At 50.8% G+C, this 551256-nt stretch overlaps 7 protein-coding genes, 3 long non-coding RNA genes and 1 pseudogene across 36 annotated transcripts; 8 read left to right on the forward strand and 3 right to left on the reverse strand.

The window, feature by feature from the left end:
• The first annotated feature begins 54174 nt into the window (after nt 1-54174).
• On the forward strand, nt 54175-88602 carry CDHR4 (cadherin related family member 4). Of its 6 annotated transcripts, XR_012669315.1 has the most exons (21): nt 54175-54274; nt 54663-54683; nt 58962-59164; nt 60327-60492; nt 60903-60991; nt 61403-61498; nt 61883-61986; nt 68745-68881; nt 69260-69443; nt 69851-70001; nt 70450-70546; nt 71760-71978; nt 72533-72672; nt 74052-74202; nt 74683-74897; nt 75514-75653; nt 75853-75894; nt 79061-79094; nt 80584-81806; nt 83723-83963; nt 87976-88602. XR_012669315.1 is itself a non-coding variant. In XM_048856526.2 (20 exons), the coding sequence occupies exons 1-20, from the start codon at nt 54220-54222 to the stop codon at nt 80637-80639; spliced, it is 2388 nt and encodes a 795-aa protein (XP_048712483.2). In that variant the 5' UTR covers nt 54175-54219; the 3' UTR covers nt 80640-80767. The 6 variants fall into 6 exon arrangements, 5 of the variants coding, with proteins under 5 accessions (XP_048712483.2, XP_048712482.2, XP_048712484.2 ...); XM_048856526.2 differs by lacking the exons at nt 83723-83963; nt 87976-88602 and adding an exon at nt 78473-78560 and having other exon boundaries at nt 80584-80767; XM_048856525.2 differs by lacking the exons at nt 83723-83963; nt 87976-88602 and having other exon boundaries at nt 80584-81966.
• Nucleotides 88603-103444: 14842 nt separating this feature from the next.
• LOC142072882 (uncharacterized) lies at nt 103445-105023 on the reverse strand. Its single transcript, XR_012669483.1, has 3 exons — nt 104767-105023; nt 104550-104636; nt 103445-104092 (listed from the first exon to the last, which is right to left on the reverse strand). It is a non-coding gene; the product is annotated as an uncharacterized LOC142072882 (long non-coding RNA).
• Nucleotides 105024-108331: 3308 nt separating this feature from the next.
• Nucleotides 108332-110173, forward strand: LOC142072883 (uncharacterized). The gene is made up of 3 exons (XR_012669484.1): nt 108332-108400; nt 109352-109660; nt 109769-110173. It is a non-coding gene; the product is annotated as an uncharacterized LOC142072883 (long non-coding RNA).
• Nucleotides 110174-116126: 5953 nt separating this feature from the next.
• On the forward strand, nt 116127-240386 carry IP6K1 (inositol hexakisphosphate kinase 1). Of its 10 annotated transcripts, XM_048856552.2 has the most exons (9): nt 116127-116425; nt 140893-141377; nt 168650-168866; nt 177058-177268; nt 177955-178139; nt 178702-178877; nt 179898-180793; nt 234636-235028; nt 237940-240386. In XM_048856552.2, the coding sequence occupies exons 2-7, from the start codon at nt 141237-141239 to the stop codon at nt 180405-180407; spliced, it is 1440 nt and encodes a 479-aa protein (XP_048712509.2). In that variant the 5' UTR covers nt 116127-116425; nt 140893-141236; the 3' UTR covers nt 180408-180793; nt 234636-235028; nt 237940-240386. The 10 variants fall into 10 exon arrangements, with proteins under 10 accessions (XP_048712509.2, XP_048712513.2, XP_048712507.2 ...); XM_048856556.2 differs by lacking the exon at nt 140893-141377 and adding an exon at nt 130187-130435 and having other exon boundaries at nt 234636-240386; XM_048856550.2 differs by having other exon boundaries at nt 234636-240386.
• LOC125639468 (ferritin heavy chain pseudogene) lies at nt 150796-151273 on the forward strand (annotated as a pseudogene).
• Nucleotides 240387-243002: 2616 nt separating the features above from the next.
• GMPPB (GDP-mannose pyrophosphorylase B) lies at nt 243003-253660 on the forward strand. Of its 2 annotated transcripts, XM_048856578.2 has the most exons (9): nt 243091-243310; nt 243388-243468; nt 243683-243731; nt 243992-244134; nt 245711-245869; nt 246300-246378; nt 246676-246803; nt 252294-252476; nt 253148-253660. In XM_048856578.2, exons 1-9 carry the CDS (start codon nt 243182-243184, stop codon nt 253277-253279), a joined length of 1083 nt encoding a protein of 360 aa, XP_048712535.1. In that variant the 5' UTR covers nt 243091-243181; the 3' UTR covers nt 253280-253660. The 2 variants fall into 2 exon arrangements, with proteins under 2 accessions (XP_048712534.2, XP_048712535.1); XM_048856577.2 differs by lacking the exon at nt 243683-243731 and having other exon boundaries at nt 243003-243310.
• A 218-nt stretch (nt 253661-253878) lies between these two features.
• On the reverse strand, nt 253879-414438 carry RNF123 (ring finger protein 123). Of its 8 annotated transcripts, none has more exons than XM_048856501.2 (39): nt 414247-414438; nt 403609-403726; nt 401854-401938; nt 393035-393114; nt 391969-392066; nt 390403-390457; nt 389974-390059; nt 387905-387991; nt 385729-385796; nt 378449-378574; nt 377492-377606; nt 356736-356840; nt 355871-355996; nt 354268-354360; nt 343960-344033; nt 343323-343440; nt 340477-340576; nt 340060-340121; nt 338970-339041; nt 337530-337650; nt 335761-335862; nt 332552-332658; nt 331972-332164; nt 330766-330911; nt 329848-329931; nt 328894-329001; nt 326626-326803; nt 324256-324330; nt 323449-323536; nt 322982-323069; nt 322688-322772; nt 319106-319245; nt 318725-318913; nt 314856-314931; nt 310283-310367; nt 263745-263887; nt 255991-256100; nt 255269-255354; nt 253879-254873 (listed from the first exon to the last, which is right to left on the reverse strand). In XM_048856501.2, exons 2-39 carry the CDS (start codon nt 403688-403690, stop codon nt 254774-254776), a joined length of 3936 nt encoding a protein of 1311 aa, XP_048712458.1. In that variant the 5' UTR covers nt 403691-403726; nt 414247-414438; the 3' UTR covers nt 253879-254773. The 8 variants fall into 8 exon arrangements, with proteins under 8 accessions (XP_048712458.1, XP_048712459.1, XP_048712460.1 ...); XM_048856502.2 differs by lacking the exon at nt 414247-414438 and adding an exon at nt 413404-413505 and having other exon boundaries at nt 330766-330908; XM_048856503.2 differs by lacking the exon at nt 414247-414438 and adding an exon at nt 413404-413505 and having other exon boundaries at nt 255991-256085.
• On the forward strand, nt 280225-282461 carry AMIGO3 (adhesion molecule with Ig like domain 3). The gene is given in 3 exon segments (XM_075130135.1): nt 280225-280637; nt 280639-281415; nt 282007-282461. Coding segments are annotated over 3 exon segments (1524 nt in total). The 3' UTR covers nt 282341-282461.
• A 22246-nt stretch (nt 414439-436684) lies between the features above and the next one.
• On the reverse strand, nt 436685-438619 carry LOC125639526 (putative protein BRICK1). Its single transcript, XM_048856844.2, has 3 exons — nt 438404-438619; nt 438006-438088; nt 436685-437393 (listed from the first exon to the last, which is right to left on the reverse strand). The coding sequence occupies exons 1-3, from the start codon at nt 438519-438521 to the stop codon at nt 437367-437369; spliced, it is 228 nt and encodes a 75-aa protein (XP_048712801.1). The 5' UTR covers nt 438522-438619; the 3' UTR covers nt 436685-437366.
• Nucleotides 438620-438956: 337 nt separating this feature from the next.
• Nucleotides 438957-502907, forward strand: RHOA (ras homolog family member A). 5 transcript variants are annotated; one of them, XM_048856839.2, is made up of 6 exons: nt 438985-439119; nt 446107-446183; nt 480751-480908; nt 490389-490509; nt 499842-499972; nt 501629-502907. In XM_048856839.2, the coding sequence occupies exons 3-6, from the start codon at nt 480753-480755 to the stop codon at nt 501800-501802; spliced, it is 582 nt and encodes a 193-aa protein (XP_048712796.1). In that variant the 5' UTR covers nt 438985-439119; nt 446107-446183; nt 480751-480752; the 3' UTR covers nt 501803-502907. The 5 variants fall into 5 exon arrangements, with proteins under 5 accessions (XP_048712797.1, XP_048712796.1, XP_048712800.1 ...); XM_048856840.2 differs by lacking the exon at nt 446107-446183 and having other exon boundaries at nt 438957-439119; XM_075130653.1 differs by lacking the exons at nt 438985-439119; nt 446107-446183 and adding an exon at nt 465582-465677.
• A 17775-nt stretch (nt 502908-520682) lies between these two features.
• On the forward strand, nt 520683-525754 carry LOC142072758 (uncharacterized). The gene is made up of 2 exons (XR_012669317.1): nt 520683-521086; nt 523826-525754. It is a non-coding gene; the product is annotated as an uncharacterized LOC142072758 (long non-coding RNA).
• The last annotated feature ends 25502 nt before the right edge of the window (nt 525755-551256 follow it).

Consider the following 551256-nt stretch of genomic DNA (forward strand, 5'->3'; position numbering starts at 1 on the left):
ACCTGAAGCAGTGTGTTTGGTTTGAATCGTGTCAGAGATTCCCCTTGGGATAACAAGTCTGATACATATCAATTTCTTTGTTAAATTGACGCACTCATATAAGCTTGCAGCATCCAGCAGACATAACTGGACACAGCATAAGGAGGTTCCTAGGGTTGTGTCTGGGACCGGAGATATTGTCTAGTGTCATTCGGTTGCACAATCCAAGGCGCAGCTCACATGCCAGAGGCTGTGTGTGAACAGCCCAGGAGTGGGGGTTCTCACAGCAGAGCAGGGTAAGGCTGGCTCCCAGAGTCAAGGATTGGAGTGGCCTAGCAGATCACCGGTCCAGATAACACCAGAGGGGAACATCATAGTGGCGCAGCGAGCAGGGTTACTCCAAGTGAAGTTTACATTTTAAGCACTGATATTTGTGATTTTAAATGAGTCTTAAGTGCAGTGGTTAAGAACAGTCAGGAGGAGGTCACAGTTTTGTTATTTTCTGTTTGCTTATTTCAAGAAAGTGAAGTATGAACAGAAAAACAGGAAAATGAGTTAAATCACTGAAGCAATTGCGAAGTTGGAGCTTTTTAGGCTACAGTCTGCAGAGAAGAAGAGGGAGCACCAGAGATTATTGCAACTGAGAGAACTGGGAATAAAAGAAAAAGAAAAAGAGGCAGACAGAGAAGAGGCTGCACACAGAAGGGCCATGGAAGAAAAAGAGAGAGAGAGAGAGAAGAAAAAGAGAGAGAGCGAAAACACCAACTGGACCTGCTAGAGAAGCAGAACCAGAACCCCCGACCCCAATGACTCCCATCACTCCAAAAATCCACAAATGGGAACACTTATGTCCTGCATACAGTGAAGAGGAAGAAATTGCTGAATATCTGACTATCTGACTATCTGACTTCGAAAGGCTGTGTGTAATACATGCAATCCCTGATGATAAGAGAGTTCCTACCCTGATTGCGAAATTAACTGGTAAAGCTCAAAATGTATCCAATGGAATACCGATTGGAGATGCTTTAGATTATTGTAGATTTAAAGATACTATTTTGCAAAGTTTTCAGATTACTCCTGAAACATACAGAGATAAATTTAGGAATCTTAAGAGGGATATTGGGATGAGTAATGGGGGATATGTAAACAAAATGAAAGATTTTTTAGGAAAATGGGTGAGCGGTAAAGAGATGGCAAGTTTTGAGGCAATGCTGGATCTTGTTGCCTAAGAGCATTTCCTAAGCATGTGTAAGGCTGATGTAAAGCAGTGTCTATGGGACAAAGATGTAAAGTCTGTGGATGAGATGGCTGTTTTAGCTGATGCCTTTGAACAGACTCAGGCGTCTACTGAGAGCAGGCCACAGAAGAGGGGTTTAAAACTGGTGAGAAGGGAGGATCCCATTTTGCCCCTGAGAAGAGAGAAGGGGGTTGGGAGCCTAGACATTCTCTTACCCAAAAAACATCGCTCTACTGGTAACTCCTATCCCAAATCTCCTGTAAAAGCAGAAGAGCCCAAAAAGTGCTATCAATATAATTCCACTGATCACTTGAGGAATAAATGTCCTGTGCTAGGAGGAAGCAGGCAACCAATAGCTCATGTTAGTTCTGCTGTCCTCAACACAGAAACCCCCCAAGCAATTGAAACCTATTGTATTGGTTTTGTGCGATTAGCCTTTGCAGAACCAGATATGGAGCATGTTAAGGCTGTCCAGATTGATGGCAGGGAGTACTTAGGGCAGAGGGATACAGGGGCCCAGATCTCTCTGGGTAAGCAGAGTGGGGTCCCAAAGGCCAGTATGCTACCTGGCCAAATGCCAGAGATTGTGGGGGTTGGCAAAAGCAGATTCCTCCTACCACTAGCTAAAATCCATGTGGTTTGGGGAGGTTTGGAAAGTGTTTTGACTGTGGGGTAAGAACACCTCCTAGTCAACCTGCTCCTTGGTAATGATTTTTTCCATGTAGCTCAGGTTAAAGTATTTGCCTGCAGCAGGAGGGAGCTTTATGCTAGGACCCCAAAGGTAACGTCTCAGGAACTGCTGAGAAAATGGGAAAGAGTCTCCTTGATTCTTCTGCAGCAGGGGAAAGCCACATGCTTCCAGGTGGGAGAGTGGTTAAGACCAACACCTGCATTGCAGCTGGGGTCAACACCACATCAGGAAGGGAGGGGGGTGTAATGCCTGCCAGGGAGAGAACTGTCCAGGGTCTTAGCTGCCAGCAGTTCACAGCTGAACCAGACGCAAAACTGGCTCTAGGTAGCATAGAGAAATGTATCCCAGAGGGGAGCCCAGGGAAGGGGCAGAGGAAACAGGGTGCTTCCAGAAACCATTGACGTGGGTGAAAATTCCTGTGACACTGTAACACAGGGAAGCAGTGCGCTTCCAAGTATGGGAGGGGCTGAGACTAGCTCCTTTTCAGCAGAAGGCAACATGCCCTCAGCCATAGGGGCAGGAGAGGTGTTGTGAGTGATTAAGGAAACTGTCCCGGTTGTTAGCTGGCAGAGTTTTGCAGATGAACAAGAGACAAAACGCTTCCCAGGGAGCACAGAGAAATGTGTCTTAGGAGGGGCCTGTGATGAAGTAGGGATTTTCTCTTGTTATGTTGTATGTGACCCTAGGTGAGTCTTACTGTTTTGCATGAATGCTATGTGTGCCTCAGTTTTCCTGTATATAGCACCAATGTCTAGGTGGTGAGAATAAGGGGGTGTGACTTTTGAAGAGGCTGCTCCAGCTGCCTGCACTGATGCTATAGCCACCCCTTCGTAACCTGAGACCCAGGAGGGGGAGGTGACCAGATGACTCTTGACCCAGGTAGCGAGACAAAGGCCAGAGGAGGAGCAACAGGGAGGACAGGTGCCAGGCAGCTGGAAGCGAGTCAGTTTTGGCTGGCTTGGGGCACAGGTGGAGGAACAGAGCCCTGGCTCTGGGCTCCCCTCCGCCCACTATGGACTTAGCTGAAAGTCACTGATTTCTGTGCTAACAAGCTCTGTTCTACTCTGTGTTCTGTGATGGGGCAAGTCTGGATGGCTATAGAAAAGTAGTGGGAGATAGATATATTAGCTCCAGGCTTAACAAATCCCTGGTACCAGGATAAGTGAAATGGCAGCTGCTCCAGGTCAATTAAGACACCTGGGGCCAATTAAAAACTTTCCAGAAGTCAGGGAGAATGCTAGGTTGATTGGGACACCTGAAGCCAATCAGGAGCTGGCTGAAACTAGTTAAAAGCCTCCCAGTCAGTCAGGTGGGTGTGCATGTCAGGAGCTGTGGAAGGAAGTTGTGCTGTTGGAGAGGCTGAGTAGTACACACCATATCAGGCACAAGGAAGGAGACCCTGAGGTAAGGGTGAAGTGGAGCTTGAGGAAGTGAGGGCTGCTGTGGGGGAAGTAGCCCAGGGAATTGTACATGTCATGTTTCTAAAAGGTCAGCTACCATAGCTGATACTATTAGGGTCCCTGGGCTGGAGCCTGGAGTAGAGGGTGGGCCTGGGCTCCCCCTCCCTTTGCTCCCTGATTAATCACTGAGACTGGGAGACAACAGAGACTGTGCAAGGAAGGATAACTTCTCCTCACCTCCCTTGCTGGCTTATGATGAAAATGGCTCAGTAGACTGTGACCCTTGTCTCTAGAGAAAGAAGGGTTACGTGGAGGGTCACAGTGAGCCTCTGAGGCTAGCAAAATCCTCCAGGAAATGCAGGACCCACAAAGGCAAGGACAGAGCTTTGTCACAACTGGTGTTAGCAGTGGTATTTCATTCAAAGCACGGCGGAAGAAAGAGGTTTTTAAAAAAAAAGTGCACTGGGGTTTTGGATTTTTGTTTTTGTTTTTGTTTGCTTGCTTTGTACCACAATGGAGGAGGTGGTAAGACCTCTGGTACAAGCCACGGCAGCCCAGCAGGAGGCTACCCAGGTTCAGGTAATGGAACAACAGGAGCCTATGTGGCTACAGCAGGAAACCAACCAACACTTGATGAGCCAGGCGACCCAAGATCGTGCCCTCTTGAGAGAGGTGGTGGACCAGCTGAAGATCCTCACCATCCAGGCCTGGGGGTCCGACGGGACGCGAACCCTGAGGGCCACTGTTTGTCTGCCACAGATGACATCAGGAGATGACGTAGAGGCATATCTCCTCTCATTCAAAAGGACTGTTCAGCGTGAGGCACGGCCCCAGGAGCAGTGGGCCAGCATTCTCGTCCCTTTTTTGTGTGGAGAGGCCCAGAAGGCCTACTTTGACTTGCCTGCCACGGATGCCACTGACTATACCCGTCTGAAGGCAGAGATCCTAGCATGATCAGGGGTAACGGCAGCGGTAAGGGCCCAGAGGTTCCATGAGTGGAAATACCAGGAGAACAAACCCCCGAGGTCCCAGCTATGCGACCTCATACACCTCGCGCGGAAGTGGTTACAGCCCGAGGTGTGCAGGCCGGAGGAGATTTTTGGAAGCCCTGGTCACAGACCATTACATGCAGGGACTGCCGCCAGATCTCCGCAAATGGGTAGGCCAGAACGATCCATCCACGTACGACAAGATGATCACACTGGTAGAAAGATGGATGATAGCCATGGATCTGGTAGGGCCCCTAGAGAAGACAGCTCGGGGACACCAACATGTGCTTGTTGTATTGGAGTATGCAACCCGGTACCCAGAAGCTGTTCCTCTACACAACACAGCTTCCAAGACAATAGCTAAGGAGCTAATACAGATCTTTGCCCAGGTTGGGCTACCCAAGAAGATATTGACTGATCAAGGGACACCTTTTGTGTCCAAGCTGATGAAAGATCTCTGTTCATTGCTCCATGTACAATGAACAGAGATCTCCATTGCTCTCATTCCTCCATATACAGAGGCCCTACGGACCTTTGTATATCACCCGCAAACAGATGGCCTTGTGGAAAGGTTCAATAGGACCCTCAAGGCCATGATCAGAAAAGTGGTGAGCCGGGATGAGAAAGATTGGGATACCCTATTGCCTTACCTCATGTTCGCTATCCGGGAGGTTCCGCAAGCCTCCACGGGTTTCTCTCCATTCGAACTAATATATGGGCGCCACCCTCGGGGCATATTGGATATAGCCAGAGAAGCCTGGGAAGAGGAGCCAAATCCCGGAAGGAACATAGTTGAACATGTACTGCAGATGAGAGATCAGATAGCCTGAGTTACGCCCATTGTACAGGAACACTTGGAGAGAGCACAGGAGATCCAACGAACCCATTATAACCATCAAGCGAAGCTTCGACGGTTCCAACCAGGGGGTCGGGTGATGGTACTGGTGCCCACAGCAGAAAGTAAACTGTTGGCCCAGTGGCAGGGACCCTACTAGGTAATCGAAGCCGTGGGAGAGGTGAATTATAAGGTGCGACAGCCAGGCCACTGGAAATCGGAGCAAATTTACCACATCAATCTTCTAAAACCTTCACACGATTGAGAGGCATGCTTAGTAATGCAGGAGACCCTTCCCCAGGAGGATAACTTACACGAGCAAGTGAGGATATCATCCGACTTGACACCGATCCAAAAGATCAAGGCAGCCGACATGATTAATCGCAACCAAGATGTGTTCTCTACAAAACCGGGTGGACGACTGAGACCTATCACCATATCCGCATAATCCCCGGAGCCAAGGTAACATTGACACCCTACTGAAACCCAGCAGCCAAAAGAGAAGAAATCAAGGCCGAAGTAAAGAAAATTTTAGAATTAGGGGTTATTGAAGAATCTTACAGTCAGTGGTCCAGTCCAATTGTTCCAGTGCCTAAACCTGATGGTACCATGAGATTCTGTAATGACTTTCACTGACTGAATGAAATATGCCAGTTTGATGCATACCCCATACCATGCATTGACGAACTGGTTGACCAACTGGGTAGTGCCTGATTCTACTACAGATCTACTACACTGGATCTGACAAAAGGGTACTGGCAGATTCCTCTGACCAAAGAAGCTAAAGAAAAGACAGCATTCTCCACCCCGGATGGGCTGTTCCAGTACACCGTCCTCCCTTTTGAGCTACATGGGGCCCCAGCCACATTCCAGCGCCTCATGGATAAGCTGCTGCGCCCCCATACTAGTTATGCAGCTGCATACCTAGATGATGTCATCATCCATACGCAAGACTGGGGAACCCACTTGGAAAAAGTTGAGGCAGTAGTGCGCACCTTAAGGCGGGCTGGCCTCACTGCTAATCCCGCTAAATGAGCCATAGGGCTAGCAGAGGCTAGGTACCTGGGATATATTGTGGAATGGGGCATAGTGAAGCCCCAAACGAATAAGCTAGAGGCAATTCAAAACTGTCCCCAGCCAACCCGAAAGAAGCAGGTCCATGCGTTCCTAGGCGTGGTAGGCTACTACAGACGTTTTATTCCCCACTTTGCCACTAGGGCAAGTCCCCTAATGGACCTGGTGAAGGCCCAAGGTCCAGACATGGTAAAGTGGACCGATGCAGCAGAGGGGGCATTTACAGACCTTCAGACGGCCCTCTGTAATGACCCTGTACTCATAGCCCCGGACTTTAACAGGGAATTTATTTTACAAACAGGTGCTTCCGAGGTGGGGTTGGGGGCAGTTCTGTCGCAAATGGTGGGAGAAGAGAAACACCTGATCCTCTACCTAAGCAGAGAGCTTCTCCCAAGAGAACAGAAATATGCAGTAGTTGAGAGAGAATGCCTTGCTGTCAAATGGGCTATGGAGACACTGTGTTATTACCTCTTAGGCCAGCGATTTACTCTTGTGACGGACCATGCATATGGATACGGCACAGGGCTGGATGCCACCATGGCAACGCTGACGGTCTGTCACGAGCCTGGCATCCCAAGTTGCCGAACTCTATGGTGTTGAGCAGAGGGGGGGGATATGTGAAATCCTCCAGGAAACGCAGGACCCACGGAGGCAAGGACAGAGCTTTGTCACAGTTCCTGTCGACTAATAAACCTTCTGTTTTACCGGCTGGCTGAGAGTCATGTTTGACTGCGGAGTTGGGGTGCAGGACCCTCTGGCTTCCCCAGGAGCCCCGCCCAGGTGGACTCGCTGCTGGAAGCGCACAGTGTGGAAGGGGATGCTGAATGCTCCGAGGTCAGACCTAGGAAGGTTGAAGCTATGCAAGCTTCTTGCCCTGGAGACAGACAGTATGCTCAGAGAGAGGAGGCATGCTCCCCCGGAGTCCTGACTGGCTTTGTATGGAGTAGTTCCAGAGCCTTATCCTGGTGACTCTGTGACAGGGGCCCAGAGGAGGAAACCATGGAAGGAATAGTTGGGGTACAGGAATGTCTCCTCACTAGTCACTTGGGGCAGGATGCCCAGGACACTTGGAGGATGGCTGGGTCAGCATCTGTACACCCAGCCACTCAGGCTGTGACCCAGGTTTTGAGAAGGAACTGTGTAACTGACCTCCTGGAGGGGAGCAGTCACACAGCTGACTTCTCAGGGACAGAGAAAGGGGCAGCAGAGGATACCCCAATCCAGGTCCCAATTTTTCAGGATGCTATTTCTGATACGTTTTTGGAACGTAACTGTGTCTCTTTAAATCAAGATGCAGTTCCAATGCCTGTGATAACAGAGGAGATGGGAGCAGGAAATTGCCAGGTGGTACTTTGTCAGAATACAAATGACCCAACTACCAGAGAAAGGGGTGTTTTCCCCCAGGCTGTTGAAACAGAGAGAAGGGTTATGGGAAAGCTGCTGGGAAAAGGTGAATCTGATCAAAGGGTAAACACACCTAGCCCAGATCACAGCCCTCTAGGGGGCAGGGAAGGACTCAGTGCTGGGAGGGGAAAACACAGGGTAACCCCAAAAGGGGAGCTGGATTTTCTGCATATGTACAGTCCCGAGGTTGGGAGACCACTCCCCAAAGGGCAAGCCAATGTGAAGTATCCCTCTGAACACTTATCTTGCCAGACCCTGAGGCACCAACATTCCAGAAACATGATTAAATTAAGAGCCCACACAGACAGGAACACTGGAGGGAAGGAAAAGCCAGTGACTGATTACATGAGAGAGAGTCAAAGGACTCCATGGGTAATGAACAAACTAACCTCAAACTAGAATATCTGAACAGAGGGTGTGGTATCATAAAGATACTTGTAAATGCACATCTGAGACAAAACATTTAGTTCTCATGTTAAGTTTTGGGATAAGAATTTTGACACGGATGTTAAACCTTGTGATAATGCTACTTTTCAATTAATTCCTGTAAACAGGTTTAAAGCTTATAACAGCAGAGAAACCCTAAAAAACCTAGTTTTCTATGTGTGAATGGGGAAACTGAGGCACACTGCTTCATGGGCTTAATGGCTGGATGCCAAGAGAACTATAACACAAACTGCCTTTGAGCTAGTCCGGGGTGGGCAAACTTTTTGGCTTGAGGGCCACATTGGGGAGTAGAAATTGTATGACGGGCCATGAATGCTCACAAAATTGAGGTTGGGGTGTGGGAGGGGGTGAGAGCTCTGGTTGGGGGTGCGGGCTCTGTGGTGGGGCTGGGGATGAGACGTTTGGGGTGCAGGAGGCTGCTTCAGACTGGGATCAAGGGGTTTGGAAAGCTGGAGGGGGGATCAGGGCTGGGGCACAGGCTTGGGGAGCGGCTCAAGGGTGCAGGCTCCGAGCAGAGCTTACCTCAAAGTGGAGCACCCATGGGGAAAAATTGCACCCACCAGCAGCTCCCCGTCCCTCCCACCCCACCCCAGCTTACCTGCACCCCCGCTCCGCCTCCACCTCCTCCCCTGATTGTGCCGCTGTGTCCTGCTTCTCCCCACTCACTTCCAGCGCTTGTGTTGCAAAACAGCTGTTTCGCGTGGCAAGCCTGGGAGAGAGGGGGAGGAGGGGGAACACGGCGTGCTTGGGGGAGGAGGCAGGCCGGGGCGGGGATTTGGGGAGGGGTCCAAGAGGGGCAGGGTGGGGCAGAGTTAGGGCGGGGACTTTGGGGCGGGGGGGGCGAGCACCCACCGGCTCAGAAAAAAGTTGGCGCCAGTGCCCGGAAGCAGCGGCATGTCCCTTCTCCAGTTCCTGCATGTGGGGCAGCCCCTGACCTTTGGAACAGGGCCATGTGGCTGCTTCTGAGAACCGCGTGGTGCAGCTCCCAACCTGGTGCCCCAGCTGGAGCTTGCGGGCTGCCTTAAAATGGCTCGCTGGCTGGATCCAGCCTGCAGGCCGTAGTTTGCCCACCCCTGAGCTACTCAGTGACTAATCCTCTTGCAGTAAACTAAGGGGGGAGGTGTGATGCTCTGTACTTCAGGGGAACTCCCAGCACCCCCATGTTCATCCTTGTAAAATGATGGTGTGGTATCCACTGCAAAGGTTGTCATGTGGGTGTCTTTGAAATGCACATGATGCACTGAACATTGTTGTTATAGTGATGTTATAGTAATTGTTGTTGCAGTAATGTTATAGGTTATAATTTCATGTATATAGTTATGAGGCTGAAAATGTATCCTCATGGCTTAAAATAAGCCCAGGCAAAAACTCTGTAAGAGCAGAGGGGCAGTTCACACCTCATCAAGGCATGTATGGGACAAACCCAGCCCAGCCTCACAGGAACAAAGGACGCTGGCCTAGGCAGCAACAAAGGATCTGTTAGACTCTCGATTGAGTCACCCCCCTTCCTTTGGTCAGTTTGGGACTGCAATGAGATAATGCTCACCTGACTCTAAAGGGGGGGGGAAGGGGGCAAAGCCAAGAGGGAAGAAAGAACATGATAAAAGGGAGAGTTGTTTGCTATGCTCTTCTTCTCTCTTCTACCTACTCCTACAGATACCACACCAAGCAACTGAAGTACTGATTGTCACGGAGTGTGGGGGAGTCCAGGGCCTGCACCCCTCTTCCTGGGATTCACCGTGACTCTCAGCCAGCCAGTAAAAAGGAAGATTTATTGGACAATAGGAACACAGTCTAAAACAGAGCTTGTGGGTACAACCAGGACCCCTCAGTCAAGTCCTTCTGGGGGGCAGGGAGTTTAGACCCCAGCCTTGGGGTTCCCTGCATTCCACCACCCAGCCCAAAACTGAAACCAACCCCCCACCCCAGCAGGCTCTCTCCTGCAGCCTTTGTCCAGTTTCCTGGGCAGAGGTGTTACCTCCCTCCTCCCCCTTCTGGCTCAGGTTACAGGCTCTCAGGTATCCCATCCCTAGTGAAACTCCCCTGCCACATTCCCAGGTCAACACTCCCCACTCCCTGCTGCATCACATCTCTCCCCTCTTCGAGACTGAACTGAACGGGATCACTCTGACCAGTGACCTGGGGAAGTTCAGGGCCCCCTCTCCGGGACAATGCTTCCGCTATCATGTTGGCACTTCCCTTCACATGGACCACGTCCATGTCATAGTCCTGCAGGAGCAGGCTCCACCTCAGGAGTTTGGCGTTGGCTCCTTTCATCTGGTGTTGCCAGGTCAGGGGAGAGTGGTTGGTGTACAAAGTGAAGTGTCGCCCAAAGAGATACGGCTCTAGTTTCTTAAGGGCCCACACCATGGCCAGGCATTCCTTCTCGATGGCTACGTAGTTCTGGTCCCGGGGTAGCAACTTCTTGCTCAGGTACACGATGGGGGTGTCTCTCCCCCTTTGAATCATCCTGCATTATCACTGCCCACAGTCCCGTGTCTGAGGCATCGGTGAATACCATGAATGGCTTTTCAAAGTCTGGGTTTGCCAGAACTGGGCCACTGACCAGAGCCTCCTTCAGCACCCGGAAAGCCTCCTGACACTCCTCGGTCCAGACCACATTGTCCGGCTTCCCCTTCTTGCATAGCCCAGTGATGGGGGTGACTATGGCGCTAAAGCGCTGCACAAACCTTCAATAGTATCCTGCCAACCCAATAAAGGCTTGGACCTGCTTTTTGGTGTTGGGAGCGGGCCAGTCTCTGATCACCTCCACCTTAGCTGGTTCCGGCTTTAGGCAGGCGCTCCCCACCCGATGGCCCAGGTAAGATACTTCAGCCATCCCCACCTTGCACTTCTCAGCTTTTATGGACAGCCCAGCCTCCTGGAGTCGGTCCAGCACTTGTCTAACCTGGGACACGTGGTCCTCCCAGCTCTGGCTAAAGACACAGATGTCATCAATATACGCCATGGCAAAACTCTCCATCCCCCTCAGTAGCTGATCCACCAGGCGCTGGAAGGTGGCCGGCGCTCCCTTGAGGACGAAAGGCAGGGTCAGGAACTCATAGAGCCCCAGAGGGGTGATAAAGGCCGATTTCAGTCTGGCATCTGCATCCAGCGGCACTTGCCAGTAGTCCTTTGTAAGATCCATGGTGATAAAGTATCGAGTTCCTCCCAATTTGTCTAGGAGCTCATCAGGCCTGGGCATGGGGTAGGCATCAGATACAGTGATGGCACTGAGCTTCCGATAATCCACACAGAACCGGATCGACCCATCCTTTTTGGGGACCAGCACCACCGGCGAGGCCCAAGAGCTGGCAGATGGCTGGATCACCCCCAAAGCCAGCATGTCCCTGACCTCTTTTTCCAGGTCCTGAGCAGTTTTCCCTGTGACTTGGAAGGGGGAGCATCTTATCGGTGGGTGCGATCCTGTCTGCACCCGGTGGATAGTCAGATTAGTGAGTCCAGGCTGGTTGAAAGACAGCTGTCGGTACAGATGCAGCACCCCTTTGATCTCAGTTTGCTGGGCAGTGGTTAGCTGATCCGAGAGGGGAATTATTTCCAGGGGGGAACCAGCTCTGGTCCCAGGGAATAGATCTACTAAAGGGTCATCTCCCTGCTCCTCCCAGTGTCCACACAGAGCCAACACCACATTCTCCCTGGCATAATATGGCTTCATCATATTCACATGGTACTCCAGACAGTGGTGTGTCCGGTTCGACAGCTCCACCACATAGTTTACCTCATTTAGCTGCTTGACAACCTTGAAAGGGCCTTCCCAGGTGGCTTGTAGTTTGTTTTTTCTCACGGGGATGAGAACCATCTCCTGATCCCCAGTGGTGTAGGCGTGGGCCCGCACTGTGAGGTCATTCCAGACCTTCTGCTTCTTCTGGGCTCTGGCCAGATTCTCCCTGGCCAGGCCCATGAGTTCAGCAAGTCTCTCTCAGAAGATTAGGACATACTCCACCACTGACTCTCCATCGGGAGTGGCCTTCCCCGCCCATTCGTCTCTCATCAGGTCCAGGGGGCCCCTTACCCTCCTGTCATATAACCCTCCTGGGGTACCTCCCTGTACGCGAACAGGAGATGAGGTAAGTACTTTTCCCAATCCTGCGGGTGCTGGTTCATAAAGGTTTTCAGCATCATCTTTAGCGTCCCATTGAACCTCTCCACCAGTCCATTGGACTGGGGGTGATAAGCTGAGGCCCAGTTGTGCTGGACCCGAAATTTCTCCCACAAGTACCAGAGCAGGGCCGACATGAAGTTGGACCCCTGGCATGTCAAGACTTCCTTGGGGAACCGCACTCAGCTGAAAATGGTCAGCAGCGCATCTGCCATGGTGTCTGCTTCAATGGAAGCACTGCCTCGGGGTAGTGGGTGACGAAATCTACCACCACCAAAATGTATTTCTTCCCCGACCGGGTCGTCTTGCTGAGAGGCCCCACTATGTCCATGGCCACCTTCTGGAAAGGTTTCTCTATGATGGGCAAAGGTTTCAAAGCCTCTTTCCCCTTGTCCCGGCCTTCCCCACCCTCTGACAGGGGTTGCAGGATCGGCAATACTGCCGGACCGTGGTAAAGACCCCAGGCCAGTAAAAGTTCTGCAGCAGCCTCTCTCTGGTGCACCGGATTCCCAGCTGCCCTGAGAGGGGGATGTCATGGGCCAGGTACAGCAGCTTGTGGCGATACTTGTCGGGGATCACCAGCTGCCTCCTGATCCCACAGGACTCCACTTCCCTTGGGGGAGCCCAATCTTGGTACAGGAACCCCTTCTCCCACAGGAACCTCTCCTGGCAACTTCTCCTCATGGTCCGTACCACACTGAGGTTGGCCAGGTCCCTGAGCTTCCATAAAGAGGGATCTTTCTGCAACTTGGCCTGGAACTCAGCGGCTGGGGAAGGGATGGGGACCGGTTCCCTCTCGCTGGCTGGGTCTGAGGCCACAGCCTCTCTGAGCCATGCCCCTCGGCGCTCCCTCCCCACCAGGGTAGGGTCCTGCGCCTCCGGTGTGGCACCCTCCCTGTGGTCGGGGCGCAATGCCCCTCGCCAGCTCTGGCTACGGGTAACAACCAGGGTGTTCTGGGGGTTGCTTGGCCAGTCCTCTAGGTCCCCCCCATCAAAACCTCAGTGGGCAAATGGTGGTGCACCCCCACATCCTTGGGGCCGTCCTTGGCCCCCCATTTCAGGTGTACCCTTGCCACGGGCACCTTGAATGGGGTCCTGCCCACCCCTGTCAGAGTTAGGTAGGTTTTGGGCACCACCCAATCTGGGGCCACCACCTCAGGCCGGGCCAACGTCACCTCCGTGCCCATATCCCAGTATCTATTGACCTTCCTCCCATCCACCTCCAGGGGAACAAGGCACTCTCTCCGGAGGGACAGCCCTATGCCCACCCTGTAAACTGAGAACCCTGAGTCCAGAGCATCCAGCCCTCCGGAGGAGCTGGCCTGGGGTACTCTTCCCTCCTGAGCATGTGGTAAGCTGGCAGCCCCCCTTGCCTGGGCCATCTGCATCTCATCCAACTGGGTCCTTACCCAATTAATCCTGGGTAGGTTGGGTCATAGAATCATAGAATATCAGGAGGTCATCTAGTCCAACCCCTTGCTCAAAAGCAGGACCCTCAGGGTCTGCTCAGTCTGTCCCTGAGCCTGGGGCACTAGGTCCGTACGTGGCCTCTCTGGCCACAGTGATAGCAGCTCATGTCACATTGGTCCCCTCGAGCGGGTCAGATGGTCCTGACGCCAGGTGTTCCCCTTGGGAGGGGGTTCTCCATATTTCCCCACTGGGAGGTCCCATGGTGACTCTCTCTCTGCATCATGGGGGGTCTGTTCTTTTGGGACTCCTCTCTGCCGCCCCCTGACCGACTGTTCACAAACTCGTCGGCCAGCTGCCCTGCATGCTGTGGGTTCTCTAGCTTTTTGTCCACCAACCATAGCCTCAGGTCAGAAGGGCACTGTTCATACAGTTGCTCCAGTACGATTAGGTCAAGCAGGTCCTCTTTAGCTTGGGCCCCAGCTGTCCACTTGCGGGCACATCCCTGCATTCGGTTGACCAGTTGTAGGTATGTGACCTCAGGCTTTTTACGCTGACTCCGGAACCTTTTCCGGTACATCTCGGGGGTCAGCCCAAACTCACGGAGCAGGGCCTTTCTGAACAGTTCGTAGTCCCCTGCCTCCGCCTCTTTCAGTTGGCTGTACACCTCCACGGCTTTGGGGTCCAGTAAGGGGGTGACAAACTGGAGCTTGTCTGCAGGGTCAATGCTGTGCATCTCACAGGCATTCTCAAAGGCTGTCAGGAATCTATCTATGTCCTCCCCCTCCTTACGCTGGGCCAGGAAGCACTTATCAAAGCTCCTCGCAGTCTTGGGTCCCCCCTCACTCACCGCAGCTGGGGCCCCACTGCTCCTCAGCCTGGCCAGCTCCAGCTCATGCTGATGTTGCCTCTCCTTCTCGTCCCGCTCATGCTGAGTTTGCTTTTCATGATCCTCCAGCTCCCTCATTTTCATCTCCCTCTCCCATTCCAGCCACCTCCACTCCAGGGATGGGGAGCTTCGCCGGGAGAATCCCCTGCTGGCTGCCGGGGTCAGAGTGCCCTCGGTATTCGCTGGGCTTCCCCTAACCCCTCCCATAGGCATAGGTAGGAAGAGTCTCAGGATGTCCTCAGCAGCAGTCTGACCCCTCCCAGCCCGGTCAGGCCCCAGGGCCCACTCTGCGTCCACCGGGCGGCTTCCCTCTGGGACAGGGATCGGGTCATCCAAGCAATCCTTCTCCTCCAACTGGGCAATCAGCTGTTCCTTGGTGGACCTCCCAATGTGCACCCCCTCTGCCTGCACAGCTCCACCAGGTCACTCTTAAGGCATTTAGCATACATCTCCCTGCTGGCCACTCACAGGACTGTGCAGCTTTCCACGGTTTCCAGGAAGAACCCCTAGGGTGCCAGTCCTTCTTGAGGTCACCACCTCTTTGCCAGCGTCGAGCTGCAGACTCCTCCGCCCCTGGGACCACTCGCTGCAATCCCCCAGGGGACCCTGTTACTGCAAAAGTCCTTCTTTCTGGTCACACACTCCCAGGGGTTAACTGCCCCCTGAAACCATCTCTCTCTGAATCTTCAGCACACCTGGTCCCCGTCAATCCCCCTTCATTTTACTGCTCCCCAGTCACTTACTTCAGGAAGCGCCGTCCACGGGGTGCAGTACATCCCACTGCTACCACCAGTTGTCACAGAGTGTGGGGGAGTCCAGGGCCTGCACCCCTCTTCCTGGGATTCACCATGACTCTCAGCCAGCCAGTAAAACAGAAGGTTTATTGGACAATAGGAACACAGTCTAAACCAGAGCTTGTGGGTACAACCAGGACCCCTCAGTCAAGTCCTACTGGGGGGCAGGGAGCTTAGACCCCAGCCTTGGGGTTCCCTGCATTCCACCACCCAGCCAAAACTGAAACCAACCCCCCCCAGCAGGCTCTCTCCTGCAGCCTTTGTCCAGTTTCCCGGAGAGAGGTGTTACCTCCCTCCTCCCCCTTCTGGCTCAGGTTACAGGCTCTCAGGTATCCCATCCGCAGTGAAACTCCCCTGCCACACTCCCCCCTCCCTGCTGCATCACACTGATCAAAGGGGAGAGCCTGTCTGAAGAGCAACAGCCACCCTGTGGTGAGAAGCATCTAAGTTTATAAGGGAATTGAAAGTGTTAAGATCAGCTTAGAATGCATTTTGGTTTTATTTCATTTGACCAAATCTGACTTGTTATGCTTTGACTTATAATCACTTAAAACTTATCTTTGCAGTTAACAAATCTGTTTGTTTATTCTACCTAGGAGGGTGGTGAAGCACTGGAATGGGTTACCTAGGGATGTGGTGCAATCTCCATCCTTAGAGGTTTTTAAGGCCCGGCTTTACAAAGCCCTGGCTGGGATGATTTAGTTGGGGATTGGTCCTGCTTTGAGCAGGGAGTTGGACTAGATGACCTCCTAAGGTCTCTCCCACAGAACTGCAGAATCACAGAAGATTAGGGGTGGAAAAGACCTCAGGAGGTCATCTAGTCCAACCCCCTGCCCAAAGCAGGATCAACACCAACTAAATCATCCCAGCCATTCCAGGAAGGATTCAGAAGGCATGTCCCATGTGGGGGGGGCAGAGGGAGGGGGGCAGAGGCCAGCTCCCATGCGGAGTCAGAGGGCAGGTCTCATTGGGGGGTCAGAGGGAAGGGGTTAGAAGGCTTGTCCCATGGGGGGGGTCAGAGGGCAGGTCCCATGAGGGGTCAGAGGTAAGGGGTCAAAAGGCAGGTCCCATGGGGGTTCAGAGAGAAGGGGTCAGAGGCCAGGTCCTATGGGGGGGTCAGAGGGAAGGGGTCAGAGGCAAGGTCCCATTGGGAGGGTGTCACAGAGTGTGGTGGAGTCAGGGCCCTACACCCCCTACTTCCTCCAGTTCACCGTGACTCTCAGCCAGCCTGTAAAACAGAAGGTTTAGTAGACAACAGGAACACAGGAATATCTCCCCAGCCAGCTCCAAAACTGACACCCCTTCCTGCTGCCTCATCAAGCCACACCCCCGGCCCCTCCTGCAGCCTTTGTCCAGTTTCTTCAGCAGAAGGTGTCAACTGGCCCCAATTCCTCCTGGGCTCAGGTTACGAAGGGCAGCCACCATTGTTTACTTGCCTACCGTCAAGCATCATCCCTCAGTGAAGTCACACCCTTATTTCCCGTCACCATCTAGTATTGGTGTTAGCAGAAGACAGTAAACTAGTAAAACTCCCATGCAACATACCAGGTTAATACTCCCTACTCCGTCACAACTCTCCCCGCTTCGAGACTGAACTGAGCGGGGTCACTCTAACCAGTGACCTGGGGAAGTTCAGGCCCCCCTCTCCAGGACAACGCATCAGCTATCACATTGGCACTCCCCTTCACACGGGCCACCTCCATATCGTAATCCTGGAGGAGCAGGCTCCTCCTCAGGAGCGTGGCATTGGCTCCTTTCATCTGATGTAGCCAGGTCAGGGGAGAGGGTCAGTGTACAGAGTGAAATGTTGTCCAAATAGATATGGCTCTCATTTCTTAGGGGCCAATACCATAGCCACGCATTCCTTCTCTATGGCCACGTAGTTTTGCTCCCGAGGTAACAACTTCTTGCTCAAGTACACAATGGGATGTCTCTCCCCCTTTTCATCAACCTGCATTAACACCGCACCCAGCCCCGTGTGTAGGCGTCAGTGAACACCATAAAGAGCTTGTCAAAGTCTGGTTTTACCAGAACTGGGCCACTGACCAGAGCCTTCTTCAGCGTACAGAGAGCCTTCTGGCACTGCTTGGTCCAGACCACCTTGTCTGGCTTTCCCTTCTTGAATAGCTCAGTGATGGGGGCGGCTATGGAACTAATGTGAGGCACAAATCTTCGATAATACCCCGTCATCCCAATAAAGGCCTGGACCTGCTTTTTGGTTTGTGGAGCGGGCCAGTCTCTGATCGCCTCCACCTTGGCTGGTTCTGGCTTCAGGCAGCCACTCTCCACCCAGTGGCCCAGGTAAGATACTTCGGCCATCCTCACCTTGAACTTCTCAGCTTTTATGGTCAGCACAGCCTTCTGGAGTTGGTCCAGCACTTGTTTAACCTGGCACACATGGTCCTTCCAGGTCTGGCTAACGACACAGATGTCATCAATGTATGCCACGGCAAAACTCTCCAACCCCCTCAGTAGCTGATCTACCAGGTTCTGGAAGGTAGCAGACACGCCCTTGAGACCGAAAGGCAGAGCCAGGAACTCATAGAGCCCCAGCAGGGTGATAAAGGCAGGTTTCAGCCTGTCAGCTGCATCCAGTGGCACTTGCCCTTTGTAAGATCCATAGTGGTAAGGTAACGAGCGCCTCCTAGCTTGTCTAGGAGGTCGTCAGGCCTGGGCATGGGGTAGCCCTCAGACACGGTGATGGCATTAAGCTTCCAGTAATCCACACAGAACCGGATCGACCCGTCCTTTTGTGGACCAACACCACAGGAGAGGCTCAAGGGCTGGAAGATAGCTGGATCATGCCCAAAGCCAGCATGTAACTGATCTCTCTTTCCAGGTCCTGAGCAGTTTTCCCTGTGACTCGAAATGGGGAGCATCTTATAGGAGGATGCAATCCTGTCTGCACCCAGTGGACAATCAGATTAGTGAGTCCAGGCTAGTTGGAACACAGCTGTTGGTTCAAATGCAGCACCCCTCTGATCTCAGCTTGCTGGGCAGGTGTTGATCAGAGAGAGGAATTGTTTCCAGGGAGGAATCAGCTCCTGTCTCAGGGAATAGATCTACTTAAGGGTCATCTCCCTGCTCCTCCCAATGCCTACACATGGCCAACACCACATTCCCCCTCTCATAATATGGCTTCATCATATTAACATGGTACATCAGACGGTGGTGTGCCCGGTTAGACAGTTCCACCACATAGTTTACCTCATTTAGTTGCTTGACAACCTTGAAAGGGCCTTCAAGTTAAAGAAGTATGGGCTAGATGAATGGACTATAAGGTGGATAGAAAGCTGGCTAGATCATCGGGCTCAACGGGTAGTAATCAATGGCTCCATGTCTAGGGTGTCAAGCAAAGTGCCCCAAGGGTCGGTCCTGGGGCCGATTTTGTTCAATATCTTCATTAGTGATCTGGAGGATGGTGTGGATTGCACCCTCAGCAAGTTTGCAGATGACACTAAATTTGGAGGAGTGGTTGATGCGTTGGAGGGTAGGGATAGGATACTGAGGGACCTAGACAAATTGGACGATTGGTCCAAAAGAAATCTGATGAGGTTCAACAAGGACAAGTGCAGAGTCGTGCACTTAGGATGGAAGAATCCCATGCACTGCTACAGATTAGGGCCCAAATGGCTAGGCAGCAGTTCTGCAGAAAAGGACCTAGGGGTTACAGTGGATGAGAAACTGAATGTGCGTCAACAGTGTGCTCTTGTTTCCAAGAAGGCTAATGGCATTTTGGGCTGTATAAGTAGGAGGATTGCCAGCAGATCGAGGGAACTGATGATTCCCCTCTATTTGGCACTGGTGAGGCCATACCTGGAGTACTGTGTCCAGTTTTGGGCCCCACACTACAAGAAGGATGTGGGAAAATTGGAAGGAGTCCAGAGGAGGGCAACAGAAATGATTAGGGGGCTGGAGCACATGATTTATGAGGAGAGGCTGAGGGAACTGGCATTATTTAGTCTGCAGAAGAGAAGAATGAGGGGGGATTTGATAGCTGCTTTCAACTATCTGAAAGGGGGTTCCAAAGAGGACGGATCTAGAACAGGGATCTCAAACTCAAATCACCACGAGGGCCACATGAGGCCTAGTACATTGGCCTGAGGGCAACATCACTGACACCTTTTCATACAAAGATACAAAAGCCAACCTCTGTGTCCCCGGCCCCACCCCCACTCCACCCCTTCCATGAGGCCCTGCCCCTGCCCCACCTCTTCCCACTCCTTCCCCACCCCCATTCCCACCCCTTCCCCAAAGTCCCCGTACCAACTCTACCCCCTTCTTACCCCTATTCCAGTTCCTTCCCCAAGTCCCCGCCCCAGCCCTGCCTCTTCTCTGCCTCCTCCCCTGAGTGCACTGTGTCCCTGCTCCTCCCCCCTCCCTCCTGGAAAGTCCGAAGCACCCCAAACAACTGTTTGGTGGCGGGAAGCACTGGGAGGTAGGTGGAAGAGTGGGGATGTGGCATGCTCAGGGCGACGGAGGCGGGAGGATGGAGGGTGAGGGGAGCTATGGTGGGCCACATGTTTGAGACCCCTGATCTAGACTGTTCTTGGTGGTACCAGATGACAGAACAAGGAGTAATGGTCTCAAGTTGCAGTGGGGGAGGTCTAGGTTGGATATTAGGAAAAAACTTTTCACTAGGAGGGTGGTGAAGCCCTGGAATGGGTACCTAGGGAGGTGATGGAATCTCCTTCCTTCGAGGTTTTTAAGGTCAGGCTTGACAAAGCCCTGGCTGGGATGATTTAGCTGGGGTTGGTCCTGCTTTAAGCTGGGGTTTGGACTAGATGACCTCCTGAGGTCCCTTCCAACCCTGAGATTCCATGATTCTATGATTCTCAGGCAGCTTGTAGTTCATTTTTTCTCATGGGGATAAGAACCATCACCGGGTTCCCAGTGGCGTAGGCAGGGGCCCGAGCCATGCAGACATACCAGACCTTCCGCTTCCTCTGGGCTCTGGCCAGATTCTATTTGGCCAAGACTATGAACTCAGCAAGTCTTTCTTGGAAGGTCAAGACATACTCCACCACTTGGACAGTCCAATGAGACTAGCCTTCCCCTTCCATTCATCTCTCATCAGGTCCAGGGGCCCCCTTATCCTTCTTCTGTATAACAGTTCAAAGGCAAAAACCTAGTAGACTCCTGGGGCACTTCCCTGTACGCGAACAGCAGGTGGGGTAAATACTTGTCCCAGTCCTGCGGGTGCTGGTTCATAAAGGTTTTCAGCATCATCTTTAGAGTTCCACTGAACCTCTCCCCCAGCCCACTGGACTGGGGGTGGTATGCAGAGGCCCAGAAGTGCCATAACCCATATTTCTCCCACAAGCACCAGAGCAGGGCTGACATGAAGTTGGATCCCTGGTCTGTCAAGATTTCCTTGGAGAACCCCACTCAGCTGAAAATGATCAGCAACGCATCTGCCACTGTGCCTGCTTCTATAGAAGACAAGGCCACTGCCTTGAGTTAACAGGTAGTGAAATCTACCACCACCATAATGTATTTCTTTCCCGATTGGGACGTCTTGCTGAGAGGCCTCACTATGTCCACAGCCACCTTCTGAAAAGGCTATGATGGGCAAAGCTCTCAAAGCCACTTTCCCCTTGTCCTGGGCCTTCCCCGCCCTTTGACAGGGGTCACAGGATTTGCAATACTGTTGGACAGTATTAAAGTCTCCAGGCCAGTAAGAGTTCTGTAGAAGTCTCTGCCTTGTACACCAGATTCCCTGGTGTCCTGAGGGAGGGGTGTCATGGGCCAGGTACAGTAGCTTGCGGCAATACTTCTGGGGGATCACCAGCTGCCTCTGGATTCCCCAGGACTCCATTTCTCCTGCGGGAGCCCATTGTTGGTACAGGAATCCCTTCTCCCACAGGAACCTCTCCTGGCAGCCTTTCCCCATGGTCTGTGCCACACTGAGGACAGGCAGATCCCTCAGCTCCTGCAAGTAGGGATCTTTCTGCAACTTGGCCTGGAATTCAGTGTCTGGGAAAGGGATGGGGGCCTACCCCTCTCACTGGCTGGGTCTGAAGCCGCAGCCCCTCTGAGCCTTGTCCTTGAGCACTCCCTCCCCACCAGGGTAGGGTCTTGCGCCTCCAGAATGGTACCCTCCCTGATGTCAGGGTGTAGTGCCCCTTGCTGACTCTGGCTACGGGTCATAACTAGGGCATTCTGGGGATTGCCTGGCCAATCCTCGAGGTCACCGCCCCTCAACTCCTCAGTGGACAAATGATGGTGCACCCCCACGTCCTTGGGGCCCTCCTTGGCCCCCCATTTCAGATGTACCCTTCCCATGGGCACCTTGAATGGGGTCCCACTCATGCCCATCAGGGTCAGGTAGGTATTGGGCACCACCTGATCTGGAGCCACCACCTCGGGCCAGGCCAGCATCACCTTAGCGCCCATGTCCCAGTATCCATTGACCTTCCTCCTATCCACCTCTAGGGAAACAAGGCATTCGCTCCACAGGGACAGCCTTGCGCCCACCCTGTAAACTGAGAACCTTGAGTCCAGAACATCAAGCCCCACAGAGGAGCTGGTCTGGGAAACTCCTCCCTTCTGAGCTGTTGGTAAGCTGCCAGCCCCTCCTGCCTGGAAGGCCTGCCCCTCCTCCAGCTGGGATCCTACCCAATTAATACTGTGAGGGTTTGATTTGCTCAGTCTGTACTTGAGCTTGGGGCACTGGGTCCGTATGTGGCGTCTCTGCCCACAGTAACAACAATTCACATTCCGTTTGTCTCCTCGAGACGGTCAGTTGGTCCTGGTGCTGGTTGTTCCCCTTGAAAGGGGGTTCTCCACATTCCCCCTTTGGGGGGTCCCAGGGTGACTCCCTCTCTGCACCATGGTGGGTTTATTCTTTTGGGACTCCTCTGTTCCACCCTCTGGCTGTCCACAAACTCGTCATCCAGTTGTCCTGCGCTCTGCAGGTCCTCTGGCTTTTTGTCCACCAACCATATCCTCAGGTCAGATGGGCAATGTTCATACAGGTGCTCCAGTACAACCAGTTTAACTAAGTCCTCCTTAGTGTGGGCCCCATATGCCCATTTGTGGACATATCCCTCCATTCAGAGGATCAGTTCCAGATATGTGTCCTCAGGGGTTTTACGCTGACTCCAGAACATTTTCTGGTATGCCTCAGGAGTCATCCCAAACTTGCATAACAGGGTCTTTTTGAACAGTTCTTAGTTCCCTGCCTCCACCCCTTCCATTCGGCTGTACATCCCTGTGGCTTTGGGGTCCAGTAAGAGGGTGAGAAACTGGAGCCTGTCTGCAGGGCCAACTCTTCTGCAGCCCGCAGGCCTTCTCAAAGGGCATCAGGAATTCATCCATGTCCTCCCCTTCCTTAAATTGGGACAGGATGCACTTATCAAAGTTCCATGTAGTCCTGGGTTTCCCCTCACTCACTGCAGCAGGGGGCTCTCTGCTCCTCAACTTTGCCAACTCCATGTTATGCTGCTGCTGTTTCTCCTGATCCTCCAACTCTTTCAGTTTTATCTCCCTCTCCCATTCCAGCCGCCTCAGCTCCAGCAATGGGGAGCTTGGCCGTGAGGATCCCCTGCTGCCCGTGGTGGTTACGGTGTCCCTGGGGTTTGCCTGGCTGGTTCTAGCCCCTCCCCTAGCCACAGGTAGAAGGAGCCTCGGCGTGCCCTCGGCAGCAGTCTGACCTTTCCCAGCCAGGACAGATACTGGTGCTGGTGCTGCATCTGCTGGGCTGCTTCCCTCAGGGACAGGGATCAGCTCCTCCGAGTGATCCTCCTCCTCCAGCTGGGCAATCTCAATAGGCTAGAGCTGTGTTTTGGTGGCCTTCCCTCTGTGAAGCCCCCTCTCCTTGCACAGCTCTACAAGGTCCCTCTTAAGGAGATGGTTACACATCTCCCCGCTGTTCCCAAGTTGTGGACTCACAGGCCTGTGTGCTGTTAGCTCCCCACGGTTTCCAGAAAGAACCCATACAGTGCTAGCCCTTCTCCATGTCACCACCTCTCTCCTAGGGTCAAGCCGCAGACTCCTCCACCCCTGGAACAACTCACCACAATCCCCGGGGGACCCCGTTACTGCAACAGTCCTTTTCACTGGTTCCACATTCCCAGAGGTTAAGTGTAGCTCCTCCGCCTCCTGAAACCTCTCCTCTCTGAGCTTTCAGCACACCTGGTTCTCATTAATCCCCTTTAGTTTTACTACTCCCCAGTCACTTACTGCAGAAAGCACCATCCACAGGGTGCAGTACATCCCACTCTGCCACCAGTTGTCATGGAGTGTGGGGGAGTTGGGGCCCTGCACCCCCCCCCCCCACTTCCTGCAATTCACCATGACTCGCAGGCAGCCAGTAAAACAGAAGGTTTATTGGACAACAGGAACACAGTCCTGTACAGAGCTTGTAGGTACAGAAAACAGGACCCCTCAGTCAGGTCCCTCTTGCAGGGTGGTGTGGAAGGGGATGCTGAATGCTCCGAGGTCAGACCCAGGAACATTGAAGCTATGTAAGCTTCTTGCCCTGGAGACAGTATGATCAGAGAGGAGGCATGCTCCCCCAGAGTCCTGACTGGCTTTGTAGGGAGTAGTTCCAGAGCATCATCCAAGTGACTCCGTGACACTCTCTCCCAGTCTCTGGCCCCCTGACCCCTGCTCCCTCTCAGCCCCTGGCCCCCCGGGCCTTACTCCTTCCCAGCCCCCAGCTTCCTCCCGGCCCCCCGGTCCCACTCCATTCTGACCCCGCCCCCTCAGAGTCCCTGACCCCTACTCCCTCCTGACCCTCGACCCCTCCCACTCCCCAACCCCCACTCCCTGCCAGCACATGCCATATGAACCCCAACCTCCATTCTCTCCCAGGCCCCAGCCCCCACTCCCTCCCAGCCCCTGGTGCCCAGACAGACACAGACGGATTGTCAGCCAGATACAGATGGATTGTCAGCCAGACACGGATGGACAGACAGACACAGATGGATGGACAGCCAACCGCAGACAGACAGACAGAAGGACAGCCACACCCAGACAGACACAGAGGTATGGACAGCCACGCCCAGCCAGGACACAGACAGACAGACAGCCGTGCCCAGCCAGGACATAGATGGATGGACATCCATGCCCAGACAGACACAAATGGACAGACAGCCACCCTGAGACAGACACAGACGGAAGGAGAGCCATGCCCATCCAGGATGCAGACAGACGGACAGATACCCCCAGCCAGACATAGATGGATGATACAACCATGCCAAGACAGCACAAATGGATGGACAGCCACACCCAGCCACACCCAGCCAGACACAGACGGACGGACAGCCACACCCAGGCTGGATGCAGATGGATGGATAGATACCCCCAGCGAGGCACAGATGGACAGACAGTCATGACCACACAGACACAGATGGACAGACAACCACCCCCGGCCAGGACATAGATCTACAGTCATGCCCTGCCAGTCACAGATGGATGGACAGCCATGCCCAGCCAGTACATAGATGGACAGACAGCCACCCCCAGCCAGGACACAGATGGATGGACAGCCATGCCCAGACAGACACAAATGGACAGACAGGCACAGATGGACGGACAGCCACTCCCAACCTGGAGACAGACGGACGGACAGCCATGCCCAGCCAGGATGCAGATGGATGTACAGCCACCCCTAGCCAATCAGATGAGCCCCAGGATCAAGTCCCGGCCCAGCTCTGCTGGTGGTACCTGAGGGACCCTGGTGCCTGCCCCTTTGCAGGTCTCCGAGATCCCCACAGACTCTGGAGCAGAACCCATGGCCACACCCCGATCTCTGGGACCTGCCTGATCACCAGGAGCCACCCAGCTGCTCCCCTGAGGGGCTCAGCCCAGCGTAGTGGCAATGCGACAGATTAGGAGTGCGCGTGACTTGGGCCATGGACTGTTCCTCCAGGTACACCCAAATAATGCACCCGACATCCCCAGCATGATGCTGCAGAGAAACCTTTGCTCGTTTTGGTATTCCAAAACAGCTGCTGTATTCGCACCTTGCACCAGCCTGGGCAGAGAGCTGGGGAGGGGCAGCTGGGAAAGGTGTTGAAGAAGGAGAAGAATCGAGAGGCTGAGCTAGCAGGTGAATCCGAGCCCAGGCAGGAGGGAAGTGACACAATAACAGAAGAAAAGGAGAGTCAAAGTAGGGCCCTGGGACGTGAGAAGGAGGAAAGAAGGAAAGGTAAAACAGGCCTGGATACATGAGCAGATGCCACCAGAGAAGGGAAAGAGAGAGTGAGGATCTAGGGACACTGAAAGGAAATTGAATTGGTGAAAAAGGGAACTGATGCTAAAGCTGCGTGAGAAGCAGACAGCTCCTGGCAGGGGAAACATCCCTGACCAGAGCAAGTGACTGTGAGGACATCCGTGGAAGGAACACAGGTCAAAGTGCAGGGGAGAATTTCTGTATTTCTGTTCTGGTTGTTCATGCCATCTTGAATACCTGACAACAACAACGAGGAATCCATCTCAGCTGCCTTTCTTCGCCCTCCTTAGGTGTAGTTTCCCGCCCTTTTTGCCAAAAGGCGGGAAACTGGGTAACCATGTGACATGCGATCTGCCCAGTAACAACAGGGAATATAAGGGCTAGCACGTCCGAGGGAGGGTGCTGCCCATCTGAGTGGCAGAGTGCTGTATTCAAGTGCGTAAGCCAGAGCACCGTGCCTTAGGGTTGTGGGAGGGTTTAACGCAAAGATGACCTGCTAGCTGCCACCCTCTCATGCTGATCTTACTTGCACCCATGATGCAGCGGGGAAGAAGGAATAAGAATCACCAGCATTAAGCAGAGTTACCACCTACCTGTTGCCTAAGATCCACTTCTCACCCTGCTGAGTATCCTGGTCGATTCTGGACCCGATCTGCATCATGAGGTCAGGAGGCCCCAGACAAGCTGCAGGAAATGGCAGAGACCTTTTAAGTCCTCCATACCCCTTACCTTGGACCCGTCTTAGGGAGAGAGTAAACCCTTTTGGTCATAGTCAGTATAGTTATAGTATCACCTTTACCTATTTATTTTGCTTACCCGTGTTGGGAGTCCTTTATAGCACATCCTATTTACTGACCTTGTTGAACTGTTGTTAGTCTAATAAACATACCGGAGTTTTACTCCTGAACTCCTGTTGCAGACTCCCAGGTCGTGCCCACTCTTGGCCCCGTACGGTCCCTGGGGGGATCCCTTCAGTGTGACAGCCCTTCTCAGGAGTCCACTCTCTCTCGGGGGTAAAGCCCCTCCGCCTCCTGGAACCACACCTCTCTGAGCCCTCGCACGCTTGTCTGTCCCCGTGGGCCCCCTCAGAGAGTCCACTCACTCTGGACCCCCGGGGCCTCCACTCCCAGAGGGAATAGTGCAATCCTGTTCTCTAGACCGGAGTGACTCTCAGCCAGCGTAAAACAGGAGGGTTTATTGAGTGTCTGAAGACAGCATAGGAAACTCTCAAGGCCCTCAGGCCTGGCCTCCCTCAGCACAGTACATCTAAGTCTCCCCTGCCTCCAGGTAGGCTCTGGCTGCTCTCTCCCTGCAGTCCAGAGACACTACGTTTCCAGCTGGGCTTCCGATATCACCAGCCCCAACAGCTCCTCCCCTGTCCTTTGTCTTCCGTCCAAGGTAAACAGATCGCTGGGGCACTCTCTCTTCTGTCCTTTGGTCTCCTCTGGCTAGAATCAGCTGGTCAGGTCACTGGGATCCTCTCGCCTCAGCCCTTTGTCCTCCCATTGACCAGAACCGGCTGACTGCCAAGCTGGGGTGGGCCTTTTAGTCTCCAGATCACCAGTTGTTAGGGTTCCCCATCTCCAGGCCATTGTCCGACTGTCCTGGCTGCTAGGTGAGGTCACACCTGGTCCTCTGCAACAACAACCCTCTCCCACCACCTTATTAAACATGCAGCACACAGGGAAACTGAGGCGCGCACACGCTATTCATGTAAAACGCTACAAAAATCCCCAATTTCGTCACAACTCCCTTGTTGGTTTTTATTTTGGGCAATCTTAAACCCCAATGATAGATGTGAGTAGGGAGATGAATCTCTCGACGGGTCTTCAGCCATCCTAAAACTGGTCAATAAAAGGTGCCCAATCGAAAAGGGAGGTGTCACGAGGTCACTGGGGCGATGCTCTGGAACTACTCCATATGAAGCCAGCCAGGACTCTTGGGGGAGCATGCCTCCTCTCTCTGAGCATACTGTCTCCAGGGCAAGAAGTTTACACAGCTTCGACTTTCCTGGGTCTGACCTCGGAGCATTCAGCATCCCCTTCCACACCGTGTGCTTCCCGCAGTGAGTCCACCCGGCTGGGGTTCCTGGGGAAGCACGCCAACTCCACAGTCAGATGTGACTTTCAGCCAGCCAGTAAAACAAAAAGTTTGTTAGTTGACAGGAACACAACATAGGACAGAACTTGTTAGCACAGAAAGCAGTGACTTTCAGCCAAGTTCATCTTGTGAGGAAGGGAGCCCAGAGCCAGGGCTCTGGTCCTCCCCCTGAGCCCCAAGCCAACTGAGACTGACTCTTGTCCAGCTGCCTGGACCCTGCCCTGCCCATCACCTGGTTGTATCCCCCTCCTAGGTCTCAGGTTACAAAAAGGGCGGCCATAGCATCTATGCAGGCAGCTGGAGCATCCCCTGCAAAAGTTGCACACACTTATTCCCACCACCTAGACATTGGTGCAATACACAGGGAAAGTGAGGCACACACAGCATTCATGCAAAACAGTAACACTCACATAGGCTTACATACAACATAACCCGGGAGAATCCCCACTAAGTCACAGGAAGGCCACAAGGTGAAGAAACCAGCTTGTGGCTAAGCTCGGTGCAAAGAGGAACAGCGAATCTATGGAGCATGGCAAGCCAAAGGGAGGCAAAGAACAGGACAGCGAGAGCAGAGCCAGACTGCCAGCCAAGATGGAGAAGTTGATTCTTCTTGCAGTGACCCAACCTATTGTAGATAATCTCTTCTGTGGCCGTTCATAACAATGCACTTGGTGCTAGCCGCACAGCGTCGCCAAGCTACCCAAGCCTTATGAGCTGGTCTCCCCAAGGTTATTATTACCACGAGTAGGTCTTTGGCAATGGTCTCTATTATTTATCCTCTGCCCCTCCTCCCAGTTAGCACAGCCTGGCCTAGCTGGATCCCTACACCTTGGCTGGACAATGGAGGCTAGCAGAGGCGTCAACTTCTGGTGTTAGAATATAGATATTCAGGCCTGTCTGCAAAGGCCTGTACTTTAAGAATTTAGGGGTATTCTTATCACTTGGCTAGTTCTAGAGGTATAAAAGAAAGAATCAAAATCACTGTCTGCTGGTGTAAGGGCCTTCTCTTACTGTGACAGTTTGAGGCCCTGTGCTTAGGCTAAGGCCTTTGGCTAAGCAGCAGAGGCAGCCATAAGCTAGGAAGCGAACAGTCACATCCTCACATTCCAAACTAGTCACATTGAAATAAGGTGCTATTGGGCTGTCAGGCACTATCAGGACAGGATTGTATTCCTATCACCTCCAGAGAAAGGGAAGTGCCTAGAAAATGTAAAAGGAAACTTAGTTTGATAGCATCCTGTTTGGCAAGAACTCACTTATCAATAGCTGGGATGTGAAATCTTCACTTCTGTATTGTTTTGTCATTATAGTTCCCACTTTGCTATTGTTTGTCTGTATAATCTCTGTCTGGTTCTGTGATTGTTTCTGTCTGCTGTATAATTAATTTTGCTGGGTGTAATCTAATTATTGTGGTGGGATATAATTGGTTAGCTAATCATGTTACAATATGTTAGGATTGGTTAGTTAAATTTCAGCAGAATGATTGGTTAAGGTATAGCTAAGAATATTACTATATAAATTAGGGGCAAACAGGAAGTAAATTGGGATTCGAAAATAAGGAAAAAGGAACTTGGATTTAAGCTTGCTGGAAGTTCACCCCAATAAACATCGAATTGTTTGCACCTTCGGACTTCGGGTATTGTTGCTCTCTGTTCATGCGAGAAGGACCAGGGAAGTGGGAGAGTGAAGGAATAAGCTCTCTAACATCTGGCGCTAGTGGGAGCTTGACCCCCACTGCCCCGGCCCCGCCCCAACTCCACTCCTGCCCCGCCCCGACTCCACCCCTGCCCCGCCCCCTCCTGTCCCTGCCCACTCCCATTCCAACCCCTTCCCCAAAGTGCCCGCCCCAGGTCTGCCCCCTCCCTGCCCGTATTGGACTCGTTCCCCAAATCCCTGCCCTGGCACTGCCTCTTCCCTGCCTCCTCCCCTGAGCGCTCCACATTCCGCTCCTCCCCCGTCCCTCCCAGAGCTTGTTACTCCATGAAATAGCTGTTTCACGGCACCAAGCGCTGGGAGGAGAAGCGGGGATGCAGCGTGCTCAGGGGAGGAGGCGGAGGCGGAGGTGAGGTGAGCTGGGGCGGGGTGGGGACCTTGGCTGCTGGTGGGTGCAGAGCACCCACCAATTTTTCCCCGTGGGTGCTCCAGCACCAGAGCACCCACGGAGTTGGCGCCTATGGAGCCCAGCTCATTCGAAATGACAAATGGCTTTGATCCTTTTCCTGGCAGCCCACATTACCCATAAGCGAATGGGGAGGCGGTGAGAGCTGTACAGACAGCCAAGAAAATCCTGCAGCAGGAAGAGCCATTCCTTGCTCTTTTGGGCTACAGATCAGCATTGATAACAGCTCCTGGCTGTTGTCCAGCACAAGGCAGCTCAGAGCTATTGTTTGGACTTCGCAAAGCCTAGCTCCCAAGTGGCAAGGCACGAAGAGGGGCCAAATCAGATAAAGGCACAAAGAGCTTACGGAGGCTTTTACAACAGACCTCGTTCAGCTCGAGAAGTGCCAGGGTTAGCGCCCAGGGGCTGCTTTTGGGTGAAGCAGGATGGAGAGAAACATGGGAGAACTCCAGAATTCATCGCCAAGCCCACCAGTGGAGAGTGCCTCAGGAATCATAACACACCTGACCCGGTGGGGGGGGAGGGGGCATCTCCATGACCCCACCAAGGAGACGCAGGGGCTATCTAGAGGCCAAACTATGTTTTCTCTCAATCAGTCGGGGCAAAGGAGAACTCAGGGAAGTGGGGAGGAATCACAAGTAAATCAGAATTAGTTGTTCTCCACTGACAGAGCCTGGGATCCTAATAATATTCCCGTTGCAGGTAACGATGGACATTTCTGAAAGTGCAGAATCTGGAATAGAAAACACAAGGCCATAGAACCCAGCCCCTCCATCCATTCCCTGTCCTGTGGCTCTATTCGCAGCCTCTGCCAGCCAAAGTGTGGAGGAAAAGTTCTTCAGCTGTTTAGCCACATCTGTCACATGGGCAGTGAGCCCCGGTAACTGGAGCCAGAGTGGGAGTTGGCTGGGTCAGGATACAGGGAGGTCAGAACTAGGAGTCAGATGCTGGGGTCATGCCAGGTCAGGTGGCAGGAAATCATGCCATGGGAGCAGGAAGCAGGAGGCCCGCAGTCCAGAGTGGGGCGGAGCCCAGTTGTTCAGACAGCTCCTTGAGCCTGCTGCTGGCTTAAGCAGGGTCAGTGGGTCTGGACACTGCTCTGGATGCTAGGGCTGGGCTTCCTGGGTCCCAGGAGAGCAGGTGTCAGCAGGCTGCCAGGGAGAGGCTGGAGAGGGCTGCTCCATAGGCTCAGCTTTGAGACTGGGGGTCGTGACAAGCTCAGGTGGGCGCCTTGTGCGATCTCTGCTCACTGGCTTGAGTTCCAGCTTGCTGCCTTGTGTTGGCTTCTCCCCCGCTCCTTGCTGCCTTGCGTTGGCTTCTCCCCCAGCTCCTTTCTGGCTGCCGGTCTTTGCTCTTGGCAGCAGCTCCGTTCTTGTCACTTCACCTTGTTGACCGGAACCGGCTGCCTGGTGTTTTACATGACAGCTCCCTTCCTCCTTCCAGCCTGCATCTGTTCCTCCATCTGGCAGCCTGTTTCCTGCCACTGCACTCACGCCTTACCCCCGCACGGGTCACTCATGAGGGGCTGTGAATGGCTTCTTGGATCCCACAGAGACTCGCTAGTTACTGTCCTCATGGAACTTCCTTCAGCCTCCCCTCTGCTTCCCTAACCCCTGCTGTGCCTCTTGCTGCCCCATCCTGGGCGAGCCCCCGCCCCCATTCCCTCTCTGACCTGGCCTCTCCCTGTCCGCTCTGTTCCTGGCACCCCCCAGCCATTGGGTCCCTAGCCACTAGCCATGTCCCTCCTTTTCTGGTGCTGGGTACTGCCCCACTGGGGACTGGCCTCTCCTCCAGTGCTGGGCAGCCTCCCTCTGGCTCCTCCAGCACTTTGCATCACTGACTGAGTGGCCAGCCAGCAGCTGGAGCTGCACCTGAGGCAGGGGGAGCTCCCCCGAAAGCTGTGCTGGGTTAAGCTCACCCTGGAGTCTGGGCAGTTCTCTGGGCCCTTCTCCCCAGTGCAGCTGGGTTGCGGACCCAGGGAGGAGCAGCTGCAGCCGGACAGGGCTGCTCACAGCTCACCCTCCACCCGGGCTGCAGTGAGTCCCTGCTGGGCACATGACAGCACCAGCTTAGCACAGTACCAGCAGGGACTCTGTGCCAGGCCTGGGGCAGCTGAGCTCTGAGCAGAGTCCAGGGAGGTGACCCCAGGCCCACGTGTGTTCCCCAGCCCCGCTGGAGCTGCTGGCCAGAAGCCTCCTGCAGCCTCCCTCAGCACATCAGGCTATGCCCAGCTCTGGTACTGACCCCTTCCAGCCCTGACCCCACCTCCTGACTCTCCGGTTTCGGCCTCTGGCCACCCCTGCACTCCGGCTACTGTTCTGGTTCTGGCCGGCCTCTGTTCTCAGTTCTGACCCTGGCCTGGCCCCTGAGCTCATCTCCAGGACCCCTGATCTCATCCCCTGATCTCATCTCATCTCCCTGCCCTCAGCCTGGTCCCAACTCCATCTGGCATTGCATGCTGCTCCAACCATTAGGCCTGTCTGCCAGGAGGTCTCACCAGGCACGCCTTTTCAAAAACTAATTCTCAATACCCTGCAGCTGCTCCCATTGTTCCTTCCACCCAAGAAGCCCCTCATCCCCAAGCCCTGGCTGTGTAACTGCTCCCTCCAAGCACTCAGCCATGGGCTCACCCCCGGCCTGAGCTGCAGGCTGCCTTTCTGGCTGGCCAGAGGCCAAGTTAGCCCCTCAGCCCTGGGCAGACCTGGTTTCTCACAACTCGGGCACTGTGCCTGCTTGTGTCCCGTTCTCCCCAATGTCCCCTCCCCTTTCCACCCCCCCCACACCCTCGCCCCCAGGCTTGGGCCATCCCTGGTGGGGTCTGCTGCGGTGGAATGGAATTTGTTTGTGATTCCTCTGTGTGCTGTGGTTTCCCCCTGCCCCATGCATGACGACAGGGGTCGGTCTGCACTTGGGGTGTGTCACCAGCCATCTGAGCCGAATCTGACCCAAATCACAGAAGAGCCAGCCAGCGGATGTGTGAGCTGAGCTGGAGCGCCAAGGGGAAAGGGGACAGGGAGAGCGCCAGGGAGAAGGGCTAAGAGAGGCACTGTCCATTGTGGCTTAGCTGGTCTGAACAGGCTGGATCCTGGCTTGAGCTCTGCCTCTCGGTGCTGAGCTAAGGACATTCGGACTCTGTGGCCAGGTGCCTTGTTTGGGACAGGCTGCCAGCAGGGCTGTAGTGCACCCTGGCAGTATTGCGCCTCCCATAGGAGTGATGGAGAGAGACAGGGAGCTGGTGCCAAAGACCTGGTGTTGGAGGCCACAAGCCTGTCCCGTGGAAGTGTGAGGCCCTGGGGCCTGGCTCACTGCAGGGGTCACCCCCAGGAGCCTGGTAACAGGCTGGGGCACTGACCAGGCCTTAAATTTACCTATATGCCATTCCTGGGGTGCCGCCAGGGGTCCCTTTCCCAGGGCCCAGTCTCAGGCCAGTCCCCGTTGGGCTCCTCTTCAGACCCGGACCTATAGTCCACAAACTCCTCTGCCAGCTGGCCAGCGCCCACAGCTCCCTAGGTTCTTGGCCACACGTGATGCTCCTGGAGCTGCTCTGACCCAGCCAGGTTATCCGAATCCTCTAGGACAATAAGCCCTGTGCCCGTACCCCCATGCAGAGAGATTCTCCCTTCGGCTTCCACACAGGCAGGGGCGGCCTGGGATCCAGCAATATTCAGGGCTCGGGGTCCCAGCTTCACCAATGTTTGGGGCCAGGTCTCTCTCCCGGCCCTGCCTGTCTCCCACACGTGCCTCCCCCGAGTGCCTCTAGCCCCCACTTGCTGCCCCTGTGCGCTTCCCCTGGTTCCCAGAGCTTCCCTGCTTCTCCCCTACAGCTCCGCACTGCCACCGCACTGCTGGCTCCCTAGTCCTAGTGCCTCCCATCCACTAGTGTTAGGGCAGGCTGACCCAGCCCCTGCCCTTCCACCTCGGACCCTTCCCTTTTCCAGCAGGACCCTCTACCAGCAGAGGCCCCCCCCGGCCCGCAGTCACCACTCCTGTCCCACACTGGGCAAGGGGCAGCCACATCCCCCACCCCCAGTGAGGCTACAGTGAGGGTCAGCAGCAGGGGAGGAGATGCACATGTGATGGCAGCCCCCCACCCAGCATCCACCACAGAGGGGGCTTCCTCGACATGAGAGGGGCCCTAGGAGCACATGCAGTGACTGTGGTGTGAGCTGAGTGTGCTGCCAGAGGAGAGAGCCCCTCCCCCGGAGCTTGTTGCTGCCATCCTTCTCTCTGGCCCCATCCCCGGAGCAGCCTGCCTGAACCCCAAACTCCTCATCCCCACCCTTGCCCCAGAGCGCTCACATTTTTACATTATTTTAAAAATATATATCTGCTTATGAGGCAGGTTTGGGGTATGTGTGATGTTATTTACATGAACTGTGATCGTATAGATCATTGTTGCAACCAAGGTCCTAAAGTGGCACCAAACCTTGTACAAAGTAGGTCAAGTAAGGTGTCCATGAAAAGGTTATGATTTGCTGGTTATGATTATGCTATCTGTATGCATGTATCATTTTTGTATTTAAAGTTATAAGTACTGGCTCTATACTGTCTGTATTTCAAACTTGTGCTATGCTTTGGGTGACACCCCAGACAATTTGGCATCAGCACTGCCTAGCCTGCTTGATGGGCCCATTAAGGACCATCAGCTATACAACTGACCCATTGAGAGAAGGCAGATACTCCTTATGATGCAGCAAGGCATGCAAGGGCATGCCTATGGCGAGAACTCTAAGGTTTTTCCATGCCATGTGCTGGGTAGCTTGTGTTTGCAACAAAGGAAGCACAAGCCACATGGCAAAAGGACTATAAAAGGCAGCGGCATCATCTCCATTTTGTCTTCAATCCTGCTTCTTACTTCTGGAGGGACCTTGCTGCAAACTGAAGTTCTAAACAAAGGACTGAATGACCCATCCAAGCTGTGGACGTACTCCAGAGACTTGATTTGAACGTGCAGTTTGTTCTATCACTGGTACAAGCCTGAACCAAGAACTTTGCCATTACTGTATGTAATTGATTACTTTGACCAATTTTAACTCTCATCTATATTTCTTTCTTTTTATAAATAAATGTTTAGATTTTAGATTCTAAAGGATTGGCAACAGTGTGATTTGTGGGTAAGATCTGATTTGTATATTGACCTGGGTCTGGGGCTTCATCCTTTGGGATCGGGAGAACCTTTTTTCTTGTACTGTGGTATTGGTTTTCATAACCATTCATCCCCATAAGAAGCGCTGCTGGTGGTGATACAAGGGAACTGGAGTATCTGAGGGAATTGCTTGTATGACTTCTGGTTAGCCAAAGGGATAAAACTGAAGTCCTCTCTGTTTGGCTGGTTTGGCGTGCCTTAATAGTAAAGGAACTCCAGCTTTGGGCTGTAACTGCCCTGCTCTAAGCAATTTGTCCTGAATTGATACTCTCAGTTGTGTCCTACCAGAGGCCGCTTCATTACAGGGGAGCAGGATATGGACCTGTTCTGGGCACCACCAAAAATTATACAAACCTGCCACGTCTGCACGCAGGTCACCACTGGGGCCTTTTCCTAGCAGTGGATCCTCTTTGAACGGTTCATAGTCCCCAGTCGGCACCCCGTCCGGCACCCCGTCCATCTGGCCATGCGGCTCTATGGGACGGAGCAAGAGGATGTGACAGCCAGTCCGGTCCACAGAGTCAAATCACAGGCCATCAGAGTTACTGAGGTCACATCTGTATTCCCCTCCCCGCCAACTGGGGCAGCAATTTGATATCTCAGTTCCCTGTGGAATGGGCATCCCGGGGCTTTCCCCCATGTGGCTCATGGTGGCTTATCTTGCCCCTGTGCTCCTCTGGCTCCAGTTCATGCTTTTGCTGCTTCTGGGGTTTTTCTGTTATTTCTTCTCATGATTTTGCTCCTTCTAACAATCAGCTCATGCCCTCTTGTGGTCCACTACATCCTTCACTCCTGGCTCCAACTCCCATCGCTTCAGCTCTATTGAAGGGGAGCCAGGCTGTGAGGGTGCCCGACAGAAGCCTCTGTTGCTCTTGGACCCTCCTGCCCCTTCAACCAATCATCGTTCTCCAGCCATGCAATCAGCTGCGCCTTGTTGAGTTCCCAGCTACTTAATCCTCTCTCCCTGCACAGGTCTGTGATGCCCTTCCTGGGAGATGGTTCTACCCCATTTCCTTTGACAACATGCTTTACTGCCACATGTCACTTATTGCAAAATGCTACTGGTGCGTTCATCATCCCACCCCTGCCATCACTTTTTACAGATCCCCAAGAGATCTTCCCTTGTTATGTTGTATGTGAGCCTTACTGTTTTGCATGAATGCTGTGTGTGCCTCAGTTTCCCTGTGTAATGCACCAATGTCAGGGTAGACGGAATAAGGGGGTGTGACTTTTGTGGGAGCTGATCCAGCTGCCTGCACAGATGCTATGGCCCCCCCCTTGGTAAACTGAGACCCAGGAGGGGGATGCAACCAGGTGACCCTTGGCCCGAGAAGCGAGACAAAGGCCGGAGGAGTAACAGGCAGGGCAGGGGCCAGGCAGCTGGAAGCGAGTCAGTCTCAGCTGGCTTGGGGTGCAGGAGGAGGGCCAGAGCCCTTGTTCTGGGCTACCCTCCCCCCAAGATGGACTTGGCTGAAAGTCACTGATTTCTGTGCTAATAAGTTCTGTTCTACTCTGTCTTCCTGTTGACTAAGAAACCTTCTGTTTTATCGGCTGGCTGAGAGTCACGTCTGACTATGGAGTTGGGGTGCAGGGCCCTCTGGCTTCCCCAGGAGCCCCACCCAGGCGGACTCGCTGCGGGAAGTGCCCAGTGTGGAAGGGGATGCTGAATACTCCGAGGTTAGACCCAGGAAGGTCAAAGCTGTGTAAGTTTCTTGCCCTGGAAACAGTATGCTCAGAGAGAGGAGGCATGCTCCCCCAGAGTCCTGGCTGGCTTTGTATGGAGTAGTTCCAGAGCATCGCCCTGGTGATTCCATGACACCTGGTGGCGAAGGTGGGATAAACAGCACCACATAGACAGAGCATCCTGCAGTAAGTGACTGTAAAATGAAGGGGGCGTGCTGAAGGCTCAGAGAGGCGCGGTTCCAGGAGACTGAGGAGCCTATGGCTTAACCCCGAGAGAGAGTGGACATCTGAGAAGGGCTGTTGCACTGAAGGGGTTCCTCCCAGTGATTGCGAGGAGCTGAGATCTCACTGGCAGGTGCTTTTGGATCCAGATGCCAGATTGAAATCTGCTTTTGTCACCCCTTTGGAGCTGTACAAGTCCCTGGTCCTCCCTTTCGGCCTGAAGGAGGTGCACATCACCTACCAGCGCCAGGTGGATCAGTTACTGAGGGAGATGGAGAATTTTACCCTAGTAGACATGGATGATATTTGTGCCATTAGGCAGACCTGGAAGGACCAGGTGTCCCAGGTGAAGAGGGGGTTGAGTCACCTCCAGGATGCGGGACTGACTGTAAAAGCTGGGAAGTGCAAGGTGGGGAGTGGCTGCCTAAAACCAGAGTTGGCCAAGGTGGGGGCAATCAGAGACTGGCCTGCTCTGCAGACTAAGAAACAGCCTTCAGGCATATATCGGGATGACGGAGGTACTACTGGAGGTTTGTGTCAGCTCCCATTCCTGAGCTATGCAAGAAGGGTAAGTCAGACAAGCTGGTCTGAACTGGGCAGTGCCAGAGGGCTCTCTGCACCCTGAAAGAGGATCTGATCAAGGGCCCAGTGCTGGGAAACGCAGACTTTGACAAGCTCTTAATGGTGTTCACCGATGCCCCAGACACAGGTTTGGACACGGTGCAGAGGCAGGCCAATGCAAAGGGGGAGAAACACCCCATCATGTACCTGAGCAGGAAGCTGCTGCCCTCGGAGCAGGGCTATGAAGCCATAAAGAAGGAATGCCTGGCTCTGGGATGGCTCTTAAAAGGCTGCAGCTGGATCTATTTGGGCAGTGCTTCACTGTGTACAAGGACCACTCACCCTGCCATGGTTACACCAGATGAGAGGGTCCAATGCCAAGCTCCTGAGGTGGAATCTGTCCTCCCAGGATTATGAGATGGAGGTGGTCCACATTAAGGTGAGTAAAAATGTTACAGCTGATGCTTTGTCCCGGAGAGTGGGGCCTGAACTTCCCCAGGTCACTCGCTAAAATGACCCTGCTCAGTTTGGTCTCAAAGAGGGGAGAAATGTGACCATGTGGGGATTTTCCCTTGTTATGTTTTATGTGAGCCTATGTGAGACTTACTGTTTTGCATGAATGCTGTATGTGCCTCAGTTTCCCTGTGTATTGCACCAACGTATAGGTGGTAGGAATAAGGGGGTGTGACTTTTCCGGGGCTGCTCCAGCTGCCTGCACTGATACTATAGCTGCTCCTTCATAATCTGAGACCCAGGAGGGGGATGTGACCAGGTGACTCTTGGCCCGGGAAGTGAGACAAAGGCCAGAGGATGAGCAATGAGCAGGGCAGGGGCCAGGCAGCTGGAAGCGAGTCAGTTTTGGATGGCATGGGGTGCAGGGGAAGGACCAGAGTCCTGGCTCTGGGCTCCCCTCCTCCCAAGATGGACGTGGCTGAAAGTCACTGATTTCTGTGCTAGCAAGCTCTGTTCTATGCTGTGTTCCTGTTGACTAATAAACCTTCTGTTTTACCAGCTGGCTGAGAGTCCCGTCTGAATTCGGAGTTGGTGTACGGGGCCCTCTGGTTTCCCCAGGACTCCGCCCGGGCGGACTCACTGTGGGAAGTGCACGGTGTGGAAGGGGATGCTGAATGCTCCGAGGTCAGACCCAGGAAGGTGGAAGCTGTGTAAGCTTCTTGGCTTACAGACAGAATGCTCAGAGAGAGGAGGCTCCCCCAGAGTCCTGACCTGGCTTTGTAGGGAGTAGTTCTTCTTCGAGTGATTGCTCATGTGCATTCCAATAGGTGTGTTCGTGCGCCGTGTGCTTGATCACCAGAAAGCTTTTCCCCTAGTGGTACCTGTCGGGTCGGCTGTGGAGATCCCTGGAATGGCGCCTTTATGGCGGTGTATTAGTCCCTGTCGACCCTCTGCCTGCTCAGTTCCTTCTTACTGCCCTGAGGGTCATTGGAACAGCTGTCTCTTGCATCTGCAAGTGTCTTACCTAGTGTTTCCCTTTGTTTGTGTAAATAGTTATTAGTCAGTTAGTTGTTAATAGTTGTAGGTTAGTTTAGTTTACTTCAGGGGGCTCTCCCCCCATTCTATTCTCCCCGGCGCCAAGGCATGCGAGAGGTGGCGAAACCTTTCCACAAGTGATTCGCACGCTGCCTGTCTCAAGTGCCTCAGGGAGGGCCATCAGACAGATAAGTGCCCAATTTGCAGAAGCTTCAGACACAGGACTAAGAGACTATCATTTGAAGCTCCTTCTGATAGAGTTGACCCTTCAGCCACAGCCAGAGCTGGCACCGGCATCCGCGGTGCGCAGCGCACCTGCCTCGGTGCGGGATGTCCCAGCACCAAGGAAGGACTCCGCCAGGGAGCACCTGCGCTGCTCCCCAGCCCGCAAGTCCCTGGTGCCACATAAGAAAAAGAAAATGGACAGGGGACGCTCCCCTGCCAAGAAACCGCGGGGGGACTCCAGTGGGGTGTGTCCTCCAGCAGGACACCCTCGATCTGGTCCTCAAGAACCGGCGCCGTTGACTCCAGCCCCAGGGGCTGAGCCATTGAGTCCATCGAGAACAGACTCCCCTACCTGGGACGATTTGGAGGAACGACCTCCCCTCCACTCCGGACCCCTATGAGGTGGCTTGAGACCTCATTGTCATGATGGTGCAGTACCCAGCCCTGCAGGTGCGGAGCCCTGCTTCGCAAGCTCAGGCACCGCAAGTAGCACCAGCAACGGCACTGACTGCGGTGTCGAGCCTGGCACCACAGGCGGCTCCTACATCCGTTGAGGCAACGATGGTGGAACCGATGGCGGCACTGCCGTTGATTCATCATTGGGGGAAGCCCATGATGTTGCGGCGCCATTCACTGTCTCCCCAGTACAGCTCGCCAGCACCATTGGGCTCCGCTCCCCCGTGGTCGGATACAGAATATTCGTCCGAGTCAGAGGCCGAGTCTTCTGTCTCCCAATGCAGCCACCACCGGTCCTGGTCCCAGCACCAATCCTAGCACAGTAGGCCAGCAGAACAACCGACACCAGCGATCACTTGGCCACCCCAGTGGCAGGGCCCAGTACAATGGCCCTTTTGGACCCCTTGGGCCTACCACAAGGCTCAGGGATCGAGGCCAGTATCGGTAATGTCGGCACCCCATGCCCCTCCATCAGTGACGTCGCTGGCACGCAATACCCCTTGGGCCCGTGAGGATCCCGAACGTGACAGGCCTGCTGAGCTGTCACAGGCAAGCGCAGCCCATGCTCCACCGACGTCAGTGACATTAAAGCTGCCTCCAGTTCGTGTGAGCTCCGAGGTACCTGATCCAACCTCCAGAGAACCGGAAGGGCAGGAAGACCCCATAGAATCATAGAATCATAGAATATCAGGGTTTGAAGAGACCTCAGAGGTCATCCAGTCCAACCCCCTGCTCAAAGCAGGACCAATCGCCAACTAAATCATCCCAGCCAGGCCTTTGTCAAGCCTGACCTTAAAAACTTCTAAGGAAGGAGATTCCACCACGTACCTAGGTAACACATTCCAGTGTTTCACCACCCTCCTAGTGAAAAAATTTTCTTAATATCCAACCTAAACCTCCCCCACTGCAACTTGAGACCATTACTCCTCGTTCTGTCATCTGTTACCACTGATAACAGTCTAGATCCATCCTCTTTGGAACCCCCTTTCAGATAGTTGAAAGCAGCTATCAAATCCCCCCTCATTCTTCTCTTCTGCAGACTAAACAATCCCAGTTCCCTCAGCCTCTCCTCATAAGTCATATGTTCCAGTCCCCTAATCATTTTTGTTGCCCTTCGCTGGACATTTTCGAATTTTTCCACATCCTTCTTGTAGTGTGGGGCCCAAAACTGGACACAGTACTCCAGATGAGGCCTCACCAATGTCGAATAGAGGGGAACGATCACGTCCCTTGATCTGCTCGCTATGCCCCTACTTATACAGCCCAAAATACCATTGGCCTTCTTGGCAACAACAGCACACTGTCGACTCATAACCAACTTCTCGTCCACTGTAACCCCTAGGTCCATTTCTGCAGAACTGCTGCCTAGCCATTTGGGCCCTAGTCTGTAGCGGTGCATGGGATTCTTCCATCCTAAGTGCAGGACTCTGCACTTGTCCTTGTTGAACCTCATCAGATTTCTTTTGGCCCAATCCTCTAATTTCTCTTGGTCACTCTGTATCCTATCCCTACCCTCCAGCATATCTACCTCTCCTCCCAGTTTAGTGTCATCTGCAAACTTGCTGAGGGTGCAATCCACACCATCCTCCAGATCATTAATGAAGATATTGAACAAAACCGGCCCGAGGACTGACCGTTGGGGCACTCTGCTTGATACCGGCTGCCAACTAGACATGGAGCCATTTGGGGGGGGAGGGACAGCTCAGTGGTTTGAGCATTGGGGGATTGGTCCTGCTTTGAACAGGGGGTTGGACTAGATGACCTCCTGAGGTCCCTTCCAACCCTGATATTCTATGATTCTATGACCACTACCCGCTGAGCCCAACAATCTAGCCAGCTTTCTATCCGCCTTATAGTCCGTTCATCCAGGCCATACTTCTTTAACTTACTGGCAAGAATACTGTGGGAGACCGTGTCAAAAACTTTGCTAAAGTCAAGGAATAACACGTTCACTGCTTTCCCCTCATCCACAGAGCCAGTTATCTCGTCATAGAAGGCAATTAGATTAGTCAGGCATGACTTGCCCTTGGTGAATCCTTGCTGACTGTTCCTGATCACTTTCCTCTCCTCTAAGTGCTTCAGAATTGATTCCTTGAGGACCTGCTCCATGATTTTTCCGGGGACTGAGGTGAGGCTGACTGGCCTGTAGTTCCCCGGATCCTCCTTCTTACCTTTTTTAAACATGGCACTACATTAGCCTTTTTCCAGTTGTCCGGGACCTCCCCCAATCGCCATGAGTTTTCAAAGATAATGGCCAATGGTTCTGCAATCCCATCCACCAACTCCTTTAGCACCCTCAGATGCAGCGCATCTGGCCCCATGGACTTGTGCTCTTACAGATTTTCTAAATAGTTCCAAACCACTTTTTTCTCCACAGAGGGCTAGTCACCTCCTCCCCATGCTGTGCTGCCCAGTGCAGCAGTCTGCGAGCTGACCTTGTTCGTGAAGACAGAGGCAAAAAAAGCATTGAGTACATTAGCTTTTTCCACATTCTCTGTCACTAGGTTGCCTCCCTCATTCAGTAAGGGGCCCACACTTTCCTTGACTTTCTTCTTGTTGCTAACATACCTGAAGAAACCCTTCTTGTTACTCTTAGCATCTCTTGCTAGCTGCAGCTCCAGGTGTGATTTGGCCTTCCTGATTTCACTCCTGCATGCCCGAGCAATATTTTTATACTCTTTCCTGGTCATTTGTCCAATCTTCCACTTCTTGTAAGCTTCTTTTTTGTGTTTAAGATCAGCAAGGATTTCACTGTTAAGCCAAGCTGGTCACCTGCCATATTTACTCTTCTTTCTACTCATCAGGATGGTTTGTCCCTGTAACCTCAATAAGGATTCTTTAAAATACAGCCAGCTCTCCTGGACTCCTTTCCCCTTCATGTTATTCTCCCAGGGGATCCTGCCCATCAGATCCCTGAGGTTGTCAAAGTCTGCTTTTCTGAAGTCCAGGGTTCGTATTCTGCTGCTCTCCTTTCTTCCTTTTGTCAGGATCCTGAACTCGACCATCCCATGGTCACTGCCTCCCAGGTTCCCATCCACTTTTGCTTCCCCTACTAATTCTTCCCGGTTTGTGAGCAGCAGGTCAAGAAGAGCTCTGCCCCTAGTTGGTTCCTCCAGCACTTGCACCAGGAAATTGTCCCCTACACTTTCCAAAAGCTTCCTGGATTGTCTGTGCACCGCTGTATTGCTCTCCCAGCAGATATCAGGGTGATTGAAGTCTCCCATGAGAACCAGGGCCTGTGATCTAGTAACTTCCGTTAGTTGCCGGAAGAAAGCCTCGTCCACCTCATCCCCCTGATCCGGTCGTCTACAGCAGACTCCCACCACGGCATCGCCCTTGTTGCTCACGCTTCTAAACTTAATCCAGAGACACTCAGGTTTTTCTGCAGTTTCATACTTAAGCTCTGAGCAGTCATACTGCTCTCTTACATACAATGCAACTCCCCCCCACCCCCCTTTTCTGCCCTGCCTGTCCTTCCTGAACAGTTTATATCCATCCATGGCAGTACTCCAGTCATGTGAGTTATCCCACCAAGTCTCTGTTATTCCAGTCACAACATAATTCCTTGACTGTGCCAGGACTTCCAGTTCTCCCTGCTTGTTTCCCAGGCTTCTTGCATTTGTGTATAGGCACTTGAGATAACTTGCTGTTTGTCCTGCTTTCTTAGTATGAGGCAGGAGCCCACCCCTTTCGTGTTCTCCTGCTCGAGCTTCCTCCCAGTATCCCACATCCCCACTTACCTGAGGGTTTTGGTCTCCTTCCCCGGTGAACCTAGTTTAAAGCCTTCCTCACTAGGTTAGCCAGCCTGCTTGCGAAGATGCTCTTCCCTCTCTTCGTTAGGTGGAGCCCGTCTCTGCCTAGCACTCCTCCTTCTTGGAACACCATCCCATGGTCAAAGAATCCAAAGCCTTCTCTCCGACATCACCTGCGTAGCCATTCGTTAACTTCCACGATTCGACGGTCTCTACCCAGGCCTTTTCCTTCCACGGGGAGGATGGACGAGAACACCACTTGCACCTCAAACTCCTTTATCCTTCTTCCCAGAGCCACATAGTCCACAGTGATCTGCTCAAGGTCATTCTTGGCAGTATCATTGGTGCCCACGTGGAGAAGCAGGAAGGGGTAGTGATCTGAGGGCTTGATGAGTCTCGGCAGTCTCTCTGTCACATCGTGAATCCTAGCTCCTGGCAAGCAGCAGACTTCTCGGTTTTCCTGGTCGGGGTGGCAGATAGATGACTCAGTCCCCCTGAGAAGAGAGTCCCCGACCACTACCGCTCACCTCCTTCTCTTGGGTGTGGTGGTCGTGGAACCCCCATTCCTAGGACAGTGCATCTCATGCCTTCGAATCGGCGGAGTCTCCTTCTGTTCCCATCCCTCAGATGTATCATCTAGTCCACTCTCCGCATTAGTACCTATGGAGAGAACATGAAAACGGTTGCTTACCTGTATCTGCACTGCTGGTACATGGACGCTCCCCTTTCTTCTTCTGGAGGTCACATGCTGCCAAATTTCTTCACCGTCCTCCTGTCCCCGCTGCGCAGCCTGCTCTGATTCTTCAGAACATTGTGCCCATAGAAGCATATCCTGACGTCTGTCCAGGAAATATTCAGTTTCTCTTATGCAACGCATAATGTTTCCCCAGACCTTGAACCTTCTCTTCCAATATGGAGACCAGCTTGCACTTTGTACAGACAAAGTCGCTTCTGTCCTGTGGAAGAAAGACAAACATGGCACATCCAGTGCAGATCACAACAGCTGAACGCTCACCATCCATATTACCTTCCTTCTACGAGCTTCCACAGGAGTTGTAGTAACTACTCAGAGAAGCTGGCAAGATGTAAGCCTCGGTGGGCTCTCCCCGGGCAAACTCCCAGGCAAACTCCCTCTGTTAGCCTCTCTGCTGTTCGCCGCTCAGCTTGGTTCGCAGCTGACTGGCTTTTTATAACAGTCAGGCCCACTCAAGCCTCACCTGGAACAAAGCACTCCCAATTCACACTTTTCAAACAAACAACCAATCAAGCACACGGTCAAACTGTCCCCACAACAGACACTCAGATACTCACCAACACAGCCTCCCTAATGCAGCCCTTAGCGTACCTCCTCTCAGACAGATCCCAGGCAAACTCTGGGAACCTCCTCCTCCTCCTCCTCCATCCTGGGAACCTCTTCCTCCTCCTCACTGGATGAGGCAGTGGCAGGCACCTCCACCACCCTACCACCTATGGACACCAAAGACTCCTGAGCCTGCTTAGGAGGGTGGCCATTAACCTTAACCTCCAGGCAGAGGAGGTTATGGAGGACTCGGATCTGGTGGTGGACATCTTCAGTTCCGAGGGTCCTTCTAGAGTGGCCTTGCCCCTCATAAGGACAATTCAGAACACCACGAAGGTGCTCTGGCAAACTCCAGCCTCTATACCGCCAACAGCTAAAGGGGTTGAGAGACGCTATTTTGTGCCACAAAAGGGCTATGAGCTTTCGTGAGCTACAGCTCACTTCATTGGTGCCACTAGTACTCCTTTTCTTTTTGCGAATACAGACTAACACGGCTGCTACTCTGAAAAGGGCTATGAGCACCTTTTTACCCACCCCCAGCCGGGGACTCTGGTGGTTGATGCGGCAAACCACAAGGAGCGCCAGGGATAGCCAGGTCCCGCACCTAAGTCATGGGATGCCAAGCAGCTGGATCTCTTCGGCCGTAAAGACTATTTGACTGGGGGGCTCCAGCTTCGAGTAGTGAATCAGCAGGCAGTGTTTAACTGCTACACCTTTAATTCCTGGAGATCATTGGCTAAGTTCCAGGAGATAATCCCGGCTGACTCTCGCAAGGAGTTTGGCGCGCTCCTTGAGGAGGGTAGAGTAGTGTCTAGGAATGCGCTCCTGACAGCACTGGACACGGTGGACTCTGCGGCTCGAACCATGGCCACCGCCATTGCAAGGAGGTGCAGTGCATGGCTCCAGGTTTTGGGGATTCCACCTGAGGTCCAGAACACCATACTGGACCTCCTCTTTGATTGCTAGGGCCTGTTCGCTCAAAATACGGACACACGCCTGCATAGCCTGAAGGACTCATGGGCGACTCTGAAGTCTCTGGGGCTACACATCCCAGCACCTCAGAGAAAGCCCTTTACGCCTCAGCCCCCATCTCACTTCTACCCTGGGCCTCCTAGGCAAGATCCATCAAGGAGAAAGGGCAGGAATAATAGGAGGCGTTCACCGCAATCCTCCTCAGACCAAGGCCAGGGTTCGGCTAAACAGCCCCCGGTCCCAAGCCAAACTTTTGAAGATGCGCCTGAGGACAGCGCACCAGTCGCCATCTTGGATTCTTCCTCCCCTTTGTGAATCGACTCTCCCTCTTCTACCATGTTTGATCTCAGATCACGTCAGCCCTCTGGGTCCTTAGCATGGTAGGGCAGGATATACTATCCAGTTCTGTTCCCTCCCGCCCTCCCACCCCCCTTCCCCATCTCTCTTCAGAGACCCCTCTCACAAGCAACTCATTTTGCAGAAGGTACAATCGCTCCTAGCTCTAGGGGTAATAGAGGAGGTTCCTCAGGAATTCAGGAGCAAGGGGTTCTAATCTCTCCATTTCCTCATCCCCAAGAACAAATGGGGGCTTCGGCCTATCCTGGACCTACGAGACTGCAACACATTAATAAAGAAGGTGAAGTTTCGCATGGTCTGTCTGGTCACCATCATTCCCTCCCTGGATCCGGGGGACTAGTACACTGCCCTCGACTTGAAGGACGTGTACTTCCACATTTCTATTATCCCAGCCCACAGACGCTTCCTCAGATTCGTAGTCAGTGGCCAACACTACCAGTTCAGGGTGCTCCCATTTGGCCTCTCAATGGCCCCCCGGGTGTTCACCCAGTGATGGCAGTCGTGGTGGCCTTCCTCCGCAAGCACCATGTGCAGGTATTCCCGTATCTGGACGACTGGCTCATCAAGGTCAAGTCCCAAGCATGGGAGGCAGAACACATATCCCTGGCCCTGGCTATGTTTCACAGGCTGGGTCTTATATTGAACAAGCCCAAGTCCACATTGACCCCTACACAAAGAATAGAGTTCATAGGCGCTCTCTTGGACTCTATGAAGGCAAGGGCGTTCCTTCCGGAACTGCGTTTCAAAGTGCTCACGGACATTATTGAGACCCTGCACTGCTTTCCCACAACCACAGCCAGAAATTGTATGAAGCTATTGGGGCACATGGCAGCCTGTACATACATGGTACAGCATGCCAGGCTGCGCCTTTGGCCCCTTCCAGGCATGGTTAGCACAAGTGCACAGACCGGGCAGGGACCCATTCAACTCAATAGTGACCCTCCCACCTCAGATTCTCAACTCTCTCCAACGAATGGCTGCAACCACAGATGGTTTGTGCGGAAGTACCCTTTACCAAACCCCAACCTACACTCTCCCTGGTCCCGGACGCCTCAGTGCTTGGATGGGGAGCACATCTGGGCAATATCAGAACCCAAGGCCTCTGGTCCCATACAGATCTATCTCTGCATATCAACGTAAGGGAGCTGAGGGCGGTTCGCCTGGCATGCCAAGCATTCCAGGCCTGTCTTCAGGGCATGTGCATATCAGTGCTCATGGACAATACTGCAGCGAAATAAGGGGAATTGGGGCTGATTGTGGCTCAGTTCCCCTTTGTCGAGACCAAATGGAGAAACGCTTCCACTTAGCCAGGTACGTGGCTCGAGTGGAGGGTTTATATAAACAAACAGGGTGGTGCTCACTCCTCTCCACTGTGTCGGGAAGCCCTCGTACTGTGAGACTTTTACATCACCCACTCTATACACCTGCAGGTGTCGCACCTTCCAGGGGCACAAAATGAGCTAGTCTACTGCCTCCGTCACTTGTTTCATGGTCACGAATGGTCCCTCAGACCGGACATCGCACTCTCAATTTTCCAGAGGTGGGGCTCTCCCCACATGGACCTGTTCACGATGCAGCGCAACAGGAAGTGCCATAGGTTCTGCTCCTTCCTGAACCACAGTCCAGGCTCCACCGTGGACACCTTTCACTTGTCATGGATGGGTCACCTGCTGTATGCATTTCCGCCATTCCCCCTCATACACAGAGTACTCCTCAAGACTCGTCGGGAAAGGGCTTCCTTGATCCTCATAGCGCCAGCATGGCCTCACCAGCACTGGTTCACCATGTTATTGAACCTCTCAGTGGACAGACCAGTAGCACTCCCTGTCTGTGCGACCCTAATCACACAAGACCATGGCTATCTGCAACACCCCAACCTGGAGTCCCTCCACTTCATGGCGTGGAAGCTACATGGCTGAACCCTCTTGAGCTTCAGTGCTTGGACTCAGTGAGGGAGGTCCTGTTAGGAAGTAGGAAACCCTCCACTTGAGCCACATACCTGGCTAAGTGGAAGCGTTTCTCCATTTGGTCTCAACAAAGGGGAACTGAGCCACAATCAGCCCCAATTCCCCTTATTTTGGACTATCTTTTATATCTCAAGCACCAAGGGTTAGAGATACCATCCCTGAAGGTACACCTTGCAGCCATTTCAGCCTTTCACTTGGGAACAGTGGGTGGGTCAGTTTTTGGTAACCCCATGGTGGGCAGGTTTCTTAAGGGTTTGGACAGACTTTATCCCCCTGTATGTCAGCCTGTTCCCCAGTGGGACCTCAACCTAGTCCTGTCCTCTCTCGTGGGGCCCCCTTTTGAGCCCATGGCTACCTGTCCTCTCTCCTACCTCTCCTGAAAGGTGGCCTTTCTGGTGGCTATAACCTCCACTAGAAGGGTATCTGAGCTCAGAGCACTGACCTCCGAACCTCCTTATATGGTATTTTATAAGGACAAGGTGCAGCTACGCCCTCACCCTGCATTTCTGCCTAAGGTTGTATCCCAGTTTCATGTGAACCAAAATATATTTTTACCTGTGTTCTTTCCTAAACCCCATGCCACTAACAGGGAGTGCATGTTCCATTCCTTGGACGTTAGACGTGTCTTGGCATTTTACAGTGAATGCACGAAGCCGTTTCGTAAATCACCACAGCTCTTTATTGCTATCGCAGAAAAAATGAGGGGGCTTCCAATCTCATCACAGCGCATTTCGTAATGGATCATGTCCTGCATCAGGACTTGCTATGACCTGGCTAAAGTTCCAGTCCCTCCGCTTATGGCGCACTCTACCAGAGTGCAGGCAGCGTCCGCAGCATTCCTGGCGCAGGTCCCTATCTAGGATATCTCCAAGGCAGCAATGTAGTCTTCAGTCCACACCTTCACTTCACACTATGTCATGACCCAGCAGGCGAGGGATGATGCTGTTTTTGGTAGGGCAGTCCTGCACTCAGCAATCAGGTGAACTCTGACCCCTCCCCCTCGGCAACTACTTGGAAGTCACCTATTGGAATGCACATGAGCAATCACTCGAAGATGAAAAAATGGTTACTTACCTTTCGTAACTGGTGTTCTTCGAGATGTGTTGCTCATGTCCATTCCAAATCCCATTTGCGTCCCTTCTGTCGGAGTGCTCCCGCAAGAAGGGACTGAGCAGGCAGTGGGTCGGCAGGGACCTATATACACCATCATAAAGGCACCACTCCAGGGGTCTCCACAGCCGACGCAACGGGTACCGTTAGGGGAAAAGCTTTCCGGCGATTGTGCACATGGTGCACGCACACACCTATTGGAATGGACATGAGCAACACATCTTGAAGAACAGTTATGAGAGGTAAGTAACTGTTTTTTCCAGATTTCAGAGTAACAGCCGTGTTAGTCTGTATTCGCAAAAAGAAAAGGAGGACTTGTGGCACCTTAGAGACTAACCAATTTATTTGAGCATGAGCTTTCGTGAGCTACAGCTCACTTCATCGGATGCATACCGTGGAAACTGCAGCAGACTTTATATACACACAGAGAATATGAAACAATACCTCCTCCCACCCCACTGTCCTGCTGGTAATAGCTTATCTAAAGTGATAATCAAGTTGGGCCATTTCCTGCACTTGATTATCATGCACATTGTGTAAAGAGTTGTCACTTTGGATGGGCTATCACTAGCAGGAGAGTGAATTTGTGTGGGGGGGTGGAGGGTGAGAAAACCTGGATTTGTGCTGGAAATGGCCCAACCTGATGATCACTTTAGATAAGCTATTACCAGCAGAACAGTGGGGTGGGAGGAGGTATTGTTTCATATTCTCTGTGTGTATATAAAGTCTGCTGCAGTTTCCACAGTATGCATCCGATGAAGTGAGCTGTAGCTCACAAAAGCTCATGCTCAAATAAATTGGTTAGTCTCTAAGGTGCCACAAGTACTCCTTTTCTTTTTGTTTTTTCCAGAGCATTGCATGTGTCACCATGACAGGGGGCTGAAGCTGGAGTCAGGGCTCTCAGCTGACATCTGATCAAGGAGTCAGACGGATGGGGAGACAGAACTTGCACAGTGGGGTTCACTACAGCTTGGCTGGGCTCTGGCTAACCAGATTAGACTGTGTTTTACCCTTCAGTTCTCTGTGCCAACTGAGGGCTGGCCTGTGCTGTGTGTCCAGTGACTAATAAAGCTGACTGTTTGGACAATACAGTACATCAATCCCTGCAGAGTGAACAAGTCTCCATCAGGGTCTGTCTCAGTGGGACTCGCTGACTGGAGCTCAGAGGATGAAGCAGAGGGGCTGCAGACCCAGAGGTCCGGTTGAAGGAGGCAGTGAAGCCGCATGGCTAACAAGGAGGAAGAGTGAGACCCCTAGGGAGTCTGACACGCTGAAGAGTTCCTCTCAGAGACTGTTCCAAAGCTGAGGACATAGTGCTGGTGTCACAGAGTCACTGGGCGATGGTCTGGAACTACTCCATACGAAGCCAGTCAGGACTCTGGGGGAGCATGCCTCCTCTGACGATACTGTCTCCAGAGCAAGAAGCTCACACAGCTTCGACCTTCCTGGCTCTGACCTCGGAGCATTCAGCATCCCCTTCCACACTGTGTGCTTCCTGAAGCGAGTCCGCCCAGGCAGGGCTCCTGGGGAAGCCAGAGGGCCCTGCACCCCAACTCCAAAGTCAGATGGGACTCTCAGCCAGCCGGTAAAACAGAAGGTTTATTAGTCTACAGGAATGCAGCACAGAACAGAGCTTGCTAGCACAAGCTGAGTTACTACAGAAAATTCTTTCCTGGATATCTGGCTGGTGAGTCTTGCCCATATGCTCAGGGTTTAGCTGATCGCCATATTTGGGGTTGGGAAGGAATTTTCCTCCAGGGCAGATTGGAAGAGGCCCTGGAGGTTTTTCGCCTTCCTCTGTAGCATGGGGCATGGGTCAATTGCTGGAGGATTCTCTGCTCCTTGAAGTCTTTAAACCACGATTTGAAGACTTCAATAGCTCAGACATAGGTGAGAGGTTTTTCGCAGGAGTGGGTGGGTGAAATTCTGTGGCCTGAGTTGTGCAGGAGGTCGGACTAGATGATCATAATGGTCCCTTCTGTCCTTAGTATCTATGAATCTAAAATCAGTGATTTTCAGCCAAATCCATCTTGGGAGGACCCTCCCCCTGTGCCCCAAGCCATCCAAAATTGACTTGCTTCCAGCTGCCTGGCCCCTGCCCTGCCCATTGCTCCTCCTCCGGCCTTTGTCTCGCTTCCTGGTCCAAGAGTCACCTGGTTGCATCCCTGTCATAAATATACAGCTAAGGGTAGCATAATATCCCTCCTTACCTGTAAAGGGTTAAGAAGCTCAGATAACCTGGTTGGCACCTGACCAAAAGGACCAATGGGGAAAGAAGATACTTTCAAATCTGGGAGGCGGGGGGGAGAAAGGCTTTTGTTTGGTGCTTTGTGGGTGTGTTCTCCCCAGAGACAAAGGGAGATACCAAGCAAGTAATCCAGCTCCCACTGAATATATATCTAATATTACAGAAATAATAAGTAATAACAAGGAAATTCATTAGAGTATCTTTTGTTTTAACTTGTGAATTGTCCCTGTGCTAAGGGGGAAGTTTATCCCTCTTTTTGTAACTTTAAAGTTTTGCCTGGAGGAGAAATCCTCTGTGTTTTGAATCTTTTTGTTACCCTGTAAAGTTATCTTCCATCCTGATTTTACAGAGGTTATTCTTTTATCTTTTTTTAAATAAATTCTTCTTTTAAGAACCTGATTGGTTTTTCATTGTTCTTAAGATCCAAGGGTGGGTCTGTGTTCACCTGTACCAACTGGTGAGGATATTATTCTCAAGGCTGTCCCAGGAAAGGGGGTGTAGGGCTTGGGGGAATATTTTGGGGGAATAGGACGCCAAGGGGTCCTTTCCCTGATTCTTTGTCTAAATCACTTGGTGGTGGCAACATACTGTTCAAGGACAAGGTGAAATTTGTGCCTTCGGAAAGTTTTTAACCTAAGCTGGTAAAAATAAGCTTAGGCGGTTTTGCATGCAGGTCCCCACATCTGTACCCCAGAGTTCAGAGTGGGGAAGGAACCCTGACAATCCCCATCCTGGATCTCAGGTTACAAAGGGGCAGCTGTAGCATTGGTGCAGGCAGCTGGAGCAGCCTCTGCAAAAGTCACACCCCCTTATTCCCACCACCTAGACATTGGTGCAATACACAGGGAAACTGAGACACACACAGCATTCATGCAAAACAGAAAGACTCACATTGGCTCACATACCACGTAACAAATGAAAATCCCCATGTCGTCACATCCCCACCTGATGCTGCCCCAGGCTTTTGTCTCCTTTGGTGGTGAGAGGCAGGGAAGTCCTTCTCCCTCTGGTGCAATGCTTGCTAAGTGTCAAGGTCTGGGCAATTGGATCTGCCCTTGTATTCTCAAAATTAGCACTGATATGGGACCTAAGACTGAGATAGTCAGGCGACACCCAGATCTAGGTCTTTCCATCTTCCCTGAGAGAAAACAGCCCCTTTCCACCCAGTAGGTAACAATGCCACATAGAGGGGAAACGGAGGAACAACTAGGACGCATAAAAATATTACAGAAAATTCCCACTTCATCACAACCATCTCCTGGCCCCAAGACTCTGGACTGAGGCCTTCCTGCTTCACCCCATCAGCTCTGCACAACGAGTGCAGCTGAGACAGATTCCTGGGAGAAACTTGTTCCCTCTGCCTGGACTAAGGCAGTCAAGCAGTACTGGCAGTGCTCCCAGGAAGCGGTTTCAAACAGAGGAGTGCTCTTAGTCCGGTGCAGAGTTCCTGGGCCATCCTTCAGCCAGCACCTAGACAGCAGGTTTCAGTATCATCCATGCTGGTCACGCCAGGGCAGCCCACCAGCCTCGTCTCGGGCTCTGCCTCTCTGATCCCTCAATCCCCAGAGAGACCAACCAGCCTCTTACAGAAGCCAGCTCTTTCTCCTCTCCTGGGCACAGCTCAGTCTGTTGTGGCCACAGGCGCCAACTTTTCCCTGCGCCGGTGGGTGCTCGACCCCTCCCCACCCCTGCCCCGCCCCCATCCCAACCCCTTCCCCAAAATCCCTGCCCCAATCCAACCCCCTCCCTGCCCCTATTGGATTCCTTTCCCAAATCCCGGCCCCAGCCCCGCGTCTTCTCCAAGCACACCGCGTTCTCCCTCCTCCCCCCTTCCTCCCAGCACTTGCCGCCATGAAAGAGCTGTTTCGCAGTGGGAAGTGCTGGGAGCTAGGGGGAGAAGTGGGGATACGGCACACTCGGGGCGGAGGCGGAGTGGAGGTGAGCTGGGGCGGGGAGGCGGGCAGCTGCCGGTGGGTGCAGAGTTGGCGCCTATGCTCGTGGCAGGGTCACGGGCCAGCCTGGCTCTGGAGCCCCACAGGGCCCTGCCTCGCCCCAGCTGGGCGTTTGCTGCAGCTTATGGGGAAGGAGCCAAAAAACCAAGCATGAGCTGAACTGATTCAAAGGCCTAGCCAGGGGCAGCTCCTTCTGGTCTGATGGGAGGGGACATGGTGCCTCAAGCCCGTTATATACCTCCCCCCATGCGCACTGGTGCAGCCTAGCTAGGGGAGTAGTGGGCCCCATAAGAGGGCTACTTGGGACGGGCAGTCCCACAAGGGAGGCTTGCTTGGGGGCAGGGGCTGGGCAGAGCTTTCCTAGGGCTCTGGGAGTCAAGGATCAGTGTGGGCCTGCCCCACGCCCAAGCTTCCCCATCAACCTGCCACTCAGCAGTCTCTGCAAGGAGTTGGATGGGCCTGGGGCACAGTCAGGGGAGGAGAAGAAGGGCCCCTCACCACAGGGCTCAACCTGTGCTCATGGGAGAAGAGTCCCTGTTGTGGGGGCACAGCCCCCAGGGCGTGGCTGAACTGGGCTAGTGCAGGTCCCTGGGGTGGGTGGTGCAGACTTCAGGGCTGGGGGAGGCCCCTGGGGCAGGAAAGCAGACCTCAGAGCTCAGCTGGGCTGGGGGAGCCCCTGGGGTGGAGGGCTCAGACCCCAGGGCTGGGCTGGGCTGGGCTGGGGGAGCCCCTGGAGCAGGGGAAGCAGACCCCAGGGTTCAGCTGGACTGGGGGAGCCCCTGGGGTGGGGGGCACAGACCACAGTGCTCGGCTGAGCGGGGGGAGGCCCCTGGGGCGGATGGTGCAGACACCAGGGCTCGGCTGGGCTGGGGGAGGCTCATGGGGTGGAAGGCACAGACCCCAGGTTGAGGGCGGGTGCCCTGGCTGGGGCTGTCTCTGTGTGAGTGGGAGGCATGTCCCTGAGCGCAGCTGGGGCCCGGGTGTATGAGTGCTGCACCTGGCGCTGCCCAGCATCCATAGCAACAGCCTGGCAACCTGCTCTGGCTTCCCAAACAAGAAGCAGAGCTGAGCTGAGCTGAGCTGCATCCAGTCTCGGCACTGCCCCTTGGGGAGTCATGGGGCCACGTGGGCACCAGTCCTTCCTGCTGCTCCTGGCCCTCTGTGCCACAGGTAGGCAGCTCGGTACCCAGTGATGGGCCACCCACCCAGTAACAGGGAGAATCCACCTGCCAGCCTCCCTTACCAGGGTGCTGAGGGAAGGCAGAGAGCATGGCTCTGCCCCAGGGAGCCAGCGCAGCCAAAACCCTGTGTCACTGGCAGCCCTCCCGCCCCAAGGAGCCAGCACCGCTTGAGCCCCATGGCAGCAGCAGTCCCCCACCCCAGGGAGCCAGCGCAGCCAATGTCCCATTGCATCGACAGGGTCTCCCCAGGGTGCAGTCAGTGTTGAGGAGGTGCCCACCCAGGGAGGTGTGCCAGGGGCTGGGAGCAGCTGCAAGTCTTGGCTGGCCAGTGATGGGCACGACCCATCCCAGATAACAGTGTCTCCTTCTGCTTCCAGGGGCCTTCGTCAGTGCCACAGGTAAGAACTGAGTGGCCAGGAACTGCCACCAGCAGCCCTAGTGCCCGGCTTGCCCAGGCATGTGCCCAGGTGTGTGTGCAGGGGGGTGTGTGCGTGCGCCCACCCAGGTGTGTGTGTGTGTCCCCGCGGGGGTGCCCATGTGCATGTATGCCAGGTTTACGCTCCCCCTCCCTTCTCCACCCACTCAGACAGTGCTCCCCCTCCATACCCTTGGACAGCGCTCCCACTCTCCCTCAGACTGCACTCCCCCTCCCCCACCCACCCCTGGACAGTGTTCCCCCTCTACCTCCGCCCCCTCGGACAGCACTCCCCTTCCATCTCCACCCCCAGAACAGTGCTCCCCCTCCACCCCATCGGACAGCGCGCCCCCTCTCCCTCCGTCTCCTCAGACAGTGCTCCCCCTCCTCCTCCATACCCTCGGACAGCGCTCCCCCCTCCCTCGGACTGCACTCCCCTCCCCCTCCCACCCCTGGACAGTGCTTCCTCTCTACCTCTATCCCCTGGGTCAGTGCTCCCCTTCCACCTCTGCCCCCTCAGACATCTGCCCCCTCAGGTGGCGCTCCTCCTCCACCTCCAATCCCTCAGCCTACACTCCCCCTCTTCCTCAGCTCTCTGGGACAGAGCTCCACCTCCCTGTTCACCCCCTCAGACAGAACTCCCCCACTCCCTCCATTCCCCTGTACAGTGCTCCACTTCCATGCCCCTCAGACAGTGCTCTGTCTTCCCTCCGCCAACCTCGGACAGCACTCCCTGTCTGTCACAGAGTCCACGGGTGATGCTCTGGAACTACTCCATATGAAGCCAGCCAGGACTCTGGGGGAGCCTCCTCTCTCTGAGCAAACTGTCTTCAGGGCAAGAAGTTTATCCAGCTTCCACCTTCCTGGGTCTGACCTCGGAGCATTCAGCATCCCCTTCCACACCGTGCGCTTCCCGCAGTGAGTCTGCCTAGGTGGGGCTCCTGGGGAAGCCAGAGGGCCCTGCTCCCCAACTCCGCAGTCAGATGTGACTCTTGGCCAGCTGGTAAAACGGAAGGTTTATTAGTCGACAGGCACACAGTGTAGAACAGAACCTGTTAGCACAGAAATCAGTGACTTTCAGCCAAATCCATCTTGGGCAGGAGGGGAGCCCAGAGACAGGGCTCTGATCCTCCCCCTGTGCCCCAAGCCATCCAAAACTGACTTGCTTCCAGCTGCCTGGCCCCTGCCCTGCCTGTTGCTCCTCCTCCGGCCTTTGTCTTGCTTCCCCGGCCAAGAGTCACCTGGTCGTATCCCCCTCCTGGGTCTCTGGTTGTGAAGGGGTGGCCATAGCATCCATGGCCAGGAGCATCCCCCGCAAAAAGTCACACACCCTTATTCCCACCACCTAAACATTGGTGCAATGCACAGGGAAACTGAGGCATACACAGCATTCATGCAAAACAGTAAGACTCACATATAACATAACAAGGGAGAATCTCCACTTCGTCACACCCTCTCCCTCCGCCACCTGGTCAGTGCTCCCCCTACCCTCCGCCCCCTCGGACAGCACTTCCCATCTCCCTCCACCCCCCTAGACAGCAATCTCTGTCCCTGCCTCTGGACAGCGCTCCTCTTTTCCCTTGGCCACCTCTGTAATGATGCTGCCCTTGATGGGACACAACTGAGAGTACCAATTCAGAACAAATTGTTTAGAGCAGGGCAGTTACAGCCCAAGGCTGGAGTTCTTTTGAATACCAAGGCAAACCAAACCAGCGAAACAGAGAACACTTTGGTTTTACCCCACTGGCTAACTATAAGTCATACAAGCAATTCCCTTAGACACCCCAGTTTCCCAGTATGACCACCAGTGCCACTCGTTATGGGGCTGAATGGTTATGAAAACCAATATCCCAGAAAAAGAAAAAAGGTTCTCCCGATCCCAAAGGACCAAGCCCCAGATCCAGGTCAAATGATAACTTAGATCTTACCCAAAATACACACTTATAGACAATACTTATTAACTAAACTAAAATTTATTAAAAAAGAAAAGAGAGAAAGTTGGTTGAAAGATCAATATACATACAGATTTGAGTTCAATTTCTTGAGGTCCAGATACATAGCAGAGATTGTGAGTTTATAGTTGCCAAATGTTCCTTTAGAAATAGTCCATAGGTTATAGTCCAATGTCCATATTCAGGGCGACTCCAGTTAGTGACTGGGGATCCCAATTCTTATGGCTTAGGGTTTCCCCTTCTTGAAACCCAAAGCAGATCTGAGATGAAGATGGATCATGTCCCAGGGTTTTTATACATTTCCAGCAGCCTTTTGGCCTGAGAAAACAATAGGCTTAACTTTCCTTCTCCCAAACATCATGGCGATTAGCATAGGGTAATTTATCCATTAAACAGTTCAGATACAGGTTACCACAACCTTCAAAGAGACATATAGACAATAATACTATTTCACTCAAGTGTCTTCCTAAATACTAATACTCCTTTTTTTTTTTAATCTTTGAATCAAAGCCATAGTAATAGACAAGACTTGTTTGCTAACACCACAAGACCTGAGCAAACAGTTACCCTTCTATCTCTAACAATGCAGGCTTGCATTTCAAAACTCTATTCATTTCCATATCTTCATAGAATCATAGAATATCAGGGTTTGAAGGGACCTCAGGAGGTCATCTAGTCCAACCCCCTGCTCAAAGCAGGACCAATCCCCAACTAAATCATCCCAGCCAAGGCTTTGTCAAGCCTGACCTTAAAAACCTCTAAGGAAGGAGATTCCACCACCACCTTAGGTAACGCATTCCATTGCTTCACCACCCTCCTAGTGAAAAAGGTTTTCCTAATATTCAACCTAAACCTCCCCCACTGCAACTTGAGACCATTACTCCTTGTTCTGTCATCTGCTACCACTGAGAACAGTCTAGATCCATCCTCTTTGGAACCCCCTTTCAGATAGTTGAAAGCAGCTATCAAATCCCCCCTCATTCTTCTCTTCTGCAGACTAAACAATCCCAGTTCCCTCAGCCTCTCCTCATAAGTCATATGTTCCAGACCCCTAATCATTTTTGTTGCCCTTCGCTGGACTCTTTCCAATTTATCCACATCCTTCTTGTAGTGTGGGGCCCAAAACTGGACACAGTACTCCAGAAGAGGCCTCACCAATGTCGAATAGAGGGGGACGATCACGTCCCTCGATCTGCTCGCTATGCCCCTACTTATACATCCCAAAATGCCATTGGCCTTCTTGGCAACAATGGCACACTGCTGACTCATATCCAGCTTCTCGTCCACTGTAACTCCTTGGTTCTTTTCTGCAGAACTGCTGCCAAGCCATTTGGGCCCTAGTCTGTAGCAGTGCATGGGATTCTTCCGTCCTAAGTGCAGGACTCTGCACTTGTCCTTGTTGAAACTCATCAGATTTCTTTTGGCCCAGTCCTCTAATTTGTCTAGGTCCCTCTGTATCCTATCCCTACCCTCCAGCTTATCTACCTCTCCTCCCAGTTTAGTGTCATCTGCAAACTTGCTGACTGAGCAATCCATGCCATCCTCCAGATCATTAATGAAGATATTGAACAAAACCGGCCCCAGGACTGACCCTTGGGGCACTCTGCTTGATACTGGCTGCCAACTAGACATGGAGCCATTGATCACTACCCATGATCCTAACAACTCTTTAAAGTTTGGCCATGGGTCATGTCAGTCTGTGAGTTAATTAACTCTTTCTGACTCTGTGTCACCTTTCAGTGAGATGTATTACACTCATAATGTCACACCCTCCGACTGCACTCCCCCACCCCCTCCAGCCCTGTGGACAGTGTTCCCCCTCCCCTTCTGTCCCCCTCAAACTGTACTCCCCCTCTCCCTCCCTCCCCCTGACAGTGTTCCCCCCTCCCTCCGTCTTCCTGGACAGCAATCCCCCTTCCTCCCCCTGGACAGCGCTCCCTCTCTCCCTCCCTCCACCTGGACAGTGCTCCCCCTCTCCCTCTGTCCCCCTGGACAGCACTCCCCATCTCCCTCCGCTCCCCTGGACAGTGCTTCCTCTCTTCCACCACCGCCCTGGACAGTGGTCCCCATCTCACTCCGTCCCCCTGGCCCCCCCACATCCCCATACAGTGCTATCCCCTCTTCTCACTTGTCATTAACTGTACAGCCCACACAGGTGTGGGGTGGCCTGACCCAGGCCTTGTGCGCGCAGGCACCCCTGGGCACAGGTGCAGCCACCCACACCCAGCTGTCCCTGATGATCTGGGGGTTTTGTGGATCCCCGCTGTGGCGGGGGCTGGGCGGGCTTATTCCGTGCCTCTCTGTGCCAGTGCTGTCCGGCCTGCCCACCACAGTGAGCGTGATGGAGAGTGCGGTACCGGGCACGATCATCGTGGAGTTCAACCTGACCTGCCAGAACGAGACCAGCATCCCCACCCCTGTCTTCACCCTGCAGAGCACCCCCCCGACCTACTTCTTTAACCAACCCATCGTTGCCCACCGTGCCAGCCCAACTCCCCACTACAGCGTGCAGGTACGTGCTGCAGCCCACACCCCCAGGAGGACAGATCTAGGCCCCAGCCGGCGGGGCATCCCAGCCTGGCAGTGCCCTGTGGGGCCGTGCTGGCAGGCGCAGACCCCAGACACCGTCAGCACTAAGCCAGGGCAAGGCTGGCCTGGAGGCCTGTGCTCAGTAGGGGCAGTGTCTGCAATGGGAACAAAGGGCCGATGCACCGTCACCCTGCCCCCAGGGGTGTGGGAGGGGTATGTGCGCCCCCTGAGGGCGGCACATGATGCTGGGCAGTGAAGACTCAGGCACCAGGGTACCAGGACAGCAGGCTAGCAGCAGAGCCGCAGGGAGCAGAGCCTGCACAGCGTCCACCATAGGCTCCCCATGGTGCCAAGGGGGCCCAGGGCTCTGCTCTTGGTGAGGAGCAGGCCCATTCCCTGCATGGCACCCAGGGGTGAGAGGAGGGCAAAGAGGGAGACACAAGGGGACTAGGAGGGGGCTGCGGGCTGGGTGTGAGGCTGGAGAGTCCGGAACAGGAGCCCTCGCTGCATGCGGGGTCAGGGCCGGGGAGGCATGGCCTCATTACATGCAGGGTCTAGGGCAGGGGCCCCTGTTACATGTGGGGGTGAGGGTCAGGGCCCCAATGCATGTGGGGTCAGGGCCCCATTACAAGCGGGATCGGGGGTGGGGTCCCATTACATGCAGGATTGGGCAGGTGGGGCCCTGTTACATGCGGGGGCAGGGCCCTGTTACATGTGGGGATGGGACCCCGTTACATGAGAGATTGGGGGGGCAGGGCCCCATTACAATGAGAGTCAGGGAGCAGGGGCCCCCTGACATGCGGGGTCAGGGGCAGGGGTCTGTTACATGCAGGATTCTGGGCAGGGCCCCGTTACATGCCGGATTGGGGGGCAGGGCCCCATTATATGCAGGGATGGGGGCAGGACCCCGTTACATGCGGGGGCAGGGCCCAGTTATATGAGGGATTGGGGGGGCAGGGCCCCGCAGAGTCAGGGGCAGAGCCCTGTTACATGCAGGGTTGGGGGCAGGGCCTCGTTCCATGTGGGATTGGGAGGAGGCGGAGCCTCATTCTATGCAGGGTAGGGAGCAGGGCCTGCTGCATGGGGAAGGCTGGCGTAGCCTGTGCTCAGTGTCAGAGCCTGCTGAGTGCTGGGGTTTCTGTTAGATCACGCTGAGCCCCAGTGCGGCGCTGGACGCTCGGCAAGTCAATCAGTACACGCTGACCCTGGAGGCTACCTGCCCAGGGGAGACGCCTGCCAAAGGCGAGCTCTTCGTCCAGGTCCACACAGTGGATGGGCCCCCCCAGTGCATGGCCAGGTTTGCTAGCCAAGGTAAGGCCCACCCTGCGCTCTCCCCTGCCCAGCCTCTGCGCTCTCCCCTGCCCAGGCCCTGCATTCTGCCCTGTCCAGCCCCAGAGCTCTGACCCAGCCAGGCCCAGTGCTCTGCCCTGCCCAGCCCCAGTGCTCTGCCCCACCCAGGCCCTGTGCTCTGCCCCACCCAGGCCCTGCACTCTTGCCTGCCCAGCGCTCTGTACCCAGTGCTGCCAGGGGAGTTGGGGATCCAGGCTGGGATGGGGAACCCTTCCAGGGCAGAGCGGGCACTTCTGGTGCTAACAGGACTCGCCTCCTGGCTCTTTCTGCTCTTGGCCAGTGGGACCCAGTGCAGAGCCAGGGGAGGTGGGTCCAGGGCTGGGGAGAGCAGCCTCTGAGCCCACTCCGCCTGACTCTGTGCTTTGCTGCAGTGGGGGAGCTGGTGCAAGTCTCAGAGGACGTGGCACCCCTGATGCCCATCTACACCGTGGTCTTGCAGCGGCCAGCTAGCGGGCTGAGGGTGAGCATGGAGCAGGGCCTGGCCTCCCATCCCCAGGCGGGTGCTATGGGATGACCCTGCACAGTCTAAGCCTAGGGGGCAGGGGTCTGACAGGGCCCAGTGGCGGGAGAGGGGCTGTGGTGGCGGGGGGCTCCGATGCGGTCCAGTGGCGCGGGAGGGGCTTTGAGGGCAGGGAAATCCACTGAGGCCCAGTGGCAGGAGAGGAGCTGTAGGGCAGGGGGATCCAACAGGGCCCAGTGGCGGGGGAGAAGCTGTGGAGGCAGGGGGGATATGATAGGGCCCAGTGGCAGCGGAGGGCTGTGAGGATGGGGAGGATCCAAGGGGCCCAGTGGTGGGGGAGGTGCTGTTCTGGACTGGGGGTCTCGGTAAGGGGGATCTGGTTCTCTGGCTCAGCCCCTCTCTCCATGGCAGTTCACCATCAAAGACAATGACACACCCCTCACCATCGACCGCGCCGGGCAGGTGCTGGCACCAGGATCAGGCTTCATCCCAGCCCATGCCGGCCAGGTGAGTGCTGGGGTCTGGCCCCGCTTGGGCATCCTCCAGCCCTGCCTTCCATGGGTAAGCCCGTCACCCCCAGGCCTGCTTCTGGGGCATGCCCTCCCCGAGAGCCCCCCATCCTCGGGTACTCCATCTACCCCCAGGCCCCTCCCAAAGCACCCCAACTCCTCTCCCTGGGCCATGGCTCCCTCCCCGCACCCCCATGGCTCTGGGGCTCCCCCTTCTCTCCAACCATCTGGAGAGAGCTGATCAGTGCCCATGGGGCTTCAGCGCCCCCAGCCCACAAACTCCCTCTCTGCCTTTACCCATGCGCCCACAACGCAGCACCAGAGCTGGCAGCATGGCCCAGGCCAGGGTCCTCCCAGCCTCACCCAGCACCTGTGTCTCCAGGTGTTCAGGCTGCAGATCCTGGTTACCGACAGGAGCGGGAGAAACTGCAGTGGGGCCGTGACAGTGACGGTGCTGCCCGTCCACCGCCCCCACATCAACTTCATGTAAGGGCACAGGGTGTGGGGCATGGAGGGGTGGGGCACAGGGGTGCTGGAGGCAGGGGTGTGGGGTAATGTTCCCAGGGTGTAGGGCATAGGGGGCAGAGGTATGGGGTGATGGGGGCAGGGGTGTGAGGTGCAGGTATTTGGGGCACAGGGGGCAGAGTTGTGGGGCTTGGGGACTTGGGGCACAAGGGTGCTGGGGGGCAGGGGTGTGGAGCGCAGGGGTGTGGGGTACAGGGTGATGTTTCCAGGGCATAGGGCACAGGGGGCAGAGTTGTGGATTGTGGGGATTTGGGGTGTGGTGGTGTCATGGAGTCACCGGGACGATGCTCTGGAACTACTCCATATGAAGCCAGTCAGGACTCTGGGGGAGCATGCCTCCTCTCTCTGAGCATACTGTTTCCAGGGCAAGAAGCTTACACAGCTTCCACCTTCCTGGATCTGACCTCGGAGCATTCAGCATCCCCTTCCACACTGTGCGCTTCCCGCGGTGAGTCCGCCTGGATGGAGTTCCTGGGGAAGCCAGAGGGCCCTGCACCCCAGCTCTGCAGTCAGATGTGACTCTCAGCCAGCTGGTAAAACAGAAGGTTTATTAGTCAACAGGAACACAGCATAAGACAGAATTCAGTGACTTTCAGCCAAGTCTATCTTGGGCGGGAGGGGAGCCCAGAGCCAGGGGTCTGGTCCTCCCACTGCGCCCCAAGCCAGCCAAGACTGACTTTCTTACAGCTGCCTGACCCCTGCCCTGCCCATTGCTCCTCCTCTGGCCTTTGTCTCGCTTCCCGGGCCAAGAGTCACCTGGTTGCATCCCCCTCCTGGGTCTCAGGTTACGAAGGGGCAGCCATAGCATCTGTGCAGGCAGCTGGAGCATCCCCTGCAAAAGTCACACATGCTTATTCCCACCACCTAGACATTAGTGCAATACACAGGGAAACTGAGGCACACACAGCATTCATGCAAAACAATAAGACTCACATAGGCTCACATACAACATAACAAGGGAAAATCCCCACTGTGTCAAATCTCTCTCCTCTTCGAGACCAAACTGAGCGGGGTCACTTTAGCCAGCAACCTGGAGAAGTTCAGGCCTCCCTCTCCGGGACAAAGCATCAGCTATAACATTCGGGGGGAGGGATAGCTCAGTGGTTTGAGCATTGGCCTGCTAAACCCAGGGTTGTGAGTTCAATCCTTGAGGGGGCCATTTAGGGATCTGGGGCAAAAATTGGGGATTGGTCCTGCTTTGAGCAGGGGGTTGGACTAGATGACCTCCTGAGGTCCCTTCCAACCCTGATATTCTATGATTCTATGATTTGTACTCCCCTTAACATGGACCACCTCCTTCTCATAATCCTGGGAGGACAGACTCCACCTCAGGAGCTTGGCATTGGACCCTCTCATCTGATGCAGCCACGGCAGGGGTAGTGGTCTGTGTACACAGTGAAGTGCCACCTAAATAGATTCGGCTGCAGCCTTTTAAGAGCCCACTTCATGGCCAGGCATTCCTTCTCTATGGCTGCATAGCCCTGCTCCCAGGGCAGCAGCTTCCTGCTCAGGTATAGATGTGGTGTTTCTCCCCATTTGCATTGGCCTGCCTCGGCACTGCGCCCAGCCCTGTGTCTGGGGCATCTGTGAACACCATTAAGAGCGTGTCAAAGTCTGGGTTTCCCAGCACTGGGCCCTTGACTAGATCCTACTTCAGCATGCAGAGAGCCCTCTAGCACTGCCCAGACCAGACCAGCTTGTCTGGCTTACCCTTCTTGCATAGCTCAGGGATGGGAGCTGACACAGAGCTAAAGTGGAGCACAAGCCTCTGGTAGTGCTCTGCCATCCCAATAAAGGCCTGGGTCTGTTTCTTAGTCTAGGGAGCAGGCCAGTCTTTGATAGCCCCCACATTGGCTGGCTCTGGCTTTAGGCAGCTGCTCTGTACCTTGTGGCCCAGGTACAACACCTCTGCCATCCCCACCTTGCACGTCCCAGCTTTTACAGTCAGCCTTGCATCCTGGAGGTGACTCAGCCCCATCTTCACCTGGGACACCTGGTCCTCTCAGGTCTGGCTAACAACATAAATATCATCAATGTACACTAGGGTAAAATTCTCCATCCCCGTCAGTAATTGATCCATCTGGCACTGGTAGGTGACTAGCGCCTCCTTGAGACCAAAAGGTAGATCCAGGGACTTGTACAGTCCCAGAGGGGGTGGTAAAAGCAGGTTTCAACTTGGCATCTGGATCCAAAGGCACCTGCCAGTAATAGCCTTTGGTGAGATCCCTGGTGATGGGGTACCGAGTCCCGCCCCAACTTGTCTAGGATCTCATCAGTCCTAGGAATGGGCAGGCACCAGACATGGTGATGTCATTGAGCTTCTGATAGGCCACACAGAATCGGATCGACCCATCTTTCCTAGGGACCAGCACCACGGGAGAGGCCCCTGTGGCTGGTGGATGGCTGGATCACCCCTAAAGCCAGCACGTCTCTGACCTTTCTCCCTCCAGGGCCTGTGCTGTGTTCCCCATTTCTCTGAATGGGAAACACCTGATGGGAGGGCTGGGTCCCATCTCCACTCAATGGACAGCTTGGTTAGTGAGCCCAGGCCTCTTGGAACACAGCTGTTGGTTGGAAAACAGCTGTTGGTACAAATGCACTGTCTCTTGCATCTCTGCCTGCTGGGCAGGGGTTAGCTGGTCAGAGAGGGGAATTGATTCCAGCAAGGGGCCAGCTCCTGTCTCAAGGAATAGACCCACTAGGGGATCTTCCCCCTTCTCCCACTGGCCACATATGGCCAGTAGAAGCTCTTCCTGTCACAGTACAGCTCCATTATACTGACCTGGTCCCCTCAGTGGCTGTGAGTCCAGTTGGGCAGTTCCACCACATCGTTCTCCTCATTCATCTGCTTGATGACCTTGAAGGGCCCGTCCCAGGCACCTTGCAGCTTATTCTCCTCTATGACAGGCAGATGTCTCAAGACTGCTGTACCCTTGTCCCAGGCCATTTGCACCTCTAAACAAGGCTGCCCTGATTGGCAGCTGTCCCGCCCTGGCTGTGGTTCCCCACACTCAAATGGGGTCAGAGCCAGTGTGAGCCACCTCCCCCCTGTGCAGTGGGGTGGGGACCATCTCTCTGTCCCACTCAACTCCAGGGCTCTGGTTACAGACAGGCAGGTAACCTGAGCTTAGCAGCTCCTTAGAGCTTTGCATTTTCACTGACTGCTTCAGTCTCAGCCGATTGTTTCCCTGGATTCAAATTCAAATCCTCGGCCGCAGGGCCTGGATCCTGTCCCAAATAGACACAGTCATTCTCCAAGAGGAGGTCACAGCTGATATCTTGGAGAACCCCTACTACCAGCCAGCCCGACCCCTCCTGTCTGTACAGGGATCTGGGTCACAGGCATGGTGAGGGACATGCACATGCTGCAGTGGGGGAGGTTTAGATTGGATATTAGGAAAAACTTTTTCACTAAGAGGGTGGTGAAACACTGGAATGCGTTACCTAGGGAGGTGGTAGAATCTCCTTCCTTAGAGGTTTTTAAGGTCAGGCTTGACAAAGCCCTGGCTGGGATGATTTAACTGGGAATTGGTCCTGCTTCGAGCAGGGGGTTGGACTAGATGACCTTCTGGGGTCCCTTCCAACCCTTATATTCTATGATTCTATGATTCTAGGGGCTTCATTCCTTGGACCTTCACCCAGGTCACACAGCCCCTCAGCATCTGGTGAGGCAGCACCACCTGGGGCCTGACAACAGTTCTCTCTGTCCCAGGATCTTGCCACTCCAGGAATGTCTCCCCATTGACCACCACCTTCCACTCCCACTGGGGGTCCGAGGGGCCTGAGCCCAGGAGAGGACACGCAGACATATGCTGCGGCCAGGGGTGAGAGCCAGTCTGCCACCCTGCCCACCAGACTAAACAGCTCTATGGCCTTGGGACCCAGGAAGGGGGCTAGACACCAGAGCTTTTCCGCAGGGCCAGCCTGGTTCCAATTGCCAGCCTTCCCAAAGGCAGCGAGACAGGCATCTACTTCTCCCCGCTCCTTAACCTGGGGCAGCAATTTAGTGTCGAGGTTCCCTGCAGAATTGGCACCCCGGGGTCTATCCCCACTCACCCCTGGACTGGTTCCTCTGCCTCTCAGCTCAACCATCACCACTTCATGCTGCCTCTGTCTCTCCTGCTGTTCTGCTTCATGCCTTCCCTGTCTCTAATGGTCCTCTGACTCCTTCAATCTCAACTCCAATTCCATCTGTCTCAGATCCACCAACAGGGAGCTGGTGGAGACCCCCTGCTGGTTGGGGACGGTGGCAGAGGTCTCAGCCCGCCTGCTCCCAGCCTCTCTCGCGGCCCCAGCTGGGTCAGGAGCCAATGTGGACCCTGGGGCTGCCTGGCTGCTCCCAGCCTCTCTCATGGCCTCAGCTGGGTCAGGAACCAGCTCCTTAGAGCAATCCTCCTCTTCCAAGTGAGTAATCAGCTGTGTCTTAGTGATCTTTCCAATATGCAGCCGTTTCTCTCTGCACAGCTCTACAATGTTCTTCATAAGGAGATGATTATAGGCCATCTCCACAGTGTTCCCAAATGGTCATGGATTCACAGGCCTATGCTCTTTCAGCTCCCCACAGTCCCTGGGAACAGCCCTTCTCAGGGGTCCACTCTCTGTCAGGATTAAGCCGTAGGCTCCTCCACCTCCTGGAACTGCACCTCTCGAAGCCTTCAGCATGCCCCCTTTGTTTTACTGCTCCCCAGTCACGTACTGCAGGATGCTCTGTCCACGAGGTGCAGTTTATCCCACCTCTGACACCAGTCATCACGGAATCACCAGGGAGATGCTCTGGAACTATTCCGTACAAAGCCAGCCAGGACTCTGGGGGAGCATGCCTCCTCTCTCTGAGCATACTGCCTCCAGCCAGCCAGACTGATTCGCTTCCAACTGCCTGACCCCTGCACTGCCCATTGCTCCTCCTCCAGCCTTTGTCTCGCTTCCTGGGCCAAGAGTCACCTGGTTGCATCCCCCTCCTGGGTCTCAGGTTACAAAGGGGCAGCCATAGCATCCATGGAGACATCTGGAGCAGCCCCTGCAAAAGTCACACACCCATATTCCCACAACCTAGACATTGGTGCAATACACAGGGAAACTGAGGCACACATAATATTCATGCAAAATAGTAACTCACATAGGCTCATATACAAAACAACAAAAGAAAATCCCCACTATGTCACAGGGGGTGTGGGTTACAGGGTGATGTGCACAGGGGCAGTGGTGTGGGGTGCAGGTATTTGGGGGACACGGTGATGTTCCCAAGGCATAGGGGGCAGAGTTGTAGGGCCTGGGGATTTGGGGCGCGGGAGTGTGGGGCACAGGGTGATGTGTGCAGGTGTTATGCTTATAAGAAGCACACAAGATCTTTTTCAGGGGAAAAGGCAATACACCGCATTTATTGAAGATACAACAATTAGCATATGCATTCAATCACACACACACACATTCTGTCCCGCAAGTCGACGTTATAGTTACCAGTCCACAGTCCGGATCAATCTAATGGCCCTAGGTTGATCATGGGTAGGGAGGAGCCGGGTTCTGCTGGTTGCGACATGATGCTCTGGGGAAGTCTTGGCAGGATGAACCCAAAGTTTCATGGCAAGGCACCCTGTATATATAGTGATTTTCCTTCATTGGGACCAATGAGTTTTGCACCGTCATGCTATAATCAATTGTTGTTTGACAAGTGCTTGTTTTCTTAAATTGTTTTTCTCATCCTTTATCTTGTTCTTTCATCAAGTCTCTCAGGGAGTTATCCCATGCTGGTTTTGATCACAGCTATCCTGTCCCCATTGATAGGTGCTTGTCTCATCTTTAGAGTCGTCAATCTGCCCTCCTCTGACATTTCAGTAGGGGTGTGTTGCATCCTTCTAGCACCCTTGCATCTGTTTTAGGATCCTCCCTAGAACGTCTGGTTCGGTGAGGGCCTTCACACTTATCTCTTAACACACACATTCCTCATTCACACACAAAACAGAATTGATTTACACAGAACATTTTGAACAGGAACATCAAATTGCAATGCAGAAGAAAAACAATCATGGCTACACTATTATCTTATTATTCTTTATCCTTCATTCTAAATTATACAAAATACAAACAATAAATCCTACTACTACACAGGGGACAGGGGTGAGGGGCACAGGAGCAGGAATTTGGGGCACAGGGGTGAGGGCACAGGATGATGTTCCCAGGGCTTAGGGTGCAGGGGGCAGAGTTGTAGGGCATGGGGATTTGGGGTGTGGGGTGTGTGCAGTGCAGGGTGATGTGCTTAGGGGCAGGGGTGTGGGGCAAAGGTATTTGGGGCACAGAGAGCAGGGATGTGTGGCACAGAGCTGCCACAGGCACAGGGAGATAGATGTTCCCAGGGCATAGGGGGAAGATTTGGGGGACCAGAGGGCAGGGGTGTGGGCTAATGTTCCCAGGATTAGGGCAGAGGGGGCAGCTTTGGGGCACAAGGGGGCAGGGGGCAGGGATGTGGGGTGCAGGGTAAAGTTCCCAGGCGCAGGGCTAGGCCTGGAGGGGCAGGCAGCAGAGGGCTGACGCAGGCAGTGCAGTGCAGCTGGGCAGCAGATCTGTCAGCCATGCCGGCGGGGCATCTCTTGGACAGCGCGTGGCAGCCCCGTCCTGCTGGGGGCCGTGAGGGGGACGAGGGTGCCTGGGGCAGGGGCTGAGTGGGTGCCTGATGGTGGCAAGGCTGGCGGTGGCTGGGCTGACCTCTGCCATGTGGTGGGCAGGGCAGCGTGGCGCAGTGTGGCCGTGCTGGAGAAGAGAGGCGCCATGCAGCTTGTCACGCAGGTCCAGGCCCAGGGGAACAACGTGCGCTACGAGATCATCGCCCCGGCTGCTCATGGGCTCTACACCATTGATACAGGTGAGCCACGCTGCTGCCCCAGGCCGGGCATATGGCCCCGGGGTTCCCTCATAGCATGGCAGGGCGGTGACTCATCTCTGAGATCCCCCAATATTGTGGCAGGGCCGTGGCTGGGGGGCATCTCTGGGATCCCCCAATACCACTGTGGCAAGGCCGTGGCCAGGGACATGTCTCTGCCCTACCACATAACGTGCCAGGAGCATGACCACAGACATGTCTCTGCCCCCCCGCCCCCTAACATGGTGGGGCCGTGACGCTGGCAAGTTTCCCTGAGAGCAGCCCTTCCCTTCAGTCCCTGTCCCTGCCTGGGGGTGCCGAGGGCTGCAGAGGCCCCAGCCTGGTGCTGGGCACATGGTGACACCCTCCTGTCCTCGGCAGTGACTGGCGAGCTCCGCAACACCTACGAACTGGACCTGCAGCGCTCCCCAGAAGTGGCGCACACCCAGCTTCTGGTGCGGGCCTATGACATGCTGCACCCCAGCGACAGCGACATCATCTGCCTCAACATCACTGTGCTCCCCACCAACACATTGGCACCCCACTGCTCCCCCGCTGTCTTGCTGTAAGGCTCTCTGCCCCCACCCCCCAGCACGGCTGGGAGCCAGATTTTGCCCCGGGCTCTGCCCCGGCTCTGGGAGGGCAGTGAGGCCTAGTGGGTGGGGGTTGCAGGGGCATGGAGCCAGGAATTCTGGGTTCTATCCCCAGCTGTGACACACTCTACTTTGCAATGTTGGCCAGGTCCCTGTAGCTCCCCTTGTGGAAGGGGCTGCTGCCCCTGGGGCAAGGTGAGATCCTAGCTGCAGGTGGCCCTGGCTGAAGTGTCATGCAGACGGACCCTGAGTGCTGGCCATAGTGTGGCAAGGCTGCAGAGGGCACGCTTGGCACAAGGGCAGGAGAGAGTCCCCCTCCCTTTGCCCAAGTCCTGTTGGCCCCTTCCCCCACTGGTTACCCCTGCCCTCCTTCTGCCAGGGCTCAAGTACCTGAGGACACCCCCATCGGCTGGACTCTCGCGATGCTGACATGCACGGACCCAGATGCCAGCAACAGCTCCCTGCGCTACCAGGTGGAGGGTGACCAGCACTCGCGCTACAGCTTCCGCATGCAGGGCCCACAGCTGCAGGTGAGCCCAGCGGGCAAGGGCAGGGCACACCCGACCAGTGCCAGCGCCTTCTGCAGCCAGCAGGGCACCATGGGGCACTGCTGGGGCCTGGTCTGTGGGATCCGGACTGCCCCACCTGGCAACCCGCAGGGAGCTCAGCTGTAAACTGCCTGGGCTCTATCCCCAGCTCTGGGAGGGGGATGGGGGCTAGTGGTTAGAACAGGGGGAGCGGGGCTGGGAGCCAGGCCTCCTGGACTCTGTCCCCAGCTCTGGAAGGGAAGTGCGGGCTAGTGGTTAGAGTGGGGAGGGAAGGGGCCTGGGAGCCAGGACTCGGGGTTCTCTCCCCAGCAGGGCTCATGTGCGGTTCAGGGGGAGGCATGGGGTGGCAAGGCTCAGTGGGCAGCCCTGGCTGTGGAGTTTCAGTGTCCAACCCCTGCAAATCCGAGCTGCCTGGGTTTGAATCCCGCAGGTCAACGAGACCCTGGACTACGACTCAGCTGCCAGTGCCCGCTTCCAGTACGTGGCCACCATCCTGGTGACGGACAACGGGCAGCCCCCCCTGAGCAGTGAGTGCCCCCGCTCTGCTGACCCCCGGCCTGGCCCAGGCCCCTCAGTCCAGTCGTACAGGCAGGGCAGGGGCAGTGGGTGCTGGGCAGCTCCAGGTATCTGAGGGCAGCACCAATCCCAGTGTAACCCTTAGCCAGAAAGTGCAGCCATAGGGGACACAACTTCCAGAATACAGTGGGGTCGCAAGGCCCCTCTTTACTGCCCACGGAGCTGTCAGCAAAAAACACCCTTTCCAGCCCACAAGAGCCCAGCCCGGGTGTGTGGGTGTGTGTGGGGGGGGTTGTTCCCCTCCATCCCCAGACAGCCCGGCCCCAGGGGATGGTCCCCCCACACCCCCAGACAGTCTGGCCTGGGGGGGACTGATCTACCCACCGACCCCAGACAGGCCAGCCCCTGGGGGCTGGTCCCCTCACATAGCCCGGCCCCCGGGAGCTGTTTCCTCCCCATCCCCAGATAGCCTGGCCCTGGAGGCTGGCCCTCTCTGTCACGGAGTCACTGGGCAATACTCTGGAACTACTCCCTGTGAAACCAGTCAGGACTCTGGGGGACCCTCTTCTCTCTGACCATACTGTCTCCGGGCCAAGAAGTTTACCCAGCTTTGACCTTCCTGGATCTGACCTCGGAGCATTCAGAATCCTCTTCCACCCCATGCTTTTCCCACAGCGAGTCTGCTCATGCAGAGCTCCTGGGGAAGCCAGACGGCCCTGCACCCCAACTCCGCAGTCAGACGTGACTCTCAGCCAGCATGCAGAACAGAAGGTTTATTAGTCGACAGGAACACAGTGTAGAACAGAACTTGTTAGCACAGAAATCAGTGACTTTCAGCCAAGTCCATCTTGGGGAGTCCTGGGCCTTCTCCTCCCCTTTGTCCTGCTTCCTGGGCAAAAGGTGTCACCTGGCGGCGCCCCCTTCCTGGGTCCCAGGTTACGAAGGGCACTGGTCATAGCATATATGCAGGCAGCTGGAGCAGCCTTACCTGCCCCACAGGTCTCTGCCAAAGTCACAGACCCCTATTCCCACCACCGAGGTATTGGTGCAGCACACAGGGAAACTGAGGCACACACAGTATTCATGCAAAACAGTAAAACTCACATAGGCTCAACAGTAAGACTCACACACAACAGAACAAGGGAAAATCCCCACTTCGTCACACCCTCCATCCCCAGACAACCCGGCCCCACGTAGTTGATCCCCCCGGCCTCTGTGATGCAGCCCATGTGCCTGTGCTGGTGACGGTGACTCCGAAGAACGAGCACTCACCTGCGTGCCCAGCCCGTGCCATGTTCAGTGTGCCAGAGGATGCTGCCTTCGGCGACACAGTGGGCCGGGTGAATGGCACGGACCTTGACTACCCCTTCGACAACATTGAGTATAGCATTGCTGGGGGCACCGGCGCCAGCCCGCCTGCCTTCTACATTGGCCCCCGGACCGGTAAGCCACCATGCCAGTCTGCATGGGCCTGTGCTAGCCTCTCCCACCTGTTCCTGAGCCTGTTCCCCAGCACCCGCCCCCATTACCCCTCCCCCACCCTGCCCCTTACTCCTCCAACCGCCCCCATTACCCCACCCCCACCCTGCCCCTTACTCCTCCAACCGCCCCCATTACCCCACCCCCACCCTGCCCTGCCCCTGTTACTCCTCCAACCGCCCCATTACTCCATCCCCGCCCTGACCCCATTACCCGACCCTGCCCTGCCCCCGTTGCCCCGCCCTGCCCTGCCCCCGTTGCCCCACCCCACCATGCCCTGCTCCCACCCCCATTACCCCACCCACCCGTTTTCCCTCCACCCGCCCCCGTTACTCCATCCCCACCCTGACCCCTTACCCCACAACCACACTTACCCCTCCACTGCTCCCCCACCCTGCCCTCCAGGCAGCCCCCTCCCCACCTGACCCTAGCCTGGACCCTGAGTCCCTCTCTTGAGGAGCCCAGGCTGTGGGTGTCTCCACAGGATGTTTCTGCATTGCTGCTCCTATGTCACGCAGGTGAAATTCACGTGCTCAGTCCCCTGGACTACGAGAGCAAGCAGGTCTATATCCTGACCGTGCAGCTGCGGGACATGGCCAATGATGCAGACCCACATCACCAGCACAGTGCACTGTGTGACATCACCATCCAAGTGCAGGTGATGCTCCGCTGCGCGCTTCCTGGCCAGCCCCGGGGCCGGTCCCACAATGCATGTGCACCAGGGGTCTGGTTAAGGTTACTCAGGCCACCTTAACTCTGGCGTTCCCTAATTCTGGAGCGCTTGCTCTGCCAGCTAAGCCTGTCCTCGGCCTCGCGGTTCGGTCTGTGCCATTCCAAGGATTCCAAGGAGAAAACAGATCAAATCCCGTGCAGGTATCTGCTAGGAGCCCTGGATGCCTGGGTTCAGCCCCTGGCCACAGGAGGGCAGCGTGCTCTTTATTAGCACAGGGGTGCTTTGCCTTTCCACAGTGCTCAGGTAGGTGGGGTGGGGGTGGTTCTGCGGAAGCCTCCCTGGTTATCCCTCGAATCAGCCCACTCTTCCCATGAGCCATGACAGCAGCCAGGCACCTAGAGCCCTGGCGTCCCCGGCCAACCCTGCCAAAGGCCCAGCCGGGAGCCCTCTGTAAGCCTATGCCTGGTGACTCGCCTGCCTCCTGAAGTGGAGGGATGAGGCTCTGCCATGTGGCTGTGATGGGAACCCCGGTGGGTGGAGAGGCCAGACCAGGCTGGTGATGAGGCTGCAGGAGGCTGTGGTGGTGCTGTGCAGGGATGGGCTCTTCACAGCTTCGGGGCCCAGCCCACCCAGTCTATTGGCAGCCAGCTCCCCAGCTCTGACCAGAGACAGAGAGCAGCATGGGGCCCCTCTGCCCCCCGCGGAGGCCTTGATAGAAGCTGGGGGGAAGGGAAGAAGCAGCCCATGGGCACTGTGCCATCCACAGCTCTTCGGTGGAACCAATAGAAACATGGGTTACAGGCTGCTACCGGCGTGGCCCTGCCCACACCCACTGGCAATGGGGCTGCCCCTGGGGTGCCACAGGGTGCTGCCCAGTGTGGCCCTGCCCGTGCCCACCTGCAATGGGGCTGCCCCTGGGGTGCCGCAGGGTACTGGCCAGTGCGGCCCTGCCTGTGCCCACCAGCAATGGGGCTCCCACCCCACCTCCCTCCTCTAGCACAGATCTGCCTGGCAGGAGTGAGAGGTGAATCCAAGCTGGTTGCGAGCACAGTATAGGGTTGTGACACACATGGTACTGCTCTGGCCCTGCCAGCAGAGGGCAGTGCCCTGGCTTAGCGTGCTATCTCTGTGTTTCTGGGATGTCATGCTGCCCTGGTGCCTAGGTCCTGTCCTGCGGCCTAGTTCGCAGGAAGGAGAGCTGGGAATGTGCCTGGCTCAGGGATGGCCCATTGCCCTGACCCGGGGCTGACCTGCCTAGCCTGGGGAACTCTGATCCCGCCCTGGGCCCCGAGTGCCACTGCAATGCCACCCACGCCACAGCCCTGGGGTGGCTGTTCCCAGCACAGGCCTCCGTGTGCCCCCAGGACACCAACGACCAGCCCCCGCGCTGCATGCCCCCCTTCCAGGAGTTCTTCATCTACTCCACCCGGGACCCCAGCCTGCCCCTCGCGCAGTTGCAGTGCTCCGACAAGGATGAGAGCACCATGCTGCCCCTGACCTACACCCTTGTGGGAGGTGAGTGGGTCACGTTTCCATGCCCCTGGCCTAGCACAGGTCGGGGGCATTTCTGTGCCCCTGGCCTAACCCTGGAGAGGGAGCGGGGCATCTCCATGCCTATGGCGTAGCCCTGAGAGGGGGAGCTGGGCATCTCTGTGCCCTTGCCCTACCTGTTGGGGGAGGGTGTCTCTATGCCTCTGGCCTAGCCCGGGGGGGGGGGGGGGGGGGGGGGGGGCTGGGGCATAACTGGGTGTTTCTGTGCCCCTACCTTACCTGTCGGGGGGGGAGGGAGGAGGCTGGGTTTGGGGCTCGTAGGGGCTCATGGCTCACTCGCACTCTGTGGGGACCTGGCAGGGCCTCGGAGGTAGTGTCTGCAGTGGAAATAAGGGGGCTCTGTGGTGGGGGCTCTCCGCACTCAGGGTGTGGGGCAGCATCCCCTCCCCACTGCTACCCCAATGGGCGGTGGAGCCCAGGCTCATCAAGGCCTTTCCTTGCCAGGCAACACCAATGGGCACTTCCGTCTGGCGGGCAGCACCCTGCTGCACTCTGCCTTCTCCGACCCACCCGACAGCATCCACGAGCCCCGTACCTTCGAGCTGCTGGTGGAGGTGACAGACAGCTTCAGTGCGCCACGCCACAGCACCACAGCCACGCTGGTTGTGCATGTGACACCCTGGGCCACTGCCACGCCCAGCACCACCACCATACACACGGTGAGCCAGGGAGCTCTGGGGTGCCCCCAACTCATCCCCTCCCATCAGCCTGCTCTGTTCTCCTGAGGTAGCCCTATGACCCAGGGTAACTCCCCCACCCCCTAGCCTGTTCCAGCCCCCCAATCTGGCTGCCCCATGGCTTCTGCTTCCCCCTGCCTCCCCCACCCGTCCATGTCCCCTCTGGAGGGCTGCTCCTATCCCCATTTGTTGTGGGCACGGCCCCCGGCGTTGGCAAGGGGACAGGGATGAGCCTGTGGTTGAGGTACCCGCTGGCAGACTGGGCTGACCTGAGCTTGTGCTGGGATGTGTGAGGGTGGGGGTGGGGGTAGTCTCCTTTCCTAGGCTCCAGTCTGTGTCCTGGAGTCACCCTAGAGCCTACACTGTGCCAGACTTTCCTGGGCCCCCCTTTTCTGGCAGGGTGTTGGGCACAGGGAGGTTATGCAGCCCTCCTGTGACATGGTGCCCCAAGCTGCGCTGGGGCCCAGTGCCCCATGTTGCAAGTGCATGGAGCTGCTTTGTCCCATGAAACTGCTGCCCACAGCCCGCAGAGCTCCCTGCCCACCATGCCCATACCCCAGCTTGCCAGGCCTCCCATCACTTTGCTCTCTGCTGCCAGACCCTGCGGAAGGGGCCGCTAGTCGTCACCCACACCGAGTGGTTCTGGGCACCCTCGCCTTGGTTTGTGGTGGTGCTGACTGTCTCTGTGGCGCTGCTGCTGGTGGCGCTGGCATGGCTGGCCTGGAAACTCCTGTGCAGGTGAGTGCTGACATGCAGGGTGGCGTGGGCAGGGCTGCCAGGCAGGACACACCCTGCCATGGCCAGGGTCCACCTGGTTAGGAGGGGCTTTCAGGGCTCTGCCAGGGGCAGCAGCCCACCTGCCCCCTGCTCCTGACCCGTAGGGCAACAGGGGCGCAGACCCCTGCCCTTCGCCACTCCCCTGTGCTCCTCATTGCAGGTCTGCTCCGGGCAAGTCAGCGCAGCCACTCCTACAGGACAGGTGAGAGCCTCTCCACGCATCCCTGGGCACCATTGGGGCATTGGCCCAGCCTGAGGAAGCGTAGGGGACCCAGCCCTAAAGCTGGGTGTTGGGGACCCCATTGGAGCCAGTCCTGGGCCAGGGCCCTTCCTGTTACCAGATTTGCCCGTTACTATGGGGTATGTTCATTTATTAGGGTTACTCTTCGGGGATGGGAGGTGTCTATAATTCTATCAATGTACTGCTTATGTCACTTGTATTTTCATAAGGAGCTCTACTTCTCCCTTCTGCAAGTCCCCTCTCAAGGGAACTATCCTTCAGGACCTAGGTTCCCCAGGACTGGGCTCCTCCAGCCCCAGAATCAGATGAACACACACACATATACATTAACAGAGCAAGTCTGAATGGACCAAGTCAATCAGCACCCTCAAGCTGACCCCTTTTATGGTCCTGGACTCAGTGGGCTGGGTCAAGCAGGATTTCCAAGCTGCCACCCTTATATGCCCCTGGACTCAATAGACTGGGCCAAGCAGCACTTCCAAGCCACAAGTACCGCACTGGAATAGAGTACACCTGAGCAGGCTGGGTCAAACAGCACTTCCAGGCTGCCACCCTCGTATGTCACAGGTTCAGCATGTCCTTATCCCCACTTTCACGTTACAATTGAAAAGTAGTAACCCACTTGATGAGCAAACCCCACAGTATTTTTGGGCGCTACAGGGATCTTTAGCTTAGGTAAGAGCGTTGCTGCAGAGTAAATGGGGGAGCCAAAAAAAACAAAAGAATAAAGTTCAGAGAGAGACAGAGGGAAGCAACCAGCTTAACCATAAAAGTTATTTATTGAATAATAGTGATAACTACACAAGGAGAGCCTAAACAAACACAACAGTTACATTATTAAAGATTACAAAAGTCAGGTATAGAAAACTATGCCTAATCAAACAAGTCAGGGTTAAAAAGTTATACCTGAGGTAGAAAAGAAAACAGAGAGAGAGAGAGCTGGGGTCTCACCACTCCATGAAGCTTGAACTGGTCGGGGTTCCCAGGTGATGGTGGTAGCTCAGGGTCCTGAGTGCTGGAGAGAGGCAGAGCCCCCAGCACAATCAGGCAGGAGAAGTAGTCCCAGTGGAACTCATACAGAGTTTGGATCCAGGCATCAGAACACGTACTTGAGTGTGAGTAGGGGTTTTTGTAGGGAACAGTGGTTCAAGGGAGAACACTAGATTTGTTTATGGGTATACTAATGCCTCAAGGGTTTTCTTTAGGCTAGACAATAGGAACTGATCATTCCTGGCTATGGGTGGTGTTCATTCAAGGGAGTTTACAATGCAATTTGGCAGCTTCAGTATTTTGGATGTCAATCAAGGATTCATTACTAGAATTGGTCTGATAACTGCTGAGCTGGGTGTGTGCAGGCGTGGGTTCATTAACATCTGAAGCAGGGATCCCCCGTGATGCAGTGCTCCCCTGCTTTTCTGGTCCCAGAGTTCAATGTGGTAATCTGTTCTTCATTCTGTATGCTAATGAAGATGTCTCCCTGTCCCATCTTTGATGCAGCTGAGGCTAGGGGAGTTGCCTTAATACTGTCACCCTTGTCAGGAGGGGTTTAGGTGTGTCTCCCACTGCCTTTTCATTACTCTCTGTTGGGCATGGCTACCCTGGAAACTGTCAAAATGCTGGTAATCCACCTCCATGAGCGGATTAGCTCTGAGCACTGGGAGCACGGCTCCCAGTGCTTTGAGCCTGTTTACACTAGCACTTTAAAGCGCTCTGACTTGCTGTGCTCAGGGGGGTGATTTTTCACACACACATGCTCCCCCCCGAGCCAGCAAGTTAGAGTGCTATAAAATGTAAGTGTAGCCAAGCCCTAAATCTTTCCTCCGATCGGTTTTGGTTCAAACAGAGGCTGGGGCGAGGGGGTGTCCTTCATGAGTCAGACAGGCTGGATACTGCGCCCTGGTTCCCCAAGAACACAGAGCTGATTGGTATCCTTCTGGGGGGGGAGGTCCGCTCCGTCTCCGGGGCTGGGCCACATTGACATGCTAAGCTGGGACTGCTGGTAGACAGCAGATCAATCTGGGAGGGGCTGCGCCTTTGCCATGGGTTGGCACTGACCCTGGACCCTTTGCCATGGTAGAGGTGCTGTGCTGCTGGAGACCTGAGATCTAGCTCTGGCCACATGTGGGCACTGAGTGCTAGGCTGCCCTGCTAGAGCAGAGGCTGGGACAACCCCATAATGAATGGCACCTGCCTCCCATAGGGCCCTGCAGCTCCTGGGGGGCTTGGCACCCTACCGCACCATGCTGTTTCCCTATGCCCCTCTCAGAATGACCAGCCGTGTGCACCACAGCCTGCCATGGTGCCTGTTGCCTGGCATGGGACCCAAGCCTCACCCGAGGAAGCTCCTTGTGCTCTGTATCCTGAAGGCACTGATGGCAGGGGCTGCCCCGCTGCCAGGCTGGGAGCTCCAGTGCCTAGCTACAGTGCCTTGGCATCCAGCAGAGGGTGCTCAGGCTGTGGGAGGGGCACATGCCAGCACAGGTGGTAGGTGCCTGGCTCTTTGGGGTCCATGCCCTGACTATCCTCTCACTCCCCTCAGGGCCTTGTCAGACCCACATGTGGCAAAGAACAACACAGCCCCGGGAGTGCTGGACAAGGAGACAGGCCGCGCCAGCATCCTCAGCTTGGTACAGACGCCTCATCCGAGCATGTGCCAGGCAGGAGCCCTGCCAAGGCTGTCCCCAGAGCACTGCACCCAGCCTGTGCACATGCCAGGCCCCCACTGCCACCTCGCCCCCTGAGCCTGGCACAGCCTGCAGTTGGCATGGTCCATGACAGCTCCCCCAAGAAGTTGGGCACCTTCCCCTGCTTGCCTGCCCTGCCCCCAGCGCCCGCTGCTGGCTCTGTCCCCGCAGTGCGCCTGCCCCGCCCCCCAGCATCCCCTGCTGGCTGTCCCCCCGAGTGTGCCTGACCCGCACCCCAGCAGCCCCTGCTGGTTCTGCTTTCCAGTGCACCTGCCCCGCTCCCCCAGCACCCCCTGCTGGCTGTGCCCCCCAGTGTGCCTGCCCCACTTTCACAGCACCCCCTGCTGGGGGAAGTCGGTGTTGCCTTATCCGTACAGCTCTGGCTCTCAGGTGGAGTTTGGGGCTCTGCACTGAACAGCCGCTCTCTGCTCTTCTCTCCACAGCAGGAGCAGTTTGATGGCCGTGCCCAGGACCCCAGTGAGTGCCAGGCCGGGGCCCTTTCCCCACCTCCTCCAAGCCAGTTCCGGCCCCCTACATTCTACCCTCTTCTTCCAGCCAATGCAGGCCCTCTGCCCTCCCCCATCTCCTCCCAGCCAGTGCCACTCCCTGCTCTCCCCAACCTCCTCCAAGACCGTGCCAAGCTCCTGCCCTCCCCCCACCTCCTGCCAGTCAGTGCCAGCCCCCTTCCCTCCTCTCCCCACACCTCCTCCCAGCCAGTGCAGGCCCCCTACCCTCCCGCCACCTCCTCCCAGCCAGTGCCAGCCCCCTGACCTCCCCTCGTCCTCCCAGCCAGTGCCAGGCCCCAGCCCTCCCCCACTGCCTACCAGCCAGTGCTGGCCCCCTGCATCTCCCCTTCTCCCAGACAGTGCAGTGCAAGCCCTCTGTCCTCCCCCACCTCCTGCCAGCCAGTGCCAGCCCCAGCCCTCCCCTACCTCCTGCCAGCCAGTCCTCCCCACACCACCTCCCAGCTAGTTCCAGCCCCCTGCATTCCACCCCCTCCTCCCAGCCAGTGCTGGCCCTCTCCCAGGCAGAGCAGGCCCCCTGCCCTCCCCCACCTCCTCCCAGCCAGTGCCAGCCCCCTGACCTCCCCTCGTCCTCCCAGCCAGTGCCAGGCCCCAGCCCTCCCCCACTGCCTACCAGCCAGTGCTGGCCCCCTGCATCTCCCCTTCTCCCAGACAGTGCAGTGCAAGCCCTCTGTCCTCCCCCACCTCCTGCCAGCCAGTGCCAGCCCCAGCCCTCCCCTACCTCCTGCCAGCCAGTCCTCCCCACACCACCTCCCAGCTAGTTCCAGCCCCCTGCATTCCACCCCCTCCTCCCAGCCAGTGCTGGCCCTCTCCCAGGCAGAGCAGGCCCCCTGCCCTCCCCCACTTCCTGCCAGTCAGTGCCAGCCCCCTTCCCTCCCAGCCAGTGCAGGCTCCCGGCCCTCCCCCACCTCCTCTCAGCCAGTGCCAGGCCCCCTGCCTTCCCCCCACCTCCTCCCAGCCAGTGCCGGCCCCCTGCCCTCCAACACCTCCTTCCTTGGAGTGCCAGCTCCCTGCCCTCCCCCACTAAGCAAGAGGGCATGGCTGGAACCAGGGCTTTGCAGGCGAGGCGCCACCCCATACCAGAGTCTTGCCCCCTCTTGGGCTGTCAGGGAACAGCTGTGCATGTGGGCAGGGGTGGGCAAAGGGCCCGTCACCCTCCTACTTTGGAGAACTTGAGCACATCTGGGGCACTAAGATAGTTGAGCCCTTGCCTGCCCCATGGCACCACAGGGGCGGCCATGCCACATCTGAGCGCGGGCCCTTGGGGCAGGGACAAAGTGCCACTCCCACTTGGCCCCTTTTGGTCGCTCATGTCCCCACCCACGTTACAGCCCTTCCAGCCCCACAGCCTGTGTGCAGAGCCTGGTGGCTGACCCTGGCGAGAGCCCAAGAGGGAGGTGGGCCCTGCCCAGGATGACGTGCACCGTGCTTTCTATCTCAAGTTACAGGTCAGGATTACCTCTTCAACAGCAGCACCGGAGCGCGCCGCTGGGTCTGAGCAGGCACCGCCCCCCCTTGGTCTGAGTGGACACAGCTTCCCCCGCCCACACACACACTTTCCCCCTGCACTGGGTCTGAACGGGCACTGCCCGCCCCCTCGAGTCCGCCCAGCACAGCCTCTGCAGACAGGCCATCTAGAATGGGCCAGGCTGTAACTTTCTACTCTGTGCACTAACCAAGGACCATCTGCATAGGGTCCCAGACACCCAATAAACCCTCCTGCTTCTACCGCGCTGTCTAAGTCACCACAGGGCCGGGGGTGCAGTGCTTCCTCTGGGAGTGCAGGTCTCCCTCAGTGCCCATCGCAGAACTACTTGCTGCAGGGAGCTCACAGAAACGGGGGTTAGAGGCTCCAAGGGTCAGACCCAGGTGGTGGTGAAGCTGCGTGTCTTACCCTAGGCAGCAAGAGCCTAAAGGGGCTGGCACACTGAGGGGTCCTGCCAGGACAACTCCAGAGCCAGGAGGCTAGGTCCCACCCAACAGAAGTGAAGTCATCCTGGGTAAAAGGGGCACCAAGTTAAGCGCAGGATTCGCTGCCATTCAGGCCCGGCTAGAGGAGAGCAGAGGGTATAAGGGGCCAGCCGTGACCTGTGTCGTTCACTACACCGAGTAGTGACTGGAAAACGGGAAGAGCCATGTGGGCACTGCCAACACAAAGGGCTGTGGCTCAGGCCAGAGGTGCGGAGAATGGCATGCAGGGGAGGAATCTGCTGAGGTGCCAGTTGGATTTTAGCTTTAAAATCTAACAAACAGGCTTCGCCAACTGGCTCACAATGCACGGGACAGCAGCGCCTGGCACAAACCAGCCCCTCTGCATCCCTGAGCAAACCAACAGCTACCAGCCACCCCAACTATCCTGAGCAAAATACTGACCCCGCCCAAACCTCCCTCTTGACTATCCAGTGCCAAATACTGTCCACCAGTCCCCCCGCATTGTCGTGAACCAAACACCAGCTGCTAACCCCCCCTCCTGACTGTCCTGAAAAAAACACCACCAGCCAATGTCACCTGACTGTTCTGAGCCAAACACTGACCACCGCCCCTCCCCCAACTTTTCACCTAAGATGCCTGCTGGAACTAAGAAGGACAGTACTGGGGAAAGGATTGGGCCAAGACAAGGAAGGAGTTTAGTCTGTGAAAGAAACTTTCTGGAACATCTCTGAGGGTGAGATTTACCTGTAAACAGTTTCGTAATGCATTAGGCTTAGACTTGCATGTTTTGTTTTATTTTGCTTGGTAACTTACTTTGTTCTGTCTGTTATTACTTTAAACCACTTAAATCCTACTTTTTGTACTTAATAAAATCACTTATCTTTATTAATTAACCCAGAGTAAGTGATTAATCCCTGCGGGAGCAAACAGCTTGTGCATCTCTCTCTATCAGTGTTATAGAGGGCGGACAATTTATGAATTTACCCTGTGTAAGCTATATACAGAGTAAGACTGATTAATTTGGGGTTTGGATCCCATTGGGAACTGGGTGTCTAGGTGCTGGAGATAGGTGACCTGCTGAGCAGTTTTTGGTTAAAGTCTGCAGTTTTGGGGGCGTGGACCAGACCTGGGTCTGTATTGCAGCATAGTAGTGTGTCTGGCTCAACAAGACAGGGTTCTGGAGTCCCAGGCTGGCAGGGAAAATGGGCTCAGAATTAATCTGAGCACATCAGGTGACAGTCCCAAGGGGGTCTCTGTGACTGAATCCGTCACACCATCCCCCCAACTCTCCTAAGCAAACCACCAGTGCCCCCCAACTGTCCTGAGCAAAATACCAGACACCAGCCCCCCTGCGCCTCCAGACTGTCCTGAACCAATCACCAGCCAACAGGACCCACCTCACAAACTGTCCTCAGCAAAACACCGACCTCCAGCACCCCCTCTTTCCTGAAAAAAAATACTGGCTGCCAGCCCATACAACTCTCCTGAGCAAAACACCAGCCCCCAACCCTCCCTCCCCAACTGTCCTGAGCAAAATACTGGCCACCAACACACACCCCCGACCCCAACTGTCATGAGCAAAATACCAGCCACCACCACCCACGACTGCCCTCAGAAAAACACTGGCCGTGACACCCCCCCTCCCCGACTGTCCAGCGCCAAACACCGTCTGCCAGCCTCCCCAATTGTCCTGAACCAAACACCAGCTGCCAGTGCCCCCCAACTTCCCTGAGCAAAACATTGGCCCCCAACCCTCCCCCTCAGAGTGTCCAGAGCAAAACACCATCCGCCAGCCCCCCCATACTGTCCTGAGGCAAACACCAGCCGCCAGCCCCTGCAACTGTCCTGAGCTAAGCACCAGCCACCACCACCCCTCTCCGACTATCCTGAGGAAAACACTGGCTGCCAACCCCTCCCCCCTCAGCCTGTCCTTGGCCAAACACCAGCTGCCAACCCCCACTTCCAACTGTTCTGAGCAAAACACTGGCTGCCAACCCCCACTTCATTGCCCTGAGCAAAACACCAGCCCGCACTGCCCCCCTGACTGTTCTGAGCCAAATGCCAACTGCCAGCCCCCGACTGTCAGTCAGCCCCCCCCAATTGTCCTGAAACAAACATCAGCTGCCAACCCCCCTTCCAGATTATTGTGAGGAAACCACTGGCAACCTACCTGCCCGCAACTGTCCTGAGGAAAACACCAGCCGCCAGCCCCCCAGCAGTACTGACCCAAATACCAGCTGCAAATCCCGCCCCCAATTGTCCTGAGCAAAATACCAGCAACCAACCCCCCCATCTGTCCTGAAGAAAACACCACCCTCCAATGCCCCCCAACTGTTCTGAGCCAAAGACTGACTGCCACCCCCCACCACTGTCCAGCCCCAAACACCATACTCCAGCCCCCCAATTGTCCTGAACCAAACACCGTCCGCCAGCCCCCACAACTGTCCTGAGCAAAATACCAGCCACCAACCTCCACTCCTGATTGTCCTGAGGAAACTACAAGCCACCAGTCCCCTCCCAACTGTCCTGAAGAAAACATCAGCCCCCAATACCCCCAACTGTTCTGAGCCAAACACCAAACGCCACTCTCCCGAGACTGTCCAGCCCCAAACACCATCCACCAGCCACCCTAATTATCCTGAACCTTAGGAAAAGGCCTGGGTAGAGACCGTCAAATCGTCAAAGTCAACGAATGGCTACGCAGGTGGTGTCGGAGAGAAGGCTTTGGATTCTTTGACCATGGGATGGTGTTCCAAGAAGGAGGAGTGCTGGGCAGAGACGGGCTCCATCTTACGAAGAGAGGGAAGAGCATCTTTGCCAGCAGGCTGGCTAACCTAGTGAGGAGGGCTTTAAACTAGGTTCACCGGGGGAAGGGGACCAAAGCCCTGAGGTAAGTGGGAAAGCGGGATACCGGGAGGAAGCACAGGCAGGAATGTCTGTGAGGGGAGGGCTCCTGCCTCATACTGGGAATGAGGGGCGATCAACAGGTTATCTCAAGTGCTTATATACGAATGCACAAAGCCTTGGAAACAAGCAGGGAGAACTGGAGGTCCTGGTGATGTCAAGGAATTATGACGTGATTGGAATAACAGAGACTTGGTGGGATAACTCACATGACCTGTCATGGATGGTCATAAACTGTTCAGGAAGGACAGGCAGGGCAGAAAAGGTGGGGGAGTAGCACTGTATGTAAGGGAGCAGTATGACTGCTCAGAGCTCCGGTACGAAACTGTAGAAAAACCTGAGTGTCTCTGGATTAAGTTTAGAAGTGTGTGCAACAAGAGTGATGTAGTGGTGGGAGTCTGCTATAGACCACCGGACCAGGGGGATGAGGTAGATGAGGCTTTCTTCCGGCAGCTCACGGAAGCTACTAGATCGCATGCCCTGATTCTCATGGGTGACTTTAATTTTCCTGATATCTGCTGGGAGAGCAATACAGCAGTGCATAGACAATCCAGGAAGTTTTTGGAAACAATAGGGGACAATTTCCTGGCGCAAGTGCTAGAGGAGCCAACTAGGGGGGGCGTTTTCTTGACCTGCTGCTCACAAATCGGGTAGAATTAGTGGGGGAAGCAAAAGTGGATGGGAATCTGGGAGGCAGTGACCATGAGTTGGTAGTTCAGGATCCTGACGCAGGGAAGAAAGGTAAGCAGCAGGATACGGACCCTGGACTTCAGAAAAGCAGACTTCGACTCCCTCAGGGAACGGATGGCCAGGATCCCCTGGGGGACTAACTTGAAGGGGAAAGGAGTCCAGGAGAGCTGGCTGTATTTCAAGGAATCCCTGTTGAGGTTACAGGGACAAACCATCCCGATGAGTCGAAACAATAGTAAATATGGCAGGCAACCAGCTTGGCTTAACGGTGAAATCCCAGTGGATCTTAAACATAAAAAAGAAGCTTACAAGAAGTGGAAGGTTGGACATATGACCAGGAAAAAGTATAAAACTATTGCTCGGGCATGTAGGAATGAAATCAGGAGTGCCAAATCGCACCTGGAGCTGCAGCTAGCAAGAGATGTCAAGAGTAACAGGAAGGGTTTCTTCAGGTATGTTGGCAATAAGAAGAAAGCCAAGGAAAGTGTGGGCCCCTTACTGAATGAGGGAAGCAACCTAGTGACAGAGGATGTGGAAAAAGCTAATGTACACAACGCTTTTTTTGCCTGTGTCTTCACTAACAAGCTCAACTCCCAGACTGCTGCGCTGGGCATCAGAGCATGGGGAGTTGATGGCCAGCCCTCTGTGGAGAAAGAGGTGGTTAGGGACTGTTTAGAAAAGCTGGACGTGCACAAGTCCATGGGGCCGGACGAGTTGCATCCGAGAGTGCTGAAGGAATTGGCGGCTGTGATTGCAGAGCCATTGCCCATTATCTTTGAAAACTCTTGGCGAACGGGGGAAGTCCCAGATGACTGGAAAAAGCCTAATGTAGTGCCAATCTTTAAAAAAAGGAAGAAGGAGGATCCTGGGAACTACAGGCCAGTCAGCTTCACCTCAGTCCCCGGAAAAATCGTGGAGCAGGTCCTCAAAGAATCAAACCTGAAGCACTTACATGAGAGGAAAGTGATAAGGAACAGTCAGCATGGATTCACCAAGGGAAGGTCATGCCTGACTAATCTAATCGCCTTTTATGATGAGATTACTGGTTCTGTGGATGAAGGGAAAGCAGTGGACGTGTTGTTCCTTGACTTTAGCAAAGCTTTTGACACGGTCTCCCACAGTATTCTTGTCAGCAAGTTAAGGAAGTATGGGCTGGATGAATGCACTATAAGGTGGATAGAAAGTTGGCTAGATTGTCGGGCTCAACGGGTAGTGATGAATGGCTCCATGTCTGGTTGGCAGCCGGTGTCAAGTGAGTGCCCCAGGGGTCGGTCCTGGGGCCGGTTTTGTTCAATAGCTTCATAAATGATCTGGAGGATGGTGTGGCTTGCACTCTTTAGCAAATTTGCGGATGATACTAAACTAGGAGGAGTGGTAGATACGCTGGAGGGCAGGGATAGGATACAGAAGGACCTAGACAAATTGGAGGATTGGACCAAAAGAAATCTGATGAGGTTCAATAAGGATAAGTGCAGGGTCCTGCACTTAGGACGGAAGAACACAATGCACCACTACAGACTAGGGACCGAATGGCTCGGCAGCAGTTCTGTGGAAAAGGACCTAGGGGTGACAGTGGACGAGAAGCTGGATCTGAGTCAGCAGTGTGCCCTTGTTGCCAAGAAGGCCAATGGCATTTTGGGATGTATAAGTAGGGGCATAGCGAGCAGACCGAGGGACTTGATCGTCCCCCTCTATTCGACATTGGTGAGGCCTCATCTGGAGTACTGTGTCCAGTTTTGGGCCCTACACTACAAGAAGGATGTGGATAAATTGGAGAGAGTCCAGCGAAGGGCAACAAAAATGATTAGGGGTCTGGAACACATGACTTATGAGGAGAGGTTGAGGGAGCTGGGATTGTTTAGTCTGGGGAAGAGAAGAATGAGGGGGGATTTGATACCTGCTTTCAACTACCTGAGAGGTGATTCCAGAGAAGATGGTTCTAGACTATTCTCAGTGGTAGAAGAGGAGAGGACAAGGAGTAATGGTCTCAAGTTGCAGTGGGGGAGGTTTAGGTTGGATATTAGGAAAAAAATTTTCACTAGGAGGGTGGTGAATCACTGGAATGCATTACCTAGGGAGGTGGTAGAATCTCCTTCCTTAGAGGTTTTTAAGGTCAGGCTTGACAAAGCCCTGGCTGGGATGATTTAATTGGGGATTGGTCCTGCTTCGAGCAGGGGGTTGGACTAGATGACCTCCTGAGGTCCCTTCCAACCCTGATATTCTATGATTCTATGCTGCTATGATTCAAACGGGAGGAATGGGATCTGATCGCTGCATGGGGAGAGGAAGCCGAGCTATCAGAACTCCGTTCCGGTTTTCGAAATGCCAAAACATTTGTCAAAATCTCCCAGGGCATGAAGGACAGAGGCCATAACAGGGCCCTGAAGGAGTGCCACGTGAAACTTAAAGAGCTGAGGCAAGCCTACCAGAAAAGCAGAGAGGCAAACGACCGCTCTGGGTCCGAGCACCAAACATGCTACTTCTATGATGAGCTGCATACCATTTTAGGGGTTCAGCCACCACTATCCCAGCCATGTTGTTTGACTCCTTCAATGGAGATGGAGGCAACATGGAAGCAGGTTTTGGGGGATGAGGAAGATGATGATGCTGAAGTTGTAGATAGCTCACAGCAAGCATGCGGAGAAACTGGTTTTCCCGACAGCCAGGAACTGTTTCTCACCCTGTACCTGCAGCTAGTACCCCCTGAACCCATCCAAGGTTGTCTCCCGGACCCGCCAGGTGGAGAAGGGACCTCTGGTGAGTGTGCCTTTTAAAATACTTCACATGGTTTAAAAGCAAGCATGTTTAATGATTAATTTGCCCTGGCATTTACGGCTCTCCTGGATTTACTCCCAAAGCCTTTGCAAAAGGTTTCTGGGGAGGGCAGCCTCATTCCGTCCCCCATGGTAGGACACTTTACCACTCCAAGTCAGTAGCACTGGCAGTGTATGTTTGCTGGCATTCAAACAACATCCGTTCTTTATCTCTCTGTGTTATCCTCAGGAGACTGATATCATTCATGGTCACCTGGTTGAAATCGGGTGCTTTTCTTAAGGGGACATTCAGAGGTGACCATTCCTGCTGGGCTGTTTGCCTGTGGCTGAACAGAAATGTTCCCCACTGTTAGCCACGGGGAGGGTGAGGGGCTAGCCATGTGGTGGCGGGAGGCAAAATGCGACCTTGGAACAAAAGCACATGTGCTGTGTATGTAATGTTAACAGCAAGGTTTACCGTGAAAGAGTGTACCCATTGTTCTATAAAATGTGTCTTTTTAAATACCACTGTCCCCCTTTTTTTTTCTCCACCAGCTGCATGTGTTTCAAGAATCACAGGATCTTCTCCTTCCCAGAGGCTAGGGAAGATTAGAAGGCGAAAAAAATGCACTCACGATGAAATGTTCTCTGAGCTCATGCTGTCCTCCCACACTGACAGAGCACAGACGAATGTGTGGAGGCAGACAATGTCAGAGTGCAGGAAAGCACAAAATGACTGGGAGGAGAGGTGGCGGGCTGAAGAGAGTAAGTGGCGGGCTGAAGAGAGGGCTGAGGTTGAAAGGTGGCAGCAGTGTGATGAGAAGAGGCAAGGATTCAATGCTGAGGCTGCTGGAGGATCAAACTAATGCGCTCCAGCTTATGGTTGAGCTGCAGGAAAGGCAGCAGGAGCACAGACCGCCGCTACAGCCCTGTGTAACCAACCGCCCTCCTCCCCAAGTTCCATAGCCTCCTCACCCAGATGCCCAAGAACGAGGTGGTGGGACCTCCGGCCACCCAGCAACTCCACCCCAGAGAATTGCCTAAGCAACAGAAGGCTGGCATTCAATAAGTTTTGAAGTTTTAAAGTGCTGTGTGTCCTTGTCCTTCCCTCCTCCACCACCCCTCCCGGTGCTTTTCTCTTCCACCACCCCTCCCAGGCTACCTTGGCAGTTAGCTCCCTATTTGTGTGATGAATTAATAAAGAATGTATGAATATGAAGCAACAATGACTTTATTACCTCTGCAAGTGGTGATCGAAGGGAGGCAGGGGCGGTGCTTAGCTTACAGGAAAGTAGAGTGAACCAAGGGGCGGGGGGGTTTCATCAAGGAGAAACAAACAGAACTTTCACACCATAGTCTGGGATGATTTAATTGGGGATTGGTCCTGCTTCAAGCAGGGGGTTGGACAAAGCTTCTCTGATGCGCACAGCGCCCTCCTTCTTCAAAGCTTCTCTGATGCGCACAGCGCCCTCCTGTGCTCGTCTAACCGCCCTGGTGTCGGGCTGCACATAACCAGCGGCCAGGCGATTTGCCTCAAACTCTCACCCCACCATAAACGTCTTCCCCTTACTCTCACAGATATTGTGGAGCGCACAGCAAGCAGTAATAACAGTGGGAATATTGGTTTCATAGAATCATAGAATCATAGAATATCAGGATTGGAAGGGACCCCAGAAGGTCATCTAGTCCAACCCCCTGCTCGAAGCAGGACCAATTCCCAGTTAAATCATCCCAGCCAGGGCTTTGTCAAGCCTGACCTTAAAAACCTCTAAGGAAGGAGATTCTACCACCTCCCTAGGTAACGCATTCCAGTGTTTCACCACCCTCTTAGTGAAAAAGTTTTTCCTAATATCCAATCTAAACCTCCCCCACTGCAACTTGAGACCATTACTCCTCGTTCTGTCATCTGCTACCATTGAGAACAGTCTAGAGCCATCCTCTTTGGAACCCCCTTTCAGGTAGTTGAAAGCAGCTATCAAGCCCCCCCTCATTCTTCTCTTCTGCAGACTAAACAATCCCAGTTCCCTCAGCCTCTCCTCATAAGTCATGTGTTCTAGACCCCTAATCATTTCTGTTGCCCTTCGCTGGACTCTCTCCAATTTATCCACATCCTTCTTGTAGTGTGGGGCCCAAAACTGGACACAGTACTCCAGATGAGGCCTCACCAATGTCGAATAGAGGGGAACGATCACGTCCCTCGATCTGCTCGCTATGCCCCTACTTATACATCCCAAAATGCCATTGGCCTTCTTGGCAACAAGGGCACACTGCTGACTCAGATCCAGCTTCTCGTCCACTGTCACCCCTAGGTCCTTTTCCGCAGAACTGCTGCCTAGCCATTCGGCCCCTAGTCTGTAGCGATGCATTGTGTTCTTCCGTCCTAAGTGCAGGACCCTGCACTTATCCTTATTGAACCTCATCAGATTTCTTTTGGCCCAATCCTCCAATTTGTCTAGGTCCTTCTGTATCCTATCCCTCCCCTCCAGCGTATCTACCACTCCTCCCAGTTTAGTATCATCCGCAAATTTGCTGAGAGTGCAATCTACACCATCCTCCAGATCATTTATGAAGCTATTGAACAAAACCGGCCCCAGGACCGACCCCTGGGGCACTCCACTTGACACCAGCTGCAAACTAGACATGGAGCCATTGATCACTACCCGTTGAGCCCGACAATCTAGCCAGCTTTCTACCCACCTTATAGTGCATTCATCCAGCCCATACTTCCTTAACTTGCTGACAAGAATACTGTGGGAGACCGTGTCAAAAGCTTTGCTAAAGTCAAGAAACAATACATCCACTGCTTTCCCTTCATCCACAGAACCAGTAATCTCATCATAAAAGGCGATTAGATTAGTCAGGCATGACCTTCCCTTGGTGAATCCATGCTGACTGTTCCTTATCACTTTCCTCTCATGTAAGTGCTTCAGGTTTGATTCTTTGAGGACCTGCTCCACGATTTTTCTGGGGACTGAGGTGAAGCTGACTGGCCTGTAGTTCCCAGGATCCTCCTTCTTCCTTTTTTTAAAGATTGGCACTACATTAGCCTTTTTCCAGTCATCTGGGACTTCCCCCGTTCGCCAAGAGTTTTCAAAGATAATGGGCAATGGCTCTGCAATCACAGCCGCCAATTCCTTCAGCACGAGGTCACAGCCTCGTGTGGCCTCATGCAGGTGAGTCATTGAATTGTAGCTCCCTAGCTGGACAATGGTTGTTGATGGGTTGTTCGCTCCCCCCCCCCCCCCCCCCGGCCTAGGTGTTGGTTACTTTCCTTGCTGTTGCCTCCGGGGAGCTAATATCTGGCTGATTCTCCAATTTACAGCATGTTTTAGTGACAGCCATACAATACAATTCTCATAACATCATATGCATTAATGATATACATAGATGGATAGAGAAATTACTTTTTGCAGAACTGTCGCTTAGCCAGTCGGTCTAACCCGTTCGCCACGAGTTTTCAAAGATAAAGGGCAATGGCTCTGCAATCACAGCCGCCAATTCCTTTAGCACTCTCGGATGCAACGGTTCCGGCCCCATGGACTTGTGCACGTCCAGCTTTTCTAAACAGTCCCTAACCACCTCTTTCTCCACAGAGGGCTGACCATCAACTCCCCATGCTCTGATGCCCAGCGCAGCAGTCTGGGAGTTGAGCTTGTTAGTGAAGACACAGGCAAAAAAAGCGTTGTGTACATTAGCTTTTTCCACATCCTCTGTCACTAGGTTGCTTCCCTCATTCAGTAAGGGGCCCACACTTTCCTTGGCTTTCTTCTTATTGCCAACATACCTGAAGAAACCCTTCCTGTTACTCTTGACATCTCTTGCTAGCTGCAGCTCCAGGTGCGATTTGGCACTCCTGATTTCATTCCTACATGCCCGAGCAATAGTTTTATACTTTTTCCTGGTCATATGTCCAACCTTCCACTTCTTGTAAGCTTCTTTTTTATGTTTAAGATCCACTAGGATTTCACCGTTAAGCCAAGCTGGTCGCCTGCCATATTTACTATTCTTTCGACTCATCGGGATGGTTTGTCCCTGTAACCTCAACAGGGATTCCTTGAAATACAGCCAGCTCTCCTGGACTCCTTTCCCCTTCATGTTAGTCCCCCAGGGGATCCTGGCCATCCGTTCCCTGAGGGAGTCGAAGTCTGCTTTCCTGAAGTCCAGGGTCCGTATCCTCCTGCTTACACTTTTCCCATCCACTTTTGCTTCCCCTACTAATTCTTCCCGGTTTGTGAGCAGCTGGTCAAGAAAAGCTCCCCCCCTCCCCCTCGTTGGCTCCTCTAGCACTTGCACCAGGAAATTGTCCCCCCTACGTTTTCCAAAAACTTCCTGGATTGTCTATGCACCGCTCTATTGCTGTCCCAGCAGATATCAGGAAAATTAAAGTCACCCATGTGAACCAGGGCGTGCGATCTAGTAGCTTCTGCGAGTTGCCGGAAGAAAGCTTCATCCACCTCATCCCCCTGGTCCGGTGGTCTATAGCAGACTCCCACCACTACATCACTCTTGTTGCTCACACTTCTAAACTTAAACCAGAGACACTCAGGTTTCTCTGCAGTTTCGTACCGGAGCTGTGAGCAGTCATACTGCTCCCTTACATACAGTGCACAAGGGGAGGGCCAGAGCCCGGGCTCTGGGCTCCCCTCCCCGCAAGATGGACTTGGCTGAAAGTCACTGATTTCTGTGGTAACAAGTTTCTGTCACCGTCCCCATCCAGCAGGGGGTCTCCACCAGCTCCCCGTCGGTGGCTCTGAGACAGAGGGAATTGGAGTTGAGATCGAAGGACTCAGAGGCCCATGAGAGGCAGGGACGGCATGAGGCAGAACAGCAGGAGAGACAGAAGCAGCATACAGTGAAGTTGGCTGAGCTGAGAGGAAGAAGGACCCGTCTAGGGGTGAGTGGGAGTGGACCTCAGGGTGCCAATTCCACAGAGAAACTCGACTCTAAATTGCTGCCCCAGCTTAAGGAGGGGGGAGATATAGATGACTGTTTCATGGCATTTGGGAAGGCTGGCAATTGGAACCAGGCTGGCCCTCTGGAATGGCTCCGGTGCCTAGTCACCTTCCTGGGTCCCAAGGCTGTTTAGCCAGATGGGCGAGTTGGCAGACTGGCTCTCACTCCTGGCCCCAACATATATGTCTGCGTGGACTGTGCTGGGCTCAGGCCCCTTGGACTCCCGTTAGTAGAGGATGGTGATGGGACATTCCTGGGGCGGGGAGATCCTGGGATAGAGAAAACTGTTGTCTGGCCCTGTATGGTGTGCCTCCTATTTACCCAAAATATCCCCCCAGACCCTTTACACCCCCTTTCCTGGAGAGGTCTGAGATTAAATAAGATGAGCACAGACCGAGAAAAAAAACCCAGTCAGACTCTTAAAAAACAGAACTTTATTAGAAGAACAAAAAAAGATAAGAGAACAACTCTGTAACATCAGAATGGAAGATAATCTTACAGGCAGTCAGATTCAAAACATAGAGAATCCCTCTAGGCAAAACCTTAAGTTACAAAAAGACACAAAACCAGGAATACACATTTCCTCCAGCACAGCGAATTTCACGAGCCAAAACAAAGAAAACCTAACACATTTTCCAGCTTGATTACTTACTAACTATACAGGAGTTGGAGGGCTTGCATCCTTGATCTATTTCCGGCAAAGGTATCACACAGACAGACAACAGCCTCCAGATTTGAAAGTATCTTGTCCCTTCATTGGTTATTTTGGGTCAGGTATCAACTTCTGAACCCTTTACAGGTAAAAGAACTTTGCCTCTGGCCAGGAGGCATTTTATAGCACTGTATACAGAAAAGTGGTTATATAAGTGGCGTCCCTTTATATTTATGACAGGGCCCAAGGGAGGCAGAAGGTCTGGTACGACCACTCAGCTTACGGCACCGGGGACAAGGTGAAGGTTCTTATCCAGGTGAGGAAGAATAAGCTGCAAGCTGCCTCGGACAGGCCCTTCAAGTTCATCAAGCAGCTGAAGGAGGAAAATGATGTGGTGGCACTGCCCAGCCGGGCTCACAGCCACCAAGGGGATCAGGTAAACATGATGGAGCTGGATTGTGAAAGGGAGAGGCTGGTACTGGCCATTGTGTGGCCAGTGGGAGAAGAGGGAAGATCCCTTGGTGAGTCTTTTCCCTGAGACAGGAGCCGGTCCCTTGCTGGATACGAGTGAGCAGTGTGCCCTTGTTACCAAGAAGGCTAACCACATATTGGGCTGCATTAGGAGGAGCAGTGCCAGCAGACCGAGGGAAGTGATTATTCCCCGCTATTAGGCACTGGTGAGGCCACATCTGGAGTATTGCGTCCAGTTTTGGACCCCCCCACTACAGAAAGGATGTGGACAAATTGGAGAGAGTCCAGCGGAGGGCAGCGAAAATGATTAGGGGGCTGGGGCACATGACTTATGAGGAGAGGCTGAGGGAACCGGACTTGTTTAGTCTGCAGAAGAGGGGAGTGAGAGGGGAGTTGATAGCAGCCTTCAAAAGAGGATGGATCATAGCTGTTCTTAGTGGTGGCAGATGACAGAACAAGGAGTAATGGTCTCAGGTTGCAGTGGGGGACGTCTAGGTTCGATATTAGGAAACACTATTTCACTAGGAGGGTTGTGAACCACTGGAATGGTTTACCGAGGAAGGTGGTGAAATCTCCATCCTTAGACATTTTTAAGGGCCCGCTTGACGAAGCCCGGGCTGGGATGATTTAGTTTGTGTTGGTCCTTCTTTGATCGGGGGTTGGACTAGATCACCTCCTGAGTTCTCTTCCAACCCTAATCGTCTATGATTCGTAACAACAGCTGCTTTGGAACCAGCCTGGCCTCGCTAACCTAGCTGTTCAGCAGGTGGAGACAGGAGTCCACCCTCCTGTAAGATGCTCCCAATTCTGGGTCACTGGGAAAACAGCCAAGGACCCGGTGGGAGAGGTCGGAGACATACTGACTTTAGGGGGTGATCCAGCCATCCACCAGCCCCGGGGGCCTGTCACTTGTGCTGGTCCACAGGAAAGATGGGTCGATCCGACTCTCAATGCCATCACCATGTCTGGCGCCTGCACATACCTACTCCTGATGAGAGCCTAGACAAGTGGGGGGGGACTCAGTACCCATGACCAAGGATGTCACCAAAGGCTACTGGTAGGTGCCTTTCGATCCAGATGCCAGGTTGAAACCTGCTTTTGTTACCTCTTTGGGGCTGTACAAGTCCTACCTTTCAGCCTTAAGGAAGTGTCGGTCACCTACCGGTGCCAGACGGATCAATTACTGATGGGGATGGAGAATTTTACCCTAGCGTACATTGATAATATTTGTGCCATCAGTCAGACCTGGGAGGACCATGTGTCCCAGGTGATTAGGGGGCTGAGTTACCTCCAGGATTCAGGGCCGACTGTAAAAGCTAGGAAGTGCAAGGTGGGGATGGCAGAGGTGTCGTACCTGAGCCACAAGGTAGAGAGCGGCTGCCTAAAGCCAGAGCCAGCCAATGTCGGGGCGACCAGGGATTGGCCTGCTCTCCAGACTACGAAACAGACCCAGGGCTTTATTGGGATGGCGGGGCACTACCAGAGGCTTGTGCCCCACTTTAGCTCTGTGTCAGCTCCCTAGAAGGGTAAGCCAGACAAGCTGGTCTGATCTGAGCAGTGCCAGAGGGCTCTCTGCACACTGAAGGAGGATCTGGTCAAGGGACCGGTGCTGGGAAACCCAGACTTTGACAAGTCCTTTATGGTGTTCACCGATGCCCCAGACACAGGACTGGGCACGGTGCCGAGGCAGGCCCATGCAAAGGGGGCGAAACACCACATCATGTACCTGAGCAGGAAGCTGCTGCCCTGGGAGCAGGGCTATGCAGCCATAGAGAAGGAATGCCTGGCCATGGAGTGGGCTCTTACAAGGCTGCAGCCGGATCTATTTGGGCAGCGCTTCACTGTGTGCACAGACTACTCGCCCTGCCATGGCTGCATCAGATGAGAGGGGCCAATGCCAAGCGCCTGAAGTGGAGTCTGTCATTAAAGGATTACGATATGGAGGTGGTCCATAATGGTTAAAGGGAGTGAAAATGTTTTGGCTGATGCTTTGTGCCGGAGAGGGAGACCTGAACTTCCCCAGGTCACTGGCTAAAGTGACCCCGCTCAGTTAGGTCTCGAAGAGGGGAAGAGGGGAGACATGTGATGGGATTTCCCCTTGTTATGTTGTATATGAGTCTTACTGTTTGACATGAATGCTGTGTGTGCCTAACTTTCCCTGTGTATTGCACCAATGTCTAGGTGGTGGGAATAAACGTGTGCAATTTTTGGAGATGCTCCAGCTTTCTGTATGGAAGTTATGGACACCCCTTTGTAAGTTGAGACCCAGGAGGGGGATGCGACGAGGATACTCTTGGCCTGGGAAGCGAGAGAAAGGCCAGAGGAGGAGCAACAGGTAGGGCAGGGGCCAGGCAGTTCGAAGCGAGTCTCGGCTGGCTTGGGGCTCAGGGGGAGAAGCTAAGAAGTTCTGTCCTGCGCTGCGTTCCTGTCGACTAATAAACCTTCTGTTTTTACCAGCTTGGCTGAGAGTCACGTCTGCCGGTGTGTCATGGAATCACCGGGGCAATGCTCTGGAACTACTCCGTCTGACGCCAGCCAAGACTCTGGGGGAGCATGCCTCCTCTCTCAGAGCATACTGTCTCCAGGCAAGAAGCTTAAACATCTTCACCTTCCCTGGGTCTGACCTTGGAGCATTCAGCATCCCCATCCACACCGTGCACTTCCCACAGTGAGTCTGCCCGGGTGGGGTTCCTGGGGAAGCCAGAGGGTCCTGCACCTCAACTCCGCAGTCAGGCATGACTCTCAGTCAGCCAATAAAACAGAAGGTTTATTAGTCGACAGTAACACAGCGTAGGGCAGAACTTGTTAGCACAGAAATCAGCGACTTTCAGCCAAGTCTATCTTTCAAGTCCTGGGCCAGACGCGCTGGACTAGCCCTCTTCCAGTCTCCTAATGCAGACTGCCAGCTTCCAACACCCCCCTGTTGCCCCTTCTCCGTCTCTTTGTCTTGCTTCCCAGGGAAAATGTGTCACCGGGTCACATAGGTGCAAACGGCTGGGTAGCCTCACCTGCCCTGAGGTCCTCAGTAAAAATCACACGCCCAACTCAGATGCAACATAACAAGATGAATAAAACCCCACTTTGTCACAGCTCTTCCTCCTCAGAGACCGGAACTGGGTGGGGCACTTTGGCCAGTGGCCTGCGTAAGTTCTGGCCCGCATTTCTGGGACAAAGCATCGGCTACAATCTCGGCACTCCCCTTAACGTGGACCACCTCCATGTCATAATCCTGAAGCTGGAGACCCCACCTCCGGAGCTTGGCAATGGCCCGTTTCATCTAGTGTAGCCACCTCAGGGGTGAACGGTTAGTGTACACGGTGAAGCGGCGCCCAAACAGATACGGCTGCAGATTTGTAAGGGACCACACCATGGCCAGATATTCCCTTTCTATTGCTGGATAAGTCTGCTCCGAGGGCAGCAGCTTCCTGTACAGATACATGATGGAGTGTCTCTCCCGCGTTCCATCAACCTGCATTAGCACGTGCACCCAGCGCTGTGTACGAGGCATCGGTGAACACCATAAAGGGCTTGTCAAAGTCTGGGTTTACCAGCATCGCACAGGCGCCAACTTTCATTTCGCAGTGCAAACATGGGAGGGAGGGGTGAGAAGCAAGGGAGCTACAATGCAATGAGTCACCTGCATGAGGCCCCACCAGAGGAATTGCTCAACCTTGCTTGGAGAGACATTCCATTTGTTCTACAAGCACATGGACTGAGAGTGTAAAACAGGGAGAATGGACACATACTGGGCCCTTCTCCTGCCCCCACCTCTTCTGCAAGCAACCAGGATACTGAGAAGAACACAAGACTCCAACACAGGAGTTTGGCCCAGGTTTAAGGAACAAATCTGTATATTAAGGACTGCAATATCCAGTAGGGTGAGAAAAACTGCTTAATCTAGTTGCTGCCCAGTCTAAAGGGTTTATTTTATTTTCGTAACCACTCTGACTTGTTATGCCTCGACTTAAAATCACTTTAGATCTAGCTTTATAGTTAATAAATTTGTTTATTCTACCTGAAGCAGTGCATTTGTAGCAGAGACTCCCCTTGGCATAACAAGCCTGGTACATATCAATTTCTTTGTTAACTTGATGAACTCATATAAGCTTGCAGTGTCCAGCGGCCATAACTGGACACTGCAAGACGAAAGTTCCCAGGGTTATGTCTGGGACCAGAGATATTGGCTAGTATCATTCAATTGCAACTAGCTTGGAGCAGCTTACATGCCAGAGGCTGTGTGTGAACAGCCCAGCGGTGGGGGGGGGGGGGTCTCACAGCAGAGCAGGGTAAGACTGGCTCCCAGAGTCAAAGAAACAGATAGCCGTGGGGGGAGCAGACGGACACACCGACAGGCAGAAACCACGGTTGGAGTGCATGGACCCACTGCTGTCTGAAGTGTCCCTTTATTATTCTGCTACAAAACAAAAACTAACAGGACACTGGGGCTTTCCTGGGAGGGTGGGGGAAGGACAGAGCCCCTGACCATTTCCAGGGACAGGACATCACAGACAACACTTTCAGATAAGGCACTGCTAAGCCCTGCCCCGCTCCCTGCAGCACAGGCTCTAGTACAGGGGTGGCTCACAATTTCAGCCTGTGCACGTCTGCGGAAGCACACTATGTAGAAGTCCAGTCTGTCATATCCACCATCAGGCGTAGGAGGGTTCCTGTCGGTCAGTGCACTGTTCAGTGGTGCGTTGAAAATATTCCTTAAGTCTGAGACCACGAAAGTAGGCTTCCTGATCACCGCAGAACTGTATCATGTTCGTGGGAGTGGTGGGGCAAAAAGAGATAGGACAGACTCTTCTGCCGAGCTAAGTGTGTGGTTGGATCGATTAATGATATTGTTAAGTGAGTTGAGGGAACCACTGTTGTAGCATGTAGGAGTTTAGATAGTTTACTGTCCTTTTTCCTCTGTAGAGAAGTGAATTGTGCGTTGTAAATGGCTTGTCTCGTTTTTGTAAAGTCCAGCCACGTGGAATTTTGTGTGCAAGGTTGGTTTTGTATGAGAGTTTCTAGTTTTGAGAGCTCATTCTTGATCTTCTGTTTGCTGTACAGGATGCTGATCAGATAGGTTCCTCAGTTTCTTTGAGAGTGTGTGGCACAGTCTCTCACCATAGTCAGTGTAGTAAGTCGATTGCAACGGATTTTTTACCTTCAGTCCATTTGGTATGATGTCCATCTGTTTGCACTTGGGGAGAAAGATGATGTCTGTCTGTATCTGTGCAATTTTTTTTGTTCAAGTTGATGGATTTCCACTCCATACGGCTAAATTTAGTGCCTTGCATGGTGACAAGTAGCAGCCGGGAGTCTATCAGACCCAATCCCCAGTCAGCGGGGGGGAGGGGAGGGGGGTGCGGGGGCGCCCCAATCAGAAACTGTGGAGTCTGGAGCTGGAGCTGAAAGTGAAGGAGCTGAAAGCGAAGGAGCTGGAACTGGAGGAGCAGAGACTGGTGGACAGAGGGCCTGCCAGGGGAGTAAATGAAGAAGGATCCAAGATGCCAGTTCTGCAGAGAATCTAGACACCAAATTGTCACCTCAGTTTAAGGAGGGGGGATATTAATGCCTACTTCACGTCCTTCACATCCTTCAAGGCTTGTGCTCTGATCCAGATTGACCCTGCAGACAGGCTCCGCTGTGTAACCGCCCCCTGCTGGGTTCCAAGGCCAAGGAGGGATTGAGCTAAATGGATGGTATTGAGATGGGGAACTATGACCTGTTCAAACAGGCTTTGCTACTGAAGTTTGAACTGATCCCCAAGGTGTACAGGAATCGATTCTGGGGTGTACGCAAGACCCCAAGTGTCACTTACAAGGAGGTCACCAACCTGCTGTGGGAATATCTCCGCAAGTGGGGGAAGGGTACAGGGGCCACTACCTCCGAGGACATGTGTAATCTGGTGGGATTGAAGCAGCTGTATGGCATCTGTTCTCCAGACCTTAAGATGTGGTTAGTGGACCCAAAGCACTGGGCACTAGCGGATGAGTTTGTGGACAGCAGATCGGGGGGGGGGGGGGCGCGAAGGAGACCGATATCGGGGACTCAGAAGGGTGGGTCACCCAGAGACCTCTCAAAGTTGCGACTCCAAGAAGCCCAACTCAGGGGTGCCCATGAGCCAGAGCGGGCCAACCCCCCCCCCCCCACTCGTGGGACCTGAAATGTAATTACTGTGGCCAAAAAAGACACAAAGTGGCGCAATGCCTGAAGATGAAGGAAATGCAGGCCAAGCAGAATCCTCAGAGTGTCAACTGGGTGAAAGCCCACCGAGAGGGGGCACCACCAGTCCAGGGGGCCGCAGTCAACATGGCAGAGTCAGGGAGAGGAGAACGCCAGCGCAGACGAGCAGGGGAAGGTGGGGCTCCAGTTCCAGAGCACCTGTACTCAATCCCCCGGGTGAGAATGAGACAGGCCTCATGGAAAAATCGCGAGCTCATCCCCATTGAGGTGGGCGGAAGGAGCGTCCAGGGGTTCTGGGACACAGGCAGAGAGGTGACACTGGCCAGGCCAGAGGTGGTAGACCCAGACCAGCGAGTGCCTGATGCATAGCTGACCCTGAGAGGTGTGTTCAGGCCCCTCGACAAGATTCCTGTAGCAAGGATGCATCTGAACTGGGGAGGGGGCCTAAGGAGGGCCCCCAAAGAGTTTGGGGTGCATGATAAGCTACCCCTGGAGGAACTAATGGGTATTGACTTGGGGGACTGGCCGGATGGCACTCAGAGCACCCTGATCCTTCCCCAGAGTCAGAGCCAGTGACTGAGCCAGCAGTGCGAAACCTCCCAATGTGGGGAGCAAAGCACCAAGGGTAGGGTTCAAAAGGGCTGGGCCTGAGCCTCTGTCCCAAGATGGGGAAACCAATGCATAGCCAGCCAGGGCTGTGGCCCCAAACCCAGCAGCGGAATTCCAGATTGAGCTGTAGGCGGATCCCTCCTTAAAGAAGCTGAGGGCCTTTGCTGGCCACAGTGGTGCCGGACCCCTGGGGAGGACAGCTGGGAGAGCTTCCTGTGAGAGAAGGGAATGGGCTGGTTTGGGGGCAGACTGAACCTTGTAAAGCCAGGAGTCAGTTTGTGATTCCCCAGTCTGGCCCATGATGTTCCCATTTTGAGGCATCAGGGCAGCCAGCACACCAGGCAGCGGCTGCTGCAGAACTTTGACTGGCCCGGGTCTTGGATGCTGTCCAACAGTATTGCAGGTCCTGTGACTCCTGCCAGAGGGTGGGGAAGGCCTGGGATAAGTGCAAAGCATCTCTGAGACATTTGCCCATCATACAGCCTTTTCATCATGGAAATAGTGGGGCCCCTCAGCAAGGCAATCCGCGCTGGGAAGAAATACATTCTGGTGGTGGTACCCCGATGCAGTGGCCAAGTCCTCTATCGAGGAAGGCACCGTGGCAGATGTACTGCTGACCATTTTCAGCAGAGTGGGGTTCCCCAAGGAGGTCCTTACAGACCAGCAGTCCAACTTCATGCCCAGACACAGGACTGGACAGGATGCCCCAGACACAGGACTGGGCACGGTGCCGAGGCAGGCCCATGCAAAGGGGGCGAAACACCACATCATGTACCTGAGCAGGAAGCTGCTGCCCTGGGAGCAGGGCTATGCAGCCATAGAGAAGGAATGCCTGGCCATGGAGTGGGCGCTTACAAGGCTGCAGCCGGATCTATTTGGGCAGCGCTTCACTGTGTGCACAGACTACTCGCCCTGCCATGGCTGCATCAGATGAGAGGGGCCAATGCCAAGCGCCTGAAGTGGAGTCTGTCATTAAAGGATTACGATATGGAGGTGGTCCATAGTGGTTAAAGGGAGTGAAAATGTTTTGGCTGATGCTTTGTGCCGGAAAGGGAGACCTGAACTTCCCCAGGTCACTGGCTAAAGTGACCCCGCTCAGTTAGGTCTCGAAGAGGGGAAGAGGGGAGACATGTGATGGGATTTCCCCTTGTTATGTTGTATATGAGTCTTACTGTTTGACATGAATGCTGTGTGTGCCTAACTTTCATCATGGAAATAGTGGGGCCCCTCAGCAAGGCAATCCGCGCTGGGAAGAAATACATTCTGGTGGTGGTACCCCGATGCAGTGGCCTAGTCCTCTATCGAGGAAGGCACCATGGCAGATGTACTGCTGACCATTTTCAGCAGAGTGGGGTTCCCCAAGGAGGTCCTTACAGACCAGCAGTCCAACTTCATGTCAGCCCTGCTCCAGTGCTTGTGGGAGAAGTGTGGGGGTCAGGCACACCTGGGCCTCTGCATATCACCCTCAGTCCAATGGGCTGATGGAGAGGTTCAATGGGACTCTAAAGATGATGCTGAAAACATTTATGGCCCAGCACCCGCAGGAGTGGGACAAGTATTTACCCTACGTGCTGTTCGCATACAGGGAAGTTCCCCAGGAATCCACAGGGTTTTCCCCATTCGAGTTGCTTTATGAGAGAAGAGTGAGGGGACCCTTGGACTTGATGAGGGACGACGGGGAAGGGAAGCCCTCTCCCCATGGAGAATCTGTGGTGGAATACGTACTGATTTTCCGGGAAAATCTCACTGAGCTTATGGGTTTGGACAGGAGAAACCAAGTCAGGGCCTAAGGGAAGCAGAAAAGCGGGGGCCCCTCCTGTGCCACTGGGGACCAGGTGATGCTTCTCATCCCCGTGAAGAAGAATAAGTTGCAAGCTGCCTGGGATAGGCCTCTCAAGGTCATCAGACAAGGAGGTGAACTATATGGTGAAACCTTTTTTAGCACCCTGAAGCCTGAGATTGAATCAAAAAATCTGAACACTGCTGCTGGATATACAGCCCAGATCCAGTTCAACGTTGTCACGACAGCTACATAGTCAGATATTCGTTTAGATCAGGGATGGGCAAACTTTTTGGCCCGAGGATCACATGTCGGTATGGAAATTGTATGGCGGGCCATTAATGCTCAGAAAATTGGGGGTTGGGGTGTGGGAGGGGGGGAAGGCTCCGGCTGGGGCTGCGGGCTCTGGGGTGGTGCCAGAAATGAAGCGTTCAGGGTGCAGGAGGGGGATGAGGGCTGGGGCAGGGAGTTGGTGCACTGGAGGAGGTTGGGGTGCAGTCTCCGGGTGGCGCTTACCTCAAGCATCTCTGGAAGCAGCAGCATGTGCCCTGTCCAGCACCGTCCCTACAGCTCCCATTGGCGGCGCTTGTGGTGGGGGCAGCATGTAGAGCCATCTTACATCTTAGTAAGAGCCAGAGAGGGGGAACCAGATCCTGCTGTTTCCGGGAGCCACACAGATCCATGGCACAGTACTTTCATTTGTCGTGTAACTGACATTTCACTAGCAGCTCTCTGTAGCGTGCAAGCAGGTGTGGTAGTAAATGCACCGCACAGAATTTGGATTGCCTGGGCTTGTGTTACATCTAATTTTTAATGTTCTGATTTTGATGCTGACCCAAAAGTTTGGCAGCCAGAGTCAATCCTGCATCTTGGCTGGGCCCAGACTAGAACTAGGTGACCCTTGCGGTCCCTCCCAACCCTATGGGGCTATGATCCTAGTAACGGGTCTGATTCAGGCTCTGTATAGGGTCAGCAGTGTTTTCTGATCCAGCCTCCAAACAGACCCAGCAATCCGTGTATGGGAAGCTGGACGTGGCCGATGATCAAATTCCTATGCTTATAGCCGTGTGCTGTGCGCTACATAATATTGTTGAAGGGACGGGTGAATGCTTCACTCAGGGCTGAACCGCAAAGGCTCAGCACCTGGAGGCTAACTTTGAACAGCCAGAGACCAGGGCTATTAGAAGGGCACAGCACGGGGCCTTAAGGATCAGGGATGCTTTGCGGCAGCAATTTGAAACTGAAACCTATACTCGAGATTGCAGTGCTTGTAATGCTAGGAGGTGATTGGTGCACATGATGCAAGAAGGGGACTTAACATAGCTGTATCTATGTTACTTTGCAGTGCTCTTTTGGCTTTCACTTAATAGAATAAAGATTGCTTTCAAACAAACACAATTCTTTTACTGAAAAAGACAACAACCGGAAGAGAGAGTCCAATGAAAAAAATCATCAGTCGGGAGCAGGATGGGGGAGAATGGAGGGTATGGAAGGTCTCAAGAGGAGGAGGGGGGTCTCAGCACGGCTACAGATTTGTGTATGTCCAGGGATCATATCCAAACTTGGGCAAGTGTTGAGTGTAGTGGGTATTGGGAGTCCACACTGCTGGACTTTGAGGAGGGAGGAGTGGAATGCTGCGGGTAGAGAGTGGATCCAGGAGGTTGATAAGAGTGTGTTGGCGATGTGTGTGTGTGTGTGTGTGTGGTGCTTTGGGAAAGAGTTTTCCGACAGCGGCTGCAGGGGAAGGTGGGCGTGGAGCTGCTCGGTTTGAAGAGCTAGTACCTCTGGAGCATGTCCGCTTGACGCTCCATAACTGTTAAGAGCCACTCCGTGGCTTCTTTCTGGTTTGCTGCGTTCTCCTTTCATTCCGTCTTCTCACTGTCCCACCACTCCTTCAATTCCTTTTTCTCAGCAGCGGAGTGGATGATAACCTCACGCATAAAGTCCTCCTTACTTCTTCACCGTTTTCGAATTCTTCGCAACCGCTCTGCCGCCGATAACAAAGAGGGAGGCTGGTCTCCCAAGGTCATCTGTGTGAAGTTTAAATACAACATTTTACAGAAGCAGTATTGTTTGCTACATAGACAGCACTCTTTCAGTGCTTTAAAACACAGCTGGTACTCACACAACTGTCAGTATCTGGTTGACCCCAGGCAAGCACACATAAGCCACAAGACTCCCAAAATGGTGAGTAGAAGCAGGGACAGGGTAAATCACTGTTTCGGGACCCTGCTGTACACTGGACACTTGGCTCTTGGGCACTTGGGGAGAGCCAGCACTGTAGGGTGGGCCTGATAATCATTCCTGTCTCCACACTTTCCACAGGAGGTGATCATTATGGGTGATATCTCGCTGCTGAGGGTGAGCAGGGAATCAAGGGACAGTGTTCTCTAAGCCTGCGGCTTCTGCCCTGGCCCTATGTGAATGGCGCGTGTGTACCTATGGTTCCCCACCCCCCGTGATGGCACAGTGGCACAGGAAAGTTACCGTTAATGAGGCAAGAAACAGAGCAGCTCTGCCGGGGAACATGTGGGAGCGGACTGCCCAGTATCTCCACGAGAATTTCCTGGAGATCTCTGAGAGAGATTCACATGAATTGAGGGAGTATATCAACAGCCTGTTCTGTATGATGAAAGCCTGCTTTCAGCAACCCTCCCGCCCCCAACGACTCGCTTCAGCAATTCTCAAAGTCAGATTCACTTACCGGGGCCTCCTCTCCTGTTTGTGCTTCGCCAGTATCCGACTGCTTTGACTGACTAGGCTCCTCCGGGGTAGAAAAGAGCTCCTGACTGCGTGCATGTCTGGCCTCCGAGTCATCCTCTGCCTCTGGTTCCCCCTCACCCTCTTCATCCAAGATTGCCTCCTCCTGGCTCGGTGCACTCTCGACTGGCAACCAAGCCAACGAAGTATCCACAGGGGACTTGGCAGGGGAGGTGGGGTCACCACCGTGTGTCTCGTCCAGCTCTCTGTAGAACCGGCAGCTGGTGGGCGTAACTCCAGAGAGGCAGTTTGCCTCCTGCGCCTTGTGGTAGGCATTCCGCAGCTCCTTCACGTTGAACTTGTGCTGCAGTGTGTCCTGGTCATGGCCATTTTCTATCATCAAAAATAAAAGGAGTTCTTGTTGCACCTTAGAGACTAACAAATTTATTTGAGCACAAGGTTTCGGGAGTTACAGCTCACTTCATCGGATGCATGCAGTGGAAAATACAGTGGAGAGATTTTATATCCACAGAGAACATGACAGTAAAGTAAAGAAAAACTATTTCCCCATGTTTATTTCCCCCTACTCACAATGTTCCTCACACGTTCTTGTCAGCTACTGGAAATGGCCAACCTGAATTATCACTACAAAAGGTTTTTTTCCCCCCACCCACCCTCCTGACGGTAATAGCTCCCCTTTCCTGATCACTCTTGTTACAGTGTGTATGGTAACAATCATTGTTTCATGTTCTCTGTGGATATAAAATCTCCCCACTCTATTTTCCACTACATGTATCCAATGAAGTGGGCTGTAGCTCACGAAAGCTTATGCTCAAATAAATTTGTTAGTCGCTAAGGTGCCACAAGTCCTCCTTTTCTTTTTGATGATAGAAAAGGGCCATGATCAGGACACATTGCAATACAAGATCAACGTGAAGGAGCTGCGGAATGCCTACCACAAGGCACAGGAGGCAAACTGCCTCTCTGGAGCTACGCCTACCAGCTGCCGTTGACCTTCTACTGCAATGTGTCCTGGACATGGTCCTTTTCTATTATGTGTCTAGAAATCTGTCCATAGGTATCATAATTCCGACAGCTGAAGCGCAGCTGTGACTGCACTGCCTCCTCTCCCCAAATACCGATGAGGTCCAGCAGCTCCGCATTGCTCCAAGTGGGGGGGATCGCCTGGTGCGTGGAGCAGGCATGGCCACCTGGAAAGATGCGCTGAGACCACTGCACGCATCACTGAGCACACAGGAAGGGGACTTTCAAATTTGCAAAGGAATGTACAGGGTGGGGCTGATGGTTGGTCACCTGAGGACAGGGCAGTAGAGTTCAAACGGATGGCCAGAGAGGTGAGAATAAGCATTGTGCGGCAGCCAATCCGGAAGCCAATCGCAGCGCTGTAATCACCACGCAGTGCTGTAGCCCCGGTGCAGAAAGCTCTAAGCCTCTCGTCGAGGTGTTTTTTTTAGAGTGCATGCAACAGCATGTAAACCTTGGGAGGTACAGTGCTCAAACCTGCTTTTCTGTGCACGAATTTGCCAGTGTAGACATATCCTTAGAGTTCCAAAGTGTATCTGCCTTCTCTCTTTGGGTCAGTTGTATAGCTGATGGTCCTTAATGGGCCATCAAGCAGACTAGGCAGTGCTAATGCCAAATTGTCTGGAGTGTCACCCAGAAGCACAGCACAAGTTTGAAGCACAGACAGTGTAGAACCAATACTTATAACTTTTAATACAAAAATTATACATGCATACAGATAGCATAATCATGTCCAGCAAATCATAACCTTTCCCTAGACAGATAATTGACCTCTTTTGTACAAGATTTGGTGCCACTACAGAATCTCAGTTGCAACAATGGTCTATATGGTCACAGTTCGTGTGAATAACATCACAGCCTCGTGTGGCCTCATGCAGGTGAGTCATTGAATTGTAGCTCCCTAGCTGGACAATGGTTGTTGATGGGTTGTTCGCCCCCCCCCCCCCCCCGCCTAGGTGTTGGTTACTTCCCTTGCTGTTGCCTCCGGGGAGCTAATATCTGGCTGATTCTCCAATTTACAGCATGTTTTAGTGACAGCCATACAATACAATTCTCATAACATCATATGCATTAATGATATACATAGATGGATAGAGAAATTACTTTTTGCAGAACTGTCGCTTAGCCAGTCGGTCTAACCCGTTCGCCACGAGTTTTCAAAGATAAAGGGCAATGGCTCTGCAATCACAGCCGCCAATTCCTTCAGCACTCTCGGATGCAACTCGTCCGGCCCCATGGACTTGTGCACGTCCAGCTTTTCTAAACAGTCCCTAACCACCTCTTTCTCCACAGAGGGCTGGCCATCAACTCCCCATGCTCTGATGCTCAGCGCAGCAGTCTGGGAGTTGAGCTTGTTAGTGAAGACACAGGCAAAAAAAGCGTTGTGTACATTAGCTTTTTCCACATCCTCTGTCACTAGGTTGCTTCCCTCATTCAGTAAGGGGCCCACACTTTCCTTGGCTTTCTTCTTATTGCCAACATACCTGAAGAAACCCTTCCTGTTACTCTTGACATCTCTTGCTAGCTGCAGCTCCAGGTGCGATTTGGCACTCCTGATTTCATTCCTACATGCCCGAGCAATAGTTTTATACTTTTTCCTGGTCATATGTCCAACCTTCCACTTCTTGTAAGCTTCTTTTTTATGTTTAAGATCCACTAGGATTTCACCGTTAAGCCAAGCTGGTCGCCTGCCATATTTACTATTCTTTCGACTCATCGGGATGGTTTGTCCCTGTAACCTCAACAGGGATTCCTTGAAATACAGCCAGCTCTCCTGGACTCCTTTCCCCTTCATGTTAGTCCCCCAGGGGATCCTGGCCATCCGTTCCCTGAGGGAGTCGAAGTCTGCTTTCCTGAAGTCCAGGGTCCGTATCCTCCTGCTTACACTTTTCCCATCCACTTTTGCTTCCCCTACTAATTCTTCCCGGTTTGTGAGCAGCTGGTCAAGAAAAGCTCCCCCCCTCCCCCTCGTTGGCTCCTCTAGCACTTGCACCAGGAAATTGTCCCCCCTACGTTTTCCAAAAACTTCCTGGATTGTCTATGCACCGCTCTATTGCTGTCCCAGCAGATATCAGGAAAATTAAAGTCACCCATGTGAACCAGGGCGTGCGATCTAGTAGCTTCTGCGAGTTGCCGGAAGAAAGCTTCATCCACCTCATCCCCCTGGTCCGGTGGTCTATAGCAGACTCCCACCACTACATCACTCTTGTTGCTCACACTTCTAAACTTAAACCAGAGACACTCAGGTTTCTCTGCAGTTTCGTACCGGAGCTGTGAGCAGTCATACTGCTCCCTTACATACAGTGCACAAGGGGAGGGCCAGAGCCCGGGCTCTGGGCTCCCCTCCCCGCAAGATGGACTTGGCTGAAAGTCACTGATTTCTGTGGTAACAAGTTTCTGTCACCGTCCCCATCCAGCAGGGGGTCTCCACCAGCTCCCCGTCGGTGGCTCTGAGACAGAGGGAATTGGAGTTGAGATCGAAGGACTCAGAGGCCCATGAGAGGCAGGGACGGCATGAGGCAGAGCAGCAGGAGAGACAGAAGCAGCATACAGTGAAGTTGGCTGAGCTGAGAGGAAGAAGGACCCGTCTAGGGGTGAGTGGGAGTGGACCTCAGGGTGCCAATTCCACAGAGAAACTCGACTCTAAATTGCTGCCCCAGCTTAAGGAGGGGGGAGATATAGATGACTGTTTCATGGCATTTGGGAAGGCTGGCAATTGGAACCAGGCTGGCCCTCTGGAATGGCTCCGGTGTCTAGTCACCTTCCTGGGTCCCAAGGCTGTTTAGCCAGATGGGCGAGTTGGCAGACTGGCTCTCACTCCTGGCCCCAACATATATGTCTGCGTGGACTGTGCTGGGCTCAGGCCCCTTGGACTCCCGTTAGTAGAGGATGGTGATGGGACATTCCTGGGGCGGTGAGATCCTGGGATAGAGAAAACTGCTGTCTGGCCCTGTATGGTGTGCCTCCTATTTACCCAAAATATCCCCCCAGACCCTTTACACCCCCTTTCCTGGAGAGGTCTGAGATTAAATAAGATGAGCACAGACCGAGAAAAAAAACCCAGTCAGACTCTTAAAAAACAGAACTTTATTAGAAGAACAAAAAAAGATAAGAGAACAACTCTGTAACATCAGAATGGAAGATAATCTTACAGGCAGTCAGATTCAAAACATAGAGAATCTCTCTAGGCAAAACCTTAAGTTACAAAAAGACACAAAACCAGGAATACACATTTCCTCCAGCACAGCGAATTTCACGAGCCAAAACAAAGAAAACCTAACACATTTTCCAGCTTGATTACTTACTAACTTTACAGGAGTTGGAGGGCTTGCATCCTTGATCTATTTCCGGCAAAGGTATCACACAGACAGACAACAGCCTCCAGATTTGAAAGTATCTTGTCCCTTCATTGGTTATTTTGGGTCAGGTATCAACTTCTGAACCCTTTACAGGTAAAAGAACTTTGCCTCTGGCCAGGAGGCATTTTATAGCACTGTATACAGAAAAGTGGTTATATAAGTGGCGTCCCTTTATATTTATGACAGGGCCCAAGGGAGGCAGAAGGTCTGGTACGACCACTCAGCTTACGGCACCGGGGACAAGGTGAAGGTTCTTATCCAGGTGAGGAAGAATAAGCTGCAAGCTGCCTCGGACAGGCCCTTCAAGTTCATCAAGCAGCTGAAGGAGGAAAATGATGTGGTGGCACTGCCCAGCCGGGCTCACAGCCACCAAGGGGATCAGGTAAACATGATGGAGCTGGATTGTGAAAGGGAGAGGCTGGTACTGGCCATTGTGTGGCCAGTGGGAGAAGAGGGAAGATCCCTTGGTGAGTCTTTTCCCTGAGACAGGAGCCGGTCCCTTGCTGGAATCAATTTCCCTCTCTGCCTGGTAGGATAGAAAGCTGGCTAGATTGTCAGGCTCAATGGGTACTGAGCAACGGCTCAGTGTCTAGTTGGCAGCAGGTCCCTTGCTGGATACGAGTGAGCAGTGTGCCCTTGTTACCAAGAAGGCTAACCACATATTGGGCTGCATTAGGAGGAGCAGTGCCAGCAGACCGAGGGAAGTGATTATTCCCCGCTATTAGGCACTGGTGAGGCCACATCTGGAGTATTGCGTCCAGTTTTGGACCCCCCCACTACAGAAAGGATGTGGACAAATTGGAGAGAGTCCAGCGGAGGGCAGCGAAAATGATTAGGGGGCTGGGGCACATGACTTATGAGGAGAGGCTGAGGGAACCGGACTTGTTTAGTCTGCAGAAGAGGGGAGTGAGAGGGGAGTTGATAGCAGCCTTCAAAAGAGGATGGATCATAGCTGTTCTTAGTGGTGGCAGATGACAGAACAAGGAGTAATGGTCTCAGGTTGCAGTGGGGGACGTCTAGGTTCGATATTAGGAAACACTATTTCACTAGGAGGGTTGTGAACCACTGGAATGGTTTACCGAGGAAGGTGGTGAAATCTCCATCCTTAGACATTTTTAAGGGCCCGCTTGACGAAGCCCGGGCTGGGATGATTTAGTTTGTGTTGGTCCTTCTTTGATCGGGGGTTGGACTAGATCACCTCCTGAGTTCTCTTCCAACCCTAATCGTCTATGATTCGTAACAACAGCTGCTTTGGAACCAGCCTGGCCTCGCTAACCTAGCTGTTCAGCAGGTGGAGACAGGAGTCCACCCTCCTGTAAGATGCTCCCAATTCTGGGTCACTGGGAAAACAGCCAAGGACCCGGTGGGAGAGGTCGGAGACATACTGACTTTAGGGGGTGATCCAGCCATCCACCAGCCCCGGGGGCCTGTCACTTGTGCCGGTCCACAGGAAAGATGGGTCGATCCGACTCTCAATGCCATCACCATGTCTGGCGCCTGCACATACCTACTCCTGATGAGAGCCTAGACAAGTGGGGGGGGACTCAGTACCCATGACCAAGGATGTCACCAAAGGCTACTGGTAGGTGCCTTTCGATCCAGATGCCAGGTTGAAACCTGCTTTTGTTACCTCTTTGGGGCTGTACAAGTCCTACCTTTCAGCCTTAAGGAAGTGTCGGTCACCTACCGGTGCCAGACGGATCAATTACTGATGGGGATGGAGAATTTTACCCTAGCGTACATTGATAATATTTGTGCCATCAGTCAGACCTGGGAGGACCATGTGTCCCAGGTGATTAGGGGGCTGAGTTACCTCCAGGATTCAGGGCCGACTGTAAAAGCTAGGAAGTGCAAGGTGGGGATGGCAGAGGTGTCGTACCTGAGCCACAAGGTAGAGAGCGGCTGCCTAAAGCCAGAGCCAGCCAATGTCGGGGCGACCAGGGATTGGCCTGCTCTCCAGACTACGAAACAGACCCAGGGCTTTATTGGGATGGCGGGGCACTACCAGAGGCTTGTGCCCCACTTTAGCTCTGTGTCAGCTCCCTAGAAGGGTAAGCCAGACAAGCTGGTCTGATCTGAGCAGTGCCAGAGGGCTCTCTGCACACTGAAGGAGGATCTGGTCAAGGGACCGGTGCTGGGAAACCCAGACTTTGACAAGTCCTTTATGGTGTTCACCGATGCCCCAGACACAGGACTGGGCACGGTGCCGAGGCAGGCCCATGCAAAGGGGGCGAAACACCACATCATGTACCTGAGCAGGAAGCTGCTGCCCTGGGAGCAGGGCTATGCAGCCATAGAGAAGGAATGCCTGGCCATGGAGTGGGCTCTTACAAGGCTGCAGCCGGATCTATTTGGGCAGCGCTTCACTGTGTGCACAGACTACTCGCCCTGCCATGGCTGCATCAGATGAGAGGGGCCAATGCCAAGCGCCTGAAGTGGAGTCTGTCATTAAAGGATTACGATATGGAGGTGGTCCATAATGGTTAAAGGGAGTGAAAATGTTTTGGCTGATGCTTTGTGCCGGAGAGGGAGACCTGAACTTCCCCAGGTCACTGGCTAAAGTGACCCCGCTCAGTTAGGTCTCGAAGAGGGGAAGAGGGGAGACATGTGATGGGATTTCCCCTTGTTATGTTGTATATGAGTCTTACTGTTTGACATGAATGCTGTGTGTGCCTAACTTTCCCTGTGTATTGCACCAATGTCTAGGTGGTGGGAATAAACGTGTGCAATTTTTGGAGATGCTCCAGCTTTCTGTATGGAAGTTATGGACACCCCTTTGTAAGTTGAGACCCAGGAGGGGGATGCGACGAGGATACTCTTGGCCTGGGAAGCGAGAGAAAGGCCAGAGGAGGAGCAACAGGTAGGGCAGGGGCCAGGCAGTTCGAAGCGAGTCTCGGCTGGCTTGGGGCTCAGGGGGAGAAGCTAAGAAGTTCTGTCCTGCGCTGCGTTCCTGTCGACTAATAAACCTTCTGTTTTTACCAGCTTGGCTGAGAGTCACGTCTGCCGGTGTGTCATGGAATCACCGGGGCAATGCTCTGGAACTACTCCGTCTGACGCCAGCCAAGACTCTGGGGGAGCATGCCTCCTCTCTCAGAGCATACTGTCTCCAGGCAAGAAGCTTAAACATCTTCACCTTCCCTGGGTCTGACCTTGGAGCATTCAGCATCCCCATCCACACCGTGCACTTCCCACAGTGAGTCTGCCCGGGTGGGGTTCCTGGGGAAGCCAGAGGGTCCTGCACCTCAACTCCGCAGTCAGGCATGACTCTCAGTCAGCCAATAAAACAGAAGGTTTATTAGTCGACAGTAACACAGCGTAGGGCAGAACTTGTTAGCACAGAAATCAGCGACTTTCAGCCAAGTCTATCTTTCAAGTCCTGGGCCAGACGCGCTGGACTAGCCCTCTTCCAGTCTCCTAATGCAGACTGCCAGCTTCCAACACCCCCCTGTTGCCCCTTCTCCGTCTCTTTGTCTTGCTTCCCAGGGAAAATGTGTCACCGGGTCACATAGGTGCAAACGGCTGGGTAGCCTCACCTGCCCTGAGGTCCTCAGTAAAAATCACACGCCCAACTCAGATGCAACATAACAAGATGAATAAAACCCCACTTTGTCACAGCTCTTCCTCCTCAGAGACCGGAACTGGGTGGGGCACTTTGGCCAGTGGCCTGCGTAAGTTCTGGCCCGCATTTCTGGGACAAAGCATCGGCTACAATCTCGGCACTCCCCTTAACGTGGACCACCTCCATGTCATAATCCTGAAGCTGGAGACCCCACCTCCGGAGCTTGGCAATGGCCCGTTTCATCTAGTGTAGCCACCTCAGGGGTGAACGGTTAGTGTACACGGTGAAGCGGCGCCCAAACAGATACGGCTGCAGATTTGTAAGGGACCACACCATGGCCAGATATTCCCTTTCTATTGCTGGATAAGTCTGCTCCGAGGGCAGCAGCTTCCTGTACAGATACATGATGGAGTGTCTCTCCCGCGTTCCATCAACCTGCATTAGCACGTGCACCCAGCGCTGTGTACGAGGCATCGGTGAACACCATAAAGGGCTTGTCAAAGTCTGGGTTTACCAGCATCGCACAGGCGCCAACTTTCATTTCGCAGTGCAAACATGGGAGGGAGGGGTGAGAAGCAAGGGAGCTACAATGCAATGAGTCACCTGCATGAGGCCCCACCAGAGGAATTGCTCAACCTTGCTTGGAGAGACATTCCATTTGTTCTACAAGCACATGGACTGAGAGTGTAAAACAGGGAGAATGGACACATACTGGGCCCTTCTCCTGCCCCCACCTCTTCTGCAAGCAACCAGGATACTGAGAAGAACACAAGACTCCAACACAGGAGTTTGGCCCAGGTTTAAGGAACAAATCTGTATATTAAGGACTGCAATATCCAGTAGGGTGAGAAAAACTGCTTAATCTAGTTGCTGCCCAGTCTAAAGGGTTTATTTTATTTTCATAACCACTCTGACTTGTTATGCCTCGACTTAAAATCACTTTAGATCTAGCTTTATAGTTAATAAATTTGTTTATTCTACCTGAAGCAGTGCATTTGTAGCAGAGACTCCCCTTGGCATAACAAGCCTGGTACATATCAATTTCTTTGTTAACTTGATGAACTCATATAAGCTTGCAGTGTCCAGCGGCCATAACTGGACACTGCAAGACGGAAGTTCCCAGGGTTGTGTCTGGGACCGGAGATATTGGCTAGTATCATTCAATTGCAACTAGCTTGGAGCAGCTTACATGCCAGAGGCTGTGTGTGAACAGCCCAGGAGTGTGTGTGTGTGGGGTCTCACAGCAGAGCAGGGTAAGACTGGCTCCCAGAGTCAAAGAAACAGATAGCCGTGGGGGGAGCAGACGGACACACCGACAGGCAGAAACCACAGTTGGAGTGCATGGACCACTGCTGTCTGAAGTGTCCCTTTATTATTCTGCTACAAAACAAAAACTAACAGGACACTGGGGCTTTCCTGGGAGGGTGGGGGAAGGACAGAGCCCCTGACCATTTCCAGGGACAGGACATCACAGACAACACTTTCAGATAAGGCACTGCTAAGCCCTGCCCCGCTCCCTGCAGCACAGGCTCTAGTACAGGGGTGGCTCACAATTTCAGCCTGTGCACGTCTGCGGAAGCACACTATGTAGAAGTCCAGTCTGTCATATCCACAATCAGGCGGAATCCACCCCGTAGGAGGGTTCCTGTCGGTCAGTGCACTGTTCAGTGGTGCGTTGAAAATATTCCTTAGTCTGAGACCATGAAAGTAGGCTTCCTGATCACCGCAGAACTGTATCATGTTCGTGGGAGTGGTGGGGCAGAAAGAGATAGGACAGACTCTTCTGCCGAGCTAAGTGTGTGGTTGGATAGATTAATGATATTGTTAAGTGAGTTGAGGGAACCACTGTTGTAGCATGTTCCCGTTCCTTAAACTGGGACAGGATGTGCTTATCAGAGTTCCATGTAGTCCTGGGTCCCCCCTCACTCACCGCAGCAGAGGGCTCTCTGCTCCTCAACTTTGCCAACTCCAGTGCATGCTGCCGCTGTTTCTCCTGATCCTCCAGCTCTTTCAGTTTTATCTCCCTCTCCCATTCCAGGTTCCTCAGCTCCAGTGATGGGGAGCTTGGCTGTGAGGATCCCCTGCTGGCTGTGGGGGTCACGGTGTCCCTGGGTTTCGCCTGGCTGCTTCTAGCCCCTCCCCCAGCCATAGGTAGGAGGGGCCTCGGAGTGCCCTTGGCAGCAGTCTGACCACCCCCAACTGGGACAGACACCGGTGCAGGCACTGCATCTACTGGGCTGCTTCCCTCAGGGACAGGGATCAGCTCCTCCAAGCGATCCTCCTCCTCCAGGTGGGCAATCAGCTGTGCTTTGGTGGCCTTCCCTCTGCGAAGCCCCCTCCCCTTGCACAGCTCTACAAGGTCCCTCTTAAGGAGATGGTTATACATTTCCCCACTGTTCCCAAATTGTTCTAGACTCAGGCTAGTGTGCTCTCAGCTCCCCCCCAGTTTCTGTGCCAGCCCTTCTCCAGGTCACCACTTCTCTCCCAAGGTCAAGCCGCAGACTCCCCCGCCCCTGAAACTGCTCACCACATTCCCCAAGGGGACCCCGTTACTGCAACAGTTCTTCTTTCTGGTCACACATTCCCATGGGTTAAGCGTAGCTCCTCCGCCTCCTGAAACCGCTCCTTTCTGAGCCTTCAGTACACCTGGTTCTCGTTAATCCCTCTTCCTTTTACTGCTCCCCAGTCACTTACTGCAGAAAGTGCCATCCACGGAGTGTAGTACATCCCACCGCTCCCACCAGTTGTCACCGCGTGTGGGGGAAATCAGGTTCTGGGCCTCCCCACTGACTCCCCAGCCAGCTCCAAACTGAAACTCCTTCCTGCTGCCTCACCCAGCCCCTCATCCAGCCTTTGTCCAGTTCCCAGGGAGAAAGTGGCCCCAACCCCCTCCTGGGCTCAGATTAGGAAGGGCAGCTGTCATCATTTACATGGTGACCGTCAAGTATCAGCCCTCAGTGAAGTCACACCCTTACTTCCCATCACCATCTAGTATTGGTGCAATACCCCAGGGAAACGGAGGCACGCCCCGCGTTAGCAGAAGACAGTAAACTAGTAAAACCCCCATGCAACATTACCAGGTTAATACTCCCTATGCCCTCACAGGGGGTCAGAGGAAGAGGTCAGAGGGTGGACCCAATGGGTGATCAGAGGGAAGGGGTCAGAGGCCAGGTCCCATTGGGAGGGTCAGAGGGAAGAAATCTGAGGGCAGGTGGGTCCCCTTGAGGGGGTCAGAGGGCGGGTTCCAGGGGGTGTACAGAGGCGTCATGGAAAGTAGTTTAGAGCTTGTTCCCCCCATACCGCGCCGTGATTGGATGGCTTCCGATTCTGTTGGCCAATGGTCGCGGTCTCCGTAGGACAGGCGCGTCACGTGTACCTAGCGTGTGTCCGGAACCCGCCGGCGGCTCAGCTAGCGGAGCGACCCTGGTTCAAGTGTTTGAAGGACAGCTCCGTTAGCTTGTCAACGTTCTGGCGGCGCACGGGCGGGCGGGCTCGTGCTGTGATTGGTGCATCTCTCGGGGAAGCGGGGACCTGGCCGGCGCGGTTACTATGACGGCAGGCGGTGGAGTCTCCGCCTTTCCGGGCGCCGCCATCTTGTTGTTGATTCGAACGGTCAGGAGCGGGCGAGGGGGCGCCAGGACCGAGCCGGAACCGGGGGTCCCAGCGCCGCGTCCCCCGGGCGGCAGGGAGAGCCTGTCCCGGTGAGTGAGGTCGCCCGAGGGCTCAACATACACATCTTTACTAATTTAGCAGATGCATATGCATAGCTCCGAGGCGCCGGGACGGGTGGGGGAGGGGCTAGCGGGCCGGGGGTGCGCGGGGCTGGGAACGGACCGGGGCCGAGAGGCACAGTGCGGTCTTGTCTCACCGCGGCGGCGGGTGGGGATGGTTTTGGGGGGGCTTTGTTACAATGTTTCCCCAGACGTTGAAAGGACGGTTCCTTTCGTTGTTAGCACTATTTGTTTATTCAGGAGGAGGCTCTACCGGGTTTACAATCCGTGCCATGTAAATGTCAGGGACAAAACAGCGATCGTTATAACAGCGAACTTCTGTTTAACGCGACATTCTACGGGACTCTGGCCATGGGATCTCTCTGTTTGACAGCGAGCATCGTAATAACGCTGTCCTGTCTAGTGACTTATATTACATTGAGTTGAATCTCTGGTACAGAGAGGGCATGTTGATCGAATGGCAATGTTAAAAAAAAAAAGACAGGTGTGCTCATTAAAGGAAGCTTTAATTCTAATAAAAGGTGCCAGCTTGACATCCTTGGAGATGTAATATGCTTGTTTGCCCATTGGGCTGGGGAATTGGACTGAGACCAACATTTGTGAACCACCAGATAGGAGTCAGGCTAGACCATGTGAGACATGGTTACTGACTTTTGCTCAGTTCTGACCTGGACTGGATTTGAACTAGTGATGGGATCTATAACCCTTGAGGGTCTTAATGCTCTAAGCCTGCTGCCCATGTTTCTCTCTGTAAATGTGCTGTGGTATATCTGTGGTACCTTCCCAATTACCCTGTGTCATGGCATGTTGCCACCTTAGCTGCTCCTCTTCCATCCAGAGTCACCTGGGTTTAACTCTTCCCAAAGCTGAATCCAAAATGGCAGTTTATTTACTAATACAGCACAGATTTCATGGATGGTATGATCTTGTGTATATTGCTCTGTCTTCATTTAACAGTTTTTGTTTGTTTTGGTTGTTTTTTTTAAGAGTGAGCAAGTTAGTTTATCTGAAGTTGGCTGACAGTTTGTCACAAGTTTGTCATAAAAACCCCATATGCCAATATGCTTAGAGCAGGTTCTGTTTATGAGCTGTGCATATGCATCTGCTAAATTAGTAAAGATGTGTATGTTGAGTAAATGGCTCTCAGTTAGGGAATCTGTATTGCAGTTAATATGGCAAAGAGCTAGGGCTCAGATTCCTCTCTTAAAAAAATCTTTCACATCTCAGTAGTGCTAAAATCAGTCTCTTTTACCCACTTGGCAGTTTCACTGTTAAGATGACTACGTAGTTAGGGTTGAGATAGATGTCCCTAGGAGTCTGCAGCTTTCTTATGTCTTCTTCCCTGTCCCTTAGAATTCTGTAAAATATTTCTTGAGTTGTGATAGCTCAGCTCAGAGATGAATCTTTTGTTTTCATTTCAGGGCTTTGAGTAATTAAAGGTGATGTGTTTTGGGAAAACTAAACACATGAACTGTCCATGGAGGCAACATTAGGCTGAGATTGAACTACATAAAACTCAGGGTCTCTCTTTGGTTTTTTGAGTATGCTAGGGAATGTATCTTCCCCCAAAAAGAAAAGGAGTACTTGAGGCACCTTAGAGACTAACCAATTTATTTGAGCATGAGCTTTCGTGAGCTACAGCTCACTTCATCATGTAGCTCACGAAAGCTCATGCTCAAATAAATTGGTTAGTCTCTAAGGTGCCACAAGTACTCCTTTTCTTTTTGTGAATACAGACTAACACGGCTGTTACTCTGAAACCTATCTTCCCCCAGTATCTTCAAATGATGGTTCATACTTTCCCCATGTCCTTCAATGCAGCTTTTTACTTAGATAAGCTTCAGGCAGTCTTACACTGCTTAGGTTTGCTTCACTGGCTTACAGTTTCCTGTTTACATCTTCTGGCTTCACTTCCCATTTAAAGGTGGTAGGAGTATTTGGGACAGTATGAAATATCACCCTCTGCTCCTTCTCTGGAATCCATCACATTCCAGCTGCTTGGGGTGGTAACCACATGAATTGAAGAGGACACTGCGTGGGGAAGGCTGAAGGCTACAAGGGCAGGGGGAGATCAGAGTTACTATTGGGAGTCTCTTCTGAACAGTGTGAGATGTACCTTTCCCAGTGAGGTCCTTGGCTTGCTGCTTGCAGCAGCCAGCTCTGGTTCTTCACAACTTTCCCATGTGACAGCCTCTCCTGTTAATGAACAGTCTGTGGTTGAGATGGAGTGGGGGAAGGAGATAACCACCTGACAGTGGGCCAAGAGCCACTCAGGTGTACCTCTCCCTTGAAGCAGCATTCATCCACCAGCAACAGGCATTTGCTCAGATTCCCTGTCGCGCAGCTCTTATTTTTAGGATTAGCAGTGTAATGACCTAGCGATGCATACACAAACATCTCTTCTGCCTTGCATTTGTGCATTACTATAGGGTTTCTCAGGATATGATTCTCCAACACTAGGGCACATGACAATACTTGGCAAATATTACTGTACTAAATTCTAGAATGTAAAATTGTTGTTCGTCTTTTGGCATTGTTTCTCCTGACAGATACTAAGAGTAAAATGACTTCCACCTTATTTTATATTGCACATTAAAACAATGTTAGAAGAATGGTAAGGTTACAAAATCAAGCATTCAGAAGTTGGGCAACACCAGCCAGACGCGACAGCAAAATGGCGGCCGTAGCCCTAGCGGGGGCCCGGTGACTGCTGCAGAGCCAGTCCCAGGCCAAACCTGAGACCCCTCACCCCCATTATTCTGGGATTTTGGAATCCACTGAAGAATATAAATTTGTGGAGACACTCATTCCACCCACCAGAATTTCTGCTCCCTCCAAACATACCCAGTACCCCATCCCGTCTAGCTGGAGAGCGCCATCAGATACTTCACCTGCCCTTCCTTCCTTTGTGAGACGTTCCTGCAGGCACAAAATTCCAGTCTATATAAGGACATCACCTGTGGCAATAGGAGGATGATTGTCATCAGGAAAATCGAAGGAGATATCTGGGCCCTGGAAGAGGAAGTTAAGGAGTTCCTCGCTTAGCTCGCTGGGAAACCACCACCTATTCAAGTCAACGAAATCACCGGCAGTTGCTGAAGGAGGACTAGCATATGGTGTAGCCAAGACATTTGGGTCAACGTTGAGTGTTGAATTTTGGGACTTGATATGTTGCTCTCATTGAAAGCAAGCTGCAACCTTCTCCATTTTCTGTTTAATTTGCAAATGTGCCAAGTTGTCAACATAACTGTTGGGCAAAATTTGAGCATTGTCCCTGGCTCTGGGGGTCTACTGCAGTGGTTCTCCACTTATTTATTATTGTGGGCCACATATGCAACCCACAATGTGTTACCTGGCCACGGGGGCCGGGTGGCAGGGCAGCGGCAGCCCTGAGCCCAGACCACCGCCTCCCATGGGGCCGGCTGGCTGTCCGGACCCCCCTCCCCTTCCCCTCACCCCATGTTGGCTGGCCTTTAGCACACAGCTGAGCTGGGTCACAGCTGTGTGCTAATTGGGCCGCATGTAGCCTGCAGCCCGCTGGTTGAGAACCGCTGGTCTACTGTGTAACAGCTCAGCAAAGCTGTACTCATTAGTTTATATAATGTGATGACTGGCATAAGGATGGACCCTTCATGTGTTCCCACATTCTCTGAAAAGGAGTCTTGCCTCAGAAAACCCCCCAAAACAACAGAGTAAATTGTAAGGGTCCTTGGCTAGTTCTCAGATGGGCGGCCTAGAGAAAGGGAGAGTGTGAGGAAAATACAGCAGAAATCTCTGTGGGAATCCTATCAAAAACTTCGATTTACAGTTGTCATGAAGAATAGGCTGTTGCTGTCTAGAAACAGAAGGAACCTAGTCCAAGGTATGGAAAAAGTGGCTCTGGCTCAAGTAGGGAGCAGACTGCTAACAGTGTTCTCACTGTCCTTGATGTGACTGAAGTGCGAAGCTGGAGGCTGGCCAGTGTCCCTTTTTAGGATTGCTACGACTGCTACCAGGGGTAAGGCTAAAAGCTGGAGATTGCTAGCCATGGCCGCTCCAAGCCCTGCTTTCTAGACCCCTTTCACAAGTAGTGCTTGTGCTGCTCTGTTGCTCAGATGGGGCAGAGAGACATTCTGCTCAGGACATTCAGAATTGTAAGTCACTGTTACCCCTCTGCCTCAGCAAATGAGAGCTTTGCTGCTGCTAAGCTGTGCGTGAGCTTCCTGACACTCCAGCTTGTCTGATTGCCAGCAAACTCCTCGAGGCTCTGCCAGTCTGAACCTTGCCTTTGCAGGCAACATTCAGTGAGCGCCAGCTCCCCAGAGACATCTCCTTGCAGTGTCCAGTTCCTCTCACTGGACAGTCACAGAAAGTAAGTTCACTGTCCCCAAAGAGACAGAGCACACCCCAGACCGTTCGTTTTGTTGAGGACTCACACTTGCCTTAATATAGCAGCGCTGGGATGATTTATAGTAAAACTAAGAATACCCTTATTAACCGAGAACAGAGATTTAAGTGACACTAAGCAAAAAAATAAAAAGAGGTCTACTTACAGACAGAACAAAACATGCTTTCTAGTGACTAAAACTTAATTCTAGCAAGTTATGTCTTTGCCTAAAATAGTTGCTCGCTTACAGCAAATTCAGGAGCTCCTCCCCTTCAGGCTAAGAGGATCCAACCTTCACAGGCTCTGAGGGTGCTGTTCCATATGTCTCCTAAGTGGTGGATAACTAGAATGTCTTGTTACCTCCCCTTATGTTTTCCAGAGTCCATTATCTTTGTCTCAAGAGCCAGGAAGACTTCCTGTGGGTTTCAGACTTGGAACCCTGGTGGTGTGTTTACTAAATTGATTCCTCTGTTGCTTGTTAACTTGGTTGCCTTGTTTATCTTGTATATAATGTACTTTCTTTGTCCTCTGCCTGTAATCCAGCTGGTCAGACAGCTAATCCACATTGCTTTGTCTAGGCCAGGCTGGGTTGCCTCCCGAGCACATTTTTAAGAACACTTTTTTAGCACACCCATATAACTCTTTACACACAACCTGTGCACACAACATGCAGGGATTTTTCAGGACCAGCATGTCACCAGTTTACATCTGATACCTTATGTGACATTTTAGAGACATTTTTATGACAACAGTTTGTTGGGGTAGTGAGCATGTCAGGCCTGAGATGAGTTACAGTATGGTGTGCCCTTTGCCAGTGGGCATTGAAGGCCTCCTGGGGGTCACAGGTAGCAACTCTTGTTTGTTTCTCAGCCTTCTGAGTGATGCTCTTTGGAAACTAATGCTTTTCTTGTGAGTGCAGGTCCTTTAGCTTAAGTGCTAGTTGTCAGTGCTTCCTGTGCAGACACTATCAGCTGTTACCTAGTTCTGGTCTACACTACAGACCTTGTCAGCATAACCACATTGTTTGGGGTGTGAAAAAGCCACCCCCCGATTGATGCAGCTATACTTACCTAATCACCTGTGTAGACAGCATTCTGTTGACGAGAGAGCTTCTCCCACCAACATAGCTTCTGCCTCTTGGAGGTGGATTAACTATGCCAATGGGAGAACTCTGTCAGCATAGAGCATCTTCATTTAAGCACTAGTGCAGTGTTTTAAGTGTAGACGTGCCCTCAGAGTGCACAGAGAGAATGAAGTTTTGGAGGACTAAGGTTAAATTGACTTGTTTCTATGGGCTTGTGTACACACACAATTGTACCGCTTTAACTCTACCAGTAGTTTACTAAATTTAACCAGTATAGTTAAAGTGCTACAACCTCTCTGTCCCTCTAGGTGTGGACGTGGTTCTATCAGTGCTTCTACTGGTATATCTAGTCTTGTAAGGAAAGGAGAATAGATTATACTAGGCTTTGTCTACACTACCAAGTTTTGTCGACAAAACTTATGTTGACACCCAAAAGTTGACAAAACAAAAATAGCCTAAGGGTGTTCACACTTGCTCCCTCTGTCAGCAGATCATGTCCACATTGTGGGCACCATCATCGACAGTGTGAGCAATGCACTGTGGGTATGTATCCCACAGTGTGGTGTTGTGGGAAGGCGGAGCTGATCGCTGTGCATCTTGGGAGGATTCCCTCTGAGTTCTCCCACAGCCTCCTCGGCTGCCTGGAGTGGCATCATGAGTAGCTCTGGGAGCGCTCCATGCTGAGGAATGTCAGAGTAGCACAGCAGTCTCTTCTTCCTGTGTCCCTGCGACAGCAATCTGTCTGCCACTGTGTTCCTAGTGCAGGGCAGAACCGGAGCATTCCAATGATTTGCTCTTTGTTCCCCAAACGGAACAGCACACTCAGTTGTCAGATACTTCCCGCAGCTTTGAAAGGGGAGGGATGCATGCCTGCAGGGCAGCGGAGATCAAAACACTGAGCAGAGCGATCAGGGCGGGCATTGTGGGATACTGGAGGAAGCCAGTTCTGTTGACAAAACAACCAGCGGTGTCTACACTGGCTCTTTGTCGACAGTAAAGGGAGGGGAAAAGAGAAAAGTCTCTCATAGGGGTGGAAGTTTTTTGTTGCCAAAACCGGGCATTTTTTCCAACAAAAGTCGCACTGCAGTGTGTACTCTCTCACTGTTTTGTCACCAAAAGGCAGGTTTTGGCAACAAAACTTGGTAGTGTAGATAAAGCCCTAGTGTAAGACACCTTTATACTAGCATAACTGCATCCACAGTAGGACTTGTAAGGGTGTAACTATTTGTTGAAATCCTACTCCTAAGTCCTAACCAATATGTTATACCAATACAAAGCCTGCATGTGGGCCAGGTAAGTGGTGTAAAGCAGTCTGCAAGGTCCCAGGCTGTTCCTACATGCCCAGTAGGATGTCACTACATTTGGCAGAGAATAGTGTGAGTGGTTGCATCCCAGCAGACTATCGCTGTGGAGTGTGGCTGTGAACTGGCCATGTGTAAACACAGGGGAAAGTATGGTCTTAAACCTTACCAATCCAATGGCCTGTTACGCAGCTAGAGCGCAAATGAAATAGATGTTCCTCTAGTTTAAAATATCCACTCCCTTCCCCACAAAACTGTTTTTTCAGGCCAACTTCCTGCCCCCTCCGGACTGTGTTGGCTTGGCTTTGCATTCTGGCAAGTATTCACTGAAAGAACTTGCATGGCTTACTGAAGATACCTGTTTTGCTTTACACAACATGAGCATTTGCACATGTAGATGTAGCGAACATTCAGCAATGAGAAAATTGTAGCTTCTCTTCTTAGTTAAATTACATGCTAAGAGGAGCTATCAGCCCAGTATATCCGTGTATATCGTGGGTTACTCTCCAAATCACCCCTCTTCCTTGGAGGAGGCTGCAGTGATATCCTAAAATGCAAAGATAAGTCCAGTCCCTCTTTATAGTTGTTGCTTAAATATAATCAAATAGGAGCGCACCATCTTGACAATGTGACCTAGTTGGAGATTCACTCGGGAAATGCAGTTCAGCACGAGGGTGCTTGAGAAATGCGATGCTTCCAGGGTTTGAAGAGTAATTCTGTTGTGTTTGAACAATTCTGGTTAGTGGGATGGTGGGTGAACCACTTCTAAATCACCCTACAATGCTAACTCTAGAACTAGGCAATAATTTGGGTATTTTTTTCTGTTTTGTGAGTTTAGCATGAGTGAAAGTTGCTGGCTTGACAGCCCTTCTGACTGAAGGTCTTTAGTCACAGATGAGATGAATCAAGCAGAGGGGCCAGGCAATGTTCCTCCACACTGCTCTACCAGTGTACCACAGTCTTCTTCCTCTAGGGTGAGAAGTAAATTCAAGCTCCAAGACCCATTTAGTCCTTGGCACCTTGATCCAGCTTACCAGTGGTTTTTGTGATTCGGGCACTTGTTTGCTAGAAACTGGCTGTCAGCACAGACTTGAGTGATAAATATTTCCATTTTTTCACTGTATGCATCCGATGAAGTGAGCTATAGCTCACAAAAGCTTATGCTCAAATAAATTTTAGTTTCTAAGGTGCCACAAGTACTCTTCTTTTTATAATAAATATTGTTACCACAAATTGTCTTAGATAGTAGTGGTGCTTCATAGACAAGTAGAAAAGAAATGAGTTTCTGCTCTGTGGCACTAGCAGCCACCACTATTTTGAAATACACTAGGTAATGACCAAAGAAGGCAGTAAGCACCAGGAGAGCTTCTATAGGATGGGGAGAGAGGCAGTGCAACATTCTCTGCAGAGAATGCTGCCCTGTGACTTTCATAACAGCTGACCTGTAGGGGATTTAATTGCTGATCTAAAGGTGAGAGCCATGCTCTTGCTTTTTCTCTTGCTGTCAGATGCTGAACTGCATTTTCTATGTTTCAGCCTCATCAGAGTGGACATCTGGGAAGTATCTATAACATGGGAGCTTCAGCTGAGATTGGAGTGCTGTTCATGGATGATATCAAAATAGTGATGGGTATTTCTGAAAAGTTTTAAAAATTAAGGCAAATAAGATCTGCATGGGGAACAAATATTTAATAATGGGCTCTGCAGACCAAGGTATATAACATGATCTAGTGGCTGAAAGTTGAAGCTAGACAAATTCAGATTGGAAATAAGGCCTAAATTTTTAGCAGTGAGGGTAATTATTCATTATACCAATTTACCAAGGCTTATGGTGGATCCTCCCCCATTGACAATTTTTAAATCAAGATTGGATCTTTTTCTAAAAGCTCTGCTCTAGGAATTTTTGTGGGGCAGTTTTCTGGCCTATTATATAGGAGGTCAGGGTTGATAATCACAGTGGTCCCTTCTGTTTGATTCTCAGCTCTTTGTTGTCTGTCTATTCATGGAAGTTCTGCGTACATGCTTGTAGCTCTGGTCTTCTCAGATTCGTACTGGAAGTGCTGCTACAGCAGTCTGCTGATGCCCAGTCTGTCAAAATGTTACCCTAAATGCAGTATTGTTTTAGTCAGACCCTCAAGGAGAAGGAACGTCTCTTGAAATCTGGCAGAGTGAGCTAATAACAAATGCACAGATCTTGCACAGATTCTGTTGGGTGGATGGGACCTGGCCGTGCTTCTACAGTCACCCGTATATAGTTTCTTGTTATTTACATTCACAAACACCAGAGTTGTTGCCTTTGCTTGCCTTGGCTCAAGTTCTGTACGTTTTGTTCATACACAGTATACTTAACTGGCATCTGTCCAAGGTGGATTGTTTTAAAAAATCTGATTTTAAATGCATTTTTAAATTGAGTTAAAAAACAAACAAACGCTAAACCTATTTAAAACTAAATTTGAAGTTGCCAACCTTTAAACAATTTAACAAAGAGGGATCAATGAACACTTGTAAAATTTAACTAATGATTTGAAAGCTGCTTTTTTCTGTACAGAATCAGATGGAAAACATCTTTAACTTTTGAGGTCAAGCTTTGTAAATATGGCACAATATCTGATGCACTGCATTAAGCATCTAGATCACTTTCAGTCTTTATAATAGAGATAATACTAGTGCTTTTTTCTAAATGTCAGTACTTTCAGTTTCTGTTCCATGGAAAAGCTTTTTCCTTAACTACTTTAGGTTTCAATTTAGCAGAAATCTCTAGTTTAGTTTTTGCAGTCTGTTCATCAGTCATCTAACCTTCTCAAGATTATAGCTGCTTCTAGTGGAGATTTCAGTGGGGGGAAAACTTTGGCAGTTTTATTCAATTAATAAAAAAAATTCAAACTTGTTTTGCATTTTTTTAAAGTTTAATTTCAATTTCCAAATGCACCTTGAGTCAAATCATGAGTAAAACATTAGTTATATATTAAACAGCATGATGAATGATATATTTTCTATAGCAGGTCAGACTCGTGGTCCCTCTAAGACCAGACAGTTTCTTCCTAAACCCTGCAAATTAAAAGTTAGTGTGTATTGTGGAGCATGAGGGTTTATATCCCTTCTGAGCTATTGCTGTCTTTGTTAATCCTTTCTAATGTAACTCTGGATTTTATCATCTATATAAATGCTCAATCCTTTAGAGTCTTCTTAAGTTCTTGGTCTCAATATCCTATGGCAATGAATTCTACAGGCTAATTGAGCTGTATGTGTAAAGTGTTTTGTTTTACCAGTTCTAAGTTTGCATTTAATGTTTTTCCGTTTCATTCTTCTATTATGAGGGAGGATAAGGGCCTGATATACCTTTTCTGTACCTTTTGTTATTTTATATGCTGCTTTCATGGCCCTCTTATTTGTCGTCTCTAAACTAGATAGCCTGTCTTTTCAATCTCTTGTCATTCAGAAGCCTTTCCAGTCACTAATTGTCCACCTCTGAACCTCTTCTATTTCTGCAATCCTTTTTTGTGATGTGGTAAGCAGAACTGCACACAGTATTCCAGGTGAGGGCCTTGATATTGTCTCTGTTGCTCTTTTAGTAAAAGAAGACTTGGAAGAAGGTGAGACTGGGCTGAGACATTGTGCCTATCACTTTTGGGCCACTAGTTGAATTTAAACTTTAGTTGATAGTCATGGAAAATCATTGCACATCTGTTCAGCTTCTGTGAACTGAGGGAGCAAGCAGTTTCTGTTCAGAGGGCTATATCACAGATGGCACTAAACTCTCAGCAGAGAAGCCAATGATAACCTTTCAAGTGTAGACAAGCCCTTAGAGAAGAGAACTCAAAAAAAAGTTTGTCCTTTCTTACTAGATGTTGTAATCTTCTATTTTCCATGCTGTTTAAACAGGAGGAGCATCTATTCCCCACCCTGAGACCTATCCATTCTGATCAGGATCTTGGCTTATGAGAGAGATGTCTGTCACTGTCCCGGGAAGCTTCACCTATGTTCCCCCTCCTGGGTCTAGCAAAGGCACCCACTGTAGGCTTCCGGCTCCTCAGCTGTCACCTCTCTTGTGGGGAGACCTTCTCTCACCCCCCCTTCTGGCTCTCCAGGCTGCACAGTTCCCTGTTACACTGCGAATTCCCCAGCAAGTCAGACTACCTAAGCAGGTCTGCTTTGCTTTCTCCTCAGAGACTATAAACAGTGTAGTTGCCCACAATTATGTTACCCCACAGCTCTTTCTAAACAAGCACATTTATTTTTAACATGAAAGCATTAGCAATAAACAAACCAACACACATGTCAATAATCACCCCCACATCTAACAAGGGCTCCAGTAGGTGAACAGTTCTTTAAACCTCAATAGAGGTTTTTCTGTGGTTACTAATTCATAACAGCTGTTAGCTCAGAACAATCACATCCATGAGTCTGAGTCCCTCCTTTTACAGTCTGTCTTTGATCTACAAAGACCTTGAATAGGTAATTAGCCAAACAGTGGTTCTCTCTGCAGGCTGTAGCTTTAAAAGGTTGGGTCTGCCTTCCTCTTGCCCTTCCTGGGAAACCCACTTATTTTGTTTCTTTCTAAAGTGCCTTCTTGTCTGGTACATTAAGATATAGTTTTTTGAAGCTCATAATACTTTCCAGCATTTGTTTACAATGTTTCTGTGTTCCCTGTAAGCTGCCTGCTTGGGTGCCTGTGCAGGAGAGATTCAAATGCTGCCCAGCTGATTAGAGAGCGTGCACAGTTGGCAGCATGTGTTCAGGTGCCCCTCCCCCCATGTTGCTCCATCCATCTGGCTGTGCAGAGCAGAGTAGGGGTGCTGATGTCAGGGTGTCTCCCCGCCCCGTACCCCATCTCTGCAGAGCAGGGCAGAGGGGACAGCGTGGCTCAGGAGGACTCTGAGCTGCTGAGATCTGAATGGTGAGTGACTGAGTGCCTTTCTTAAAGAGACAGTGCACTGTTTCTGAGATTTCACCAGCAGCCAGCTCACACAGTCTGTCTGTCACACACACTCTCTCTCTCTCTCTCTCCCCCATGTACCCCATCCCCACAGAGCAGGGGAGGGGAGGCAACAGGGCTCAGGACGGAGCAGAGGAGCTTTCCGTGAGTATCTTAGAGACCATGCACAGCTTTTCCCCATCAGCCAGCGCACGTGCACACAGTGTCTCTGTGACACACTCACCTCCCAACAGATACTAGTAGTATTGTTGTGGTTACTTCTTGGTACTTCCTGCAATACACATATATTCTCTGTAATTCTATTCTTTCAAAGTGTGTTATTTTAGTGTTTTGACTGGTCTATGCATGTCATAATTTTTATTTCTCTCTTACACTTAAATTGAATTCTTTGGGTAGTGAGTTCTAAAATGTCTAACCTGTCCTGGCTGGAGTAATTATCCCTATGGTAACTTTTTAAAAAATATATATTTAGGTTTTTGGTTTTTTGTGATGGTGCACATGCACACGTTACCTCGGTGCACATAACAAATTTTATTCCACACACGGACGGAAAAATTTAGAGGGAACATTGCCATGTGCCCCTCTGGCCGCCCCCAGGGAAGTTACATACAATCTAACAACAACATGTAAACTTTGCATTTATAATACATTGGATTCCATAGCTAGTTCAACTTAAATCAATAATTTGTCCCAAAGATATTGCAAGAAATGGCCATATCAGTTAGTCTATATTTATCCTATGGGAATGACAGAGAGAGAGGCTACAGCCTAAATGTTCTGGGTTACTGCAGGGTGCAGTGGGAGCTGAAGGAGTGCTATTTCAGAGAAGCATAGCTGTGTGGGGCCACTTAGATGGTTGAGTATACACTGAGTTGGAAAAAGTGCACTGGCATGGCAGGGTATACGTTGGGGCACTTGCTATCTAACTACAGTGGTGTGAGGAGTGTTGATAGAACTCTGGCTGGAGTATTAAAAGGGCTGTTCCCTTGGGAGGGTGAATAAACGGGCAAGAGTGTGAGACGCATGTGTAAGGGCCCCTGATGACCCCAGGGCTGAAGCCCTGTGTCATGGAGTCACCAGGGCGATGCTCTGGAACTACTCCATACGAAGCCAGTCACGACTTTGGGGGAAGCATGCCTCCTCTCTCTGAGCATACTGTCTCCAAAGCAAGCAACTTACACAGCTTCGACTTTACTGGTTCAGACCTCTGAGCATTCAGCATCCCGTTCCACACTGTGTGCTTCCCACAATGAGTCCGCCTGAATGGGGCGCCTGGGGAAGCCAGAGGGCCCTGCATCCCAACTCCGCAGTCAAACATGACTCTCAGCCAGTTGGTAAAACAGAAGGTTTATTAGTCAACAGGAACACAGCGTAGAACAGAACTTATTAGCACAGAAATCAGTGACTTTCAGCCAAGTCCATCTTGGGGGGAGGGGAGCCCAGAGCCAGGACTCTGGCTCGCCCGCTGCTCCCCAAGCCAGCTGAGACTGACTCGCTTCCAGCTGCCTGGCCCCTGCCCTGCCTGTTGCTCCTCCTCCGGCCTTTGTCTCACTTCCTGGGCCAAGAGTCACCTGGTCGCATCCCCCTCCTGGGTCTCGGGTTACGAAGGGGTGGCCATAGCATCTATGCAGGCAGCTGGAGCAGCCTCTGGAAAAGTCACACACACTTATTCCCACCACCTAGACATTGGTGCGATACACAGGGGAACTGAGGCACACACAGCATTCATGGAAAACAGTAAGTATCACATAAGGTCACATACAACATAACGGGGAAATCCCCACTTTGTGTCACCCTGTCAACAAGGAACACTTCCCCTCCTCCACCACCTCCTGTGCACATCTGTCTTTAGAGCCCAGACTGTTAGGCTGAAGCACTGCAGGCAGAAGATAGCAAATGAATGCAGTACTAGTGCCTGACTTGAAACTTGTATAGCTTATGGTTCAGTAAATACCAAACTTAATTGTTCTTCATTATGAAACATTTACTATCTTGCTCAGCTTGTAAAACTTTGAAGAGTCTCCTCTCTTGTGCTGTTACTCAGGCGAAACAGCTGCAGACTAAGGACCGTCGCTTTTGGGCCCACTGAGTCGTGGGATCGCATTATTATGGAAGTCTGGGATGACAAGCAGTGGCTGCAGAACTTTCGGATGAGGAAATCCACCTTCCTGGAACTGTGTGCTGAGCTCACTAGAGTCCTGTGGCACAAGGACACCCAAATGAGAGCTGCCCTCTTGGTGGAGAAGTGTGTGGTGATCGCAGTATGGAAGCTGGTGAATTCAGACTTCTACTGGTTGGTCGCAAATCAGTTTGGAGTTGGGAACTCGACTGTTGGGGCTGCATTAATGCAAGTGTGCAGGGCTGTGACTCTGGGAAACGTGCGTGAAATAGCGCATGACTTTTGTAGCGCATGTGCGTGAAATAGCACATGGAGGGGCAATAGATGGCATGCATATTCCAATTTTAGCATGGGACCACCTTGCGACGGAGTACATCAATAGAAAAGGGTATTTCTCCATGGTATTGCAAGAGCTTGTGGATCACTGCGGGCATTTCACTGACTTCAGTGTGGGGTGGTTGGAAAGGTTCATGACACATGTATCTTTAGGAACTCCAACCTGTACAGAAAGCTGCAAGCAGGGGCTTTCTTTCCAGACCAGAAGATTACCATGGGGGATGTTGAAATGTCCACAGTGATCCTGGGAGACCTGGCGTACCCTTTAATGCCACAGCTCATGAAGTCTTACATGGGCAACCTGGGTAGCAGTAAGCAGTTCAACAATAGGCTGAGTAGGTGCAGGATGACCAGGGAATGTGCATTTGACAGATTAAAGGTGTGCTGGTGATGCCTTTATTGCAGGTTAGACCTCCATGAGAATAATATTCCCATGGTCATAGCTGTATGTTTCACGTTGCACAATATTTGTGAAGGAAAGGGTGAAAATTTGCTCGGGGTTGACTGCTGAGGCAAAACGCCTGGCTGCTGCTTTTGAGCAGCCAGATACAAGGGCTAGTAGAGGGGCACAATGGGGGCAATTTGAATTAGAGGGGCTTTGATGGAGCACTTTGAAGATGAGAACCAGTAATGTATGTTGCTATGCTCTGGATTGCAATGCTTAATGAAATTGAGTTTTGTAAGGAAGCACTCGAGATTTTTGTGGCCTAGATTTAATGTAAGCAAGTGATTTAACTGCTTGTGTATCTGTTGCTGCTATCTGCTATCACAATTTGCAGGAAACAGAGTTCTTATAATTCAAAACACCTCACAGACACGCAATTTCTGGAGGGGAGAGGAAGTACCAGGGGAGGGCTGACTTTCAGAGCTGTGCGTAAGTCCAGCTATCATTTGAAAAGGTGTTCGGAGGTGGAGTGAACGGGACAGGAAGAAGTCCCACACAGCGGAAAGGAATTTGCGGGTGGAGTTTGGGGAGGGCATGGGAAAGAATTCTGAATGTGCTGAAGGAGAGGGTGGGCACGCATCTGCTCTGTCTGGAGGGTTATGAGGAACCGTTTGCGTCTCCATAACTTTAATCATCCTCTTGGTTGCATCCCTAGCGTAGGCCTGCCTTTCGATTTCCCTCCACTGCCTGCATTCCCTTTTTTCTGCATCTGAGCATTGCATCACCTCCTGGAACATGTCTTCCTTGCTCCATCTTGGGCGTTTTCTTATCCAGCAGAGATGCCCCGCCGGTGTGTAGGGAGTGCCTCTGAAGGCCACATCTGCAGAAGCACAAGGAAAATTATACAGAAGCATGATTGTTAAGTAGCATGGGGCACGGGTCACTTGCTGGAGGATTCTCTGCTCCTTGAAGTCTTTAAACTACTATTTGAGGACTTCAATAGCAGAGATATAGGTGTGAGGTTTTTTGCAGGAGTGCTGGGTGAAATTCTGCGGCCTGCGTTGTGCAGGAGGTCAGATTAGATGATCATAATGGTCCCTTCTGACCTAAATATCTATGAATCTAAGTACATGCACAACATTGAAACAGTACAGTAAAATACACGTCTAGTACCATATCAACCACTTTTTCACTGACCTGTGACAAGCACGCGTGCAGGCGAACACCCCAAGCATGGTGAGTTTACCCTGGGGTGGGGGGCATTGTATGTGGGGAGAAAAGCAATATGAAAGGGTCATGGAGCAGTCGACTAGGGACAGTGTTCTAAATTTTCCCACCCTTTTCCACAGGCGGGTGTCATTATACTAGATATCTAACTCCTGAGAGTAAGCAGGAGCAAGGGTGCATCTACTGCATACTTGCAGTTTCTTCCCTGATCTCTATGCTGCTCGCCTATGTGCCTCTTTGGTCCCTGCATAAGTGATTGCAGAATGGCACGGGAAACTTTGCTTCAATGGGGGAAGGAACAAAGCAGTTCTGTCAAGGAACTTTCCTCCAGGAAAGTTTCTTTGAGATCTCTTCGGAGGATTCCTGTGAAATCTTGGTGTGCATCAACACCCTGTTCCGCCATACTGCTTAGCTGCATGGGGAAATGTCCAGCACACAGAAAACCGGCCAACCTTGTACATTTCTATGCCTTCAACCCACCTCCGCACTTCACAAAGCAAAACCACTTACCCAGGGGTCTCCTCTTCTGCTTCTTTCTCACCAAAGTGTGACTGCTGAGACTGGTTAGACACCTCCGGAGTGGAGAACAGCTCCTGACTGGACACACCACTGGGCAACATTGCTGTGGGTTCCACATGGTCATCTGCCTCCCCCTCTTCGTCAATGACTTCGTTTTCTAGATTAGGTCTGCTTTCTGCTGGCTCCTGCCCTGCCGAAGTATCCACAGGGAGGTTGGGTCGCCGCTGAGGATAGTGACCAACTCCTTATAGAAATGGCAGGTCTTCAGCACAGCACCGGAGTGATGGTTTGTCTCCCTTGCATTCTGATATGCCTGCCTCAGCACCTCAATCTTTGCTCTGCACTGCAGTGTGTCCTGATCATAGTCTTTTTCACACAAGCTTTGCGAAATCGGCCCGTATCAATATTCCTATGACTGGAGTGCAGCTGGGACTGCACAGCTTCCTCTTCCCAAATACAGAGCAGATCCAACAGCTCTGCAGTGCTCCAAGCAGGAGAGTATTTGCCGTGTGGAGCTGCCATTGTCAGCTGGGAAGATGTGATGTGTGCTCTCTATGCCGAGCAAACAAAAAGTGAAATTTCACTGGGGCTTTAAAGGAGGAGGGGCCAATGGTTGCTTATCTGTCTGCAGGGCAGCGGAGTTGGAGCTGCTGACCAGAACAGTCAGGATCGGCATTGTGGGACACCTTCTGAAGGCCAGTTAAACCAATAAAATCAAGCATGGTGTCTACAGTGGCACTTTGGGGACAAAACTTTTGCGTAAAAAAAACCCCTGTGACTCTCGTCGAGGTTTTATTTTGTCACCGAAACTGAGGAGTTTTGTCGCCAAAAGTGGCATTGCAGAGTGTACACCTCCACTGTTTCGTCTCCAAAAGCTGCCTTTTGTGGAAAAAACTCTACAGTTTAGACAAGGACTTAGCCTCAGATTGTCACTGGGTTCCATGGATATGGATCGGGGAGTTCACACCTCCTTGTAGCTATTGGCTTCGGTAATCAGCACTTTATCATGGTGAAGGGAAATCACAGCCCTTCTGTCCCAGCCCACCCTCTCCTTAGAACTTGTCTACATGGGGAAGTAATCCTGGGATCAGGTAGTGGTGTGAATTTAAAGTGGTATAGTTACACTGGTATAACTGCCCATGTGGACATTCTTATCCAAATTCTGATAAGGCATTCTGACTGAGAGAACTCTTTTCCTACAAAGGAATGAGAGCAGCATGATAGTTGCATGTAGAGATACGAACTGCAACATTTCACAGCATTCTCTGTAGATTAATGGGGGAGGGTTTGGAAGTGGTGGTTTATGTCAAGGAAGTTCCGGCCCAGGAAGCTTTCAAACAGTCCTTCCTTTCCTCATGAATGTCATCACGTTGCCACCCTGTGATAGTAACTGGATGATGGGTAACACTTACAAGGCGCTACTTGCTAACCTTTGTCAGCCAGTGCTTATCAATAGGATGTTTCATACCAGCATAGGCATCTATGTTCTGTGTCCAGTGGCTTTTTTGACATCGAGGAAAGGACCTCCAGTACATTCTGCCTGGTTTCATTTAGAGTCATCTGTGTGTATGTGAACTTGTATGTCAGTTTGGCTGAGTGGTTCTCTAGGCCTTTTTGGAGATGTCACAGTCATATAGGAACTCTGTGTAGCCTAGCTCAGACCTTATCACTCTCCTACACAGTCCCTATGCTCCTCAAGTCCAGCAGGAGAGGGACTAAAGCTTACTGAGAGCAGAGGCAGGATCGAGGATGGCTAGATGGAGAGTGAAGAGAGGCGGTTGTGTGAGGGAGAAGGTGATGATTAAGGATACAATGAGGTCATGAGTTTCCAGGACCTCCGTGACTTTTTCTAGGGCAGGGCTGGAGCTGCTGTCAGCCCTGTGGCTGCCGGAGCAGCAGCTGCCGGAACAGTGGATCAGAAGCCAGCCCTGGTCCACCAGCCATTGGAGCTGCCCACATGGCTGGAGCAGCTACAAGCCCTGGCAGTGCTCTGTTTTTGTGTGTCACCCACCCACCCCCCTCCTGGGTGTTTTTAATAAAAGTCAGGAACAAGTCACAGGTTTCCGCCAATTTTTGTTTATTGCTTGTGACCTGTCCCTGACTTACAAAAAATATCTGTGACAGAATCTTCCTTAGTGATGTTTTAAATGCCCTCGCCTCCAAAGGGCTGAGCTGCTCATTCGCCAGCAGATTGTGGGGTTTTTGGTCACGTTTAACTCACTTGCCAGTGTAAGCTAAACTGGGAGCTGTCCAGTAGTCCATTTTTTCTTAAGTGTTTCTAATGTGCTCAATGCTTTACTCTGTGGGTGCTGATGGACTGTCTTGTGATATTGTGTGTGCACAGGCCTGAACTAGTGTAACTTCTTTTGTTTCATCAAAATGTATAGCTTTTGAGGTCACTCTTCATTGAGTGCATTGTAGTTTGGTTAGTAGGGATACTAGAATTGACCTTGGTAGGTAGGTGTCCACAAGCACACTTATAGTCATGTATGCACAGTCCTGTGGTGAGGGCAGCAACAGGAGCAAAATAATAAAAAATATTAGATTTTTCATTATCTTGAGTTAAAAAAATCACACTATCAATTTCTCATTTAGGCTATACTTAGGGTTACATTTAGTGTATTGCGCAGCAGAATTGAGCATTGTTCCAGATCCGTTACAAGTAATTACGGTGGCACAGGCTGTCTTGCTTAGCATAGGTTTATAAATAGGAGTTTCCGTTGCTCAAGATGATGCCCCTGTTCTTTCCATTTTTCGAAAGCAGTGTTCTCCAGCCTTTTTACACACATCACTTTTTGAATTTAAGTGTAACCCAGGATCTACCCCACCTGTTCCCCGAAGGCCCACCCTGCTCCATCTTCCCCTCTCTCTGTCGCTCGCTCTCCCTCACTCACTTTCCTTGAGCTAGGACGGAGTTGGGAGGGGGTACAGGCCCTGGGCTGGACCAGGGGGTTCGGAGTGTAGGAGGGGGCTCCGGGCTGAGCCTGGGGCAGGGGCTTGGGTGCAGGAGGGGGTAAGGGGTGCAAGCTCTGGGAGGGAGTTTGGGTGCAGGAGGGGGTAGGGGGTGTGGGCTCTGGGAGGGGACCCAGGGCTGGGGAAGGGGTTTGGAGTATAGGAGGGAGTATGGGGTGCTGGTTCCAGGAGGGGGCTCAGGGCTGGGGTGCAGGCTTCCGCTGGGTGGCACTTACCTCAGGCGGCTCCCGGCTGGCGCAGCGGGGCTAAGCCCCTGCCTGCCACAGCCCCACACCACTCCTGGAAGGAGCCAACACGCCCCTGCAGCCCCTGGGGCGGGGCATGTTGCTCTGCATGCTGCCTGTTTCTGCAGGCACCACCCCTGTAGCTCCCATTGGCTGTAGTTCCCCATTCCTTGACAATGGGAGCTGTGGGGGCAGTGCTTGTGGGCAGGAGCAGCACGCAGAGACCCCAGCCTCCCCTGGGGCTGTGCTGGCTGCTTTTGGGAGTAATCTGGAGCCAGCGCAGGCAGGGAGCCTTCCTGAGGCTGGAGATCACGATCGACTGGTAGAGTCTCCAGGATCAACCAGTCAATCACAATCGACCGGTTGGTGACCACTGTTCTAAAGAGACCTGTACGTGCACATGATTTCCCTTCAAAGAATCGTGTCTGCAAAACCTTTAGGACGTGTTTAGTTTCATAGAGTTTAAGGCCAGAAGGGATCATCAGATTATATAGCCTTATCTCCGTCACAGGCCATCTGTGGTGTCATGAATCATTAATCATAGATGCACTTCAGGGAAAAATAGTTCTTTCAGCAGAAAGACCGAGGAGTACTTGTGGCACCTTAGAGACTAACATTTATTTGAGCATAAGCTTTCGTGGGCTAAAACCCACTTCGCTGGATGCATGCAGTGGAAAATACAGTAGGAAGAGATCATAGAATCATAGAATATCAGGGTTGGAAGGGACCTTAGGAGGTCATCTAGTCCAACCCCCTGCTCAAAGCAGGACCAATCCCCAATTAAATCATCCCAGCCAGGGCTTTGTCAAGCCTGACCTTAAAGACTTCTAAGGAAGGAGATTCTACCACCTCCCTAGGTAACGCATTCCAGTGTTTCACCACCCTCCTAGTGAAAAAGTTTTTCCTAATATCCAACCTAAACCTCCCCCACTGCAACTTGAGACCATTACTCCTTGTCCTGTCCTCTTCTACCACTGAGAATAGTCTAGAACCATCCTTTCTGGAACCACCTCTCAGGTAGTTGAAAGCAGCTATCAAATCCCCCCTCATTCTTCTCTTCTGCAGACTAAACAATCCCAGTTCCCTCAGCCTCTCCTCATAACTCATGTGTTCCAGACCCCTTATCATTTTTGTTGCCCTTCACTGGACTCTCTCCAATTTACCCACATCCTTCTTGTAGTGTGGGGCCCAAAACTGGACACAGTACTCCAGATGAGGCCTCACCAATGTCGAATAGAGGGGGACGATCACGTTCCTCGATCTGCTGGCTATGCCCCTACTTATACATCCCAAAATGCCATTGGCCTTCTTGGCAATAAGGGCACACTGCTGACTCATATCCAGCTTCTCGTCCACTGTCACCCCTAGGTCCTTTCCGCAGAACTGCTGCCTAGCCATTCGGTCCCTAGTCTGTTGCGGTGCATTGGGTTCTTCCGTCCTAAGTGCAGGACCCTGCACTTATCCTTATTGAACCTCATCAGATTTCTTTTGGCCCAATCCGTCTAGGTCCCTCTGTATCTTATCCCTGCCCTCCAGCGTATCTACCACTCCTCCTTGTTTAGTATCATCCGCAAATTTGCTGAGAGTGCAATCCACCCCATCCTCCAGATCATTTATGAAGATATTGAACAAAACCGGCCCCAGGACCGACCTCTGGGGCACTCCACTTGACACCGGCTGCCAACTAGACATGGAGCCATTGATCACTACCCTTTGAGCCCGATATATACACACACACATGCACACCAAGAACATGAAAAAATGGGTGTTGCCATACCCACTATAACAAGAGTGATCAGTTAAGGTGAGCAATCAGCGGGGTGGGGGAGGGGGATGGGACATAGACAACTTTTGTAGTGATAATCAGGATGGCCCATTTCCAACAGTTGACAAGAACGTGTGAGTAGGGGGAAAAAATAAGCATGGGGAAATAGTTTTACTTTGTGTAATGACTCATCCACTACCAGTCTTTATTCAAGCCTAATTTAATGGTGTCCAGTTTGGAGGTTAATTCCAATTCAGCAGTTTCACGTTGGAGTCTGGTTTTGAAGTTTTTTTGTTGTAGTATTGCCACTTTTAGGCCTGTAATCGAGTGACCAGAGAGGTTGAAGTGTTCTCCGACTGGTTTTTGAATGTTATAATTCTTGACGTCTGATTTGTGTCCATTTATTCTTTTACATAGAAAACTGTCCGCTTTGGCCAATGTACATGGCAGAGGGGCATTGCTGGCACATGAAGACATATATCACATTGGTAGATGTGCAGGTGAACGAGCCTCTAATAGTGTGGCTGATGTGTTTAGGCCCTATGATGGTGTCCCCTGAATAGATAAGTGGACAGAGTTGGCAACGGGCTTTGTTGTAAGGATAGTTTCCTGGGTTAGTGGTTTTGTTGTGTGATGTGTGGTTGCTGGTGAGTATTTTGCTTCAGGTTGGGGGGCTGTCTGTAAGCAAGGACTGGTCTGTCTCCCAAGATCTGAGAGTGAGGGATTGTCCTTCAGGATAGGTTGTAGATCCCTGATGATGCGCTGGAGAGGTTTTAGTTGGGGCTGAAGGTGATGGCTAGTGGCATTCTGTTACTTTCTTTGTTGGGCCTGTCCTGTAGTAGGTGAATTCTGGGTACTCTTCTGGCTCTGTCAATCTGTTTCTTCACTTCAGCAGGTGGGTATTGTAGTTCTAAGAATGCTTGATAGAGATCTTGTAGGTGTTTGCCTCTATCTGAGGGGTTGGAGCAAATGTGGTTGTATCGAAGAGCTTGGCTGTAGACAATGGATCGTGTGGTGTGGTCCGGATGAAAGCTGGAGGCACGTAGGTAAGTATAGTGGTCAGTAGGTTTCCGGTATAGGGTGGTGTTTATGTGACCATCGCTTATTAGCACTGTAGTGTCCAGGAAGTGGATCTCTTGTGTGGACTGGTCCAGGCTGAGGTTGATGGTGGGATGGAAATTGTTGAAATTATGGTGGAATTCCTCAAGGGCTTCTTTTCCATGAGTCCAGATGATGTCGTCATCAATGTAGCGCAAGTAGAGTAGGGGCGTTAGGGGATGAGAGCTGAGGAAGTGTTGTTCTACGTCAGCCATAAAAATGTTGGTATACTGTGGGGTCATGCGGGTACCCATCGCAGTGCCGCTAACTTGAAGGTATACTTTGTCCCCAGTTGTGAAATAGTTATGGGTGAGGACAAAGTCACAAAGTTCAGCCACCAGGTTTGCCGTGACATTATCAGGGATACTGTTCCTGACGGCTTGTAGTCCATCTTTGTGTGGAATGTTGGTGTAGAGGGTTTCTACATCCATTGTGGCTAGGATGGTGTTTTCAGGAAGATCATCGATGGATTGTAGTTTCCTCAGGAAGTCAGTGGTGTCTCAAAGATAGCTAGGAGTGCTGGTAGCATGGGGCCTGAGGAGGGAGTCTACATAGCCAGACAATCCTGCTGTCAGGGTGCCAATGCCTGAGATGATGGGGCGCCCAGGATTTCCAGGTTTATGGATCTTGGGTAACAGAATACCCCTGGTCGGAGTTCTAGGGCTATGTCTGTGCAGATTTGTTCTTGTGCTTTTTCAGGGAGTTTCTTGAGCAGATGGTGTAGTTTCTTTTGGTAACCCTCAGTGGGATCATAGGGTAATGGCTTGTAGAATGTGATGTTAGAGAGCTGCTTAGCAGCCTCTCATTCATATTCCGACCTGTTCATGATGGTATAAAAAAATTCAGTTTTTTCAGAGTAGATGTAGTGACTCCTTATTATTGGATTTCAATTTTCAGTTTTCAGGTGTATACTTTGCCACAGTGGGCTGATCTATGACATTGTTGGTGTGTCAGGACATTGCGTAAAGAATAAGTGAGCCTTAGCCCTGGAGATATTTTGGTCAATGATAAATTCTTTGAGGAACTCCAAGAAGCAGTGGAATTTTAAGGGGAGATTGAACTGTTGGTGTCATGCTTATTCCTGAGCATTGTTACTAAAGTCTTCTGTAGCTAAAAGCATAGACAATATCAGAATTATCATTAGTTGATGTGGGCATGGTATAGTGGAGCCAAACGATAGGAAGGGAATAGAGAGCAGGAGACTTTTAAGGGGTGGTATAATATGTGAAAGCAAAGTTGATTGAAACTGCACTGCACTCCATCTTGCTCTGTTTAGTCCTTATCAGTTTTAAAAGACTGCTAGATTGATGGACCAGTGATAAAGTCCAGTAATTTGGAATCTGACACAGGGCTTTGGAGCTGTGCTCCGGCTCCGCTCCAGCTCCAGGCAAAAACCTGCAGTTCCGCTGCTCCGGGCTCCAGTTCCGGGCTCCTCTCCAAAGCCCTGATCTGACAGGACTAGAAATCACTGCATTCCAGCTGACAACTATATGTGGTGTGTAATGCATTCACTTCTAGCTCTGGGAGATGGAGATATGACAGTTCAAAATCTTGTGTGCAGTGTTAGAACCATGTCAGTCCCAGGATGTTAGAGGGACGAGGTGGGTGAGGTAATATCTTTTACTGGACCAACTTCTGTTGGTGAGACAGACAAGCTTTCAAGGTACACAGAGCTCTTCTTCAGGTCTGGGAATTGGGAAACATAGGCCTTGTCTACACTGGCAAGTTTCTGCGCAGTAAAGCAACTTTCTGCACTGTAACTCCTGAGGTGTATACACTGCCAAGCCACTTAGTGTGAAGAAACTGCACAGTTGTAGCACTCTAAAAATAACCCACCCCAACAAGAGGCGTACAGCTTTCTGCACCGGGGCTACAGCTCTGCGGTGCCAGTGTAGATACCGTGGCGATTACAGCACTGCAATTGGCCTCCAGGAGGTGTCCCACAATGCTTATTCTCACCTCTCTGATTATCGGTTTTGAACTGTACTGCCTTGCTTTCAGGTGACCAACCGTCATCCCCACCCTTCATGTTCCTTTGCAAATTTGAAAGTCCCCTTCCTGTTTGCTCGGTGATGTGTGCAGTGATCTCAGCACATCTTTCCAGGTGGCCATGCCTGCTCCACACACCAGCATTTGGGGAGAGGAGGCTGTGCAGTCCCAGATGCCCTCCAGCCATAGGAATTATGATACCTATGGACAGACTTCACAATGCATGATAGAAAGGGGCCATGACTGGGACACAATGCAGTATAGGAGCTGCGGAACACCTACCCAAGGTGTGGGAGGCAAACCGCCACTCCAGTGCTGCACCCACGAGCTGCTGGTTCTACGAAGAGCTGGACATGATACTCAGTGGCGACCCGACCTCCACTGCAAAGGCCCCTGTGGATACTTCGTTGGCTCGTGTGCCAGTCGAGAGTGGACTGAGCCAGGAGGAGGAAATCTTTAATGGGGAGGGGGATGCAGAGGCAGAGGATGACTCAGAGGCCAGGGATGCATGCAGCCAGGAGCTCTTCTCTACCCCGGAGGAGCCTAGTCAGTCACAGCAGTCGGATCTTGGCGAAGCACAAACAAGAAAGGAGGCCCCTGGTAAGTGAATCTGATTTTGGGAATTGCTGAAGCGAGTTGTTCTGGGCAGGAGGGTTGCAGAAAGCAGGCTTGTCTCCCACCACATGCCTAGTCTGAGCGGCAGAACAGGGTGTTGATAGATTCCCTCGCTTCATGTGAATTTCCCTCAGAGATCTCCAGGAAACTCTCATAGAGCTCCTGGGCAATCCGCTGCCGCAGGTTCCTTGGCAGAGCTGCTTTGTTTCTCGCCCAATTAACGATAATTTTCCCATGCCACTTTGCCATCACGGGGAGACTGTGTGTGTGTGTAAAACCATGGCTGCACACAACAAGCTGCATAGGGGCCAGGGTGGAAGCCGCAGGTTTGGAGAAGACCCTCCCTCGGTTCCCTGCTCACCCTCAGCAGCGAGATATCTTCCATAATGATTACACCTGTGGAAAGTGTGGGGACAGGAATGATTATCAGGTGCCCCCTACAGTGCTGGCTTGCCTGGGGTCAACCAGTTAGTGACAGGTGTGTAAGTACTGGCTGTGTTTTAAAGCACTGAATCAGAGTTGTCTGTGTTGCAAACAATAATGCTTCTGTAAAATGTTGCATTTAAACTTCACAGAGATGACCTTGAGAGCCCAGTCTCCCTCTTTGTTATCAGCGGCAGAAAGGCTGCGCAGAATTAGAAAGCGGCCAAGAACTTCCTCCGTGAGGTTATGATGCACTCCACTGCTGAGAAATAGGAATTGAAGGAGTGGTGGGAATGCGAGAAGACGAACTGAAAGGAGAACGTGGCACACCAGAAAGAAGCCACAGAGTGGCTCTTAAACGTTGTGGAGCGCCAAGTGGACATGCTCCAAAGTTCTGCAGCCACTGCTAGTCATCCCAGACGTGCATCATGATGTGATCCCACCATTCAGTGCTTGTTTCCTGAGCCCAAAAGCAGTGTTCCACTGTGGTCAGCACCTCCGTGAGTGCCACAAGCAATCTCGTGTTGTGGCTACTACGCGTGGCGAGATCAATGTTGCACTCTTGCCTTTGTAGTTTAAAGAATAATTCCACTGCCCCTCATGACGTGTTGGTCAGTGCAAGCAGCATTCTTGTCAACAGCTCAGGATCCATTCCTGCAGCCAGAAAGAGGTAGGGCAGGGCGCGCAGTAAACAAACGGTTGAAAGATGGTGCCAAATGCAGATGGAAGAACAGGGATTGCTGGGATGCGAAGCAATGCGTCATGGGGCATTGGGACAGGACTCAGGATGCCCTGCAATTCTTCCCCCTTTTCTCCCCTCCAACCTCGCACCCCGACCTTCCCACTAGTCTTAGCGGCAAAAGAGAAAGAGGTGCTCTGTGGGATAGCTGCCCAGAATGCACCGCTCCGAATACCACTGCAAGTGCTGCAGGTGTGAATACACTATTGCGCAGGCAGCTGTCAGTGTGAACACACAACAGTGGTTTCTCTTCTGCACTTTCTGAGTGGCATTGTAACTGCCGGCACACTAACTTTGCCAGTGTAGACATGACCTTAGAGTGTTACAGGTAAATACAAAGGTGAAAAAGATTGTTTAGCATTCAAGGTGAAGTGGCCCATTAACACCCCTCCAGCACAACTTTAACTACCCCCGCACCCTCCCATCCATTAAACTCTCGAACACTCCCACATCAGCATCAACTTCCTGGACACCAACAATGGAACTCGACAGAAAACTATATACAGAAACCCCACGGATCACCATACCTACTTTCATAGATCCAGTAACCACCCCAAACATACCAAGAAATCTCTTATCTACAGCCAGGAGCTCAGATTCTCCTCAAAGCATGTTCTCTGGTAAGGCTAGGATATACACCTTAAAATGCTCAAAACTGCCTTCACCAAAAAAGGACACTCCACAAGAGAAGTAGATCCTATCATGGAATGGGCCTCTGAGAGAACCTGTTTTAATATAGAAATAAAACTCCCTCTCAACGCACATGTTAGGGGGCTTATTCCTTCACCTGCTTACTTCCCTGGTCCTTCTCACATGAACAGAGAGCAATAATACCCGAAGTCCAAAGGTGCAAACAATTTGATGTTTATTGGGGTGAACTTCCAGCTAGCATGATTCCAGTTTCCTTCCTCAGTGTCCCCCTTCCCAGCTCTGACACTACAGAGCCTTACCTGTGTCCCTGTTCCCATTCACCCCCTTAGCAAAACATGATTCCAATTTCCCCACCCCCATTCACTGTTCCCATTCCCCCCCCCCCTTACTTCCTGATTGACTTCAGACTATATAATAAAACTTGAGTTCTGCTTAGCTATACCTTAACCAATCATTTTCCTGAAATTTAACTAACCAATCCTAACATATTGTAACATGATTATTTAACCAATTATATCCCACCACCTTAATTACTTTACACCCAGCAAAATTAATTATACAGCAGACAGAAACAATCACAGAACCAGACAGAGACCATGCAAATAAACAATAGCAAAGTGGGAACTATAATGACAAAACAATACAGAAGTGAGGATTTCACAACTACATCTATAAAGACATAAGGGTTTCCTAGCTGTCTATTGATAAGTGAGTTCTTACCGAACAGAAAACTATCAAACTAAACTTCCTTTACGTCCTCTAGGCTCTTCCCTTTCTCTGGAGGTGATGGATCAGATCACCTTTCTAACAGCCCCAGATTGCCTTATTGGAATGTGAAGATGTGACCATACACTTCCCAGGTTATGGCTGCCTCTGCTGTTTAGCCAAAGATCTTAGCCTAAGAACAGGGTCACTGTAAGAGAAAGCCCGTAAACAGGCAGACTGTGATTTTTATTCTTTCTTTTATACCTCTATAACTAGCTAAGTGATAAGAATACACCTAAATTCTTAGAGTATAGGCCTTTACAGACAGGCCTGAATATCTGTATCCTAACAGCACACCGCTAGTTGTCATCTACCACTCCACACTGAAACTCATATGGGGTGTCGTCAAATAATTACCACCCATATTCGGTGGGGGATCCCATCCTGAAAGAAATCTTTCCTGAACCCCCCTCTTCTGGCCTTCAAAACACACCCCCAACCTCTGTAAGCTCATCAGAAGCAAGCTCCACATAGACCAGGACACACCAACAAATAGCATCAGAACCTGCCAGAACAACAGATGCGAAACTTGTGGACATACCTCCACTGCTACAACGATCAGCACCCCCACAAGACACCTTTCAAAATCTGTGGGTCCTACACATGCCTATCACAACATGTGATGTACCTCATCCAGTGCACTAAATGCCCCAGTAGCAACTATACGGGAGAAACCAGACAATCATTACGCTCTCAAATGAATTCACATAGGAAAACAATAAAGGGCAAAAACACGCTGTCACCTGTGGATGAACACTTCATAAAGAGGTCACATACAGAATGATCAATCAGTCCTTATCCCCCAAAGGAAACCTGCACAACACTTTCAAAAGACGAGCCTGGGAGCTTAAATTCATAACTTTGCTAGACACTAAAAATCATGAACTGAATAGACGCACTGGATTTATGGCTTCATACAACAACCCACTAACATCCTGCCTCCCCAGCAACTTTTCTCCCTCTCCCTTCCTTTCCTCTTTGTGACTGGAGGGGTGTTAACTGGCCACTTCACCTGGAATGGTCCCTTTAAATGTGTTAACTACTTACGTTGAACAATCTGTTCCACCTTGTATTTAGCTGGGACACCTAAGTTTCTCAGATCTGAAGAAGAGCTCTGTGAAGCGTGAAAGCTTGTCTCTCTCCCCAACAGGAGTTGGTCCAATAAAAGATATTATCTGACCCATCTTTTCAGTTTAAAATCTTGTCACTCTGACTACGGTCTTGGTTCTCTCCCCAACCCCCATGATTCAATTGTGACATAATATGAAAATCTCTGTATCCTACTGTATTTGAAAGCAGCTTAAAAGGGTGGGTCTCAGATGGTATTCAGAGTGTCTACACTGCATTTTAACTCTAGGTTAAGGATTTTCTGACCCGTGCTCAAACCCAGTGCTCTGGCATCCACACTGCAGTGCACAGACCTGAGTCAAAGTAACCCTATCCTAGAATGCCTAGTGCCACCCCCGACACCGGTGTTGTTGTGAGAAGGGGGTCGCAGTGCAATGAAGTTTGAGAACGTCTGGTCTAGAACAAGACCTAGAAACCTATTTCAGGGCAGAGCAGTTAAAGCCAAATGCCACAAAGAGTGGTCTCAGCTTTCCATTTGAATAATACCCAGGCCAAGAAGACATTAAACATCAATTTCTGTGAGTCGCCATTAATGCACAATCATAATCCATGGTACCTGGGGATAACCCTGGACTGCATGCTCAGTTTCTGTCGCCACCTTGAACAAACCAAAAGGCAGACAAAGGCCAGGGTCAATATCGTACAGAAGCATGCAAGAGTGTCTTGTGGAAGGGACTCCCACACCCTCCAAATATCCATACTAGCTCTGGTCCATTCCACACTATGCCCCAGTTTGGAGCGGAAGTTCACACACCATTTTAATGGACACTGAAATTAACACCGCTCTTTGCATAGTTAACTGCATCCTCACACCAGTGCTATTTCCATGGCTATCAGTATTGGCTAACGTTGCATGAGCAACTATTCAACAAGATGCTGCAACAGTTAGGGGGTACATAAAGATCATGGCAAATACTACACTACCGCTCCGCCATGATCTAGAACACCCTCCTCGCCACTGACTAAAACCAAGAAAACCCTTCTGATCTCGTGCCACAGCCCTCCTTATGGAAGAGAAGGGTGTTTGCAGAAGAGGTCTGAAGCCTGGGCTGCTGCCAACATGCCAAACAAAAAAAATCTAATCGACCCAACTGTGCAAGTGCCAGACTTCTCCTCCCCACAGTGTGTGTGGACCGCTCAAAACCATATTCTCATCTGATATGGAAGATGTACATATTTACTCCATAGAGGGAAAGTGGGGGAATCATCAAACTGTGACTGTGGTGTGATGCAAACTATTGGATGCATCAGACGGTCACATGCTCATCAAAGCAGACTCCAACGAGAGACTGCTGAATTGGAATTAATTTGCAAAGTGGATACAATTAACTTAGGCTTGAATAGAGACTGGGAGTGGATGGGTCATTACACAAAGTAAAACTATTTTCCCATGTTTATCTTCTCCCCCCTCCCCCACCCCCTACTGTTCCTCAGACGGAACTGCTGGAAATGGCCCACCTTGATTATCACTACAAAAGGTCCGTCCCCCCCCCCCCCCCAACTCTCCTGCTGGTAATAGCTCACTTTAAGCGATCACTCTGGTTAGAGTGTGTATGGTAACACCCATTGTTTCATGTTCTCTGTGTATATAAATCTCCCCATTGTATTTTCCACTGAATGCATCCGATGAAGTGAGCTGTAGCTCACGAAAGCTTATGCTCGAATAAATTTGTTAGTCTCTAAGGTGCCACAAGTACTCCTTTTCTTTATGCTCATCTTGGAGGTGTCACAGGCATTCACATAGCTAATACGTCTGCTCTGGACTGGATAAAAGACCTTAAGATCCAACTGTAGTCATGCCATTGCTTTCACTGTTCCACTATCACCATATGGCAGAAAAACAAGAATTGTAAATGGGGAATCATCAGTCTGTTTCCAGTAGGGTCGTGCAGGGGTCAGTTTGTGACCATATACTATTTAACATTGTTGTCAGTGACCTGGAAGAAAACATAAAATCATCAGTAATAAGGTTGCAGCTGATACCCAAATTGGGAGAGTGGTAAATAATGAAGAGGATAGGTCACACATACAGAGTAGTTTGGATTACTTGGTAACCAGGGTGCAAGGAAGCAATATGCATTTTAATGTGGCTAAATGTAAATGTGTAAATCTCAGAACAAAGAATGTAGGCCTTACTTACAGAATGGGGGAGACTATCCTGGGAAGCAGTGACTCTGAAAAAGATTTGGGGGTGGTGGTGGATAATCAGCTGAACATGAATTCCCAGTGTGGTGCTGTGGCCAAAAGAGCTAATGCATTCCTTGAATGCATGCACAGGGGGATTTTGTATAGGAGTAGAGAGGGTGTTTTATTTGGCACTGGTGTACCGCTGCTGGAATGCTGTGGCCATTTCCACAAATCAAGAAGGATGTTGATAAATTCGAGATGGTTCAGAAAATAGGAGAATTATTAAAGGATTAGAAAACATGCCTGATAGTGTAATACTCAAGGAGTTCAAAGAGAAGATTAAAGGTTGACTTGATTATAGTCTATAAGTACCTACTAACCGTGGGCTTTTCAGTGTAGCAGAGAAGGGTCTAAAATGATCCAATGGCTGGAATTCAGACTGGAAATAAGGCCTGCATTTTTACAGTGAAGGTAACTAACCATTGGAACAGTTTACCAAGGGTCATGGTGGATTCTCCACCGCTGACAGTTTTTTTTAATCAAAATTGGATGTTTTCGTAGAAAACGCTTTTGGGGAAATTCTCTGGCCTGTGTTACACAGGAGGTCAGAATAGATGATCGTAGTGGTCTCTTCTGGCCTTCAAATCTATTAAAACCTATTAATCAAACAGCTGATGTATTGTTACATCTCTGCTTTCTGTATGGTTTCTTTCTGCTATCTTAATCACCAAGTTCAAATTTTAGTTTTTGCAAATCCTAGGAAAGCAATGTAGAACCTCCTTGGTGTTAGTATTTTCCATTAGAAATTTAACCATTTTTTGCAGGATGTTGAAATAGTAACTAGACAGACAGCAGGTCAGCTGTTGGAAGTTTGTTTGCTGTGTGAGCTGCAGACCTGCTATTTTTCTGAAAGCCTAAATGGAACACTAGTGTCTCTTGTCTGTAACAGCTCCCTGAATTACCGTGCTTTGGCATTACAGGGCTAGTAGACTTCTTAGTGATCATTATATTGTTAGTTGTGGTTGTAAACCAAAGTTACCAGTACCCTGTGTCTGAAACTTCCAAACTTGGGTGCATAAAGTTAAGAGCCTAAATCTGAATTTTTGATATTTAAATGAATTCCCACTGAAATCTCTTTGTACTCTGGATACTTTCATCTCTGAAAATCAGACTGCTAGGAAAGGTACCGCCACCTGGTATGCTCCTGTACCTTTCCTGGGTGCCATGGTCAGTAGAGCTGAGGGCTGAAGTGCACACTGCCTGTGCACCACACCGGGTGACATCTCCCACCTGATGTTGCTGGGATGGAGCAGAGAAAAGTGGAGTAGTTGTAGCCGCTAATAGCTAAGAGGGGAAAGGAACAGCAGCAGGAAGGGCTGGATTAACTTTATTTTTGTTGCCCCTGGTACCCTGTCCCACAGGAGCAGGAAAAGGTGTCACATGAGTGATGTGGTTTTGAGTGGGCTCTCAAATTCCTGGCACAATCTTGCCCTCTGAGATGAACTCTTGGGTCAATAATTTTTGTGGGTCAGAAGCCACACTGACCAGTGTTACAGTATTTGAAAGGTCCATGGAAACCCATCCGTCAGTCTGACTGTACAGCTCTGTAGAACCCTTGTCCTTACCTTGGCATCCATGAGAATGGGTGGTGAGAGGAACTTGGGAGTGGGAATGGAGGGTGTAAATTTTGTGATTATAGACACACATTCCCCCTGATCTTGCAAACTCTCATAATTTTCTGAAGAAAACATTTGATTTTGCAGATAACTTTTTGTCTTGGTTTGAAGCTAACGGTCCTTCTGTTTAAACTTTCTGGGGTCAAAGATTCAGGGGATGGAGGGGGAAACTGGTTAAAAGAACACTGTGCTGGATTTTCCAGTCTGTTGTGACCACTTTGATGCAAAGTGGCTAGACTCTGGCTGTAGCTGGCCTTTGGAGAATTCCTCCTCATTCAGGGGAGCTCTCCATTGTCTCCTGTGCCAGCCACTTCCACCCCTGTGTAGGCGGTTTGGCAGAGGGGTACTCCATATGTCAGTGGAAGATTGGGTGTCAAGTCTCCTAGAGATCCTATGTCAGTGGCTTAAGTTAGAGCCACTGCAGCCAAGGAACTGCTTTAACTTATGCTGATGCCAGGGGGCACAGGATGGTGGGGGGAGGGGTCTGCAGCTGGCTCCCTCATGCACAGTTGAGAATCTGGCCCATTGTATTTTCTATAGCTCCCCAGATTTCCGCCCCCCCTCCCCGCGTTGCCTATAAAAAAGCCTAAACGGAGGGCCTAGTCTACACTAGCAGCGCAACATCACTGTCACACATCTGGTGAAGATGTGCTATGCCGACGGGAGAGAGCTCTGCCTTCGGCATAATAAATCCACCTCCTCAAGAGGTGGTAGCTATGTCAGAGAAGGTCTCCTTCACGTAATCCCGTTGAAACTAATAGGACTCCTTGGAGCTGGGTGCTGCTCAATGTGAGCAAGGCTGGCAGACTGCGGCCCAAAGAACTTTGAGAATGCCCTTCCTGTGTCATGCAAAATGTTACTTGTTGGCTCAAGGAGAGAGAGTTTTATAAACCCGCATAGCGTGAGCTTGTGCTCGAACTGCTGATCCTGGAGGACAGTACGGCACGGTATTTTTTCTTGTATGTGCTGGGTGAAGGGAGGAGTGCAATCGATAGCGTGTAGTTTAGGACATAATTGTAATTTTCCACTTCAGCTGTCAGTAATATGGAAAATGCTGTGAAAATATTTCCTTGAGGAAATGGCACGTCCGTTAGTCAATAAAGGTGCAGGAATATAGGGCCAGCTGAGAGAGCTTTAAGTAAGGATAAGGGAGCAGACTAGTGTGGTACGTCTGTGAGCTACAGGAAAGGGAAGTAGAGTCCCCACCCTGGGCACCTTTTGCGGGCTGACAAAGTGGTATAGCAGTACAGGAGAGCCATGTGTGTGCAGGGTGACTCCAACACTCATAAAGGAAAACCACCCCAGACCCTTCTGACTTGCCTTTGATCAGTGTTCTGCTTGGTGTTCCTTGTACCTTACCCTGCCAGTAGTGTGGTGAAGTAATAGAGTAAATATGCATTTATCGCAGTGCCCAAAGGTCCCAGTTGGGATTGGGGCCCCATCGTGGCTGGGTACTGCACACACATAGCAAAGACTACCATGGTCCTGAGGGGCATATGGGGTACCCCTAACTCAGTGCTGTGGCTAAGAGGACCAATTTGATCCTTGGATCAGGGGAATGTTGAGTTGGAGTAGGGAGGTAGCGTTACCTCCGCATATAACATTAGCGAGACCGTTGATGGATACTGTGATGATTCTGGAGTCTGCACTTTGGAAGGGACATGGAAGGAAACTGGAATGGGTTCAGAACACATTCATAGAGTTGAAATCCAGAAGGCACCATCCACTCTAACCCTCTCTGTCGCATGCCATTACATTTCCCCCAGACACCTCTGCATTGAACCCAGTGATTTGTTTATCTAAAGCAGAGGTCCTCAAAGTGTGGGGTGCATGTGTAGGACTGTCCGGGAAGGGGGGTGGCAGGGCCTGGGCAAGCCCCCACAGGGGCACAGAGAGAGCATCACCCAGCCTCCCTTGTATCCTCTTGGCTCCCGTAGCAGCAGCAGCAGGAACAGCAGCAGCGCCATGTCTTCGTCTCCATCCCAGGTGCGCCAGAACTACAACCAGGACTGCGAAGCGGCCCTCAACCGCCAGATCAACCTGGAGCTCTACGCCTCCTACGTGTACCTCAGCGTGTCTATTTTGACCGGGATGATGTGGCTCTAAAGAACTTTGCCAAGTATTTCCTGCACCAGTCCCATGAGGAGCGTGAGCATGCTGAAAAACTCATGAAGCTGCAGAACCAGAGGGGCGGTCGCATCTTTTTGCAGGACATCAAGAAACCAGATCGTGATGATTGGGAGAATGGGTTGACAGCAATGGAGGGTGCCTTGCACCTGGAAAAGAATGTGAACCAGTCACTCCTTGATCTGCACAAGCTGGCAACTGACAAGAATGACCCTCATTTGTGTGACTAACCCTACCACTCCCCCACCCCGCGCCCACAGCTCTGCTCTGGTTCCTAGCTGCATCCCACGCCTGGCCTGTGTTCCCTATAAGCTGCACGCCTTTGTGGCCGCCCAGGAGAGAGTCTAATGCTGCCAGCTGATAGCAGAGCGCGCATAGGCAGCAGCTTGTGTTCAGGTGCCCCTCCCCCAATGTTGCTCCATCCTGCAGTTGTTCCCAGGAACCTCCTTTTGGCTGTGCAGAGTGGGGGGCGGGGGAGGTCCTGATATCAGGGTGTCCCCCTCTCCTCTGTCCCTATACCCAATCTTTGCAGAGCAAGGGACAGAGCCTGGCTCAGGACTCATGGTGAACAGTGAGTGAGTGCCTTTCTTAAGGAGACAGTGCACTGTTTCTGAGATTTCCCCAGCAGGCGTCTCTCCCCCTCCCAACCCCCAACACACACTTTCAAAGTGTGACATTTTAGTGTTTTGACGGGTCTATGCATTTCATAATTTTTATTTGTCTTTCACTTAAATTTAATTCTTTGAGTAGTGAGTTCTAAAATGCCTAATCTGTCCTGACTGGAGTAATTATCCCTATGGTAACTTTAAAAAAATATATATTGTATCTAGGTTTTTTGTTTCTACTGGTGGCGCACATTCGCACGTATCGCGGTGCACATAACAAAATTTATTCCACACATGGATGGAAAAAATTAGAGGGAACGTTGCGCCTGGCCCCGTCCCCAGCCTCAGCGTGGCTCCACACCCAGCCTTGTGACAGCCCCGGCCGCTGGTCGGGGCTCTGTTCCTGGCCTGGGGCAGAGGCTGGGGCCAAGGCCAGGAACAGAGCTGCACCTGGCTGCAGGCCCCTACCGCAGTCTGGCTGTGGCTCTGCCCCAGCCTCAGTCCCACTCCTGGCCCCAGACCCACCCCCAGCCTACCCCCCTTTACCCCTGTCCATTCCCCCTCCCCCAGCCTTCTTCCAGCCCCAGCTCCAGGAGGGTCGGAGGGGGGCTTGAACAGGGGTGAGGGGGGTGCAACCCTCAAAAGTTTGGGGAATGCTGATCTAAATCAAATCTTCCAGATGACAGCCCTAAGAAATTAGACATCTTCTGGAAAACCTGCCTTACCATGAGAATGAAGAAGGTCAAATTTCTCTTAGCCATCCAGAAGGGTTCTATGGATTGATGCGAAGGTTGGATATGTCCTGTGTGTACCTACATGGGGAAGAGGTTTCTGATGTTGGAGGGGTCTTTAACCTATTGGACAAAGGCAGAAAGATACAGTGGCAGGAAGTTGAAGACAAGTTGAGACTAGAAATAAGTTGCAGTTTTTTAATATTGAAAGGAATTATTACAACAACTTATCTGGGGATATGGTACTTTCTCCATCACTTGGAGTCTTAAAATCAAGAGTGAATGTTTACTATTAAGATACATTACAGTTCAACCAGAAGTTATGGACCTGAGGCATGCATTACTGGATGAGGGTTTATGGTGTTCTGGAGCTCAAAGCTCTATTGCTTCTGACCATAAAATCTGACAATCCCATCCAGTTCCTCCTGAAGTGTGTAGCGGCAGCATGAGGGGTGCATGACCGAGGACCAGTTGCTGTGGGAGGATGCTCCCTGTACCCAGCAAGGCCTGTCCCCCCAATGGCCTTCAACACCCCTTCCAAGGGCATTGGCATTAAAAGAAATACCAAAACAACACTAATGTTCTTATAAGGCGTGTTGAAGGGAACTTTAGCACCATGCTTCCTGGTTGGAGATTTGGGAGTGAAGCTCCTCCATTCTGGGATGGCATGAGCAGCATAAAACTGTTTGTAAGGTGCCTGCAATCTTAACTGCACCTTTAAGGCTTTTTGCGTGTCAATTAAACCTCTGAGTTCATTATTTGTAGCTTTGCCGAACTTTAAATTGACATTTTTCACACCTGGTCTCTGCCTCAAGGTGAAGAACGTTGGAAAGTTTGAGCAAAAACAGTGTAACAGTTTCAGAGAATAGGGTGGCCAGATAGCAAGGGTAAAAAATTGGTACCGGAGGGGAGATGGTAATAGGGTCCTATAGAAGACAAAGCCCTTAATATTGGTACAGTCCCAATAAAATCAGGGCATCTGGTCACGCTATTTGAGAATAAGGTTGGGGGAAAAATGGTAGTTTTCCCAGCGTGTTAACTTTTTCTAACCATTTCTTTGAAAAGTGTTTGCACGGTTTGAAGCTGGGAACTCAGCGTTTTGCACGGAGTCTTCCTGTTCTCAGGAGTTCTGTCGGAGCTCCTTATCATACAGAATGCATTTTACCATTGCTAGGTGTTAGTTGCCATAGACTTTGTAAAACAGGTCTGGATGACACTTAATCAGAGTATTTCCAATATAGGCATTTCTACTGAGCATGGACGAGGGCCCACCATGATAGCTGGGATTGGTCATCCAGTTCATACTGCAGAAGTGCCAGTTGTTTCTCTCAGTGCCTGTGTTCAAGGCAAGTATGGTTTACAGTAGACTATGTCTCCTGCTTTATGGCTGCAACTATAATTGTTATCCTTCAGATACAGTGAGGTCTTGGAAGGGGTTGAAACAGACTTAGAAGTAATGCAGATTTCAGAGATGCTTAGTCAGAGCTGGATCAGATTAAAGTTGGTAAATGCAATCTGTGGCATTGCCCTTGGTGTATTTTCTAGGAAATGAGGCTAAGTAATGACAGTACCTTAGAGGTGACTGACAAAGAGTGAGCTAGAATGCTAGCTACTTCGAATCAGCAGTTGCTCAAGGAGGGAATGATGGCACAACTAAAGCTACCCCATGAGTTACTCACAGTGTAAGTGACTTCTGCCATGTCCCTTGCCTAGTAAGATCACACAGAGAAAAGCATCTCCTGGTGTCCTTTCCATCCTGTCATAAGGGATGTCCAGTTTTACTGATGCCAGCTTTGTTGGCTTCTTTCAGAGAATACAAAACGGCAGAAATTTTCGCCTGAAGGGGAACAGGTAGGCCGAACTCATCAGAATTCTGCATTTGGGAAGTGAAACCCTGGTGGCTGGACTGTCAAATCCCCAGAGTCTGTCAGTCATAGGGGGACACTTCAAAACTATTACCCTCAAAGATCTGTAAGAACACTTGCTAGTGGGAGTGCTTATTATAAATCAGTGTTTATTTCTAGCCAGAGAAGGGGGGAGTTCCTTGTCTGAATATTTGGAAGAGGCAGAAAAAGTTGCTGAGGCCGGAGATGGAGTATGCACTTTTGTAATAACTAGTCAGTGAAAGTGCCAGTGCAAACCTCTGAAGTTTTTCAGGGTGCTAGAATCCCCAGCACGTCCTTTCATGGTACAGGGGGGACAGTTCAGTCTGTATGTTCCTGTTCTCCCAAGCAGCTTCTTTGTGACCATGGGACAGGGAATTGTGCTATGTTAGCTGCCAGCTGTCTTGACTCCCCTTTTCTAAGATTTTCTTCTCAGTCTGCTAGCTTGTTAGGAAACAGTACTTGGTTATCTGGAGAGAGAGTGAATTTAGTCTAACCTAGAATTCCTTTCTTTGCCTCCTTGTAACTGGCTATTTGGTTTGCTAGAGAAGAGGAGATGAACTGAATCGCACAAGGAGAGAAAGCTGCAGTTCTTGTGGTTCAGATTGTTAGTATTTCCAGACTGGGAAGTCATGCGTTGCTTGTTTGCCTGCCTGCCTCCCTCTTTCTCTCTCTGTGTTGCAGACTGCTCTTACTCACTGGATCAGATCATTTAATATGCTTTCTGAGGGCTTTAGATTTAACTAAAGGTGTGGGGTTTCTTTTTAACCTGATTTAGTTAATTCAGTGTCAAAGGCTGGGTGGACACTGGTTTTTGTTTAAACTAGGTTTATTTGGGTTTAACCGAAGTCCATTAGGAACAAGTTTAGGCTAGACCAAAATAAAGTGTCCACACAGCATCCCATTTATGAGGACAAAGCCTGTGATGCATGATCCATACCAGGTATTGTCTGTCTGAGCTCTCTCACTTCATTAGCAGTTGTTCATGAGTCCCCAGCTGCTCCATTCTGCTCCTCCCAGTATAGATCTGTCGTCTACAAAGTGTAAGGGTTTTCATGCTTACAATACAATACAGTCTTCTTGATTGTAGTTTTTGTTTGAATTTCTCAATCTTCTCCCGTCCTCCTTTTTAAGATGAAACATGCCCAAGAGCCAGGGAATTCCCATTTACCCCTTTGACTGCACTGAATTTCCCTGTCAAAGCAAAGCTCTGCAACTGACATTCCACTGATTTCATTGCCTTGTCACTTGCTTGCAGCACACAAGTATGATGAAGGGTTAAAGACTAAAGGCCTGGTTGGGTGTTATCTCTTCCCTATAGTCTTCTCCAACCCCAGCTTGTTATACCAATAAAATAAAAACCAGCAGGATCTTATTAAAGGGGAAAAGTAAAAATGCCACATTTATTGTGAATACAGAAAGAATCGTAGTTAGCAGTTACTTATATCTATAACATTCCATTCAGTTTCATATTTATTCACACATTCATTCATACACGCATGCAGGTTATGAAAGGTTGTTATCATAGTTACCAGCCTTAGAGTTGCTCATGCCAAGTCACTGCCCAGGTGGCTTGGACACGAAGAGGGAGCAGGGCCTTGTCAGATGCACATCTGACGCTCCTGGAAGTTGGTTTGCAGAATCAGACCCCAAAGTTCTCAGTTTCTAGAGTCCATTTTTATAGGAATTTATTCCTATGCTAGTCTATGGGAATTGCTTCATCATGCTGTTGCTGAATCAGTCAACAGATGGCATATTCCTGATGGCTCCGTGTTGTTCTTTGGTTCTCCCATCCTTGAGGCTGTTGGGTGGATTCCAGTCTGCCCTCCAGGGGTCCTCTGGTTGTTTCCACTTGATGCCTTCTTTGGCCGATGGACACGTGATTCTTAGACTGGCACCTCCCTGATCGATCAGTTATTATCCACACCAAGCATCCATCCACATACATCCTCTATTTCTATTTTAATCACAATTGTTAACAAAGTGAGATAAATACAACAAAAGGGTGGGGAGTCTGTGTGCTATTTCTGTTACAAAGTGTTGCTTTGAGAACAGCCTCTGTCTTAGAATGTACTAATACAATTCGCTTGCGAGTTTCACACAGAGAGGGAGAGAAACAGTACCAAAAACCAAGAGACCTCTTAATTAGTAATACCCTGGAATTTAAACTTTGGGGAATCAAACTCATTTGTGATTTTAATACAGAACTTCTTTAATATAATCCAAAGAGCTTTGGCTTAACAGTGCTTCCCTGCTTGTGTCTGTGTCATAAATATAAAGGGAAGGGTAACCACCTTTCTGTATACAGTGTTATAAAATCCCTCCTGGCCAGAGGCAAAATCCTTTCACCTGTAAAGAGTTAAGAAGCTAAGGTAACCCTGCTGGCACCTGACCCAAAATGGCCAATGAGGGGACAAGATTCTTTCAAATCTGGAGGGGGGGACAAAGGGTTTTCTCTGTGTGTTACCTTTGCCAGGAACAGATCAAGGATGCTAGGCTTCCAACTCCTGTGAAGTTAGTAAGTAATCTAGCTAGAAAATGCGTTAGATTTTCTTTTAGTTTTTGGCTTGTAAAATTCGCTGTGCTAGAGGGAATGTGTATTCCTGTTTTAGTCTCTTTTTTGTAACTTAAGGTTTTGCCTAGAGGGATTCTCTATGTTTTGAATCTGTTTCCCCTGTAAGGTATTTACCATCCTGATTTTACAGAGGTGATTCTTTTACCTTTTCTTTAAATAAAATTCTTCTCTTAAGGACCTGATTGTTGTTTCATTGTTCTTAAGATCCAAGGGTTTGGGGCCGTGTTCACCTGTACCAATTGTTGAGGATATTATTATATCAAGCCTTCCCCAGGAAAGAGGGTGTAAGGGTTGGGGGGATATTTTGGGGGAAGATGTCTCCAAATGGTCTCTTTCCCTGTTTTTTTTTAAATCGCTTGGTGGTGGCAGCATACTGTTCAAGGACAAGGCGAAGTTTGTACCTTGGGAAAGTTTTTATCCTAAGCTGGTAAGAATAAGCTTAGGGGTCTTTCATGCAGGTCCCCAAATCTGTACCCTAGAGTTCAGAGTGGGGAAGGAACCTTGACAGCTTGTCACTTGCAGATATCATTATTTTATGAGGGCCGTTGAGGTCATGTGGGCATGGAATTATCTGATTTCAGGGGAAGTCAGGCAATCTGGAGCTAATCTAAAACTCCAGTGTCCTAGCCAAAGCCCCACTCAATGTGACCACAAACCTGGGGATCTAATTTCCCTTGCATAAAATGGAGCAGACTGCAGCTACCTGTACTAAAGGGGAAGGTGGCTCTGGCCTGCGGTTTTATAATCTGCTGTGATGGAGTAGGGAGTATTAACCTGGTAATGTTGCATGGGAGTTTTCCTAGTTTAGTGTCTTCTGCTAGTTTAGTGCCTCTGTTTCCCTGGGGTATTGCACCAATACTAGATGGTGATGGGAGATAAGGGTGTGACTTCACTGAGGAATGATACTTGACGGCTGGCAGGGTAAACTTATAAATTGTCTGCCTTCTATAACACTGATAGAGAGATATGTACAGCTGTTTGCTCCCGCAGGAATTAATCACTTGCTCTGGGTTAATTTATAAGAAGAGTGATTTTATTAAATATAAAAAAGGATTTAAGTGATTCCAAGTAATAACAGACAGAACAAAGTAAGTTACCAAGCAAAATAAAACAAAACTCGGAAGTCGAAACCTAATACATTAAGAAACTGATTACAGATGAAATCTCACCCCCAGAGATGTTCCAATAAGCTTCTTTCACAGACTGGACTCCTTCCTAGTCTGGGTCCAGCAATCACTCACACCCCCGTAGTTACTGTCCTTTGTTCCAGTTTCTTTCAGACATCTCTTTGGGGTGGAGAAGTCATCTCTCAAGCTAGCTGAAGGCAAAACAGAGAGGCTTCCAGGGTCTTTTGTATTCTCCCTCTTGTGGGCTGAAACCCCTTTGTTCTTCTGTGCAAAGTCACAGTAACAAGATGGAGTTTGTAGCCACCAGGCAAGTCACATGTTCATGAATGATTCAGCTTTTTGCAGGCCGACGCCAGTGTTTACATGTTACAGTACAGACGTGTTTACACACGAATGCGCTTAACGCGCGGTAGCGCCATGCCTCCCAGTGCTACCTATTTAACACACATGACTTGTTAACACATGATACAGGAACTTGCTGTGTAGCGCTACAGATTTGGTCACTAACTCACTGACATAGAAATCAACAGGAAGTGTGGAGTGGAAACATGTTGTACGTCTTTGCTGCTGATGGGGGGGGGGGGGGGGGGAGAAGGGGCAGCAATGTTAAAATGTTAAAGGATAGTCCTTTGCTGCGGCAGTGCTTTAAGGATCCTCAAAGCAGCTGCCCTGGTGCCAGCGATTTAAAACGGCCCGGGGCTCCGGACGCTGCTACCGCAGCAGTGGTAAACCATCCCAATGAGTCGAAAGAATAGTAAATATGGCAGGCGACGAGCTTGGCTTAATGGTGAAATCCTAGCGGATCTGAAACATAAAAAAGAAGCTTACAAGAAGTGGAAGGTTGGACATATGACCAGGGAAGAGTATAAAAATATTGCTGGGCATGTAGGAATGATATCAGGAGGGCCAAATCGCACCTGGAGCTGCAGCTAGCAAGAGATGTCAAGAGTAACAAGAAGGGTTTCTTCAGGTATGTTGGCAACAAGAAGAAAGCCAAGGAAAGTGTGGGCCCCTTACTGAATGAGGGAAACAACCTAGTGACAGAGGATGTGGAAAAAGCTAATGTACTCAATGCTTTTTTTGCCTCTGTCTTCACTAACAAGGTCAGCTCCCAGACTGCTGCGCTGGGCATCACAAAATGGGGAAGAGATGGCCAACCCTCTGTGGAGATAGAGGTGGTTAGGGACTATTTAGAAAAGCTGGACGTGCACAAGTCCATGGGGCCGGACGAGTTGCATCCGAGAGTGCTGAAGGAATTGGCGGCTGTGATTGCAGAGCCATTGGCCATTATCTTTGAAAACTCGTGGCGAACGGGGGAAGTCCCGGATGACTGGAAAAAGGCTAATGTAGTGCCAATCTTTAAAAAAGGGAAGAAGGAGGATCCTGGGAACTACAGGCCAGTCACCCTCACCTCAGTCCCTGGAAAAATCATGGAGCAGGTCCTCAAAGAATCAATCCTGATGCACTTGCATGAGAGGAAAGTGATCAGGAACAGCCAGCATGGATTCACCAAGGGAAGGTCATGCCTGACTAATCTAATCGCCTTCTATGATGAGATTACTGGTTCTGTGGATGAAGGGAAAGCAGTGGATGTATTGTTTCTTGACTTTAGCAAAGCTTTTGACACGGTCTCCCACAGTATTCTTGTCAGCAAGTTAAGGAAGTATGGGCTGGATGAATGCACTATAAGGTGGGTAGAAAGCTGGCTAGATTGTCTGGCTCAACGGGTAGTTATCAATGGCTCCATGTCTAGTTGGCAGCCGGTATCAAGTGGAGTGCCCCAAGGGTCGGTCCTGGGGCCGGTTTTGTTCAATATCTTCATAAATGATCTGGAGGATGGTGTGGATTGCACTCTCAGCAAATTTGTGGATGATACTAAACTGGGAGGAGTGGTAGAATTGCTGGAGGGGAGGGATAGGATACAGAAGGACCTAGACAAATTGGAGGATTGGGCCAAAAGAAATCTGATGAGGTTCAATAAGGATAAGTGCAGGGTCCTGCACTTAGGACAGAAGAATCCAATGCACCACTACAGACTAGGGACCGAATGGCTAGGCAGCAGTTCTGCGGAAAAGGACCTAGGGGTGACAGTGGACGAGAAGCTGGATCTGAGTCAGCAGTGTGCCCTTGTTGCCAAGAAGGCCAATGGCATTTTGGGATGTATAAGTAGGGGCATAGCGAGCAGATCGAGGGACGTGATCGTCCCCCTCTATTCGACATTGGTGAGGCCTCATCTGGAGTACTGTGTCCAGTTTTGGGCCCCACACTACAAGAAGGATGTGGGTAAATTGGAGAGAGTCCAGCGAAGGGCAACAAAAATGATTAGGGGTCTGGAACACATGAGTTATGAGGAGAGGCTGAGGGAGCTGGGATTGTTTAGCCTGCAGAAGAGAAGAATGAGGGGGGATTTGATAGCTGCTTTCAACTACCTGAAAGGGGGTTCCAAAGAGGATGGCTCTAGACTGTTCTCAATGGTAGCAGATGACAGAACGAGGAGTAATGGTCTCAAGTTGCAATGGGGGAGGTTTAGATTGGATATTAGGAAAAACTTTTTCACTAAGAGGGTAGTGAAACACTGGAATGCGTTACCTAGGGAGGTGGTAGAATTTCCTTCCTTAGAGGTTTTTAAGGTCAGGCTTGACAAAGCCCTGGCTGGGATGATTTAACTGGGAATTGGTCCTGCTTCGAGTGGGGGGTTGGACTAGATGACCTTCAGGGGTCCCTTCCAACCCTGATATTCTATGATTCTTTAAATCAACACGGGAACCCCAGGCGGCGCAGACCAGGCAGCCTGGAAGGGCTGGTGGGGGGATGCTGAACCCTCGCCCTGCCTTTCTGCCTGAGGCCCCGCCCCTTCCGGGGGCCAGAGCTGCCCCCGCCCCGTACCAGTAAGTGTCCTGACTTATTTTCACCCCTGTGTAGTAGTAGTAGTAGTAGTAATGTTTTTATTAGATAACACATTTGAATTTATATTCTTGCAAAGCGCCATTAACAGATAGGCCTGTAGTATTTGGAACGCTGTGAATACGTATGTAATCCTAGATAATTATACGTGTGTGTGTGTGTATATATAGATATCTTAAGATGTTTCAGCATGGCCCTCTTAACCCGTGGTCCATTAACACGCGGTTGTGACGGCTTGACTCCCGACATCCGCTCGTAAACAGGTCTGTACTGTAGTTTGAACTTTCCCAGGAAAGCTCAGATGTGGATTGGCATCTCCCAAAGTCCATTGTCAGTTAAGTGTTTCTTGACTGGGCACTTACTGAGAATAGTCCTTTCTCAAGTAGCTGACCAAGTGCTTCACTGACGCTACTTAGAATCAAACACATTGAGATGCAAGTACATAGCCAATATTCATAACTTCAGATACAAAAACGATACACACATACAGCATAATCATAATCAGCAAACTACAACTTTTCCATAGACACCTCAGTTGACCTCCTCCACTTGACCATAGGACCAGGGCTTTGGAGCCGCTCCACTGCTCTGGAGCTGCTCTGTGCTCCAGCTCCGGGCTTCGCTCCAAAGCCCTGCATAGGACCCTGGTTGCAACAATGATCTATACGGTCACAGGTTATGTCAATAACATCACATAGGGTTTTTTAAATTAAATTTGAAATTGTAAACCTATACTGATGTTTATTTAAAATATAATTTAAATGAAATACAAAAAAAAATGAAGCAGTACATGATTACTGCAAAGTTTTAAGAGAGTCAGACCACTGAACTGGTGGAAGTCACTAGTTAAGCGCCTAGAATCTGAGTTTGTTGAAGTGCTAAACTAGCTTTTGACAGCAGTAGCGTCTTCTGCAGGTGTAGAGAGAGTATTTTCTTGATTATAGTTTATTCAGTTAGTTCAGTTCATTGGCTAGTTCATTCAAAGTTAAGAAACCAACTGGTAGTTGAAAAAGCAGGAAAGTTTTTCTTTTGCAATCCGTGAATAAAAGCTAGATGTGAGAGGATGATATCTACTAGTTCCAAAATCCTGAAGGATGGGCATGATGACCAGAAACTATCAGTTCAATTCACTAACTACAGATAATACTTCCTTTGTTTAATAAATCAGTTTTAAATGGAAAACATGTTTTGACAAACTTTTTTCTTATGTATCCAATACACTTAAATTTAATTTTTAAAATGTTGGTTTTGTGCATTTTTTATTGAATTTGAATTTCCATCCAGATAGAGCTTGACGCCAATCACAAGCAAGACATTTTTCAGAGTAACAGCCGTGTGAACATCTGATGATGCTACAGCTCACTTCATCGGATCCGTAACATCCGATGAAGTGATCTGTAGCTCACGAAAGCTTATGCTCAAATAAATTGGTTAGTCTCTAAGGTGCCACAAGCAAGACATTAATCATCTAGTAAAAAGTTAAGCTATATAATTGTTTAAATAAGTGTATAGATATAGTGTACCCTCCTGGTTAGCAAAAAGAAACACTAAATTTCATGTAAAGGCTATGATTAGTTGCAGATTGACATGTTTTAATGGGTACCAACCAATGAGAATCAATCTTTCTTTAGGAGAATAACTAAAAAGTACAAACGCAGAATATGATTAAGATTGATTATTTAAATTAAGGTTTTCTACTTGCTGATTTAAATCATGATTAAAAGCTGATTTAAATCAATCCATCCTGCTTCACAAATGTTTTTCGTTAAATTGATTTAATGTTCTGTTGCCTTTTGATAAGATTCTCATTCCTTGGTTTGACATATAGCAGGAACAAACACAGCAGCACCGAACAGCTGCCAAGGAACCTGCTTGAGTGAATAGATCCCTCTCCAATTCATTCTCAGCAATAGACTGACATTATGCATGTTGTGTTGTGCAGTACTACTGCAAGTACAGTGATTTTGATAAGAGGCTAGCTAAACAAGATTAATAAGAGCCAGGGTGAGTAATTCTTAAGCTTTCAAGTATCTAGAGTTTTGTAACTGGTTGAAGGAGCCATCTGTCAGTTTAGTGCCTGTGTAGTGTCCATGTGTAATAATAATCATTTACCATACATGCTTTCCATTAGACTACCTCAAAGGCAAGGGAGTGAGTAATTATGAATGTCAAATAAACTTTTTAAAAAAGGCTCTGCAAATAATTGCCATCAATAAAAAGGGTTCATTCAATCAGGTATATTATTCACTACAAATAATTTGTCCAGCTGTACTTGAAATGGGTTTTGAGTGCTGCAGCCATCACTTTATTTCTGAGAGCACAGCTGAGTAAATGCAGCAGTCTTTCTTAGCCCAGTTTTGTGGGTGACTTTTATGTCAGGTCATTGGGAATAAAACCTTTTGGTTTGTGATTAAGCCTTTGTGTTTTAGGATCATACTGAGGGTATGTCTACACTCGCAAATTTCTGCGCCACAAGCTATACCACTTTTATTAAAATACTAGAATTAAATCGCCCGTGTTAGACTTGCTGGAGTCCGGGGCTGAAGCCTGAGACCCATGACCCAGGGCCGAAGCATGAGGGCTTCAGCCCTGTGTGATGGGGTTCAGGTTACAGGCCTCCAATTTGGGGCTTTGTCCCCCACGCACACATACAGCTGGAGCAGTGGGGCTCGGGCTTTGGGCCCCCCACCTAGGATGGTGGGGCTCAGGCATCAGTCCCCACTCCACGGGTTGTGTAGTAATTTTTGTTGTCAGAAGGGGGTCATGGTACAATGAAGTTTGAGAACCCCTGCATTAGAAGAACAGAGCTGTTATATCCCCATCCTAGAGATACTTCGGGTCCTTTCAAATATGTGTGGCAACAGAGACATCTTGTGGCCAGTTGAGGAAGAACCTCATCTCTGTGTTTCCCATATGGGACCCAGGAGATGCATCCCAGAGCCTGAGGTCAGGATGTCCAACCTGTGGCCCTCAATGTACAGGGCTGCACCCTGTGAGGTTTACAGTGAAGGGTTTGGATCAGTTTTAGTCACTGTGGCGGGCATTGCCTCACCCCCCTCACCCCCCGCAGCACAAGTTACAACCCCTGTCTAGAGCAGCTTTGCTTTGAACCAAAATGCTGTGAGCAGCTGTTGTCCCTTCCCTGCTCCAGCTGTTTAGCAGCTCCCCTGCTGGCTTCCTGCTGCATTACAGGAGCAATGAAAGTACCTGTGGCTGTTCATCGTTACCTCCCTGCTGGGCTGTGGGAACCTCAGCAAGTGGGACAGGAGTTTGACTGACCGCACCTAAGACTGGGAAGTCTTCCTCACGGAGCCTAGGAGTGCGGGAAAATCAACAATCCATTACAACTTCCTGGTTCTCTGCCCTGCCCCAGGCTCATGTGCTAGTTGACTGTGGTCCCCAAGAGATCACTTGCCAGTTAGGGATAGCTGGAGGGCACCAGACACAGCCCCTCCCACTCTCAATATGCCCTTGTCCTGTCCCCACCCTAACAGTGCTACACTGAGGCAGAGGTCAGGGAGGCATAAGAGCTGAATGTGCTGGCTCTGCAGCCACTGGAGACTCCCTCCACCAGGCAGCTTCTGCTCTCTTTGTATGACCCAAGGGGCATTGAGCAAGTAGACTGGGCCAAAGGATCTGCTTCAAAGTATCAGTGTGGACCCATGGCCTCCTTGACATAAGTTTGACTCTCATGCTGATAGGGCTGGTGCCAAAAGCCCACCTCAGGCTCCTGGCATGTGTCTCACCCTACCATTGGCATACTTGTAAATCTTTTCTCCTTCAGCTGAGATTCCTCTGGAATCGCATGAACCCAAGACCTGGGTCACTAAAAACTTCAGATGGTATGACAGTCCCAACCAGGTTGAGAGAGCCGGCAGTGCTGAGGAAATCACGTCTGTCATTGAAAAGGTTGATTATATCCTGGCTAGACCTTCTTCAGGGAACATCTTTCCCTCTTCACATACCTGTGCTGTAGGGAGGCAAGGTGGAGGCTAACGTGCTCCATCCAGTGTGCTGGGGAAGAACTGCAGCCTGTGACTTGATTACAAGAAACCCACATCAGAGCTGTGACAGAACCAAAGTCCTACCTTGGAGGGGCGATGGAACTGTTTGTATGGTGGGGATGCTGAAAGCTGTTGAACCTTGTATATGATGATAGCCATGCATTTGGATGCTATTATGTCAATGCCCATTGCTTTGTCTGGTACAGAGGTGCTGACAGGACCTCACACTGCAGAATGCTGGGAATATAAACTTCTCCTAGGCACCATTGAGACTGCAGGAAGAGACCCCAAATAACTCCTGCCTCGTTCTGCTCTAATCTGTGGCTGACCTCCAGCGCACAGCACCATCTTGCCCCTCTGCTGGTCTCCTCCTTGTGAAAAGGCAGTGGATGGAAACATTAGAAAATTCTACTCCCCTTTTCTATGTGGTTCAAACCCTTGACCCACTTCCAAGAAACACCACAGGGGCTGTCTGCACTCCACAGTTATTGGCACCTGGGTCTGAGCACCCTGCTTAGCCTCATCCAGGTTGGAGCATCCCTACAGCACAGACCTACCCACTTTACTGTGCCTTTACTGTGTCTGTGCTTACCTGAGTGTCTCTGGGGGCATATCCCATACTTCTTTGTGCTGAGACACTCTAGGATTCTTTCCCAGTCCGTTGTGTCAGTTGCAGGAGAACTTGTCTGTCCTCTGGGGGGAAGTTGTGGGAAAGGTATTGCAGGGCTATCAGCATGTATAAGTAGGGGCAATGGTAGCAGATGACAATGGTCAATGGTAGCAGATGACAGAACGAGGAGTAATGGTCTCAAGTTGCAGTGGGGGAGGTTTAGATTGGATATTAGGAAAAACTTTTTCACTAAGAGGGTGGTGAAACACTGGAATGCGTTACCTAGGGAGGTGGTAGAATCTCCTTCCTTAGAGGTTTTTAAGGTCAGGCTTGACAAAGCCCTGGCTGGGATGATTTAACTGGGAATTGGTCCTGCTTCGAGCAGGGGGTTGGACTAGATGACCTTCTGGGGTCCCTTCCAACCCTGATATTCTATGATTCTATGTGAGTGAGGGGTTTTTTTGTTTGTTTTTTTTTGCCTGCATTCTCACCACAAAGGGGGTGGTTCCAGCCTGAGTTGAACTGGAGCCCAGGTTCTAACCTGGCTCACTAGCTAGGCCAGCTAGCCTGGGCATAAAGTACCTCCAAACCCACCTCCAAGGGTCTTAGCCCAACCCTCCCTCTGTCCATGCATAAGACCTGGGAAAGATTCCAACTTAACTGTGTAGTGAAGGCAGAGAATGGCAGGCAGGCCAGCCAATCTGCCCCATCAGCATTTCTCAGGCAAGAGTCCCTCTTTTCTTTATATGACTTCCTTAGTTCTGCAGCACCCATGGGCGTGCAAGACCCTTCACAAACAAATTAAAGGAGCAGGTCCCTGCCTCAAAAAGCTTCTGATCTCAGAGATTCCAGGGCTAGAAGGGACCACTGATCTAGTGCTGCGGTGGGCAAACTTTTTGGCCTGAGGGCCACATTGGGAAATAGAAATTGTATGGCGGGCCATGAATGCTCACAAAATTGGGGTTGAGGTGCGAGAGGGGGTGAGGGCTCTGGTTGGGGGTGCGGGCTCTGGGGTGGGGCTGGGGATGAGGAGTTTGGGGTGTAGGAGGGTGCTCTGGGCTGGGACCGAGGGGTTAGGAGGGGGATCAGGGCTGGGGTAGGGGCATGGGAAGGGATGCAGGTTCTGGCTGGGGATGCAGGCTCTGGGGTGGGGCTGGGGATGAGAGGTTTGGGGTGCAGGAGGGTTCTCTGTGCTGGGATCAAGGGGTTTGGAGAGCAGATGGGGGGTCAGGGCTGGAGCAGGGGGTTGGGGCATGGGGAGAGGCTCATGGGTCCAGGCACCGAGCGGCGCTTGCCTCAAGTGGCTCCTGGAAGCAGTGGCATGTCCCTTCTCTGGCTTCTAGGTGTGAAGTGGCCCCCGACCCTCGGAGTGGGGCCATGCCATGGCTTCCAGGAGCCGCGTGGTACGGCCCCTGACCCAGCACCCCAGCTGGAGCGCCGGAGTGGGGCTGAGCCGCGTGGTGCGGCTCCCAACCAGGCTCCCCAGCTGGAGCTTGTGGGCCAGTTCAAAATGGCTTGCGGGCCGCAGTTTGCCCACCCCTGATCTAGTGTGAGCCCTTGTATAGCACAGGCCAGAGAGCTGCCCCATAATAATTTCCACAACAGAACTTTTAGAGAAACAGCCCATCCTAAATTAAAAATTGTCAAGGATTGTTCCAGTGGTTAATTACTCTCACCATTATAAATTTACACCTTATTTCTGGTCTGAATTTGCCTAGCTTCAACTTCCAGCTAATGGAGCAGGGTCCACATGAATCCTAAGCACGCTCAAACTAAATGTTCATGAGCCAAGCCACTAAGGCGGGATCAGAAGCAGGATATGCTTTACTGGGGAGATCCTGCCATGCATAAGGGGCAGCATGAGAACGCAGGAGGCATGTAAGGGGATGCTGACTGCTGGGCGGTAGAGGCTGGGAATGCTGGCAAGCTGGGGTTAATGTTGCAGTCAGTTACTAGATCACTGAGGTACGGCAGCACTAAGTTAGGAAGGGCCATGGGCTTGTCTCTACTGTCCATTTTGTTGTGAGCAGAGGCATCTGGGACGTAGACTGAGGTGGTCAGAGTGACAAGCCAGCAAGGCAACTTGAGCAGCTGCGTTCAGAATGGACCCGAGGCAAGCAAGGTGTCATATTGGGGGCCAGTGAGGAGGGGCTGCAGTAGCCATGGTGTGAGACATTGAGGGCTGGGGTGAGAGTTTAGCTGTGTTGGCGAAGAAGAAAAGGCCAGTTTCAGAGATGCTGCTTTTTCTTATGCAGCGGGATTTGGACACAGCCTGAATATGTGGGTCAAGAGGGAAGGCCGAATCAGAGAGGTTACAGGGCTGAATGACTGTGGGGATGATAGTGTCCGCAGGAAGCTGAGAGGCTGGGGAGTGGGGCACACAAGCAGCTCAGCATTGGCCACCTGATCAGGTGAGGCAGGGTGAATGGGGGGCTGTGCTCGAAGCTGAAGCCAAGGAGCTTGAAGAAGATGATTAGTGGAGCTGGAGGTGCCAGTGGAGAGAGTGGATGGGGAGTGATGTAGGCAGGGATCGGGGCAGGAGGATGCGGCCAGAGGCTGTGTTTTGGGTGGTAGCGTGTGCCATCGGGAGGGCAGGCGCGGGAGGTTACAGCAGTCCTCACTGGAGACTAACTAGGATGGTAGCAGTTTATCAAAGATAAAGTTGGATCCCAGAAACTTGGTGGCAGAAATAGCAGGATTTGGATTCCTGAAGGAGTTTTCTGTGTATTTGTGCTACTCTTAGCGCTAGATATTTGCGGGGAGGGTTGGCAAAGGGGGGGTGTCTCCCTCATAATGTATGCTGCAATTGTGACATCACTTTATTAATGGCAAGATCCATTAGCACATGGAAATAACTTTCTAAGTGGAATCAAAATACTAGATTTCTTCCAGCCATCACTTGATAAACCCCTGTGGGAAAGTCCTGCTAGCCCTGAAGAGTCAGAGCATATGCTGGACGTGGGGGTGGGGTGGGGAGCTGGACATTTTTGATCCAAATACTAATAGTAGCGAGTGTGTGCATCCCCGTCCATGCGGGCAGGGCTACAGGTATGGTTGAAGGATCACCTTTGCTTCATTAGTAGAAAACTTGTTGGACTCTGTGGTAAAAGTTACTAGGGAGACAGGCCAAACAGTGAGGTGAGAACAGCTCTTTTCTCATAGGATTCTCCATTGTTTTGCAGATCAGAACAAGACTAATTCCTGGGATTTCTCAGCCGTGGCTGTCTGCCTCTCGTGAAGCTGCCCCCTCCCAGCCCATGCGGCTCTCCCCATGCCCCAAGCGTGCAACTGGTGCCGAACGCAATGTGTGTTTGTCAAACCATGGAAGTGGGCAAGTATGGCAAAAATGCCAGTCGAGCCGGAGAGCGAGGGGTCCTGTTGGAGCCTTTCATTCACCAGGTGGGCGGCCACAGCAGCATGATGCGCTACGATGACCACACTGTTTGCAAGCCCCTCATTTCCCGAGAACAGCGCTTCTATGAGTCCCTGCCCCCGGAAATGAAGGAGTTCACGCCTGAGTATAAAGGTGAGCCCCAGTGCTGCTGCACAATGTAGCTTCCCACTCTGTGGGGCTCCTGCAGCTGGGGGCAGGTTCTGTTTGTCATTCCCTTCACTTCTGCTGCTCTCCACTGATATGATGTGAACGGTGTGGTGGGTAGGGGTGTTCTCGGTCTATGTGTACAGGGCTGAGCATGTGGCTGATGATCAAGGAGATAATTTCAGTGCCATGCTTCATTCTGAGAAGAGTCCTGAATTAGCTCCTGACTGAGCCATGTTCAGTGTATGTGGATCGGCCGGAAAAGTCCTGTTTTGAACCCTGCCCAGATAGCCTCAGAAGGCTCGTCCTCTCACTCTTCACATCAAACAAGGAAGTTGTTAAACGGAGGTGATGGGTGCCTCTTTATACAGCTGCATGCCGAGTGTGCTGGGTTCCAGCTTTCGTTGCAGGGAAATGAATATGGAGGTATCACCAGGGTGAAGACCCTGCTTCCGGATGGCTAACAAAAGCAGAAGTGAAAGTGCTGCTTCCTCTGAGCTTCCCCTAAGCTCCCGGCAGCGCTCAACACTGTTCCCCACGGCACTCAGCACTGAGTGTAAATAGAACAGTGAAGTCGGTACCTTTGCTTTCTGGGCTTGACTGTATCAGCTCTTTTCAGTACTCTGGTTCTTATGGGGTTCATCTATGGGAACAGATGTGTGGAAAATATGAACAAACTGCCAAGGCAGATGTTCTGAATCTGGTCCTAAAAATGTGAATTCCTGGTTTTCCTGACCAACTTGCTGTTTGTGAATATTCAGGGGAATGGGGGCATTTGGTGGCAGCAAAGCATGTTGAGCCGTCACCCCCTCAAAGCCTGATCTGCTTTGCAGGTACCCTGCCTTCCTATAGACGTGAAACGACTCTGTCTTGGGCGGGCTGAGCTGCATCTGTGCCAGAGTAAGGCAGTTAGATACGCTCCCTGGAGGAAGGACCTTTTCCTCTTGGCTTTCCTCAGCATTACCATTACCGCAGTCTGGATGCGGGGACTAGGTCCAATTTACAGATTCACCAGGCACTCCATGTCCGAGTGCGCTGGTGTGTGATTCATGATAGTACGTTAACCCTTGATGGGTGTCTAGCTGGTCGTCCTAAAGAGCTAGTGAAATCTTTACCCCTCTTGTATGTGCCACATTTGTCACTGAAAAACCATTCACAGATGTGTCAGAGCGTGAAAACGTTCACTTGGAACTGAGTTTTCTACCCCTCCAAATGCAAACAGTCTTTAGGAGTCACCGGGCTGACCAGGAGCACCAATAACTTTTCAAAGTGACCAAAAGCTAAAACTAACTCTGGTTTAGAGTCTTCCATCTCCAGCAGGAAGTGATTTGTGGGGCCATTGGGATATGAGGAATTGCCCTTCCCTGTGGCCAGGCTTGGCAGAGTTAGATTTGCATGTATGTAATTTCAATGGAGGAGGATGTTTGTTTTTAAGCATTTTTAAAATTTGTATCAGTTTAAATTTTCCTAGTTGTGGGAAATTATAGGGGAGTCAGACATTTATTTAGTGACAGTAGACATTGAGGTTCAAAAGGTTAAAGTTTTATAACCATTCAGACACGCACTGTCAACATCAGATGTCAGACTATCCAAAGGAAATAGCCTTACATCAAACGCAAAGCTCTTAAGCAACTGTTTCTTACATTGCTGAGCTATAAATGTCTATGACTTTGGATGGAAATATATTTTCATTGGTTTGTGTGTTTAGGGGAAACGTAAAAACCATCTCCTTCCAGGCCTAGAGGTAGGTCACTACAGGTCACCTCTTCCAGCCTCAGGTGGAAGCTTGAGTCGAGACCTGTGGGGGAGGGAGGTTCACAGCAGGAAAAGCATCACCACTGGCACATGTCAGTACAGCTCACTCGAAGCTACTCCCTCAAGCCAAGGGGCAGGACTCCTGCCAGCTAAAACTCCTCATTTCCCTCACTGCCCACTTCTCCTCCCTCCACCCCCACTCTGGTCCTCTGCCTGGCCCAGGCTCTTTGGGGGGGCACATGCTCTGCATGGCACATGCAGACTTTGGCTTCTCTTGTCCCCTTCCTGCCTGCACACTAGGTTATCCACTTGTTACCATAACTCCATCAATTGACTGCTGCACGACAGGCTTCCTGTTCCTCATGCCCCTCAGGGGTGGGAGTCCAGAACCCCAGGCTGATATGCTCAAAAGCTGGGAGCTGCTGCCATAGTCTGCCCAGGTACCCCCAGAGAGTGTTAGTGTGCCAAGGGGAAGCAGGCAAACTTACAAACATGGGGCATACCCTGTTCAGGTGCTGCTTCTCACATAGTCATGCCTCCATGAGGAAATCTTCACCTGACATGCTGGACACTGGGCTGGCTTCTCTGTGATTGTGCACCTGGTAACGAGGCAGCCAGTTGACAAATGCAGACAGCTCCCAAAAATGTGTCCATTTCCCTCCCTTTTTATCAAATTTTGAAAAATTTCACCCAGCTCTGGAAACAGGGAGAGACAGCTCAAGATGTGAGTGCAAACTCTCCTAGCCAGCAGCGATTACTGTCCTGTTAGGACTTCTACACAGGCCCCAGCCAGAGTGCCGCTTGGCAGTCTGAAGAGGAGCCCTGAGTTGGAGCTATACTGTGACATTCCCACTTCTTGTTGCCATCTCTGCAGAGTGGAGTTACTGTTGGGGGATTCCAATTCTTAACTGGGTATTTCCGGAGTCTATAAGTTTCATGGTTTTCTCCATCTTGCACTAATACACTCTCTGGGACATGTGGGGAGATTAGGGGCATGTCCATGCAAATGATACTGTGCAGCAAATTGGGTTGTAATTCTGCCACGCTCCAGCCTGCTGCAGTGCCAAGTGGCTGCGCGGGCCCAGCCGCCACGGCACTAACATGCACTTTGCTGTCTCATGCACAGGCTGTCTCATGCACTTTGCTGTCTCATGCACAGGCTGAAGCAGCATTACAGTAGAGTTCCCTTGGGAACTTTTAATGCACAGCAGCAGGTTCACCCAGACAGTTAGTGTGCAGCACGCTGGAGCGCTCTAGATTTACACCCCAGCTTGCCGTGCAGACATTGCTCAGGTAGACGTGCCAAAGTGAGCAGCTCCTGACTTTCTAATGCCTGAGTTGGGGGCTTGGAGTCCAATGCCCCAGTGGGCACCGGGAGCTTGACTGCTCAAGCCACAACCCACCAGGGAGAACTTGTATACACAGTGGCTCTTAAGGAGACATCCTTAGCAATTGCTGTGGACAGTTGTTGCATCAACCCCAGCTCTAGCTGCAGGTCTGCACCCTTCCCTCAACACCCCCAAAGCACCCCTGGAGCACGGTGGCAGGGGACTGTGGTGGCCTGTGCATGGAGGCTGCCTCAGGTTCAGGAGTGCCATGACTCACAGTAAGATCACAGCTCCAGGAATGCCAGCTCAGTAATCGACTCGGTGTGCCCAGGTGCAGCCCAGCAGCGGCTCTCCCCACAAACCTTAGAAAGCGCCTCTGCCTTAATCATAGACTATAAGGGTTGGAAGAGACCTCAGGAGGTCATCTACTCCAACCCCCTGCTCAAAGCAGGACCGATCCCCACCTAAATCATCCCAGCCAGGGCTTTGTCAAGCCTGACCTTAAAAACTTCTAAGGAAGGAGATTCCACCACCTCCCTAGGTAATACATTCCAGTGTTTCACCATCCTCCTAGTGAAAAAGTTTTTCCTAATGTCCAACCTCAATCCCCCCCACTGCAACTTGAGACCATTACTCCTCGTTCTGTCATCTGGTACCACTGAGAACAGTCTAGAGCCATCCTCTTTGGAACCCCCTTTCAGGTAGTTGAAAGCAGCTATCAAATCCCCCCTCATTCTTCTCTTCCGTAGACTAAACATCCCCCGTTCCCTCAGCCTCTCCTCATGAGTCATGTGTTCCAGTCCCCTAATCATTCTTGTTGCCTTCTGCTGGACTCTTTCCAATTTTTCCACATCCTTCTTGTAGCGTGGGCCCCAAAACTGGACACAGTACTCCAGATGAGGCCTCACCAGTGTCGAATAGAGGGGAACGATCACGTCCCTCGATCTGCTGGCAATGCCCCTACTTATGCAGCCCAAAATGCCATTGGCCTTCTTGGCAACAAGGGCACACTGTTGACTCATATCCAGCTTCTCGTCCACTGTCACCCCTAGGTCCTTTTCTGCAGAACTGCTGCCGAGCCATTCGGTCCCTAGTCTATAGCGGTGCATTGGATTCTTCCGTCCTAAGTGCAGGACTCTGCACTTGTCCTTCTTGAACCTCATCAGATTTCTTTTGGCCCAATCCTCCAATTTGTCTAGGTCCCTCTGTATCCTATCCCTACCCTCCAGCATATCTACCTCTCCTCCCAGTTTAGTGTCATCTGCAAACTTGCTGAGTGTGCAATCCACCCCATCCTCCAGATCATTTATGAAGATATTGAACAAAACTGGCCCCAGGACCAACCCTTGGGGCACTCCACTTGATACCGGCTGCCAACTAGACATGGAGCCATTGATCGCTACCCGTTGAGCCCGACAATCTAGCCAGCTTTCTATCCACCTTATAGTCCATTCATCCAGCCCATACTTCTTTAACTTGCTGGCAAGAATACTGTGGGAGACAGTGTCAAAAACTTTGCTAAAGTCAAGGAACAACACGTCAACTGCTTTCCCTTCATCCACAGAACCAGTTATCTTGTCATAGAAGGCAATTAGAATTGCCCTTGGTGAATCCATGCTGACTGTTCCTGATCACTTTCATCTCCTCTAAGTGCTTCAGAATTGATACCTTGAGGACCTGCTCCATGATTTTTCCAGGGACTGAGGTGAGGCTGATTGGCCTGTAGTTCCCAGGATCTTCCTCCTTCCCTTTTTTTAAAGATGGGCACTACATTAGCCTTTTTCCAGTCATCTGGGACCGCCCCTGATCACCATGAGTTTTCAAAGATAATGGCCAATGGCTCTGCAATCACATCCGCCAACTCCTTTAGCACTCTCGGATGCAACGCATCCAGCCCCATGGACTTGTGCACGTCCAGCTTTTCTAAATACTCCCAAACCACTTCTTTCTCCACAGAGGGCTGGTCTCCTCCTCCCCATGCTGTGCTGCCCAGTGCAGTAGTCTGGGAGCTGACCTTGTTCGTGAAGACAGAGGCAAAAAAAGCATTGAGTACATTAGCTTTTTCCACATCCTCTGTCACTAGATTGTCTCCCTCATTCAGTAAGGGGCCCACACTATCCTTGACTTTCTTGTTGCTAACATACCTGAAGAAACCCTTCTTGTTACTCTTAACATCTCTTGCTAGCTGTAACTCCAGGTGTGATTTGGCCTTCCTGATTTCACTCCTGCATGCCCGAGAAATATTTTTATACTCATCCCTGGTCATTTGTCCAATCTTCCACTTCTTGTAAGCTTCTTAATCTACCAGAACTGGCACAGGGAGCCAGAATAGGCTTCGGAGGCCCCACAGCCAGTATCCAAATTAGCTGATTCGACTCCTGGGCAGCCCTTATGAGTCTCCAAAAAGCTGTGGAAACCCCAGTGAGCTCCATACTGGTGGGGGTGACCCCAGCAGCTCACAAGGCAGGTAGTTCTTGTGCCTGTTCCCTCCCTCTCGCTGCAGGATCTTAATGCCTCCCAGCCACTTCTGGCTGTACCCAGCCAACACCCAGGAGAGGTGGGGAGCTGTTACCCCCTGTACAGAGGGCCTGAGGCCCAGAGAAACAAAGGCCACCTCCAAACATTTTGGTCTAAGTTACTTACCCAGCATCACATAGAAAGTCAGTCAGGGCCTGCATTCAAACCCAGCTCACCTGGGTCCCAGGCTAATGCTTTAGCAATGTGACCAAACAGAAAGTAACTGTCACCTTAACTGAACTGGCCATTCCACATAACTCAACCACTGACCCAGCTACTAGATAGATAACACGGGAGTGGTGGTCTTATTTAGTCTGCAGAAGAGAAGAGTGAGGGGAGATTTGATAGCAGCCTTCAACTACCTGAAGGGGAATTCCAAAGAGAATGGAGCTAGGCTGTTCTCAGTGGTGGCAGATGACAGAACAAGGAGCAATGGTCTCAAGTTGCAGTGGGGGAGGTCGAGGTTGGATATTAGGAAACACTATTTCACTAGGAGGGTGATGAAGCACTGGAATGTGTTACCTAGGGAGGTGGTAGAATCTCCATCCTTAGAGGTTTTTGAGACCCGACTTGACAAAGCCCTGGCTGGGATGATTTAGTTAGTGTTGGTCCTGCTTCGAGCAGGGGGTTGGACTAGATGACCTCCTGAGGTCTCTTCCAACCCTAATCTTCTATGATTCTGTGATCAGGATTCTGGATTAGGGGCTCAATTCCTGACCTGTACAAGACGTGTGATCCAGTGGTTAGACAGGATAGACAAGCAATAGATTTAGCACATTCACTTCCAAAGGCAACGTGGATGAGACCTGGGTTCTTTCCCTAGCTCTACTGGAAGTGACCTGCAACCTCAGTTGTTGTATCTCTAAAATGAGGCAGTGGGGTAGGATAGCTGCCTGTTCCTACAGTAGGGTATGGGACCTCAGTAAAAAGGGCTGTCTGTGTAGGGCTCAGAAATATTATCAGCAGCCAGTGGAATAGGAATCTTGAACTCATGCGGGGTCCCAGAGCTGTCATGGCTTGCAGTTCCCTGATTGCATCTGTGCAGTATTGCTACAAGTTGGGTAGTGACTGTGTGTGTACAGCCGGACACAGTCTCATGGAGCACTGGAACAAGTCATTTCTGGAGCTGAAGACTAGCTCTCGCTGGGTGCAGACCAGGGATAGGAGTGTTGTGTGAATCTTTCCTCCTGTTCTCTCTCTCTCTCTCGGGACAAAAGCCCTATGTTTGATAGGGCTGTATCACAGCAACCTCTTGACCAAATGCCCCCACATTTGCATTATGAATTCTCCCGAGTCCTGAACTGCCGTGTCCATTTTCAGTCAATCTGATTTAAATAGGGTTGAAAACTGGGCTTTAAACAGAAACCCTGTTGTCACTATGGAGTTGCTAGCATAACTAGGATAATTCCCAGGACGGGTGTCTGGCATGTGCTTCCTCTGCTAGCTTCCTCATGCTGCTGAAGGGTAAAATGTCTGTTGTAACAATCCACCCCAATTTTGGACTGCAAAAACCAAGCCAGGAGACCAGAGATCCCAAGTAGAAATGCTTAATTCACTACCATGGATCCTTCTCTTGGTTCTCCAGTGATGGGCACATGGCTACTATTGCTTGCTGTCACAGATAGGCACTCATTTAATTTAGAAATACAAAAAAACTACATTAATGTTTTTTACTGAGTGAATTAGAAATCTGAATTGCTGATGACTTCTTCGAGCAAGAGCTCTGAGGAGTGCTGTTCGGAATGCCTAGGTGAATTTCCTACCTGTCCTCCTAGAAGAGGACCAGAAAAGCGCCTTCCTGAACTGGAGACATCACATAGATGCGTCCATAACTAGTTGGAGTGACCATCTGAGAGACGTTGCACCGAGTCTCCCTTGGGCCCCTCCAATGGCAGTGTCAGTTGAGGAGTCACTAGCATTTGGTTTAGACCACACCTTGAGCTGTGGCTTTCGAAGATGCAGAGAGGCAACACTGCCTCACCAAACAGACTGCTGGGTGCGGGGTGAACCTTGCCTGCATTAGCTGAAGCGCAAGCTGCTGACGTGGCAGGAGGATAAGAGATGAAACTTTCAGGCTTTCTGTAAATTGAGGATGATGTGTTGGTGGGCTTCCTGTGACTGCTGAGGCTGCCCTGCCTGTAGGCGTTCAGCCACCATTGCCATGCCCTCCTCTGCGGGGCTAGGAACCCCACAGTGATTGCTACGTGTTCATACATCAGTGCCAGTAGCTGGGTGTGGTAGTTTGTTTGAGGAATTTTCCCTTTGCAAGATCCTCGTGCAGGTTGCAGCATCTCGGATCCCTTCCTGTAGAACTGGTCCACGGTTCTAGGTTTGTACTGGTGCTGTCTGCTTTCCCTTCCCTGCTGACAGCTCTTACACTGCCAGTCACAGACATGCACAGCTACCCCTTGTGGGACTGCTTGGATTGAGATAAGCTATCTCTCTCTGGTAGGTGTGGTGTCTGTCTGCTTTGAGGGAGACAGTGATGGCTACATTAACTTGGTAGCATATCCCTACGTGGAGAGCGAGGCCTTGGAGCAGGATGACATGCCAGAGAGGGACCAGCCTCGGCGTAAGCATTCCCGCAGGAGCCTTCACAGATCCAGCAGTGTTGGTGAGCACAAGGAGGAGAGACCCAGCCTGGCCAATGACAACCCTGAGAGGTAAAAGGACGGGGGCTGGGAACAGTGCAGACTGCAAGCACACCACTTCGTCATCCCTCGGTCAGCTCTGGGGCTTCCTGGCAGAATAGCTTTCCTTTGCACTCCCCATGTCGTACAGTGACTGGCCCCAGGAAGTGATGCAGTGCAGAGCTTGCTGGAGTGTGGTCCCTGGCTCACTTGTCAGTGCGCACACCTGGCTGTCACACACTGCCCACTTCTAGGCAGCATCTCGTCCCAGTCACTGGCCTGGTCCTTCCCTCTCTGAGATATGCTCAGGCTGGAGCCACGAGGCCCCTGGGGACTAGCTGCCACTGTGGCACATTCTTGAAGGTCCCTGGGGCAAGCTCTTTGCCTGCTGGGGTGATCTAGAGGAAGGTTCCCCTTTCAGCAGCCTGTGCCCTCCACTGATCCTGCTCCTGCTTTGTGCAGATAGGCCCCCTCCAGCATGGAGGCTCTGTTGCAGGCTCGCCCTGGAAGAATTGCTGGCTTTCACTGAGACTAGAGACTGACATTGCTGGGTTGGAGGTCCGGGCGTATAACAGGAGAGGGGATGGGAGGTCTGGTGATGGGAGGTCTTGCCAGGAAAAGGTATTGGGTCTGGTGCTGTAGTCTAACTCCTGGCTGTGACAGATTAGCTATCTAGCCAAGGACTCCCTAGCATGCATGTGTTCTCTTCTTTGTGCCAGCAGCATCCAAGAGACAAAGAGCCCCAAGGTGGAGCTGCACATCCATTCCGATGTTCCGTTTCAGATGCTGGATGGGAACAGCGGCCTGAGCTCAGAAAAGATCAGCTACAACCCATGGAGTCTGCGCTGCCACAAGCAGCAGCTGAGCCGCATGCGATCGGAGTCCAAGGACCGAAAGCTCTACAGTATCCTCCAGAAAGCAGAGCCAGGGCAGCTGGCTGCGTCTGCCAGAACGTTGCCGGCAAAGGCTTCCCACCTCTGCAAGGAGTGACGGGCACCTCGCCCTTGGCTAATGCTCAGAGCACACATTCCCTTTGCCATCAACACAAGCAAAACCAGCTGGGCCAAAGACTGGGGCCCCTCTTCCATTACTCCTTCCATCTGTCCCTGCAGCAGTGTCTGTCCAGGCACCTGGGAGGATTGTCAGGTTTCTGCCAAGGACACTGGCAGTGCCTGCTGGCTAGGTGCCACCTGTATCACCAGGTCATGTCTCCCCTTCTGGTCCCTCTGACAGAGACTGGGCTCATATTTTCCTGCCTGGTACTACTGCCTTGTGGGCTCTCTCCTTTTCTCCCTACTGGGCTTGTCGTATTCCCCTCTTCTTGGCTGCTGTGTCCCTGACTCCCTTTTGTCCCCTTGTGCCCACTCCCCAGAGTGTGTTACCGCTCCAGGAGTCCCCAGAGAACTTTCTTGGTTCCTGGTGGTTGGCAGCTCTGAGAGATGAAATCTCCTTGACATGTTTCTTAGAGTTTCTTTTGCTGGAGAATGTGGTGCACCATTTCCGATTTCCCTGTGTGCTTGACCTGAAGATGGGGACCAGGCAGCATGGAGATGATGCTTCTGAAGAGAAGGCTGCTCGGCAGATGAAGAAGTGTGAACAGAGTACCTCAGCCACGCTGGGCGTGAGAGTCTGTGGAATGCAGGTACAATATCCCAGGGTTTGTCTGGGGTAGCCTGTGGCACAAAGACATCTTCCCCACTCCTCCTCGAACATCCCCAGCCACTAGGGCAAAGTACAGCAGGATAGTGCTTTCCGCTGGGCAGTGTACCTGTGACACTTCTTCCTTCCCAGCCCCTTGACAGCTTGCCACCAGTTGTGTGTTCCAAAGAGTGCATGCTGTTACACATCACTTCCCTCTCTGTTCCACTGGAATGAGGGAGTCTATAACTTCTCATGGGGTGGAATGGGCCATGGCCTGCTTTGCACAGTAACCAAATGTACTGAGTGTTCTAGAGAAGTGCTAAAATCCAGCAAGCCTAATTAGTAAGGAGCCTAGCAATTGATGCCTATTCCAGCCAGATCAGTGGTACCTGTGGCCTGGGGTCTTGTTTCAGTAGCATCTCACACACAGTCACAGGCCACTTGTGGCTTCCACTTGTGTGTGTGTGTGGGGGGGGGGGGGTTCCTTTCTTCCCTTCTGGGTATGCCCTGAAGCATAAGGAATGAGTGCCCTTGTACTCCTACTCTGGCTAGTGTGATGGGGAGATGCCCTGGTCCTTTTCTGGAATCTGATTCTGCAGCAGTGAGTGCCACGGGTTAGTCGTATGCCACGCTGAGGGGCAGACCCTTCTTAGCAATCCCTCCATTCCATGTGGCTCAGCTGCTGACACACTCAGCACTGATCCATCTGGTCATGTGTGAAGATTCTCCCCACCCCACTACTTTGGACACACTTTGCTGTGCTAACAGATGTGCTGCTCTCTGCTTCTGGAAAGGGAAACCCAGCCTGGGCAGCCTTCAGTATCCCAGGCAGTGTGAGAAGGGAAGTGCCAGCTTGCCTGTAAGGTTTCCAGGAGCACCAAAAGTATTACAGACCTGCCTGCTGCTGAGTCTCAGGAGGTTCCCTCAGTGTCACGCCATAGGGCAGTCCAGTCTTTCTATGTAACTGTGTGTCACTAGCACTTCCCATGCTTCCCACCTAACATGAGCTCTGGTATTCTAGGTCTATCAGCTGGACACAGGACATTACTTATGCAGAAATAAGTACTATGGCCGTGGTCTCTCCATCGAGGGGTTCCGTAATGCCCTCTACCAGTACCTCCACAATGGCCTAGAGTTGCGCAAGGACCTCTTTGAGCCCATACTCACCAAACTCCGGAGCCTGAAGGCTGTGCTGGAGAGGCAGGCATCCTACCGCTTCTACTCCAGCTCCCTCCTCATCATTTATGACGGGAAGGACAATAGGGCAGGCATGTTCATGGAGCGCAGGGCAGAGATGCGCCTAAAGCGAGTGGACACCTCTCTCCCAGAGAGCCTGCAGGATGACAGCAGCACAGAGCCCAGCCCCTCCGCCCTGCCCAAGGTGGATGTGCGCATGATTGACTTTGCACACAGCACGTTCAAAGGGTTTCGGGATGACCCCACTGTGCATGATGGACCTGACATGGGCTATGTATTCGGGCTGGAAAGCCTAATCAATATAATGGAACAGATGCGGGAGGAGAACCAGTAGGCCTGGGCTGTGCCCGTTCATTCCTACCCTGGTGGCAGGAGCAGGAAAAAGCAAGCAACTTTGGTATTCAGTGGTTCGTTTGCTCCCTTGTTTATAACTGTCCCCTAGGCTGGAAGAGCTGTGTGAGGAGTGTGAAGATCTCTGCCGTCCTGCTGCCCGTGTGGTTCTGATTCCACTGGCCTTACCTTCTGGAGGAGGCTCCCAGGGGCCCCACTGGATGATGGGCTTGCTGCTGTTGTGCATCGATCTCTTCATTGTGTATGCATTCTGGAAGGAGGACCTGGCCACAGGGAAGAGAGGAGTAAGCCAGCCCTTCAGGGTGGAGATGAGGGTTCCGACTGGAATTCCACTGCCTCTGCTTCCCAGAAGTCCCAGCAGAGCCTTTGGTTTGAACCTCTTCTGTCATTTGGAAAGGGCGTTCATTGAAATGAGCCAGAAATATCTATGGGGGCTGATGGGCGCAGCACACTCATGCTGTTTCCTATGGTACCAGCTGTTTGGTGCAGCTAGCCCTGCCCCAGGGGTGTGATTGATTTGATTGGGGTGTTACTTTATGATACGACATTTATCTTCTCCAGTTTGGGCATTGTGGCAAATCATCCCAAATGGGCAGGAATAAATGACCAAACAAAACCCATTGCAGAGCTGCAGCAATGGGTAAATCACCTTGCCCCAGTTGCTGTGGGGTCAGTCAGGGAGGCTTTGCTACCACCCCTCGCCACCATCTGCAGCTGGCAGAGAAACTTGTGCAGGGCTGTAAGGGCAGGCCAAGGATAAGAATGAGGTTCCTGTGCGATTGACCCTGCCTTGGTGCATTGATTCAATGAGAGTTCAGCTAACTGGCCGGCAGTAGTGTTGACAGCAAGTGAATTCACTCCCCAGCTCTTCCACTGGAGTATATCAAGCTAGTCCCAACCTCAATGTTTGTATAGCATAGGCACAGCAGCTGGGATGGGCGTGTCTTCTGAGCCACATCCAGACCTGGCACTGCAGCACAAGACTGTTGCTTCTTTGACTCCTCCCAGGGCAAGGCTGACCCCTTCCACACTCTGGAATAGTCCGTCATACTCCCTGGGGTGGGAAAAGGGAAATGGCTGAGGGGACGGGGTTTCAGCCTTAGCTTGGAAGGATCCTAGTGGAGTTAATGAGGAAGAAGAGTCTTAGCTGAACTGACGGAGGGCTTCAGGCTGTCCCCATCATGTTGTCTATTGAGCCCCATGCTGGAGTTGCTCATTCGCAGAAGTGCCCCTTCTGTGGGTGGAAGTAGCTGTCTGGCTGGCATGGTGACCCCCAGCTGGAAGCACTGCCATCACTACCTGGCCTACCCTCAGGGAGCTGATATCTGCTGGCTTGTGTTAGGGTTGGATACAGCTAAACATTACTTGGCTATGCTCTGGCCCTATTCTCCACTCCCACTAGTGGATTTCTGTGCTGGGGACTTGAATGACAGCAGGGAAAAGAGGTGCTCTGAGCTAAATGAAAGCATCAGGTAAATCAGCTACATGAAAGCCTGATCGAAGCTGTCCAGTCTCCAAGCTGAGGATGGACACTGTGCCTGTGGCTCAGGGTATTCTGTGTCAGAGGGATTCTCCACCTAGATGTCATTTCCATGGCCCTGAGACTAGCTCTTCTAACCCAAACTGTCATCTGCGGGTGAGGGGGCATTGCCATCTGCGGTTGCTGCAGAGAGTGCAGGATTTGGGGCCGTTGGGTCTCAATCCTGTTACTGCTAGTTGGGGGGAAGAGGGGAGCAGTGCTTGAGTTTGTGCTAAAGCTTAAGACTGCCCTGTCTCTTTACTACTCTTCTGAGCTTGGTTAAAGCCCATGTCCCCATCAGGCCTTGCAGATGGGGGCTGGACTCTTGGCCATGGCATTAGCATTTAAGTTACTCCTCCCTCCACGTCCATGAGCTCTTCCTCCCCAAGCAGCTGCTAATGGGATTTTCTCAGTGGCCAGGACACAGCAGTCAAAGGTGGGCTGCTGGAAGCAATACAGTTATTTCCATGGTTGAAGCAAAGAAGTCCAAGTTAGCTGGGCAGAAATGCATTGAGGTCCTTGTGCATCGTGTCCAATCAAATCCTAGTCAAATGGCCTGCCTTCTTCACTGGCCCTGCTATGGCAGGTAGCGCTAATGCGAGGCATTTCACACCAGGGAGGGGACTCGTCCACATATGGTTGCTTGGTCTTTCAGCATTCCCATTGTCCCCTATTCTGGGTATTGTTGAGGGAAGCGGAGATATGTGTTACAGTTCTCGTGTCTCCCATTGGATCCTGCACTGAAGTCCTAATGCTGAGTGTGGCACCTCAGCCATCCTGGTGAGGCTTGTACGTTGGCTTTGGTCCAGTACCAACCTGTATTACATCCTGGATCCAAGGTCACACCGACATAGCTGGACTGTACGGGAGATCTTGTCTGTACACCAGTCTCCTCAGTCATAGTGAGGTGTATACACAGATCACTAGCAACATGGTGCGTTCCCTGTTTGGCTTCTTGTGATTCCCCTTGCAAAGTATCTTTGGACCATCCCGACAAAATTTCCAGAACTTGTAAATAGCCTTGACTACGGAATTGTTCTGCTTGTTGGAGGGGTTTTTATTCTGTTTGTGCTTCATGAAAAACCTAAAGAAATGAAGGGTTTAGTTTTGCCATTGCTGCAGTGTTACATTTCTACACAGCATGATCACAACGCACAGCCTTGCTCAGCAGCAATAACCCTTCCCATCCAGCTGAGTGCAGTGACATGCAGGACATGGCGTTGGATGGGCTTCAGGCTGGGCCGGAGATGAATGCAAGTGCCTTGGACTTCTGGAGGCTTGAGTTGGTTATCTGGCTTAGAGCACAAATGGAATGGCTGTTTTCCTGCTAATCCCTCCTAGACACCAACACACTCCTTGTCACCCTTGCCACAGCCTCCTTAATACAGACATAACTGGAATTGAGGTACATAGGTAGAGCCAGTTGTGGGACACTCCCCCAGAGCATACATGATGGAAGTGAGGCACTTTCACGTCTGGCTGTCAATCCAGGGCAAGTTAGTAACTTGAAGGCAGCCCAATGGGCACGCTGTGTGGGCAGCCCTTGTATCTTGGCACTTCCTTGAACCCAGAGCAACATGGGGCAGTGGAAGTGACAATAGAAAGGCTTCAAGTAGGAGCTGGCCAGGTCAGCACATGAAGAAAGTCTTTTCCTCAGCTGCTCTTTGCAGTAAGATTTCTAGATGATTGCTCTGGACGAACATGGAGCCGTTGCTGGATTTTATCTCCCTCTTGCTCGTGGAGATACAGCATAGAGCTCAATGCTGGCTTTGCAAGCAGCTCTGGTTGATGTTTCCAAGGCAGTAAATATCTCCAAAAGTGAAACTTGCAGATCCATTGGCTCCTGGTAGCCTCACAGCTTGCCCTGCCTTGCAGAGAAGGGAATGAAGTCAACCCCAGGTGTCTGCTTCTGCCCAGGACTCATACAGGATGTTCTTGGCACCTTCTCTGTTATGTGGATGGGGTTTGTTGCTGGTTTGCAGAGATTGTTACTTTACTAGTTTGGGTGAAACAAAGTTACTGTTAGGAACTGTAGCCCCAAGCATGGCCAGGGTGAGAGCATTTGCTGTTAACACTGTAGCAAGTGTCCTTTCCCTTCTGGGACCAGGAACCAGGAGTCTCTAGATAGCCACTTCTTGAGCAATGTGCCAGCCCCTGGCTACTACCTCTGTCTAGGCAAATCCTCACATTAGATAATTATGTGGTTAGCAGAATCCTCGTAGAGCTGATCCTATTTAAAAATGGGTTCTGTATTTTTCATTGTGGAACTCCCCAGTCATTCCCCAAAGCCAAATGGTTCAGTATTTCATTGGTTTGACTTCAGAGAACAAACGAAAAGGTGCTTTTCTCCCATGCCCTGGGAAGCAGTGTTGTAACTGGTTAACCTACCACAAAGAGGTAGGAGTGAGTTGATGTGATGTAACCCTGACCTAATTTCCCAAGTGAGTGCACCCTTATGTTTAAATGTAGAGGACTGACTGACCTGGTCATAAATGCAGCTGCTTGGTGTTGGAGTCCAAGGTTACGGGGATGCTTTTTGGTCAGGCCTTTCCTAAAAAACTATTTTGCATGCATTGTACACAGTCAAATCCACTTCAGGTGTGTGCGCGTAAATAGTCCTTCAGTCCTGTCAAGCAGCATAACCTGTTTGCCTCCTTTCAGAGCTTGCGAACATTTCACGCCCATCAGCGTGAACTTCTGTAGTAGAATATACACGCACTCTGTAGTTGCCTTCATGTAGAAAGATGGACCTGCTTTCAGCCTTTTGGAATACATAGCCAGTCAATCTCTAGCAATAGTATGATCTGCCAGCATTGAGAGCATGTGTAGGTCTATTATCAATGCAAGGGTTTTTCTGTGTCTAGGTCCCTGGTCTTACAAACATGGACAAAAGAGAACAAGACTGTTCTTCAGATAAACACTCTGTGGTTGGGAGGGTAGCCAAACCCCAAGGGGCTTGTTTTATTGCCTAAAGCCATGAGGATTTGGATGAGTTGCTGCTGTCTTGGGGAAGATATTGGGGAGTCTTCCTCTTTTCCTGGCCTGGCCTGTAACTTGTCCTACCCTGTAACTTGTCATTGGCAGCTCTTCTTGCTGTGTCAGTGGGAGTGGAAGCTGCTTTCCCTAGCTAGCAGCTTTGATGTTTGAGTTGGGCTGGTAAGTGTAATCTCTGTATAAGAACTAGCAGATCTAAGGCTTTGAAGCCTTCCTGTGGAGATGTTGAAATCTGCGTAAAGCACACCTGGCTCCAAAGTGGGTAGCATATTTTGTGCAGTTTCTGTGAATTTGGCCCCTTACGGGTAGTGGCTCTTCTCAACTCTTGTGCTCGAGCAAAAGCTGCAGGGAGCCAGTTCCCTCAGTGCTGGAGAAGGGCATGAAGGAGTTGACTCATCAGCTGTAACTTCCTCATTCCTGCACCCTAACCTGTGAGACCTCAGGCTTGTGCCAAACAGCCCTGTCCCCACAGAGGACCAAACCGTGACTCAGGGCCCGCCTGCATGCCTGCTGCTCCTGCATGTGTTGTGTTATGGGGCCAATGGAGCAGCAGTAGCAGCTCGAGGATGTTTGCCCAACCCAGAGCTATGTTACCTAATTCATCATATAAAGCTGATGTTTGAGATAATGTGGAGGTGCAGTCTGTAGATGTGGCAGCTCCCCAGCATGCACTGCTCCGTTGTGATGCAATCAGCCTGGTTGTACTTCTTGCTCTATAGGCCAAACCTCCATGTTAAAGCGGAGAGCAGTGGCATTCTGACTTCCTGGAGGGGCGACTGTTGAGAATCCAGTCCTGCAACTTTCTCGTTTTATGATGGGCCCCATCTCCTCGTTTCCCACTCCCGGACTCTGCCCAGAACAGAGTCACCCAAACCAGAAGTTCAGACTTTGGTGTTTGTATTTGTACTGTTATTGCATGTTTATCTCAGGAGCAAAATGCTTGTGTACTTGAAAGGTCCAGGTGTGGAGGGATCTGTGGCAAGTGTAGAAGGATTTGTTACTGGGGGAAGGGAGGGGACCCTCTGAAGCAGAGAGCTTTAACCCTCTCCTGCCCTGCATCCCTTTGGCTTGTCTGGGAGGTATGCAGCATCATATTGTCTTCGAGCATTTCCTGCATATTTTTTTAATTCTCTTTCAGCCCCACTTTACTGGGCCAAGTCAAGCTTATGGGCATGAAAAGTACCAGTACCTGTACTCCAGACGCTGCAATGTTACCTCTCCTGCTGTCTCTAAAGTCATGTATATACAAATAAAAGCGGTTAGAAATTTAGCAGTCATGTGCACGTCTCTCTGTGCTGTTGTTTTCTCCCACCAAACATTTCCCAAACTCGTGGTATCAGGTAGGCTGCAGGAGTGCCCACCAGGCACTTCCTTACCACAGATAGAGAATGATCTATAAAGATAAAGCTGAATTGGTGGGGGAGGGGATGTAATATACATGCCAAGCAGTTGAGGTGGTGATAGTGTGGCTGTGCCATCTTTGATCTGAGTACATTGCACTGGGTATGGTGGGAAAATTGACCAGAGAGGAATCCAGGGACTGCTATGAGAAAACATCAGCCTATGCTTCCTCTAACTGCTGTGCAATCTCAGACACTGCCTGGGAAAGGATCTCCACAGTCCATTGGATATCAGTGTGGCCTTGGTTACGGAGGCACCAATAGTGGCTTCATAGTTAAGGTTGAGTTTTGCAACTTAGGGATTCAGCTTCTTACGGAGGAAGAGTACAGTGTACCCTCCATACATTCTGATTTTCTGAATGGCTTCATTCTCTCAATCTAGAAGGCTAACACCCTGTGGACAGCTAGAGAGTGAAGTCTTTGCTCCCTGCCACTGGAATGAAACTTAGGGTAGAATCAGGAGAAAGATGTCCTGATTGATGTGGAACTGTGATACAACCTTCGGTAGGAAAGCAGGGTGAGGTCTGAGCTGAACCTTGTCCTTACAGAACACGGTGAAAGGGGGCTCTGATGTTAGGGTCTTAAACTCAGACACCCTCCTGGCCAAGGTTATCGCTATCAGGAATGCGACCTTGTAAGAGAGGTAGAGTAGGGAGCACGCTGCCAAGGGCTCAAAGGGCAGTGCCCTGAGTCTAGAAAGGACCAGGTTGAGGTCCCAAGGTGGCACAGGCTGCTGGACGTGAGCGTATAGGCTGTTGAGACCTTTTACAAATTGGCTGACCATCAGGTTAGCAAAGACAGAGCGGCCTCCATGCCTGGGTGGAATGCCGCGATGGCGGCCAAGTGAACCCTTACTGACAACATTGAAAGCCCCTGCTGCTTCAGATGGAGGAGGCAGTCCAGAATAAGTGGCACTGGGGTAGCGTTGGGAGCAAATGATGCTCTGCCGACCAGATTGAAAATCTCTTCCACTTGGCAAGGTAGGCAGCTCTCATAAAGGGTTACCTGCTGCTAAGGACTTGTCTAACCTGGTCTGAACAGGAAAGGTCCACTGGGTTCAACCTCGGAGTTTCCATGCTGTGAGGTGCAGCACCTCAAGGTTCGGATGTTGGAGACAACCATGATCTTGTATCAGGAGGTCAGGAGGAGTGGCAGGGCAACTGGAGCTTCCACAGACATGTCTAGGAGAGATGTGCACCCGTGCTGGCAGGGCCAGGCTGGAGCTATCAATATGACCTGAGCTTGTTCCCTCTGGAGCTTGAGGAGTACCTTGTGAATGAGCGGTATGGGCAGAAAGGTGTATAGAAGACAACCTTCCCATGGGAGGAGGAAAGCGTCTGTGCTGGAGACTGGGCTGTGATTTTTTTGGAAGGAGCAGAACTGCTGGCAGTTCCTGTTGCGTTGCATGGTGAATAGGTCTATCTGGGGAAATCCCCATTTCTGGAAGATTGAATTCACGACGTCTGGGTGAAGGGACCACTTGTGGCCATGAAAGGACCTGCTGAGGTGGTCCGCCAGCTCGTTCTGTACACCAGAGATCCGTGTGACATCATCGCTAGCTTTCCCTTTGACTGAACAGGGTGCTGGGATGGAGCCTCTGGTGCCAGCACATCCACCTGCTTTGGGGGCGAGAATGGCACCGTGAGTCTCAGCAGGTCCTGCGCCGCCTCAAAAGCCTCCGGGGTGGACAGGAGCAGCAGGTGCTCCAAGGAATTCAGCGAGCAGGATGGGCCTGGACTAGACTACCTCACTTGGGCAGGAGTCGATGTAGCCCCTCTCAGAGCAGTGGCCCAACTGAGGTGCCACTGATGGATGGTCCCTGGATCTTGCCGAGGGGGATCAGCCTCTTTCCGCTGTCGTCTTCTGCGCGGTGATTGGGATCGGTGCCGAAGGCTGGAGTGCCCCCGAGAGACTCCATGGCGGTCTCGAGCCTCCTTGGAAATGTCGTTTTTCGACGCCGCATCTCTCAAAGACGGTGCTGGAGGGCTCCGCACCGAAGAAGACGTACTGGGAGCAGGATCCCTGGTGCCAGGGTCTGACTGAGGTCAGAGAGCTGTCTCCATAAGGAGGACTTTATGCCACTACTCCCTCTCTTTAAGAGTTCTTGGTTGGAATGCCTGACAGATCTTGCAGTGGTCTTTTTGGTGACCTTCGCACAGACACCGTAAACAGGAGGTGTGGGGGTCACTTTTAGGCATGCACTTCGTGCAGTCTTGGCAAGTCTTGAAGCCCAGGGATCACGGCATGCCCTAGTGACAAATAGGTGGGGGGAGAAAAATGAGGGAGGGAACCCCCCATAATTGAAACTTATAAATGAACTATCTACACCAACTAGAATTATCTATCTATGGCGAAAAGTGAAAGTACAGCTAAGCCCCTTGCCGAAGCAAGAGCAAGGGGAAGTTCAGCCATCGTCACTGGTGGTAAGAAGGAACTGAGAGGGTGGCGGGTCAGCAGGGCCTTTTATTGGGCGCCATGAAGGATGCTGCTAGAGGAGAAAATTTCTGGCTACTGTTCACGTCCACAAACCTGACTGGAATGGAGATGAGCAAGCAATCGAAGAAGAGCCATTATTCCATCTCATTTATAGTTAAGGGCAGCTAAATAGCATGACATCAGAAGTAACTCAGCCAGTCACCACGGCTAGTCCTCTACAGCTAACTTACCTGTTGCAATGTTTTTGGTTAAAGTGAGTCAAGGGCATGAGGGGGAGCAGACAGGGATGAGGAGCTCTCATTACATTTGAGCAGCTGTGCACAGATAGCGCAGGGGCTTGGCTCTAGGTCCTGCCCTACTTCCACTCTCAGCTTTCTCTCAGTGGGGTGCCCAGGTACTGCTGGACTACCTCAATTCAGTCTTCTCCCCCAGAGAGGGTACATGTGGGGGGATCCAGTTCAGCATTCTGTATGGAGGGGCAGCATAATGTCACCAGTCCCCCTGCGGGCAGTGAGGGAGCAGAAAGCACACAGGGGCAGGAGCATCATACCGACACTGGGATGGGTGGGGAGATCTTGCCTCACGCAGCTAGAAGCAAAGAGGAAGATGAGCGACCTAAGAAAAAGATTGAGACTCCCTTCCACAGCCGAAGAACTTGAAAAGTCAATTCTTAGACACGAGGCCTGTTGAATGGGGGTTCAGCCTCAGCAAGACCTATAATTGTGAGCGGAGCGGTGGTGGCTCACCTTCACCCACAAGACATCAAAAACCCATGGACTTCTGTTAAGCTTACTTCTAAAAGAGATCCAAAGCCATAAGGGTGAGAAACACCTGGCCTACCCCCTCCCCCCGGCTATGGCCACCCCCTGCTAGAGAAACCCCTTGCCTTCCACCCCCTGCCCCAACCTGCCCTGGCATAGACCCCCTCCCCCCTAGCTAGAGAAACACATTGCCTTTGCTCCCACCCTGGCACAGCAGCCCTGGGCTAGAGAAACACCTCGCTTTCCCCGTCCTGCCTTGGCACAGCCACCCCAGGCTAAACAAACACCTTGCCTCTGCCCGCCCCCACTGCCTGCCCTGCTCTTGCACAGGGCCCCCCGGCTAGAGAAATAGCTCACCTCCCCCTGCCCTCCATGGCACGGCCACCCCGGGCTAGAGAAACATCTTGCCACCCACCCCCAGAACCTGCAAGGGCATGGCCACCCCAGGGTTAAAGAAACTCCTCACCCTGCCCTTGCACAGCCGCCCCGGGGTAGAGAAACACCTTGCTTCTGTGCTGTCATGGCATAACCCAGTCAGTGCTCTGGAACTACTCCATACCAAGCCAGCCAGGACTCTGGGGAAGCATGCCTCCTCTCTCTGAGCATACTGGCACCAGGGCAAGAAGCTTACACAGCTTCCACTTTCCTGGGTCTGACCTCGGAGCATTCAGCATCCCCTTCCACACCATGCACTTCCCACAGCAAGTCTGCCCAGGTGGGGCTCCTGGGAGGTCAGAGGGCCTGCACCCCAATTCCACAGTCAGATGTAACTCTCAGCCAGCCGGTAAAACAGAAGGTTTATAAGGGCATGTCTACACTTACCTTCGGAGCAATTGATCCAGCGGGGTTTGAGACATGATAAATCGACTGCTGAGCACTCTCCCGTCGACTCCGGTACTCCACTGGAGCGAAAAGCTTAGGTGGAGTCGACGGGAGCGTCAGCAGTCGACAGTGAAGACACTGCGGTAAGTAGTCTAAGTACATCAACTTCAGCTACTTCAGCTCGCACCCCCCTCCCTACCCCCCAGTGGAGACCAGGCTTTAGTTGACAGGAACATAGAATAGAACAGAGCTTGCTATCACAGAAATCAGTGTCTTTCAGCCAAGGCTATCGTGGGAGTTCTGGGCCAGACGCCCTGGACTCCCCCTCTTCTAGTCCCCCCCATGCAGACAGCCAGTTGTCAGCAACCGGACCTCCGGCACACCCCTGTTGCTTCTCCTTCTCTTTGTCCTGCTTCCTGGGCAAAAGGTGTCACCTGGTTGCATCCCCCTCCTGGGTCTCGGGTTACATAGGTGCAAACAGCTGGGCTGCCTCACCTGCCCTGAGGACCTCAGCAAAAATCTCACACCCAATTCCCAACACCAAAGTACTGCTGCAGAAACTAAGTACACTGCAGTACACTCGGAAACACAGTATTAGTACAGGACAAGTAAGACTCATATGTAACAAAACAAGATGAATAAAACCTCACTTCGTCCCATCTCTCCCCACTCCAAGACCGAATTGAGGACTGGCTAAAAACATAGATATCATCAATATATGCCAGGGGAAAATTCTCCATCCCCTTGAGTAACTTGTCCACCAGGCGCTGGAAGGTGCGCCCTTTAGGCCAAAAATTAGGAACAGGAACTCGTATGGACACAGAGGGGGGATAAAAGCAGATTTCAGCCGGACATCCAGATCCAAAGGTACTTGCCAGCAGCCCTTGGTGAGATGCATATTAGTGAAATAACGAGCCTCTTCTATCTTGTCTAGGAGCTCGTTGGGCCTAGGCGTGGGATAGGCATCGAACTTGGTGATGGCATTAAGCCTCTGGTAATTCAGACAAAACTGGATTGCCCTGTCCTTCTTGGGGACAAACACCACGGGAGAGGCCCAAGGGCTGGAGGACAGCTGGATCACCCCTAAAGCCAGCATGTACTTGACCTCTCTCTCCAGATCCTGGGCTGTTTTTCCAGTGACCCAGAATGGGGAACATCTTACAGGAGGGTGGGCTCCTGTCTCCACCTGGTGGACAGCCCAGGTTAGTGAACCTAGGGTGGTTGGAGAACAGCTGCTGTTAGGAACCCAGCACCCCTTGGATCTCTGCCAGCTGGGCATGGGTTAGCTGTCAGAGGGGGAATTGATTCCAGTGAAGGGCCGGCACTTGCCTCAGGGAATAAATCCACCCCTGCTCCCCACTGGCATAGGAGTGGGCATGCGCTGAGCGGTCGTACCAGACCTTCTGCTTCCCCTGGGCAATAGCTAGATTCTCCTGGGCCAAGTCCATGAGCTCAGCGAGCTTTTCCCAGAAAGTCAGTACATACTCCACCACTGATTCTCCATCGGGGGAGCTCTTCCCCTCCCATTCGATCCCTCATCAAGTCCAGGGATCCCCTCACTCTCCTCCCATACAGCAACTCAAAAGGAGAGACCACAGTTGATTCCTGGGGCACTTCCTGGTACGCGAACAGCAAGTGGGGTAAATACTTGTCCCAGTCCTGCAGGTGCTGGTGTGACAAAGTGGGGATTTTCCCTTGTTATGTTGTATGTGCGCCAATGTGAGTCTTACAGTTTTGCATGAACGATGTGTGTACCTCAGGTTCCATGTGTATTGCACCAATGTCTAGGTTGTGGGAATAACGGTGTGAGACTTTTGCGGGGGCTGATCCAGCTGCCTGGATGCTATGGCCTGCCCGGATGCTATGGCTGCCCTCTTCATAACCTGAGACCCAGGAGGGGGATTCGACCAGGGAATTCCCTTGGCCCAGGAAGTGAGAGAGAGGCCAGAGGAGGAGCAACGGGCAGGGCAGGAGCCAGGCAGCTGGAAGCAAGTCAGCGTTGGGTGCCGTGGGGCACAGGGAGAGGACCAGAGCCCTGGCTCTGGGCTCTCCTCCCCACAAGTTGGACTTAGCTGAAAGTCACTGATTTCTGTGCTAACAAATTCTGTTCTATGCTGTGTTCCTGTCGACTAATAAACCTGTTTTACTGGCTGTCTGAGAGTCACATCTGACTGGAGAGTTGGGGTGCAGGGCCCTCTGGCTTCCCCAGGAGCCCCACCCAGGCAGACTTGCTGCAGGAAGCACACGGTGTGGAAGGGGATGCTGAATGCTCCGAGGTCAGACCCAGGAAGGTTGAAGCTGTGTAAGCTTCTTGCCATCGAGACAGTATGCTCAGGGAGAGGAGGCTCCCCCAGAGTCCTGACTCGCTTTATATGAAGTAGTTCCAGAGCATTGCCCCGGTGACTCCGTGACAACTGCTGGCAGCGGTGGGACAAACTGCACAGAGCATCCTGCAGTAAGTGACTGGGGAGCAGTAAAACCCAGGGGCATTAGCGAGAGATGGATGTGCTGAAGGCTCCGAGAGGTGAGGTGCAGAAGGCGAAAGAGCGTATGGCTTAAGTCCAAGAGAGAGTGGACCCCTGAGAAGGGCTGTTGCACTGAAGGGGTTCCTCCCAGGGATTGTGGGGAGCTGAGAGAACACAGGCCTGTGACACCGTGACCACTTGGGAACAGCATGGAGATGGCCTATAACCATCTCCTTAAGAAGGACATTGTAGAGCTGTGCAGAGAGAGTGGGCTGCACATTGGAAAGCTCACTAAGGCACAGCTGATTGCTCAGTTGGAAGAGGAGGATTTTTCTCAGGAGCCGGTTCCTAACTCAGCTGGGGCCGCGAAAGAGGCTGGGAGCACCTGGGTGTCCCAGAGACCCATGTCCCTGACCAGTAGGGGGTCTCCACCAGGTTCCCCATCAGTGGATCTGAGAGGGGTGGAATTGGAGCTAAAATCAAAGGAGTCAGAGGACCATGAGAGACAGGGAAGGCATGAAGCAGAACAGCAGGAGAGAGAGCGGCAGCATGAACTGGTGATGGTTGAGCTGAGAGGCAGAAGGACTCATCCAGGGGTGAGTGTGGATGGATCCCAGGGTGCCAATTCTGCAGGGAACCTCGAGACTTAATTGCTGCCCCAGGTTAAGGAGGAGGGAGATTTAGATGCCTGTCTCGCAGCCTTTGGGAAGGCTTGCAATCAGAACCAGGCTGGCCCTGAAGAAAGCTCTGGTGTCTAGCCCCCTTCCTGGGTCCCAAGGCCATAGAGCTGTTTCACCAGATGGGCGGGGTGGCAGACTGGCTCTTACTCCTGGCCCCAGCCTATATGTCTGTGTGGACTCTCCTGGGCTCAGGCCCATCGGACCCCCAGTGGGAGCGGAAGGTGATGGTCAATGGGGAGACATTCCTGGGGTGGTGAGATCCTGGGACAGAGAGAACTGTTGTCAGGCCCCGGGTGATGCAGCCTCACCAGATGCTGAGGGGTTGTGTGACCTTGGTGAAGGTCCCAGGGATGAAGCCCCTTGCCCTGCCTCTGGCCCAGATCCTGTGCACACACTGGAGGTTTCAGGCTGGCTGGTAGTTGGGGTTCTCCAAGATATCAGCTGTGACGTCCTGTTCTGGGATGACCCTTGTCTATTTGGGACAGGATCCAGGCCCTGCCCTTGTAACAGCTGAGGATTTGAATTTGAGTCCAGGGAACCAATCAGCTGAGATTGAAGTAGTCAGTGAAAATGCAAATGACCTGGCTGGCAGCGGGGGGGGGGGGAGCTGCTAAGCTCAAGACACCTGCCTGTCTGTAACCAGAGCCCTGGAGCTGAGTGGGACAGAGAGATACTCCCCACCTCCCTGCACATGGGGGAGGTGGCTAACACTGGCTCTGATGCTGTGAGCAAAGCAGCGGGCTCACAGCCTGCCCTCATTGGGACAGCAGGGGAAAAGCTGAGCCCAGGGGGATCGGAGACCCCAGCTGAGTGTGAGGAACCATAGCCAGGATGGGACAGCTGCCAACAAGGGCTGCCTTGTCCAGAGGTGCAAAAGGCCTGGGACAAGGGTAAAGCAGCCTTGAGACACATGCCTGTCATAGAGGAGCCTTTTCGGAAGTCACCCTGGACTTGGTGAGGGACGAATGGGAGGGGAAGGCCTCCCCCGAGGGAGAGTCAGTGGTGGAGTATTTACTGACCTTCCGGGAAAAGCTCGCTGAGCTCATGGGTCTGGCCAGGGAGAACCTAGCCAGGGGCTACAGGAGGCAGAAGGTCTGGTACGACTGCTCAGCCTATGGCACCGGGGACCAGGTGAGGGGTCACATCCTGGTGCAGAAGAATAAGCTGCAAGGTGCCTGGGACGGGCCCTTCAAGATCATCAAGCAGCTAAATCAGGAGAACGATGTGGTGGAACTGCCCAACCGGGCTCTCAGCCACCGAGGGGACCAGATCCACGTGATGGAGCCAAAAATTATGGAACTATAAATTATTGTGTGTGTGGGAGAGAGACGCTGGTACTGGCCGTGTGTGGCCAGTGGGAGAAGGGGGAAGATCCCCCTGGTGGGTCTGTTTCCTGAGACAGGAGCCGGCCCCTTGCTGGAATCAATTCCCCTCTCTGACCAGCTAACCCCTGCCCTGCAGGCAGAGATCAGCGAGGTGCTGCATTCGTACCACAGCTGTTTTCCAGCTGGCCTGGGCTCACTAATGGAGCTGTCCACTGGGTGGAGACAGCAGTTAGCCCTCCATCAGGTGTTCCCCATTCAGAGTAATGGAGAACACAGCCCAGGCCCTGCAGGGAGAGGTCAGAGACATGCTGGCTTTAGGGGTGATCCAGCTATCCACCAGCCCCAGGGGCCTCTCCCATGAAAGATGGGTCGATCTGATTCTGTGTGTCCTATCCAAAGCTCAATGCCATCACCATGTCTGGTTCTTGCCTATTCCTAGGCCTGATGAGATCCTAGACAAGTTGGGGTGGGACTCAGTACCCCATGACCAGGTATCTCACCAAAGGCTACTGGAAGGTGCCTTTCGATCCAGATGCCAGGTTGAAACCTGCTTTTGTCACCCCTTTGGGGCAGTACAAGTCCCTGGTCCTACCTTTCAGCCTTAAGGAGGCGCCAGTCACCTACCAGCACCAGGTGGATCAGTTACTGGGGGGGATGGAGACTTTTACCTTAGTGTACATTGATGATATTTGTGCCATTAGTCAGACCTGGGAGGAACATGTGTCCCAGGTGAAGCGGGGGTTGAGTTACCTCCAGGATTCAGGGCTGACTGTAAAAGCTGGGAAGTGCAAGGTGGGGATGGCAGAGGTGTCGTACCTGGGCCACAAGGTGGGGAGTGGCTGCCTAAAGCCAGAGCCACCGAAGGTGGGGGCGATCAGAGATTGGCCTGCTCCCCAGACTACCACACAGACCCAGGGCTTTATTGGGATGGCGGGGCACTACCAGAGGCTTGTGCCCCACTTTAGCTCTGTGTCAGCTCCCAAGAAGGGTAAGCCAGACAAGCTGGTCTGATCTGAGCAGTGCCAGAGGGCTCTCTGCACACTGAAGGAGGATCTGGTCAAGGGCCCGGTGCTGGGAAACCCAGACTTTGACAAGTCCTTTATGGTGTTCACCGATGCCCCAGACACAGGACTGGGCACGGTGCCGAGGCAGGCCCATGCAAAGGGGGAGAAACACCACATCATGAACCTGAGCAGGAAGCTGCTGCCCTGGGAGCAGGGCTATGCAGCCATAGAGAAGGAATGCCTGGCCATGGAGTGGGCTCTTACAAGGCTGCAGCCGGATCTATTTGGGCAGCGCTTCACTGTGTGCACAGACTACTCGCCCTGCCATGGCTGCATCAGATGAGAGGGGCCAATGCCAAGCTCCTGAGGTGGAGACTGTCCTCCCAGGATTATGAGATGGAGGTGGTCCACGTTAAGGGGAGTGCAAATGTTATAGCTGATGCTTTGTACGAGAGAGCAGGGCCGGAACTTCCCCAGGTCACTGGCTAAAGTGACCTTCTCAGTTCGGACTCTAAGGGGGGAGAGGGTGTGATGAAGTGGGGATTTTCCCTTGTTATGTTGTATGTGAGTCTTACTGCTTTGCATGAATGCTGTGTGTGCCTCAGTTTCCCGGTGTATTGCATCAATATCTAGTTGGTGTAAATAAAGGTGTGTGACTTTTGCACGGGCTGATCCAGCAGCTTGCATGGATACTATGGCCGGCCCTTCATAACCTGTGACCCAGGAAGGGGATGCGACCAGTGACTCTTGACCCGGGAAGCGAGACAAAAGCCGGAGGAGGAGCAATGGGCAGACCAGGGGCCAGGCAGCTGGAAGTGAGTCAGTCTCGGCTGGCTTGGGGCACAGGGGGAGAGCCAGAGCCCTGGCTCTGGACTCCCCTCCTCCCAGGATGGACTTGGCTGAAAGTCACTGATTTCTGTACTAACAAGTTCTGTTCTACACTGTTTGTATCGACTAATAAACCTGTTTTACCGGCTAGCTGAGAGTCACATCTGACTGCGGAGTTGGGATGCAGGGCCCTCCAGCTTCCCCAGTAGCCCAGCCTGGGCGGACTTGCTGTGGGAAGCACACAATGTGGAAGGGGGCTCTGAATGCTCCAAGGTCAGACCCAGGAAGGTGGAAGCTGTGCAAGCTTTTTTCCCTGGAGACCGTATGCTCAGAGAGAGGAGGTATGCTCCCCCAGATTCCTGACTGGCTTCATATGGAGTAGTTCCACAGCATCACCCCGGTGACTCTGTGACAGCTGGTTCATAAAGGTTTTCAGCATCATCTTTAGAGTCCCATTGAATCTCTCCTCCAGCCCATTGGACTGAGGGAGATATGCCAAGGCCAAGGTATGTTGGACCCCACACTTCTCCCACAAGCGCCAGAGCAGAGTTGACATGAAATCGGAGCCCTGGTCTGGAAGGGCCTCCTTGGGGAATACTACTCTGCTGAAAATGGTCAGCAATGTATATGTCACAGTGTCTGCCTCAATAGAGGACATGGCCACCATGTAGCGAAATCTACCACTACCAGAATGTATTTTTTCCCTGTCCGAGTTGCCTTGCTGAGGGGCCCCACTATGTCTACAACCACCTTCTGGAAAGGCTACTCTATGATGGGCAGGGGCCTCAAACCTCTTTTCCCCTTGTCCCAGGCCCTCCCCACCATCTGGCAGGGGTTGCAGGACCTGCAGTACTGCTGGACGGCATCAAAGACCAGGCCAGTAAAAGTTACTTAAGAGTCTCTGCCTGGTGCGCTGGATTCCCTATTGCCCCGAGAGAGGGACATCATGGGCCAGGTACAGTAGCCTGCGGCGGTACTTCTGGAAGACCACCATCTATCTCCTGATCCCCCCACAGTTCTACTTCTCCTTGGGGTGCTCATTCCCGGTACAGAAATCCTTTCTCCCCTCCAGCCTGCCTTGGCACAGCCCCCCGGGGATAGAGAAACACCTCGCCTCCCACCCCTGCCCTGCCCTTCCCTGGCACGGCCACCCTGGGCTAGAAAAACATCTCACCTCCCCACCCAACCTGCCCTGCTCTGGCTTGGCCGCCCTGGGCTAGAGAAACACCTTGCCTCCTGTCACGGAGTGTGGGGGAGTCAGGGCCCTGCACCAGGATAAACAAAACCCCTAGCCTCCCTCCAACAACTTCCCCTGGCATAGCCCAACCAAACGAGAGAAATACCTCGCCTCCCCCCAAGCCCTGCCCTGCCACACCACAGCCCCCCTCCCCGAGCTAGAGAAACACCTCGCCTCCTGCACACCCTGCCCTGCCCTGGCACAGCTGCCCCGGGCTAGAGAAACACCTTGCCTCCTGTCACAGCGTGTGGGGGAGTCAGGGCCCTGCGCCCCCCACTTCCTGCAATTCAGCCAGTCAGTAAAACAGAAGGTTTATTAGATGACAGGAACACAGTCTAAAACAGAGCTTGTAGGTACAGAAAACAGGACCCCTCAGTCAGATCCCTCTTGGGGGGTGCGGAGCCCAGTCCCAGGTTCTGGGCCTCCCCACATCTCCCCAATCGGCTCCAAACTGAAAGCCCTTCCTACTGCCTCACCCAGCCATACCCCCAGCCCCTCCTCCAGCCTTTGTCCAGTTTCCCGGGCAGAAGGTGTCACCTGGCCTCAACCCCCTCCTGGCTCAGGTTACGAAGGGCAGTTGCCATCGTTTATGTGCTGGCCATCAAGGATCATCCCTCAGTGAAGTCACACCCTTATTTCGCATCACCATCTAGTATTGGTGCAGTACCCCAGGGAAACGGAGGCACGCCCCATGTTAGCAGAAGACAGTAAACTAGTAAAACTCCCATGCAACATTACCAGGTTAATACTCCCTACTCAGTCACATCTCTCCCCGCTTCGTGACTGAAGTGAGCAGGGTGTCACTAACCAGTGACCTGGGAAAGTTGAGGCCCCCCTCTCTGGGGCAATGCATCAGCTATCACAGCACTCCCCTTCACATGGACCACCTCCATATCATAATCCTGGAAGAGCCGGCTCCACCTCAGGAACTGGGCATTGGCTCCTTTCATCTGGTGTAGCCAGGTCATGGGAGCATGGTCAGTGTACACAGTGAAGTGTCACCCAAATAGATATGGCTCTCGTTTCTTAAGGGCCCATACAATAGCCAGGCATTCCTTCTCTATGGCCACGTAGTTTTGCTCCCAAGGTAACAACTTCTTGCTCAAGTACATGATTGGGTGTCTCTCCCCCTTTTCAGCAACCTTCATTAACAGCGCACCCAGCCCCGTGTCTGAGGAGTCACTAAACACCATAAAGGGCTTGTCAAAGTCTGCGTTTACCAGAACTGGGCCACTGACCAGAGCCTCCTTCAGCACAGAGAGCCTTCTGCCACTGTTTGGTACAGACCACCTTGTCTGGCTTTCCCTTCTTGCATAGCTCAATGATGGGGGCGGCTATGGAACTAAAGTGTGGCACAAATCTTCAGTAATACCCCGCCATCCCAATAAAGGCCTGGACCTACCTTTTTGGTTTGGGGAGCGGGCCAGTCTCTGATCACCTCCATCTTGGCTGCTTCTGTATTTAGGCAGCCGCTCCCCACCCGGTGGCCCAGGTAAGATACTTCAGCCATCCCCACCTTGCACTTCTCAGCTTTTATCGTCAACCCAGCCTCCTGGAGTCGGTCCAGCACTTGTTTAACTTGGGACACATGGTACTCCCAGATCTGGTTAAAGACACAGATGTCATCAATGTACGCCATAGCAAAACTTCATCCCCCTCAGTAGCTGATCCACCAGGCACTGGAAGGTAGCAGATGCGCCCTTGAGGCCAAAAGGCAGGGCCAGGAACTCATAGAGCCCCAGAAGGGTGATAAAGGCAGATTTCAGCCTGGCATCTGTATCCAGTGGTACTTGCCAGTAGCCCTTTGTAAGATCATAGAATCATTGAATATCAGGGTTGGAAGGGACCTTAGGAGGTCATCTAGTCCAACCCCCTGCTCAAAGCAGGACCAATCCCCAACTAAATCACCCCAGCCAGGGCTTTGTCAAGCCTGACCTTAAAAACCTCAAAGGAAAGAGATTCCAGTGCTTCACCACCCTCCTAGTGGAAAAGTTTTTCCTAACATCCAACCTAAACCTACCCCACTGGAACTTGAGACCATTACTCCTCGTTCTGTCATCCAGTACCACTGAGAACAGTCTAGATCCATCCTCTGTGGAACCCCCTTTCAGGTAGTTGAAAGCAGCTATCAAATTCCCCCTTATTCTTCTCTTCTGCAGACTAAACAATCCCAGTTCCCTCAGCCTCTCCTCATAAGTTATGTGCTCCAGCCCCCTAATCATTTTTGTTGCCCTCTGCTGGACTCTCTCCAATTTTTTCACATCCTTCATGCAGTGTGGGGCCCAATGTCGAATAGAGGGAAATGACCTTTGATCTGCTGACAATGCCCCTACTTATACAGCCCAAAATGCCATTAGCCTTTTTGGCAACAAGGGCACACTGCTGACTCATATCCAGCTTCTCATCCATTGTAACCCCTTGGTCCTTTTCTGCAGAACTGCTACCTAGTCATTTGGTCCCTAGTCTGTAGCAGTGCATGGGATTCTTCCATCCTAAGTGCAGGACTCTGCACTTGTCTTTGTTGAACCTCATCACATTTCTTTTGGCCCAATCCTCTAATTTGTCTAGGTCCCTCTGTATCCTATCCCTACCCTCCTGCGTATCTACCACTCCTCCCAGTTTAGTGTCATCTGCAAACTTGCTGAGGGTGCAATCCATGCCATCCTCCAGATCATTAATGATCTTAGCATGGCCCCCCACCGGGCTAGAGAAACACCTCACCTCTCTGCCCACAGTAATAACAATTCATGTTCGTTGGTCCCTTTGACCCTATCAGTTGGTCCTGGTGCCAGTTGTTCCCCTGGAGAGGGGGTTCTCCACATTCCCCTATTGTGGGGTCCTAGGGTGACTCTCTGTACCATGGTGGGCTTATTCTTTTGGGACTCCTCCATTCCACCCACTGACTGGCTGTACACAAACTTGTTGGCCAGCTGCACTGCGCTCTGCAGGTCCTCTGGCTTTCTGTCCACCAACCATATCCTCAGGTCGGATGGGCAATGTTCATACAGGTGCTCCAATACAACCAGTTTAGCCATGTCCTTCTTTGTCGGGACCCCATCTGCCCACTTGTGGACATATCCCTCCATTCGGAGGATCAGTTCTAGACATGTGTCCTCAGGAGTTTTACGCTGACTCCAGAACGTTTTCTGGTACGCCTCAGGAGTCATTTCAAACTTGCGTAACAGGGCCTTTTTGAACAGTTCATAGTCCCCTGCCTCCACCCCTTCCATTCGGCTATACATCCCTATGGCTTTGGGGTCCAGTAAGGGGGGTGAGAAACCTGAGCCTGACTGCAGGGTCAACTCTGTGCAGCTGGCAGGCCTTCTCAAAGGGCATCAGGAATTCATCTATGTTCTCCCCTTCCTTAAACTGGGACAGCATGTGCTTATCAAAGTTCCATGTAGTCCTGGGTCCCCCCTCACTCACTGCAGCAGGGGGCTCTCTGCTCCTCAATTTTGCTAACTCCAGTTCATGCTGCTGCTGTTTCTCCCAATCCTTCAGCTCTGTCAGTTTTATCTCCCTCTCCCATTCCAGCCGCCTCAGCTCCAGCAACAGGGAGCTTGGCCGTGAGGATCCCCTGCTGGCCGCGGGGGTCACAGTGTCCCCGGGGTTCACCTGGCTGCTTCTAGCCCCTCCCCAGCTATAGGTAGAAGGAGCCTCAGCGTGCCCTCAGCAGCAGTCTGACCACTCCCAGCCAGGACAGACACTGGCGCCGGCCCCACAGCTGCCGGGCTGCTTCCCTCAGGGACAGGGATCAGCTCCTCCAAGCGATCCTCCTCCTCCAGCTGGGCAATCTCCACAGGCTAGAGCTGTGCTTTGGTGGCCTTCCCTCTGTGAAGCCCCCTTTCCTTGCACAGCTCTACAAGGTCCCTCTTAAGGAGATGGTTATAGATCTCCCCGCTGTTCCCAAGGTGTTGTGGACTCGCAGGCCTGTGGGCTCTCAGCTCCCCATGGTTTCCAGGAAGAACCCCTACTGTGCCAGCCCTTTTCCAGGTCACCACCTCTCTCCCAGAGTCAAGTCCCAGACTCCTCTGCCCCTGAAACTGTTCACCACAGTCCCAAGGGGACCCCGTTACTGCAACAGTTCTTCTCTCTCACAGGGTCAAGCTGCAGACTCCTCCGCCCCTGGAACTGCTCACCGCAGTCCCCAGGGGGACACCATTACTGCAACCGTCCCTCTCTTGGTCACATGCTCCCAGGGGTTAAGAGTAGCTCCTCTGCCTCCTGAAACCTCTCCTCACTGAGCCTTCAGCATGCCTGGTTCTCGTTAATCCCCCTTCATTTTACTGCTCCCCAGTCACTTACTGCAGGAAGCGCCATCCACGGGGTGCAGTACGTCCCACCACTGCCAGCAGTTGTCACGGAGTGTGGGGGAGTCAGGGCCCTGCACCCCCCACTTCCTGCAATTCACTGTGACTCTCAGCCAGCCAGTAAAACAGAAGGTTTATTAGATGACAGGAACAAGGTCTAAAACAGAGGTCGTAGGTACAGAAAATAGGACCCCTCAGTCAGGTCTTTCTTGGGGGGTGGGGAGCCTAGACCCAGGAAAACCCTTCCTGCTCCCTCACCCAGCCCCATCCCTGGTCCCTTCTCCAGCCCTTGTCTGGTTCCCAGGCAGAAGGTGGCACCTGGCCCCAACCCCCTCCTGGGCTCAGGTTACGAAGGGTAGCCACCATTGTTTATGTGCTGGCCATCAAGTACATCCCTCAGTGAAGTCACACCCTTATTTCCCATCACCATCTAGTACTGGTGCAGTACCCCAGGGAAACGGAGGCACGCCCTGTGTTAGCAGAAGACAGTAAACTGGTAAAACTCCCATGCAACATTACCAGGTTAATACTCCCTACTCTTTCACATCTCCTCCCTGCCAGCCTGCCCTGGCATGGCCCCCCAGGCTAGAGAAACACCTCACCTTCCCCACTCCATGTCAGCCCTAGCACAGCCCCCTCAGGTTAGGGAAACACCTTGCCTACCTGCCTGCCAGGCCTACCCTGGAATGGTCCCCTCAGGCTAGAGAAACATCTTGCCTCCCCCACTCCCTGCCCTGGCATGGCTGCCCTGGGTAGAGAAACACCTTTCCTCCTCCACCTGCCTAGCCCTGGCACAGCTGCCCCAGGCTACAGAAATATCTACCCTCTGTTACCAGATTTGCCCATTACTTTGGGATATGCTCATTTATTAGGGTTACTCTTCTGGGTGGGGAGTCTGTAATTCTGTTAATGTACTGCTTGTGTCACTTGTGTTTTCATAAGGAGCTCTACTTCTCCCTTCTGCAAGTCCCCTCCCAAGGGAACTATCCTACAGGACCTAGGTTCCCCAGGGCTGGGTTCCTCCAGCCCCAGAATCAGATGAATAAACACACACACACAAGACTGAGTGGACCTGGTCAATCGGCACTCTCAAGCTGACCCCTTATATGCCCCTGGACTCAGTGGGCTGGGCCAAGCAGCATTTCCAAGCTGCCACTTTTATATGCCACAGGTACTGCACCAGAATAGAGCCTGAGCAGGCTGGGTCAAACAGGCTGCCACCCTCGAACATCACAGGTTCAGCATGTTCCTATCCCCACTTTCATGTTACAATTGTTCTGGTAGTCACCCACTTGATGAGCAAACCCCACAGTATTTTTGGACACTACAGGGATCTTTAGCTTAGGTAAGAGGAGCGTTGCTGCAGAGTAAATGGGGGAGCCAAAAACACAAAAGAATAAAGTTCAGAGAGAGAGGGAGGGAAGCAACCAGCTTAACCATAAAAGTTATATATTGAATAATAGTGATAACTACACAAGGAGAGCCTAAACAAACATAACAGTTACATTATTAAAGATTACAAAAGTCAGGTATAGAAAACTATGCCTAATCAAACAAGTCAGGGTTAAAAAGTTATACCTGAGGTAGAAAAGAAAACAGAGAGAGAGAGAGCTGGGGTCTCACCACTCCATGAAGCTTGAACTGGTCGGGGTTCCCAGGTGATGATGGTAGTTCTGGAGAGAGGCAGAGCCCCCAGCATGATCAGTCAGGAGAAGATGGAGTCCCTGTGGATCTGATGCAGAGTTTGGAGCAGGCATCAGAACACTTACCTGAGTGTGAGTAGGGGTTTTTTGTAGGGAAACAACAATGGCTCAAGGGAGAAAACTAGATTTGTTTATGGGTATACTGATGACTCAAGGGTTTTGTTTAGGTTAGACAATAGGAACTGATCATTCCTGGCTATGGGTGATGTTCCTTCAAGGGAACTCACAGTGCAGTTAGGCAGCTTCAGTATTTTGGATACCAATCAAGGATTCATTACTAGGATTGGTCTGATAACTGCTGAGCTGGGTGTGTGCAGGCGTAGGTTCATTAACATCTGGAGCTGAGATCCCCCATGATGCAGTGTTTCCCTGCTTTTCTGGTCCCAGAGTTCAGTGCGGTAATCTCTGTTCTTCATTCTGTATGCTAATGGAGATGTCTCCCTGTCCCTTCTTTGATGCAGCTGAGGCTAGGGGACTTGCCTTAATCCTGTCACCTTGTCAGGAGGGGTTTAGGTGTGTCTCCGACCACCTCTTCATTGCTTTCATAGAATCATAGAATATAAGGGTTGGAAGGGACCCCAGAAGGTCATCTAGTCCAACCCCCTGCTCGAAGCAGGACCAATTCCCAGTTAAATCATCCCAGCCAGGGCTTTGTCAAGCCTGACCTTAAAAACCTCTAAGGAAGGAGATTCTACCACCTCCCTAGGTAACGCATTCCAGTGTTTCACCACCCTCTTAGTGAAAAAGTTTTTCCTAATATCCAATCTAAACCTCCCCCACTGCAACTTACACTGCTTTCTGTAAGTCTTTCTTCTGATCGGTTTTGGTTCAAGCAGAGGCTGAGGGGGGTGTGGGGGAGGTGTCTTTCATGAGTAAGACAGGCTGGATACTGCACCCTGGTTCCCCAAGAACATAGAGCTGACTAGTATGACCTCCCCCCTACTGTCCTGCCCTTGCATGGCTGGCCCAAGCTAGAGAAACACCTCTACTCCCCCCACAGCCTTCCCTGCACTGGCATAGCCCCCTCAGGCTAGAGAAACCCCTCACCTCCCCCTGCCAGCTTCCCCTAGCATGGCCCCCGCCAAGCGAGAGGAACATCTCCCCCTCCCCTCCCCCAATCTGCCCTGGCATGGCCACCCCGGGCTAGAGAAACACCTCATCTCCCCATCCTGCTCTGCCCTGGCATGGCCACCCCAGGTTAGAGAAACACCTTGCTTACCACCCCCAGCCTGCCCCCTCAGGGGCTATAGAAACACCTCTCCTCCTACTCCCAGCCTGCCCTGACATGGCCCCCCACCCCCGGGCTAGAGAAACACCTTGCCTCCCCTGCCCTGCCCTCACACGACCCCACAGAGTTAGAGAAACAATTAGAGTTAGAGAAACATCTCTATATACCCACTATAAGGTGGGTAGAAAGCTGGCTAGATTGTCGGGCTCAACGGGTAGTGATCAATGGCTCCATGTCTAGTTGGCAGCCGGTATCAAGTGGAGTGCCCCAAGGGTCGGTCCTGGGGCCGGTTTTGTTCAATATCTTCATAAATGATCTGGAGGATGGTGTGGATTGCACTCTCAGCAAATTTGTGGATGATACTAAACTGGGAGGAGTGGTAGAATCGCTGGAGGGGAGGGATAGGATACAGAAGGACCTAGACAAATTGGAGGATTGGGCCAAAAGAAATCTGATGAGGTTCAATAAGGATAAGTGCAGGGTCCTGCACTTAGGACGGAAGAACCCAATGCACAGCTACAGACTAGGGACCGAATGGCTAGGCAGCAGTTCTGCGGAAAAGGACCTAGGGGTGACAGTGGACGAGAAGCTGGATATGAGTCAGCAGTGTGCCCTTGTTGCCAAGAAGGCCAATGGCATTTTGGGATGTATAAGTAGGGGCATAGCGAGCAGATCGAGGGACGTGATCGTTCCCCTCTATTCGACATTGGTGAGGCCTCATCTGGAGTACTGTGTCCAGTTTTGGGCCCCACACTTCAAGAAGGATGTGGATAAATTGGAGAGAGTCCAGCGAAGGGCAACAAAAATGATTAGGGGTCTGGAACACATGACTTATGAGGAGAGGCTGAGGGAGCTGGGATTGTTTAGCCTGCAGAAGAGAAGAATGAGGGGGGATTTGATAGCTGCTTTCAACTACCTGAAAGGGGGTTCCAAAGAGGATGGCTCTAGACTGTTCTCAATGGTAGCAGATGACAGAACGAGGAGTAATGGTCTCAAGTTGCAGTGGGGGAGGTTTAGATTGGATATTAGGAAAAACTTTTTCACTAGGAGGGTAGTGAAACACTGGAATGCGTTACCTAGGGAGGTGGTAGAATCTCCTTCCTTAGAGGTTTTTAAGGTCAGGCTTGACAAAGCCCTGGCTGGGATGATTTAACTGGGAATTGGTCCTGCTTCGAGCAGGGGGTTGGACTAGATGACCTTCTGGGGTCCCTTCCAACCCTGATATTCTATGATTCTATGATTCTTCTTCCTCCAACGGCCACCCTGGGCTAGAGAAACACCTCACCTCCAACCCCCCACCAGGCCTGCCCTGACACGGTCACCCCAGGCAGGGGAAATACCTCGCCTCCTGCCCTCCGCCCCCCCATGCTGGCAACATCCCCACCGGGCTAGAGAAACACCTCGCCTACCCTCCCCAGCCCCACCTTGGCATGTTGTCCCCCCCCCAGATAAAGAAACACCTTGCCTGCCCCCCTCAGCCCGGTCCTTGCATGGCCCCGCCGGGATAGAGAAACCCCTCACGTGCTGTCATAAAAATAAAGGGAAGGGTAACCACCTTTCTGTATACAGTGCTATAAAATCCCTCCTCGCCAGAGGCAAAACCCTTTCACCTGTAAAGGGTTAAGAAGCTAAGATAACCTCACTGGCACCTGACCAAAATGACCAATGAGGAGACAAGATACTTTCAAATCAGGAGGGGCGGGGGGAACAAAGGATTCATCTGTCTGTGTGACGCTTTTGCTGAGAACAAATCAGGAATGCAGACTCAGAACTTCTGTAAAGTTAGTAAGTAATCTAGCTAGAAATACGTTAGATTTCCTTTTGTTTAATGGCTGGTAAAATAAGCTGTGCTGGATGGAATGTATATACCTGTTTTTGTGTCTTTTTGTAACTTAAGGTTTTGCCTAGAGGGATTCTGTGTTTTTAATCTGATTACCCTGTAAGGTATCTACCATCCTGATTTTACAGAGGTAATTCTTTTACCTTTTCTTTAATTAAAATTCTTCTTTTAAGAACCTGATTGCTTTTTCATTGTTCTTAAGATCCAAGGGTTTGGGTCCGTGTTCACCTGTACAAATTGGTGAGGATTTTTATCAGGCCTTCCCCAGGAAAGGGGGTGTAGGGCTTGGGGAGATATTTGGGGGAAGACGTCTCCAAGTGGGCTTTTTCCCTGTTCTTTGTTTAACACGCTTGGTGGTGGCAGCATAGGGTTCAAGGACAAGGCAAAGTTTGTACCTTGGGGAAGTTTTTAACCTGAGCTGGCAGGAAAAAGCTTAGGGGGTCTTTCATGCAGGTCCCCACGTCTGTGCCCTAGAGTTCAGAGCGGGGAAGGAGCCCTGACACTGCCCCCTCCAGCCTGCCCTTGTAGGGCCCCATTGGGCTAGTGAAACCACTTGGCTCCCTGCCCCCCAGCCAGCCCTGGAACGGCCACCCAGGGCTAGAGAAACACCTTGCCTCCCCCTGCCCAGCCCTAGCATGGCCACCCCAGGCTACAGAAACATCTAGTCTTCCCCCCCCACCACACTGCCCTGGCACAGCCCTCCCAGGCCAGAGAAACCCCTCATCTTCTACTCCCAGCCTACCCTGGCATGCCCTCCGCCCAAAGCTAGAGAAACCCCTCGCCTCCCCCCCCACCACAACTGCCCTGGCACACTCCCCACCCCTCCCCCCACCCCCAAGCTAAAGAAACCCCTTGCCTCCTCCACCCCAGGCCTGCCCTGGCACAGCCCCCTTGGGCTAGAGAAACATCTTACCTCCCCCTACCCAGCCCTAGCATGGCCACCCCAGGCTAGAGAAAGACCTCGCCTCTTCCCCCAGCCTGCCCTGGCATGGCCCCCCAGGGATAGAGAAAAACCTCTCCTCCTCCGACTGCCCTGGCACAGTGTCACAGAGTCACTGGGGTGATGCTCTGGAACCATTCCATACAAAGCCAGTCAAGACTCTGGGGGAGCCTCCTCTCTCTGAGCATACTGTCTCCAGGGCAAGAAGCTTCCACCTTCCTGGGTCTGACCTCAGAGCATTCAGCATCCCTTTCCACACTGTGCACTGCCTGCAGCAAGTCCGTCCACGCAGGGGTCCTGGGGAAGCCAGAGGGCCCTGCACCCCAACTCTGCAGTCAGACATGACTCTCAGCCAGCCAGTAAAACAGGTTTATTAGTCGACAGGAATACAGTATAGAACAGAACATGTTAGCACAGAAATCAGTGACTTTCAGCCAAGTCCATCTTGCGGGGAGGGGAGCCCAGGCGCTGGTCCTCCCCCTGTGCTTCACAGGAGCCAAGTATTGGTGCAGTACACTGGGAAACTAAGGTACATACAGTATTAGTATAGGACAGTAAGACTCTGTCTTGCAGACATGCGACATTGCAGACATGCAACATAACAAGATGAATAAAACCTCACTTCGTCACATCTGTCCCTGTTCTGAGATCTAACTGAGCAGGGCCACTTTAGCCAGTGGCCTGGGGAAGTTCCAGTCCGTCCGTCCGTCCCCCCCCCCCCCCCGGGGACAAAGCATTGGCTATTACATTGACACTCCCCTTAACATGGACCATGTCATAATCCTGAAACTAGTGACTGCACCTCAGGAGCTTGGCATTGGCCCCTTTCATCTGGTGTAGGAAGGCAGATATGGCTGCAACTTTTTAAGGGCCCATACCATGGCCAGACACTCCTTTTTTATGGCTGCATAGTTCTGCTCCCGGGGCAGCATCTTCCTGCTCAGGTACATGATGGGGTGTGTCTCTCCGTTTTCGTCAACCTGCATTAGCACCGTACCCAGCCCTGTGTTTGAGGCATCGGTGAACACCATAAAGGGCTTTTTAAAGTCCGGGTTTACCAGTACCGGGCCCTTGACCAGAGCCTCCTTCAGAGCACAGAGAGCATTCTGGCACTGCTCGGTCCAGACCACGTTATCTGGCTTACCCTTCTTGCATAGTTCAGTGATGGGGTGGCTCTTTTAAGGGGACAATATGTCATGTTTATTATGAGAACACAATTTGATTTATAACCAGTAGCTAATACCTAGATATACACACACACACACACCCAAATGTTCTGCAGCTGCTGTATAGTTATCAGTCCTGAACGTAGCTTGAATCCGTAGCTTGGGTTCACAGCTTGAGTTCAGAGCTCTTGGCGGCTAACTGGCCAGGAAAGCCAGTCACGAGGAAGAGCTGGGTCTCTGTCGGGCATACACTGATGCCCTTCGATGTTGTCAGCAGAATGTTACCCAAAGTCTTCCATCTCACCCATTCTTTTTATAGGCTTTAGTTTGAACAAGAGTCTATGGGTCTTGCTGTGTCACGCTGCTTCTGGGTGCTGTGTGACTGATCACCCGTCAATTGCAGACATGATTTTCAGCCTGAGACCTGACTTTGATCTTGTTTCAATTGGACCTTTGTTCTTTTCTTTTAGAGTAGACTCTTCTCACTTTGTCAGGGCTGTTTGCATCTTCAGCCATTGGTGTTTGCACTTCACTTTATCAGGACAGGCTGGAGCTGGAGGTTGATTCCATCCATGCATACCTCATTAACACATCTGAACTAAATTAATAAGATTACAGCAGGGTTTTGCAAAATGGAGTAAGCATTTCAAAATGGAGTTTTAGTTACAATATGGAGTCTTATCAAAACAAGTGTAATGAACAATTTACAATGTTGGGAGGCAAACAGTAAATAGGAGTTACAATGTTAAAAATGTGATACAGAATAAAGTCATATTAATAAAGACTTAATAATAATAGGAATTAAAAAGAAACAATTTCATTCTTCAGCTCTACACCAATCTCTGATCACCTCCACCTTGGCTGGCTCTGGCTTTAGGCAGCTGCCCCCCCACTTTGTGGCCCAGGTATGGCACCTCTGTCATGCCCACCTTGCACTTGCCAGCTTTTATAGTCAGTCCTGCGTCCCGGAGCCGGTCCAGCACTTGTTTAACCTGGGACACATGGTCCGCCCAGGTCTGGATAAAAACACAAATATCATCAATATATAGGCCAGGGCAAAATCCTCTATCCCCTTGAGTAACTGGTCCACCAGGCGCTGGAAGGTGGCAGCTGCCCCCTTTAGTTTGAAAGGTAGGACCAGGAACCAGTGGCGTAGCCAGGTGGAGAAAACAGGGGGGAGCGGAGATTTAAAAAGGCGCCACCTGCTAGTACTCACCCAGCGGCGCTCCGGGTCTCAGGGGGCGGGTCAGGCAGCGCTCCGGGTCTCGGGTGGCGGGCCAGGCGGTGCTCCGGGTCTTCAGCAGCACTTCGGAGTCGGGTCCTTGTTAGCCGACGGCCAAGGATGTTTGGTGAGGTGCCAGCTATGCCCGTTTATACTATCCGTGACTTTAACCGCTAGGACGCACTGTCCCTTCGCGGCGGGCAGCCCGGGCTAGGCTGACGGATGCCCCAAGGTCCTAACCACCCGTGACTTTAACGGCTAGAACTCAGAGCTCCTTCGCAGCGGGCAGTCAATACTGACTGACAGGTGCCCCAATGGCAGCACTAAGAGCCTCTCCACATCTGTGATTTTAACTGCTAGAGCTCAGAGCTCCTTCGCAACGGGCAGCCAGGATTGACTGACAGCTGCCCCAAGAGTTTGCCCCGTGGAGGCGGCACAACTCAACGCTAGGCTCTTAGTACTTTCACCTAATGGCCAGGCTTTAGAGCCAAAACGGCTGAGGTTCTTTAATTGTGTTGGCTGCTTTACAGTAAACCAGAGAAAACAAGTCAGGCTTATGCATAAATGGTTACCAAAATTTATTAAGCTAGATTCTAATCATGTGGTTACAAAATTGCTAGTGCCTACTTATTTAAATGTAGAGATGTTACACACACAAACAAGTTACAAAACTGAAGCCACAATCCCAAAGAAAGAAAACAAAGTATAGAGCTCTATTTCAAAATATGTGTACACTAAAGATAGGAGATCAGGTGTGGGTGCTTCTTACCCTCCTTGCATCTCTCGATTCCAGCGGTGCCAAGCCAGGATCGGTCACTCAATTCCACGGAAAGACGAATAAGGGACAAGGCTTAGGGACCCTCTTAGCTGCAGAAGCCTTGGGAGGCTGTCACTTATCTGACCAGCAGATAGATAGTGAAAAGCACTCAAAAATCATGGTGCTGTAGGTCCCCTACTTATACCTCTGTACTCCTTTATTCTCTTTCTCCTTTCTTATGCCAAATTGAGGCTGGTCTGTCTGGGTGACGCCAGCTTTCGCAAGAGTAGTTTACACTTGCAAGGGAGAGAAACAGTAAGTTTCGACTACTGGACATTTCTTTTATCAGGGTAAATATTTTCCCACCTAGGATGTTGGTGTGTGTGCATCACGCTATTTAGTAGGGGCTAAGAGCCATGTCTGTCACAGGGCCTCTGCCTGCTGTGAGCTTAATCGTTGTATCTGTTCCCAGAGGCACATTGTAGCAGCACACCTGTGCTTTCACAGCTTCAAAGGCTGTGCTGGAATATATGTTAAGTGCCCTGTTCCGGCTTCCTCCTGTGTTTCCAGCAATGCTGGTCTGAGGGGGGGGGCTGGCTGTCTGGCTACAGTCCTTCACTCAGTCCGGTCTTCAGCAGCACTGAAGGAGGCCCCCCTCCCCGCCCCCCCCCGGCAATGCCGCCAAAGACCGGAGTGAGCAAAGGACCCGATGCCAAAAGTGCTGCTGAAGACCCGGAGCGCCGCCTGACCCGCCGCCCGAGACCCGGAGCGCTGCCGGGTGAGTAGAAATTTAAAAGGCACTAAAGAATTAAAAAGGCGCCACTTCTGCTCGGTGGGGGAGCAGCCGCTGCCCCACTCCCCCCACTAGCTACGCTACTGCCAGGAACTCATATGGCCCCAGAGGGGGGATAAAAGCAGATTTCAGCTGGGCATCCGGTTCTAAAGGTACTTGTCAGTAGCCCCTGGTGAGATCCATAGTACTCCTCACTTAACATTGTAACTCCTGAAAAATGTAACTTTAAGTGAAACGATGTTAAGCGAATCCAATTTCTCCATAAGAATTAATGGAACAGGGTGCGGGGGGGGGCTTGTCAGACCTAGGCATGGGGTAGGCATCGAACTTGGTGATGGCATTAAGCCTCCGGTAATCCACACAAAACTGGATTGACCCATCCTTCTTGGAGACCAACACCATGGGAGAGGCCCAAGGGCTGGAGGATGGCTGGATCACCCCTAAAGCCAGCATGTCCTTGACCTCTCTCTCCAGCTTCTGGGCTATTTTCCAAGTGACCTGGAATAGGGAGCATCTTACAGGAGGGTGGGCTCCTGTCTCCACCTGGAGAACAGCCAGGTTAGTGAGCCCAGGCCGGTTGGAGAACAGCTGCTTGTAGGAAACCAGCACCTCTCGGATCTCTGCCTGCTGGGCAGGGGTTAGCTGGTCAGAGGGGGAATTGATTCCAGTGAAGGGCCAGCACCTGTCTCAGGAAATAAATCCACCAGGAGATCATCTTCCTGCTCCTCCCACTGGCCACACACGATCAGTACCAAATTCTCCCTGTCAAAATACGGCTTCATCCTTTTGACATGGTACACCCGGTGGCTGTGAGCCCGGTTAGACAGTTCCACCATATAGTTCACTTCATTCAGCTGCTTGATGACCTTAAAGGGCCTGTTCCAGGCAGCTTGTAGTTTGTTCTTTCTCACGGGAATGAGAACCATCCCCTGTCCCCAGTGGCATAGGAGCGTGCATGTACTGAGTGGCCGTACCAGACCTACTGCTTCCCTTGGGCCCTAGCTAGATTCTCCCCGGCCAAGTCCCTGAGCTCAGTGAGCTTTTCCCAGAAACATGGTACATACTCCACCACTGATTCTCCATCAGTGGAGGCCTTCCCCTCCCATTCATCCCTCATCAAGACCACGGGTCCCCTCACTCTCCTCCCACACAGCAACTCGAAAGGAGAGAACCCGGTTGATTCTTGGGGCACTTCCCGGTGTGCGAACAGCAGGTGGGGTAAATACTTGTCCCAGTCCTGTGGGTTCTGGTTCATAAAGGTTTTCAGCATCATCTTTAGGGTCCCATTGAACCTCTTCACCAGCCCGTTGGACTGAGGGTAATACACGGAGGCCCAGGTGTGTCGGACCCCACACTTCTCCCACAAGCACCGGAGCAGAATTGACATGAAGTTGGAGCCCTGATCTGTAAGAACCTCCTTGGGGAACCGCACTCTGCTGAACATGGTCAGCAATGCATCTGCCACAGTGTCTGCCTCAATAGAGATCAAGCCCACTGCCTCAGGATAGCGAGTAGCGAAATCTACCACCACGAGAATGTATTTTTCCCCTGTCCGAGTTGTCTTGCTGAGGGGTCCCACTATGTCCACAGCCACCTTCTGAAAAGGCTCCTCTATGATGGGCAGGGGCCTCAAAGCTGCTTTCCCCTTGTCCTGGGGCTTCCCCACCCTCTGGCAGGGGTTGCAGGACCTGCACTACTGCTGGATGGCATCAAAGGCCCGGGCCAGTAAAAGTTCCGTAGCAGCCTCTGCCTGGTGCGCTGGGTTCCCTGGTGTCCCGAGAGAGGGACATCATAGGTCAGGTACAGTAGCCTGCAGCCGTACTTCTGGGGGACCACTAGCTCTCTCCTGATCCCCCACAGTTCCACCTCCCCTTGGGGAGCCCATTCCCAGTACAGGAATCCCTTCTCCCACAGGAATCTTTCCCAGCTGCCTTCCTGCAGGGGTTTCACCGTGCTGTGGCCAGCAAGTTCCCCAGCTTTTCTAAGGAGAGCTCCTTCCACAGCTCAGCCTGGAATTCAGCGGCTGGGGAAGGGGTGGGGACTTGTGCCCTCTCAGTGACTGGGTTAGAGGCTGCAGCCCCACCAAGTCCTGTCCCCAGTGGCTCCTTTCCCGCTGAGGTAGGGACCTGCACCCCCGGCAGAGCACCGCTCCCGGTGTCAGGGCAGAGTGCCCTTCTCTGGCTCTGGCTATGGGTGATGACGAGGGTGCTCTGGGTCCACCCAGCCAATCTGCCAGGTCACACCTCATCAGCACCTTGGTCGACAACTGATGGGGCACCCCCACATCTTTGGGCCCCTTCTTGGCCCCCCTTTGCAGATGTACCCTCACCACGGGTACCTTAAATGGGGGGCCCGCACACACCCATCAGAGTCAGGTTGGGCACCACCCGGTCTGGGGCCACCACCTCGGTCTGGGCCAGCATCACCTCAGCACCCATGTCCTGGTACCCAGTGACCTGCTTCCCATCCACCTCTAGGGGAATGAGGCACTCGCTCCTCAGGGGCTGCCCCACACCTACCCAGTAGACAGAACTTTGAATCCAGAGCATCAAGCCTTCCTGAGCAGCTGGCTCTTGGGCCATTGCTAAACTGCCAGCCCCTCCTGCCTGGGGAGCCAGCCCCTCCTCTGGCTTGGCTCCCACCCAGTTAACCCTTTGAGGGCTTGTCCTGTCCCTGAGCTTTTGGCACTGGGCCCATCTGTGGCCCCTCTGCCCATAGTAATTACACCTCAAGTCCCGTTGATCCCCTGGGGCTGGTCGCTCACTGTGCCTCTTGGGAGGGATTTATCCAAGTCCCCCTTCAGGGAAGCCCCTGGGTGACTCCCCTTCTGCACTGATGTGGGCCTGTCCCCCTGGTGTTCCATTCCATATCCCGACCTGCTGTCTACAAACTTGTCAGCCAGCAGCCCTGCACAGTGCAGGTCCTTCGGTCTCTTCTCCACCAGCCACATCCGCAGGTCACGGGGACAGATTTCATATAGTCATTCTAGCCCCACCAGTTCAATCATGTCCTCCTTAGTCTGGAGCCCAGCATCATTCACCCACTTGCGGGTGTATTTCTCCATCAGGGTGGCCAGTTCCAGACAGGTCACCCCTTGGGTCTTCTGCATACTCTGGAACCTTTTCCTGTACACCTCGGGGGCCAGCTCAAACATGCGCAGCAGGGCTTGTTTCAACAGTTCAGGCTTCTGCTTCCACCTCATCCATCTGCCTGAACATCCCTATGGCCTTGGGCCCCAGTAAGGGGGTGAGATGCCAAAGCCTGTCTGCAGGGTCAACCTGGTGCACATTGCAGGCCTTCTCAAAGGCAGTGGGGAAGGCATCTATATCATCCCCTTCCTTAAACTGAGGTAGCACATTTATATCAGAGTTCCCTGTGGGCTTAGCAACCCTGGACTCATCCCCACTCACCCCAGCAGGGGTCCCTCTGATTCTCAGCTCCTTCATCACCAGTTCATGCTGCCTCTGTCTCTCACGGTCCTCCTGTTCCTTCTCCAGTCCTTCCATTCCTTCTCACAGTCCAGCTCTTTAAGTTTCTGTTCCATTTCCAACTCCAACCATCTCTGCTCCACCAACAGAGAACTTGGCTGTTAAGATCCCCTGCTGGTCCGGTAGGTGGGCCCTGGGATCGTCTGGCTGCTTTCAGCCTCTCCCGCATCCCCGGTTGGGTCGGTGGCTGGGATGACCCCTTGGGCTGCCGGGCTGCTCCCAGCCTCTCTCACAGCCCCAGCTGGGTCAGGAACTGGCTCCTTAGAGTGGTCATTCTCTTCCAACTGAGCAATCGGCTGTGCCTTGGTGAATCTTCCAATGCGCAGCCCGCTCTCGCTGCACAGCTCTACAATGTCTTTCTGAAGGAGATGGTTATAGGCTATCTCCATGCTGTTCCCATGTGGTCACGGACTCACTGGCCTGTGCTCTCTCTACTCCCCACAGTCCTTGGGAGGAACCTTTTCAGTGCCACAGCCCTTCTTGGGGGGTCCACTCTCTCTCGGGGTTAAGCCATAGGCTCCTCTGCCTCCTGGAACCGCACCTCTCTGAGACTTCAGCACTCCTGCTAATCCCCCACCTGCTAATCCCCCTTCGTTCTATTGCTCCCCAGTCACTTACAGAGGATGCTCTGCTCATGGGGTGCAGTTTGATCCCACCTTTGCCACCAGATGTAACTGAGTCACCAAGTCAGTGCTCTGGAACTATTCCGTATGAAGCCAGCCAGGACTCTGGGGGAGCTTCCTCTCTCTGAGCATACTGTCTCCAGAGCAAGAAGCTTACACAGCTTTGACATTCCTGGGTCTGACCTCAGAGCATTCAGCATCCCCTTCCACACCGTGCGCCTCACGCAGCGAGTCCACACAGGCAGGGCTCTTGGGGAAGCCAGAGGGCCCTGCGCCCCACCTCCGCAGTCAGATGTGACTCTCAGCCAGCTGGTAAAACAGAAGGTTTATTAGTTGACAGGAACACAGCGTAGAACAGTTTGCTATTACAGAAATCAGTGACTTTCAGCCAAGTCCATTTTGGGAATCCTGGTCCAGACGCCGACACCCACTCTTGCTCCTCCCCCTTCTCTTTGTCTTGCTTCCAGGGCAAAAGGTGTCACCTGGTTGCATTCCCCTCCTGGGTCTCAGGTTACATAGGTGCAAACAGCTGGGCAGCCTCACCTGCCCTGAGGGCCTCAGTAAAAATCACACACTCAACTCCCACCACCTAAGTATTGGTGCAGTACATAGGGAAACTAAGTATTAGTACATGACAGTAAGACTCACATGCAACATAACAAGACGAATAAAGCCCCACTTTGTCACGTACGGCCGCCCCAGGCTAGAGAAACACCTCGCCTCCCCCCACACCAACAGCATGGCCACCCCGAGCTAGAGAAACACCTCGCCTACCTCCGCAGCCGGCCTGCCCTGGCACAGCCCTCCCACCCCCGCTCCAAGCTAGAGAAACCCCTCACCTCCTGTGACGGCATAGGGAGTATTGACCTGGTAATGTTGCATAGGAGTTTTACTAGTTTACTGTCTTCTGCTAACACGGGGCGGGCCTCTGTTTCCCTGGGGTACTGCACCAATACTAGATGGTGATGCGAAATAAGGGTGACTTCACTGAGGGATGATAATTTACAGTCAGCATGTAAACGATGGCGGCTTCCCTTCATAACCTGAGCCCAGGAGGGGGTTGGAGGTATGGACAAAGGTTGGAGGAGGGGCCGGGGTGTGGCTGGGTGAGGCAGTTGCAAGGGGTTTCAGTTTGGAGCTAGCTGGGGAGATGGTGGGGAGGCCCAGAACCTGGGTTTGGGCTCTCCACCCCGCAAGAGGAATCTGACTGTGGGGGTCCTGTTTTCTGTACCCACAAGCTCTGTTTTAGACTGTGTTCCTGTCATCCAATAAACCTTCTGTTTTACTGGCTGGCTGAGAGTCATGGTGAATAGCAGGAGGTGGCGGGGGTGGTGCAGAGCCCTGACTCCCCCACACTAAGTGACACCCTCCCCAGCCTGCCCTGGCATAGCCACCCTGGGCTACAAAATCATCTTGTCCCGCCCCCCCAACCCCCACCCCAGCCTGCCCTAGCACTGGCCCACCCCTCCAGGCTAGAGAAACACCTCGCCTCCCCTCCACCACCACCCTGCCCTGGCACTTCCCCCCCCAGGATAGAGAAACACCTCACCTCCCCCTGCTCTTCCCTGGCACTTCCACTCTGGGCTAGAGAAACACCTCGCCTCCCCCCCCACACACACATCCTGTCTTGGCACTTCCCCCCCAGGGGAGAGAAACACCTTGACTCCCACCTCCCGCCCTGACCTGGCATGGTCCCTCCAGGCTAGAATAACACCTTGCTTACCACCCACAACCTCCTGTGGCATGGCCACCCTAGGGTAGAGGAACACCTCACCTCCCCCCATTCCCCATCTTACTGAGCTGGTTATAGGCCGTTTCCATGCTGGTTCCTTCAATTCTCGTTTTATCACTGGCAGCCACTCACTGCAAAGTGCCTGCACTCGCAGCCAACTCTCAACAGGGTGCATCCTCTGCTACCAAGTTGTCATGGACTCACAGGTGGGACACACTCTTGGCCCTGTACGGTCCCTTTTCCCCCCTTCAGTGCGACAGCCCATCTCAGGGGTCCACTCTCTCTCAGGGGTTAAGCCCCTCTGCCTCCTGGAACTGCACCTCTCTGAGCTTTAGCATGCCTGTCTCTCGCCGTGGGCCCCCTCAGGAAGTCCACTCCTCGCTCTGGCCCCCCCAGGGCCTCCACTCCCAGAGGGAATAATGCAACTCTGTTCTCTAGACCGGAGCGACTCTCAGCCAGTGTAAAACAGGAGCGTTTATTGAGCGTCTGAACACAGCATAGGAAATTCTCAGGGCCCTCAGGCCTGGCCTCCCTTAGGATAGTACCTTTAAGTCGGGAGATAGGCTCTGCCTGATCTCTGCCCACAGTCCAGAGACCCTGCAGGGCACCTGTGACATTCCTCTCTGGTGTTATCTGGACTGGTGATCTGCTAGGTCACTCCAATCCCTGACTCTGGGAGCCAGCCTTACCTTGCTCTGCTGTTAGAACTCCCCACTCTTGGGCTGTTCACACACAGCATCTAGCTTGTAAGCTGCTCCTTGGATTGTACAACTGAATGACACTAGCCAATATCTCCAGTCCCAGACACAACCCTAGGAACCTCCGTCTTGCAGTGTCCAGTTATGCCTGCTGGAGACTGCAAATTTATATGACTTCGTCAATTTAACAAAGAAATTGATATGTATCAGGGGAGCCTCTGACACGCTTCAAACCAAATGCATTGCTTCAGGTAGAATAAACAAACGAATTTATTAACTATAAAGTTTGACTTTAATCACTTAAAATCTAAGCATAACAAGTCAGATTTGGTCAAATGAAATAAAAACAAAACACATTCTAAGTTGATCTTAACACTATCAATGCCCTTATAAACTTAGATGCTTCTAACCACAAGCTGGCTGGTTGCTCTTCAGCCAGGCTCTCCCCTTTGATCAGTGCTTCAGTCGCTTGGTGGTGGTGGTGTCTGTAGATGTAGGTGGAAGAGAGCGAGTACGGCAAATCTCTCTCCCCTTTATCATGTTCTTTCTTCCCTTTTGGCTTTGTCCCGCCCCCTTCAGAGTCAGGCGAGCATTACCTCATCGCAGTCCCAAACTGACCAAAGGAAGTGGGGGTAACTCCCTCGAGAGTCCAACAGATTCTTTTGTTGCTCTCTAGGCCAGCGTCCTTTGTTCCTGTGAGGCTGGGCTGGGTTTGTCCCACACATGCCCTGATGAGGTGTGAACTGCCTCTCAGCTCTTGGAGCATTTTTGCCTGGGCTTATTTAAAGTCATGAGGATACATTTTCAGTCTCATAACTACATACATGAAATTATAACCTATAACCTTATTATAACATTACTGTAACAACCATGCTCAGTGCATCATGAGCCTTCTGAAGACACCTGACATGACAAACTTTGCATTGGATACCACACAATCATTTTACAAGGATGAACATGGGGGTGTTCCCCCGAGGTACAGAGCATCACACCTCCCCTCTTAGTTTACTGCAAGAGGGTTAGTCACTGACTAGCTCGAAGGCAGTTTGTGTTATAATTCTCTTGGCATCCAGCCATTAAGCCCATGAGGCAGCGTCCCTCAGTTTCCCCATTCACACACAGCAAACCAGGTTTTTATGGTTTCTCTGCTGTGATAAGCTTTAAACCTGTTTACAGGTATTTATTGAAAAGTAGCATTATCATAAGGTTTAACATCTGTGTCAAAATTCTTATCCCCAAAACTTAACATTAATACCAACATTTTTATCACAGACGTGCATTTACAAGTATCTTTATGATACTGCTCCCTCTGTTCAGATAGTGTAGTTTGAGGTTAGTTTGTTCATTATCTATGGTGTCCTTTGACTCTTTCCCATGTAATCAGTCACTGGCTCTTCTTTCCCTCCAGTGTTCCCCTCTGTGTGGGCTCTTAATTTAATCATGTTTCTGGAACTTTGGTGCATCAGGGTGTAATAAATGAAGGGGGAGGGGGTAGTTCTGTTTTATGGACACGCAGCCAGCCAATTAGCTATAAAATCCCTGTTAGTAGCTGTTTTCTACTTGCTTTACCTGTAAAGGGTTAAAAAAGCCCACAGGTAAAAGGAAGGGAGTGGGCACCTGACTAAAAGAGCCAATGGGATGCCTAGAACTTTTTAAAATTGGGAAAAAACTTTCCCTTTGTCTGTCTGTTGTTGTTCTCTGGAGAGAGGAGACACAGAGCAGCAATGCTTTAAGAAGCTAAACCAGTATGAAAAATCATCAAATCATACCTAGGACTTGCTTATCTGAAACCCCAAATATGTAAATAAATCAGGGATTGTCTAGGAAGATGTGATTAGTGTTATTTCTTATTGGCTTGTGGACTCCTCTGTGCTAACTCCCAAATGCTTTTGTTTTGCTGGTAACCATTAAGCTAGACCTCAAGAAAACCATTCTTGATGCTTAATTATGATATTTGCTCTTTTAAAATCTAGCAATAGCCTAAGTTCCAAATGTATTTTCTTTCTTTTTGTTTTTAATAAATTCTACCTTTTTAAAGAACAGGATTGGGTTTTTTGTGTCCTAAGAGGTTTGTGCATATGCTGTTTAATTAGCTGGGGCAACAGCTTATTTCCTTTGTTTTCTTTCTCAGCTCTTCCCCAGAGAGGGGATGAAAGGGCTTGAGGGTACCCCACAGGGAGGAATTCCCAAGTGCACCTTCCTGGGTCCCAAGGGGGGTTTTAGGGTGCACTTGGGTGGCGGCAGCATCTACCCATCCGAGGTCAGAGAGAAGCTGTAACCTTGGGAGTTTAATACCTGCCTGGAGTGGCACATATTAATTTTTAGAATTCTCGCGGGCCCCCACCTTCTGCACTCGAAGTGCCAGAGTGGGGAATCAGCCTTGACACAGTGGCAGAGTGGTGGGATCATTTTGAAACAGAAGCACAGACTGCAGGATTTTAAAAGGACAGTTTTCCTTTTGGCAGCCTGCAAAACCAGGGAGGTTTCGTTTCGTTTCTTTTCTTTTCTTTTCTTTTTGCTTTATGAGGGTGAACAGGCATGAAAAGGGTTCAGCCTGCCATGCCAGGGAGTCCAACAAGCAGTTTATTTTTTTTCCCTCTAGCTTCATGGCAACGAAATAGCGAGGCTAGAGTAGGGCAGCCTGTGCATGAGGTTGAGGTCAGGCACTGGAACCTTAGAAAAACCAGTCTTCCCAAAGCGGCACACCACAAAGAAGACAGACCCAGATCAAGCCCAGACATCCAGCTCCATGATGGAAATGCAGGGGAATGGGGGAATGGGGACTTCCCAGGGGGGAAGGATCAGCCCTTCCGCAACCTAGATCCCAGTGCTAGGATGGAGGGATGTCCGTAACTCAGGCTGAGTTCTAACTGAGGCAGAAAGGAATTTCTTCCTAGAGATGAAGCGCTTGGAGGTGGAAGCAGAGAAGAAGCACTTGGAAGTGGATGCAGCGCTTGGAGGCAGAAGCAGAGATGAGGAGACAGGCGAAGCACTTGGAAGTGGAGCTGAAGCACTTAGAGCTGGAAAGGGCTAAGCTGGATCAATCAGGTAGCCCTAATAATCCTTCTCCAGTACCGCTCCCTATTCCAAGAAATTCCTCACATACAAGGTAGCAATGACACAGAGGCCTTTTTAGAAAATTTCTAAAGGGCCTGCCTTGGATACAACATCCCTACAGACCAGTATATGGTGGAGCTGAGGCCACAACTCAGTGGACCCTTAGCAGAGGTGGCAGCTGAAATGCCTAAAGAACACATGAACGAGTACAAACTTTTTAAGCAAAAGGCCAGAATTAGGATGGGGCTAACACCCGAGCATGCCCATCAGTGGTTCAGAGCCCTAAGGTGGAAACCAGATGTGGCATTTTCCCAACACGCCTACCACATTGTTAAAAATAGGGATGCCTGGACATCAGGAGCAAATGTTGAGTCTCTGAAAGATCTGTCTCTCCTTACACAAATGGAGCAGTTCTTAGAGGGTGTTCCTGAGGAAATAGGAAGGTACATCCTAGATGGGAAGCCCAAAACTGTAATTGAGGTAGGGGAGATCGGAGTCAAATGGGTCGAGGTGGCGGAGAAGAAGAAAGCTAGTAGCAGTTGGAGCGGATACCAGAAGGGGCAACCCGAGAAGACACCCCACCATCGGAGTCAGCCCAAGACCCCACCTCGCAAGGAGGAGCCCGCCACACAGCCAGGGAAACCCCAGATGCCCTCTTGTCCCACCACCCTATTCTCCAACCACCCACATTGCCCCAGCCCACAGACAGCTGTGCGATGCTTCAAATGTAATGAGCTGGGGCATGTGAAGACCAACTACCCAAGAGCACCAGCCAACTGCAACTCATCACCCCGGGGTCCCACTGAGAGCCTTCAGGCCCAGATGCCTCACAAATACCCCCAGAGTAAAGGGAAACTGTGAGTGTGGGCGGGAGGAAGATTACCGTGTGGAGAGACACTGGAGCACAGGTGTCAGCTATCCACCAGTCCCTGGTGGACCCCAAATTCATTGACCCAGAGGCCCAAGTGATGGTGCAACCCTTTAAGGCCAACTCTTTTAACTTGCCTACAGCCAAGTTGCCCGTCCAGTACAAGGGCTGGTCAGGAATATGGACCTTTGCAGTCTATGACAATTATCCCATTCCCATGCTGCTGGGAGAAGACTTAGCCAACCATGTGAGGCTAACAAAAAGGGTGGGGATAGTCACCCGCAGCCAGGCTAAACAGGCCTCCACACTTAATTCCATTCCTGAGCCTCCTACAGGGACCCAGCCAGAGGTGGTGAAACTAGACCCCCAGACCAAAGCCTATGGCAGCAGTTGTAGATCCAGTTCCTGGGATCCAGCCAGACCCAGCCCAAGATTCAGAACTGTGGGGAGCAGTCAGCACCAGAGCCCGTGCTTGCAACCTCACCAGAGTCAGGGGAGCGAGCACCAAAGGGTGCCACAGAGCCTGCACCTGCAGCAGCAGCTAAACTGGTGCAAGAAGCTCAACTGGAGCCTAAAATACAACCCAGTGCACCAGTGGAGAGTGGTTCACAGTCGACAGAGACAACCCATCACCTGAATAACTTCCAGTGGGACCAAGCCCAAGTCCACAACCCAGCAAGGAACTAATGTCTCCAGCATCAAGGGAGCAGTTCCAGGCAGAGCAGGAAGCGGATAGAAGCCTCAAGGGAGCTTGGATGGTGGCACAGAGCGACCCACCACCTCTCAGTTCTTCTAATAGGCCCAGGCTTGCTGTAGAAGGAGGACTCTTATACAAGGAAACCCTTTCTGGTGGGCACAAGGAGGATTGGCATCCTCAGAGACAGTTGGTAGTTCCAACTAAGGTCAGTGACTCCTCACTTAGCGTTGTAGTTGTGTTCCTGAAAAATGCGACTTTAAGCGAAACGATGTTAAGCGAATCCAATTTCCCCATAAGAATTAATGTAAATGGGGTGGGTTAGGTTCCAGGGAAATTTTTTTTTGCCAGACAAAAGGCATTATATACATTTTAAATAATTTTTAAAATGCAATTTAATACAGGTATAAGTTTTAAACAATTTCAAACAAGCAATTTAATAAAGGTATTAAACAGGCTGGCAGTCTCCCTATCAGCTCCCCTATGCCACCCCACCCCCAGCACCTTCCTCCCACTGGTGGAGCCCGCAGATCAGCGCCTTCCCCCTGCTCCTCCCACCTCCAATCAACTGTCTTGCGGCATTCAGGAGGCTGGGGGGAGGAGCGGGGACGCGGCGCACAGCCTCCCCGCTCCCTCCCCTGCCTCTTGAATGCCGCAAACCAGCTGATCGCTGGAGCCAGGAGGCAGGGGAGGGGAGACTTTGGACTTTGTAACCAACCTGCAAAACACCCTCAAGGACTCTCTAGCCCTTGCTTGAGAAAACCTACAGGATGCTCAACAAGAGCAAAAGGCCTGGTATGATAAATGTGCCAGAGAGCTTTCCTTCGGAATAGGTGACCAAGTAATGGTCCTGAAAGTGTTCCAGGCCGATAAGATGGAAGTGTCATGGGAGGGGCCATGTATGGTCCAAGAGTGCCTGGGAGCTGTTAATTACCTCATAGTGTTCCCAGATCCTACCCTAAAACCTAAAGTATACCATGTTAATACTCTAAAGCCCTTTTATTCCAGAGAAACCAAGGTTCTCCAGTTTACAGCCCAGGAGAGAGACAACGCTGAGTGGCCTGAAGGAGTCTACTATGAAGGAAAAAGCAATGGTGGCGTAGAAGAGGTGAGCTTTTCCATCATCCTTGGGCATAAGCAGCAACAGCAAATCCAGGAGCTGTGCACCAGCTTCGTGCCAATGTTTTCAGCCAGCCCAGGACGGACAGAATGGGCATACCACTCCATTGACACAGGAGATGCTTGCCCAATTAGAGCCCAACCCTACAGGATGGCTCCTCAAACCAAAACCTAAATAGAAAGGGAGCTCAAGGACATGTTACAGATGGATGTTATCCGCCTCTCTGAGAGTGCATGTGTCAAGGCTGATTCCCCACTCTGGCACCTTGAGTGCAGAAGATGGGGACCTACAAGGATTCTAAAAATTAATTAATTAAAATTAAATTTTAATTTTATTAAAAATTTTATTAAAAATTAATAGTTTTTCTCTGACTTTGGATGGGTAGATGCTGCCACCACCCAAGTGCAAAAAACCCCAAACCTTGGGACCCAGGAAGGCGCACTTGGGAATTCCTCCCTGTGGGGTACCCTCAAGTCCTTTCACCCCCCCTCTCAGGAAGAGCTGAGAAAGAAAACGAAGGAAATCAGCTGTTGCCACCAACTAATTAAACAACATTTTCACAAACCTCTTAGAGACACAAAAATCCAATCCTGTTCTTATAAAAGGTAAATGTTATTAAGAACAAAAAGAAAAAGATACATCTGAAACTTAGGCTTTTGCGAGATTTAAAAAACCCACTTACAAAAATTAAGCATCAAGATAGCTTTCTTGAGGTTTAGCTTACAGGTTACAAGCAAAGCAAAAGCATTTGGGGGTTAGCAGAGAGGAGTCCACAAGCCAATAAGAAATAGAAGAAATAACCCTCATCGCGTCTTCCCAGACATTCCCTGATTTACTTACATATTTGGGGTTTCAGATAAGCAATCTCTAGGTATGATCTGATGGTTTTTCATACCTGGCTTAAAGCTTCCCACAGCATAAGTGCTGCCCTGTTCCTCTCTTCCCCAGAGAACACCAACACACAGACAAAGGGTTGTCTTGTTTTCAATTTTAAAAAATTCTATCCGTTTAAAAAATTTAATTAAAAAATTAAAAAATTTAAAAAACTCTTTTGGTCAGGTGCCCACTCCTTTTCTTTTGCCTATGTTGGGAGACTTTTTTAACCCTTTACAGGTAAAACAAGCAGAGAACAGCCACCAAGAGAGACTTGATATCTAACTGGCTGGCTGGGTGTCCATAAAAGGGAGCTACCCCTCCCCCTCATTTATCACAGCATGGGCCTCTTCAGTGGTTCTGGTTCCCAAACCAGATGGGGAAATCTGCTTTTGTGTGGACTACTGTAAGCTAAATGCTGTAACTCGCCCAGAGAACTATCCAATGCCACATACAGATGAGCTATTACCCAGTTCATCTCCACCTTAGACTTTACTAAGGGGTACTGGCAAGTGCCGCTAGATGACCCAGCCAAAGAAAGGTCAGCCTTCATCACCCATGTAGGGCTGTATGAATTTAATGTGCTCCCTTTCAGACTGCCAAATGCGCCCGCCTCCTTCTTGGGAATAATTAAGAAAGGGATAGATAATAGGACAGAAAAGATCATGTAGCCTCTATATAAATCCATGGTATGCCCACATCTTGAATATTGTGTGCAGATGTGGTCGCCCCATCTCAAAAAAGATATACTGGAATTGGAAAAGGTTCAGAAAAGGGCAACAAAAATGATTAGGGGTATGGAACGGCTTCCATATGAGGAGAGATGAATAAGACTGGGACTTTTCAGCTTGGAAAAGAGACGGCAAAGGGGAGATATGATTGAGCTCTATAAAATCATGACTGGTGTAGAGAAAGTAGATAAGAAAGCGTTGTTTACTACTTCTCATAATACAAGAACTAGGGGGTCACCAAATGAAATTAATAAGCAGCAGGTTTAAAACAAATAAAAGGAAGTATTTCTTCACACAATGCAGTCAACCTGTGGAACTCCTTGCCAGAGGTTGTGGTGAAGGCCAAGATCATAACAGGGTTCAAAAAAGAACTAGATAAATTCATGGAGGATAGGTCCATATTAGCCAGGATGGGCAGGAATGAGCAACAGAGGATGGATCACTTGATGATTACCTGTTCTGTTCATTCCCTCTGTGGCACCTGGCACTGGCCACTGTTGGAAAACAGGATACTGGGCTAGATGGACCTTTGGTCTGACCCAGTAGGGCCATTCTTATGTTCTTATGAAGTTTGGTGCCTCAGGGTCTGGCAAGATAGGTGTTCAGGGATATCCTGCACATTGGCTGGCCCTTCAGGGAGTGGTCTCCCAACCCCAGGACTGTACATATGCAGAAAATCAAGCTCCCCTTTTGGGGTTACCTGGTGTTTCCCCCTCCCAGAACTGAGTCCTTCCCTGCCCGGTAGAGGGCTGTGATCTGTGCTCTCTGGGCTAGGTGTGTTTACCCTTTGATCAGATGGACCTCTTCCCAGCAGCTTTTCCATAAATGCACCCTGTCTTTCACCAGCCTGGGGGAAAACACCCCCTTCTCTGTCAGTTGGGTCATTTGTGTTCTCACAAACTACCACCTGGCAATTTCCTGGTCTCAACTCCTCTGCTGTCCCAGGCATTGGAGTTGCATCTTGATGTAAAGAGACGTAAAGTTTCCAAAAACTTATCAGAAATAGCATCCTGAAAAACAGGGACCTGGATTGGAGTACCTTCCATCACCCCTTTCTCTGTCGCTGAGAAGTAAGCTGTGTGACTGCTCCCCTCCAGGAAGTCGGTCACACAGTTCCCTCTTAAAACCTGGGTCATGGGCTGAGTGCCTGGGTGCACAGATGCTGATTCAGCTACTCTGTCCTGGGCATCCTCTCCCAAATGACCAGTGAGAAGACATTCCTGTACCCCCACTATTCCTTCCCCAGTTTCCTCCTCTGGGCCCCCTCCTAAGACACATTTCTCTGTGCTCCCTAGGAAGCGTTCTATCCCTTGTTCAGCTGAAAAACTCTGTCAGCTAACAACTGGGACAGTTTCCTTAATCACTGACAATGACAACATGTCTCCTGCCCCTGCACCTGAAGGCATGTTGCCTTCTGCTGGAAAGGAGCTAGGCTTAGCCCCTCCCATACTTGGAAGCACACTGCTTCCCTATGTTACATAGTCACAGGAATCCTCACCCACCTCAGTGGTTTTTGAGTTTCCCTGCCCCTTCTCTGGGACACATTTCTCTATGCTCCTTAGAGCTGATTTTATCACTGGTTCAGCTGCGACCCGCTGGCAGCTAACAACTTGGACAGTTCTCTCCCTGGCAGGCATTACACCCCCATCCCTTCCTGATGTGGTGTTGCCTCCAGCTGCAGTGCAGGAGTTGGTCTCAACTCCTTTAGATTTATTAGGAACTGGGGAAACTTTTGGGATGGGGGAGCCTATACAGGAAGGATGGGCTCCACCTAAACCAAAGTGGATCCAGACTTCTGGCACTTAACATTAGAAAGGTTGCAAAGCAGTTTAGTAAGAGATGGGGGAAAGTCGATTGCTGCAGAGGCGCACGTGGATTGAACAGAGACTTCTCTTAGAGGAGAGTCTATTGATAGAGATTCTCTAGATTTTAGTCAGGAGGAGAGGATGGTAGAGGATAAAGTATGGGCCAGATCAGACGAGAAACATGCACATAAAGAATCTGACACATCAGAAAAGGGCAGACAAATAAATAGTGACAAGTTTTTAAAGTGCTTGTACACAAGTGCTAGAAATCTAAATAATAAGATGGGTGAACTAGAGTGCCTCCTGTTAAAGGAAGATATTGATATAATAGGCATCACAGAAACCTGGTGGAGTGAGGACAATCAATGGGACACAATAATTCCGGGGTACAAAATATATTGGAAGGACAGAACAGGTCGGGGGGGGGGGTGGCACTATATGTGAAAGAAAATGTAGAATCAAATGAAATAAAAATCTTAAATGAATCCACATGTTCCACAGAATCTCTATGGATAGTAATTCCATGCTCTAATAAGAATATAACAGTAGGGATCTATTATCGACTACCTGACCAGGACAGTGATAGTGATGATGAAATGCTAAGGGAGATTAGAGAGGCTATCAAAATTAAGAACTCAATAATCGTGGGGGATTTCAATTATCCCCATATTGACTGGGTATATGTCACCTCAGGACGAAATGCAGAGACAAAATTTCTCGATACTTTAAATGACTGCTTCTTGGAGCAGCTGGTCCAGGAACCCACAAGGAGAGGGGCAACTCTCAATCTAGTCCTGAGTGGAGCGCAGGATCTGGTCCAAGAGGTGACTATAACAGGACCGCTTGGAAATAGTGACCATAATATAATAACATTTAACATTCCTGTGGTCGGAAGAACACCTCAACAGCCCAACACTGTGGCATTTAATTCCAGAAAGCAGAACTATGCAAAAATGAGGAGGTTAGTTAAACAGAAATAAAAAGGTGAAATCCCTGCAAACTGCATGGACACTTTTCAAAGACACCATAATAGAGGATCAACTTAAATGTATACCCCAAATTAAAAAACACAGTAAAAGTACTAAAAAAGAGCCACCGTGGCTTAACAACCATGTAAAAGAAGCAGTGAGAGATAAAAAGGCATCTTTTAAAAAGTGGAAGTCAAATCCTAGTGAGGTAAATAGAAAGGAGCATAAACACTGCCAAATTAAATGTAAAAATGTAATAAGAAAAGCCAAAAAGGAATTTGAAGAACAGCTAGCCAAAAACTCAAAAGATAATAACAAAATGTTTTTTAAGTACATCAGAAGCAGGAAGCCCGCTAAACAACCAGTGGGGCCCCTGGACAATCGAGATACAAAAGGAGCACTTAAAGACAGGGCTTTGGAGCAGAGCCCGCAGAGCAGCTCCAGAGCAGTGGAGCTGCAGGTTTTTGCCTGGAGCTGGAGCAGAGCTGGAGCACAGCTCCAAAGCCCTGCTTAAAGATGATAAAGTCATCGCAGAAAAACTAAATGAATTCTTTGCTTCAGTCTTCATGGCTGAGGATGTTAGGGAGATTCCCAAACCTGAGCTGTCTTTTGTAAGTGACAAATCTGAGGAATTGTCACAGATTGAAGTGTCACTAGAGGAGGTTTTGGAATTAATTGAGAAACTTAACAGTAACAAGTCACTGGAACCAGGTCGCATTCACCCAAGAGTTCTGAAAGAACTCAATGTGCAATTGTGAAACTATTAACTATGGTTTGTAACCTGTCCTTTAAATCAGCTACTGTGCCCAATGACTGGAAGGTAGCTAGTGTAATGCCAATATTTAAGAAGGGCTCTAGAGGTGATCCTGGCACTTACAGACTGGTAAGTCTAACATCAGTACCGGGCAAATCAGTTGAAACAATAGTAAAGAATAAAATTGTCAGACACGTAGAAGAACGCAAATTGTTGCGCAAAAGTCAACATGGTTTCTGTAAAGGGAGATCATGTCTTACTAATCTATTAGAGTTCTTTGAGGGGTCAACAAACATGTGGACAAGGCGGATCCAGTGGACATAGTATACTTAGATTTCCAGAAAGCCTTTGACAAGGTCCCTCACCAAAGGCTCTTATGTAAATTAAGTTGTCACAGGATAAGAGGGAAGATCCTTTCATGGATTGATAACTGATTAAAAGACAGGGAACAAAGGGTAGGAATAAATGGTAAATTTTCAGAATGGAGAGAGGTAACTAGTGGTGTTCCCCAAGGATCAGTCCTAGGACCAATCCTATTCAACTTATTAATAAATGATCTGGAGAAAGGGGTAAACAGTGAGGTGGCAAAGTTGCAGATGATACTAAACTGCTCAAGATAGTTAAGACCAAAGCAGACTGTGAAGAACTTCAAAAAGATCTCACAAAACTAAGTGACTGGGCAACAAAATGGCAAATGAAATTTAATGTGGATAAATGTAAAGTAATGCACATTGGAAAAAATAACCCCAACTATACATACAATATGATGGGGGCTAATTTAGCTACAACTAATCAGGAGAAAGATCTTGGAGTCATCACGGATAGTTCTCTGAAGACGTCCACACAGTGTGCAGCGGCAGCCAAAAAAGCAAACAGGATGTTAGGAATCATTAAAAAAGGGATAGAGAATAAGATGGAGAATATCTTATTTCCCTTATATAAATCCATGGTACGCCCACACCTTGAATACTGCGTACAGATGTGGTCCCCTCATCTCAAAAAAGATATATTGGCATTAGAAAAAAGAAAAGGAGTACTTGTGGCACCTTAGAGACTAACCAATTTATTTGAGCATGAGCTTTCGTGAGCTACAGCTCACTTCATCGGATGCATACCGTGGAAACTGCAGAAGACATTATATACACACAGAGACCATGAAACAATACCTCCTCCCACCCCACTGTCCTGCTGGTAATAGCTTATCTAAAGTGATCATCAAGTTGGGCCATTTCCAGCACAAATCCAGGTTTTCTCACCCTCCGCCACCCCTCACCCCCCCCACAAACTCATTCTCCTGCTGGAAATAGCCCATCCAAAGTGACCACTCTCTTCACTGATGAGGTTCAATAAGGATAAGTGCAGGGTCCTGCACTTAGGACGGAAGAACCCAATGCACAGCTACAGACTAGGGACCGAATGGCTAGGCAGCAGTTCTGCGGAAAAGGACCTAGGGGTGACAGTGGACGAGAAGCTGGATATGAGTCAGCAGTGTGCCCTTGTTGCCAAGAAGGCCAATGGCATTTTGGGATGTATAAGTAGGGGCACAGCGAGCAGATCGAGGGACGTGATCGTTCCCCTCTATTCGACATTGGTGAGGCCTCATCTGGAGTACTGTGTCCAGTTTTGGGCCCCACACTTCAAGAAGGATGTGGATAAATTGGAGAGAGTCCAGCGAAGGGCAACAAAAATGATTAGGGGTCTGGAACACATGAGTTATGAGGAGAGGCTGAGGGAGCTGGGATTGTTTAGCCTGCAGAAGAGAAGAATGAGGGGGGATTTGATAGCTGCTTTCAACTACCTGAAAGGGGGTTCCAAAGAGGATGGCTCTAGACTGTTCTCAGTGGTAGCAGATGACAGAACGAGGAGTAATGGTCTCAAGCTGCAGTGGGGGAGGTTTAGATTGGATATTAGGAAAAACTTTTTCACTAAGAGGGTGGTGAAACACTGGAATGCGTTACCTAGGGAGGTGGTAGAATCTCCTTCCTTAGAGGTTTTTAAGGTCAGGCTTGACAAAGCCCTGGCTGGGATGATTTAACTGGGAATTGGTCCTGCTTCGAGCAGGGGGTTGGACTAGATGACCTTCTGGGGTCCCTTCCAACCCTTATATTCTATGATTCTATGATTCACAATGTGTATGATAATCAAGGTGGGCCATTTCCTGCACAAATCCAGGTTCCCTCACCCCCCTCCAAAAACCACACACACAAACTCACTCTCCTGCTGGTAATAGCTTATCCAAAGTGACCACTCTCCCTACAATGTGCATGAAAATCAAGGTGGGCCATTTCCAGCACAAATCCAGGTTTTCTCACCCCCCCACCCCCATACACACACAAACTCACTCTCCTGCTGGTAATAGCTCATCCAAAGTGACCACTCTCCCTACAATGTGCATGGTAATCAAGGTGGGCCATTTCCAGCATAAATCCAGGCTTTCTCACCCCCTCCTCCCCCCCCCCCCCCGGAAACACACACACACAAACTCACTCTCCTGCTGGCAATAGCTCATCCAAACTGACCACTCTCCAAGTTTAAATCCAAGTTTAACCAGAATGTCGGGGGGGGGGGGGGTTTACGAAAAAACAAAGGGAAATAGGCTACCTTGCATAATGACTTAGCCACTCCCAGTCTCTATTTAAGCCTAAATTAATAGTATCCAATTTGCAAATGAATTCCAATTCAGCAGTTTCTCGCTGGAGTCTGGATTTGAAGTTTTTTTGTTGTAAGATAGCGACCTTCATGTCTGTGATTGCGTGACCAGAGAGATTGAAGTGTTCTCCGACTGGTTTATGAATATTATAATTCTTGACATCTGATTTGTGTCCATTTATTCTTTTATGTAGAGAATGTCCAGTTTGACCAATGTAAATGGCAGAGGGGCATTGCTGGCACATGATGGCATATATCACATTTGTAGATGTGCAGGTGAACGAGCCTCTGATAGTGTGGCTGATGTGATTAGGCCCTGTGATGGTGTCCCCTGAATAGATATGTGGGCACAGTTGGCAACGGGCTTTGTTGCAAGGATAGGTTCCTGGGTTAGTGGTTCTGTTGTGTGGTATGTGGTTGTTGGTGAGTATTTGCTTCAGGTTGCGGGGCTGTCTGTAGGCAAGGACTGGCCTGTCTCCCAAGATTTGTGAGAGTGTTGGGTCATCCTTCAGGATAGGTTGTAGATCCTTAATAATGCATTGGAGGGGTTTTAGTTGGGGACTGAAGGTGACGGCTAGTGGCGTTCTGTTATTTTCTTTGTTAGGCCTGTCCTGTAGTAGGTGACTTCTGGGAACTCTTCTGGCTCTATCAATCTGTTTCTTCACTTCCGCAGGTGGGTATTGTAGTTGTAAGAAAGCTTGACAGAGATCTTGTAGGTGTTTGTCTCTGTCTGAGGGGTTGGAGCAAATGCGGTTGTATCGCAGAGCTTGGCTGTAGACGATGGATCGTGTGGTGTGGTCAGGGTGAAAGCTGGAGGTATGTGGGTAGGAATAGCGGTCAGTAGGTTTCCGGTATAGGGTGGTGTTTATGTGGCCATTGTTTATTAGCACTGTAGTGTCCAGGAAGTGGAACTCTTGTGTGGACTGGACCAGGCACATTGTAGGGAGAGTGGTCACTTTGGATGAGCTATTACCAGCAGGAGAGTGAGTTTGTGTGTGTATAGGGATGGGGGTGGGGTGAGAAAACCTGGATTTGTGCTGGAAATGGCCCACCTTGATTACCATGCACATTGTACGGAGAGTGGTCACTTTGGATAAGCTATTACCAGCAGGAGAGTGAGTTTGTGTGTGTGGTTTTTGGAGGGGGGTGAGGGAGTGAGAGAACCTGGATTTGTGCAGGAAATGGCCCACCTTGATTATCATACACATTGTGAAGAGAGCGGTCACTTTGGATGGGCTATTACCAGCAGGAGAGTGAGTTTGTGTGTGTGTGTGTGGGGAGGGGTGGCGGAGGGTGAGAAAACCTGGATTTGTGCTGGAAATGGCCCAACTTGATGATCACTTTAGATAAGCTATTACCAGCAGGACAGTGGGGTGGGAGGAGGTATTGTTTCATCATCTCTGTGTGTATATAATGTCTTCTGCAGTTTCCACGGTATGCATCCGATGAAGTGAGCTGTAGCTCACGAAAGCTCATGCTCAAATAAATTGGTTAGTCTCTAAGGTGCCACAAGTACTCCTTTTCTTTTTGCGAATACAGACTAACACGGCTGTTACTCTGAAACCTGGCATTAGAAACGGTTCAGAAAAGGGCAACTTCGGGGAAGGGGTTGGAATGCGGGAAGGGAAGGGGTGGGAAGAGGCGGGGCAGGGGTGGGGCCTCATGGAAGGGGTGGAGTGGGGGCTGGACGAAATGAGGTGGGGGATGTCAGTAATGCAGCCCTCGGGCCAATGCACTAGTCCTCATGTGGCCCTTGTGGTCATTTGAGTTTGAGACCCCTGCACTAGGAGGTATTCCATTACCTCCACAATCAAAAAACTTTCCAAACCTTCCCACACCACATGGATTTTAGCTAGTGGTACAAGGAATCTGCTTTTGCCAACCCCCACAATCTCTGCCATTTGGCCAGGTAGCATACTGGCCTTTGGGACCCCACTCTGCTTAACCAGAGAGATCTGGGCCCCTGTATCCCTCTGCCCCAAGCATTCCCTGCCATTAATTTGGACAACCTTAACATGCTCCATATCTGGTTCTGCAGAGGCTAATCGCACAAAACCAGTATGATAGGTTTCAATTGCTTGGGGGGGTTTCTGTGTTGAGGACAGCAGAACTAACATGAGCTGTTGGTTGTCTGCTTCCTCCTAGCACAGGGCATTTATTCCTCAGGTAATCAGTGGAATTACATTGATAGCACCTTTTGGGCTCTTCTGCTTCTACAGAAGATTTGGGATGGAAGTTAACAGTAGAGGGATGTTTTTAGGTAAGAAAATGTTTAGGCTCCTGTTGGGAACACTGGGGCATGGCCACTAGGTAACTCGAGGGCATGGAAGACCACGAGTGTCGATGAAGCCCCCTTGCACTAGGCCCCGGTGTCCTTGGCCCCCCCCTCCTGCCTGGAGGCACTCGCAGCAGCTCTGCATACTAGGCCCAAGTGTCCTTGGCCCCCCCCGGCCTGGAGGCACACACAGCAGTTATGCTGAGAATCTGCAACAGTATGTTGCAGAGTCAGACTGCCTGAAACTAGCAGCTTTATGTATAGTTTAACAAATGATACAGAGAATCAGGGAACTAGCTGGGAACTGGATTGGCTGGCTATATGGATACTTGGGGCAGCTTGCTATTGGACAAGTATGCTGGAAAAAAGGATGTATAAAAGCCTGTGTAACTTCCTGCTCTGTTGTGCAGGATTTGAGATTTTATTCTCCCTGTACCTTTTTGCAGCTGCAAATAAACTTTTCTGCTTCTCCACCCCGTTGTGATTATTGGGTGCAGCACACCGGGTAACGAACCAACTCAAGCTGTTGTTCAGCCTCTCGGCACTGGGTGCCGGCAACAGCTTTTGGCGTCCCTGGGTGGGCGACGAGGCTGCAATTTAGCCTTGCCCGGACCCCTCCTGGAGGTCGAGGATTGTAGCAAGAACCGACGCCCAGCGCGCACCTGTGAGTTCATCGGGGGCCTCGGAGGAGACGCGATTTGATCGACCCCAGAGGGCACAACGGTGCAACGCACTCATATAGTGGAGAAGCTGTTGTGGACGGCGGTGAAGAACCGGTCCCTTAGACATGGGGGAGGAGCAGCTGCAGGCCACGGTGAAGAACCGGTCCCTTGCATAAGGTAGGAACCTTTTAAAATCCGGATTGTATGCTCTGTTGGAACCTGGGGACGCCCAGAGTTACCCTGTAGGTATGGGACAGGGACAGAGCTCAGAGGTTAGGGCACGGTGTACGCCCCTAGAGTGCATTCTAGCAAACTGGAAGGTATTTGGTGCGGATCCGATGACTAAGAGCCAATTAAAACGATTCTGTACAGTTGACTGGCCTCAATATCAGCTAGAGGACCAGGAGTGGTGGCCACCAGGAGGGTCAATTAATTACAACACGATCCTTCAGTTATTCCTGTTCTGTCAGAGAACAAGGAAATAGAATGAACATATGTATGCGCATTTGTTTCTGACTTTATGTACTCGACCAGATATTTTACAGCGCTGTAATCTGACTCCGACTGGTTCGGTAGTAGCTAATGTTAGTCCCCAGACCCCCACCCCCACTGTAATGGCAGAGCCGGTGTCCCCTTCGGCCCCCACACTCCCACCGTATAAGGGTAGGATGCCTCGGGTTACAGAGATTGCCCCCTCGGTGGGACTCTATCCTTTGCTTACCGAGACTGTTGTGGCTTGCCCAGGGGCAGACGGACGTCAGGCTACCACTATGCAAGTTTACACCCATGTGCCATTCAATCCAATAGACTTAGCAGCTTTTAAAACACAGGCTGGGGAATTCTCAACGAACGCAAGCAGGTTTATTTCAGTCTTTGAGGGGTGCCTCAGTAGTCACAAGCCGATTGAGACGACTGTAATGTCCTCCTGAGAACCCTGTTGTCTGAGGTGGAGAGGGATCAGGTTACAGCTAAGGCAAGGGGAGCGTCAGCGTTCAAGCGAAAAAAAAAGAAAGGAATCTATCTGTCAAGTTCCTCTCCAAATAATTGTAAGCGGCTCAGGGCATTTCTGGGTATGGCAGGCTTTTGCAGGATATGGATCCCAGAGTTTGGACTGTGGGCTAAACCCCTGTACGACTGTGTAAAAGGAGCAGATCATGACCCCTTCTATTGAACCCCAGAGGCTGATAGGGCATTTAAAATCCTGAAAAGAAAATTAATGGAAGCCCCAGCTCTGGACCTGCAGGATCTCTCAAAGCCGTTTCAGTTGTATGTACATGAACGAAGGGGGGTGGCCCTAGGAGTGCTTACACAGCTGTTAGGAGCATGGAGATGTCCCGTGGCTTATTTTTCTAAGCAATTGGATCAGGTTGCAAAGGGTTGGCCGGCATGTTTACGGGCGGTCGCAGCTACTGCCCTATTGCTTGAGGAAGCGGAGAAGCTAACATTGGGAGGGGTTATGCAAATCTATACTCCCCACATGGTCCGAGCCTTATTGGATGCAAAGGGAGGGCTTTGGCTCACCCAGGCTCGGATTGCTCGGTACCAGGCTAAGCTGTTAGAGAACTCTGAAGTCACCCTACAGCCTTGCCCCTCCCTTAACCCAGCCAGTCTCTTGCCAGAAACAGAGGAACAGAAACATGACTGTTTAGAGATCATAGATGTCCAGTACTCCAGCCGTCCGGATTTAAAGGATGTACCCCTCCCAAATGCAGATTATGAGTGGTACACTGATGGTAGCAGTACTGTTATAGATGGGCAAAGGAGGGCGGGTTATGCTGTTGTGACCCTCCATGACACTGTGGAAGCTGAAGGTTTGCCTGCTGGGACCTCTGCCCAGCTTGCTGAACTAATAGCCCTGACCCGTGCACTTGAACTGTCAAAAGGAAAGCGGGTCAACATTTTTACTGATTCAACGTATGCTTTTGGTGTGCTGCATGCTCATGCTGGCCTATGGAAGCAAAGGGGAATGCTGACAGCCCAAGGCTCCCCAGTCAAGTACGGGCCCCAAATCCTCCGGCTCCTAGAAGCCATACAACTCCCCTCGGAAGTGGCGGTGGTACATTGTAAAGCCCATCAAAGGGAGGATCAAGATGTGGCCAGAGGTAACGCTTGGGCAGATAGAGAGGCTAAGCATGCTGCCACCCTGCCATCCCCTCAGACTGAGAATGCCCATATGCATGCCCTTATCCCTTCAGTAGGGGAACTTCCAACCCCTCAGTACTCTGGGGAGGAGAGACAGCTAACTGACAAACTCAGTCTCCGGGAAAAGGAGGGATGGCTCCATTCCGCAGAAGGGAAGGTCCTCTTACCAAAGGGCCCAATCCGGCCAGTGCTTCAGAAACTACATCAAACCACTCATGCTGGCAGGGAAGCACTTATCCAGCTAATGGGAAAATACTTTATCACTTCCGGACTCCGACCCCTGGCTGCCCAGGTACAAGCAGACTGCTTAGTCTGCCAAAAGAATAACCCCCGACCGGGACATCCTGTGCCACCAGCTGCCCTAGAACCCACTCCGGGCCCTGGACAACTGTGGCAAATAGACTTTACTGAGTTTCCCCGGACCCAAGGGTTCAAATATCTCCTTGTCATAGTGGATCGGTTCAGCGGATGGCCAGAAGCCTTCCCATGCCATAACTGCACTGCCAGAACAGTGGCCCTCAAGTTTGTTAAGGAGATCATTCCTCGCTTTGTACTCCCCGTGGATGGAATCTGACAATGCGACACACTTCACATCAAAAATCATTCAAAGCATCTCACATGCCTTACAGATCCCCTGGAAACTCCATACGCCCTGGAGACCGCAAGCCAGTGGTGTAGTGGAGCGTACCAATCAGACCCTTAAACGGCATCTCTCAAAAGTGTGCCAAGAAGCCTCACTGCGATGGCCTGATGCTTTGCCCCTCGTCCTACTCCGTATCCGCGTTCTCCCAAAGGGTAGATTAGGGCTCAGTCCCTTTGAAATTATGTTTGGAAGGGCATGGCCTATGAATGGCACCCCAGTTCTGTCAGGGGAATGGGAGTTGGGTAATGGTTTTTTGTCACGGTGTATGTGTTCCCTGTCTGCTGTTCTCTTGTCTCTTCACAGGTATACCAAGGATTCCCAGCCTGTCCCCTTGGACTCTCCCGTTCACTCCTTACAGCCCGGTGACTCTGTGCTTGTTTGCACCTGGAAAGACGAGCCTCTCCAGGAAAAGTGGAAAGGACCCTATACCGTCCTGCTGATCTCCCATACAGCGGCAAAGATCGAGGGCCACAAGAACTGGATCCATCACTCTCGTCTGAAGGCAGTAACCGCCCCCTCATCAGCAGGACAGTGGACCATCCAACCTGCTGACTCCTCATCTAGTGACGATCTCGGGCTAAAGCTACTGTTTAAAAGACACAAATAGCGGGCGCCTTAATGCTAAAATGGGCCCACCCAGGTACTGGAGACCCTGGGTTGGGAAGACTCTGGTCATAATTAATTGGGTAACATTGTTATTCTCTGTATTGGTATTTCCAAACTGTGCATATCGGGAGCATAACTCCTTTGTTTTGCTTGCGCACCATGTTGCTACTTTAACAAACCAGACTGATTGCTGGGTATGTGCTCCAACTCCACTATCCCCCAAAACGGGAATGCCCCTTGACATGCTGCCCTTGACCCTAGCAGAATTAGCCACCACCAAAGAGCAGGAAAGAACGGACTCACCGTTCTGGAATAAGACCTCTTTACAGCAGGCCACCTATCAGGACCAGGAGTATTCAGTTGCTGTACGCACTGAGGAAGTATTATGTTTTACCCGAAACCAATCTGATCACTATGGGCATCCTGTGGGAAAGAGCTCCTGTGTTATTACACAGTGGGCTGATGGGTATTGGATAAAGACCAACAGGGGAGGCCAACAGTGTGGGTGTAATGGTTCCTCCCCTTTTAGGGAAACACTTACAAATAATCTTACCACAAAAAAGGGGTTTGGAAATGTAACTTGCTGTCCAGTTAATATCTCCAATGTAGCAAGCCAATGGTGGGTTTGTAGTGATCCCTATGGCGAGTGTAATTTGAACAGCACAATTAGAAACGCCCCCACTTGTACCCAATCAAAAAAATAAGATGCTCCCATAGAGGCATATAAATTGTTTAAAAAAGCAGCCAAAGCAGCCTTAAATATCCCAGGAATCCCCTTAAGAAACAGTCCTTACTGGGCCCTACAAGGTCACTATTTTGTATGTGGCCGAAAGGCTTACAAGGTGCTGCCAGCCAACTGGACAGGTAGCTGTTATATAGCTCATGGAGTTCCTCATCTTTCCATAACTGCCACACTGCCCAAAGGAAAGATTAGAAATGCCCGAGACACCTCTGTTGAGTCACGAGAAAAGACCCTGCGGCGACTGACTACGGCATTAGAGGGCAATATGAAGAATCCCCTCACAACCGAGAAGCTGGTAGGGTGCTCTGTACTGGGAATAGCACCACTGTTTACTGGGCCAGCCATGGCATGCATAGGCCGCTATACTGTAAGGCTGCAGATGGTACTTAAGAAGGTGGCCTTAAAGTTAAAAAACTCAGTTAGTAATTTAGGGTCAGCAGTAAAAACTTTAAATAAAGAGGTACAGCAGCTAAGGACGTTTTCTCTCCAAAACAGGCTGGCTTTGGACTATCTCTTGGCATCCCAAGGAGGGGTTTGTGCCCTCGTCGGGCCCCAATGTTGTGTATATGTAAATGATAGCAGTTATGAAATCTATAAAAGGGGGTACAGGCTGAGGCCCATGCCCGAGCCGGAGCACAGGTTGCCTATACTGCCCCAGAAAACGATTGGTTGCAAACCTTGTTTTCAGGCTGGCGTTTGTCGTCTTGGCTTGGTGGTTTATTTAGCCTGCTATTGAAAATTCTCTTTCCTGTATTGCTTGTATTACTGGTATTATGCTGTGCAGTATCATGTGTCAGGGCCCTTTTGCAAAAGTTAATAAGTCATTCTCTTCAGGGCTATCACAAAGTGCTTATGCAAAGTCATATTGTAAAGAAATAAGTAGCCCAAGTGAGAAAACTCAGAGCCAAGGCTGTTGAGTGTTCTCAAAGGGGGGAGTTGTTGGGAACACTGGGGCATGGCCACTAGGTAACTCGAGGGCATGGAAGACCACGAGTGTCGATGAAGCCTCCTTGCACTAGGCCCCGGTGTCCTTGGCCCCCCCTCCTGCCTGGAGGCACTCGCAGCAGCTCTGCGTACTAGGCCCAAGTGTCCTTGCCCCCCCCCGCCTGGAGGCACACACAGCAGTTATGCTGAGAATCTGCAACAGTATGTTGCAGAGTCAGACTGCCTGAAACTAGCAGCTTTATGTATAGTTTAACAAATGATACAGAGAATCAGGGAACTAGCTGGGAACTGGATTGGCTGGCTATATGGATACTTGGGGCAGCTTGCTATTGGACAAGTATGCTGGAAAAAAGGATGTATAAAAGCCTGTGTAACTTCCTGCTCTGTTGTGCAGGATTTGAGATTTTATTCTCCCTGTACCTTTTTGCAGCTGCAAATAAACTTTTCTGCTTCTCCACCCCGTTGTGATTATTGGGTGCAGCACACCGGGTAACGAACCAACTCAAGCTGTTGTTCAGCCTCTCGGCACTGGGTGCCGGCAACACTCCCAACCCCCTTCTCTCTTCCCAGGGGCAAAATGGGATCCTCCCTTCCCACCAGTTTTAAACCCCTCTTCTGTGGCCTGCTCTCAATAGATGCCTGAGTCTGTTCAAAGGCATCAGCTAAAAAAGCCATCTCATCCACAGTTTTTACATTTTTATCCCATAGACACTGCTTTACATCAGCCTTACACATGCTCAAGAAATGCTCTTGAGCAACAAGATCAAGCATTCCTTCAAAACTTGCCACCTCTTTACCCCTCACCCATTTTCCCAACAAATCTTTCATTGTTTACATATTCCTCATTACTCTTCCCAACAACCCTTTTAAGATTCCTAAATTTAATTCTATATGTTTTGGGGGTGTCACAAATATAAAGGGAAGGGTAACAACCTTCCTGCATACAGTATATAAAATCCCTCCTGGCCAGAGGCACAAAATCCTTTTACCTGTAAAGGGTTAAGAAGCTCAGGTAACCTGGCTGGCACCTGACCAAAAGGACCAATAAGGGGACAAGATACTTTCAAATCTGGGGGGGAGTTTTTGGTCTGTCTGTTGTGTGTGCTTGCTAGACATAGATCAAGGAAGCAAGCAATCCAACTCCATTAGAATTAGTAAGTACTAGCAAGCGAATGCGTTAGCTTATTTTTGTTTTGGCTTGTGATTTTCTCTGTGCTGATTTCAGAGGAACAGCCGTGTTAGTCTGTATTCGCAAAAAGAAAAGGAGTACTTGTGGCACCTTAGAGACTAACCAATTTATTTGAGCATGAGCTTTCGTGAGCTACAGCTCACTTCCTTCATGCAGTTGATAGATTTCCACTCCATACGGCTAAATGCAGTGCCTTGCATAATGACAGGTTTCAGAGGAACAGCCGTGTTAGTCTGTATTCGCAAAAAGAAAAGGAGTACTTGTGGCACCTTAGAGACTAACCAATTTATTTGAGCATGAGCTTTCGTGAGCTACAGCTCACTTCATCAGATGAAGTGAGCTGTAGCTCACGAAAGCTCATGCTCAAATAAATTGGTTAGTCTCTAAGGTGCCACAAGTACTCCTTTTCTCTGTGCTGAGAGGAAGGTGTATTCCTGGTTTTCTGTTTGTAACTTTAAAGTTTGGCCCAGAGGGAAATCCTCTGTGTTTTTGAATCTGATTGCCCTGTAAGATTATCTTCCATTCTAATTTTACAGAGGTGCTTCTTTTACCTTTTTTCTTTCTAATAAAGTTCTGTTTCTTTTAAAATCTGATTGGGGTTTTTTGTGTGTCTGTGCTCATCTTGTTCATTCTCAAGCCTCCCCAGGAAAGGGGATACGGGGGCTTTGATGGAAATTAGGGGGGAGTAGGAACTCCAAGTGGTCCTTTCCCTGAGTTTGTCTAAATTGCTTGGTGGTGGCAGTGTTACCTAATCCAAGGTACACGGGAGAATTTGTGCCTTGGGAAGTTTTTAACCTAAGCTGGTAGAAATAAGATTAGGGGGTCTTTCATGCGGGTCCCCACGTCTGTACCCTAGAGTTCAGAGTGGGGAGGGAACCCTGACAGGGGGTAATCTGAAAACTTTGCAAAACACTATCTTTAAATTTACAGTAGTCTAAAGCAGTGGTTCTCAAAGCTAGTCCGCCACTTGTTCAGGGAAAGCCCCTGGCGGGCCGGGCCGGTTTGTTTACCTGCTCTGTCTGTGGGTTTGGCCGCTCACGGCTCCCACTGGGGAAGCAGCGCAGGCCGAGGGAACCACGATCGGCTAAACCTGCGGACAAGTCAGGTAAACAAACTGACTCGGCCTGCCAGGGGCTTTCCCTGAACAAGCGGTGGACTGGCTTTGAGAACCATTGGTCTAAAGCATCTCCAATCGGTATTCCATTGAATATATTTTGAGCTTTACCAGTTAATTCTGCAATCAGGGTAGGAACTCTCTTATTACCAGGGAAAGCATCTATTACACATAGCTTTTTGAAGGTAGTCAGATATTCAGCAATAGTGTCCTCCTCACTATATGCATGATTTAACTGGGAATTGGTCCTGCTTTGAGCAGGGGGTTGGACTAGATGACCTTCTGGGGTCCCTTCCAACCCTGATATTCTATGATGACGTAAGTGCGCCTATTTGTGGACTTCTGGAGTGATGGCAGTTGGTGGTTCTGGTTCTGCTACTCTAGCAGGTCCAGTAGGCGTTTTCTCTCTCTCCTTTTCTTCTACAGCTCTTCCGTGTGCACCGTCCTCTCTGACCCTGCCATGGCCCAGCTGCCCCAAGACAGGGAAACTCCTCGCCGCCCCCGCCGTATCCTGGCACACCACCCCCGCCCCAGGCCGCAGGCTGGGGTGGGGCCAGGAGGCCGCCCCCTGGGGCTGCCTGGCGGAACCGGTCGGCACCGCTACGCGAGGGGCGTGGTTTACCCTGGCTCCTGAGATCTGGCTGTTCCTGCGCTAGACCAGCTCCTTGCGCGCCGTAGTCCCTGTGACGTTTGTGGTTACTATGGGAATGCCGTTGCGTGCTGTATGATTGGCCGGCCTGGGTGGAGGGACACGTCTGCCGCTGGGATTGGTCAGGAGGCCCGGCCTAGGCTTCCCCGTCTGCGGGGCGCGGCGGATGGATGAGCGCGGGTGGGCTGGAAAAGGAGCTGGATAGACTGTCGGGCAGGGGGCGGAGCAGGAGCAGGAGCAGGGCGGGCCCTGCCCCCGCGCGCCGGCGTGACGTGGCGGTTCCCCTCCCCACACAGGGCGATGAAGGCGCTCATCCTGGTGGGTGGCTACGGCACCCGGCTGCGGCCGCTGACACTCAGCACCCCAAAGCCGCTGGTGGAGTTCTGCAACAAGCCCATGCTGTTGCACCAGCTGGAGGCTCTGCGCCAGGTAGGGCCGAGTCCCGAACCCCGCCCGCGGCGGCTCCCAAGCCCCCGCCGCTGACGCGCTTTCCCTTTCCCCGGCAGGCGGGCGTCAATCACGTGATCCTGGCTGTCAGCTACATGTCGGAGGTGCTGGAGGGGGCGATGCGGGAGCAGGAGCAGCGGGTGAGACCGGGCCGCGGGGAGCCATGTGGAAGGGTTGGAGGGCGGGGTGCGGCTATGCAGAAGGGGCGGGGGGTTGGGAGCATGGGGGGACAGGGGAAACCATCTGGGGGGGTTGGGCAGAGCAGGGTGGCATCGGGGATATTTTGGGGGGGGGCAGGAAATGGCCGTTAGTGCAGTGCATCCTCCTGACCCTGGATTCTTTTACCTTTCTCAGTTGGGCATTCGCATCTCCCTGTCCCATGAGAAGGAGCCACTGGGCACAGGTGAGTCTGTGCCCATCCCACATGCTCCGTGGGGCCCCCTTCAGGGTCAGCTGAGGGGCCCGACTACCTGCTCATGTGGTTTACAGGGATGGGGTGAGGCTTCTCATCCCAACGCCACCCGCTTGCATAAAACTGAAGCTAAACGGCTAGCTCAGCGCAGGGTGGAGCCAGTGCCTGCTGGCAGCTGTTGTATCCACTCTGGGGAGCAGTGGGTGGCCTTGCCCCCTGCCAACTCTCTCTGAGCCATATTCCCTCCACAGCGGGACCCCTGGCGCTGGCCCGGGAGCTGCTGACTGAGAGCTCGGAGCCTTTCTTCGTCCTTAATAGTGACGTGATCTGCGACTTCCCCTTCACAGACATGGTGCGCTTCCACAAGCACCACGGCAAGGAGGGCTCCATTGTGGTGAGTGCCCAGGGCTGACTCCTGGAGGTTGGAACAGGACTGGCTCCTGCCACCCCCTACTGACTTGGCGTACCAGGCTACACTTGTTCCTGGGCTTTTAGGGGCACAGCCAGGAGTTCTGGAACCTGTGTAAAAATGGGGGGCCATGCCCCCTGCCCCTCCCACCCTAGCCTGGCTTGAAGCTGGAGCCGGGCTGGGATAAGGGCTGCCTGGGCCAGGATAAGAGCTGCCCAGGCTGCTGTGGGGAGTCCCAGGACCCTCCACCTGCCAAGAGCAGCCCCCAGCCTGTGTTCTCACCCTGGAGGTGCACCACCCAGACCAGGTGGAGGGTTTGGGGTTCCCCACAGTTGCCTGGGCTCCCTGCGCAGCTATTACCATGGCCTGGCTCTGGCTTCTGGCCTGGCCAGGGGGCGGGGCCTCAGGAGGAAGAGGAGGAGCAGGGGGCAGAGTTCCTTGGTGAAATGAGGGGGCTAAGGCTCACCTTGGCTCCCCACTGGGAAGAAGCTGGTGCTACTGGCAGGGGCAACACTTTGTGGTGGGAGGACTGATCACATTATCAGCTCCCCAGGCATGAAGCACAGCCCTGCCACTGCCTCTATGACCCTCCCCCAGGGGCGGCTCCACCAATGTTTGGGGCTGGGTCTCTCCCCCTGCCCTGCCTGCCGCCCCCACGTGCCTTCTGCGGAGCATCCCCTGGCCCCGCCTGCCACCCCCATGCGCCTCCCCCGAGTGTCCCTGTCTGTTGTGGGCAGCGGGCTGCTGCTCTGCGCTACGCTCCCTTGCTGGCAGCTGCCACAGCCGACTTACAAGGGAGCGGCACTGGGGGCAGGCTGAGACAGTTGCTGCACCGGAGGAGGCACATGGCAGCCCCACTCCTCTCTCCTGGCAGGCAACTCTGGGGTGGGGGTGGGGGGCTTATCTTGGCTGGACCTCCTGAGCAGCAGCCTGCAGGAGCTTGGGTGAGTGTTGGGCTGGGGAGGGGATCCCCCCTCCCCCAGAGCTCACTGCTGACAGTGGGGAGAGGGTTGGGGGGAGTCCTCTCTGGCCCCCAGCCCCTGGGCAGCCTGCCTGCTGCACCCCAAACTCCTCATCCCTGGCCCAGCCCCATGCCCCTCCCACACCCCAACCCTCTGTCCCAGCCCAGAGTCTACACCCAGCGCCCAAACCTCCTCCCGCACTCGAACCTCCTGCCCGAGCCCAGACCCTGCCCCCAGCAGCCAAACTCCATCCTAGAGCCCACACTCCTCCCGCACCCAAACTTCTTCCCAGAGCCTTAGGCAGGTGTGTGTGGGGGGGGTTGGGGCGGACTTGGACCTGTTCTGGGCACCACCAAAAATTATACAAACCAGCAGCCCCTACCCCCCCCCCCCCCATTCTGGCCCCCCTGAGTAGAGCTGGCAGAAATGGGACTACTGGCTATGCAGTCCTGGCCAAGTCCTTTCCCTGTGCCTCAGTTTCCCTGCCTGTAAAAAGGGGAAACCGTCCTGGCCAATGTAGTGACTGGCCTGGTAGAGCCCACCTGGCCTTCCCTCAGTCATCCCACAGGGAGGTGCCTTGCGGTGACTTTGCCTTGCAGGTGACAAAGGTGGAGGAGCCCTCCAAGTACGGGGTGGTAGTGTGCGAAGCCGAGACAGGGCGCATCCACCGCTTTGTGGAGAAACCCCAGGTGTTCGTCTCAAATAAGATAAATGCCGGCATGTACATCTTCAACCCCAGTCTCCTGCACAGGATCCAGGTAGGGAGCTGGTCACCTGTGGGCCCAGCCTTCAGAAGGGAGAGCAATGGCTGGGGGTGGGAGGGAGGGATGCATGTCTCCTGGTCCGCACCCCTTCCCTCCCTGGGTTTGTGTGCATGTGTAGCAGAGGGCAGATGGAGGCTGAGTGTTGGGCTGGGGTTTTTCTAGGAGACAGAGGAGGCTGTGGAAGGGGAGGGGTTCCCAGCAGTTAGGGCACTGAAACAGATCAGGTGGAGCCCGGGGGCATGGAAGCAGAGACCAGGCCCAGCCAGGAGCTCTCATGACCACCTGGAATCTCTAGGCTGCATGTAGGTTTAACAGCCAGGTGCTTGGAGGGCATTGTGGGAACTGGGAGGCTGTGCACTCGGGTTAATGGGAGCACCAGGCTGGAGGAGATGCCCCTGACTGGGTGCTGTGTGTCTGTCTGCAGCTGCGGCCCACTTCCATAGAGAAGGAGATCTTCCCAGTGATGGCTCAGGATGGGGAGCTCTATGCCATGGAGCTGCAGGGTAAGGGACCCCGCTGAGACCCCTTCCCAGCCCCAGAGTAAAGGAGACATCCATCTCCCCGCTCTCTGCTCTGCCTTGGGAAACAGTCCTGGCCCTCCCCCTCTCTGCCCCAGCACAAAGGAAACCTTCTGCCCCAAGTCTGTGTGCCTCTTGTGCCAGTGGCATCAAGTGGGTATATGAGCTGCCTCCTCTGGGCCAATCCAGAAGGATGGGGGGAATCTCCTGTGCTTGTTGTGGGGGCTTGACCTGGCCCTGTTGCCCTTCCTGTAGGCTGTGAGTGCTGCTCTGTCCCTACAGGCTTCTGGATGGACATCGGGCAGCCCAAGGACTTTCTGACGGGCATGTGTATGTTCCTGCAGTCGCTGAGGGTCCAGCACCCAGAGAGGCTGCATGCGGGCCCTGGCTTCATGGGGAACGTGCTGGTGGTGAGTATCTGTGCTCTTCCGCCTAGCGGTGTGCTTGGGACGCTGCTTCCATCCTGACATGGGTGGGTGTAGACCCACCCACAGTGTGACACCCATGGTGGGCTTGCAGTACCCCGGTCACCCTGCTGCTCGCCTCCCCCCCATTTCTCGGGAGCTGAGCTGGTTTGTGTGGGTTCTGATGGTAGGGCTCTGTAACTGGCCGTGGGCTTTGGCTTACTGAGCTCTGCTGCAGTATGCTAGGAAATTCAGACCCAGGACACTAACTGGCACTGGCCTCCAACCTGTGCACCCCATGTGGGACCCCAGCAGGCCTGCTATGGCCAGCCCAGCCCGGTCCCTCATCCCACTGGGGCCCTCCCAGATGGGGAGTGTGGGCTGTCTGGGCCCTGTCTGAGGAAGCTGAGACAGGGCCCTTGCTGTCCTGACACCAGCCTGAGCTAGTCCTGGCCAGGGGTCATCTAGGCTCAGGCTTTCCAGCCCAAGGAAAGGGGCTGGCTGTAATTCTCTCCCTTGGGCAGTGCCTGGGGCCAGCCCACAGGGAGGGAGTGAAAAGAACAGAACGTAAGAATGGCCACACTGGTCAGACCAAAGGTCCAGCTAGCCCAGTGTCCTGTTTTCCGACAAGGGCCAATGCCAGGTGCTTCAGAGGGTGTGAGCAGAAAAGGGCCATTATCAAGTGATCCATCCCCTGGTGTCCAATCCCAGCTTCCGGCAATCAGAGGCTAGGGACACCTGGTGCTTGGGTTGCATCACTGCTTGGGTTGCATCTCTTGGCTAATAGCCACTGATGGACTGATCCTCCAAGAACTGATCTCATCCTTTTTTTGAACCCAGTTATACTTTTGGCCTTGCCAGGGGATGTTGTGAATGAGTTTCCCAGGTTGACTGTGCATTGTGTGAAAAATGTTTGTTTTAAACCTGCTGTCTTATTAATTTCATTGGGTGACCCCTGGTTCTTGTGTTATGTGAAGGGGTAAATAACACTTCCCTATTCACCTTTTCCACACCAGCCATGATTTTATAAACCTCCATCATATCATCCCTTGGGGTCTCTTTTGCAAGCTGATCAATCCCAGTCTTTTTAATCTTCGCTCCTATGGAAGCTGTTCCATACCCCTAATCATTTTTGTTGCCCTTCTCTGAACCTTTTCCAATTCTAATATCTTTTTTGAGATGGGGCAACAAAAATACACACATTGTTCAAAGTGTGGGCATACCATGGCTTCATATAGTGGCATTATAATATTTTCTGACTTATTATCTATCCCATTTCTAATGATTCCCAACATTCTGTATTCTTTCTTGACTGCTGCTGCACACTGAGTGGATGTTTTCAGAGAACTATCCACAGTGACTCCAACATCTTTCTTGAGTGGGAACAGCTAACATAGACCCCATTATTTTGCACGTACAGTTAGGATTAAGTTTTCCAATGTGCATTATTTTGCATTTATCAACATTTAATTTCATCTGCCATTTTGTTGCCCAGACACCCAGTTGTATGAGATCTCTTTGTAACTTTTTGCAGACTGCTTTGGACTTAAATAATTTTGCATCAGCTACAAACTTTGCCACCTCACTGTTTACCCCTTTTCCAGATCATTTACTAATCTATTGAACAGCACTGGTCCCAGTACAGATCCCTGGAGGACCCTGCTATTTACGTCTGCCCATTCTGAAAATGGATCATTAATTCATACTCTTTGTTTTCTGTTAACTAATTACTGATCAATGCGAGCCTTCCCTCTTATTCCATGACAGCTTACTTTGCTTAAGAAAGCAAGTCCAAGTACACGTACACGATATCCACTGGATCACCTTTCTCCACATGTTTGTTGGCCCCCTCAAAGAATTCTAATAGATTGGTGAGGCATGATTTCCCTTTACAAAAGCCATGTTGACTCTTCCCCAACAAATCGTGTTCATCTATGTGTCTGAATTCTTCCTTTACTATAGTTTCAATCAATTTACCAGATACCGAAGTCAGGCTTACCAGCCTGTAATTGCTGGGATCACCTCTGGAGCCTTTTTTTTTTTAAATTGGTATTACGTTCGTTATCTGGTACGGAGGCTGATTTAAGTGATAGGTTACATACCACCATTTGTAGTTCTGCAATTTCATATTTGAGTTCCTTCAGAACTCCTGGGGAATAACATTTGGTCCTAGTGACTTATTACTGTTTAATTTATCACTTTGTTCCAAAACCTTCTCTATTGTCACCTCAATCTGGGACCATTCTTCAGATCTGTCACTTAAAAAGAATGACTCAGGTGAGGGGAATCTCCTTCACACCCTCTGCAGCGAACACTGACGCAAAGAATTAATTTTGTTCTCCATAATGACCTTGTCTTCTTTGAATGCTCCTTTGGCACCTTGATGGCCTAGTGGCCCCATTGATTGTTTGGAAGGCTTCCTGATTCTGATGAACTTAAAGGATTTTTTACTGGCAGTTCTTCTCTTTTGCTAATTGCTCTTCAAATTCTTTCTTCAGCTGTCTCATTCGTTCATTCCTTCTTAAGCCCCTGGCATTGGCCACTGTTGACAGACAGGACATTGGGCTAAATGAAGTGTTTGGTCTGATTCAGCATGGCCATTCTTATGTTAATTATACTTTTATACTTCACTTGCCAGAGGTTAGGCTCCTATTTTCCTCTGTAAGATGTGACTTGTAATTTATAAAGCCTGCCTTTTTGCCTCTCACCACCTCTTTTACTCTGCTGGTTCGCCATGTCACATTTATTTTTGTTCCTCTTACTATTTTTTTTTATTTGTGGGGTAGGCTTAAGCCTCTATTATGGTGGTTTAAAAAGTTTCCATGCAGTTTGCAGGCATTTCACTAATGTGACTTAGTTTTAATTTCTGTTTTAACTAGCTTCCTCATTTTTGTGTAGTTCCCCTTTTTTTAAGTTAAATGCTACTATGATGAGTTCCTTTGGTATTCCCTCCACCCCCCAGATGTTAAATTTAATTACATTAATTACATTATCACCAAGCGGTTCAACTATATTCGCTTCTAATCTCTATCAGCATTTCATAATCACTGTCACTATTCTGGTCAGGTGGTCGGTAGTGTATTTCCTACTGCTATACTCTTATTATTCAAGCATGGAATTTCTATCCACAGCAATTCTGTGGTGCTGTTTGATTCATTTAAGATTTTTACAAGTTTCACTCTGTTTTTTCACACTCCCCCACTAGCACGACCTACCCAGTTGTTACAACATCTATAGGATGCTGGTTTTACCGTCTCCCATTGATTATAATCATTTAACACCAGGCACTCAAGTTCTCCCATCTTAGTATTTAGACTTTTTGCATTTGTATATAAGTGCATAAAAAAATTGGTCAGTGTTTAGTTGTCTGCCTTCATGTGATATAATTGAATGGGACTCTTTCATTTGACTGTTTCTCTTCAGTTCCTACTTGCACTTTATCAATTTTTGTCCTTGCCTCTTTACTAGGACATAGAGAATTCCCATTAATAGATCCTCCAAGGGATTTCTGCCCAAACCATGCACTCCTCTGCACCTGTCAGCTTTCCCCCAGCCCTTAGATTAAAAACTCCTTTGCAACCTTTTTAATTTGACATGCCAGCAGTCTGGTTCTGTTTGGGTGAGGTGGAGCCCCTCCCTCCAGTACTGGCTCCTTCTCTCTCTAATAAACCTAAGCCCCTCTTCCTAACACCATTGTCTGATCCATGCAATGAGACCTGCCTGTCTGGCACTGAAATTGGAAGCATTTCAGTGTAATAGAGCACTTCCATTTTCCTGGACTCTAGCCTCTTACCTAGCAGCCTACATTTGGCCTCCAGGACCTCCCCTGCCTTGCCCTATGGCACTGGTACCTACATGCACCATGACCACTGGCCCCTCCCCAGCGCTGCACAAAGTCTGTCCTAGATGTCTTGAGAGCTGCACCTTTGCACCTGGCAGATAATTCACCATGTGGTTCTCACAAACTGAGCTGGTTTTATAATAATTGAATCCCCCATTACTATTACCTATCTCTTCCTAGTTAGTGGGGTCTCTCCCCTGGAAGGGTGTCCTCAGTGTGAGATGAGGGTCCCAATTAAGGGTTTATTGCCTTTTGCTCCAGCTTGATGTTCTTTCCCTGAGACCTTCATCCTCCTCAGCAGCCCCGAGGCTGTCAGGCCAGGGGTGGGCCCGCTCTGCTGTGTCCCATAAAGTCTAGTCGTTGTAATGTTGTCTCCCTTAGCTCTGTCAGTTCAGCCACTCTAGTCTCTGAGGGCCAGGAGCTGTCTGCAGCCACATGTCTATGAGGGAGGTAATCATCCATGCTGTATTCAGTGCAATAAACTGGAGAGACCCTGCTCTGCTCCTGGACTTGTACTTTTGCCTGCAGTATTTGTACTCTTGGAGCCTGTGGTGGGGGAAGGGATAGTTTCTTGGCCTAACTTTAGGGAACAGAAAGTATATCTGGCTCTCTCGCTCACTCTCTAACCTCCTCTCACTAGTTCCGCTTGTTGCTTTGGAGCTGGCTTTTCAACCCTTGTCTACATGAGTAGCTCTGCCCGCTGGTTAACAGTTCAAGACTTAGGGATTGAAGCTCTCAGCTAGCCTCAGCACATGGCCCCCAACCAGCCCACACGATACATTTCAGTCAAACAGGCCCACAGCAAGCACATGCTGTACTCATCCCAAGGGTCGGGCAGAGCTCTGTGGAGTGCTACAAACCTGGGGTTTGCAGGCAGCCTCGCTGGCTGAGCAGGTCCCAGAAAGGTGAGGGCTGTGCTGTCACGGGGGTCCTGAGGAGGCCTCTGACCTACAGCACTTTGAGTATGGCTGAGCACTGCAGCTCCCCCCGAAGCAGTCTGCATGGGCTGAGCAAGGTGGGCTGGCCCATTCTGCAGGCACAGGCCATTGCAAGCATCTGTAACAGCACTTCCTTTAGAAGGAATGTGGCTAGGGGCAGTTATCCCCTCCCATGCAGGACTGTGCCAAGGCATGGTTCTGTAGGGACAGGATGACCCTGGGATTGCCTAGAGGGGAACCTGGGGTGGAGACTCCCCTCTCTCTCTTGCCTGCCTGCACCAGAGCTCAGCAACTGACCTGAGAAGCAGGCCCTCGCTGGGCTACCAGGTCTGGCATCTGTGTCTAAGTACTGGTAGGCTCAGCATTGGGGGGGGGGGGGGTTTGCTGGCAGGCTCTCATCTCTGTGGGGGAGCTATGGGGCCTCCTTCGCCAAAGTGGGCTGGTATCTCCTAGCACAGGGCTGCCTTGAGCCAGGGAACTCCCTGCTGCTGGGTGAGGGTCCCCTATGCTGACAGAGAATCAGCCAGGACTTGGGTCCATGACTTTCCTTGCTTACCCATCTGCTCTGTTCTCAAAAGGCAGCTCCTCCAGCAAGCCATGCTAGGCCGTGGCCAGATACCCCTAGCACCATGAGGGCTGGAGCAATAGGGATTGGTGCTAGGGCAGGTAGCTGCCCTTGTAGTGTAGGCCTACACCCACCTCGCTCTTCCTTTCCAGGACCCAAGTGCTCAGATTGGTGAGAACTGCACAATTGGCCCCAATGTCACCATTGGGGCTGGGGTGGTGGTGGAGGATGGGGTACGGATCAAGCGCTGCACCATCCTGAAGGGCTCCCGTATCCGCTCCCACTCCTGGCTAGAGTCCTGCATTGTTGGCTGGCTGTCGTCTGTGGGTCAGTGGGTGAGTTACCTGGCAGGCTGGCGCATGCCTGCAGCAAGGCCCAGCAGCCAGTGAGGCTGGCTGTGTGTTTATCATAAACACTTGCTGGTTAGTTGGCTACACATGGCTGCTGGTGCTCCCTGGTGAGTCATGGCTGTGACCATTTTCTTTTTGGGGGCACTGGAGGGGGCCATGCCTGGCTGGTTTGGGGGTGCTAAGGCACAATCCCTTTCTGCAGAAGAACAGAGGTGACAGCTGGGGGCAAGGATACAAACTCCAGCTCTGGGGTGGAAGTCTGGCTTTGGGGCAGGCTTCAGTTAGAGAGACCAGATCCCAGTTCATCCCTCCTCCTTGAGCAGGCATGGAAGGGGCTTGCCAGCTTGAAAGGGCCAGGCTGCTCCCAGCCCAGGGAAACGTGGGGGTGGGGGGGCTGTTGCTGCACCTGGCTGCAGTGGTAGGATTCCCATCTCTCCTCTAGCCTAGGGCTTGTTGTGGGGGAGGGACCCAAGCAGGAGCCAGGAGAGGCAGCATTGAGTGAATGAAGCACTGGGCAAGTCCACCCATGTACCCACACTGTGGGAGACATGCTGCCTCTGGGGCAGGGCTGCTGCAACTATGCTACCACCCTGCCAGCTCGGCCTTTAGGGAAGCATGTGGTGGGGACTGGCTGACAGGCGGCCTGTCTCGGTTAGGTGCGGATGGAGAACGTGACAGTGCTGGGTGAGGACGTCATCGTCAATGATGAGCTCTATCTCAACGGGGCCAATGTGCTGCCACACAAGTCCATCGCTGAGTCGGTGCCGGAACCACGCATCATCATGTAGCTGCTGGGCCAGGCCTGCTACTGAACTGTTAACACTTTGTTTCCTGGAGCAGAGCCCTACATGCAGGGGTGGGCACTGGAGCTGGCTCTGCTGGCACAGCATCTCTGCCAGGATGCCTAGGAGGGATTCACAGCAGGGCACAGCACTAGGCCCTCATGGGCTGCTGGGCTCTGAGGAGCTAGGGGCTAATGGGGGTTTGTGGCCATGGGGCTGCTGTCAGGGGGGCAGCAGGGGGAAGAGCTCGATCCTGTAGCAGTAGAAAGTGTTCAGGGAAAATAGGGGGCCACAGCTGCAACATGCCTGTGCTGGTAGGAGCCAGGTGTGCCGCTGAGGGCCAGGCATACAGGGCCCTACCCAATACAATTACACTGTCTAAAAGTGCTGAATGCCCGTGTGTCACCTTTGTGCCGTGGCTGGTTCTGTGGCCCCTGCCCACCCCATTTGGGTTGGGGCTGGCACAGCCTTACTTTCCATACCATTCCTGTGTGTCTTTATCCCCCTGAGGCAGCTGGGGGCTTGCCCCCTGCCCAGACACAGCTGCTTCTTGATCCCCAACCCTTTCATTCCCATCTGCCATACACACACAAGTTGCCACCACATAAAGAAGAATAATTTAATACTCCCATGCAGGGAAGTGACCCTGGCTGGGGCAGGTAACACAGCACCCAATGCACAGTACTGAGCAATCCCACAGGGCTGGTCACAAATCACACACCACTGCTAGTCCCACCCCACCTGCAGCAGAGCTCAAGCATTAGCCTTGTCCCCAGCTGAGACCCAGGCCAAGGCTCCTGCACAAACCAGCAGGGATCCCCAACCCTGCTGCCAGCTAGCACATCCTCCAGGAGCTGCAGGGTGAGGTGCCACCTACTTCGCCCCCACCAGGCTGAAGCTGGGGGACTGCAGGCTGCCAGATCCCAGCCAATTACAGCCCAGCAGAGAACTCAGCCACCAGGCCTAGACCAAGCCAGCTGTGAACAGCCTCTGCTCTTTGTCTAGCTTAGCACAGAAACAGTAGCTCTCCTCAGTCTGGCTGCCTGGTACCTAGAGCTGGGGCCAAAGCATGCCTCACCCCCAGCAAAGGGAAGCTGGCAGTGGCTCAACACAGCACTGCCAGTCCCAGGCAGCGCATAGGCTCACACATGAACAAATGCTCCATAGCAAATGGCAACAGCAGCAGGACAGGCCCTGGGGGCAGCCAGGCTTCAACAGGCTGTGGTGGTGAGTACATGCTGGCATTAGCCTCCCCAGGGAAAGGTGGCCCCTCAGCCCTTACTGTATTAGGCCTCCCCATACCTGCTGAACGAGCCAAGCCCAGCCTTGGCTCAGACAGGGCAAGAGCAGCACCTCCACCATCTGCTGGTGACCCTCACCCTCGTGAGCAAGGGGGCTGAGCCATGGAAGGGCCCACAACTAACCAGAGCTAGGCCACCCCCTACTGGAGGCTGAGGGAAAGGAGCCTCTGGAGCCTGCAGGACCAGCCCAGGCCCCCTGCTACGAGCTGACCGGCTTGATGAAGTCATCCACGCCTGTGATGGTGGCCTTGCAGAAAAAGCAGTCCTTGTTGTTCATCAGGTGCTGATTGATGCATGCTCTGAAAAGACAAAGCCTGTACCATGAGGGAGTTGTGCCCAGCCCTGCACCTAGCACACCAAGGCAAAGCTCTTCCCTTGAGCAGTGGAGCCCATGGCTGCACCCCTGCTCTGTCACCCTGCAGCAAGGTCTGGAGCCCCAGTGCGGTGAGGGATGGGGCCTGGCCCTCTCACTGGGGAGCCCCTCCAACCACATGCAAACATGTCCAAGAGCTTCCATGGAGCATGAGCCAGGTCTTTGGGCTCCAGACGCAGGCAGTCTTTGCCAGGGGAGGGGTTCAAGGGGAGCGGAGAAGCATTGCTCTCCCTGGCTCCTATCCTGTGGGGCCGAGCAGACGCCCTTGTTCCTGGCCCCCAGTAGGGAGGGAAGGGGCAAAGGGCGGCCACAGTTACTCACTTGCAGGACTTGTGGGAGCATGGCCTGAAGATGGCCGAGATGGGGTGTGCGTAGCAGATGGGGCACAGGTCCTCCTCACTGGTTGGCTGCAAAGACAATCACCCGGCCTCAAGTTAGCAGCTGAAGGCACCCACACACTCCCTAGGGCTGCCTCCTGCCAGATAGCAGCACTGGGGGTGCTGCACCAAGTGGCCTGAGCCCAGCACTCCTGTCCCTTGTAGCCCAGGCTGGCGGCTTCCCCGGGGTTGCTCAGGCTGGCAGCCTGTGTAGCACCCTGGGGCCAATTTCAGCTCAGCCAGCATAGCAGGGATTTAATCCTGGAGAGACTCAGACTGCCTGGGGATTCCCAATCACACCTCATACCCCAGGTTTGGCCAAGGGAGCCTCTGCCCTGGGGAGTTTTCCCAGCCAGCCCTCACCCCAACACGCCCACTATGCGGCAGGGCAGCAGTCCTGCACCCTGTGTGGCCATCTCCCAGTGGTTCCAAGCTGCCAGGCACAGAGAAGTGGGTGCATTTAGCATTCAGCAGAGTACTGGGTACACAGCTGGCTGGGCAGTGCAGTGGCCAAGCTAGGCAGCATGTGCAGAGCCAGCCCCACAGCTGCCCAGGCTGAACCCTCCCAAGTCACCAGTCCTGAGCTGACATGACTGGTTCCCCCACCTCCACCCCACAAGGCTGCTGGTGTCTGGACTGGGCAGGGGCTGGATGAATGGGACTCACCAGCGTGGAGGCAGCTGCCTGCTTTGACTCTTCACTCAGGTGGCTCAGCATCCGCTCCACCTTGGCCAGCTCCTCCAGGCTGATGTAGTCGGTGTCTGCGGAGGGAAGGGCTGAAGTGAAAGGGAAGAGAGCACCAGAACTGGCCCCAAAGGGGAGGGTGGTACTTGTGGGGCACACAGCACAGCTCTGTGCCTGACTTCGCGCCAGGACACCCCACTGGCCCAGGAATGGTAAACTGCAGCCAAGTTGGCTGGACAGCACAGTGGCTCTGTGCAAGCTGCAGTGTCCCCCTCCTCCCCCACAGGCAGATACAGGACGAGCCGGAGGGGGTGTCCAGGATCCTGGCAGCATAGGAGACAAGCAGAGTGCTGGTCACGCCTCTCCCTCCCTGCAGGGCAAGGCCAGAGAGACGGGCACCTGTTCTCTTCCAGCAGCTGTGTCCATGCGTTAGAGCCTGCCTGAAAGCCACTGGTGGGCAAGCAGCATTGACTGGGGTTTGGAGAGGGCACCGAGGGTCAGAGGGCCCGAAGGTGGCATCCAAGCAAGTAGGTTGGGCTGGGGGAGCTAGGACCAAGGTGGCAAACAGGTCTAGGCCAGCAGGGATGTGAGGGGGCAGCTGCTGGTTCTGGGAGAGGCTGCAGTGTCAAGGCCCAGGGCAATGAAGGGGTGGTGTGGGGGGAGGGGGCACTCAAGCTGTGTGATGAGAGGCTGGGCAACCCTGACAAGACAAGAGAGGCTGGAGGTACACAGTGTTTGGGGGACCCTGCCATTTCCAAAGGAGGCAGGAAAATTCCTCAAAGATTATTTATTTTCTGCTACCTAGCAGCATCTCCTCTCGCTGCAGCTCATGGAGCTGGATCAGCACGCTGTGGCCATGCCTTCTCTGCTCCCACTTGCTGCCAGAGGAATATTCCCAAGCGGTAAAACTGGAATAGCGTTTACAAATATTCCAAAAATAATGACATTATGTACATTGGACCAAGGAAGACAATCCTATGGTAACAATTCCACTTAGTATCTAACCCTGGCTCCTGAGCCATCCAGGGTGGGGAGAACTGTGGGAGACGCTGCTAGCAGAAAGGAAATTATCGCTACAAAATCTTTGATTCTCCCACAGTTCTGGCTGTCTGGGAAGTAGCAACCAGATATAGGGAGGGTTATGAAACAAAAGTTTGATAGAAAAGTACCCCCTGCCCCTTTTGTGAACTTGCTCAAAATCTGTACTATATCTGAGCCATTGCCTGCAGCATCATTCTGCCATAGGAGCCTCTTCAGAAGACAGAAGGCCCACCCTGTGGAGCTTAATGAAGATGTTAGCTGTAGACCAGGGGTCTCAAACATGCGGCCTGCAGGGTTATTTCCTGTGGCCCGCCAAGCATCCTGCGCCCCCCCGGAGTTATTTCCTGTGGCCCGCCAGACTCCCCTCCCCCTGCTTCCCCTCCCCCCAGTGCGCTGAGTCCCTGCTCCTCTGCCTACCTGCAGGTGCTTCCCGCTGCCAAACAGCTGTTTGGCAGCACTTAGTGCTTTCTAGGAGGGAGGGAGGAGGAGCGGGGAGCCACGTGTTCAGGGGAGGAGGCGGAGAAGAGGTGGGGCAGCGGCAGGGATTTGGGGAAGGGGTTGGAATGGGGCAGGGAAAGGGTGGGAACAGGTGGGGCAGGGGCAGGGCCTCATGGAAGGGGTGAAGTGGGGGCGGAGCCGGGGGCAGCATTGGGGGAGGGAGGGTCAGTGATGCGGCCCTCGGGCCAATGTACAATTTCTCATGTGGCCCTCATTGTGATTTGAGTTTGAGATCCCTGCTGTAGACCAAGTGGCCACTTTGTAAATTTCCAAAGCACTTGCTTATTTCTCCCATGAGGCTGCTAAGGATCTCATGGAGTGCACCTTGATCCCTTCTGGGACTGGAGCCTCTGAGGATTCAGGGTTCCACAATACATAGTGTGATCCACCTAACGATGGAGGACTTGGAAGCTCTGAGTCCCTGGCATTTCGAATAGAAGGACACAAATTAGGAGTCCGATCTTCTTGTGGATTCTGCACAATTGAGAGATTTTCAAAGCTCTTCTGACATTCCAGGTCTGCCACATCTTTGCCATTGGATGTTGTAGTTTTAGACAGAACAAAGGAAGCACAGCTTCTTGGGAAGTGTGAAAGAAGGAATTTACCTTAGCAAGAAAGGATGCTGGTGTCCTGAGCCCCACTTTGACCTCATGGAACACCCAGTAAGGCTCATGTATGGATAAGGCTGCCAGCTCCAACACTTGCCTGGTGGACATGACAGCTACTAAGAACCAGTCTTAATGGATAAATGAAAGGCCGACACTGGAGTCAGAAGCTCAAAGGGATGGCTGGCAGGGCCCTCAAAACTAGCAGTAGGTCCCATGCTGGGAAGACTGGCCTGACTGCTGGTCTGGCTAATTGGACTGCTAGAAGGAATCTGGCTACCTGTGGATGCTCTGCAAGGGGGCCAAGGATCCTACAAATAGCACAATACTAAGAGCAGACGCCTGACATGAAAAGATATTCAGCTGAAGGTCTCTGTCTATGTCTTCTTGGAGAAAGTCCAGAATAGCTGGAATTCCAGGATTTCTGTGATTTGCATTGTGTTCTTGGTACCAGTTGTAGAACCTGGACCACAGAGAACAGGATATTTTTAGTATTGATACTCCTAGATGAAAGCAGTGACTTAATGAATCTGGAAGATGGATCAAGACCTTCTAGTGCTTCTTTGTCAATAGCCAGGCTGTTAGTTGAAGCTGTTTTGGGTCTGGCTGAAGAACAGGACCTTTTGAAAGGATGTCCAGTATCCACGGAACCTGGAGTCGGAGTCTCAGTTTCAGCTCTATCAGGTCTGAGAACCAAGGTCTCCTTGGCCAATGAGGAGTTATAAGCATTACCATTGCCTGCTCTCATTTTATTTTCTGAACCACCTTCCTCAGTAGCAGAAAAGGTGAAAACGTGTCAAGTAGGCCCTATGGCCAACTGTGCAATCAGGCATCTGTGCCCACGGCTCTGGGGTCTGCCTCACTTGTGAAGTATTTTGGCTTCTTTGCATTTGATGATTCACAAATGGGTTGGTTAAAGGGAGGCAGAATATATGAATGGTGAGTCCTGATTCAGAATCATTTGGAGTTGTTGACTCTGCGCCTGGTAAGACCATCTGCCCTTTTGTGGTTCAGATCCACTTTGATATGGATCACCCTGAGGAAAAGGCAGAACCGTTCCATCCACCTCACTATTTCAATTGCTCACACAAGTAGTGCTGGATGCCTTGTTCCCCATTGGTTGTTTAAATATGCAGACATAGTCATAGTATCTGACTGAACCAGGACATGGTTCCCCCTTACAGTGAGCTGGAACCTTTGCAGAGCTAGCTGAACAGCTCTCAGCTCTAGGAGGTTTATGCTGTTAGCCTTTGTCTCCTAGCTCCAGAGGCCCTGGGTTGTTTGGGTCTCGAAGTGAGCTCCCCAGCCCTCCAGGCTGGCCTTGGTTGCAAGGACTAAAAGATCTGGAAGGCAGATGGGCATGCCTTTGCAGGCATTATCATGGGCTGACCACCATTATAAGGAGTTAAATACCTGTGTTGGAACCCGTACTTGATCTTTCATGTGTTCCGGGAAATGTTCCCACACCTTTAGTATGAAGACTTGAAGAGGTCTGATGCGTGATTGTGCCCATGGAGTGATCCCTATGCACACTACCAGGAGTCCTAGCACAGCACAGTGCTATGGTAGGCTTGCTACAGCTCTGGAGCAAGATGATAAATTTCTGGATTTTCTGAAACCTTTCTAATGACAGGTTTCAGAGTAGCGGCCGTGTTAGTCTGTATCCACAAAAAGAAAAGGAGTACTTGTGGCACCTTAGAGACTCAAAAATTTATCTGAGCATAAGCTTTCGCGAGCTACAGCTCACTTCATCGGATGCATGCAGTGGAAAATAGGGTAGAACTCCTCTTCTGAGGGGCTAATGGTATCCCTGGGGAGGGACGCTACAGCAGGGTCAGCCTTTGAAGTCCTTTGGGTCTGGAATGTTATGGAGCCTGAGGTCGCTCTTGTTAACGTGCTGGCCCTTGCCTGGCTTACCCCACTCACCCCCTGGAAGGAAGAATGAAGGGGTATCCCCACCACTGGAGAGGGTTTTGAGGGAAGAAATTGACTCCGAGGCTCACTCTCAGGAGCTTGCTGAGGTTGGGTTTGAATCATGCAGATAACCTTGCTGTACATGGCTTGACATTTCTCTAGGAGAAAAAGCCTTTGCTGAGTTTTCCCCGCAGCCTGTTTGTAGTCAGCGCCAGACAGCTCGCCTTCCGCAGGGGGAGGAGTCGGAGGACTCGGACCTCCTGGATTTTATGTGCCTTTTCTTTCCCCTTTCAGATTTTTTATCTTTTTTGCGAACTTTGGGAGCATAGAAACTCTGCTGCGGCTTTGGGGAGGCCGCCTACGGCTTGTCTTCCGTAAGGCCTGGAGCCCTCTTGAGAGGTCTGGCTCTGAACCTGGGACGGGGAGGGGGAACTAGTCAGGGCCCACCTGGACAGCTCGGGAGGGTGGGAGCTGATTAGAAGCCCTGCTTCTTTTCCCATGGTGCTCAGGACCCACTTTACAACTTGCAAGGAGGCAGAGGACACTCGTGGCCCTGCAATCCTCCCCTCTTCTGCAAGAGGCCCCTGGGACTTATCCCCTTAGTTAAGCAGTCAGGGTTCTCCTTTCTTCTGGAGACTCTCCCTGTTCTGCACTGTGGTTCCTGGTCCATTTTCCCCTGTTGGACTCACAGCTGCCTTGGTAGGTAGGGACCCCACTTGCCTGCTCGACTCGTAGCCCCAGGACCTAACAGAATTAGGGATGGAAGGCTAGGTGCATGCTAGGCACAACTCATCATCTGCCAAGCCTGAGAAGGCTGCCTCACAAATCGAGCACTGCTTGGATTTGACTCAGTGCTTTCTTGGCTGCACGTGTAAGGGACAGAGGAGCCAGTAGGGAAACACTGCAGCCAAGGTTCAAGGAGGGTTAAAACTTAGGAGGACGAGGAGGAGGAATGCCCAGGAGAGAGAACCCTGCTCCCCACTGCCCACAGAACAAGACAGAAAGTTAAAATAGAAGGAGTAAGGGCAGGAGCAAAAGGAACAGCCACAAAGGCAGAGAATGCGGCAGCAAGTGGGAACATGCGGGGGGGGGGGGGGGGGGGGTGACAAGAGCGTGTGAGCCAAAATGCTGATTCACCTCTGTGCGCTGCAGAGAGATGAGAGTGGCCGAGATGTCCAGAGCTGGGGGAGATGCTGGGCTGCAGAACAATGCTGCACAGCCCCCAGTCACTGTGCTAGAATTGCAGTGCCACGGGGAGGGGAGCAGAGCCTGAGCACTCAGTGTTCAGCTACACAGAGGGGCTTGGGCAGGGCATGCCCGCAGGTATTGGGATCCAGGTGGTGAGTGACTGAGCTGAGCACAGCATGCTCTGAGAAGCTAATTAGCAGCTCCTACCTGTGCATAAGGAGAGGTGCTCAGAGCCATGCATGAGCACATACCACCTGGCCACTGCATTTCCAGCACATCTTCCCTTTGCAGTACTAGGAGACAATACATGGTACTGCTAGGCAGAGCTCAGAGAACACCCCCTCACTAAGTGGGCACACACCAGCTGCAGCCTACAGGGCCTTACTAGATGCCAGAGTTGCACTAACGTGCAAGTGGCCGGCTACCCAAGGCCACATGCTGGCCAGTGACCGACTGGCTGAGTGCCACCCTGCTGTGGCACTAGGAGACAACTGTGGATTCACAACTGTAACAAGAGCAGTGCTCAGCCAGCTGTGGCAGAGAGCAGCAACACCGGCATCCTGAAGACCAACAGATCCAACCCCAGGCCGGCCAGCTGGTCTCCGCTCTTGCAGCAGGGCCAGACCCTTTCTCCTGGAGCAGGGTCTCTTGTCTCAGCAGAGGTGGGACGCTCCAGCCTACTGCCCGCTCCCAAGGTGTGTGCCTGCCCAGAGGGACCAGCAGTCCGGGCAGGGCAGGTGCTCAGAACAGCTCTGTGCTGGCAGAGTGGGGACTCCAGCCACTTCAAGGCACACCCCGCCTCTCCTCTTTGCAGCACAGTGTTGTGGTACAGCCTTACTGCCGGGAGCAAAGGGGGCAGCCCAGCCCTGCCCTTCCCCAATGGGCACTGCAGCACCTGGGCTCTGAGCCATCCTCAGCTAGGTCACATGGAACTCCAGCCAGAGGGCGCTATGACTGCCCAGTGCCTCTTATGACTAAGGGGGATTTTCTGTCATATTTTTATGAAGCCTATGTGTGCCTCAGTTTCCCTCTTATTTTGCAAGTCTGCTCAGTGTGGGTGTGGGATAGGGGAGGGGACTGTTCGCTCTCGGGGCAGGCTGAAGGAATAGTATGAATGGCACTTAGCTGTCTGAGCTGGGATGTGTCACTTGGAAAAAACTGGCCCAAGGCTGACCCTGTATCAAGGGCACATATGAGAAGACAAACGGCAAAGCCAGTCCCCAGGACATGGACACCTATTGACCAGCAGCCCGGAGGGAGCTGGATTCCCCGCCCTCAGGCCCCAGCCCGAGCACAAAGGCTGGGAAGCGTGAGGTGCGGGTATAGGAGCTGGCTGCTGGAAGGAGTCGGGGTCTTGCATGGGAACTGATCAAGGAGTCGGACAGAGACACAGCCTGAACCATGGGGTTCACTACAGCATGGTGGGCCCTGGCTACCCAGACGGAACTTGGGCTGGACATTACCAATCAGTTCCCTGGGCTCCCCTCAGACTCCCCGATTCTGTAGCCAGATGACTAGTAAATGGTTCCCTGGCTAGGAACAGATTCCTGGTGTCGTTGCAGATACTCTAGAGCACTGCACCCTGGAGGGGACAGTACAAGCCTCCGGCAGGGGTCTGGTTGGGCTGGACTCGCTGCAGGGAGCCACCCAGAGAACCAGCGATCATTGGTGCTGATGGCCCAGGGATGGAGGTCATGGGCCTGTCCCACTGGAATTATGTGGGGCCTTGGGGCCTGGCACACCAGAGGGAGCACTCCCAGGAGACTGGTGACAAGCTGGGGGGCACAGACCAGGCCCTGTGACTGCATGACACCTCCACCCTGCCAGGGACCCATGGGCACTGTTGAGACGTGTTTTTAGTGCCCTGGGAGCTGCCCCTTCTCTGCCATTCCTTCATTTTGCTTCATTCCCTTGGCACTGAGAGAAGGCTGGAGGGGCTGTGGGCATGGCCGGGGGGTGGGCCTGGATCCTGGGGTAGGACAGGGCAGCTGGCAAAGACTTTCTCTTTCCTCTCTTGCCGGAAGGTGCCTGGGAAAAGCAGACTTTGAGGGGAAGCTCTGTGCCAGGGCCTGGGTGCACCCACATCGCTCCCTGGCACCGAGCTCTGCCTTGGCTCACTGTCCTGCCCTGAGGTGTGTGCAGGGTGCAACCGGCTCCGGCCCCCTGCAGTACCCAAGGGGAGTCACTCAGCCCGTGGAGGAGCAGTGTCCTTCGTGGCCCATCCCCTGCTGGCTACAGGCTGCCGCGGGAATCTCTCCCTGCCAAGTTGAGTCTCTTACACAAATGGGTTGAAGACCAAGCTGTAAAAACCAACCCCGTGTTGTTCCCCAGGGTGGGGGAAAGGGGAGGCCCACCCCCCACCCCAGAGCATGACCCCAGGGGCCAGCCTGCCTCTGAGGAGGACAGAGCTCCAGTTCCCAAAGCTGGCCCAGCCAGATGCCCCAAGGGGACACCCCCATGGCCCTCGCCTGGTGCAGTGCAGATACTTACAGGTGTGCAGGGAGAAATGTCTCTTGTCTGCAGAGGGAGGCATGGCTGCCAGAGCTGATGGCTCTGCATGGCCCAGCAGGTACTGGATGGAGCGGAGCTGGAAGCAGGGGTCCGCCAGGAGCACAGCTGTCGCCCGCTTGGCCCTGCAAACACACACACAAGGTCAGGCCTCTATTCCCCATGGAGAGCAAGGGCAGGGCACTGGGAATTGAATTGCAGCAGCCAGCTGCTTCCTAGACTCCAGGGAAGAGCTGTGATAACCTGGAGTCCTGCACTGCAGGTCATTAGCCAGGGCTGACCCTCCCACCAGTACCATACCGGGCACTGGGACCAGACTTCTGCGGGGTGAGGACTCCGTGACAGCAGAGGTTTGCCCTGGCATTGAGGCCAGTGCTTCCAAAACCCCAAAGCAACCGACAGCCTAGCTTGTCCTGCCAGGCGCTTGCCCCCCTTGGTCAGGGCGCTGCCAGCAGCGGAGCTCTCAGTTCCAGGAGCCAACAGCTGGGGCAGCTCCTCATGCAACCCATAGGCCAGGGAGCCAGGCAGGAGGGCCTGTGTAGGACTGGCCACATCACCCCAGTACACTAGATAAAAACACTCCCTGCTCAGACAGAAATGGCTGTGGGCTCTTTGGAAGGATCCGATTAAGCGCTGGCTGGAGGAAAGAGAGTAACTGCAGACAAGGAATCAGATCCCTTGGTACCCACTGGGGGCAGCCCTGCCCCTGTGCACAGGTGGCAGAGCCCCAGGTCTGTTGCTGGCTCTAGACCCTGCTGCACACTGACTTTAGCAGAGGCCAGGGCAGTGCAAGGTGCTAAACTACCAGGGCCCAGTGAACAGCCTGGGGAGCAGCAGGTGTTCAGCAGCTAGAAGGGGCAGTTACTTACCTATAACTGGAGGTTCTTCAAGATGGGTGGTTCCTGTCTGTATTCCACTGAGGGCAACGTGCATGCGCTGGGCACCCGTAGCCGGAGCTTTCCAAAATAATAGCATCCGTCGGACTGCACATACCTCTTGCGTTGTCCCGTGGGTTTGCCTGAAGGGTGGGGCAAACCGACCACATCTCCAGTTCCTTCTCCACTGCAGATCCACAGATCCACAGCAGAGGGGAAGGAGGGTGGGTCTGGAGTACAAGTAGGGACCACACATCTTGAAGAACCTCCAGTTACAGGTAAGTAACCTCCCCTTCTTCAGGCGTTGGTCCCTATCGTATTCCACGGAGAGGGACTAACGAGCAGTACGTAGGTAGGAGGGTGTGAGGTAGAAGACGAAACTGTGGAACGGAGGGCCGCCATGCCGAACAAGGCGTCCGTCACAGAATCATGCACTAGATCATAGTGAGAAGAAAACGTGGGAACCGAACTCCATGTGGCTGCCTTACATGTATCTGTGAGGGGAATGTCATGGAGTGCGGCAGCAGCTCTCGTGGAATGGGCCCCTATCCCACCCGCTGTGGACCGTCCCGAAAATTGATAGAGCGTAATGCACCACTTCAAGAGTCTCTGGGGGGGAGACAGCCTGCTCTTTAATTCTCTATGCTATGGCAACAAATAGTCTAAGAGACTTCTGGAATGGCTTTGTCCTTCGCAGGTAAATGGCCAGGGCCCTACGAACATCAAGAGAATGGAGTCGTTCTACACTGGAGGCATGCAGTTTGGGGAAGAAAACGGGCAGGTGTATGGGTTGGTTTAGGTGGAAACGGGAAACCACTTTTGGTAGGAACTTCAGATGCAAGCGCAGGGAGACCTTGTCCTTATGGAATGTGGCCACCATAGCCCTCAGGTCACCACCCTCCTTGCTAAAGCAATGGAGACAAGGAAAGCGACCTTCATGGAGAGGTGAGATAGAAAGCAGGAGGCCAGAGGTTTGAAAGGAGTGTTCATTAACAGGTTGAGGTCCCACTAGGGAGCAATAGGCTGACTGGGCAGGTATTTACATAAAAGGCCCTTCCAGATGGGGCAGTCAAGGGATAGGTAAATATCAAATGCCCCTCCACTAATGGCTAATTAATGGCACTAGGCGCTAATAACTAGGCGCTAATGGCTGCTGCACGCACCCTGCTGGAATTGAGAGCAAGCCCCAATGTCTTTAAATAGAGGAAATAGTCTACGAGCACCGGGATGCCCACAGCTTCGGGGGCAAGGCCTTGTTCTTGTACCCTGGAAGTGAAATGTGCCCGTTTAGCCTGATAGCAGTAACTCATAGAGTCCTTCTGGCTTCTGGGAAGGAAGTTTTATACTGGCAACGAGCATTCTCATATTAACGGAGGTGTCCATCCAAAAACCAAGCTGTCAGGTGGAAGTCCGCGGATTGGCGTGCCTGAGTCTGCCATTGTATTGTGTTAGCAGTTCCATAAACGCCTGGACCAGGAGTGGAGGACGTTTCGACATGCGGAGAAGGGGAAACCAAAATTGACAGGGCCACAACGGAGCAATCAGAATGACCCGTCACGCTCTCCTGCTGGAGTTTGTGGAGGATACAAAGTAAGAGTGGGAAGGGGGAAATGGCATAGTTCAGCTGGTCTGACCAATCAACGACTGGAGTGTCGCCCAGTGAGTAGACACCAAGTCGCCTTCTTGAGGAATATTGGGTTCACTTGCTGTTGGTGTGGGATGCAAAGAGGTCCCTGATTGGCGTCCCCCAAAGATGTCTGCAATTACCATGTCGTGCAACTCCCATTCATGGCTGGTTGCAAAAGTTTCTGCTGAGAACATCAGCAGTCACATTCTGGGTGCCAGGCAGGTAGGCTGCCAAAAAAAGGATATGGTGTGCAATACACCATTTCCATAGGCGTACCATTTATGTACACAGCATTGGGGATCTCGTGCCCCCTTGTTTATGTCGTATACTGTGGTGGTGTTATCATCATGTCCTCGTCATGTTGGACAACAGTTAGCTGGTGAGAACACATGGCATACTTCGCGCACCACCCAAAGTTCCAGTATGTTTATGTGCATCCTGGTCTCTCGCATGGTCCAAGTGTCTTGTGTCATGTGATCTCCCATCTGAACACCCCAGTTTGTGAGGATGGAAGGAAGGGCATCCCAGAGCAGACTTGTAGTGGGTCTGTCCACCATCGAAGTGAAAAGGTGACCTCCAGTGGAAAGTTGAGTATGATGTCCATGATTTGGTGCATAGGGGAGTACACTCTGCAGCCATACTTGTAGACAGCGAAGGCACAGACGAGCAAAGGGCATGATGTATGTGCATACCGCAATGTGCCCTAGGTGGGAAAGGCAGGTCCTGGCTGAGACTGAAGGTTGTTAGTCACTAGGGAAATCTGATCCAGTAGGCTCTGGAACCTGTCCCTTAGCAGATAAGCACATGGAGGCCACATTCATGCATGCTCCTATGAATTCCAGGGACCATGTAGACTGCAAAGTTGCTTTTTCAACATTGACACTCACTCCTAGAGAGGAGAGGAGTAGAAGAAGCTGGGACATCAATTTTCGAGCTTCCTCTTTGGACTGCACTGCCAGCAGTCAGTCGACCAGGTAGGGGACGACAAGAACTCCTTGATGTCAGTCTTGATGAGGTAGATGAGCTGCTACCACAGAGAAAATCTTTGTGAAAACTTGTGGGGCAGTGGTAAGTCCAAACAGGAGTGTCACGGAGTCAGCGGGGAGATGCTCTGGAACTACTCCATATGAAGCCAGTCAGGACTCTGGGGGAGCATGCCTCCTCTCCCTGAGCATACTGTCTCCAGTGCAAGAAGCTTACAAAGCTTCCACCTTCCTGGGTCTGACCTCGGAGCATTTAGCATCCCTTTCCAGACCGTGCGCCTCCCGCAGCGAGTCCGCCTAGGCGGGGCTCCCTGGGAAGCCAGAGGGCCCTGCAAGCCAACTCTGCAGTCAGATGTGACTCTCAGACAGCCGGAAAAACAAAAGGTTTATTAGTCAACAGGAACATAGCGTATGACAGAACTTGTTAGCACAGAAATCAGTGACTTTCAGCCAAGTCCATCTTGGGGGAGGGGAGCCCAGACTCAGGGCTCTGGCCCTCCCCCTGTGCCCCAAGCCAGTCGAGACTGACTCACTTCCAGCTGCCTGGCCCCTGCCCTGCCTGTTGCTCCTCCTCTGGCCTTAGGTTGCTTCCTGGGCCAAAAGTTACTTGGTCCCATCCCTCTCCTGGGTCTCTGATTACGAAGGGGCAGCCATGGCATCCATGCAGGCAGCTGGAGCAGCCCCCGCAAAAAGTCACACACCCTTATTCCCACCACCTAGACATTGGTGCAATACACAGGGAAACTGAGGCACACACAGCATTCATACAAAACAGTAAGACTCACATAGGCTCACATACAACATAGCAAGAGAAAATCCTCACTATGTCACAAGGAGTACCCTGTATTGGAAGTGTCGAGGCCCCACCTTGAACCTCAGGAACTGTCTGTGAGTCGCATATATGTCGATATGGAAGTAGCCATCCTGCTTATCAAAAGCCTTTTTCTACTGGGGGAATGATGGCTGCAAGTGTGACCATGTGGAATTTTGGCTTGTGAATGGAACGGTTGAGGTGTTGGAGACCCAAGATTGGTCTCCATCCCCTGTTCTTTCTGGGTACCAGGAAATAGTTGGGAGCAGAACCCTGTGCCATGGAGGGGTATAGGGACTGGCTCCACTGCTCCTCTCCACAGGAGGGAGTCCATCTCTAGGGTAAGAATGCTATCATGAGAGTGATTCCTGAGAAGGGACTGAGGCGGGGGATGTGGAGGAGGCATCATCATGAACTTGATGGTATAGCCACGTCAAATGACATCCAGGAATCCCTGGTCCATTGTTATCGCTCTACTTGCAGGCGGAATTGGAGATGACCCCCAAAAGGGGTGGTTGGCAAGAGCATTGGTGTACAGAGTTGTTGATGGCTCTCTAGTTGCACTCAGAAATATCTCTTTCGCAATGACCGAGTGTGTTGTGCAGAGGTCTGCGTTGTCAGAACAGGCAGACAGGTTCTGCGGGCCTTAGGACATTTCTCATGAGGTTCGTAGGTGGGAGAAGTGGGGGGGTTCTGTAGTGCTGTGTAGGTGGCAGGCAATAACATTTTTTCTTTGGTGCCAGTGTATGTATGCTTAAGGACTGTACGGTGGCACCAGTGTCTTTCAGTGAGTGTAAGGAATCATCCATCTTCTGGTTGAAGAGGTGTGATTTGTCAAAGGGGAGGTCCTCAGTTGTATTCTGTACCTCTCTAGGGAAACCGGAGGAATGTAACCAGGATTCCCTCCTCATGACAATTCCAGTTGCCAGTACTCATGAGGACGTGTCCGCTGAATCAGTTGCAGCCTGAAGTATGGATCTGGTGACCAACTTGCCTTACTGTAACACTGCTTGGAATCGGGAACGATCCTACTGAGGTAACTTATCTGCAAACTCCGCCCTCCGTCCATAGTTCATGAAGTCATATTTGGCCATCAGTGCCAAGCAGTCAGAAATCCAGAACTGTAGTCCTGCTGAGACAACCTTTCGACCCATAAGGGCCAGTCTCTTGTCCTCCTGTCTGCAGGGGTAGAGCATGAGTGTTGCTGCTTGTCCCGCTCCGACGTGGCCTGGATCACCAAGGAGCTAGGTGGAGAGTGTGAAAACAAAAACTCAGATCCCTTGGGGGGTGGAAATAGTATCTTTTCTCAGCCTCCTTTGGAGTGGGGGTGCATGTGGCCAGGATATGCCACACCGTGCATGCCAGTTAAATAATGGTATAATTGATCTGGAAGGCCACCCTTCCCGGTACCGATGCATGCAGAATGTCTCATAACTCTTACTGACTGTCCTGCACCTCTTCTAGTGTGATCTCAAGAGCACTAGCTATCCTCTGTAGTAGCTCTTGAAATGGATGATAGGCATCTGGCATCCGGGGATGGCGAAGGGAATCTCTCCGGAGTCAATCAGTAACGGACTCATTGGTGCATCGTCTAGCCCAGGTTCTGAATGCCTACTCAAAGGGTAGGGAGGTGAAATAGAAGCATCCTCCCATGCTGAACTGGATGGTTCCAAAGGTGAATATTGATGCCATGAGCTCCAATATAGCCAACCTGGTTGATCCTGCTGCTATTGTGTTGGTGCCCAGTGAGCCGGGTACCAGTGGCTCCTGAGCTATGAAAGGAGGGAACTACCATGGTGCCACCAGCACCCTCCAATAGTCATGTCTCTGGAATGGAAGTGAGGGACCATGCTGAACATCCGAATCCTCAGACTTGGAGGAACTGGAGTCTTGTACAAACGGTGGTGCCAACAGGATAAGGCCAGCAGGTGGTAGATCTAATGCAGGAGATGGGGCTCTCTGAACAGGTGAGTGCACCAGAACACTCGGAGACCTCACTCTTTCCAGGGTGAACAGATCATGAGGCCCAGGAGCACTTTCAAGTCTCCCCGGAGTTAATGGTACCTGGTCTATGGATGGAACTGGGACTGGTAAAGGGGTTTGTCTCAGAACCGATGATTCATGGGGCACTGGTGGAGCTGAAGCAGGAGGAGCACATGGGTCCAGCAGATGGTACAGATCTGGGAAATGGTGCAGCCTCTTGTCAGTCTTGTGAGCCTTGGAACATGTCACTTCTCCATAGCCGGAATTCGTGGACAGTGCGGAGTCTTTCTTTGATTCAGAGGAAGACTTACTGCCATGCTTATGCACATACTTCTGAGGCTCATGGCTAGGTCCCGGCATGGGGTCTCTAGCACTGGTACCAGTGGAGCCGGACAGAGGCTCCACAGTAGCGGGGAGCACTCAGATTGTTCAGGCTGATGTACAGGGGAGTTCCCCAGCCAGAATCTGATTGTGGCCCCCCGGAGACCTGAAGGCAGAAGGCTCAGCTTTCCCACATAAGGGCAGGGAAGGAGAGGCAGATACTGCTCCTGGATGTGGGTTGGGCTTCCCCAAGCAGTACTCATTGCTGATGGAAAATGAGCAAGGCAAGGACCACAGACTGAATCCCAGCATCTTTGGCATAATCCAGTTTCCAGACCTGGGTGGTTGGGGGCGGGGAAGGGGGGGCAGATTGTTTGGCAGGAAACCGCCAAAGCCATGTACCAAGTCTAGGATGACAAGATGCCCTGTTTTTAAAGGGACAGTCCCATATTTAAGTCCTCCTGCAGGTGTCCTGACTTTTTCTTAAAAACAAGCAAATTGTCCCGTATTTCCCCCCCCCCCCCCCAAAAAAAAAAAAAATCAGTATCAGCAAGTCCTGCTACTGGCTGGATCCCTGCTTACCATCACCCACCCACCGGCAGTGAGTGCGGGGATCCAGTGCCAACGATGGGGGTGGGTGTGCGAAGCTGGTAGCGGGGGAAAAGATGCAGCACACAGGGCCAGCCACTCCCCCTGCTGGTCAGTCAGCGCAGCCCCCCACTGCATGCCAGCTCTCAGCAAGCAGGACCCCGCCCCTCGCCCCATTTCCAGTCGGCACTGGCTGCTTGCTGCAGCGGCTGGTGAATGCGGGCAGGCACCAGGCAGCAGTTGGTTACGTGTCACCTTTGCTGCCCACCCATCAGCCCTTTACATGCTCCCCCTCTCACTGTCCTCTCCCTGCTTTTCCTCTTAACCTCCCTAGCCCTGCTGCTTTGTCATATCCCCCCGGCAGGGCGCATCCCACTCTCAGCACTGTACGGGGAGCCAGCCCCTTGTCGGAGCGCTCAGCTCATTGACAGCCTGGCCAGCAGGCTCTTTTCTTCCCCCACTGCCTCTGGCTGGGCCAGCACCCTGAGAAAGCCCAGGGGTGCTGGGCAGGAGCCACCAAGCCCTGCATGTACCAAAGCCTCGCACAGAGCTGGCACGGGGAAACCTCTCCATCCCTCAGCCAAGCTCTGGAGTAGCAGGCAGGGGAAGCGATTTCCAGCCTGTTCACACCCCAACCCTGCAGGCTCCATAGCAACTCCCGGGGCAGAGGCTTAGCACACTCTTCACCCACACCCCTCACCCTGGGTCCTGCCCCTAGGGAACACAGGGCTGCTCCATCCCCTAGGCACCCTCCCCTGCTGAGCCCCCTCTCTGGCCAGGTTCACTGAAGCCCCTGCAGTCAGGTTCCCTGGGCCCTGGTGCACAACACATCCTTAAGGCTTAACCCCTTCCTGCCCACGCTGTAGCCAGAAGCAGCTGGGTTACATCAGCAGCCTGGAGATGTTAGCTGCCTTTCGATACTGTCTGGGCAGGAAGGGACAAGCTGATTACAGCGACATTGGGGGGGGGGGGGGTTAAGGGGGAGGAAAGAGATAAGCTCTGCAAAGACATGGGGTAGGTCATCCTACTCCCCACCTCCATCCCACGTCTGGAAGCAGCTCCCGTTCCTTCTCTCCCCCACAGTGCCGAAAGGCTGTTACTGGCCCTATTCGGGGGGGGGGGGGGGGGAATGTGACTGCATGCCCCCGATGTGTTGCCTTGGGAAGATGCAATGCCAGGTACCAGGAGAGGCGGGTCCATCCCGGGGGCCCATCCAGGCACGGAGGGCAGAGTATGCCAGGCAGATGTGACTAAGGTATTGCTAGGTCGGTTGGTTACCCCCCTACCCATGTGAGAGAGGGGTAAAGGAGAGAGAGAGAGAGAGAGAGAGTGTGTGTGAGAGAGAGAGACCCTCCCCGAGTGAACCCTAAAGCCTTAAAGATAAGTAAATAAAAATAATCCAACTACACAGTATTTTTTAATAGGGGCTCAGTCAACTTGATGTTAATTTGAACTTTGTACTGCATAGTTCCGTTTGATTGCCGTTGAACTTGCTTGAATACAAGTAATTTTACCAGTTGTCCCATATTCAGCATAGGGAAATACGGTCACCCTACCCAAGTCCTTAATTTTACCAAGCTTCTAGGAACTAGAAAATTACTGCAAAAAAGAAAATTCTAACTATGAACAAGAATAAAAATAGTTTTTCTGAAAAGTTTGGAAAATGCATCACCCAGGAGGAGAAGACAGCAGAAGCTCCGACTTGGATCATGGGGCGGTAAGAAGCAACTGGAGATGCAGTCGGTCCACCCCGCCCTTTATTGCCTTAGGCAAAACCATGAGGCAATGTAAGGGTGTATATATGGACTGATGGACACCGCTACCTTGAAAAGCTCCAGGTACACGGCGCATGTGCATTACCCTCAGTGGAAAACAACAGGGACCATCACTCAAAGATGATGAGCCCAGTGTGGTGACTAACGAGGAGACAGGGACACTGACTGCTGCGCTCCACTTACAGACATTGAGACCCTGGCCTCATGCCCTGTAGCAAGGAGCCAGAAGCACAGACGCAGCACCTCCAATGCTTCTGTCTGCACAGGGCCCCTCTTCCACTAGCTCACTAACCTAGTGGATGGGCCCTGCAGACAATTCTACTGCCTCCTGCTGCCTCCTCCAGCTTTGGAAAGAGCTGAGACTGCAATGGCATTCGCAGCCTAGACAAGATGTGTGGCATCACAACTGGCCGTCACCCATGAAAGCGAGGTCAGAGCCTTTGTTGGATCATATTAAAGAAGTTCTGTATTAAAATCACAAATGAGTTTGATTCCCCATAGTTTAAATTCCAGGGTATTACTAATTAAGAGGTCTCTTGGTTTTTGGTACTAGGGAGAAACCCAAAGCAATACTCTAACAACAGAAACAGCACCCAGAGACTCCCCGCCCTTTTGTTGTATTAACAATTGTGATTAAAATAGAGACAGAGGATGTATGTGGATGGATGCTTGGTGTGGATAATAACTGAATGATCAGGGAGGTGCCAGCCTAAGAATCCAGTGTCCATCGGCTGAAGAAGGCGTCAAGTGGAAATAACCAGAGGACCCCCAGAGGGCAGACTGGAATCCACCCAACAGCCTCAAGAATGGGAGAACCAAAGAACAAGATAACATCTAGCAGCACGGAGCAGTCAGGAATGTGCTATCTGCTGATTGGTTCAGCAACAGAATGATGAAGCAATTCCCATAGACTGGCATAGGAAGAAATTCCAATAAAAATAGACTCTAAAAAGTGAGAACTTTGGGGTCTGATTCTGCAAACCAACTTCCAGGAGCATCAGATGAGCATCTGACAAGGCCTTGCTCCTTCCTCATGTCCAGTCCACCTGGCCAGTGGCTTGGCATGAGCAACTCTAAGGCTGGTAACTATTCAGAACCTGTGTGTTTGTATGAATGAATGTGTGAATAAATATGAGATTGAATGGAATGTTATAGCTATAACTAACTGCTTACTATGATTCTTTCTGTATTCACAATAAATGTGGTATTTTGCCTTTTTCCCTTTAATAAGATCCTGCTGGTTTTTATTTTATTGGTATAACACCTTATCATCTGGCGCCCGGAGCCGTCATGCTTAGTGCAGGCCAGCTACTCCTAGCAGCTTGTCGTTAAGGGGAAAGTGCTGACACTGAGCTGGTGGGCAGCAGTGGGACAGTCAGCATGTAGGGCTGCCACCTTGCTACCTTCCCAGCAGCCTGAAATGGAGCTTACAACAGGGGAACTGAGCTGAGTGCTGCAGCAACACAACTGCTGCCAGGTCCCAAAGCATGGCCGCAAACATATACAAAGCTGCCATCTTCCCATCTTTGCTCCAGGGTGCAGACTCCCTGGCTCAAAGGGTGCACCTGATTATGTAACCTGACCTCAGTGCCTCCCGCAAAGGCTGGTGCAGCGTGTGTTGTGGCGTGGTGCCAGCAGCAGGGGGGTCTAGCATTATTACACACTGCTCCCTTGGCCTCCAGTGCCTGCTCAGTCTAGGGAATGAGCCTGGGGCCAGAAGCCAAATAATTACAATCCCACGGGTCTTCTGCTGGAGGAAGTGCCCCAGTCAATGCCCAGAGGGACAGAGCGCCTTCTGGTAGCTCCCAAGACACTGCCAGCAAACTGGACACAGGGAACTGTCCATGGATCTGGTGCTGATTTACTGCATCAGCTTCCAAAGAGCTAGGAACTGCCCTGGCCCCAGCCCAGTGCTGGGATGATTTAGAGGAAAGCTCCTAGACAACAAAGGGTCCATGGGGATAAGTACACATCTTCCCTAATTGTGATCTCAACTGTGACAAGTGAATGAAAGTCTCTCAAGCTTCATAGCACCTGTCACAACAAACACTGATGGGGAAAGGCCCAAAGGGGAGACAGACTGAGTTAATCCTACAGATATAACAACTGAAGGACGGTGGTAAACTCATGCCTGGTGAACAGAGGTGTGGAACCAGAAATCAGTCCAGCTCAACTCACTTCTCATTGTTCCCAAAAGGCCTGTTGGTACTATCTTTAATATCACCAAAGAGACTTCAGACAAGGGGGTTTCCCCTCTAAAAGGGAAAGGGAACATGGGACGTTGTTACAATGACTTTCCATTTCACTTGCATCAGCTAGTTTTCCATCTTTTCTGTATTGTTAATACAAGATTACAGGGATGTTTGCCAGGGTGTTTGCCCTGGGGCTTTGCAGGCTGAGGTCTCTGGATCACAAACCACAGATCTTGTTTAACATAGTTTAATGTTGGAGTGGGACTGGGTCACATTAACACCTTCAGCCCATGTAAATTAATACAACAGGTCCGGCTTTTGCATTAGGTTGCACCTCATCCTTGCAAAAACGCAGTCAAACTCAAGGGTCACATTTTCCAAGCAATCACAGAACTATCACCCCACTGCAGCCACCAGGCCCAAGCCAAGTATCCATGCTGCAGCCAGGGAGTCTCAGAGCTGCCCTGCAGGAGGTAGCTGTCCTGGGACAGGGGCAGAAAAGCTAGCTTTCAGAAGTAAGTGGTTCCAAGCTTGTCCCATTCCTTGCAACCCCCCTGCAGGTCCTGCTCTCCACCACCAGCTCAGGGCTTAACCTGCTCCCTGTCCAAAAATGCTGCCCTTCCCAGCAGGGATCAATCATTCCTGAAAGCGTTCACCACAGCCCCTTGGTCCTGTATCTTTCAGCCACCTGAATCAATACGGCAACAGGAGAGGCAGGTGACGTCAAGCTCCAAACCTTGGCAGCCTCAGGCTGGGTCTCCAGGAAGGATTTGCAGAAAGGCTCGGCAGCAGATAGCAGTTAATGTCCCTAGTACAATTCCCCTCCCCAGAAGTAATAAAGCCAAAACACCGCTTGGCAGCATGCCAGGGAGTGCCAGACAGGTCCCAACTCGTTTTCATGGGGTGGGGTGGATTGTACAGAGCCTGCTCCCCCAAGCAACATGGCCTGCTCAGCCAGCACAGGAACATGCCACGCTGCCACCATGGCAGCTCTCCAAGGCCAGGCGAGCAGCACACTGACCTGATGGGTGGGTAAGCGCTGAGGTAGTTTTAAGGGGAACCTTTTAAACCCCTCTGAACCAGAATGGCATTAATGCCCCCACTGCCCATGACCCCCAGGCCCCACCTTAGCAGCTCCAGCTGCCCAGTGCTCTTTGGCAAATGCACCCAGAACAGGTGCCCTGATCCCTGAGTAGCTGCCTCTGGTCTCCAGCAGGGCCACCTGAGGGATGGGATGCTGCCATGGGTGTGGCAGCGAAGCTAGTGCTGGGGCTGGTTCCCATGTGCAGGGTTATATGTGCTCCTTGATTCCTGGGTGTATGCAAGGGGGACAGTTCCTGCTCCCCAGCCTGGCAGGCTGGGTGTGCTGGAGGCAGCCCACCAAAGGAAACGCTTTCCGTCTCTTCCCCAGGGCTCCCAATGGGACAGGGATAAAGGAAAGGGCTGGGCAGGACAACTGCAGCAGCCTCCTCATGAGTGCTGAAAGACTATGCTCTTTGCCAGAGCACAGCATCAGCACAGTGGCTCTGCAGGCAGCTCAAGGTCACATTCAGGAGACACAGATACCTCCTCCTGGCCTGGCATCCGGGCATGGAGTCCTTCGCAGGAGTGACTGCAGGAGGGGCCGTTCCTGCCCAGCCTTCTCCCATTGGCCACCTGATCTGAGCCTGAGCACAGGGTCATGCTGCTGGGTTTGTGTGATCCCCAGCACAGCCCTGCAGGGGGCTCCACTATGGCCACAGCACCTGCAGGTTACTGCGGCCGCCCGGCCCATGGAACCAGAAGATAACGAAAAGGGGGCAAGTAACCAACCACCCTGCCTGTGGGTATGGCCTCCACTGGGTGGACACTGGCTGCAAGCACAGCCGCAGCAATGCCCTGCTGTGGCACCGAGCACTAACCCTGCCCATTCACCCAGGGCAGGCAGCCCCAGACCGACTCCAGCTCTTCAGAGCTAGGGCAGTGAAAAGGATAAGGCACCCTTACCTTCCGTGTCGCTATGGAGCTGATCTTGGCTCACGGGTCCAGGTGACCCCAGAGCACATGTGCTCAGTTCACAGGCAGCCCCGCGCCCTCTGCCCTTGCTCTGTGGCTGGCTCCTAGCATGTTCCCATACCACGCTGCACATGAGAATGTCAGGGCTAGCACAACAGGACTGTGCAAAGTGGCAAACTCTTGCTCTTTGTGGATCCACTCCCAGAGGGTGGAGAAGGTGGAGAGGAGGGAATAGCCCAACACGGCTCCTGCCAAGGCAGCCATTGCAGGGATCATTCTGCACGGACCCCTGAGAGGACAGGTGCCCATTGAGGGACCCAATCCATTCAGCATCCTGCCTGGCCCTGGGAGCACTCTGCCTGTGCAGGGCCCAGAGCCTCCACCCAACCTGCCCATTGGCCTTGGAGTCCTCTGTCCTAGTGCCACGTAGCCAAGTCCCTTCAGCCCCCGGCCTGGAAGCTCTAGGCAAAGGCCTAGCTCATCAGCCCTTGTCCCTCTCCCCTCAGGCCCTCGTATGAGCAAGCTCTAAGACATGCCATCACCCTCCCTCAGCCGGCAGAAGAGGGGACAAAGTCCCAGACTTATCTTAGGTGCTGCATGGACAGAGCCCTGGTCTGACGGCACCCACATAACGTAACGCAGTAGAACTTGCTGCTAGCCCTTGTGTGGCAGCAAAACAGAGATCAGGGTGCCCAAGCCTATGGGCACTGGGGACAGGCGCCTGCACCGTATCCTTAGGGCACCTCAGGCGGGCACGTGTGCACAGAGCTCCCTGCCCTGCTGACACCCCAGTGGGAGGCTGCCCCTTGCTGCGAGCTAGCAACCCTCTCACCTGGCAGCTGCAGCAGCAAAATTAGCCATTTGCTGCCCTAATGGAAACCAGTCACCCAGCCTTGAGTTTCACGTCTCCAGTAAAATTGCCCAGTTTGTCAGCATTACACTCCTGCACTTGATGCATTGCACTGCTTTCACCTGCCCCAGCCGGCCTCTGCTCACAGCTAGTGCCCATCACTGCAAAGGGGCAGGGGTACTCACACACAGCACCCTCCTGCCCCCCCCAGATGCAGGAGAGAGGTAGCCCCATCACATGCACTCCCAGCCCACCTGCCCTATTCTGTCCCCTTGCCCCCAGACCAGGGACTGCTCCTAGACCCAGCAACACAGTCACAGCACTGACTGCAACGGCACGTCCAGTGCACAGAGAGCTGACAGGCAACGGGGGGTGCCAGGCTGGGCAGCATGAAAGGACAGGTTCTTCTCCCACCACCTAACCTAGGAACGAGCGAGGGAAGCGAGACCCATGACTGACTAAAGAGAGCAGGGGGTGGATGATTTAAAAGGCCATGAGCCATGCTGGTCTCATCAAAATCTGAACTCTATCATCTGCAAATTCAGGTCTATTTCTCTCTCTCCCCCCTCTGCCCTCCAAAACAGGACCCTGCCCTTCCCCACCTCAGATACGCCAACATACTTCAATTCTCTCTCCAGGCACAAGGCGAATGCCACAGCCCGGGCCCAGCCCTACAGCAGCAAACCGCCTTCCACACACCATGAGGAGAGTGAGAAGTGGCATCTCAGGAGGGAACAAGGGGCTCACTATTTGTGGGCCCTAAGCAGCAGGGAGACGGCTGTTCTGAAAGCCAGAGCACAGACCAGTGCAGGGCTGTTGGAACAGGGGGAAGAACACACAATGAGGAGGCTGGTCTGTGGAGCAGTCACCAACAAGGTGATTCAAAGGCCAGGGCTCCCAGGAGCTGCTGGGAATTGCCAGACGCCTCTGCAGGGTCTGCATCCAGCCCAAGTTCTGCCTGAGGCACACTCAGACAAGCAGCACACCGCTATGCTAATGAGGGAAAACAGCTGCCAAGCCCCCGCTCTGTTCCGCTGTCCCTGGGGAGGGTGCAGCATGGAGGATATCCTGGTTGCTCCCTTGAGCCCAGCATGCGACAGAGAGTGGCCTGCACTCAGGAGCTGTGTCTGCCAGAGGACAGCAGTCCCTGCTGCTGGCAGCAGAATGGGGACTGTTTCAAAGCAGCACCAGAGACCTCACTCACCACATCAAAGGCACATGGAGCTAGATTGCATGCACCATACTGGAAACCTCCCCACCAGCTTTGTCTGGCATGTGGGCTTCACACACGACAGACACCTGGTGCTAGACGACTAGGCACAGTGCTGGGGTCTAGTCCCGAGCCCACCGCAGACAGAGATCTTGGGCAAGTCGTGCCTCACCCCTGTGCCTCAGTTTCCCCATAAGTGAACTGGTGGGGACACTGAATCCTCTCCCAGGGTGACAGCTGAGCACTGGACTGGCAGTGCTATTCTGTCCCTCACTCTGCCACTGACCTGCTGTGACCTTGGGCAAGTCCCTTCCTCTTGGAGTGTCAATCACACTGGGCACCCCGCAGCAAGGAGCAGTGGCCCCTGGGAATTAGCGAGCACCAAGCATTGCCTGGGCCCTAGGACCAGCAGCGGAGACTCCTCCAGGCAGCTCACTGCTCTGTTCCCTGCCCCTTCCCTTTGGAAATAAAATCTCCCGCTGCAGCTGCTGCAATCGCCCAGTGCTTCGGAGCCAGCTCGCAACGGCCTTCGCAGGGCTGTGCTGCCCACTAGTGGTATGATGGGGGAACAACATGCCATTCAGAAATTTCCTCCTTCCTCCACCCCACCCCCTGCTACGCGGACCAATCGGCTTGCCCCTGCCAGCCAGGCTCCGCCCCCGTGCTTGCCGGCTGCTGGTAAATAGCGGCCCCAGCAGTGGGCGGGCGTGACTCCGCCAGGACTCTGGGAAGGGCTCTGCCAGGCCACAACCCAGCTCCCGCTCACTGCTCGGTTGCTCCGCAGCTGGGCTCCTGGCTGGGGCGTGCCACAGGGCTCAGCCAGGAGGCGAGCACTGACTCATGGAAACTTTGGGCTCCAGGGACCCAGGCTCAGAGACAGGGACTCTGATGTTCTCAGGAGCTCTGAAGCTAGTCCCCGGCTTGCATCTGCCCCTCTGCCAGGACCCATGGGAGGTTGCCCTAAGCCCCAGTGAAGCAGGACGGGGCTAGGCTGTTTTTCTTTAATTCTTTTTAAACCTTGGACCCTTCCTTGGGACTCATCTCCTGCCTGTGTGTCCTGGACTGTCAAAGAATTGCCTGGCGATCAAGAACACCCCATCAATAGCTCTCCTTGCTGAGCAGTACTCCCTGGTGAGCTGATGCTGCAGCGTGCTCACTCTAACGCTGCCTGGCAAGCCTTTGCTCAGGCCAGACTTAACCTGGCATAGCACCTCTCCATGCTGCTGGGTGCTCAGCAGGACCCTACGGCCACATGACGAACACACAGGCATTGGCCCACACTCTCTGGAAATGCCTGGGAAAGCTGCTAGCGATCCTAGAGCTGTGTGTTCAAGGCAACTTCTTAAACACGTCAGCCATCCCCCACAGATGCCCCCATGTTTGCATATGCACCTTGGACCTTCTGAGCTGTGCCAAGCAAGGTCTCCAGCAGGTGCCAGTTGCACTGCCTCCCACAGCTACCACCTTGGATCTCAGCCACAATGCCCTCTTCCAGCTTCACAACCATTGGCTGGCAGCCCTACCACGCCTCCAGGCCCTCCGCATCAATCACGATCGCATCATAGACCTCTTGCCACAGGCGTTCCACAATGCCACAGACCTGAGACACCTGGACATGTCCTCCAATTACCTGCATGCCATTGAGAAGCACTACTTCGAAGCACTTTAAAGAGGAGCTCCTGCTCTACAACAACTGGATTGTACAGGTAGATGAACAAGCCTTCCTCAGGCTAAGCAGCTTGCAGAAGGTCTACCTAAGTTGGAATAACATAACCCAATTCCCCTTCAGCTCCACGCAGGGGCTTAGCCACCCTAACCTGATGACCCTGGACCTCTCCACCAATAACCTGAGCAGAATCCCCATTGAGGAGGTCACAGCCTTGCCTGTGTACATGAGAAATGGCTTGTATCTCCACAACAATCCAGTGCGGTGTGACTGCTCACTCTACCAGATGTTCAAGCAGTGGCAGCAGCGGCACCTCAGCTCGGTGCAGGATTTCCTAGAGGAACACACGTGTATGGCGTTCGACAACATGACACGATCCTTAGTCAAGTTCCTCAAGTACAACAAGATCTTTGAGAACTGCTCCCTGAGCCAGGGCTCCCCTGGCGCCTCAGACATGCATGCCATAGTGCTCGTAGGAGAGACTCTGCTGATCAACTGCAACACGAGCATGCCTGACACATCTGTCACCTGCATGTGGATCTCACCCCGACACGAGCCCATCATGCACCCTGGCAACGGTAATCGCACACTTGAAGTTTACCACAACGGGAGCCTGAAGATCATCGCAGCCAAGCCATGGCACTCTGGGGTGTATGTGTGCATGGCTATCAGCAAGCACCACCAGCTCAACAAGACACACGAGATCAACGTGACTATCCATTACCCCATGCTGGATGGGGAGTCCTTCAGTACCAGCCTCACAACCCTCCTCGGGTGCATAAATCATAGAATATCAGGGTTGGAAGGGACCTCAGGAGGTCATCTAGTCCAACCCCCTGCTCAAAAGCAGGACCTATCCCCAAATAAATCATCCCAGCCAGGGCTTTGTCAAGCCTGACCTTAAAAACTTCTAAGGAAGGAAATTCTACCACCTCCCTAGGCAACGTATTCCAGTGTTTCACCACCCTTCTAGTGAAAAAGTTTTTCCTAATATCCAACCTAAACCTCCCCCACTGCAACTTGAGACCATTACTCCTTGTCCTGTCCTCTTCTACCACTGAGAATAGTCTAGAACCATCCTCTCTGGAACCACCTCTCAGGTAGTTGAAAGCAGCTATCAAATCCCCCCTCATTCTTCTCTTCTGAAGACTAAACAATCCCAGTTCCCTCAGCCTCTCCTCATAAGTCATGTGTTCCAGACCCCTAATCATTTTTGTTGCCCTTCGCTGGACTCTTTCCAATTTATCCACATCCTTCTTGTAGTGTGGGGCCCAATACTGGACACAGTACTCCAGATGAGGCCTCACCAATGTCGAATAGAGGGGGACGATCACGTCCCTCGATCTGCTCGCTATGCCCCTACTTATATATAGTGAGCCTCGTGCTAGTCCTCATGTACCTGTACCTCACTCAGTGCTACTGCTTCCAGTGCTGCAAGAAAGGCGTTGCTCCTAGCCCTCCCCAGGAATGCAGCGCTCAATCCTCCATCCTGAGCACCACCCCCCCAGCCCCAGCTGGGCCCAGCCGGAAGATCAGCACCAGCAAGCACGTGGTGTTCCTTTAGTCCATCAAGGAAGCGCACAATGGTAAGATCAGGCTGGCTGCCAGCGAGGAAGACACCAAGAATCCTAAGCTCCTGCAGCTCAAGTCAGACTCAGAATCTATTAGTTCCATCTTCTCAGATACTCCCATCATGTCCTAGGAAGTAGGCGGGCTGGGGACCAGAAATGGGGGGCAGTCTCCCAGGAGACAAAATTGGTGTGTGTGGGGTTGCTAGCAGTCACTGCTGGGGAGGGAGAAAGGGGCACCATGCGGAGATGCAATCTGCCGTGCAGAAGAGCTGCATTTTCTTATATTTGTTACTCCCAGAGGGAGGATTATGATGCATCCTTATCAGGCTCCAGCTACTTCCAGGCTCCACTGTCACATTGTAAAACAATCCAGGAGGGAGAGAAGATCAGAATATCTCCCAAGACTGCAGTCTGATGGCGTCGGCCTCTCCTCTTCATTGTGGTTAAAGGCAGGCAGGTCACCCAAAAACAAAGCTAGCTTTTATGAGATCAAATGCTCTTTGAAGGATCACAAGTGACTGCATCCTGTTCTGCACCACCCAGACAATATGGTATAGCAGAGGGTTCTCCTCACTTTAGATTATTGGCAATGGAACAGGGACAATTTCCTCCAAGTGCTGTCCAGTGGCTGATTCAAGAGAAGCCCACTGGGTAGCTCCTAGCTCTCCTGAGCAGCCAGTCTGGTTAGGACTGCAGCTTTGACCTTCAGGATGATGCACATTGGCTAATTAACATCCTTACAGATCTGTCTTTCTAGAACATCCTAGCAATGGCACAAGACTGGGCGATCCTTCTGCCTCCTCCCTCTCCCGCTCCCCCCCATTCATGTGTCCAACACTGGGCACAGGGAAACATGCATGGCTGAGCCCTCCACTTCCAGCCAGCCCTGGACTTCCTTGAATAGTGCACTGCAGGGTTCAGCACTATCCTGGGCAAGGCTGAGCCTGACTTGACCACTTGCCCTCTGGGCATGTGCGGAGAGCACCGTAAGTGCTGGAGACTGTCAGCTAGACTTTTGCTTGACCTAGCTTAGAGAGTTGTTTGCTTTAATTACAAAGCCACATGGCCAGCTCCTTGTACTGAGCTTCTTTCTTGTGAGAGCTCCCCTCCAGCGTGTAGTCTCCAATAGCACTGGGGCACCTGCATTACTACACTAGAATTCTGCTAGCTCAGGACAGTAGCAGCAGCGAACAAGCCAGTACGGGCTATATGCCCTATAGGCCTAAAGAAGGAGAGTAGCATGCTCCATCCCCCAGAGCACAGGGGTAAGGAGGACATTCTCCTGGCACAGGCTGATGCTGCCGACTACGTAAACTAACCCACTGTCAGCTCCTTCAACCAGCTGGCCCTAGATTTAGGTAAGTGCTGCCTAGTTTGTGTGTGGTCCTAATGAGGATGGGAATTTCACTCCGATCTTCACTAGACAAAGCCATTCAGCAAAGTAAACAATGCAATTACTCCCCTCCTCTGCTACACACAAGCAGCTGTAAGTAGTTGAGTTCAGGAATGTAATAGATGATGATTGTGCATAGTGTGATACTAATGACCCAACCCTGCACTGCTCCGTGCTCTCTCTGTAACAGAGAAGGAGCAGTTCCTACACACACCATCTCCTCCCTGGGTGCTCTCTCCTTGAGCAGAGCAGACCTGCTGCTAGGCTGTTTAGGTAACAACCCAACAGTGTATCCAGGATTGGGACTAAAACCATCTCTCACTTTCTTGCACCATAAATTCTCTAGTTACACTGGAATAAAAAATGCCTATTTTTTTTAACTCAACTCGGTCCAAGAGTCTCTTTGCCCTTGTGTGGGGCCTGGAATGGAGTCCACCTCAGCCTGTCCCCAACACCCCTGGTATCTGTCAGCAGGACAGACCTCTCCACCCAGGACCACTGCCCAAGTCCTGTCCTAACAGAGGGGACTGGCATTCCTTCTGCCCCTGCACAGGGGGCCAGGACATCACTCCCTGACAGCAGCCTCAACATCTGGCTAGGTGCTGCCATCAGACGAGATTTAGGTTTGCCTCCAAGCGGCAGGGGTGTCAGTGGGCAATGCCAGAGCTGTTCAAAGGGAGCCTGCTGCACAAGCAGCACACAGACAGGTGCCAGCCAGGTTAACAGAGCATGGCTCTGCAGAGCAAGCAGGAGCAGGGGCACCAGGTGAATGGGAACACTGCTGCACTGGCCAGTCCTAGGAGGTTGCATGGAGAGTTATGCAGAGCAGGAACAGCCTTCTCCACAGCAGGCTCCAGCAGCCTCTCTCTCCATGGACTTTGATGGCACACCCAGGCATGCAGTGAGCTGCATTAAATGCCCATGCAGAGGTGCCACAGGCTTACACAGCTAACAGGATGTGAACCAAGCCTGTGCTAGATGCAGGCAGCGTGGGGCTGCAGGCGCAGGAGCCAGTGCTGGCCTGCCCAGCATATGCCCAGCCACCCAGCTGAGAGAAGCAGCAGCACATCCGGCAGAGTAACCCAGTGAGGGCCAGCCTGGCCCTGGGGAGAAGCTAATGGAGCTGTGGCTGGGAGCTCCCACTGTCCCAGAAAGCCCCACACACAGTGCTGGCTCACAACTCTGCTCCCTCGCTAGCCATGGGATCTGGCTCTGAACTCTGCAGGCAGGCAGGAGCAGCACAGCCACTGGGGGTGGGGTGGGATGGGGTGGGGGAGAGCTCTGGGTCAGGTGCATGATGGGGGAGAGGGATCCCTCACAAACAGCCCCCAGGCTGGCAGTTTCTAACAGCCCCCCCCATTGAACACAAGCACCCAGAACTCAGGCAGCTCTGCACCACTCACACCCCACCCTTGCCAGCAGGTGCTGGGCAGCCACACAGCGGTTGGGCTGGGGCTCAGTGGCTCCGGGATCTCAGTCCAGCTCCGCGAGGGCCTGGATTCGCAGTGAGTGGAGTCAGCCACTCTCTGCAGAGCTGGGAGAGTCCCTGAGGCAGAAGCATATAGGGGGTAAGGGGCGAAGTACACACTGCAGCCCCCTTCATCTGGGAGTGGGGATACAGCCTCTGAGCTGCCAACCCCAGCTCTCAAACACCCTCCATCTCTGCAGGAGAGGAGCTCCTACATCACAGAGCCTAGGGAACCTGCCAGGGCAGAGGGGCTGTGCCAGAGGCCCATTAGGGCAGCCTAAGCCTGTGTCCTGATTCGCAGCCCCTGCTGGGATTCAGGACCCAAGGAGGCTGTGGAGGGCCCAGAGGACAGTGCTGAGGAAGCAAGGCCAGCTGGATGGATCTCTCCCCAGGAGCAGACGAGATTTAGGTTTGGATCTCTCCCCAGGAGCAGGGGGCAGCAGGGGTGTCTATATCCCCCAGAGCCCTGCTGATGGGAAGTAGCGGCAGCTCTTGCGGGGGGCGGGAAGCCAACACCAAACCTGTCTCAGCACATCCTGGGAGCTGGGGACTCCACACCTGGACCCTTCTGTCCCTGGCACCAAGGCCTCCCTGCTGAGGGGGCTGCGGAGCAGAGGCCTCCTGTGAGGGGAGCCGAGGCCTGGGAATGCCCCCCAGCTTCAGCCCCAGGAGAGCAGTGCTCCCACCCCCCCAGGGAGCAACAAACACAATCCAACCACTTGACTCTCCTCAATGCCCCAATCCCCCCACAACATCACTGAGCCCCTTGCCCCAACGCCCCCCACGCCATCCCTCCACAATACCCCAACCCCCTTCAACACCACCCGGAGCCCCCCGCCCCATCTCCCACAATGCCCCTCACCCCATCCCCCTTCAACACTAACCTGAGCCCCCTGCCCCATCCACCCCGCCATCCTCCAACACCATCCTGAGTCCCCCATCCCCCCATATTCCCCCTCAATACCCCTATCCCCCCACACCAACTCCACCCTGTGCCCCCTGCCCCATCACTCCACAACACCCCAACATGCCCAGTACCCCTTCCCTCCCTCAACACTCCTAGCACCCCATCCCTCTTCAACACCCCAAGCCTACGACTCCCCAATACCCCTCACCCCCTTCAATATCACCCTGTGCCCCATCCCTCCACAACACCCCTAATACCCCCAGCACCCAATCCCTCTTCACATCACCCCATGCTCCCTGCCCCATCCCTCCCCCCAACACCCCATGCCCCCATCCTTCCACAACACACAACTCCCTTGTCCTGTACCCATGCATGCACGGCCTTGGGGCTGACACACTTGAGCAGGCCCCACAGCGTGCTGGCTCCCCCATGCCCCACCCACCACAGCTTGTGGGCCACAGGGCCAGTTACACTCCAGCTTCTACCAGCTGCAGAGCGCTCTGGCACCTGCCTGCCACCCCTCCACCAAGGGCAGGCCACCCCTATCCCCAAGTCCTGCCTGTCTATGCTGCTTCCCAAGTGGCATGCTAACCCAGAGCCCAGCTCCCTCATGCTGGGGAAGCGCGTCCCGAGGGGACTCACTCCGGAGTTCACATTCACAGCCTGCCATGTCAACAAGCCTCGTCCCTTGCTGGGTGTGAAACGCCCTGTCCTGCTCTGGACCCCAGACGCCTTCTGGGAGCTGTGTCCAGGACATGACAAGCTAGACATGACTGAACACCTGCTTCCCGCACCCAAGGGCCCTGTCTGGTCTCATTAGCGCTCTGCTGCTGCTGGCTGACAGGCTCGTCCCAGCACACACAGCTGGCCGGAGGTGTGCATACATGGACACTGCATGAAAGACAGCCACGGTGCCAGCGGCTCTCAGTGCCAGCACGCACAGCAGGGGCAATGGTCAAACTTGGGCCCACAGCACAAATCCTCAGGAGAGCTAGGGAGCCTCACCTCCATTCCAGCCACAGCTGGGGAAAGGGGCAGTCCCAGCCGCAGCACGTGGGCAGGGAACGCAGAGGTTGTGCTGTCCCTGGGGCTCTCATTTTTGACGGAGGGGATTTTGACTGACTCCAGCACCCAGGAAGCCTTTCCACCCCCGTGCATTTGAGGTGCCCAACATAACTCCTGCTCTGAGTGTCTGGCAGGGGATGCTGCAGGGGCCTGGAGGGGTGTAGACAGAAAGGCTGGATTCATGCCTGCAACCCAGACAACTGCAGTCAGCACCCAGACAACTGCACTGGGCAGCACAGCATGGGGAGGAGGTGACCAGCCCTCTGTGGAGAAAGAAGTGGTTCGGGACTACTTAGAAAAGCTGGACAAGCACAAGTCCATGGGGCCGGATGCGCTGCATCAGAGAGTGCTAAAAGAGTTGGCAGATGTGATTGCAGAGCCATTGGCCATTATCTTTGAAAACACATGGCGATCGGGGGAGGTCCCAGAAGACTGGAAAAAGGCTAATGTAGTGCCCATCTTTAAAAAAGGGAAGGAGGAGGATCCTGGGAACTACAGGCCAGTCAGCCTCACCTCAGTCCCTGGAAAAATCATGGAGCACGTCCTCAAGGAATCAATTCTGAAGCACTTAGAGGAGAGGAAAGTGATCAGGAACAGTCAGCATGGATTCACCAAGGGCAAGTCATGCCTGACTAATCTAATTGCCTTCTATGACGAGATAACGGGCTCTGTGGATGAAGGGAAAGCGGTGGACGTGTTGTTCCTTGACTTTAACAAAGCTTTTGACATGGTCTCCCACAGTATTCTTGCCAGCAAGTTAAAGAAGTATGGGCTGGATGAATGGACTATAAGGTGGATAGAAAGCTGGCTAGATTGTCGGGCTCAATGGGTAGTGATCAATGGCTCCATGTCTAGTTGGCAGCCGGTATCAAGTGGAGTGCCCCAAGGGTCGGTCCTGGGGCCGGTTTTGTTCAATATCTTCATAAATGATCTGGAGGATGGTGTGGATTGCACCCTCAGCAAGTTTGCAGATGACACTAAACTGGGAGGAGTGGTAGATACGCTGGAGGGTAGGGATAGGATACAGAGGGACCTAGACAAATTGGAGGATTGGGCCAAAAGAAATCTGATGAGGTTCAAGAAGGACAAGTGCAGAGTCCCGCACTTAGGACGGAAGAATCCCATGCACTGCTACAGACTAGGGACCGAATGGCTAAGCAGCAGTTCTGCAGAAAAGGACCTACGGGTTACAGTGGATGAGAAGCTGGATATGAGTCAACAGTGTGCCCTTGTTGCCAAGAAGGCCAATGGCATTTTGGGATGTATAAGAAGGGGCACTGCCAGCAGATCGAGGGACGTGATCATTCCCCTCTATTCAACATTGGTGAGGCCTCATCTGGAGTACTGTGTCCGGTTTTGGGCCCCACACTACAAGAAGGATGTGGAAAAATTGGAGAGTCCAGCGGAGGGCAACAAAAATGATTAGGGGTCTGGAACACATGACTTATGAGGACAGGCTGAGGGAACTGGGGATGTTTAGTCTTCAGAAGAGAAGAATGAGGGGGGATTTGATAGCTGCTTTCAACTCCCTGAAAGGGGGTTCCAAAGAGGATGGCTCTAGACTGTTCTCAGTGGTAGCAGATGACAGAACAAAGAGTAATGGTCTCAAGTTGCAGTGGGGGAGATTTAGGTTGGATATTAGGAAAAACTTTTTCACTAGGAGGGTGGTGAAACACTGGAATGCGTTACCTAGGGAGGTGGTGGAATCTCCTTCCTTAGAAGTTTTTAAGGTCAGGCTTGACAAAGCCCTGGCTGGGATTATTTAGTCGGGGATCAGTCCTGCTTTGAGCAGGGGTTGGACTAGATGACCTCCTGAGGTCCCTTCCAACCCTGATATTCTATGATTCTATGAACCTTCGTGGAGCTTTGCGCAGGAATCAGCCGGTTACTGACGTTGGGAAGCATCTTGCACAGCGCTCAGCCGCTTCCCCAACAGTCCATTCGGCCTCACCCCAGCAGCCCAATGGAACGGATGGAGACACTGAAGCAGAGACTTGGCTAACTGCAGTGACTCCATGGCAGAGCCAGGAACTGAACCTAGTGCCGTCCCCCCACAGCCATCCTGTTTGCTCCAGGGAAGGTCACAGACCAACTGCAGCAACCAGACTCCAAAAGAGGTGTGTGTGTGTGTGGGGGGGGGGGGGGGGAATCTCTGCTAGGATTCCTTCCCCACTGGTTTCTAAACTCGGCACCTCCCATCGACACTGAGAACACCCATGCACCAAACAGCACGGCATGGCTCAGGAGCTCCCGCTCCTCCAACCACAGCAGACACAGGGAGACCCGGGATGCAGCCTGGCCTCACTCTGACCACCGACTCATTTTATGGTCGCTCTGGGTCTGTTGACACAGTACCTGTGGCTGGCCTGTGCCAGCTGACTCAGGCTGCAGGGCTATAAAACTGCAGTGTAGACATTCAGACTTGGGCTGGAGCCAGGCTATGGGACCCTCCCCCAGCGGGGTCCCAGAGCCCAGGCTCCAGCCTAAGCCCACACGTCTACACCACCGTTTTACAGCCCTGCAGCCTGAGCCCCAATCAGGTGTAGACAGATCCTCTATTTTCTCATGGGAAGGCAGTGGGCAGCTAGGGGATGGGCACAGCATATGGCAGGAAGGCAGGCTGCAAGAAGGGAGCAGCAACATGAGGGGTACATATATGCTGGGGTCAGCTGCCCCTTGCTCACAGCTGTACCACACTAGCTACCTCCCTGCAACGAGCTATTATTCATGGACCCTGCACTGGGCCCTCATCTAAGAGATGGGCCATGCCATGACCAAATGTGGGAAGCTCTGGTCTGAGCAGGGCCAGACACCCTGAGAGCTTGGCTTGAGGGAAGCCAGCTGCGTGCCCGTGCACCATCACACAGGTCTAAGGCCGGGGCTAAGTCGTTCCCAGGGCACCGGGGCGCAGGCTAGCCTCAGCCTCCATCCCCTCCTGGAAACAATCCCAGGGCACGAGATGGGCAGCCAGAGAACGATGGCACAGGACCACATGCAGCCAGGGGATGAATGCTCTGGGAGGAGCCAAGAGCAGCCCTGAGGCAGGGCATGGTCCGGGAGGAGCTGTCTCCAGCGCCATGGACAAAGGCAGGGGCCGAGCTCACGGTGGTCCCTGCTGCCGTGCTCAGTACAATGGCCAGCACAGCCCAGCATTGACAGCCAAGTCCTGGCAGAAAGGCTCTTACTCTACGTCAGTCAGACACGGTGCCCACCTGGGTCCAGCACAAGGGGTGAGAGGATTGGCCAGGGCAGCCAGGAGAGGAGACTAGGGGAGCAAGGGTCCTACAGCAGATCATAGAATCATAGAATATCAGGGTTGGAAGGGACCTCAGGAGGTCATCTAGTCCAACCCCCTGCTCAAAAGCAGGACCAATCCCCAATTAAATCATCCCAGCCAGGGCTTTGTCAAGCCTGACCTTAAAAACTTCTAAGGAAGGAGATTCTACCACCTCCCTAGGTAACGCATTCCAGTGTTTCACCACCCTCCTAGTGAAAAAGTTTTTCCTAATATCCAACCTAAATCTCCCCCACTGCAACTTGAGACCATTACTCCTTGTCCTGTCCTCTTCTACCACTGAGAATAGTCTAGAACCATCCTCTCTGGAACCACCTCTCAGGTAGTTGAAAGCAGCTATCAAATCCAACCTTATTCTTCTCTTCTGAAGACTAAACAATCCCAGTTCCCACAGCCTATCCTCATAAGTCATGTGTTCCAGACCCCTAATCATTTTTGTTGCCCTTTGCTGGACTCTCTCCAATTTATCCACATCCTTCTTGTAGTGTGGGGCCCAATACTGGACACAGTACTCCAGATGAGGCCTCACCAATGTCGAATAGAGGGGAATGATCACGTCCCTCGATCTGCTGGCAGTGCCCCTACTTATACATCCCAAAATGCCATTGGCCTTCTTGGCAACAAGGGCACACTGCTGACTCAGATCCAGCTTCTCGTCCACTGTCACCCCTAGGTCCTTTTCTGCAGAACTGCTGCCTAGCCATTCGGTCCCTAGTCTGTTGCGGTGCATTGGGTTCTTCCGTCCTAAGTGCAGGACCCTGCACTTATCCTTATTGAACCTCATCGGATTTCTTTTGGCCCAATCCTCCAATTTGTCTAGGTCCCTCTGTATCCTATCCCTGCCCTCCAGCGTATCTACCACTCCTCCTAGTTTAGTATCATCCACAAATTTGCTGAGGGTGCAATCCACACCATCCTCCAGATCATTTATGAAGATATTGAACAAAACTGGCTCCAGGACTGACCCCTGGGGCACTCCACTTGACACCGGCTGCCAACTAGACATGGAGCCATTGATCACTACCCGTTGAGCCCGACAATCTAGCCAACTTTCTACCCACCTTATAGTGCATTCATCCAGCCCATACTTCTTTAACTTGCTGACAAGAATACTGTGGGAGACCGTGTCAAAAGCTTTGCTAAAGTCAAGGAACAACACGTCCACCGCTTTCCCTTCACCCACAGAACCAGTAATCTCATCATAGAAGGCGATTAGATTAGTCAGGCATGACCTTCCCTTGGTGAATCCATGCTGACTGTTACTGATCACTTTCCTCCCATGTAAGTGCTCCCAGCACAGTACCCAGATGGCATGTCTTAGTCCTGACTGTTCTGTCGGGGGGGGGGGAGGGGGAAGAGGGGTGCTTTGCAGTTCTGTGGGGTGGAGAGGACTCACCCTTTCTCCTGCCCAACAAGGCTTTGCTCCAGTTTGTGCTTTCCCTGTGCTCTGGTCTCCCCACTGCTGCTGGACATCTCTTTGGAGGAGCAGAGAACTGAGGTGGGAGCCCCCGGAGCCTATGCGAGGAGACCGCTCCCTCCCAAGCAGTCGAGTTAAATGGGTGAGAAGAGCCCAGACAAGAATCCCTCCCTGTCTCAAGTAATGAGATTTCACTGTCTGCCCCCACCCCCAGCTGGCTGGGCAGAGCAGGGCCGGGCCAGCCATGGAAGAAACAAGGAGACCAAGGTTATTTCAATCACACATACTCCTTCAGGCCAGCCTCCCCCATCACAGGCCCCTTGAATTACTGATGGGCGCGCCACCTTTGACCCGCTGACCAGGCGCTGCCCTCAGTGTAAGGAGGTGATGCAGTGCAGGGTCCCAGGCTTGCATCCCTGCAGGATTCCAGTGGGACACAAACTCCCTCGCGCCTGCCTCAGGGAGCCTGGCCTGGTGGGATGCAGGGCTGTGCCCTGAGAAGGAGCCACCTGATCAGGGCCCTGCCTGGAATGCTCGGCATTTCAGGTCCTAGCTGCTAGGTCACTATGGTACATTGGGAGCTGCCACCCCTGACCATGCTCAGGGAGAGCACACACACCCACTGAGCTACTGCTGCTGTGTGGGCTGGATCCATGACACAAAGGGCTGTGCCCCATTCTGCCTGTTCTTGGGCAGACACCACAGCCAGGGCTGTGTACAGCAGTGCAGGGTATCAAACTTGTCCTGAGTCCATGCAAAATTCTGCCAGGCCTGCACTTGCCAGCAAACTGCCAACACAGCCTGGATACCTGCTCCTGCCACTCACTTGTCCCAGGTTGGGAGAGAGAGGCCCTGAGCCACCTCCTCTGAGTCCTGCACAGCTCAGCTGGCCAAGTGGCTCTGCACCCACTCAGTTAGTAGGATGCCAGCACAGCACAGAGGAGCAGAGAGTGGGACACAGGCACTGGGGCTAATGCAACTCCCAGTGTCATAGAATATCAGGGTTGGAAGGGACCTCAGGAGGTCATCTAGTCCAACCCCTGCTCAAAGCAGGACCAATCCCCAATTTTTGCCCCAGATCCCTAAATGGCCCCCTTAAGGATTGAACTCACAACCCTGGGATTAGCAGGCCAATGCTCAAACCACTGAGCTATCCCTCCCCCCAGTCAGTAGGTGTTGGGCACCACTCATTTCCCCGGCTAGACAGGGCCTTTGGCTGAGCCATGTGGGTCCTGATCTTCACCAAGCACTTACTGCTCTTGCTACACACCACCAAAGCAAAGGCAGCTGGGTTGCTGGAAGGAGATTACCCCTCACTGGCATTTAGAGAGCACTTGCCACTCTCCCACGAGTCGGTAACCTCAGCACCACCAGGGACTACAGCCAGGCTAGAGCAGTCACCCCAACACCAAGGGAGCAGCCCAGCTCCTGGCAGCCAGCTAGCCCATTTGCAGAGCCCTGGCAGGCCTGGCACCCACAGCACATTACCTCAGGCTGGGGCCAGGCTAGTTTTAGGGGTCTGGGCAATGGGGCTTTTACTCCACAGCCTATTCTGAGATGTGCCTTGTGCACTATGATTATCCAGGTGGGCTCCCCATCCTATAAGGCATGAATCTGTAATTATGGCTGCGTTGTGGGTGGGTGGAAGAAAAGGAACTCCTCACAGCTCATCTGGTTTCATCCACCATATGAGAGAGGCTCTGACTTTTGGTGGGACTGTTACCCTGTCATTCATGTTGTCCTTGTCCAGTGTGTAAACTGACTGAAGCCAGGCCCACAGGCAACAAAGGTGGAGTCTGACGAACGATGTCACACATATACATGTCACCATGCAGCCTAGTAGGGAAAGGCAGATCCTGATTGTGGCAAGAGATAAGAGGGTGACTTGGTTTACCAGACCGTTCACAGCCTGAACTCTGTCTATAGGCAGGTAGGCTTCTCCTGAGGATGTCTCTAGGGTCGCTCCTATGAAATCTACAGTCAGAGTCAAAGTGAGAATTTCTTTGTTTACACAGATCCCCAGTGATCCCAGAAGGTGGAGCAAGAACAGGGTAGCCAACCAGGCCGCCTGGCTTGAGCTGCCCATTAGTAGCCAATTGTTCATATACACGAAAACAGTGCAGCCATTGTATCTCATCTGGGCTGCCACCATTGAGAAGACTCTTGCAAAGACCCTAAGTGCTGTTGTCAGCCCAAATGTGAGTGCTCTGAACTGACAGTGCTCTTGTCTTACCAAGAATCTGAGAAACCTTCTATGGGATTAGTGAAAATCCACATGAAAGTAAGGATCTTTCATGTTGCGGGCCACGAACCGCAGGAGGGAATTACGGATGCCAATGTTGCCATGCAAAATTTTGATTTGTGAATAAAGACATTTAGGTGGGATAGATCAAGAATTGGTCTCTATCCTCCATTTTGGGGGGAACTCAAATATGGGGAGTAGAACTCCTTCCCTTGATGTTGGGGTGGCACCTGCTCTTCCGCCTATCTCTGAAAGAGGAAGATCCCACCTCCTGATGACGGTGTTGAGAGTGGTCCCTGTGAAGAGACGGGGAAGGGGGTTTGTGGTGGGAAGGTGAGAGAAACTCAACTGCTGGCATATACAATTAAAAGGTTGTAGAGGATTTTTTTAAACTAAGGGCTGGGGGAAAGCTTACTGGTGCAGAGGAGTACATGGTTTGGACAGAGCCATCCCTTAGTGATTTAATTTATTAAAGGGGAGGGATTCTATATCCTAGTAAAGAGGGTAGGAAAAAAGTAGTAAAGGTAGGAGCTAGTGAGGAACAGCCAGATGAAACAGTGTCCCATTTAAATATAACACATGAAGGCAAGCAACTGAATATTGACAAAATATACAAGTGCTTATACAGAAATGCTACAAGTCTGAATACTAAGATGGGTAAACTACAGTACTTGGCATTACATAAGGATACTGATGTAACAGGCATCACAGAAACTTGGTGGAATGAGGATAGTCAATGGGACATGGTAATATCAAGGTATGATATATACAAGAATGAGAGTAGGTTGTGCTGGTGGGAGAGTGGCACTGTATGTGAAAAAGTCACAAAAGCAAAAATTGAAACAATATGGGATTTCAACTATCCTCATATTGACTGGATAAACTTTACTTGCAGAGAGAAAATTTCAAGACACCATCGATGACTGCGTCTTGGAGCAACTAGTCCTGGAACCCACAAGGGGAGAGGCAATTCTTCATTTCGTCCTAAATGGAACACAGGATCTGGTCCCAGAGGTAACTATAGCTGAACTCTCCCACGAGTAATAGTGACCACATGTAATTAAAATTTAACATCCCTGTAGAGGGGATAATACCAGAAAACTCAAACACGGTAACATTTAAATTTAAAAAGGGGAACCACATAAAAATGAGGACATTTGTTGGATGGGAATTAAAAGGAGTTGTCATAAGGGTTATACAGGAAGCATGGGACTATTTAAAACACCACAATAGAGGCAAAGACTAAAAGACTAAGAGGACGAAAAGAATGCCACCATGGCTAAACAGCCTAGAAATGGAGGCCAGGTAAAAAGGCAACTTTTAAAATTCGGAATTCAAAACCTAGTGAGGAAAATAGGAAGGAGCACAAACTCCGATAAGTTAAATGTAAGAAGGCAGGCCAAGAAAAAAAATCTGAGAAGTAATTTGCTAAAGACGCAAAAACAGTAAGAATTTTTTTAAGTGCATCAGAAGAACTTGAAGCTAGACAAATTCAGATGGGAAATAGGGCATGCATTTTTAACAGTGAGAGCAATTAACCACTGGGACAACGTACCAAGGGTTATGGTGGATTCTCCATCACCAGTGATTTTTAAATCAAGATTGGATTTTTTTTAAAAAAATCTGCTCTAGGAATATTGTGGGGCAGATCTCTGGCCTGTGTTATACAGGAGGTCAGACTAGATCTCAAATTGTCTGTTCTGGCCTTGTAGTCTATGAATCTATCTAAAAGCAGGAAGCCTGCTAAACAGGGCAGTGGGGCCACTAGATGACAAAGGTGTTAAAGGAGCACTCAAGGAAGACAAGGCCATCGCAAAAAAGCTAAATAAATTCTTTGCCTTTGGTGTCACTGTGGAGGATGTGGGAGAGATAACCCCATCAGCACTATTCTTTTTGGGAGACAAATCTGAAGTACTGTCCCTGTCACTAGAACAGGTTTTAGAACAAACTGATAAATTAAACAGTAATAAATCACCAGGACCAGATGGGATTCACCCAAGAGTTTTAAATGAACTCAAATATGAAATTACAGAACTAACTGTGGTATGTAACCTATCACTTGAACAAATTACTGGAAAGTAGCTAATGTAATGCTGATTTTTAAAAAGACTCCAGAGGCAATCCTGGCAATTACAGGCCAGTAAGCCTAACTTCTGTACCTGGCACATTGGTAGAAACAATAGTAAAGAACAGAATTATCAGACATGTAGATGAACATGATTTTTTGGGGAAGAGTCAACACGATTTTTGTAAAGGGAAATCATGCCTCATCAATCTATTAGAATTCTTTGTGTGTGTCAATAAGCATGCAAATAAGGGTGATCCAGTGGATAAAGTGCATCTTCAGAAAGCCTTTGACAAAAACCCTCACCAAAGTCACTTAAGGAAACTGAGCAATAACGGGATAACAGAGAAGGTCCCCTCATCGATCAGTAACTGGTTAAAAAACAGGAAACAAAGGGTAGGAATAAATGGTCAGTTTTCACAATGGACAGAGGTAAACAGTGGGGTCCCCCAGGTACCTATACTGGACCTGTCCTGCTCAACATATTCATTAGTGAACTGGAAAAGGAAGTGAACAGTGAAGTCCCAAAGTTTGCAGATGATACAAAATTACTCAAGATAGTCAAGCTGACTGAACAGTTACAAAGGGATTTCACAAAACTGGGTCAGAAAATGGCAGATGAAATTCAGTGTTGATAATTGCAAAGCAATGCACACTGGAAAAAATAATCCCAACTACACATATATAACGATGGACTCTAAATTAGCTATTACCACTCAAGAAAGATCTTGGGAGTCGTCATGGATAGCTCTCTGAAAACTTCAGCTCAAAGTGCAGCAGCAGTCAAACAGGCTAACAGAATGCTAGAAACTATTAGGAAAAGTATAGAAAACCAGAAAATATCCTAAAGCCACTATATAAAAACATGGCACGCCCAACACCTGGAATAATGTTCTGGTTGCCCCATCTCAAAAAAGATGTAATGGAACTGGAAAAGGTTCAGAGAAGGGCAATGGAACAGCTTCCATACAAGGAGAGACTAAAAAGATTAGCACTATTCAGCTTAGAAAGAAGATGACTAAGGGGTGATATGATAGAATGGTGCGGAAAAAGTAAAAAGAGAAGTGTTATTTACCCTTTCCCACGATACTAAAAACCAGGGGTCACCCAATTAAATGAATAGGCAGCAAGTTTAATACAAACAAGAGTAAGTACTTTTTCACACAATGCACAAATTAACCTGTGGAACTCATTGCTATTGAATGTTGTAAAAGCCAAAAGTATGACTGGGTTCAAAAGAGATCTAGATAAATTCAGGGAGGATAGGTCCATTAATGGCTATTAGCCAAGGTGGTCAGGGATGTAACCCCTTATTTAGGGGAAAATAAATGTCTGTCAGAAGCAAGAAAGAGAACACAGGGGTGGCTCTCTCCAAAATTGCCTTGCTCTGTTCACTCCCCCTAAAGCTCTGTTACTACCCTCAGTTGGAGACAGGACACTGGGCATAGCATCAATAATGGTGTGCAGTCTTTGAGCATTCCATTCAAAGAAAACCTTAGCTAGCGGGTGGGGTTGAGCAGTGGCCGTAGAGGTGGAAGAAGCCATGTACTAGGGTCTCAGAACTCTTTGTTTGAGTGGTGGCTCATAAGGGCACTAGTGCTGAAAGGTCTGTGGGGGAAAGTCTGGGCCGGTAAGTTTGCTTGTGGTGTCTTCTCTTCGGGGATGAGGTGTAAATACCTAGGAAGCAGAGGATTGTCTTTGAGTCCTTAAGAGAGCCTACTGACCTCTCATTGAAGAGGTCAGACTTGTCAAAGGGAAGGTCCTGAATGGTATGCTGAACCTTCCTGGGGAACCCCCAAAAATGCAGCCACAATTCATGCCTCATGACTACAGCTGTGGTGATGGCTCTCCACTGCCTCTTGGAGTGATGTCTTAGCCACCAATCTGCCTTCATCAATGCGGGCTTGGAACTGAGCCCTGTCTTCCTAAGGAAGTTTGTCTCTGAATTCCAGAAATTTAGAATAATTTACAAAGTCATACTTTGTTAATACCTGGTAGTTAGCAACACTGAATTGGAGAGTAGCTGATGAAAATATTTTCCTCCCAAGAGGTCAAGATATTTAGCACCCTTGTCAGTTGGGGTAGTCTTGGGGTGCTGTGCTCTGGACCTCCCTGTAGCTGCCTGCAACACTCAGGAGTTGGCCACTGTAAATAAATCTCTGCCCCTTTAACTGGCATGAAATATCTATTTTCAGTCCTCTTTGGGGTAGGGACACAGGAGGCAGGGATGTGCCACACAGACCTGGTGGGTTCCAAAATGGTCTCATTCACTGGGAGGACCATCCTAGTAAGGCCAGAGCGCTGAAGGATGTTCAATAGACTATGCTGTGTATCCTGGACCTCCTCCAGATATATCTAAAGCTCGCTTGCTGCCCTCTGTAACAGCTCCTGGTACTGCCTGTGATCGATGGAGAGGCAAGGGGAGGATGGAGCTATTACCGTATCCAGTGAAGAAGCTGACACCCCTCAGCCTCCTGTGTCCCTCCTATGGGTTCTGTCTGGGCTCATTTCCCTCACGGGGAGGCTCGTCTGGAGCACTGGATTTGCACAATGAAAAGGTAGGGTCCTGCTCTACCAGTAGTGCCATCTGTAGCAGTGGAAGAAGGCTCCAGCTTGTGGACGTGGAAAGGGAAGACTCTTTTCTTTGATGTGGGGTTTTTGAGGGTAGAGATGTCTCTAAGTACAACTGAGCCACAAAGAAGAGGAGACTGTGGATAGGGCAGAGCAAAAATATCCTGTGAGATAAAGGCTTCAGTCCCTTATGGTATTTGGGGAGCCCTAGGGAGGGGACTATCAGATCTGGGGTGTCCAGTGATCTGGTGCTAAGAGGATCCCACACAGAGTGAAGTCCAGTATGGCGCTCCAGACCAGACAGTATCGATCTTTTGATCTGTGGGACGAAACCAGGACTGATACCATTGGATCCTTCTTCCTTCACACCTTGGACAGAAGATTTGTGTGGGCCTAATTCCTTAGGACCCTCAAATGAGGATTCACCTGAATCTGACCGTGAAGGGGAGGGATGCTTTCTCTTAGAAGCAGATCTGGACAGGGACCTGTCCTTATGCTTATATTCATGTCCCCTACCCTTGGGAGAGGGTTTCTTAAGATTAAGTGTTTTGGCCTCTACTCTGGAGCTCATGCTCAGAGGGGCGTTGCTCACAGTCTGAGGCTGGTATATGGGGAGTCTCCCCAGCCTGGATTCAAATAGAGCCGTGTGACGTTATTGACTTGAACTTGGACCGTATAGAACATTGTTGCAACCAAGGTCCTGTAGTGGCACCAAATCTTGTATAAAGGGGGTCAAATAAGGTGTCTAAGACAAGGTAATGGTTTGCTGGTTATGATTATGCTATCTGTATGCATGTATCATTTTTGTGTTTTTGTATTTGTTATAAGTATTGGCTCTATACTGTCTGTATTTCAAACTTGTGCTATGCTTCTGAGTGACACCCCAGACAAGTTGGTATCAGCTCTGCCTAGCCTGCTTGATGGCCCATTAAGGACCATCAGCTATACAACTGACCCATTGAGAGAAGGCAGATACACCTTGTGACTCAGCAAGGTGTGCAGGGACATGCCTATGGTCAGAACTCTTGAGGTTTTTCCAGGTCACGTGATGGACAGCTTGTCTTTGGAACAAAGAAAGCAGAGACCACATGGCAAGAGAATATAAAAAGCTGCTGCAGCTCCTCCATCTTGTCTTCAATCCTGCTTCTTACCTCTGGAGGGACTTTGCTACACAGAAACTTTGAACTGTGGATGTACTCCAGAAACTTGATTTGAACCTGCAGTTTATTCTATCATTGCTGCAAGCCTGAACCAAGAACTTTGCCATTACTGTATGTAATTGATTCCATTTAACCAATTCCAGCTCTCATCTATATTTCTTTCCTTTTATGAATAAACCTTTAGATTTTAGATTCTAAAGGATTGGCAACAGCGTGATTTGTGGGCAAGATCTGATTTGTATATTGACCTGGGTCTGGGGCTTGGTCTTTTGGGATCGAGAGAACCTTTTTTCTTTTACTGGGGTATTGGTTTTCATGATGAGTGGCTCTGGTGGTGATACTGGGAAACTGGAGTGTCTAAGGGAATTGCTTGTGTGACTTGTGGTTAGCCAGTGGGGTAAAACCAAAGTCTTCTCTGTCTGGCTGGTTTGGTTTCCCTTGCTGTGCACAGAAACCCCAGAGTGGTGCAAGCAAAGGCCAGGGAGTTAGGGTGCCGCTGTGGAGTCGCCTCTGCAATCCACCTCCTGGGCAGGGCAGGGCAAGATGCCGCAGCCCAGCAAGCAGCGTGTCTGGCTAAGTCCTGCAGGGGGCACTGAGTGATCTGCTACACCACCCAAGTCCCCTGAAATGCTGTGCCACAGAGACCCCCAGCTGGGGCCAGTGCTGGGCGCACCAACAGCCCTGCCACCTGGAGGGGCAAGGGGACCTGTTCACCCCCCTTCCAGGATTCCCATGGCAGAGCTGCCAGGCAGGTACCCCCAGCCCATCTCCATGCCGGGATGGCACTGCCATGCCCAGAGACACCCCTAGGGGCACTGCTCTATTTCTCAGGGAACTTGCGTAAGGGACATAGTATAACTTGTGCCCCATCACATAGGTGCCAGAAATCCAGCCAGAGTCAGGAACAAGAGTCCAGGGGAATGAGAAAACCAGCGACCCCAGCCTGCCTGCAGGTGGGGTGAGCGCCCAGACCCACGGTCTCTGGGCAGCCCATTTGCAGGGGGAAGGAAGGAGGGGGTGGAAGTGCAAGCACGCAAGGCCAGGTGTCTGGGCAGCTTGTGGTGACCCACACAGCACTGAGAAGGAGGCTCTCCTGGCCCTGTGCTGGCTCCTGCCAGTGTCACTACACAAGCTGTACCTCCTGCCACTGCTATTCCTCTCAGCTCACTCCAAGGGCCGCTCAGTAGAACATCGGCTCCGTTACTCAGCAGACACACACAGGCATGAGACTGCCACAGTTTCAGCAGCTTGGACCAACACTTGGGGCTGTTCTGCCTCCTGGCCTCCACACTGCAAGTCCATGTGTGTCTAGGACAGGGGTTGGCAACCTATTGCACACATGCCAAAGACGGCATGCAAGCCAATTTTTAATGGCACACTGCTGCCTGCCAGGTCCCAGCTGTCGGCCCCACTCAGAGCAGGGCCAGCGGCCGGGACCCCGGCAGGTAGCAGCGTGCCATTAAAAATCCTGCCCACCCTGACCCACTCTTCTCCACCCCCCGCGGGGGGAGGGTGAAGAAGCTTGGTCCAGGGCTGCTGCTGCAGGGCAGGCAAGCTCCCCCTCCCCCGCCTCTTTCCCCAGCATGCTGGGTTCCTGCCCCTCTCCTCTCCCTCCCTTGCGGCAGATCTGCTGATGGCCCTTGCAACGGAGGGGGAGAAGCTGAGCCGCAGGGCGCTTGCTGCTCCAGGGAGGAGGCAGAGAAGAGGTGGGGACGGGGACTGGGGTGGGGTGGGGGGTGGAATCAGGGCACATCCCCTCCAGCCCCCAGTCACTCTGGGCAGCAGGCTGGGAGCACCCCCACGACCCCAGCCCATACCCCCAGCCCTCTGCCCTGACCCCTGCACTCCCCCCACACTCCCAGCCCTCTGCCCTGACCCCTGCACCCCCCTCACATACATTCCGCCCTGACTCCAGCCCCCCTCACACATACCCAGCCCAAAACACCCCATGCCCTGACTTCTGCACCCCCCTCACATGCCCCCAGGCCTCTGCCCTGACTCCAGCCCCCCACACACATACCCAGCCCCCCCACACCCCATGCCCTGACTCTTGCATCCCCCACATTCTCAACCTCACCCTGAGCACTAAACGGGAGCTCCTGCACACACCCCCACATTCCCACCTGCACCCCTTGCATCAAATGGGAGCTGCCCAGGTAAGCACTCCACATCCAAACCTCCTGCCCCAACCCAAGCCCCCTCCCCATTCTAGCTCTTGGTCAGGCCCTACACCCCAACCCCCAGCCTGCTCCTTCACCCCCAGCCCTGTGCTCAGTACACTCCCACCCTCAGCTCAGTGCAGGGAGAGAGGAAGAGAATGGGCTAGAACTAGGGAGAAGGTAGGTACCCACTCTGTGTGGCCGGCAGCGGGCTGAGTGGCAACGGGCTGAGCCATGCAGCCCACTGCCGGTCTGGGGTCCCATCCGCTGGCCCCGCTCAGCCCTCTGCCGGCCCGGGGTTCTGGCTGCCGGCCCCTTGCCAGCCAGGGTCCCAGCCGCAGGTCCCGCTCAGCCTGCTGCTGGCCTAGGTGAACGGAACTCCAGGCTGGCAGCGGGCTGGCGGCGTAAGATCACCATTTTAATTTAATTTTAAATGAAACTTCTTAAACATTTTGAAAACCTTGTTTACTTTACATACGACAATAGTTTAATTATATAATATATAGACTTATAGCAAGACACCTTCTAAAAAACGTTAAAATGTATTACTGGCATGCGAAACCTTAAATTAAAAAGTGAATAAACGAAGACTTAGCACACCACTTCTGAAAGGTTGCCAACCCCTGGTCTAGGACCTGGCTCCAAATCAGCCCATGGGACCCTTGCCTGTGCCTCTCCCCATGCCATTGCTGCCCAGCACCCCAGCTCTGCACCATGCTGCCCATGGCACTGAGTCTGAGCTCTGGGACAGACTCATGGCGGCCAGCAGCATGCCAAGGTGGGAACAGCAGGAGATGGTGTTGCCCAGGGTGGGGGCCCTGAAGCACAACACCCAGCTGCCCTGTGCCAGCTGGAGGAAAAGCAGGAGCTATCAACATGTGTGAATGGCAACTGCTGTCATGCCAGCCGGGCCTATTCCAGATCCTGGAAGCGGCTCTGCCTAGCGTGGGGAAGGGCACAGGGCCTGGCACCAGAAGCCATGCTGGAGAGACAGACACATGCCAGGGCACTCAGCTTCTCAGCCCTTGATTCAGAGTTAAGGGGAGGGTGCGGGTCAGCTAGCCCACTACTGCACGACAGGCACAGACGCTGCTGGCACTCAGCATTGCAAACCAGTGCAGCAGGGAATCTCTGCAACAGTCTCACTCCACATGGAGCAGCCACCCCTCCAGCTGGGTGGAGCAGGACTCCTTTTCGCCAGGCAACAGAAGTCATATGGTCTATCCCATGTGGTGCACTGGCCCCTGCTGGACACCAGGGAATGGCTTCTCACCAGCACAGGCAGCTGTTGGAGACCCAGGTTCAGGGACTCATTGCAATCACTAGAGTCCCTGATTTCTGCCCCTTGGTGCCAGCTCCCTGACTCCAGCCCCATCCCTTGCCAGGCTGCCACGGAGGGAAAGGAAACAAAGCACCAGCCTGTGGCCCATTCCCTCTGCTGTCCCACTATGGGAGAGGGTCCGAGCTGGCAGGGCAGGGCAGGGCAGGGCAGGGCAGTCAGGTGTGGTGGGGCCCTTCCCTAAAGCTGCTCCAGGAGGGATTACATTTAATCCCTTCTCCGTGGCCCTGCTGCAGCCAGCTCTGCTTCTCAATTGTTCTCATTAGTACATGTCTATGATAGTGAAAACAGATCAACAATAACTAGAACCAAGTCCAAGGCAGGGGCGCACAGAGCAGGGCTCCCCACAGCTCTACTGACAAATCCCGGCCTGGCTCTGTAGTCTCTGCTATCCTAGCCTGGGCTTCCCCCAACACAGCTGCCAGTGCCCCTCAATCCAACTTTTAGCCCCCCACTACTCTTCTATTCTGCCAAGCAGCAAAATACTGGTGCTGAACTTGACATCTAGGAAGGATTACATGGGGCCAAACTCAGCTTCCACAGTGATTTCAATCAAACTGGAATCCAGGTCTCCAAAGTGCTAAATGTGGCCTGCCCAGCCAAAGCAGAGGGGTGAAGCACTGGGACTCGTGCCCCATGCCAAACAAACCCCCGGTTCTCTTTGGAGAGAATGCTCCCCACATTAGAACACTTATAACAATGCTCCCCACATTAGAACAATTATAATGAGCAGTAGGACAGGGTGTGATAGGAGAGCTGTGACTCACCACAATTAACACGGGCATAACCAGAGGTATTAAATACTGCAATGCCTCTCTCGAACCCATTCTGTCCAGCCCTGAAATAGGACGACATGCAGTGCAAGTCCTCTCATCAGTTCCGCCTGAGAAATGCTCCTCTCTTGGCTCCAGGGGGCTCACCCCACCAAAGGTCTGTAATGAGATGCCTTGTTGCCTCCTGCCCCATAGCAATGTGTTGCTGGGGTAACTGGACTGCTCTCTGATGCTACACTCAGACACCAGCTGAGTCTGCCTGGCTCCGGGAACCCTTCTGTCAGGCATCTTCTGAACTGTCCTCACTTGGCCACTGCACCACCCCCAGCTCAGGGCAATTCAGTCATGGGAGCGGGGTCCAGGCCCCTGTACTCCAAGAGGAGCCAAAACATGGGCCAGAGTGCAACAGGCCCATCGAGCATTCCAGCCCGGGCTGCAACCACCTGAGCTCTGAAACAGGAAACTCGCCAGCCCAGGAATCTCCCCCGCAGACAGGAGAGCGCAGTGTTTTATGGATCAAACAGACAAACAAAATCACAGCAGCGATGGAAGAGCACTATAAGGTCCCTCTGGGCCTGGCCAGGACTAGCCTAGCCATAAATGCCCCAAGCAACAGGGCTCCAATCCCAGCCCTGGGGGAGATGTTTTCCTGAATAAACAAGCCACAATGCAAGGAACTTTCCCTGATATTTTCAGGAGCACAGGAATTGCCAGATGGGATCAGAGCTGAGGTCCATGCCGCCCAATCTCCTGTCTGCAACAGTGCCCAGCCCCAGGTGTTTCAGAGGCAGGTGTAAGAACCCACAGCAGCAGACTGGGAACAATCTACTCCAAAGACAGTCTCATTTGGATCTCTAATCATAGAATCATAGAATATAAGGGTTGGAAGGGACCCCAGAAGGTCATCTAGTCCAACCCCCTGCTCGAAGCAGGACCAATTCCCAGTTAAATCATCCCAGCCAGGGCTTTGTCAAGCCTGACCTTAAAAACCTCTAAGGAAGGAGATTCTACCACCTCCCTAGGTAACGCATTCCAGTGTTTCACCACCCTCTTAGTGAAAAAGTTTTTCCTAATATCCAATCTAAACCTCCCCCACTGCAACTTGAGACCATTACTCCTTGTTCTGTCATCTGCTACCATTGAGAACAGTCTAGAGCCATCCTCTTTGGAACCCCCTTTCAGGTAGTTGAAAGCAGCTATCAAATCCCCCCTCATTCTTCTCTTCCGCAGGCTAAACAATCCCAGCTCCCTCAGCCTCTTCTCATAACTCATGTGTTCCAGACCCCTAATCATTTTTGTTGCCCTTCGCTGGACTCTCTCCAATTTATCCACATCCTTCTTGAAGTGTGGGCCCAAAACTGGACACAGTACTCCAGATGAGGCCTCACCAATGTCGAATAGAGGGGAACGATCACATCCCTCGATCTGCTCGCTATGCCCCTACTTATACATCCCAAAATGCCATTGGCCTTCTTGGCAACAAGGGCACACTGCTGACTCAGATCCAGCTTCTCGTCCACTGTCACCCCTAGGTCCTTTTCCGCAGAACTGCTGCCTAGCCATTCGGTCCCTAGTCTGTAGCTGTGCATTGGGTTCTTCCGTCCTAAGTGCAGGACCCTGCACTTATCCTTATTGAACCTCATCAGATTTCTTTTGGCCCAATCCTCCAATTTGTCTAGGTCCTTCTGTATCCTATCCCTCCCCTCCAGCGTATCTACCACTCCTCCCAGTTTAGTATCATCCGCAAATTTGCTGAGAGTGCAATCCACACCATCCTCCAGATCATTTATGAAGATATTGAACAAAACCGGCCCCAGGACCGACCCTTGGGGCACTCCACTTGATACCGGCTGCCAACTAGACATGGAGCCATTGATAACTACCCGTTGAGCCCGACAATCTAGCCAGCTTTCTACCCACCTTATAGTGCATTCTTCCAGCCCATACTTCTTTAACTTGCTGACAAGAATACTGTGGGAGACCGTGTCAAAAGCTTTGCTAAAGTCAAGAAACAATACATCCACTGCTTTCCCTTCATCCACAGAACCAGTAATCTCATCATAAAAGGCGATTAGATTAGTCAGGCATGACCTTCCCTTGGTGAATCCATGCTGGCTGTTCCTGATCACTTTCCTCTCATGCAAGTGCTTCAGGATTGATTCTTTGAGGATATAGCTGAGGACTACTTAAACCCTGCTACAGGAGGGTTACCTCCCTTCCATTACTCTCATTAGCGCTCACTATGACAGTTCTGGATATTTTGCTTACCTGTATCAATGTCTAATTCTCTACCGAACATTTCCAAGTTCTTGGCCTCAACATCTTCCAGTGGCAGAGAGTTCCACAGGTCAGTTACACATTGTGTGAACAAGTGTTTCCTTTGATCAGGTTTTGAATTGAATTGAACTGACTTGAATGTCCTCTTGTTCACGCACTAGCTGCCATGGACAAGAGATGTTCTGGATGTCCCTCAGACTAGTCAGTATTTGATAGACTATCATGTCTCCTCTCTAAGATAACAATCCCCATCTTCTCAACCGCTCTTCATAGGAGAGTTTCTCCAGGCCCTGGGTCTTTCCCATTGCCCTTCTTTGGGCCCCTCTAATTCTGCGCTATCCTTTCAGAGACGGGGTGCCCAGTGCTGTACAGGATCCAGATGAGGCCGCACCAGAATTAGAATGTTCTCTGCCACATTCCTTATGCAGCTGAACACACCTTGCTCTTCTGACAACAGCTGCCCATTGAGCAGAGGTCTCCATGGCACTGTCTCTAATGGCACCCAGCTCCTATCCCCGAGCTGACAGTTAAGTCAGGCTTGCTGGGAGTAATCCCCTCCAGTATATGTTACTTTGCTTTCAGCACACTAAGTATAGTTTGCCACTGGGCTGCCCGTTCCCGTGGATTGTTTCAGTCCCTCTGGACTCAACTAACAAAGAACTGGGCCATCTCCAAGTTTAGCCACCCCACTGCACTCCCCTCATGGTTCCCACTGGTAGACAGCCCCTTCTGTAACCAATACCCCTTTGGGGATTTTCCTGATTGCACCTTGCTAGCCCAACTCCCCACCCCTGCAGAGACAACCCCTGCCCCCTACCAGCTAGCTGAGGAGCACTGTGCCATAGCTAATGGAGCAGGTTTGTCTGTTCTGCCCTCAACTCGCTCCTTCCTTCTGGGGCACAGAGGAGAATGAACACAGCGTTCCAGGTATGCGGTCAGTCTTACGGCAGAGAGCTGCTGCCTCTATGCAAGGACACCTCAGGGGGTGGATTACAGTGACTGCATTTTGCTCACTGCCCTGCCGCATGGCAATCTCCTGTCTGATCTGCTGGCCACTGCCCCCAAGGGCATCTATACACTCCTGCTCCAACGATGAGGTTTAACTCAGATGTGCACTGTTGAGGGGCTGGGGGGGGGGTGCTTGCCTCACTGCTTGGAATCTGATGCCTGCCCCTCAAGCATTAGCGGTGTCCATGGCCGGGGTTGCTGCTCCCCTTTCTTTCTGACAACCAGCGAGGGGGAGAAAGAGGGGGTCCGAGAAGGGGCCTGCCGAGGTTCCACAGCTTGGGAGCCTTGCTGATTTCCACGTCAGAACTGCTTGGTTCACATAAGGACAGAGATGGGTTTTATCAAGTGGCAGCCCATAGCCTTGCTGGCTGTCAAGAGTCGAGCTGGGATCTCATGTGTCCCTTTCTAGAGGCCCTGCTGGGCCCCTGCTTACCCGTAATACCACGCTCTTCATGCTGCCCTCCCAGAGTGAGCATGGGTCTGATTGCAGGCACAAACAAAAGTCTTTGCCCCTCCCTCTGGCTGTCAGGTCCAGCAACCTGAGCAGGGGCAGGAGCTGCGGAGGCCGGGGCAGGGAGGTGATCCCGGAGCTCACTCCAGTGCCGAGTCCTTTCCAAGGACAGAGCTGCCAGCAACAACAAGCAGTTCTGTGAAGTCTGTGGGAGAGCGAAGCCTGTTCGCATTTGCAAAGCAGAAAAGGCCACCAATTAGTGACCTTGTGCTGAACACTTGGCACAGTCATGCTCAGGGCTGTGTGACTGGTGCAGGGATCGTGGGATATAGGATATAATTAGATGCATTTGTGTACATCTCTGAGTCCTTGAAAGAAGGATCAGAGCAAGTCTGGCTGCAGGGCTGAGTGGCCCAGCCAGATGGGGCTCGGCTCTCTGCAAAACCAGGGACTAACCTGTTCCACATGCACAGAGGGAAAGCGGGATGCGCAGGATGGGGACCAGAGGCTCCCAGCAGGGGACGAGGCAGAGCTGGAGGCAGAAGGTGTTCGGGGAGAATGCACGTGCATTTACAAACAAATGCAAGTGGATCTTAGCTACCTCACCTGGACATGGGCCGAGCTCTTGGCAGGAAGCACACACACACCCAGAACCTGCAGGACATGCATTCACCCTGTACCATGGCCTCTGGGCGTTCTGAGACAAGAAGTGGGAGAGGGTGTCCTGCCTGCCAGGACCACGCTGCTCCCCTTCCCTGGACAGGGCTTGTCCATGCTGTTGGCCTCATAAATATGGCCATGAGCACAGCAGTGTGCTAGGGCACAGCACAGCCTGAAAGGGGGCAACAACTGTGGCTGACGACACTCAACCACCTGGCCAGTGAAATCACTAATGAATTTGCCAGCACCTTCCCCACAGTAAGCTCCATGCATGGTGATTTCAGTGGGCACCTAGTTTAGAGGTCCCTTTGCTCACAGGCTGCTGCACTGGACTACAGGCATTTGTGTCATTTCCTTATACCACAGAGACACAAGGACAGCAAGGATTCGACCCCTTCCCTTCCTGACACGGGGCAGGAGCAGGACACTGGGAGCTGCTGCCAGCTATGTCTGGGATCTCCATAGCCCCCAGGTATCCCTCCAGCCCCTGCCTACCTCACACACAGCCAATACAAACCCTCTTCCAACCAAAACACCCCTGGGAGAGCTGGCCCTGCCTCGCAGCAATGCTGGCCAGGATGGGGACTGGAGAGAAGGGGCCATGCCAGGACCCGTGGCTGATGTGAGGCAAGGCAAGTGCCAGGCCCCCGCCTGCCCAGGTGAGCTCAATCTACATGCACCCAGTGCTGGAACAACATGCCACCAGGCAGTAATCTTACTGCCACCTCTCTGGAGGCCTCTGCACAGGGTTTGAGCCTGTCCCCCATTCCTGCGACCAATGTGGGAGCTGAACGTATGCAAGGCACATGGTGGGCGAGTCCCCGGGCCTGGCAGCACACATGGAGCCTAGAAGGGCACCTTACCACCCTGGCACTAAGCAGCCGTCACCCCAGAGCCAACTGAGGGAGGCAGAAGGTTGCATATAGAAAAGTTGAGAGTCGCATGGTGCCACCCTGCCATTTCCTACAGTAACAGCACATCAAGGCTTTGGGATCCTGGAAGGCAGCGCTGTTCTCTTGACTCACCTAGGCTCCTTCTCAGCAGCACACAGGGCTGAGTCTCCTGCCAGGACACCCTAAGAGCAGCCAGCTTAGAAAGACAGGTAGCGCAGTGGGTAGGGGACTAACCTGGGATGCAGGAGACCAGAGTTCCATTCCCTACTCTGCAACTGGCTCCCTGGTTTCACCAAGTCTGTCTGGCCATCAGCTGCCAGCTGTAGAGCGGGGATAGGAGCCCTGCTCTGCCCCAGAGGGGAGCTGGAGTGGCCCCCAGACACAATGGAGATGAGGGCCGCGTAAGTATCTTACACAGCTGGCACTAGAGGTGTGCACATGTGGGTGCAGCCCTGCCTGAGGGCTAAACTGCCACCAGTAAAAAGAAAGGCAACAGCACAGACAGCAGCACGGTGGAGGTGAGGCACCAGCAGGCTGGGCAGGTGTCCGCTTACAGCTGCCATGGGACGCAGGCCAATATGAAAGGGAGTGGGGCATACAGAGCAGTGGGGGCGCTGCGGCAGGAGGACAGCAGGGCTAGTTCTGTGCTCAAGGGAGCACGCCTGCCCCCTCCACGGCTAGACAGGCCTAGGAGATGGAAGTGGTCCCAGCTGAGCCGAGGCAGGGCAGAGCAGCAGTTGGGCCAGTACATAGGGAGTTAAGTGAACTTGGTGTCCAACCCACCTTGTGGGGCAGATACGTGGACCCTAGTGACCAGCACACACCTGGCGGGGATTCCCATCCCCAAGCTCTGAAGGGCTGAGTCCATCCCCAGCTACACCACAGCACAGCCTCTCGGCGACACTGCCTCTCGCAGGAGGAGTCACTCACCCTTGGAAGTCAGTGTCCATGAGGAGTCGGACCAGAATCCCTGTCACAGCCACAAGGATTGGATAATGATCCACGCTCTCTAGCCCTGGGGGACAGAGCAGAGCCAGAGCAATGACCATGGCTGGGAAGGCCAGGCCATACCCCATCCCCGCACCTGCCCGGCTCTTTACCCTCAGCCTGGCAGCTGTACGTCTCTTTGCAGCAGCCCACCTCAGCTACACCCATGGCCGCGCTGGGGGAGCCCTGGGCCAGAGGCACGACCTCCTCCTCCCCCAAACCCCATAAGCACCTTTCACATGGCCTTGGTCGCAGGCATCTCCCCATGGCCAGCACTGACTTGACTTCTCCAAAGCTTCAGGAAAGAGGGGCTCCCTGCCACCCTGGGGCTGATGCCTTGCCCTGGTGTGGTACAGGGGGGCTGACTGGAGCTCCCCCTAGCAGCCTTCCCACGGGGAGTGTAGCTGAGCTGTGCCTCAAGGGAAGAGGAGACATTGATGAGATAATCATTCTCCGAAGAGAGACAGGCTGACTTAGCAGCGCCACGTGGCCCAAGGGCTCTGCTAGCAGCATGACTGTTAATCTGCTGGCTGTGCTTCAGCCATCCCCTGGCAATGCAAGCAGGGAGATGGCCTGTGGTGCAGGGACAGCAGGTGGCTGCTAGCACAGCACTGTCCTTCCCCAAACCTTGCCACACAGCCCAAGGACATACTCAGCAACGCGTAACTAGACAAGGACTTCTGCCTGTGCCAGGGAAGGGCATGCAGGGAGATCAGGCTCCATTCTACAGGCACCTCCCATCCGAGATCCCAGCATCCTTTCCAGTTCCCTAGAGTGCCCCAGAGCAGGCATGGAACATGGCAGCAGTTTAACAGCTGCTCAGAGTTTGGTGCCTAAAGACCCCAGAGGCCAGGACCTGAGGGGAAGTGAGGGAAGCGGAGAGACTTGCGGCAGGACATAGGGTCTCATGGAAAGAGCCAGGGAACCAGGAGTGAGCACAATGGTCAGGACCCCTGTTTACATCTCCTACAGCCTGCCCTGCAAGCATTTTAGCATCGCCAGTGGTTGGGGTGGCAGGTCACCCTTCTGTTGGACTCAGAAAAAGAATGCCCCCTGCTATATCCCCAGCCCACAGGATTCCCGGCCCTGAGGTTCCCAGCCACATGGCCCAGCACCCAGTGACAGCCCCAGAAGATCACAGACAGGGCCTGTCTCTGCAAAGCACCCACACAGCCACATTGCTCCGCTGGCGAGGGGGAGCACCTGAATCCCCTGGGCCCTCTATGCAGCCACCAGTGAGTTCCTGACGGGCAAGGAGACAGCCAGACTCTAAGAAGAAGGATAAAGGAGTTTGAGGCACAAGTGGTGTTCTTGTCCATCCTCCCTATGGAAGGAAAAGGCCCAGGTAGAGACCGTTGAATCATGCAAGTCAATGAATGGCTATGCAGGTGGTGTCGGAGAGAAGGCTTTGGATTCTTTGACCATTGGATAGTGTTCCAAGAAGGAGGAGTGCTAGGCAGAGATGGGCTCCACCTAACGAAGAGAGGGAAGAGCATCTTCGCAAGCAGGCTGGCTAACCTAGTGAGGAGCGCTTTAAACTAGATTCACTGGAGGAAGGAGACCAAAGCCCTGAGGTAAGTGGGATACCAGGAGGAAGCAAGAGCAGGAGAGCCCAAGAGGGGAGGGCTCCTGCCTCATATTGAGAAAGCGGGACGATCAGCGAGTTATCTCAAGTGCCTATACAGAAATGCAAGAAGCCTGGGAAACAAGCAGGGAGAACTCGAAGTCCTGGCACAGTCAAGGAATTATGATGTGATTGGAATAACGGAGACTTGGTGGGATAACTCACATGACTGGAGTACTGTCATGGATGGATATAAACTGTTCAGGAAGGACAGGCAGGGCAGAAAAGGTAGGGGAGTTGCATTGTATGTAAGAGAGCAGTATGACTCTCCGGTATGAAACTGCAAAAAAAACCCGAGTGTCTCTGGATTAAGTTTAGAAGTGTGAGCAACAAGGGTGATGTCGTGGTGGGAGTCTGCTATAGACCACCGGATCAGGGGGGTGAGGTGGACGAGGCTTTCTTCTGGCAACTAACGCAAGTTACTAGATTGCAGGCCCTGGTTCTCATGGGAGACTTCAATCACCCTGATATCTGCTGGGAGAACAATGCAGCGGTGCACAGACAATCCAGGAAGTTTTTGGAAAGGGTAGGGGACAATTTCCTGGTGCAAGTGCTGGAGGAACCAACTAGGGGCAGAGCTCTTCTTGACCTGCTGCTCACAAACTGGGAAGAATTAGTAGGGGAAGCAAAAATGGATGGGAACCTGGGAGGCAGTGACCATGAAATGGTCGAGTTCAGGATCCTGACACAAGGAAGAAAGGAGAGCAGCAGAATACAGACCCTGGACTTCAGAAAAGCGGACTTTGACTCCCTCAGGGAACAGATGGGCAGGATCCCCTGGGAGAATAACATGAGGGGGAAAGGAGTCCAGGAGACCTGGCTGTATTTTAAAGAATCCTTATTGAGGTTACAGGAACAAACCATCCCAATGCGTAGAAAGAATAGTAAATATGGCAGGCGACCAGCTTGCCTTAACAGTGAAATCCTTGCTGATCTTAAACACAAAAAAGAAGCTTACAAGAAGTGGAAGATTGGACAAATGACCAGGGAAGAGTATGAAAATATTGCTCGGGCATGCAGGAGTGAAATCAGGAGGGCCAAATCACACCTGGAGTTGCAGCTAGCAAGAGATGTTAAGAGTAACAAGAAGGGTTTCTTCAGGTATGTTAGCAACAAGAAGAAAGTCAAGGAAAGTGTGGGCCCCTTACTGAATGAGGGAGGCAACCTACCGACAGAGGATGTGGAAAAAGCTAATGTACTCAATGCTTTTTTTGCCTCTGTCTTCACGAACAAGGTCAGCTCCCAGACTACTGCACTGGGCAGCACAGCATGGGGAGGAGGTGACCAGCCCTCTGTGGAGAAAGAAGTGATTCGGGACTACTTAGAAAAGCTGGACAAGCACAAGTCCATGGGGCCGGATGCGCTGCATCAGAGAGTGCTAAAGGAGTTGGCGGATGTGATTGCAGAGCCATTGGCCATTATCTTTGAAAACACATGGCGATCGGGGGAGGTCCCAGATGACTGGAAAAAGGCTAATATAGTGCCCATCTTTAAAAAAGGGAAGGAGGAGGATCCTGGGAACTACAGGCCAGTCAGCCTCACCTCAGTCCCTGGAAAAATCATGGAGCAGGTCCTCAAGGAATCAATTCTGAAGCACTTAGAGGAGAAGAAAGTGATCAGGAACAGTCAGCATGGATTCACCAAGGGAAAGTCATGCCTGACTAATCTAATTGCCTTTATGACGAGATAACGGGCTCTGTGGATGAAGGGAAAGCGATGGACATGTTGTTCCTTGACTTTAGCAAAGCTTTTGACATGGTCTCCCACAGTATTCTTGCCAGCAAGTTAAAGAAGTATGGGCTGGATGAATGGACTATAAGGTGGATAGAAAGCTGGCTAGATTGTCGGGCTCAACGGGTAGTGATCAATGGCTTCATGTCTAGTTGGCAGCCGGTATTAAGTGGAATGTCCCAAGGGTCGGTCCTGGGGCCGGTTTTGTTCAATATCTTCATAAATGATCTGGAGGATGGCATGGACTGCACCCTCAGCAAGTTTGCAGATGACACTAAACTGGGAGGAGTGGTAGATACGCTGGAGGGTAGGGATAGGATACAGAGGGACCTAGACAAATTGGAGGATTGGGCCAAAAGAAATCTGATGAGGTTCAAGAAGGACAAGTGCAGAGTCCTGCACTTAGGAAGGAAGAATCCCATGCACTGCTACAGACTAGGGACCAAATGACTAGGGAGCAGTTCTGCAGAAAAAGACCTAGGGATTACAGTGGATGAGAAGCTGGATATGAGTCAGAAGTGTGTCCTTGTTGCTAAGAAGGCCAATGGCATTTTGGGATGTATAAGAAGGGGCATTGCCAGCAGATCGAGGGACGTGATCGTCCCCCTCTATTCGACATTGGTGAGGCCTCATCTGGAGTACTGTGTCCAGTTTTGGGCCCCACACTACATGAAGGATGTGGAAAAATTGGAAAACGTCCAGCGGAGGGCAACAAAAATGATTAGGGGACTGGAGCACATGACTTATGAGGAGAGGCTGAGGGAACTGGGATTATTTAGTCTGCAGAAGAGAAGAATGAGGGGGGATTTGATAGCTGCTTTCAACTACCTGAAAGGGGGTTCCAAAGAGGATGGCTCTAGACTGTTCTCAGTGGTAGCAGATGACAGAACAAGGAGTAATGGTCTCAAGTTGCAGTGGGGGAGATTTAGGTTGGATATTAGGAAAAACTTTTTCACTAGGAGGGTGGTGAAACACTGGAATGCATTACCTAGGGAGGTGGTGGAATCTCCTTCCTTAGAAGTTTTTAAGGTCAGGCTTGACAAAGCCCTGGCTGGGATGATTTGGTTGGGGATCAGTCCTGCTTTGAGCAGGGGGTTGGACCGGATGACCTCCTGAGGTCCCTTCCAACCCTGATATTCTGTGATTCTAAAGGTGACTTACCTGGCAGCCGGAGGTTCACCACTCTGTCGAACAGGTTCCGCTCGGCTGTCACGCGATTCAGCACCTGGTTCAACAGCTGTGCGGGGACAGGAGAGATGTCAGGAGAGACTGTTCCTATCTCTCAGACAGGGCGCCTGCCTGAGCAGGACGGAGCAGCCCCTTTCCAGCCATCAGCCCCAGCCCCAAGTGGGTTCATTGCCCTCAGAGAGCACACCTGCCCCATGCGGGGCCTTCCCAGGAGATTGCCCCTCTTCTTCTAGCTGCTCCTGAACCTCCCACCAGCTGGACAAAGAGGCATCTGGCTGAGCACGTCCCATGGATTGCTAAGGATCCACTCCACAGAGCATGACAACAGCAGACTGCAGCCCTCCCATCCCTACCAGGGCAATGCCTGGGGGAACTGCAGCTCCCAGCACTCAGCATTCCATTAGGAGTGGACAGTGCAGCTGCATTGCATGAGATGGCAGCAGCACTGCAACACTCCTTCTGTGGGAGCATGCTGACTCCCAGCAGGCTACACACACATCAGCAGTGCATGCAGTGCTGGTAGCCCCTGGTGCGCAATGGGCCATAACCTGCAGCGATAAGAGGCTGAACATGTGGGCAGTCACACTGGCTGCATTCCAGGCTGCCGTCAGTATGGAGAAAGCTCTCACCAAGGAGAAGCTACAGTCACAGGCCACATCACGGCCAATGGCAGAACTGATCAGAGTGGGCCAACCAAGAGCCAGCTATGAGCAGGGCTGGGTGCAGGCGCTTGCTGGCTAACAGCTGCCAATGGCCCAAGGAGCTCTCTGCTGAGCCCAGGACCTAGCAGGACTAGGACTGCTGGTCTCCAAACACAGCAAGGAAACAGCTCAGGCCCAGGAGGCTGCTGGGCAATCACATACAGTAACTCCTCACTTAAAGTCATCCCAGTCAACATTGTTTTGTTGCTGATCAATTAGGGAACAAGCTCGTTTAAAGTTGGGCATTGCTCCCTTATAACGTTGTTTGGCAGCTGCCTACTTTGTCCACTGCTTGCAGAAAGAGCAGCCCATTGGAGCTAGCTGGTGGGAGCTTGGAACCAGGGTGGACTGGGAGCCCCCACATCAGCTCCTCTAAGTTCCCTGTGCGGGGGTAGCCGCCCTGCAGGCTATCAATTGCTGGGCAGTTCAGCTGTCCCTTCCCGCTCTGCCTTGGAGCTGCTCCCGCCTTCTGCCTTGGAGCTGCTCCCTGGAGCCTCCTGCTTGCTGGGCAGGGCAGGGAGAAGAGGGGTGCTAAAGTTAGGGTGTCCCCCGCTCCTTTACCCCATCAGGCCATCTCCACAGAGCAGGAGGGGACACGACAGAGCTCAGAACGAGGGAGCTTGCTGGCAGCAGCTGCTGTCTCAACTTCCTGATCTACTTAAAAAGGCAGCATACTTAGAGTGGGGTCAGTGTACTTAAAGGGGCAATGTGCATCTCTCTCTCGCTCACGCAGGGAGTGTGTCTCTGTCTGCCATGCTGTCTCCCCTCCTTCCATTTGTGCTGCTGCCTTGTAGAGTGTGAGGCTACATTAACAATGTGTTAACCCTTGAGGGCTCAGCCAAATGCTAGTTCATCATTTATCAGTAAAGCATTCCTTGGGAAATATCCCAACCTCTTCCACCCTCTGACTTCACCACCTCAACCAAGTTTCACAATCATCATTGCTGTGTACAGTATTAAATTTTTTAAAACTTAATAGTGTGTATGTGTATATATATTATATATATAAAAAAATATACAGTCTTTTGTCTGGTGAAAAAAATTTCCCTGGAACCTAACCCTGCCTATTTACATTAATTCTTAAGGGGAAATTAGATTCACTTAAAGTATCATTTTTCAGGAACATAACTACAATGTTAAGTGAGGAGTTAGTGTACAACGAAGCTCCACCCAGACGAGCAGCAGGCTTCTGCCTCGCCTGGCAGTGAAACTGAATGTTGTTAGGCTCCAGGGTGAACCCCACACTGGGACAGCTGAGGCTCTGGGCGTGCCCTTTCCAGCACAGAGCCCACCTCAGCTCACTTGGCACGCTTGCTCTGCCACCATCATGGCTACTCTTCTTTCAGCTGAAGGCAAATCCCTGGTGCAGTCAAGTAGGGCCAGCTCCAGCAGGACCCCCATAGCGCAGGGCACATCTGGTACCAGCACCACATGGGCACCCAGTGCTCCCTGTCCGCAGCAGGGCGAGGCATGAGAGCAGACTGGCCCACTCTCGCTCTCCCCCTTCCCCGCACACCCCAGACCTCACTCTGCCCTACCTGCATCTGTATAACCCCCTTCACTGGCCGTGTCCTCTCTCAAGGCAGCGAGGCCCCACCCTGGCTACACATCAGCTGACCCTGCCAGCACACCCCCTTGTTGTGGTCTATCCTGGGACACAGGCATGGCACCACAGCAGCCTGGGGAAAGCTGCTGGTGGTGCTCCCCTCTCCTGTACAGCACTCCTCCTGTAGCCCCCCATTACAGCCCTAAGCATGCAGGAAGCAAGGGGCATGCCACTGCGCTCTGGTGGGTGGCTGGGCTCAGAGCTGTGCTGCCAGCTCAGCTGGCCAAGGTGGACTCCAGGAGGCTTGTGCCAAGTCACTCCTGGCACAGTGTCCCCTGCCTGGAGCCCTGGCCAGACGACAAGGTCCAAACCAACCTCTCCGAGTGGAGCCACAGAAGGGAGCCTTAGGACCTAGCACAGGCGAGGGATCACCACCTCGCAATTCCAGCCAATGACTGGTGGCTGGCCAGAGCAGAGCTCTGGGAAAGAGACGTCCAGTCTCGATTTACAGACTCCCAGGACAGAGAATCCCTCCGGCCCAGGCACATTGCTCTGAGGGGCTAGGGCCTCACTTGGACAACTGGGGTTATGCTTCATTTGATCTTTGCCCAATTCAGCTCCCTGTCCTGGCTCGTGCTCTGTCAAAGGCCTCTGCTCGCAGCCACATTCTCCCTATGGAGGGACTCGACCTGGGGTCAATCACCTCTTACTTCTCATTTCAATAAGCTGCTAGTGCAGCTGCTCGTCACACCAAAGGGGACTCGTAAAACCAAGCATTATGTCAGTTCAAGGCTGCGTGCAGATATGGACTGCAGATAGGTAGTTGCTAAACTGATTTTAGCTTTACTAGCTTTAGCCACAGAGGTGCCAAGATGGGAATAGCAGTGGGAATAGCAGTGGGTCAGGATTAAGGAGCAAGGACAGAGCTGGAGAGGGGGAAATCCCAGGATAGCAACAGCTGGGGGCTGCAGGTCAGTCGCCAGGAGCACTGGCAGAGCTGAGAAGGGGTGGAAGCTAGAGACTGTAACAGCAGAGGGCTGTTGATTAGGATTGAAGGGCACTGGCACAGCAAGAGTGGGTGCCGAGGTCTGGAATACCCACCCTAACTATTTCAGGTTCCAAGTAAGGCTAGCTCTCCCCTCCCCTGCTTCCCTTGAGTTCACGACAAACAGATGATTGCATCTCTTCTCTCTCAGGGCTTTGTACAACTGCCATCTCCGCAGGATCTGAGCAGCTGCCATGTGAAAGCCACTGGCATGGGGAGGTCCTTAGTGTGCAGTCTGGAACATGCATCTCTTCCCCCTCATGGGGCTGCAGGGAGTTCTGCCTGGGACGGGTTTCTGTGGGGTGGGGGCTGATGAGGTGCCTGCTGGAAAAGCTTAACCACATAGGAGCGCTTGGCAGCACCAAGAGTCGGCCAGATTTCTCCCACAATAGCTGCTCGCAGATGCGTCAGCCTGAGACACTGATGCTGGATCCCCTGGGTTGGTAGCTTTAATAGGGGCATCCAGGAAGGGGGCTCTATATTCGTGTCATCCTGCCCTCAGCAGAGGGTGCTCTCGCCTGCTCCACCGGCTCCCAGCATGGGGATGTACCTGGGCAAGTCTCCTGAGCAGCAGCTCCGAGGAGGGGCGACTCCAGTCGAGGAAAATCTCAGGGGCCAGCGTGACAGTCATTTCCAGCACTCTGAGCAGGCTTACTGACAGGTCAAAGCAGGTCGCGCACACCTTCAGCTGGCGGCTGTCCACAAAGTTCCTCTCCAGGCGCTCTGCCGCCTGCTGGATCTGCCCGGGCACAGGGCACAGCTCAGTACAGGGCCTTGCAAGGAACAGAGGCCTCCACCCGCTCATGCACCCATCAGGGCTGTGCTGCTTGACTCTGCAACCAGGCCGCCCTGGCCTGGCTCCCAGAGCCCACCCCTGCATAGCCTGCTGGGCTCCCCGCTAGGTGCCGTCCAGCCAAGCCCCAGCACTCACCTCCTGGATCATGCCAATGAACTCCGAGAAGGCCCAGTTGAGCTGGTTGAGAACGCTGTTGAGGAAGCTGGGTGCCATGTCACAGTCACTGCGCAGCAGATTGGCCATATGCTGCTGCAGCAAGGTGGAAGGGCACGGCTCTAGGACCAAAGGGCAGCAGAGTCAAGGGCAGACCCGGCAGTGGGCAGCCTGGGGTGCCCAGCTAAGGGAGGCAGGCAGCTGGGGAAGGCACAGGCCTGGTGCTATGCAGCACTTTAAGGCCAGGAGGGAGACTGAGCATGAAGCAGATAGCCCCTTGTGCCCGACTTCTGGACAGTGAGTAGAGATGGCAGGTGCCCTGCAAGGCTAGGTCCACACACTATTCTGAGCACAGAGCTTGCCCGTGGGCTGCCAGCACTGCCCTGCATAAGCTGGGCTACAGCTGTGCACAGTCGTAGCTCTCCCTCCCTTCCTCCCTTCCAGGGGAACAGCAGCCCTGAGCTAACCAAGCCTCTAGTGCTCAGCTTCAGAAAGCCCCAGACCAGTTCAGTAGTAATCTCTCCTGATGCCAGCATCACAGTCATTGCCCCGTGCCTACACACCCGCCCCCTCATGTGGGCCCTGGCCTGCCCGGCTGTGCTCTGAAGGCCAGTGAGGAAGGTGCTCCCTCCCTGAGATGGGGCAGAGCCCTTCCCCAGGGCTGCGCTCCCGGAGCCCAGGCAGGTCATTTCTCAGCACTCCCACCATTGCTCCCCAGCTCAGCCCTCTTGGCGTTGGCAACCCCCGGCACAAACACACTGGGGCCCAATGCGGCTCAGCCAGCCAGGGGCCTTTAACAGTGTCCCTCCCTGGCACAGACGGGGCTCGGGCCTGAGCATTGCCCAGCAGGGGAGGGAAAGGGAGGGGATGGGACACTGGGCCAGGATAGACACTGCACCGCATCCCCTAGTCACTGCCACAGCTGCAGGTCCCAGCACTGAGCCATGCCTGCCACAGCAGGGGAGCTGCCATGTTCCTGTCTGTGGGGCAGAGCCCCAGTGAGGAAAGCAGACAGCAGCAGCTCCCTACAGCTGCAGCGCAGTGCCCCCGCGTGTCCTGCTGAGCGGAGCCACCCCGGTCTCAGCAGCCAGAGCCCCGCTACCAGGAGGAACTGACTGGCGCCAACAGCGGCCCTGGGACTGGCCCAGACAATGAGCAGCAGGGCCTGCAGCTTCCCGTCGCAGCAGGGAACCCGCATGCTACAGACCAGGGCACTTTGCCCTGCCCTCCTGAGGGACGGAGGGGTGCCTGGCCCAGCAGCATACTGCTCCTCTGAACACTCCCTCCTGCCTATAGCAAGGGCCAAAATGCCCGGGTCTAAGGGACGTGGGCCTGGTTCCCGGGGCTGCCAGGCCAGAAGGGAGCAGGGGCTGTGCCTTTGTGGACAGCCTGCATGGACTTCCAACGCAGCAGGAGGCTCAAGCTGCTTGGGGGGTGCCTCTGGCAGTGGGACCTGGTTCTCCGGGGCAGGGGAGTAGCACTTCCCTCAAGCCGCCCCTCAGACACAGCCCGCGCAATGGGCACTGCATTGGAATCAGCCCCTTGTCCCCCTGCCCCGCTCAGGCAGGGGCAGGGCCCAAGGGCACCTCTGTGGAACATGTTCCCTTGCAATTAGGGCAGCTTTCATTATTGGTTCAGGGGCTGCACAGACCAGCAGTGCCAGGAGCCAGTCCCATCCTTCTGCCCGCTCAGAGCTTTCCCAATCAGATGCAGGGGCACCCAGGAGCAGAGCCACACCACCGCTGCCCCTGGGGGTGCGGCAAGCATGCCACACAGTTGCCAGCATGGGACACTGGAATGTTACCATGGCGCTCTCTAGCCCGCAGGCCAAGGCAGAGGCTGGCGCGGCTCATACTCTGGATCTGCCAGCTCTGTCCACCCCCCAGTCGCAGCAACTCCCTCCCTCCGCCACACACACACACACACCCCTCTCTCAGGCAGGAGGCAGCCACCCTGCTCAGTGAGCCAGGAAGCCACCACCATGGTAATGGCAGCCCTAGGTGAGTGGCCCCGCTCTGCACAGCTGCAGCAGGGGTTCAGGGCACTGCCGTGAGCTGCCCCATCTCCCTGGCACAGAGCCGAGATGCAGGCCGAGGAGCCCCTCCCCTGCCAGGGCTCCCACCAGGACTGGAGAGGGTCGGGGGCAGGCCAGGGGCACACCAGGAGGGGAAGCACCAGGGGACGAAGAGCTACTGCACCACCACACAAGACAGGGCCGAGCAAAAAGCAAACTTACGCTGGAGGCTAGCAACAGACAGCTCTCCTGGGCCCCCGAGAGAGAGAGACAAGACAGCAGCATTACAGAGGGGCAAAGTGCAGTGCAGCACCTATGACTGCAGGGCCCTACGCCCACACCCAGAGCTGTGCACCAGCCACTGACCTGACATCACCAGAGCTCTCCACTGGAGGAGAGCGAGGCCCAGCAGCTTGTACGCACACACACTCCCGACCCAGAGCCCAGCTGCACGTGCATACACACACCCCAAGACCCTCCGGCTTGTGCACGCACGCACACACACACATGCACCCTTGCCCCCAAGGCCCAGTGTCCCTCACACAGCTCCACGTAGGGAGCAGTGCTCCAGGGGCTGATGAGCAAAGGGGATAGACAAAAGGGAGGTCACAGAAAGGAGGATACCACCATCACTCCTCTATTAACCAGCACCCAGTGTGGGCATGCCAGGTGCCTGGGTGGCCGTGCGATATTTGGATTCGTTTGCTGTTCTGTGGCCTCCACTTCCACTAGTGCAGCTGGTTTGCCCAGGGCTTGTGCGGAGATGGGGTGCTTGGAAACAGCAAGGCCTGCTCACAGAACTTGCTGGATCCCCAGACCACCTATTGCCCCAGCGAACAGACCAAGACTGGACCTTTCAACACCTGGCTGGCTGGAGCCAGGGGGACACGGCCCCCAGTCATTACTGCAGCAAAGCCAGCTGCGGCCAGCTGCCCTGGCACCCGCTGCTGTCTGCAAGCAAGGCCCCAGGCCGGGCCTGATCCCCAGGCCACGACAGCACAGGAGTGCAATGGTACAAGGGCACCAGGGCAGTGGGGGATGGAGAAGGGAACAGGCGCCCCTCAAGCTGCGGCCATTGTATGCTCCCTGGCGCTCCAAGAAGCCTCTGCTCACGCCTCCTCCATCACCTGCTGAAGAGCCCCTGGCTCGGCGTTTGCACACTGCTGGGGCTGTTCCCAGCACCACCGGCTGGGCCTGCTGGACACATTCCTGGTTCCCCAACAACAGGGCCCCGCTAGATCCCGGTGCCAGACCCCGCGACCCATACCACTCTCAATGCAGCAAGCGCCCCAGCACCAAACCCCGCCCCCCCATACCGCCCTCAATGCTGCGAGTGCCCCAGCACTAGACCCTACCAGTCCCCACCCTTCCCTCCATCAATGCCGCAAGCGCCTCGCGCCAGACCCCACCCTTCCCACTCCACAGCTGCGAGCATCCCAGCGCCATACCCCTGCCTCCCCTGAAAATGTCGTGAGTGCCCCAGCACCAGACACTGCTCCCCTCAGTGCCATGAGCGCCCCGGCACCAGACCCTACCCCCACCCCACTCACTCTGCAGGCTGGGGAGATTGGCATCCTCGGGCTTGGTTTTCAGCAGGTGCGGGAGCCGCGTGTACCTGTATCCAAACCCACAGCCCTGCGGGGAGGGAGATAACGGCAGGGTTAGGACAGGGCTCCCTAGGCCTCCACGGCAGAGCACCGAGCTGCGCCAGGCAGGCTGAAGGGAACATTGCAGGTGCTGCCCAGCCTGCCAGGGAGAGGGCTGAGACCTCTCGCCTGCAGCTGAGTGATGGCCCCAGAGGCATGGGCCCAGGCAGCTGGCAGCAACAGGCAGTGGGACCTTACCCGCCACAGCCGAACGAGGATCCAGTTGGTCTGCGCCCAAGGCCGCTGCTCGTAGGGAGCCAGCAGGTTCCTCATCATGGATATTCGCCTGCCAGACAGAAGGGACAGATTGACAGCCAGGAACAGAAGGAGGGCAGGGTGGCACTTTCGGGGCTCCTAGAGGGCAGGGGAAGTAGAATGGCACCAATGTCTGCAGGGCCAGCACCAGCGGCACACCCAGGGGAGGGGTGGGGCCAGCACCTGGGGGAGGGGTTAAAGTTAAGCTATTATTCCCTTCCCAAGCTAGTCTGCAGCTGATCTACCCCAGCAGCCATAACCACCGCTACTGCCCTTGGCCCAGCCTGCTCCAGCCCAGGGACCTCTCAGCCATGCAGCCCTCCCCCACGTTGTCCTGACACCCACTCTTCCACTCCCAGCTCCTTTGCCCCAGCTCCCCACAGCAGTTCAGGGTGCAGATCGGGACTTACTGCTCCTCCGGGATCCTCTCCACGGCCCGCAGCGAGTGTGGGTAGCACACATAGCTGGCCAGCGCCTGCATCAGCGAGTCCCGGATGTCTGGGGGCAGACGAGAGGGGCTAGGCTGACACAGCAGGGCCAGGCCTGTGGCTGAGCTGTGCAAGGAGCCAGGGAAGGGACTGGTCCCCAGCAGGAGGGACAAGTGGCATTTTAAATGGTACAATCCAGGGGCTGGCTAGGGCCTTATTAAACACACAGGCAACGGGTCCCCTCCTGCCAGCTCACTCCGCCCTGTGACCTCCCAGGTCCTGCCAGGCCAGGGGCCAGGCTTGGAGCCTCCTCAGGCCTTCTCCAGTCACAGGGTAACTGCCTAGTCCCTGCTCATCTCTGCCCATCACCTGCACAATGGGGAGGTCATGGATTCCCCTACCCCACGCAGTTGGGAAATGCATGGCCTCTGAGAAACAGCCTGTCTGCGCACAGCCAAGACTGCAGGGATGGCACTGAGCCCTCCAGGCAGCTGCTATGGGTTTGCCATCAACAGATGAGCATGCCCAGGAGAACCCACCCCATGCCAGTAGCTAGGACACTCTGCCCTCCTTCCTCTTCCCCCACTAATGCAATTACCTTAGCAATTGCTAGGAAAGCCACCGCAGGGTGCCCAGCAGCCCTGACACAGCCTGGTCCCTTTGCTGCTCTCCAGCAGCCCCTTGCTGCCACAGGCAGGGTCTGGCAGCAAGATGGGGGCTGGTCACTGCCTGTGCCCTCAACCCCAACAGGCAGAACAGTCACCAGTTACCCCAAGAGAGCAGCCTCACCAGTGCCAACGATCCTGGAGTCAGCAAAGTGCTTGGCCAGGATGGCAGCAAGATGCGTCAGAGTCTCTTCATAGCCTGCAAGGAAAGAGATTGAGCAGGTGGAGAGGTGTCAGTCCATCAGTAGTTACAGGGGCTCTGGGCACAGTCCCACACCCTCAGGCGGTCGCGGGAACCACCCCTGCTGTGAAGCTGGGTGGCAGAGTTTGTTCCTATGTAATATAACTAGGTCTCACCCATGTGGTGCAACAATAACCATGGGAACAGTAACTGACAGGGCATCTCTGCCTGAGATGCAGAGAGCCTGACATCATTACTCTGAGGGGGGTGTTTTGAGTCAGCCTCCCTGGACGTAGCAGCTGCCAGGTGCCTGGAGAATCCCACAAAAGGCCAGCCATGAAAATAACCAACGGCTCCAAGTCTTAGCTGCGTGTATGGGGACGAGGGGTGCTGGACATAGGGAAGCCCCAGCACAGCAGGGAAGGACAGGACTGCAGCTCTGGATGCTCAGGATAGCACACCTAAGCCCAACTGCCCCTTCAAGCTGGGAATACAAAGGGTATGGCTCCTGCAGCGGGCTCAGCCCATGTTAGGAGCAATGTAACATCGTGCCATACGCTGCAAGAAAACATTGCCAGGGTGGACCCTCACTGGGGACACTGGACACTGCTATTCTCTGCCTCAGGGTTTGAACCCTTCAGGAGCAGGGCTCTGGCTCCATGGCACGCCAGGCAGGGCTGGACAAGAGGAGCCAGCAGGTCTGCGAGTCTCTTCAATCACCTGCACACAAACGGCCGTTCTGGATTAGCACTTTGGTAGCTGCGGGCCAGCTGGGTCTGGCGCTGCACACTCTGACAGAGCCCAGGCCTCAGACCTTCTTGCTCCCCAAGTCGGCACACCCCATGTCCTGGGGGGGATGCCCACACCGGCCCCATGATGCCTCTCGCCGGGAGAGAAGCAGTGTATCACCCACCTGCCCACCCACCCTCCCTCCCACCTCAAAGAGCAAGCGGATTTTCACTCAAACCCATCAGAACAAGGGGAGGGATAGCTCAGTGGTTTGAGCATTGGCCTGCTAAACCCAGGGTTGTGAGTTCAATCCTTGAGGGGGCCATTTAGGGATCTGGGGCAAAAATTGGGGATTGGTCCTGCTTTGAGCAGGGGGTTGGACTAGATGATCTCCTGAGGTCCCTTCCAACCCTGATAGTCTATGATTCTATGAACACCACACCAAACGGCCTCCTCCCTGACACAGGAGCACAGAGCAAGTCGGGCACTGAAGCGAGCATGGCCAGCCTGGCTCTCAGACCCAATGGACTCAGCAGGGAGACTAGCATTGCCATTGGCTACGCAAAGAGCCAGGAGTAGCCCAGCAAGGAAAGCCAGACACTGCAGAGGACCACACAGGGCAGGGACACAGAGGGTCGGAACACCCTGATCGGGGAGCTGACCCATCTCTCAGTGACTGCCAGGGTCTTGGCTTGCATTGGGCCTTCAGATCTGCTCCCCACACCCTGACTGCTAGCACTTTCCCAATCCGCCAGCCAGCTTGGCATGGGGCTAACCCCACAGAAGCAGAGGGGATGATAGAACTGGGGAAGGACCTAAACCTGAAGGGGATCAGGGCAGGAAGGAGTCACAAATCACGCAGGGCCCCAGCTACATAGCGACTCCAGATGCAGAATCTGCCATAGACTCTCAGCTCCACTGGAGCAGAAGATGGCTTAGATAGCAAAGGCCTGGTGGCTGGGAAGGGAGCAGGAACTGCTTATTCCACACCTTAGGTGTTGGCTCTGAAACCCAGTGACGACAGCTTTGCTGTTCGCCATTTCACTGCTGATAGTTTTAACAGAAACACCCAAGCTCGTGCTTGTCACCCCCACCCTTGGCAGGGAGTGAAGAGGACAGACATCCCTTCTGTGCTCCAAACCCAGACACTTCCATTACCCCACTGTACCAAAAGTCATCTGCCAAAGTCTCCAGCCCCCACTGTGGCAAGCTAGACACCCACAGGTCGAACTCCACACCACACTGCAGGAGCAGCGGCAGCATACAATAAAGGCAACACAATGGCCAAAGACTGCCTGGGCTGCTGGCTGCCTGCAGGTCCTCACGTGCCGCAGGCTGAGAGCTAGCAGGTGACCAAGCCCAGGAAATCCCAAAGGGCCCCTTTGAAACCTCCGTCTAACTCAATAAGCTGTCCTCCCTCCCCAAGGAAATGGCCAGCACTCAGTGCAGAGATGAGCACACGGCAGGGGAAGCAGCCCCGATGTCTCCTGGGAGCTCACAGCCAGGGCACAGCTTTGTCCTGCCCAGCACCAATCTCAGCCCAGCATAAGTCAGCAGTGACGACAGCACGAGTCCCCTCCTCACCAGGGAGCTCCTCCATGCTATGGACAGGGCTGAAGTAGTTCTTCAGCGCGCTGTAGCTGTTCATGGCCACACTGAGGTAGAACTCCGGCATGAAGGCGAAGAGTGAGCCCGTCCTGTCCCCGTGCTCAATGGTGCGGATGCACACTCGCAGCAGCCAGTATATGTCCTGCATCTTCTCCTGCCAGGGAGAACACAGCCATGAAAGAGTCAGCTTCCACCCCAGGCATGCCAGAAAAGGATCTAGGCAACATACCAAAGTGATCGTTGCTGTCGGCACGAAGGATAAGAGGCTGAGAACTCAGTGGAGAGCCCCAGGACCATGCCATGCGGCTAGCCAGGGGCAGCTCAACCTGAAGCGGCTTTGAACAGAGGATGGAAGCTAAGCGTCAAAGAAGAAAGCAGAGTGCTGTCATCTTGGACTCCAACTCAGACAACACCTGGATGGATCTGTGAAACTTCTAGCAAGCTGGAGCGCCCTCAGATTGGTCTGGTCAGCCATAAGCGGATTCAGCAGGCACCTGACTAGACCTTTTATGCATACACCTTGACGCAGTGGATCAACAGCTGCCTAGACAATAACTATAATAATAAATGTTAATGGGAAAAGGTCCAAAGGGGACACAAAAGGACTGGGTTTGGTCAAGCAAAAAGGCCTACCGGTATAACTCAAGGACTGGGTTAGGATCATGCCTGGCAAACAAAAGAGGAATGGGACCATAAATTAGTAACCCAAAACTGGTGTTGAGAATTAGGCCCAATGGTAAAGAAAATAATGAGGCGAGGAGCTGTTTTGTCCATTAAAAAAAAGCTGCCGAACAACAAATGCTAGCTGGGAGATGGGCTGCCCAAAAGCAGCGAGTCGTCACCCTCACAATCTCTAGGGCCTCCAGGAGCCACCACTGGACCTTTACCATCCTAACTCTGAAAAATGTTCTGACCAACCTGGGCCAGAGAAAGGGAGTCAAAACACATCCCTGCCTGTAACAGGGTGCTGGCCAGGAGGTCCTGAGCCAGGCTCCTGTTAACCCAGCTCCAATTAAGAAGTATTAATTGGGTCTGGCTGAGTATGCTATACCTAATTACTAGAAGAGAACCACCTGTGGACCTTATTAGCCGAGGACTATATAAGGCTGGCAGGAAGGAAGTGAACGGGGAGAAGAGAAAGGAAAGGAAAGGAAGGAGCCAAAGGCTGTACATCCCTGCTGGCTGGAGAAGCTAGCTGTCCCCCAGGTTGCTGGTTTGGAGCAGACTGTAAATAGAAGGTGGTGGGAGCTGACACTGAAAATAAAAAGCACTGGTGATTGCACTCAGAAGGGGTCTCTGGCTGATTTGTTGTGAGGGCAAGCAAAGGCCTCATTACACTGCCTCCACCAGCTCCAGCTAAATCCCAATCACGCCCTGGGATGAAGATATTGATGCCTGCTATCACACACCTCCCTTCCCCTCCCCCTCCCCCCCCACTTTACGTTTTCCTAGCCCTCTTTTTCCTTTTGTCTAAGGACCATATGCTCTGCAACACTGCTGTAAGCCTGTAACCAAAAACACAGCTAAAAGCAATGCCCTGAACAGACCTGCGCTGGGACAAGTTGCCAGGTGCAGAAGTGGCTGATCAGACCACATGCACCCTCGTTGCTGGAGAAACCCAGGTTCAGCAAGTCAGAGCCAGCCCCAGAGGCAGAAGCTGCATTTTCTCTTTGTGGTTTCTTCCCCTTTTCATGTGCTTGTCTCGCTCTCTTTTGTAGGAAAAAGGGATTGAACTTTAACAGCAGTGGCAGCTCCAGCCCATTCCAACTCATGGCTTCTCTTTTCCTCAAAGAGAACAGCTAGTACCATCTTTACTTCTACCTCAGTCTCAGACAGGGGGAGGGGGTGGAGCTTCCTGCCAAAGGCTCTACAGCTCAAAGGGGGAGGGAGTGGGGGTAGGAGAAGAAATAGTGTTACAATGAAAGCCCCACTTAACTTCATATTTCCAGTACTTTAATTGGGTTTCCTTCTTTTTCTAGATCTTTACTGAAATGCTGCCTCGTTTGTAATGGTGTATTTGCCATGGTATTAGCAGGCCGAGGCGTCTGCTCACCCAGACCCAAACCAACATTAAGAGTTTTAAACAGGAACAGTGGCAGGGTCACGTTAACCCGTGGGACTCTCTGGGCCCGTGTAGTCCATCAAAATCAATACGACAAGCCCCACAGCTCAGAATTTCACAGGGGTCAGGCTGAACCGCTGCCCACCCTCCCCCAGGCTCCTCCCACCACACACTTCTCTCACCTTGGAGTAGATGGTGACATTGATCCAGGCTAGCCGGCGACTCAGGTGGTTGAGTTTCTCTGAGAAAACCTTCTGGCTTTTCACCAGCTCCTCGTATATGTCCCTCCTCTGAAAGAAGTACAGCGGGCGTGAAGAGTCCCTCCCTGACCAGACAGGCACGGTGCAGAGCAGAATGGACAGGACACAAGAGGTCCCCCCTTCTATGGTTCGCAAGGGAGGACAGGCAAGAGCCAGAGGGGCTGGAGTCCAGCTAAGAGGCATCCATGCGAACGCTGGGGGAGTGGAAGCCCGAAGCAGACCGATTCCCAGGTGGGATCGATCGCTGCCCTGACCAGCAAGAACCCCAGGACCAGGAACCTTGGCCAGGAATTAGCCCCTAGGTATCCAAGTGCTTTCAAATCACCTGCTGTAAGAGGCAGCCTTTGGTAGGACTCGTCAGATGGAGTTACCCTCCACCTGCAGGAGCCCTGAGCCAGAAACCGTTCTGGGCATTTCCTGTCTGGTTTCTTGGTAGCACCATCTGTCAGGTGTCCTTCCCCTAAGCCCCACTACTGCATACGGCGGTGCCCAGACCCAAAGCGGGTGGGGCGTCTATGCCACGGGCTGGGTTTGGAGGGTTATTTTATTCAATACTCTTGGGGATAGAAACTCTACACCCTGTAACAGACCAGTCTGGTCCACCTGTCCCATGAGGCAGGCTCCTCAGCCTGTGAACCCCAGAGGTAAATGGAGAGCAACACCCGTGCTTTTGTTCCCCCTGGCCTGCTGCTGGGGCCTGCACTCTAGAGAAGCAGCAACTGAACCGCACAGTGCACGTGCTCCTCCTCCCTGCCAGCCTCCTCGCAACCCCTGGCTTGAGCTATCCTCCGGCAGAGATGGCAGAGCCCTTTGCCCCAGGGCTCTGCAAAGGCTACAAAGATGGAAGCTGTGGGGGCTACTGGAGGGACTCCTTACCCTCTTTGGACATCGGCTAATCTTCTCCTCTGTGTCCTTCAGTGCCAAGGCATATTCGTTCACATCATCAGACACACCCACCATCTGAAAGACAAGTGGGGAATGGTGATGCCAGCACAGAGCTTTTCCAGCATGGTTAAGAGCAGCCTGACCCCAGAAAGCAGCAAACCGGCCAGCATCGCAACACTCCTGTCCCCTGGCTGGGCTGCTCTCTGCAGGTCAGGGGGTCGGAAGGCTGGAGCTGCAGTGATTTGCTCTCACTGCAGATACAGGAGCAATTCCTCCTCACCAAAACCAGCCACTTGCTCACACACAGCAAAGGCTAAAGGACCAAAAGCAAGACCTATGCTAGCTTGTAACCCGATATGCTATGCTAGCGGTGAGCCCTTCTCTGTCCTGGATTGAACTTGGTGGACTGAGCAGAGACGTCCAGATCCCAACGTGCCCTGGGCTGCTCAGGTGAACAGCCATCTGGTCCAGCATCCCTGTGCTCTAGGCCCCAGCATGCTGCTGTTACTCAGCTCCCACTCTCCAGGAAAGGAATTCAGCCCTACCTCTAACCTGTGTGTATAGCCACAACAGCGGGGGGAAAGAGGTGGGGGGCTGGAGATCAGGGACTAAGCTGCAATCTCCAGTGACACCGAAGCGTAACAAATGCAGTTTGGGACAGGATCTGCAGTCCCTGCTTGAGACACAGGGTCCCCTCCTGCCAGAGCCATCACCCCAGGATGAGTGGAACAAAAAAAGAAATAGGGCTGTGCCACAAACAGATATGCACACTGGCCAAGGTGGCCCTCTCTCTCTGGTGGCTCGATAGGCACAAGGGAGCTGGCTCATTGCAAGGACCCACAGGTGCTGGCCCGAGTGCGGGGCAGCACGACAAGGGCTGTGACCTCCTCCCCTATGGGTTCTGCTCACCTTACCAAGCTGCTGGTGGACGCTGAGGTTGTACATCATCACTATTCCATCCAGGATCTCCAGAAGGGAGTTCTCAGTGATTGACTGTTCCGGCTCCTCAGGGGGTCTCCCCAGTAACAGACCCTCATTTCCATGGCTGCCTTCTACTGCAACACAGCCCCAAGACAGAAGAGAATTCTCAGCAGTGTCGCTGGCAGTACGAGGCCTGCACGCCTCCTAACCAATGCATCACCCCCAGTGTGCAGTGTTCTCAGGGACCATGACCACTGCACAGCTCCCTCCCACCCCATGCCTTTCCCCAGCCATTGTTCCCTCTCTACGAGCCTGGTGGGGGCCTCACACAAAGGGGCTGAGCTGGCTTTCAGAGGGTTAGCAGTGCTCCTGTCTGACGTGCTACTGCAGTCCGGCCCTGCGCACAGTCCCTATCCTCCCCAGGCCAAGGAGGGAAGCACCTGGCAAACACACATTGAGCAGAACGGTGTGAGCCTCCTACCTTTCCCGCTGCATGCTGGGAAAGGGCTGGGCACAACTGGGGCATTCTGGGCACTGCCAGGCAAATGAGCAAAACCCAGCAGCCTCTGCCAAAATCAGAGTGAGGCCAAGATCATCAAGGATGGGCAGGGCAGGGAACTCAGACCCAGGTTCTCTGTTATGCACCACTAGTCCGCAATGCCAAGTGCCACTGACTACAGACTTGGGCCCCACCACCTCGGCTCTAACCTGCCCCCATGTGAGCCCCCAGCCCCACTGCTTGGCCTGCTCCTGCCCATGCACTGCAGCAGCCGGGGCTGAGTCCTCAGCCACTGGGCTCGCCTCCTCACCTTTGGGTAGGCAACTGGACTGACTGATTTTTAAAGAAAATGCAGGCGCTTTGATAACCTGCTTCAGGAGAGACTGCCCGTGCAGGGATCAGCGCTGCCGCGACAGCACTCAGATGCACTCCTGGCTCTCCCACAGCTCCTGTGAGCAGGACCATGCCCAGGTCATTGCCAGCCCCCAGCACCTCCAGGCTTTGAGCATCACACACTGAGCTAGCTCACTGTCTAAACGACAACTCCTCAATCAGACAGCGAGCAATTGCTGTGGCCCTTTCTCAGCTAGGCTCAGGACTGATCCATTTCCCGGGGACTGGCTGGGCCTTTTCCTTTGCCTGCTTCTCCCACCCCTACCTGACACCTTGACAAGCATACAGTAGGAACTACTCACTGTCATCCTCTGTCCGCTGCTCCACACTCAGCGTGCGTGCTTTCATCTTCTCCAAGGTGCCCAGGGGCCGCCGGGGGTTCATCAGGCTGACAGCCGCTGTACTGAGGAAGCGGTTGGCACGGCCCAGGGTAGGTGAGCTGAGCCAACTGGGCCTGGCAAGGGCACCACCAATGGCCAGTGCTGCAACTGGGCGCTGAGACACAGAAGGTCAGAAATGTGAGCAGCTCCATTCGTTAGGCTGCCCACTGACTCCGAGCCCTTTATCTCCAAGGGTCGCAACTGTGCCAGCCCAGAGTTTCCCTGGCTTCCTAGGGCTAATGTGACAGACCCCAGCTTGCTCCCTCCCTCCCTGCCACAGCTGGGCTGGCTGTGCAGGACCAACAGGACGCAGCACCCCATTCTGGCCAGACAGGGAGCAGAGCTGTGCAGAGATGGGAACGCCTTTACAGGAACTTCTCTGATGGCAGCAGCACTTGAACACTGGACACCGGAAGCCACCAGGCTCACTCAGCAGTCCCCTCTCTTCCCCATCATGTGGCTTCTCTAGCCGCTGCTGGGGGCACAGGCCTACTGGACCCACCTGGGCTGTGGAGGTTGCGGTCTCCTCATCTTCATCCAGGTCGTCCATGGTCACAGCCTGCAGCTCCGCAGGGTCAATCAGAATATTTGCTTTCAAAGCCAGGTCATCTGTGTGAAAGGAGCCATGGGATCAGGATTCATTGTGGGCCCACTCCCTTGGAGCACGGAATGGCACATGGCCAGCCCCAGGGATTGGAGGGGGAAGACACTGACGCTGTCCCGGTGAAGTCACAGTTCTCTGGTCCCTTTGCTCTCCTCACCCTGCCCTCTCACATGTGAGCCTACGCTCTTCTCCACTACTCCCTAGCTGGCCTAGCACAGTCCAAGTCTGCTACACCAGAAGCAGGACTGGTGCTGTCATCACACATCCCTGGCACAACCCCACAATGGCAACTCTGCATAACTGGAAACAGCCCTGGCTCTGCCCATTGCAGCACCCCCGTGAGAGGCCATGGGCAGGCTCCAGGGCACTCCTGGGAGATGGAGCAGTGCCTCCAGCTGGGGCACACACCAGGGCACTGTTCTGCCCCATCTAACCTGGGTAAGATCCTGTCCATTACTGCAACGCTGCCTACACAGTGAGATCCCAGCGCCCCCATTCCAGCTCCCCGGGTGGCACCTGTGCCCCACACTGTACAGACAGCCATGGGAAAGCCAGACAGCTAAACCATGGTAATAGTACTGCCAGCCTGGCACTCAGGTAAGGCCACGCTGTGGGTCCACATCCCTCCGCTGCTGCCCAGATTTCACAGCAGGGCAATGCCCACCACTGCTGAGCATGAAGTGAACTGTCCCTTGGCACGGTAAGCTCCCTTGTGCTGACAGGGTAAGTGCCAGGGGTGCTCAGGGATCATTGGTAATGGGGCTAGAGTCCAGACCTCCACCAGCAAGCCCTTCCTCCCTCCACTGGCTCCAGTGCCCTTCCCCTCCTCCCCAATCCTGGAATCCCCTGCTCTCCCCTTTGAGTCCCCCTCCATCTTCCCTTCCCCAGAGTCTCCCTCACCCCTCCTTCAGGTTGTCCCTACACCCTAATGGCTCCCACCCCCTTCCATCCTTCAGTTTGTTAGCCACCAGTCCCTCTAACATGGGCATGGCCCCCTTCACGGGGCTACTGTTGTCCCCCCTCCCCCTGCCCCCAAACCTCTCTAGCAATCAATCTTCACATCAACCCCTTACAAGGAAGGGCACCATTTAAAATAACACAGTAGGGAAGGGAAGCATGCAAGGCAGCTAGAGCCAAATGACACAGCAGACTCCTCCTAGGTGCCTAGATTCCCAGGCCACTAGGGACCATTTTGCTCACCTAGTCTGACCCCTGGCAGAGCACAGGCCAGAGACCAGCCCCACAAGCATTCCTGCAGCAGAGCTTTTAGAGAAACAGCCAATCCAGAGTTAAAAATTGTTAGAGATGATGGAGAATCCACCATGCCCCTGGGTAAGTTGTTCCAATAGTTAATCATCCTCACCGTTAAAAATGTAGGCCTGATTCCCAGTCTGAATTTGTCTAACTTCAGCTTCCAGCCATTGGATTGTGTTAGACCTTTCTCTGCTAGACTGCAGAGCCTATTGTTAAATATTTGTTCCCCATGCAAGTACTGATAGACTGTGATCAAGTCAACCTTTAACCTTCTCTCTGTTAAGTTAAATAGATTGAGCTCCTGGAGTCTCCCACTAGAAGGCAGGTTTTCCAATCCTTTCATCATTCTTGTGACTCTTCTCTGACCCCTCTCCAATTTATCCACATCCTTCTTGAATTGTGGACACCAGAACTGGACGCAGGATTCCAGCAGTGGTTGCCCAGTGCCAAATCCAGAAGCAAAATAACCTCTCTGTTCCTACTGAGATTCCCATTTATGCATCCCAGGATCTCATTAGCTTTTTTGGCCACAGAGTCAGACTGGGAGCTCCTGTTCACCTGATTATCCACCCTGATTATCAACAAAGATTTTTCAGAGTCACTGCTTCCCAGAAGAGCGTCCCCCAGCCTGTACATACAGCCTACATTCTTACATGAGCCTACGTTCTCAGACACATACATTTACATTGAGCCATATTAAAACACATCTTATTTGCCTGAGCCGTTTATCAAGCAATCCAGACTGCTCTGTACTGGTGACCTGTCCTCTTCATTATTTACCACTCCCCCAATTTTTGTGTTATGTGCAAAAGTATTAATAATGATTTTATGTCTTCTTCCATGTCATTGATAAAAATGTTAAATAGCATAGGGCCAAGAACAGACCCTTGTAGGATCCCACTGGAAAAACACTGGGTCAACAATGGTTCCCCATTTGCATTTATATTTTGAGACCTATCAGTTAGCTAGTTTTTATATCCATTTAAGGTGTGCCATGCTAATTTTATATCATTCTAATTTTTTTTTAAATTAAAATGACTTATGGTACCAAGTCAAACATCCTACTGAAGTATATTACACCAACACTAGTAAATTTATCAACCAAACTCATAATCTCATCAAAGAGAGAGATTTTACATTCCTTAAACTCACATAGATTTTATTAATTATATTACCCTCCTTTGATTCTTTATTAACTGAGTCCTGTATAAGCTGCTCCAGTCTCTTGCCAGAGATTGATGTCAGATTGACAGGCCCACAATTAGTCAGGTCATTCCATTTATCCTTTTTGAAAATTGGCACATTGGCTTTCTTTCACTCTTCTAGAACTTCCCCAGTGCCCTAAGACTTAACTGAAAATCAACATTAATGGTCCAGCAGGCTTCTCATCCAGCTCTTTTAAACTCTTGAATGCAAGTTATTTGGACCCACTGATTTGCAAATGTCTGTTTATGTATCCCGGGATCTATTTAACATCCTCCCAAGATACCAGTGGAATAGAAAGTGTTCTCATCACCCTATGAGACTGCATCATCTGTTTTTCCCCAAATACAGATCAGAAACATTTATTGAACACGTGTGCCTTTTCTGCATTATTATTGATGGTAATCTGTGCAACAGACAGCCCTCTCCTTGTAGTTAGAACGCCAGCCCTTCCCTCCTCACGTGCCCAGAAACCAACCCCTTCCTACTGCAGTTAAAGGACAAGGAGATGCCCATTACTCCCTAAACTACCACAAACTGCATCGCCCTCAACCTCCTCCTTGCCCTTCCCCCCGATTTAGACCAAGGTCTCTGAAGAGCAGGACTCCACGCCATGCCAGTAAAGCGAAGCAATCCAACCCAGCACTCACCTTTCAGAGTCTTCTTGAGATGAGACAGGAGTCCACCGAGTCGCTGCAGGTCAAAGTAATCCACCTTTCCATTATAGAAGAGCTGAGGAGGAACATATGCCTCTGGCGGAAAGGGGACAAAGATTTATGGTGAGTGTCCCAGGCTGTGGCCCAGCTAACATGAAAAGACAGAGAGCACGGAGCACTGGCCCCAGCCTGGGGAGCCAGACAGCCCTGCAGATTTTACTCTGGCAGATTTTACTGCCCTGCAGATTTTACTCTGATTTTAGACCACTCTGGCAAAGGTGGTTTCCAGAGCGGAGCACACACCACACGAGCACAGAGACAGGGCACTCAGAGCCCTGACTGGCCACACACTGCTCCCCCACAGCTCCCTTGTCCTTGAAAGCCTGCTCACTGCATGAGCAGGGCAGGTCTCCACCCAGTTCCTAGCAACACACTCCAGCCACTGAGCCACACAGTGAGGTACACCTGACCAATTCCAGGCTGGACAGAGCTCGGCGGTGGGGCTAAGACGGAATAGCAGGAGGTGGCAGGCCAGGACTGAGGGGGAATAGATTATGCTGGGATAGTGTGTGTAAGAGTAGCTAGCACAGGCCCCGCTGGCCAGATAGTGCTGTTCATCCTGCACTTCAGGGCTCTGACAAGCCCATCCACTCCCGTTAGAGGGCTGGTCTGTGTGGGGAACCTGAGTGGCAGAGCTATGGAAGCATGTCCTCAGAGGGGCCATTCTGAAACAGTGAGCGTGCATGGCAGAGTTACCTGGCTGGAGCACTATCCCGCATTAGCGATGCCAGTCACCTTCCCAGTGCTGCCAAGCCCCAAGTGCAGTGGTATGGTTCGGTATGCCATACCAGTAGGATATTTATAGCTGATATTGTGTACCAGAAAGACACAGGAGGAACCCACTCTCAGCCCCGCCTCCTGCCCTTCCATGGAACGGCGTCTCCTCCATCTGTATAGCAGCCCTGCCAGAGGACAGGGCTGGGGGCGGTACAGCTGCCAGAGGAGCTGCCAGCGTTCCGCTCCTTTCCCTGCTGGCCTCCAGCCCTGCCCCCCACCCCCGCCCTGTCCTGTCCTCTGGCAGGGCTGCTGTACAGACCCCAGGCAGGAGGACTCAGGAGACGCAGCTGCATGGAAGGGCTGGGGCAGTACAGCAGTCATGCTGGAGGAGCTGCCAGTGGGGGGCTGCCCAGCAGCCCCACCTTCTGCTCCTTTCACCGCTGCGGTTCCGGAGAGCCCTGATCCCCCGGAAATCACAGCAGCGAAAGGAAAACACTGGCAGCTCCTCTGGCACGGCTGTACCACCCCCAGCCCTTCCATGCAGGTGCATCTCCTGAGTTCTCCTGCCTGGGGTCTGTACAGCAGAAGTCTCTGGCGCAGCGGGAGGAGAACAGAGCTGCCCGCCGCCCCCCCCCCGCAGGTAACATGGGATGGATGTGGATCATGGGGAGGGGATGGGGACAGCATGGGGGTCCTGGGCTGGGGGTGGGGCAGGGAGGAGTCACATGGGTCCTGTGGGGCAGTCACCTGTCCTTCCCATAAGTGCAGCATACCAGCAAGAAATGATTTCTACTTGCATCACTGCCCAAGTGTAAAGGTTCCCAGGCTGCAGGGTCATGAAAGGTCACTGCTCCTGAACCAAGCTCAAGTGTCCAGCCTCCTGGAGAATGGCAAATAGGCCCCATCCTGTTCCCACCCCCAGTGTAGTGGGGCCTCCATGACAACGCCGCCCTGCTGCTGATTGCTGGAGCATGGAGAGGCCTTACCCTCACTGCTCAGGGCTGCAGGAGCCTTGGCCTTGTGCCCGTCCCAGTAGCAGCGCAAGGTGGAGATGAGTCGATGCAGGAAGCAGACCATGTATTCTGGCGGGCACAGTACAGTCAGGTTCTGAAGGGGGTGGCAGAGAGGACAGTGAGGGAGGGTCACACTTGGCAGTCCCTTCTGGCACTTTCTGCTCCCAGCCCCACTCTGTGCACTCCGCTGTCTTGCAGACCGCATGGAGCATTGGCCGCAGAGCCCAGCCCCAGCACACAGCGCCTCCTCAGAAGGCAACAGCCTCTTACACAGTACCCTTCCCCATGGCATCGCAAAATCGAGTGCTGGGCCAGCCTACTAGCAAACATTTGAACGCCAGCTGGGCACTCTCAGTGGCAGAGAAGGCAAGCTGCTAAATAACGTAACTATGCAGTGGGGAAGGGCACAAATACCTAGCACAGAGCTAGCTGTGACCACTAGCATCACGGAGACCTTCAACAGTAGCAAGTGAAGCAGGCTGCCAGTTGGGGTTCCCTGGCGCCAGGGCTGTACTGGCTTGCTCCCAAATCTCCCACCACTGCAATAGCTGTGGAGCAGCTCCACCACCGACGGCAGCGAGAAAGCACTAACCCTAGCACCCCGGATAGTCACTGACATCTTGTCCCCGGAGATGCTCTGACCAGGGTTAAGCACCAGTGCTCCATCTACATTAGTGTCCCCCACAGCTACTGTAGTGGGACTGCACTGGGGCCAGTGCAGCCATGAGATCGGAGAGGAAGGCTGGGGCAGACACAGGCTGTGTCCCAGGATGATAATTCCTCCTAGGTGCTGAGCCTATGAGGGTATCACAAACAAACTCTTGCAGGAACCAGTCAGCTTTGTATCACTGACAGCAGCACAAGTCCCTTCACTGCCCTCGAGTGGGTCCAGCTTGGGAAGTTGAGCACAGTAGCAGCATCACAGCAGGGCCATGAGCACCTCCAGCTCTCACCATGCTGTCTGCCTTCCGACACCACCATCCCAACAGACCCAACATGCCCCTAACAGCGTGTTGCTCTCAGTGCCTGGGTGAGGGCAGGGTCATATTCTCCCTGTGAGGTCCTAGCAATGGGGTCCCTAAAGGGATGAGAGCCTTGGCTGGGAGAGGGGTTAAAACATTTGGCTTCTCCCTCCCCGCTGCCTGCCTCAACCCCAGCACCTGTCCCTCCCCAGTGCACACTGCGTGCACAAGCCACACTCCTGAGGACAGCATGCCCGGCTGCTACAGGGAGAAGAGCTGAGTCCCCTGGGTTCTATCCCCTGGACAGTCACTGCGCAAATCCTTCCCTGTGACAGGAGGGCCCAGTGCAGCCATGCAGCCAGCTCACACTGGTGCAGGGCAGGGCTGCCCAGTCCAGAGGTACTAGAGAAGAACAATGGCCCGTTGCAGCAGTGCTGGCGCCACAACTTACCCCTCGGTTGCTGGCATTTTCCTGAAGGAACCTGCGGAATTTGTTCAGGAAGATGTATCTGGAGGCTTCCCCCTGCCAGGAGAAAGAGCAGGCATGGTGCTTACCCAGCTGTGAGAATCCCCTGTGCTCTCCTCTCTGCTTTGGGACTCCGGCTCACCTGGCCCAAAATTCACCCCCAGAAGCTCCTTGAGAATCAAGTGCCACACAGGCCTCGGCATGACCCTCTGCACAAGGGCCAGTTTCACCTCTGGGGACATTTCAAGTCTTCCCGTGTTAGTTTGCATGCCCAATGCACTCCACTTCTCCCTCCCAGCTCCCCTTCTGGCCTGCACCGAGGCAGACCAAGCTATTCCCACTGTAGACATGCATCCCACACCACTGGCATGCATAGCAATGTCCTGAGAACAACACTTGGTCTCTCCTCTTGGAGTCAGTGACCTATGGACAGCCATGTTCTGTTGCCATTTGGACAGCGATTTAACCAGCACCGCTAAGTAACCTGGGAGTGAGTCTTAGCAGGGCCAGTGCTCACCCCACCTTCCTGCCAATATCAGCACCTCCTGATGTGAGTGTGGGTTTGTCAGTAGGACCCCGCTGGGATCTGCCAGTGTGCCCAGTTAGTGTGAACACAGTATGCAGTGCACATGCGCAGGGGCTTTAAGAGGCCACATACCCACAGGGTGCGGGCTAACATTTCACTAGAATCCCAAAGAGGAAGGAAATTCAGAGCGAGGGAAGAGCTGAAGAGCTCTGGTTTCTGTGTTGGACACCAAGGGCCAAAGCAGGTGACTCTCAGAATGAGCAGATGCAGTTCAGAGATCCTCCCCTCCCCCTTAACACAGAGTCCAAGGCACAAGGAGCAATGCAGCCTGCTGCACAGATCAACACAGAGAGCTGCCCTCTCCAAGGCAGCCTTTCCACATTCAAGACTGGGGGGTGCTTGGTACTGCATGGCAGAGGTGTGGCACCCTGGCTCAAAGCCAGGTGCCCACACAGCCCTGGGGAAAGGCTGAGCAGCTCTGCCTTGAAAGCCCTGCAGTCCATGGATGCCACATTAGAGGGGCCCACGAGGTGTTTCCATTCTACTTACCCCTCCTCGGTCTTTGTTGTTCAGAAGCAGCTTCAGGATCTGAACCTGGAGTTCCTCCACCACTGAGAAAGGGACACACAAGTCAGCCATCAGAGGAAGTGCCCTGAGAGCTCGGAGCCCATTCACCCCCATACCATGGGCAGAGATTGCCTGAGACTGCTCCCCAGCAGTCAGGAAGGCATGCTCAGGCCAGCATGGGACCGTGTCCATGGCTGCTGGGCCCTCTCAGCCTGGCCCCCAGCTCCCACTGCGCGGCCATGGGAACGCTGAGCAGCTCGGCACACATGGGCCCGCAACTGGCTCCTGGCTGCCAAGGGCACTTGAAGGCAGCTCAGATACCTGTCCTGTGACAGTGTGAGTGCATTTCACCACAGCTCTACAAGGCGCTGGTCCCCCAGCAGCAACCCCCTCACAGACCTTCAATGCGTTTTTTGAGCCGCTGGCAGCCTCTGTCGTATGCCCGCCGGCGCAGCCTCTCCTCGGCACTCTCCTCCTTTACCTCCTTGCTCTCTTTGCCCTGGGGTGAGCGGGTGGGAATTGGTTGACAATTAACCCCAGCCCAGGACAAGCACACCAAGCCCAGCACCACAGAGGGACAGCGGCCCTTCCCCACCAGGGAGAGCGACTGGCCTGACAACTGGCTGCCAAGCTAGGAGCCCTCCCTGCAGTGTCACAGGTCCCTCAGGGGACATGGGAGCCAGACAGGAGCCACACTGCCCAGAGCGACTCCCCTGCCACAGCGCCTGACCTCTGAGGGGTGGAGAGCAACTAGACAATCACGCAGAATTGCAATGGCAACTTGGGAAGGAAGCCCTGCCCCCTACCCTCCTGCAAGGCATACCTGCCTGCACCGCGCAGCAGCACGCAACCCAGGTCAGACCGTGATGGATGGCAGTGGAGGGGCTGGGAGCTCTTGGCACACAGAGGACGCAGCACAGATCTGCCAGTTCTTATGTGAGCACAGCCTGGGGGTTTCCCCTGCCTACCCAGCCAGTGGGCTGCACCCCAAAGTGTCAAGGGGTCAGCGAGCGAACAGGGCTGCCACCCCCTGCAGTCCTCTCCAACGTTCTTCAGACACTGAACTAGGTGCCTACAAGCAGCTGCCAGCCCCACAGCTCAATGCTGCTGAGTCACACTGGGCTGGGAGAAGGAAGCAGTAGCTGCCTTGTTAGAGCCCTGCTTTTAGTGCCTTGTCCCCCAGAGTGACCCAGCTCTGTCTTCCCCCTGGTGCCCACGAAACACCAATCCTTCCCCAGGAGTCCCCAAGCCTCATCTCCCCCTGCACCCACTCTCAGGAACAGCCCCGAACCCAACCCCCCGCCCCCAACCCCTCACAGTACAAGATCCCTCAGGTCAACCCCAACCCCCAACACACACCTTCCTAAAAGCAATTCTCCATTCCCCAAACCAATTAAAGTCAGTCACTCAAGCCACCCCCCACCCCTGAAACCAACCAAAGTGGGAAGCAAGGAGGGGAGCCCCCAAGCCCTATTGGGAGCTCCATCTCCTGGGAGCCTCAGCTGCCCCTCCCCACTGAAGGCTCCAGGGCTCAGCTCCTGCTCTCTCCCTCCCCCCTTCCTGTCACTGGAGCTACAGCTTGAAGGCTGCTTCGCTCCTTTGCCCCGCCTGGAAACAAAATAAGGAGCTATCAGGGAGTTTTTCAACACACCCCTCCACTCCCTGGCCTCGGCCCCCCAGGTGCCCCACGCACAACACTAGTTAATCTCTCTCTCTCCAGCTCAAGGTGCTTTTGACACATCATCCACATATCAGACTCATCCAAGCCCACCCCACTTCACCCCAGCAGACAGACACCCCACCCAGCTTGTCCCCAGCAGCTGGGGACAGCAGCCAGCAGCTCAGTCACTGTGAGCTATTTTAACCTCCATAGAGAACGCCCTGCCAGCATCCCACTGGGGCTCCTGTTCAAGAGCCTCTGTCAATCGCAGCTGCACGCCAGGCAGAGAGAGAGAGCTCTCAGAGCTAACAGTCCCCAGGCCCTACATGGAAGCCAGTCAGCAATCAGTGTAGCTCCTTGGCACAGGGTCACAGCAAGGTACTCACTGCCCTTCACCCCAGAGACAACAGGGGCTAGTGGGCAGTGCTGGATCTTCCTGCCCAAACCTCCCCCTCCTCCTGCACATCACTTAGGCCCGTAACCAAGTCGCTCGCTGACTCCACCCTCTCACTGGACTCTGCATTCAGGCCGTGTGCAAGCCCTGATGCTTCCTCTCCACCCTCAGCCACACCCAGGGTATTGCTCCTTGGTGCTGCCACCTCCTCCTGGCCGGCTCTGGCACCTCACTCCCCTGGGCTCCACGCAGAGCAGGCAGCTCAGTCACCTTCCCAGCTCACTGCTCTGCCCCCTCAGCCCTTCTGAGCCCTGCACGCCTCATTCACCTCCGCATCCGACACAGCACACCACCTCCCTAGCAGTGTACAGGGGCATCAACCTGCCTCCACCCATCAACATCCCCAGACTTCATCACCCATCTGTCAGCTCCTCCCACGCCTCACAGAGACCCCAGAAGAGCCCAGCCAGCCACTGCTTTTACCCCCTCAAAACCACACCTTCTGTGTCTCCATCCCGCTGTGGTGCTGCAAGAACCGGCCTAGGGGTGCCACTCAGTAGGGGTTGTGCTGTGACTCTCCCTCGCTCCCCTCCCCCCAACCTGGTTAGATCTTTCAAATAAAAGGCCCAACTACAAACTGGACCATCCCTACCATGCCCAAGTGACTCAGGCAACTCCCAGCCCCAGCACCTGGCTCATCTGTGCCTGGCAGACTGAGCTCTCCAGACAGGGACCGTGTCTGTACAGTGCTGGCAAAATGGGCCCCAGAAGGGCCCTGAGGTGCTGCCAGAACGTAACTCTCAATAACAGTTGAACAACCTGGGACCCAGAAACTGGGTTCTATCCCCCAGGTCTGCCATGCTGTCACTAGGCCAGTCCCTGGCTCTGTCAAATGGGAGGATACCAACCTTCAGTGTCAAGTGCTCTGATCCATGGAGGAGGATGTCTACCCATCATTCTGACTCTGCACCCTTGGACACCACACTCCAGCAGTCTGGTCTGGAGGGGACAGAGGTCCCCACATAGAAAGAAATGGCCACAACCTCCTGATCAAACACGGCTGAAAACCCATCCCGGTCAGCACAGCTACCTGGCTATCTAACCCAGCCTCAAAGCACAAGCGTGTCCCAGAAGGAAGCAGCTATGCCTTTCCCAGCCTGCCACCATCACGCCTGGCATGTTGTTGCACACCTCTTTGGTGAAGCGGTTTGGCCACCAGGTAGTGGGGATGAGCTCCTGCAGGCCAGCCTCCTCCACACGCAGGGGGCTCTTGATGTAGAAGAATACCACCGAGCGGAGCACGTCAAAGCTGTGCAGGAGTTAAGGGACAAGCCCAGCAGCTCAGCTGGGAGCACACACAGGAGGTCAGCCATACAAAGAGCCACAGGGGAGGGAAAAGAAACCCCACCGCTAAGATGGGGTTAGAGGTTAGGCACCTTTCCAAACAAACTCTTGAATCCATCTTCATGAGGTGCTTGGAAACTGGGGGGATCCCACCAAAACGGACAGGCTGGGTGCCTGGGGGGGCTGATTGCTGTGAAAGCTGCTTTGGTGAATTCTCTGTTGTTTCACTCCATGAGTCAGCCAAGGGATATGGAGTGAGGGATTTGCACAGAGAAGCTGGGCACAGAACAGGAGAAAGAACCCAACAGGATGCAGCACAGTCTAGGGAGTTCCCCTCCCTTCTTCAAAAGGGAGGTTCCATGGAGAATGGTACCAGCCATTCCTGCAGATACAAGAGGCCCCCAGAACATGGGGCACCCAGGGAGAGAAAACTGACTGCATCTTCTAAGGGGTATGTCGGAATGGGAGTAAATGCAAAGGATACAGGACATTATTGAGCAGATATTTCCTGGACTTCTCGTGCTTCAGGACTGCAATGGTGAGCCGGAGGTAGTGGATCTGGGGAGAGAGGTAGAACAGAGTCAACAGGAAAAGCTATATCTCAGGGAAGCGACCAGGGTTCAGTTACCAATACAAGTACAGCCGGAACAAAGAGCTGCCATGTTTCAAGTCAGCAATTCAAGAGACAGACTGACAGCTCTCTTGAGTCTATTTGGCTTAACAGAGACACGGTTCAGGGATGACTTGGGAAACATATTTAACAATATGTTCTTCAATCTAGACACGAAAGGTAAGATCTAGTGACTGGAAGTTGAAGCTAGATAAATTCAGACCGGAAATAAAGAGTAAATTTTTAACATTGAGGGTAATTACCATTGGAACAATTTACCAAGGGCCGTGCTGGATTTTCTATCACTGGCAATTTTTGAATCAAAAGGGGAAGTTACTTACCTGTAACGGGAGGTTTTTTGAGATGGATGGTCCCTGTCTGTATTCCACTGAGGGCAATGCGCATCTCGAAGAACCCCCAGTTACAAGTAACCTCCCATTCTTCAAGTATTGGTCCCTACTGTATTCAACTGAGGGGGATTAACAAGCAGTATGTAGGTAGGAGGAGGGTGCAAGGAAGATGATGGAATTGTTGAATGGAGGGCCGCCATGCCGAAAGAAGCATCCGTCGCAGAATCATGTACTATGGCAGACAGAGAAGAAAAGGCGGGTACCAAACTCCACATGACTGCCTTACATATATCTGTGACGGGGCACGTCTTGGAGCGCTGCAGCACCTAATGCCTGCACTCTTGTGAAATGGGCCCCATCCCACCCGCTGGGGACCGTCCCAATAATTGATAAGAGAGCGTAATGCACCCTGAGACCCACTTCGAGAGTCTCTGGCACGACACAGCCTCCTCTTCAATTCTCTCTGATATGGCACCAAATAGTCTGGGAGACTTCTGGAATGGCTTTGTCCTTCGCAGGTAAATGGCCAGGGCCCTACGTAAATTGAGGGAGTGGAGTCGTCATTCTGCACTGGAGGCGTGTGGTTTGGTTGAGGTGGATATGGAAAACCAGCCTTGGTAGGAACCTGAAATGCAGGCACAGCGAGACCTTGTCCTTATGGAATGTGCTGAAAGTGGGGTTTGCCAGCATAGCCCCGCACCCCAATTCATTAACCCTCCTTGCAGAGATAATGGTGATCAGAAAGACAACTTCCATAAAAAGAAGAGAAAGGGGGCAGGAGGCCAAAGGTTCAAAGAGGAAGTTCATTAATGATGGGAGGACTAAATTGAGGAGCAACAGCCTGGATGGGTGGGTATTTGCATACAAGGCCCTTCCAGAACCTGGCAGTTAAGGGGTGGGTGAAGACAGAATGTCCATCCATGGGAGGGTAGAAGGCACTAATGGCTGCTACATGCATTTTGATGGACTTGAGAATGAGCACCGAGGTCTTTAGAGAGAGCAGATAGTCTAATAGCATGAGGATGCCCATAGACTCTGGTGCAAGACCTCTATGTTGGGCCCAGGTAATGAAACGAGCCCATTTGGCCTGATAGGACTGCCTTGTGGACTCCTTTCTGCTATTGGACAGAATTTCTCAGACTGCCTGCAAGCATTTCTGTGTTACCGGAGACATCCATCCAAATACCATGCTGTCAGGTGGAGTGCCCTCGGATCAGGGTGTCTGAGTCTGCAGTTGTGTTGTGTGAGTAGTTGCAGGAATATTGGGAGTGGGAGTGCTGGACACTTTGACATGCGGAGAAGACGAGGAAACCAGAACTGGTGAGGCCAATATGGGGTGATCAGGATGACCATCACCCCCTCCCGTCTGAGACTGTGTAGAATGCGTGGCAGGAGCAACAATGGAAGGAAGGCATAGTTGATCTGGTCTGACCAGTTGATGATCAGGGTGTCCTCCTGCAGGTGGGTGCCGAGTCCTCCCCTCGAACAATACTGAATGCACTTGGTATTGGTGTGAGATGCAAAGAGGTCTCTGACGGGTTCCCCAGTGGCCAAAGATGTCTGTGACTATCACATTGTATAAACTCCCATTCGTGGTCAGTCGCAAAGTTCCTGCTGAGAGCATTGGCAAGTACATTCTGGGTTCCTGGTAGATAGGCTGCCAACAGGAGCATATGATGTGAAATGCATCATTTCCAGAGGCTTACACACACAGTGCTGGGGATGGTGCGCCTCCTTGCTTGTTTATGTAGTAAACCTCAGTGGCGTTGTCTGATATAAGAACAGATAGCTGTTAAGGACACGTGGGATGCCTTGTGTACCATACAAAGTTCCAAGATGTTGATGTGCACCCTGGTTTCCTGAACAGTCCAAGTGCCTTGCGTCATGTGGTATCCCATGTGGGCACCCCAGCCTTCGAGCGACACATCTGTTATAATTGTAACGCTTGGCAAGGACAGAAGAAAGAGCATTCTGGAGCAAACATGGAATGGGTTTGTCCACCATCAGAGGGAAGAGAGCACTTCCAGTGGAACTGTGAGGGTGGTATCCCTGGACTGGTGCATGGGGGAGTAGACTCCCTGTAGCCAGAGCTGGAGACAGCGGAACCACAGATGAGTGAAGGGAATGACATATGTGTACACTGCCATCTGACGGAGGAATCATAGAATATAAGGGTTGGAAGGGACCCCAGAAGGTCATCTAGTCCAACCCCCTGCTCGAAGCAGGACCAAATCCCAGTTAAATCATCTCAGCCAGGGCTTTGTCAAGCCTGACCTTAAAAACCTCTAAGGAAGGAGATTCTACCACCTCCCTAGGTAACGCATTCCAGTGTTTCACCACCCTCTTAGTGAAAAAGTTTTTCCTAATATCCAATCTAAACCTCCCCCACTGCAACTTGAGACCATTACTCCTCGTTCTGTCATCTGCTACCATTGAGAACAGTCTAGAGCCATCCTCTTTGGAACCCCCTTTCAGGTAGTTGAAAGCAGCTATCAAATCCCCCTTCATTCTTCTCTTCTGCAGGCTAAACAATCCCAGCTCCCTCAGCCTCTCCTCATAAGTCATGTGTTCCAGACCCCTAATCATTTTTGTTGCCCTTCGCTGGACTCTCTCCAATTTATCCACATCCTTCTTGAAGTGTGGGGCCCAAAACTGGACACAGTACTCCAGATGAGGCCTCACCAATGTCGAATAGAGGGGAACGATCACGTCCCTCGATCTGCTCGCTATGCCCCTACTTATACATCCCAAAATGCCATTGGCCTTCTTGGCAACAAGGGCACACTGCTGACTCAGATCCAGCTTCTCGTCCACTGTCACCCCTAGGTCCTTTTCCGCAGAACTGCTGCCTAGCCATTCGGTCCCTAGTCTGTAGCTGTGCATTGGGTTCTTCCGTCCTAAGTGCAGGACCCTGCACTTATCCTTATTGAACCTCATCAGATTTCTTCTGGCCCAATCCTCCAATTTGTCTAGGTCCTTCTGTATCCTATCCCTCCCCTCCAGCGTATCTACCACTCCTCCCAGTTTAGTATCATCCGCAAATTTGCTGAGAGTGCAATCCACACCATCCTCCAGATCATTTATGAAGATATTGAACAAAACCGGCCCCAGGACCGACCCTTGGGGCACTCCACTTGATACCGGCTGCCAACTAGACATGGAACCATTGATAACTACCCGTTGAGCCTGACAATCTAGCCAGCTTTCTACCCACCTTATAGTGCATTCTTCCAGGGATATGGCCATGAGCACAGGATCATGCTAAATTCCAAGTGTGATGTTGCACTCCGTATGTTATATGGAAATATGTGAATATGATGTAACTGGAATATGCTTTATGCAAAAGGAGGGAAAGGCAAGTTCTGGCTGATATCGAAGGGCTGGAGGTCACTAAGGTGATCAGGTTCAGTAAGCCCAGGAACCTGCCTTTAGGCAGATAAGCACATGCGGAGGTCACATCGATGCGTGATCCTATGAATTCTAGGGACTGTTGATTTTTCGACGTGGATGCTCACTTCTAGGGAGGAGAAGCTGGGACACTGATGCTCTAGTTTCTGTTCTGAACCTCCCCGTCAGCAGCCAATTGTCTAGGTAAGGGAAGACAAGGATTCCTCGTGGTCAGAGGTAAGCTGCTAACACAGAGAAAACCTTTCTGAAGACTCAGGAGGAAATGATAAGTCCAAATGGGCAAACTCTATGGTAAATGGTAAATTAACCATTTACAACCAATTGTCTAGGTCAATGGGAGCCATCAAGATTCTAAACCACCATTAATGGCCCACACTTTGCATAATTACAATAGGACCTCAGTTATACTTCATATTTCTAGTTTCAGATACAAGAATGATACATGCATACAAATAGGAGGAATATATTAAGTAGTTTATAACCTTTGTTATACCTTACAAGAGACTTTTGCATAAAGCATATTCCAGTTACATCATATTCACATATTTCCATATAACATACGGAGTGCAACATCACACTTGGAATTTAGCATGATCCTGTGCTCATGGCCATATCCATGCTTGGGCCACACCATGGGCGCATTCAGCCTACAGCATGGACAAGCCCCTGTCCAGAGAAAGAAGCAGCACAGCCCTGGCAGGCAAAACACCCTCTCCCCCTTCTAATCAATGAAGGACAGGATGGAATGGGTTACCTAGGGAAATGGTAGAATCTCCATCCTTAGAGGTTTTTAAGGCCCGGCTTGACAAAGCCCTGGCTGGGATTATTTAGTTGGTGTTGGTCCTGCTTTGAGCAGGGGGTTGGACTAGATGACCTCCTGAAGTCTCTTCCAACCCTAATCTTCCATGTGTCTATGGTGATACAGGAGAATCCTCCCATGCCAAACAAGACAGTTCCTAAGGCAAATATTGGGGCCACAAGCCCCTATATGGCCAACCTGGTTAATCCTGGGTACCACCACTGCAACATCAGGGAGTCGGGTACCAGTGGCTCCTGGACTGAGGTAAGCGAGGGAATTGTCACAGTCCCATCTGTAGCCAATGATTTTATTTGATTGTGTGCTGTGTGATGTTAGGATTATAGAAGTATAAGATTGATCAGTAGTTAGAAGGGATAAATATGTATTAGGTATCTAAGTAAGGAGGGCTGAAATGCAAGGCCTACAGGCAGAGGCCTGTAAGATTTTAGCATAGCCATTTTAGGCCTTAGAGTTAAGAAATGCTTGACATAAGTGACCAAAGAGTAACCCGATGCCATAAAATTACAGGAATAGATGTGCCAAGAGGTGATATTGTGAAAAATTAGCCTTAAGAGTAATTTTAGATCACAAAATGCTCTAGAGGCACATTTTTCCCCTTAATCACAGGATACAGGTTGTGAATCAATGTTAATAAGAATAAAGGGAACTATATACAACTTACAGAAAATGGGGTACGATATTCTGAGGGGGACAATATAAATAAGGAAAAAGAGGGTTGACACTTTCATGCACATGTACAGGGTATGAGATTAGTCAGAATCACATCATAAAAGAGGGTGTCCAAATTGGGAAAAACTGAGCTCCCTATGGGAAAACTCCAGCAGGAATCATCCCTCTACTGATGCTCAATCAATGAGAAACCCACCAGACCCTAACACTGTCTAGGAGGATGTGAGTAGGACTGTAGCTATAATTTGTGCATGGATATATTTAGGATTTATATATGCTTGGATAGCCATAACTTTGCTGGTAACTATAAAAAGCTGATAAAAGATATTGGACATTGTTCTTGTGACTGTACGGGTTACTTTCCTTGGTCTTCATATATTCCTAGAAGCTCTAGATCTAAAACAAGTGGCAGAGGTAACTCTGTTGAACTTGAGCCACCAGAACAGAACCGACAGTGGTGTCATACATCACTAAATTTACTTTGAATAACATAAAAGGCTACACGTTGAAACCATCCGATAGTCATGCTTTCAGAACAGAAGCAGCAGGCCATGCGTAATGTCCAGATCCTCAGACTCGGAGGGAGAATCAGAATTTCGCACCAATAGTAGTGCCAAAGGAGCTAACAGAATGGGGTGTGTTACATGACCACTAACAGAAGGTGGCAGATCCGATGCACAGGATGGAGCTCCCTTGGTAGAGTACCAGAGAGTGTAGAGATGTCATGCTTTCCAGGGTGAACAGTTCATGAGGCCCAGGGGCATCTCCAAGTCTCCCCAGAGGCAGGAGTACCAAGTCTATGGATGGGACTGGAGCTGGTAACAGGCCCTGTCTCAGGATCAGCATCACTGGACATCACTGGAACCGATGCAAGGGTGTGGGGGGTCTATAACTGGTACCGGTGGATCTGGTGAACAATGCAGTCTTTGGTCGGTCTTGTGGGCCTTGGAGCACAGTGCTCCCCCTTGGCCGGAACTCATGGATGGCAGGGTCTTTCTTAGATCTGGAGGGAGATTTACTGCCATACTTATGTGCATGCTTCCATGATTCACGGCTAGGCCCCACTGCGGAGTCAGTAATATTGGTACCAGTGACGTTGGATTGGGGCTCCATGGTAAGAAGTACACTCATGGATTATTCAGGCTGGTGAATGACGGGGGGAAGGATGCTGGGGGGCTTGTTCCCCAGCCAGGATCCAACTGCGGCCCTGTGGCAACCTCCATGAGGTGCTTAAGGCGAAGGGCTCTGCCTTCCCATGTGCGGCAGGCCATGGTGGCCTGGCCATGGTGTGGGCGTCCCCCAAACAGTACAGACAGTGTTGGTACTCATCATTCAGGGACAACAAACAAGGGTAGGAAGTGCAGACTTTGAATCATGGCCTCTCAGTCATAATCCAATACCCAGACCCGGGTGCTGGGTGGGGAGGATCATTTGGCAGCAGAGTCCAAAGTGGCGTCCCAAAAGAAAATTACTACCGAAAACCCTGGAACATCCTGACTTCGTTCAGTACCCAGATGCAGATGCTGGAGGCGGGGGGGTGCGCGGGATTGGGCGGGGGGGTGCGCGGGATTGGGCAGAAAACCGCTGGAGCGGCATCCCCCATCCTTAGCCCTACAAAACTTCGAGAAACAAAACTACTACAGGTTTCAGAGTAGCAGCCGTGTTAGTCTGTATCTGCAAAAAGAAAAGGAGTACTTGTGGCACCTTAGAGACTAACAAATTTATTTGAGCATAAGCTTTCGTGAGCTACAGCTCACTTCATCAGATGCATGCAGTGGAAAATACAGTGGGGAGATTTTATACACAAAGAGAACATGAAACAATGGATGCTACCATACACACTGTAATGAGAGTGATCAGGTAAGGTGAGCTATTACCAGCAGGAGAGAAGGAAAAAAAAAAAAACCTTTTGTAGTGATAATCAAGGTGGGCCATTTCCAGCAGTTGACAAGAATGTGTGAGGAACAGTGGGGGGGGTGGGGGATAAATATGGGGAAATAGTTTTACTTTGTGTAATGATACATCCACTCCCCGTCTTTATTCAAGCCTAAATTAATGGTGTCCAGTTTGCAAATTAATTCCAATTTAGCAGGCTCTCATTGGAGTCTGTTTTTGAAGGGTTTTTTTTGAAGAATTGCCACTTTTAGGTCTGTAATCGAGTGACCAGAGAGATTGAGGCGTTCTCCAACTGGTTTTTGAATGTTATTGACGTCCGATTGTCCGTAATTCTTGACGTCCGATTTGTGTCCATTTATTCTTTTACGTAGAGACTGTCCAGTTTGGCCAATGTACATGGCAGAGGGGCATTGCTGGCACATGATGGCATACATCACATTGGTAGATGTGCAGGTTTACTAGCCTCTGAAAGTGTGGCTGATGTGATTAGGCCCTATGATGGTGTCCCCTGAATAGATATGTGGACACAGTTGGCAACGGGCTTTGTTGCAAGGATAGGTTCCTGGGTTAGTGTTTTTGTTGTGTGGTTGCTGGTGAGTATTTGCTTCAGGTTGGGGGGGCTGTCTGTAAGCAAGGACTGGCCTGTCTCCCAAAATCTGTGAGAGTGAGGGATCATCCTTCAGGATAGGTTGTAGATTGCTGATGCTGCGCTGGAGAGGTTTGAGTTGGGGCCTGAAGGTGACGGCTAGTGGCTTTCTGTTACTTTCTTTGTTGGGCCTGTCCTGTAGTAGGCGACTTCTGGGTATGCTTCTGGCTCTGTCAATCTGTTTCTTTACTTCAGCAGGTGGGTATTGTAGTTGTAAGAATGCTTGATAGAAATCTTGTAGTTGTTTGTCTCTGTCTGAGGGGTTGGAGCAAATGCGGTTGTATCGAAGAACTTGGCTGTAGACAATGGATCGTGTGGTGTGGTCTGGATGAAAGCTGAAGGCATGTAGGTAAGTATAGTGGTCAGTAGGTTTCTGGTATAGGGTGGTGTTTATATGACCATAGCTTATTAGCACTGTAGTGTCCAGGAAGTGGATCTCTTGTGTGGACTGGTCCAGGCTGACGTTGATAGCGGGATGGAAATTGTTGAAATCATGGTGGAATTCCTCCAAGGGCTTCTTTTCCAAGGTCCAGATGATGAAGATGGCATCAATGTAGTACAAGCAGAGTAGGGGGCATTAGGGCACGAGAGCTGAGGAAGCGTTGTTCTAAGTCAGCCATAAAAATGTTGGCATACTGTGCGGCCATGCGGGTACCATAGCAGTGCCGCTGATTTGAAGGTATACATTGTCCTCAAATGTGAAACAGTTATGGGTGAGGACAAAGTCAAAGTTCAGCCGCCAGGTTTACCGTGACATTATCGGGGATAGTGTTCCTGACGGCTTGTAGTCCATCTTTGTGTGGAATGTTGGTGTAGAGCGCTTCTACATCCATAGTGGCCAGGATGGTGTTATCAGGAATGTCACCGATGGATTGTAGTTTCCTCAAGAAGTCAGTGGTGTCTCGAAGATAGCTGGGAGTGCTGGTAGCGTAGGGCCTGAGGAGGGAGTCTACATAGCCAGACAATCCTGCTGTCAGGGTGCCAATGCCTGAGATGATGGGGCGCCCAGGATTTCCAGGTTTATGGATCTTGGGTAGCAGACAGAATACCCCTGGTTGGGGTTCTAGGGGTGTGTCTATATGGATTTGTTCTTGTGCTTTTTTAGGGAGTTTCTTGAGCAAACGCTGTAGTTGCTTTTGGTAACCCTCAGTGCGATCAGAGGGCAATGGCTTGTAGAATGTGGTGTTGGAGAGCTGCCTAGCAGCCTCTTGTTCATATTCCGACCTATTCATGATGACAACAGCACCTCCTTTGTCAGCCTTTTTGATTATGATGCCAGATTTGTTTCTGAGGCTGTGGATGGCAGTGTTCTGCACGGCTGAGGTTACGGGGCAAGTGATGCTGCTTTTCCACAATTTCAGCCCGTGCACGTCGGCGGAAGCACTCTATGTAGAAGTCCAGTCTGTTGTTTCGACCTTCAGGAGGAGTCCACCCAGAATCCTTCTTTTTGTAGTGTTGGTAAGAAGGTCTCTGTGGTTTAGTATGTTGTTCAGAGATGTTTTGGAAATATTCCTTGAGTCGGAGACGTCGAAAATAGGATTCTATGTCACCACAGAACTGTATCATGTTTGTGGGGGGTGGAGGGGCAGAAGGAGAGGCCCCGAGATAGCCCAGCAGAAGAATCTGTCCTAAGAGTATAGCTGGATAGATTAACATTATTGCTGGGTGGGTTAAGGGAACCACTGTTGTGGCCCCTTGTGGCATGTAGTAGTTTAGTTAGTTTTGTGTCCTTTTTCTTTTGTAGAGAAGCAAAGTGTGTGTTGTAAATGGCTTGTCTAGTTTTTGTAAAGTCCAGCCACGAGGAAGTTTGTGTGGAAGGTTGGTTTTTTATGAGAGTATCCAGTTTTGAGAGCTCATTCCTAATCTTTCCCTGTTTGCTGTATAGGATGTTGATTACAACCTTAAAATTCCTAAATAAAGAATAAAAACAATTTTCCAGGAAATGCGTCACCAAGGACGAGAAGACAGCAGAGACTCCAACTCAGACTATGGGGCAGTAAGAAGAAACTGAAGATGCAGTCAGTCCACCCCGCCCTTTATTGCCTTGGGCAAAACCACGAGGCAACACAGAGACACATGCGTGAACTGACAGACACTACCACTTTGAAAAGTTCTGGCTCCGGGAGCACATGTATTACCCTCAATGGAATACAATAGGGACCATCACTCAAATGGTTTAGATGTTTTTCTGAAAGACCTGTGTTAAGTGTTATTTTGGGGCAGGTCTCTAGCCCATGTTATACAGGAAGTCAGCCTAGACAAGCACAGTGGTCCCTTCTGGTGCAGAAATCTATCTGTGACTCCTGACTACTCCTGCGTTGGGACACCTGAAGCTAGGGAAGGATGAATCCTTGGCTAGTCATTGTTCTCAGACACTCTCAGGTACCACTCACCTGTAAGCCCAGGTCTGGGATGATGGGAGAGAACCTGTAAGCCCGCAGCAGGGACATCAGCAGCTGCTTGAGGCATTCATGCACCTCATAATCCTGAGAGTAAGAGAAAGAGAAACACTCAGCAGAAATCGACATCTGGGGGGATGTGGAGAGGGCTGGAAGGTGTCTGTTCATTTCAGAAATGACCCATCAGGACCACAAGAGGCCCCCTCACCACTTGCCACTGCTGCAGTCCAGCACTCTGCCTCTACAGCAGCATCAGCAGTAGAGAGCAACTGCTGTCAAATACCAATCACCAGAGTGAGCATTGAGACAAGCCATCTCCTAGACAAAATGTGGCCCAGGTTCTGTTGGTGTAGAGCCCAGAAAGCCAATGCAGCTCCCCGGGTCTATACCAGACCAAAAGGAGAACCTGCTCCTCTAAGTACCTCTCAGGCCTTCATCCTGCCAGGGATTCTGATTTCACTCCTGGAGGACAGCAATAAAAGAGAGAGGGAGAGAGAGGGAGGCAAGGGGCAATCTGTCACCTGAGCTACGGGCCAGCAAGTCTCCAGAACACGCTTGGGGAGATTTCACTGCAGCATTTGACCCACGGTGCTGAGGGCTAGTAGCAGCCATCTGCTAACCAGGTGCAACCACAGGGGTGGGCAATACCCCGGAACTCCTGCAAGCCTGACCCCAGCTACCCAAAAGATTCTCTTCCCTACAGCTCCTGGAGCAGTTAGATTAGCCGCCAGGCTGCTTCTGCCAGTTCTGGGTTTAGACCCCCCAAGGTACTCGCAGAAGGGGGTTCCCAGGAGATGCCTGCCAAAGCCAGCTCTGACACTTCCCAGGAAGGGGCACAACCTCCTGGCCTCGCTGAGCCTGGGGCAGAGGATGGGTTGTATTTCTTTAACCCTACTAAGAGGGCAATGGTGCAACACTAGTTCCCACTGCAGCCAATACAATGTCATGGTCTCTAATATTTCCCAGGTAGCCCCTGGCTGCTCCACTGAAAAGAACTTTATAATTACAGAAGTATTACTAAATAGTGGTTATTTTCAAAGAGTTTTAATCAAGAGTAAGAGTTTTACTGTCACACATGCAGTAAGTTAAATAAATTAACATCAGAGTTTATTTATAGTTAGGGAAGCTAGAAAAGTCTGATTAAAAAATCGCTTTTCAGAGATCAGGAATACCGAACTCCTTCCTCCTCCCTTCCCAGCTCCCCAGTAGCAGCTCGGCCTTTCCCTCACCACAAGGAACAGTCGTTAACACTGAAAGGACCTGGTCACTGGGTTCTGGGTGGGAGCAGAAGCTCACTATGACCAGCAATTTCTAATTATAAATCTAGTTCTTCCCAGCCCCCTCCCTACAGTCACTGCAGCCAGGGCCTGGCGTGCCGAGAACAGCCAGTGCCAGGGCACCAGATGCTGGTACTGCATTCTTAAGGGAGTGCAGCTGGCAGGCAAAGCTGCTTTGCGAGATGGTGGCAAGAAACCAACTCAGCTGTTAAACCATGCCACTGCAGGGTGCACCCAACCGAGATCCTGACACCTGCCCATTGCCACAGAGAACCAAGGGGATGCAGAGTGAAAGAGGGGGAAGTGCCTGAGCAACTCACCTCCATGAGAAGCCACATGAGATCCAGTAGCTGCTGGATGAGAGGATGTGCTTCCACAGCCCCTCCTCGCTCCAGAATGCTCAGCAGGAAGTGCATGAGCACATCATCTACCAGGTACACTTTGCACTGCAAACAGAAAGCCTGTGGTCAGCAGCTCTAGCCAGCAGCAGCACCACACAGGAGCAGAGAATGGGTTCTCAGCACTACATGGAGGGTCTAGGCCCAGGTGGAAAGCTGTAGACTTGCTGGGAGCCAGCGTCAGGTAGGAACGGTGACTTACTGCTGCCAATGGGATGTTCCTGTTACTGCAGACTGAAGATGACGCCTCTGGCAGCAATGCCCGGCTCGGTGCTAGGAACAGCCCAGCCCACTCTAGGAGTACACGGAAACTGGACCGTTTCTGACAAGTGCCAGGCAAAAATGGGCGACAGTAGATGTGAAAGCAAGAAAGCAGAGCCCATGAAGAGCCTGACTGCCAAACTCAGGGTACAAAGGGTTCCAAAAGAGTGTGTCCTGCAGCCCACTAACCCCCTGCAATGCAGCGCCAATCTCACCCCTACCACCACTACTCTGCAATTTACTGACCAAACAGAAAGCACACACCCTGGTGTAAACAAAGCCTCCGCACTTGCTCTGCAACATCACTCCCTCAGTCAGGCTGCAAGGGGAGCTGCCACCCCATGGGAGAGGGGCTATTCGCGACTTGGGACTACCTAACAACTCTAGGCTTGTGAATTCTCCAATACCGGAGCGTGTCACCCCTTCTGCCTGAGCAGGCAGCTGTGAAAAACAAGGAGGAGTTGTGGGTCCCCCTCCCTGCAAGCACTGTGGGGGAGCACACGCACGTCCAGCAGCCAGCACTCACCATGAGAGGTGCAAAGTGGTTAAAGATGTGTGTCAGGGTGATCAGCACTGTGGGCTCTCCTTGCAGCTGCCACGTCGATGTGTCCTTCTCCACCAGCTTCCCCTCCTGCAACACCAATCCCAGGAGACATAAGGCTCTGAGCAACCCCAATCCTGCCTGCAGCTCCATCTTCAGACGCATGCATGCTGGAGAGAGAGGGCAGCACTCCCTGCCTCTGCAGAGAGGACAGCAGTACAGGAGATGTCCCTGAAGGATGCCCAAAGGCATGCACATCCCCCCACCACACAAGGCTTTCACCAGCGACGTCATTATAGAACTCAGCATCCCAAATGCCACAGTGCCTGAAACAGCCTTTTCGGGGCAGGGAGCTCTAGCTCAGCCAGGCCCGACACCAGATGTCAGGCAAACCCCCTTCCATAAACCTGCATCCCCAGAACAGTCTGACAGTGCACGTGGTTAGAAACTGAAAGGCATGTTACTCTGCTGCTATATGAAATCCCCACCCCATTCATTTTCTCCATACCCTCCTTCCCCTGAAGTGCATTTTCCCTCCTCTCCCACCATCCACGTTCAGATGAGGCGAGAGAGAGGCCTGCAGGCCTGAGGCTCAACTCCCAGCACCGGAAGGAATTTTTTTACAGACAGCTGTGGGGGTGCCAGGAGTGCTCGGATCCCACCAGGCAGTACTGGCTCAGCGGCTGCATCTCTAGGTGCTGCCTGGTACAGCTGGGCGCCAGGCCCACAGTTATGTTTGTTGCACCCTCTGTCGCACTCTGTCATTCAGCTGTTGGGGAAGGGAACAATCAGGAGGCAGTGGGTGGAATACAGGCATAGGGATGTATATGAGTTCATTACGTCTCAGATGCTAGGACAAGAAAGGGCACAAGAATTTACAGGGGTGGTGATGAGAGAGCATTAGCTTTTCCTGTCATGCCATGGGATATGCTTAGCTCTTTGAGTTACTGCATGTGTGGATCCCACTCAGTGTCCGTGTGCCCAGCACAGGAGCTCAGAATGTTTTCACCAGCAGTGTCCAAGGAGGGTGGTACCCACACCCTGCATGGCCTCACCCCCACTCCCCTGAGGTCATTAAGGGCACAGCAACCCCAGTTGCCACTCGGTTCCTTCTAACCATCTCAGGCAGGAAGTGGGAACAACTGTGTCGTTCCCTAGTAATCTTGTTACTTAGTCATTAGACCAGCAGTTGGTAATTAATTCTAAGTAATAGTTAGTTTGGTCGCATGCTTCTGTTTCAGTTAGCTTGTCAACAGTAGGGTTAAAAAAGCAGCGGCTTATGGAGTAGCAGAGGCATCATTCCTCTGACCACTGCCAGCAGCAGCGATGAAGTAAGGGTGGCATGGTATTCCCAGCCTTACTTGTGTGCTGTTGCTGGCGCCGTGGCAGCACTGCCTTCAGAGCTGGGTGCCAGGCTAGCAGCCGCCCCTCCCCGGCCACCCAGCTCTGACTGCAGCAGAGAAGTAAGGATAGCAATACCGCAAACCCCTTCCCCATCCCCCAATCACCTTACAACCCCCTTTTGGGTCAAGACCTCCAGTTTGAGAAATGCTGAGAAAGGGGCTTTCCACATGTAAGGGGGAAGGGATAGCTCAGTGGTTTGAGCATTGGCCTGCTAAACCCAGGGTTGTGAGTTCAATCCTTGAGGGGGCCATTTAGGGATCTGGGGCAAAAATTGGGGATTGGTCCTGCTTTGAGCAGGGGTTGGACTAGATGACCTCCTGAGGTCCCTTCCAACCCTGATATTCTATGATTCTATGTATATTTTGCCATTTTTAAATACATATTCATGGTTTGTTACAACACTGTGAAATTTAAGATTCAAATATCTGAAACCATGAAATTCAAGGTTTCAGAGTAACAGCCGTGTTAGTCTGTATTCGCAAAAAGAAAAGGAGGACTTGTGGCACCTTAGAGACTAACCAATTTATTTGAGCATGAGCTTTCGTGAGCTAAAGCTTATGCTCAAATAAATTGGTTAGTCTCTAAGGTGCCACAAGTACTCCTTTTCTTTTCATGAAATTCAAGATTTTTAAAATGCTATGACAGTGAAATTTACCAAAATGGACCACGAATTTGGTAGGGTCCTACCTATAGTAGAGAGCAGCATATCTATAGTCAGTGCTCCTGCATCAGTCTGGATGAACTGCATTAATGACACTTTCAGCTGTGGCCCCTGGCCACACTATCACTCAGCTGCAATGCTTCTCTGTCTAGCTCTCCCACAGAACCTGACAGCTCCCTGCCGCAACATGCTGGGAAATGGTGAAAGGCACTACAGAGCTCCGGGGAATCATGTGAGAAGTCACACCCTAACAGCCCTTTGGGAAAAATCACTGAAGGAGCTGTGGTGCATGCCCTAACCACCCGAGAGCCAATCTGCTGCCAAACTGCCTGGCTGAACTAGGACAGCAGGGGGGGATGGGTTACACTTAGCATGACAGAAGCGGGGGCACAAGTAGGGAGGGGAGATGGGCTAGGCTGCCATGCTTTGGAGTGAACTAGGATAGTCAGAAATGGGGGATGAGCTAAGCCACCATGCATTGCGGTGAACAAGGATGGGGGGGGGGATGGGCTAAGCCACCATGTGCAGGGGTGAACTGGAACTTTAACACACACCAGCACATGCCCTGGTTAAGCTGCACATTTCACAGAGCAGTTTAGACAAGAGTTTAGAATATGATTAGTGCTCTTTTCCTTCTCCCTACATGCAGGGCAGAATGGCCTTAGATACCATAAGGCACTGTCACTACAGAAACCAACAGTACCCAAGATGCAGACTGAGTCGAGCACCCACAAATCCACAGTTTCCAAGGCCAGAGGGACCACTGTGCTCATCTAGTCTGAACTCCTGTGTAACCCAGGCCAAAAACCTGCCCCACAATAATTCCTAGAGCAGAGCTTTTAGAAAACTATCTAGCCTAGATTGTAAAATTGTCAGTGATTTAGAATCCACCACAACCCTTGGTACGTTGTTCCAATGATTGGTTACCCTCGCTGTTAAAGTTTACACCTTATTTCCAGCCTGAATTTCTCTAGCTTCAGCTTCCAGCCATTGGCTCATGTTAGACCTTTTTCTGCTAGATTGAGGAATCCATTATCCAATATTTGCTCTCTCAATATTTGCTACTTATACCCTGTAATCAAGTCTGAATGGACTGACCTATTTGAGTCTCACTATAAGGCAGAAAAAAAAGGAGTACTTGTGGCACCTTAGAGACTAACCAATTTATTTGAGCATAAGCTTTCGTGAGCTACAGCTCACTTCATCGGATGCATACTGTGGAAACTGCAGAAGACATTATATACACAGAGACCATGAAACAATACCTCCACCCACCCCACTCTCCTGCTGGTAATAGCTTATCTAAAGTGATCACTCTCCTTACAATAAGAAAAGGAGTACTTGTGGCACCTTAGAGACTAACCAATTTATTTGAGCATGAGCTTTCGTGAGCCACAGCTCTCATGCTCAAATAAATTGGTTAGTCTCTAAGGTGCCACAAGTACTCCTTTTCTTTTTGCGAATACAGACTAACACGGCTGTTCCTCTGAAACCTCTCCTTACAATGTGTATGATAATCAAGGTGGGCCATTTCCAGCACAAATCCAGGTTTTCTCACCCCCCCCCCCCGCCCGCCAAACACACACACACACAAACTCACTCTCCTGCTGACAATAGCTCATCCAAACTGACCACTCTCCTTACAATGTGTATGATAATCAAGGTGGGCCATTTCCAGCATAAATCCAAGTTTAACCAGAACGTCTGGGGGGGGGCGGGGAGGGAATAGGAAAAGACAAGGGGAAATAGGCTACCTTGCATAATGACTTAGCCACTCCCAGTCTCTATTTAAGCCTAAATTAATAGTATCCAATTTGCAAATGAATTCCAATTCAGCAGTTTCTCGCTGGAGTCTGGATTTGAAGTTTTTTTGTTGTAAGAGAGCGACCTTCATGTCTGTAATTGCGTGACCAGAGAGATTGAAGTGTTCTCCGACTGGTTTATGAATGTTATAATTCTTGACATCTGATTTGTGTCCAGTTATTCTTTTGCGTAGAGACTGTCCAGTTTGACCAATGTACATGGCAGAGAGGCATTGCTGGCACATGATGGCATCTATCACATTGGTGGATGTGCAGGTGAACGAGCCTCTGATAGTGTGGCTGATGTGATTAGGCCCTGTGATGGTGTCCCCTGAATAGATATTTGGGCACAGTCGACAACGGGCTTTGTTGCAAGGATAGGTTCCTGGGTTAGTGGTTCTGTTGTGTGGTATGTGGTTGCTGGTGAGTATTTGCTTCAGGTTGGGGGGCTGTCTGTAGGCAAGGACTGGACTGTCTCCCAAGATTTGTGAGAGTGTTGGGTCATCCTTCAGGATAGGTTGTAGATCCTTAATAATGCGTTGGAGGGGTTTTAGTTGGGGGCTGAAGGTGACGGCTAGTAGCGTTCTGTTATTTTCTTTGTTAGGCCTGTCCTGTAGTAGGTGACTTCTGGGAACTCTTCTGGCTCTATCAATCTGTTTCTTCACTTCCGCAGGTGGGTACTGTAGTTGTAAGAATGCTTGATAGAGATCTTGTAGGTGTTTGTCTGTCTGAGGGGTTGGAGCAAATGCGGTTGTATCGCAGAGCTTGGCTGTAGACGATGGATCGTGTGGTGTGGTAAGGGTGAAAAATGGAGGCATGTAGGTAGGAATAGCGGTCAGTAGGTTTCCGGTATAGGGTGGTGTTTATGTGACCACTGTTTATTAGCACTGTAGTGTCCAGGAAGTGGATCTGTGGACTGGAAGTGTCCAGGAAGTGGAAGTGTGGACTGGACCAGGCTGAGGTTGATGGTGGGATGGAAATTGTTGAAATCATGGTGGAATTCCTCAAGGGCTACTTTTCCATGGGTCCAGATGATTAAGATGTCATCAATATAGCGCAAGTAGAATAGGGGCGTTAGGGGACGAGAGTTGAGGAAGCCTTGTTCTAAATCAGCCATAAAAATGTTGGCATACTGTGGGGCCATGCGGGTACCCATAGCAGTGCCGCTGACCTGAAGGTATACATTGTCCCCAAATGTGAAATAGTTATGGATAAGGACAAAGTCACAAAGTTCAACCACCAGTTTAGCCGTGACATTATCGGGGATAGTGTCCTTGACGGCTTGTAGTCCATCTTTGTGTGGAATGTTGGTGTAGAGGCCTTCTACATCCATAGTGGCCAGGATGGTGTTATCAGGAAGATCACCGATGGATTGTAGTCTCCTCAGGAAGTCAGTGGTGTCTCGAAGGTAGCTGGGAGTGCTGGTAGCGTAGGGCCTGAGGAGGGAGTCTACATAGCCAGACAATCCTGCTGTCAGGGTGCCAATGCCTGAGATGATGGGGCGCCCAGGATTTCCAGGTTTATGGATCTTGGGTAGTAGATAGAATACCCCTTGTCGGGGTTCCAAGGGTGTGTGTGTGCGGATTTGATCTTGTGCTTTTTCAGGGAGTTTCTTGAGCAAACGCTGTAGTTGCTTTTGGTAACTCTCAGTGGGATCAGAGGGTAATGGCTTGTAGAAAGTGGTGTTGGAGAGCTGCCTAGCAGCCTCTTGTTCATATTCCGACCTATTCATGATGACAACAGCACCTCCTTTGTCAGCCTTTTTGATTATGATGTCAGAGTTGTTTCTGAGGCTGTGGATGGCATTGTGTTCTGCACGGCTGAGGTTATAGGGCAAGTGATGCTGCTTTTCCACAATTTCAGCCCATGCACATCGGCGGAAGCACTCTATGTAGATTAAAGAGAGTGGTCACTTTGGATGGACTATTACCAGCAGGAGAGTGAGTTTATGTGGGGGGGGGCGGAGGGTGAGAAAACCTGGATTTGTGCTGGAAATGGCCCAACTTGATTATCATACACATTGTAAGGAGAGTGATCACTTTAGATAAGCTATTACCAGCAGGAGAGTGGGGTGGGAGGAGGTATTGTTTCATGGTCTCTGTGTATATAATGTCTTCTGTAGTTTCCACATTATGCATCCGATGAAGTGAGCTGTAGCTCACGAAAGCTTATGCACAAATAAATTGGTTAGTCTCTAAGGTGCCACAAGTACTCCTTTTCTTTTTGCGAATACAGACTAACACGGCTGTTACTCTGAAACCTGTCATTATGCAAGGCACTGCATTTAGCTGTATGGAGTGGAAATTTATCATCTGCATGAAAAAACTTGTACAGATACAGACAGACATCATCTTCCTTTCCAAATGCAAACAGATGGACATCGTACCAAAAGGACTGAAGGTAAAAATCCATTACAATCTACATACCACACAGACTATGCTGACAGCTTGTGCCACACTCTCTCAAAGAAACTGCGGAATCACCTGATCAACATCCTCTACAGCAAACAGGGAAAGATTAAGAATGAGCTCTCAAAAATGGATACTCTCATAAAAAACCAACCTTCCACACAAACTTCCTCGTGGCTGGAATTTACTAAAGTTAGACAAGCCATTTACAATGCACACTTTGCTTCTCTACAAAAGAAAAAGGACACTGAACTTTCTAAACTACTACATGCTACAAGGGGCCACAGCAATGGTTCCCTCAACCCACCCAGCAATATTGTTAACGTATCCAACTATACTCTCAGCCCAGCAGAAGCAGCTGTCCTATCTCGGGGCCTCTCCTTCTGCCCCTCCACCCCCCACAAACATGATACAGTTCTGTGTTGACCTAGAATCCTATTTTCGACGTCTCCAACTCAAGGAATATTTCCAAAACATCTCTGAACAACATACTAATCCACAGAGGCCTCCCTACCAACATTACAAAAAGAAGGATTCTAGATGGACGACTCCTGAAGGTCGAAACAGCAGACTGGACTTCTACATAGAGTGCTTCCGCCGATGTGCACGGGCTGAAATTCTGGAAAAGCAGCATCACTTGCCCCATAACCTCAGCCGTGCAGAACACAATGCCATCCACAGCCTCAGAAACAACTCTGACATCATAATCAAAAAGGCTGACAAAGGAGGTGCTGTTGTCATCATGAATAGGTCGGAATATGAACAAGAGGCTGCTAGGCAGCTCTCCAACACCACTTTCTACAAGCCATTACCCTCTGATCCCACTGAGAGTTACCAAAAGCAACTACAGCGTTTGCTCAAGAAACTCCCTGAAAAAGCACAAGATCAAATCCGCACACACACACCCCTGGAACCCCGACAAGGGGTATTCTATCTACTACCCAAGATCCATAAACCTGGAAATCCTGGGCGCCCCATCATCTCAGGCATTGGCACCCTGACAGCAGGATTGTCTGGCTATGTAGACTCCCTCCTCAGGCCCTACGCTACCAGCACTCCCAGCTACCTTCGAGACACCACTGACTTCCTGAGGAGACTACAATCCATCAGTGATCTTCCTGATAACACCATCCTGGCCACTATGGATGTAGAAGGCCTCTACACCAACATTCCACACAAAGATGGACTACAAGCCGTCAAGAACACTATCCCCGATAATGTCACAGCTAACCTGGTGGCTGAACTTTGTGACTTTGTCCTTACCCATAACTATTTCACATTTGGGGACAATGTATACCTTCAGGTCAGCGGCACTGCTATGGGTACCCGCATGGCCCCACAGTATGCCAACATTTTTATGGCTGATTTAGAACAAGGCTTCCTCAACTCTCGTCCCCTAACGCCCCTATTCTACTTGCGCTATATTGATGACATCTTAATCATCTGGACCCATGGAAAAGAAGACCTTGAGGAATTCCACCATGATTTCAACAATTTCCATCCCACCGTTAACCTCAGCCTGGTCCAGTCCACACAAGAGATCCACTTCCTGGACACTACAGTGCTAATAAACAATGGTCATATAAACACCACCCTATACCGGAAACCTACTGACCGCTATGCCTACCTACATGCCTCCATTTTTCACCCTGACCACACCACACGATCCATCGTCTACAGCCAAGCTCTGCGATACAACCGCATTTGCTCCAACCCCTCAGACAGAGACAAACACCTACAAGATCTCTATCAAGCATTCTTACAACTACAATATCCACCTGCGGAAGTGAAGAAACAGATTGATAGAGCCAGAAGAGTTCCCAGAAGTCACCTACTACAGGACAGGCCTAACAAAGAAAATAACAGAACGCTACTAGCCGTCACCTTCAGCCCCCAACTAAAACCCCTCCAACGCATTATTAAGGATCTACAACCTATCCTGAAGGATGACCCAACACTCTCACAAATCTTGGGAGACAGTCCAGTCCTTGCCTACAGACAGCCCCCCAACCTGAAGCAAATACTCACCAGCAACCACATACCACACAACAGAACCACTAACCCAGGAACCTATCCTTGCAACAAAGCCCGTTGTCGACTGTGCCCAAATATCTATTCAGGGGACACCATCACAGGGCCTAATCACATCAGCCACACTATCAGAGGCTCGTTCACCTGCACATCCACCAATGTGATAGATGCCATCATGTGCCAGCAATGCCTCTCTGCCATGTACATTGGTCAAACTGGACAGTCTCTACGCAAAAGAATAACTGGACACAAATCAGATGTCAAGAATTATAACATTCATAAACCAGTCGGAGAACACTTCAATCTCTCTGGTCACGCAGTTACAGACATGAAGGTCGCTCTCTTACAACAAAAAAAACTTCAAATCCAGACTCCAGCGAGAAACTGCTGAATTGGAATTCATTTGCAAATTGGATACTATTAATTTAGGCTTAAATAGAGACTGGGAGTGGCTAAGTCATTATGCAAGGTAGCCTATTTCCCCTTGTCTTTTCCTATTCCCTCCCCCCCAGACGTTCTGGTTAAACTTGGATTTATGCTGGAAATGGCCCACCTTGATTATCATACACATTGTAAGGAGAGTGGTCAGTTTGGATGAGCTATTGTCAGCAGGAGAGTGAGTTTGTGTGTGTGTGTGTGTTTGGCGGGGGGGGGGGGTGAGAAAACCTGGATTTGTGCTGGAAATGGCCCACCTTGATTATCATACACATTGTAAGGAGAGTGATCACTTTAGATAAGCTTCAGAGTAACAGCCGTGTTAGTCTGTATTCGCAAAAAGAAAAGGAGTACTTGTGGCACCTTAGAGACTAACCAATTTATTTGAGCATAAGCTTTCGTGAGCTACAGCTTTTTCTTTTTAGATAAGCTATTACCAGCAGGAGAGTGGGGTGGGAGGAGGTATTGTTTCATGGTCTCTGTGTATATAATGTCTTCTGCAGTTTCCACAGTATGCATCCGATGAAGTGAGCTGTAGCTCACGAAAGCTTACGCTCAAATAAATTGGCTAGTCTCTAAGGTGCCACAAGTACTCCTTTTCTTTTTGCGAATACAGACTAACATGGCTGTTACTCTGAAACTATAAGGCAGGTTTTCCAATCCTTTAATCATTCTTGGGGCTCTTCTCTGACCCCTCTTCAATTTATCAACATCCTTCTTGAATTGTGGACACCAGAACTGGACACAGGATTCCCACAGTGGTCACACCAGTGCCAAATCCAGAGATAAAATAACCTCTCTGCTCCTACTGGAGATTCACCCATTTATGCATCCAAGAATCACATTACCCCTTCTGGCTGCAGCATCGCACTGGGAATTCATGTTTAGCTGATTATTCACCATGACCCCCAAATCTTTTTCAAAATCACTGCTTCCCTGAATAGTCCCCTGTCCTGTAAGCTTGACCTCCCCCGGCTTTGCAGAAAGTGCAGCACTTGTATCCAGCACTGGTCAAGCCAGAGCACACCAAGAAACTCCCACTTCTGACCTACATTCTTGGCTCCCAGCTGTATACTTTTACACTTATCTGGGTCAGAACACGGTGTTTGCTTGCACCCAGTTTACCAAGCCATCCAGTTGACTCTGTGTCAGTGACCTGTTGCGACAAAATGGGAATTGTCCATAACATTGTATGGATGATGTGCATGCCAGGGACTTACCTGACTAGGGCTTGCTAGCCAGTGGGTGCAGAAGGGTTAAAATGCTCCTGGGATGAAGCAGAAGACGTGAAGTTTTTGGAATACCTGTCTGGGGTGGGATGAATGGGCCATTAAAGACAGTATGAAAGTGACCCATCTCAATGGAGGGTCCAAAAGACAAATGGGAATGCCACTGGCCAGGCCATTCACACCTAGTAACCACCAACCAGAAGGAAGATTCCCCCTTCACACACACCTCTCTGCTGGGAAGCAGAGAGTTGCAAAACAATGGGGAAAGGTGGCAGGGAGCTATGTTAAGAGCTGGCCTTTGGAGAGACAAACAGCTCTCACCTGGAATAACTGCAAGGTCTGAGGCTTTTTTCTGCAGCCACATTAGGAGAGCAGCAGCCATGAGCCAAGAAGCAGAAAGTCACATCTTCACATTTCATCTAAATTACATTAAAACAATGAAATATCGGGCTGTTAAGAAGGCGATCCTGTCCTAATAGTACCAACCACCACCAGATAAAGAAACAGATCTTCAGATGCTTAAAGAAAACTGTTTGATAGTTGCGATTATTAAATCTATACTTCTATTGTTTGGCCTTTATGGTCCCTGCTTCTCTATTGTTTATCTGTAAGGTTTCGGTCTGGTTCTTTGATTTTTTTTCCTGCCTGTTGCATAATTAATTTTACAAGATTTAAATCAATTAAGGTGGTGGGGTATGATTGGGTAAAGAATTATTTTGCAATATTAGGATTGGTCAAAGAATTATCTTGTAATATTTACGTAAAATGATTGGTTAAGCTACAGCTAAGCAGGACTCAAATTTCACAATATAAACTGGGGTTCAAAATGAAGTTCTTGGGAACCACCTCCAGGACATAGCCCAAGATCAGAGCTGCCAACATCCTGCAAGCTATATCACGCAGAAGCTGGAGTCCCCAGATAACCTGATCCTGACTGGCCACCAGGAAAAGTTCATCTACCTTATTAGGAGTGTTGAGCATTGTATTCTTAGCGTGTGCATTCTGTTCTGGTGATTGTTAATATATAGAGGTTAAGGATATTACTCTGTAAGGCTCTTTCACCGGTAAAAGGTCCCATAAGCCCACAGAAGGTTACATCCTGAGCCCTGGGAACAGGGTATGGGTGGGTGCCTTAATTAAGAGGGTTATGCCTTGAGCCCTAGGAACAGAGTAAATGAGGGTGCCCTAGAGTGTGTGGGTGACATGACAAACAAAACAGAAATAAAAGACAGAGACAACATGCATTCTGTGGGCAGCTTGACTGGGTAGAGCCCTGGCTTTCAGCCATATGGACTGTCCGAACGTTGGTTTCCCTCTACTGGCATCAGGACTTTCATATTCTGTAGGCCAGATGACTACTAAAGCGTTACCTTGTTTTTGAAAAGGTTGTCTAGTGTCTCTGCAAATACCTACAGCGAGCACTGCTATTGCTGGGGGCAGACAGCTCAATTTCAGAGTTGTGGACCTGCCCTGTTGAGCTGTGTGGACCGTTGATGTTTGGCACATTAAAGGGTCACTCCAGGCTGGGGCACAGACCAAACCCTGTGAATCTGGCATACCTGTCCTCTTCATTATTTACTACTCCCCCAATCTGCCTGCACTTCCTATCCCAACAGGTTCTAACTGAGCAAGTTTCTAAACTAGGTGAGATAGGAAAGATTTGTGGTGTGCTTTAATCATGACCGGGGCTAGATCCAAGTCCTGCCCTCCATGGGAAAACAGAAGGCCAAGCCCACCAGGTGATAAAGCAAGTGTTTCCAGCCTGGGTAATGATGAGGCAGCCTCATAAGAAGCAGTCTCTAGCTACCCTCAGCAATAGTTATTTTCATCTCCCTCTCTTGCCTGATGCTGGATGCCAGGGATGAGAATACAGATTCCCTAAGATGTGTCCAAACTGCTGCCATGAGGGGCATGTCAAAAATTGGACTAGTGGATTTGGATCCCGGGATCGAGTGAGAGTTAAATATGCAAACCAGTTTCACATAGTTGCAAAAATAAATTCTGTGGTTATGACCACACAAGCTATAAATTCTAGTCTCCCTTAGTGGATAGCATTGATGGGAACTCTCGCTGCTGAAAGCTGTGATACAAGAAATATTTTGTTGGTGAGAGACAACCTTTTGAGCTTCACAGAGCTTCTTTAAGTCTGGAAAAGGTAACCAGAGTATCACAACTAAATACAAGCTGGGACAGATTGTTAAAGAATAAGAGATTAACACACTGCAAGAAACTATTTAAAATGAACAGGACAATTAACAACCTTGCAGTCATGGGAAAAAGGAGGATTACAAGGTTTCAAACTGTTGTAATAAGCCATAAAGCCAGGCTCACTGGTGAGCCCATGATTTTTAGGCCATGTCTACGCTACACAAGATACAATGGCATAAAGCCACCGCAGTTAGTGTATTGTTTGCGCATGTGCATACTTGGTTCCTTGTGTCAGCGCTAAGCATACTCACCAGGAGTGTTGTGTCAAGGCACAGTGTGATGCACCATGGGCAGGTATCCCAGTGTGCAATCCACCGCTGTCTAAAGGTGTCTTTTGGGAAGTTCTGGCAATGCACACTGGGGCAGAAAAGTCGTGCAGGGATGACTGCAAACAAGGGGTTAACTTCACAGCTTGCAACTGTCTCCACCACAATGTCATCTATATCCCAAAATTTTTGCATTTGTTTTAAAAATCCCATGAACCTATGCAGCCCTCCTCACTGTCTGCCATCTGACAGCAGTGTGGAGTCTGCCCAACTCTGCACGATTGTCATAAGCATTGCACGTACAGGATGCACTATCCTCTGGCATTTCCAGAGCCACAAAACCACCAAATCAGTGGAGAACATGCTGATTTCTTGGAGGATGGATTGCCAATTCAAGGTTGTAGGTAGAGTTCACAGAGGAGCCACAGATGATGGAGCGCTGTTTCTGGGCCCAAGGAATGAGCACTGCCTGATGGGATATCACCACCATGCAGGCTTGGGATGACAAGGAGTGACTGGAGAGCATTGAAAGGTGCTACCTGGCCCTGCTGTTTGGGTGTCTCTTAGGAATTGTATGCTGCTTCATGCACATTTTATTAATTTTGCAGCACTTGCTGCACATTTGATTATTACAAAAAGAAAAGGAGTACTTGTGGCACCTTAGAGACTAACCAATTTATTTGAGCATGAGCTTTCGTGAGCTACAGCTCACTTCATCAGAAAGCTCATGCTCAAATAAATTGGTTAGTCTCTAAGGTGCCACAAGTACTCCTTTTCTTTTTGCGAATACAGACTAACACGGCTGTTACTCTGAAACTTGATTATTACAGTATTTGTCACTGATCCGACAAGTTGTGTCCCATTGTACAGTAACAAGTGGGTGCTTTCAGAACTGCTAGGCAGGCTGTAAGCATATGTTGTGAACTAATGAAGATGAATTATTTTCCAGACAGGATTTTATTCAGTCAGAAACCCAGTGCAAAGAAATCTGTACCATTTAAAACCAAATACACTAAAAATTTAATAAATTAATGGAACAAAACTTAAGGGGAAAGAACACTGATGTCCATTTTACCCACACCTACAGCAACCGAGGCTCTCACAGGTCAGTGCATATGAAACTGAGGTTGTCCTTAATGTGCCTCGGGGTGGAGTGGTAGGGTAGGGATGCAGCCCCTTGTGGAATGCCTTGTGGAACATTGGGGGATATCAGGAGGTGCTGCAGTGGAGTTCTCCATTGACTGCAAAGTGAGACGAGCCTTGGATTGAGGAACCTGTAGGTCCGCAAAAGTCTGCAGCACCTGTGTTTGCTGCCAGAAAAGCCCACTGCATCCTGGTTCATCTCCTTCTCCTTTTCCTGCTGGGACTCCTGGGCCTCTCTTTCCTCCTCCAGGCTGTATGCAGTGTTCACCCTCCAGGTCCTGCGCTCACACCTTGATGCAGCGATGGCTTGCAGGATCTCACTGAACATGCCATCCCGGATCCTCCTTTCCCCTCAACTGGCACAGGTGTCCCACAGGTGTGGAGTGGGAAACCCGCAAGGCCACAACGGCAGCAGAGGCAGATAACCCACACAAGTACCACTGTTGATATAGTCCCAATTGGAAGTGAATGTTAGATTCAGAACTCCCTTCTCTTGTTCCCCTAAAGCTTTAAACAAGACATGTTTGTGCTTATTGACACTTCTGCTTTGGAATGCTTGTGCATGACCCCCCACTCAGCACCAGACAAGGTGAGTACGGCCCACCAGGGGTGAGCGAAATGCGGAGGAAACTGCTTGGCTCCATGAAATCGAGTACAGGGCAATGGCATTGAATATTGGCAGTTTTCCAGACACAGTAGCGATTTTAGCCGATCTCTCACTCCTGAGGCTAACAAAAGGCACACAGAGCACATCTCCTGTTGGCATCACAAAGCCACCCAGACCCGGACAGAATCACACAAGATTAGGGTTGGAAGAGACCTCAGGAGGTCATCTAGTCCAACCCCCTACCCAAAGCAGGGCCAACCCAACTAAATCATCCCAGCCAGGGCTTTGTCAAGCCAGGCCTTAAAAACCTCTAAGGCTAGAGATTCTACCACCTCCCTAGGTAACTCATTCCACTGCTTCACCACCCTCCTAGTGAAATAGTTTTCCCTGATATCCAACCTAGACCTCCCACACTGCAACTTGAGACCATTGCTCTTTGTTCTGCCATCTGCCACCATTGAGAACAGCCTAGCTCCATCCTCTTTGGAACCCCCTTTCATGTAGCTGAAGGGTGCTATCAAATCCCCCCTCATTCTTCTCTTCTGCAGACAAAATAAGCCCAGTTCCCTCAGCCTCTCCTCATAAGTCACGTGCTCCAGACCCCTAATCATTTTTGTTGCCCTCCCCTGGACTCTCTCCAATTTTTCCACATCCTTTCTATAGTAGGGGGCCCAAAACTGGACGCAACACTCCAGATGTGGCCTCACCAATGCCAAATAGAGGAGAATAATCACTTCTCTCAATCTGCTGGCAATAATCCTACTAATGCAGCCCAATATGCTGTTAGCCTTCTTGGTAACAAGGGCACACTGTTGACTCATATCCAGCTTCTCGTCCACTGTAATCCCCAGGTCCTTTTCTGCAGAACTGCTGCTTAGCCAGTCGGTCCCCAGCCTGTAGCAGTGGATGGGATTCTTCCATCCTAAGTTCAGGACTCTGCACTTGCCCTTGTTGAACCTCATCAGATTTCTTTTGGCCCAGTCCTCCAATTTGTCTAGATCACTCTGGACCATATCCCTACCCTCCAGCATATCTACCTCCCCCCCAAAGCTTAATTACACCCTCAGCAAGTTTGCGGAGGACAACCATCCCATCATCCAGATTATTAAATGAAGATGTTGAATAAAACCGGCCCCAGGACCAACCCCTGGGGCACTCTGCTTGATACCGGCTGCCAACTAGACATCAAGCCGTTGATCACTACCCGTTGAGCCTGACGATCTAGGCAGCTTTCTATCCACCTTAGAGTCCATTCATCCAATCCATACTTCTTTAACTTCTTGGCAAGAATACTGTGGGAGACCGTATCAAAAGCTTTGCTAAAGTCAAGGTATATCACGTCCACCGCTTTCCCCATATCCACAGGGCCAGTTATCTCATCAGAGAAGGCAATCAGGTTGCTCAGGCATGACCTGCCCTTGGTGAATCCATGTTGACTGTTCCTGATCACTTTCCTCTCCTCCAAGTGCTTCAAAATGGATTCCTTTAGGACCTGCTCCATGATTTTTCCAGGGACTGAGGTGAGGCTGACCAGTCTGTAGTTCCCCAGATTCTTCTTCTTCCCTTTTTAAAACATGGGCACTATATTTGCCTTTTTCCAATAGTCCAGGGTCTCCCCCGATAGCCACCAGTTGTCAAAGATAATGGCCAATGGCTCTGCAATCACATCCGCCAACTCCCTCAGGTGCACTGCATCCGGCCTCATGGACTTGTGCATGTCCAGCTTTTCTAAATAGTCCTTAACCTGTTCTTTCACCACTGAGGGCTGCTCACCTCCTCCCCATACTGTGCTGCCCAGTGCAGTAGCCTGGGAGCTGACCTGGTCTGTGAAGACTGAGGCAAATAAAGCATTGAGTACCTCAGCTTTTTCCACATCATCTGTCACTAGGTTGCCTCCCCCATTCAGTAAGGGTCCCACACATTCCCTGACCTTTTTCATGTTGCTAACATACCTGTAGAAACCCTTCTTGTTACCCTTCACATCCCTTGCTAGCTGCAACTCCAATTGTTCTTTGGCCTTCCTGATTATATCCCTGCATGCTCTAGCAATATTTTTATGCTCTTCCTTAGTCATCTGTCCAAGTTTCCACTTCTTGTAAGATTCCTTTTTGTGTTTAAGCTCACTGAAGATTTCTCTATTAAGCCAAGCTGGTCACCTGCCATATTTGTTATTCTTTCTGCACATCAGGACGGTTTGTTCCTGCCCCCTCAATAAGGCTATTTTAAAATACAGCCATCTCTCCTGGACTCCTTGCCCCCACATATTAGCCTCCCAGGGGATGCTGCCCATCAGTTCCCTGAGGGAGTCATTCTGCTTTTCTGAAGTCCAGGGTCCGTATTCTGCTGCTCTCCTTTCTTCCTTTTGTCAGGATCCTGAACTCGACCATCTCATGGTCACTGCTGCCCAGGTTGCCACCCACTTCTACTTCCCCTACCAAATCTTCCCTGTTTGTGAGCAGCAGGTCAAGAGGAGCACAGCCCCTAGTTGGTTCCTCTAGCACTTGTACCAGAAAGTTGTCCCCAACACTGTCCAAAAACTTCCTGGATTGTCTGTGCACCGCTGTATTGCTCTCCCAGCAGATGTCAGGGTGATAGAAGTCCCCCATGAGAACCAGGGCCTGTGATTTGAAAACTTCTGTTAGTTGTCTGAAGAAAGCCTCGTCTACCTCATCCTCCTGATCTGGTGGTCTGTAACAGATGCCCACCACGACATCATCCTTGTTGCTCTCGCCTCTAAACTTAACCCAAAGACTCTCAACAGACTTTTCTCCAGCTTCATACTAGAGCTCTGAGCAATCATACTACTCTCTTACAGACAGTGCAACTCCTCTACCTTCTCTCCTCTACCTGTCCCTCCTGAACAGTTTAGACCCATCCATGACAGTGCTCCAGTCATGTGAGTTACCCCACCAAGTCTCTTATTCCGGTCACATCATAGTTCCTTGACTGTGCCAGTACTTCCAATTCTTCCTGCTTGTTTCCCAGGCTTCTTGCATTTGTGTACAGGGACCTAACATAACTAGCCGATTGCCCTACTTTCTCAATATGAATCAGGAGGCTTCCCCTGTTGCACCCTCCTCCTTGTGTTTCCTCCCAGTATCCCACTTCCCCACATACCTGAGAGCTTAGGTCTCCATCCCCCGGCAAACCTAGTTTAAAGCCCTCCTCACCAGGCTAGCAAGCCTGCCTGCAAAGATGCTCTTCCCTCTCTTCATTAGGTGGATGCCATCTCTTCCTAGCAATCCTCCTTCCGAGAACAACATGCCATGGTCGAAGAATCTAAAGCCCTCTCTCTGTTACCACCTGTGTAACCATGTATTTACTTCTACAATTTCATGGTCCCTACCTAGGTCTTTTCCTTCAACAGCAAGGATGGACGAGAAATGACTTGCATCTCAAACTCCTTTATCCTTCGTCCCAGAGCCACGTAGTCTGCAGTGACCCACTCAAGGTCATTCTTGGCAGTATCATTGGTGCCCACATGGAGAAGTAGGAAGGAGCAGCGGCCCGAGGGCTTGATCAGTCCGGGCAGACACCCCATCACATCCTGAATTCTAGCTCCAGGCAAGCAGCACACTGCAAGTTTCCCAGTCTGGACGGCAGATGGATGACTTCGTCCCCTTAGGAGGGAGTCCCTGACCACCACCACCACCCGTCTCCTGCTCTTGGAAGTGGCGGTATGCTGCTAGCCTATGCACTGCAATGGTGCCTGCTGAAGTTATTGCTGAGTGCAGTGGGAAAGTGTCCTACTGAGGAGGAAGTAATAAGGCCGTCATCCCTAGAAACCTTTGGGATAGGATTGCAGAGAGCCTCCATGGCAGTTTCACCAAGATCTCTCAGGAAGATTCAAGGAACATCCCGGTCTACATAACTGCTTCGCATGCCCTCCCCCATACTCACCTCCCCTGCCTTGCTTAACTCTAGAGGGCACTGAAAAGCAGATAATAATGCTACCTCTTTGTTGCACCACGATCTCCTCTTGTACAAGTAAATTAATGAAAAGTTGATAGTTGTGTCCTGTTAAGATAGGAGCAACATCAGTATACCATCGTAATGGGAAATACAATTACACTATGTGACAGGGTCGGGCCAGATGGCTACAGGAGAGTAATAGAAGGTAGATATATTAGCCCCAGGTTAAGTAGGTCCCTTTTCACTAGTAAGGTAACAGGGAAGGTTCCAGAGCAAGCAGGAACCTTCTGGAGACAATTAAGACAGACAGGCTGATTAGAATACCTGCAGCCAATCAAGAAGCTGTTAGAATCAATTAAGGCAAGCTAATCAGGGCACCCGGGTTTAAAAAGGAGCTCACTTCAGTTTGTGGTGTGCGTGTACGGAGCTGGGAGCAAATGGCACTAGGAGCTGAGAGTGAGAAAGCATACTGTTGGAGGACTGAGGAGTACCAAGCATTATCAGACACCAGGGGGAAGGTCCTATGTGAGGATAAAGAAGGTGTTGGAAGGAGGCCATGGGGAAGTAGCCGAGGGAATTGTAGCTGTCGCACAGCTGTTCCAGGAGGCACTCTAGACAGCTGCATTCCACAGGGCCCTAGGCTGGAACCCAGAGTAAAGGGCAGGCACGGGTTCCCCCCAAACCTCCCAACTCCTGGTCAGAGACCAGGAGGAGGGGACCCGGACTGTGGGTTCACAAAAACGGCCAAACTAAGGGCTGCTGTGAAGCTCCAAGGAGAGCAAATCCGCCAATAAGTGCAAGACCCACCAAGGTAGAGGAGGAACTTTGTCACAACACTTACCTGATGTTACTTCCCCTACATCGGGCTCACCCATGCTCGAAAGCTGGGACTGCAGTGGAATCTCAAACAGGTCCTGGCTCATGGCATAGCTGGACCCCCCAGTTGCATGTTTTCCACCCTCTTCTTCCTCCACCTCCTCACTGTTCACATCAGGGGCCTATGGCTCAGGCTCCTTGGAGGTATCCCTGGTAGTCTGTGGGGTGGTGATGGGGTCTCTGCATAGTATGGCATGTGGCTCTTTATAAAAGCGGCAGGTCTGCAGCTTGGCAATGGATTGACTGTTGGCCTCCCTGGCCTTCTGATACACCTGTTGCAGTTCTTACACTTTCACACAGCATGGTGCTGGTCCCTGTCATACTGCTTCTCCTGAATCCTCCATACAATCTGCTCATGGATGTCCAGGTTCCTATTACTGGTCCATAGCTGTGTCTGCAGAGCCTCTTCTCCCCACAGGCCCAGGAGATCCAATAGCTCATCTACTCCAATCCAGAGTGTCTGGAGCACGTAACCGGCATGGTGAGCTAGGCAGTTGCACACAATAGAGAGCTGCTCGGTGTGCTCGTCAAGCCAGGTAATCAAGAAAAGACATTTCAAAAATTCACAGGGCTTTAAAGAGGTGGTGGGGAGCCTTCCAGTCTCTGTGACCCCTGGGCAGTGGAGTTCACAATCGTGATCAGAGCGGTCAGTGTCTGGCATTGTGGGACAGCTGCTGGAGGACTGTTAGGGTAGACATAAGTAACGCAGTGTCTACATTCATGCTGCAGCCACCTCCATACATCGACCATGGCTCAGTGCCCCTTGGGGAAGTGGTGGTGCTGTGTTGCTGTAACAGGGTGCTTACATCAGCAGGACACATGCTTAAGTGTAGACACATGCACAACTAGGTCAACAAAAGGCAGCTTAAAAGACCCAACTTTGCATGTAGACCAGGACTTCAAGTCCAGCAGAGTAATGAACTTATGTTCCCAGGCTCATTTTTTGAAGGTGTCGTGCAGGTTTCCTTTGAGGATGAGGACTGAGAGGTCAGACATGGAGAGATCACTGTGGGAAAGGCATTCCCCACAAGTGCCAGGGTGTTTTGGTCTTAACATTTTTCTGTGCGAGTTTGCCCACACTGGTGTTGTGGGGGCATTTGATGCATGGGATGAGGTATACCCCAGGTTGTGATAGACATATGTAGGACCCATGGATCCTAAAAAGTGTTATGGGGGTACTGATCATCTTAACAGTGGAGCTATGTCTGTAGGTTTTGCATCCAGTTGTTCTGCCAGAGTCTGGTGCCTCTGAGTTGGTGGGTCCTGGTCTGTGGGGAGCTTGCTTCTGATACTGCAGAGATATTAATTGCCCACTTCGTTTAAAATGGTTTCTTGCAATGTGTTAACCCCTTATGTTTAATCTGTTCCAACTTGTATTTAGCTGCGACACTGAGGACCTTTCCCAGACCCGAAGAAGTCCTCTGTGCAGTTCTAGAACTTCTCTCTTCCACCAACAGAAGCTGATCCAGTAAAAGATATGACCTCACTCACCTTGTCTCTCTAATATCCTGGGACCAACACGGCTACAACACCACTGCAAACAAAAAATATTTTAACAAGCTAGAGGTGACTTATTGCAACCCTTGAGTGATAGGCAATTAGGAGTCACCAAGTCACAGGAGCCCCCCACAAGCACATATCCCTGAAGGTAGGGAGCTATCCACAGAGTTTTAAGAGCTTTTAAAGTGGCAGACAGAGGGAAGGCAGCAGCACAAATTTCCTAGATCTTAGCCTCACTAACCCGATGATGCCAACTTACCAACACGTCTATCCCAATGTGAATAACATTCTTCAGGTAGCCCAACAGCTTGTGAGCTTTCACCAGGTCCACACTGGGCGGGTCCTGCAGGGGGCGATATCCCTCCACCGGATAAGTGCTGGAGTGTTAAGAAAAGTCTACTAGCCAGAAAGCAACAGAAGACCTGTACCATTGGCTCTGCAAGAAGACTGCCATGCATGTGCTATATTATACAGTCCATATATTCTCTGGTCAGAACTTGAGGCCACCCCATGCTTTCCAGTCCTTGTGCCAAGCAGGGAACTAGGGTGACCAGACAGCAAGTATGAAAAATCGGGACAGGGAGTGGGTGGGTAATAGGAGCCTATATAAGAAAAACACCCAAAAATCGGGACTGTCCCTATAAAATCAGGACATCTGGTCACCCTACAGGGAACAGACATTCCAAGAGGCCACAAGGAAGTACAAGTATTTCAGACTTTGCTCACTAAAGTACCTCTGGGATCATCAGGCCCGAGAGCCGCGCAGCTATGGGCTGCCATTCCCAACCCTCCCACCAACACGTGAGGCACTTTTGCCATGCCAGAAGATACATTAGAGTGCCCTCAGCCCGGAGGGGAGGATGGGAAGGGCCCGTAGCAAAGGGGGCCCACACTCCTGGCCCCCTTGGGACTTCTACACTTTGAGTAAGATACAGTGAAGGGATCTTGGCACTCAAGAGCAGTCAGCCCACAGTTGAGGCAGCATTAGACCCACTTCATTTCAGAGCAAGTGGAACACCCCCAGTACAGGAGAAGGCACTTCGTATTGCCCACCCTGCTTAGCTTCCGGCCCAAGGGATGGCGAAGAGCACATCTGAGTAGGACAAGTGAGGGCAGGATCGTGGATTGCAGAGTTTGGCCTGTGCACTCAGCACCCCTCACCCAGAATGGTCTAGGTACCGGTTGTTCTTCCCCCAGGCTTATTGTGAAAGGATATCGGAGTGGGCGGCTGCCGAAGTTAAAAGCGACTGATTCTTTGAAGGAGAGGCTGATAGCGGGGAAGTACGCCATGCCAGCTCCCCTGGTGATGTTATCGAAAGCTGTTCCCAGAGACACACCATTCCTGAAAGAGGAGACAGCCCCCACTGGGGTTTAACCAGCCTGGAAGAGGTTAGTGGTTCATCCATCTCAGGGACCATGTTTGGAGGAGGAGGCAACAGACCACGGGCTTCTCTTATTTACTATGATCACACAGTGAAGGGCAGATGTGCACTGGCAGATTTGGAAATCAGCACCAAGGGCCCATGAATCCACACCAGACGTGTGCTCCAGAATCTCATTCAGAAAATGTGTCTCTAGCCCTTTTAATGCTGAGGTAACCCTGAAAACATGAATGGAGTGTGAAGCAATAATGGTATCCAAGACACCACAGATAACACTCAGAGTGTGATTTTCCCTGTTCCTCTATGTCAGTGCCCCACAGATCTCAGATTCCTCAGCCACAGCATTCAGCTTCAGCTGTGGAATTCACCTGTGCTGTATCAGGCTACCCACAACCTGTTTCCTGTCCCCCTGCCTGGCTGAGACCTGCCTGCAGCTGCCTCTTGGGCCCCAGTGTATGCTCCCTGCACAGATCTATGGTGCTAGGCAATGGGGGTCAGAGAGGTAGAAATGGAGCCAGGGAACCAGAAGTGTAGCCAGAGCAGCCAGGCAGCTGCAGATGAGCTGCTGATGCTGGCTACAAAGTGCCCCCTCTCCAACACAGATTGGCAGGGCTGGGCATAATCAGTGCTGCCAAGGCCCTTGCAGTCAGCAAGCACAACAAGAACCCAGCATCAAAATCAAGCAAGTTAGGTTGAAGAGGATTTTCTCCAGAGCCATGGCTGTGGGCCTGGGAATGTGAGGGATGCCACAGACAGACCATGTTAGCAGTGCTAAGGAATTCAGTCCCATTGTGCTACAGAGTGTTTGTGCTATGCCACCAGCGTAAAGCTCACAGGACAGCTCACATGTGGCAGGGGCCTGGCCTGGGAGAGGCATTGCAGGGTAAAACTTTGCCAACCTGTTTAGCAAGGAATACTGCAACGGACACACCTGGGTGAAGGACGTTCCCTCCAGCAGGGCCTGGTCTGCAGACACTGGGCACCCACAGCGCCCTTGAACTCTCAACAGCAGCCACTCCATAGGCTTTACTTTTCAGCACCAGAAAGTGTCCTGCATTTGGCTCACCAGGTCCAGCAGCAATGTGTTCCCATGGTGCCACTCCCAGGTGTTACAGTGGCAGTTCCCAGCAGGAGGAAGCAAACCCTGGTCCCAATGTTACCAATGGTTTCAGAGTAGCAGCCATGTTAGTCTGTATTCTCAAAAAGAAAAGGAGTACTTGTGGCACTTTAGAGACTAACTAATTTATTTGAGCATAAGCTTTCGTGAGCTACAGCTCACTTCATCGGATGCATAAAGCGGAAAATACAGTGAGGAGATTTATATACACACAGACCATGAAAAAATGGGTGTTTATCATTGTAAGGAGAGTGATCACTTAAGATGAGCTATTACCAGCAGGAGAGTGGGGTGTGGGGAGAAAAAACCTTTTGAAGCGATAATCAAGGTGGGCCATTTCCAGCACATTTCCAGGAGTTAACAAGAACGTCTGAGGAACAGTGGGGGGGGGGGGGGGGGAGAGGGAGGAAGGGTAAGCGGGAGGAATAAACAAGGGGAAATAGTTTTACTTTGTATAATGACTCAACCACTCCCAGTCTCTATTCAAGCCTAAGTTAATTGTATCCAACTTGCAAATTAATTCCAATTCAGCAGTCTCTCGTTGGAGTGAAATAGTAGAAAAGCAGCATCACTTGCCCCATAACCTCAGCCGTGCAGAACACAATGCCATCCACAGCCTCAGAAACAACTCTGACATCATAATCAAAAAGGCTGACAAAGGAGGTGCTGTCGTCATCATGAATAGGTCGGAATATGAACAAGAGGCTGCTCAGCAGCTGTCCAACACCACTTTCTACAAGCCATTACCCTCTGATCCCACTGAGAGTTACCAAAAGCAACTACAGCGTTTGCTCAAGAAACTCCCTGAAAAAGCACAAGATCAAATTCGCACACACACACCCCTGGAACCCCGACAAGGGGTATTCTATCTACTACCCAAGATCCATAAACCTGGAAATCCTGGGCGCCCCATCATCTCAGGCATTGGCACCCTGACAGCAGGATTGTCTGGCTATGTAGACTCCCTCCTCAGGCCCTACGCTACCAGCACTCCCAGCTACCTTCGAGACACCACTGACTTCTTGAGGAAACTACAAGCCATCAGTGATCTTCCTGAAAACACCATCCTGGCCACTATGGATGTAGAAGCCCTCTACACCAACATTCCACACAAAGATGGACTACAAGCCGTCAGGAACACTATCCCTGATAATGTCACGGCAAACCTGGCGGCTGAACTTTGTGACTTTGTCCTCACCCATAACTATTTCACATTTGGGGACAATGTATACCTTCAGATCAGCGGCACTGCTATGGGTACCCGCATGACCCTACAGTATGCCAACATTTTTATGGCTGACTTAGAACAACGCTTCCTCAGCTCTCGTCCCCTAAAGCCCCTATTCTACTTGCGCTATATTGATGCCATCTTCATCATCTGGACCCATGGAAAAGAAGACCTTGAGGAATTCCACCATGATTTCAACAATTTCCATCCCACTATCAACCTAAGCCTGGACCAGTCCACACAAGAGAAAGCACTGTAGTGTCCAGGAAGTGTAATAAGCGATGGTCACAAACACCACCCTATACCGGAAACCTACTGACCACTATTCCTACCTACATGCTTCCAGCTTTCACCCAGACCACACCACATGATCCATAGTCTACAGCCAAGCTCTACGATACAACCGCATTTGCTCCAACCCCTCAGACAGAGACAAACAACTACAAGATCTCTATCAAGCATTCTTACAACTACAATACCCACCTGCTGAAGTGAAGAAACAGATTGACAGTGCCAGAAGTGTACCCAGAAGTCACCTACTACAGAACAGGCCTAACAAAGAAAATAACAGAACGCCACTAGCCGTCACCTTCAGCCCCCAACTAAAACCTCTCCAACGCATTATCAAGGATCTACAACCTATCCTGAAGGACGACCCATCACTCTCACAGATCTTGGGAGACAGGCCAGTCTTTGCCTACAGACAGCCCCCCAATCTGAAGTAAATACTCTCCAGCAACCACACACCACACAACAGAACCACTAACCCAGGAACCTATCCTTGCAACAAAGCCCGTTGCCAACTGTGCCCACATATCTATTCGGGGGACACCATCACAGGGCCTAATCACATCAGCCACACTATCGGAGGCACATCCACCAATGTGATATATACCATCATGTGCCAGCAATGCCCCTCTGCCATGTACATTGGTCAAACTGGACAGTCTCTACGTAACAGAATAAATGGACACAAATCAGATGTCAAGAATTCTAACATTCATAAACCAGTCGGAGAACACTTCAATCTCTCTGGTCACTCGATTTCTGACCTAAAAGTGACTATTCTTCAACAAAAAAACTGCAGAAACAGACCCCAATGAGAGACTGCTGAATTGGAATTAATTTGCAAATTGGATACAATTAACTTAGGCTTGAATAGAGACTGGGAGTGGTTGAGTCATTTTACAAAGTAAAACTATTTCCCCTTGTTTATTCCTCCCCCTCCCCCACTGTTCCTCAGACGTTCTTGTTAACTCCTGGAAATGTGCTGGAAATGGCCTACCTTGATTATTACTTCAAAAGGTTTTTTCTCCCCACACCCCACTCTCCTGCTGGTAATAGCTCATCTTAAGTGATCACTCTCCTTACAATGTGTATGATAAACACCCATTTTTTCATGGTCTGTGTGTATATAAATCTCCTCACTGTATTTTCCACTTTATGCATCCGATGAAGTAAGCTGTAGCTCACGAAAGCTTATACTTAAATAAATTGGTTAGTCTCTAAGGTGCCACAAGTACTCCTTTTCTTAATGTTACCAATGTAATTGCGAGGGAGGGGCCATAAGGTCTTCCCATTCCAACCAGGAAGCTAAGGGCTTGTCTGCACAGCCCCCCATGTGGGCTACAGGGGTGCAAACTGCAGCATGCACTGAAGTGCTGTGATGTAACTGCACTGGACACTGCTGACGTGAACTTAGCCCTGCCATGAGTGCAGGAGACTGGACTAGATGACCTCTCGAGGTCCCTTCCAGTCCTGTGCTTTCATGATTCTATTTCACATTAACATAGTCTTGTGTGCAGAGCTAACTAGGCACCTTGTACTTCATGCCGGCAGCATCCACACAGCAGCTACAGCGCAGCACTGTGGTGCACACTGCAGTTCACACACCTGCAGTCTGTTCTACTCTGCAGCCTTAGAGCATCTTCTCCACAAAGCACCTGCATTCAGTCCTTGCTGTGCATCAGAAATGCCCACCACTTGCTGGACTCCCCTCCTCTGGCCAGCACCCAGCAGCAACTTGCTCCACACCAGAGATTCCCATTCCCTGGAGAGAATACTGCCACGCTCCACTGGGCCTGCTTTGCCAATCAACCAGCTGTCTTAGAGCCAAGCCCAGCAACCCCCAACTTGCCCTGGCCCCAGAGAAAAAGGGGGGTGAGTGTTCTGCCCACCTGCCAGCAGGTGCCTCACAGGAACAGGAGTGCAGGCTGTTACACCATAAGTGCCCCAGAAGAGGGAGCTCATCTACCCTCCATTACACAGCTGCCTGGGCTTGAGTTTAAAGGTGACCTTTGAAGGATTTTTTTTTTTAAATGAGGTTATCTATTGGAAAGCAGCAAAAAAGGCCGAAAGGCAGCCTGCAAGGGTTCCCCCACCAACATCCCTCCCCCAGGCTGGACGGCTGGGGGGGGTCTGGGTGGTGTATTTGGAGCTCTCACCCTTTAATCAGAGGGCTGGGGATAGACTCTTTAACAAAGAAAAGGAGTACTTGTGGCACCTTAGAGACTAACCAATTTATTTGAGCATGAGCTTTCGTGAGCTACAGCTCACTTCATCAGATGAAGTGAGCTGTAGCTCACGAAAGCTCATGCTCAAATAAATTGGTTAGTCTCTAAGGTGCCACAAGTACTCCTTTTCTTTTTGCGAATACAGACTAACACGGCTGTTCCTCTGAAACCTGTCTTTAACAAAGAGTTACTGAAGATTAATGCTGCTGTAAACTGAACAGCTGTTTGACAGTCTGACTCAACTTTCACTCTCTGGCCTCACACACTGTTATTTTACTAGCTCTCCAGCCCCAGAGTCTTCCAGGCTAGACATGAACAGAATTTCTTATGGAAAACAAGCAGAAAAAAGCATTTCTGAAGATACCTTTCAGGCTTTCTGTAGCCACCAGAGAGTGCAAAGAATAAGCCCCATTCGGAGTCTGCTTTGCAGCTCCCTTTAACAGCTAATTCCAGAGCTCTCCTACGTCTAGTTCTCTAGCTTTGTACCAGCACTTTAGAAGTTTAAAAGCAACATCTGACACAGACTTGCCCTTTCCATTAGCACAGCCCTTCTGCTCACCACTTTGCATGCCTGCAGCAACTCTGCATCTGTCACACAGCTACTGTTGCAGCGGACTCCAAAGCAGCGTCTCTCCCATTCATTTAGTGGAATGGGGCTGGGGGAGTTTTCACAAGTGCAATATTACAATGGTGCAGAACTCCATGCAGTGCCACAGACACCTGACCCAGAACCCTGAGAACCTGAGTGATTCCCCACCACGTCTAGCCTGCCTGGTGGCACTGCCCCAATCCTGGGGGCACAGCCTGAATCCCTGGGCTGCTTTAAGCTGTCTTCACTACAAAGTTAAGCTGGCTCCCACACACACACAAACCTCTGACCTACATATGAAGGAGCTTAAGTGAGCTGTAGCTCACGAAAGCTTATGCTCAAATAAATGCGTTAGTCTCCAAGGTGCCACAAGTACTCCTTTTCTTTTTGCGGAGACTAACATGGCTGCTACTCTGAAACCCAGTCCAGCTAGCTCATCTGGGGCTGTAGGCTAAAGCCCAGGTGCTGCTTTCACTTGGGCTTGTAACCTACCCAGTTTGCAGTACGGAAGCAGGTTCATGCCAGTGGTACTCCAATACCTTCCCACAATTCCTCATGTGCCGAGGACAGACAAGTTCTCCCATGACTCACTGCAAAACTATCAGAGCATCTCAGCTTACTGCACTGCTAAGAATCATAAGAACCCCAGTAGTCCTAGCAACACATTTGGAGGAGTGCAGCACCAGTGTTCCCTCTAATTTTTCCCCCACGCATGTGCAGAATGAATGAATGTGTCACACATCACCTCCATATTGGTGCACATAACAAAATTCATGTGGTGGGGGTGGGGCTGAGGGGTTCAGAGTGTAGGGGCTCTGGCTGGGGTTTCAGGCTTTGGAGTGAGGCCAAGGATGAGGGGCTTGGGGTACAGGACAGGCTGCCCCAGGGCTACAGTGGGGAAAGAGGACTTCCCCAAGCTCTCTCCCCACAGCAGCATGTGGGCTGGGGAGAATAGGCGCCTCTCCCCCAGCCACGGCAGGCCCAGGGCCATGGTCAGCTGGGGGGGGGGGGGGGGGGAGGCTCTTCCCTGGCCACAGCAGGCCTGGGGCTGGGGGAGAAGCATCTCTCCCTGCCACCGCCCTGAGAGGCGCTTAATAGGCTGCTGTGTGGCTGCGCAGCTTAGAGGGAACTTAGGTGTGGACCCAATAACTTGACCAGGTCTTCACAGTGTGGCTCCTCACATTGGAGGGGGAGGGATAGTTCAGTGGTTTGAGCATTGGCCTGCTAAAGGCCAGGGTTGTAAGTTCAATCCTTGAGGGGGCCATTTAGGGATCTGGGGCAAAAATTGGGGATTGGTCCTGCTTTGAGCAAGGGGTTGGACTAGATGACCTCCTGAGGTCCCTTCCAACCCTGATATTCTATGATTCTATGATCTGGGCTAGGTTAACCCAAGCGCCATTCACCTGTGTTAGCTCTGCACCAAAGATAGAGCCTTTAAGTCATGCTCAGAAGTAAACCATTTGGGTTCCATGACGATTAGGAGTATAAGTACCCTACCAAGCTGCTACTTTGGCCAAGGGTTCAGCCATGGGAGTACAATATTCCTGGTGATTGCCAGGAGAAGCTCATCCAAGGCCTGGCAGCATCTGCTGAGAATAGAGGAAAGAGGAACATTGACACTAAGCAGGGCTAGTCAATGCAACAGGGAGCCCTGCAAAGATGCTTACAGGCAGAAAGCAATGGTCCCCTCATCCAGGTCTATCAAACAGCTGACGATGTCTCCTGCCGCCCAGGACTGCACAAAGAGAAGGAAAAGGTTTAGAGGCTTATCCAGGTGTTCGACCAGCTTCCCATTGGATATTCCCAAACCAGAGCAGGACCAGATACCTATCCCAGACTCTTGGACTGGGAAGAGAAGAGAAGAGCTAGCCAAAACATGGGTTTTCTGGTTCATGGGAAACTTTGCATTTTTGCAATTTGGTTTCATTACGAAAAGGAATGAATCCAAATTTTTCTAAGTGTTCCATGAACCAGAAATCCCCCACAGCAATTCATTTCAGTAACACTGACACATTTCCAAAACAAACACTAGTGTCAGTTTAGGGAGCCCGCTGGCCATGAGTCTGGAAGCCCTGGGGGTCCCTAGCCCAGGGTAGTCCACATAGCAGTGCTGTCACAGATCCCGAGAGTGTGTCTCAGGGCTTCCGAGCTCCTGGTTTCTCAGCAGGCACTTTGAGAAGCCCTGTAAGTCTGAGCTCAATCCAAGGTTCTCAGGAGCTTCCAGGCTGACCTAGAGCCAGACAGCACGGAAAACAGGGGTCCCTCGCCTCAGGGCAGTCTGTACAGGGGGACTCTCTGCCTCCCAGAGCTGGTGGGGGAACACCTAGCTCCTAGGCACTGTGTCTCAGCAGCCCCCCAGAAAAGCTTGTGTCAACATCACTTGCAGAAAGCGAAGCTGGCAAGAGCCTTCCAAAGACAAAAACACACCCAAGCACCTGTGGGTGAACACTTTTTGCAAAGTGATCACTCTATATCCAACCTCTGAGTCTTCATCCTCAAACAAGCCTGCACAATTCCTTCAAAAGACAAGCCTGGGAGCTTAAATTCATAACTTTGCTAGGCTCTAAAAATCACGGACTGAATAGACACACTGGATTTATGGCTTATTAAAATAATCTATAACCCACTACCAACCTCCCCCAGCTGCTCCCCTTGCCCTTCCTTTCCTCCCTATGAATGGTGGGCTGTTAACGGGCCACTTCACCTTGATTGGTCCCTTGAAATGTGTTAACTACTTCAACAATCTGTTCCACCTTGTATTTAGCTCTGGCCCTTGGCGTACATTTCAGAGACCTGAGAAGCTTGTCTCAGTCCCCAACAGAAATTGGTCAATAAGAGATTACTCACCCACCTTGTCTCCCTAAGACTGAGCCCTGCAGGCAGGCACAGCCAGGAGCATTCATTCTGACATTCCTGACAGAAATCAGAAGTTTTCAGTTTTGCAAAGAGAACAATTTCGGTTGTTTTCCAGCAACCCTTTTTTGGCCAGGTCTAGAGAGAAAAGCACGGGACATCTCCTTCCCACAAAAGCTCACACAGCATCGTCAGCCACCTCTGCACAGTTGTGCACACAACACTCAGAGGCTCTCCTTGTTGGCCATTACTAGGTTTACATGTATGACCGTGGCTGTGTCAGACCCACAAACCCAGCAGAATTAGCCACAGGGCAGCAGCATCGTTTAACAAGGAGCAAACCAAATGGTGCCCTCCTGAGAACAATAGCTGCACCAAGCTGGGGTTCATTCCCATGAGCAGCTGCTCAGTGAACTGAACTAGATGGCCAAGCAGCCAGGTCCGAATACGTAGGTGCTGTAAGGGTGCAGTGTGCTACCAGGAGCATAGATCAGTGATCATCAGGCTGTCTGCATCCCCGAGCTCACCTGGGGCTGGCTCCTTGTTTCGCCAAACCACTCACTAGTGTTTTACAAAGTCCAGGAAAGAGCTTTGTCAGATACAGGGAGCAAAGGGAGCCACCTACTTCCTTCCCTTTTAAAGGGAATATGGCTCTGCTAGCTCTTCTCTTCCCCTGCCCAAAGGAAAGAACAGCTCTTCCCCAGCTGGCATTCACAAAGACAATGATGGGGTTCAGTGTGGTTTGAGAGCAGCACTGCCTCTCTGGGCTCTGCTGACTGCTGCACACCCTCTTGCAGAGCCAGCTCCTCTCAACACCTCCATGTCACTGCCAATACCAATTAAGGCTTCTGCAGAACTCATCACTGCAGCTGGGGAATGCTAGACCATGCAGTCACAGTGCTCCACTAGCGACCTAACCTGTGACCTGGTGGGAAGGCCCAAAAGCAAAGGAGAGCTCCCTCTTGGCAGCCACTGAGCGCAGGCACTTACTTTACCGTAGTTGGTGGTGGTGACGTTCCACTTGCGCACCCTGTTTCCATCATATGCATACGAATCCAGAGTGTCTCCAACCCCCTCCTGCACAGAGAAGAGGCCAAGAATAGAGTCAAGCTGACGGGGCACAAGAAGCCCAGCTCAAGCACCTCACACCCAGACATCAGGAATCATAACATTCAAAAACCGGTAGGAGAACACTTCAACCTCTCTGGCCACTCAGTAAAAGATTTAAGGGTAGCAATTTTGCAACAGAAAAGCTTCAAAAAACAGACTCCAAAGAGAAACTGCTGAGCTTGAATTAATATGCAAAGTAGATACCATTAACTTGGGTTTGAATAGAGACTGGGAGTGGCTGGGTCATTACTCATATTGAATCTATTTCCCCATGTTAAATATCCTCACACCTTGTCAACTGTCTAAATGGACCATCTTGATTATCACTACAAAAGTTTTTCTCCTGCTGATAATAGCTTGGCCGTTTTTCTGAACCCAAAGTGCAGGTCGACTCCTCCTGTGTCTGACCAGGAGTTGGGAGGTTTGGGGGGAACCCGGGCCCGCCCTCTACTCCGGGTTCCAGCCCACAGCCCTGTGGAATGCAGCTATCTAGAGTGCCTCCTGGAACAGCTGTGCGACAGCTACAACTCCCTCGGCTACTTCCCCATGGCCTCCTTCCAACACCTTCTTTATTCTCACCATAGGACCTTCCTTCTGGTGTCTGATAATGCTTGTACTCCTCAGTCCTCCAACAGTCCGCGTTCTCACTCTCAGCTCCTAGTGCCTCTTGCTCCCAGCTCCTCACACGTGCACCACAAACTGAAGTGAGCTCCTTTTTAAACCCGGGTGCCCTGATTAGCCTGCCTTAATTGATTCTAGCAGCTTCTTGATTGGCTGCAGGTGTTCTAATCAGCCTGTGTCTTAATTGTCTCCAGAAGGTTCCTGATTGTTCTGGAACCTTCCCTGTTACCTTACCAGTGAAAAGGGACCTACTTAACCTGGGGCTAATATATCTGCCTTCTATTACTCTCCTGTAGCCATCTGGCCCGACCCGGTCACTATATATCTTCTTGCTATATGTTCCATTCTATGCATCTGATGAAGTGGGCTGTAGCCCACAAAAGCTTATGTTCTAATAAATTTGTTAGTCTCTAAGGTGCCACGAGTACTCCTGTTCTCTTCACACCCAGAGAGGCAGCCACTGCAATGGAAGCGAAGCCACAAGGTAGAGAAAATGGGCTTTCTGGCGCTCAGCAGCATGCGCACTCTGCTGTGGGCAGGAGGAGAGCGTTGGACCATAATTCTAGTAGTTCACACACACAGCCCCCAGATCTATGGTCACCTGTAATCCTCCCAGGGCAGCAGCAGACTGCCCTCTGCACTCCCACAGCGCCTGCAAAGATCCTGTTACTCAGCGGCACTTGCACTCCCACTTCCTATGCCTTTTTACAGACCACCGCCCCACTGACCTTCAGCCCAAACAAAAGAATAGGAGCAAACCATACACCCAACACTCTAGCCAGTGAGACACCACCAGCTGCTCCCCGTCCCCCCTGCCTTGCCAATCACACATCAACATTCAAGGACACACTGAAAACAGGCAGGCCAGACTCCAAGTGAAACAAACAGCCCCCAAATGCCTGGCAAGAGTTTACCAGGCTCTGCTTATGCCAGCCTGAGAAGCCACGTAGCACCTATTGGCAAGAACCATGTTGAGGCCCAGATGCCATGAATGTTCCCATCAGCCCTGTATATCATGCTAACAGGGTGCCAGAGGAGAGAGCAGAAGGGAGAGCCTATGTAATCTGAGATGCAGCATTTGCTGTCCCCAGTTGTGTATCCAGCATGAGCACATAACACAGAAGGGATTTGGAGGGCACCTGCACTGTACCCTAGTCTGCAATTGCAGCAGAAATAGCTTTTATGAGGTCTATTATTTCATGATGATCTGACATTTACAGTGTGCACATGTGCTTGGAAGCAACTTTAGCGCACCAAGACAACAGAACACGCCCCCCACCTCGGCATGCAGGCCAGGAACAGGCTGCAGAGCTGTGCAGTTACAGTACCTCCTGATTAAACCTGCAGTTGAGAGTGCACCAGCCAATCTGCATGAGCCCTTGGGAGGAGATGAGCACCTCGTAGATCCATTTCCCTGGAAGAGAGGGGAGAGGAGCAGGGATGACAGAGCCAGACAGCACAAACTAAGAACTCAGTGCAGCAGAACAGCAGGCAGCGACACTGCCATTGCAGGAGAGGATGTGATGTCCAGGGGACCTTAAGGTCAAACCCAATCCCCTCTGCCAACTCCTCCCATTTGGTATTAGACAATCATTTGCCTCCCTTCCATCCCCACAGACCAAGTGGAAGGATTGGGGTTTTAAAAGCTTGAGGAGGCTGCAGCATATCAAACACCCTTGCCTCTCCAGCTGGGTAACCTGCAACTCCCTTCTGTCATGGCAGGCTCTCCAGCCACACCACCCGCTCACTGCACTTACCTTTATACACACAGGTCGTGGCCCTGATGGAGCCAAAGTTGCTATGGCCAATCACCTGAATGGAGGAACAAACAAGGGAGATTTGTACAGCTGAGGCAGGCCCACAGATTCCCCCAGCCCAGGCCCCACCACTGGCACTTCCCACTGCATGCAGCCCAAGTCACAGGGGACACTTTTCCATCGTAAGTCAGGGAGACAGTTGCTATCAAAGGCAACATATCAATTGCCAGGATCCCAGGGTCTTCAGCAGCAAACAGTCTGGAGCTACCTGAATTGCACACATCCCATAACGCATGGTGTTTGCAAATACATTACGAGCTTAGTAGGAGCTCAGCAGGAGCTCAGCAGCACCACCAGGGCCCAGCAGCAATAGCCAAGTAGATATAGTTTGTTGCTGGTGCTGCTGAGAGTACAAGGAGGAGCAGGGGAGATGTCTGGATCCTAGATAAGCCACGTGAAGCTAGGATGAAGTCACAGGTTCAGTATAGCCAGCCTGGAGACCAGGACTAGGGAGTACTTACTACGGTTCCCACCCGGTTCTTTCCCGACACAGAGGAATGACAACCCATGCTCTAAGGTGCTCCTGATTTCAGGCCAGACAAGGAGGTGGGGGTTCAGGGAGTGACAGGCAATTTACACACACACATCAGTTTGACAACGCACTCTAGATCCAGGGGAGGAGAGAGATGGGGCGGTGGCAGGCAAAGCAAGAAGGACCAAGGAGGAAGAACAAAGAGAGACTGAGACAGAGGTGTAAGCACGGGGCAAGGGACGCAAGGAGACAGTGAGGGGTGGGATTGCTGGGGCAGGTGGAGAATCTGCTAGATCCCAGCAGAGTGGGCCACTTTGCTCTTTCAGTGAGTGTGCTGGGGGAGAAAGGGCTACAGTAAGTGGAGGCAGCAGGGCTCAATGGGGGCAGTGGGTTCAGTGAGTGGCAGGAAGCAGGGCTTGTGGCCAATGGGATAGAGCAAGAGAAAGAGAAGAGAACAAGTCAGTGCAGTGATGGGGACTCCCACAGCATCATGGCAGGAGCAGAGGGAATAGGTGCTGGAAGTGAGCCAGGGAGCGAGAATGGACAACAGGCTAGTGAAGGGAAGGATGAGGGAACTGCCTGGCCCCTGCTGCCCAGAGACCTCTGGTTACCCAAAGGCCCTGCATACTGCCTTTCATTTTTGTTTAATGCTTCACTGACTTAACCTGCAGCACCTGGGTATCACAGAATACAGGCTAAGTGCAATGCAACCTCGAGGTGACTTAAAAAAACCCAACTGAGAACCACCCCAGAATCTCAAACCTCTGGACAACAGACTATGCAATAAAACCAGAGCAGGAGCAGCTTGCCTGAAATACAGTTTGAAGGCACTGCTAGAACTCCTCCTCTTGGAGAATCTGTTTCACTCAGGAGCATTACAGCCTCCCAGAGCGTCATTTAACAACACTCACCAAAATGGCGGCAGGGGGATTTGCTTTGAAGAACATGTTGCAAGAGGACAACGCAGGCCTGAAGACAGACCTTTAAATCCCCATGGGCCATTCTACATACACTGTGCCCCTTGTCACACTCACCCCAAGTAGGTCATCATCAACCAGGAGGAGTCCCTCAAAACCACTGGTGTGGTCCAACACCACAGTAGAGGGACCAAGTCGCCCCTCTAATACCTGATCTGAAATGAGAGTTGCATGAAAGCCAGTCAGAGCAGCAGAGAAAGCCACGTGGCACTTGCAGTAAAAGTGTTTTGTGGACACCATGGTATAGACTAGAGAAGAACACCTGGATTCTGCAACTGAGGAGGAGCAGTAGAACAGAGTTATTAGTATCAGATTATCAGCACTTCCAGGAGGCAGCGGGGAAGGGGGCTCAGGATGAAACTTAAATGGAAGTTCTCAAAGCAATGCATGATGTTTTAGGCATGCAGCACCCAAGTCACATGCCCAGTCTCATATAGCACCTGGAAAATTTACCCCAACAGTTTCAGTGGCTTCAAAACAGTGACTGCCATCAAAGCTGAACTCCAAACCAAACATTAGACCAAACATTCCCATCTAGTGGTAGCAGGACACTCGCACAGTAGATATGGGCTCGTGACTAGATACATGAAGAGGCAAAGCATCACCTCTTATGGGCTGTGCTTTAATGACTGGGGGAGGAAACAAATGCCTCGGACCATGGCAGGTAAAAGCGTGGGGCTGAGGAAATTCAGCAACAGCAGGGGAATGCATCAGAAGAATAAGCCACAGACTATCAACAAGCCTGCTTATTCCATTGGAGAATGGTACACTCCAGCTATTCTGCAGTGTGAAGCCTCAGCAGCAAGGGCTTGCTATATCATTGCTAAGGAGATATATCCAACACACCTGCCCAAACAAGAGTTCACTGCATAATGAGTTTGTCCATTCTTTGGAGCAAGCACCCACTATCCATCTGGAAACGTGGTTGTTACAACTAAGAACTGATCTGTTGCAGGGTTAGCCCACAAGTGCTTAGAATGCAGGAGTTAAAGAGAGGATGAATCAGAACATAGGAAAGCAAGAACCAAGCTCATTTAGGAATCTGTCTCCCATGAGACTGATTTTTCTCCCAATAAGGCAGACAAGGAAGCTCCAAAAGGACCAGACACCCAATATCTCCTACCTCTACTGTCCTCTGCACCACTGTCCTCTGCCAGCAATTTGTCTAGGTGCTCCTGCAGGTTCTGGAATGTCAGTGGCTTCCTGGGAATAAAGAAGAGAGCCCTTCAGAACTCTGTGTCACCCAGGTTTAATGAGTTCACACCTTGGGTGGCTTGTAAGCCAGATCTGCCTGACTGTCCCCACCATTATCCTTTGCTGCTCTTTGTAGTAAAGCTCACAGTAAGAAGTTCCACTTTTCTGTGTTACATATCATTAACCCAAGGAACTTGAGGCAGACAGGCATGCTAGGATCAAAGGCTGAGATATGTGAATAAGAACAGTGTTTGCAGAGAGATAAGCTAAATTACCAAAGGCCCTCAACTCTTGGTGCTGATCATCAGCTGAGGTCAGAGGCAATCCTATGTGGAGTACTGTGAAACTGGCCAACTGCATTACTATTACCACAGTGCCTAAAGCCCCATTCATGGTCCAGGACCACATTGTGTTAGGTGCTGTACAAACAGAGCAAAAAGGACAGTCCCTGCCCCAGAGAGCTGACAATCTAAATATAAAATGAGAGACGATGTAGATAGACAGATGGGGATGCTCAAGGAAACAATGAGACAGTATTAATGAGATAGCTTTGCGGATGTTTAAGGGGAGCTCAGCCCAAGCACAGTACAATCCACTACCAGAGAGCACAGCAGCCTAGAAGGACTGCTTCAATATGGCAAGTTCCATTAGCCAAGAGCTCTTTGTCTGCACCTGAGTTGAGGTGATAATGTACTGGGATCAGACTACAGCCTTCTACTTCTCAGCTCAAGTCCAAGGAGGCAGAGAGGAGAAAAACAAACAGAAGCCAGTTTGTTGGATCAATCACCCTTTCCTGGTCTGTCAGCCCTATGCCCTTAAAGCTCCAGTCAGCAGACAAAAGAATTGGAGTTCTGAAAACTGACATGCTAGTGCAAATGGAATATTCCAAGGCATGCTGGCTGGAAAGTGTGTGGCAAAGTAACATGAGACAGTCCTCTCTCCTCCCCCCATAACCTCAGCTTACCAATAGCCAAGAGGGCCCAAAGTTATTTTTAGAGGTGATGACAGATCAGATGTGAGCTTAGAATCTAAGCATAGTGGGAGGAATGTGACCCCCGGCGCCTTTTAAACACAGCCAGCCAGAAAGAGGAACATTTCACCAGAGGGGCTCCACACCATTCCAACTGCAACTGTACCCACCCCGAGCCTACAGGCTTCCCGTGGTAAAGCTGAACACAAGAGTTACACAGCAAGAGGCCCCAGGATTCTGACCCACCGAATGTGAAGCAGAATTGAAAGTATAAAAAGAATCTCAGTGCCACAGCTTGGTGTCTAGTGTCTAGCTTTACTTTTGCCCTGCACAAGCAGTTTCCTTCAGAGGACACCTATTAATAAAGATACCAAGTATCAGAGGGGTAGTTGTGTTAGTCTGTATCCACAAAAACAACAAGGAGTCTGATGGCACCTTAAAAACTAACAGTGACTTCTGGGTACCCATTCCGCTCTGTCAATCTGTTTCCTCACTTCCCCAGGTGAGTATAGTAGTTTTAAAGGGACAGGGAGTGGCTGGCTCACTACAAAAGCAATTTTTCCTCTCTTGGTATTGACACCTCCTCATCAATTATTCGGAGTGGACCACATCCACCCTGACTAAATTGGCCTTCCATATTGATTCTCCACTTGTAAGTTAACTCCCTTCTCTTCATGTGCCAATAGATATTTATGCCTGTATTTGTAATTTTCACTCCATTCACCTGAAGTGGGTTTTTTACCCATGAAAGCGTATGCCCAAATAAATCTGTTCGTCTGGTGCCACCAGACTCCTGGTTGTTTTCGTGGATACAGACTAACACGGCTACCCCCCTGATACTTGGTACCATGCAAGGCACTGAATTTAGCTGTATGAAATGGAAATCCATCAACTTCATGAAAAAAACTCACAGATACAGACAGTTATCATCTTCCTCTCCAAGTGCAAACAGATAGACATCATACCAAATGGACTGAAGGTAAAAAATCCATTGCAATCGACATACTACATTGACTATGGTGAGAGATTATGCCACACAGTCTCAAAGAAACTGAGGAACCACCTGATCAGCATCCTGTACAGCAAACAGAAGATCAAGAATGAGCTCCCAAAACTAGAAACTCTCATACAAAACCAACCTTCCACACAAACTTCCACATGGCTGGACTTTACAAAAACAAGCCATTTACAACGCTTACTTCATCGAATCATAGAATATCAGGGTTGGAAGGGACTTCAGGATGTCATCTAGTCCAACCCTCTGCTCAAAGCAGAACCAATCCCCAATTTTTGCCCCAGATCCCTAAATGGCTGCCTCAAGGATTGAACTCATAACTCTCCCCCACTTCTCAACAGAGGAAAAAGGACAGTAAACTACCTAAACTCCTACATGCCACAGGGAGCTACAACGGTGGTACCCTTAACTCACCCAACAATATTGTTAATCTATCCAACCACACACACAGCCCAGCAGAAGAGTCTGTCCTATCTCGGGGACTCTCTTGCTGCCCCACGCACATGATACAGTTCTGCAGTGATCTGGAAGCCTACTTTTGCCATCTCCGATTCAAGGAATATTTTCAGCACATCACTGAATAGAGCAGTGACCTACAAGAATTCTCCTACCAACGCTACAAGAAGAATTCTGCGTGGACTTTGCCTGACAGTCAAAATGACAGACTGGACTTTTACATAGAGTGCTTCCGCACACGTGCACACGCTGAAATTGTGAACAAACAGCATCACTTGCCCCATAACCTCAGCTGTACAGAACGCAACGTCATCCACAGCCTCAGAAACAACTCTGACATGATAATCAAAAGGGCTGACAAAGGAGGTGCTGTTGTCATCATGAATAAGTCGGATTATGAACAGTAGGCTGCCAGACAACTCTCCAACACCACATTCTACAGGCCACTATCCTCCATTCCCACCAAGGAGTACCAAAAGAATCTACACCATCTGCTCAAGAAACTCCCTGCTACAGGAACAAATCTACACAGACACACCCCTAGAGCCCCGACCACGGGTATTCTATCTGCTACCCAAGATCCATAAACCTAGAAATCCTGGACGGCCCATTATCTCAGGCATTGGCACTCTTACAGCAGGATTATCTGGCCATTTGGACTCTCTCCTCAGACCGTACACTACCAGCACTCCTAGCTATCTTCTAGACACCACCGACTTCCTGAGGAAACTACAATGCATTGGTGACCTTCCTGAAAACAACATCCTGGCCACCATGGATGTAGAAGTTCTACACACCAATATTCCACACAAGGATGGACTACAAGATGTCAGGAACAGTATCCGTGATGAGGTCATGGCACACCTGGTGGCTGAACTTTGTGACTTTGTCCTCACCCACAACCATTTCAGATTTGGGGACAACTTATACCTTCAAGTCAGCAGCACTGCTATGGGTACCCGCATGGTCCCACAGTATGCCAACATTTTTATGGCTGACTTAGAACAGTGCTTCCTTGGATCTTGTCCCCAAGCGCCCCTCCTCTACTTATGGTACATTGATGACATCTTCATCATATGGACCCACAGGAAGGAGGCCCTTGGAGAATTCCACCTGGATTTCAACAATTTCCACCCCACTATCAACCTCAGCCTGGACCAGTCCACACAAGCGATCCAATTCCTGGACACTACCGTGCAAGTAAGTGATGGTCACATAAATACCACCTTATACCGAAAACCTACTGACCGCTATACTTACCTACATGCCTCCAGCTTCCTTCCAGGACATATCACACGGTCCATTGTCTACAGCCAAGCCCTAAGATACAACCACATTTGCTCCAATCCCTCAGACAGAGACAAACACCTACAAGATCTCTATCAAGCATTCTTACAACTACAGTACCCACCTGCTGAAGTGAAGAAACAGATTGACAGAGCCAGAAGCATACCCAGAAGTCACCTGCTACAGGACAGGCCCAACACGGAAAATAACAGAACACCAGTGGCCATCACGTACAGTCCCCAGCTAAAACCTCTCCAGAGCATTATCAATGATCAACTTCCTAGCCTGGAAAACGATCCCGCACTCTAACAGGCCTTGGGAGGCAGGCCCATCCTCACTTACAGACAGCCCCCCAACCTGAAGCAAATATTCACCAGCAACTACACATCACACCACATAAACGCTAACCCAAGAACCAATCCCTGTAACAAACCCTGTTGCCTTCTCTGTCTCCATATCTACTCTAGCGACACCGTCACAGGACCCAACAACACCAACCACGCCATCAGAGGCTCATTCACCTGCATATCTACAAATGTGATATATGCCATCATGTGCCAGCACTGCCCCTCTACCATGTACATTGGCCAAACCGGACAGTTATAGAACTGATCAATGAAATTGTTTTTAATTGTTCACTTTACTAATATAACTTCATAAGTATAGTTTTATGAATGAATCGACATTCATTCATAAAACCAGGTACCCCAATAACTGGCTTACTGAGTTTCACTTTCAATCCTATTGCTGCTTAAATCGCTGAAACTTACACTGTTTCAACAGTTCAGAAGTGTGAGCAACAAGGGCGATGTCGTGGTGGGAGTCTGCTATAGACCAAGGGACCAGGGGGATGAGGTGGATGAGGCTCTCTTCCGGCAACTCACATAAGTTACTAGATCACAGGCCCTGGTTCTCATGGGAGACCTCAATCACCCTGATATCTGCTGGGAGAGCAATACAGCGGTGCACAGGCAATCCAGGAAGTTTTTGGAAAATGTAGGGGACAATTTCCTGGTGCAACTGCTGGAGGAACCAACTAGGGGCAGAGCTCTTCTTGACCTGCTGCTCACAAACTGGGAAGAATTAGTAGGGGAAGCTGAAGTGGATGGGAACCTGGGAGGCAGTGACCATGAGAGGGTCGAGTTCAGGATCCTGACACAGGGAAGAAAGGAGAGCAGCAGAATATGGACCCTGGACTTCAGAAAAGCAGACTTTGACTCCCTCAGGGAACTGATGGGCAGGATCCCCTGGGAGAATAACATGAGGGGGAAAGGAGTCCAGGAGACCTGGCTGTATTTTAAAGAATCCTTATTGAGGTTACAGGGACAAACCATCCCGATGTGTAGAAACAATAGTAAATATGGCAGGCAACCAGCTTGGCTTAACAGTGAAATCCTTGCTGATCTTAAACACAAAAAAGAAGCTTACAAGAAGTGGAAGATTGGACAAATGACCAGGGAAGAGTATAAAATATTGCTCGGGGATGCAGGAGTGAAATCAGGAAGGCCAAATCACACCTGGAGTTGCAGCTAACAAGAAATGTTAAGAGTAACGAGAAGGGTTTCTTCAGGTATGTTATCAACAAGAAGGAAGTCAAAGAAAGTGTGGGCCCCTTACTGAATGAGGGAGGCAACCTAGCGACAGAGGATGTGGAAAAAGCTAATGTACTCAATGCTTTTTTTGCCTCTGTCTTCACGAACAAGGTCAGCTCCCAGACTACTGCACTGGGCAGCACAGCATAGGGAGGAAGTGACCAGCTCTCTGTGGAGAAAGAAGTAGTTCGGGACTATTTAGAAAAGCTGGACGAGCACAAGTCCAAGGGGCCGGATGCGCTGCATTCAAGAGTGCTAAAAGAGTTGGCAGATGTGATTGCAGAGCCATTGGCCATGATCTTTGAAAACTCATGGCAATCCGGGGAAGTCCCGGACGACTGGAAAAAGGCTAATGTAGTGCCCATCTTTAAAAAAGGGAAGAAGGAGGATCCTGGGAACTACAGGCCAGTCAGCCTCACCTCAGTCCCTGGAAAAATCATGGAGCAGGTCCTGAAGGAATCAATTCTGAAGCACTTAGAGGAGAAGAAAGCGATCAGAAACAGTCAGCATGGATTCACCAAGGGCAAGTCATGCCTGACTAATCTAATTGCGTTCTACGATGAGATAACTGGCTCTGTGGATGAGGGGAAAGCGGTGGACGTGTTGTTCCTTGACTTTAGCAAAGCTTTTGACACAGTCTCCCACAGTATTCTTGTCAGCAAGTTAAAGAAGTATGGGCTGGATGAATGGCCTATAGGGTGGATAGAAAGTTGGCTAGATTGTCGGGCTCAACAGGTAGTGATCAATGGCTCCATGTCTAGTTGGCAGCTGGTATCAAGTGGAGTGCCCCAAGGGTCGGACCTCGGGCCGGTTTTGTTCAATATCTTCATAAATGATCTGGAGAATGGCGTGGATTGCACCCTCAGCAAGTTTGCAGATGACACTAAACTGGGAGGAGTGGTAGATACGCTGGAGGGTAGGGATAGGATACAGAAGGACCTAGACAAATTAGAGGATTGGGCCAAAAGAAATCTGATGAGGTTCAATAAGGATAAGTTCAGCGGACGAGAAGCTGGATATGAGTCAGCAGTGTGCCCTTGTTGCCAAGAAGGCCAATGGCATTTTGGGATGTATACGTAGGGGTATTGCTAGCAGATCGATGGACATGATCGTTCCCCTCTATTCGACATTGGTGAGGCCTCATCTGGAGTACTGTGTCCAGTTTTGGGCCCCACACTACAAGGATGTGGAAAAATTGGAAAACATCCAGCGGAGGGCAACAAAAATCATTAAGGGACTGGAACACATGACTTATGAGGAGAGGCTGAGGGAACTGGGATTGTTTAGTCTGCGGAAGAGAAGAATGAGGGGGGATTGGATAGCTGCTTTCAACTACCTGAAACTTCCAAAGAGGATGGATCTAGACTGTTCTCAGTGGTAGCTGATGATGGAACAAGGAGTAATGGTCTCAAGTTGCAGTGGGGGAGGTTTAGGTTGGATATTAGGAAAAACTTTTTCACTAGGAGGGTGGTGAAACACTGGAATGCGTTACCTAGGGAGGTGGTGGAATCTCCTTCCTTAGATATTTTTAAGGTCAGGCTTGACAAAGCCCTGGCTGGGATGATTTAGTTGGGGATTGGTCCTGCTTTGAGCAAGGGGTTGGACTAGATGACCTCCTGAGGTCCCTTCCAACCCTGATATTCTATGATTATAACTTCTGCTCACTGTTTGCCATTCCTTACACTTGTCCACATTGTAATTCAAACTCCATTTTAACTTGTCCCAAACTCTATTTTTAAATGCTCACTCCATTTTGTAAAAGCTTGCTGCAACCTTTATTTTTGCAAAACCCTGCTGTAATCTTATTAGTTTAGATGTGTGAATGAGGTATGTATGGATGATGGAATCAACCTCCATCTCCAGCCTTTCCTGATGAAATAAAGTGTAAACACCAACGGCTGAAGATGCAGACAACAGCCCTGACAAAGCAAGAAGAGTCCACCCTAAAAAGAAAAGAACAAAAATACAACTGAAGAAACATCAAAGCCAGGTCCTAGGCTGAAAGTCATGTCCGCTTTTGATGGGTGATCAATCACACCGAACCCAAAGGCAGTGTGACACAGTAAGAGCTATAGACTCTGGATTCAAACTGAAGCCTGCAAAAAAGGATGGAGCAGATATAAGATTTTGGAGGGTAACATTCTGCTGCCAACATGGAAGGGCATCGGTGCATGCCCAACAGAGACCCAGCTCTTCCTTGTGCCCGGCATTCCTGGCCAGTTAGCCGCCACAAGCTACGAACCCAAGCTACATTCAGGACTGGTAACTATACAGCAGGTGCAGAACATTTGGGGGTGTGTGTGGGTGTGTGTGATATTAGTTATTGGTCATAAATCAAATTGTGTTATAATAAACGTGACATTTTGTCTTGGCCCCTGTGTAGTTTTGTCTGTGTAACACAGTCTCTACATAAAAGGATAAATGGACACGAATCAGACATCAGGAATGGTAACATACAAAAGCCAGTAGGAGAACACTTCAACCTCCCTGGACACTCAACAACAGATTTAAAAATAGCCATTCTTCAACAAAAAAACTCCAAAAACAGACTTCAAAGAGAAACTGCAGAGCTACAATTCATTTGCAAACTTTACACCATCAATTTGGGCTTGAATAGGGACTTGGAGTGACTGGCTCACTGCAAAAGCAATTTTCCCTCTCTTGGTATTGACACCTCCTCATCAATTATTGGGAGTGGACCACATCCACCCTGACTAAATTGGCCATCAACATTGGTTCTCCACTTGTAAGATAACTCCATTCTCTTCATGTGCCAATAGATATTTATGCCTATATCTGTAATTTTCACTCCATTCACTTGAAGAAGTGGGTTTTTTACCCACGAAAGCTTATGCCCAAATAAGTCTGTTAGTCTTTAAGGTGCCACCAGACTCTTCATTGTTTTAGTAATAAAGAGGTCAGCATACAGTGCTCAAGACTGAGACAACAGAAGGGATATTACTGTCATAGGAAGTGTCACTGTATTACATATGACAATAGCAGCATTGTGTCTAGTTTACAGGGCAATGACTGCCCAATTTTCACAAATGCTTACACAACATTTCTGCAGCACTTGTCACTGCATAAGCAAACTGAGCAACAGCGTGTATGACTGATCAGGTAGATGCATAGCTGGCCCTAAGTACATGCAATCACTACATTTACTGTACATCTCCAAGCAAGTGAGGCCTACAATTACATGTGCACAATTCTATAAGTCAGGCAAATTGTGATAAGCCATGAAAGAGGAGACTTCTGCAATACAATGCACTTCCACTGGCTTGTTTTTCCCTAATGCCAGGATCACAGAGAGGCTTTGTTACCGACTGACTCTGGAAATGGTGTCCCGGTCAGACCTGTCATGACATGTTAGGAGGAAGGTAGGTGCAGCTTCACTCGCCATGTAAGAGTTAGAAGGCAACCAGTACCTGTAAGCAGTTGCAGGCTGGATCCCATCAGCACTGGGGAAGATGCGGTGCAGATAGTCATTCAGCAGCTTGCTGTTCACTATCCCTGTAGTGAACAGCAAAAGAAAGATAAGCAATGGGAAGTCAGGAAGATCACCCCAGAAATATCAACTTCACTTCCTTTGCTATGGGCAAGGTCTCCAACTCGTGGTGAAGCAGTGGGGTGTAGATCTCCAAGTCACCCTACCGTGCAGCAGAAAAGGCAGCTTCAGAAAGACATTAACCTGCTGACCATCTTTAGTAGGGGCATCAGAAGTTCTCTTCGCAAGTCATAGACTTCACAGCAAGGGCCCATGTCGATCTGAGCAGCCTCACTACCATGAGGAGAGGACATAGTGCCCCATCTATTCTCTTGCAGCTACATTCTGTGGTAAACTGGAATTTCTATACACTCAGAATAGGAAGTTTTACCAAATTCAGTAGGAAAGTGAGTAATCTAATCAGTTGTAACTCCTGATGTCATGTTCATATTTTATTTAATGCTGCCCCTATGTTTTCAGCTTTTACTCCTTTCTGTACTGCAACAGAAGTACAGTGTACAAATTGCTGGGAGGGGAGGGGGCTGGCAACTGCAGCTCCCCCAGTCTAAGCAAATCCCTTGCCAGATCTCCCTGGAACGCTGAGTTTCAGCTCTTCCTTTAGAGACAAGCTGTCCTCACACCTTCCATTTCCTTCCCAAATCTCCCTAGGGGAATAGGAGTGGAAAGATCTGAAGCCATCCCTAATGAAAGCCCACTCGGCTGAAGCCACAGACTAACCAGCATTGCCAAGAACCAGCAGTGAAACTGACTTAAGGACAGTTTCTTTCTAGAGGAAGATGGAAATGAAGTGTGCCTGGCTCACTTACAATCCCATGGCCCTCCTTGGGCCCACTCAGACCTTGTCTACATGGAACTTTTTGTGCATGGTAGCAGAGTCCACACAGCAAGTTAGCACATGGCAAACTAATTTGTGCTGTACATTCACAGCCCAGCTTGTTGCACATTAACTTGCCATATAGACAAGCCCTTATACTCTACTTCACCCAAGGAAAATCATCTGCATGACTCTGGCACAGCTTCTTACTTCAAGGCTTCTGATGCTGCACCCAGAAACACTGGACTTATAAATGGGAAGACTAGTTCCTGGTGGACATTTAAGCTGCCCAGAAAAAGGTTCAGATGCAAACTGTAATCCCCTGCAGCTTCGAAGTACTGCACAAGCAGCTCCCCAAGTCAGAAGGGGTGAAGACAAGGAGTCTGAGGCATCACGCTTTTGCCTGAGGTAGAGGAGCTGCATGCAGAGGAAAACCACTGTAGCAAGGGAGTCTTGGACAGAGACAAGAGGGAGAAGCCCTTAGAGCAGTGAGAAAGGCCCCTCCCACAAGAGACAGAACCCCTCTGGGCTCTTAGGAAGAGTTTAAGTCTTGTCTGCCCTGGAGTCTTGCCCAACTGCAATCCCCAGTGCAGCTGCACTGGGGCAACAAGCAAGTTCACTGCCCTTGGCACCAGGACAGCTTGTCCCTGCCCAAAAGTGGAGTAAGATGCCCCAGTGCAAATTGCAGTTACTCGTGTCACACTGGGGGGTTGGCAGTGGTATGGCAGTACTAAAGGGTGGAAGTGGGGAAAATCCTCAGTGTCAACTAGAAACTGCTAACTGGCTCTTGCAAAGAACTCAGCCGAGGAAACAGGTGTGCCAGCCTACCCCTACATCTACACACTATGCAAGGGCACGTACCTGTGAGCTTGGGCTTCTCAGACTCAGTGCTCAGCCTGTAGTTCCTCCGGGAAAAGGCAGTCCCAGCACCTCTCGACGTCATTCTTCACAGCTGTATGAACCACCACGGAGGCTGAAGCTGAAACAGGAAGGCACACCAGTCTGTCATTAGGAGCAAGGAGACTTGGTGAGAAAGGTCCCTCCCTTAGCTCTTGCCCATCATTATGAATCAGAGGCAAGCACAGAATGTCACTTAGATTTCCCTGGCTTTAGAAGTGCCCAACACGGCACTGAACATGTACATGATGATGTCAGACAATTAACAGGTCCCTACCCCAAGAGCTTGCCATACAACCAGGGAAGTTAACTGGAATAGGCTGCCAGCCCCACTCACAGTCTCAACTGAGGCCTGGGAGAGTGGGAGACAAGGCAATCATAACACATTGTAATTCAGCCATTCCTAGCACCTGACCCAGGTCATGTGACTCAGCGCCTACTTGCACCAGACAGTGCCCTCCACCCCCATGGGCTCCACAGCCGCCGAAGAGCTTAGGCTGTCCCACACCTAGAGCCACTACATAGAAACCGGGCAGCAGCAGTACATCAGTGCCCAGCATAGACACGCCTCATTCAAGAAGGGGCTCAGGGACAGCCATGTGGTACAAATACCAACCTAGCAGTCCTCACACTCATCCTGACAATACCTCACATGCCCACGGATATAGGAATAGACTGACACCTCATTCTTCTATTTGACAGTTTGTACAAGAGGGAACTGCCTTGGTCAGCGATGGGGGAAGGTAGAGAGAGGCCTGAACCAGACAAAAGCAGAACCACATTGCTTACAAAGCAGAGCCATAGAGCATCCAAGGGGTTTTTACAGGGACAGCAACTAATTTGGCTGGAAGTGAATGAGCTACTGGTGAAGCAGTTTGCAAGGTGAAAACCTAGCATTAGCCTAAATATTTCTGATTGTTCCCAATATTACTAGAACTCAGAGTACTACCTCAGAGCCACCCCCAGGTACCCAAGTTCTCAGCCGGAGCAGATCACTGGCAGAAAGCAGAGTTCTCTAGACATCACCCATGTTGTTTAAAGGCTGCTGCCAAGGACAGCAGATGTGTCAGTTGCCAGCTGTGTTCTGGCTCACAAGTGCTGTGCATCTACTGTTTGTGAGCAAGCACTCTACTGAAAATCACTACAATCCTCCCACAAGTCCTTTGGAGAACAACTGTCTGATCAACTTCAGTGTGTTCCCTGCTCTGAAGAAAAAGAGCAGACAGGAAGCTGGCAGTGCAAAGCGAGTGCCTGAGCCTAGTGGAAACAGCACCAAGCAAGGTGCAGGGTGGAGACTAGGGCAGCTCAGAGGAAAAATGGAGACCCAAGCCAACAATTTAAGTACTGCAGGAAGCCCATTGGTGGGAGGTCAGTTGGGACTGCTAGGCCAACAGGCAGCAAAGGGAGAAACAAGGGACTGTAGAGAAAAAACAGGATTTCGTCCAATTCCACCAGAGCAATGAAGCAATCCCTATTGCACAGTTGCCCTGGACTGTAGTGATGGTGGGGCACTCTCTCACCTCTCCAGTGGAGTGTAATGAAAAACAAAATGATGGCAACAACTCAAAGTTAGAATGTACTAAACCCGCAGAATAGCTTTCATCTGAGAGCTGGATAACACACCACACAGAATTCACAATGATCTTGATAACCTGGAGAAAGTCTGAATTAAACAGACAAATTCAATTAGGACAAATGCAAAATACTCCACTTTGGAAGGAATAATCAACTGCGCAAATACAAAATGGTAAATGACTGCTTAGGAAGAAGTACTGAAGAAAAGGAAGGGGTGGTTATAGCAGATCACAGACTAAATAGGCATCAACAGTGTAATACTGTTGCAAAAAAAAATTGATAATCATTCTGGGATGTTGTGAGGATGTGAGAATTTTCTGTAATTTTTATGGATCTTTGTGTGCCTCGGTTTCTTCTATACGTAGTAGTGATACCCAATGGGTGCGAAATGACTGTTTGCTCTCAAGGCAGGCTAAGTGATTCAGGTACAGCATGAATGTTGCCTACCTGTCTGAGACTAAAGGAGTCCTTGGGAAAAGCCTGGAAGAGAAAACAATGGCAAACCAGTCACCAGGACATTGATATCTAGCAATCAACAACTCAGAGGAAATAGTTTCCTACTGAGAGGAGGGGAAATCTGAGTAATATCCCCCAGCTTGAGAACAAAGGCTGGGAGATGTGAGGTAGTGGGGAAATAGGAGCTGGCTGCTGGAAGGAGTTGGGACTCTCACCTGGGAACTGACTAAGGAGGTCAGACAGAGAGAGACTCAGCTTGTCTGGGCTCTGACTAATCAGAATGGACTTGGGCTATGCTTTAACTTTCAGTTCTCTGGGCTCCTCTAAAGACTTCCTAAACTGGGCTCCAGTTGACTAATAAACCTGACTATTTTGACAATGGTGCTGAAGTGTCACTGCAAATGTTTGGAGCGGCACATTAATCCCTAAAGAGTGTACAAGTCTCTACCAGGGTCCATCTCATCTGGACTAGCTGAACAGAGCTCACAGGGTGAGGCAGGAGTGCTGGAGCAGCAGAAGTTCAGTCTAAAGAGGCCAATCCTGTGCAGGATGAGTGAGGCCCTAGGGGGTCCAGCACACTGAAGAGGTTCCTCCTAGACCAGGGGTGAGCAAATGTTTTGGCCCGAGGGTCACATCTGGGAACAGAAATTGTATGGCGGGCAATGAATGCTCAGAAAATTGGGATTGGAGTGGGGGAGGGGGTGCAGGCTCTAGCTGGGGTGTGGACTCTGGGGTGGAGCCAGAAATGAGGACTTCAGAGTGCGGGAGGGGGCCTTGAGCTGGGGTGGGGAAGTGAGGTGTGGGGAAGAGTGAGGGCTCGGGGGTGGGGCTGGGAATGTGAGGTTTGGGGTGCAGCAGGGTGCTCCTGGCTCGGATCAAGGGGTTCAGAGGGTGGGAGGGGGATCAGGGATGGGGCAGGGGGTTGGGGCGTGGGGAGAGGGTAGTGCAGGCTCCGGGCAGCACTTACCTCAAGCAGCTCCCGGAAGCAACGGCATGTCCCTTCTCCGGCTCCGACACGGAGGTGCAGCCAGATGGCTCTGCACACTGCCCCGTCCATAGGCATCACCCCTGCAGCTCCCTTTGGAGCACTGGAATGGGGCCATGCCACAGCCTCCAGGAGCCATGTGGAGCGGCCCCTGACCCTGCGCTCCGGCTTGCGCACCAGAGTGGGGCCATGCAGCTGCTTCTAGGAGCCGCGTGGAGTGGCACCCAACCCTGCTCCCCAGTTGGAGAGCTGGAGGGTGGCCATGCTGTGGCTTCCCAGAGCTGTGTGGAGCAGCCCCCAACTCCAGGATACGGACCCTGGACTTCAGGAAAGCAGACTTCGACTCCCTCAGGGAACGGATGGCCAGGATCCCCTGGGGGACTAACTTGAAGGGGAAAGGAGTCCAGGAGAGCTGGCTGTATTTCAAGGAATCCCTGTTGAGGTTACAGGGACAAACCATCCCGATGAGTCGAAAGAATAGTAAATATGGCAGGCGACCAGCTTGGCTTAATGGTGAAATCCTAGCGGATCTTAAACATAAAAAAAGAAGCTTACAAGAAGTGTAAGGTTGGACATATGACCAGGGAAGAGTATAAAAATATTGCTCAGGCATGTAGGAATGATATCAGGAGGGCCAAATCGCACCTGGTGCTGCAGCTAGCCAGAGATGTCAAGAGTAACAAGAAGGGTTTCTTCAGGTATGTTGGCAACAAGAAGAAAGCCAAGGAAAGTGTGGGCCCCTTACTGAATGAGGGAGGCAACCTAGGGACAGAGGATGTGGAAAAAGCTAATGTACTCAATGCTTTTTTTGCCTCTGTTTTCACTAACAAGGGCAGCTCCCAGACTGCTGCGCTGGGCATCACAAAATGGGGAAGAGATGGCCAGCCCTCTGTGGAGATAGAGGTGGTTAGGGACTATTTAGAAAAGCTGGACGTGCACAAGTCCATGGGGCCGGACGAGTTGCATCCGAGAGTGCTGAAGGAATTGGCGGCTGTGATTGCAGAGCCATTGGCCATTATCTTTGAAAACTCGTGGCGAACCGGGGAAGTCCCGGATGACTGGAAAAAGGCTAATGTAGTGCCAATCTTTAAAAAAGGGAAGAAGGAGGATCCTGGGAACTACAGGCCAGTCACCCTCACCTCAGTCCCTGGAAAAATCATGGAGCAGGTCCTCAAAGAATCAATCCTGAAGCACTTGCATGAGAGGAAAGTGATCAGGAACAGCCAGCATGGATTCACCAAGGGAAGGTCATGCCTGACTAATCTAATCGCCTTCTATGATGAGATTACTGGTTCTGTGGATGAAGGGAAAGCAGTGGATGTATTGTTTCTTGACTTTAGCAAAGCTTTTGACACGGTCTCCCACAGTATTCTTGTCAGCAAGTTAAGGAAGTATGGGCTGGATGAATGCACTATAAGGTGGGTAGAAAGCTGGCTAGATTGTCGGGCTCAACGGGTAGTGATCAATGGCTCCATGTCTAGTTGGCAGCCGGTATCAAGTGGAGTGCCCCAAGGGTCGGTCCTGGGGCCGGTTTTGTTCAATATCTTCATAAATGATCTGGAGGATGGTGTGGATTGCACTCTCAGCAAATTTGTGGATGATACTAAACTGGGAGGAGTGGTAGAATCGCTGGAGGGGAGGGATAGGATACAGAAGGACCTAGACAAATTGGAGGATTGGGCCAAAAGAAATCTGATGAGGTTCAATAAGGATAAGTGCAGGGTCCTGCACTTAGGACGGAAGAACCCAATGCACAGCTACAGACTAGGGACCGAATGGCTAGGCAGCAGTTCTGCGGAAAAGGACCTAGGGGTGACAGTGGACGAGAAGCTGGATATGAGTCAGCAGTGTGCCCTTGTTGCCAAGAAGGCCAATGGCATTTTGGGATGTATAAGTAGGGGCATTACCAGCAGATCAAGGGACATGATCATTCCCCTCTATTCGGCATTGGTGAGGCCTCATCTGGAGTACTGTGTCCAGTTTTGGGCCCCACACTTCAAGAAGGATGTGGATAAATTGGAGAGAGTCCAGCGAAGGGCAACAAAAATGATTAGGGGTCTGGAACACATGAGTTATGAGGAGAGGCTGAGGGAGCTGGGATTGTTTAGTCTGCAGAAGAGAAGAATGAGGGGGGATTTGATAGCTGCTTTCAACTACCTGAAAGGGGGTTCCAAAGAGGATGGCTCTACACTGTTCTCAATGGTAGCAGATGACAGAACGAGGAGTAATGGTCTCAAGTTGCAGTGGGGGAGGTTTAGATTGGATATTAGGAAAAACTTTTTCACTAAGAGGGTAGTGAAACACTGGAATGCGTTACCTAGGGAGGTGGTAGAATCTCCTTCCTTAGAGGTTTTTAAGGTCAGGCTTGACAAAGCCCTGGCTGGGATGATTTAACTGGGAACTGGTCCTGCTTCGAGCAGGGGGTTGGACTAGATGACCTTCTGGGGTCCCTTCCAACCCTGATATTCTATGATTCTATGATTCCTCAGCTGGAGTGCCTGAGCGGGGCAAACCCCAGACCCCACTCCCCAGCATGAGCTAGAGGGACAGCTTAAAACAGCTGGCGGGACTTAGCTTGCCCACCCCTGTCCTACAGTCTGTCCCAAAGCTGGGACATAGCACCAATCCTATGGATCCATGACAGATGTATTAATAGGAGTGTTGTAAACAAAACACAAAAATAACTCTTCCACTCCACTCTGCGCTGACAAGGCCTCAACTGAAGTATTGTGTCCAGTTCTGGGCACCACACTTCAAAGAAGATATGGACAAATTGGAGAAAGCCCAGAGGAAAGCAACAGTAACGATCAACGGTTTAGAAAACATGACCTATGAAGAGAGGTTGAAAAAAACTGGGTTTGTTTAGTCTGGAGAAGAGAAGACTGAGCGAGAACATGACAACAGTCTTCAAGTACATAAAAGGTTGTCATAAAAAGGAGAGTGGTAATTTGTTCTCCTTAGCCACCGAGGATAGGGAAAGAAGCAACGGGCTTAAATTGCAACAACGGAGGTTTAGGTTGGACATTAGGAAAAAGTTCCTAATTGTCAGGGTAGCTCAACACTGGAACAAATTGCCTAGGGAGGTTGTGGAATATCTGTCAGTGGGGTTTTTTAAGAAGAGGTTAGACATCTGTCAGGGATGGTCCAGGAGATAATACTGAGCCCTGCCTCAGTGCAGGGGACTGAACTAGACCTATGAAGATCCCTTCCAGTTCTACAGTTCTATGATTTTCCCTTAAAACTAGTTGCTATGCTGCATGTGCAGTTTTAAAAGTTGCTTGGGAATTGTCAACAAGCATGACACTTTACTTTATCTTCAGAAGAAATAGCTGTGAAAACCAGGTAAGGGCGGGTTAATAGAATACCTTGAGGTGTATTATACGATAGGGAACCCAGTTTACCCTCCTCAAAACTGTACTTATTTTAACCTGCCAAAACACTTTAAAACAGCTAAAAAAACCCAGCAGAACAGGCACTACTGTATAGCACTTTGGATTTTCTAAAGAATTTTGACAGATTCCCCAACAAGTGTATTAAGGAAAAATGATATCAAGTGTGAAAGGTAAAGCACTGCCACTGCAATTAATTTAACAACCGCTTAAGGCAAAAGGAAACAAAGCACAGGAATAAAGGGCCAATTCTCAGTATGGAAAGACTAGAAGCTGAAGATTTATGGATTAGTGCTTGAGCTGGTGAGGTCCAAGATATTTGATAACTATCTGGGAGAGGATATGGAGTAGTTTGTAGCCATCTACCAAAGGCACATGTTGATTTTGGTTAATATACACTAAGAAAACCAGTGAGGAGTGACACAAAGGCCACCAAACAGAATTAGCAGCACAAGAGAAGATGAAGTTCAGTGAAGGCATGTAAAAGGTTATGATGCCCATAGGAAACAAACAAGTTCTGTAAAATCTGTAAATTCTGAAAGAAATCGGTGACTAGTGGAGACATCTGTTCAGTACACAACAGCATTCACAATACAGTAAATGTTTATGCTCTTTTAAGAAATAAAGTATAATGATGCCCAAAGGAGTGTGTCCTTACCACAGCCTCTCTCACTACTATACCCCCCTCTTCTAGTGACCTCCACCGTGTGAGGAATGATCAGCTTGTCTTACCTCTATTTTGTCCCTCACTTCATCAACTAGGTAATCGGAGCAGGCAATTCTGAGATCAGCCCACTCTACTGTCCCTATTGCCACTTCTAATAGCCATAAACAAAAGCTTGTGTTTAAAAGGGACTAAGACATGGTACACATAATATCCGCTCTACCGCAAACCCTAAAAAGCAAGTTATGGAACAGCTCTTATCTGGACCCAACTACCCATGTAGCACCACTTTCAGAGAAAGCAACAGGCTCCACACCACACCAAACCTCCTACTGACTCCAAATAAGGAACCATGCTACACAGCACACTCACCTCCCTCACAGGTTACAGCAAAGCCTGGACTACACGGTCAGCAATAGCAGCAAACATTAAGGGTTGCCATACTGTGCATTCTGTATTTATGGGGAATGGGAAGGCTGCAATTAAGGTTTTGCTCAATACTATTAGGGGTTCGTATGGGCCACAGGAGGACAGCATTTCTTTTTTCCAGTTCCCTCTTAAAACATGTTTATCTTTTCATACAGTAAGAAAATAGACTTAAAACCAGGTGCTACAGTGAAAAGCCACTCTAATCTACGTTCCAGTGGCTTTATCACACACAGGCTTTCAAGCTCCAAAACTGCCAGAGGCTTTAGGGAAACGGAAGACACTTCTCTTGACAACGGCCTGTAGCTTCAGTCCTCTTGGAAACAAAGGCCCCCACACCAGTTAAACTGCAGCCATTTTTACAAAGGGTATAAGTAATTTCAGTACATTGTAAGTTATATGAACTGACAGCCATTTCAAGGAAGGGAAAATTGTAAGATAATGGGCAAGACAGAAAGACAAACTTTGCTTACCTTACAACCTAACCTTTTCAGCGTATATCTGCATTATAAGCACTACACTGGCACAGCTGCTATTCCGCTGTAGCTCTGTAGACACTTATTACAGTGACTAAAAGGGTTTTTCTGTCCCTGTAGTACAGTCTCTCTCAACCTGGGGACTGCAGGACACTTTTAGGGGGGTTACCAGCAGGGCCGGAGTTACACTTGTTGGGGATCAGAGCAGAAACTAAAGAGCGTGAGCCCACAAAGAAGGTATGTGCGATGGTCTCTGGGGACAGAACCAGCACTGGATGCGGAAGCATTGACACTGACCCACGGGCTGGGTGGCCCGCTGAGGTGAGCCACACCACCCAGGGCCCACGCCCAAGCCTGAGCCCCGCCCAGGGCTGAAGCATGTAACTTAGCTTTGTGGGGCCCTGGCAATTGTCCTGCTTGCCAGCCCTAAGTATTAATCATGATTAACTTAGTGATATTTAAGGGGGAGGGTCACAATTGGGAGAGGGGTCGCCTGCACAAAAAGGTTGAGACACACTGCTGTAGCAGATCCACCCGTGGAGAGGTGTTCATCCATTGCCCTAGCTGCGACTACAGTGGAGGTTAGCTCAACCTAAGTGCTGGCGCAAAATTTTTCACAGCCCTGAGTCATAGCTAGTTTGAAGTAAGTTTTAAGGTGTAGACCAGGCCTCAGCACATATTTGAGGAATGCTAGCAAGAAGCTTCAACTATACAGAAAGCCAGCCCTTTGTTAGCAAGAAAGAGAGGAACAACAGGTCAAACACTGGAGAAAGTTCTTAAAGATCCCACTTTTAGTTAATTTTCACTAATAAACTCAGATTTAATTAATCTGTCAGAAAATTCATGTTTTACCCAAAGATCAGGTGCTGCACACAGGGGGAAGATATAACACACTTTTCATGCAGAACAATGTGAATGAATGCCTGAAGTGAAAGGGGAACCCCTGAGGTGCTACCACATGCATACTAGAGCCATCTCTTTGGGCCTGCAGCACAGCAACGCTGACTGGCCTTCAAGGCCCACGGGCTGCTTGCACTAGTTGCCAATAGATCTGTCCTAGCCCCCAGGCAAGCAACCCTACGCCAAGCGCAGTAGTCCCCATCACCTTGCTGGGCTTCCCTAGGCTTCGGCTGAGTGCAAAATTAACTCACTTGTCTCACTACTTTTATTATGAGGAAGCCCAGGGGCTTTTAGTCTAGGAACACCCACTTCCCATCGTGGCCCCCGCTCCCACCCCAACCAGCCCCAGACCCGTCCAGGGTCCCCCCCACCAGTCCTCGACCCATCCACTCCCATCCAAGGCCCCCTCCCACCAGTCCCAGCTCCCGACCACCCACTCCCACCCAGGGACAACCCCCCCACCCCGACCCACCAGCTCCCGCCCAGGGACACCCCCCCTCACCCCGACCCACCCACTCCTGCCCAGGGACACCCTCCCCACCAGCCCCCCCCGACACGCCCTCTCCCACCAAGCGACACCCCACCAGCTCCAGCCGCAGCCCCTCCCACCGAGCCCACACCCAACACCCGGACCCGCCCACTCCCACCCAGGGACACCCCACCACCACCAGCCGGCGACCCACCCAGGTTCTCCTCCCACCAGACCCAGACCCAGACCCAGACCCAACCGCTCCCGCCCAGGGACACACACGCCCCACCGGTCCCTGACCCCGACCCCACCCCACCAGCCCCCGACCCGCCCAGGGGCCGCAGCGCAGCACCCACGGCCCCAGGCGCTCTGGAGCCGCAGCAGGGAGCCCAGATCGAGCAAGGCCCACGGACACTCACCCGCCAGAGCCCCTCAGTCGCAACAACCACCCGGCTACGGACGGAGTCCCGGCAGGGACACTGCGGCCGGGGCGGGGCTGCGCCGATAGCCTGATTGGCGGAACGGGCCGCTCTCCGCGGGCGGAGCGCTAGGCTGGGCTGGCGGCGCAGCGCCACCTGCTGGGGGAGTGCGTCAGCCCGTCCCAGCCCAGCCCTAGTGCCGGGTGTCTCACGCGGGGCTGGGAGCTGCGGGGTCTCGGCTGTGACTTGCCGAGCTCAACCTAGAGGGACCCCGCTCAGTACAGCGCGGAGCGCCCCTGCGGCAGGCCCGGAGCGGGGTCCGTGTCCATGTCCATCTGGGCGGGGCGCGCTGTCAGACCTGCGGGCCAGGGATGTGGAGATTGCAGGGTCCTTCATCTGCATATTGTGTTAGCTCATTTACATAAAATACAACCAGCTTCCCTGTGCTCCACCAATATTCAATAACATGGGCCTGGCTCCGCCAATGTTTGGGTTTATATTTAATCAGAGCCATCCCGTCCATAGGATGGACGGGGGCAACTACCCCAGGAACTGCTCTTTCGGGGGGGGGCCCACACCTCAGGGGGACATGGGGTCCAGGGCAGCCTGGGGGCTAGCAGGGGGCCTGACGACAGCAGCAGCAAGGGACCCGGCCCCAGACCGCTCCACCCCTTCCCCCAAGACCCCGACCGTGCCCCACCTCTTTCCGGCTTCTGCCCCCTCCCCCAAGCAACGCAGGGAGCGGAGCGGAGCGGGGCGGGCCGGGGCGGGTTGCTTGCTGCTGCCAGCAAAAGCGGATAACTACCGCGCTGCAGAAGGGAGGGTCAGTCTGCTTGGGCTGACCTGCTGGCTGGAGCTTTCCCTCTTCCTCTCTGAGCTGTTGTTGCTAGGTAGAGCTCTCTTCTTTCTCGGAGGACTGCTGCTGAATGAGGGGGGCCTTGCTGGCCTGCTCCCCCCACTTCTGGAGGGAGATGCCAGGACCCCACTAATGCCACCTGTGGGGGGTCCTTCCTGCCTGGTCGCCAGCGCTGCTGCTGCATTTGTCCTGGGGAAGTGCTGGAGTAGAAGAGGACTAATAGGACCATCGGCTGCTGGGGAAGCGCACAGAGACTCTGGAGCCCACTCTGGAGGGGGCTATTGAGGACTGAGTGATTATCAAACTGCGCTTTTGTGGTGGGGGTCCTGACTGTGTTTGTGGGGATGTAGGGTGTGTGGCATGGAGCCTGCCCCCAGTCCATCTGTGTCTCCCCCAACCCCCACCATCACCGTTGCCCCCTCCACCACGCCCACCAGCCACATACCATCTACCTCAAGCTCCTGCCTCTAGGACTCAACTGCTTGCCTGGCCTGCCACGCCCATTTCCACCATTTGGGCCTGCAGCAGCAGCCCAGTGACAGTGATTTTTTGCAAGCATACGTGGGTGCACGTGCCCCCTCTCCTATTTTGGACTGCGCCCCCTCCAATTAAAGCCCTTTGACCCCCAGCTTTTTTGCCTAAGCCCTTTGCGAGCCCAGTTTGTTTGCCTGCCCTTCCCTTTTCCCTCCGTGGTTTGGTTTGTTTGCCCTGCCCCGGTCCTACAGCTAGCCCCTGGGTTGCCCTGCACCACCACCAGCCTGGTTGCTCCCTTTCCTTTGCGGCCCCCCCCTTGCCCTAATTGGTCCTCCCTTCGTGTGCCCATACCCCCTCTCATGTGCTTGTGTCCCTCCCCCATTTTGGTTGATCACTGCACCCCCCTGATGTGCTTGTGACCTTCCCTCCCTTAGTGCAGCTAGAGGAGCCGGACTTCCATCCTAGGTCGGTGACTGACCTGACCCCCCACACCCCCTGTCCTTGATAGCCCCCCTATCTGCCCCCCCCATTTTGGCACCCTCTTCCACTGCCTGCAGCCTAGCAGGGAGGAATGGTTGACCTGCTTCCCCTTTCAACCCCTTTCTTTGGTGTTTTTCCCCTTCCTTCCCCTTCTTTGTGGCTCATCATGGCAGGAGACACTGTGGGTGGTATCCCTGGGGCAGACCCCGCCCCCCGACATCCTCCCAGGCCCTACTTCAACCGCCGCTGCCTAACGACTGGCTATCGCCCCTGCTGGGGCGCCAGCAGCAGCGGGCAATGGGGTGACCTCCACTATTGCCACGTCTCTTGCCCCCTCCGATTCTGGGGGAGCTCCCCCTGCCAGTGGGAACGGCCAGGGCAAAAAGAAAGGAAAGAGCCCCACTAAAAAGACTAGGCCCTCCATGGTAGGGGCTGCCCCCACTGCCGCAGCCCTGCCTTTGTTTGCGGCGTCCCTCCCCACTGCTCCCTCCATTAGCACTGCAGGAGCCCCCCCAACGGCCCCCAGAGCGTATACCCCGCCAACTACTACGTCATTTCTCCCAGCCACCGCCGCTGTTACCATCCCTAGCGGCCGGGGCCCTTCCCCACCTTGACCAGGAAGCACGGCGTCCGTTGCCTCCTGGTGCCCGCCTTGTCCCATGTGGAGACCTACGTGGGGGCGTTGGCAAGGGTGGTGGGGCCCACGGCCATTGTGGTGGCCTCCAGAATGTATGGCAAGGTCATCTTTGTCCGCCACCCAGGAGGCGGTGGAGAAGGGCCTGGTGGTGGGGGGCATGTTTTTCCCCATGGAGCCTGTCATAAATATAAAGGGAAGGGTAAACCCCTTAGAAATCCCTCCTGGCCAGGGGAAAGCTCCTCTCACCTGTAAAGAGTTAAGAAGCTAAAGGTAACCTCACTGGCACCTGACCAAAATGACCAATGAGGAGACAAGATACTTTCAAAAGTTGGGAGGAGGGAGAGAAACAAAGGGTCTCTGTCTGTCTATATGCTGTTTCTGCCGGGGATAGACCAGGAATGGAGTCTTAGAACTTTTAGTAAGTAATCTAGCTAGGTACGTGTTAGATTATGATTTCTTTAAATGGCTGAGAAAAGAATTGTGCTGAATAGAATAACTATTTCTGTTTGTGTATCTTTTTTGTAACTTAAGGTTTTGCCTAGAGGGGTTCTCTATGTTTTGAATCTAATTACCCTGTAAGGTATCTACCATCCTGATTTTACAGAGGTGATTTCTTTACTTCTATTTACTTCTATTTCTATTAAAAGTCTTCTTGTAAGAAAACTGAATGCTTTTTCATTGTTCTCAGATCCAAGGGTTTGGGTCTGTGGTCACCTATGCAAATTGGTGAGGCTTTTTATCCAACATTTCCCAGGAAAGGGGGGGTGCAAGTGTTGGGAGGATTGTTCATTGTTCTTAAGATCCAAGGGTCTGGGTCTGTAGTCACCTAGGCAAATTGGTGAGGCTTTTTACCAAACCTTGTCCAGGAAGTGGGGTGCAAGGTTTTGAGAAGTATTTTGCGGGGAAAGACGTTTCCAAACAGCTCTTCCCCAGTAACCAGTATTTGTTTGGTGGTGGTAGCGGCCAATCCAAGGACAAAGGGTGGAATATTTTGTACCTTGGGGAAGTTTTGACCTAAGCTGGTAAAGATAAGCTTAGGAGGTTTTTCATGCAGGTCCCCACATCTGTACCCTAGCGTTCAGAGTGGGGAAGGAACCTTGACAGAGCCGCTGGAGGACCTGGGTGCCTGTGTAGTCCTGACCTCCTTTCCTCCCCAATGCTGCCCACCCTCTCGACCCTGGGGAAACCGATCTCTGTCATCAGCCCTCTCCCGCTGGGCTGCAAAGACCCCACCCTCTGTCACATCCTCTCGTTCTGCCAGCAGGTGCAGCTTCAACTGCCGCCAGCGGCGCATGGCGGAGAGGCACTCGAGGGGTCTTTACTGGTCCCCTACCGGGGGGCCCATTACTGGGTGCATTATTCCATGGGGGAGGCCTGGTCCTACCTCTGCCATGCGATGGGGCACATGCGGAGGGACTGCCCCTTGGCCCAGCATGGAGGAGCGCCTGAGACCTCCGAGCCCCAGCAGGGTGCCAGCCCCGTCATTGCCAGCACCCCTGGCTGCCTGGCACCTGGAGCTGCCCCTTCTCCTTCTCAGTCCACCACTGCTCCCCCTCAGGCCCAAGGGGTATTCCCCCACAGTGTGCCCAGACAAGCAGGAGAGCCCCGCCTCTGCTGCATGCACTCTGGCGGGGCCTGTAGAGGAGGGTGCGGTGGGGGTATCGCCGGGCATGGGAAAGGGCCCGCCCCAGGGGAATCTGCCCTCTCTTGTGGTGCTCCACCATTGCCTTCCTGAGTCATCTTCCCTGTCCCCAGACCCAATCCCTGTTACTCAGCCTGCAGACAATGCCATGGAGGGCTGGACCCTAGGACAGGGAAAGCGGGGCAAGCAGAAGGCTCGAGTTCCGCTCCTGCCATCTGATGCGGAGGACCCCTGGAAAACCAGGAAGGGGGGCACCGCTGCCGAACCTTCCGCCCTGCCCAGGGCTGTGTTCCATCTATGGGTGCCAGCTGGGGAAGACGTGGCAGTACCAGAGAGGAGTGGGGTGGTGTCATAGAGCCCCTCCTGCCTGCTTACCATCTAAAACCCCTGCGAGCCCCAAAGCGAGCATCGCTCCGGAGTCAGACCCAGAGCCTCGATCTCCTCAAATATGGATGTAAATTCTTTCACAGATTAGACTCCCTCCTAGTCTGGGCCCAATCCTTTTCCCAGTACAGTCCTTGTTAGTTCGAGCAGGCATCTCAGGTGGTAAGCAGGGGCTTTCTCGGGACTGGCAGCCTCCTTTGTCCTGCTCCACCCCCTTTTATAGCTTTGGCACAAGATGGGAATCTTTTGTCTCTCTGGGTCCCCACCCCCCCCTTCTAAATGGAAAAGTACCAGATTTAAGATAGACTCCATGTCCTGTGAGACCCCAGGCTCCATTCTTCCTGGGCTGGCCCACACGTACACAGGAAGGTTTGCAAGTAAACAGAGCCATTTACAGTTAATTGATTCTGAAGCACCCTTAATGGCTTCTACTTAACATGTTTACATCAGTAATACAAGTTTATAGCATATTCTCCTAACTCCAGACATAGAAATAATACATGCAAACAACTAGGATGACTGCAGGATTCATACAAGGTTTATGCGCTTGGCAACATTCAGCGCACACCCGGAGTGTTGTGCTGGATCTGTGCACACACAGCTCCTTTCAAGGGCATCAACCTTGGAATCTCGCCCAGATGACATGAACCGTGGGAAGCCTCCCAGGACTGGGCTCAAGGCCCAAGAGCAAGGAATGCAGTAGATAGAAACTGGTAAATAAGAATGTTAAACAAAGCCAGTGTATTCCTTTTATCTGTTGGAGAATGTAATGCGCGGGGGGAGAGAAAAGAAAAAAGGAGAGAGTGGAAAGCTGACAGGCAGAAGCCCGTTAGCAGACCAGCTTGCTTGCTTGCTTAAAGCTCTGTGCTGTCTTGTCATTGAACTGCCACAACTGGCGCCCAAACGTGGGGCCCTCAGCACTCACCTCGCCCGGCAAGGGTTTCAGACGCGTCACTCATCTGCTTCGCGGATCCTGGTGAGTATTTTTCATTGTGGTAAGTATGGGAAGCTCCCTCTCTGCTTTGCAAGTGCAACACCACAGTGAGCTACAGTATTTGCTGCGTAAGGCTCAGCATGATTGCCCCACTTGAGAACTCACTCTTCTGCTACAGGAGGTGAGTGCCCAGTGCCCGTGGTACCCTGAAGCTGGAACCCTTAAGCTAGCGGACTGGGAGCGGTTGGGCCAGACATTGCACAAAGAGCCTCGGGCGCCCGTGCAGGCTCTACATGCCTGGCACCTCTGCCACGACGCGATACAGCGTGTCGCCTCGGACAGGCCCTCCTTCGTGAGGCTGGTGATCTCGCCACGCCCGTCCGCTCCTGCAGCCATCCCCCCTCCTGGCAATGCGACACAGCGTGTCGCCTCGGAAAGGCCCTCTCCCGCGCCAACAGAGGGGCTGCCGATCTCACCACCCCCGTCTGCTCCTGCAACCATCCCTCCCCCTGCTTTGCCCCCAGTGCCTCTATTACCACCGCCTCCCTGGCCTTCCTCACCGGAGCCGGTGTGTGATCACCCTCCCCCCGTGGGGCCCCATGCTCCGGGGCCCCCCGGAGGGTCGTCCGCGTCTGCTCAGCGGCTTTCGCTGGTGCAACAAATGGTTCACGCAGCGAAGACTCACTCAGATATTACAGCAGAGGAGCTGGCTGATCTGGTCTCAGTTTGTCCGGTGACCTGGCAGGATGATGGCCAGGGCAACCAGGTTGCAGACTGGGTCAGTTTGCCCTACTCGGTGATCAGAGACGTAAAGAAAGCGATTCGCGAGTTCGGCCTCACTAGCACGTATGTAAGTGGTCTCATTGAAGGGCTAGGTACTGGGTACACCCTGATCCCTGAAGATTGGAAGGCGCTGTTGCGCATGATGCTGACGCCCAGTCAGTATGTTATTTGGCTTAGTGAGAATTGGCAGATGGCGGAACGCCAAGCCCAGGTATATAGAGAGCAAGGTGTCATTTATGAGCATTTGGCAGGGGAGGGCCTGTTTGTTACCGTTCAGATGCAGTCTCAATTCCCTCAGGCCGTCTTCCCCATTATTTCCACCTGCGCCCAGCATGCTTTCCGGAAGGTCCCGGATTCAGGCAAGCCTACCAAAAGCTTTGCCAGTATCCATCAGGGTGCATCAGAGTCCTTTATGGATTTTATCAACAGATTGCAGGAGGCTATCCTCCGGCAGGTGGATAGCCCTGCGGCAGCCCAGGAGATCCTGTTAAAAATGGCCGTTGAAAATGTGAATGAGGATTGCCGCCGTGCTCTCCAGGCTGCACAAGCCTCTGGAATTCTAGAGCTGTCAGACATGCTGCGGGCGTGCCAAAACATCGGAACTCAAGCACATAAAGCTGGGGTTATGGCCGCTGTCCTGCGGAAAAGCGGGAAAGAGGGGAAGCGTTGTTACCACTGTGGTAAGGAGGGTCACTTTCAGCGGGAGTGCTGCTCATCGACGGCGCCCGCCTGCCCCTCAAAGAAGTGCCCCAAGTGTCGGAAGGGCTATCACTGGGCTAATCAGTGTCGTAGCGGGTCGGGAAACCGCACTACGGGTTCCCCCCGAACCCAGGGCCAAAAGGGGGTGTTTCCCACTCAGACAACTGTTCCTCTGCCTTAAAATCTATAGACTCCATGAGGGCGGCAACTGCCAGCAGTGCAGGGCTTGATTTGATTATGCAGAAAGACGCTGATTTTCGGTTGCCGGGGGAGGTTTGCGCCATACCTACCCAGGTGATGGGATCTCTCCCTGCCGGGTTTGTGGGTCTGGTTCTCCCTCGCTCACACGCTGGGAAACAGGGTTTTTTTGTTATCCCAGGGGTCATTGACGCCGATTACACCAGCGTTATTAAGGTTCAGGTATGGACCCATCTTGCACAATCGCTCCCGTGTGGACAGTCAATTGAGCAATTGATTTTAGTCCCCTATCAGGTACCAGCTGCAGAGGATCGAGCCCGGGGCAGAGGCGGCTTTGGATCGACGCTGGCTCAGTCGCCATCTCACAACACGTCCTCTCCACTTGTTGCTCTAACAATGTCGGTCCGCCCCTCGAAACCTCAGTTAACACTTCTTTTAAATAATGTTCCTTTTACAGGGCTGGTGGACACTGGAGCTGACATTACGGTGATTTGTGATCCGGAGTGGCCGGTCGGTTGGCCAAGAGTTCCTTCTAAAGAGTTGTGGGGGATCGGGGGTAGCAAACCCGGGCGCCAAAGTTTGTCTTGGGTCACGGTCTCTAAACCAGGAGGCCATGCCCTTGCTACAATCCGCCCTTTTGTACTCCCTGTCCACCTCAATATTTGGGGCCGTGACTTACTTGCAAAGCTGGACACCACCCTCGATATTAATATATAATGGCCCAAAATCCTCCCTCACCCATCTTGCCATCCGCGTTACCATTGGTATGGCAATCCTTAGAGCCCGTATGGATTGACCAGTGGCCCCTCCCCCTAGAAAAACTGAAAGCGCTTCATTCACTTGTACAACAATATTTGCATGCACAGCGCTTGGAGAGCTTTACTAGTCCTTGGAACTAGCTGCTGTTATTTTGGCCTTTCAACTTTTTGCTGATTGTCCCTTTAATTTGATCGTGGACACGCATTATGTTTATCAGGTAATTGATCATTTACCCCTTGCCCTTATTACCCCTCAGGTCGATGCGGACCTTCTTCGCCTGTTTTTGTCCTTACAGTATCTCATCACCACTCGTAATTTCCCTTATTTTGTTGCTCATATACCCCTCTGCCTGGGCTACTTACTGAAGGCAATGTGCGCGCTGATCACGCGTTACGTGGTCAGGAAAATTCCCTTTTTTCTGACCCCATTGAAAGCCATTCCTTTTTTCATCAGTCTGCCTCTGGTTTGGCCAGACAGTTTTACATTCCTGCTGATCATGCATGTTCTATTATTCGTTCCTGCCCCCACTGTGCCGCTGCTGCCCCTACCTTTTTTTATGCCGTTAACCCCAGAGGTACCGCAGCGAATCAGCTGTGGCAAATGGATGTCACTCACGTGCCACAATTCCGCCCCTATTCGTTTTACTTTTTCTTTAATTAAAATTCTTCTTTTAAGAACCTGATTGCTTTTTTCATTGTTCTTAAGATCCAAGGGTTTGGGTCTGTGTTCACCTATGCAAATTAGTGAGGATTTTTATCAAGCCTTCCCCAGGAAAGGGGGTGTAGTGCTTGGGGGGATATTTTTGGGGGGAAGATGTTTCCAAGGGAGCACTTTCCCTGTTCTTTGTGTAACACTTCGGTGGTGGCAGCTTTTAACCTAAGCTGGTAAGAATAAGCTTAGGGGGTCTTTCATGCAGGTCCCCACATCTGTACCCTAGAGTTCAGAGTGGGGAAGGAACTTTGACATAGGTGTTCCACAGTTCCTTCACTTTGACCCTGCACTGCAATGTGTCCCGGTCATGGCCCTTTTCTGTCATGCATCTAGAAATCTGTCCGTTGGTATCATAATTCCGACGACTGGAGAGCAGCTGTGACTGCACTGTCTCCTTTCCCCAAATGCCAATGAGGTCCAGCAGGTCAGCATTGCTCCAAGCGGGGGATCACCTTGTGTGTGGAGTGGGCATGGTCACCTGGAAAGGTGCACTGAGACCACTGGACGCATCACCAAGCAAACAGGAAGGGGACCTTCAAATCTGTAAAGGAATGTATGGGGTGGGACTGACAGTTGGTCACTTGAGGGCAGGGCAGTAGAGTTAAAATCGATGAACTCACCAGAGAGGTGAGAACAGGCATTGTTGGACACCTCCCGGAGGCCAATTGTAGCCCTCTAACCACCACGGTGCTGTAGCCCCGGCCCAGAAAGCTCTACGCAGTGCTGTAGCCCCAGCCCAGAAAGCTCTACGCCTCTTGTTGAGGTGGGTTTTTTTAGAGCACTGCATCTGTGCAGTTTCTGCACACTAAGCGGCTTGGCAGTGTGAACACCTCCGGACTTACAGCGCTCAAAGCTGCTTTACTGTGCACAAACTTGCCAGTGTAGATGGAACCTAAGAGTCACAGGCACTGTTTAACTTGCCTCTCTCCCCTATTTAAAGATAGATCTTATTAGGCTCCATAGAGAGTCTTTTGTTTTGTTAAGTGACGACTAGAGCTGAAATCACTAACAATCAGGTCTGAGTGCTTAGATCTGCCGCAGGACAGCATTTCTGTGGAAAATACAGCCCAGCCTGCACTCACTGTGAGGTTCCCACACTGAGAACTGAAATCACCGAGAGCTGAGTGGAACCTCAAAAGACCAACTCACAGAGGACCAGGTTCTGGAACAGCCTTCCACTAGTTGTGAGGCCAAACAACTTACTTCGTTTTAAGAGTGAGCTGGACAAATTTATGAGTGAGATTGTACGACAGGTTTGCTTGTGATCATAGGTGCTGACTTCCTTTCTTCTCTGGCAGGTGCTCAACCTGCCACAGGCCCACCCCCACTCTACCCCTGCCCTGCTTGTTCTCACCCTTGCTCTGCCTCTTCCTTCTCTCCCCCTCCCTCCCAGGGCCTCCTGCATGCCGCGGAACATGCAGGAGGCACTGGGAGGAGGGGGAGGAGTTGATCAGTGTGGCCACAAGGGCAGGAGGGGAGCTTGGCTGCCAGTGGGTGCTAAGCACCCACTAACTTTTTTCCTTGTGTGCTCCAGGGTAGGAGTCAGCCCTTATGCTTGTGATGGTAGGGGGCAGGGGTCAGCAGCACTGGAGGGTCCCTTCCAGTTATTATCTTATGTGCCTACAGCTCATGCTTCAGGGTTTCAGCCATCTTCTGGGGTTTTGAGGGGGATGAGGGTTGGTCTCCTTCCTCTGCATCAGGGATGGCCATGGATGGAGAATAGGGCATTGGGCAAGGTGGGCCAGGGCTCTGAGGTAGCACTGGGCATTCTCTTTCAGGTGCTTGGCTGATTGATTCTTGCTCATGTGCTCAGGATCTAAAATGATCACCATATGTAGGGTCAGGAAGAAATTTTCCCCCAGGTCAAATTGGCAAGGATCTTGGGGATTTTTTTGCCTTTCTTTTCAACGTGGGGTATGGGTCACTTGCCAGGATTAGCTGAGTCTCTCTCACTTAATCATTTCCCTGCCACTGCAGGAGCCTTCAGCACCCAGTCCCTCCTGTTCTCTGCCTATGGCACATAATAGTCTTGTCTCCTGTGTGCTGTAATACTTGGGCCTAATTTTGCTTGTTGGGTTTAGTGGGCAGGTGCTGGTGGTCTGTGGACTAGAGCAGCGGATCTCAACCAGGGGTATGCAGAGGTCTTCCAAGGGTACATTAACTCATCGAGATACATGCCTACTTTTACAACTGGCTACATTAAAACGCACTAGCGAAGTCAGTACAAACTAAAATTTCATACAATGACTTGTTTATACTGCTCTTTTTTTCCTAGACACTGAAATTAAGTACAATATTTATATTCCTGATGATTTAGTTTATGATTATATGGTAAAAATGAGAACCGAAGCAATTTTTCAGTAATAGTGTGCTGTGATACTTTTTGTATTTTTATGTCTGATTTTGTAAACAAGTAGTTTTTAAGTGAGGTGAAACTGGGGGTATTGAAGACAAATCAGACAACTGAAAGGGGTACAGTAGTCTGGAAAAGTTGAGAGGCCACTGGACTAGATTAACTGGTCCCTTCTGGCTTTGAACTCTGACTTTGCTGTCACACTTGTATTTCCCAACTGTGGTTCAGGAAGGGCACCCTCTCCCGGGCTTTCAAACTACCCAGCTGTTGCCTTTCTGGTTGGAGACCCATGTCTCTCTCCCTTCTGACTGGATTACTTCCAGGCTGCCAGCTCTCTGCCTTCACTGTGTTATTCCCAGCAGAGGCTTGCTTTCTATTCAGAGAGGGATAAGAGTGACTGTCAGTAAATTACCCACACTGTCCTACTTATGCAAGCCTGTCTTATTCTTAAGGTGAAAGCATTACAGAAAAAACAAAAACAATAAAATAACCTACATGCCTGCTAATACAGTTACCACAAGTCACCCCAGTCCTAACATGGGCTCTGGCAACAGCAGTCTTTCAACATACCATCCATGGGGTCTCCTGTGTGGCCACATGTTCCATCACAGATCAGTTCAGAACAAGCACCCAGTCTTATGGGGCTTCAGCAGGCCCAGTCCTTCCAAGGATGGGAGGGCCTCCATGGACCAGGAGTCCTGTGTTGGCTTGATCAGAAAGAAGGCCCTGAGCCAGTTTAAAACCAGGCTCTTTATCCAAAAATCCTCTTTGTCCATTGGTCCAAGGAGAATCTGGTTTGTACTAGTATACATGCATATCTCCAACGGGTGGCTTCAGAGGGCGGATAATGGAGGAAGTACATTAGCCTCCTCCTCCTACTAGAGAAAATACATACAATGCCACAATAACACATATTTTATTTCATTTTTAATACAATATACTCCAAAGGTATTAACCCTAACTCAGTAAGATTTAACTTAATTTGATAGAGTTTATTTTAATTCCATAAGGTTTGTTCAAGATCAGGTCAGTCTGTCAAGCTGATTTTTTAAAAAGGCTCCAGAGGCAATCCTGGCAATTACAGCCTGTTATGTCTAACTTCAGTACCATGCAAATTGGCTGAAACTATAGTAAAGAACAGAATTATCAGACACATAGATGAACATGATTTGTGGGGAAGAGTCAACATGGCTTTGGAAAGGGAAATCATGCCTCACCAATCTATTAGAATTCTTTGAGGGGGGTCAACAGAACATGTGGACAGGGGTGATCCGGTTGATATAGTGTATTTGGACTTTCAGAAAGCCTTTCACAAGGTCCCACATCAAAGGCTCGTAAGTAAGGAGTCATGGGATAAGAGGGAAGCTCCTCTCATGGATCAGTAACTGGTTAAAAGACAGGAAACAAAGGGTAGGAATAGATTGTCAGTTTTCGGAATGGAGAAAGGTAAATAGTGGTGTCTCTCCAGGATCTGTAATGGGACCAGTACCGTTCAACATATTCATAAATTTATCTGGAAAAATGGGTAAATGGTGAGCTGGCAAAGTTTGCAGATGACGCTAAATTACTCAAGATAGTTAAGTCCAAAGTTGACTGTGAAGAGTTTCAAAGGGCTGTCATATAACTGGGAAAAAAATTAGCAGATTAAATTCAATATTGATAAATGCAAAGTAATACACGTTGGAAAACATAATCCCAATTATGCATATGATATGATGTGGTCTAAATTGGCTGATGCCACTCAAGAAAGCGATCTTGGAGTCATTGTGGATAGTTCCCTGAAAACATCTGCTCAATGTGCAGCGGCAGTTAAAAAAGCTAACAATGTTAGGAACCACTAGGAAAGGGATAGATAATAAGACAGTAAATATCATGATGCCACTATATAACTCCATGGTACTCCGCCACCTTGAATACTGCATGAAGTTCTGGCTACCCCATCTCAAAAAAAAATATTAGAATTGGGTAAAAATGTTATGCTTAAACAGAGCACATGAGATCTTTTTATAGGGGAAAAGGCAACACGCCGCATTTATTGAGAATACAGCAAATAGCATATGCTTTTCAGTCACACACACACACCATGCACAGAGTCCTGCCAGTTGATGTTTATAGCTACCAATCCAGCGCCTGGATCAATCTAGTGGCCAGCCAGATTGGTCGCAGAGGGTAGCTGCAAAAAGAAAAGGAGTACTTGTGGCACCTTAGAGACTAACCAATTTATTTGAGCATGAGCTTTCGTGAGCCACAGCTCACTTCATCAGATGTGTACCGTGGAAACTGCAGCAGACTTTATATACACACAGAGAATATGAAACAATACCTCCTCCCACCCCACTGTCCAGCACAGTGGGGTGGGAGGAGGTATTGTTTCATATTCTCTGTGTGTATATAAAGTCTGCTGCAGTTTCCACGGTACACATCTGATGAAGTGAGCTGTGGCTCACGAAAGCTCATGCTCAAATAAATTGGTTAGTCTCTAAGGTGCCACAAGTATTCCTTTTCTTTTTGCGAATACAGACTAACACGGCTGTTCCTCTGAAACCTGTCAGAGGGTAGCTGGGCTCTGTCGGTCGCAATCCGATGCTCCTGGAGTAGTGGCAAGACGAACCCAAAGTCCCATGGCAAAGCTCCCTGTTCTTATAGTCTTTTTTCTCCGTTAAAGTCTGGATTTTTCTGTGTCAGTTTGTGACTGGTTACTCCTTAATTGGTGTTATCTTTTGATGGCCCAAAACACTTCCGAGAGGGTCATCCTGTCTGATTTTGATTTAATCAATTATCTTGTGTTTTAAGGGTGCCAGCCTTCACCTCAGGGTCATCAGTCTGCCCCTCCTCAACCATGAATGTGTGTTGATGGTTCTCTGGCGTCTCTGAGTCTCTTCACTCCTCCTCCCTTGGCCATCTGGCTTCAAAAATGGCCTTCACACCTTATCTTTCCCTGATGCATACATTCCTCATTCACACAAACAGTTCTTTGCAGAGACCTTCAAAAGGTAACAAACAGCAGTGTTTTATGTTGAACAAGAAGGGCATCATAAATTAGACCTTACTAAATCTTGTAACTGTCCTTTCCTACATTGGGGCCTGGGCCTCTGAAATTCCTCTAATCTAATTAACATAGACACAGACAAAATCCTGTCTGTTATTTACAAGGCATAAAAAGAAAATGGCTAATACTAGTATCCTAGTACTAATACTAGTATGAAAGACCCCCTAAGCTTATTCTTACCATCTTAGGTTAAAAGCTGCCACCACCGAAGTGTTACACAAAGAACAGGGAAAGTGTCCCCTTGGAAACGTCTTCCCCCCCCCCAAATATCCCCCCAAGCACTACACCCACTTTCCTGGGGAAGGCTTGATAAAAATCCTCACCAATTTGCATAGGTGAACACAGACCCAAACCCTTGGATCTTAAGAACAATGAAAAAAGCAACAGGATAAGTGCAGGGTCCTGCACTTAGGACGGAAGAACCCAATGCACAGCTACAGACTAGGGACCGAATGGCTAGGCAGCAGTTCTGCGGAAAAGGACCTAGGGGTGACAGTGGACGAGAAGCTGGATATGAGTCAGCAGTGTGCCCTTGTTGCCAAGAAGGCCAATGGCATTTTGGGATGTATAAGTAGGGGCATAGCCAGCAGATCGAGGGACTTCATCGTCCCCCTCTATTCGACATTGGTGAGGCCTCATCTGGAGTACTGTGTCCAGTTTTGGGCCGCACACTACAAGAAGGATGTGGATAAATTGGAGAGAGTCCAGCGAAGGGCAACAAAAATGATTAGGGGTCTGGAACACATGACTTATGAGGAGAGGCTGAGGGAACTGGGATTGTTTAGTCTGCAGAAGAGAAGAATGAGGGGGGATTTGATAGCTGCTTTAAACTACCTGAGAGGTGGTTCCAGAGAGGATGGTTCTAGACTATTCTCAGTGGTAGAAGAGGACAGGACAAGGAGTAATGGTCTCAAGTTGCAGTGGGGGAGGTTTAGGTTAGACATTAGGAAAAACTTTTTCACTAGGAGGGTGGTGAAACACTGGAATGCGTTACCTAGGGAGGTGGTAGAATCTCCTTCCTTAGAAGTTTTTAAGGTCAGGCTTGACAAAGCCCTGGCTGGGATGATTTAATTGGGGATTGGTCCTGCTTTGAGCAAGGGGTTGGACTAGATGACCTCCTGAGGTCCCCTCCAACCCTGATATTCTATGATTCTATGATTCAATCAGGTTCTTAAAAGAAGAATTTTAATTAAAGAAAAAGTAAAAGAATCACCTCTGTAAAATCAGGATGGTAAATACCTTACAGGGTAATCAGATTCAAAACATAGAGAATCCCTCTAGCAAAACCTTAAGTTACAAAAGGTGTACAAAAACAGGAATACGCATTCCATTCAGCACAACTTATTTTATCAGCCATTTAAACAAAACAGAATCTAACGCATATCTAACTAGATTGCTTACTGACTTTTTACAGGAGTTCTGACCTACATTCCTGCTCTGGTCCCAGCAAAAGCATCACACAGACAGATAAAACCTTTGTTTCTCCCCCACTCCAGCTTTGAAAGTATCTTGTCTCCTCATTGGTCATTTTGGTCAGGTACCAGCAAGGTTATCTTAGCTTCTTAACCCTTTACAGATGAAAGGGTTTTTCCTCTGGCCAGGAGGGATTTAAAGGTGTTTACCCTCCCTTTATATTTATGACACGCCCCCCAAATCACAGATAGGGTGAAATCACGCTGGCTGTGATTTCTTCCTGGAGCTCTAGGAGAAAATGGAGTTAATAAGACACATGCACCTCTAAATATACTACCAAGTATATAAAGACTAACAATATTTTCCACATCTCAAGGACGATTTTAACCAGTTGATTCTGGGAAACTTTCACGGGAGAGTGCATCAGCCACTTTGTTAGAAGCTCCTGAGATGTGTTGGATGTCAAAATCAAAATCTTGGAGAGCTAAAGTCCACCGAAGAAGTTTTTTGTTATTTCCCGTGGCGGTATGAAGCCACTGTAGCGCAGCATGGTTGGTTTGCAGGTGCAAACGCCGTTCCCAGACATATGGGCGTAGCTTTTCCAGAGTGTAGACAATGGCGTAACATTCTTTTTCACTGACTGACCAGTTGCTTTCCCTCTCAGACAGCTTCTTGCTGAGAAACACGACAGGATGGAATTCTTGATCCGGTCCTTCCTGCATTAAAACTGCTCCCACATCACGCTCGGACGCATCTGTGGTTACTAGGAATGGTTTGTCAAAGTCGGGGCCATTAGCACAGGGTCAGACACGAGTATCGCTTTAAGCTGGTTAAAGGCCTTTTGACACTCTTCGGTCCACTGAACGGCATTTGGCTGTTTCTTTTTGGTTAGGTCTGTCAGTGGGGCGGCAATTTGCCTGTATTGCAGTACAAATCGCCTGTAATATCCGGCCAAGCCTAAGAAGGATTGGACCTGTTTCTTTGACTTCGGGACAGGCCACTTTTGGATAGCATCCACTTTGGCTTGTAGTGGGTTGATAGTTCCTTTACCCACCTGGTATCCAAGGTAAGTCACTCTGTTTAGGTCTATTTGACACTTCTTAGCCTTAACAGTTAGTCCTGCCTCCCTTATGCGCTCCAAGACTTTTTGTAGATGTTCCAGGTGTTCTGCCCAGGAATCCGAAAATATGGCCATATCGTGAAGGTAGGCGACTGCATATTCTCCTAATCCTGTTAGGAGACCATCTACAAGTCTTTGGAAGGTGGCAGGTGCATTCCGCAGCCCGAAAGGGAGTACATTAAATTCATACAGCCCGACATGTGTGGTGAAGGCTGACCTTTCCTTGGCGGATTCATCTAGCGGTACCTGCCAGTACCCCTTGGTTAAGTCCAAGGTAGAGATGAACTGGGCCCATCCCCGTTTCTCTAATAGTTCATCTGTGCGTGGCATTCGATAGTTGTCTGGGTGAGTTACAGCATTTAGCTTACGGTAGTCCACGCAAAAACTTATCTCCCCATCTGGTTTGGGAACTAGAACCACAACTAGCCCACGAGCTGCCAGTTCTACAAAGAGCTGGACGCAATACTCAGTGGTGACCCCACCTCCACTGCAAAGGCCCCTGTAGATACTTTGTTGGCTCATGTGCCAGTCAAGAGTGGACCAAGCCAGGAGGAGGCTATCTTGGATGAAGAAGGGGAGAGGAAACCGGAGGCAGAGGATGATTCGGAGGCCAGAGATGCATGCAGTTAGGAGATCTTTTCTACCCCGGAGGAGCCTACTCAGTCACAGCAGTCAGATCTTGGCGAAGTGGAAACAGGAGAAGAGGCTCCTGGTAAGTGGATCTGATTTTGGGAATTGCTGAACCGAGTTGTTAGGGGCAGGAGGGTTGCAGAAAGCAGGCTTGTCTCCCACCTCATGCCTAGTATAAAAATATTGCTCAGGCATGCAGGAGGGAAACCAGGAAGGCCAAATCACAATTGTAGTTGCAACTAGCAAGGAATCTTAAGAGTAACAAGAAGGGTTTCTACAGGTACGTTAGCAACAAGAAGGTCAGGGAAAGTGTGAGCCCCTTACTGAATGGGGGAGGCAACCTAGCGACAGAAGATGTGGAAAAAGCTAATGAACTCAATGCTTTTTTTGCCTCTGTCTTCATGAACAAGGTCAGCTCCCAGACTACTGCACTGGGAAGCATAGTATGAGGAAGAGGTGACCAGCCCTCTGTGGAGAAAGAAATGGTTCAGGACTATATAGAAAACCTGGACGAGCACAAGTCCATGGGTCCGGATGCACTGCATCCGAGGGTGCTAAAGGAGTCGGTGGATATGATTGCAGAGCCATTGGCAATTATCTTTGAAAACTCATGGCAATCAGGGGAGGTCCCGGATGACTGGAAAAAGGCTAATGTAGTGCCCATCTTTAAAAAAGGGAAGGAGGAGGATCCAGAGAACTACAGGCCAGTCCGCCTTACCTCAGTCCCTGGCAAAATCATGGAGCAGGTCCTCAAAGAATCAATTTTGAAGCACTTTGAGAAGAGGAAAGTGGTCAGGAACAGTCAGCATGAATTCACCAAGGGCAAGTCATACCTCACTAACCTAATTGCCTTCTGTGATGAGATAACTGGCTCTGTGGATGAGGGGAAAGAAGTGGATGTGTTATTCCTTGACTTAAGCAAAACTTCTGATGTGGTCTAGTATTCTTGCCAGCGAGTTAAAGAAGTATGGGCTGGATGAATGGACTATAAGGTGGATAGAAAGCTGGCTAGATCATCTGGCTCAACGAGTAGTTATCAATGGCTCCATGTCTAGTTGGCAGCCGGTATCAAGCGGAGTGCCCCAAGGGTCGGTCCTGGGGCCGGTTTTGTTCAATATCTTCATTAATGATCTGGAGGATTGTGTGGATTGCACCCTCAGCAAGTTTGCAGATGACTCTAAACTGGGAGGAGTGGTAGATACGCTGGAGGAGAGGGACAGGATAAAGAGTGCCCTAGACAAATTGGAGGATTGGGCCAAAAGAAATCTGATGAGGTTCAACAAGGACAAGTGCAGAGTTCTGCACTTAGGACGGAAGAATCCTATGCATTGCTACAGACTAGGGACCGAATGGCTAGGAAGCAATTCTGCAGAAAAGGACCTAGGGGTTACAGTGGATGAGAAGCTGGATATGAGTCAACAGTGTGCCGTTGTTGCCAAGAAGGCCAATGGCATTTTGGATGTATATGTAGGGGCATTGCCAGCAGATCGAGGGACGTGATCGTTCCCCTCTATTCGACATTGGTGAAGCCTCATCTGGAGTACTGTGTCTAGTTATGGGCCCCACACTACAAGAAGGATGTGGAAAAATTGGAAAGAGTCCAGCGAAGGGCAACAAAAATGATTAGGGGACTGGAACACATGACTTATGAGGAGAGACTGAGGGAACTGGGATTGTTTAGTCTGCAGAAGAGAAGAATGAGGGGGGATTGGATAGCTGCTTTCAACTACCTGAAAGGGGGTTCCAAAGAGGATGGATTTAGACTGTTCTCAGTGGTAGCGGATGACACAACGAGGAGTAATGGTCTCAAGTTGCAATGGGGGAGGTTTAGGTTGGATATTAGGAAAAACTTTTTCACTAGGAGGGTGGTGAAACACTGGAATGTGTTACCTAGGGAGGTGGTGGAATCTCCTTCCTTAGAAGTTTTTAAGGTCAGGCTTTACGAAGCCCTGACTGGGATGGTTTAGTTGGGGATTGGTCCTGCTTTGACCAGGGGGTTGGACTAGATGATCTCCTGAGGTCCCTTCCAACCCTGGTATTCTATGATTCTATGACACCCATTTGCATTGGTTCATTTATCAGCCATGTATGCACATTTTCTGAGTGTGGTGAGAGAGTTCTTCACTTTTTCAACAGCTGACTCTCACTGTTACAATGCATGTTTTTAACCAGTCAGTTGAGTTTCTTTCAAAGAGATAGTGAGCATTTGCTGGTCTTGGTCCAACTTCAGGATTAACAAATGACAATGCACTTAACATTGGTCTCCAGTTTGTAGCGTGTGGCATCTCTTGCTTAAAGAGAAACTATGATGTGACAGCTATGTTTGTTTGAATAAACTGTGTTGTCTCCAGCATTTTTAACAGCCTCATTAAATACTACTAAAATTGGCTTTGACAATGACTGGCTTATAAGGCTTTCTGCATGTCAATGCAGTCCAGAGGATTGGTGTTTTGCAGCCTTTTCACACAGTTTGTCAGCATTGGCTTCGCGGATCGGTCTGGCAAGCCAAGCTCCTCCACTTTTACTATAGAAATCCATGGTATGCTCACTTGAATACTGTGTGCAATTCTGGTCACCCCATCTCAAAAAAGATATAGAAAGGGGCAACTAAAATGATTAGGGGTATGGAACAGCTTCCATATGAGGAGAGATTTAAAAAACTAACTTTTCAGTTTGGAAAAGAGAGGACTAAGAGGGGATATAATAAAGGTTTATAAAATCTTGACTGGTGTGGAGAAAGTGAATAAGCTCCTTCCTATAACAGAAGAACTAGGGGACACATGACTTATGAGGAGAGCCTGAGGGAACTGGGATTGTTTAGGTTGCAGAAGAGAAGAATGAGAGGGGATTTGATAGCTGCTTTCAACTACCTGAAAGGGGGTTCCAAAGAGGATGGATCTAGACTGTTCTCAGTAGTAGTAGATGACAGAACAAGGAGTAATGGTCTCAAGTTGCAGTGGAGGAGGTTTAGGTTGAATGTTCGGAAAAACTTTTTCACCCGGAGGGTGGTGAAGCACTGGAATGGGTTACCTAGGGAGGTGGTGGAATCCCTTCCTTTGAGGTTTTTAAGGTCAGGCTTGACCAAGCCCTGGCTGGGATGATTTATTTTGGGGATTGGTCCTACTTTGAGCAGGGGGTTGGACTGGATGACCTCCTGAGGTCTCTTCCAACCCTGGTATTCTATGATAAGTTCATTGAGGATATGTCCATCAATGGCTATTAGCCAGGATGGGCAGGGATGCAACACCATGCTTTGAGAGCCTTTGCTTGCCAGAAGCTGTGAGTGGATGATAGTGGATGGATCTCTCAATAATTTCCCTGTTCTGTTAATTCCCCGTTGAAGAAGCTGGCATTGGCCTCTCCCAGAAGACAGGATACTGGGCTAGAAGGACCATTGGTCTGACCCAATATGGCCGTTCTTATGTAAAAATTGATTATAATAAAAATGTTTAGTACAGAAACTGCCCAAGGTAACGACCTCTTGAGATAGTAACAATGTGAGTTAATGACCTTGGCATATAATGCGTTTTAAAAAGCTTGGCCTACTAGGAAATGTATATTTATATAAGTTTCTCAGTCACAAATCTAGCATTCTGGAGGAAAGTCACTAAAACATAGTCCAACAAACAAATGTTTCTTTATTGTGCCCCTCCCTTCTCCCTCTATCACAACCCACTCATAGTTGTTGTCCTTGGTCAGCGAAAACTTAGAGTTCAGAGCTGCTTTCACATGAGTTCACCTCCCACCTAGGATGGTGTGGGGGAGAAGGCACCTTGCTCATTCCTCCAGATGCTCACTACTCTCCAGCCACTCACTCTGGCCGCTGTTGTTTGTTGTGCCACCATTCACTCCACCATGGATGGCCCTGCACCATCACCATCTTCTGCCACTGTCTTAAGTTTCCTGTAAGATACACAGCCCTGCAGCAGCCTATTTAGTGCCATGCAGGTGCTTAGGGAACCCACCCGGGGACCTGCCACAGCAGCGGGAAGGGTGCCCCCCCACCCCACAGCCCTAACTCACCCTGCCCAGGCATGGGAAAAATCTAAGCGAAAACTGTGTTCCCTGTAACTTGTGCGCTTGAGCAGCTGCACAGGAGAGATTTAAATGCTGCCCAGCTGATTAGGAGGGCATACATAGCTGACAGCATGTGTACAGGTGCCCCTCCCCCCACATTGCTCCACCCTGCAGCTGCTCCCGGCACCATCCTGCTGGCTGTCCAGAGGTGGGAGGAAGATGCTGATATCAGGGTGGCCACCTCCCCCCAGCCCCTGTACCCCATCTCTGCAGATCAGAGGAGAGGCAGGGGACACAGCCTGGCTCAGGACTTGGAGCTGCTGCAGGGAAGGGTGAGGGGCTGAGTGCATTTCTTAAAGAGACAGTTCACTATTTGAGATTTCCCTAGCAGCCAGCTCAGGGCCCCTCTCTCTCTGTCTCACACTCTTTCTCCCCCTCCCCCGTACCCTATTTCTGCAGAGCCAGGGAGGGGAAACAACAGGGTTCAGGACAGCTTTCAGTGAGTGCCTTAAAGAGACAGCACAGGGGATCTCTCAGAAACTTTCCCAGCAGCCAGCACAGACGCTCTGTCTCTCACACACACACACTGTTTCTGTGTCACGCTCACCTAACACATACTTGTATTATTGTTAGTACTTCTTGGTACTTCCTGCAATGCTCACATATTCTCTGTAATTTTATTCTTTCAAAGTGTATTATTTTAGTATTTTGACTGGTCTATGCATGTCATAATTTTTATTTCTCTTGCTGAAGTAATTATTCCTCTTTAACTTTTTAAAAATATGTATCTAGGTTTTTTGTTTCTACTGATGGCACACATCCCTTACTGCATACAAAATTTATTCTGCACATGGATGGAAAAAATTAGATAGAACATTCACCCTGCCAGTTAAAAACCCTTTTTTCATTTCCATCCTGAATTTGTTCATGACTAGTTTATATCCATTTGTTCTTGTGCCAACAGTCCTTTAGCTTAACTAGCTCTTCACCCTTCCTGGTGTTTACCCCCTTTGTATTTAGAGAGAGCAATGAGATTCCCCGCTCAGCCACCATTTTGCTAAGCTAAACAAGCTAAACTCTTCCAGTCTCTTCTCATAAGACAGGCCCCTCCATTTTCCTGATTATCCTACTATTTCTTCTCTGCATCTGTTCCAGTTTTATCTTTTTTGAACATGGGTGACCAGTATTCCAGATGAGGTCTTACCAATACCTTGTATAATAGCATTAATACTTCTCCATCTTCCTAGGATGTGTCTGGTGAGGCATTTCCAGTGATCACATTTGCAGCCATGGCTCATAGTCATCCTATGGTTAACCAACCAGGTCTCTCTCCTCTTCTGTCATTTCCAAGTGATGAGGCCCCAGCTTGTAGTAGAAATTCTTACTGTCAGACTAAGTACTTTGTGCACTTTGTGTTACAGAATTTCATGCCATGTTTATTACTCCAGTGTTCAGTCATCCAGATCTTCCTGTATAATATTCCAATCTTCCTTAGTATTCATGATGCCTCCCAACTTTCTATCATCAGCAAATTTCATTAGCACATTCTTACTAACTGAAGAAAAAGACAAACCTGACACTAAGGTTCTGGGAAGTGGGCAGGTACAAGCCCACCCATGGCTAAAGGCCCCTCCCCCAGCCTAAAGGGAAGATCTACTGAACCTGGGACACAAATGAGTACAGGGGACAACAAAAGAAAAAACAGGAATAGGTGTGAGGGTCAAAGATAGGGAACCTGAAGGGAACACTGACCAGAGAACCCCAGACCGCATCCACTGCACCACGAAGGTGTCAAGGGAGCCAGCAGATGTGGCCCAGAGGAACTCTGCCTTGATACGTGAACAAGGAGAGGAATTGGACGCAGGCCCCACAATTGCAGAGAACCCTTCAGCCAAGAATTTGTTTATTTTGTTTATTTTGTTTTTTTTTTTAAATCACAGAAAACTAGGATCCCTGATCACTACTAATCATTTTAGGGAAGTAGGAGTGAAGCCCACTGGGGCAGAAATTGGTGGAGGGGGGAAGGAAGAGAAGAATAGCAAGAGACAACTGCACCTCTTACAGTAACAGGCCATCTGCACTCCATGGCCATGCTCCCACCCCAGCTTCCCAGCAACCCAGACAATGCACTCCAGCTACAGATCAGCTCAGACAGACCCCATCAGCAGAGGCAGTTTATTGTTGAAACACAAATGAAAGACACCCCCATGTGACACTACAAAATACAAAAGACACAGAAAACTCTGAAACCCACCCTGCCCGAAGAGTTTATCTTGCCACATGACCTATTCCTCTGCCTCCCCCTGCCACACACACACTGCACATCTACTGCTCTGCTCGCAGACTGGAAGGATGGATATACTGACATTTCTGCTAAGAGATACAAGTTGCAGTGTTTGCTAAAGGAACTGAAACCACCAGAGCAGTGTCCCACGAACAGCAGGGACACCCACTTCCTCAGCCGGTCAGCTCCCAAGAGAAGTTTTCTTTCCACAAAGCGACCTTTAGTCAGAGAGATTCTGTAGCTGCAAAATGTAGTTCTACATGCACAGCTGGGAACGAGAGAGAGGTTAAGTGGCACAGGAGTATTTGACAGCTGCATGAATCGGTCTGTACCAAATCACTGAATTCAACATGCTCATTTGCATTTTATCAATTTCCTCTGGAGCCATGCACTGAAGGCAGAGATACTGCATTGCAGGGGGCAGAAACAAGCTGAAGTCCTGTCACCAATAAGAAGTAATGAAGAAATCAAAGCCCGACAGTCAACTCTGGCACAGCCGCACAATCTTCTCCAGGTCAGCTCCCCACCAGCCTTCAGCAGTTAGGTGAGAGTTTCGCCCTTTGTTACCTGCCAGAGGAAAGCACAGCCTACAATCACCAAGGGCTAGCCAGTCTGCCCACTCAGGGAAAGTTAATGAGAGCTCCCGTACACTGGGAATTAGGTAAAAGTCGTCCCCCGCAGCAAGGCTGGGAGGGGCAGGAGTCCTCCCCAGGCCAGTGTCACCAATTCACCAAGATCTCCGTTCTCTCTCTAGCTCTGTTTGCCAAAACCAATGCCCCAATGTAAGTACTGCTGGGATGCCCACCAGAGTGTAGCATGGGCAGGAGCTCCAGCGCTGCTATTCGGGAGAAGGGCCTGCAACACCACCCCACAGTAACAACTAGCGCAGCTGGGCTCTGTGTGGGAGTCACGCACATCCCCCCACTGTGTAAAGAGCAGATTAGCTGGTGGGTGGTGCTGGGCACAGCGTTACTGCCTGGCTGGGAGGTGTGGGGGTACAGCAGGGCAATACCCACTGGAGATGGGGTAAAAGCCACAGGGGCGCTTGAACAGCAAGGCCCCGGCTGTCCCTGAGGTGCTAAGCGTGGGCTGAGCCCTGCCTCGAGCTACCCGCAGGCCAGCCCTCCATCCCGTGCCAGGGCTGTCCCCTGGTGTCGCCTCCCCTGCGCTACCCCTCACCCTGGCCTCGATGTACTCGATCCGTCGCTCCAGCGCTGTCAGCTTCTCGTTGAGGGTGGCGAGTCGGGAGCGGCAGGACATGTCTGCGGGAGAAGGGGCGGCTCATCAGGCCCCGCGGTACCCAGCCAGGACAGGTGCGCCCCACCTCCGCCCACCGGGGAGCCCCGACCGCAGAACCCGCCTCACCCTAACAGAGCGCGGCGGCCGGCGGGGCCAGGGTGGGATGGAGCCGGGCCGGGGAAAATGGAGTCTGGAGCCGGGCCGGTGGGTCGAAGTGGGGTGGGTGGCTGGGAAGCGAAGATGGAGCCGGCCCGGACTTGGCTAGGAGGGAGGGAGCTGGAGTCGAGGGTGCAGCCGGGCCGGGGGAACCCGAGGAGCCGGGCCGGGCGCCTACATACCGAAGGAGTTGAGGAAGTCCGCGATCTTCTTGATGGAACTAGTGATCACTTCGATGTACTCGCGATTAGCCCAGTCCTGGTGGATCTCGCGCTGCACCGGATCCTCCTGCAGCGACATGGCCGCCACCGTCACCCCGCGCCCAGCCCCCGGTCGCACTGCGCATGTGCGAGGCACGGATCACAAAGAGGCTTGTAGGCGCGGAGAGTGGTTTCCCGAACAGGACGGAGCCCCGCCCCGTGCAGCCCTAACCCCGCCCAAGTTGCCGACCCCAAGTGCTAGGCAACACCAGCCGGTCGTGCGGCGCTCCCGCTTTCCGGTTGCTAGGAGACCCCACTGGCTTCCAGCCCATCCCAGGATTCTGCCCCGCGCGCGGCTCCGTGTATCTAATACCCATCCCTGCGCCCTTCCACCTGTCAGCCTCGATCCTTCTCAGTCCGGGTGCGCAGGCGCGAGAACGGCAGTTAGTACGGGTAGCGTAAATAGCACCCGGGCTTTTATAGCGCCGCTTCCCGGCAGCCCTTTCGCTAACTGCGCTGATTGGCTCAGGTGGCGGCGGCGCGCATGCGCTGTTCTTCTGTGAGCGCGCACGTCCTGCCCCGCCTGTTGCCGTTCGCTGCTGCTGGGGCTCGGGGGCCCGTAGAGCAGGAAGCGGCGCGAGCGAGGCGAGACTGAGCTGAGCCGAGCCGAGCCGAGCCGAGCCGGGCCGGGCCTGCAGGTATCGGGGTCTGCCTTTCCAACGCGGGCTCCGGGGCTGGCGCCTTTCGGCAGCATCCTGGCGCGCCTCTCCCCCCTTCTGCGGTGCGAGAGTGCACGGCCCTGGGTACAAGACCCCGGGGGTGCCCCACCCTGGTGGGAAACCGTGGGCGAGGAGGTGCTTCCTCATCTCTGAAGGGTGTGAGAGAGACCCGTGGGCGGGGTATGGGGAGTTACAGGGGGCAGAAATCGTGGTCTTGTCTTCCTACGAGCCCAGTGGGTGATACCTCATGGGTCGGATGGTGGATAGGGGTCTTTCTATGCTCTCCGCCTACTGGCTCTGGCATGTGCCAGTGTCACGGGTGAGCGCTGGAGCTGTGGAATCGTGAATAGGAGGGGGAGGTGTCCATGCGACAATTCCCTACTAAAATGCGTGTCCCCTTAAGGGAAAGTTTAAGGGCTCACTAGTCTGACTCTTCTCTGTTCCAGGCTAAACGGCTGTCGTTTCAGTTTTTGCTTTAGGTCCATCTTAATAGTAATCGTATGTTACATTTCTCTGGATACCTGTTTTTGTTAAAGAAAGAGTGACGTCTCTGAAGGGTCTTGATAGTGAAAATATTTTTCAAACATGGATCTTGTGTACGTACAGAAGTTGTACTAGTTTAACTTCATGTGGGGATCAGCCTTTAGTAAAATACTGAGTGTGTCCTTTACTTAAAGAGAACAGGAACGAAAGCCATAATAGGATACTTTATGAGCACAGGGACATTTAGGTAGTGGTGGTTCTGTTTCCTTGAGTAAATGTTTTTCATGTGGTGGGGTGTATATTTGCTGTAATTACGTAGTGAATTAACTCTGAAAATTGCTATTTCAGTGGGTGTAGGAAGTTGGTTTTGTGTGTTAGTACTGTGTTTGCTACACAGATAATTTTATTTCATAATCTGTATATAACTGGCATATTTTAGGTTTTTGTAGCAGGTCCTAGTTAAGCTCACGAAGACATTTAAGTGTGTATGGCTATCGCAGAGTTCAGTTTTAAATACAATTGAATTTTAAAGGTGCGGGGAAGCACTGTCAGCTGCAAATGGCATAACAGGCTTACATTAAATACAGTTGAAAATTGATTGCTGTTCAATATGTCTTTGATTATTTCTTCCAGTGCGAGATGAAAGTAAGTGAGAAACTTAAGACTTTAGTACAGTGGCTAGAGCAATGAGTTTTGTCAGGGAAGATATTTGAAAGTACTATTGGTAAGTCAGAGTAAATTTTGATTATGAAGGATCCGATTTATCAACATTTGACACATCTAGAATGTCTTAATATTTTTTCACTCTATCCCCAGCTCTTGTTTTTATTCTAGGACTTCTCTTTCCTGACACCCCAACAATAAGTAGATAGATCTGTGGGGAGCGGTGAGGGTCTCTTCAGATCCATTAAGCCTCACCTTCTCATACTGCAAGTTATGAAGGCTTCAGGAAAAACTAGATTACTCACAAAAATCTAGCTATGCGAGAAAAGGCTTATTTTTAATATAGAGCAGATAGAATGTTTTATCTGGTATTTAGATAATCTGAAAGACATAGGTTTTTAAAAGATACATCTGTGTCATTTTACTTTTTGACTCTCAAAACCCCTCAAACTTGAAGATAATACTTAAGATGCGTAACAACTCTATACCCAAGTTTTCCATGTCTCAAATTGCCAGGCTGTGCTTTGGAAGTACTGTGTTTACTTGTTGAGACTAATGTCAAGTCTGTATCTCCCTGGAAGGATCCTGCTTGGAAATTTTTGCCTTTCTTCTGCAGATGAACTGATCTGTTGTAGCAAACTCCACTCCTTTTCTGACAATCACCAGAGCACTAGTATGTTAGATTGAAACTGTTAATTCTGGAGCATAATGACAGTTCTAACTTGGGCTAAGATATAAAAAAATTAGAACTGTCAATATTTCATTTCAGGAGGTTTCCATGGGAATACTTAATAGGGTGTTCAACTAAACAAAATAAATCTTGCATTATCGCCCATAGCTCATCAAACCCAAGCTCGTGCAGATTGCCATAGGGAGTGAGTGCCAAAGGCAGGGACCCTGCTCTGAAGAAACAGATAATTAAAAACACCCCAACTGATTTTAACAATCACCAGGGTGTGGGACTGGCAACCACACTTCACATAACCTGGTTTCTGATCATTCCAGGGCTTAAAGGGTGCTTTGTCATCAACTGAAACTAAAAATGACAAAAATGAACTCTTCCCCCTCCCTTCTCAATTGCTCTGGCCTCTGTGTCTGTCTCTCAACCTTTATATCTTCAGCTTTCTGCTTATCTGTTTCCTTAACCCATTTACATGCCTCCAAGTCCTGCCAAGCCCTGACTTTCTCATTTTGACTACTCCAGTGTCTTCCTCTCTACCTGGCTGCAAGGAGAGTTGAAACAATTGCAGCAAGCCAGGCATTCCTTGAGAAATAGGTTTTACTGCTTTCTGCATGAAGTCCATCTCTCGCTTTTGGATATAAAAACATCTTTGCACTGAGGCAAAATTCAGGATCTGTCAAACCTGTGTACTAACTTTATCACTATACAAGTCGGAAATCTGCACCCTCTGACAGGCAGACTTGGAGCAGCTAGAGACATTGCATATGCGCTGTCAATGCCAAATCCTGAGCCTAAAGTGGTTTGAGAGACAAGAGGGTGATGTAATAATGAGGTGCAGATGGACGCCCTGATCGTCAGAGCCCTGGGCGCCTGGGACCCCTGCAATAAGCGTGTGCTGTGGACCTGTGGGATCGGTCGATGCTACGCATGGCTCATGCGGCACCTTATGCTCTCGGACACCATCCAATGGTCCAGGGACATCTACATCAAACACACCACCGGCCACCGACAATACCAGGAGGCGTGAGCAGGAACGACATCGTGCATCAACTATGAGAAAGGGACCGAGAGACTTTTTCCATTGGACCATATGAACTGGAACCATAAACTCACTGAACATTAAATCTCACCAAATGAGGGTAAATCCATCCTCATCATCATATCCACTCATTATACTCCATACCTGAACATAGCCATTTTATGAACAACATACCCTCATATCTCAATGTCTGTACTTTGACCCATTAACCTTTTACCCCCAATTAGGGATGTTGCAAATTATGTATTTTTTACGCTGTCCGATCCTAAACCGAACTTCACACCCCTTGATAATCTGTACGTTAATCCCTGATAAGCAGAAACTTCTATGCTTAAACTCTGTACTATTTTCTTTTTATTTTAACATCATCTTAATACAATTTTTAAATCTTTTATGGGACCAACTCACCAACAGAAGTCGGTCCCATAAAAGACATTACTTCACCCACCATGTGTCTTGAATATCCTGGGACCAACACAGCCACAACACTTCATATGTAAAGTGGTTTGATTTTCTACAAAATTTTATAATCTTGCAAAGATCTGGCCTTCCTTCACTCACTCATTATATTCAAAAGTGATGTTGCATGCTCTTTGGCCATGTTGCCAGGATGGAACACTCCAGCTCTCAAAGTCTCTGCCTTTGACTTTGTCGACCACAGGAAGTCCCTCTTTAAACCTTTCAAGCTTTCCTTTACCTTCTATATTAAATTTAAGCATCTTGTTTTCTGCAAAGCTTTATAACAACCTGGATGCTCTTATCTTCCCCATCCATTTGGCCTGAGACATGCTTCCCCATCCCTTTAGGGCTTGTCTAAAATGGTGTGTGGTTTTTTTTTTTTTTTTAACCTATAGTTAATTATCAGATTATTTGAGGTAGTTAACATATTTGTAAAGGTTAGTCCGGACCCCCTCTAAACCTTTGTCCCAAGATTCAAACATCTGTAGCTAGCTCTAGTCTAGCAGTATGCCTACACTGTCCTCAGGATGCACGATTGCAACACATGTATGCATCTCCAAGCTAGCCAACTTTCTGAAAACAGCAGTGTAGCTATGCAGGCACAAGCTTTTAAGAATGTGTGCCCCCCTCTATTTTCTCTCTTTCCCCCCCCCCCCATCCTCCCTACACACACACTCTTTAGGTTAAGTTATTTAGGTTTATAAGTAAATTGCTTGTAGACTAAAATGCCACTTTCTTTTATAAGATAAGTCTTTAATGTCCACTTATGCTAGTCTGTGAGCCACTTCATCTGCAGCTCCTTATTCCTAAACACCTCCCCTTTCTTAAGTCAGCCTGCCATGCCTTCTCTCTCCCCTTCCAAGTCCCTCCTTAAAATACACTTTTGAAAAAGGTCTTTTGACCTTCAACTCATTAAAGTAGTACTAACAAAGTAGGTGACTAAAAATCTTTACCAAAAGGATGAAAAAATAAATCTCAGAACCAGTGGCACATTTGGAACTTTTGTTCTGAGTCATGCTGTTTTCCATTCCATCGTGCTGTTCCCAACCCCTCTTTCTACATTTGTACACTTTTTTTTTAGTAAGGCCTGATTTACACACAATTTTTATACCAATGTAATTATATGAGAGGGTATTGTTAATAGTTATACTGGTAACCCTTGAGTGGATGCAGTTGTATTAATATAAAGGGGGAAGGGATAGCTCAGTGGTTTGAGCATTGGCCTGCTAAACCTAGGGTTGTGAGTTCAATCTTTGAGCAGGTGGGGTTGAATGGGTCAGGGGTTCTGAGGGGGGCAGTTAGGGGGTGGGAAGTGGGAGGGGGCGGATGGGGGCAGGGGCCAGGCTGTATGGGGAGGCATAGCCTTCCCTACCTGGCCCTACATACCCTTTTACAACCCTGATGTGGCCCTCAGGCCAAAAAGTTTGCCCAACGTGGTCTAGATAAAGGTTGTGAAGTTTGCATTAGAAAGGAATAGCTGTCTTGGCTGGCTGTAGCTGATGAACCGTCCCACATACCATCACTACTATCTGAGGATGCAATAAGACACAGAGCTACAATCAATTTTAGTAAAAGCTAGGCATGCTCCTTCAATAATGGTGCTGACACCACTTCTTCCTGTTCTCTGCTGATCAACAAGTATCACATCAGTCTTATTTGGGTTGAGTTGTAGCCTGTTTACTTAAATCTAAACATCTTTCCCAATCAGAAGCAGAGTAATGACATCAAGAATCTGGGTGCAGTGAAATGCCGTCCAAAATGTGCATCTTCTAGCAGTTGCATGTATACATTGAAAAGAATGGTTGCAAGATGAGACCTTGTAGGGCTCCACATGTTGGAGTGGTTGTGAGATGATCAGTTACCATAACAAGGAGCACTTCATAGATATGAAGACAGATAAATAAGATAACCAGTTGAAATAACGTACCAAGAGTCACGGTGGATTCTCCATCACTGACCATTTTTAAATCAAGATTGGATTTTTTTTTTTTTAAGTGATGTCCTAGGATTTTTTTTTTTTGGTGTGGGGGAGTCGTATGGGTTATGTATACAGAAGGTCAGACTAAATGATCACACTGGTCCCTTCTGGCCTTGGAATCTATGAATCAGTTGCCTAACACTGCCTTCTGGGAACTCTCTGTGGGGAAGGAGCAAACTCATTGAAGGACCATTCAAGATTCGCCATCTGAGCCATTTATATACCTCAAAAGCTGCCAATTTCCAAGTATCACTATAAGTGAGATACTTATACCATTGCTAGATGATCAGCCACCTTTTGCCTTGGGTATAGTCTGTATTCCATACTCGGGTTTGAAATCAGACTGAAAAGGATAAAAGAAATCACTAGAACATGGTTTTTTCATTTGGCTTTTTTCCACATACAGAACAGAAGTATTTAGTGAACACTTCACGGATGTCCTCTTCAAGAACTCTTAGCTATCATCTGTTACGAGATTCCTCAAAGGACTGGTTAATGACTTTTCATAGATTAGAAAAGCACTCTTGCTGTGGGATCTCACAGTGGTGCTAAGTTAATTGGTTCATTTTTGAACCTCTGGTTGAAGGCTCTTTATTCTACCTGTTGCTAAAGAGAACTTTTTGAGAGGGGTGAGTGACTTACAGCCTTTCACAACTTATCCTTCTTTCACCATATGTATCACAGGGGTAAAGTTAGAGAGACAAGGTGGGTGAGGTAATACTTTATTGGTCCAACTTTTGTTGGTGAGAGAGACAAGCTTTCAGGCTACACACAGCTCTTCTTCAGCTCTGTATAGCTTGAAGGCTTGTGTCTCTCTCCAACAAAAGTTGGTCCAATAAAAGATATTCCTCCACCCACCTTGACTCTCTAATACAGGGGTGGCCAACCTGTGGCTCTTCAGAAGTTAATGTGCGGCTCCTTGTATAGGCACAGACTCCAGGGCTGGAGCTACAGGTGCCAACTTTCCAATGTGCTGGGGGGTGCTTGCTGCTCAACCCCTGGCTCTGCCACAGGCCCTGTCCCCACTCCACCCTTTCCTGCCCCCTCTCCTGAGCCTGCTGTGCCCTCGCTCCTCCCCCTCCACCTCAGAGCCTCCTGCATGCCACGAAACAGCTGATTGGGTGGTGAGGGGGGGGGGAGGCACTGATTGGCGGGGCTGCAGGCTGGCGGGAGGCACTGGGAGCAAGGGGAGGGAGGGGGAGCTGATGTGGGGGGGGTTAGTGACCTATTAATGTGGCTCTTTGGCAATGTACATTGGTAAATTCTGGCTCCTTCTCTGGCCACCCCTGCTTTAATATCTTGAAGCCAAAGTGTTTATAACACCACTGCATACAACAACGGAAGATATAGGGATAAAGTTATCTTGCATAGTCATCCAAAATTTTCACCTAAAGTAGTGTCAGGGTTTTGTCTAAGACAGACAGTTCTTGTTCTTGTACAAGTCCTAGTTCTTGTAGTGTCCTCTGCACTATGGGTTGCTCCAGCCAGTGTAGCTTGGGCAGTGGAACCTTAACAAGCAGTGCCCACTGGGGCACTCATGTCCTCCCCTCAGTGTTGGAGCACACGCTGAGGGCAGGATATAATAGAGGGCTTTGTGCTCTGGCTGCCTCAGTCATCCATCCCGTCTCTCTCTTCTCCTCCTCCCCCATTTCCCCCCCCCAGCATAGGTCCCAGGAAGTGGGGGCGGTGGGCAGGGAGTATGAATATGCAGAGTCCACCTTGAAGAACTCTGGTTACGGGTAAGTAACTATCATTTTTTTCCCAAAACCTCTCTTTTATGAGGAAGAGATAAGGCTCCATACCCTAGATTTTAAGTGTGCTTTGAGTTTTTATTGATTAGTGTAAATTACTTCTTGAGAGCCTTAGTCTTAATCCCAAAAGATTACATAAAATGTAAGGGGAATACCATTTCCACGGAAAGTTTATTAAAATGAACTAGGTTATTGGTTTGGTTTTTGGAGATTGTCGGTGCCTGAGTGTTTTTTTGAATTCACGGTTAAGGTGGCATTGATAGCAAGCAACTAATGTTTCCATCATAGAAACCTAGAGAACTGCTATCTGGAGTTCTGTATGCACATTTATGCAGCACCGTTTTCTCAATTTGGCATCTCAGTCTGATGCTTGCTTTAGGCAAACGGTTCTCTAGTCCTTGTTTAGAATTAGAAATCCTTAGCCCACTTCCCGGGGGATTGTACTGCTAGCTGTACTCCTACAAGAAGAATATTCAGAGGCCGCCTGGAAGGAAGACTAATTACTATGGTAACTAGGTTGAAAGTGTTACCTTTGCATATTCATAATATCCATGCACCTTCCCCTCTTTCACAGACTTCTACTCTTATGGGACTCTGCAGTTTATCAGAAGAATTGGTTTGGGTGAGGGACTTCATGATGTCTTGTAATCTTGCCTCTGAACTTCTAGTGCTATGAGCGGACACTTATGTGGTCCAAACAGGCACTGCTTTTTCAGAAGCTCAATATTGCTGCAGTGGGAAATGTCATTCTACAAATGTAAATACACAAAGGCAATTGTCTCCAAGAACCACGGTGACTATTAAATTGCCTCTTCTCTTATGGATCTATCTGCTCTCTTCTCTGCCAGCAAGGGAATATAAGTACCAGAAAGTAGGAGGAGGTCAAAGGAGTTGAGGTGATACATCTAAAAGGTTTATCCTCAAGAGCTTGTAGGAGGGCCAGTCCTTGTCTGTAATGTAGGCGTACTAGAAGTGTCAGGGATGAGAGTAACAAGGTGGGTGAGGTGACCTGAAGAAGAGCTATGTGTAGTTTGAAAGCTTATCTCTCTCACCAACAGAAGTTGGTCCAATAAAAGATATTCTTAGTTCATCCACCTTATGTCTCTAATATCCTGGGACCGACACGGCTTCAACTGTACTGCATACAGGGATCAAAGTAGAAAGAAAGAAGGCGTACTTTTTTCTCCTTGTTTGAATACAAATCTAATAAAAGCACTTCACACACACTAGTGAACGTGCACAACTTCCCTGAAACAAAATTAGGTTAATATTGATGTATGATCTTAGTTTCCATGGTATTACATAAAGTAGCCAGGAAGGACACACATTATATAGAACTGGTCAACACCAGTTTGTTGAATAGTATTATCATTAATCTGATACACAGTCCATGTGTGACACTATGCAAGGCGAGGAAAGGCACAAAACTGGGGGTTCACAGTTTTAAACGGCTTCTGCTAGCGTTTGCAGTGCTTGCCAAGTCACCCAACAGACGCTTAATCGGCACAATGAAGGATTCTAGGGCTGCCATGAAATCTAGTCCGTTGACACTTGTCTACAACATGCATCATTGACTGATGGAGGCCACGGTGACAGAGTGGGTCTTTGTGTAGAACCCATGTTTAGAGGTTGGCTGTGCATATTCCTTGGCCTGTTTGGAGCCTGTTCAGCAGAGTCCAAAGGTGCGGTGGCAGGTCAAATCCAGGAAGTTGAATGGCTGGATCAGCAACAAGGAAACCATTCCAAATGTCTCTAGCCAACCACTCACCATGCCATGGGGTTGCTGCTGACAGATTCAGATCTGGCAGTCAAAACTACAATGGACACCTCAAAGTAAGTTGTGATCTGGACATCTGAAAATGCCCATGTACAGTGGGAGACCTGGATAGGCAAGTAGCTTTTCCACCAATCTGTCACTAGACTCTCTGCGATGAATGTGTGGAGGGACTGTGTTGTTCAGGACTGGTAGCCATGGGAGAGGAGTGGGGTGCAGGGTGTCTGTGTTGATATACATGGTCAAGTTCAATTTGACCTCGACCAATTTAGTGTTAGGCAAATTATACCACACAGGGGCACAATATTCCACTGAGGAATAGCACAGCACCAGAGCCAGTGTGCAAAGTGTGCGACTGTACCCCATGTCAAACCAGCTAATTAGTTGATTAGATTACTGCTGGCCTGAATTTTTTTTTTTTTTAAGATGGTCATGGAAAGTCAAAGAGCAGTCCACTGCGACAAGGTAGACTGGTTTTGACTCATTATTCAGTTGTTTTCCATTGAGGAAGATGTTTAACTCACATTTAGTGCTTGCATTGTGGAGATGGAAAACACTCAAAACTGTCTTAGTCACAATTGATTGGCGCCTCCAACCGCTATAGCAGTCTGCCATCTTGACCAAGATGTTCTCCAATTCAGTGAAAGAGCATGACAGGGATGTCATCTGCATAGATAAATTTTCATGACAGTCAGTAGCAGGGCATTTGTGCACAGATTGAACAGGGTGGATGCAAACACAGAGCCTTGGGGTAAGCAGTTGGATTGCCTTCCCCATGCATTGTTCTGTCTCCTATATGTACCTGAAAATATCTGTCACAAAGTACCAGAGGAACAGCCGTGTTAGTCTGTATTCGCAAAAAGAAAAGGAGTACTTGTGGCACCTTAGAGACTAACCAATTTATTTGAGCATGAGCTTTCGTGAGCTACAGCTCACTTCATCAGATGTTATACCGTGGAAACTGCAGCAGACTTTATATACACACAGAGAATATTCTCTGTGTGTATATAAAGTCTGCTGCAGTTTCCACGGTATAACATCTGATGAAGTGAGCTGTAGCTCACGAAAGCTCATGCTCAGATAAATTGGTTAGTCTCTAAGGTGCCACAAGTACTCCTTTTCTTGTCACAAAGTAGTTGAGCAAGGTCCGCCACCCATGCAGGGAGAGCTCTTGACAGTTTTACCGGAAAACCAGCATGCCATACTTTATCATAGGCTGCTGTCAGGTCCAAGGAAACAGCTCCTGTCTTCAAGTTCCATTGAAACCTGTTTTCTTAAATTGGGAGAGATGGTATAAACTAGACTTTTGTAATGTCTTGGACTTACTGTGCAGCATTCTTATTTTTAAAAAATAGTGCTGTACAAGATCGATAAAGCACACATTTAAACAGATTAACAACTGGCTAACCGATTCCTCTTAGTCAGTGGGGAATTATAGTTGAAAAGGGAGTTAGTGGCGATCTACAGGGATCAGTTCTTGTTGGGCTGCACTAGTCATTCTTTTTTTTATCAATTATAAGTAAATATAAAATCACTGCTGAAAAAAGTTATGGATGACACAAAAAGAAAAGGAGTACTTGTAGCACCTTAGAGACTAACCAATTTATTTGAGCATGAGCTTTCGTGAGCTACAGCTCACTTCATCAGATGTATACCGTGGAAACTGCAGCAGACTTTATATACACACAGAGATCATGAAACAATACCTCCTCCCACCCCACTGTCCTGCTGGTAATAGCTTATCTAAAGTGATCATCAGGTGGGCCATTTCCAGCACAAATCCAGGTTTTCTCACCCTCCACCCCCCCACACAAATTCACTCTCCTGCTGGTGCTAGCCCATCCAAAGTGACAACTCTTTACGTAATCAAGTCGGGCTATTTCCTGCATAAATCCAGGTTTTCTCACATCCCCCCCACCCCCATACACACACAAACTCACTGTCAGAGATGGGATACTGTACTAGATGGACCATAGGTCTGACCCAGTCTGGAGATTCCTGTTACATATGCACTGAATGGGAAGGGTTACAAAATAAAACTTTGGGTGTCCTCTACAAGAAAAAAGAGGAGCAAATGCTCAGCACAACATCCTGGGTTCGTTCTTGCCGCCCTGTAGTGGTGAGAGCAGGAATCTAGAGTGACATGAGTAAGATGCTAACAAATAGGCAAATTCATTAAAATCTGCTTCGATACTTGAGCATAGCAGGTGATATACCCATCTTTATAAAAAGTCTTATTGTTGGTCTAGTTGTCAAGATGATTTAAAAATAGAATAATACACCTACATAGGAACAAACCAGCAAAACATCTATAAAGGAAAATAGTGCCTCTTTAGTCTACTACAGATCTTTGAACTTGTCCAAAAAAAGTGGATAAAGGCTAACTGATTGTTCTAACTTACTTGGACTTTCACAAAGCCTTTGATGAAGTTCCTCACAAGAGGCTAGTCAGCTCATAAGCACGTTCTGTTATGGATTAGAAACTGGCCAAGAGACAGAAAACAAAGAACCAGAATAGTCAATTTTCAATATGGTCAAAGGCTAACAGCAGGGAGCTGCAAGGTTCTGTACTAGGGCTGCTGTTGACTGTTTGCTTTTTCCAGAGACAAAGTGGCTGAGGCAATATTTTATTGGAAGAAGAGCTCTGTGTAAGCCTCTCTCTCTCCCCAACAGAAGTGGGTCCAAGAAAAGATTTTACCTCACCCACCTTCTCTCTCTCTCTCTCCCATCCTGGGAGCGACACAGCTACAGCACCACTGCATACGCCTTTCCAGATCATTTAATATATTAAAGTGGCAAAATTTGCAGATGGTAAAGACTAGAGAAAACTTCAGGTAGAAAGAACTGAACAAAGGTATCTGGGACACAGAATGAAAAATGAAGTTAACTGTGGACAAATGCACAGTAATACCTGATGGAAGGAATAATTTGATCTACTCAGACGCCACACTGGCTTCTAAATTAACTCTCATTTGGGCCACGAGTTATTGTAGTCAACTCAACAAAAACATTTGACCGATTTGCAGCAGTGGTCAGGAAAAATACATCCCAACGCTTTTTTTTTCTATCTAATTCTATATACTATAAATATTTTAATGCTAACATATAAATTGATGGTACACCATCAAATGGAATATATTTTTTCAGTTGTCATCCCCTGTCTCAAAAAGACTATAGAAGATATTGAGGCGCTCAGATAGGCAACAAAAATTATTAGAGGCATGATAAGACAAAATCCTTATGAAGAGACTGGAAATTTGTATTGTTAAGTTTACAGAAGAAGCAAATGACTGGGATAGATACAAAATAATGAATAGTATAGAGAAGATAAATTGTGTGCCATGTATTCCCCCGCCCATAATACCACAATAAAGGGATACTCAATTTTCATTTGAAAGGCAGCAAATTTAATCAATTTTACATCCATGATTAACCTGTGGAACAGATTGCAAGTTGGGGTATGTCTACACAGCAGTTTGAGCGTGGGCTCAAGCGTAACTCCCCCTTGTGTCCACACACCCATTGTGTTAATCTAGGGTCCGAGACTGTGTTAAGCTGGGATGTAAGGTCTGAGCCTATAGCCTTCGTGTGTGCACACAGCCTTGGCTGGACTCTGGTCCTGAAAATCCTCCAGGTGTATTCCGGAGTTCCTAGGGGCAGAGGAACAACACTGCAGGTAGCCAGCGGCCAGAGGTGCCAATACTGTCTCGCCGAGGGTGCTCCCTATTCCTGCTCCTCTTGTGGAGATGGCAGCTCCTGTTCCATCTCCTCTTTGCTGTTGTGTGGAGCTTGGCTGGAGCAGGGAGCGAAGCTGGCAGGCCGGAGACGGCTCCCTGCTGCTGGGATGTTGGGGGTCATCCTTCCCTCAGCAGCACTGAGCTGGGAGCTCTGCTGCTACCCCTCCCTGCAGGACAGTCCTTGGTCACCGTCCTGCTCTCTGGCCCTTACTCCTGGGCCGCCCTTCCTCTCCCTGGGGCTGCATGTGCAGGGATGCCTGGGCTGTGTGCACTGTCAAGACAGTGAGTGGGAGCCAGCCCCAAAACTTCCCCACAGCCCCAATGGATCTCTTATGCCTACCTCATGGGGTGTGACAGGGAAGAGATAAGGGATTCCAAGGGGTGCTGGAACACACTGCACCCCACACCCTGGGGATGCACTTCAGTGCTCCGCAGCCAGCAGCAGCCAGGCTGGAGGTGTGTGCGTGCGCGTTTTTTCCTCTGAAACCTGTATTTTATGTCAAACTTCAAAACAGATAAAAATAAAAAAACAAACCACTTCCATTCAATGTCCCATTTTAAAAATTAAGAATCACAAATAGTGTAATTTTCATAGTTTGACAGCCTTGGAATCTGATGCCTGGTTACCCTCACGTGGGCATTTTCCTGCAAATGTGACTCAGCCTAGAGGGGGATAACCCAATTCTCCGATTAGATGGTACTTCAGTATAAAGCCTTCTCAAACTGTAGTCATTCTACTGGGACAGCTATCAAAGGAGCTCATTATGCAGTTTGTGTCCCCCTTATGGGCACCTGAGTCCCATCGCTAGCACCATCACGGTTAGGAAAAAGGGTGGGCAGTAGAGTTTTCCTTCAGTGCAACACGTTCATAGGGCTAGAGTGTCGATGCTGGAGGTGTGCTAGGTACTCTGGGATACGGTTACTTTTACCTGGGTCTGTGCAACACAGTGTGGATGCTAGAGCCCTAGGTTCAAGCATAGTTCAAAAAATCCTTAACTTAGGGTTAAAATGTAGCGTAGACGCTCATGCCCAGTGTTTTCTGATGCAGGTCAGCTGACTTGTGTCCCTCAACCCTACGTTGCATTGCTGTGTAGACCTACCCTTGATGTCACTGGGATCAAGAGCTTAGCGGGATTCAGAGATTGGCTAGGTTTCAGAGTGGTAGCCGTGTTAGTCTGAATCAGCAAAAACAACGAGAAGTCCTTGTGGCACCTTATAGACTAACCAATTTATTTGGGCATAAGCTTTCACGGGCTAAAACCCACTTCATCAGATGCATGGAGTGGAAAATACAGCAGAGAGGTATCAATAGACAGTATATGAAAAGATGGGAGTTGCCTTACCAAGTGGGGGGTCAGTGTTAATTAGCCAATTCAGTTAAGGTGGAAATGGGCTGTGTATTTATACCTCTACTATATTTTCCTCTCCATGCATCTGATGAAGTGGGTTTTAGCCCACGAAAGCTTATGCCCAAATAAATTTTAGTCTCTAAGGTGCCACAAGGACTCCAGAAATTGGCTAGGAACATATATTGGCAATGAGAATATCCACAGTTCAATTTGCTTGGATTGAAAATAAACTGAAAGATATAAACTTGTAGTTTGTAAGCCAACTTCCATCAGTTAAGAAATTTTCCCAACAGGGAGTTTATTCCATTATTGTCCAGTATGTTGCACCTTCCTCTAAAGCATCTGGTGCAGGGCACTGTGAGAGACAGGGCACTATACTGAATGTACTTTGTCTCTAATCTGGTTTGGCAATTCCTGTGTTCCCAGCCTCCTTTGGTAGTGTTATGCTTCCAATATAACTGCTATGCAAGCTGCAATGCAGTTTAATTGGAAAGCTGCTCCTCAGTTTTTACTTTCTTCATTCATATTTACCCTACTCTTGTTATCACTTCCCTAATATTGAGTAAAATTGTATGGTCAAGTATTGAAAATCAGGCAAGAAATCTTTAAGTTCTGAAAAACAAAGTGTCTTGCTGCTGCCATAGTATGTTGCCCTTTTAAAAATGGTTGTTGGTCCAATATTATTGTGGTGTTCCAGCGTGTCTTTGGGTTGTTGGTATTGGAAAGTACCTATTCTTCCTAAAAATCTGCTGGGCAGTGCATGTAATTTCTATTTCTGCAAATGGGCCCAAAATCAGACCCTGCAAAGGGTCTATTGAAACATTCACTGCAGGATCACAAACCGGTTTCCTGTATAACTTGGCTGCATGTCTCTTTCTAACATGGAGATTAACAAATAGAGGGTTTTTAGGAGAGGATTTCCTACCTGTACGTATTATAGTTTAGCTTCTAACCATTCATTTTGTTTTTAAAAGTTTAAAAAAGGAAACTTCTGAAACTGCTTTTTGTTTGAAAACGTTAAGATGGATCTTTGATTAATTTTGAAAACCTCCGTGAACCCTTATTAATATTTCATTGAACTTGCCACAGAGACACTTTCAGCAGTAGAAGTGGAGAAGGCAGGATATGCATTGATTCATGAAGTTTCTGGTAATGGTTGATGACATTCAAAGCAGAGTGTCTGGAGGTGTCGGCTGCAAAATGGATTAGTTAGTGAAAGGAAAGCAGAGTGAGCTGTCCCACACTCATTACTGTAATAGTTGAGAAGCCAAGCGAATTCTCTGTGTCCTAAAGTAGCATGCTGCTCTGGGTGCTAGCTGAACTGTATATTGCAACTCAGGATTTCCCAATTGAGAAATTATTATTGTGTGTGGCTCAGGGTAAGTTAAAATGTGTTAGCTAACCCAACCTAACCTTTATCATTTCTCCCAGTCTAGACAAACTGAGTGGAAAGTCTCAACCATCTCACTCACTAATGTCAGAAACATCCAGAATATTATTTTTTACCCTATTGCTTTAAAGAAGAATGTATTTTTAAAAAAGCCTCCGAATCAGTAGTGAAAAGATGACAGCTTATTTATTCAATAAGCATTATGCGTTATCAAAAGTGTATATGTTAAGATATTTAAAAGCCCATATATTTTATCCAAACAATGAGAAATTAGCAAGTATGGTGCCTTAATGTTGTGATTGAGTATCTGTTTGAAATGAAAGCTGAGACCGCAGGGTTTCCAGCCACTGTCTGTGGAAAAACTATATCAGAAGGTTTGTACACATTGTATAGGAGTAGGAAATATCACCAAATGTTATTGAAACTAACTTTGAAATAACTGCTTTTGGTTGGCAAATGTGTCTCCTAGGACCAGACTTGATTCTTAACTTCTAAATCCAGTTTCTAAAAACTATATTTGGAGAAGCAGTCTTGTTTATTTAGATGTATTCAAGTAGCATGTTTGAGGGAGGCAAGGGAAGAAAAAATAGGAAGAACTTATTTTTATAAACAATGTCTCAATATTCACTTTATGATATGCCCGTTAAACAGCAGGAGATTTAATCATAATTTTCTGATATTGTAGTTTGATTTTTATTCTGATGTGTAGCTTCAGAGGAGCAGCCCAACCCAGGAAGTGATGAGATGAGTCAGTCATCCTGTGGCCCCTGCTAGTTCAGAAAAGAAGCTGTTCTCAAGGGCCCTGCATCCCCTGAGGCATAGAGGAGGTGGTCACATTCTTGCTCAGGGTGGATTGATTTAAATTTTTCTAAATCTGATTCTAATAATTTAAATCAGTGAGTGGAAAATTTGGATTTAAAAAAGCTTAATTCTTTTGTTTGCACTTCATTACCTTCCTAAAGAAAGGCTCATTCTCATAAATAGATATAACACGTTGATTTGATTTACCACAAAATATAGCCTTTATACTAGATCTAGTAAGCCTTTATGCTAACCAGAAGAAGACACTGTAACTATACACATTTATTTATGTAATTACAGTGTTAGAGAGATTAAAACATGTTCAGATTCTTAATGATAAATTTTTAGTAGGTTAGAAAATGGTGACTGTTGTACAGTATTTCCTATTTAATAGGTTGCACATAAAGCATTCTGCTAAAAGAATACAGCTTAAAAATTAGGAAATGCAAGATTGCCTGGGCAGCTGAAAACCTTATTTCCGCAAACTTGCATGTCCAACCTGTGCACTTACTGAGGCCAGGGTCCTGTGGAAAAAACAGAATGTGATTCTGTAATTAAAGACTATATTGTAATGGGTCAGAATTAAAGTTGTGCAGGCAGCCATAAATTTTTCGTTTTCCAACTTCTGAGAGTATGACTTTGTAGCCAAGAGCTATTTTAGCATAGTTTGTGCATGTAACGTCTGGGTTTTTTTTTAAAAAAGAAAAAGGTAAAAAACTGTGGTGCAACTGTAACAACCACCTTCCTCCACATCCTGAATCACCATCCAGGATTGAACCCAAACCTGTCAGCTCCACAGTACAGGGTGCTGCTTCTTGAGCTACAGGATTTCATTCTATTAGCTGGCAGCAGGGAAAGGGTATTTCCCCAGAAGAGGGGATGAGAGTCTGGCCTGACCTGGCTGTCCCTCTCCTGCCTCCAAAATGGGAGGAGCTCCTGCCCAAGAGTAGGATTGGTGACCTGAGTCCAAGGAGTATTTAGGAGGAGCCAGACCTTCAGCATATCTCTCACTGCATGGGAGTTTTCCAGATGTGGTGCTCCCAAGGAGATAGAGGGTAAATGTGCCACTGAAGCAGTGTGCTGGATCAGGAGGCTAACAGGGTGAGGGGCTCCCCCCTGCTACAATTCCTGTCAGCTCACATGTTTTCCCAATGTAGTACAGTGTGTGTTGCTGCTGCTGGTCTGGTGACAGGCCTCAGAATGTTCATTTTTTTGCTCAGATTTTTTTCTGAGGAACAGAAGTGAAAGAATGCCGATGACATTTTTTTAGCCCTTCATGTGTCAGCCAAATCCTAAAATTTCATGAGGCAAAGAAAAGACACTTTTGTAGTCTGAAGGTGTTCCCTCTGTCTAATATCAAAAGCCTGCTGCAAACAATATTGGTGTGAGAGCTTTTTAAAGGAAAATGTAGCAAGAATCCTTTGTAATGGAAAATATTAGGCAACCTAAATAGAGTGGCTGATACCAGCTCCCCCTGCAATAAAAGATTTACTTATCTTTTGTGACAACCTGAATTTGAGTGAAAGTTGAATTCAGTCTAGCACAAACATTTTAAAAAATGTTGTTACCTTAAATGTGTGGATACATTTAAAAAAGTTTATCAAAACATGTTTCATATCTACAATTAACAGATTTATTAAACAAAGGAAGCTTTGTGTAATCATTGAATTCATAGATTCTGTTTTGATAATCTAGTCTGACCTCCTATGTAGCACAGACTATAGACCTTCCTGAAAATTATAACTAAAGCATATCTTTTATAATAACATCCTATTCTGATTTAAAAATTCAGTGGTGGAGAATCCACAACAATGCTTGGTAAATTGTTTCAGTGGTTAATTATTCTCACTGTTAAAAATGTAGGCCTTATTTTTGGTCTGAATTTGTCTAGCTTTAACTTCTAGCCATTGGATTTTAATTCCTTTCTCTGCCAGATTAAAGAGCCTATTGTTAAATATTTATACCTCATGTAGGTACTGATAGACTAATCAAGTCCAGCTTTAACCTTCTCTTTGTTAAGATAAATAAATTGAGCTCCGGGAGTCTCTCACTATAAAGTATTTCTAATCCTTTAATCATTCTCATGGCTCTTCTCTGAAACCTTCCAATTTATCAACATCCTTGAATGGTGAACACCAGAACTGGACCCAGTAGAGTGGTTTCACCTATGCCAAGTATAAAGGAAAACAACCTCTCTATCCTACTGTTTTTGCATCCCACGATTGCATTAGCTCTTTTGTCCATAGTATCACACTGGGAGCTCCATGTTCATGGATAATCCACCATGATCCCCAAAACTCTTTCAAAGTCACTGCTTCCCAGGATAGAGTCCCCTACCCTGTAAGTACAGCCTGAGTTCTTTGTTCCCAGATATACACATGTACGTTTGGTTGAATTAAAACACACATTGTTTGCTTGTGTCTAGTTTATCAAGCAAGCTAGATAGTTCTGAATCAGTGACCTGTCTTCTGTTATTTACCACTCCCCAATTTTTGTGTCATCTGCAAACTTGATCAGTGGTGGTTTTGTGTTTTCTTCTGGGTTATTGATAAAAATGTTAAATATCGTAGGGCCAAAAACTGATCTCTGTGGGACTTCACTTGAAACAGGCCTGCTTGATGGCAATTCCCCGTTTACAGTTGCATTTTATGATCTCTCAGCCAGTTTTTAATCAATTTAAAGAGTATCATGTTCACTTTATTTCATTCTATTTTTAATCAAAATGCCATGCAGTACCAAGTCAAACAGAAGTCTAAATATATTACATCAACACTATTACCTTTGTCAGCCAAATTTATAATCTCATTAAAAACAAGTTAGTTTGACATAAACCTGTGCTGATTTGCATTATTTATATTACCCTCCTATCACTCTTTATTAATTGAGTCTCACATCAGCTGCTCCATTATCATGCTTGGGGTTGATGTCAGGCTCACAGGCCTACAATTACCCAGATCATCCTGTTTACCTTTGTTAATAATTGGGACAACAGTAGCTTTCTTCCAGTCTTCTTGAATGTTCCTGGTGCTTCAGGACTTCTTGAAAAACAACACTAACAGTCCAACAACCTCCTCATGCAGCTCTCTTAGAACTCTTGGGTGCAAGTTATCCAGACAAGTTGATTTTAAAATGTCTAACTTTAGTGTCTCTGGAGGGTGTTAAACAGCAGCTACTAATGTAATCATCACCACATGAGATTATAACATTTTTTTCCCCCAGATACAAAACAGAAATATTTATTGAACACTTCTGCCTCTTCTGCATTATTATTTATAAATTTACCATTTCCATCTAATAATGGATAAGTACCATTATCAGGATTCTGGTTGTTCAGGATATATTTTAAAAACTTTGTCCTTAACTCTGCTGGACATAGATTTCTCTTTGTGTCCTTTGCTTCCCTTATCAATTTTCTACAATTCCTAGCTTCTGGGTTATATGCATTTGTGGTGTGTGTGGGTGTTGGTTTGTTTGTGTGGTTTTTGGTTTGTGTTTTTTTTTTTTTTTTTTTACTGCTGCCTTTACTTCACCTCTAAAGCAGGTGGTTGTGTGTGGTTTTTTTTGTTTTTGTTTTTTTTAGCCAGCACAGACTTTTTAATTGTTGGATTGTGGCTTTTGGGGCATCTAGTAAGATGTTTTCAACCATTCTAAATTTTCATTCACATTTTTTTCTGATTTAAATGCTTTCTCCCAGCTGATTTGGCTCATAATTTTTTTCAGCTTTGTGAAATTGTCCCTATTAAAGCACCAAGTATATATATTACTGGTCTGGACTTTATTCTGTTTGCACATTATAAATGTGGACAAATCGTGAACACTTTTCCTAAGCGACCATTAACTTCTGGGATCAGTCCCTCTTCATCTGTTAGGAAATTGTCAACTATAATGTGCTGCCAGCTCTAAAATATTATAGTTTTCTAAACAAGACTTCCATAATATGTCACTCAAATTGAAGTCCCCTGTGATCATGCAGTATTTTTCTGTGCATTATAAATAGGTGTGTAGATCTCCATGTGTTTCAAGTTCTAGAACTAGTAGCTATTATCTCTTACCTCTTTTTTATTTATAAAGTAGAAGATGAAGACCCACTGTCCTGCTTTTTCAATATCCTGTCAGGTTCTAAACTTTGAATAAGTTAGTCCAACTGAAGAAATTATTTTTCATCTCAAAAGATGGTATTGCTGTTAAAAGCCATTCAGCACTTTAGCAAACTCTGGCTCCAGGTGTCTCGCTGGTGACTTTCACCATTTTAGCAGTTTGGCTTTCTTTACGGCTTTGGCAGCAAATATGTACAGTGCACCTCTAGCCCCGAAATAGATTATGATCGGCATGATTGATAGTCTATTAGGGGCTCATGTCACAGCAGCATATTCTTTGTCAGTTAGACTATCCTGGTACTTTATGTTGCAAGAAAATGAGGTGGAGTGCTGGATCTATCACTTCTTCGCTACCTGGAATTTTTCTGTAGTTTTGTTGAAGTTGTTTCCAGATTTCAACAGTATTTGCAATAGAGAAGGTCACTTTGGAAATAGGTTTCAGTAAATACAGGATATTTTCTACATCTTTATTCTGATTTTGACTGCTTTGGCTCTAATAGTTCCATCTGTTTTTGTCATGACTTTCTTCACAAATTGTAGCAGGATTGGTCCATTCTTAATAAATAGTTCAACACTATCAACAATGTAGACTGCAGACAATGGACTAGATTTTGTAAAATAAAGGACTGTTTTGCCAACTGTAATGATACTGTTGCGAGTCTCACAATAACTGGTATTTTTATTCGAGCCCAAGTGTATAGAGTCACATGAGTATGGGACAATCTGTTTTCAGTTAAAAAAAAAAAAAAAAAACAAAAAACAAAAACAAAGTTCGTACCTTCCTGACTGCAACAAAACGCCTGGAAATCTGACCCCAATGTATCCTAAAGGTTCCCATCCTAGAAGGCAAATAAGCCAAAAGTATATATTTTTAGATCTTGTGAACTTTTTGTGCCTCAATCATGAGTTTTTTAATTCAAGCAGTGGGTGGATGGTATGGATGTATGCCCATTGCACCTGGGAGCCCCAGTCAAGGACAAGGACCCCTCCTCCATAGCCCTGTACAAAAACAAAAAAGCGATCCATGCCCCAAAGAACTTGAAATCTATGTATAAGACAAAATAGAAGGATACAGACAGAAGGGAGTATAAGGCAACAGTGTGATGTACTGGTCAGCATGATAGGCAGTGGCCTCAGTACACCAATGGCCTGTTAAGATTTTTTTTGGTAGGCCTTGCCGCAAAGGAGAGTGTTAATGAAGTGTAGTAGGGTGGCACCCACCTCTCACAAGTGCCCCCGGTCATGCGTGCGCGTGCCTGCAGTTTTCTCAGTTTTTTGGTTCACAGTGCCCCCTGTTGGCTGCTGCTCTTGTCAGGCAGGTCTTCAGTGAGTCACCCGCAATTTGTGTGCAAACAAACACAACAAATCCCTACGCTGTCCAACTGGGCCTATCTCAACATCTCAGTAGTGACCTGTGGCCCTCCCCGGGCTCAGTCCAACCAACAGGACCTATCTCAGTACCCTAGTTGGCCAGCTTGCACGCAAAGGTTCCTGCTCTGGGGTGGAGCAGCTCACTTCCGGGGCTTCCTCCCTGGAGTTTCTTTACCTGCCCTTTAGTCCTACCCTAACTTTCCAGCTGGTCCATCTCCGTTCAGCCCTCTTCCAGGGGGTAACAGGTCCATGTACAGTTCTTCCCTAGGCCTGTCTAAATTCTCTTCTCTCAGGGCACAGCCACTTCCCCAATCCCTATTAAGAGGGAGGGGGACAGAGGACCCAGGCCCACCCACTACTCCAGGTCTCAGTCCATGGACTCTCTGAGTAGCAGCCGCATCCCTTTAACTAACTGCTTTTCTTTGGGCCTGTTCCCCATAGCCTGTCTTAATTGAGTCCTGGCAGCCAGCCAGAAGCTATTCTCTTGCTTCCTCAGTTCCTGCCAGCAACAAACTGCCTGAGCCCTTGCAGCCAGCCAGGAGCACCTCTTGCTCCCGGTCCCTGGTATTGGACTGAACTCACTCTGGCTGTGCAGCTTCTTTTATATGAGCCTGCTGGGCCCTCATTGGCTGCTCCCTGCAGCCTCTCTGATTGGCTGCTTACCCTGCAGTGACTGTAGTGCTTGGAGGACCTCCCCACTGCTCCTTTCCTGTTATGGGTGTGGCAGCACCCTAAGGCCTCCAACAGGGGCCTTTGGGCCTCATTACAGGAAGGATTTAAGGAAGATAATGCTGTAGCTTTGTGGATGTGTATAAGGAGCTCCTCCCAAGCATGAGGGGCAGTGAAGTTGTTTGCAAACTTAGCAGGTGGGTGGGCGATGGAGGCTAGCATCCTGGACAAGATTGTAGATAGGAGTTGATCCTTCAGTAAGGAATGAGATGATAGATAAGGTGGGGGTTGGGCTTGGAAAGTGAAGATAGGCAGCTTATGTTTGATGTAATAGGAAGGGGGAAAACCAGTGGAGGGATTCATAGGAAGGGGGTGACATGGTCAAAGCAATAGGCTAGGAGAGTGATCTTTGTAGAAGCATTGTGAATGGATATGAACAGGGCAACATTGCATTTGTCAAGGCCAAAGAAAGGAATGTGTGACAAGGGCACTCCCTAGCATAGATCCTAAGTGGTCAAAGCAGCAGCCAGTTAACCCTGACCTACTAGAGAGAGCAAGGGCAATATAATGGGCCACCGGAGAGTTAGCAGTGGGAAACAGCTGGGTGTGAGCTGTCGCTGTGCCCCCAAGTCTGTATATGGAAACGGCTGCTTGTTGCTGTTTGTATTTGTTACTACTGGTTTTTGTTCTGCTTGGACTCTTTATAAGTTTTCATAAACATGTCCCATGGAAGAAGGGACGACAATTAACTGAAAACTGCTTGACTGCTTTATTTTATGGGCTGGGAAATCAGGGTGATGTTGCAGTTCTTGAGATATGGTATAAGAGCTTAGATGAGAATGTTTGTTGTGTGGATGGATAGGAAAGACTTAACTTAAAGATGTTGTGTGGAAAGAATCTGCTAGATTTAGATGTAGCTTGAATATGAGGACTTAAAGGTCCAAATCAAAGACGACTCCCTGATTAGGGACCTGAGTTACAGGCAGGAGATGATGTTGTCCACAGTGATTGAGAAAGGAGCAGGGGGAGAACTTGGTCTGGCAGGGGGTGGGAAGGGGGAGGAGGGAGAGCCTGTCATAGCCATGTTAAGTGTGAGCTGACAGGCACAGAGATAGCTGAGATTTTGGTTTGAACAGAAGGAATAGAAGGGTAGATCTGTGAGTCTTCAGCATAAAGCTAATTGAATTGTTTGCAAATGAAATTACCCCAAGATTGTGGCAGTGAAGAAAAGTAATAGGTAGTTATTGCTGGAAGCAGGACTGGGAGTCCCATGGTCCTGTTGGAGCAAAAAAGAGAGCTGCTGCTCACACTAAATGGTATTAGAATTGAAGTCTGCCTGAAAAAATTGGAGGAAATCCTAGTATCCACAAACTTTAGTTGAGGGGTAGTTAAATTTGAGCTCTGTGGAAGAGGTGACACAAGGCCTATAGATTTCATGAAGTTTCATCACTGTTGTCAAAATGAATTTACTATGAAAAAGGCTAGAGAACATTTCAGAATTTATACTCCAAAGCCACAAGCTCAAGTTTGTCCAAAACCATCTCTCTCCTCTTTAAAAAAGAGATTAGAGCTGGGTGAAAGTTTAGCAACACTTAATAGGTCAGGAATTCATTATATGTGGGGGGTTTCCATTTGACTTCTAATTAAGCTTTCAGTATCACTCACATAGACTCTAAAGAAGGGAATACCACACTCCAGTTGCTTGCTATAGAGATCTAAAACTCCAATATACAAGAAGATTCTGCAGAGGTAGAACTGACAAAAAATCATGACAGATGGTGAAACCCAAGAAAAAGAGGGTAGGAAAAGAGACCCTCTACAGGAAAGACTGTCAGTGACAGATGTCAGTATTCGCAAAAAGAAAAGGAGTACTTGTAGCACCTTAGAGACTAACCAATTTATTTGAGCATGAGCTTTCGTGAGCTACAGCTCACTTCATCAGATGTATACCGTGGAAACTGCAGCAGACTTTATATACACACAGAGATCATGAAACAATACCTCCTCCCACCCCACTGTCCTGCTGGTAATAGCTTATCTAAAGTGATCATCAGGTGGGCCATTTCCAGCACAAATCCAGGTTTTCTCACCCTCCACCCCCCCACACAAATTCACTCTCCTGCTGGTGCTAGCCCATCCAAAGTGACAACTCTTTACGTAATCAAGTCGGGCTATTTCCTGCATAAATCCAGGTTTTCTCACATCCTCCCCACCCCCATACACACACAAACTCACTCTCCTGCTGGTAATAGCTCATCTAAACTGACCACTCTCCAAGTTTAAATCCAAGTTAAACCAGAACATCTGGGGGGGGGGGGGGTAGGAAAAAACCAGAGGAAACAGGCTACCTTGCATAATGACTTAGCCACTCCCAGTCTCTATTTAAGCCTAAATTAATAGTATCCAATTTGCAAATGAATTCCAATTCAGCAGTTTCTCGCTGGAGTCTGGATTTGAAGTTTTTTTGTTTTAAGATAGCGACCTTCATGTCTGTGATTGCGTGACCAGAGAGATTGAAGTGTTCTCCGACTGGTTTATGAATGTTATAATTCTTGACATCTGATTTGTGTCCATTTATTCTTTTACGTAGAGACTGTCCAGTTTGACCAATGTACATGGCAGAGGGGCATTGCTGGCACATGATGGCATATATCACATTGGTGGATGTGCAGGTGAACGAGCCTCTGATAGTGTGGCTGATGTGATTAGGCCCTGTGATGGTGTCCCCTGAATAGATATGTGGGCACAATTGGCAACGGGCTTTGTTGCAAGGATAAGTTCCTGGGTTAGTGGTTCTGTTGTGTGGTATGTGGTTGTTGGTGAGTATTTGCTTCAGGTTGCGGGGCTGTCTGTAGGCAAGGCAAGTGACAGATGTGGTATTGTGAAACAGGAGAGCTCAGATACCTGAAGATTAAGCAGAAGGGACTTACTGGGCATCATCCAAAATGAGGAGTTGAATAATAACTATATTAATAAGGAAATACAGTTCAGTTTTGATTGGTGTAAACATGCATGTGTAATAGCTGAGCTTAATGTTTAAAATATAGAGTAAATTAATGATTGGGGGCATGGAGTAGAGTTGTGGAGTGAGTGATCTTGAGAAATTCAAGAATGGATGCAGAGGAATCTCCATGGATTCTGTGTAAATCTTCCTCACGTAACTCAAAATGTAATAGGTCAGAGTTGAGTTGCCATGTGTGGAGTAGTATGTCTCTGGGCCTGCAAAAGGTAAGTATTTCCAAATATTTGGGAAGGGAGAATACAGGGGGTTGAGGTTCAGCAATCAGATCAGTCATTTGGAGACTGACGTGATTTTTTTTTTTTTTTTTACTTTGGGGTTTAAGATTGGCAATACAAATGGAAATGATACAGAAAGGAGAATGTGGGTGAGTGGAAGCAAAATGGCTGAGGATGGGAAATTGAGTTTTTTTAAAAAGGAAAAAGATGGAAGTTTCTAAGAAAAAAAAAATTATGCTAAATCCCGGCATACAGAATTGTGGGAACAATATACTTCGCAATGGACATTTGCCAAACAGAGGGGCAGCATGTAGATGGCCTCTTCAGAGATATACAGTTTCCTGCAAAAAACCCTTCCAAAACAACAACAAACATTATGGTGGGTTTTTTTTTGTAGTACACCTCTACCCCGATATGATGCTGTCCTTGGGAGCCAAAAAATCTTACTGCGTTATAGGTGAAACTGCGTTATATCGAACTTGCTTTGATCCACCGGAGCATACAGCCCCACCCCCCCGGAGCACTGCTTTACCGCGTTATATCTGAATTCGTGTTATATCTGGTCGCGTTATATCGGGGTAGAGGTGTAATAGTAAGTTTTGACAGACTTCTTCTCTGGGTTTGTAAACATCAATAAAGACAATTTTCTTTCTTTCGGTGTAAGAAAATTCTCAAGCAGTACATTTTGGGTAGTATAAATGTTTCTCTAAACTAAGTGATAAGCTCATTTTGTAATGGTTAATATTTTCTTCCTTGCAAGGAAATGAGTTATACATTTTGTTAAAACACCTAAATAAAACTTTAATTCAAGAATCCTATTTATAGTTGTGTACAGTATACTGGTAATGAGATGGAACTACATGTTAGAGCTCAGTAGCTCTAATCTTAGGGCTGGTCTACACTGAACATTTAAATTGGTGTATCTACATCTCACAGGACTTGAGAGACTGCACCACTGGATCGCTTCAATGAAGACACTACCGACACCGATGAGTGGGGTTTTCCCACCCGCATAGGTACTCCACCTCGACCTACCACTGCCTACACTGGAGATTAGGTGGGTTTAACTGCATTGTTTGGCGGTGTGAATTTTTGACACCCCGAACAGTATAGGTATACTGACCTAATTTCCTAGTGTAGACCCGATTCTGCCATCACTGTAGTTAATTCACCTCTCTGGGAGGCAGTAGCTAGGTCAGTGGAAGAATTCTTCTGTTGACCTAGCACTGTCTATCCCAGGTGTTAGGTCAGCATTGCTATGTTTCTCAGGTGTGGATTTTTCACACCCCTGAGAGACGTAGCTGTATCGATGTAAGTTTTTAGTGTAGATCAGTCCTAAAACTAGAGGTTCTCTCACTGCTACAAAAAAGTGCTGCAGAGGAGGCTCTTAATATGTTCAAGAGGGAAGGATTCTACCAAGGTGCTTTCTAATCCCCCCACAAAAGTTGGGGGGGGGTGCCTGCCCAATATTGGCCATCAAGAAGCAGAATTCCTTCAGAAAATTTGCACTTTTACATACTCTCTCTGGATTCAGTAATTCCTTCCCTTACCCAAAAGGACACATTTCCAGCTCTTGATTTAAAAGGACACTTATTTTCACATATCCAGAAGGCCACCTCGCCTCAAATACCACTTTGACATATGGAAAGGTTTTTGGTACAGGATCCTCCCCCTTTGACCTGTCTGTGGCCCCAGTGCTTTTTACAAAATGCATGTCTGTGGTTGGCACTTACCTATGGTGACAGAGTATTTTTCTAATCTTATTTGAATGATTGGCTTGTCAACTCTCCCTTGAAAGAGCAGCTCTGTGTAGCCATGTTCCACGTCTGTTCTCTAAGTTCATTTAATGGACTAAAACTAGACCAATGTATAGTGTTTGGTGATATAAGTGCTTTCATCTTCTAAAGCTGAAGCTGAGTCTTTATAAAGCAGATACCTAAGACATCCAGAGCTATGTTCTATGATTTACCTTAATTAGACTGGTCAGTTGGGCCTTTTATGGTTATTCATGTGGGAATTCTGTGCCATAAAATTAAAAATTCTGCACACATTATTTTAAAATTCTGCAAATGTTATTTGACAAAATAACACTATATAATCACACCAGTTTAAATTTAAATTATTTTGGTAATAATTCAAAATACCTGTCTGTCTGTCTCTCCCCCTCCTCTCCTCTCCCTCCAGAGTAGAGAGTTAAAGAAACCCCTATAATAACCCAGTTCCTGTTTCTCTGCCACCCCCCTGAGCCCAGCCAAAGGACCAGACGCTCAACCTCCCCCCCCCCCCCCCGACCCAATCTCCATGGCTCCCCCAGCCCAGACACTCTCACACCCCCCTACCCCCCAGAGGCCAGCTGCATGGACCCCTGGCAGAGACACTCACCCCCTTCCCCACAGAGCCCAGCCATGGCCCACCTCTGGCCCAGGCACTCTTCTCTCTCCCCTCCCCCCCCCCCCCACTCCCCTGAGCCCAGCAGCAGGGCTCCCCCAGCCCAGACATAGCCTTTACCCCCCAGAGGCCAGCTGCATGGACCTCTGGACCAGACACCCACACCTCCTACCTCTCAGAGCCTAGCCACATCTTCCCCCAAGCCCAGACACTCACACCCTCTACCCCCCAGAAGCCAGCTGTGGGGGCCCCTAGCCCAGACACTCACCCCCTCCCCTTCTAGAGTCCAGGGATCCAGAGGGAGAAACAGGCTGATACTGGGTCCTTGGCTTGCACAGAGTTTCCCACGCACTGCCACCTCCTTCCTTCAGAGCATGCTGGGAACTGCAGCTTCTGGGAACGCTCCAGATCCCTCCTCCTGCCTTGTCTCTTATTTATGAGCTGGGCTCTGCTGGGTCTAGCAGCCCCTGGTGGCAACCAACATCTCCGCAGCCCATTTCTGGGGTGGGGGAAGGAAATTCTGCTCACCCAACTGGCTTTTGTGCCAGTGGCTAGAGCTGGAAAGTTAATTTGGCTTGGAGTTAGCTTTCATGGAGAAGTGCCTTTGAGTTCTGCAAGAAACACAGGTTTGGATGTGGCAGTGGAGCCTTTGAAAACAACCTAATTTTTCACATGTGTAGTACAAATTAGCAGGGTGGATTTGATTTAAATCACTAGTCAGGAAGACTCGATTTAATCATGGTCTTCTACATAAAAGTGCATTCTTTTTGGTTGTTATAACCTTAATACATATTCGTCACAGCTCAGAGATAGATGTAGGTTTCATTTTTAGAAGGTACGCCCTATAGATTTTTAAAGTGATTTATTTTGAAAACTTTTCAGATTAGTTTTACCGCTGTATCAAAAAACAAATGATTGTTTGGTTATTTCATTTACCAAAGGTAATTGAAGCAGATATTTTTGAAGTCACTGGAAGGTGAACTATCTCCAGTTCAACCGGTTAATCATCAATATTTGGAGGATTTTCTTGCCATGCTGTATTAGGAGAAGAACATTACCAGACAGACATTTAAATTTTTATTTAACTAAAACAACAACATTATGTATTCTGGATTTTTTTCTTCAAGAGCAAACATACTATATTTTAACAAAACAAGCATATGAATTTTTGAATTTAGTTAAACGTTCGAGTTTTTTAAAATTGTTAACTAAAATATTTAAATATATTTTAAAAAAACAATAGACTGTCAGCTAGGTCAACATGAGAAACTTAAAATATTGGCTTCTTCAGCTAACTCAGGTATCTTCACCTTCCTGTTTTGTTCATAATTGGAAAAGGAAAAACAAGCTTTCCTGCTTTTTCGGTTCCCAAATGATTTCTCAATTTGGAATGCATTAGTCCAAAGGAAGAAAATATTCATTCTACACTGGCAAAAGAAACTACTGCAGTTAAAAGTGAGATTCCCTTCAGCAGTCTCTGAATCCAAGTGCTTAAGTGACTTTCTTTAAAACCTCATCAACAAACATATATTTCTTGAACGGTTCACCCTTAGCTCTGAAGTTTATTATAGTTGGTATTATGGAGGGATGATTACTGGATGTCCATGTCATAGGCAACTCCTCTTCTTCAGCAATTAAGGTTTGACCCTGGTAGCAAATATTGAGAATATTTGCAAGAAAATGAGCTGGAGCTAGTGCTTCCCCCCCCCCCCTTTTTTTAAATGCTTGTAATTTAACTCCGTCATTGCATATTTCTCTCTTTAAGATCTCACTCAGTTACTTCCAAATTTCAACAGCATCAGCAGTAAAACAGCTATTTCCCTGCATTTTGTTCAAGGCTACAGGAATAGGCTTCAGGGTACTCAGCATGTGTTCAACATTTCTCTTAAGCCTCTCTCTCTGAGAACTGTGACAGTGCCATCTATTTTTTTCACGATTTTGTTCACCAACTGTCATCAGATTAGGCCAGTTCTTGATATAGTGCTCAAAACAGTCCACTACTGAGTTCCATTGCATGTCTTCTGGGAGAGTTAGCTTGGTTCCTCCCATTTTTTTTCAGAGCAGCTGCTGCAAAGTGGTTGTTACGGAAGTATTTTGCAATTTCAACAACATTAGCCTTTATTTCTGGAACACTGAAGTCTTTAGCTAAGAGGTGCATCAAATGAGCACTGCAACCGTATGTTACTAGCTTGCGACTCTCTTCTAAATAATTTCTTCTTATCTTGGTTACATTTGCAACTTGTCTGTGACCAAGCTGTGTACTAGACATTTGCATTTTTTTTCACAGTTTGTTATAGCTTTTACTGCTACTTCTTGTAAGTATTCTGCTGTGTGTGCATTTCCTGATGTATCAATTGTTTCTGTAAGGAAGACATTCCCTTCTTCTGTTGTCACACGGGCACATACAACAGGATCATTGTGGACATTGCTCTGCTCATCAAGACTCAGGTTAACAGTTTCACCCTCTAGACCTTTTGCACACTGCTCAATTTCTTTTTCATACACTTTTTACCCAGCAATTTGCCTGCAACATCTGCTCTGTTGCGTGGATTGTATCCTGGTCTTAATGACTGAACCATGTTAATGAAGTGTGGGTTCTCAATCAGATAGAAAGGAGAGTTTATTGCATAAACAAACCAGGCAATTTTTTCATCAATTACCTCTTTTTGTAATCTGCTGGTTCTGATCACAAATTTATCTATGGTGGTTTCTGGATGATTGAGATTTATTTTATTTTATTTTTTATTTTGCTACAGTTGATATACTGTAGCTCTGTGACATACATGATGTGTCTGTAACACTATAATTGGCAGATAACTCTGAAACTATAGAAAATGATGGTGATCTTGAAGGTGGAATCCTGTATGTTGAGGATGGATTCTCCTAAACAAAGTAAGTCAATGCAGTTATTTATTTACCATACTGCTCATTTAGTATTACTCATTGCATTCACTTACACTCAGTACTACTTTCAAGGTGAAATTGTAAATGGAAAATCTGCCTATTTCAGCTATTTTTATCACAACTGCATCTAAAATGATAGTACCATAGCGTAACAACTACATTTTTTTGTTCAAACATGAAAATTCAAGAAAAGTCCAGAAGGAAGACAGGCAGTCCTTAAAAAAAGAAGTATGAAATAAAAAAGTTTACCATCCTGAAGATCCTGCATGTTCAGATACGTTCCTTCCATCATCTTCAACGCAGCTTCCTCCTGAGAAGTAACACTTCTCATGATGTTGTTTCGTTCGGGCAAGCAGGCCTTGCATTTCTTTGTTGCACTGTTTGCACTTTGCACGCATGCCTGGGGGATAGCTCTGACGAAGTGGATATTCACCCACAAAAGCTTATGCTCCAATACGCGTTAGTCTGTAAGGTGCCACAGGACTCTTTGCCGCTTTTACAGATCCAGACTAACACGGCTACCCTTCTGAGCATTGGCCTGCTAAACCCAGGGTTGTGAGTTCAATCCTTGAGGGGGCCATTTAGGGATCTGGGACAAAAATTGGGGATTGGTCCTGTTTTGAGCCGGGGGTTGAGTAGATGACCTCCTGAGGTCCCTTCCAACCCTGATATTTTATGATTCACTGAAGAGTGCAGGTGCATCCAAATGAATTCTCCTCCGAGATGTAGGATGGAATTCAGGTTGACTATTTTGAGTTATTTATTAAGAACTGGCCTTTCCAGTTTCCATCACAAAATGGATGAAACTCTCACAGCCAAAATAGTCAACATCCGACTAAAAGGAATTGGAGAAGATGTGCTGAATATACTGAAACGTATTTCCGTGGTCTTGAACAAACTGCAGAAAGATTGATTCTGTATTGCTGATGGACGTATTGGACATAAGCTTTCATGGGTGAATATCCACTTCGTCAGATGCATGTCATGAATCCGTCGAAGTGGGTATTCACCCACGAAAGCTTATGCTCCAATACGTGTTAGTCTATAAAGTGCCACAGGACTCTTTGCCGCTTTTACAGATCCAGACTAACACGGCTACCCTTCTGATATATTGCTGATGTCTCTCTTGAAGTTCTTTGCCAAGTTCAACAGCAATGAAGAAGAATACTCAATGACAAAGTTAAATTGCAGGCAATAAAGAAGTGGATGGATCAAGCACTTAACTGCACTTTCTTGCCAATATTTTCAACCCAAAGTACCAAGGTAGATGCTTAAATGCTGAAGAAGGTGCCCCATTGTATTTTCCACTGCATGCATCCAGTGAAGTGAGCTGCAGCTCACAAAAGCTTATGCTCAAATGAATTTGTTAGTCTCTAAGGTGCCACAAGTACTTTTCTTTTTGCGGATACAGACTAACATGGCTACTACTCTGAAACCTGCTTTGACATAGACATCTAATAATCATCCATCAGTCATGCCAACCATACTAAATTTCAGGGCTGGAGGTGAACCATTCAAGCATTACATGTGTGCTGATGATGTTTTAAAGAAATTCACAGTACTGAACTGATGGAAGTCATTAGCTAAAGCTCCTAGAGCCAGAGTTTATTAAAGTGATAAACTACCTTTTGACTACAGTTGTCTCTTCTGCAGGCATAGAGAGAATGTTTTCTTCATTTGGACTAACTGGATAAATCAATTTGGATTGAAAAAGCAAGAAAACTTTTCTCCCTTCCAATCTGTGAATAAAAATGAGGGAGGGGTGAGATCTTACTAATTTTATAAGTTTGAAGGACAGTCTAAATAATTTAGGAGACTGGCTCATTTTCAAGAGACTAAGGTGAGTAAGAACTTACGCACCAGTCACTTTCATTTAGGCATATTTGAAAACTTTCCCAGGCTGACCTGAAATCTGTTTAATTCACTGACTACAGTTAATCCTTCTGTTTAATAAATCACTTATTAAATTGCCATCAAATGAGCACAGGCAGCCAGACATCCAAGGCTGAGCCTCAGCCATGAAGGGTCTCCAGAGGATGTGGAGAGCAAAAGAAAGTGAAATTATATACAAAAATACAGATTTATCAAACCTGTGTACTTCCAATCCTCTCATATGGATCAGAAACATGGATGTTGCTTAAACAAGACATCAGGATGCTGGAGGCATTTCATATGCCTTGCCAGCAGTGACTGCTGGGCATAAAGTGGTTTGATTTTAATTGGGATGAATTACTAAGAACTGACCTTGAGAGGATTGTCATCATCAATCACTGCTTGTTGGCACCTTTTTAGTCATATAACCTGCATCGGAGATAAAGTCCCACACACATGGAACCCTGAAGATCAGGGTTGAGGTCAGAAAGGGACGTTGCCTGGCCGTGGACTGGTGGCAGCCACATGGCCATCCATGATTGACCTGGCTGTACCAGATCAGTAGTAACCCTGTGGAGCTTTTAGTTGCTTAAAATAAAGCCATACAAGGTGGCCATGGACATTCAGCAGTATGGACTCTTGCTGTCTGAGGGTGGTGGTGGTGGTGAATAAATCATATAGTTGTACTTGTGAAGCACTCTTTTGATAGAGAAGTTTATGTATCCAAAACATTTAAACAAAACAACCCAAATAAAAATAAATTTTTATTTGTTGGTGTGTGTGTGTGTGTGTGTGTGTGTGTTTAAATTCAGGTTGCCATTCTAATGCAGCTTGACATGAATCACAAGCAAAAAAAAAGTTAACTAGTAAATACGATATCATTCACCATTTTCTAATGTACTAAAAATGTACAATTAATAAGAATCTGTAAATATTAAGCTATATAACTGCTTAAATAAATGGAGGATAGGTCCATCAGTGGCTATTAGCCAGGATGGGCAGGAATGGTGTCCCTAGCCTCTGTTTGCCAGAAGCTGGAAATGAGTGACACGGGATGGATCACTTGATGATTACCTGTTCTGTTCATTCCCTCTGGGGCACCTGGCACTGGCCACTCTTGGAAGATAGCATATTGGGCTAGATAGACCTTTGGTCTGACCCAGTAGGGCCATTCTTATGTTCTTACCTTTTCTTTCCATTTTACTCAACTTTTCCATTTTGTACTTGTAATTTTCTATTTTGTTTAAATCAAAGCTTTCCACTTGATGATTTCAGTCAATCCACCCTGACTCTGGGGGGAATGCTTTTGTGCTACTTTGGACAGATCAGTTCAGCTATTCCTTCCCTCACATCGTACTACTGCCTTGGGTTCTATGGAAGATGCAGTTGGATAGGGCATGAGTCATCCTTATCACCCCCAAATGGCCCAGACAGTTCTGGTTTCCAGCTTTCCTACAGATGTCATCCCCTCCACCTTTTTAAACAGTAAGTTCTTCCCTGATCTCTTGACTCAGCAGAATGGCATAGTCCGGCATCCCAACCCAAATGTGCTTCATCTCACGGCTTGGTTCCTATTCTGAAGCCATGCAAACCATTCTTAATATCACAGAAGACTCCAACAAGAAATGTTACTTAGCCAAGTAGAAAGGTTTCTATGTCTGGGTCCAGCCAATTCAGATCTTAGACAGTGGATATTTCTACTATTGTAGACTGTCTTCTTACTCTAAAGACGATGGGCCTTTCCCTTAGCTGGCTACAGGTTCACCTGGTGGCCATCAGTGTATGTCACCTGCCATCAGACAGTTACTCCATCTTTAATGCCAGAAGTTTGTGAAGGGACTGGAGATCAAGCCTGCCCTGTCCTGTTGATGGCCTTCTGTGACAAGATAACTGGTTCTGTGGATGTGTTGTTCCTTGACTTTAGCAAAGCTTTTGACACGGTCTCCCACAGTATTCTTGCCAGCAAGTTAAAGAAGTATGGGCTGGATGAATAGACTATAAGGTGGATAGAAAGCTGGCTAGATTGTCAGGCTCAACGGGTAGTGATCAATGGCTCCATGTCTAGTTGGCAGCCGGTATCAAGTGGAGTGCCCCAAAGGTCAGTCCTGGGGCTGGTTTTGTTCAATATCTTCATAAATGATCTGGAGGATTGTGTGGATTGCACCCTCAGCAAGTTTGCAGATGACGCTAAACTGGGAGGAGAGGTAGATACGCTGGAGGGTAGGGATAGGATACAGAGGGACCTAGACAAATTGGAGGATTGGGCCAAAAGAAATCTGATGAGGTTCAACAAGGACAAGTGCAGAGTCCTGCACTTAGGACGGAAGAATCCAATGCACCGCTACAGACTAAGGACCGAATGGCTCGGCAGCAGTTCTGCAGAAAAGGATCTAGGGGTTACAGTGCCCTGGCTGGGATGATTTAACTGGGAATTGGTCCTGCTTCGAGCAGGGGGTTGGACTAGATGACCTTCTGGGGTCCCTTCCAACCCTTATATTCTATGATTCTATACAGTGGACGAGAAGCTGGATATGAGTCAACAGTGTGCCCTTGTTGCCAAGAAGGCCAATGGCATTTTGGGATGTATACGTAGGGGCATTGCCAGCAGATCGAGGGACGTGATCATTCCCCTCTATTCGACACTGGTGAGGCCTCATCTGGAGTACTGTGTCCAGTTTTGGGCCCCACACTACAAGAAGGATGTGGAAAAATTGGAAAGAGTCCAGTGGAGGGCAACAAAAATGATTAGGGGACTGGAACACATGACTTATGAGGAGAGGCTGAGGGAACTGGGGATGTTTAGTCTACGGAAGAGAAGAATGAGGGGGATTTGATAGCTGCTTTCAACTACCTGAAAGGGGGTTCCAAAGAGGATGGATCTAGACTGTTCTTAGTGGTAGCAGATGACAGAACAAGGAGTAATGGTCTCAAGTTGCAGTGGGGGAGATTTAGGTTGGATATTAGGAAAAACTTTTTCACTAGGAGGGTGGTGAAACACTGGAATGTGTTACCTAGGGAGGTGGTGGAATCTCCTTCCTTAAAAGTTTTTAAGGTCAGGCTTGACAAAGCCCTGGCTGGGATGATTTAATTGGGGATCAGTCCTGCTTTGAGCAGGGGGTTGGACTAGATGACCTCCTGAGGTCCCTTCCAACCCTGATAATCTATGATTCTATGGGGCTGGAGATCAAGTCAACCGTGGTGAGAGGGGCAGGAGCTGGAGAGCGAGGCCACCCCACACAGAAGTGGCTCCTGTCCTGGGGGCTGGGCCTAGCTCTCTGCTCTTGGCATTGTGACCTTGGGGTCTCACTGTCTCAGGGTTCTTTGTTTAGTCTCCTCTGTGTGAACAAGCATCAGAGGAAGGATGAGGCTCATGAATCTCCATTCTAGGTTCTGGAAGGAAATGTGCTCTAGTGGTCACAGTTCCTCCCCCCCTCCCTTTCCCTCCAGCCTTTTCCAGTTTTCCCCTCAACTCTTCCCCTACGCTTCTAGTTCCAGTGTCCAACCCCAGGGCTCCTCATTCAGTCTCTTCCCCCTACCTATCACCTTTCTCTCCTCTCTTCCCCCTCCCTTGCCCCCCCCCCCATCTTGTCCTCTCTATATCTTAGTGAGGCCACTTCCTGCTCCATGCTGCTTGGGAGCCTGCAGAGAGAGCTTTGAGAGCACAGAAAAAGTAGTCTCCTTGCTCTCAGTTCTGGCATCCAGCAGGGTGTAGGAGCTGGGAAAAGCAATTGCAGGGAAAGTCCTGCTGGGCCCCTGCATGCTTGGGCTGGAGCATGCTCCATGAACTCTTGGGAGAATTTAGCTGCAAAACTCTAACAAAAGTCTCCAAGGAGGTGGGACCTCAGATTTTTCAAAGGTTTATAATTTGGCAAAATTTGCTTCTTTTTTTCTTCCTTTTTTTACCCCTTCCCATGGGCACAGCAAAAGGCACAATGGCTATCCCCACAAGCAAAATACCAAGTCCCTGTTCCAAAGCTTCTCAACAAAATGATTGTCAGAATTTTTGGGTGATTTTTTTTTCCTCCCCCGATTTCAGAAACAGCTGAAACATTTTGTGGAAATTTTTCCCAAAAATCAATCTGAGGCAGACAGCTGGTGTGGAAAAACTTCAGTCTAGAAGGTTAAAATATGGCAAAGTTATAAGCAACTAAAACCAAGGTCTTACAATGGGAAATGTTGGGCAACCTTAAGTCTAAGTAGTACTACCTGTTCCACCTACAAATAAATGTCCCTGTTTTGGGGTAACTGCATCTCTGATCTTTAGACATGACAAATCCTGCATCTTGGCATGGGATTAGACTAGATGACCTTTGCAGTCCCTTCTAACCCTCTGATTCTATGACCCACTCCATGGTCTGCTCAAGAGAGACCCCCTTTGGTTTCAGGCTTCTGGCTGTCACCTGTCAGTCACCAGGGACACAGATCCTCTTCCCCCAGACCGAGGATTTAAGCTGCAGTCTCCCTGCAATTCCCAGAAGTTCAAGAAGCAAGTACAGTACTATGTTAAATGTAAACTACCCAAAAAAATCAAGGGAAATCAGGATTTTTATTCTGCATGGTAGTTTCAAAACTGTATTAAGTCAATGTTGTTAACTTTTGAAAGAACATAACGGTTTGCTGAGCGTTACAAATATTTCAGAGTTATGAGCAACCTCCCTTCCCAAGGAGTTCGTAACTCTGGGGTACATTTATTTTACATTATCTCTGATTTTTTTTTTTTTTTTGGTCCTATTTTAAAACAATCCAAGGTCTAAACACATACTGAGCTTACCTTGAGCCCTTCAGACCCTTCGAGTTGGGTTTGCCCCCTTGGTTACAGGTTCAAGTTGGGTTTTTTAATCAAACCTGAGGTGCTGTAGTCAGCTTATGCTGACACTTTATACAGTTGTGGAGCCTTTGTTTCCCGGGCTTCCTGAAGCAGGTAAAAGAAGTCAATACTCCTTTGATGGAGGAGGAGCAGGGGGCCAAAATTCTGATGGTGGGTGTCTGTATGGCCAGTTTTGGTATTTTGTGTGAATCACGCCCTTGTGATTCCAGGTTCTCCAGGAAGTCCAGCCAGTGAGCCAGGAACACACACATGCATATATAATTTATTGATTGAAAGGTCTGTGGATAGTCTGTGGGCCCATGTCGACTAGTATGTCTCAGTACACTAATCTTTCAAGTTTTCAGGCTTCCAAGGTCTGGCTTACAAAAATGCAGGTAACCTCTATAATGTGGATGCAGTAGTCTCAAAGATATATGCCTTTGTTCATCATGTCTGTCACAAAATGGTCAGAGGATGTGTCCAGTGCCAAGGCTCCTTATGTGGGTGCTGTAATAATGCCATCACCGCTAGAGAAGCTGGCCTTGGCAGTGTGGAAGCAACAGGAGCTGGACCAATACCAGTAAGGGCTGAAAAAAGATTTTTACAGCTGAGTGCTTCCAATTTTAATAAACATCCATCCTAAGGCCTATCCGTTGTCTGCACAAAGAGCAAAGACCAGGTGTACTCCTATCCCATCCCCTGGCCGTAGGTGGGTGAGAGATTCCTGTTCTCTGGGGTACCATTAAGTGCAGCACCATCTTTGTCATTTTGTTAGCAAACAACACAGTTTCATCCTGTTGCCTGGCTGGGGAAACTCTCTCTCTCCCCATTGTGCATGTGTTCTCCAGTGCTGTAAACAGGGACTGATGCAGCTCTGTGACTTGGGTCTTGTCCCACTCACTGTTAGACCTCCACCCCTGAAGCATCGTGAAGCCATATCATGGGCTGGGTTAACTGCCATTAGGAATTGAAATCCATTAGGGCTCTCCATGCCATAGTGGAATTCTATTCCCACAATTGACTGTCCAGGATCAGCTCTAATGCCTCTGCTATATTACAGATACAGCTAACAAATTCCATCCAAAGGTCTCCACAAAGGGTTCAGAAATTGTCCACAATCTTTCCAGAATCTTGAAACTTGCATGTTAAGGACAGGCCTAAAACATGGCTCATCTGGAAACTGAATTAGGGGGATGGCGAGGAAAAGCAAACACACTGTTCTGAGACATATGTTTAGGATGGGAAATGTCAGTTTTTTCCATTCTCCTAGCATATTCACTTTGCTTTTTTTACAAGCATGTTTTGAGTAGGCATGGTCTTGGGAATACCTCCGTGCACACAAGAAATACCCTCCAGCTAAGCAGAGATATTGGTGTGGTAACTTTCAGCTAACAGGAACCACTTTGTTGTATCCTCCTGTGACTTTAGGGAGTTATTGAGCAAACTGTGTCTTAAAGCTCGTGTGATAACTTCTAAAGACCTTGGACTGAGTTAAGGAAATGTCATCATTGAATCCCTTCCATGGAAACTAATCATCTGATTCATGCTTTGCAGGGTGAGCCTGGTGTGGGTTTCCTTTCCACTAAATGAAGCTGCCAAGCTAGCTTATTTTAAAAGAACCCTATGTAATTGCAGAGGGGAGGGGGAGAGGGAGAGTGACTCATTATAAAAATGGAACAAAATAGTAAGCCTGTTATGCTCCATTGCTGTAGAAAATCTTTTCTAAGAAATGCATAGGTTCCATATAAAGCCCCAGAAAAACCAGTCTTTTAATTCACAGAATGTTTTTCACAGAATGTTCTATCCCAGTTGCTGTAAAAACCCCTCAAAGTGCAAGCCATAGGTGACATCGTTCTGGATGCTTTGCTTCAGGATTTGTTGGCCTTAGTTAATAAAAAAGTATCCAGCACATTTAAGGTAGTTTTTATATATGTACATTTATTAAAACATGTTTTGCAGTTAAAGCTAAGGAAGTATTAAATTTAGTTGTTAATGTAGTGTGAATTGTACTCATTGTTTCTGGTCATCTGTCTTTCAAGTTTTTCAAATTCATAGATCACCTTCTCTCCCACTTCATTTTTATGCATAGATTAGAAAAAGAAAATAAGCTCTTTCTTTTTCAACTCCCAATTGATATCTCACCTGTGAACAAGCTAGTCATTGAACTGAACTAGTTGAATAAACTGGAATAAAGGAATATCATCTCTGCACCTGCAGAAGAGGCTACTGTTGGTCATACTTCAAAAAGCTTTGGTTCCAAGCAGTTAGCTAGTTACTTCTACTAGTTCAGTGGTTTGAATTTCTTTAAATCTTTGGCAGTAAACCTATAAACCTGGCCAGGCGCCTTCGCACCATAACGGATCTTGTGATCATTGGGCAGTTCACTCAAGGTCTGCTGTGCCAAAAATAAAAAACAAAAGGGTTAAACATTTTTAAATAAACAAGTTGTTAACCATAATAAGGCAAATTTTTAGTAAAAATGTTAAATAAAAAGGTTTCTGTCATGTTAGATCATGATTCCTACAGAGGACAGCTTGCTTATTTACCAGATCAGTAGTCGGGGTCACCAGTGTTAAGTGTTTGGCTGCGTGTGTGTGTTCTCCCTGTGTGCTGTCCCAGCTCTGCGCAGACAGCCAGCACAGCAGATCTCGAGTGAGCCACCCAATGACCACAAGATCCTTTAAGGTGCAAAGGCACCCAGCCAGGTTTATTGTCAACAAAGCACAGTAATAGTACCTGGATACTAAGGCATGTATGCCTGTGACAATGGACGCAGCTCAGTGAATGGTGGGACCTTTTTATTCCTCCCTCAGCTGGACAAAGATACTCCCTCTGAGATACGTCTTTATACCCTGATATAAACAAGTTAGTAGTGCCTCTGACAGAGTTACTGGCGCCTGATGTGGCTAGTTATAACCCATTACCTTGTACATGTTGGTTTGATCAAAACATCTCTATTACGTATGGTCATCCTGACTTTAACCCCTTTTAAAAGAGAATGTGTTCCTGTTACCTTTAGGGACTGTTTGTATATCATTCTTGGTATGGGGTGTTCTGGTACCACCCTTTGGAAATGTGTTTTTGTGCGTAGCACTTCTTAGGAATGTGTGTGTTTGCAATATCAGCCCTGTTCTTGCCAGATTCGGTAAGCAGGGCCTGCCTGATACCAGGCCTCTAATACAAGGGCTTCTGTCTCTGACTGTCTTGCTACTACAGGGATGAGTGTCTTTGAAACTGGCTGTGCAAGGAGATGATTGCTTTCAAGAGCCCATATAGCATATTAATGGAGCTTACTGCTTTAGGAATCTGTCCACTGCACTGTGATCATTCCATCAGTTCTCTTCCTGCATATCAGGAAAGTACTCAATCTACATGGGTAGTCCTGGATGTCAGGAAGGAGTGGAAAGCCTCTGGTACTTTTGTAGTTAAAAATACATATTCTGTTGGCTCAGCATGGCAGGGGTATAGCTCTGGCCATCACTTTAACAGAATATTTGTGTAGACATTGATTGGCATTCCCAAAGAGGAACTTTCTCTGAGAAAGCAAAAGATTTAGAAAGGAGCCAGAGGATACTACTTGCACTCTTTTGCTTCCCCTGTCTTGAGTCTACAAGACACACAAAGAACTATTAAGCACTGCTGCATGAAACTATTGGTCTCCCCTCCTCCTTTACCCTGTGATTTACTATGGGAAACAGACAATCACATGTGTTCTTGGGTACCAGATATCCCAGGAGAATTGTCCTGTTCCTCTGGATTCAGTAGGCTTCCAAGCATTTTCCTTAGTTTTTCAGCCACTTTCTACATTAGAAATGTATCCACTTGTGTTCTAACAATGATTTGATTTGTTTATCTGGCCTAGATACCTGATTCCCCACTTCACATCTGGTTCTGTTTCTCCCTCTTCCAAGTCCACGTAGTCCTTTGCCCCACCGTGCAGCATGTTTCCTTAGGGTTGTGAGGTTTTAAGAGGAAGGTGAATTGGTCAAAACTGATGCCATACACAGCAGTCTTAACAAACAAGTGTACCACTTTTCAAAGTTCTTGCTGATTGGGGACATCGAGATAATCGGTCACTCAGTTTCTAGCATCTGTATTATATAATAGACAAACATTTCTGTTATATTTGTCAAGCCCCGTTTGTTTGTTTGTTTTCTAGCTATGGCAGCCATTCGGAAAAAGCTGGTTATAGTGGGCGATGGTGCCTGTGGAAAGACCTGTCTGCTGATTGTATTTAGCAAAGACCAGTTCCCTGAAGTTTATGTTCCCACAGTGTTTGAAAATTATGTAGCAGATATTGAAGTGGATGGAAAGCAGGTAGGTACACATTTCTGCAACAGTTAAACATCACCTGTGTATGTGAAACCTCTAGAGAGATGTATGTCCTTATAGGACCTAAAACGTGTTTGCAACACGTTTGGGGAGAAAGATGTCTTATGAGTGGTGATGTGCCTATAGCTGGCTTTTCGTCAGCAAAATCCCACCAGCTGTCTTTGAGTTGAGAAGGTTATAAAAAATGCAGTTGTCCAGGTTATGATCTTGTTGCAGTAACTTATTTTTCTGGCAGTGGTGGGTGGAATAATGCACGGATGTCTTCTTGTGAAGAGAAGAGAGTGGGTGGCAGCATTTCTGGATAGGTTAGTTGGTTCACTATTTTAGCAGTTCCACTGGTCATAATTTTGCAAACATTATGGTTCCTCTTCATGGGCCTATATATATATTTCCACTTGTGGGAGTTACCTTTTGGGGTAAGTTTGCAAAACAATGTCTGGGGTTTAGCATGCGAGTGCCTTCTGGCAGCACTGACATCAGCCACCCTAGTCTCCATCAAACAGAATGCATCCTCTAGCTGCCTCTGCTCCTTCTCCATCACCACCAGTAGTGAGAGGGGCCCTCTCTGGTGTCCAAGTTGACTAAGACAACTTTGATAAATAGCTAATAAGGATAGTCTAATTAAGAAGCTCAGAAAATAATTTTAAGTATGCCTCCCGAGCTTTTACCTCTGGGCCCTAAGGCTCTCCCAAGCAAGGGCAAACGTGCCTGGCCCTGATCCCAAAATGGGGTTTCAAAAGGTGTGCCTCTTTCCAGACCACAATCTGATATGCATGTACATTGCCATCTGTGTCTGGGCAACACATCTCGGTGTGTGATAAGTGGCACTTTCACTTCTGGAACCAACAGGGGTAGATCTCAGGCCCACCTGGCTGCCTAAAGCCTTCAACCAAAGCAACATAGGGCCCTGTTCTGGCACTTAGACCAGACAGAACCAGATTCAGTGCCGAGGTCTTTACCTGTGTCACCCAAGAACACTATTTCCTCAGCTCCAGAACCACCCACCATAAAGGTCTTGACACAGGATCCATCTAGCCCCAGTGGCTGCAGTCAAAGCCATCAAGCCTCAGCTGGCACCAACACAGGAGGCTTCCTCCTGCACATCAAGCATTCAGTAATCTAAGCTGGTTATGCTGCCAGCGGCACCAACTACACGGAACCCCTTCTCCAGCTCAGGCAGATTTCTGCTCCAGGCTCATGCACAGACCATCTCTGCATTGGAAAAGGAGTGCCACCAGTGCAAAAGGACAGAGAAAACACGTTATCGAGGAGGGAGGACATAGAAAGAACAAATAGCACCTTCTGTTCTAACACAGGTCCCCAGTGAGAGAGCGTGTGCAAAAGAACAGCCCCCAGCATCAGCCAGAACAACAAGGCCATCTTCCAGCGCCAGATACATTCATGCCTGTGCCCTGAAGAATATTGCTACTGAGGATTCCTTGAATGCTGTCAATACTTGCTAGTCAGAGATCTGGCCCACCAGTTAGAATCCTAGCCTCTCCAATGCATTATTCCTCATCCAGCCCAAAATCTTCAGCTAGCCCCTGGCTGGGTTTATTCCACTCTAAGGTTGACATGGAGCACCTTTGAATTGGAGAGTCCCTTTTGGCAACCTCGCACTGGGACTCATGACCATTCACTTCCCCACAGGCATGGGGTCCTGAAAAGACTTTATACAAGGCTTGCTTCAGTTAATAATGTGGCCCTCTATGCAGGATTCAGTGAAGACCTTGTTGAATGAAGCAATATTTCCACTTTCCAGGTCACTATAGTATACAACTCCAGAAGGGTTTCCATTGATTCCAGCAACAGTGGCCATCACCAGCACTAATGCTATCAGCACCAGGTCCTTGGCATCTATCTGACTACCACTCCCTGATGCTCAAGATCATAAGATGGGCCAGTTGATTGGGATGGCGATGATCCACAGGAACCAGATAAGTCCCCTATTGGGAATATTACAGATGCCACTTCCCTAGACAATCGGATTGGAACAGCCACGTGCCCACTGACAAATACAAACAGTTCCTGAAACTTTTAGGTATGATGGTTTGTATGCTTCAGTTATAGCCTGGGATCACAGCACCAGAAACATTCCTTATTTGACATTTTACAAAGAGATAACTGCCTGACTTCCCAATAGTGGTCTGTTGAACACAGTCAAGGATATGGCTTTCATCTGTCTCCTCTTCCACCTGTTGTAAAGAAAGTAGATAGGATGTACCCCATCCCCTCCAAAGGTCACCAGTTTCTGCAGCAGCACTTGCTTGCCAACTTCCTGGTAGTGTCTGCTGCTCAGGAAAGATGTTGAGGGGCTAGAGCTGCTCATTCAGTCCACATGAGTACAAAAGGATCCTTTTGGATGAAGGTCCTATTCGTTGGGAATCTCTGGGCCTCAGAGTGGTGAATTACCAACCCATAATGGTGGGGTACAGCTACACCATATGGTATACAATGAACCCCATTTTGGACTCTCTCCCCACAGAACAAAAAGAAGCAGACAGAATCCTGGTCAAGTGAGGGCTGGATGTTGGCTCCGCATTCTTTGGGGGCAGCATATTATGCTACAGATACAGGTGCCAGGAAAATGGAGATTTCTGTGAGTGTGAGTGCATGTGTCCTAGCTTAGATATTCAGGGCTAATGCTGTAGTCTAAGTAAAATCGAGGATCTGCCCTTCAAGAAAAGCTGCATATTTTCAGTGACAAATGGATTAGATACTAGGGAAGATCAAGACAACCATAGCTCATTCACTAGGTGTCTTCCAAAGAAGGTTCTCATGCCATGCTTTCTGTGACTAGAGACCGATCCCAGCTTATCCTCAAGATATGTAGCACCAAAGACGATACCAGCCACCTTCCAAACCAAATACTGAGAAATTCCAGTAACACAGTACCAGGATTTCTCATCATACCCCTTTGCAGCATGTAGCATCTGCCTCAAAACAGTGGATTTGAGGGTAGTTTCAAGAGACAAATACCACTCTAACAGCATCTCTTCAGATCTCTGTACCCATCTCCTCTCTTTGGAACTTGTCTCCTCCTCCTGTAGTGGTTGCTACTCCCTTACTTTTGGTCATTGGGTATTGGACACCAATCTGCAATCTTGGCAGTCTATCCAGTTCTGCGCTTCATCCCTTCACCATTGTCTCCTTCCTTCCTCTTTTGGGACCAGTCTCATGAGGGAATCTTCTTATATGAACTGGTATCCCTCCTTGCAAAGGGAGAATAAAATCCCACTTGAATATCGAGGGAATGGATACTATTCTTATTGCATGATATCCAAGAAGGCAAGTAATCTTAAATCCATCCTAGTATGAAGGAACCTGAACAAGTACACTCGCACCTTCAAGTTCAGGATACCCATCTTGAGAGAGAGCGTATCTCATCCCTATCCCATGGAGACTGGTACATAACCCTTGATTTAAAGGAGACATGATACGTGATTTTAGATACTTTCATGTTTCATCAGGAAGAGCCACATCAAATACCTGAGGTGTTCTACATGGGAATTAACTATCCAGTTCAAAATTTTCTCTTTCGGCCTGTCTATAAGCCCCTGGTTATTCGTGTCTAGCAGTGCTGGCCGCCTATCTCAGATGAAGGGGTGTTTATGTATACCAGCACCTGAATGATTGACTAGTAAATGCAAAACCACAGCAAGAACTGGCATTTTGAATATACATGCAACTTGCTCTCTTCTCTAGTACCCCAAATAATCCATGAGAAATTCACAGTCCAACCCATCCATCTTATTGGGGCATTCCTGGATTCAATCCAGGCCAGAGCTTTCCTCTGAGGACAGGTTCCTCAAGATCCAGCAAGCCCTGATCACACTCAGTGCCCAGCCAAATCAGTTGACACCGTTCATTTGAGCCTTTTAAGCCCTATGGCCTCTTTAGCATACGTGACCCCTCAAGCTCACTTTCATATGAGACCCCTGCAATATTGGGTCATAGAACACCACATTCTAAACGTGTAGTTTACAGAGGAAACTTCAGAGGGGTAGCCGTGTTAGTCTGTATCAGTAAAAACGAGGAGTCCTTGTGGCATCTCAGACTAACACATTTATTTGGGCATAAGCTTTTGTGGGATATAACCCATTTCATCTGATTGCTTCTGATGAAGTGGGTTATATCCCACAAAAGCTTATGCCCAAATAAATGTGTTAGTCTCTAAGGTGCCACAAGGACTCCTCATTGTTTTTAGAGGAAACTTGTGATCACTCCTGAAGTCCTGCAATAGCTTTCCTGGTTGGGGCCAGGAAAAAAAATCTTTGTAGGGTGTACAGTCCATCACTTCTGCTCTCACATCCACATTCACCACTGACCCCTCCGCCTCCTCCCCGATGGAAGTCTTGGTTGTGCCCAAAGTTCATGACTTGTGGTATGCCTGAGAATCCAAATGCCACACCAGTGTGATGGGCCCTTAGGGAAACTGATATTGGTTAATAATGGACAACAGCACAACCAGGTTCTCCATCATTAAATAGAGCAAAGAAACTAGATGTGGTGTACAAAGCACCAGATCCATCTGGTTGGTTGAGGAAGAAAATGTGCAAGCAGACTTGTTGAGCAGCAAGATGCCGAATCTATATGAATGATCTCTAAAAATGTCAGTGGTCAGAAAATTTTATCAAATGGGGCCACCCAAAAATTATACCGTTTCACATCAAGGCAAAATACCAAACATCAATTCTGCTGCACCAGAGCAGGAAGAGGCAATACCTCTCTCAGATAAATTTCTTCTGAAGTGGGACCTGTCTCTCCCCTGCACCTGTGATCCCGGGGTCATTAGAATCACAGTGACTGTCTGCTTTTGATTTTTCCTAACCTGTGACCATCCCAATGCTGGTACACAAATTCCTGGACCTCTCTAGGTAGCCACCCTAACCTGCTTGTCTCTGTCTCTAAACCACTTGTCTCAGTGTAGAATACTGCACCCAAATCCCGAGATGCTACATCTCACAGCATGGAGGACAGCCTGGTTAACTAGGGTGGATCACACCTGTTCTTAAATTGCAATCCATCATTCTCATGTCTAGAAAGAGCTCCACTCTCAAATACTACAAACAAAAATGAAAAGATTTTGCATCTAGACCAATGACAAGATTATGCCTCCATCCCAAGTTGGGGTTTTTGCAGATCTGGGTTACTTATTGCATCTTGTAACCCAAGGTCTGGCCTGTTGGGTGCATTTCTTAAGGTTCATGTGGCAGCCATTTCTGCTATTAGCACCATGTCAGAGGCAGACCAATTTTTCCCTCCACCCCAGTCTCCAGATTTCTAAAGGCTTGACTAATGCTTTTCCCCCAACCAAGGAGTGTCCTTCCTCTTGGGATTTAAATCGTGTACTAATTCCTCCTCTTTTCTCCTCCCCCCCCCCCCCCCCATTTTTGAACTTCCTAGATCAGCTTCTTTAAAACATCTTATTTCTAAATACAGCTTTCCTTATTGCCTTCACCTCTGCAAGGAGGGTAAGTGTACTCCAGGCACAGTGACTACACCACCTTACACCATGGCTCAAAGATGGTTATAAGGCCCCATCACGCCTAAGGCGATGGCCAGTTACCGGTAGATCAGCGCTGTTGTGATCAATGCAGTGGCATTGATTTAGTAGGTCTGGCAAAAACCCGTTACATCGATGGCAGAGCGATATCCTGTCAACTCTGGTACTCCAGTTCCCCGAGAAGAGTAAGGCAAGTAGATGGGGTTGTCAACTTTCTAATCGCACAAAACCGAATACCCTTGCCCCACCCCCTGCTCACTACATTCCCCCTCCCTCAGTGGCTTGCTGTCCCCTACCCTCACTCACTTTCACTGGGCTGGGGTTGGGGAGTGGGAGGGGGTGAAGGCTCTAACTGGAGGATGCTGGCTCCGGGGTGGGACTGGCGATGAGGGGTTCAGGGTGTGGGAGGGGGCTCTGCTGGGGTAGAGGATTGAGGTGTGTGTGGGGGGGGGGGAAGGGCTCCATGTGGGGGTGCAGGCTCTGGGGTGGGCCTGGGGACAAGGGGTTTGGAGTGCAGCGGGGGCTCTGGGTTTGGGGGGCTCAGTGTTGGGGTTCAGGCTTACCTCAGGCAGCTTACCCAGCAGGGCTAAGGTAAGCTCCCTGCCTGTCCTGGCACCACACTGCACCCCAGAAGTGGCCAGCAGATCCCGCTCCTAGGCGGTGGGGCTAGGAGGCTCCATGTGCCGCCTCCCCCCACACAGGTGCCACCCCCCACCTTCTGCCCGCAGGCACCCCTCTACCCCCCGCAGCTCCCATTGTCCACGGTTTCTGGCCAGTGGGAGTGTGGAGCAGGTGCTTGGGGCAGGCGCAGCACACAGAGCCCCATGGCCCCCCTGCCTAGAACCTGGACCTGCTGGCTGCTTCCAGGGCACAGCATGGTGCCAGGACAGGTAGGGACTAGCCTGCCTTAGACCTGCAACACTGGCGACCAGACTTTTAATGGCCCGGTTGGCGGTGCTGACCGGAGCTGCCAGGGTCCCTTTTTTCAACCAGATGTTTCGGTCGAAAACTGCGTGCCTGGCAACCCTAAAATTAGGTGGGCGGCGTCTCCCATTGACACAGCACTGGGTAGACACCGTGGTGAGTCAGCCTAAGCTGTGTCAACTTCAGTTACATTTATTCATGTAACTGAAGTAGTATAACTTAGGTCAACTTACTGTGGTAGTGTAGATAAGGCCTAAGCTGGTGTCTGACTTGCACCTCAATCAATACATTTCCCTTGCTGTCTTCTTCCTAAAATGCCATTCCCATCCCACGGAAACACACTTGCACACTGTGTTAAAAGAACTCCTTGGGTTTACCTCAACAGTACAAAATCTATTAAGACAAACTCTGTTTATAGTTCATGAGGGAGACTCCCCTTGGCATCTACCTCTAGACAGATTGTCCCAGTGAATTAAGAGGTGCATAGAATTGTTAAATCATAACTAAAGTACCTGTATCTACAGTCTTAAGAAATTCTGCTGGAGCCACTGCTACAGCTATCGCTTCTTTCAGGCACATTCTTGTTGGAGAGAAAGAGAGGAGCAGCATGGAGTTCAGTGCATACTTTAACCAGGCATTTTTCTTTTGAAATTAAACTGCAATGCGAAATTGGGTAGGACAGTGCTACAGTCCACGTTTATTAGAGCGCTCCTCGCCTGCCTTCTTCCTAAGGGAATGTGACGCTCTGTACCTCGGGGGAACACCTAGCACCCTCGTGTTCATCCTTGTGAAGTGATTGTGTAGTATCCAATGCAAAGTCTGTCATGTCTGGTATCTTCGGAAGGCTCATGATGCACTGAGCATTGTTGTTACATGAAATTATAACCTATAACTACACACAGTAATGTTATGAGGCTGAAAATGTATCCTCATGGCTTAAAATAAGCCTAGGCAAAAACTCTCCAAGAGCAGAGAGGCAGTTCACACCTCATCAGGGCAGGTATGGGACAAGCCCAGCCTCACAGGAACAAAGGATGCTGGCCTATGAAGTAACAAAAGGATCTGTTGAACTCTCGAGTGAGTTATCTCCCTCCTTTCGCCAGTTTGGGATTGCGATGAAGTAATGCTCACCTGACTCTGAAGGGGGGCGCAAAGCCAAGAGGGAAGAAAGAATATGATATAAGGGAGAGACGTTTGCCATGCTCTTCCTCTCTCTTCCACCTACATCTACAGACACCACACCAAGTGACTGAAACACTGATCAAAGGGGAGAGCCTGGCTGATGAGCAACCAGCCAGCCTGTGGTGAGAAGCATCTAAGTTTGTAAGGGCATTGAAAGTGTTAAGATCAGCTTAGAATGCATTTTGCTTTTATTTCATTTGACCAAATCTGACTTGTTATGCTTTGACTTATCACTTAAAATTTATATTTGCAGTTAATAAATGTTTGTTTGTTTTTTTTTACCTGAAGCAGTGCGTTTGGTTTGAAGCATGTCAGAAACTCCCCTTGGGATAACAAGCCTGGTACATATGAATTTCTTTGTTAAATTGACAAACTCATATAAGCTTGCAGCATCCAGCAGGCATAACTGGACACTGCAAGATGGAGGTTCCTAGGGTTGTGTCTGGGACTGGAGATATTGGCTAGTGTCATTCGGTTGCACAATCCAGGGAGCAGCTTACGTGTCAGAGGCTGTTCGTGAACAGCCCAGGAGTGGAGGTTCTCACAGCAGAGCAAAGTAAGGCTGGCTCACAGAGGCAGGGTTTGGAGCGACCTAGCAGATTACCGGTCCAGATAATACCAGAGGGGAACGTCACAGGGAACACTACTCACTAGTGTCCCACAGGTGGGAATGCACAGATGCCCTCAAAGGAGAGAAGGAGCTGAGGTAGCAAAAGGGGATGCACTGTTATATAGACTAGAGCGGCTCCTTCAGCACCACACAAAGGCACTCATGCACCCACCCCCCCAGCAGACGCTGCTTTAGAAGAGGGTTCCGGGTGTTGTCCACCAGGAGCCTGCTCCCACAAATGTGAATGCACAAAGGGGACACACAGAACAAGTTACTGGTAAGTAACTTCTCATTTTGAACCCAGTTCTGCCCTCTGTTACATTAGTGCAAACTTCCTGGAAATCTATGGCAGATGCACCCTATAATTGAGAGTAGCATTTGAGCTGTTTTCATAAGTTAAACAATTGACAGTTGCTTGGCATTCAAGCATATTGATGTTTGGAGTCCAGTTGCTGCCTGTCTCACTTAATCAGAGCTGCTTGAAAAGTTTCTCAATGGTTTTTTTTTGTGTGTTTTGGGTTCATCCATTTAGTATTTGCCGTTTTTACAAATTTATTATTGTAGGTACTTAGTATAGCTTGTAGTTTTCTAGTTTTTTTTTTTCCCCAAAAAAAATTCTGTGCTGTAGTTCTCCTAGTTCTGCCCCAAATTGAGATCTTAAAAGATGACTTCATTTATTCATCCCTTAGGAATAATGGGTGTTGCACACAAGAAAGATCAGCAAATTGCGGGTTTAAGTTTCTACTATCGTGGTGGAAGTTGAGTAAAACTACACGGAAATGAGTGGCCCTGTGACATTTTTCTCTCTTAGTTGGGGTGTGGGGTGAATTTTTTAATCTGACCAAGTTTCTGAAAAGCAAGTGCATGTATATTCCTGTTTTACTGAAAATGTGACCTCTTAGATCGTTTACAGAGTAGTTTCCCAGCCTCAGAGAACTATTTTTAGGCTATTATATCCCTTCAGTTGATCCATCTTGCTTTTCTTTCTGGTAGCTCCCACTCTTCAGAAGTGTAGGGATGACCACTGATTATAATGGAAAATCTTGTCGATGTGTTAAATTGATTTTTGGACGCAGGGAATAGACAACGCCTCATTTTCCATTTGTGAAAGTGGAGTACACTGTGTTCCCTCCTGTTGAGTCATGTTCACTGAAATCCACTCTCTAGTTTGCTTGGACTACTCACACTTGAATCAGATTTCCCCTTCATGATTTTGGCTAACTGCCTTAATTCTTTTCCGTAGGTTGAGTTGGCCCTGTGGGATACTGCAGGACAAGAAGATTATGATCGACTTAGGCCTCTGTCATATCCAGACACCGATGTTATACTTATGTGTTTTTCAATTGATAGTCCTGATAGTTTAGGTAAGTGAGACTTGAATCCAAACCATGTTTCCTGTATCCCTAGGAGACTGTGTTGTGGAGCCTTTAATTCATTTATCCATGGTTTAATATTGAGTGGCAATTCTGGTTTCTACTAACCACACTTTTATATACATTGCAATGGTAGCTTCAATATTTTGTGTAATGAATCTTTGTTCTTTGAGTAGTGTCCCTGTGGGTGCTCCACTTCCAGTGCATGTGCACCCCATTTGCCTTTGATCAGAGACTTTCAGTAGCAGTGCCCATTCAACCAATGCATGCGCCCTACACCTCCTTGTGCTTCCTGCTGAGGATATATAGGGTTGTGCAGGCAAACTGCCCTCAATGCCTTCTCAATCGCCTCCAACTGAGACAGAACATCTAGCATGCCTACTTTACTGTTTGGTTAAGTTTGCCATTTTTATTTCTAGTTTAGCATTTTATTGAAGTTTAGCTTATTTAGTATCAGAGGGGTAGCCATGTTTTTGTAAGGTAACTCCCTTCTGTTCATGTGTCAGTATTTTTATGCCTGCATCTGTAATTTTCACTCCATGCATCTGAAGAAGTGGGGTTTTTTACCCACGAAAGCTTATGCCCAAATAAATCTATTAGTCTTTAAGGTGTCACCAGACTCCTCGTAGTTTAATTAGTGTAGTTTTCCATTTCTATTTCATTTATTTTTGAGGGTCTTTATTTCCCTTACACACCCCCTAGGAGTCCTTTTCCTCCATTGTGGGGGTACGCCAGGATGACCAAACGCTGCCTCACTTGCTGGGATGCTATTCCCGTTAAAAATGGACATTCCAAGTGCAGTCACTGCTCAGAGGAAATGTGCATCCCTGAGAATTGCAATTTTTGTGCAACCTTTAAGAGCAAGGTTAGAAAAAACAGGAGATAAAACTTGAACTCCTCATAGAATCATAGAATATTAGGGTTGGAAGGGACCTCAGGAGGTCATCTAGTCCAACCCCCTGCTCAAAGCAGGACTGATCCCTGATTAAATCATCCCAGCTAAGGCTTTGTCAAGCCTGACCTTAAAAACTTCTAGGGAAGGAGATTCCACCATCTCCCTAGGTAACGCATTCCAGTGTTTCACCACCCTCCTAGTGAAAAAGTTTTTCCTAATATCCAACCTAAATCTCCCCCACTGCAGCTTGAGACCATTACTCCTTGTTCTGTCACCTGCTATCACTGAGAACAGTCTAGAGCCATCCTCTTTGGAACCCCCTTTCAGGTAGTTGAAAGCAGCTATCAAATCCCCCCTCATTCTTCTCTTCTGCAGGCTAAACAATCCCAGTTCCCTCAGCCTCTCTTCATAAGTCATGTGTTCCAGACCCCTAATCATTTTTGTTGCCCTTCACTGGACTCTCTCCAATTTATCCACATCCTTCTTGTAGTGTGGGGCCCAACACTGGACACAGTACTCCAGATGAGGCCTCACCAATGTCGAATAGAGGGGGACGATCACGTCCCTCGATCTGCTGGCTATGCCCCTACTTATACATCCCAAAATGCCATTGGCCTTCTTGGCAATAACGGCACACTGTTGACTCATATCCAACTTCTCGTTCACTGTAACCCCTAGGTCCTTTTCTGCAGAATTGCTGCTGAGCCATTCGGTCCCTAGTCTGTAGCGGTGCATGGGATTCTTCCGTCCTAAGTGCGGGACTCTGCACTTGTCCTTGTTGAACCTCATCAGATTTCTTTTGGCCCAATCCTCCAATTTGTCTAGGTCCCTCTGTATCCTATCCCTACCCTCCAGCGTATCTACCACTCCTCCCAGTTTAGTGTCCTCTGCAAACTTGCTGAGGGTGCAATCCACGCCATCCTCCAGGTCATTTATGAAGATATTGAACAAAACCGACCCCGGGGCACTCCACTTGATACCGGCTGCCAACTAGACATGGAGCCATTGATCACTACCCGTTGAGCCCGACAATCTAGCCAGCTTTCTATCCACCTTATAGTCCATTCATCCAGCCCATACTTCTTTAACTTGCTGGCAAGAATACTGTGGGAGACAGTGTCAAAAGCTTTGCTAAAGTCAAGGAACAACATGTCCACTGCTTTCCCTTCATCCACAGAGCCAGTTATCTCGTCATAGAAGGCAATTAGATTAGTCAGGCTTGACTTGCCCTTGGTGAATCCATGCTGACTGTTCCTGATCACTTCCTCTCCTCTAGGTGCTTCATGGAGGACCTGCTCCATGATTTTTCCAGGGACTAAGGTGAGGCTGACTGGCCTGTAGTTCCCAGGATCCTCCTCCTTCCCTTTTTTAAAGATGGGCACTACATTAGCCTTTTTCCAGTCATCTGGGACCTCCCCTGATCGCCATGAGTTTTCAAAGATAATGGCCAATGGCTCTGTAATCACATCCGCCAACTCCTTTAGCACTCTCGGATGCAACACGTCCGGCCCCATGGACTTGTGCACGTCCAGCTTTTCTGAATAGTCCCGCACCACTTCTTTCTCCACAGAGGGCTGGTTACCTTCTCCCCATGCTGTGCTGCCCAGTGCAGAAGTCTGGGAGCTGACCTTGTTCGTGAAGACAGAGGCAAAAGAAGCATCAAGTACATTAGTTTTTTTCACATCCTCTGTCACTAGGTTGCCTCCCTCAATCAGGGGCTCACGCTTTCCTTGACTTTCTTGTTGCTAACATACCTGAAGAAACCCTTCTTGTTACTCTTAACATCTCTTGCTAGCTGCAACTCCAGGTGTGATTTGGCCTTCCTGATTTCACTCCTGCATCCCCGAGCAATATTTTTATACTCTTCCCTGGTCATTTGTCCAATCTTCCACTTCTTGTAAGCTTCTTTTTTGTATTTAAGAGCAGCAAGGATTTCACTGTTAAGCCAAGATGATTGTCTGCTATATTTACTGTTCTTTCTACACATCGGGATGGTTTGTCCCTGTAACCTCAATAAGGATTCTTTAAACTACAGCCAGCTCTACTGGACTCCTTTCCCCCTCATGTTATTCTCCCAGGGGATCTTGCCCATCAGTTCCCTCAGGGAGTTAAAGTCTGCTTTTCTGAAGTCCAGGGTCTGTATTCTGCTGCTTTCCTTTCTTCCTTGTGTTAAGATCCTGAACTCGACCATTTCATGGTCACTGCCTCCCAGGTTCCCATCCACTTTTGCTTCCCCTGCTAATTCTTCCTGGTTTGTGAGTAGCAGGTCAAGAAGAGCTTGGTTCCTCCAGCACTTGCACCAGGAAATTGTCCCCTACATTTTCCAAAAACTTCCTGGATTGCCTGTGTACCGCTGTGTTGCTCTCCCAGCAGATATCAGGGTGATTGAAGTCTCCCATGAGAACCAGGGCCTGCGATCTAGTAACTTCTGCGAGTTGCCGGAAGAAAGCCTCGTCCACCTCATCTCCCTGGTCTGGTGGTCTATAGTAGACTCCCACCACGACATCACCCTTGTTGCTCACACTTCTAAACTTAATCCAGAGACACTCAGGTTTTTCTGCAGTTTCATACTTGAGCTCTGAGCAGTCATACTGCTCTCTTACATACAGTGCAACTCCCCCACCTTTTCTGCCCTTCCTATCCTTCCTGAACAGCTTATATCCATCCATGACAGTACTCCAGTCATGTGAGTTATCCCACCAAGTCTCTGTTATTCCAATCACATCATAATTCCTTGACTGTGTCAGGACTTCCAGTTCTCCCTACTTGTTTCCCAGGCTTCGTGCATTTGTATATAGGCACTTGAGAGAACCTGCTGATCGCTCCTCTTTCTCAGTATGAGGCAGGAGCCCTCCCCTCTTGCGCTCTCCTGCTCGTGCCTCCTCCCAGTATCCCACTTCCCCACTTACCTCAGGGCTTAGGTCTCCTTCCTCCGGTGAACCTAGTTTAAAGCCCTCCTCAGTAGGTTAGCCAGCCTGCTTGCGAAGATGCTCTTCCCTCTCTTCGTTAGGTGGAGCCCGTCTCTGCCTAGCACTCCTTCTTGGAACACCATCCCATGGTCAAAGAATCCAAAGCCTTCTCTCCAACACCACCTGCGTAGCCATTCGTTGACTTCCACGATTCGACGGTCTCTACCCAGGCCTTTTCCTTCCACGGGGAGGATGGACGAGAACACCATTTGCACCTCAAACTCCTTTATCCTTCTTCCCAGAGCCACGTAGTCCAAGTGATCCGCTCAAGGTCATTCTTGGCAGTATCATTGGTGCTCACGTGAAGAAGCAGGAAGGGTTAGCGATCTGAGGGCTTGATGAGTCTCGGCAGTCTCTCAGTCACATCACGAATCTTAGCTCCTGGCAAGCAGCAGACTTCTCGGTTTTCCCGGTCGGGGCGGCAGATAGATGACTCAGTCCCCCTGAGGAGAGAGTCCCCGACCACCACCACCCGCCTCCTTCTCTTGGGAGCGGTGGTTGTGGAACCCCCAACCTTAGGACAGTGCATCCCATGCCTTCCAATCGACAGAGTCTCCTTCTGCTCCCTTCCCTCAGACATATCATCTGGTCCACTCTCCGCATTAGTACCTGTGGAGAGAACATGAAAACGGTTACTTACTTGTATCTGCCCTGCTGGTACATGGACGTTCCCCTTTTTTCTTCTGGAGGTCACATGATGCCAAATTTCTTCACCATCCTTCTGTCCCCGATGTGCAGCCTGTTCTGAATCTTCAGACCCTTGTGCCCGTAGAAGCCTATCCTGACATCAGTCCAGGAAATCTTCAGTTTCTCTTATGCAACACAGGGTCAATACCTGTTGCTCCAGACCTTGAACCTTCTCTTCCAGTATGGAGACCAGCTTGCACTTTGTACAGACAATGTCGCATCTGTCCTGTGGAAGAAAGACAAACATAGCACATCCAGTGCATGATGGAGTGCTGTCTTCTTCCTGCCCTGGATCCAGGTCAGTGCAACCCCTGTACATCAGCCTGCAAGTGAGTATAGTGCTTTGTCTACTCAGCACCACTTTCACCCAGATCTGCAAAAAAAAAAAAAAAAAAAAGATGTCAGAAGGTACTGGGAAAGCCTATAAGACCAGGAGTTCCAGTTCTCCCACAACGAGCTTGTCTCAAAAAGATCTCAGTCTCGGCAGATTTCACCCATTTCTGAACCCTCAAGTCCTGGGCTGGGTACTGCTGAGGCTTCAGGCTCTTCTAGTACCATTAGTGCTTCCAAGGCCCTGAGTTCATTTGGGAAGCCATGGTTCCAAATGGGCTTTGGAACGTAAACTGACTCCGCTACCATCCATAGCTCTCTTGTGGGCAGCTTTCTCTGCTTCCACCCTGGATTTTTCTGCCTCCATCTCCAAGCACCTTAAGGCCATCTGTCTATCATGCTCTTTTTGTTTCTCTTCAGCTTCGAATCTGGCCAGCTCTAGTTTATTAGCTGCTTCACTGCTGGTCATTTTCCTGCTTTCTTGTGCTTAACTCTAGCTATACCCGAGAGTTAGAGAAAAACAAACAAACAAAGAAACAAACTTGTGAATTTCCCTGCAGGAGGTTAACTACCCTGCCTTTAGGTAGAGAAAACTCCAGCTCAAAAAAGAAAAATTCCTTTGTAAAAAACAAAACAAAACAAAAAACAAAACAAAAAAAAACCGAACACCTCCGTCTCCAGGCAAATAGACAGAAAACCCTCTAGCTGCTCTCAGCTTAAAAAAATAAAGACCTCTTCAGGTCTGTGTTTTTGGTTCAAAATGATCCCACCGCTCTGCCACCATGTCAGGATTCTTTCCCTACTCTGAACTCTAGGGTACAGATGTGGGGACCCGCATGAAAGACCCCCTAAGCTTATTCATACCAGCTTAGGTTAAAAACTTCCCCAAGGTACAAACTTTGCCTTGTCCTTGAACAGTATGCTGCCACCACCAAGTGTCTTAAACAAAGAACAGGGAAAGAGACCACTTGGAGACGTCTTTCCGCAAAATATCCCCCCCAAGCCCTACACCCCCCCTTTCCTGGGTATGATACTAAACTGGGAGGAGTGGTAGATACGCTGGAGGGGAGGGATAGGATACAGAAAGACCTAGACAAATTGGAGGATTGGGCCAAAAGAAATCTGATGAGGTTCAATAAGGATAAGTGCAGGGTCCTGCACTTAGGACGGAAGAACCCAATGCACAGCTACAGACTAGGGACCGAATGGCTAGGCAGCAGTTCTGCGGAAAAGGACCTAGGGGTGACAGTGGACGAGAAGCTGGATATGAGTCAGCAGTGTGCCCTTGTTGCCAAGAAGGCCAATGGCATTTTGGGATGTATAAGTAGGGGCATAGCGAGCAGATCAAGGGACGTGATCATTCCCCTCTATTCGACATTGGTGAGGCCTCATCTGGAGTACTGTGTCCAGTTTTGGGCCCCACACTTCAAGAAGGATGTGGATAAATTGGAGAGAGTCCAGCGAAGGGCAACAAAAATGATTAGGGGACTGGAACACATGAGTTATGAGGAGAGGCTGAGGGAGCTGGGATTGTTTAGCCTGCAGAAGAGAAGAATGAGGGGGGATTTGATAGCTGCTTTCAACTACCTGAAAGGGGGTTCCAAAGAGGATGGCTCTAGACTGTTCTCAATGGTAGCAGATGACAGAACGAGGAGTAATGGTCTCAAGTTGCAGTGGGGGAGGTTTAGATTGGATATTAGGAAAAACTTTTTCACTAAGAGGGTGGTGAAACACTGGAATGCGTTACCTAGGGAGGTGGTAGAATCTCCTTCCTTAGAGGTTTTTAAGGTCAGGCTTGACAAAGCCCTGGCTGGGATGATTTAACTGGGAATTGGTCCTGCTTCGAGCAGGGGGTTGGACTAGATGACCTTCTGGGGTCCCTTCCAACCCAGATATTCTATGATTCTATGGGTAGGCTTGAGAATAATATCCTAACCAATTGGTTACAAAATCATCAAAAACCTAAACCCCTAGATCTTGGAACAATGGAAAAATGAGTCAGGTTCTTAAAAGAAGGATTTTATTGGGAAAAAAAAAAGTAAAAAAAAAAAAGAGAGAGAGGTAAAAATCATCTCTGTAAAATCAGAATGGAAAATACTTTACAGGGTATTCAGAATCAAATCATAGAGTATCCCCCTCTGGGCAAAACCTTAAAGTTACAGAAAACAGGAATAAACCTCCCTCTTAACACAGGGAAAATTCACATAAAACAAAAGATAAACTAATGGGCCTTTCCTGGCTTACCTATACTGGTTGCAATATTGGAGACTTGGATTAGGATGGGTTGGAGAAGATGGATTTCTGTCTGGCCTCTCTCAGTCCGAAGAGAGAACAAACACTTAAAGAGCGCAAACAAAAGCCTTTTCCCCCCCAAGATTTGAAAGTATCTTGTTCCCTTATTGGTCCTTTGGGTCAGGTGCCAGCCAGGTTAGCTGAGCTTCTTAACCCTTTACAGGTAACAGGATGTTGCCTCTGGCCAGGAGGGATTTTATAGCACTGTATACAGAAAGGTGGTTACCCTACCCTACCAACTCAACTTGCCCCAATTCCCCTGACACTATTGCAAGGCGTATTCACGTATGGTAAATGATGTGACTGAACAAGTGATTGCCAAAATCAAGCAAAGTCCCTTTTTGTCATTTAGCTTGACAAAACGATGGATGTGTCTGGTGCTGTTCAGATACTGACACATACAAAATTTGAGAATGATGGAAAAACTCCAAGAGGAATTGCTGTTCTACTAGCCATTACCATAGAATGCTACCGGAGAACAGCTCTTTGCACTTTTGGATGCTTTTGTCTCTGATTCTGGCTTGGAATAACCATGCTGTGTAGGAATTTGCCAGGACGGTGCTTGTGCAGAGACTGGAAATACACGACTCAGGGCTCAGAAGTGGGATGGAGCTGCTGGTGGTGGTGCTGCTGTGTCTGAACAAGCAGCCTTCAGACTAGTAAATGCTGATCTACTTAAAGGGGCAGCATGTGTCTGTCTCACTCTCACACTCTGTCTCTCTCTCACCCACCTCCCAATATGTACTTGTATTATTGTTATTGTTACTTCTTGGTATTTCCTGCAATGCACATATATTCTCTTAAAGTGCTGTTTTTTGACTGGTCTGTGCATTTCATATTTTTTATTTCTCTCTTACACGTAAATGTAATTCTTTTGAGTAGTGAGTTCTAAAAATGCCTAACCTGTCCTGGTTGGAGTAATTATCCCTATGGTAACTTTTTTAAAAATATATATTATAGTTAGGTTTTTAGTTTCTACTGGTTGCGCACATCTGCATATTACCTCAATATTGGTGCACAAAGCAAAATTCATTCTGCACATGGATGGAAAAAATTAGAGGGAACATTTGAGGCACTCCCTTCTGTCTGTGGAGCTGCCCATTAGTTGCACTGAGCTAAAACAGCAAGCTTGATGGGACAGTCTTGAAAGATACTACTTTCATCTGTCTGTCTCATTGAATATACCAGGTTTGTGTAGGGTAAGAGCTTTGCTCCTAACACTGTAGCCTGCTATTTGGCCTTTCTGTGTGCCAGGGGTTTTCCCCCAAATGCCTGGCTGTTAAGCTATGTTTGAGTTTTGTTGAGGTGGATGTGATGCCATCTCTACTTCCCGTGCTCTAATGCACAGGTTTCCTAGCCTTCACTCACGGTGCAGTTGAACAAGTTTATGAAAGGATTGCTCTACCTGCTATTGGGGTTGCTTATGGGGAATAGCATTTCCTTGATAGTTGTGGCAAAGGAGACTAAATTCTCCTTGAGCATGTATGGGTTGTGCTCTGGAGACCATGGTGGGACAGGTTTGTTTGAGCTACACTTGAGGTTTGGTGTAGGAATTTCCTCTGCTGTGGTGTTGAAGTCTTCTTCTCTCAAAGCTTCTCTCAAAGTCAACAATTCAAACATTTGTCAGACCATTCCCTCTGGATGGCTGCACACAGCAATCATGAAATATCTGTTTCATTTGGACCGTCTCAACGCTGAGACAGACAGATCACCAGTCTTACCTTCATGTGCACCAAAAGTCTAAAACTTGTGGGTAGGTTTGGTCTCAGAGAGATGATTATTTAAGACCTGTGGACATGCAGAGTATAGATCCTGACTTTCTGGATATGAATGGGGCTTGGAGAAATGGACATGCTAGTGACCAGAAAGATGGAAATCAGAGACAATTTCAAACAGGAATTTGGGAAGATCACAGACAGGCCCTGGCTTCAGAATGTTTGTGTATTTGGTGGTAGTTGCAACAGGAGGGAGGAAATGTGATGTTTAGTGGTTTATATCTCACCAGAAGCTGAATGAAATGTCATAGGATAAAGTAGCATAGTTCCAGTCAGAAAGCAGAGATCTTAAAAAGAAAACCACCCCAAACACTTTTCTTTAGCCTTGTATGTGGATTACGAGACGCTTCTGCTTTTTTCTCCCCCTCCCTCCAGAAAACATCCCAGAGAAGTGGACCCCAGAGGTGAAACATTTCTGCCCCAATGTGCCTATCATACTGGTAGGAAACAAGAAGGACTTAAGAAATGATGAGCACACACGACGGGAGCTGGCCAAAATGAAGCAGGCAAGTTTCTTTCTGCCCTTCTTACAATAAAACATGACAGTTTTTTTGTAATATGGCTAACGAACACATTAACTCAGTGTCTGCACTGATTGGCAGCTTTCCCTGGACACCATCCCCACAGCACCACATTCTGGAACAAAGCTACTTGTCTCTTCATCCTTCTCTAGTGTAGTTTGGCTCCACTAGGTAGAGGAAGAAGTGTTAGATTCCTTTATCGCATTCCGTCTCCTCCACCCCTCTTCTCTGTGCTCCTGTTTTCTTGCTAAGCTGATCTAGAGCCGGTCACCCTGGGTGTGTTTTGACTCAGCCCTGCAATGAAGTATCAGGAACAAGGTGATGATCTGTGGGAAATAGCTAAGTGGAGCTTGTATTGAAATTGGAAAATGTTCAGAGCAATATAGATCTTGGAGAACGGGCTGGAAATGACAGTTATTCAGGACAAAAAATTGAAAGCCTCTTTTAGATGAAAAATAAACACAATATCTGTTACTTAAGTGTTATGGTTGCATAGTTTAAATCAGAACTAAGTTGTTAAATACAGACGTTGAAGGGCCAAACAATGCTCAGTTGCAGTTGGATATTTTCTTTAGTAGCCTCTTATGAAGGATTTTGTCAGAGGCACCAAATAATGCTTTCCTAACCTTGGGGCTTCCCAGCAGAAAAGGTCACTCTCAAAGAAATGAAGAATTTCTCTCTCATCAGTTAGACTATTGGTAGATGAAGGCCCCAAATTGGAGGAGTAGTTCTAGAAGAGTTGGGAGGTCAGTGATAAGGCAAAATCAACACACCAAGCACATGCGCAACAAAATAGATGCTTAGATTACCATGTAAGATACCATTTATCCAGTACTCAGAGTACACTCTCCCACAAAGAAACCATTGCACTGGACATGGTTTTAAATATTAACAACTCAAACAGCCTTGCTTTGGTTTGTTCATGAGTAAAGACAAAATGTGGTTCATTTTGAAACAATCCCCAACAGTAGCATACCAGGTCTAGTAAAAGTAGTCATCCTTCAGCATGAGAATACCCTGCCCAAATAGGCAAACTTGACTGTCCTGGCATAATGTTTCTTTTAAACAAAAAGTGACAAGGCAATTTTTGTAGCTGTTAATAATGCTGTGGGGGTTGGTACTGCTATGGTAATGACTTGTAAAATTGCTTTTACTTCCCAAGTATCATTGTCACTGGTTCCATGACTTTTAAATTGCCAATGGCAACAGTTTGTTTGGCAACATATATTCTTCTGAAGCGTTTGCAACACAAATATTGAAGCTTTTATACTATGGCATGAGAATTGGACGCTGAATAAGTGGACTATAAATAATTGACACTGACCCAAACTGGGCTATCATTTTCATTGTCCAAAACGTAAATAAATGAAGTGATGAGGTAAATGAGATTTTAAAAATTCTTCAGTAATGTGAGGTGTTGATATGTTACAACCTGTGGGAAGGAAAATTTTTTTTTTAACATTATTCTTAATTAAACTGGGTTTTAATCCAGAAAATAAGCTAGCATTTTAGATTCGAGATGGGATCTAAACAGAGTATGTATTTTGCACTTCTGGCAAACCTGGAAGGTGATGAAAGGAATGATCTATTCAGGTACATTGTTGGACCCTATTAATTTGCTTTTACTATTGTATTGCACAGGAGCCGGTCAAACCTGAAGAAGGCAGAGACATGGCAAACCGCATTGGTGCATTCGGGTACATGGAGTGCTCTGCAAAGACCAAAGACGGCGTGAGGGAGGTTTTTGAAATGGCCACTAGAGCTGCTTTGCAAGCCCGGCGTGGCAAGAAAAAATCTGGCTGCCTTCTCTTGTAAAGCATGGCCAAGGGAAGACGGCTCAGACAGCACCCTGCACTTGATTAATTTTGAAGTGCTGTTTATTAATCTTAGTGTATGATTACTGGCCTTTTTCATTTATCTATAATAATTTACTTAAGAGATTTAAAAATCAAATCATCTTGCTACCAATATTTAGAAGCCAACTATGATTTTTATAACAGTCTGCATCAAATTCATCTGTGCACACAAGTAACATCAGCATTCCTTTAATAAATGTCTGCACATGCAGTATGTGCCAGGCGCTAATTGAAGACAATTCTCCAACTTGCTTCTTTCTAGAAAGAGGGAAAAGCTGGTAACACTGAGAATTGGGCTGTAACTACTTTATAACTAGTGTCCCATTCAAATGGGGTACAAGAGCTACATGGCTGTATGTGGAGTCCAGAATAACGCCAGTGCTTTCACATTTTAGGGAGATTTCATTTTTCATGGCTGCGTAGGGTGTAAAACCATAGTTTGAAACTGTGACCACCCTGAAATAAGAGTCCCATCAAAAAAGTGACAGTCCTGTAGTTTCATGTTGGTTACCTTTTAGTTACCATGTAATTAGTGCCACTTAAATGTATGGTACCAAAAATAAATCTATATGCCCCAGCCGCAATGTAGTATTTTTTGTATAATTGGATTTCCTAATACTCTTAAACTTGTAATCCCTGCATAAGGTGTTCTGGGTTTGTTTGTTTTTAAGAAAGTTTATTTGAAAATAAAGTCCCGTTGAAAGCAGCTGATTCATCTCCCACCTCCCTGTTTGTTTGTAAGTGTCTGACCCATTTGTATGGTATAATTTCTAATATCTGCACCCAGGAAGAGGATTTTTTCTGTGATCTTCCGGCACCTGCCTTAGGAGCCAGGGAAAGGCAGCCTGTTCACACTCAAGGCAACTGAACATTTCAGAAGCTTTAAGTTAACCTGCTGGACTCAGCTCAAGGCTATAAAAATGCCAGTTCTCTATGTATTGCTTGGTTACCACCTGGTGGCCAAACTCCCATCTGTGAACTTCTTGCTGATCTGCAGCCAGCTAAACTCTTCTGTATTATTTCCTTTTTCCAACTACTAATAGAATAAAGGCAGTTTTCTAAGCTCCCGGTATCCTGGTATTTGTGTTCCTCTTTGCACAGTATTTGTTATGCAGGTGCCCTGAGGCCCTGCATTTTACAGGCTCAGACAAAAATCTCATTTTGATAGAACTATGTTAGAAATTCACCCGGCACGTCCAGGCACTTGAATACCTTTAGCAGCAATGGATTCCATGCTGGTGCCTGCAGCAAATTCGGAGAGTGGCAGAACCCAGCCATTGAATTCCAGCATCTTTTCCCTGCTCTCCAGTGCCCAAAAATGAACTCTTTCCCCTTGAGGAATCTCTTGTGAAAGACCCTTCAAACTAGACCATCAGCTCCCAGACACTTGGCTGCTGCAACAGTTGAAGTTGACTTGCTGAGCCATGTTTCCCTGGTTGGTAATGGTATGTGTGAGCTGTGTGCCCTGTGCCACAAAGGAGAGTGGATACAGAACTTGTGCCATGCTCTTTGTATTCCTATATGGACATGAATCATAGAATCATAGAATATAAGGGTTGGAAGGGACCCCAGAAGGTCATCTAGTCCAACCCCCTGCTCAAAGCAGGACCAATTCCAATGAGAGAGGTGGTATGTTAAAACTGAACTCTAACCCAGTGTTAACAGGCGTTTTAAACCTTTAAAGTGTAAAAATCTCATTGAAAGAGCAAAACCCAAAGCAGAATGCAAACTTTAAGCAATGCTAACAGCACTCGTGGTGGTTTTATGAAAAATATATTGATAATGAGAATCAAAAATAACCAATTTTTTGTGTGGATTGTCTCATTTTTTCATTGTACCCCTCTTGCAACAAACCTAAAACACGTCTGGGCCTGGCCTTTGGCCATATTGCTGCTCCTCATGTGAGGATGCCTAGATATCAGTTATACTGTGAGAGTATTTGTTGATGGAGCATTGTATAACTTTTCTCTGATGGAAAACAGGCACCAAGTTAAACCTGCCGAACTCTAATTTGAGACAGACCGACTCTAACTCCTTCACCATCCATCCCTGTAGCCTAAGGAAAAGTTTCCTAAGCCAGGAAAGAGGAGAGCAGGAGTTCAAATCTAATCTTTTAGTGCTGTTTAAATTCCCATACAATTTAGTAAAGCAATAACCCCCCATGTAGAAGACAGGGAAGACAGCCTGACAGCAATCCTGGGTAAAATAATGGAAGAATTAATTTGTCTTTATTTTTAACCTCTAATTCTTTGTTGATAATGCCGGTCAGCTTGGTTTCATGGAAGATAAGGCTTGTCAAAGAAATCTTTTGTTCTTTTTGATAGAATTACAGATCTGATTGATAAAGGCAACTGCGATGATACAAAAAGAAAAGGAGTACTTGTGGCACCTTAGAGACTAACCAATTTATTTGAGCATGAGCTTTCGTGAGCTACAGCTCACTTCATCGGATGCGATGATACAATATACTTGGGTTTCTCCAAGGCATTTGACTTGGTACCACATAACACTTTGATTTAAAAAACTTGTATTTTTGGAATTAACAAGGCATTAAAAACTGGCTCTCAGCTCTCAAAATGACAGGTTTCAGCTCTCAAAATGTAGTTAGTAATGGGGGGTATCAATAAGTGGAGCTTTTTCTAGCAGAATTCTGTAGGGATTAGTTCAATACTATTTAATTTTTATTAAAGATCTAGATGCTGATTGTGACTGAATGCACCCATGTATTCACACCCTACAGACCACTTTGTACAAAATGCTCTTTGTACAAAATATGCCTTGTGAGGTATCATTTGAAAACTAATAACTCGCTGATCAATAATGTGGTGAAATGTGTATAACAACATAAAGCTATGAACATATGCTGAAATTATGACTGAAATGTGTTTACGAGACAAGTCTGGGAAGGAGGTAAACCTGTTCCTCAAGGACTAGCTGTTGCCTCAAGCCAGGTGTCATCAAAGTTGATTGGTAATCACTAGTCAAGTGGCTGTTCTTCATCAATGGCAGGAGTAGGAACAGCTCAATCTGCATTTTAGCAAACACCAACAGGGAATCTCCTTCATCATGAGGCTCCACATCTCTGCCATCACAGTGAAAAGGAACTTAACTAGGGTGACCCTCAGGAAAATGCATTTCAAAGCGTGGCTGGACTATAAAAGTGAGGAGCAAAAATGCCCTAGGTATTTTCTTTCTCTCCTTATTGCTCTCCCCTTCTCTCTCTTTCATCTAAGAAAACACAGGAACCAGCCTTTGGATTTTGGAAGGGGTTTTGATGTGAGAATTTTGTCTGCCCTGTTGCTGGGAATATGTGGTGAGGATTTTAACCTTGAACCAAGTCTAGATACATTTTAGCTGCTAGAATGTGTTTTAGCTTTATTTCATTTGTAACCATTTCTGACTTGCAAAAAGAAAAGGAGTACTAGTGGCACCTTAGAGACTAACCAATTTATGCAATTCATCAGATGCATCCGATGAAGTGAGCTGTAACTCACGAAAGCTTATGCTCAAATAAATTGGTTAGTCTCTAAGGTGCCACTAGTACTCCTTTTCTTTTTGCGAATACAGACTAACGCGGCTGCTACTCTGAAACCTGTCATTTCTGACTTGAATACCTTATTTATACTTATTAAAAATCTCTCTTGTTGTAGTTTAAATAAACTTACTTAAGCTAGTGCTATCTTTAAACTGAAACTGTTGGGGTTACTCTAGTTAAAGTAGCAAACTCTTTTGTATATTATCATAGAATATCAGGGTTGGAGGGGACCTTAGGAGGTCATCTAGTCCAACGCCCTGGTCAAAGCAGGACCAACATGAAGTAAATCATCCCAGCCAGGGCTTTGTCAAGCCTGATCTTTAAAAACCTCAAAGGAAGGAGATTTCACCACCTCCCTAGGTATTTTATGCTGGAAATGGCCCACCTTGATTATCATGCACATTGTAGGTGGTCACTTTGGATAAGTTATTACCAGCAGGAGATTGAGTTTGTGTGTGTGGTTTTTGGAGGGGGGTGAGGGGGTGAGAGAACCTGGATTTGTGCAGGAAATGGTCCTCCTTGATTATCATACACATTGTGAAGAGAGTGGTCACTTTGGATGGGCTATTACCAGCAGGAGAGTGAGTTTGTGTGTGGGGGGGGGCGGAGGGTGAGAAAACCTGGATTTGTGCTGGAAATGGCCCAACTTGATGATCGCTTTAGATAAGCTATTACCAGCAGGACAGTGGGGTGGGAGGGGGTATTGTTTCATGGTCTCTGTGTGTATATAATGTCTTCCGCAGTTTCCACTGTATGCATCCGATGAAGTGAGCTGTAGCTCACGAAAGCTCATGCTCAAATAAATTGGTTAGTCTCTAAGGTGCCACAAGTACTCCTTTTCTTTTTGCAAAGACAGACTAACACAGCTGTTACTCTGAAACCTCCCTAGGTAATGCATTCCTGTGTTTCACCACCCTCCTAGTGGAAAAAGTTTTTCCTAATCTGCAACCTAAACCTCCCCCACTGCAATTTGAGATCATTACTCCTTGTTCTGTCATTGCTACCACTGAGAACAGTCTAGATCCATCCTCTTTGGAACCTTCTTTCAGGTAGTTGAGAGTAGATATCAAATCCCCCCCTCATTCTTCTCTTCTGCAGACTAAATAATCCCAGTTTCCTCAGCCTCTCCTCATAAGTCAAGTGCTCCAACCCTTTAATAATTTTGGTTGCCCTCTGCTGGATTCTTTCCAATTTTTCCGCATCATTCTTGTAGTGTGGGGCCCAAAACTGGACACAGTATTCCAGATGAGGCCTCACCAATGCCAAATAGAGGGGAATAATCATGTTCCTCAATCTGTTGGCAATGGCCTTACTTATACAGGCCAAAATGCTGTTAGCCTTCTTGGCAACAAGGGCACACTGCTGACTCATATCCAGCTTCTCATCCACTGTAACCCCTTGGTCCTTTTCTGCAGAACTGCTGCCTAGTTCCTTGGTCCCTAGTCTGTAGCAGTGCATGGGATTCTTCCATCCTAAATGCGGGACTCTGCACTTGTCCTTGTTGAACCTCATCAGATTTCTTTTGGCCCAATCCTCTAATTTGTCTAGGTCCCTCTGTATCCTATCCCCACCCTCCAGTGTATCTACCATTCCTCCCAGTTTAGTTCATCTGCAAACTTGCTGAGGATGCAATCCACGCCATCCTTCAGATCATTAATGAAGATATTGAACTGACCAATCTTTGGGGGGCACTCTGCTTGATACCGTCTGACAACTAGACATGGAACCATTGATCACCCCTTACAGGGCAATGGCCCTATAATATCTGAATGGGCCAGGAGAGGGCTGGGCTATGCAGAACGCATGTTTTGGAGATTATTCGGGACTGGGAGTGTGGTGGGGTCACCACTATGCAAGTATTAATCCCAGATGGGACATGAGCTCGGGAGGATCAGTAGTCTGAAGTTGTACAGAGAATCCTCTGTCTAAGTGACTGGTGGTGGGTCTTGCTCACATGCTCAGTGTCTCACTGACTGCCAGAGTTGGCGTTGGGAAGGAATTTTTCCCCAGGCACAATTCAGGCTCCTGAGGTCAGAAATGTTTTATTCTAACTGAAGTGTCTGGACTCAGTACAGGGGTAACTGGTGACATGTAATAGTCTGTGACAAACAGAAAACCAGACTAGATGAGCTAATGGTCTTTTCTGGCTTTCAGTTCTATGAAACTATAAGGGGTGCGAGTTTTTCTGTTACAGGACCATAAGTGCCATGGAAAATCACTAAGGGGCTTTGGAAAGCCTCACTCTGAAAATAGCCCCAGTTAATACAAACCCTCCTACTTCAAGATGTAAACCTGTCTCTCTAACAGGATTCATAATCATGACTGGTGAGCAGGACAACCACCTCAGAGCACGTGGGGTAGAGTCTTCACCTCATGTTCTTGAGTTCTACAACCAAAAGTTCCTTTTCTGTGCCTCTCTGCTCCCTCACCACACCCCACTCAGAGTGGCTGTCCTTGGTCAGAGAGGACCCAGGGTTCAGAGGTGCATCAGTGTGAGTTCACCTCCCACTGGGGGAAGAAGGCAGCTGGTTGCTCCACCATCTGAGCACTTGCTCTGGCTGACCGCCCCGCCAGCTGCAATTTCTCTCTACTGGCCACCTCACCAGCCACTCGTTACTCTGGTGGCCGCCCCATCAGCTGCTGTTCCTCACTGCTGGCTGCCCTGCCAGCTGTTCTCGTCAGCTGCCCGTCAGTCACCTTTTGCTGCCACCTGCCTCTCTGCTGTGACCTCTTGAGATCAGTTTCTTACTGATTTTTCAGCTCTTAGGAGGCTGGACAGAAATGTTGTCCCACCACAAGTGATTTCAGATGTTAGTAAAGCACTTATTATTTAACACAACAAAAGACTCCTCATGGAAACTGTTTAGCTCTATCTTTGAACAGTGGGGAGGAACAGGTTAAAACAGACTAAGGACCCCTAGGGAGAGTCCACATCTCCTGGCTGGGGTGCCTGTCCCCACCCCTCTCTGCTTTCACAGGGGTCTGGTATTTGAGCCCCTGGCTTAATGAGGTCCTCAGAGCCCCCTACATCCCAACCCCCTGCCCTAGCCCAGAGCCCTCTCCTACCCTCCAAATCCCTCATCCCTGGCCCCACGTCACAGCCCTCACTCCCCCAGCACCCAAATCCACTGCCTCAGCCCAGAGCCCCCTCTTGCACTCTGAAGCCCTCATTTCCGGCATCACCCCCAGAGCCTGCACCCCCAGCTGGAATCCTCACCCGCTCCCGTGAGAAACAGGGGGAGGAGTGGAGTGAGCAGGGGTGGGGCCTCAGAGGAGGGGCATGGCAAGGGCCAGGGCAAGGATGTTCAGTTTTGTGCGAGTAGAAAGTTGGCAACCCTCCCCTCTCCCCAACTAGCTGTCAGAGGAGAGTTCGCTCAGACCCTGCGTACATGCACATAGGCATAAGTCCTTGAAGTCCACTTGAAGAATCTTTGAGATCATTTGTCTCAGTCCTCTCACTGAGGGCTACATTCACAAAAGGCCTACCTGTTTAGGCCTCCACGTCCAACATTTGGGCTCCGTAACAGTCACAACTCCCCTGCTCAGCTGCTCCCTAACCCTGGAGGTAGCTACGTCCCCATGATACTTGTTTTCCACTGGTCGGCAGGCATGAAACTGCCTAAACCCTGGCACTGCCCACAGCCAACAAGCTGCTTAGAGCCCTGGCTCATGCCTTAGCCCCAGCCAGATTCTCCAGCTAGGTGATCCCCTGCCTCTCTCGCCGGTGGGGCCTGGTCTGGTAGACATGCTGTGAACCCATACAGTGCGTGGGGTCCCAGAATCCCCCATGGTCTAGTGGTTACAGCACTCACCTGGCAGGTGGGCAACGTGGGTTTGCATCCTCACGCTACCTACTTTGGAGCAGGGACTTGCAGCCTTCTTGGGTCACCCATGTCTTGGGGGCGTGGCCTGATCCCTGGGCATTCTGGGGTGCAGCTTTCTTTGTCTCTCCCACTTCGAATAAATACTTCAATATTGCTGAAGCAGGGACTCAAATCTCTCTCCCCACAGCCTGAGTAAGTGCCATGCCACGGGGCTAACGCATCAGCATCTTGCCCATGCGCACACTCTCCTTCGCTCTGCCCCAAGGAATACTGAACTATTTAGACAAAGCTTTAACAGGCACCACAGAATGCCCTGCAGCCTGGTGGTCAGGGTATTCCCAGAAGTTGGGAGGCCCAGGTTCAAGTCCCTGTTCCAGATCAGGCAATGTAGGGGGTTGAAAACAAATCTCCCACTTCCCAGGTGCGTGCCCTGGGATACTGGCTGGAATGAGGTCAGGTCTCTCTCTCTGGTGTTTCATGAGAAAGGGCTGAGCCTGCTTAAGTGCAATTCACTCCTGACTCTTTTCGGTGGCTCCCCGCTCAGCATGCTGGTGTTGCCGGCACCCAGTGCCGAGAGGCTGAACAACAGCTTGAGTTGGTTCGTTACCCGGTGTGCTACACCCAATAATCACAACGGGGTGGAGAAGCAGAAAAGTTTATTTGAAGCTTCAAAAAGGTACAGGGAGATTTGAATCTCAAATCTTGTACACAGAGCAGGAAGTTACACAGGCTTTTATACATCCTTTTTCCCAGCATACTTATCCAATAGCAAGCTGCTCCAAGTATCCATATAGCCAGCCAATCCAGTTCCCAGATTCTCTGTATCATTTGTTAAACTATACATAAAGCTGCTTTATTCAGCATTGTTCTTCCATATCTCCCCTGTTTGGCCTTGCTTAGTTTCAGGCAGTCTGACTCTGCAACATACTGTTGCAGATTCTCAGCATAACTGCTGTGTGTGCCTCCAGGCGGGGGGGCCAAGGACACTTGGGCCTAGCACGCAGAGCTGCTGCGAGTGCCTCCAGGCAGGAGGGGGGGGGGGCAAGGATACCGGGGCCTAGTGCGAGGGGGCTTCATCGACACTCGTGGTCTTCCATCCCCTCGAGTTACCTAGTGGCCATGCCCCAGTGTTCCCAACAACTCCCCCCTTTGAGAACATTCAACAGCCTTGGCTCTGAGTTTTCTCACTTGGGCTACTTATTTCTTTACAATATGACTTTGCATAAGCACTTTGTGATAGCCCTGAAGAGAATGACTTATTAACTTTTGCAAAAGGGCCCTGACACATGATACCGCACAGCATAATACCAGTAATACAAGCAATACAGGAAAGAGAAATTTCAATAGCAGGCTAAATAAACCACCAAGCCAAGACGACAAACCCCAACCTGAAAACAAGGTTTGCAACCAATCGTTCTCTGGGGCAGTATAGGCAACCTGTGCTCCGGCTCGGGCATGGGCCTCAGCCTGTACCACCTTTTCATAGATTTCATAACTGCTATTATTTACACATACACAACATCAGGGCCCGATGAGGGCACAAACCCCTCCTTGGGATGCCAAGAGATAGTCCAAAGCCAGCCTGTTTTGGAGGGAAAAACGTCCTGAGCTGCTGTACCTCTTTATTTAATGTTTTTACTGCTGACCCTAAATCACTAACCGAGTCCTCTAACTCTAAGGCCACTTTCTCAAGTACCATCTGCAGCCTTACAGTATAGCGGCCTATGCATGCCAGGGCTGGCCCGGTAAACAGTGGCGCTATTCCCAGTACAGAGCACCCTACCAGCTTCTCGGTTGTGAGGGGATTCTTCATATTGCCCTCCAATGCCTTAGTCAGTCGCCGCAGGGTCTTTTCTCGTGACTCAACAGAGGTGTCTCGGGCATTTCTAATCTTTCCTTTGGGCAGTGTGGCAGTTATGGAAAGATGAGGAACTCCATGAGCTATATAACAGCTACCTGTCCAGTTGGCTGGCAGCACCTTGTAAGCCTTTCGGCCACATACAAAATAGTGACCCTGTAGGGCCCAGTAAGGACTGTTTCTTAAGGGGATTCCTGGGATATTTAAGGCTGCTTTTCCAAACAGTTCATATGCCCCTAGGGGGGCATTCCATCCTCCTGATTGGGTACAAGTGGGGGCATTTCTAATTGTGCCGTTCAAATTACACTCGCCATAGGGACCACTACAAACCCACCATTGGCTTGCTACATTGGAGATATTAACTGGACGGCAAGTTACATTTCCAAACCCCTTTTTTGTGGTAAGATTATTTGTAAGTGTTTCCCTAAAAGGGGAGGAACCATTACACCCACACTGTTGGCCTCCCCTGTTGGTCTTTATCCAATACCCATCAGCCCACTGTGTAATAACACAGGAGCTCTTTCCCACAGGATGCCCATAGGGATCAGATTGGTTTCGGGTAAAACATAACACTCCCTCAGTGAGTACTGCAACTGAATACTTCTGGTCCTGATAGGTGGCTTGCTGTAAAGAGGTCTTGTTCCAGAATGGTGAGTTCGTTCTTTCCTGCTCTTTGGTGGTGGCTAATTCTGCTAGGGTCAAGGGCAGCATGTCAAGGGGCATTCCCGTCTTGGGGGATAGTGGAGTTGGAGCACATACCCAGCAATCAGTCTGGTTTGTTAAATTAGCAACATGGTACGCAAGTAAAACAAAGGAGTTATGCTCCCGATATGCACAGTTTGGAAATACCAATACAAAGAATAACAATGTTACCCAATTAATTATTACCAGAGTCTTCCCAACCCAAGGTCTCCAATACCTGGGTGGGCCCACTTTAGCATTAAGGTGCCCGCTATTTGTGTCTTTTAAACAGTAGCTTTAGCCCGAGATCGTCACTAGATGAGGAGTCAGCAGGTTGGACGGTCCACTGTTCTTCTGACGAGGGGGCAGGTACTGCCTTCAGACAAGAGTGATGGATCCAGTTCTTGTGGCCCTCGATCTTTGCCGCTGTATGGGAGGTCAGCAGGACAGTATAGGGTCCTTTCCACTTTTCCTGGAGAGGCTTGTCTTTCCAGGTGCGAACAAGCACAGAGTCACCGGGCTGTAAGGAGTGAACGGGAGAGTCCAAGGGGAGAGGCTGGGAATCCTTGGTATACCTGTGAAGAGACAAGAGAACAGCAGACAGGGAACACATATACTGTGACAAAAAAACATTACCCAACTCCCATTCCCCTGACAGAACCGGGGTGCCATTCATGGACCATGCCCTTCCAAACATAATTTCAAAGGGACTGAGCCCTAATCTACCCTTTGGGAGAACGCGGATACGGAGTAGGATGAGGGGCAAAGCATCAGGCCATCGCAGTGAGGCTTCTTGGCACACTTTTGAGAGATGCCGTTTAAGGGTCTGATTGGTACGCTCCACTACACCACTGGCTTGCGGTCTCCAGGGCGTATGGAGTTTCCAGGGGACCTGTAAGGCATGTGAGATGCTTTGAATGATTTTTGACGTGAAGTGTGTCCCATTGTCAGATTCCATCCACAGGGGGAGTCCAAAGCGAGGAATGAGCTCCTTAACAAACTTGAGGGCCACTGTCCTGGCAGTGCAGTTATGGCATGGGAAGGCTTCTGGCCATCCGCTGAACCGATCCACTATGACAAGGAGATATTTGAACCCTTGGGTCCGGGGAAACTCAGTAAAGTCTATTTGCCACACTTGTCCGGGGCCCGGAGTGGGTTCTAGGGCAGCTGGTGGCACAGGATGTCCCGGTCGGGGGTTATTGTTTTGGCAGACTAAGCAGTCCGCTTGTACCTGGGCAGCCAGGGGTCGGAGTCCGGAAGTGATAAAGTATTTTCCCATTAGCTGGATAAGTGTTTCCCTGCCAGCATGAGTGGTTTGATGTAGTTTCTGCAGCACTGGCCGGATTAGGCCCTTTGGTAAGAGGACCTTCCCTTCTGGGGAATGAAGCCATCCCTCCTTTTCCCGGAGACAGAGTTTGTCAGTTAGCTGTCTCTCCTCCCCAGAGTACTGAGGGGTTGGAAGCTCCCCTACTGATGGGATAAGGGCATGTATATGGGCGTTCTCAGCCTGAGGGGATGGCAGGGTGGCAGCATGCTTAGCCTCACTATCTGCCCGGGCGTTACCTCTGGCCACATCTTGATCCTCCCTTTGATGGGCTTTACAGTGTACCACCACCACTTCCGAGGGGAGTTGTATGGCTTCTAGGAGCCGGAGGATTTGGGGCCCGTACTTGACTGGGGAGCCTTGGGCTGTCAGCATTCCCCTTTGCTTCCATAGGCCAGCATGAGCATGCAGCACACCAAAAGCATACTTTGAATCAGTAAAAATTTTGACCTGCTTTCCTTTTGACAGTTCAAGTGCACGGGTCAGGGCTATTAGTTCGGCAAGCTGGGCAGAGGTCCCAGCAGGCAAACCTTCAGCTTCCACAGTGTCATGGAGGGTCACAACAGCATAACCCGCCCTCCTTTGCCCATCTATTACAGTACTGCTACCATCAGTGTACCACTCATAATCTGCATTTGGGAGAGGTACATCCTTTAAATCCGGACGGCTGGAGTACTGGACATCTATGATCTCTAAACAGTCATGTTTCTGTTCCTCTGTTTCTGGCAAGAGAGTGGCTGGGTTAAAGGAGGGGCAAGGCTGTAGGGTGACTTCAGAGTTCTCTAACAGCTTAGCCTGGTACCGAGCAATCCGAGCCTGGGTGAGCCAAAGCCCTCCCTTTGCATCCAATAAGGCTCGGACCATATGGGGAGTATAGATTTGCATAACCCCTCCCAATGTTAGCTTCTCGGCTTCCTCAAGCAATAGGGCAGTAGCTGCGACCGCCCGTAAACATGCCGGCCAACCCTTTGCAACCTGATCCAATTGCTTAGAAAAATAAGCCACAGGACGCTTCCATGCTCCTAACAGCTGTGTAAGCACTCCTAGGGCCACCCCCCTTCGTTCATGTACATACAACTGAAACGGCTTAGAGAGATCTGGCAGGCCCAGAGCCGGGGCTTCCATCAATTTTCTTTTCAGAATTTTAAATGCCCTGTCAGCCTCTGGGGTCCAATAGAAGGGGTCATGATCTGCTCCTTTTACACAGTCGTACAGGGGTTTAGCCCACAGTCCAAACTCTGGGATCCATATCCTGCAAAAGCCTGCCATACCCAGAAATGCCCTGAGCCGCTTACGGTTACTTGGGGTAGGAACTTGACAGATAGCTTCCTTTCTTTCGCTTGAAAGCTGACGCTCCCCTTGCCGTATGTGAAACCTGAGGTACCGTACCTCTGGGAGGGCAATTTGAGTCTTACTCCGTGCTACACGATATCCCCGGAGTCCAATAAAATTCAGGAGGCTCACGGTGGCTTTAAGGCAGGGTTTTTGGCCCACAGTGGCAATTAACAAATCATCTACATACTGCAGAAGGAGAGCCTCCTCATTATCCCACTCCTGTAGGTCCCTGTCCAGAGCCTGGCCAAAAAGGGTGGGAGAGTTTTTAAATCCCTGGGCCAACACTGTCCAGTAAAGTTGCTTTTTAACCGTTTTTCAGTCCTCCCACTCGAAGGAGAAGATCTCCTGTGATGGGGTGGCAACTGGGATGGTAAAGAAAGCATCTTTCAGATCAAGGACTGAAAAATGGGTATACTGTCCCCCTATAGAAGCCAATAAGGTGTACGGGTTAGGGACAAGAGGGTGCAGAGTCTTAACCCGTTCATTGACTGCCCTTAGGTCCTGTACCAGCCGATACGTGCCATCAGGCTTCTGTACGGGTAGAATGGGAGTGTTCCAGGCTGACTGACATTCCCGGAGAATACCATACATTAGGAATCGATCTATAGTTTCCTGTAAACCTTCTCTGGCTTCCCTCTTGATTGGATACTGTTTTACTTGCACTGGGCCTTTCCCTGGTATGAGCTGAATAGTAATAGGGGTCTGGTGGGTGGCCTTTCCTGGAATCCCTGATGCCCACACGAGGGGGTACACCTGGTCTTCCCACGGACTCCATTCTGGGGCTTGCATGGCTGAGGGCTCAACTGCAAGGGTCATGATCCAGGCATTCTCAGGGCGTAAGGTAAGGGTTATTTCGTCCTCAGTAAAATGCAGGGTGGCACCGAGGCGACAAAGTAGATCCCGTCCCAGCAGAGGCATTGGACACTCAGGGAGGTATACCAGCTTGTGGGATATAGTCCTGTCTCCCAAAGCACATTCCGCTGGGGCATACACTGGGCACTTGGTGTCCCTGCCTGTGGCTCCCACCACAGTAAGGGAATCTGCTACTGGCAACTGAAGAGGCTGATTTACGGCAGTTCGGGCCGCTCCAGAGTCCACTAAAAAATCTATTTCTGAGCTTCCCACCCGCATCTTTACTCGGGGTTCCGGGGATAGGGTGGTCCGTCTCCCCTGACACCCTATTCCTGCTCCACCATCGCCATCATAGGGGCACCTCCCTTTTCTTTCCTCTTTGGGCACTCATTTTTCCAGTGTCCCTCCTGTCGACACAGGGCACACTGGTTGCGACCCAGTCGTCTCTCCTGCAGGCCCGGACGGTCGCGTCCACGGCCCCTTCCTCCCCGGCCACTTCTCTTAGTGCCAGCCTGTACCGCTGTTACCATCAATCTCACTTGCTTTCTCTCCTTCTCTGTCTCTCTCAGACTATAAGCTCGGTTTGCAGTCTCTAAAATTTGTGCCATGGTCATACCCATTAAATCCTCCTTTTTTTGTAACTTTCTCTTAATATCAGGGGCTGCTCTGCTCGTAAAAATTCCCTTAATAATTGACTCAGTTGCCTGATCATCGGGGTCTGCATTAGTGTTCTGTCGAATGGTGTCCCGAATACGCTGTAGAAAGGCCCCTGGGCTTTCTTTTAAATCCTGCATTACTTCATATGGCTTTGCCCAATTATTATGTCGGACAGCCGAGTGACGGAGTCCATGCAAAAGCAACTCCTTATAGGAGGTAAGGTGGGTCATATCCCCATGATTATTTGGATCCCACCTGGGGTCTGCTCGGGGGACTTGTGCATCCGGATCAGGGACATTAATACAATCCCGGTCGTACCGTCTCTGCGCCTCCTCCCTTGCCTTGGACACAATCTGTTGTCTTTCAACCTCAGACAATAGGGTTCGCAGGAGGACGTTACAATCATCCCAGTCCGGCTTGTGACTACTGAGGCACCCCTCAAAGACTGATATAAACCTGCTTGGGTTGGTGGAAAACTCTCCTGCCTGTGCTTTGAAAGCAGCCAAATCCACAGGATTAAAGGGCACATGAGTATAAACCTGCATAGTTGTGGCAGGACGCCTGTCTGATCCAGACCGGGCGACTTTAGTTTCGGTGATTAAGGGGTATAGGCCAACCATTGGGGACTTACAAGGTGTGGGTGTAGGGGCCGAAGGGGACACCGGCTCTGCCATTACAGTGGGGGTGGGGGTCTGGGGACTAACATTAGCTGCTACGGAACCAGTTGGAGTCAGATTACAGCGCTGTAAAATATCTGGTCGAGTACATAAAGTCAGAAACAAATGCGCATACATATGTTCATTCCATTTCCTTGTTCTCTGACAGAACAGGAGTAACTGAAGGATCGTGTTGTAATTAATTGACCCTCCTGGTGGCCACCACTCCTGGTCCTCTAGTTGATATTGAGGCCAGTCAACTGTACAGAATCGTTCTAATTGGCTATTAGTCATCGGATCCGCACCAAATACCTTCCAGTTTGCTAGAATGCACTCTAGGGGCGTACACCGTGCCCTAACCTCTGAGCTCTGTCCCTGTCCCATACCTACAGGGTAACTCTGGGTGTCCCCAGGTTCCAACAGAGCATATAATCCGGATTTTAAAAGGTTCCTACCTTATCCAAGGGACCGGTTCTTCACCGTGGCCTGCAAAGCTGCTCCTCCCCCACGTCTAAGGGACCGGTTCTTCACCGCCGTCCACAACAGCTTCTCCACTATATGAGAGCGTTGCACCGTTGTGCCCTCTGGGGTCGATCAAATCGCATCTCCTCCGAGGCCCTCGATGAACTCACCGGTGCGCGCTGGGCGTCAGTTCTCGCCGCAATCCTCAACCTCCAGGAGGGGTCCGGGCAAGGCTAAATTGCAGCCTCGATGCCCAACCAGGGACACCAAAAGCTGTTGCTGGCACCCAGTGCCGAGAGGCTGAACAACAGCTTGAGTTGGTTCGTTACCCGGTGTGCTACACCCAATAATCACAACGGGGTGGAGAAGCAGAAAAGTTTATTTGAAGCTTCAAAAAGGTACAGGGAGATTTGAATCTCAAATCCTGTACACAGAGCAGGAAGTTACACAGGCTTTTATACATCCTTTTTCCCAGCATACTTATCCAATAGCAAGCTGCTCCAAGTATCCATATAGCCAGCCAATCCAGTTCCCAGCTAGTTCCCTGATTCTCTGTATCATTTGTTAAACTATACATAAAGCTGCTTTATTCAGCATTGTTCTTCCATATCTCCCCTGTTTGGCCTTGCTTAGTTTCAGGCAGTCTGACTCTGCAACATACTGTTGCAGATTCTCAGCATAACTGCTGTGTGTGCCTCCAGGCGGGGGGGCCAAGGACACTTGGGCCTAGCACGCAGAGCTGCTGCAAGTGCCTCCAGGCAGGGGGGGGGGCAAGGACACCAGGGCCTAGTGCGAGGGGGCTTCATCGACACTCGTGGTCTTCCATCCCCTCGAGTTACCTAGTGGCCATGCCCCAGTGTTCCCAACACTGGTTTCTGAGGATCCCTTTCTTAGGTGCTTGTGTCTCCCCATGCAATGCAGGGTGTGCTCAGGCACCTGACTTATGGCTGAGAATTCCAGTGAGGGACAGGATGCCGAAGAGTTACAGACTGTAACACCAGTGCCCCATGCTGACTCTAGTTTGCAGTTCCCGCAGTGATGAATGGCCATAGCAAAGCCAGCAGGGAAATGAAAGTGACTGTATTCCATGCAGGATCTGAATGGTGGCAGTAAATAAGGCAGGGGGCCACACATTCAGTGCTACGCATTCCTTGACCCCGCCCAGACTGTGCACTGGATGAGACACAAATCCTGCAGCAATAGGCCTGTGCAATCCTGTAGCCATCATCATCAGCTTATCACAAAGAATATGCCCCCAAGGGATCTGTGCAGACAACTTTAAAATCTGGCATTTCTTAACTTTAAAGCATTGGACTTTGCAAACTGAGCTGTTTCTTGTGCCCCAGTGTTTGTGTGTAATTACACAGAGCTCTCTCACAGCTGCTCTGTGGTTTGCGCATTGGCCTGCTAAACCCAGGGTTGTGAGTTCAATCCTTGAGGAGGCCTGAAGGGTTCATGTTTAGTTATTCCACCTGGAAGCAGGCAGGGCACACCCTAACTGTTTTGTAGAAGCAATGCACACATTGCTCTATCCAAGGACAAGGGCTAGATATGAACCATGAGAACTTGATTAAGGGACAGTGACCGTGGGAAGCTTTCTTAGCCTGGGCTCCAGGCCTGAGAACCAGGATTGTAGTAGATAAAAGATGGTAAATAAGTATATTAATCAACGTCATACATTCCTTTGTGTATCTTTTTGTGGTAGAAGTGTGTAATGCATAGGGGGGAGAAATATAATAAAAGGAGAAGGTGGAAGGCGGGAGGCAGAACAGCCCATCTCAGCTGACCAGCCTGCTTGCTTGCATAAAGCTGTGTTCTGTCTCATCATTGAACTGCCACAACTGGCGCCCAAACGTGGGGCCCTCAGCACTCACCTTGCCCGGCAAGGGTTTCAGACGCGTCACTCATCCGCTTCGTGGATCCCGGTGAGTATTTTTCATTGTGGTAAGTATGGGAAGCTCCCTCTCTGCTTTGCAAGTGCAACACCGCAATGAGCTGCAGTATTTACTGCGTAAGGCTCAGCATGACTGCCCCGCTCGAGCACTTACTCTCCTGCTACAGGAGGTGCGTGCCCAGTGCCCGTGGTATCTGGAAGCCTTAAGCTAGCGGACTGGGAGCGATTGGGCCAGACATTGCACGAAGAGCCTCGGGCGCCCGTGCAGGCTTTACATGCCTGGCACCTCTGTCGCGATGCGATACTGCGTGTCGCCTCGGATAGGCCCTCTCTGACGAGGCTGGTGATCTCGCCACGCCCGTCGGCTCCTGTAGACATCCCCGTTGCAACTATCCCCCCTTCTACCGATGCAACACAGCGTGTCGCTTCGGAAAGACCCTCTCCCGCACCCACAGCCCCCCCTCTCCCTGCTTTGCCCCCAATGCCTTCATTACCACTGCCTCCCTTGCCTTCCCCACCGGAGCCGGTGTGTGATCACCCTCCGTCCGTGGGGCCCCATGCTCCGGGGCCCCCCGGAGGGTCATCTGCATCTGCTCAGAAGCTTTCGCTGGTGTAACAAATGGTTCACGCAGCGAAAGCTCGCTCAGATCTTACAGCGGAGGAGCTGGCTGATCTGGTCTCAGTTTGCCCGGTGACCTGGCAGAATGATGACCAGGGCAACCCCGCGGGCACCTGGACCACTTTGCCATACTCGGTGGTTAGAGAGGTAAAGAAAGCAATTCGTGAGTTTGGCCTGACTAGCACCTTTGTGCGTGGTCTCATTGAAGGGATAGGTACTGGGTACTCCCTAATCCCTGAGGATTGGAAAACGCTGTTGCGCATGATGTTATCACCCAATCAGTATGTTATTTGGATTAGTGAGTATCGGCAGATGGCGGAATGCCAAGCCCAGGTACATAGAGAGCAAGGTATCATTTATAAGCATTTGGCAGGGGAGGGCCCGTTTGCTACTATTGAGATGCAGTCTCAACTCCCTCAGGCCGTCTTCCCCATTATTTCCACCTGTGCCCAGCATGCTTTCAAGAAGGTCCCGGATTCAGGCAAGCCTACCAAAAGCTTTGTCAGTATCCGTCAGGGTGCCTCAGAGTCCTTTTTGGATTTTACCAACAGATTGCATGAGGCTATCCTCCGACAGGTGGATAACACTGAGGCAGCTCACGAGCTCCTGTTAAAATTGGCAGTTGAAAATGCAAATGAGGATTGCCGCCGTGCTCTCCAGGCGGCGCAAGCCTCTGGTATTTTAGAGCTCTCAGACATGCTGTGAGACGGACATGCCAGAACATCGTGCCAGAACATCGGCACACAAGCCCACAAGGCTGGAGTTCTGGCTGCCGCCCTGAGAAAAACCAGGAAGGAGGGGAAGCGTTGTTACCACTGTGGTAAGGAGGGTCACTTTCAGCGGGAGTGCCGCTCATCGAAGGCACCAGCCCGACCCTCAAAGAAGTGCCCCAAGTGTGGGAAGGGTTATCACTGGGCTAATCAGTGTCGTAGCAGGTCGGGAAATCGCGCGATGGGTCTCCCCCGAACCCAGGGCCAAACGGGGGTGTTTCCCACTCAGACAACCGCTCCTCTGCCTTAAAATCCGTAGACTCTATGAGGGCGGCAACTGCTGGAAGTGCAGGGCTTGATTTGATCATGCAGGAGGACACCGACTTTCGGCTGCCAGGGGAGGTCTGCGCCATACCTACGTAGGTATCGGGACCTCTCCCTGCCGGCTTTGTGGGTCTTGTTCTCCCTCGCTCACATGCTGGGAAACAGGGCTTTTTTGTCATTCCAGGCGTCATTGATGCTGATTACACTGGCATTATTAAGGTTCAAGTGTGGACTCATCTTCCACAGTCGCTCCCGCGTGGACGGTCAATTGCACAATTGATTTTAGTCCCCTGTCAGGTGCCAGCTGCCGAGGATCGAACTCGGGGCGGAGGCGGCTTTGGATCGACGTTGTCTCACTCGCCGTCTCACAGCGCGTCTTCTCCACTTGTTGCTCTGACAATGTCAGTCCGCCCCTCGAAACCTCAGTTAACACTTCTCTTAAATGATGTTCCTTTTACAGGGCTGGTGGACACTGGAGCTGACGTTACGGTGATTCGTGATCTGGAGTGGCGGTCAGTTGGCCTACGGTTCCTTCTAAAGAATTGTGGGGGATCAGGGGTAGTAAACCCGGGCGCCAAAGTTTGTCTTGGGTCACAGTCTCTACACCAGGAGGCCGTACCCTTGCTACTATCCACCCTTTTGTACTCCCTGTCCACCTCAATATTTGGGGCCGTGATTTACTTACAAAGTTAGACACCACCCTCGATATTAATATCTGATGCCCCAAAAACCTCCCTCACCCACCGTGCCCTCCGCATTACCCTTGGTATGGCAATCCTTAGAGCCCGTATGGATTGACCAGTGGCCCCTCCCTCTAGAAAAGCTAAAAGTGCTTCATTCGCTTGTGCAGCAGCATTTGCAAGCACAGCGCTTGGAGAGCTCCACTAGTCCCTGGAACACCCCGGTGTTCGTTATTAAGAAAAAATCGGGTGCTTGGCGGCTGTTACATGATTTAAGGGAAATAAATAAACGCATCCAACCTATGGGCCCCTTGCAGTTTGGCTTACCAAATCCAAATTTAATTCCTCAAACCGATCAGCTTTGTGTGTTAGATTTAAAAGATTGTTTTTTCACCATCCCCCTTTGCCCACAAGATCGCGAAAAATTTGCATTTACGGTGCCACAATATAATAATCAGCAACCCTCTCAAAGGTATCAGTGGAAGGTCTTGCCCCAGGGAATGCAAAATAGTCCAACCTTGTGTCAGCTTTTTGTGGATCGGGCCCTTGCCCCTTTCCATGCCCGGTACCCTACGCTAAAGGTCTACCATTACATGGATGACATTTTGCTTAGTGGTCCCCAGGTCACGGCACAACAGCTTGAATCTTTGTCTCAGATTCTCGGCCAAAATGGCCTGTTAGTGGCACCAGAAAAAATCCAACGCTCTTATCCCTACCACTACCTCGGACATAAGGTTTTACAAACCTATGCTGCTCCGGTTCGTCCGGAATTAATTCTACCTCAACCCCTAACCCTTGTTAAATTACAACAGATTTTGGGTCATTTAAATTGGATTTGGCCCTACTTTCGTCTCCCCACTTCAATGCTGCAGCCGTTGTTCGAGCTCCTATGTGGAGCCCGGGCACCGGGTGCAGTTATTGCCATCACTGAGGAGCATATTGCCTGCATTCGACAGATCAATGCAGCATTGAGTCAGCAGTTTGTGGACAGACTCCCAGAGGTCCGTCCCTTACGGTTGGTTCTTCTTGCCACCCCTCATACGCCAACTGCGGCTCTGTTTGTACCCTGTACAGACACAGCCGTCTCTATTATAGAGTAGCTATACCTTTCATCCACCCCTCCTCGAAATATTTATCCATATTTAGATGCCCTGTCTGATCTTGTTCGTAAAGCCCGCCACCGTGCAGTGCAACTCACTGGCACTGATTTAGTTGCCATTGTGCTCCCCTTGTCCCGTACTGAATTTGATTCTTTGTGCCACACCTCCATGGCTTGGCAGGTTGCTCTTTGTGATTATGTGGGAGAGATTTCTTACAATCCTCCAAAAGATCCTCGGTTGGTCATTACCCAAAAGGTGCCCCTAATTGTCCATCGTCTTAGCCGCTCTCAACCCATTGTTTCCGCTGTCACTCTTTTTACTGATGGCTCTCCACACCGAGGTGTAGTCTCTTATCAATTGGGTGACCCCCCTCGTTGGCATTCTCGTTTTACACTGCCTCAGCGTTCCGCACAGCGTTCAGAATTGGCTGCTGTTATTTTGGCCTTTCAACTTTTTGCTGATTGTCCCTTTAATTTAATTGTGGATACCCATTATGTTTATCAGGTAATTGATCATTTACCCCTTGCCCTCATTACCCCTCAGGTTGATGCGGACCTCCTTCGCCTGTTTTTGTCTTTGCAGTATCTTATTGCCACTCGTCATTTCCCTTATTTTGTTGCTCATATTCACAGTCATACCCCTCTGCCTGGGCCACTCACTGAGGGCAAGGCACGCGCCGATCGCGCGTTGCGTGGTCAGGTAAATTCCCTTTTTTCTGACCCCATTGAAAGCCATGCCTTTTTTCATCAGTCTGCCTCTGTTTTGGCCCGACAGTTTCACATTCCTGCTGATCATGCACGTTCCATTGTTCGTTCCTGCCCCCACTGTGCTGCTGCTGCTCCTACCTTTTCTTATGCCATTAACCCCAGAGGTACCGCAGCAAATCAGCTGTGGCAAATGGATGTCACTCACGTGCCACAATTCCGCCCCTATTCGTTTTTACATGTTTCCGTTGATACTTATTCGGGCTTCCTTTGGGCAACCCCACAACGTGGGGAAGCCACTGCCAAAGTTATTCACCATTTGCTGGCCTGCTTTTCTGTTATGGGTCGCCCCTGCCAAATTAAAACGGATAATGCCCCAGCCTACTGCTCCGCAGCCCTCTCCACCTTTTGTGCCCGATGGGACGTCCGTCTTAAACACGGGATCCCTTATAATTCCACGGGCCAAGCCATTGTTGAACGTGCCAATCGCACACTCAAAACCTTGCTAGATAAACAATTAAAACAAGGGGAGCTGCGTCTCCGAACCTTAGGAGACATTCAACAACAAATGCATATCCTTTTGTTTACTTTAAATAATTTAACACTGAATGCAGATCAGCAGACCTCTGCGGATCGGCATTTTCACAAATCTGAGGTACTGGAAAGACCGCGTGTCTTTTACCGTCAGCTGCCCGATCCACAGTGGCTGGGCCCAGTACCTCTAATCACTTGGGGTCGGGGATATGCTGCTGTGTCTCTCCCTGCAGGACCGTTGTGGGTTCCAGCTCGGTGTGTGCGACCGGCACTTAAACAACATGGCGTGGCACCAGGGGCTGTCGAATCCCATACCAGAGTTTCAGCTGACTTTGGAGGAGACCGCGTTGCCCCCCGAGTCGACAATGACGGGACGGAAACGGAGGAGGCGTAGTGTCCCAAACCGGCCCGTGACATGGGGAGCAGTAAAAGCATTGGTCGCCGCGGCCCAACGAAGACTGGCAGCAGATCAACAGCCATAGACTCCTGAGACTTTGTTTGTGGCGATTCTCGCCCAAATCACTGCTAATTCTGTGATGATTGTGTGCCTTTTGTGCCTGCTATTTCCTGTAGGGGTTGGCTCGGAAGCGCTTCCCCCGTTACGAGCCCGAATGACATATAACATATGGGAACGATTGGCTTCAATAGCAAATGTTACCCACTTTTGTTTATCTAATTCTGTAGCAGCCTGAGATTTGTTAGGTACATGCCTTATTCCAGTATGTCATCACCCTGAGGAGATGGAGAATAAGACAATGTTTTCTGCTTATGCGAATCTCTCTTCCCAGTACTCTAGCATGGCTAATTGGGGCCCGGCCAACTATACTCTGCCTCGCACGGCTATATCCCTCCACACACCGTACCCGTCCGGGGCTGACAATGTCACCTGTGCGCGTGTAGTTAACTGCACTAGTACAAAGGTGCCCTTGGGCTGTCGAAAAATTTCTCAACCCCTTTTAAATTGTTCCCATGCTGTTAATGTTTCATACAATTATGGCCATATCATCCTACCATCAGGATTGTATTTTTACTTGCGGTTCACGCACCTTTAATTATATTCCTGCAAATTTAAGTGATGGCACCCTTTGCTGTCTTAGTAGAATGACGCTTATATTGCCTTTTGCCGCTCAAAAGCGTAGTAAAAGAAGTGTACCCCTTTCAGATGATTGTATTGCAGATGTTGAGCTTTTTAGTCGTGCTGAGTATACTGCTTTAGCGGCCTCTATTGTTGGGGTCCCCGCGCTTGCCATATATTCAGCCAGAACTTTAAATAACCTGGCATGCTTTGCAGCAAAGGCAATTAATACAACATCCCAGGCCATTGCCCTACTTAACACAGAGCAACATGAATTAAGGGATGCAATTTTAGATAACAGAGCAGCCATTGATTTTCTGCTCCTGAAACACCATCTAGGCTGTTCCATGTTTCAGCACGTGTTGCTTTAATTTAACTGATAATAGTCGCTCCATAGAAACTAGACTGGCTGAATTCGCCAATCTTACAACACACATATGCCAAGATCTGGGGTTTGAGGGTTTTTGGAATTGGCTTACAGGTTGGCTGCCCTCTCTAGAATGGCTACAACTGCTTTTTGGTTATGCTGTGTTTGTAATCATTGGGCTTATTTTTTGTTGCCGCTGTGTACAATGTATTCCTTCCTTGTTAAGACTTTGTGAAATTTCGCCCTGGAAAGCTCCCCAAGTTATGTCCTTGTCTGTCTGGGAGTTAAATAGCATGCCAAAACAAATTGACGGCTACCATGGGATGGCCGAGTATCATTAAATAAAAAACGGGGGGATGAAGGGTTCGTGTTTAGTTATTCCACCTGGAAGCAGGCAGGGCACACCCTGACTGTTTTGTAAAAGCAATGCACACATTGCTCTATCCAAGGACAAGGGCTAGATATGAACCATGAGAACTTGATTAAGGGACAGTGACTGTGGGAAGCTTTCTTAGCCTGGGCTCAAGGCCTGAGAACCAGGATTGTAGTAGATAAAAGATGGTAAATAAGTATATTAATCAACGTCATACATTCCTTTGTGTATCTTTTTGCGGTAGAAGTGTGTAATGCATAGGGGGGAGAAATATAATAAAAGGAGAAGGTGGAAGGCGGGGGGCAGAACAGCCCATCTCAGCTGACCAGCCTGCTTGCTTGCATAAAGCTGTGTTCTGTCTCATCATTGAACTGCCACAGAGGCCATTTAGGGATCTGGGGCAAAAACTGAGGCTTGGTCCTGCTTTGAGCAGGGGGTTGGACTAGATGACCTCCTGAGGTCCCTTCCAACCCTGATATTCTATGATTTCTATGATTTCACAAGCTCTCACTCTGCTCTGCTGCTCAGCTACTTTCTGCTGCCTGCGTGCCTGTGACACTTGCAACACTGATGGCTGTAGCCACACCAAGTGTCCTGCGATGCTGGGGCTCTGGAGAAACCTCCCACTGCCATGGGTAGCGGTTGGGCCACACTCTTGCTCTTGATTAAAGATGAACTTTCCTGTCTATGCAAATTCAGTGCAGCCCTGATGAACCTGGCGAGTTGCCAAAGCAGCTGTGAGTTGGGGCCGCTTTGGCAAGTGGGGATGAGCAGCTGCTCTCGCTTTCCCCAGTGAGAGCACTAAACTAACTGCCTGCAGGAACTGACGTGCTGGGGAAGGAAGCAGGTCAGCCTGAGCGTACTGAGCCTGCGCCTGCACAGCACGGGGAGAGGTTTGTTTACACAGATGTGTTGCCAAAATCCACAGACTCAGTCACCAGGGACTAATTGCCACCCAGATCTCCCACAGCAAAGTTTAAAGGAACAAAGGTAACTCCAGGTAGCAGCATTTCATCTTCGTTGCTTCCTTTCAGCCTGCATTGCATGGAGTCCCAGGGCTCACAAACCTTTTTATTCTCCATCTGCTCCATGCCCCTGGGGAAACAGTGTAGATTCAGAGCCCATCCACACCACCACCACAGTTTTGTAACCAAGCAGGCTCCAGCCACAAAGCAACTTCTGACTGGGTCTATGGCTGGCCAGGGGGAATGGCTAGTTGCATACATGTCACCACAGCACAAGGTTAATAACTGTTAAATCTTAAACTGGGTGCCACCCCACTTGCTGCCTAGTCTCACACAGCCTCTAGCCCAGCGTTTCTCAAATGCGGCCACCATGGCCGCATGCTGCCACCAGGGGCTTTTCCTGCCACCACAGCCTCCTGGTTGGTGATTGGTAGGAGAGGAAGAGGTGGCCCCTCCCCTGGGGCCACCAGCAGGGGTTGGGCCCTGCCCCCTCTGTAGCCAGAAATGCCAGAGAAGCAGGCAGCTGGCATGAGTTCCCCCCACCTTCCTGGGGGTGGTGGGGCTCGGGCTTCTGGATTCAGCCCAGGGGTGCCAGTTCTGCCCATTGGGTTTGGGGCTCCAGCTGCACAGCAGTGGGCTCCAGCCCAGGCTCACCACTCCCCCTATCACCCGTCTCCTGCTGTCTCCTCCATCCCTGGGCTCTGGCCGCATGGTGGTGGGCTCCGGCTCTGAGCCTCCAGGATATGGCCTTGGGGCTTCAGGCTCTGGCCCCCATTGCGTCCTCCCACCCCAGGTTTCAGCCATACAGCAGCAGGCTCCAGTCCCTGGCCACAGGGCTTCGAGCACCAGCCCAAGTCACACACACACCCCCATTGTTGCTGGCCCCCGCTGCCTATCACCCCTGGCCCCCACTGCCTCCCTACCCACCCACCTCCCCATCCAGGGCTTAATTTGTTCCCCAGCTTGCCCGGGCTGAGTAAATCTGCTGTGAAAAGTGATATTCGTATGTTTGTTAATATCGCTTTTCACTGCCTCCCAGCTAGCTAGCAAGTCTGCTGCTGTGAAAAATATTAACAAACATACAAATATCACTTTTTACAGCAGCAAACTTACTAGCTAGCAAGTCTGAAAAAAAAGCAACTGAAAAAGCAAAAGAAACAACAAAAACAAAAAAGACAAGAATGTACAGAGTACCTTATTTGTGTTTCAATTCTGTTTAGGTCCAGTAAAGAATAGAGATAACTGTATATTATTTTTATTTCTGAGCTTGCAAAAAAAAAAAAAAACCCTACATAAATAAATGACAATGATTTGGAGGAGTATATGTGCTGAGACAAAGTTCCTCCTCTGCCTTGGTGGGTCCTGTGCTTTTTTGGCAGATTTGCTCACCTCAGATGTTCACAGCAGCCCTCAGTTTGGCCACTTCTGCTAGAGGCTCAAACCTGCTGTTCACTCAGCTAAGCTCATCACGGGCCAGCATGGGGGAAATGGAGAACAATCTCTGCAGTCTTTGTTGTCCCACATAGTGGGTCAGAGACAAGCCAGATCCCTTTCCAAATTAGACCTTCCTTTCTGTTGTTGTTCAGAGACCAGGTCAACTTCTCTTGTGTCCGATCAGGAGTTGGGTGGGATGGGGGGAACCCAGGTCTGCGCTCTACACTGAGTTCCAGCCCAGGGCCCTGTGGATAGCAGCTGTCTACATCTCCTATATCAGTTATGTGACAGCTACAACTACATCTTCTGGGGCTACTTCCCCATAGCCTCCCCCTAAGCACCTTCTTTATCGTCACTGCAGGACCTTCCTCCTGAAGCCTGATCATAGAATCATAGAATATCAGGGTTGGAAGAGACCTCAGGAGGGCATCTAGTCCAACCCCCTAATCACACTTGTACTCCTCAGTCCTCCAGCAACATACCTTCTCACTCCCCACCCCTTACACGCCCTCCACTAACTGATGGAAGGTCCTTTTTTAAACCAGGTGTCCTGATTAGTCTACCTGCCATAATTGATTCTAGTATGTTCTTAATTGACTTCAGGTGTCTTAATTAGCTTGCCTGTCTTACTTGGTTCCAGCAGGTTCCTGATTGCTCTAGTACAGCCCCTGCTCTGGTCACTCAGAGAACAGAAACCTGTTCATCCAGTGCCCAGTATATTTGCCTCTACCAGACTCCTGTACCCCACTAGTCTGGACGGAGAAGGGAGACTGCTGCTGCGGGGCCTTGGCCCTTGCTGCTGCCACTGCCACCACTGCTCCTGCTCCAGCTCCAGCTGCCCCCCTGGCCGGGCCGGATGCCATCTCCCCTACCTGGTTGCTGGCCAGCTACTGGACCCGCCCACCCTTGGGTGCTGCCGCTACCTTCCAACTGCAGCCCCTTGGGGGGGGGCTGCTGGCCCGCTCCCCGGGGGGGGGGGGGGGAGTGAGGGACCCCTACCCCAGCCGTCGGCGCTACCGCTGCTGTGGACAATACCACCATCACCACCATCAACACCACCTGTGAGGGGTCCTCTCTGCCTGCCTGGCCACCGGGTTGCTGCCTGGAGCTGCTGCTGCTGCCTGCGAGCTGCCGGACCCCGAAGGAGGCGGGGACGAGGCCATCTGCTGCTGGGGGAGCGCACACGGACTCTGTAGACCACTGTGGAGGGGGCCAGGAAGCTGAGTAACTCTCGGACTGTGCTCTTGGGGTGGGGGTTTTGACTGTGTTTGCGGGGACATGGGGGTGTGGCATGGAGCCTGCCCCCTAGTCCATCAGCGTGTCCCCCCCAACCCCCCCCCCCCACCGCCACCGTCGGCGCTGCCCCCTCCACCACCCCCAGCGGACACTCACCATCTGCCTCAGGCTCCTGCTTCTGGGATTCCACTGCCTGCTGGGCCTGCTGCCCCTTTCACCACCGTTGGGGCCTGCAGCAGCAGCCAGCCCGCATTGACTTTCTTTCACAAGCGCACGTGGGCGCACGTGCCCCCTGCCCCATCCTGGACTGACCCCCCTTACCAGCCCCCAGCTTTGTCCCTGGCTCCCTGCCCCATTTTCCCCTTGCAGCCTTTCTGCCCTCCCCTTTACCCCAGCACCTCGCTGGCTTCAGTGTGTTTGCCTGCCCCGCCCTTCCCCCTCTGCAGCCTTGCTTGTTTGCCCCGCCCTTGCCTCTGAAGCCAGCCCCTAGGTTCCCTGTCCTGCCTCCAGCCTGGTTCTCCCCGCCTCCCTATGTGATACCCCTGCCCTGATTGGCCCTTATTCAGTGCGCCCATGCCCCCTCCCATGCGCTTGTGCCCTTCCCCTGTTTGAGTTTGCCCCGACCTCACCGCACCCCCTGACTGTTGTTCTGACCCCCCCCCCCTCCCCCAGTGCAACTCAAGGAGCCGGTTTTTTGTTTTACTCTGAGTCGGTGACTGTCCCCCGCAAGCCCTCCCAAGCCCCCCTGTCCAGCCCGTCCCCTTTGGCGCCCTCCTCCCCTGCCTGCAGCCTAGCGGGGAGGAGTGGTTGACCTGCCTCACCCTTCCCCTTCTCCTTCCGGTGTCCTTCCCTCCCTCCCTGCTCATTATGGCGGGGGATACGAAGGGGGGGGCCCCTCCAACAGCCCTCGTTACCCCTCCCCCGCCTGCCCCTCCATCACCCCCCCAAGCCTCTACCTCAGCCGCCGCTGCCAGACCACCTGTTACCGCCCCCGCCGGGGCGCCGGCAGCGGCGGGCACCGGGGTGACCTCCGTTGCTGCCACGTTCCTCCCCCCCTTCGATTCGGGGGGAGTCCCCCCAGCCGGCGGGAAGGGCCGGGGTAGGAAGAAGGGGAAGGACCCTGCGAAGAAGCCCAGGCCCTCCATGGCAGGGACTGCCCTCACTGCTGCGGCCCCGCCACCGGCCGCGGCCTCCCGCCCCGCTGCTCCTTCCACCGGCTCTGCGGGTGCCCCTCCCCCAGCCCCCCCGCCTACTGCTACGTCATCTCTCCCGCCCGCCGCCTCCGCTACCAGCTATAGCGGCCGGGGCCCCTTTCCCAACATGACCAGGAAGCACGGTGTCCGTTGCCTCCTGGTGCCCGCCTCGCCCCACGTGGAGACGTACGTGCGGGCGTTGGCGAGGGTGGTGGGGCCCACGGCCATTGTGGCGGCCTCCAAGATGTACGGGAAGGTGGTCTTCTTCCTGGCATCGGAGGCCGCCGCCCAGGAGGCGGTGGAGAAGGGCCTGGCGGTGGGGGGCGTGTTCGTCCCCCTCGAGCCGCTGGACGACCTGGGCGTCCGCCTGGTCCTGACCTCCGTCCCTCCCTTCCTTCCTAATGCCGCCCTCCTACCTGCCCTCTCTACCCTGGGGAAGCCCATCTCCGTCCTGAGCCCTCTCCCCTTGGGCTGCAAGGACCCCACCCTCCGTCACGTCCTCTCGTTCCGCCGGCAAGTGCAGCTGCAACTGCCGCCGGCGGCGCACGACGGAGAGGCACTTGAGGGGTCCTTTTTGATCCCCTACCAGGGGGCCCACTACCGGATGCATTATTCTATGGGGGAGGCCCGGTGCTACCTCTGCCGGGCGATGGGGCACGTCCGGAGGGATTGCCCCTTGGCCCGGCACGGAGAGGCATCCGGGACCCCCGAGCCCCGGCAGGGCGCTGGCCCCGTCATCGCCGGTGCCCCTGGCTGCCCGGCGTCCGAAGCCGCCCCTCCTCCCACTCAGCCCACCACTGCTCCCGCTCGGGCCCGAGGGGCGCTCCCCCCGGCGCGCCCAGACGAGCGGGAGAGCCCCGCCTCTGCTACCTGCGCTTTGGCGGGGCCCCCAGAGGAGGGTGCAGCAGGGATGCCGCCGAGCGTGGGAGAGGGCCCGCCCCAGGGGGACTCTTCCCTCCCGTCTTCCGCCCCACCGCCGCCTCCCACGGTCCCTGAGCCATCATCCTTGCCCCCTGACCCGACCCCTGGTAGCCAGCCCCCCGATGAGGCCATGGAGGGCTGGGCCCTAGTCCGGGGGAAGCGGGGCAAGCGGAAGGCTCGAGCTCCGCCCCCTTCCACCGATGCGGAAGCCCCCCGGAAGACCAGAAAGGGGGGCGCTGATGCCGAGCCCTCTGTCTTGCCCGCGGGTGCACACCATCCCCTGGTGCCGGCTGGGGACAACGTGGTAGCACGGAAGGGCAGTGCCATCCCTCCCCTCGGGACCCTTCCTTCGACGGACCCCGACGGAGCCCCACCTGCCCCCTTACCACTCACAACCCCGGTGAGCCTCGGGGCGAGTGTCGCTTCGGGCACTAGCGGGGAGGCCTCCGGGGTGGCGGCCGGAGAGCTCCCCTCCATATACGAGGAGATCGAGGCCCTGGGTCTGACCCCAGTCACCCAGGGAGAGGACGACCCACTGCTAGCGGGCCTCGATCTGAGCGACCTCGCCCCGGCCCCGCCTGTCCCGTGCCCCCTTCCCCCACCCGTCACCTTTGCTACCGCCTCCGAGGGTCCCCAGGGCTCTTCCATCTGCCCGGCCGTGAGTGGCACCCTGCGGTTAGACGCCGAACCAACCGAGGCGACCGCTGGTGCATTATGGCTGGGACCCGAGCCCCATGGGTTGCCCCTCGAGGACGTGGGGCGACTGACCTCCTTCCCGGGCGGGGACCCCACTGCTGGTGCTGTGGCCCCCCTGCCGGTCGTGGTACCAGAGCCTGACATTCTGGAGGGCCCCCTGCCCCACCCCCACCTCCCGGAGCCTGATCGAGAGGGGCCTTTTTCCACCGGCTTGGCTCCCGGGGCCCAGGCCCCTGCCCTTGCCCCTCTCCCTGGCTCTGTACCCAACCCCTGCCTTGCCCTCCCTCGGGATCCCTGCCCTGCCCCCGATGTCAACCCTGCCCCCGCTTCCCCCACTTCCCGTGCTGTCACTGCCGCCCCTGGGGCTGTCATCTCCTCGCCTCACGAGGATAGCCCCCGGGGCGCGGCTCCTGTTTTCCCTAGTCCCGACTCGCTAGGGGCTGCTACCCTCCCTCCGCCGCCCCCACTCCAGCCAGGGGTTGAAGAGGGCTGCGTGGCGCCAGTCCATCAGGCGCCACGTCGGGGGTCTGCCCCTTGTCTGCCCGTTTCGGCGGGCCACGGGGCTGTGTCAGCAGTCCCTCCGGAGGACAGCCGGGGGCTCGTGGCCCCGGCCCCCCATGCGCTGCGGGAGGAGCTGCGGGAGTTCCTTGAGGACGTCCGGGGCTCCCGTAACAAGGTGCAGCTCGCCCTGCAGCGATGGGGGGATTTCCATCTCATCCTCCGGGCCGCAAGGGCCCTCATGGGGGAGGGTAAAAGGACCGGGAAGCAGGCTGCCACGGCTTACCAGCGGGTCCGCCTCTTCCGTGACTCCCTCATGACCTACGGGGTAGGTCACGGATTGTTGCGCGGCCCGTTGGGAACCGCGAGCGTCCCTGCCGGTGAGGATCCCCCCCAGCCCTCCTCATGGCACCTCTTACCATCATCACGTTGAACACCCGGGGCTGTAGGATGGGTCTCCGCAGGTGCCAGGTGCTCTCCTTCCTTCGGGAGGGGGGGTACTCTGTGATTTTCCTGCAGGAGACCCATACGGATCCGGCCGCCGAAGCTAGCTGGCGGCTGGAATGGGGGGACAGGGTCTACTTTAGCCATCTCACAATTCGTACGGCTGGAGTGGCGACCCTGTTCTCCCCCGACCTACGGCCCGAGGTGCTGGGGGTCGCCGAGGCTGTGCCGGGCCGCCTGCTGCACCTCCGGGTCCGTTTGGAGGGGCTTGTGGTCAATCTCGTCAACATCTATGCCCCGACATCGGGCCCGGAGCGGCTACGCTTCTTTCAGCGGGCGTCCGCCTTCCTCGGCACTTTGGATCCTCACGAGTGCCTGGTCCTGGGCGGGGACTTCAATACGACCCTCGAGGAGCGGGACCGCTCGGGGACCGAGCAGTGCCCGGCCGCCGCGGACGTCCTCCGGGAGATAGTCGACCATCACTCCCTGGTGGACGTCTGGCGCGACCACCACCCGGACGACACCTCGACGTTCACCTTTGTCCGGGTGGAGGCCCGTCGGGCGCGCCACTCCCGGTTGGACCGTATCTATTTGTCACGCTTCCATCTCTCCCAGGCCCACTCCTCCAGCATCCGGCCGGCCCCGTTTTCCGATCATCACCTGGCCACTGTGATGGTCTCTCTCTGTGCGGAGAGGCCGGGGCCGGCCTATTGGCATTTTAATAACAGCTTGCTGGAGGACGTGGGCTTTGTGGCGTCCTTCCGGGAGTTCTGGTTGGCCTGGCGAGGGCAGCGGCGTGCCTTTCCCTCGGCGCGGCGGTGGTGGGACCTAGGGAAGGTGCGCGCCCGGCTCTTTTGCCACGACTACACCCGGGGCGCCAGCCGACGGAGGGATGCGGCGATGGGGCAGCTGGAACGGGAGGTCTTCGAGCTGGAGAGGCGTCTGGCCGCCAGCCCTGAGGATCCATCCCTCTGCGGAGCGTGCCGGGAGAAGCGGGAGGAGCTCCGGGCCCTCGAGGACCATCGGGCCCGGGGCGCTTTTGTTCGATCCCACATCCGCCTCCTTCGGGAGATGGATCGCGGCTCCCGCTTCTTCTACGCCCTGGAGAAAAAGAGAGGGGCCAAGAAGCACATCACTTGCCTCCTCGCAGAGGACGGCACCCCCCTCACGGATCCGGTGGAGATGTGCGGGAGGGCCAGGGCCTTCTACGCAGACCTTTTCTCCCCGGGTCCGACCGATCCTACCGCTTGCAGAGTGCTCTGGGACGGACTCCCGACGGTCAGCGCGGGCGACCGAGACCGGCTGGAGCTGCCTCTCACTCTGGCCGAGTTCTCGGAAGCCCTCCGCCGCATGCCCACCAATAAATCTCCGGGCATGGACGGGCTGACCGTGGAGTTCTACCGCGCGTTCTGGGACGTCCTCGGCCCGGACTTAGTTACTGTCTGGGCCGAATCTTTGCAGGGCGGGGTCCTCCCTCTTTTGTGCAGGCGAGCCGTGCTCGCCTTATTGCCAAAGAAGGGGGACCTCCGCGATTTACGGAATTGGCGTCCCGTCTCGCTCCTCAGCACGGACTACAAGGTCGTAGCGAAAGCCATCTCGCAGCGCCTGGGGTCCATGCTGGCGGACGTGATCCACCCGGACCAGACCTACACCGTCCCGGGCCGCACCATCTTCGACAACCTCTATCTGGTCCGGGACCTTTTGGAACTCGGGTGTAGGGACGGTCTGTCGTTCGCCCTCCTGTCCCTGGATCAGGAGAAGGCGTTTGACAGGGTGGATCATGGGTATCTCCTGGGCACTCTGCGAGCGTTTGGCTTGGGTCCCCAGTTTGTGGATTTTCTCCAGGTGCTGTACGCCTCCGCGGAGTGTCTGGTCAGGCTCAACTGGACCCTGACCGAACCGGTCAGCTTCGGGCGGGGAGTACGGCAGGGGTGCCCCCTCTCGGGCCAGCTGTATGCTCTGGTGATTGAGCCCTTCCTCTGTCTCCTCCGCAGGAGGTTGACGGGGTTGGCGCTATGGGAGCCGGAGCTGCGGCTGGTCCTGTCGGCATACGCCGACGATGTCCTCCTCGTGGTCCAGGACCCGGGCGACTTGGCGTGGGTGGAGGCTTGCCAGGCTGTGTACTCGGCAGCCTCCTCCGCCCGGGTCAACTGGGTCAAGAGCTCTGGCTTGGTGGTAGGGGACTGGCGGCAGGCGAGCTCCCTCCCACCCGCGCTTCAAGCCATCCGGTGGAGCGCGGGTCCGCTGCTCTATCTCGGCGTTTACCTTTCTGCCACGCATCCGTCTCCGCCGGAGAACTGGCACGGTTTAGAGGGCAGGGTGGTAGAGCGGCTCCGGAGATGGACAGGACTGCTCCGGTGTCTCGCCTTTCGAGGGCGGGCACTGGTGCTCAACCAACTGGTCCTGTCCATGCTCTGGTACCGGCTCAACACCCTGGTTCCGGCCCCGGATTTCCTGGCCAACCTCCAGAAATTGATTCTGGAGTTCTTCTGGTCAGGACTGCACTGGGTCTCTGCAGGGGTTCTCCATCTGCCCCTGGAGGAGGGAGGGCAGGGCCTGAAGTGTCTCCGCACTCAGGTCCACGTCTTCCGCCTCCAGGCCCTGCAGAGGCTCCTTTATGGTGCAGGTAGTCCGGCGTGGAGCGCATTGGCGCACGCCTTCCTGCGCCGCCTCCGAGGGCTCCGATATGACCGGCAGCTCCTTTATCTCCACCCGAGGGGTCTTCCGCGAGACCTCTCCAGGCTGCCGGTCTTCTACCAGGACCTCCTCCGGACCTGGAAACTGTTCGCAGCGACCAGGTCCGTGGCGGCCTCCGTGGGGGCAGACCTCCTTGCGGAGCCCCTGCTACACAACCCCCAGCTCCGTGTGCAGGTGGCGGAGTCCCCCTCGGTGCGCCAGAGGTTGGTCCTGGCAGAAGTCACCAAAGTCAGAGATCTCCTGTACTATGACCGGGGAGACTGGTTGGATTTCTCTGATGCTCGCTCAGCACATGGGGCTCTCCAGACCTCATGCTGCCCTGCACGTACTTCAGGAGGTGAGGGCCACTTTGCCGCCCGCTGCTCGGGTTTACCTCGACCAGGTCCTGCGAGAGGGCGCGCCCCGCCCACCCTCCACCCCAGGTCCTCCGGACCTTTTCATCGGGCCCCTGCCCCGTGGACCCGACCGACCCCCCCCCACCCCCGCCCCTTCACTGTGAGCCGGCTGCGCGAGCTGCAGCCGGTCCGGTTCCAGACCGTGCCAAAACAACATCTCTACACACTCGTGCTCCACACCCTTCATGTCCTCACCCTCGCGTCCCGCCCTGACACAAAGTGGCAGGACCTCCTGCCACCTCTAGAGGGTGAGGAGCCCCAGTGGGCCAGCCTCTATTCCATCTTAGTCCCGAGGCCCGCCGGGGATATCAGTTGGCGGCTCCTTCACAGGGCCGTGAGCAGGGGCGTGTACTTGGTGCGATTCACCCCAATCCCGGACACCTGCCCCTTTTACAGCATGAGGGAAACCCTAGCGCACATCTATCTGGAGTGCGCCAGGTTGCAGCCCCTATTCCGGATCCTCACGAATATTTTGTTAAGGTTTTGGTTGCACTTTTTTCCTCACCTTCTTATCTACGCACACCCTGTCCGTGGCCCCACTAAGTCGCAGGACCTCCTGGTCAACCTCCTCCTGGCCCTGGCTAAAGTGGCCATCTATAAATCCAAGTTGGGGAGGTTAGCCGATGGAGTCTCCTGCGACTGCGGGGCCTATTTCCGATCCTCTGTCCGTTCACGCCTCTGGGCGGAGTTCCTCTGGGCAGCGTCCACTGACTCCCTTGACGCCTTTGAGGAGTGGTGGGCGCTGTCCGGGGTTCTCTGCTCGGTGTCCCCGTCTGGTTCCCTTTGTTTGACTCTTTGACTGCACTCCTGTCCCTGTTCTTCATTACTTGTCCCCCGTAATTATTTGGCTTCCCAGGTCCTGTGGATCCCCCCCTTAGGCTGGGGGGGGATCCTTTAGCAGTGGGCGAGCTTTGCCCGCCCACTTCCTGGATCCCAATAAGACCAGACTCCTGTACCCCATTGGTCTGGAGGGAGGGAGAGGGCTGCTGCTGCTAGGCCATGGGCTCTTGCTGCTGCTGTTCCAGCTGCTCCCCTGGCTGAGCCCAACACCACCCTCTCCTTCTCGGCTGGCTGGCTGGCTGGCTACTGCCCCCCCCTCCTCAGTTGCTGCTGCTACAGCCCCTTGGGGGGGCCTGCTGGCCCGCTCCCCAGAGGAGGGGAGTGAGAGGCCCCAGCTGTTACTGCTGCAGACACCACCACCATCACCTGAGAGGGGTCCTTTCTGTCTGCCTGGACCTGCCTGCTGGAGCTGCTGCTGTGGAGCTTGCTGCTTGGAGCTGCTGGAGCCCTGAGGAGGAGAAGAAGAGGACCATCTACCAGTGGGGGAGCACCTAGCGACTCTGCAGACCACCGTGGAGGGGGCCTTTCAGACTGAGTAACTTTCAAACTGTACTCTTGTGGTGGGGGTTTTGACTGTGTTTGTGGGGACACAAGGTGTGGTGTGGAGCCTGCCCCCCAATCCATCTGTGTCCCCCTCCCCAACCCCCACCACCACCACTGCCCCCTCCATCACCCCCACTGGCTGTTTACCATCTGCCTCAGGTCCTGCCTCTGGACTCAGCTGCTTGCTTGGCTTGCCATGCCCTGCTTCCATCACTTGGGCCAGAAGCAGCAGCCAGCCCAAACAAGGACTCTTTTGTGCAAGTACATGCCTCCCCCCCCATTTGGACTGCACACCCCACAGCTTTGCCTCTTGCCATTTGCTCCTTGCAGCCTTTTGCCCCAGCCCCCCTTAGAAGCTTCAGTTTGTTTGCCTGCCCTGCCCTGTTCCTGCAGCAGCTTTTGTTTGTTTGCCCCGCCCCAGCCTCTGAAGCTAGCTCCATGGCTTCCCTGTCCTACCTCCAGCCTGCTTAGCCCCTCGCTCCATGCACCCATGCCACCTCCCATGCGCTTGTGCCCCTGCCCACAGTCCCAGGGGACTCCACCGGCCAACCTCCTCACCCTGGTTTTATAGAAGGCCACTTTAGCCAGGGCCAGGAGGAGGTTGATCAGGAGGTCCTGTGACTTTGTGGGGCCACGGATACGGAGTGCATAGATAAGGAGGTGAGGGGAAAAGTGCAACCAAAACCTTAACAAAATATTCGTGAGGATCCGGAATAGGGGCTGCAACCTGGCACACTCCAGATAGACGTGCGCTAGGGTTTCCCTCACGACGCAAAAGGGGCAGGTGTCCGGGATTGGGGTGAACCGCGCCAAGTACACGCCCGTGCTCACGGCCCCGTGAAGGAGCCGCCAACTGATATCCCCGGCGGGCCTCGGGACTAAGATGGAATAGAGGCTGGCCCACCGGGGCTCCTCGCCCTCTAGAGGTGGCAGGAGGTCCCACCACTTTGTGTCGGGACAGGACACGAGGGTTAGGACATGAAGGGTGTGGAGCATGAGCTGTGTAGATGCTTTCTTGGTGCGGTCTGGAAGCAGACCAGCTGCAAATCATGCAGCCAGCTCACAGTGAAGGCGCAGAGGGGCCGGTTGGGTCCACGGGGCAGTGGCCCAGTGAAAAGGTCCAGCGGGCCTGGGGTGGAGGGTGGTCAGGGCGTGCCCTCATGCAGGACCCGGTTGAGGTAGGCCCGAGCAGCAGGTGGTAAAGTGGCCCTCACCTCCTGAAGTACGTGATGGAGAGTAGGAGGTCTGGAGAGCCCTATGCGCTGAGAGAGTATCAGGGGATCCAGCCCGTCTCCCCAGTCGTAGTCCAGGAGGTCTCAGACTCTGGTGACTTCTGCCAGGACCAACCTGTGGTGCACCAACAGGAACTCCTCCACCTACACACAGAGCTGGGGGTTGTGTAGCTGGTGCTCTGTGAGGAGATCTGCCCTCACGGTGGTTGCCACGGACCTGGTACCTGAGAACAGTTTCCAGGTCCGGAGAAGTTCCTGGTAGAAGACCGGCAGCCCAGAGAGGTCTCGCAGAAGACCTCTCAGATGGACATAAAGGACCTGCCAGTCATATAGGAACCCTTGGAAGTGGTGCAGGAAGGCATGTACCAGTATGCTCCATGCCGGACTACCTGCACCGTAAATGAGCCTCTGCAGGGCCTGGAGGCGGAAGACATGGATCTGAGTGTGCAGACACTTCAGGCCCTGCCCTCCCTCCTCCAGGGGTAGATGGAGAACCCCCGCAGAGACGCAGTGCAGTCCTGACCAGAAGAACTCCAGAATCGATGTCCGGAGGTTGGCCAGGAAACCCGGGGCTGGGATCAGGGTGTTGAGCCGGTACCAGAGCATGGACAGGACCAGTTGATTAAGCACCATCGCTGTTCCTCGAAGGGAGAGGCACTGGAGTAGTCCTGTCCATTTCTGGAGCCGCTCTATCACCCTGCCCTCTAAATCGTGCCAGTTCTCCGGCAGAGAGGGTTGTGTGGCAGAAAGGTAAACGCCGAAATAGAGCAGCGGATCTGCGCTCCACAAGATGGTCTGAAGCGCTCGTGGGAGGGAGCTTGCCTGCCAGCCGTCCCCGACCACCAGGCCAGAGCTCTTGACCCAGTTGACCCGGGGGGAGGAGGCTGCCGAATAGATGGTCTGGCAAGCCTCCACCCGCAGCAAGTCACCCGAGTCCTGAACCACGAGGAGCACATCATCAGCGTACACCGACAGAACCAGCTGCCACTCCGCTTCCCGCAGCACCAACCCCGTCAGCCTCCGACAGAGGTGAAGAAGGAAGGGCTCGATCACCAGAGCATATAGCTGGCCTGAGAGGGGACACCCCTGCCGTACTCCTCGCCTGAAGCTGACTAGTTCAGTCGGGGTCCAGTTGAGCCTGATCAGACACTCTGCGGAAGCATACAGCACCTGGAGAAAACCCACAAACTGGGGTCTGAAGCCAAACACTCGCAGAGTGCTTAGGAGATACCCATGGTCCACCATGTTGAACGCCTTCTCCTGATCCAAGGACAGGAGGGCGAATGACAGACCATCCCTACACCCGAGTTCCAACAGGTCCCAGACCAGATACAGGTTCTCAAAGATGGTACAGCCTGGGACGGTGTAGGTCTGGTCTGGGTGAACCATGTCCGCCAGCACAGACCCCAGCCGCAGTGAGATGGCTTTGGTATGACTTTGTAGTCCGTGCTGAGGAGCGAGATGGGACGCCAATTTCATAAGTCGCGGATGTCCCCCTTCTTCGGCAATAAGGCGAGCACGGCTCGCCTGCATGAAAGAGGGAGGACCCCGTTTTGTAATGACTCAGCCCAGACGGTGACTAGGTCTGGGCCGAGGACATCCCAGAACACGCAGTAGAACTCCATGGTCAGCCCGTCCACACCCGGAGATTTATTGGTGGGCATGCAGTGGAGGGCTTCCAAGAACTCAGCCAGAGTGAGAGGCAGCTCTAGCTGGTCTCCTTAGTGGGGGGAGCAGAAGCAATGGTTAGGGGGAGGGAGCACGGGGAGAGGGGGGCTGGGGCGAGGTCACTCAGCTTGAGGCCCGGTGGCAGAGGGTCGTCCTCCCCCTGTGTGACTGGGGTCAGACCCAGGGCCTCTATCACCTCTTAAATGGAAGGGAGATTGCCTTCCACCATCCCAGAATTCTCCCCCCCCAGCGCCCGAAACGACGCTCACCTCGGGGCTCTCAGGGGCTTCAGATATTAATGGGGCAAGAGGGGCTCCATTGGAGGGGCAGCGCTTCTCTCCGGTGCTGCCACATCTTCCCCAGCTTGCACCGGTGGATGGAACGCACCCGTGGGCAAAGCGGAAGGCTCGGCATTGGTGACCCCCTTCCTGGTTTTCAGGGGGGCCTCCACATCGGATGGAAGGAATGGAGCTCGAGCCTTCAGTTTGCCTCGCTTCCCCTGAACTAGGGCCCAGCCCTCCATGGCATCATCTGGGGGCTGGCTAGCAGGGTTCGGGGCAGGGGCGATGACTCAGGGACTTGGGGAGGTAACAGTGGGGCAGCACAAGGGAGGGAAGATTCCCCCTGGAGAGGGCCCTCTCCTATGCTCAGCAGTGTCCCTGCCACACCCTCCTCCACAGGCCCCGCCAGATTGCAGGCAGCGGAGGCGGGGCTCTCCTGCTTGTCTGGGCACACTGGGGGAGATGCCCCTCGGGCCCAAGCAGGAGCAGTGGTGGGCTGGGAAGGAGGAGGGGTGGCACCGGGCAGCCAGGGGTGCCAGCAATGACAGGGCCGGCACCTTGCCGGGGCTCAGGGGTCCCAGACACTCCTCCTTGCCGGCCCAAGGGGCAGTCCCTCCTGACATGCCCCATCACCTGGCAGAGGTAGCACTGGGCCTCCCCCCTGGAATAATGCACCCGGTAGCAGGCCCTCTGGTAGGAGACCAGGAAGGACCCCTCAAGCACCTCTCCACCACGTGCCGCTGGCAGCAGTTGAAGCTGCACCTGCTGGCGGAACAAGAGGACGTGACGGAGGGTGGGGTCTCTGCAGCCCAGAGGGAGAGGGCTAACAATGGAGATGTGTTTCCCTAGAGTAGAGAAGGCAGGTAACAGGATTGCATTGGGAAGGAAGGGAGGGACGGCAGTCAGGACCATGTGGACACCCAGGTCCTCTAGCGGCTCCAGGGGGACGAATACGCCCCTCACCACCATGCCCTTCTCCATCACCTCCTAGGTGGTGGTCTCCGATGCTAGGAAGAACATGACCTTTCCTTACATTTTGGAGTCCACCACAATGGCCGTGGGCCCCACCACCCTCGCCAATGCCCGCACGTAGGTCTCCACATGAGGCGAGGTGGGTATCAGGAAGCAACGGACGCTGTGCTTCCTGGTCAAGGTGGGGAAGGGGCCCCAGCTGCTATAGATGGTAGCAGAGGTGGGGGTCAGAGGAGGTGACGTAGCGGCAGGCGGGGGGGGCTGCCGCAACCTGGGCGTACGCCCTGGGAGGTGGGGCACCCGCAGAGCTGGTGGAGGGAGGAGCGGGGAGCGACACCATGGCCGGTGGCGGGGCCACGGCAATGGGGGCAGCCCCTGCCATGGAGGGCCTGGTCTTTTTGGTGGGGCCCTTCCCCTTCTTCTTGCCCTGGCTCTTCCTCCCAGCTAGGGGGGCTCCCCCAGAATCAGAGAGGGAAGGGACGTGGCAGCAGCGGAGGTCACCCCGTTGCCTGCCGGTGCCCCAGTGGGGGCAGTAGCACGTGGTTCAGTGGCGGTTGAGGCTAGTGGGGGTGATGGGGGCAGGTGGGGGAGGGGCATTAGGGTCTACCCAAGGGGTCCCACCCGCCATGTCCCCTGCCATAATGAGCAGGGAAGGAGGCGAAGGGAGTAGAGAAAATACCAGAGAGAGGAGGGGAAGGGGAAGCAGGATGACCACTCCTCCCCACTAGCCTGCAGGCAGGGGAGGAGGGTGCTGGAAGGGGAGGGCTTGATGCGGGGGGGTATCAAGGACTTGGGGGGGGGTGTCAGTCACCAACTCAGGATAGGATTCCGGCTGCACTAGGGGATGGGGGGGATATAACACCATGGAAGGGGGTGCAGTGAGATGGGGTCAAATTCAAACAGGGGAGGGGCACAAGCGCATGGGAGGGGGCATGGGCGCATGAGGGGAGGGGCTAATCAGGGCAAGGGGGGCCGCAGGGGGAGGGAGACAACCAGGCTGGGAGTGGGGCAGAGAAACCAAGGGGCTAGCTTCAGGACTGGGGCAGGGCAAACAAACAAAGGCTGCAGAGGGAAAAGGGCGAGGCAGGCAAACAAACTGGAGCTAGCGAGGGGCTGGGGCAAAAAAAAAGGGGGGGGGAGCAAAGGGCTGCAAGGGGAGAGGGGGAGACTGCTGCAGGGGTGGGATGGGCAGCCCAAGGGAAGCGGGGGCACATGTGCGCCGATGTGCACTTGCACAAAAGAGTCTGTTTAGGCTGCCTGTTGTTTCTGGCCAAAATGGTGGAAGTAGGGCGTGGCAAGCCAAGCAAGCAGCTGAGTCCCAGAGACAGGAACCGAGGCAGATGGTAAGCAGCCAATGGGGGTAGTGGAGGGGGCAGCAGTGGTGGTGGGAGTTGGGGGGACACAGATGGACCGGGGCAGGCTCCACACCACACCCCCTATGTCCCTACAAACACAGTCAAAACCCCCACCACAAGAGCACAATTTGGAAGTTACTCAGTCCGTGATAGCCCCCTCCACAATGGTCTGTAGAGTCTCTGCGCGCATCCCCAGCGGCAAATGGTCCTCTTTGTCTTCCTCCTCGAGGCTCTAGTAGCTCTAGGCATCAAACACAGCAGCAGCTCCAGCAACTCCAGGTGGCAGTCCAGTGGCCAGGCAGGCAGAAAGGACCCCTCACAGGTGGTGGTGGTGGTGTCCATAGCTGGGGTAGGGGTCCCTCACGCCCCTCCTCTGGGGAGCAGGCCAGCAGGCCCCCCAAGGGGCTGTAGCTGGAGCAGCAGCAACCAAGGTTTGGGGAGGGTCCACCAGCCAGCCAGCAACCAGGTAGCAGAGAAGGGGGTGGGGGGTGGCCTATTTCCGATCCTCTGTCCATTCATGTATCCAGGCAGAGTTCCTCTGGGTGGTGTCCACTGAAACTCTTGAAGCTTTGAGGAGCAGTGCGTGCTGTCCAGGGTTCTCTGCTTGGTGTCCCCATCTGGTTCCCTTCGTTGACCCTTTGACCACACTCCTGTCCCTGTTATTTCATTGGTTATCCCCTCAGATTTCAGCTCAATGGGGGCTGGCAGAGGGAGAACAGCAGCCCCTAGTGGGTCAGGACAGGTAAACACAAAGGCCACTCCCTGGGGCAGCAATAACATCACGGGAGGTGGAAGGAATAGGGACAGGGTTGGTATCCGGGGCAGGGACAGGGGCAAGATTCTGGGCTCCAGAAGCCGAGCCACTGCGGGGTGGCACCTCTCGGTCAGGCTCAGGAGTTTGGGGGGTGGGAAGGAGGCCTTCAGCAATGCTGGGCACAGGTTCCATGGTGGGTATGGCAGCCATGGCATCAGGAGGTGGACTATCTTTCCTAGGGCCCCCCACCCGGGAAGGAGGTCAATTGCTCCACACCAATGAGGGGTGCCCCTGGTGGCTCAGGTCCTGGCCGTGTGGCACTGGCCATCACCTCAACAGGCAGCCAGGTCAGTGGAAGAGTCCAGGGGCTCCTCGGAGGTGGAAGCAGAAGCAACGGTTAGGGGAAGGGAGCACGGGGATGGGGGCTGAGGCGAAGTTGCTCAGCTCGAGGCCCGCTGGCAGAGGGTTGTCCTCCCGCTATGTGACTGGGGTCAGACCCAAGGCCTCGATCTCCTCATAGATGGAAGGGAGATCACCTTCCACCACCCAAGGATTCTCCCTGCCCACTCCCAAAGCAATGCTCGCCTCGGGGCTCGCAGGGGCTTCAGATGTTAACGGAGTGGGAGGGGCTCCATTGGGAGCCCGTGGAAAGGGGGCAGCCCGTGCCATGGAAGGCCTAGTCTTTTTGGCAGGGCCCATACCCTTCTTCTTGCCCTGGCCCTTCCCGCTGGCTGGGGGGGCTCCCCCAGAATTGGAGGGGGCGAGGGACGTGGCGCGACTACCACCCGGACATCATGTCGACGTTCACCTTTGTCCGGGTGGAGGCCCATCTGTCGCGCCTCTCCCGGTTGGACTGCATCTATGTGTCACACTTTCACCTTTCATCGGCCCACTCCTCCAGGATCTAGCCCGCCCCATTTTCGGATCACCATCTAGCCACCGTGACAGCCTCTCTCTGCGTGGAGAGGCCAGGCCCAGCCTATTGGCATTTCAGCAACAGCTTGTTGGAGGAAGTGGGCTTCGTGGCATCCTTCCGGGAGTTCTGGCTGGCCTGGCGGGGGCAGAGGCATGCCTTTCCCTCAGCACGGCGGTGGTGGGATGTGGGGAAGGTGCGCGCCCGGCTCTTCTGCCACGATTACACCCGGGGTGCCAGCCGACAGAGGGATGCAATGATAGAGCAGTTGGAACAGGAGGTCTTAGAGCTGGAGAGCTGCCTGGATGCCAGCCCTGAGGATCCATCCATCTGCGGAGCGTGCCGGGAGAAGCGGGAGGAGCTTCGGGCCCTTGAAGACCATTGGGCTTGGTATGCCTTTATTTGATCCCGCATCCGCCTCCTTCGGGAGATGAATCGCAGCTCCCGCTTCTTCTACACACGGGAGAAAAGGAGGGGGGCCAAGAAGCACATCACCTGCCTTCTGGCAAAGGACAGCACCACCCTCACGGATCCGGTGGAGATGCACGGGAGGGCGAGAGCCTTCTATGCAAGCCTTTTCTCCCCAGATCCAACCTATCCTAACACTTGCAGAGTGCTCTGGGATGGACTCCCGATGGTCAGCACGGGCGACCGAGACCGCATAGAGCTGCTTCTCACTCTTGCCGAGTTCTCGGAAGCCCTCCACCGCATGCCCACCAATAAATCTCCAGGCATGGACAGGCAGACCATGGAGTTCTACTGCGTATTCTGGGATGTCCTTGACCCGGACCTAATCACCCTCTGGGCCAAGTTCTTGAAGAGCGGAGTCCTCCCTCTCTCGTGCAGGCGAGCTGTGCTCACCTTATTGCAACTTACGGAATTGGCGTCCTGTCTCGCTCCTCAGCATGGACTACAAAGTGATAGCGAAGGCCATCTCACTGCGGCTGGGGTCCATGGTCCACCACCGACACTGTCCCAGACCGTACCATCTTTGATAACCTGCATCTGGTCCGGGATCTCTTGGAGCTTGGGTGTAGGGATGGTCTGTCGTTCACTCTCCTATCCCTGGATCAGGAGAAGGTGTTCGACAGGGTGGACCATGGATATCTCCTGGGCACTCTGCGAGCATTAGGCTTCGGACCCCAGTTTGTGGGTTTTGTCCAAGTCCTGTACACCTCTGCAGAGTATCTGGTCAGGCTCAACTGGACCCTGACCGAGCCGGTTAGCTTCGGGTGGGGAGTGTGGCAGGAGTGCCCCCTCTTGGGCCAGCTATATGCTCTGGCAATTGAGCCCTTCCTTTGTCACCTCCACCAGAGGCAGACGGGGTTGGTGCTGCAGGAACTGGAGCTGTGGCTGGTTCTGTCGGCGTAGACTGACGACGTGCTCCTTGTCGTCCAGGACCCGGGTGACTTGGTGTGGGTGGAGGCTTGTCTACTCAGCAGCCTCCTCTGCCCGGGTCAACTGGGTCAAGAGCTCTGGCCTGGTGGTCGGGGACAGCTGGCAGGCAAGTTCCCTCCCACCAGCGCTTCAGGCCATCCGGTGGAGCACGGGTCCGCTGCTTTATCTCAGTGTTTACGTTTCTGCCACGCATCCATCTTTGCCGGAGAACTGGTACGGTTTAGAGGGCAGGGTGACAGAGCGGCTCCGGAAATGGACAGGACTATTCTCATGCCTCTCCCTTTAAGGGCGGGCACTGGTGCTCAATCAACTAGTCCTGTCCATGCTCTGGTACCGGCTCAACGTCCTGGTCCTGGTCCTGGGTTTCCTGGCCAACCTCCGGAGGGCGATTCTGGAGTTCTTTTGGCCAGGAGTGCACTGGGTCTCTGCAGGGGTCCTCCACCTGCCCTGGAGGAGGGAGGGCAGGGCCTGAAGTGCCTATGCAGTCAGGTTCATGTCTTCCACCTCCAGGCCCTGCAGAGGTTCATTTATGGTGCAGGTAGTCTGGCGTGGAGAGTACTGGTGCAGGCCTTCCTGCGCCACTTCCAAGGGCTCCGATGTGACCAGCAGGTCCTTTATGTCGATCAGAGAGGTCTTTCGCGAGACCCCCCCGGGCCTCTGGTCTTCTACCAGGACCTCCTCCAGACCTGGAAACTGTTCTCAGCGACCAGGTCCGTGGCGGCCACCGAGGGGGCAGATCTCCTCGTGGAGCCCCTGCTACACAACCCCCAGCTCCGTGTACAGGTGGCAGAGTCCCACTCGGTGCGCCAGAGGTTGGTCCTGGCAGAAGTCACCAGAGTCGGAGACCTTCTGGACTATGACTGGGGAGACTGGCTGGATCCCCTGACGCTCTCTCAGCACATGGGACTCTCCAGACCTCATACTCTCCATCACGCACTTCAGGAGGTGAGGGCCACTTTACCACCTGCTGCTCGGGGCTACCTCGACCAGGTCCTGTGAGAGGGCACACCCCGCCCACCCTCCATCCCAGGCCCTCCGGACATTTTCATCGGGCCCTTGCCCCATGGACCCAACCGGCCCTCCGCCCCTTCACTGTGAGCCAGCTGCACAACTTGCAGCCGGTTCATTTCCAGACTGCACCAAGGAAACATCTATACATGCTCGTGCTCCACACCCTTCACTTCCTCATCCTCGCATCCTGCCCTGCCACAAAGTGGCGGGACCTCCTGCCATCTCTAGAGAGTGAGGAGCCCCAGTGGGCCAGCCTATATTCCACCCTGGTCCCAAGGTCTGCCGGGGATATCAGTTGTTGGCTCCTTCATGGAGCCGTGAGCACGGGCGTGTACTTGGCGTGGTTCACCCTCCGTCCCGGACACCTGCCCCTTCTGCGGCATGAGGGAGACCCTGGTGCACATTTACCTGGAGTGTGCCAGGTTGCAGCCCCTGTTCTGGCTCCTCTTAGACATCCTGCTATGTTTCTTGTTGTACTTTTCCCCTCACCTTCTTATCTATGCACTCCCTATCCATGGCCCCACAAAGTCACGCGACCTCCTGGTCAACCTCCTCCTAGCCCTGGCTAAAATGGCCATCTATAAAACCAGGGAGAGGAGGTTGGCCAAAGGGATCTCCTGTGACTGTGGGGCCTATTTCCGATCCTCCGTCTGTTCATGCATCCAGGCAGAGTTCCTCTGGGCGGCATCCACTGGCTCCCTTGATGCCTTCGAGGAGCAGTGGGCGCTGTCTGGGGTTCTCTGCTCGGTGTCCCTATCAGGTTCCCTTTGTTTGACCCTTTTACCTCACTCCTGTCCCTGTTATCTCATTTTGTTGTTCCCCAGAATCATTTGGCTTCCAGGTCCTGTGAATCCTCCCTTTAGGCTGGTGGGAGGTCCTTTAGCAGTGGGCAGGTCTGAGAATAAATAAATATGCACTGTGACAGACCCAGACCAGTGGGGTACAGGAGACTGGTCCTATTGGGATCCAGGAAGTCTGTCACAGTGCATATTTATTTATTTTTCCTAAGTTAATTAACTATTTTCGGAAAACTTGTCAGAGCAGCTACTAGCAAGAGTTGGTGGCTGCACTCTGAGGCTACCAAAAAATTTCTCATGAGAACCCCTAGTTCCTGGCACATATCTAGGCTCATGAACAAGGACTCCCAGACATGTCACTATAAGAAGTAGATCTAGTCCTCTTTGCTTTCATAACTCTCTGCAGTTAGACATCCAGTCGAGCCCTTTCCCATGTGATGAAGGTGCCTGGTCTCTGGAGCCTCCACGCTCCCTGGATAAGGTGTCCTGGTTTCCATAGCCATGTCACCCAGCAGGCATGGGCAGGTTTAAAATGCCTGTGATGTGGTTTGCAGGTCAGAGTGCTCACACCACTTTTTGGCCAACTGAAAGCTGTGAGCTGTAGCTCACCTCCGTTTCCTGTCTCTCTATTGTGGGGATTGTGATAAACATTGAATTGTTTGCACCTTCGGACTTCGGATATTGTTGCTCTCTGTTCATGCGAGAAGAACCAGGGAAGTGGGAGAGTGAAGGAATAAGCTCTCTAACATCTTGGAAGGCTGACAGAGGAGGTGCTGTCATCATCATGAATAGATCGGAATATGAACAAGAGGCTTCTAGGCAGCTCTTCAACACCACATTCTACAAGCCATTACCCTCTGATCCCACTGAGGGTTACCAAAAGAAACTACACCATCTGCTCAAGAAACTCCCTGAAAAAGCACAAGAGAAAATCCGCACAGACACACCCCTAGAACCCCGACCAGGGGTATTCTATCTATTACCCAAGATCCATAAACCTGGAAATCATCTCAGGCACTGGCACCCTGACAGCAGGATTGTCTGGCTACGTAGACTCCCTCCTCAGGCCCTAAGCTACCAGCACTCCTAGCTATCTTCGAGACACCACTGACTTCCTGAGGAAACTACAATCCTTTGGTGATCTTCCTGAAAACACCATCCTGGCCACTATGGATGTAGAAGCCCTCTACACCAACATTCCACACAAAGATGGACTACAAGCCGTCAGGAACACTATCCCCAATAATGTCACGGCAAACCTGGTGACTGAACTTTGTGACTTTGTCCTCACCCATAACTATTTCACATTTGGGGACAATGTATACCTTCAAATAAGCGGCACTGCTATGGGTACCCACATGGCCCCACAGTATGTCAACATTTTTATGGCTGACGTAGAACAACGCTTCCTCAGCTCTCGTCCCCTAATACCCGTACTCTACTTGCGCTACACTGATGCCATCTTCATCATCTGGACCCATGGAAAAGAAGCCCTTGAGGAATTCCACCATGATTTCAACAATTTCCATCCCACCATCAACCTCAGCCTGGACCAGTCCACACAAGAGATCCACTTCCTGGACACTACAGTGCTAATAAGCGATGGTCACATAAACACCACCCTATACCAGAAACCTACTGACCGCTATATTTACCTACATGCCTCCAGCTTTCATCCAGACCACACCACACATCCATTGTCTACAGCCAAGATCTACGATACAACCACATCTACTCCAACCCCTCAGGCAGAGACAAACACCTACAAGAGCTATATCAAGCTTTTTTAAAACTACAGTACCCACCTGCTGAAGTAAAGAAACAGATTGACAGAGCCAGAAGCATACCCAGAAGTCACCTACTACAGGACAGACCCAACAAAGAAAGTAACAGAACACCACTAGCCATCACCTTCAGCCCCCAACTAAAACCTCTCCAGCGCATCATCAGGGATCTACAACCTATCCTGAAGGACGACCCATCACTCTCACAGATCTTGGGAGTCAGGCCAGTCCTTGCTTACAGACAGCCCCCCAAACTGAAGCAAATACTCACCAGCAACCACACACCACACATCAAAAACACTAACCCAGGAACCTATCCTTGCAACAAAGCCCATTGCCAACTGTGTCCACATATCTATTCAGGGGACTCCATCATAGGGCCTAATCATATCAGCCACACTATCAGAGGCTTGTTCACCTGCACATCTACCAATGTGATATATGCCATCATGTGCCAATAATGCCCCTCTGCCAAACCGGACAGTCTCTACGTAAAAGAATAAATGGACACAAATCAGACGTCAAGAATTATAACATTCAAAAATCAGTTGGAGAACACTTCAATCTCTCTAGTCACTCGGTTACAGACCTAAAAGTGGCAATTCTTCAACAAAAAACCTTCAGAAACAGACTCCAACTAGAGACTGCTGAATTGGAATTAATTTACAAACTGGACACCATTAAATTAAGCTTGAATAAAGACTGGGAGTGGATGTGTCATTACCCAAAGTAAAACTATTTTCCCATGTTTATTTTTCCTCCCTACTGTTCCTAACACGTTCTTGTCAACTGCTGAAAATGGCCCATCTTGATTATCTCTACAAAAGGGTTTTTTTTCTCTCCTGCTGGTAATAGCTCACCTTAACTGATCACTCTCTTTATAGTGTGCTTGGTAACATCCATTGTTTCATGTTCTCTGTATATATAAAATCATCCTACTGTATTTTCCACTGCATGCATCCGATGAAGTGGGCTGTAGCCCATGAAAGTTTAAGCTCAAATAAATTTGTTAGTCTCTAAGGTGCCACAAGTACTCCTGTTCTTTTGGCAAATACACACTAACATACCTGCTACTCTGAAACCTGTCTTTTGGGATGGTGATCAAAATTCTTTTCGTACAAAAGAGGTAAAATCCAGTGTGGTCTCAGAAGCTGGAAAATTCTACAATCCAAAAGAAAATGAGGTAGAATAAATAAAATAAATGCTCCAGATTTACCTGGGCAAATATATAGATGTCCAGGATCTTTTCCATATTTCCCTTTAAGGACAAGCAGTGTCCATGGGGTGGAATCGTAACTGACTATACGCCTTTCATCCATGAAGATTTGATAACTCATTCAAATATGGTTCAAAAACATGAGCCTTCTTCAAAGTAGGAAACTTAGAATAATGAATCACAGCCAGTGCTTCTTGTTGAGTAATATCTGTCCCTCTCTGTTTCAGTAGTTGATAAAAAGATATCAACAATAAGTGAGTAATAGAAAAATCCAAACTAGCTATTATAAATTAAAGGGTCTTACACCATGGAAGTAAGGAGGACACAGGTTGTTCCTCCATCTCCTGAAGGCAAAATCTGGAAGAATACAGATCTTAGACCAAGCTCTACTGCTTATGAAAGGAACATCCACCTTGGCACATAAAAATGAGGCCAGGGTAGATTCTGGGAGCACTAGAAGTCTCCAACAAAATTATTTTGAATGATCTCTAAGGCTGAAATTTGGCCCCTAACCCAAATTTCAACCCCATAGAACAGCTGTGATATTATTTTAGCATAAAAAATTCTTAGTGCTGGGCAACGCTGTTCCCACTATATAAGCAGGTA

The sequence above is a fragment of the Caretta caretta genome, chromosome 7 (genome assembly GCF_965140235.1).
Source record: "Caretta caretta isolate rCarCar2 chromosome 7, rCarCar1.hap1, whole genome shotgun sequence".
NCBI classification, from domain to species: Eukaryota; Metazoa; Chordata; order Testudines; family Cheloniidae; genus Caretta; species Caretta caretta.

Coding starts and splice junctions, on each gene's coding strand:
- GMPPB (XM_048856577.2), top strand. CDS start 243,052: ATGAGCGCGGGTGGGCTGGAAAAGGAGCTGGATAGACTGTCGGGCAGG. Junction 244,135..245,710: donor GCAAGGAGGGCTCCATTGTG/GTGAGTGCCCAG, acceptor TTTGCCTTGCAG/GTGACAAAGGTGGAGGAGCC. Junction 245,870..246,299: donor GTCTCCTGCACAGGATCCAG/GTAGGGAGCTGG, acceptor GTCTGTCTGCAG/CTGCGGCCCACTTCCATAGA.
- LOC125639526 (XM_048856844.2), bottom strand. CDS start 438,521: ATGTCGCTGCAGGAGGATCCGGTGCAGCGCGAGATCCACCAGGACTGG. Junction 438,089..438,403: donor GGACTTCCTCAACTCCTTCG/GTATGTAGGCGC, acceptor CTTCTCCCGCAG/ACATGTCCTGCCGCTCCCGA. Junction 437,394..438,005: donor TCGAGTACATCGAGGCCAGG/GTGAGGGGTAGC, acceptor TTCCTCTGGCAG/GTAACAAAGGGCGAAACTCT.
- CDHR4 (XM_048856525.2), top strand. CDS start 54,220: ATGGGGCCACGTGGGCACCAGTCCTTCCTGCTGCTCCTGGCCCTCTGT. Junction 61,499..61,882: donor TCCCAGCCCATGCCGGCCAG/GTGAGTGCTGGG, acceptor CTGTGTCTCCAG/GTGTTCAGGCTGCAGATCCT. Junction 69,444..69,850: donor TGCTCCCCCGCTGTCTTGCT/GTAAGGCTCTCT, acceptor TCCTTCTGCCAG/GGCTCAAGTACCTGAGGACA.
- IP6K1 (XM_048856550.2), top strand. CDS start 141,237: ATGGGGAGGGGGATGCAGAGGCAGAGGATGACTCAGAGGCCAGGGATG. Junction 141,378..168,649: donor AACAAGAAAGGAGGCCCCTG/GTAAGTGAATCT, acceptor ATTGTTTTGCAG/ATCAGAACAAGACTAATTCC. Junction 178,140..178,701: donor CAAGGACCGAAAGCTCTACA/GTATCCTCCAGA, acceptor CATGTTTCTTAG/AGTTTCTTTTGCTGGAGAAT.
- RHOA (XM_048856840.2), top strand. CDS start 480,753: ATGGCAGCCATTCGGAAAAAGCTGGTTATAGTGGGCGATGGTGCCTGT. Junction 480,909..490,388: donor TTGAAGTGGATGGAAAGCAG/GTAGGTACACAT, acceptor TCTTTTCCGTAG/GTTGAGTTGGCCCTGTGGGA. Junction 499,973..501,628: donor AGCTGGCCAAAATGAAGCAG/GCAAGTTTCTTT, acceptor TGTATTGCACAG/GAGCCGGTCAAACCTGAAGA.
- RNF123 (XM_048856501.2), bottom strand. CDS start 403,690: ATGACGTCGAGAGGTGCTGGGACTGCCTTTTCCCGGAGGAACTACAGG. Junction 322,773..322,981: donor TCCTCGTTCGGCTGTGGCGG/GTAAGGTCCCAC, acceptor CCCTCCCCGCAG/GGCTGTGGGTTTGGATACAG. Junction 256,101..263,744: donor ACATTTCTCCCTGCACACCT/GTAAGTATCTGC, acceptor CTTTCACTTCAG/CCCTTCCCTCCGCAGACACC.